The sequence below is a fragment of the Stegodyphus dumicola genome, chromosome 8 (genome assembly GCF_044657685.1).
Source record: "Stegodyphus dumicola isolate Sdum_Otavi_A_Nest chromosome 8, ASM4465768v1".
NCBI classification, from domain to species: Eukaryota; Metazoa; Arthropoda; class Arachnida; order Araneae; family Eresidae; genus Stegodyphus; species Stegodyphus dumicola.
In genome coordinates, this window is record NC_140775.1 from 177,744,635 (window position 1) to 178,213,149 (window position 468,515).

Here is a 468,515-nt window from a genome sequence, read left to right on the forward strand (position 1 = left end):
TTCGTGTCGATTTCATCACTCGTATTCTCGTCACAATAAGTCAAACAGAAGCAATTAGTAAAAAGATTGGCGATGCAAATGATATTATTACTATTGAGTTATAATTACTGATTTAATAATAGTGTTTTTATTTTGAAAATTTTAAAAAGTATTATTTTGGTATAAATGTATTTTAAATTTGGTATTTAAAGGATGTATTTTGGTTTTAATATTGTTTTGGGAAAATTTAAAGAATATTATTTTTGAGTTAGTTTTATTTATGAAAGTATTATTAGTTTTATTTATAAAGTATTATTAGTTTTATTTATGAAAGTATTGTTAAAAGAATAATGGCTAATGAAAACCTCTCTGATCCTGATGATTCATTAAGGGCAGCTAGCGCTGAACCTGAAACAAGTATAATTCCCTTTGACGCGCAGAATGATATGGATATAAATTCATGGCTTGAGTACTTTAACAAAACTCATTTAGATAAAGATGAAACGTGGAAGCTTAATAATGTAGCTCGATATCTAAAAGGTAATGCACTTAGCGTATATGTCAAAAACTGCCATAAAATTACTAAATATGTGGAATTAGTCCAAATTTTAAAGGAAAATTTTTTCGACCCCACTTTAACTACGTTTGGTGATTTTGCCAATTACAAGTACAATCATAAAGAGGACATAACGCAATATTTTCGCAAAAAATTAGATATTGGTAAAAAATTAAATCTAACTCATGAAATGATCTTGGAGGGTCTGACGGATGGCCTTCCTACAGAATTAAAATCCTTAATGACGATCAACGCACCCTCTGACCCCATCTCTTGGCTTACTCATGTCCATAAGCTTATTAAGATTAGAGAAAATCAACAAATCAAAAGTGCACCTCCCAGATTTGTTACTCCGATTGAGAACAGTTCCCAAGATTACAATCGATTTAATAGAAGTAGAATTTCAGCTACTGTGAGACAATATTCTCCTAGACCCAACAATTTCCAACGTTTTCAGAGACCAAGTAATTTTTATAATCGGTTCAGTGGTCCAGGATTTACAAGCCATTATAATTCTCAAAATAGATTGCCATTGCCACCTAGTCCCTGTAGACTTTGCACCCGGAACGGAATCCCAAATGCTTTTCACTGGTTTCAGGTTTGTCCTTTCAGAAGGGAGAGATCTGATACACCTAATGTTACGCCCCTTGCAATAGACCCAACCCCAGAAACCCCTCACAGTAGTTGACTATTAAAGGTGTCGGGATATTTGCCCAATAAGAAACGTCTAGAGTGTGTTGTAGACAGTGGTGCCACCATATCAATAATTTCTTCCAAAACAGCTAGACAATTACGTTTAAAAGTACAAAGAGTTAGATCATTTTCAGTAACCCAAACTAAAGGAAAAATAATCTTCAACAAAATATGTTGTATACAAATGAAAATTGGACGGATTAGTAAACAAATTACCTTGTTTGTTCTTGATAATAATTCGAATTATGTAATTTTAGGACTTTATGAATGCAAATTATTTGAGTTGAGTATTGATTGTACTAATTTAAAAATTAAACAGAGAGCTATTGTACTTAATGATGACTGCCATTTTGACAGCCGACCCATATCTCTACACCTCCAACTTCAAGGTGGTACAACAAATGTTTATCCATGTGTTAATAATGATGATGTAAGAAATTTTCCAACTTGTAAATCTCGGACTACAAATCCAAAGGAATTAGTTTCTCAGTCTAACATTTATGTGAAAAATGCTGTTTCTAATACTGTCGATAACAAAGAGTATAACTTGGAAAAATTGTTAAATGATTATTCATCTGTGTTTTCTAAAAATAAGTATGATGTAGGAAAAATTAATATTGAACCTCAACGAATTAATTTAAATTCTGATTTGCCTGTATCATTAAGACCTTATAGAACATCCCCTATGGAAGAAGAAGAAATTAAGACCCAAATTGATCAATTATTACAAGCAGGTATAATTAAAGAAAGTTGTAGCCCATATTCGTCCCCCGTGACTTTAGTACTTAAACGTGAGGAAGGAAAAAAAACTAGATTGTGTATAGATTATCGAAAATTGAATTCCCTGGCTAAAACAGATGCAAACCCTCTTCCTCGCATTGACACTTTGTTAGACAAATTAAGTAAAGCAAAAGTATTTTCTACAATTGATTTGAGATCTGGTTTCTGGCATATCCCGATTCACCCTGCAGATACTGAGAAATTAGCTTTTTGCACGAATTTTGGATTATTCGAATGGTTAAGACTCCCTTTTGGTTTCAAAAATGCTCCTGCAATTTTTAACAGAACAATTAGACGAATATTAACAAAAAATAAAATTAATTTCGCTTGCAGTTACTTTGATGATATAATCGTTTACTCTTCCTCTGAGAAGGAACATTTAGAACATTTAAAAATTTTATTTGAGGTGTTTAAAGAGGAGCATATTAAATTGAATCGAAACAAATGTGTGTTCGCCCGAGATCAGATCACATTTCTTGGCTATGAAATAAAAAATGGTAGAATAATTCCCGATAACCATAATATAGAAGTTATTAAGAAACTTAAAAACCCCAGTAACACCAAAGAGTTACAAAGAGTTTTGGGAAGTGTGAATGTGTATCATAGATTCATTCCGAATTATGCAACTATTAGAGCTCCATTAAACAGACTCTTGAAGAAAGATGTCAAGTGGGAATGGGATGACCAATGTCAAAAAGCTTTCGACGAAATGAAAAGAATACTGATTTCCAAACCTGTTTTACAATTGTATGATTCCAGTAGGCCATGTCATATTTTTGTTGACGCTTCTCAAACTGCTGTTGGAGCTGTTTTGAAACAACCAGATGAAAATGATGTCCTTCACCCTGTATCATATCATTCCCGAACTTTAAGAAATTATGAGAAAAATTATACGATTACTGAGTTAGAATGTTTGGCCATAGTAGATGCCCTAGACAAATTCTATTACTATCTGCATGGACAAAAATTTGTTATACATACGGACCATGCGGCCCTCGTTTGGCTCAAAAATGTTAAAAATTTAAAAGGTAGACTCTTCCGTTGGTCACTCAAACTAAGTATGTTCAATTATGAAGTAAAGTATCAGAAGGGCTCTACCAATATTGAAGCTGACATGCTTTCTAGACATCCTGTTTCACAGCACCTCCAACATTATGTACATTTACTTGATAGAAATGAAATAATCCAACAACAAAAAACTGATAATGTCTGCGGAAAAAATTACCAAGAGATAAATGATATGATGGTAATTAAGAAAAAGAATTTTTATAAAATTGTAGTACCTAAATCTTTAAGATTAAAATTGTTGAATAAAACCCATGAAAATTTTGGTCACCCGGGAGTTCAAATTATGCTTAACTTAATCACCCCTCAATATTATTGGCCTCATATTAGCGAAGATATCGGAAATTTTGTTAAACATTGTCATACTTGTCAACTTAATAAAAAGAAAAAACAGAAAAAATTTGGTCTTATGCAAGACGTACCCCCAACCGACAAACCTTTCGAATGTCTCTCTATTGACACTGTGGGAGGATTTAATTATTATAATTCTACAAAAAAATATTTACATATAGTTATTGACCATGCAACAAGATATGTCTGGGCTTTTCCCTCTAAAAGTGTAACTTCAGAAACCTATGCCAATTGTCTAAAACAAATATTTCAAATACAAGTCCCCGAAAAAATTCTGAGTGACAGGAATGCAGCCTTCACTTCCTCTAGATTCAAAAAATTTCTTAAAAAGCATAATGTTAAACAACTTTTAACTTCATCTCACCATCCCCAGACAAATGGTAAAGTAGAAAGAGTAAATCAATCAATAGTAAGTCGACTAAAATGTAAAGTAAATTCTTCTTCTAAAAAAGTACCGTGGACTAAAGTGCTAGAGCAAGTTGTTATCGAATATAACAACTCCCCTCATACGGTAACTAAGTTCACCCCAGCATACTTACTATTTGGTAACCTCCCTTTTGAATCTCCAATTGATCAAAATAAATACCCTTCCTTAAATGAAGCAAGGGCTTTAGCAAAGAAAAGAACTATCGAATACCACCGAAAGAATAAAACTAGATATGACATCAGATTTCTAGAATCTAAATTTCAACCTGGAGATTTTGTCCTTTACGAGGAATTTGAATACCCAAATACTAGAAAATTGACTTCACCCTATTCAGGCCCTTATCAGATTATGAATAAATTATCTGAAGTTAATTATGAAATCGACAGGGAAAATTTTCACACGAAGAAACCAACTGAGATTGTACATGCGTCAAAATTAAGGTTCTATTATCCACCTGAAAACTTTAAATTACATCATGAATAAATCAAAATTTATAAATCAATAAACAATCCATAACCCTTCTTTTAGTTTTCATCCTGTTGTCCCCCTTAATAGTTGATGTATCTCTCAGTGCCTGAAAAGTTTGTCTGCCGTTTTCTTTTACTGGGCTCCTTCAAACTTGAGTTTCAGGTTCAATGCACTTTCCGTGTGGGAAACACTCAATTGAGGCTATACTACAAGTAGAGTACTATACCCTCACATTTCCTTGAGCTCATGTTTTCCTATGTTTGTGTTATAAATTGTAGCAACAGTTGAAAAAGTTAAATTTCAGTTGTTGAAATTTCTGAATTTCATTTTATGTTTCTGCAGCATCGTGTACAAAAAACTGGTATGGATGTTGGAAGTTAAATTTTGTTTTGTTATCATTAATAAGAGAAAAATAGAGTGACAAAATATGTTAAAAACCTAGCAAAATGTGTATTTTCAACAAGAGATAAGAGCTCTAGTATCGTGACATAAAAACTCAAATGTTTTCAGTGCCAATGCTGATCCATAATTCTAGCGCTAATTAAATGCTCCGGAGATCTCCAAAGACCAGTAAAAGACTAAAGATGAGCCTGAATGACAACTCTAATGATTGTACGGACTCATACACAAACTGTGAATGGCATGCCCTAAGATATAAACTTACAAATTCAGTTATATTACTATTTCCTATTGCCGCGTAGCTAACCAGCAATCTGTTATTAGTGCTTTATTTGTTCTGCACTTAGTTACTATATTATAATTTCATTAATCATTTATTATATTTTATATACTGTATTAATTATATTCAAATATTTTATGTCATATTTTATGTAAACATTTTGTGTCCCTTGAGGTAAATCCAATCAGTTTTCCTACTCACTTAATTTCCTAATAACTAAATTTTCTGCTCTCACTATCTGGACTGTCTTGGGTCGACGGCCGCGACTGCAAGCCTTTTCAGATGGGGGGGATAATCTGTAATGATATTTGTAAATTAATTGATTAAATTAAATTCTAATAATATTGCTTAATAATGTGATGGCGATTCTCTACCTAAATTGCATCCTGTTCCTAAATTTTGGCGAAATCCTTTCTTTAGTATAAAATATATTAACCTGTTGGCGCCCGCCAAATCGCCAAACTCATAAATCTGTCATATTACATAAAGTCCTTTAGAACACTCCTGATGAGAAGATAGCGTCACCTCGTGATTTCAATTAATATCGCTGATTGGAGGAGCCTCGTGACGTACACATATGTATAAGTAGGGCTTCTGCTTAAGGTACGAGGAGAACGCTTGTGAGATGGATGCTAAAATAAACCTACCACTTTATATTCCAAAATTTGTCTCATTCCTGTTGCCCCGGCTGCACAAAACAAATAATGTATGAGAAATTACATTTCATATACATATATATATTTATTTATTTTTGGTGCGACCACCAAAAAGTGACATGCACAACTACATCCCTATAACGTCTTATATACAAAATGTCAACGTTCTGAGGCTACTCGTTTTTGAGTTATGCGAGATATATGCACACATGCACCTATACGTGCGTAAGTACGTACAGGTGTATGTATGTACGTACATATAGACGCTAAGAGAAAAACTCTACTGAAATTATTTTAAATCAGTTTTATATATTTTTGGGGGAAAAAGAGCCCTTTATTCTGTCCATACGTACAGATGTTACAAAAAAACATCTTTAAATTGCATTCGGTGACGATCAAAATGGATATTTTCCTTGAAATCTGGTACCTGTAATTTTTCGTGGTTGCAATATTTCCTTTATACAAAGAAGTAAAAATGTAAATAATTTATAAAAATAAAAATAAATTACATTACATATTAAAAATAATGATAATTACATGGGAAAACTTGTAGACAAAAAGTTAATGAAAATAAACGGTGAAAAACGTATGTACTTTTTAAAAAACTGATGGCACAAAGTGGAAAAAAAGTTTATAAAGCATCGTGGTGTTCTTTGGGAGTATAAGCTACAGACTTTAAAAAGACTTTAGAAGAATTATCTACAGGTCTTGTGAATACAGGAACACAAAGTCGGAAGAAGGGTGTATAAGACACTTTTATTTGAACGCAAAAGAAATAACAATGACCCAACTCGGGTTTACACATGCCAATACTTCTGGCTTAACTTAAACACGTACTGTTGAACTAATTCAAATGTAATGTATTAGCCAAATAATAACAGGGTAATTTAAACGCGCTGGAAAGGCTCTGGTTTGTAGAAAAGAGGCGAGATAAGCCAATTGGTTAGAAGCACTCAGCGCCACAGAATTAAATCGCTAATACTCACGGTACAACATAGCCTGAAGTTGTCAGAACATGCTCTAAAATTAACTTGCGTAACCTTCGCTTAAATAGTACTTCTTTCTCCCTCAATATGAATAAACGCCTGGTGTCTCATTTACATTCTGGCTGAGATGCGTCGGTGAAACGAGAGTGACAGAAAAGCAACTGAACTACGAGTTAAAAATTAATAGATAAAACCTAATAAGTTTAATAAGAAAAAAATCTGAAAGGTTTCAGATTTTAAATTACGTAGAAAGGCGTGTTTTTTTAACTTTTTGTATGTTACCATTACTTATTAATCATGTTCTTTGTACTTAAACCATAAAATTCAGTTCAACAGCAATGTCGCAAAATAATTTTAAAATGCACATATCTTCAGAATTTCCGATACACAGTTCCGCGCGCTGGAGATAAAAAGGTTCGCCCCTTCCCGTGGAGTGTTGCCATTGCTCGCTTTGAAATCCTTGAGTTTGTTAATCAACAATTCGTTAAAGTTTTACAAAATATGAAATCGATAACAAGACAAATTCCAAATTTCAAATCTGGGCTTTCAGATGCCCATATTCGCAGTAGGATTACGTCATTCAAAGCTGGATGCCTCTAGGTAACCGTTGTTTTATGAGAATGCGAGAAACGTACATACATTTATGCTGATTCTTCATTATTTAATTTCTTCAAATATAATACAGGGCGATAGTATTTGGTGGCAAAGATTTCAAAAGTGATACAGCCTTTTAAAGTTTTCAACGCAAAATCGCAAAACGAAAACAATAGTCCTTCAGGAACAAAGCCCCTTTGGACTAATAAGAAAGAAGGAGAAGGAAAAGTTTTAAAAGTAAACAAATTTAGGAGTTAGTATGAATGAAAATTTTTGGATTTACATAGCAGATTTATAACAGCGTAACTACGTTATAATCTCGGGCATTCATGAAATATATCGGTCCTAAAATTATAATTTTGTTATTACTGTTTTCATTCTTGTACCTGAACGAAATCTTTACCATCCTCATAAGACAAATTTTAAAACTACATTGTAATGCTGAGTTAAATTTGTATGGAAAAGGGAAGAAATAATAATTTCACTGTACTTTTACACACAGAAACTAGTTTACTTCATATTTTTTTGTAATAGTAACCAGAGAAATAAAAAAACACACCCTTCGTGTCAAAGTGATTGCACAACTTATAAATCTACATCGTATTCAGGAGCGGAAAGAGTGGTTTTGAAAAGATTAACTTCCTCTTTTGAAATTATAATTTTGATAATACATTTCTATCTAATTTCATTCTTTTTTATAGAGCTATGGGGGCAAAACGATTTAAGGTCTGAAGAGAAAAATGCGACTCTACAGGAGCTATTAAGAAACTTTAAAATGAAAGACCTAAATACGGTTAAGACCGTAGCGGCTGTCCAATCAATAACGGGATGCGTCCGCCAAAACTAGGATATAGCAACCAGCTGAAAACAGAAAACCCCGCTAATGTTGAAACAAAAATAAAAGGACATAGTAGTCCTCGATGCAAAGGACATGAAAAGATTTTGGAAAAAATAAGAAAGTTCCGTTTCACAACATATTTCATTGAGAAAAGCCTTGCTTCTGAAGTGACAGTCACATTAGCAGTGATGCACAAAGTAAAAAAAATCTGATGTGTACACCACATGACTTCCTTGTACGGAATATTAAATTACACGCATTTTTTCTTGCAATTCATTTAAACTTATTGGATTGAATTAAATCTACTTCGCCGACAGCGCATAAACCACAATAGAATAAATGCATTCTTTAAAATTCACTCTAGTATTTGTTTACCATAACGACACTCTGGAGCTAGATGCACTTAACAGTATTATATTCCGTTCATATTATAACTCATAATGCACAAAATTTATATCATTTAAAGAATAGAATTATCTAATCGTTGCCACATGTTCTATTCAAATACTATAATAAAGCTGGAACTATGTATAAAAGAAATTAAGCAAACAAAACAAAAAAGAAACGGTTTTTCACAGACGATTGAGTATTTCTCATTCAATTAATTCAGTTTTCACTTCGCGACAAGGCAAAAATACATAAAAACTCAAAACATCTGTATTAAAAATTACGAAGTAAATCTTAAACGCTTATTTCCTCGAAAAAATTCCAGAAAGGGTTAAGCATGATTTAAATCGCAATAATAAATGAAGTCGTTTATCTTTGTTGTTGCGAAGCTACGTTTCTCTAGATTGGCAACAAATTCACTACACAGCTGTTTCAAATGTAAACAAGCAATGGCCGCCATCAAAATTGGCTTAGCGGCACTTAAACAACTTTTAAATTGTTCAATTCTAAACATATTGCATACAGATTTACTAAAGGCATAAAACCCTTAATCGGAAGATAGAAACAACATAATTCAATCATTTTTAAAGAAAAAAATTTACAATTTACAAACATATAAGAGTAAAGAAACTGAGATCACTGAGCCGGGTCACAGAGTGGATATTGTAATGTATTTTGCAGTAATTTACAAAACAGACAATCTTCTTAGTAGAACATAAATTTTATTTCTAGTTCTCGCTGACAGACAAATTTTATACAATTCTTAAAGAAAAAGATTTCTTAAAAAAAAAAAATTGCAAAGAATCCACTAATGGTCTCCTAATCCCAGAAATTTACTGAATTTTTTACAACAGGTTTGCTAATACCAATTGCCAAGTTTGTTTATTTCAAGGATAAATGGATGTAAGAAGTCTGCCGTTTTAAAGCCAGATTTGAAGCGGATCATTCAAAGATTATCGTCTGTGCTTCTGTAACTTGCGTCCGAGCAAAAACTATCAAAAATAGGATACTGCTGAAGATTAACTGGTTTTCTTAAAAAAAAAGTTTTTGTATTCTGAAGATTTTGCCAGCTAGGAGTAGTATTAAAATTTTGCCACTTAAGAATTGTATAAAATTTGTCTATCACCGAGAACTAGAAATAAAATTTATGTTCTACTAAGAAGATTGTCTGTTTTGTAAATTACTGCAAAATACATTACAATATATATATAAATATATTTATATACGTTTGGTGCGGCCGATTGCAACCAAAATACGAGGTGCACATCTACACGTTATATATACAAAATTTCAACATGTTATATATACAAAATTCAAAAATTTCTGTTCTATATACAAAATTTCAACGTTCTGAGGTTACTCGTTTTTGAGTTATGCGAGATACGTTCGTACGCACGTACGTACATACGTTCGTACAGACGCCACGAAACATTCTCTTCAGAATTCATTTTAAAGCAATTTTTTTGTTTTTTTGGAGGAAAACAGTCTTTTATTCTGTCCTTACGTATTGATATCACGCAAAAACATCGTTAAATTGCATTCGAAAGCGGTCAAAATGGATATTTTCGTTGAAATATGCTGCCTGAAGCTTTTCGCGATTACAATACTTCCTTTTTACTTCGTACAAAGAAGTAAAAAGGAAGCAGATAATTGAAACTTCCTTCAAGTGCCATAAAACCTGAATTACAAAATAAGAACACATGAAACGGGCACTACTGCGAACTCATAACACGCTTCCGGAATTCATTACTTATGGCAAAGAATCCACTAATGCATCCTATGAAGGAACGTATATTAAAAAAAAAAAACTGATGTGTACACCACATGACTTGTTTGTACGGAAAAATATTAAATTATGCGTATTTTATCCTGCATTTCATTTAAACTTATTTCCTGGAATTTCATTTGAGATATATTTCTCATTCAATTAATCTGTTCTCACTTCGCGGCGGGGCAAAAATAAATAAACACTCAAAATATTTTCATTAAAAATTGAAAGATATAGAAAAAGATAAAACACTAAATACAGTTAAAGCAATTAAGAAAACAATTTTTAAAATAAAAATTACAGTTTCTACGCAAAACCAAGCAACTTGGTTAACAGGCAAGAAGGCAGATTTTTCGATGCACAAAACTAAAAGTTTCCTTTTCGTCCCACTCGGGAAAAACACGCTGAAGGTGCAGAAAGACTTGACTCACTATTCTGCTAAGTTTCAAATATAAATAAACATTAGGCTTAGCCGCACATAAACAAATTTAAATTGTTCATAATTCGACAACTATTGCATGGAGACTATAACAGTACAATTCAATAATTTCATAAGCGAAAAATGCACAATTTACCAACATATAAGAATTAGAAAAACTGAGCTTACTGAGCCGAGTAACAGAGTGTATATATACAGAGGTGGCCAAAATTGTGGACACTTTTGGAAATTTTTATGTTTTTGAACTTTGTATGCTTGTAGAAAATGTTACGTTTGGCAAAATGCAAACTTGTATATATCATTTTAAAGAGAATTTATTACTGAATTCAATACAAAACACAAAATTCAATTATTTGCATTACAAAAAGAGTTATGTGTACTTTAATATAAATAAAAAACACAGTTATAAAGTGGTTTGTAATGTCTAGCTTTCCTGGCCAATCACTGTTCTTGTTCTGAGAACCAATCAAATGTTAGTAACTGCCAGTAGAAGCTGACATCATGTTTGAATTGAAACAATTTATTATTTTGCTTTGTTTTGTAGAAGGAGGACCTGTTTCTTATACACTGTAATTACAAGTAGGAATTTTTGTAAAAATTTTTTATATTTAGTCAAAGCAATGACATCAAATAAAAGAGTAGATTGGACACCTAAAAAGAGATGTAATATTATTGTGTTACGAGAAAGTGGTCTTTCCTATGATGAAATTGCAAGACAGGCGGGTGGTTCAGTGACTACATCTGGAGTCCGAAAGTTTTGTTTACGATATCAGGAGACAAATTCAATAAAAAACAAAGAACGAAAAGGCCGAAAAAGGTGCACTACATCTATTGATGACAGAAGAACAAAACGACTATGTCTCCAAGATAGAAAAATGTCATCAGCGGCCATCAGAAGTGATCTGAATGATGCTGGTGTTTCTGTCAGTTCAAGAACAATCAGGAGAAGATTAACAGATGTTGGATTGAGAGGTAGAATTCCACGAAAAAAGCCTTATCTTAATTTTCAGCAACGAAAAAAAAGACTACAGTGGGCAAAGGAACACATTAATTGGACAGATGATCAGTGGTCACAAGTTATGTGGAGTGATGAAACTAAGATATCGTTATTCGGTAGTGATGAGCGAAAATATGTAAGACGTAGAATAGGAGAAGAGCTACATCCTGACTGCATTCAAGCAACTGGGAAGAACCCAGTTAGTGTTATAATTTATTGGACACTGAATGCCAGAAAATACATTGACACTATTCTGGAACCAAAACTTCTACCTCCCATCAGAGATCTCTTTCCCAACAATGCTTCGTTTAATTTTCAGCAGGATTCTGCTCCTTGCCACACGGCCAAAATATCGAAAGAGTGGTTTCGTACAAAGAGCATTAAATTGTTGTCATCGCCAGGAAACAGTCCTGACCTCAATCCTATCGAAAATTTGTGGCACCGTTTGAAAACTCTTGTCCGAATGAGGCGCCCATCAAATAAAAGTGAACTAATTGAGGCTATAATTGTTTCCTGGCATCATGTAATAACGAAAGAAGAGCTTAAAACTCTTGTCAACTCGATGTGAAGCTGTAATCAAAAATAAAGGGTACTCTACTAAGTACTGATAACTCACTGCAATCATCACTATCTAATGTATATCGGTAACTATTGTCGTTTAACTTTTTTTGTATTGCAAATAATTGAATTTTGTGTTTTGTATTGAATTCAGTAATAAATCCTCTTTAAATGATATATACAAGCTTGCATTTTGTGAAACATAACTTTTTCTATAAGCATACAAAATTCAAAAACATAAAAATTTCCAAAAGTGTCCACAATTTTGGGCACCACTTTATATACTTTTGGTGCGGCTAATTCCACTAAAAAGGGAGCTGCACAACTACATGTTATAGCAGTTCTATATATAAAATTTTCACCATTCTGAAGCTAATTGTTTTTTAGTTATGCGAGACACATACGTAGGTACAGACGTCACAAAAAAATCTTTTCTGAATCCATTTTAAATCAGTTTCATAAGTCATTTGGGGGGAGGAATTTCTTTATTCTGTACGTAAGGACAGATGCCACACAAAAACATCGTTAAATTGCATTTGATATCGGTCAAAATGGATATCTTCTTTGAAATATGGTACCCGGAATTTTTCGAGATTACAATACTTCCTTTACTGCGTACAAGAAAATAAAAATTAAACGACCACTAATATATCATAAAATTTCAGAAAAAATACCCATATAATTATTAATAATATACACTTATGCTTTGAAATTAGTGACAGAACAGGGTAAAAGATTACATTTCAAAATGTAATAGTCATTTTGATACACGTAATTTATGGAAACAGGATAATCATTTAGACAAGGAACGTGTATTATTTGATTGCTTATAGCTGAAGAATATTATACTTTTGCGCCAAGTGGCATTCAGATGCCTAGAGAGCCTCTAAAACAGAAAAATTAAGCCCCAGGTTACTGCGGACTACAATTTGAAGAAGATCACTGATATAAATAAACAACGCTTTAATAAACTTTCGCGTACTTACTATTTTTCACTTCTTCGTTCTGGCTCAGATTTGATTTATTTCATTAAATACAGGAAATCTATTACTTTTATGCATTTGAAGAAATCAAAAAAGAAAATATCACATAATCTGAGGGATTTGTGAAACTTAGAAGTAAGACTTTAAGCTTCCAAAGGTAAATCCTATAAATTCCTTTAGCGGGAACGATATTGGAAAATCTCCTCGAAGTACACTTCTGCAGAAAGGAAAAGTCCGAAGTTCTTAATACTATCTGACAGAAATATCAAGAACTTTCAGAGTATTTAAGGAATCTCCGCTTTCCGCTTCCGCTGGCATTGTTGGATCTTTTCAAACCCCCCCCCCCGTGCTTACTACTCCAAACACGATATTTCTTCTGCCATACTTTCTCCAAACGACAAAGATTTGTCGGTAAGATAAACGACAGTTTGGAAACTGCCGGCTTCCTGCAATATTTTTATTTAGGAGGGAGGTAAACCCAATTTCTTTCACCTTGTTCTGCCTGATAAATGGCTTCTTTTATACGAGAAAATTCAATTAAGACACACAGTTCTTGCGAAAAATATCCGCTATAATTAATAAACTTGGAGCGGTTTAAAATTGTCAAAAAAATAAGAATTGTTTCGTAGGCTTAACATGCTTTATAGGGATCCGAAGATCTCACAGAATCTTTTTGCACATATTACCTCATCTTGCAAAAACCTTTTCAAAACGTAATCATTTTCACTCTTGTTTATAATAATGTTATAAACAGATGTGAAAGAGAATTACTTCCTGCATTTGTCAAGGACAGGTCATTTACCATATTTTACGGACTATAAGACTCACCTTAATTTTTAAACAATTTTTTTAAAAAACAGCCTTTTTACCATTTTTATTATTAGATTGCAAAGCCAGGCTAAACAAAATTGCTTAGTTTATCAAACCTAAATGACCTTTAAATTCCTTGAAAATTGTCATCTGAGCTTTCTTCCTCTTCTTCATCATCATCGTTGTCTTCTTCATATATAAGATGATCTTCACTGCCGTAGAGAAGGTTCCTTATGGCGCACTTCGTGAAAGAGTTAACGATATCTTCTCTCATTCTATAGAGTGCTGCCAGTTGCTGCCAGTTGAATCCAATGTTGCGAGATACAAATACATTTCCAACGGCATCCAATATATGGCCATTTTTAAAACTGGCTGGGATTTGAAATCAAACACTGGACACTTTTACATTAATTTCGAGTATACGATGCACCTGAATTTCGGAGGTAATTTTTTGAAGAAAACAAAATGCGTCTTATAGTCCGTAAAATACGGTATTATTCGGAATATAATTGATGGAAGTTTGATAGGAATTTAGATATTCTTTATCAACGCATGACTTTCAGAGAATCTTTAGAAATTTTCAAGGGCAGGAAGATGAAGAAATCCGCAGTACCTTCACTGGGATTTGAACTTCGAAGCACCCAAATGCTATCAGTATGTCCTTCCAATTACATCACGAAGACATTCTTATAAGGAGAAAGAAAATGGCTGATATTCTTCTCCTACACTCATGTCCATAAATTAAGGATAATTCGGAGTCACGCGGAAATCGAACTCTAAAATAAATATATTAACTGTAAAATCAATACACACACCTTCAAGAATCATATGCAAATTTCAGGAAGTAACCAGATGACACCGATGGTACGTCACAATGACGAGAGTGTAAGAGAAGGATATATAAGGAATACAGGCAAAGAAATAAAATTGTTCGCAGGCGCTTTATAAGCATTTCAGAGCAATAACCGAATAGTTATGACACAAAGGACGCATTTAGATGATTTTTTACGTGGTAGAATTATCGGCCGTGCGGAATGTGGGCGTACCCAAATGGAAGTATCAGACGAACTTGGAATTGCACAGAGTGTCATCTCCAGGCTTTGGCAACGATTCCAAGATGATGGTAATGTGAGTAGACGTTACAGCACAGGTCGCCCCAGAGTTACAACGTCGAATGAGGACCGGTATTTGGCAGTTACTGCCAAAAGAAACAGGCGCAGCACAGCGTCAAACCTGTCTCGTCAACTCTCTTCAGCCAATGGTACGACAATTTCAAGGCAGACCGTGTACAGACGCTTAGGGCAGATTGGTCTACTTGCTCGTAGAACTGTCAGATGCGTTCCAGTTACTGCAACTCACTGTCGCCTGCGGTTAGCCTGGAGTAGAGAGCATGCATTGTGGACACCGCAACAGTGGGCTTGTGTGATGTTTTCCGACGAGTCCAGGTTTAGATTGCAGTCTGATTCTCGCCGGACTTTCATATGGAGAGCTCCAGATACCCGTTACCACCAAGAAAAAATCATTGGACGACACCGTTACGGTGGTGCAGGAGTGCTCGTTTGGGGTGGAATTATTCTGGGTTCCAGAACTGACCTGCATGTTCAAATTGGAACCATGACAAGCCAAATCTATCGGGACGTCATTCTGGAACAACATGTACGTTTGCTTCTGGGCGCCATGGACGCACAATTTGTGTTTATGGATGACAACGCCCGTCCTCACCGTGCAAACATCGTAAGCGAATGCCTTCAATCGGAGGATATCACCCGTATGGACTGGCCAGCATTCTCACCGGACGTGAATCCAGTAGAGCACGTGTGGGACATGCTTGGCCGACGAGTTGCAGCCCGTCAAGCTCCTCCTACATGTCTACCGGAACTTCGGAGAGCATTGCTTTTTGAGTGGTGTAATATCCCCCCCAAGATCAGATCGATAATTTGATACTCAGCATGCCTAGGCGTTGTACGGACTGTATTGCATCGTCTGGGAGACATACAATGTATTAACAAACAATCATACCAACCATGTAATATTGGTTTTTTTGTAAATAGGTTTTTTTTTTTTTTTCGTAATTTGCTCTAGGGAGAAAAAATTGCTAATTTTTTTAATAATATCAAACATATAGCATATTTTTTTATCTTTACCTTTTGTTTAATAAATAAACTTTACAAATAAGTCAAATTGTTTTTGCTTCTAACTCTTCCTTTGCCTGATTTTGCATTATCCTTAATTTATGGACATGAGTGTACTTTGAAGGCGACAATGGAGACAAAATCGCCAAACCCTTGGTGACAAAGTATTATGCCCCACATTTTAATTTGGGCGCCACTCCAGACTTCTTTTAGAATTTTTAGGAGGCTGGAAACTGAAAAAATCTGCAATACCCTCGACGTGATTCGACCTCGGGACCTTCCGATTGTTTGCCAGAACATGCTTCCAATTACACCACGAAGTTGCGCGGTAGATGATGCCTTCCATGGTAAACTGGCAAAAGATTTTCTTTGTTAATAAATACAATTATAAAGCTCTGTAATTTCAAAAAATCTGATGTGTACACCACATGACTTCCTTGTACGGAATATTAAATAATACGCATTATTTTCTTGAATTTCATTTAAATTGATTGGATTGAATAAAATCTACTTCACCGAATACTACAGAATAAACTACAACAGAATAAATGCACTCTTTAAAATTCACTATATTTGTTTACTATAACGACAATCTGGCGCTAGGTTCATTTAACAGTATTATATTTCGTTCATATTATACCTCAGAATGCACAAAATTTGTATCATTTAAAGAATTATCTAATAGTTGCCATATGTTCTTTTCAAATACTATAATAAAGCTAGAAGGATGTATGAGAGAAATTAAGCAAACAAAGCAGAAAAGAAACAGTTTTTCACAGACGATTGAGTATTTCTCATTAAATTAATTCAGTTCTCACTTCGCGACAAGGCAAAATTACATAAAAATTCAAAATATCTGTATTAAAATTTGCGAAGTAAATCTTAAACACTTATTTTCTCGAAAAAATTCCAGAAAGGATTAAGCATGATTTAATTCGCAATAATAAATGAAGGTGTTATTTCTGTTGTTACAAAGCTTAGTCGCTCTAGATTGGCAACAAATCTACAATTCTGCTGTTTCAAATGTAAACAAATATGTCGGCCATGTTATTTAAAGCTTAACCGCGCTTAAACAGCTTTTAAATTGTTGATAATTGTACAAATATTGCTTCCAGAATTACGAAAGGCATAAAAACCTTAACCGGAAGATAAGAACAACATAATTCAATCATTTTTAAAGCAAAAAATGGACATTACAAACATATAAGAGTAAAGAAACTGAGATCACTGTGCCGAGTAACAGAGTGGATATATATATAAATATAGTAGTATATACGTTTGGTGCGGCCGATTGCAACCAAAATACGAGGTGCACATCTACATGTTATAGCAGTCCTATATACAAAATTTCAACGTTCTGAGGCTACTCGTTTTCGAGTTATGCGAGATACGTACGTACGTACGTACGTATGTACGCACGTACGTATGTACGCAGGTACGTACATACGTTCGTACAGACGCCACGAAAAATTCTCTTCAGAGTTAATTTTAAAGCAGTTTTATATTTTTTTTTTTGCAGGAAACGTGTCTTTTATTCTTTCCTTACTTACAGATATCACGCAAAAACATCGTTAAATTGCATTCGATAGCGGTCAAAATGGTTATTTTCGTTGAAATATGCTGCCTGAAACTTTTCGCGATTACAATACTTCCTTTTTACTTTGTACAAGAAAGTAAAAACAGAATAGCAATCTCTTCTCTTTTGTACTGGACCGTTGAAAATGAAATTACCGTTATGACCGTTGAATGGCATCGCGTTTTTGCTGATTGTGAAAGAAAGTAAGACCTGAGGTTTATGCAAATGTTTTATGACGAATAATAATGTTACACGTGGTTGATGCAAAATAATATTTTTTTTTTGATTTAACGAACATTAAACATCGATTAGTATCCACATCAAAATCACTCATGAAACCCATTCAGTTAAGATTATACCTTTATGAGTTTTGAACCCAGTGTTAAGCAGGCTGTAACTAGCAGTTTGATCTGAGTTCTAGCTGCATGAGCGTTTTCGTGCTTTTTTCGAGTGGGACGTGCTATACGAACCAATTTCCCTAGAAAGTTCTACACGAAGGCATCCCTTCCCTTAACATAGCGTACTTTGCCATAATAAAAAAAAAACTAAAATTCGAGTGAATTAAAATATTTAATTGAATTAGATTCATGCTAAGTATGTGACACTAATTTAAAATTTATAACTGTTTTACAACGCTTAGCAAAACTACAAAAAATAAGAAAGCTCCGGAAGTGACTCGACCGTATGAAAACAAGACAAGACGTTCGAAAGTACGCTCTCCTAAGAAAGAGTATAGAGGGTTTCTGCAATGAACTGTGACTGCGAATGAAAAGGGGATTTTTTTAATTTATTACGTGCTCCGCCCTAAGACTCTACACGGAGGGAAGGGATGCCTTCGGGGAGGATCTTCTAAAGAAGCCTGGCTCGTATACACGTTACACATAAAGAAAACCACGAAGACGCTCATGCAGCCAGTCCGTTCGCGGGATTCGAGCCTCGGACCAAACTACCAGTGTTCAGCGACTTTACCGCTCGACCGCTGGTGGCCCTTTTCTTTTATAGGTAATGTGAAAGTAATTAGGTTTGTTTGGGATAACAGATATTAAAAACATCCATTACTCTCCCGGAAACCCGAATTCCAGATCTTTCAATTCCTAGCTGGACGTTCTTTCAAATTACACCACGAATGCTCACGGTAAGAAGGGAAAACTTTTAGACTGTGTCATAAAAATTAGAATAAATGTTTGTTTTATTTACCTAACGTATATGTATTATTATCATTTGCTATAATTTAGTATTCCTTACCAATTTTAGAACTTGAAAAGTGTTCCGCGATGAAACCTGTTTCGGAAAGGTGCAGCATCTGAATATGTTTTTAGTGGAAGCATCTGCAATATATCAACAGTCTACAAGCACGCTGTTGCACCTGCAGCATCTTGTAATAAATTTAAGATTGGTAACTGGGTTCTCGCTATTTGCCTGCGAAATCATTAGAAACTGCATTTTGTATTCGGTCCACGATTACATTCCGATTCAATTATCTCGTCCCGCAATTAAGTTGTTGCCATATGACGAGAATATTCTCGCCATATTACGTCACATGAAGGAAATGTTAGATCAGTTGAAGCAAATTTTAAGCGACAGTTAGTGAACTCTCGAAAGCTTGTTATGGCGAAGTAAAACCGCTAAGAGATTAAAGAGAGACAGACGAGAATTACCAATACGGGCAATATGGCACTTCCCTAGGCAAGTTTAGTCTAGGAAATTGATCATCACAAATGTAAATCAACTTCATTACGTTAGTTGAAATAATAAATTTGAATATTAGTGAACAGTACATATAGAACGGTGAAACCACAGCACTTTTGACAACTAAATGACGTCATTAACTAAATAACAAATCGTGGTGGTGAAGAATCATCATCCACCACCTTTTTTAGTTCATGCGCAACCATAGAGACATAAGATTATTTCGAAGCAGGGAGACGTGAAAATTGAGCAATGCCCTCGCCTGGACGCTTAATGACAAACCGCACATTGAGTCGATCAATGTTAACGAATTTCACTTGCTGCGCATGCTCAATGGTGTACCGCTGGCGTGGGAGAAAATACTGCCGACTAAGCATAAGCAACCCCACATGTAGGTCTTATCGACTGTTTACAATTGCAACAGTCTATTTCATTTACTTACAGTAATTTATTTGATCTTTAATTGAGTAATTTAAATTAGATTTAATCCTTAATTTGTTAAAGTATATATGAATGGAACATATGGTAAATACTCAATTGGTTTTATTCCTCAGAAGTACTATAATCAGCTAATATATCTTGTAATATTTCCAGTTTTGTAATCCTTTTTAAAAGAAAATTTGGGTAGTTTACAATCGACATTTACACTCCAAGTAATGAAACAGCTTACAACCTGACACGTTTTAAAACCTCAAACTGTTTACGGCCAAGATAACACAATATTAACCATGTACCGTATTTATCTTCTTTTAAAATAGCGCCAAAGTCGTAACTGCGCCAAATTCCCTTTTGGGCGTGCGCAGTAAGCGAAATTCGTTTAACATTGATCAACTCAATGTGCGGTTTGCCATTACGCCGCCGGGGACTCGGATCTCTCGATTACACGCATAGCTTGCTGACCACGAAGGCATGCTTAGAAGGCAAGGATAATACCTTATACGGCTACAGTTTAGGTAATTGGAATTAGTTTAGTTCTTTATTTTCTATCTTAAGTTAAAGCCCAAGTGGAGGCTTTCCTGTAACTCCGAGAAGGGACCGTGTGGAATATTCCTTTGAGTAAATAAAAGGATATTTTAACCATTCTTTGGACGTTATTGTATAGTTTTAAGAAGACCAGCGAAAGGTCTCTAGACACTTCACTAAAGTTCTAATAACCAAAGACACGTAAATTAACTAGAACGTTAAAAAGGGACAGGCAATTTACATCCATGGCTTCTCCAGGATTCGAGCCCGGGCCCTTCAGTACAGCAGTCGGAGTCACTAACCGATTCCCCGTCTGGGATGCTCTCTATCAGCTTAATAAAGTCCTACCAAAATAAAGTGAAGTGAATTTTAATTAAGTAGATTTTAAAAATACAAATATGCTAATAATAACACATGGAGAAGAATTTCTATAAATGGGAAGAAGCGTAATGTGGATCCACAGAACATTCTAATTTGCAAATGTGGGTCGTCATTAGAAAAACGTTTGAGAAATGCTGACTTTTTCAAATCAAATTATCCATTCACATAGCATTTCTAGGGCAAAATAGTTCTTTTACTCATTTGCACGGATATTCCAATCCTACGTTTTCCTCGATTTACTAGTAATTTCATTTTATCTCATGCTGGCCAGCCTAAAATTCTCTTCGTTAAAGCAGCTGAACGAGGGAGATGCTTCATTAGGCTACCTAATACCTTTACTTTGTAGTGTTGAGAGACATGTCGCCTCCTGTTCAGAGAACAAGGGAGGGAAATTTTGAATGGCAGGCCTGTTCTTAATTAGGGTTGAACCATGTAATTATGAACCATGCCCTAATCACGATGTCTCCGGGCAGTCAATCTACAGTTAGAGGGTTGTTAGAAACCGAGGAACAGATGATTTCGAAGGAGCAGTCTCCAGCTTGGAATATATTCTACCGGAATATATCCGCTTTGCAATTGCAAGGCTAAGTAAATGGCGTTAAGTTTATAGACGACAGGCTTAATTTCAGCAAATGTCTCCAACTAGAATATTATTTCCTAGTACCCCTTATTCTAAAGATGAGGATTAGTATTCTAATCATAATTTTTGTAAATCAGATTTATATTTTTAGAGTTAAATTACGCTAAGATAAAATTTGTGAAAATAAAAATTCATGTTTGTTTGATGCTTACGGAAAAGAACGTGTATTTCGTAAGGAATTTTCGCCTTCCCCCTTCCATGTTCTTGTGGTGGAAATGTTTACCACATCCATCTAACTACTAGAAAAATCCGTACTTCGAAATGTGACAAAAAATCCCCTTTCTTCGTTTTAGAAAAAAATCTTTTAAAAAATAAATTTGAAAGCATTCAGTTTTTATATTATGCCCTAGGGGGTGTTTTTTAACGGTTTGTGTGCAACTTTTCTTTATCAAATATCATGTTCTTTGTCCTTAAACCATAAAATTCAGTTCAGCAGCAGTATCACAAAATAATTTCAAAAGAGCATATATTAGCTCCTATATACGAGAAGTAAGTTAATTCGTACGTACTTCTCGTATATAGGAGCTAATATATGCTCGTACATAGAAGTAAGTTAATTCTTAATTTGTGTAGATAAATGAGCTCCTATGCTATAAACGAAGCTAAGCTAACACTAAAAAACAAAAGTTATGCAAGTTGACAGTCATCGTAAAGATATTATTTAATAAATAATTTAAACGAATTAGATAATAAAGATCTGTTAGGTTATGTATTAAAACTAGAGGACGTATGTGTGAAAAAAAAGGAAATATATGCTTACAGATTTATCGCATTTCCCGATGCATCTGTTGTAGCGTAAGTGGTTACTACATCCAACTAGCAACTGAAAAATATATCGTTCGAATTCCGGGGCAGACCACTTGATTCCTCACGTTTCCTGCTTTCGAGAAATCTAATAATCTCAACAGTGGCACACGAATTAAAAGTCTTCCGAGCAATCCGACAATCTGAATCCGGGTGGCGAGATTAACTTGTCGCCACCTGGATTTGGTTCGCTGAGTTTCTTTTAGTGGGGAAGAATGTAAGGAATTATTTCATTGCCCTATGCATATAGAGTATTATTAATTCTTATTCAAAATATATTAATAGCAGATCTGTTTTATTTTGGCATACTTCCAGTTTCTTTGATAAGTACATGATTAAATTATTTCTAAATATTAGGGTTGTGTTTATGTGACAATTTCTCAGTCATACATTTACATTTAAGTGAGTAAGGTTATGAGAAAAGCCATTTTTTAGTAATGTAGAATGGTTATTCAGACTATAAATAAAGTCCAGGCTACACCAATTAAAATAATGAAGTAAAATACAATTAAACTTCACTGAAGGAAGGAAAACATTCTTCACATTTTGTAGACCTGGGTTCGACTTCCAGAGAAAACACCGTGAATTTTCATTAAATGCAGGGTAATGTGTAGTTTCCGTACGTCCACAGATAGTATTTCAGACTATGACACTGAAGGGCTATCAGCAAGACCTATGCCGATAATGTTAAATGGACCATTTTCGATGTACCTTTTCTCAAAATATGCTGTAAATACAGGTTTGAACTGTTTTGTGTAATTAAAGTATACCTATCTGATTATACTGAAATGCACTTTTGAAACATTTTGAATTTTAGAGTAATTTACAGAATATTTTGTTAGGCATAGTAAAATTTAGCACTTTTCTCACACACACAAAATTTTTTTTTTCTTCTTAGTTTATCGCAAAAAGCTCATTTTAGTAAATATTAGGAAACCTAATAAATAAGCCATAAAACTTTTAGGTACCTGTGAGCAGTAGTTTCTGAGAAAAGGTACATCGAGTATAAAAAAATTCACGTTTGGAAAAAAATGCGTTCTTATGTAAAAATCCTCATTGATCAAAGCAGTCGATGACAAATTTAATCTACAATTTTTACAGTTCTAATTTTCATAGAGATTAAATAATGGTATTTTTAGAAAGATAAAAGTGTAGAGAATTTGAAAATGCAAAAATCTGAAATCACAATTTTTTGAAGATTTTTGGGTTCTAACACCCCTTAAGGCTCCATTCATAAATATCTTCATAACTATGATATCATGATATGATATCTCTTTCCTCATGCCTATGCTTCGGTGGTATAAATATCACCGAAGCATAGTCATGAGGCATAAACGGGGGAGTTCCGTTCACACCAGCGAGACAGGGGCTAAGCCACGGCCAATTAGAGAAGCTAATTTTACACATGCGTGGAAAAAAGTGTTTATAGCTTTCCCACTCAATAGGTTTCGTGCTTTCGCTCTGATTGGTTGAATCTTATACCAAATCAGCATAAGATCGAGAACTTCGAAATTTATGCCAAAGCGTCTAAACCAGTTTTTTTCTACGTAGTAAGGTCTAGTTACCTAGCAACGAAGCTCATTCTAAACCAGTTATGACATCTATACTACCGTCTGAACGGAGCCTGAAAGATCCAATTGTGCCCTTTCCGGAATTCAAACCAGGGGTGTTTCAATCACCAGTTTGACATTTCTTACACTATAAGATCACGTACGGAAAATGTGACAACTCGTTACATGCTCTCATTCTTAAAGAAAGGCTGGAGAAAGTCATGAACTCTGGTCGATTAAATTCATTTGTTAATGAGTTATCGAACACCACATTTTAATTCGTCTACCGCTGCAAAGACTATTGGATTTTTTTTTTCCTAAGCAGTAAACAGGAAAAATTAATTGTGTCTTCGTGAGATTCAAGTCACGTGTTTTTCTTTGTAATCTGGACGTGCTAACCAGTTATGACATGAGCACATTCGCTGGTAAATGCTGTAATTTCTTACTAACTCCATGGTGAATTTCTTAGCATTGTTCTCTCCCAAAGGTCCAAATGTCTTTGCGAAGATACGCTACATAGAAATTACGCTAAAAAAGCTTCCGAAATGCAATTTTGACGGATGTAAAAGACATGATTTTACTTTTATGATAAAGTAAAACAGAGATTTAAAAGAGAAGAGATGATTTTTATGAATAAAGATATGTTGATTATTCGGGTAGAAAAAGTCAAGAATAGAAATTAGCACGAACATTCATTAGCGTAAATATATATAATTATCTTTCTTCCTTGCTTTCCGAAATGTAAATTTATAGCATTTAGAACGTTTCGTTTCATGGAGATTATTTATAAAAAATAAGTTCAGTCTCTCAGACGATTCCTTAATACGATCCTCTATGAATAATTAAGCAGGTAGAATAAGAGACGAGTTTTGCTGTGTAAAATTCTTTTGCGAGAGTTTGTTTTTGTTTGCACTCGGTTCTTTTTAATAGAGACTTAGCTAATTAAATAAAATCTAGGAAACTTCATTCTGGAAAGTTTCTTCCTAAAAGCTCTAATTAATTAACCAAATGTATTCTTTTATTTATCCTGTGTTTGCTTAAGTTGCAAAAGAGTTGTCACGCAGTTTTTTAACAATTATGGACAAAAGTTTTATCAGAAATAGTAAATATTTACTTTTAATTGTGCAGATATATTTTTTCTGTCTAATTGGACCATTATCTCTTCTGCCTTGACTGCCTGATACAGTATAGAATATAAATGGCAATTAAAAGTATCTTGCTTCTGTTGAGGAGTTAAAGAATGCTGTCAAGCAATGATTTAAAGTGATTACTTAAGCATTAAAAGCAAACCTTTTAGCTTTGGCCTGAAGTGCATTAAAACATTATTGGGAGTTTTAACAGGAAATGCAAGCACTATTTGGTAAAAAGAAGTATTACATTTCGTAGAAGAGTTTGAAAATGTATGACCATCATGTTTATGTGAATAAAAAAATCTGATGTGGACAACACGTCTTCCTTGTATGGCCTATTAAATTATACAAATTTTTGCTGCATTTCATTTAAACATATTTCCCCGAATTTCATTACAGATATACTTCTCATTCAATCAATTTAGTTCTCACTTCATCGCAAGGACAAAATACATAAAAATTCCAAACATCTTAAAAATTGTAAATTGTAAAATATGAATAAATAAAAATTGTAAAAAACAGAATGAATTAAAACATAAAGTAGAGTTAAAAACCGTTAAAAAAACAATTTTTTTACAATTAGGCAAAAGACAGATTTATCGGGGAACAACACTTTTGGCCCTACTCGGCAAAAAGGCACTGAAGTTGGTGTAGAAACTAACTTAATTCACTATGCACCTAAGTTTCAAACGTAAACAAATGGTGGTTTAGTGTAGCTTCAACAAATTTAAATTTTTGATAATTCTACAACTATTGTATGCAGATTAATTAAAACCTTAACCGGAACATAAGAACAACATAATTCAATGACTTATAAAGCTAATATGCATAATTTACCAACATATAAGAATGAAAAAAACTAAGCTTGCCGAGTAGCAGAGTGGTTATATATATATGTAAGAAAAATGAAGAATATGCTAAAGATTAAATTAGCAACACAAATTAATTTCCCTTCTCTATTCTAAAAGAAGAAGTTAAAAACTTACTTAATTATACAGTACGTTCTAAATGAGAAAATAAAATAACAGTCATAAAAAACTTAATTATGTGATTCAAATCTTATTTATTGCAACAACGCAAACTACAAGGCACTTTACAACCTCTCTTTTCAACTTTCACCAGAGCATATCTTTGATTAGACTAGAAGAGAAACACGCTAATGTGACAATTAAAATCGTAAAAACAACCTTTTATTTAGCGTAAGTATAATGAAACACTCAATCGATTTCGAGGGCAGCTAATGGTCCCTCTTCATCAGGAGAAAGAAATACCTAGAAAGAAGAAAAATAAAGGGGAAGGAGTCTCAGAAACACGTGGTCCTTATCAGCACTGCACGTGGTTATAACCGAATTTTAATCAGAGTTACACTGGCCGCCTACTTTTACTGAGCCAGGCTATCTGATCAAACATGTAACACAAAGGACAAGAAAATCAGCGAAGTTAAAAATAGGGAGCGAGGGGCAACTGCACCTTCACCCTCAAAATCTGAACTTCGAAGTAACCACTGAACGAATTTTTATACCCTCTGGTAGTACCAAACTCGAGGAGGTAACGCCATCTATCGGCAAAAATAGTAACTGAATTAAGATAGTAATTACTATCTTTATTCAGTTACTATTTTTGTTATTGTTTCAGTTATTTCAGTATTCAGTTACTAAGATTACTATCTTACAGTTACTAAGATTACTATCTTAGTAATTACTATCTTTATTCAGTTACTATTTTTGTTATTGTTTCAGTTATTTCAGTATTCAGTTACTAAGATTACTATCTTAATTCAGTTACTATTTTTGCCGATAGATGGAGTTACATCCTCGCGTTTGGTACTACCAGAGGGTATAAAAATTCGTTCAGTGGTTGCTTTCCATTATTCGAAGTTCAGATTTTGAGGGTGAAGGTGCAGTTGCCCCTCGCTCCCTATTTTTTACTTCGCTAATTTTCTTGTCCTTTGTGTTACATGTTTGATCAGATAGCCTGGCTCAGTAAAAGTAGACGGCCAATGTATTTGGTGAATGTTGACATTCTCCGGTTAAAGTCGACATTCTCTAATTTCGGTCTTTCACGGTAACATATACACATATATATATATTAATATACCTTTAAACATAACCTTACCACGAAATGTTAGTATAAAAGCTTATGCTAAAGATTTTGTTTTATTGGCCACGGGAAGTGGTCGTCATACTATTGATAAAGGTTTAAGTTTCGCCACTCAAGAAATGGAGAAGTGGTCTTTACATGTTAAACTCAAATTTGATCCAAAGAAGTGCTTTCTTTTTGGGTACTGCCAAACCTAATACTATATCAATACATCCTAGGTGCAAACTGTATAGACAACCAATTAGAGTTTCTAAGACAATCAAATATTTGGGCATTACGATCGATAAAAAGCTCACTTTTACACTTCACCTAGAACAAATAAAGATCGAATGCACCCATATTCTTAATAGACTTAGTAAAATGAATCTCCAAGGTAAAGTTCTTACGAGTTTATATAAAAAACAGCCATTGAGAGAAAGATCTTGTATACATGTGGCGCAACGATCCTAATGCGTAACAAAATTTTGCAAATTCAAAGAATCGCTTCATTGGGGGTTACTTAAAGTGTTTTAGAACAAAGAATATGCTATCTTTAAATTAAAAGCTGGTAATAAAACTGTCGATTGTTTCAGTGAAATTCTCTCAAATTTTGACTTTGAGAAAGGTTTAGACATTCATCCAGCTTTATTGAAACGGTTGAATTGGCATAAAGGCCTCCCCAGTATGACAGGCTACACGGTTTTTACACGTGGATCTAAATTAAATGGTCATGTGGGGGAAGACTTTGGTGTGTTCTTACATGAGAAACTAAGCTTACAAAGGAAATATAGACTTTTTGACAATGCCTCTGTCTATCAGGCTGAGTTAGTAGCTCTGCGAGAGGCCTTATATTGGCTTATTTCTAATTCTGCGCTAGATCCTGTAGAAATCTATAGTGACTGCGAAAGCGCAATTGTTTCAATTACGGATGTTTGTCCAAATAACGATCTAATTAAACAGATAAAAGATATGGTCATTTTTCTTAGCACTTTCAGAGATATTAAATTTTTTTGGACGAAGAGTCATATTGGTAGCATTGGTAACGAGTTAGCAGATAGATTGGCAAAGGCTGTCACTGAAAATCAAATTATTGATTTTGAAGTCAGGACTTCCTTTGACAGTTTGAAATCCTTGCTGAAAATAAAAAGTTTGACTCAATGGCAAGCAAAGTGGAACGCCCCAGATTCTAAAGAAAGATTCACTTATAATTTAATCTCAACTGTGAGAGAAGCTGCCTAAGTGACAAAGTATCTAAACCAAGCTTTAACTAATCATGGACACTTTCCCTTTTATTATAATAGTTTTTAGATTAAAAATTGTGCTTGTCCATGTGGCATGAGTCATGTCCATATTCAGCACCTGTTGTTCAGATGCTCTTCTATGACAAATATTGTTCTAAGATTTATTCCAGATAATGCTAAATTTAATACTCTAAAGGATCTAAGTAAAAACACAGCGACTAAATTGAAATTATCAAATTTCATAAAGTATGTATCTGTAAATGAAATGAATTTATATATTGATTGTGTTTAAAATTTCCCTGTCTGTTTTAAGAAAAACTAGTGTGTTTATGATATCCTGTTATTTTATTTCTTTGTGAATGTAAGTAACATATTTTTATGCATGTAAGTAACATGTGTTATATTTTGCAAAGTATGTAACAATGTGCTTTCGTTGGTGTAGCTGGCAACAGCTCCTAGACTTTAAGTTAATATTTTAATTGTTTATTCTATTTAAAGTTATTTTAGGTAGTACAGTGGTAGTTCTACTGCTTAATGGGCCTGATTTAGGCCTTGTTTTAGATCTTTATGTTTCTTTAATTAAATAGCTCCACTACGCCCTGTTAAGCCTCTAATGGCGGTACAGGCAGTTCAACCAGTCATACCTTTGGCGCGGCGGATTGCAACCAAAACGCGACGTACACATCTATATGTTATAGCAATCCCACACACAAAATTTCAGCATTCTACGGCTACCTGTTCTTGAGTTATGCGAGATACATACATACGTACGTACAAACGTCACGAAAATGTCTCTTCTGAATCCATTCTTAATTCATTTCACAATGCGTTTTGGGGTACAGATGTAAAGCAAAAAAATCGTTCAAATGAAATCGAGAGCAGTCAAAATTGGTATTTTCGTTGAAATATGATTACCGAAATTTTTTGTGAACACAATATTTCCTTTATTTCGTACAAAAACATAAAAACGGAAAATATCTGCACACAGTGTTGAAAATAATGCAGATTTTGCTTAGACAACTTCGCAAAGTTGTTAGGGTTATAAGGATTTTTTGAAGTAGAAAGGCGAAAAATGACCAGTGCCCTCGCCGGGACTTGAACCACGGACATCTCGAATACAAGTCCATGCTGACCATTACGCCACGAAAGCATGCTGAAAAGTTGGGGAAAATACCTTATATACTCTCCCTTTTTAAAGGGCAACTTGGGATTAGGGGACTCAATCGCTAAATCCTGGCGGTGGAGAATCATCATCCTCCACCTTTTTTTAGTTCGGGCGCCACAGGACTTTTTAAAGTAGGAAAGATGAAAAATTAGCAATGCCCTCACCGGGACTCAAACCACGAACCACTCGAATACCTGTCGAGCGTGCTGCCCGCTACACCAAGAAGGCATGCTAAGAAAGCGGAAGAAATACCTTATATACTCCCCTTTTTAAAGATCAAATGGGGATTAGGAGACGCAGTCGACAAATCCTGGAGAATTATCATCCGCCATCATTTTTAGTTCGGGCGTCACTGTAGAGTCATTTGGACTTTTTGAAGTAGGAAAGATGCAAAAGGAGCAATGGGACTCGAACCACGGATCTCCCGAATACGAGTCGAACGTGCTGATCCCTACACCACGAAGGCATGCTAAGAAGGCGGAAGAAATACATTATAAAGTAATCTTCTTTATGAGATACTTCGCAAAATATTATGATATTTTAAGCTGCATTACAAACTGCTGCACAGTGTGCTTCAAGAAGACTCCAGATTGATTAAATACGTTTTTATGGCAGAAAATCTGTATGGGCATTCTCCATCAGTAAGTTAGAAGAAAAATACAAATATTTCATAGATCAAAAATAATAATAACAAGATTAAAGCAGTAAGTGATGCGAAGTTATTTAAAATCTTTATGACTTTATAGGAAACAGAAATACGTAAATATGTGAAATTTAAACCCATTTATATCATTTAAGACAGAAGTAGTAAAAAAGTATATAAAGTGATTTGATACGTAATAAAACTACGCTTAATGATAATGACTTGAGCTATAAAAAATTACAGATGAAATTGTTAAATCTGATGGCTTTTAAAAACTAAACCAAAAAAAAAAAAAAAAAAAAAAAACAGTGAGGAAATTTTTCGAAGTCCTATACTTAAATACGGAACTAAAATACATTTTAAAATAAACGTTAAGAGAAAAGTATTTTATTAAAATATATTAGGCAGCTAAAGGGGGATTCCAATTTCCGCAGTAGAATTGCATAGCTAAGTATTGGATCATCCCAAAAATTCTTCGGTTTTAAAAATTGAAGCATGTTTTATTTTAATTACTTTGTTACTGCTGATGATGAGTAAGCTTGATTAAGGCGAATGTTTAAACACGACTCTTCTCCTCACGTAGCAAAATTCTAACATGTACTGTGTCATAATTAACGTTTCAGAGCAAAGCTGAGAACGTGGAATCCAAAAGATCATTTTCATCATGTTAAGCTCTTTATTTTAAAAAAGGAAAAATGCTGAAGAGATTGCTCGTAAAATTTGTGCTATGTATGGAAAAGGTTTTGTTCCTCGTGACACATTTCAAAGGTACAGGTAACCCTCTTATACACACGGTGGATAGGTTCCTATAAAATGCCATGTTGTGTGAAACCGTGTACTATGAGACCCTGGGACAGTATAAAAAGGAGGGTTCCGAAAACTTATTAAAAATACATTTTTTTTTATTCTACATAAACAACTTAATTTTTATCAAACATATATATATATGTATTACAATACAAAACAAAAAGTATTACATATTTTAATTTAACGCAACTTTAGTTTAATAAATTTCTTCGTTGTCGCTGCTTAGTATAATCAACCGAGAACTTTTTTTCGGTGGAATAACGTCACTTTTACTTTCAGAATTTCTTTTCCCGTTTATATTGGGTCAGTCCATAAATTCGTGCGCATTGTTTGGTAAACTTTTAAATAACGTAAAAAAACACAATTTAACATTTTAATCAATTATATATTTTTCTCCATTACCTACAATGTCTCGCCTTCTTACAGGCAGCTTTTTTATGCCATTGCTGTCGAAAGACTCTGGTTTTGATGCGAAAAAACTTGAAAGTTCGTTGTGTACATCCTGTTTTAAATTAAATTTTTTTCTCGGTAAAACAATTTGTAAGGCACGAAATAAGTGAAAATCACTTGGAGCAATATCTGGGAAGTAAGCAGGATGCGGCAAAAGCTCCCAATTAAATTCACTCATTTTTTGCAGCGTTGTTCGAATCGTATGCGGTCTAGCGTTATCATGATGAAACAACAGTTTCTTAATATTCGCATATCGTGGGCGGTTTTTGATCAATTCTGAGTTTATACTGCAAAGTTGTTCACTATAAAATTCTGAATGAATCGTTTGATTTGGTTCTAATGGTTCAAAACGGGGTTTATCATCCATGTTGCTTTTTCCAACTTTAAAATTTTTAAGCCATTTCTGGGCAGTCCTTACACTAATAGTGTGTTCACCATGTACACTATTGATTTTTATCACTACAAACCTGGCAGATTCACCACACGAAAACAAAAATGTAGCACAGCACGTTTATACTTTTACATATATTAATCTTCTATGGGTACTAAAATGCGTTCGATATTTACGAAAGTTGGTGATGAACTGAATAATATGTTAGTCAAACGATGACAAGTTTCAACAGGTTCAAAATTGTATTGTTTTAGTAAATGCGTTATAGTGAATTCCACGCATACTCTTAATGCGCACGAACTTATGGACTGACCCGATAGTTCCGGCATTTTCTTCCCGCTTTAAAAAAAATCTGTAATTTTACTTTGCTCATTAGTTCTTACCGGATCAAAGTAAATTTCTCGATATGGTGATAGACAGTTATTTAGCCCTTTTTTTAATTTTCGGCTTATTTCAGCAGAAAAGTCTGCACTCAAGACAAATTATTCGAGATTTTCAGCTCATCTTAGGCCTTTTTAAATTTTTTTAATGTTAAATTATTAACTGCACAATCTTCAGCAGTGTTAATGCCTTCAGAATCGATTTGAATCACAGCTTCGGATGCCATTTCCATCAAATCTGCACTCTCAATTTCTTCTTCCGCCAATAAATCTTGAACGTCCTCAGTAGCCATGTCGACAAAACCCTTCGCCTCCGATTGATTTGGCAAGTTCTAATAAGCCACCAGTTTCATTTTCTGACGATTCACGCACGTTTTCTATTTACAATAAAGAGGGCTGTATCGTCTTCTAACATGCATTTAACGTTGATGCTTTCAGTTCTTTTCAGAGACAAAGATACGATGTCGATACAGTGCTTGGTTGAAAATGTCTTCCAAGGATGTCGATACACTGCCTGATTGAAAATGTCTTCCAAGCTTCCATTACATTAATTGATTTTGAATCGGTTACGTCTAAATTCCACTGTGATGCTCTTCTTATGTAGTATGTTTTAAAGTTATAAATAATACCTTGATCCAATGATTGGAGTAACGAAGTAGGGTTAGGTGGCAGGAACAGTATTTCGACGCTGGGGTGATTCAAATCTTGTGGGTGACATGGAGCATTATCTAATAGTAATAGCCCCTTGAAGCTCAATTTTTTCTGCCTTAAGTAACTTTCAGCGTCTGGGAGAAAACAATTTAAAAGCCAATCTTTAGCTTCGTGATCAACGTCTCCTAGCAGCTTCAGAATCAGCTGACGCAGTTTCAGAACTGCGATGTTATCTCCTTGCTTTCTTTTCTCCCACGATGTTTTGAACCACGATGTTTACGCCTAGCGTTGTTTTCTCCGCAATGTTTCCGTCCGCGATGTTTCGGGCTGTAACCAAGCAGATATAGTTTTCTAAAGACCTTATTTCGTTCTAACCAATTATTTTTAGTTCATCTTTCTTTTCCCTCCTGATTTGAGTTTCTTGTCGGAATGTAAATTTTAATGACGTAGTATGCAAAATTGAAGAGCGTTCAGAAGCAGTATTTAAGCTGCGTTTCAAGAGTTGGTGAGAGTAATAGCGGATTTAATTACGAGTTTTTGCTGCGTGTTTGAAATTAGCTCTCTAGTTGGTGTTAGATACCCTTAAGATCATATTAATATCCTAGGTTCGGCTTTGCTGTATGCAGCCTATTTAGCGGTTTAGGTAACTAAGGAGTCAGTCGTTAGCCATCCTAACTTATTGTGAATTTTACGTTTTTATTTGTCTGTTCAGTTTAGTTCAGCCACAAGTGGTGGTGAATTGTGAGCACCGAGTGCATGCATCTTCTTTCTTCGTTTCAAATCAAAAGGCTAGTTAAACCTTCTTCTGTAGATCTGTTCTTCAAAGACATAGCGAGGATTCGCTACTTTGATTTGTACGTAGCGTCTACAATTAACGCTTCCAAAAAGACAGAGACGCTATAAAGTATTTCAGACGCTTTCTTAGCATGCCTTCGTGGTGTCGTAGTCAGCACACTCGTCACGTATTCCGTGGATCGAGTAGCGGCGAGGTCCTTGATTTGAGTCCCGGTAACCCGGTAAGGGCATTGCTCAATTTTCATCCCTCCTGCTTTCAAAAAGTACCTAATGTCTCTACATTGGCGCTCGAACTAAAAAAGGTGATAGATGATGATTCTCAACCACCAGGACTTGGCGACTGGGTCCCTTAATCTCCACTCGCCCTTTAAAAGGGAAAGTATATAAGGTGGTAAGGATTATGTTTATTGTAGTTAAATTTTGAGTTAAAGTTCCTTTCCTGTCTTCCTGAATTTCAACTTACAACTTCCGGCCAGAACGTATTTTTAGAATCGCGTTTGCATGCAAATGAGGAGAGGTATTTAACCGAGAAGTTCTACTGACTTCGTGAGAGAGAACCAGTGATTCTAGCTAGCGCGCGTCCACTTTTATAGACTACTCTCTCTTAAGCTATTGTTACGCTCGGCCATACTCAAGCTCTTGATAGCTTCGCCGTTATTTACAGCTAAAGGGCCAACTCTGTTTAGAATTTTGATAGCTTCGGCTATGTCCTTTTAGTTTGGATTAGTTGAGTTGGTAATTTCTTAGTTTTTGAGTTCAAGCCCGAGTGGCGGCTTTATTGTAAAACTCCAAGACGGAGTCTGTTAAACCTAATTGGAATAATAAAGGGTAATTTCACGTGTTGTTCTTACGTGTTTCTTCACGTGTTTCTTACGTGTTGTTCTCTATCTAACGAACTAAAGCGATTATTCGCTGATCAGTTCTTAAGAATCTTCAAATTCAACTGTAGCTTAAAGGTATTTCTCCCGCCTTCTTAGCATGCCTTCGTGGTATACTGGTCAGCACACTCGGCGCGTATTCAAGATGTACGTGGTTTGAGTGCCGGCGAGGGTATTGCTCATTTTCCATCTCTCCTGCTTTCAAAAAGTATCTGATGTCTCGGTTACAGCCGAAAACATCGCGGCAAAAACATCGCAGACGAAAATGTCGCGGAGAAAACAACGCAAGGCGTAAATGTCGTGCTACAAAACATCGTGGGAGAAAACATCGCAAAGAGAAAACATCGCAGTTCGAAAACATCGTGGTACAAAACATCGTCGTCGAAAATAAAGCGGTTCAAAAACATCGCAGTTTAAAAACATCGTCGTTGAAAATATCGTCGTAAAAAATAAAGTATCTATAAATCATCGCATGATGATAACATCGCAGACATGCTTTTTTCAGGCATGCTTTAATAAGTGTAAATGGATATTCCCATAATGATTTGTGAGCGCAAAATGGAAAGAACGATAATTTTTACTTTCATATTTTTATTAATTAATAAATTTTTGCTGAGAAAATAAAAAGGAAACTTAAGCATAAAAAATTAATGCAACTTATAGCACTTAATAGAATTTTAAACCGACATAGTTAATTAACAAAGGCGATTAATAAATCATTTTTATAACGTTTTGACTGGTAATATTTCATGAAAAGTATAATCTATAAGTTACATTTAATTTTCTATGTTTAAGTTTCCTTCTTACGTTTTCAGCAAAAATTTATTAGTTAATAAAATATGTGAAAGTAAAATTTATCCTTCTTTACACCTTGCGCTCACAAACCATTATGGGAATATCCATTTACAATTATTAAAACCTGAAAAAAGCATGTCTGCGATGTTATCGTCATGCGATGATTTGTAGATACTTTATTTTTTACCGCGATATTTTCGACGACGATGTTTTTGAACTGCTTTATTTTCTACGACGATGTTTTGTACCACGATGTTTTAGAACTGTGATGTTTTCTCTTTGCGATGTTTTTTCCCACGATGTTTTGTAGTACGACGTTTTCGCCTTGCGTTGTTTTCTCCGCGACGTTTCCGTCCACGATGTTTTTGCCGCGATGTTATCGGCGGACACCGATGTCTCTATAACTCTATAGTTTCAACAAAGAAAAAAGTGGCATAACTGATGTTATTGGTTAAATGTCATCAGACATTGTCTTTAAAACATCGATTGTGTTTATTTTTCATACACTGTTGTACGTTTAGCATAAATGCATGTTCATGAAGGTTTTCAATCATCGAATTAAATAAAAGCATTTTCAATACATTTCACATAATACATACTTCACAAAGACCTTATAAATTAAAGGTTTCTTTCGCAGAAACCCTGTAGTTCTAGTCACCTGTTCTACACAGTATCCATACTCCCTCAGGTTTCAAACTTCTGAACTTTCTCCGATATGCTTTACATTTCCCCACGTCCCATAAAGAAAATAAAATTTTCTGAAAGTAATTTTAACAACTTTCAGAAATCTGGAAGCTAGTTCAATAACTGAATATTTCTTCACAAAACGTTGTTTCACCTAATCGATTCACGTCGTTATTGTGTTGGCCCTGCTTAATCACCAATAAATATTCTGAACAGTTTATGCAATCATTAAATAAAACAGCTTTTCACCTTATCTCTAAAGAATAGCAATAAATCAAGCTATCTTTGCAAGAGAGAACCACGACTTTGCATTAAATTTCCCGCTCAATATGTACAGTGTAGTGTTCTGCGCCATTTTCCCACGAAAAGAGAAAGAGGTGGTAAATCTTTTGAAGCTATTGAAGGCGCCAGATCTGTAATTAGTTTCTCGCACTTGCTAAAGCGACACCTGGCGAATCGCACCGTCTGTGTGCCGTTATTCAGATACTCGTATCTTCTATAGAATGGGTTAATTAACCGTAATCGCCTTGTATAGAAAATAACGGATGCTGTAGTTTGCATCATAAGACCCACAAGTTAAGGGAATTGATCGGTTGCGTTGGAAACAATAAATGTAATGAGTTCATTTTGCTTTGTATTTCTAGATATAAAGCATTTCAAGGTTTAAATGTAAATATTATATTACCATGCATAAATAACATTAAATAAATCAAATGAATACATTTAAAAAACTATTTGTCCATTTGATGAATTATGAATAAATACTCTCTCTTATTCATCTACATCTATGATCCTATTACTCACATTTGTGGGCTTTTATTAAGTTGTTGAGTACTACGGGTTCGTGGATTTGTAATGATTGGTGACAACGCTTGATTGAAAATCGACGACAAAGACGCTGAACAATCAGCAACATAGCCTTCAGGCTATCGGGCTATAACGGTATACACAGCTTCGCGGCTTAGCACTAACGTACAGCTCCCGATTAGCTCGCTCTCTAGCTAATCTCTGAACTCAAGACATTACTACTGAACTCAACATATATACTCCGCCTACAGACAGGGTATATATAGACTAGAAGAGAAACACGCTAATGTGACAATCAAAATCGTAAAAAACAACCTTATATTTAGCGTAGGTATAATGAAACACTCAATCGATTTCGAGGGCAGCTAAAGGTCCCTCCTCATCAGGAGAAAGAAATACATAGAAAGAAGAAAATAGGAATCACAGAAACACGTGGTGCTTATCAGCACTGCACGTGGTTATAACTAGATTTTTAATCAGAGTTGCACTGGCCGCCTACTTTTAATGAGCTAGACTGTCTGATCAAGCATAAAGAAATATTAGCGAAGTTAAAATAGGGAGCGAGGGGCAAATGCACATTACGCTCAAAATCTGAACTTCAAATAATGGAAAGCAACCACTGAACGGATTTTTATACCCTCTGGTAGTACCAAGTGCGAGGAGGTAACGCCATCTATCGGCAAAAATATTTGAATTAAGACAGTAGAATTTTAAAGGCATTAGGAAGGACTGGATTGGACTTCAAATCATTAACTAAACTTTCTAAATCTTTGTGAATGTGAAAAGCCTCAAGAAAATCCAATTCGCTTATGGAAGAAGCCTTTTGGATGATTTTTGCAGACCCAAAATCAAAATTATGGTTAAAAGTCCAGCTATGATACGCTATTGAAGACTTGTTAATTTCCCCTTTTTTTGACATAAGATTCATGTTCCTTGATACGAAACTTCAACGCTCTTTTTGTTTGGCCAATATATCTTAAACCATACTGACATGATATACTATAAATTCCCCAAGAATTCAAGACAGAAACGCAATCTTTTAGAATCGAAGGGTGAATTTTATTAATAGGGGAGAAACCGACTTGAAAATTGAATTTCTGTAGAATCCGTGCAATTTTATAGCTAACAGAAGGATAAAATGGGAGCACGACAAGGTCATTGATATTATTTCTAACAGTAGAATGTCTTCTTTGATGGGAATCTGAAAATTTTTGACGGCTTTATCAATAATCACGGGAGAAAATCCACGGTCAATCGCAACTGCTCTCAAATAATTAAGTTCATTGGTAAGCAAAGATTCAGAGGAACAAACTTTTAGCGCGCGGAAAACATAATAGTAAAAAGAAGCCATTTTTTGCTTAACAGGGTGGCATGACTTGGCATGGGGTGGTAAACAAACTGCAAAGGGTTTACGGTACACAGTGGTGCTAAAATCGGTTTCATTGCGGATTATAAGAATATCGAGGAAGGGGAGGGAATTGTTGGATTCAATTTCAAGAGTGAATTGGATGGCTGGATCAATTGAATTCATAATAGATAGAATCTCGGATAAATCCTCTTTATAACCGTCAAAAAGTGCGAAAGTATCGTCAACATACCAAATCCAAAGACGAAAAGATAATTTATCAAATAATTTCATCTTAAAATAGTGCATATAAATGTCAGCAAGTACCGGACTGAGAGGATTACCCATAGCCAATCCTTCAACTTGACGAAAATATGCATTTTGGAAAACAAAGTGGGTTTGACTTAGAGAAACTTTAGTAAGCGAAACCAACTCATTAATTTCAGTATGTGTGAAGTGAAATTCCCGAAGCCTAGTTTCAAGACAATTTAGTGCTCCTTCGACCGGAACATTAGTAAACAATGATTTGACATCAAATGAAACCATAATGGAACGAAGTGGGGAAATATTTCTAAGTTTATCAATGACTTCAACAGAATTTTTACAGTGTGAATATTGTTATCAAGTAGAGGAGAAAATCTGGAAACTAAATATTTGGCCAAAGGATATGAAGCAGTACTTATGTTGGAAACAATTGGTCGAAAAGGAATACCGGTTTTGTGGACTTTTGGAAGAGCATAAAGTCTAGCGCAATTAGTAATAGGCGGAATAAGTGATTATCAATTTAGAGACTCCAGTAATATATGTGTGTACACACATATATTACTGGAGTCTCTAAATTGATAAATTAAGGCCCATACTGCTCGATCCCTAAAGATCCTTCAACTTCGGACCTCATGAAAGTAAAAAGTGCTATTAAATCTTCCCACATTCTGCCAACTCAGTTGAAGAAATCACTTATTCCGCCTATTACTAATTGCGCTAGACTTTATGCTCTTCCAAAAGTCCACAAAACCGGTATTCCTTTTCGACCAATTGTTTCCAACATAGGTACTGCTTCATATCCTTTGGCCAAATATTTAGTTTCCAGATTTTCTCCTCTACTTGATAACAATATTCACACTGTAAAAAATTCTGTTGAAGTCATTGATAAACTTAGAAATATTTCCCCACTTCGTTCCATTATGGTTTCATTTGATGTCAAATCATTGTTTACTAATGTTCCGGTCGAAGGAGCACTAAATTGTCTTGAAACTAGGCTTCGGGAATTTCACTTCACACATACTGAAATTAATGAGTTGGTTTCGCTTACTAAAGTTTCTCTAAGTCAAACCCACTTTGTTTTCCAAAATGCATATTTTCGTCAAGTTGAAGGATTGGCTATGGGTAATCCTCTCAGTCCGGTACTTGCTGACATTTATATGCACTATTTTGAGATGAAATTATTTGATAAATTATCTTTTCGTCTTTGGATTCGGTATGTTGACGATACTTTCGCACTTTTTGACGGTTATAAAGAGGATTTATCCGAGATTCTATCTATTATGAATTCAATTGATCCAGCCATCCAATTCACTCTTGAAATTGAATCCAACAATTCCCTCCCCTTCCTCGATATTCTTATAATCCGCAATGAAACCGATTTTAGCACCACTGTGTACCGTAAACCCTTTGCAGTTTGTTTACCACCCCATGCCAAGCCATGCCACCCTGTTAAGCAAAAAATGGCTTCTTTTTACTATTATGTTTTCCGCGCGCTAAAAGTTTGTTCCTCTGAATCTTTGCTTACCAATGAACTTAATTATTTGAGAGCAGTTGCGATTGACCGTGGATTTTCTCTCGTGATTATTGATAAAGCCGTCAAAAATTTTCAGATTCCCATCAAAGAAGACATTCTACTGTTAGAAATAATATCAATGACCTTGTCGTGCTCCCATTTTATCCTTCTGTTAGCTATAAAATTGCACGGATTCTACAGAAATTCAATTTTCAAGTCGGTTTCTCCCCTATTAATAAAATTCACCCTTCGATTCTAAAAGATTGCGTTTCTGTCTTGAATTCTTGGGGAATTTATAGTATATCATGTCAGTGTGGTTTAAGATATATTGGCCAAACAAAAAGAGCGTTGAAGTTTCGTATCAAGGAACATGAATCTTATGTCAAAAAAAGGGGAAATTAACAAGTCTTCAATAGCGTATCATAGCTGGACTTTTAACCATAATTTTGATTTTGGGTCTGCAAAAATCATCCAAAAGGCTTCTTCCATAGGCGAATTGGATTTTCTTGAGGCTTTTCACATTCACAAAGATTTAGAAAGTTTAGTTAATGATTTGAAGTCCAATCCAGTCCTTCCTAATGCCTTTAAAATTCTACTGTCTTAATTCAAATATTTTTGCCGATAGATGGCGTTACCTCCTCGCACTTGGTACTACCAGAGGGTATAAAAATCCGTTCAGTGGTTGCTTTCCATTATTTGAAGTTCAGATTTTGAGCGTAATGTGCATTTGCCCCTCGCTCCCTATTTTAACTTCGCTAATATTTCTTTATGCTTGATCAGACAGCCTGGCTCAGTAAAAGTAGGCGGCCAGTGCAACTCTGATTAAAAATCTAGTTATAACCACGTGCAGTGCTGATAAGCACCACGTGTTTCTGTGATTCCTATTTTCTTCTTTCTATGTATTTCTTTCTCCTGATGAGGAGGGACCTTTAGCTGCCCTCGAAATCGATTGAGTGTTTCATTATACCTACGCTAAATATAAGGTTGTTTTTTACGATTTTGAGGGTATATATAGCTTTTAACCTGCCTTAAAGAGCATTCCAGTAAGTATCCAGAAGTACCAGTAAGAATTCGTTCTAGAATGGTCTTGCTCCGTCTATGGCATATGTCGCCAGATGTCACTAAATGGGATATTTCGCGCCAAATCTGGTAACCCTGCCTTTCTTTGACAGTTTCTCGCAACTCTAAAACCGCTTCGAGGGGAAGCTATCTTACCACAGCTGGGCATTTCGAAACAATATTGTTACGTGCGTACGGGTAAATAATGGACTCAATGCACACAGAACAGATATTAGCTTGGTAACGTTTATTCTACCAGAAGACACACGTTACAGTTCTGGAACATTCCACAAAAATACTCGTACAGCTCTTATCAGTATAACAGAGCACAATCAGTAGTTACCACTTCAAACAGAACACAGTGCAAAGCACTCCTAAAGAGCGAAACTCTCACACTCAGTATCTCGAAGACAAATCTGTACTACAAATTGAGAACTAATGTCCTCTCCGGTCTTACACAATTTTCGTCCGGTAGCAGGGAAATTTCCAGTAGTTTTTCTTTCTTGAAGTTTTTGGAAGGCATATACGGTTACAGTTACATACAGGGGCCGGATACTGTTGCAATTAAATATAGAGATCAATAACAGTACCCGTTACAGGTATACAAGGATCGGAGCAAAATGTCAGAAAATGATAGTCAAGTTTAGCGACTTTTGGTGATGAAATCGTCAAATTTGGTTGCAAAAATTAGTCACCAAAACCATCGCCAACTTGAAGATATCCTCCTAATTTAACGAAATAAGAATTTACCTCAATGTCAAAGAATCTTTCACCTATAACCTATATTATCCCCTACAAGCCTTTTGTGTTACATAATAAAGTGCACTAGAAGGAAGAGGTATCCAGACCTGGAAAGTACGAGGATGCCTTAACACAGCCAACCCCTAGAGGTAATCCAAGAAGGACTAACCCCCCAGTCAACCCAGGGGGACAAATGTTGTTTCACATAGTCTGGGTATAAGCATTTTGTGTTACATTATACAGTGCACTAGAAGGAAGAGGCATCCAGACCTGGAAAGTACGAGGATGACTTAACACAGTTAAAGCCAAGGAGATCCAAGAAGGACTAATTCTCCCCGTCAAACCAGGAGGACAAATTTTGTTTCACATAGTCTGGGTATAAGCACACCCAGTCAATGGTGGACGGTAGCCCATCCATCTAAGAAAACGAAGAACATATTTGGACATCCACCTTCCTCCAATGTTGACCTAAAGGAGCCAAACCCCGTAGAGCAACCTTCGAATATCAAACCATATAACGCGCCCACAGCCAAGGGGCAGACAAGATAGTAATCAAATGGTTCCTGCTGAAGCCTGAACCATCCTCCGATTGAACAGAGGTTCTAGTTCTGTGAACAGAAATTATATATCCCCGTGGTCGAGATTGCCTACGTGCAGATCCGATTCAGTAGCTTCACCGGTTTTCCGGCGTCGACCCGGGGGGGGGGGTGTTACCTTACACAGAATATACTGCAGTTTCACATATAATTTCACTAAAATGATTTACATGTATACAAAATTCGTAACAATATTTTTCATATACGTCATAACACATTTCATATACGTAGTTCTTTAAACTTGAAAATAAGCATTTCTATTCAAACATTAACTTAAAAATCACAGAATATTAAAATCATATTTTATTTAATGTGCTGTTATGGCGCAGATGCACGAAATCACATACAAAACCTTTTCACTAATCGCTGTGTTTTTCATCGTTATATAACTATTTTTATTTTATTTCCTTTTATCATCTGTAAATATATTTTTTTAAGATAAAATTTGCCTCCTTTCGCGATTTTCCGAAATGGTGAATATAACTGAGCAAAGAATGTAAATGAATTTTTTTATCGCAATTTCTGTTACAAAGCTTCTGAAATATAGCAGAAAACGTAAGGACAACACCTTTTTAAATGTAAGAGTTGTTTAATTGGTGTCACAACCGTCGAAAGACCAAGATTGCATCGGAGATGAAGCACACTCTCGTACAGCATCGACTTCAACTACTGAGCAAGAAATCGATCAAGTCAAGAGATATGTTACCTATCCAGTGGTGGCTTAACAATTAGGAATATTATTGAGCAATTTTCTGTTTCCTTTATTTCTGTCAAGCTGTTTTCTCGTTTGCCTCGTTTTCTTGTTCCTCTTCCATGTATTCTTATTTTTCTGTCAAAGCATCGTTTCGTTAGATTTTCATGTCACTTATACAGAAAGAAATTAAACAATTTCATATACAATTAGACTCATTATCTATATCTGTACAAAATTCGTAACAATATTTTGTAAGATTATAAATCGTAGTGGCCAAAATGTACAACTAGCCAGTTTTAAAGATATTTTACAACAGTGGTCTCAAAATTGTGATCCTAGGGTCGGCATGTGGCCCCTCGGGAATTTCTTTGCGGACCATATGCGGCTCCCAAAGCAACTTTATGCGGACCGCGAAGACATTTCAATTATGCATTTCTTGCAAATATGGTGTTACAAAGATTTCGAGATCTTCGTTAGCTGAAGTTCGAGTTTATATTATTTTCATTTCCATTAAAAACAAACCTGAATAAAGCGCCAGAAACTTGTACATGGAGTTGATAAATTTACAGTCTTATTCAAAGATCTGAAAATACTGATTCCATTAATTTTTGCTCATTAATGTCAAAAATTAAATAAGCTCAGCAACGAATTCTTGCACTAAGAATAATCACTTTACTTGTGAATACATTTATATCTGAAGAGCCATTTTTTTTCACAGCTGAAAATTTAAAAGAAAAAAAACCCGCTTGACCGACTGGCATCTATAATCCTTGATGAAGATAATTTCCAGTAATTTCTCTCTAGTGCTACAAAAATTATCAGAAGCTAATACATGTCAAGAAAATGTCAAGTAAAATAAAGAGTTTATAATTATTTGAGTAAAAGCATATGAGTTTTTATTTACGCACCGCAGAAAAATTTAATAAAAAGTCTGATGTGGAAATCCTTGTAGATAATAGTTTTTTATCCGCAGTTTTTGCTGCATTTCATTTCAGCGTGTTTCCTCGAATTTCATCAGATATATTTCTCATTCAATTGATTCAGTTCTCACTCTGTGACAAGGAACTAATACATAAAACCTCAAAATATCTTTATTAAAACTTCAAAAATATAGAAAAATATAAAACACCAAATACAGTTAAAACAATTTTTAAAAAAAAATATGCAATTAAAATTAGAGTTTCTACGCAAAAACAAGCAATTAGGCCAGTGGGCAAAAAGGCATATTTTTCGGTGCACAAAACTGAAAGTTTACATTTGGTCCCACTTGGGAAAAAGACGCTAATGTTGGTGCAAAAGTAAATTCAATTAATTATTCTGCTAAGTTTTAAATGTAAACAAATATGGCTGCTATGGTAAAAAAGAAATTAGCTGCACTTAAACAACTTTTAAATTGTTGATAAGGCTATAACCATTTCCTGTAGATTACTTAAAAGAATAAAACCTTTACCAGAAGATAAGAAAAACATAATTCAATCATTTTTAGAGCAAAAAAAAATGCGCAATTTACCAACATATATGAATTTAAAAAAAAAAAAACCTAAGCTCACGAAACCAAGTAACAGAGTGGGTATATATGGTTGGTTGTATATATATATATATATAATAAATGATATATAATATATATATATATATATATATATATATGTAATAATAAAATTCCATAGTCAAGAATACACTTAAAATTCTAACGGTATGTTCTTTTCATTTTTAATGGCGACGTTCTCTTATTTGAAAGTACGTGGAATTAAATTCACAGCCCCGTAGTCAAGTTGTTTTTCCCGCGCAGGTTCGAATCCTGCCGACTTCTTGTGATGTACCAGCTTTTGTCAGGAATAAATAGATTGTTGAAGAATCATCAATGTAGTCGTAACTTAAATTATCAGACGATAGTTTTAAAAAACAGGATCCATTTATTATATTTCAAGCGAACTGGATTGGCTGACGAGGCTGACGTCATTTCATGGAAGCTCCGCCTTTCCAGAGGCTATAAAAAAACTCGCAAAAGGAATATCGGGGCTTTTTCTTAAATGTCACGATGCAGTAAACTTCATACAAAATGTTATTAGTAGTTCTTTTTTATTTATTCCGGAGATCAGATTTTTGTAATTGCTATTTTCTCATGAAATATAATAAATGGATCCTTGTTTTTTAAAACTATCGTCTCATAATTTAAGCTACGACTACATTGATGATTCTTCAACAATCGATTTATTCCTGACAAAAGCTGGTACATGACATATATATATATATATATATATACTTATATGCTCTTGGTGCGCGGGATTGCGACCAAAATGGAAGGTGCACAACTGCATGTTATCGCAGTCCTATATACAAAATTTGAACGTTCTGAGGCTACACTTTTTGATTTAGGCGAGATAAATACATACATACGTACGTACGTACAGACGTCACGAAACAATTCTGTTTTGAATCCATTTTAAATCCTTTTTGCAAGTAGTCCTTTATTCTGTCCTTAGGTACAGATATCATAAAAAACATAGTTAAATTGCATAATGAATAATTAAATATCTTGAAAATGCCAGTCTAAAAATTTGTATTTAGCTGTCAATGTATTTGAATTGCAAAGCGTAACCAACAAAAATGTCTTACAGATATCTAAGTAGGTTTCAGATAGAAAATAAATATATAAACTTGAATTTTTCCTTTTTGCAATGTTATCATCATTAGCCTAAAAAGGCCTTAGACAGAATAGAAATCCGCAGGAAGAAAGTTGGCGAGTGAGAGGGAAGCTCTTTCATTTCCAATCAGTGTGACAGCTTAGGCTTGATATGCACATGTGTAACAGAAGAGGAATCAGCATGGTGACCAGTATAAAAAGCGTCTTCGGAAGTGATTTGTAGAATAAACCAGCTGTGAAGAACAAATCTTGAAGCCCTTTGCCTTGACGCGCACTTATTTCTCAGACATGGAATCATCTGGCAAACATTCCTTTCCAAATCGGCGATCATCGTTTTTAAAACGTCGAAAAATATCCCGACGAATTTATATTCCAAACTTCTCTATCGGCGGTTACGTCAGACTAGCTGCTTTTAGTGATGGAAAGAGATTGCAAGATGCAATAGACGCTGGTAGACAAAAAAAGGATTAGCAAGGCAAATGAAAGGCCACTTTACGTAACTTAACAGTTTTCCTTACTGTTGTTGTCAAGTCCATATTTCATAGAAGATTGTTTACCAGAGCCTCAAGGAGACTGAACTTCTACTAGCCAGTTTTTAGGAAAATCGCTCTGGAATATCTTCCTATAACATAGACTCGCTTTTCATATGTTGATAATGGTTACTGACTGACGATAATGATAGATAGTTTGGAAATCGTTTTAAAAAAATCTGATATGTACACCACATGAGTTCCTTCTACGGAATATTAAAATATATTCACTTTTTGCTGCATTTCATTTTTAAACTTATTTCCTCCAATTTCATTAGAGATATACTCCTCATTCAATTAATTCTGTTCTCAGTTCAAGGCAAGGCAAAAGTGCACCTCCAAATATCTTCATTAAAAACTGGAAAAAAAAACACAAAATACAGTTAAAACAATAGAAAAAACAATTTTTACAATTAAAATTAAAGTTTCCAGGAATTGCGCCAACAAGGGAGATTTTTCGGTGCAGAAAAATGAAAATTAAATTTTGGTCCCACTCGGCAAAGAGACACTGAAGGCGCAGAAACGGAATTCACTATTCTGCTAAATTTCAAATGTAAACAAATATGGCTGCCATGGGAAACAAAAATTAGGCTTAGCCGCAATTAAACAATTTTTAAAATGGTTATAATTCTACAAATATTGTATGCAGATGAACTAAAGGCAAAACCAACCTTAACAGAAAGATAAGAATAACATATTTCAACCATTTTTAAAGCAAAAATTGCGCAATTTATCAACATATAAGAAAAAAAAACTGAGCTCACAGACCCGAGTAATTGGGTATATATTATATATATATATATATATATAACTGTGTATATATTAGATATATATATGTAATAATAAAATTCCATAGTAAAGAATACACTTAAAATTCTAACTGTATATCTTTTCATTTTTAATGGCGACGTTCTCTTATTTGAAAGTACGTGGAATTAAATCTACAGCCCCGTAGTCAAGTTGTTTTTCCCGCTTTTTCTACACGTACAGTTTTATAATGTTCTGGAGATATTTAAAGCGAACTGGATTGGCTGACGAAGCTGACGTCATTTCTTAGAAGCTCCGCCTTTCCAGAGGCTATAAAAAGGCTCGCAAAGGATTATCGGAGCTTTTTCTTAAATGTCACGATGAAGTAAACTTCATACAAAAAGTTATTAGTAATTCTTTTTATTTTCTCCGGATATCTGATTTTTGTAACTGCTATTTCTCCTGAATAATAATAAATGGATCCTGTTTTTTAAACTTATCGTGTGATTATTTAAGCTACGAATAAAGCTGGTACATCACATATATATATGTATACTTTTGATGAAACTGATTGCAACCAAAAAGGGAGGTGCACAATTACATATTACAGCAGCCGTCTTATGTACAGAATATCAACGCTCTGAGGCTACTTGTTTTTTAGTTATGCTAGATACCTACATACGTACGTACGTAGAGACGCGATGAAAAAAATTTGTTCTGAATCCATTTTAAATCAGTTTTACAATTCGTTTGGAGAAAAAGAATCCTTTATTATATCCTTACGTACAAATGTCATGCAAACACATCATTTAATTGCATTCGACTGTGGTCAAAATGGATATTTTTGTTGAAATATGATACCCGGATTTTTTCGTGATTACAGTACTACTTACTTTACTTCGTACAAGGAAGTAAAAAGGGCGAAAATCACCATTTTGCAGGGATAAGTAACTTCTACATTTTCATCTGTAAAAAATCGCCAAATTGCGCCAAGGTGGTTGAGTTAAATACGTAAGTACTATGCCAACTATACCATTTCCAAGCTTCTCGCCACATATCTTCCGATATTAGCTAAACATGTTAATAGTTGCACCACTAAAACGTACACGGGGAATGTGATAGCACCTTGAATGCGTTGGTAAACGTCACATTTTTACATGTGAAACATTAGATATGGTAACAGGTAAATAAAAAATGCCCTTGTGATAAAATAAGTAAATATTTTCTCCATTTAGATGAACCAAATTTACAGAACCTCAAAAATTACATCACAATAGAAAAAATTGAAGCCTTCCAAAAAGATAAAGAAAGATGAGGTTTTAAAAATGGATGAGGGAAAGATTTTCTTTTTATCCAACTCTAAAGAGGTGCTAATAAGAGTCTTCCGATTCCTCGATTAATCAGTTATTTAAAGAAGATAATTAACGGCTCCTTCTATATTTCAGTTAATTATTCAAATGCTTAACTCAAGAAAAGAAAAATTCTAATTCGATGAAGATTAAGTGGCTAAACGATCAAGTACTTCGATGCAAGACAGAATGATAAATAGTAATGTGAGAATTAATGAAAGAATGTGCAGTAATGGATTTTGGAGAATCCTTGATAGCATTCCAGTTTTGAACTCGTCTCACAGCTTCAAAATGATTATGAGAAATAATTGCCTTCGGTAAATTTCTGTTATCCTGTGCACCATTTATTCTGTTAATTTACCTCCATATAATTCCCAAGTAACTCAGAAATTAACAGGAATAAAACCAAACTGATCTTCTAAAAATCGATTTTCCTATGTTGAATTTAAAAAATAAAGAGAGCACTGCTGGTTTTAGATATGTATAGCGCATTTACGTTTGACGCTCCATATGCTAGTAAATTAAGATAAAATAAACAACTTCACCAGCTACCAAATGAATGTCTGACTTTTTTCAAACAGACAGTTTACAAGAGATTTCTTTTAAATAGTTTTTAATTGAATTGTATCGATATTTTTTTCAAATTATTATGTTATAAGGTATTTCTCCAACCTTCTTAGCGTGCCTTCGTGGTGTAGTGGTTCTGCACGCTCGGCCGGTATTCCAGAGGTACGTGGTTCGATTCCCGACGAAGGCGTTTACTTATTTTTCATCTCTCCGACTTTTCCAAATAACCTAATGCCTCTACAATGTTCAATTTATATTAGTTTATTCTAGTACTACAATTTTTAGAGATATTAGGTTATTTCGAAGCAGAAGAGATGAAAAAAGAACAATACGCTCTCCGGGACTGGAACCACGGACCTCTCGAATACGCGCCGAGAATGCTGACCACTACACTGCGAAGGCACGCTCAGCAGGCGGGAGAAATACCTTATATATTCCCTCTTTTAAAGCGCGACTGGGGATTAAGGCACCCAATCGCCAAATCCCGGTGGTGGCGAATCATCGTCCACCACCTCTTTCAGTTCGGGCGCCACTATAGAAATGTTCTGTTATTTCGAAGCAGGAGATGTAAAAAATGAGCAATGTCCTCACCGGGACTCGAACGACGGACCTCTCGAATACGCGTCGAGCGTGCTGACCACTAAAGCGGGAGAAATATCTTAAGCAACAGTGTAGAGTTTGGTCTCTAACTATAGAATTGACGGTAAGCTTATATGGTATTTTCTCCCTTCTTCCTTTATCTTTCTCCCTTTTAAGAATGTGTAATCATAAGCCTAAAATCTGTCGTTTCAAAGCAATTTTAATCTCTGTTTCCAAAAATATATTACTGAAGATAAAAATTAAATATTTACTTAAATATAAAAATAATAATAATGTGCAGTTTATTTCAATAAAATATTTTAATTCTACAATAGGTTTTAAGTGAAAAATAATCAAATTATTTTAAAGAATCAATGCTTAGTTTTCCGCCAACGAAACCACTTCCACTTGAACTTGTTTCCACTTCACTACATTTCACCTTATTAAACGAATCCTCTGTATTGATTTCAAGGACGATATCACATTTTCACAAGTTATTCCCTAAAAAATCACAGCATAAAAATATTTTACAAACTGGCTAAATTTATTATCATTCACATGTATTTATTTATAGAAACAAAAGAAATAACAATAAAATCACACAGCTGAAATCTGCCGTTTCAAGGCAATTTTAATGTCTTATTTCCAAAAACAAATTATTGAAAGATAAAAATTAAATTTTTACTTGAATATAATAAAAACAATTATTAAAAAAGAAAATCTGAAAGGTCGCAGATTTTAAATTACGTCCAAAGGGGCGTTTCTTTAACATTTTGTGTGCTAACTTTATTTATTAAATATCATGTTCTTCGCACTTAAGCCATAAAATTCAGTTCAAGACCAATATTGCAAAATAATTTTAAATTGAGCATATCTTTAGAATTTCCGATACACAGGCGCTAGAGATAAAACTGCTTTGTCTGTACAACGTTGCCATTGCTCGCTTTGAAATCCTTGAGTTTGTTAACCAAAAATTCGTTAAAGTTTCAGAAAATATGAAATCGATAAGAAAACAATTCAAATTTGGGCTTTCAGATGCCCATATTCGCAGTAGGATTACGTTATTCAAATTTGGATGGCTCTAGGTACCGTTGTTTTATCACAATGCAAAAAACATACATTCATTTATGCAAATTCTTCATTATTTAATTTCTTCGAATATAATATAGGCCGATAATATTTGGTGGCAACAGTTTTAAAAGTGAAACGGACGTTCAGAGTGATTCGACACAAAATCGCAAAACGAAAACAAAAATCCCTCAGAGACAAAGCCCCTTTGGACTAATAATAATGTGTAGTATGTTTGGATAAATTATTTTAATTCTACAATGGGTTTTACGTAGAAAGTAATTTAAAACAGACATTTCTTTGTTTTTCGCTGTCAAAACCAGTTCCTCAAAAACATCACAGCATAAAAATATTACAGAGATTGACTATGTTTACTATTATACATATCTTTTTACTTATAAAAACAAAAGTAACAATAAACAGATTATTTTATACTACCTAAAGAGTAAAACAGCTAAACATTTGAAACATTAATTCTGAATAAAGGCAAATACACTATTCTGAGCACAAGTCTGAGTAATTCTTGATTAAAATAACACGCACGCAACCAACGGATAAAATGAAATGAAACGAAGAGAGTATTTTCATTTCTCCACGTAATTGTGAATAGAATTATTTAAAGCACTAAATTAAGACATTGTCACTACATTTCACCTTAATAAACGACTCCTCTATATTGATTGCAAGGACGATATCACATTTTCACAAGTTATTGGCATTAAACACTTGGTAATCTTTTCTCCTCGGAGATGGGGGGGTTGTTAATCAAGTAATTTTACTGTCAAATGCATCTGAACTTTAATTAAGCCTTTATCGACGTTTACTGTACTAGATATAAACTCAATTATTAAATATTTAAAGCTTCTAAACAGTACCAAAGCGTTGTTATGTTCGAAAGGACACTCTGCTTGTGATCAGATATTGGTAGACCAGAGTACATTTATTAGAAATGTATATGAATTATTGTTAGGGCAGTCATATTATTGTGATTTGGACTTCTGCGATTATTGCCTGAATTCAAAGGATTTTCAGATTTCAAGAATATGAGAGAAACCCGTGAAATACGACTTTTGTTTCTTATTAGCTTTCATTTTTACTTCTTTGCCCGACGTAAAGGATGTATTGCAATCTCGAAAACTTTCGAGCATCGTATTTCAGCGAAAAGATCTATTTTGACCGCTCTCGAATCCATTTAAACGTCTTTTTGAGTAGAATTTCTGCGTACGGAAAGAACAAAGATTTCTTTTTTTCCAAAAATTGAATGGATTGTAAAATGTACTTAAAATGGATTCAAAAGAGTTCTTTTTCCATGACATCTATACATACGTATATATTCCGCATAACTCCAAATAGAATAGCCCTAAAACGTTGACATTTTGAACTATAATATGTATGGGATTGTTATAATATGTAGTTGTGTCTCACCCATTTTGGTTACAATATTCACAACAAACACAATATTATATATATATGTGATGTACCAGCTTCTGTCCGGAATAAATAGATTGGTGAAGAATCATAGATGTAGTCGTAGCTTAAATTATCAGACGATAAGTAAAAAAAAAAAACAAAAAAAAACAGGATCCATTTATTATATTTCAGGGGAAATAGCAATTACAAAAATCAAGATCTCCGGAGTAAATAAAAAAAAACTACTAATAACAATAAACTAATAACTTTTTGTATGAAGTTTACTGGATCGTTACATTAAAGAAAAGCCCCCGATATTCCTTTGCGAGTCCTTTTAAAGCCTCTGGAAAGGCTCCAAGAAATGACGTCAGCCTCGTCAGCCGTTCCAGTTCGCTTTAAATATCTCCAGAAAATTCTATAACTATACGTGTAGAAAAGGCGGGAAAAACAACTTGACTACGGGGCTGTGGATTTAATTCCACGTACTTTCAAATAAGAGAACGTCGCCATTAAAAATTAAAAGAACATACAGTTAGAATTTTAAGTGTAGTCTTGACTATGGAATTTTATTATTACAAATATATATAAATATATATATATGTGTGTGTGTGTGTGTGTGTGTGTGTGTACATGTTTGGTTTGTTGATTACAATAAAAAAGAAGATGCGCAACTAGATGTTACAGCAGTCCCATATACAAAATTTCAACGTTCTACGAGTAATCGGTTTTGAGTTATGCGAGATAGATACGTATATACGTACGTTCAGACGTCACCCAAATATCCATTTTACAACGTGTTTTCTAACAAAGAGTCCTTTATTCTATTTATGCTTACAGACGTGAAGCAAAAAAAAAAAATAATAATAATAATAATCGAATGGATATTTTTGTTGAAATCTGCTAATCAAAATTTTCGCGGTTTGCATACTTCTTTTACTTCGTACAAAGAAGTAAAAACTAGATTACAATATTATCCGTACAATTTAATTTGGCAGAAAAAATAATATGATAGAATGCTTTCTAACCTAGCGGTCTGAAAATATAAACTACATATCGTAAATATGACGTATAAATCATTACTCTGCGCCGTCATAAACTAAGAACACAGTTTCCGAAAAAGAAAATAAATACCATTATAGCTGCAAGAGAAAAGAAAATTAAGCCTTTGTTTGCCCAGGAAAACAGACATCTTCTAATTTGTACGATAATTGTCCTCTTTGTTCAAACCCTTTTTGTGTACTGACCAGTTCATTCGAATTTGATTTCCTTTGATATTCTTTATTGTCTTCGATTAGTACTAGTTAGTTTCCCATTTAAGATTTTTTGTTTTATAACAGTAATATTCTTTTTGTTTTATTCAATTATTATTAGAGAAATGAGGAACAGCATTATATATGCTTGTATTTTTAGTAATCGTTAAATTAATTATTGCATTGATACTAAATAAAGAAGGAGAAACTCGATTAATGGAAGATGGATTCCATACGTGAAAAGATGGGTAGAAATTCTGTTAGGTACAAGTTCCAATCAGAAATTTTGATTACAATTTTATTTTATTTCACAGGGGCTGTTTATACATTTTTAGAAGGATTTCGACGAGGATTTAAGTAAAAACAAATATTTTGCAATACAAAAATTCTTGCGATAGCTTATTATTTGAAATAACAAAAGCCGACAGGTAATTTAATTTTTTTTTCACTTCCTTGTCCGAAGTAATGGAAGCACTGTAATCGCGAAAAATTTCGGGTATCATAATATCCATCTTGACTGCTCTCAGTTCCATTTTAACGATGTTTTTGAGTTATACCTGTACGTACGGACAGAATAAAGGGCCTTTTTTTTCCCCAAAACGGATTGTGAAATGGATTATATACATACTAAAATTCGGGGAAAAAAATTTAAATGAAATGCAGCAAAAAATGTGCATAATTTATGAGGACTCATACACCTTAAAATCTGCAAGATATTCGAATAGGTGACTGTTGCAAGAATTCAGATAACTTATTTATTTCAAAAGCAATTACTACCAACTTTTTACAGATGACTACATAATATAGCTGCTTTCTGAGATAGTCATCAGAAAGTTTTTGTTGCCACAAATATTTTCATAATTTAATCCGCTTTGTGACATTTTCGTCATGTGTCCAACTTGCGCGCACAGTTTAAAACATTCTGTTTCATAATTTAATTCCATATTTAATATATAGCTTTTATAACATCTGGAAACTACTGTGAACCTAAAATTCTAAAAATTTCATGTTAAATTTTTATTTTATTTTGAGATGAGTTTATAAAATGTATTTCATTAAAAAAAATTGTAATGTTTTCGTCATAAAATTTTTCAAAATTAAAATATTCATCAGATTGTTGGTTCAATTAGAAAATAGTGCCCATATAAAGAATTCCATCCAATTTCAAGTATGTACCATTAGCCGTTTTTAAAATATCATGCGCGCAAGGTGGAAATATGGCGAAATATTTTGTCACAAAGAGGATTAAATTACAAAACTATTTGTGGCAACACAAACTTTCTGGTTACTAGTTTCCAAAGCAGCTATATCATGAAGTTAGCTGTAAAATGTTGGAAGCAATTGCTTTTAAAATAAATAAAATATCCCAATTTGTGCAATAGTCACATATTCGAAGATCATGAGGGGTTTAAGGTGTATGAGTCACCTTAATAGGCCATACATGGAAGTCGTGAGCTCTCTACATCAGATTTTTTCAATATGTCGCATGCAAAAAATGCGAAGGATTGAAGGATATCTTAAAAGGTATTTCTCCCGCCTTCTTAGCATGCCTTCATGGTGTAGTGGTCAGCACGCCCAACGCATGGTTGGAGGACGTGGGATGTGGAGACGCGTAGTCAGCACGCCCAAAACGTCTCCAGAGGTCTATGGTTCTTCTGGTGAGGGCATTGCTCATTTTTTACATCTCCTGCTTCGAAACAGCTTAATGTCTCTTTAGTGGTGCCCGAACTAAAAAACGGGGGTGGATGATGATTCTCAACCACCTTGGCGACTAGGTCCACCTAATCCCCAGTCGCCCTTTAAAAGGGGGAGTATATAAGGTATTTCTCTCGCCTTTTTAGCATGCCTTCGTGGTGTAATGGTCAGCACACTCGGCGCGTATTCGAGAGATCCGTGATTAGAGTCCCGGCGAGAACATTGCTAATTTTTCACGTCTTCCTCCTTCCGAACTAATCTAATGTCTCTACAATCTTTCTGCGCTTTGCGAAGAGAAATATTTTTATTCCTTTAATTCAAGACGTTGTGAAATATATGTTGTTAAAATGATAAGTGCAAAATATCTGACATTATTCATCGGAAAGGAAAAAAGCCGCCAGTCATTCCTACTTTATGCAAGGAAGACTCCAGTTAAATACCCGAAAATGGACATAATGTTTCTAAATTTAAATCGTTGGTGACAAGAGAAAATCCGCCGCCGCAGAAATCCGTTGCAAAATCTTTAAACACTCCTTTAACAACAATAAATAAAATAATAAGCAAAGTATTATGCGCCGAAGAAGAAATCAATTGAAAAATCTTTAAATACGTCTGTGTTGTCGTTGTTGTTGCTTTTCCTTCAAACCGTTGACTATTAAGAAATTCGAGCAGAAGGAGGGGAATAGGTATAAATATCCTCCCTTTAGAGAGGTCCAAACAGTTTGACGCCGGCAAATCAACATTCTCTGTCCTCTCTGTTATCTTTTTATTTATTTGGTGCCATTGGACATTGGAAGATTGCCATTGGACATTGGACGATTGTCATTGGACATTGGACAATTGCCATTGGACATTGGACGATTGCCATTGGACATTGGACGATTGCCATTGGATATTGGACGATTGCCATTGGACATTGGAAGATTGCCATTGGACATTGGACGATTGCCATTGGACATTGGACGATTGCCATTGGATATCGGAAGATTGCCATTGGACATTGGACGATTGTCATTGGACATTGGACGATTGCCATTGGACATTGGACGATTGCCATTGGATATTGGAAGATTGCCATTGGACATTGGACGATTGTCATTGGACATTGGACAATTGCCATTGGACATTGGACGATTGCCATTGGATATTGGACGATTGCCATTGGACATTGGATGATTGCCATTGGACATTGGAAGATTGCCATTGGACATTGGACGATTGCCATTGGACGATTTTCGATCCTTTTGATGATTAGCATATTCTGTCTCCTCGAAGACATGTAAATCTCACCCATCAACTCAGTAGTTTACCACAGTACACCTTTCTCTGCACATGCTTGTAATACCATGATGAAATTCACGCTGACACCAGCCTAAACATCAGTATCAAAGTCCAAACAAACCAAAATACGTTCGCCAGAAGGTTGATGTTCTCGGCACTTGGTGCATGTGAAAAAGATTTTCATGCCCTCCTTGGAAGAGTGACAGTGGTTAAATGTGACCGCTAGCAGTAGAAACATCTGCATCTGTAGCAACAATTAATAAAATCATAAACCAAGATTCACAACTTGAAAAAGCTAAAAAGCATAATGTTCACCAGCTTTTTGTCCAGGTATACTGCGCGAAAAAAGAATGGAACAGTTCTATACCTCTCGTTCTACTGGATCGATTGACGAAATTCAACTTGTGTTTTTCATGTCTCAAAAGCGCGACTTAGGATATGTATGAAATTAAATATTGCGTTGTTCTAATATAGGTATTTTGTAAAAATAACCGTACCTTTTCTGAAATGCCAATTTTTTCCATATTTCGATTCTGCGACTCAAATTAAGCCAAACTGGCAAGCTTTGTAAAAATTGCACAAGTAGGTTTTAAAAAAACAGCTCTCAAAATTTTAGCTCCTCAGTGTTAATTGAATTAGATATATATTTATTAATATCTCTTTTTTTATTAAACTTACTCGATTCCCTCTTCCAGAATTCAAAATTTAGGTTTAATCAAAATATAATTCGCACATTTTTTGTGATTTACTTTTAAAATTTGTATTTTTAAATATTTTTTATATATTTGGAGACAAATCCACTTGGAGAGCCATATCCATACTTAGCCATATCCACACCCGAGCCTACGCTCAGCAGTTAGCAAGGCTTGGTGATACCTGATATAAAGTTGGCGGTCCACTTCGAATCTGATTCAAAGAACCGATTCACTTTGCTGAGGAAATTTACTCCGACTCAAGTAAACGGTTGTAGTTCTTTTATAATTCACGGATACTTGTTGGAAGCGTGCCAGGACATCTGGTATTCATTCACAAGCTGATTCACTTAGCTCAGCGAACTTACGCCTGAATGCCGAAAAAAGGAACGGAGCTTTTATTGGAAGTTTGACAAAAAGGATAGATTTCCATTTTTCGGGAAAAAACATATTTATCCTCTCGTGTTAAAAGTGAGTTTAATTGTTATCATTTCTCAATTTTTGAAAACTTTTTGCTCGAGAATTGTTTGTTAGTTCGCTCTTTTATCGCTCTTGATTCACATATCGTTCCGGATCTTTTCTTCAAGGTTATTGTTAGTGAACGATGAATCATAAAAAAAGAACTGATACGTTTCAGTACTGATCTGATCCCATAAAAGCGTGATTTTGTCCATCCCTAATGGAAATAAAGGGCGAGCGTACGCTCAGTAGAGAAAAACTATTTGAAATTCTGGTTTAAGTTGCGCAAGCAAATAAAATAATTCTCGAGAATAAATTGCTTGAAAATATGCGTAATTTGCCAAAAGTATTTTACAGTTAATTTTACATATGAGTTTTTCTTTATTCATTTCCGATGTAATCGGTGACTTATCGTAGATGCATTTAGGGCATCGTATCATTTCTGTAATAATATCTTTGCTAATTTTTGAAATTTCGGCTTATTTAGTTAAATCGACCGATAACAGCAAGAATTCTACCGAAACAAAACTGTCGGATCTAATGGGCAGTGAATATTAATAGCATTCTTAGTCATAAATAAATTTAAGTACTTTGATCTTTTTTGCCTCCTTTTTTCAAACCGATTTTTTTGTTCTTTTAGTTAGTTCAAAGCAAAACGTTGAGATTAAAGTGAGATAAATTACATTAAACGTTCTCATTTTTTTGAGCAGAACGTTGAAACACAGAACCTAATGGATTCCAGCAATAAAAATATTTTTAAAAAGAGTCTTCTAAAATGCAGCAATTTTATATCTCTTCTTATTAATAAATGTTCTGCTTTAATGAACTTTTGAAGGTTTTCAGCATCTCGTGGGAGTTCTTTTAAGCAGGGGTTTGGAGTATGAAGTCAGAGAGGGGGGGATATAGTGGGGATGAAAATCTTTTCCGCCTTGGGAGACTAAATACCAGAATTTCAATTAGACGTTTTAGAAATACGTATTTTTAATATCGTAGCTAAAAAGAATGCATACAAGTTGCGTAAAACATAATCTTACTGGATTTGGTAGGATCTAAAATTCTCAAGGATTCAAGTGCAATATATTGCTGCAATTCAATTAACCACAATAAAACCCTGGCACGTGAGAAACTTTTGCGATATGGGATCCTCCTTTTTGTGCAGCAAAAAGTCCATTTAATTGAATGTTAACTAGAATGGAATATTTTTGCCGACAAAAGCCTTTCAGTGGAGTTTGCATCAAATATTAATCCATATTCCCATGAGAGGGTGGTGAAGTACAAGCGTATACAATTCACTGGATTTTGATAAAAATTCCTAAATGTTGCATTTTTAAAATTTTTTTTACTAGTGCTTTCATCGTCGAAAAATCGAGAAGAAAAATAATGCGAATAATTTAATTTTTAAAGGACGCAGTTACAGCAAGAACATAACAAATGAAAAAATAGTCACAGATAAACTGCATTTCGCTATTCCAACATCGTTTCTTCAAAAGAATACATAGTAATATCAATATTACAATATTTAATAAGAAGTCTTCATTTCTTTTTCTCTGGAGTTTGAATCTCGCCCATCTTTACTGTTGTCGCTGCTACTCCTCAGGCCTCAAATCATCCATAAATAATTAGAGAACGTGAACGTGTAGCTTACTCGAGGAAATCGTAGACTAAATATCAGTTCGTATTTGCTTCGCTGGGACGGGTCAGTTTTTGTATTAGACTGGTATAAAGTAGAACGGTTAGAAGGGAAAGTTTTGGCATCACCTTCGCAAGTAGTTTCCGAGGGTTTGTCTTTGTTAACCAGACGAAAACAATTGAGACGTGGGCGAATGCATTTCAAAATCTAGGGAAGCGCGTTCTCTGAAGGCACTGAAAAAGGGCAAAATTACGGGAATATTCTTAAAATTTTCGGAAGTTAGCGATAAAAAGGTACGGAAAAAAGTACTCAGTGAAATATGGTATTATAAAATAAAAATACAGGGAGTCTTTGCTGTAAGTAAAGACCACTTTTTTTTATAGCGGCCTGCAAATTAGTTGAAGTGTTTGCTTGAATTTATTCTGTTATGGTCGCCTTCTTACGACGGCTGCAGGTTACCTAAAGAGTGATCAACGAGTTTTTAATGCGTAAACTTTTATCATTTACGATCTTTCCGGTTAAGGATTTATTGAAATACTCAGAGGTTAAAAACGAGACTCCTGAGTTGTGATACCTCTGCAAGTATACTAGATACAGCCTATGCGAATATTTAAAAAGAGTAGGCGAATAATAGAACTTAAGGGGACTCATACACCTTAAAACCCATAAGATCTTCGAATAGGTGACTGTTGCAAGAATTGGGATAACTTATTTATTTTAAAAGGAATTACTTCCAACTTTTTACAGCTGAGTACATAACATAGCTGCTTTCTGAAATAGTCATCAGAAAGTTTGTGTTGCCACAAATATTTTTATAATTTAATCCGCTTTGTGACAACATTTTTCGTCATGTTTCCACCTTGTGCACACAGTTTAAAAACATTCTGTTGCATACTTTAATTCCATATTTAATATATAGCTTTTATAACATTTGGAAACTACTGTGAACCTAAAATTCTAAAAATTTCGTGTTAAATTTTTATTTTATTTTGAGTTGAGTTTATAAAATGTATTTTATTAAAAAAATTGTAATGTTTTCGTTCATAAAATTTTTCAATATTAAAATATTCACCAGATTTTTGGTTCAGTTAGAAAATAGTGTCCATATAAAGAATTCCATCAAATTTCGAGTATGTACCATTAGCCATTTTTAAAATATCATGCGCGCAAGGTGGAAACATGGCGAAATATTTTGTCACAAAGAGGATTAAATTACAAAAATATTTGTGGCAACACAAACTTTCTGGTTACTAGTTTCCAAAGCAGCTATATTATGTAGTCAGCAGTAAAAGGTTGGAAGTAATTGCTTTTAAAATAAATAAAATATCCCAATTCTTGCAACAGTCACATATTCGAAGATCATGAGAGGTTTAAGGTGTATGAGACCCTTTAAGAGTTTTGCCTAAAAATTGTTGCCTAAAAAATTATCGCCTTGTATTATATTTAAAAAGAAATTCAATAACAAATAATTATAAAATAAATAATGCATGAATGTATGCATGTTTCTGGCATTGTGAAACAACGACGGTGAGTAAAACCATCAAATTTTAAATAGAGTAGTCCTCCACCCGAAGATGAGCATATTGGTTGGCAAATTAATTGGAAATTTCGAAATTGATTTTTTTCCGCTATCATTTCAGTGGATCATATATATTTTTGATTAATCGGTTCTTTAATTTGTAATTTTATTACATTTGCTATGCCGATAATTTTCACGCAAATAATTAATCGATTCTCAAAGTCTAAAAATGTGTGACTAATATTTTCATGATGGTTTATTACTTTAGAATCATAATGTAGTAATTCTATAGAAATCTTATTAAAGTACAAATAATTCTTATTTATAATTCATGCAAATAATATTAGGTATTGGCTAAGTGAAACCTGCCAGTGCTAGGATACGAATTGTATAAATTTCCTAGAATAAGATATCCATTTCGAAAAAATAATATAGATCAGTATTTTGTACAATAACCTGCGTAGAAATTCTCGTAATATCTTTAGATCAGAAATATTTTTTCTAAACAATATTTCATATTTAGATATTCACAAACGCAAACGTTTCGCTGTTTAGTTTGTGTACAGCTCCTGAATATGATTCTCGATTTTAATACCAAATGTCTCGGTCAACTTTTGCTGTACAGGTGTCAAACTTTCTGCGCTTTATTTTTATAACGAGTAAAAAATTTTCCTTAATATAAATATAAGAACTGAAGGAGCGTGTAAGAAGTTAATTTTTATATTTTATATACTTTTTTTTTAACTTTAAAAATACAAAAACACGAATCTCTGAGTCATTTAACCCTTTCCGGCACGCTACCTTTTAAAGTGAAGTTTTGATAAAAAAAAAGAAAAAGAAAAAAAAAAAGGTAGGCAGTCTAATTAGGCCTAGAGGAGTACACAAGTAAAATTTTGTGAAGATAGCACTTATCGTTTTAATTCTGTCGGTGTGCCCAAAGTGGGCACACTGATTGAGTAGAGCTTCGAAAAGAGTGCTGAAACGAGCATTGTTGTCAGTGAACTGACCGATGAGATGCGGAGAAACAATGAATACAGACTCTCAGTTGTCCTAGATTATCGGTGAGCCCGGTCTGGGCATAGGTAGAGTTCGCCGTTTGATGTTAGGCAAGATTTCAAGGTAAAAATTTAAAACTAATATAGAATAAGGTGATTAGCATTCAGCCAAAAAAATAATATAGACGTTTCTTTTCAAACAATTCCTTTTATACCCTAAAAAAAATCTGGAAGCTTTCTTTGAAAAATGAGGGTCTTAAAAAACTAAACATGGCTAAAATATATGGACTGGTTTGTGTTGAGCTGCCGTGTCAGAGTAACCTATAGTAATCTATAAATCCTTTTTCATTAAATTTTTCTGCGCGTACAGAAGGAAATTTTTAGGTGTGTCCAGACCGGACACACTGTGCCGCAAAAGGTTAAAGCATTTTTATATTCGGAAGTCTCCAACCGACGGTTTCGATGTCCAGTGAATGTAAGTCTAATGCAAATATAGCTGGAGAAAATAGATGACGCTTTCTTTGTAGCAGAATAAATGTAAACAGGAAGAGTTTGGTTTCATAGAATGCATTGGCAAGCCAGTGTTATGTAATGCAGGAACGAGAAGAGAACCGGGTGATCGTACATTATGCAATATAATATCAGTGAAGGTTGGTCCATCGAATAATAGAACAAATGTAAATATGTATATAAACCGATATCACAAATGTTAGAAATAAAGAACCATCTGATGCTTTGTTTTTCTGCATAGGCCACCTCGCTCTAATAATAGATGTTAAAAATTTTATTATAATGAAAATCTACACACTAAAACATGTACCACTAGATATCCTCCAACACCAATACTTTGAGCTGGACGATACTCCTCTGACTTTGCCTAGTTTGTCTTTGATCTGGATTCTTAAAACTTTTCATCGGAAATGAATTGGAAGAAAAAAATCATTGGAACTGACATTCTGATCTGGACAGGTTCCAAAAATTACAGGCAGTAATGAAAAACACTTGGAGAGCATACTTAAGCATCGCCGTGTAGATTTGTTCAATATTAAATAATGTTTAATAATAGAAGAAGCAAACGTAGACTGTCAGTAGTACTTTTTATGCTTTCTATTTAGTGCTAGCATTGTTTTTTGAATCAATTTATACAAAAGTTGGTCGCACAATTTTAGACGATTTTCATTGCATTTACGTAACTAATGTACACAAAATTTTTGTGTTTTAACCTTTTGGAGACGGGATGGCCATTATAGTGGCCATAGAGTCCTCTCTTTGAAAAGACGAGGTTGTCCACTTTAGTGGTCATGTCTTTTTCATCCATTTTCCAGGCTGAAAAGTGGGGTGAAATGACGTTCCTAGGGTTTTAACCCCTTATCTCTTTCAAAGGTCTTCCTTTTGTGACATAGATGCACCCCTCTGAGAATCCATTAAACTACACACAAGAACCTTTGTTGCAAATAGGAGGTGATTTCTTAAAGGGGGAAACATTCGTTTCAAGATTCCGCGTCCTTTGGTAGCTTTTACTGCTACCAAAGTCTCGGCCTCAAAAGGTTAAATGTTCGATTTGATATCCTTATTCTTCACTATCTTTCTACACTGTAATTTCCAAGACAATAAAGCCTCTTGCAGTATGAGAAGAGGTATTTTATCTCATTCCTCTTGGACAACTTTCCAAAGTCCAAGGAGAATGGCAGGTCGGCGTTTGGACAAACCGTTTTTTAAAAGTCAAGAATTGCAAACATCCATGGGTACGTCAGGAGATTTATGAGGTATATGAGTAGAGGGTATGGCCTTGATGCCAATTTCTTGTTACATTTTTCTCCCAGGAAATGAAGAGTGGATTTTGACGCGTAGCTGCTTGCTTTGTCTTGATGCAATTCTACTGTTTGGTAACACTATGGGTAAAGAGAAGGTGTTTCATATTCGAAAATTGGCTATAAAAATGCCACTAATAATAAACACACGGAGTTGATCTTAGCATTGTCGTTACATGAAAAACCAGCAACAATCATAAATTCCTTTAAGAACTTTCCTTAGATTCTTTGAACTATGCTTTAAGATTCTTCTCCTCTTTGATGATATCCAAATACACCCAAGATTCATCTACTGTGACAACATTTTTTTTTTCCATTTTCATTACAATAAATGTTTCTCTTAAAAAATTCTGCAACGCGTTGTGAATTCGGCGACATGACGTGAAGAAAGACGATGTTACAAATTGATAGTTTGCGCCGTTAGGTGGCGCTCCGAACCTCTTTTCTCTTGAAATTCTGTAACTTGCGTTTGATGGAAGAACGAAGGTGTTAAGCCTAATAATGATAAAGACGTGTGACTAATAATAATGCTTGTAACTATTGTATTATATTATATATAAAATTTGTGTGTATTAATAGCGAAACGTAATGATCACTTACCTCTGGAACTAATACCTGTTACTATCAGAGAACATTAGTTCCAGCGGTAAGTGATTATTCCGTTTCGTTATTAATACACACACGTTTTATTTACAATAGTCACAAGCATTATTATTAGGCACACGCCTTCATTATTAGGCTTAATACCTTCATTCTTCCATCAAACACAAGTTACAGAATATCAACAGACGATGTACGTTATATTTCTTCGCTTTGTTTTCAGTGGACATCGAACATTTTAGTTATTTTGCAATTGTTCTTTGATTGGCGAATTTCCTTTTAACATTAAAGAGCTTACTTTTGCAACATTCGAAACATTCCGTTTTTTCCTTGGATATGTACAGTGTCTCACAAAAGTGATGGGACACTTGTGCTGTACAAAGGGAAACTGTAGTAAAATAAATTAAAAAAACATGTAAAAATTTTTTGTGGGTGTGTTTCATACTTAAATTTAGTAACAATTATTACCTAACATGCATTTTCTCAAGATATTAAAACATTAATTTAATAAAAATACAATTGTTTAGATCGGAGCAAAAAATGGCTTAAATTATTTATGAATCCAACTGCTGAAATTAATTAGTTTTCGGATTGCAATAGAATTTTTACTTAACCCAGCAGCCAAATGATAGACGACTCAAAGTATGAGTCTGAAGTGCTTTTGGTTTTCTTTCTTACTCCTTGGCTCATTTAGCAGTACAGAATGCAAATATATCTGTCTGAGAGCAGCTTTTCGAAATGCTGTTTTAACTGTTATCCTTCTCTTTATAGCCAGAAAAATGTGGACAAAATCTCGAATCATTAGTATTTGCTTTTCTTTCTCCTCTTCTCTAACAAATCAAGATATATATCCATGACTTCTTAGTTCTGATTCATTTACTACGATGTAATAATTGCATTCTTTTGTGGTAGATATGAGTTATTTATCCGAAATTGGTTTCCATTACGAAGATTAATGCTATGGAAATTAATTCCGTTGTTAAGTTTTGCACAATAAATTCTAAAGTTATTTGGATTTTTTTTTTCCTACTGTGGAAAAAATAAAAAAGGTATTTTATTACAAAATCATGACAAAATTTTGCTATTAATTTCAATTTATTACCGACAGCTTTCAATCAGATAGTTGTATATAAATGTGTATGCTATGCCCGCCATAGGAAAATACTAAATAACGTTATGATTATAAAGGTGGTTAGAATATTAAATCAATGATTTCTAAATCATCTTCAGCCGCAACCCTATTATTTCATACAATTCTTTCAGGGTTTTTACAAATCAAACCAAAATAGGGAAAGAATTGAATGTCATGGAAAACACAAAACTAAATATCTAAAGTAATTAATTAAACAATATGTAGAGAGAAAAAACAGAGACAGATAGATACATAGATGTTATACATACAAAGATAGATAAGTAGTTATTTTTTATTGCTATTGTTATTTAAAACTAAGCAAAGTACGTCTCTTTTCGAAAGCAAAATTATGATGAAATAAGGGTACACTTTTAATTTTCTGTATAACGTACGCGCTGTACCATGTAAAAATTGTAGAGATATTAGGTTATTTGGAAGTAGGCAAGATGAAAAATATGCAACGCCTTCGCTGGGAATAGAACCGAGGACCTCTCAATTACGCGCTGAGCGTGCAGACCACTACACCACGAAGGCTCGCTAAGAAGGCGGGAGAAATACCTTATAATATTAAGAACGATTTAGGGTCCTTAAAATCGATGTTTAAAATATTGCTGTTGTTGTCTTGTCCATAAATTTCATGAAAGAATGGTTGGTAGACCCTCAGGGAGTTTGGACTTCTATTTCCACCCCAATTTTGAGCGATAGCACCCTGGAGGGGGGGTGTCCGAGGGTCTCTCGCCTCTCTTCCCCTACCACCAATCAAAACAAGAAGATTTTTCAGCTCTCTATACATTTAGAGTTATCCCATGCCTTAAAAATACTATACATTTACGAATATCCTTCTCCAGGATTCGAACCCAGGCCCTTCAGTACCGCAGTAGCCCCCCCCTAATCACTATACCGTCTGAGCGGCGTTGTTTAGAATGTAAAGAGTATTTTTTTAAATGTTCGAGCTGATAGTCCTTTTTTACACAAGTCTTCGTCGTGGTTTCATGACAGAAGAGTTTTTCGTAAAATTTTCATGGGTATTGATTTCCATTCTTCTTCCACTGGTTTTCGGAAGTCATCACGCATGGTGGGTTTGCAATTAGAGAGAGCTCTTTTCAGGACCCCACAGGCACAATAGTTCATATGTGCAACAACAGGGGACTTCGCAAGAATACATTGAGAAAATATGCAATGCCTGTATCAGTCTTCATTTTATCACAAAATGCAGTGGTACTTTTCGAAGCATGACTTTTTGCCTCTGCCTTGATGAAGCTTTTCACTCTTAAAAAGTAACTGAGATAAAGAAATGGAACTTCTTCTATAAAATATCAAATGCAAAACTTTCTCATGATAGTACTTTGAGCTGATTTTAACTTTTTTTTTTTAATTTAATTTTCCATTGTAAGAAAATCCTACTACAATCATAAACTCCTCACTGAAACTTTCCTTGCAATTATGGAACCAGATATGTACATCCCCCCTCTTCCTTTTTCATAATAAACAGACTTTTTTGTTACAGTCATTTGGAAACTTTATTAAAGTCACAACATCACCTTCATTAAAGGTCACAAGTGACTTCTATTTATTCTCCTGCTAAATAGTTTTCATACAGAGTTCTACAAATTATTCTACGTTGAGCCATTTACCATTGCAAAAGCTGACCAACATTATGTTTCTGGGCTTTTTTTGAGCTGTAAATCTTCGATTATTATTTTATTCAATGTTGCTACGGATATATATACGAAGTCTTTGCAGCTGATTTCTGCTTCGGCGGATTTTTTTTTTTTTTTTTTCCTTGTTAGCAGGGTAGAATTAATATAAGAACAATTTATTATACAAACAATTTATTATACAATATTGATTTATTATAACGTACCCGGCTTTAATAATAAGATTAATTAATTATAAGATTTTTAGAATTATTAGAAACTTTTTTCGACTATTCATTTGCAGTTTTCTTTCCATGTTAATGATTGACGGTTTTTCCCTTTCCGATTAATAATGCTGCTTATTTTGCATTCAGAAATTTTAACACAGTTTCATAACGTTTTTTTGAATTACAGAATAAGCACAGCTTGTTTACAGACGACATTTTGAAAGAAGGATAAATTTAAAAATATGTCTTTAAGCATTTACTTTTTTTTTTTTTTTTTTAAGAATAAGAGAGAGTTCCACCTAAAAGAAAATTAGTTTTATGGGTCCCTTAAGTCGATAAAATTTGAAGGCAATTGTATAAATCAATGCTCGCATAGCAATAGATAAAGAATATCAGCAATATTCTTTATGTATTGCTATTGATCATAATATGCTATTTTTTTTTCACATTGCATAAATTTCGATAATATTTTAACTACTTAATAAGCTAATCCTCTTCTTCTCTTAGCAAGGTCATTTATACACTTTTGCTGCCAACGAAGCAATTTCGGGGGGGAAATGATACATATACCTGTAACACCTTTCGGTTAACATGTTAAACATTTAGAACATATCTATATTGATATAATATGTTGAATTCTTTAGTCACGATATGAGACAGATTTTTAACTTTCACGCACATTGGCAGTTAACTTTGGGGCTATTCAACATTTGAGTGTTACAATAAACGATTTCAGTCAGCATGCCTTACTTGTTGATAATTTCGAAACCTCAGATTTGAATATTTTCGAGGAAGGGGTCGGTTTCCCTGAAATATCCAAGAAACCTCCCTGAAATTTGTTTTCTGCTGTTATATAACAAATGAGCTACCATTACTAAACCTGTCACAATACAGTTTAAAGACTGGAAAATACTTAAAATCCTCATATAGAGTTAAAAATTAAGTTAAAATATTAAATTCAATAACTTCTTTCTCGACAATCAATCTTTATTTATTACTGGTTTAATGCAATAAAAAATGCCTAATTATTTTCCGATCAGCTTTATGTGTTTTTTATATTATTTATACCCTTCCACTGAGAGATTTTACTGAATGCCAAGTTTTCAATATAAATAACAAAAAACATTTACTAATTTTAAAGAAGTAATGTGGCGCCATCTATTCTTATTTGACTGTACTAATAGTTCTGCATCTTTTTTTTTAATTACATTTTTACTGTATACAAGGAGAAAATTAAGAAAAAGAATTATTCTATTTTGACTTTAAATGGTATTAATTTAACAAGAATTGCTAAAGTATGTCTTTAGAGAAGCTATTGACAAAATTTTGCTGAAATCCAAACTATTCCAAGGAAATTAAAATAATTCAAAGACATTATTTCGAAAATGTGATATCGATCGAACGCAGACAGCTAAATGGGCATGATTACGAAATGGCTTGATCTGCTTTTCTTCTTCTGTTGAAAACTGCAAAATTTCAGACTTAAATTTTGAATTAAAAAGTCGGATATTGCATTGAATAAATTAGAGCATTAATTTTTTTAATTTAATTTAATTTAAAATGAATTTTAAATATGGGTTATTATTTAATGCAAAAATATTTAAAAGAAATTTAAATATCAGCAACTTTGATATTTTATGTACTATATCATTTATTCATGATTTTCTGTTTGAAGTATTTGCAGAAGCCCACCTAAGTTTTATTTACTACACTTGAAAAGACATCAATTTTAATAGACATTAATGAAGGTAAGAATTAATATGTAATAAAATATAAGAATTAATAACAGACTAATGAAATGGTACTTGATTGCATAAGTATTTTTAAAATTTTAGGAAATAATTAAATTTTGCCCAAAATATGACATAATAATGTAAATAATGTAAAGCTTAATTAATTTTTTTGCACTGTTAGTTATTGTTCAACATTATGTCTCTAACCTTAAAGTTATGTAATGTTGAATATAAAGGTTATATACAACACAATGAATGTAAGAAATTAGAAATGAGTATTATCTTTTATTTTTCTAAGGTATTTCTTACTTCTGTATGACTACTTTCTCCTCTTTCCCTAAAAAGTTTCGCTTTATATTCTGAAATTTTGCAAATGCCCCACTGTAGAGTCCTTAGGGTTTTTTATGTTGGGGACGTGATAAATATACAGTAACTTCGCTAGGGCTCGAAACCTGTACCTTTCAATACGAACTGAGTGTGGTACCATTACCGCGAATGCATACTGGAGGGGGGGAGAAAATATACATGCTTCCCCTTTTAAAGGGTGACTGAGGTCAGGGGACCCAATCGGCAAATCATGGTAGTAAAGAAATATCGTTCTTCAGCTTTTTGTTCGGGCGCCACTGTAGAATCGTTAGGTTCTTTTGAAACTAGAGACATGATAAATAACAGCCCTCGCCGGACTACGTCGAGTATGCTTCCGTTTAGACCACGAAGGCATGCGGAAAACAGGGAGAAAATACCTTATGTATTCCCTCTTTTAAATAGTTGCTGGTAATGAGAAGGTCCAATCGCCAAATCCCCGTGGTGATGAATTATCGGCCACCACATTTTAGTTAGACGCCACTGTAGAGTCATTAGGTTATTTTGAAGCAGAAGAGGTGAAAAATGTGCAATGCCCTTGCCGGGACTTAACGTTTGACCTCTCGAATACGCGCCAAGTATGCTTCCAGTTGCACCACGAAGGCATGCGGAAAGAAAGTAGAAAATACCTTATACCTCTTTTACAAATTCATCGAACTGAAACTGTATTATGAATTTTTTAATTACCGTCGAAGTACATTTTTCTATGTGTAGTTCCCCCTCTTTTACATTGATATTAAAAAAAAAAAAAAAAAAAAAAAAAAAAAAAACATAAATAACTGGGGGGGGGAGTGTTATTACGTTAAAAAAACTTTACGTAAGATTTTTTAGGGTATTTTTGGATTCTGAATATTAGAACTAGAAATAGCATTAGATGAAAAGTTGCGTTAGATAAAAATAGCGTTAGATAAAAATTAAAATATTTTACGTCATATTACGTATTAACTATTCATCATTCTCTTTATAAGGCATTTCTTCCGCCTTCCTAGCGTGCCTTCGTGGTGTAGTGGTGTAGTGGTGTAGTCGGTATTTCGAAGGTCCGTGGTTCGATTCCCAGCGAAAGCGATTGCTAATTTTTCATCTCTCCGGCTTTTCCAAAAAATCCAAATGTCTCTACAGTGGCGCCCGAACTGAAAAGGGTGTTGGATGATGATTCTCCTCACCCAATATTTGGCAAATGGGTCCCCTAAAAACCCCAGTCGCCCTTTAAAATGGGGAAGTATATAAGATATTTCTCCCACCTTCCTAGCGTGCCTTCGTGGTGTAGTGGTTCTGCACCATGAGCCGGTATTCCAGAGGTCCATGGTTCGATTCACGGCGAAGGCGATTGCTAATTTTTCATCTCTCCGGCTTCCAAAAATACTAATGTCTCTACATCTTAATAAATTCCATTTCTGACAGTCGTTGCTTTCAGTATAAGATTTTCAGTTTATCGTCGATTTAAACTAGTAAATTCTATGCTTTGCTATACCACTTGTTCGATGGGTAAAACTATTATTTATGCTATCTTGTTTGACTATTTTCGCAGTTTTCACCTATAAACAAAGACGGGTTAAGCCAGTCGGGTGCCCATCGCGGTAAAACGTTTGGGGCCTCTAAGAGAATATTGGCTTACCTATAATGCTGGAAACGCAATTAGTACTGAAGTGTAATAAATAATTTAATACACATAATTAATTAATATTACTCACATTTTAATAGAATTAAGTTTAATTGTAAATTTAATACACATAATTAATTAATATTATTCACATTTTAATAGAATTATGCTTTAATTGTAAAATATAAAAAGTAATGCATAGACTATAACATTACTTTTTATATTTTTATATTATTTCTTCTCCATATCAGGATTAATATACATAAAAATTAAAATTACATCATGAAATTAAATAATGGGATACTTTAGGGGAATGCACAGCTGCTGTGGCAAGGGTCAACTTACGCCTCCCTGTATTTTTTTCATTTATAGACAACAGCGTTGAAACTAAATTGCCAACATCAAAATAAGTTGATTTTGAATCTGACGTAAGATAATTATTTATTTGTAGGTATAAATAAAAAAACATTTAAACTATTTTTATTCTTATTTAATGAGCAAAACTAGGAAAATACAGGTACTACAGCCCAAAATCAAAGTAATAATTATCATAAAAACACAATTTTAACATATTTTGCAAATGAAACTGCATAAACAAATTTATATTCGTATTTAACAAACAAAAATGAGAAAGTATCTGCTGGGAAAGTACTATTTTCAGTACATTGCAAAATCAAAATAATATTTAGCATAAAAGGCTTTAACTTATAGAGTCTGTCTCTCTTGTTCCTCATAAACTAGGTTGATTTGGTTTGGTTTATTTAATTATGGCAAAGCACACTAGGGCTATCTGCCTAAGAGGAGGGATGCCTTCGTGGAGGACTTTCTAAGGGAACTGGCTGGTATACACGTTACACATTGGGAAAACCACGAAAACGTCCATGCAGCCAGCCCGTTCGCGGGATTCGAAACTCGGACCAAACTACCAGTGTTCAGCTACTTTACAGCTCGGCCGCTGGTGGGCCCCTCATAAACTAGAATAGGCCCTAAAATGACCTGGCGAATTCTCGCATAGGCGTGAATAAAACTACTGACTCAGACGAAGGGTAAAAATAACCCTTTATTAATTCAAACTAGTTAACAGAAAGGCACGGACTTCGTGCGTTACAAAGACACCGTCAACTTGCGGTGGGAACTAAAACGTAGACTATAACATAAATCACACCTGAAATAAATAGTGCAAGATCGCACTTAAGTTACGCCTAAGAGGTGGACTCTCAGGAATCTAACCGGCGTAATACTAATCTGATAAGGCCCAAAGGCTTAGCGTGACCGCGAAATAACAACGAAACGTGCGCCTGGTTAGCGAAACATTCTCCGAAATAAACTGAGATATTCACACGTTTAAATGAGTAATTCACTTAATTTTAAATTTACATCCTGGCGAGAGAACGTGAGGGGAAGTTGAGAAGTCTAAAATAGGTATCAAACTTAAAATAAATTTTTTATGCAAAATAAGGAAAAATCTCCAAATAATACATTTTAAAAAATAAAATTTCTAGCTTTTTTATTTGTAATGTCTATTATATTATCATAATTCAATGTGCTTGCAATATAGTTTTCGACTGATGTTATAGACGTATTTGCTCTTGCATGACAGAAGAAAGTAGGTAAGAATTGATGATCTTCAATTTGATAAGTGTTCCCAAGGAGCTGTTGTAAAAAGCATTGCTAAGAAAACCTTCTACATAACGACAAGGCTTGATACGTATTTGTGAAATGAGAAGCCTTCCCCCTCCCCACAATCCCATTATTTGAAGTGTATCCCATATCACCTAAATTTTCAAACACTTCCTTCGCGTGATACTTGAAACTATATTTCACACATAGATTCAACAGCATCTAAGTTGGTATTATATTTCAAAGCGAAGTCAGCTACTCATTGTTTAAGGTGTATTAATAGCAAAAATTTTAGTGCCTGTCAGTCTAAAAAAACTGGTAATTGTTTACCTCTTCTAAAGCTGTAAATCTGTCACTGAATTGCGAGAGTACTAGATTTAATACTTCACAAATATCTTTTTTCTTAGTAATGCACTTCCATTCATTAAATCGAATGCTCGAAAATCTTCTCACCAGGTATATTTTTTAAATTTTAAGTCATCCCTTTTTTGGTATGTAACTTTCAGTATTCATTACTTCAGATAAATGTTTTTCTGCGTAGAAGAAACCGTTTCTAAAGCTGAATTTCATTAGTGCTTTAAGCACTTTTTCACCATTTTCAATAGTAGTAGTCTATCAAAGTAAATTTACTTTATTTGTTTTTCTGAAGTCTATTGTTATTTCTTAAGTATATTGCATCCCTGAATATTAACAATGCAACGAAGTTGAATTTTATCAATAATTTCAATAACATTGGAGTATTTACTGCAGTGCTCACTTTAACTTGCATTTTTTCTTATACAGTTTTTTTAGAAGTTGTACTATTAAAGACATTCGATTTTGTAACAACACTTTTAACGCGTCAGCTTTCGAGGACCACCTTTTTTCACTAAAACTTTAAAAATGGCGCAAATTTTTTTCGTTAGAAGACCCCCATCTACTACTGGAATTAGTAGAAAGAAAAATCGAACACTTGTTGAATTGTTGTATAAAGTTCTAATTAATTTATGTGTCCTTGGCTACTGGAATTTAAGTGAAGTGTCTAACTACTATTCGATGGTCTTCTTGCAGCTATAAAACACAAGTCCAAAGAAGGGTTAAAATATCTTTTTATTCGCTCAAAGAAATACGTCCTCTCTGGGGTTTAGAGGAAAACATCCACTTGGGCTTTAACTCAACATAGAAAATAAAGAATTAAACTAATTCTAACTAACTAAAGTTTAGTCGAAGCTGTACAAAAATGACTAACCGTGTTGGCCTGTAATTAAACCTCACCAGCGAATACCAACAGGCACGTAAGACTAAGATCCCAATCACATATATGTTTCGGCTACACGGGACTTGACGTGGAAAGGAACAATTCTCAGAACTCGCACAATTCCAGGAAACACACGTAGCTAGGTTACCATTCTCTCTTACTACAAAGACTTGAACGCCAAACAGTAATCGATTATCGCTCAAATAGGGATCACGTGATCCTTCAGAAGCGGAACTTATGATTGGTTGATTGGTTGTCTCTACCCGTCTGATTGGTCGTCTCTACACGGGACTCGAGACATTTTCGGTGAGGTTTGAAAAAATCTCGCGTAACCGCAACATTGCTTCCGTACCTAGGTGGGACTTCGCTTCAGGCGGAGCTCTTTTTTCTAGGAATCCTCCCGTTTAAACAACCAGTGCTACCAGAATCTCGTTTGTCAGAAACGTTCCGTCTAGCAGGAACTGTAGCTATGTGTGATAAGCTCTTAAGACCGAACGAAGTAAGATAGGTTTAAAGCAACAACGTGGCCCGAAGACAGAACAGGCCTTACTGAGAACTTCTGAGTTCTGCCGCCCAGACGGTATAGCGATTAGGGGAGCCGACTGCTATACCAAGGAGACCGGGATCGAACCCCAGAGAAGGTATGGCTATATTTGTCTGTTCCCTCATAGGAGGCAAAGGTGGCCCATCTATTAGGTGCCTCAATAATAAAGTGACCACAGCTTCTGGCCTTAGTAGTGGACAACATTTGTGGACGGCTTGGGCTTGCTCCAGCTTTCATGTGACTTCATGTACTCCATTTGTCTTCTTGTGCCTTAAGTGACTATGTGTATGTACCTGTTTCTTGTGCTCTCTGTTTATGCATTTTACGCATTGTGCTTTGTGTACTGTTGCCTATGCATTTTTATGTCTTTTTATGCGTAATTCTTATTATCCAAGTATTTTTAGTTTAACTACCTACTATCTGTAACACCACAGCTTGCCTCTTCAATCTGTAATACAGTCCTACTAATGCCCTTGTAAGGCCATGTACTTCCCTTTGACAACCTCAATAATCTCCTGGTGCAGCCTCGTGTAGCTCCAGGATGCTTTTGCCGTAGTTAGAGGAGGGCGTGGAAAACATGCCCGTTTACCTCTGTTAGACACCAGGCGTTCCAGTCCTCCGTAACCTACCTACCTACCTACCCCCATTGAGGGAAAAAAAAACTTCTGAGAGCTTTTACGAAAGTTATTAAGCTTCCTATTAAATACTGGTTCTACTTCTTTTACATAAAACATGATACTGAATTCTCATTGTGACTGGGAGTTCTAGATGGAAAACAAGAATTTAAAGGAGAGGGTTTCAAAGGTAAAAATAACTATTAGAAAATTTAAATAATCTCCTACATTTCCAAAACAGTTTTATGGTGCAATGAAATTTCAGGGGTAGTAAGGCTGGATTCAAATGCTCCCAGTTCTCCAAATCCCAGACTGGTATGCACGTTCTGATTTTTACCAAACAGAAAGCACGAAAAGCACAACAGTGCATCATTTCGCTTGGTTAACCAATTTCCATGTGCCTGCTCTCCATAACAAGCTACGTGTGTTTCCTGGAATTGTGCGAGTTCTGAGAATTGTTCCTTTCCACGTCAAGTCCCGCGTAGCCGAAACATATATGTGATTGGGATCTTAGTCTTACGTGCCTGTTGGTATTCGCTCGTGTGGTTTAATTACAGGCCAACACGGTTAGTCATTTTTGTACAGCTTCGGCTAAACTTTAGTTAGTTAGAATTAGTTTAATTCCTTATTTTCTATGTTAAGTTATGGAGTTTTCATGAATGGTTTTCATAAACCCCTTTTTTCGTCAAAATGAATATTTTCTGTATCAGGATAAAAAGTTATATTATTGCTTAAATTCGGGCCTATGTTGAAAAAATATTTGAATGTTACTGTTATATTATGTTACTTTTTTGTTATGCAACATACTGTGGATCCATTGAAATTCAATAATTTCAATCCGTAGATTCTGTTTTAACAACCATCATATTATTATTGCACATCAGTTCCCTTTCGTGGCTTTGAGTTTTATTTCTCTCTTTATTATCAGTTTTAATTTCACACGAAATATTATTAATTGTAGAAGCCAAATTTAATTCAGTTGCTAATGTTATTGTTGCGTACAATTTAGCCCAAATGAACGTTAGACCAGAAGGGTTATTTGTCGCGAAACGGAATCTTGCTTCGAATCACTATAAATGATTGAATCACTTTTCAAATTGTTGCCACCAATTATTATCGCCCTGTATTATATTTAAAGAAACTAAATAATGCAGAATCTGCATGAATGTATGTATATTTCTTACACTGTGAAAAAACAAAAGTACCTAGAGTCGTCACGTTTTCAACAACCAAGTCCTCCACCCGAACATGGGCTCCTGGAAGCCCAAATTTTGAATTTCGAATTCGTTTTATTGTCTATTTTATATTTTGTTAAACTTTAACGAGTTTTTTATTAACAAACTCAACAGTTTCAAAGCGAGCTGTAGCAACACATTAAGGAATAAAATATTTTTTATTTCTAGCCAACGAGAACTGTCTATCAGAAATTCTAAAAGATATGCTGGTTTAATTACTTTTAGCCCAATGTGGGGTTAACACAAATGCTATCGAAACGTGCATGTTGTACGTGTATTACTTTGTACGTGTTCTACAATAATGTAACGTGTATGTACATATACTATCGAAACGTGTATGTTGTTATCGAAACGTGTACCGTGTCCATAAATTAAAAAAAACTTCCGTTTGGACATAACAGAAAAGCTTTCATACTTTATTTATTTATTTATTTATTTATTTATTTATTTATTTTATTTATTTATTTTATTTATTTATTTATTTATTTATTGTAAAATTAAAAGTGTTTATAAAATATTTACCTTTACTTACAGGCGTTGTTTTCTTTTCATTAAGTGGCAACAGATGGTATACTTTTTCCTGCATTTTCAATTTTAATTTCTGTTATTTTTTAAACACTGCACTGCAAGGTTTCTCTGGTGGCAAGTTTATCTACAAAAAATTAATTAAGTATGATATTGTAATTGCGTAATATTTATTGAATAGTGTTTAATATAAGCTGCAGTTTTTGTTTATGTTAATATTAGAAATGGTCGAATATTATTGCATTAAATTAAAAATTCGAATTATCTCGAATATTGCGTAATATAATGCAAAACAGAGAAAAATTTATATTAATTTTATAACATACTTCTTTTTTCTTTTTTTTTCTTTTATGTTTTACTTTCATTTATACATACTTTACTTCAGGAAAGGTAGATTGCAAGATCAATATTAGAATTTTGTAACATAATTTGTTTATTATTTTTAATTATTCAATGCAATAAAAATTAGAGGCATTCAAATATTCAAGGTATTCGTGTATTCGATACCCAGAAATTCGATTTCTAGAAGAACGGATATTCGTCCATTTCTAGCTAATCTAATAATTTTATAAAATATGAATATGAGTTTATTTAGTGTTACCTGTCAACAAAAGTAGTACATTTACTAACACCAGTATAGAAAATATAATTTTGTTCCAATAATAACTCCCAAGAAACGTATTAAATTTCTTTTTATTCAGCACCCCTACCCATATGCGCATCCTTATCTCTTCTAATAAATAAAATGATAGAAAAATATAACGCTGGCCTGCGAACGTTTATCGAAAAACAAAATCATTTGCCCACAAATAATGGAAATCAATTAAAAATATGCGCCCCTAATCAAGCTGCGCCCGGAGCTAGTGCCGCTTTCACCATGCCCTATTTACGAGGCTGGCTATCTAATCTGGAAAAGCCGTAATGTTTTCCCTCTTTCCTTTCTTCTAAGACGTTTTCCCAGTTTTTTATTAAAAATTGCCCCTGTATTTTTATTTTTCTGGCATAGCTTTCTTTTAAAATTGGGCTTGCGATACATTACACAGTAAAATACTACAGTTTTACTTATAATTCTACTAAAAATATTCAAAATTCGTAACAGTTTACATGGGATCTTAGCAACAGTGTAATACCCTTAATTGCGATATACCGAGTAGCTCTATCACAACAAAGAATTGTATATTGCAGTTCTATTGCATGTATTTTGCTCAAAATAAAAATAAACTCTTGTTTAACTTAACGAAGACATGAAAATTTGACATTAAAATTCAATGAACTAGAAAGCATCAATTATTAAAAATTAAACCACAGGACATGCCTAATAAATCAGGTTATAAAATAAAACCGCTCCACCAGAATGAATCTAGTTGTTTAGAAATCAAGAATGCCGCCCAGACGGCATAGCGGTTAGGGAAGGTAAACCGCTGAGTTGGCTTCCGACCCAGGCATAGATATATCCATGCAGAATTGGTTACCAACTCGGCGGGAGTCAACCACTAGCTACCAGGCCGCAGCCCTGGGCAGCCCCGGCTGAGCAGACGACATTTATAAAATGCAAAAAAGAGATATACATATGCATACAAGGCACTTGAAGAAGAGTACAACAATGTACAAAGAAATATATACATGTGCATACAAGGCACTTGAAGAAGAGTACCATCGAAATATATGTATATACATATAAATACAAACTCATATACAGATATATACACACTTACATACGTAGATATTCCGAAACAAATAAAAGTATACATACTCTCACTCATATTGATATACACACCCATACATATACGTTATCATGAAAGTTAAAGTTTACAAGAAGCATGCCATTGAGGTACGCGTGATCCTTAGTATAAATTAGGTACCATAAATAAAAGATATAAATATGTACAGATACATTACAGCATTCAGATACGGTACGAACTTTATGTATGTGAACCTGGCACAGCATAAATACAAAATTACATAATGAACATACGTATCACATATTCTGTTGCTGACATATTGAACTAGCTTATATAGACTTTTATGACTACTATCTTCCAGCGTCAGAAGAGTAATTACTAGTACAGTAGTCAATTATTGTTTTCAGTTTTCGCTGGGCAACTCTGTTACTTTGTAGATTCTGGAACCAATTTGGCCAGAATCTGGCTCCTGGTAGCTTGAGGCTGTTAAGTGCTGTGTGTGGGCAGGAGAACACAAAATGGTCTGGATGACCCTCCTTCCCACATTTCACAGTTAGTTACCATTCTCTCTCAAGCCAAAGCGGCAGAGTTATGAAAGGATGGGCCCATGACCAGTGAGGAAATACATCATGTAATTGCTATTAGTTTGGATTGCTGTCTTCACCTTGGGAATGAGATTGTAAACACGTCAACCTGTGGTGGCTTAGCGGTTAGGGAAAGGGAAGCCTACTGTGGTACCGAAGGCCCCGGGTTCGAATCCAGGAGAAGACGTGGATGTTTGTAAATGTATAGTGTCTTTGCGGCATGGGGGCATTCAAGACATATCTCGCATTTATAATATACATATAAACATATAAAAATACCTCACATTTTTCTCTATATAAAACGCGATTGGGGAGAGGTAGATGACTTAGTCGATCAAATCAACACAGTGACAAGTTATCGTCCGGATAGTGGAATAGTGGTTAGCGACCCCAACTGCTGTACCGAAGGGTCCGGGTTTGAGTCTCAGAGAAGGATTGTATGTTTTTAAATGTATAGTGAAATTTTGGATATTTTTAAATGTATAGTGTCCGTGCGGCATGGGGGCACTCTAAATATCCGGCGAGACGAAAGTCCTTTCGAGAGATTAGTAGTAAGGGAAGAGGGGTGAGATATTCTTGGATCCGTCCCCCCCTCGGAGTACTCTCCATCAAAATTTTGAGGGGAGGACTAAGCGAAGTAGTACTGTCGCCTGTATGGTGCTCAAGGGTCTTGCCAATGACAGGCGCATTCTTGATGTCCTTGCCGCGGTTAAAATTTTAGGCTTGTTCGGATGTTATTGTCAAACAAGTGAGATAAGTCACAACAACAGAAATCAAGAATACTTTTCTAGTCCTATCGTGAATTAATAATAATTTTCGTGAATTAATAATAATAATTAATTTTCTTCTCGAGTTGAAGGTTAATTCTTTCATCACTCTCTGTAAACATTACTTCTCTCATTAAGTAAATATCACTTCCTTCCATGTTTCAGTTAATTCAAGTTGCTACAAACACACGTTTCTCGTTATGAAAAATTAACCTGAAAATCCAATAAACCGACGAGCAACTGGACTCGGAGCTCTTGTCGACATGCTTATTTTAGAAAATGAAAGTAAATTACTTTCGTTCTGAAGGAATTAAGTACTTGTTTTAAGTGAAAAGGTAAAATCCACCAAAATCCCTCGTTTTCAGTTCTAGCTTAAATCTCTTCACCGAAGCTGCCATTTTTAATTTGTTGCCGCAGCCTTTTAAGCAACAATGGGTGAAAAGTTATTTTACTTCCTAGAAGTTTAAATCCATTACTCGTTGAAGTTTTGGTCCAGTTATTTAAGCAATGACCGAAAAAGGATTCACGCTCATCTGAAGGTAGTTATCGATGCTTTTCAGTGCTACTGGGAAGAGAGGAAACTTTTTCCCTTTTCCTTCCTGCGGCGTTTTAGTAATTTTCATTCAACTCACAGCAGATTTTACATTTTTATCTCGCTCAGTATGATGATGATGTGGTGATGGGGTGACTGATTCTCAGACAGTTCATACCGTGAGAAAAGGAGAAATCAATTTCAGAACATAACCTGACTTAAATGCATCGATTGCCGAAATCCTTAAAATAATTTTTGAAAAAGGCTTTTTTAAACGATTAAAAATGATAACAAATAATAAAAAAATAATTAAAAATAATAAAAGTCTGGAAGGTTTGAGAATTTAAATTACGTCTAAAAGGGAGTTATCAACGTTTTGTGTGTTACCTTTATTTATTAAATATCATGTTCTCCGCACTTAAGGGGGCTCATACACCTTAAACCCCTTTTGAGCTTCGAATTATGTGACTGTTGCAAGAATTGAGATATTTTATTTATTTTAAAAGTAATTACCTCCAACGTTTTACAGATGACTACATAATGTAGCTGCTTTGGAAACTAGTAACCAGAAAGTTTGTGTTGCCACACATTTTTTTGTAATTTCATCAGCTTTGTGACAAAACTTTTCGTCATTTTTCCACCTTGCGCGCATGATATTTTAAAAATGGCTAATAGTACATACTTTAAATTTGATGGAATTCTTTATATGGACACTGTTTTCTAACTGAACCAAAAATCTGATGAATATTTTTATATAAAAAATTTTATTCACAAAAACATTACAGATTTTTTTAATAAAATACATGTTATAAACTCAACTCCAAATAAAATAAAAATTTAACATGAAATTCACAGTTTGTTTGGTTTACAGTAGTTTCCAAATGTTATAAAGGCTATATATAAACTATGGAATTAAGTAATGTAACAGATAATTCTAACCTGTGCGCGCAAGGTGGAAACATGACAAACTTTTTGTCACAAAGCGGATTAAATTATAAAAATATTTGGCAACACAAACTTTCTGATTACGATTTCAGAAAGCGGCTATATTATATAGTCAGCCATACAAAGTTGGAACTAATTGCTTTTAAAATAAATAAGTTATCCCAATTCTTGCAACAGTCACATATTCGAAGATCATAAGGAGTTTAAGGTGTATGAGCCCCCTGAAACCATAAAATTTAGTTCAACACCAGTATCGCAAAATAATTTTAAAATGAACATATCTTTAGAATTTCTGATACACAGTTCCGCGAGCTGGAGAAAAAAAGAATTTCTCTCCCGTAATATTGCCATTGCTCGCTTTTGGTTGAGTTCCTTAATCAAAAATTCCTTAAAATTTGAGAAAATATGAATTCTCTACATATAATAAAAGAAAGAGTCTGTCTGTGTGTGTGTCTGTGTGCCTTTCGTTTGCGCTGCGCGTAAGCTAATAGACCCACGACTACGAACTTTGGTACATAGGTGCATCTAAACAAGAGCCAGTGCACCTCGAAACTATTTTTTCGAAATTCGAATTCGAATTTTTTTTCCTTTATTATTTTATGAGGAAATCGCGTCATTTTGAGGGCTATAGGAAAGCGAGATTTTACTCTACGCACTCCATTTTCACATATTGATTTTTATGAAACGTAGGCACTTAGCTATTTTACGAACTTAACATAAATTTCGTGTTTCAATAAATGGATTAAATAACAACTTATTTAACAAAGGGAGCTTAACACCTTTTCAACGGGATTTTTTTTGAAAAAGTTTACTTTTAAAATGTACAGATTATTTTTCTTTGATTTTTGGACACGTTAAACTTTCATTCTTGTTTACAAAATCCTGCTTTTACAAAAAGAATTTTGGAAAAATGATAATATTTTGTATTTAAAAAAAAAAAATTTAATGAAGCTTCAGAGTACACTTCTCACATCTTTAAAAATGTGATTTTGGTAACAATTTTTCTTTCTTATGGTTGTTGATAGATTTTTGATGAAATCGCATCATTTTGAATAGTTTCATTCTTTTAGAAATATGGGTTTGGCAACAATTTTTCACCTTATTTCTTATGTCACTGTTTTTAAGAGATTGTCATATTTCATTGTCATTTTTTTATATATATAATACATTTTTATTGATTTTTTTTTATAAAGTTGTTCTGCAGAGTAAAATTCTGGGCGGAAGTTTTTGTTTTTTGAGTTTCTTTCATGTTATTTTTTGCTTATTTCACTGTTTGTATATTGAAAAGTTTTGCATAATTTTTTTTCTTCAAATGAAAGTTGGTTAATTTTTTATTAGGATAATTAATATTTGTATTAAGGGATATAGCTTATTTCATTGTAATTTTTTTCTCTTGAAAATATAAGATAAAATATCATTAATTATACTTTGCTTTTCAGAATTTTTTTGTTTTTAGTATTCATTTGTCTTATTTATTGCTCATTTCATTGTTTTTAAGATTTTGAAAAGTTTTGAGTGATTTTTTGTTTAGGAAACAAAGTTCTTAACTTCCTTTATACCATTCAAGTTCTTAAGATTTTGCAAAGGGAAGTTGGTTAATTTATTTATTAGGATAATTAATATTTGTATTAAAGGATATTGCTTATTTCATTGTAATTTTGTTATACGTTATAACTTTTTTTCTAAGAAATTGTTCTGCAGAGTAAAATTCTACGCAGTTTTTAAATTTAACGTTTGGTGTTCCCTTCAGAGTCAACTGCCTATTTTTTAAGAAAAACACCGCATGAGCATGATCCATTTTCTTTTCTACACCCCTAATCTCCTCACCCTTAAATTTTATTATCACATCAGTTTTATCATTCAAGATTCTAAATATTTAAACACCGACTCCGAAATTCCTCAAGAAAAAACATTCAGGCATAAATAAACAACAAATATGCACTCAGTTTTTTTGCCCCTTAGAATAAACATTAACGATTGTGAATAACCTCATGTCCAAAAGCATATTGTCTAGATAAATCTCCTTTGGAGAGTAGGTATAACACATTCGTTCATTCTAGTTCATTATTATGCGAATGGCCGAGGAAGCCGCTTTGTGACCTCTGGACAAGCTGTTGAGGTCATTATCAAACAACGGAAGCAATGCCAAGTATCCTATTCAATGACTGCGAGTTGGTTGTATTCTGAAGGAGTTATATTTGGTGAAATTTTCAAGAGTTCGAAGTAGAACTAATTGTGTTGTTATTTTATCTGATAAAAGTTTGCCACTAAATCTCCTCCGCGTTCAAATGAAAAGTGGGATTAAATGTTTGTTACAGGTATGCAACATTCTGTGTTATCTTATCAAGTGTTATCTTAAATAAAGGATGTCTCGTTTTTACTTTGAATAACATAAAATATCCTTTCATAATATTTTGTTTTATAAATTTATACACATAATAAAAGCATATTGTTTTTGGCATTTTTTAAAAGAAAAAAATTCATAAATTGGTTTGCTTAGTAATTTATAATTTAAATGTGTTAATATATAGTGCTGTTGTTAAAAACATGAATGCTTTTTCTTGAAAATATAAATCAAGTGATTAGTATACGCAAACTGAACCAAACTTCTTTAAAATGACCATCCTAAATTCTAAAGATCCAATGTACTGTCATATTATAGACCAGATGTTAAATATAGGTAGTTTTTATGTTTTCAGAAGTGTTAACTACAAAGGATGACTGTGTCTAATATTAAGGTACGAACGAATGTGTTAATGCTTTCAAAATACTTCTTTCGGTACTTTTCCTTTTCTAAATAACATTTATTCCTTGTTAGTCCAAAGGGATTTGAATCCCGAAGGACTATTAGTTTCGTTTTGGCATTTTGCGTCGGACGGATAAATGTCGGTTCACTTTTCAAACTGTTGCCACAAAATGTTAGAGTCCTGCATTATATTTGAAGAAATTAAATAATGAAAAATCTGCATAAATGTATGTATATTTCTCGTATTGTGATAAAACAACGGTACATAGAGTCATCGAATTTTGAATAACGTAATCCTCCAACGAATATGAGCATGTGGAAGACCAAATTTGAAATTTGAAATTTGTTTTATGATCGATTTCCTATTTTTTAAAACTTTGACGAATTTTTGATTAACAAACTCAAGGATTTCAAAGCGAGCAATGGCAACGTTGTGCAGAAAAAACATTTTTATCTCCAGCGCGTGAGTCTCTGTATCGGAAATTCTAAAGATATGCTCGTTTTAAAACTATTTTGCGATATTGCTGTTGCACTGGATCTTATGGTTTAAGTGCGAGGAACATATTTAATAAAGAAAGGTAACACACAAAATGTTAAAAAACGACCCTTTGGACGTAATTTAAAATCTGAAACATTTCAGATTTTTTATCTTTTTTTTTTTTTTTTTTTTTTTTTTTTTTTTTTTTTAATTTTTAGTCCAAATGGGCTATTAGTCTGGAAACACGAATTGGCGCTGATTCACTTTACGTGTAGTCCACTAATGAGTTGTTTCACTTTATTCGAGTCTGTTGCCATTCGGCAGAATGTGAGATAATCATTCAAATTTAATCTGTCTGTTAAGAATTAACAAACTAAGCTATTTAAAAGTAATAAATTTAGATTTCAAGAATGTTATTATTCGTTAGGAGAGCGTTAGCTCAGAAGGCATTAGAAATTTCGTTTTGGCATTTTGCGTCGATTTACTTTCTGCGTTGATTCACTTTTCAAACTGTTGCCACCAAATTTTACAGCCCTGTATTATATTTAAAGAAATTAAATAATGAAAAATCGCATAAATGTATGTATGTTTCTCGCATTGGGATAAAACCATGGTACCTAGAGCCATCCAATGTTGAATAACTTAATCCTCCACCGAATATGGGCATCTGGAAGCCCTAATTTAGAATTTGTTTTATTATCTATTTCATATTTTGTCAGACATTTAAGAACTTTTGATTAACAAACTCGACGATTTCAAAGCGAGGAATGACAACACTGTACGAAAACAAAAAACATTTTTATCTCCAGCGCGCGAGACTGTGTATCGGAAATTCTAAAGATATGCTCATTTTAAAATTATTTTGCGATATTGCTGTTGAATTGAATTTTGTAGTTAAACTGCGAAGAACATGATATTTAATAAATAAAGGTAACACACAAAGTGTTAAAAAAACGCCCGTTTGGGCGCAATGTAAAATCTGAAAGCTTTCAGATTTTTATTGTTATTATTTTAAAGGTAAAAAGGGCTATTGGGTTTGAAACACGATTTTGTGTTCTTTTATTTTAATGCGGTGCTTCATTTTTCATTCGAATCTGTTGTTATTCGGATAAGATAGTATTATTTCACATTTAACCTGCCCGTTATTAATTTACAAATCAAATGATTTAAAAGGAATGCATACAGTTCTTTCTTAAGAATATTATTTTTTTAACTTTTTAATCTGATTCATTTAAATAAAAAGGAATTTAACTCAAGATTTATCTAATAAAATATGAATTATTTTTATAGAATTACGTCATATTTTTTTTTTTTTCTTTTTCAAGTATAAAAACATATAGAATATTTCCATGTTACCCTGAATGTATATTTATCTAGTATCGTATTAAATGTTTCGTTATTTCAATGAAATTGGGCTGCCGCTTTAATAATATCTACTGTAAGTTTTAAAAAAGCCGTTTAAGGTTAGGATGCAAACCCTTTCAGATTCATTATTATTATTATTATTATTAGTAGTAGTAGTAGTAGTAGCAGTAGCAGTAAAAGTAGTAGCAGTGGTAGCATTTGAATTCCTATATAGAATTCCAAGTTGCATGTAACTGAACAATGAAACTTACATTAAAATAAAAATGAACTTTGTTTGTTGTTAAAACCTAAAATCGACCAATAACATCAAAAGCAAACTTCTAAGTTTAAAAGTACCTAACCTATTTTTCTAGTAAATGCAAATAATATATAATTCAAAGTGTAACGAATACTGGATATCATTACATTGCACTTATAAGGTTTACTTATGCTTGCTAAACATTTGCGCATTTAAAAGATTTTTCGCAACAGAAAACATGAAAGTGAAATGACCCCTTGCCCAGGCGCCAATTTGACTTTCTAGCCATTTATACAATATACAATGGAGAAAGTGATACATGGAGTTTAGCACATGGATAAAGTGATAATTGGGCGTTCTATCCATTTATACGACAATATAACAATGGAGAAAGTATTAGTTTATATCATTATCCATTACTTGGTCACCAGAAGACAAGCAGTAAAAGTTTTGAACTCTGTTCAACTCGTGTTCTCGTTCAACTCGAACATCGATTCACTCGAACATGGGTTCAACTCGTAAAACTCGAACATGGGTTCAAACCGAGGTCAACCCTGAGCTAGTTCAACCCGGGTTCGGGTCGCGAAGAACGGCCTGGTTGCACCGGAAGTTTCGTGAATTCCCCGTGAGTAACATGAATATGAGCAGCCATTTTCCCTTAAAAACCAACCACTAAGACATCCCTCTCATACCTTAAGCAGATAACTTTCGATTCCTTTAAAGTAATCTAAATAAATATTCTTCAAGGGAAGGGGCAAGAGACCCAGTCGAAATTCTGCGAAGAAATTACGAATTATCGTCTACCAGGTGTAGTGACTGCGATACCGAACCAAAAATGCATTACCGGTAATCGGTATTTTTTTCAACGTTGTACCGGATCAGGGAATGGCGAGGTCTTTGAAAAACTTCTCCGATATGCGAACACTTAGCGGCATATCCGTTCAACCAATCGAAATAATATTCCAGATATTGCTATTTGAAGGTAGGCGTTTGAGATTGTGATGATTTTAAACAAAAGAGCTTTCACGGTTACAGTGAAAAAAATTTCGAAATTTTCGAATGGCAGTACTCACTTTTATCCTTCGCAAACTGATCAGCGCATTGAAAAACTATAAATGGCGTTGAAACGATAGACGTATAACGAAAATTGTCAGCGTAAAACATTAGCAAAGAAGAGCACTGTAAAGGACCAACTACATCACAAGTGAGAAATTTTTTTTTATTGAAATTACAAGTTTGCAACGTGTGCAACATTTCAAGGTGGGATCATTTCTCGCAACTTTGTAGTTTCTTGGCCACTGAGATCTCCCGAACTCGTTCCTATGCATTTCTGGTTCTGGAATTATCGAATTATCTGAAATCTAAGCTACACACATTACGGGATTTGTCAGAATTGAAAGATGCCATAAAACGAGAAGTAATACAGATTTCTCCTGCGATGCTACATTCGTCAGTGTTGTCAACAATCTCCCATATGCAATGCGTTATTTTCTGTTGAAGTGGACACGTTAAAAACTTGTAAAAGTTTTTTTTTCCTCTCCTTACTTGTGTTGTTGCTGGCTGGTCCTTTACAGTGGGATTATCTGCAAATGCTGTACCCTGGCAATTTTCATCATACGTGTATCTTTCCAATGCCATTTATGTTTTTTCAATGCGCAGATCAATTTGCGGAGGAATAAAGTGGGTGTTACCATTCAAAAATTTTGAAATTTTTCAATGTAACCGCAGCAGTGAGAGCTCTGACCTTTTAAATTATCACAATCTCAAGTGCATACATTCAAATTACAATATCAAAAAATTCATTTAGATTAGTTGAGTGGAGAGACCGTTAGGTGTTCATATATAAGGAAGTGTTTTTTTCATGACCAACCTCTTACGGATGCATACACACATGAATGTTTAGTTCTTTACATACCGCTCGCCCGCGCGAAACATTCCTCTTTCCATATACTATTTGTATGACTTTCCTTAGGTTATGTTCTAAGACTAAAGTGCACATATTGGGGTTATCACATTTAAGAACATGCAAGACCAGGAAAATCTCTTCCACAAAAACAGCTTCTCTTTCTCATGCCATTGAAGGATTCCTAGCCAAAACAATTTCGCTCTAAACAATGTTCTCAGCTATCTAGGTGGGACGTAAATTTTCTGCTTATTATAAAAAGAGAAGATATTTACACACTTTTAGAACGATTTAGGGGCCATTTAAAAATGTAAAGGGTATTTTTACGTAGGGTTGATCCAAAAAAGTTTACAAGCAGAAGCATTTGAAACGTAAAATTTGTGCCACCCAAGGTGGTTGACAGATGGCGCTAGTTGTCCTACAGCGGTTCTACGAGTAAGTAGCGTCAGTACGCAGAAGAGCGACAGTAACGGCACGACGTCTAGAAAAGTGGTCTCGCATAGAGGTGCGAGCCGTAGTTCGAATCTTATGGGCAAAGAATGTGGCCGCATCCGAAATTCACAGACAAATCGTTGAGGTATACGGGGACAAAGCAATGAGTAGACAACAGGTAGCGAAATGGTGTCGTTCTTATCAAGCGGGCAGGGAGCAACGGCACGTGTTGAAGAAATCATCCAAAGGGATCGACGAGTAACCTCGTGAGATTGCCTCAGAATTGGACCTGAGTTATGGTAACGTACAGCGTATCGTAACCGATGAATTGCGATATTCCCTCAAAGTTTGAGCCCGCTGGATTCCACGTGTGTTGTCCGCGCAGCATAAGGCCACTCGAATAATGTGCAGTCTCACATTTCTTCAGCGATACCATTCAGATGGCCAACACTTCATTGATCGCATCGTTACCGGTGATGAAACAGGGCTTCATCACTTCACCCCCACATCCAAAAGAGCCACGATGGAGTGGAAACACGCTGGATCACCGACAAGGAAGAAGTTTAAGGTCACACCCTCGGCCGGTAAAGTGATGGCAACCGTTTTCTGAGATACGACTGGTGTTATCCTAATCGAGTATTTGGAACGTGGCCATACCATTAAGGCTGATCGTTATTGTGCCACCTTAACGAAATTGCGTAAAGGCATCCGACGCAAACGGCCTGGATTACTGAGCAAAGGCGTCGTTCTTCTGCATGACAATGCCAGGCCCCATACAGCTCGCCAGACTCAGGAATTGCTGCAAAGGTTCAAGTGGGAGGTCTGGAATCACCCCCCCCCCATACAGCCCCGATTTGTCTCCAAATGACTATTTCATTTTTCCGGCGTTGAAGCGATACTTATCCGGAACACGGTTCACCTCAGACGATGCCGTGAAAACAGCTGCCGAGAAATGGTTCAATGAGCAGGGTCCTGATTACTACCAAGACGGGATAAACAAGTTGACCAAACGTTCTGACAAATGCCTAAACATGTTTGGTGACTATGTAGAAAAGTGAAGGTCAGATGTGTCTTTTGATTCCAATTTGTATCTTGTTTCTATTGTTAATAAATACTTTTTCATTTGCCATGTAAACTTTATTTTGGATTACTCCTCGTATAAATGTTCGATCTGCTAGCCTTTTTTTATGGACTGAATGTCTGCATCATGGTTTCCATGATAGAAGAGCTTTTCGTAAAATTCCCAAGGATATTGACTTCCATTGACCATTTCTTTCATTGACTTCCATTGACCATTTCTCTTCACTGCTTTCCAGAGTCCCTCAATCGTCAGTGGCGTCAATAGAATCGATGGCCTATGGTCTCTTTCGCAATAGTACATAAGTGAAACGTCAGGGGACATAAGGAATACAGTTAAGAGAGATATATGCAACAATATCTGTATCAGTCTCCATTTTTCAAAGGACTATAGTGGTATACTTTGAAGTATGACTTGAACTCTGAAGATCACTGGGATGAGGAAATGGAATTCCTTTTGTAAATAACGGACAAAACTTGATAGTACGTTGATAATTTTAACATTTTTTCCACTCTTCTTATTTTTAATTCCCATTGTGTGACAATCCTGTGAGAATCATAAACTCTTCACTGAAACTTTCTTTAATTTCTTGCCTTTTCTTGTTTTTCCCTCACCGAAACTTTACATTGAGGTAACCAAGTTTGTACATTTTTTTTTCGTTTTCGGTAACAAATAGACCTTTAATTTTTTCCCCTTTTGTTGTTGACGTCATTTAGGTAAAGGCATGCGTCACGAAGGGGTACTTGGATACTTTGTTGGCAATACTGGCATTTAGCAGGTAACAGTATGTCCTGCTTACCAGTTCCTTGGAGAATCCCAATTGGGGGTCTGGCCTACAAATGGTCTCCTTCATCACGTTATGTTGATTTATCATCTGCTAAGCAGATTTCATACAAGGTTCTACAAATTGTTCTGGGTTGAGCTACACGCCTCGGCAAAAGCTAGTGAACATCATTTTTGTTAGCTAAAACTTGGTTTATTATTTTATTTGCTGTTGATTGCAAATGTGTTTAAAAGCTTTGTAAATGATTTCTGCATTAGAAAATTTTTTGTTGTTAGCGTCGCTTTAACTTTAGAAACAGTACGTAATTTTTCCATATATTCTTTGGAGTCTTGTTCCTATGTAGGAGTAATGACTGGCGATTTTTACCTTTCCGATTAATCATATTCCTTATTTTAAAGTTAAAAAATTAAATACCATGCATTCCACAGCGTTTTTGAGTTATGAAATAATAATATTTCTCTTCGGAAAGCGCAGGAGCATATCCTTCAATCCACAGATTGTTTACATGCGACATTTTGCAACAAGACTAAATTTCTAAATTAAGTAGAAGAAGATATCTGTCATTTTAAATAACAAGCTGTTGCCAGAAATTTTCACTCCAAAACATTTTCTTTTTTTTTTTAATTCTTTGTCGAAATCTTTCTAAAAATATGTAAACAATCTCTGTATAAGTAAAGTGTGAATAAATATATAAATTTAACTATATATATGTATTTTACTAAGCCTCTACTCAAAACGTTACTTTGCAGTTGATCTAAATTAAATTACTACGGAAGTGATACGAGATAAGGAAATTTGACAACCTACAGAATGGTCTGTAAGTATGAATTTTGATTACGGTTGTTCTAGACAAAATGAATCCAAAATAAAGATAAAAACATGCTAGGTATGTCTAGATTTTGCATTAACAACTGATGAATGCGTAAAACAACTAAAACCAAGTTGGAATATGGAATTCCTAAATATTCATCTTTGGCTACGATTTCATTTATGCTACGCCAGTCCGTGGTATTCCCTAAGGTACTTACTATTTCGTATATCTTTGAAAGATAAAACAGAAAAAAACATATTCAATCTTATCTGAAACATGCGCTAGAAATCTGGGAAATATTCTTCAGTTTCCTTCTCGATATGTGATCCTTGCCTTCAACCTCAGGCCACAGAAGTCGCAAAGATGAATGGTTGCGAAAAGTCCCTCTCTCATATCCAATGAAGACTCGGGTCTCCAAGGCATTGGAGATTATGGAAATATTTTTTACCTCTTCTGGAAACACCTTTCGACGCACTTTAGGCAGGAATAAAAAATGAAACGCGGGGTAACATAAAAAAATTGTAGGTGATGTGGGATTTATTTGAATCACGGCTTTGATTTTTCGCAAAAGAAAGGGGGAAAAATACCAAAAGGCTTCATTTTATTCAGTTATGGAAATAAACTGTCAAATATTGGCGTATTCAAAGTTACTGGCGAAGTGTTATGGGACAATATGAAAAGTAAAATTTATGCTTTCTTTTGATGATTGAAAATTTCTTTAAAAAAAGACGTTAAACCGGGAACATCCATGTATTGTTGTTTATGGATTCTATGCATTGCTGCTCACCGCAGACTAATATAATCATTTGTTGTCCTTATATTATGACCCTAAACAGCCAATGAATACCAAAGAGATATAAATTTCTCCATCTAAAAAGAGTATAAACTGCATAAATTGTTAAACTATTTTTCTGTAAGAAAAAATGCAAGAGATTATAATTCGAATGATACTGAATGGGAGTTTTACTGAGCTCGGAGAATTTTTAAACTCCCAATATAACAAACAATTTACGTTTTAGTGCATTTATATATAAATCGCTTTTTCCCCTCGTGTCCATACGTACTCACCCGCATCCAACTCATTAACGGAACATCAATGGTTTGAATTTCGACGTGTATACGAGCCAGTTTCCCTTAGAAAGTCCTCCACGAAGGCATCCCTCCCCTTAGGCAAATAGCCCTAGTGTGCTTTTTCAAAATTAAATACATCAACATCGAATTTCGAATACAGCACTCTTCCTTTTACGTAAATTATTTCGAAAAATCTGACCTATTCTATTGCCTCCGAACTAAAATGTGGAGGACGATGACTCGTCAGCATTTTGTCGACTGCATCCTGTGCCTCTCGCCTATTGCATTTTCAGTGGTGATTGTAAGGAGTTAATGAATTTTCTATTACATCCTTTTGCAATGTAAATGTTTAGCACGTACACCCGGCAAAAGGAAAAATGCGTGAATCGAATCCCAAGCGCGTAATGGCAGACCGCACATTCAGTTGAACAGCGTTAAACGAATGTCGCATACTGCGCATGCCCAGAAAACAATTTGGCGTAATTACTATGTTCGCGCGATTTGAAAAGAAGATAAATACGGTATATGGTAGATGTACCGCCATCTGATATTAAACAAATCTGGCGTTTAAATCTTCGTAGAGTATAATGTAAATGTAAATTAATTACTGTATTAAAATACTATTTTTCGCTGTACTGCTCAAACAACTAGAAAGCTGAAATTATTGCGAAGTAATGTGAAGCAGTGTTTGCATTCAAAATGTAAAATATAATACCTATGAAATTCTGCACATTCCTTTGGAACTGTACAAATTTTCGTTCAGAAAAAAGACTGAAATTTAGGATATATTAGTTGAAAATTTATTCATTATACTTTTAAGCAATAAAAACAATTCAGGATTTACTATACGTTCCATTCGTACATACATAAAGAAACACTGAGGAATATAACAAGTGCTTTCAAATAAACTGAAGAAATTTTACAATTCCTTAATGCTAGTTATTAAATTCTTTGAAATGAGAAAATAAAAGCGCGAATATACGCTAACAAACTAAGCGAGATACTCCAGTTTACAATTACTGAATTATAACATGTAAACAAATTACATTTAAATAACGAATTATTACGAACATATGTTAACAAATATAGGGTGGCCCAGAAGTCACTTTACATTTTGAAAATTAAATAACTTTTTTTTTCTATTAATATATTTCTTTTTCTCTTTTCAGAATTAAAAAATATAATCCCTGGAAATTTTTGGCATGGATAAGTTTACAACAGAACAACGAGTGAAGATAATTGAATTTTACTTTGAAAATGGACGGTCAATTGTTGCAACGCAATATATGCGCAATTTTAATGTTCGACATCCCCCTAGTAGGCCTGCAATAAGGAACTTAGTGACGCGTTTTCAAGGTTCAATTAGTGCAATCTTTAAAACCAGCAGATTTTCAGAAACGAGTAAATTATGCTGTCAGGTTTCAGAGAACTGCAAGAAATGACAATGAGTTTATTCACAAGTTGATCATGGGAGATGAAGCGCATTTTCATTTGAATGGACATGTGAATAAGCAAAAAATAAAAAAGAATTAATTAAATACAGTCATTTAAGAAAACGTTATTTAATTTTCAAAATGTAAAGTGACTTCTGGGCCACCCTATATTAAATGCACTGTTATTGACAAATTACAATGAAATATATATTCGAAAAATAAGCAAGTGCAATCGGTATGGACGTTAAAATAACTAATAAGCAAAGTTTCACAACATTACAGTTGTAAACATCATTCGAACACACTCGACAGCGATGGTGATCACGAATAAGCTAGCGTAGGGTTGCTTAGTCGCCAATATTTCTCCCCGCGCCAAAGGTACACCATCAAGCATGCGCAGTAAGCGAAATTTGCTTAACATTGTTCAACTCAATGTGTGGTCTGCCATTACGCATCCCAAGCAGATTAGATATCTCACGTTTTTTTTTTTTTTTTTTTTTTTCTTCTTTCGAGAAATATAATGGTTTATAAGTGGCACTCGAACTAAAATATGGTGGAAGGAATTCATTCCATGTCAGCTTTTAAGTGTTATGACTATAACTAATTACAGTATTTCCATATGCACACTCTCCTGAAATAAGTAGTGTTGTTGTGACTTATCTCACTCGTCTGACAGTAACATCAGAAGAAGCCCATGAAATGCATTGTAGCAAGGAGTTCAAGATCGCGCCTATCGTTGGCAAGAGCCTTGAGCACTATACACGTGACAGTAAGACCTTGCTCAGTTCTGCCCCAATTTTGATGTAGAGCTCTCCAAGGGAACGGGTCCGAGGGTCTTCCACTCCTCTTCCACTACCACCAGCTTATGGAGCAGACTTTCGGTTGGCCGCACACTTAGAGTGTTCCACGCCGCACAGACGCGATACATTTACAAACATCCATGTCTTCTCCGGGATTCGAACCGAGGCCCTCCGGAACAGCAGTCAGCGTCACTAACCACTATTCTGATTGGGCGGCAGTGTAAATAGTTCGCAGGTATCCGTAATTTAAATTAGGGTAAGGACATACAGGGGTTGAACAAAAATATGGAAACACCTTTAAAAAAACATGTTTCTTTGCTTAATATGGTGTAGGAAACCTGTTGGCATCCAAAACAGCTTGCAGTCTTCTCGGAATGGATACATACAGTTCCTGTATGTTTGCCAAGGGAATATTATACCATTCTTCCTGCAAAACGGTGGCAAGTTCAGATAACGATGTTGGCGGTGGATAACGAGAACGCACTTTATGTTCCAATGTAGACCACAAAGGTTCGATAATATTCACGTCTGGTGACTGTGGTGGCCAGGGGAGATGGGACAACTCATCCTCGTGCTCCGAAAACCAGTCCTGGACAATGTGAGCTGTGTGAACAGGGGCTTTGTCGTCTTGGAAAACACCATCACCACCGGGGAACAAAGTTTGTACCATGGGATGAACTTGATCGGCCAAAATGTTCACATAAGTCTTGGCAGTCATGTGCCCTGACACAGTTATCATGGGGCTAGCAGAGAACCACGATATGGCTGCCCAAACCATAACAAAACCCCCGCCATGTTTCACTCTTGGCAACAAGCAGTCTGTATTATAGGCTTGAGATGGCGTTCTCCAGACGTAAACTCGGCCAGAAGTGGGAAACAATGTGAAAGAAGACTCGTCAGACCATATTACTCGCTTCCACTGCTCTATAGTCCAGGCTTTATGACTTAAACACCACCTTTTCCTGTTACGGGCATTAGCATCACTGATGAGTGGCTTCTAAATTGCAGCACGGCCAGCAATTCCCTGTTTATGAAGCTCCCTTCTAATTGTTTTGGTAGTCACAGGGTTCGGTAACACAACATTCATTTCATCAGTAACTTTTGCAGCTGTGATCTTCTTATTTTTCGTCACAATTGCCCTTAATGATCGTCTGTCACGATCACTCAGGGCACACTTTCGTCCGCGCTGTGATTTAGCAGATGATGTTTTTCCGCTTTTCAAATATGCGGAATAAATCTTCGATACAGTACCTCTTGAAACACTAAACACCTCGGCTACCTTGCTTACGGAAGCACCTACCATACGTGCTCCAACAATTTGCCCACGTTCGAAGCCTGTTAACTCTGACATAATGCAATGACAACCTCACATAACAGTACTCCGACAACAACTGAACTGTTTAGCACATTTACGAAGTTGTATAGGTGGCGTCAGTAGTCAAAAACGCCAGCGTCACCTACATATTTCATTAAAATCAATTTTTCTTTTCAAACATGCATTTCACAAGGTGTTTCCATATTTTTGTCCATCCACTGTAGTTGATTCTTCATATTTACTATTTTGAAAAGCCTAACAGTTTCTACATGTCTGCACGGAAAGCGATACAGCATTTGTAATGCAGGGTTGAGCCCTCAAATTCAGCTAAACGGATATATTATTTTATAGTGGATAAATTGTTCCTGAATCCATATTGATAGTCCGGAAGATGATGCAAATATAGTTCGGTTCTGAGCAAGATGATCCGCTCAAATAGCTTACCGGCCATGGGAAGAAGACTGATTGGCCTACAGTTCTCAGCCTTAGAAATGTCCTTCCGAGACTTCGGAAGAAGGTATACTTTGGCTATCTCCCACTGATCCGGCGAATAACAGAGCGTTAAGAAAAGAATGAAAATCCCCGAAAGCTTTGAAATTGCGTTTCTGGGTAAGCTGCGAATCATATAATTGGAAACACAGTTCGATATTTGGCTCCTTTTTGAGTTTCAGTTTCTTAATGATATTTGCAATATCCGCTGGTGAGGTGAGCCGGTTGAAGCTAAGTGTCGTCGGAGCAGCTAACTAGTCATGAACTTCGTTTTCCACTAAAGTGATGAATTCTCCATTTTTTGGTTCATTCGCTCTTTTATGTTCTAAGCCCGGCATGCCTAAGCACAGTGGATGACACTACCTGCCTGCATTTGGCTCACCAGCTCGTCACCTTACACTAGAGATGTGGTTTCGACTCTGAGTTCCGGGAGGGTCTTGCTAAGCAGGGAAACACATTCCTGAACGCTCCCCCCCCCCCATCTTTCATCATTGCAACCTTCTCGTCGAACCACTCCACGAGACGACAGCGGTATTGTGTATATGGCACTGATGGAGCGCATTGTTACATCCGCTAAGATATCGTAACGAATGCAGTCTATAGCACAAAAATCGCTGTCTGCACGAACAGTTCGACATCGTTTACAGTACGGTGGACTGTCCATCAGGAGTACATTGCGTCGTTTACTTTAAACTTTAAGCCAGAGGCGTTTATGCTTGCAGTGGTGCATTGAAAGGGCAGAGATGGACATCCAAATAGTATGGCACTGTGTTTTCGGACAAATCAAGTTTCCGCCTCCTATACCACGATGGTCAGATCAAAGTTGAGACATCGTGGAGAGAGGCTGTTTGACTGTTGTGTTATGCATCGTCATATTGGTCCTCTGTGGTGGTACTGGATTTCAATCATGCACTCCTTAGTACGCATTATGGGTACAATTACCAAACTAGATCTCTGAGGTTTTGCAGCCTGCTCTCCTTCCTTAAATTCAGAGCTTTCCTGCGGCTACATTTCAACAGAATAATAGGCAACCTCACGCTATGAGCAATGTACAAGCTTTCTTCTTAGTCCATCATAGTGCATATTTATCCTGGCTTAACTGTGCTCCAGATCTACCGCCCATTGAACATATCTGGTCAATGATTGAAGAAGGCTTAACTCGGCATGCCGCTCCCGGGGGTACAGTAGATGAACTATGATTACTTGTGGAAAGAGAATGGGCTCCAATCAGCAAACAACACATCCAAAGTCTCTTTCACTCAATGTCGCGGCGTGTAGAGGCGATTATTGACAAATGTAGAGTCAACACTCATTACTGAATTTCTCGTATTCTTCATTTCAAAGAAGGCTGTATTTCAAATCAATTAACATTGGGATTATGTGTAATCTCTGAAGTAAATTTAGTTTTGATATCTCTTGTCTTTCTTCGTGCTACATATTAGCTGGCCAGCAGTGTATAATGAAGCAAAAGATTCGTTAAGCTGAATTGCAATTTTCATTTTTCTGTCTGCCGTAGATTTTAATACAGGATCTTAATGTGGAGAAAGTTTTATGTTGACCTTGAATTTTGCTTATAAATAGATAATACTTTGTTTTGCAAGTGACAGCGTTTTGAATGTAAAACCGAAACTATATTTTTGTCTCTACAATTGCATTTCATGGCAAAATATTGAGCTTCCGTTAATTAGTTTTATTCACTACTATCAAATAGTTAACAAATAGTGCTCGGTCGCAGATTAATAATGCAGCAAATGTTTATAAAAACCAAGTGGAAACTCCACTTCCTGTTTCCTATTTTTTATTATTAATAAATTTCACAACAGTTAATGGCATTTTTAGAGAAAATTTCAAGAGATACTTAACGATTCCGACGCTTTGTTAATAATTGGACATCTTATAAGCCGTAGTCACATTCACTAAAAAATTTTGTGTTAGATATGGGAAAAAATATCAAAGAAAATTACGCGATATGGAAGAAATTATTTCTTGTGTGACATTTTTCGAGTATTGAAAAACGCCCATTAGTGTCTTCTGTGACTTCATCTTATCTTTCTTCAGTTCAGCGTAAGGGCTGAGAATTCTGCTCATTAATTTCTCCGTTCCGGAAATGAGCTTCCGTTCTGCATTGCTTGAAGCACATGAATATCGTATCGACACTCACTAAGCTGGGTTTTCCAACACTGGCTTATGGGTAGAAGCTTTTAGAGAGCTGAAATAAAATATTAGAAAAAGAAGCTCATTCTGCCCTAGGAATGGTGTAATTAAGGCAGGAGAAAGTTACATATAATAACTGAGGTTATTCAAGACAGCCTAAATATTTTGCTGGAAAAGAAACTCCGCACATCATTACAAACTATTTTTTTTTTTTAATATCAGAAAGTAGTTTCGGAGTTGTCATAACATTTAACCGTTTCATGGTGCTCTTAACGAAAGAGAAATTTCTAAAAAAATGAGAGTGGTTTTATCGATAAGGAATAAAAGTTTGGAGCTCAATTAAAATGAAATCGTTTCAATCGTAAACTGTTATTTGTTTTGTAATTGCCCAGCTTTAAAAACTTTAGAAGAGCAATTGATAATTGTTGTTCAGGGTTATTAAGTAGCATTGTATCTATAATATGACTGAGTTGATTTCATACACTTTACTTTTGAAATTTACGAACACTAAAACACAAATAATGAGTCAAAAGAAATAAGGTATTAATATCCTAATTTTAAATTATAAGGCAACTAATGATAAGCAGTAAAAATCTGCATTATGTGAGTAAATTTCCAGGATTACAGTTCTGAAGTTACAGTAGAATCTTCTTCTTCAGATACAAGAAAGAAAATGATAAAAAAATAAGAAAGGAAGAAAGAAAGGAAAAACCGCATACAGCAGGATAAACATAGAAAACTTCCGGAATATTCTTGAAACGAAACCTCTAGCGCCATCTATGAATCAAAAAATGAACCTCTCGCAAATGAGGATAAGTTGTGAAAGGCTGGCGGAAAACATGGATTAGAATTAAAATCATTAATCAGAATGTAATATGTTTTAATGGATATGAAATGCTTCCAGCTATCCTATTGTGCAAGCAGATGCTTCTGCAATAAGTTTAGCTGCAAAGGAACAAAAATGTTAATTTTTTTTTGCTAACAGAAATGGGAAACATTAGATTTATTAATTCCTTATTTTGAAAGTCATATTCCTTAATGGGAAGTAATAGACATGTTTATCAAGATAATGATCCCGCAATCCCACAGATTCAATCACGTTACACCGATTTCTGTTGCTTGCCATCTAATCCATAAAAAGCTTAACTTGCATTTGTAGGTACTTTATTTTTTACCACGATATTTTCGACGACGATGTTTTTAAACTGAGAAGTTTTCAACCGCTTTATTTTGGACGACGATGTTTTGTACCATGATGTTTTAGAACTGCGATGTTTTTTCTTTGCGATGTTTTCTCCCACGATGTTTCGTAGCTCAACGTTTTCGCCATGCGTTGTTTTCTCCGCAACGTTTTCGTCCGCGATGTTTTTGCAGCGATGTTTTTGGCTGTAACCTATATCACCTGCTCCATACTTTTATTAGTTATAGTTCATTCATTCATTATTTTTTTAAATATTTTGGGGATATCTTATTGCATCTACGGTAGCATTACACCCACAAAAAAAAATAATTTTATATGAAAAATTAAATTTCTGCCTGACGACAAACAGAAGAATTATAAATGAGCATAGAAGCTGCGGAGGAATTAATTTTTTTTATTTCATTTACTGTTTGCTTTACTTATATTCTTATAAAAATATCACAGATTATCCCCAAATATTATTTACCATTAAAACTTAATTATATGTCTGGAACGCTTTTCATACTTTCTAGTGAGACATGATAAATACGAGGATTTCTTCTTGTTTTATAGCTTATGTCTTTCTGATTAAAAATGCAGTTTACTGTCACCGATGCCACTAAATTAATGATAAATAACAGAAATAAATAAAGCCTGGGTTACTGTCACCGATGCCACTAAATTAATGATAAATAACAGAAATAAATAAAGCCTGGGTTACTGTCACCGATGCCACTAAATTAATGATAAATAACAGAAATAAATAAAGCCTGGGTTACTGTCACCGATGCCACTAAATTAATGATAAATAACAGATATAAATAAAGCCTGGGTTACTGTCACCGATGCCACTAAATTAATGATAAATAACAGAAATAAATAAAGCCTGGGTTACTGTCACCGATGCCACTAAATTAATGATAAATAACAGAAATAAATAAAGCCTGGGTTACTGTCACCGATGCCACTAAATTAATGATAAATAACAGAAATAAATAAAGCCTGGGTTTACAGAAATGAAAGAACTGTCATAAAGCATGTTATATTTCCTGGAAGAAATGAAAATAAAGCTGGTGGAGGGATACAGTTATATTTTTTCTTCCCAAGGCAATGTCACGTTTCTTTTACCAAAGATTAATTCATTGCATAGGAAGATTAATAAAAAAATAAGCAAAAGAACAAAAAAGCTTGAAAAATCAGTATTGTTTCTAAGCTTCTTTAATCTTTCCTTTTACAACTGGGACTTTCACTGGACTTTTGTTAACTTATTTAGTAAAACATCATTTATTACTATTACATCGTACATAATGCTCTAACAAAAATGTGAAATCTTATCGTAGATATCGGGGTACGAGATTTGAAATGCAAATTATGATGAAGAATGAACTTTTATATCTGTAGACCGAATTCCGATTGCTTGTTTATTCTTCCTTACTCGAGTCCTGCTGATTTAAGGGCGCGATAAAGTTGGCAAAGAAAAAAGTAATAATAAACCCTTTCTGCAGTGTTTGAGAGCCCCGAAATCAATATTTATCGCCGGAATTCCCCGCTCGCTCACAACGGTTTTATTGCTCATTTATATGCAGAATGTAATTAGACAGAGCACCGCCATAAAACTCTCTTCGCCCCATTCGCTGCCATTCACTGCCATTCACTTTGCGTTAAATTGATGTGCTTCGATAAAGCAAGGAATGTTGTTGACCCCACTCAAAAGATAAAAGAAATTGGTATTTCTAGACAGTGAAGAAATTGGTATTTCTAGACAGTGAAAGGTAAGTGCGCTGCGCCCTTTTTAGAGCTGTTTAAATCAAAATTTTTGTAAATGCCATCACTGAAAGGACAATTTTTATGACTTAAAATTGTGGTCTCAAATTCAAACTGCACTCGAGCCGAATATACGATCTGCAAACAGTTGACGAGCTAGAGTACATTTTTAGAAAATTAAAAATGCTTTGAAAATAAAAATGTTTAACGTCTAAAACTAAATTCACTCTTCTTCATAATCTATTAATTTTAGATTTGTGAATGCGTCTAATGACGTTGTAGTATAATCATCCTCAATGGATTTAGTTTTGTAATAACTGCTCTTTCTACATTCCAAGGATTTAACAAGCAACAGACAATGCTTCCTTTTTCTTGGCATTTCATATTATTTAAGTATTGAAATCTGGTCTTAAAGTACTTGGTAGTTAATTAATTTGAAGTTCTTTCATCATTTTCTGGAAATTCCTGAATACCATCTTGTTTATCTTTTCTTATGGATGGAAAATTATGCCATATTTTGCTTTTGCATTTCTTTCTAATAACTAATAATTCCTTACGATAAATTCTTTTCTTCAAAAGCAAAGAATAATTCGAGACATCTACGTACGCTATGCATTTCTCAGCGGTAGGTATTTTAATAGCTTAGTTGCTATACCAGTGACGTCACAATAATAAAGCTTTACAAGACATGTACTATTCGAATTTCAGGAAGCGTTTGAGAAATCTAAAATTTTATCACAGCGTAGAAGAATTCCGAAACTTGTTTGCATTTTTATATCTCTACAAATAAAACATTAGACGAAGGAAAGTATCAGTAAAAATATTTTGGAAGCAATTCATCGTAAGACACTGAGTAAAAATAATTAAGTTCGCATGGGAACAGGTGCTTGCTGGCATCATGACTGGCGAGAAGCTGTGGAGGATTTTAAAGGATTTCCAAGATTAGAAAGGAATAAACGTTGAAGAATTTTTCACATATACAAGAAGGATAAATTAAAGAATTAGTAGAGAATGACTGTCGTGAAATGATAAATGAACAAGTGAATGGTCTTATAACACTACCTGACGGTGAAAGCAACGATCAAGAGCCTTACTTGTTAAACGAGTTGTTAAAAAAGCACAGGAACTGTCTGATTTTTTAACCTGTTAACTGACATGATCCCCATTTGGGGATTTGTCTTAGTAACGGAAATTTGGTAACTTTAATTAGGTTGGTAACAATGGTTACTTTTTTACATTGTTGTTTAAACCTTTCTCAAGCTTTCGCATGATTAATAGTTGTTAAATGTAGTAAACTTGTGAGAAGATGTAAAATTTTTGTGAGTTCAAAATTTCAACATTTTCAAAACGCCGGTATGTCACATTATTATGTGCATCATTTTCATCTCCTGCCGTACTCTAATGGTCTTAGGAAAAAAAAAAAAAAAAACGACACACCACGACGCACCGAGAAGATATAAGGCAAATTGGACACAAATTGTTATGCATATAGGTTTGGACGGAAAATGCAAAATTTTACATTTTGGCTGCCAATGAATGAACGGTTGACGCTACAGCGCATCTGATCTGCGCAACTGGCAAGATATTTAAGAGGAGAAATTACTATTTCAGGTCATAAATTCTTCACGAATTTCAGTCTGTGTACTCTGGTAGACAGTAACTATACCTCGCATAAAGGTGCGCATACGATATGCGCAAATATCAGAATTTGAGAGAAGTCGTGTAGTTGGGTGAGAAGTCGGTTAATCTTATCGGCGAATAACTCGACATTTGAGCAGGAGCGATGCCACTATTAGACGATGTTGGCAGAAATGGTTGAAGCATTTTTTTACATGACATCTCTACGTAAGGACAGAATAAATTACTACTTTTTCCAGAACAGGCTGTAAAATGGATTTAAAAGGCATTAAGAAGAGGTTTTTTTTCGTGACATCTGCACGTACGTAACTGCATCTCGCCTAACTCAACAACAATTAGCCGTAGAGCGTCGAAATTTTGTATATGGGACTACTATAACATGTAGCTGCGCATTTTTCTCTTTTTCTTGCAATCGGCCCCAGCAAGCATATATATACACTCTTACTTGACTCTATGTTTTCAATCTTATATGTTGGTAAATTGCGCATTTTTTGCTTTAAAAGTGATTGAATTATGTTGTTCTTATATTCCGGTTAAGTTTTTTAAAGCTATCTGCATGCAGTAGTTGTAGAATTATCAATCATTTAAAAGTGCCATTAGATCTAACGAAGCAGCTATTTGTTTACATTTGAAACTCTTAATAGAATACTGAATTAAGTCATTTAATCCACGAACTTGAACGTTTTTTTGCCCACTGGTACCAAAAGTTAACTTTTAGTTTTGTTCACCGAAAATTTTATCTTCCTGTCCGTTGGCCGAACTGCTTGCTTTTGCGTACACACTTTAGAAATTTTAACTGTAAAAATTGTTTTTTTTTAACTGTTTGGTGTTTTAGATCTTCCCATATTCTTGCAGCGAAGTGAAAACTTATTTGATTGAATGAGAAATATATCTCTAATAAAAATAGAGGAAATAAGTTTAAACGAAGTGCAGGAAAAGTGTGTATAATTGAATAGGCCGCGAAAGGCAGTCATGGGATGACCACATCGGATTTTTAATTATAGGAGATACATATGTCCATAGGTACAGACGTCACGAAAAAATCCAATTCGAATCTATTTTACAATCCGCTTTGGAATAAAGAGTCTTTATCCTGTTCGTATGTGCAGAGGTCACTCAAAGAAACATTCAAAATAGATTCGCGCAAGGATTGGGGCAAAATGCAACAAAAAATATGCATAAATTATAGGTCGTAGAAGGAAGTCACGTGGTGTCTACATGAGCTTTTTTTCTTTACTAATAAACAGCCATATAAGATAACTTATTTTCTGCTTTTAATAAATGAACTTCCATGTTATTCAGGTAAAATTAAATACTACAAAATACCTTACTTTATAAAACAGGTTTGACACGGTTCATTAAAATGAATGACTAAAGCTTTATGCTTTCCGCTTTATGTCCTAGTCTGTCAAATGAATATTGAAAAATATTATAAAGAATCTAACTGGTTACGACAAACAGCAAAATCAATTTTTAGGAAGAATAATAACTGTTCAAAATACGAGATTTTATTATGATTTAAATTAATCTCTACTTAGAATTTTGATATTATAGCTTATCTGGAATTCGTCCAAAGTACTTTCATAATAATCTTTTATTAGCATAATTCTTTTGGCAACAGCGCGAGTTTGTTATCTCAGAAATAATAATATGGGGTTCGTATATGTGACGTCAAATTTCATTTAATTCTTATTCTGCAATGAAGGGATATAATACACTTTGGAATACTTTTCCATCTAGATAAGTTTATTTCATACTAACAGCTTCGCTGCCAGCCTTCGTCTGGCTTTTAAATGTACCGAAAGAATGACTGAAGGAAACACCAAACGTTAGATTTAAAAACTGCGTAGAATTTTACTCTGCAGAACAACTTCATAAAAAAAAAGTTATTGCGTATAACAAAATTACAACGAAATAAGCAATATCCCTTAATACAAATATTAATTATCCTAATAAAAAAATTAACCACCTTCCCTTTGCAAAATCGTAAGAACTCAAATCGTATAAAGGAGTTTAAGTACTTTGTTTCCTAAAAAATCACTCAAAACTTTTCAGTATCTTAAAGACAGTGAAATGAGCCATAAATAACATAAAAGAATACAAAAAACAAAAAATTCTGAAAAGCAAAGTATAATTAAAGATATTTTATCTTATATTTTCAAGAGAAAAAAATTACAATGAAATAAGTGTGTGTGTGATTATGGCAAAGCCTCGAGGGCTATCTGCCTAAGAGGAGGAATGCCTTCATGGAGGACTTTCTAAGGGAAACTCGCTCGTATACACGTTACACATGGGGAAAACCACGAAAACGCCCATGCAGCCAGCCCGTTCGCGCGATTCGAACCTCGGACCGAACTACCAGTGTTCAGCGACTTTACCTCTCGGCCGCTGGTGGACACAATGAAATAAGCTATATCCCTTAATACAAATATTAATTATCCTAATTTAAAAAAATTAACCAACTTTCCGTTGAAGAAAAAAAATCATGCAAAACTTTTCAATATCTTACAAACAGTGAAATAAGCAAAAGATAACATAAAAGAAACTCAAAAAGCATAAAATTCCGCGCAGAATTTTACTCTGCAGAACAACTTTATCCAAAAAAAAATCAATAAAAATGCATTATATATATAAATGACAATAAAATATGCCAATCTCTTAAAAACAGCAACATAAGAAATACGATGAAAAATTGTTGCCAAACCCATATTTCTAAAAGAATGAAACTATTCAAAATGATGCGATTTCATCAAAAATCTATCAACAGCAATAAGACAGGAAAATTGTTGCCAAAATCACATTCTTAAGGATGTGAGATGTGAGAAGTGTACTCGGAAGCTTCATTTAAAAAATCTTTTAAAAATACAAAATATTATCATTTGTAAAAGCAGCCGCAAGGATGAAAGTTTAACGTGTCCAAAAATCAAAGAAAAATAAACTGTACATTTAAAAAAAAAAACTTTTTTAGAAAAAATCCCGTTGAAAAGGTGTTAAGCTCCCTTTGTAAAATAAATTCGTATTGAATCGATTTATTGAAACACGAAATTTATTTTAAGTTCGTAAAATATCTAAGTGCCTACGTTTCCTGACGATGTGAAAATGGAGTGTGTAGAGTAAAATCTCGCTTTCCTATAGCCCATTATGTCTCAAAATTGACGCGATTTCGTCACAAAACATAAAATAAAAAAAATTCTATTTCGAATTTCGAAAAGATCGCTTCGAGGTGCACTGGCTCTTGTCTAGATGTACCCATGTACCAAATTTCGTAGCCGTGGGTCTAGTAGCTTACGCGCAGCGCGAACGAAAAACTCACACACACACACAGACAGACAGACTCTTTCTTTTATTATATGTAGAGATATGTTCATGTGAGTTTCAATCTTTCGTGTTGCTCGACAGCAAGAACTTTTATAAAATCTTGAGTACAGATAAAAACCCTACTTTATCGGACCTTTCCCTAAATAACCCAAATAGATCCTTTGGCAAAAACGTTTCATAATAATTATTTTTATTTCTGAGTTTGCAGTACAAAAAAGGAACAAATGTTGTTTTCACGTTACCTGGTAGTATTCTTACTTCACAAAACCTTGGCCATGTTTTCACGCAAACGTAGGTGGCAAGGCTGTGCTTAACAACATATTGTTAACGACACACTGTAACAACACACTGATTATTCTCGCATTCGTTAAGGTGATACAATGGATGTTACTTATGAGAAAAGAGTGAACATTAAATTCTGCGTTAAGCTCGCGAAAATCCTTAGTGATACGTGGAACATGATTAAGCAAGCATATGCAGACAAGGTACTTTCAAGAAGTCATGTTTTCGAGTGGCACAAAAGGTTTCGTGAAGGCAGAGATTCAATGCAAGACGATCCCAGAGCTGGTCGTCCGTCTGTAGCACATATCGATGCAAACGTGGAACGTATAAGGCAGGTTATGGCAAGAATACTGTAGTGGAACTCTGCGTATGCTATCAGAAGAACTGAATTTGAATCGTGATGTGTATCATAAGATCTTACGCGATGATTTAGGGAAACGGAAATTTAATGCAAGAATCGTCCCTAACTCATTGACAGATGTATAGAAAGAGGAAAGACGAAGAATTTCTGTTAAACTATTGGATACAGCCAGACGTGATCTCACATTTGTATCAAAGATTATTGTGATGTTTTCTTGTTTTCGTGAGAGTAAAGGTGACTGAAAGGAAAGCTTTATCAAGATGATTGCAGACATCCTGTTACAAATGAGCTTGCAAGCATAGCGGTTGAGGATTTCCCAGCTTTCTTCCAAGACCTCTAGAAAGGTTGGCAGTTGTGTATAGATAACCAAGAGGACTACTTATAGCCAAGGGGACTACTAATGATAGCAAGTAGCATCATTACTTGGTAAATGCAATTTTCTATTTTTATAACCTTTGTTCTGGAACTTTTCTGACAAAGTATGTATGTAAAGATAATGCGTGATTCACTCTTTTATCCTTCCATAGTCTATACATTTAAAGCTTGGACAGACTAAGAATGATACGTCCATTTTTATTATCGTTACCGCATTTTAAGATGGAGAATCCAGGGCCGTGGGCTTGGTTTTTCGCATGGTACATGACTCCCCATGCCCGCGTAATCAACTGTATGTAAAGTAAATGTGCTTCTATTGATGAATTGCTGAGTTTCTATTCTCGCAACTCCAACACTACATAAAATTATAAGCATCTGCTTGCTATTATTCTCAAAACTCACTTTTTGTGTTCGGATCACTTTTCGAATGCTTTCCACTAAATGTTATCTCCGATATATTATTTTTTTTAATTATAATGAAGAATTTGCATGTATGCATATTTCTCGCATTATGGGAAAACTACGGCATATACAGCCAGCAAATGTTTAATACTCTTATTCCTTCCCCTGGACACTTTGAAGCCTGAATTTTGAATTTCACATTTGTTTTTGATTTATATTTTGAACAAATTTAAAGCGTTTTTCTTTAAAAAATTCAACAGTTTGAAATTACATATGGAAACACTGTTCGAAATAAAATATTCTTATTTTTAGCGCTCCATACTGTTGCCATTCAGTAATATAAGATATAATATTTATCTTTCAATTTTAATCCACACACTCTGCTACTTGAAAGCAATGTCTTACCACTGTTGCAAATGGAATCCTTATCTATGCACCGGCGTGTTATCATTCAGTTAAGCGTAAGGTATTTAACTTTCAAATTTAATTTTAATGTTACAGAGTAGCGAACCAAGTGATTGAAAAGCAATAAAGGTAGTTTTTAAACACATTTTATTTTTAAAAATATTCTTTATAATGAATTATTTTCAATGATGAGTAGATATTCTACACATATGCTATACAAGCCAATATGAGTTCGTTTGGAAAAATAAAAGAAAATCACATAGTTAGGTCAACAACTATTCAAGATACTGAAAAGTAAACTTCTCGAGAAAGTAGATCCATATATCTCTATTGAAAAAACAAACCTTTTTTCTACTTGCTCGAAAGTAGATCTTTATGGAAAAGTAGATTCATGCATAACTATTTTTGGACTTCATATTTTGGTAAAACGTTATTATCTTTGAAGCTATTTTCAAGTTTAAAATTTCTTTTACTTTTAATAAAGGTAACCGACGAATGTTGTGTACAGTTAAAAAATCCATTTTACATGAAGTGTTGCATTAGCGGTACAAAACGACTGACAAAACTGACAGTCACTCTTATTTAGATTGAAAAAAATTCAATAGAATTATTGGGGCCTTTTTCACAAAATATGATGTATTTAATCAGCAATAAATAAATATATTTCAATGAACTGAAAATTTCAATCTTTTAAAAACAGTATCTTATTTTCACATATCAACTTTTATATGATTGCATTGAATGTACTTCTTTCCAGTAAAATATTTTCAACCTTAGCTTATGCACTTCACTTCATACCTAGTGTAATTAATGAAACAATAATCACTGTAATTATTGTTTCTAACTTGTGACTAAAACGCATATTTATAAACATCATATTTTACTTAATAAATTTTTACTTAATAAATGTTAAGCTCAATACATTTACTTCATAAATGTATAGTGTTCTAATCCACCAGTTCTAAAATGTCGACGATTCTATTTAGGGGAGCTTTTGTTTTCAATATTCCATTCAAATTCGAATCATAACTGAAAATAAGTCTTAATGATTATTTATTTACACACACCTGTTATATTACAATATATACATGGTTCAAGATTAATTTTAAATCAAAAGATGGGAATTATCCCCCTTCCGAATCAAATTCTATTAAGAGAAGCCGAGTAAACGGCCGCTCACTTCAAAGTTTGTTTTTCGACTCCCTGTTGCCACTGGCAGAAGAGAAACTTTCACTCATTTTTCTCCCACCTATTGATTTTTGACAAATTATGAGAAAATCAAAACAAGTATGAAATGAAAACCGAAATAGCAATATAAGATGAGAAATTTAAATCTTACCAGAAATTAACACTTTACCTACGCATAACAAATATCTTGAATATTTTAAACTTACTTAATATGCTGCAAACTTACATGCTTTAAACAACAGACAAAAAATTCTTTTCTGAAAAACACTAGTAAATAGATTTTTTGACTAAAACTGAAAAAAAAATCAACATGTATACAAAATTTAAATTCAAAGAAAAGAATAAAGAAAGTTAAAACAAATAATAATAGTACAAAAAAAAATTCTTTGTTTAATTCTTGGATTTTTCTATTGGATTTTCTATTGGATTTTCTATTCTTCTATTTTTCTTTTATTCTTCTATATTTCTTCTATTCTTTCTATTGGATTTCTCTTGGATTTTCTATTCTTGGATTCTGGATTTTTGGATTCTTCTAATTTGGTTAATTCTTGGATTTAAGTTCTTTGGTTGCACAATTTTTCTATCATATCTTCTAAACTGAATGTTTTTATCAGAATTTTTAAGTTCACTGTCTTATATTTCGATTACAGTACCCATTGGCCAGTCTGTTCTTTTCCTTATATCGTTCTCTACAAACACTAAATCACCTTTCTTGATGGTTCGCGTAGGTATAGTCTTTGGTCGATGTACTAACAAGTCAAGAGATTCATCTCTAAATCTTTTACGAAATTCCACACGTAACTTTTGATGATATCGCCATCTTTTCGATAAGTTGATTTTATCCAAATTGTCCAGATCCGGAACACCTTCAGTTCGAACATCCTGAATAAACATAGATGGAGTTAGTGCACATAAATCGGTGGAATCCTTTGACTCGTAATGACTTGGTCTGGAGTTGATATTTGTTTCTGCGTCACACAGGTTAACATTTAACATATGAGAGTGATGCTTTTCCCAGGACTCTTCTCAATAATTTCTTGATCATATGAACCCGTCTTTCCCATCAGTCGCCCCACCATGCTGCGGTTGGTGGATTTAGCTTCCACTGAATTTTCATTGTAGAAGAACTTCTGATGATTTGGTTCCAGTCAACAAATCGGAGTATATGCCTTGTTCCTACAAAATTTGTGCCGTTATCCCTGTATATTATTCCAGGCAGTACTCTTCGTGCTATGAATCTTCGAAATCCGAGGAAAAAATCCATTAGTCGATAAACTTTCGATTATTTCTAAGTGAACCTCAAGATATCATCCGCAAATAAAATGCAAGATCCAAGCCTTTCTATTTTCCTTTAAATAAAGAGGTCCTGCTACATCAACACTCGGTCACCTCAAATGTATAAGCATCTCTGATTCTATCTCCTGGGAGAGGACAAGGCATTGCATCAAGAGCTTTAGCGGAGTGTATCTTGCACCGAACACATTTCGATATGACTCTTTTTATTGTTTTTCTTCCTTTTATTATCTAAAATTTTTGACGAATGCTGGTCAAACGAATTTGAGTACCAGCATGTAAAAGTTGTAAATGGTAGTCTTGTATCATTTTTTCCCACTAATTTATGTTTGGATGGAAGTACAACGGGGCATCGGTAGTTTTCATCGTCATGTCTTCTCAAGATCTTCGTTTTCAATCTTACAATTCCTTCCCCATCACTGAAAGTAAAATGTCCTTTCAACTTCACCAGAGAACACTTCTTGTTGAACGAGCTTAAATATTTCTTCTCAGCAATGTCCAGTTCTTCAACACTCATAGTTTCGTCATAATTTCTTTCTCTATTTCTACAATTATTTATGAATCTCAGAATCCAAGAAATCATTCTCACAATTTTAAAGTAACTTGAAAAGCATTTCAGATATCATTTTTCAGCGGTGATTTTAGCCAAATTCGAAATAATGTTCTTTCGCTTTTCTTTCATAATTTCTTCTTCGTTAGTAATCACTTCACTAGTTGGCCACTCTTTTTTGTCCTACATAAGCCATTCTGGCTCTTGCCACCAGCGAGATTTCACAAAACTCTAAATCGAACACTATCGGGATGGTATGTCTGCGAGATTCGAATTTCCTGGAATATGACGTCATTCAGATTTCGATGATAATTTTCGTATTTCCTTTACTCTATTTGCGACAAATGGCGCCCAATGATCATATCTTCAATGATTATATCTTTTCGTTAGTAATCACTTCACTAATTGGCCACTCTTTTTTGTTCTACATAAGCCATTCTGGCTCTTGCCACCAGCGAGATTTCACAAAACTCTTAGTCGAACACCCTCGGGATGGTATACCTGCGGGATTCGAATTTCCTGGAATATGACGTCATTCAGATTTCGATGATGATTTCCGTATTTCCTTTACTCTATTTGAGACAAATGGCGCCCAATGATCATATCTTTGGATCCAAGAAAGAGCAGTGCTCGAATCCGTCCGATAGTTTTTAGGAATGTTGCCTAATTTGAGTGTTTGTAAAACAAAAGCTGTGAGTCTGACTCCTATGCAGCAGGCTAGTAATTCTAGACGATTCATGGTCATTTTCGTTAATGGACTTACTCTACTTTTAGCTAGAAGAAAATGTACCAATATATTTACCACGTGTTTCTTTTCTTAAATAAATCACACATCCATAGGCTTGTTTACTTGCTTCACAGAACGTATGAAGACTAAGATTATCATTGCCATTTATATCTAAAGCTCTTGGAATTCTAATACAGGAGAAAAATGACAAATCATCAATCCACCAATAAAACTCTTTTCCTAAGTCTTCAGGTATATTTGCCTCCCAGCCAATTTTTAACAACCAGGTCTTTGTATAGGTAGTTTAGGTGTTAACGTTATGGGACAAAGAAATCCCATAGGATCGAAAATGGGGTGTACCGCAGACAATATGTTCCTTCTAGTAAGATTCATTGATTTGTCAGTAGAAGTCTTCACATCACAGAAAAGGCTGTCATCTTCCTTATTCCACAAAATTCCCAGCACTGGAGTAGGTTCTATTCTGCCTTCGGATTTCAAAAGAGAAGTGTGCTCCCACCCTCTCAAATCGAATGACGCAGAATGTAATATTTGCTTCGATTCCTCAATGAATCGCGTAAGTTTTTCTTCCTCAGGAACAAATGTGACGCAGTTGTCTACGTTGAATGATTCTTTTAAATTTTCTGCTGTTTCGGGATATTTATACGAATTCAGATCAATGTGATGGCTTAATACAGCAACCAATAAAAAAGGACTGCAATACAATCCAAAAACAACGCGTTTATGTCTAAAGGGGAGATTCCGTACAAGCCTGAGTTTTACCTAAGTATTGTTGGGTGCGTACTGGTTCGTAATAGATTGAATGCACAAGTTCGATAAAAGGTTAATAAAATTTATTCTTATCAAAAAAATATGCAGAAATATAAATATATTATTCTTATCAAAATAATATCTCTGATTCGTACAACTGTTCACAATATCACGCTAATTATTTCAGGTAATAATCAGTAGTTATACATCAAACTCCTAAAATCAATAAATAGAACGCAATTCACAGTGCATTTAAAGAGTAAGGTAATCCGATCTCACGCTGAACTCGCGGCAAAGACAACAGCAGCTAACCAAACAATTGAGCTGGGACGTTCTCTCTCTGGCTTTTTATAGCTTTCAATCGGTAGCGAGAAACTTCTAGTAAGTTTTGCTTCTCGAAATCTCTAGAAAGCAAAAAGGGTGGAATTAAGGTTACAGTTAACATTGTGTTCAATTACATTTATTCAGTTTCAATGCAAAATAAAGAGATAGCCATTTATTAAATGTTAAATGCACGTGCTCTTGTATTTTTACTTTTCCAGCATAGCTTCCCTGAAACGATTTATTGCCAGAAGTAGACCAGTAGAGATTTTTAGTAATTGCGGTACTAATTTAAAAGAAGCTGATAGAGATCCAGAAGTGTTTTTCGAAATATGAAAGAGATGAATCAGTTCGAGCTTATGTTGTCCCCGAAAGTATAAAATGGATCTTCAATCCTCCAGCAGCCCCTCCTTTTGGAGGTTTGTGGGAATCGGCCGTGAAGTCGATGAAATATCACCTTCGTCGAAGTGTGCGATCTGCAATACTAACATATCTAGAGTTTACTACACTCATCACTCCGGCACAGTCCTGCTTGAACTCACGTCCATTGACAGCAATGTCTGAGGATCCTTACAGATTTTGAAGTTCTCACACCGAACCACTTGGAGCTCCAGTTTCTACTTTACCAGAGCACGAGCGTTTGCAAAAGCCTACGTCCTATAGACAAAGATGGCAATTGCGTCAATCCGTCCTACAACATTTCTGGAAAAGGTGGTCAAGAGACAACTGCAACAACGTCTTAAGTGGCAAAGTCCAAAAAGAGACTTTCATGTCAATGATCTTGTTGTACTCAAGACTGTCCACCACTGTTGTGGCGTATGGTAAGAGTCATTATCCTAGAAGTGACGGTAAGATCCGTGGTAACGGTACGAACTGCACACGGAGAAATTAAGAGACCTATCGTTAAGCTTTGTCCTTTACTAAACCATGAAACGAACTCTTAAATATGATGCAAACTATGAATTCATATAGACTCTTGAGTATGATTTTGATTAGCAGCTTAAAAACGTTTGCATTCTATTGTGTTTAAAAAGTTTGTGTTTAAAATTGTAATTAATTTAAGCCGTGTTTCAATGGTGGTCGGGATGTTTAAGGCATATTTTCAAAACTAGATGGCAACCACAGGCAGATGCAAATTAACTTGCTCGATATTGCTAAAGTAGATAAAGATCGTCTGTTGCCTTGGTGGTCTTCTGTTACCATGGTGATCATGCGTTGTCTTGGTGATCTTTTAGTTTTCACTCTTCTTTCATTATTCAATAAATATGTTTTCATGAATATAATTAAATTGTTTTCATTGAAATATGACATCCGGTATGTTTCGCAATTACAGTACTTCCTTTACTTCGTACAAGAAAGTAAAAATGAAAAAATAAATATAGTGACAAAATATTATTTTACTTTTTAAAATTAAAAAAATATAGTTGGAATAATAAGAATAATCAGTGTGGGTTTTTTTACTTGATCTGGAATTAGTAATTTGTCTACGAATCCCAACGGATATAAAGCGAAATATTGCTACGTCTTAAGTAAGTACAAGTTCTGAGAAGATTTTAAATAGCCTTTTTATTTACACAGAATTTAGAACACCGACACACTTTCTTGTGCTAGCAAAATCAGCTACAACTCGTGGAGATGCAACTAAACAGAACAGTCAAATTAAAGTTAAACGTGGAACAGTTGACAAAAACTATACAGTTAATTCACTACTCTAAGTAATTTCCATATATTTTTGCTAAAGTACCCTTTAGCAAAAATATATGAAAATTACTTAGTGATAATAATGAAGTACTATATGTATTAATAATGAAGTACTATATGTATTAATAATGAAGTACTATATGAATGATCACTTAATAATGAAGTACTATATGTATGTTCGTAATTGTATAGAAACTAATACAAAGTCCTTCAGATTCTATTAGACTGAAATAAAACAATGTCATTGATAAGATTTAAATAACATTTTTATTGACTCTTTAAATGAACAGAAAGCAGAACTAATAAATAATAGAAACAAATTCAGCCACTGGAGATTATTTAAAATAAATAGGTTATTTAGCTCAGTTCAAATTATATTATCATAGCCGAAATTACACAAACTTATCTACTTATGTTGACTCCGTGTTTTAATAACACATTCTAACGTCGGCCATCGAAATGGATAAAGGCGGGATACTCACTGGCAGAGTTGGGAGATATAACTGAAACCGCAGCCGATGCTGCCAAAGACCGTGTATCTAAAACATTCAAAACACTTGACTTAAATACTCTACCAACTAATTTTCATCCTAGTGACGCCTACGGAAAAAGAGAAGTTATAGTGATATTTTAAATCACAATAATTTGTTAATTAGCATTAAATATTCTAATATCTTCAGTCTTTCTTAAACTTTATTTATACTATTTCTCTCGCCTTATTAGCCTGCCTTCGTGGTGCGGTGGTCTGCACACTCAGCGCGTAATTGAGAGGTCCGTGGTAAAATTCCCGGCGAAGGCGTTGCAAATTTTTCATCTAGCCTGCTTCCAAAAATACCAAATGTCTATACAGTGGCGCCCGAACTAAAAAAAGGGTGGTGGATGATGAATCTCCACGCCCAAGATTTGACGACTGGGTCCCTTAAAGACACCAATCGCTCTTTAAAAGGGGGAGTATATAAGGTATTTCTCCCGTCTTCTTAGCGTTCCTTCGTGGTGTGGTGGTCTGCACGCTCAGCGCGTAATTGAGAGGTCCGTGGTTCGATTCCCGGCGAAGGCGTTGCAAATTTTTCATCTTGCCATCTTCCAAAAATACATCATGTCTCTACAACACTGCTGGATTATTTTAAAGCACATTAGAGCATTACCTGTAACGTTAGGTATAATTTTAATGCTAATTAACATAAATTTTAATGCTAATTAATTCTTATCTGGGAGACAAATATATTCGAGGTGTTATTTATTTTCACTTCGCGAGGAAATCTTGTCCACAATGATTAGATGTTGCTGCTAGTCGACGATGTATAAGATCTTTCATTTATCTTCATTATTATAAAATGCATTGATAAATATCGCATTAAGTTTTAACCATTTAAAGAGATAAATTACTTTTTCACAGTGTTCTATGGTAAGCATTACATTATATAATGACTGTCAAAAGAGGTTTGTAATATCATATAATTCGTCGATGAGAGATTCTAGCTACCTGGCTATAGGAAAAAATGGATTTCTTTCAAACTTTCCCTATGCACAAAAAATCACACTTTTTAGTTAGTGACATACATTCCAGGTCTTGCCAACACTTTCAATATTCTAACATGATAGTTGTTTTGTTTCATAACTGTTTTCTTCGACAGATGATAACAAATTTGTTTCTTCTTTGTTCTGCGCAATGATTTCCTTATAAATATCATTACTACTCCTTCTACCTTTGCAAAATAAATAAATAAATAAGAGGATTACGTCTGATTACCATAAAAATCGATAGAATTTCATTCAAAACTGGCATCAAGTTACTGGTATATGTCTTAGAATTTTATTGAAAACTGCCACCAAGTTATAAAACTGCATCTTTCTTTTTTTGGTCTATTTTTTTTTTTTAAAGGAAACTTTTATTTACTTAATTTAAATAAACACCATAAATCCTTTTCAGACTTGTAATTTTAACTAATCAGATATTTTTATATATTCATATCCAACTTAAATCTCCTAAAATTGAAATCATTTATACATCCTGAAGCAACGCTTAGAAGTCAGATTAAAACGACTTCAGGAGAGTGAATTTTAATTTCGCAGCTTCCACTTTTTCGTCCCGGGAGGGGGGGGGATGTTACGAATAAATCACTCTAACACTTGGCAAAGTTGATTCCGGGACACTTATTTCTATCACATTTGAAGGAAAAGGGTGAAATTCTTTAGTTAAATCACCGGGCAGACACTTAAATGAACGACACTTTTTGGCGAAACGCTGTTGGAGAAGATGATGGACATTACTGCTTTCCCGCCCGCTCTGCCTATGACAGCATCTTTGATGAATGAGACACTCTTTATGATGCAGTTTGAAAAGCACATTTATGCCTAAGCCGGCGAAAGTATATTGATCGTGAATTTTGAAATTCCAACACTTTTTCATCGTCTTTCAGCTTTCTTGCTCTTTTGATGATGTTATCATTCCGCTATTTGCTTATGATGGATCGCAATGCTGATATCGACAGACTCGTTATAAATATAGAAGTTAAGCAGGTTAAGTTTTGCCAGAATTTTCTTGAAAATATTATCTAGCAATTGACTGTTATAATGTTCACATTTGTTCTGTAATAAGGTATCAGTTATCGGCGACTGGTATCGGAGAATTATTTCCCAGTCAGTTGCAACATGCTGTAGTGATATTAGGTTATTTTTATATGGGAGACTAGAAAAATGAGCAATGCCCTAGCCGGGACTCGAACGTCGGACCTCTCGAATACGCGCCGAGTGTGCTGGCCGTTACACCACGAAGGCAGCATGCTAAGAAGGCGGGATAAATACTTCATATATTCCCCCTTTTAAAACGCGACTGAGGATTAGGGAATCCAGTCGCTAAATCCTGGTTGTGTCGAGTCATGATCCAGCACCTTTGTTAGTTCCGTCCCAAGTGCACCCCAGGGGGACGGGTCCGAGGGTCTCCAACCCCTCTCCCTTTCGGCCGAACTACACGAGAGGACTTTCGGCTCGACGCATGCTATATATTTACAAACATCCATGCCTTCTCCGGGACTCAAACCCGGGCACTTCGGCATGGCAATTGGCGACGTTAACTACTATACCAATTGGGCGGGGTTTTCAGTTTTAGCTAAGAATACTAAGATTTCAGAGTACTAGAAAATCACCCTGCGAGCTTATTCATTTGAGGCTCTTTGTGTTCAGTGTTCTTAGTAGTGAAATAGTAAGTACTGATTGTGCTGTCTGATACTAAGAAAAATAAAACCGTAAAGTGTTTTTTGAAAAATAAATTTCATAACGCTTTTATCGGTTCCGTGTGCATTAAATACATTATGAACTCGCAGTTTTTAATTTTAGATCTAACAACATGTTTCTAGCTGCATTTATATTAAATTAGTTAAAATCAATTGGTATTTTGAAGGATCTTTTCCCTCATTGTGTAAAGTTATCAAACGTCGCCCAGACGGTATAGTGGTTAGGGGAGGTAAACCGAGGCGTTGGCTTCCGACCCAGGTATAGATATATCCATGCAGAATTGATTACCAACTCGGCGGGAGTCAATCACTAGCTACCAGGCCGCAGCCCTGGGCAGGCCCGGCTGAGCAGACGACATTTATAAAATGCAAAAAAAAAAAAAGTGTACAACAACTTTCTTCAAGTGCCTTGAAGAAAGTTGTTGTGCTTTCCTCAAGGTACTTGAAAAAGAGTACAACAATGTACAAAGAAATATATACATGTGCATCCATAGCACTTGAAGAAGAGTACAATCAAAATATATGTATATAGATATAAATACCAACTCATATACAGATATATACACACTTACATACATAAATATTCCGAAACAAATAAAAGTATACACACTCTCACTCATATTGATATATACATCCATACATATACGTTACCATGAAAGTTAAAGTTTACAAGAAGCATGCCATTGAGGTACGCGTGATCCTTAGTATAAATTAGGTACCATAAATAAAAGATATAAACATGTGCAGATACATCATGATATTCAGATACAGTACGAACTTTATGTATGAGAACCTTGCACAACATAAATACAAAATTACATATTGAACATACATATCACATATTCTGTTGCTGACATACTGAACTAGATTATATAGACTTTTATGACTACTATCTTTCAGCGTCAGAAGAGTAATTGCTAGTACAGTGGTCAATTATTGTTTTCAGTTTCCGCTGGGCAACTCTGTTACTTTGTAGATTCTGGAACCAATCTGGCTCCTGGTTGTTTGAGGCTGTTAAGTGATGTGTGTGGGCAGGAGAACACAAAATGATCTGGATGACCCTCCTCCCCACATTCACAGTTACCATTCTCTCTCAAGCCAAAGCAGCAAAGGTATGAAGGAAAGGGCCCATGACCAGTGAGGAAATACGTTATGTAATTGCTATTAGTTTGGATTGTTGTCTTGACCTTGGGAATGAGATTGTAAACACGTCTCCCTGTGGAGGCTTGATCCCAACGTTCTTGACATATTCTTAGGAGATGATGGAATGTCCGACTCTTTAGGTCCGAGACTGGCCTAAGGGTCGGGACTTCTCGCAAAATGGATGAATCCGCTGCTTCCTTTGCAACAACATCTGCTCTCTCATTTCCTTCTATTCCCGTATGAGCGGGCACCCAGATGAGTGGAGGTCTTTGCGAAGCAGGCATATATGTTAAAATATCTATAATGCTGCTAACGACAGGACTGCGAGAACGAATTCCAGCTATCACAGCGAGGCTCGAGGCTGAGTCTGTGTAGATGATATTGGGCACTGTAGGATTATTCTTCAGGTGGAGAAGAGCTGCTCTGATTGCTATGAGCTTCGCCTGAAAGACAGAGTTTTCAGAAGCGAGCTTTCTTTTCCACTCATACGTTAAAGCTCCTCCAGAGAGTATACAGAATACGCTTCCCGTGATCCCTGTAGTTTTAGAGCCATCAGTGAAAACACCATTTGCAAATCCCAAGTCCTTTGTTCTATTAAGGTATAGCGTCCACAAGGTTATTTTCCGCAGGGTGGCAGGGAGCTTGCTTTATGTGATGCTCATAATCAGTATGGACATAGATTTGTCCCCAGAGACTCATGGTGTGTCGTAGTCTGCTTACGTTAACCACTGCAGCCTCTCGTTCAATTAACAAGTCCAGAGGCAGCCTGCCTGCGACAATTTGTAAGGCTGCCGTGGACGTGGTACGATAAGCCTTGCAAATGAGAAGAAGCTGGTGTCGCTGTATAGAGAGTAGTGAACGTCTCATTTGGGAAGAAATGTTAGTTCCCCAAATAGCAGCGGCATACAGAATAATTCTTTCCACTACTGTCTTGTACCATATTAAGCAAGTGACATGGGATACCCCATCTTAACGAGGGAGCCTACTGCGGTACCGAAGGGCCCGGGTTCGATTCTTGGAGATGGTATGGATGTTTGTGCGTCCGCGCCTGTATAGTGTCCGTGCGGCATGGAGGTACTCTAAATATGTCCTACTCTAATACTCTAAATAAGTCCTTTAGTGTGGTTTGGTGGAAAGGGAGAGAGGTGGAAGACTCCCGAGACGACCACGCCTGTTCCTCAAAATTGGAGTGTAAAATAGAAGTCCAACTGTAGAAACATTAGGTAATTTTTTAAAGCAGGTGAGATATATGGTCACTTTACTTAACCTGTTCCGCCAAACTGAGTTAATGGCACTACAGTGTTAGGAAGTTATCCTATTCATTGCTAGCAATCTGACGGTTAGGCCGCCTTTCTACATTTTACTTTAATCTGTAGTTTCTTGGATATAATTATTTTCATTCACTTGCTTCATTATCTCTAAGATGCCCTTGTTGCAGTAATAGTCCGTGAACAGTCTATTCACAGGATATGTGATGTAGTCGGAAGGAAAGAACTGCTGTCGAAAGTGCTCTGTCAGAGGGCAGGAGAGCAGGTAATGAAGTGCGTCCGCGTCTTCCCCGCGAAAACCACAAGAACAGTTGACGTCCCGTCTGAGGAAACGTCTGTAATACGCTGGGAATTTCCCGTGGTTGGTAAAGGCTTGGAGGAAGAGTCGGTTGCATTTCAGCCTCTTGAGAGAAGGTATTGGGAAGATGTTGTAAGTAAATCTTCCTGTCTCTTCTTCCTGCCATCGTGATGACCATGTCTCTTGAGATGCTGTCTTGAGGAGCCTCTTTGCAACTTCTGCGGAAAGCGGAACTTCCTTGTCAATTTCTGGTTTGAGAGCTGCAGTCTTAGCTAGTTCATCCGCTCGTTCGTTGCCTTTCTGCCCGGTATGTCCTTTTATCCAGTTGATCTTTAAAGGTATGGAAGAGCCTAACGTCAAGAAGATCTCTCTAAGTGCTGCCGTGTGCGGTTGTTTTGGAGGAAAGGAATTCAGCGCATTCAGAACGCTCATGCTATCTGTGAAGAATGAAGTGTGAGCTGCTGGTTGTGTACCTAACCATAGTGCTGCTTCTTTGAGTGCTAGGGACTCGGCTTGGAAGACTGAAGCATGATCGCTTAGACGGAATTGTGCTTGATAAATTTCTTCATTGTTCGAAAAGACCGTGAACGCTGCCCCTACTCGTCCTGAAATTTTTGAACCGTCAGAAAAAATCTCTCTTTGTTGTCCTGAGGGTGGCGATTTGCACCAGGAAAGGATGGGTAGATCTCCTGGGTGTAAGTTAGGGGAATCTTGGAAGCTTTCTATGCTGGCATATGATAGATGTAAATCTTTTTTTGGTGTGAAGGTCCTCTTTGTAATGTAGAAGTCGATAGATTGATCTTTCTAATTCTGCTTTTAGGTCGAGTGGGAGCGTGCCAGCTAAGACCTGAAGTGCTGCGGTTGATGTGGTGCTATACGCACTGGTGATTTTTAACAGGATTACTCGCTGTATTTGATGTAGTTTTTGACATATTCATGCTGTGCCATTCATCCAGACTGGGCAGCCGTAGAGGATCATGCGTTCAATTGCATTAAAGTATAGATGTTTTAACAGGCGTCCCTTTTGGCTCCACTTGTCTGTGATTATCCTGTTTAGTTTATTGATGATTCGATGCGTCTTATCTCGGACTTCCGTAAGATGTGATACCCACGTGAGCTTCTTATCAAGCGTGAATCCGAGGTATTTAATGGTATTCTGGCGTCGCAGTGGATGCCCTTACCACTTTATGCGTGGTGGATTCGCGTCTATTTTTGAACTTTTTGGAAAGACTATCATCTGTGTCTTTTCAATACTGAGACACAGTTTGTTGTCTTGACTCCATTTTGCAAGCAATTTGAGTGCTGCGTCTGCTTTACGCTCTATTGTTGTCCTATTGCCTCCGTCTATTATGAGTATAATATCGTCGGCGTAAGCTTGTATCTTGGCATTGTCTCCAAAGTTGATGTTCAGCGCTGAGTCTGCAATTATGTTCCACAAGATGGGTCCGATATTAGACCCCTGTGGGGCTCCTTTGTGGTAATTCATCGTGATATTTAAGCCGTCTCTTTTGTAGGTCACTTGACGTTCTGTGAGGTAGCTTGCGATCATTTGGTAAAGATTCTTTGGACATCGCAGGTCTTTTAGTTTTGTTTTGAGCGCTGGCCACCATAGTTTATTGAATGCGGAAGCTACGTCAAGCGATATTATACACGTATGGAGGTTATTTTGTCTGTTATTTAAGATGATGTCTTGAACACGGTTGAGGGCGTCGGTGGTGCTCCGCCCTTTAGTAAACCCGAATTGGGCGGGGTTTAGTAGTTTGTTTTTGACCAGGTAATACGTTAATCTCTGCGTATGCATCTTGTCAAGGACCTTGCCCCACGCTGAGAGTAAGCAGATAGGTCTGTAAGAACTGGGCATGGACTTTGGTTTTCCCTCTTTCTGGAACAATACTAGCTCTGCGTTTTTCCATTCCTTTGGAAAATAACCTAATTCAAGGCACTTGTTAAAGAGTGCTAGAATTTGTTTGTCGTCCGCGAGCCTAAGCTCTTCAATGGTTTCAATCGTGAGGCCATCCAGCCCAGGAGCTTTATGAAAAATGAGCAGTTCCCTCGCCGGGAATCGAAACATGGACCTCTCGAATACGCGCCGAGTGCACTGACCACTACACTACGAAGGCATGCTAAGAAGGTGGGAGAAATACTTCATATACAACCTCTCTTTGACGTAGGCTCTGGTAACCATTATTCCATGTAATATGGACACAACAGCAACATATTATCAAATTGTTTCTGAATAAACAGGATCACATTAAGCGTCTACTGTGGGCATCACAGATGTACGAGCAAAAAACCCTTAACATAAAAAAAAAACTTAACATAAACATTTTCAAAAAGGAAATCGTCTATCATTAATAGATTTCGTATAAAATAAAAAGAGAGTATGTATTCCAGAGTACAAAAACTTACTCACATCTTTGGGAAAATAAATCATCTTATGAATGTTGTCTTAATATAGTTTCTGAGCCATTGTTTAAGTTTTGTACATCTGAGTTCCCTCCATTGACAATTTTTAAAGTGGGGAAAGCAATGAATCATCGAGAAAGTGATGATTGATGATGTGGTGACATAACATCGCCTCTCAAAGATGTGATGAAGCGTAAAGATTATACGTAAGATTCCACCGGAGTTGTAAAAACAACTTTTTATACAAGAACTATATTTCATTTTAGCACAAGTTTCGAGGAAGTAGAAGTGAATGTAGCGAGTATTAAAATGGTTTGTGACATGAAACGTGTGATGACTGGTGTGTTAGTAAATTAATAGTTTTCCTTTCAAATAGAAGGGAGGAAAGTATTAATTTTTTAAGGCAAATGAAGAAAAATAGAACAGTTTTTACTTCCTGAATAATTTGAAGCACTACTTCCTTCATGTGTCAGTTTTCAGTTCCATGTGTAACGTGAATACGAATCAGTTTCGCTTATAACGTCCTCCACGAAAGCATTCCTCACCTTAGGCAGATACCCCTCGAGTGCTTTGTCGTAATCACCTAAAACAAATCAAAACAAGCCAGTTTTCAGTTAGCTATAAGAACTGCCGCGAATGCATATACTGTAAATGTCTGAAAATTTGATTCGGGATAAATATCCGATTCTTTATGTACTATAAGGCTATGAATGTTGGTGTTAATTGTAAATATATTCTATTAATTAAGACACAATAACACGCCGAATAAATACTAATTCAGAAGTCAAACAACAAAAATCAGCGTTATATTTACAAAATTTTTCACAGTACTAGTTTCGATGGTTTTACCGAACCACCATCCTCAGCTGCAAAACCGCAAATGAACAAGATAGGAAATAATGATTAGATAAGATAAGAAAGCCTGGACAAGAATAAGCAAGTGGCGCCATCTGTTGGTGAAACCAGAACTAAAACATAATTTCTTTAAAGGCCGAAGCAAATTTGGATTGGAATTAGGATCGTTAACTAGAACAGAAAGATTTTTATGAATGTGAAATGCTTCTATTAATGTTGTACAGTCAAAAGTCGTTAATCCGGACTCGTGGGGACTTCGGCGATTCCGGAGTATCGATTTTTCCGGATTATAGATCATCAGTTTAAATCTGCTAAAATGGCATGCAGAAATTATAAAATTAAAAATATGAAACCGTAATTTACGAAATAAAGAACAATTATGATCTAAAGGGTATCAAAATTTACAAAAAAAAGCTTAATATTTATTTGTTTACTTTATTAAACATTTAAGTTGCTTCGTTTTTTTTATGTGATAATACATTCTCTTTAATTCTATAAACAGACATAATTTCTTGTTCAGTTACAAAGTTCCAAAGTTCAAGTAATATAATTGCTGTGTCGAGAATGCCGACTAATTTGTCAATCGAAATTTTTTCGGTTTCAATAACCTCTGTCACTTTCTTTGCTATCGGAAGCGAATTATAATGACGAGGCATTTGATTTAAATCATATCAAAGACGGAGTACATCGAGATGAAATACTACATTGAGTAAGCAATTATAAGCCAAATAAAATAAAAACATCTGCCCTTAAGATAAGGATAGTGCTGACAGATCAACTTCCAATTCATTGCACACCGCCGCGGCGTTAAAGATAAAGAAAGTTTAGATAAACGTTAAAGTTTAGATAAACAAACGTTAAAGTTTAGATAAACAAACGTTAAAGTTTAGATAAACAAAGGATATGCCTTTATCCATTTTTTGCAGCAATTCCACTTTTTGTTTAATGGACTCCGAAAGATACTTTCGCTTTGTATATCTTTTACATATTAGTAAATATATATCGGAAATTCTATTTGACATAATCGAAAGTTCAAGCTTACTTTTATAAAATTGCTCTAACAGTCTGCAAAAAATAATAATCCGGATCCAATTCGAAGATTCAGGAACAACGCAATCTGCAACATTAACTGAAATAGATAATTAGATAATTTTATCTTAGCTTATCCCGTCCGTTATACATTAAACGCGCATTCGTAAACGTATTTTGCGCACGCGCACACGCAAGTTCGCAGCGGTAAAGGTCTTACGCGCATGCGTCAACGCGACGCATGCGCAGAAAGTTTGTAGCTTTGAGGTCCGGATTATAGATCATTCCGGATTATGGGTGTCCGAATTAAAGACTTTTGACTGTATACATCTCCATTCCGCCCTCTTTTCTTCTCTTTTTAGCGTGATAGGTGCTATAATTATGAAAACTCACTTTCTGTCTATATCAACCATTTTTCAAATTGGTACCAACAAATGTCTTTTAGTCTCAAACACATTTTTCACTTTTGTGTCTTAATCACTTTTCATATTTTTGCCATCGAATGCTATCATCGTACACCATTGACTTTAAGTTCGCCAAGGGGCCCACCCGGTAAAGTCGCTGAACACTGGTAGTTCGGTCCGAGGTTCGAATCCCGCGAACGGGCTGGCTGCATGGATGTTTTCGTGGTTTTCCCCATGTGTAACGTGTACACGAACCAGTTTGCCTTAGAACGTCCTCTACGAAGGCATCCCTCCCCTTAGGCAGATAGCACTAGTGTGCTTTGCCGTAATTAAATACACCACACCATTAAGTTCGCCAAGTGAAATGATTTTGGGAGAGAAGAAGAAAATGAGTGCCAATTTATCAACGCAATTAATTGCAGCGCTACTGGGAATATTTTGAAAAAAAAACTTATAAAAAAACTTTTGAAAAAAACTGAATATTTCGAAAAAAAGTATGTAAGCAGAGCTTAGTCACATAAAATACCGCATTAAAATTAATTCGTTTATATGCATAACTTAACCTTCCGCGATGGGCAATTTTACATGAGCGCGCGCGCGTCGTATTTTTTACGACGTCCGTTATTTTAAAGTTTTTGGGCACAAAATACGACAAAAATGAGTGAATATTGATAATTAATTTGTTAAGAAATAACATATTAATCTTATTATTGCCAAATACAAAAGATACAACATTCAAATATACGTAAATTATTTTTAAGTTCTTATGTCTGTGAGATGGAAATGCAATGATGTATTTCATGATAGAAAATTTAAGTTTATTATTTAAAAGTCATATTTTTAAATCGAAGCTAATTTTAATATTCATCAAAGGCAAGTAAAGACAAATGAAAAAAGAAAACACCTTGGTAGGAAAAAAATAATTTTAGCATTACTTACTTCTGCAAGGAAATTTACTTCTTACTGATTACAAATACGTTTTTGAACTAACTTTAATATTTTTGTTTATTTCTATGAAATAGAAATAAAAGAAAATAAGGAATGGAAATCGCTATTGTGCTTCCATCCAAAGGTTTCTTTGTCTTCCTATTCTTCATCAGATAATTCTTAAAGAATGCGAGGAAAATCAGCTGGTTGCACATATTTTTTTTTTCCATGAAAACCGATATAAAATTTACAGAGCCAAATGTATTCAAATTAAAATAATACACGGCAATTAATAAAACAAAATTACAAAATATTTTTTTTAAAAAATACTTTCCGAATTTTCCACCACGAGCACGCGCGTGTCGTAAACTTTACGAAAATATTGCCATGTAGCACACGCCCAGTAAAATAAAAAGTCAAATGACTTCCTATTGGCACATTCCATGACGTGGGGAAGGGTAGAAAGGATGAATAGAAATGACTTTCAGACGTCTCAGGTTCGATATGTGAAAAATCTGATGTGTACGCCACATGACTTCCTTGTATTGGAATATTAAATTGGAATATTAAATTATACGCATTTTTTCTTGCATTTCATTTAAACTTATTGGATTGAATTAAACCTACTTCGCCGACAGCGCATAAAACACAATAGAATAAATGCATTCTTTAAAATTCCCTCTAGTATTTGTTTACCATAGCCACACTCTGGCGCTAGATGCACTTAACAGTATTAATAATTATATAACAGTTAACTTATATAATAATTACATAACGAAAACTAAGTTAATTGTTATATAATCCAACAATTATATAACAGTTAACTTACATATTTCGTTCATATTATAACTCATAATGCACAAAATTTGTATCATTTAAAGAATTATCTAATCGTTGCCACATGTTCTATTCAAATACTATAATAAAGCTAGAATGATGTATAAAAGAAATTAAGCAAACAAAACAAAAAAGAAACAGTTTTTCACAGACGATTGAGTATTTCTCATTTAATTAATTCCCTTCTCACTTCGCGAGAAGGCAAAAATACATAAAAACACAAAATATCTATATTAAAAATTACGAAGTAAATTTTAAAGGCTTATTTCCTCGAAAAAATTCCAGAAAGAATTAAGCATGATTTAATTGGCAATAATAAATGAATGCGTTATCTTTGTTGTTGCGAAGCTCAGTTTCTCTAGATTGGCAACAAATCCACTAGTCTCCTGTTTCAAATGTAAACATCAATGGCCGCCATTAAAAAAAGGCTTAGCGGCAATTAAACAACTTTAAAATTGCTGATAATTGTAAAAATATTGCACACAGATTTACTAAAGGCATAAAATCCTTAACCGGAAGATAAAAACGTAATTCAATCATTTTTAAAGCAGAAAATGTACAATTTACCAACATATAAGAGTAAAGAAACTGAGATCACTGAGCCGGGTAACAGAGTGGATATATATATAAATATATTTATATACGTTTGGTGAGGCCGATTTCAACCAAACTACGAGGTGCACATCTACATGTTATAGCAGTCCTATATACAAAATTTCAACGTTCTGAGGCTACTCGTTTTTGAGTTATGCGAGATACGTACGTACATACGTTCGTACAGGCGCCACGAAAAATTCTCTTCAGAATTAATTTTAAAGCAGTTTTATAATTTTTTTAAAGGAAAAGAGTATTTTATTCTGTCCTTACGTACAGATATCACGCAAAAACATAGTTAAATTGCATTCGATAGCAGTCAAAATGGATATTTTCGATGAAATATGCTGCCTGAAACTTTTGCGATTACAATACTTCCTTTTTACTTCATAAAGGAAGTAAAAATGTGCATTAAAAACTGAATTTGTCGTAAATTTTGCGCATACGCGCATGCTGGAAAGGCTGAAAAATTTATCAATCAACTGGCTTGTTATTTCAGAAAAAGGTCTAAATTTGCTTGAAAAACCTTTCTCAGAGCAATGCTACTTGCAATTTTATATGTAAAATAAGTCACGCTTTTGCGGTATGAAAAATGCAAGCTAAATTGTGGTCATAGACCAACTAGAATATTAGGCGCATAGTTATCTTTTCCCTGCTTTCAAGTGCAGCTTCATTTATATCAACACGAGAATGTTTTGTATACTTACAGTGCAAGCCAACATACACTGAAGTGACAAACATCATGGGACAGCAATATGAAAATATACAGATGGCAGTAGTATCGCGTAGAAAATGTATAAATGCGAAGGCTTTGGCAGGGCTTTCATTTGTGTTCAAGTTATTCATGTGAAGAGGCTTTGACGTGATTATGGCCGCACGACGAGAATTAACAGACTTTGAACGCGGAATGGTAGTTGGAGCTAGACGCATGGGTCATTCCATTTCGGATATCGTTAGGGAATTCAACATTCCGAGATCCACAGTGTCAAGAGTATGCCGAGAGTATCTAATTTCAGGCATAACATCCCACCATGGATAAAGCAGTGGCCGACCACCTGCACTTAACGACCGAGACCAGCGACGTCTGCGTAGAGTTGTCAATGTTCACAGACAAGCAACACTGCGTCAAATAACCGCAGAAATCAATGCGGGAAGAACGAGGGACGTGTCCGATAGGACAGTGCGGCGAAATTGGTCTTCGTTGGGCTATGCCAGCAGAAGACCGACCCGAATGCCTTTACTGACAGCACGACATCGCGTGCAGCGACTCTCGTGGGCTCGTGAGCATATCGGTTGGTCCCTAAACGAATGGAAAACCGTAGCTTGGTCAGATGAGTCACGATTTCAGTTGGTAAGAGCTGATGGTAGGGTTCGAGTGTGGCGCAGACTCCACGAAGCCATGGACGCAAGTTGTCAACAAGGCATTGTTCAAGCTGGTGGTGGTTCCATAATGGTCTGAGCTGTTTTTATATGGCATGGACTCGGTCCTCTGGTGCAACTGAACCGATCATTGTCTGGAAATGGATACCTTCAGCTACTTGGAGGTCACTTTCAGCCATTCATGGACTTCACGTACTCAAACAACGATGGGATTTTTATGGATGACAATGCGCCATGTCACCGGGCCACAATTGTTCGCGATTGGTTAGAAGAACATTCTGGACATTTCCAGCGAATGATCTGGCCACCTAGATTGCCCGACATGAATCCCATCGAACATTTATGGAACATCAGAGGTCAGTTCGTGCCCAGAACCCTGCACCGTCAACACTTTCACAATTATGGACGTCGCTAGAGGCAGCATGGCTCAATATTCCTGCAGGGGACTTCCAACGACTTGTTGAGTCCATGCCACATCGAGTTGCTGCACTTCGCCGGGCAAAAGGAGGGCCGGCAAAATATTAGGAGATATCCCATGACTTTTATCACTTCAGTGTATGATGATAGGTTTGTAATTCTAGAAATATATATTATTTACAAATATTGGGTTGACAAGAAAGTAATCCGATTTGCACAAATATGCACCTTTATGTTCGTTTTGCTATTCATCTGTCAATCTTATTTTTAGCCCAAATGGGAGTTAGCCCAAAAGGGTTATTAAGTTCATTTCGGCATTTGGCATTGGTTCACTATAAAAGTCTGAATCAATTTTCAAATTGTTGCCACTAAATACTAGAACCCTGCATTATATTTAAAGAAATTAAATAGTGAAGATTCTGCATGAATGTATGTATGTATGTTTCTCGCATTGTGAATAAACAACGTTACCCAGAGACATTAAATTTTGAATAACGTAGTCCTTCACTCGGATATGGACATCTGGTAGCCCAAATTGGGAATTTAGAATTTGTTTTATTATCTATTTCATGTTTTTTAAAACCTTAACGAACTTTTGATTAACAAACTCAACGATTTAATTTTTCCATTAACATAAACATCGTATTCATCTTCAAGCACGGATATTTTATACGCGAAGTTTCTTTTTTTGGGATACTGCTGTTTAATTAAATTTCAAGTGCGAAACACATGCTGTCATATAAATAAATGCAACACACTAAAAGTATAAAAACGCTCCTTTGGGCTTAATATAAAATCAGAGAGACTGTGCGAGAGATTGCAGAAAGGTTCAGTGTATCACACTTAACAACTGAAAATCACACAAACACATCTAGGGCTCTAGAAGCTCAATTTTTGGCTCCGCATGGAATTGAAAGAAATTCACTTAACACAACGAATCAATATTTGCGATACCTATTTCAAACGTAGTGCAACCAACCCGTTTTTGAAACTAATTATCACTGGTGATGAAAAACGGATCATCTACAATAACATTAATCGAAAAGGATAATGGTCCAAGCACGATGAATCAGCCCAAATCATACCCAAAGCTAAATTGCATCAAAAAAAAGGTCGTGCTACCAATTTATGGGATTACAAAGGTGTGTATTTTGAGCTGCTTCAAAGCAACCAAAAGACTGAATGAGATGCTTATTGCCAAAAACTTATGAAACTGGAAAAAGCAATCAAAGTGAAAAGGCTAGAATTGGCAAAGAAATCGTGTTCCACCCCGACAATGCGAGGCCTCAAACATCTCTAGCAACACGTACAAAATTATTGGAGCTTGGTTAGGAAGTGATACCGCATCTTCCATATAGCCCCGACTTTGCATCATCGGATTATCATTTAAAGTTGTACAGACATTAAGATTTTTGATGTTGAGAAACAGGTGACAGGTGACAGCAGAACAGGGCACCCGGACGGCTTTCTATGATTACTCCGGTGTTACCCTGGCCCTGCAACCATCTAGAGACTTCACAGTTGTAAGACGTAGAAAAATCAGCAATGCCCTCGCCGGAACTCGAACCACGAGCCTCTCGAATACGCGCCGAGTATGCTGCCCACTACACCACGAAGGCGTGAGAAACGTTAAGAGGCGTGAGAAACGCAATATATACTTCCCCTTTAAAAGGGCTACTGGCGATTAGGAGACCCAATCGCAAAATCCTGAGGTGAAGAATCATCATCCACCACCTTTTTTAGTTCGGGCACCACTGTAGAGACATCAGGATGCTGAGAGACGTGAAAAATGAGCAGTGCCCTAGCCGAAATTGGAACCACGGACCTCTTGCATACACGCCGAGTGTGTTGACCACTACACCGCGAAAGCACGCTAAGACGGCGGGAGAAATACCTTATAAAGTTCACAAAACTTCTTAAATTGGTAAAAATTTCAGTAATAATGATTATTTCATATCGCACCTGATTGAGGTTTTTGCTCATAAAGATCAGGAATTCTACGAGAGCGGAATCATGAAGTTACCAGAAAGGTGACAGAAGGCCATCAAACAGAATGGAAGGTATTTTGACTGATCAAACGTATCCAAAAAAAAAAAAAAAAAAAAAAAAAAATCTGAAATGTTTCAGATTTTAAATTACGTCCAAAGGGGCGTTTTTTTAACATTTTGTGTGTTATCTTTCTTTATTAAATATCATGTTCCTCGCATTTAAACCATAAGATCCAGTGCAACAGCAATATCGCAAAATAGTTTTAAAACGAGCATATCTTTAGAATTTCCGATACAGAGACTCACGCGCTGGAGATAAAAATGTTTTTTCTGCACAACGTTGCCATTGCTCGCTTTGAAATCCTTGAGTTTGTTAATCAAAAATTCGTCAAAATTTTAAAAAATAGGAAATCGATCATAAAACAAATTTCAAATTTCAAATTTGATCTTCCACATGCTCATATTCGTTGGAGGATTACGTTATTCAAAATTCGATGACTCTATGTAACGTTGTTTTATCACAATACGAGAAATATACATACATTTATGCAGATTTTTCATTATTTAATTTATTCTAATATAATGCAGGACTCTAACATTTTGTGGCAACAGTTTGAAAAGTGAACCGACATTTATGAGTCCGACGCAAAATGCCAAAACGAAACTAATAGTCCTTCGGGATTCAAATCCCTTTGGACTAAAAAAAAAAAAAAAAAATTAAGTTTTATTTCACACTAAAAAAAGTGAAATAACTTTCTTGTTAACTCAATATTAATTTGTGTACAACAGGCTTGATGTGTAGAAGTAACAGAATTCTGAGTTCAACTGAAGATAAATTATCCAGAAAGATGGAACAAAACAAAACCCGAACGCGATAACTCTTTTCCTGAAAATATTATTCTCTATTGGTCATTCGGGAAAGATAGTAAATGATTTTTCTTTGGCGCCAATAATTGCTCTGCGAAGAATGATGATGGATTGAGGAAGCATGGACGGTTGTTGAGTGATGACGCTCAGTAACTGCCAGCTATGTGGGAAACTCTTCTTCTTCTTCCTCTCCGATAATGGAAATTACTTCTGAATATGCGATGGAAGTTATGGATTATATCTCAGAAGTGATCAGAATGCCGAAAATAGAAAACAATACTGCACAATCAACTCTTGCTTAACCTTTTTCAAAACCAATTGCTAAAAGGCAACAACTTAATTGATGATGATAGAGAAGTCAAGCATAAAACAGATCTTTCTTTAACCATTAAAACTTGGAATTTAAATTAAATGTCTTGGAATGTATGTGATGAATCAAAGAACAGTAAAATAATTAATTCGAATTTAAAAGAAGTGAATTTTTAAAGCTATTTTTGCAATAAACATATATATTGCAGGCAGCTACGGATATATGATGATTCGCTTAACGATTCTTTGATTTTATGATAGCTTAAACGTGTAAAATATTTTCTATCTCCGTAACGTACGCCTTCGTGGTGTTACTGGAAACACGTTCGGCTAGTATCCGAAAGCCTCTGCACAGTCAACTCTTCGAATCTCGATGATGAAATGCGGATTCCTGTCACCCTTTCTGACTCCTAAAAAGTTTAATGACTCTATAAATGGCGCCAGAACTAAAATGTGATGTACGATAATTCATCACTACTGGGATTTGGTGATAGGTCCCCTCCTCTCCAGTTGCGCTTTAAGTGGGGGAGAATGTAAGGCACTTTCTGCCTTCTTACAATATGCTTTCATATTGGAAAGTAGGTCCGGTTAGCATCGGAAAGCCAGGTGTTCGAATCCCCACTGCATATTTTTCATATGACCTGTTTCTAGAAACGTAGTGAATCGATAAGCGATGATAAGTGAATCGATTACGAGAAAACAAAAATTTGTTTGAAATTTTGAATCTTTATCATTTACTGAACTCTCAAAATAATGTAGATGTATACTGTGTGCACGAAAAAGGGGTCGTGAGAGACAGATACAGAATAATTCTATTTGTTAATGTGTTGTGCCCCCCTTTTCTTTTTTTTTTTTTTTTTTTTTTTTTTTTTTTTTATTTTTTGAGTACAGTGTTGCCATTGCTCACTTTGAAATCGTTGAGTTTGTTAATCAAACATTAGTTAAGATTTTACAAAATATGAAAGAGATAATGATATAAATTCCAAATTTGGGCTTTCAGATGTCTATATTGGAGTGGAGGACTGCGTTATTCAAAATGTGATGTCTCTAGGTGCCATTGATTTTTCATAATACAAGAAACATAAATGCATTCGCGCAGAATATTCTTTAAATACCATACATGGCTCTATTATTTGGAGCAACAATTCTGAACGTGAAACGCCGTTTTATACTGGACAAGGCAATATGCCAAAACGAAATTAATAGGCCTTCATTCTATATTATTAGAACTTTCAAATGTCGATTATAGACGGCTGTATTGCATCACTAAGTAAAGCATTGCTATTTGGAAGATGTCTGCTACTTCTGTTTCCGAGTTAGTACAATTTCTCATAGTAAACATTATATAATATTGCTTACAATTTTCTTACACTGCTAATTTTTATTCATAATTAGTAATTTTAAATATTTTATTTTAAATGTCAGTTTGAGAAAATTGTGGAGTGGATAGATTAAGATCTACCGAAAAGAGTGAATTGAAACCCAAATGTACTGCTTATCAAGCCAAAACATCACTGGAAATATTTATGTTTGGCCAGGAATTTCTAGAACATTTGACATTTGAATCCAATAGATACAGGTTACAAAATCGTAGCAAAAGGAATTCAATCACAGTCGAAGACATGAAGATATTTTGGGAGATCTGTATGTGCATGTCAGTCGTAGATTTTCCATTTAGAATATGGTAATGATCACTGCAAACAAGGCAGGAAATGATTTCAAATGAAATGACCGTAAATCGTTGGGAAGATATTTGTATGCATGTACGTATATGCATGCTGTCCACTGTAGTGAACAAACTGTAGCAATTACTTAAAATGAAATTTGAATAAAATTAATTTTTTATTATTACTAAGGTTATTTTAAGAAAAAAAAATACAAACATTTTCGTTTAACTTCTCTAGATTATTTGTATGCAACAAAGGGTTAAATTTCGTCAATCGGCCAAGTAGAACGGGATCACAAAACTGTCTCCCGCCCCCTTTTTTTTGTGCACAGTGTACATAGTATTTAGAAATGTTTTATAATAATAAATTAATAAAATGCTGGTATTCCAATGTTGATGGTATTTTCATTATTATTTAAATTTTTTTAGGTGTTTTGTGATTTTTAACCATATTCTGGAACCGGTTAAATTTACTCCCATTTCTAACAAACAGTGTCGAAAATAATGAAGGTCCTTCCGAAATGATAGCGTTCGTCACATAAGGCACCTCTGTATTATTGCACGCGGAAAAATATTTCTAATGTTGTAATTAACAGAGCTTCTTTACTGGCCATAATATTTAGGATAAAAAACTTTTATTTAAAATATGTTCCATCGGTTTCCTTTGTTATAACAAGCATAATTAAAATTTCAATGTAATCCTATCAGGCCCGTTTCAATTTCCTCATTTTCTGCAAGTTAAAACCCACTCCCTTTGTAATATGACAGGGAAAAATAGATTTTTTTACGGTATACATTAAAAAAGTATAATTTCAATAACCACATTGTACGCTTAAAATAAATTAGATTTGTAAATTTTTAGCATGAGATTTTATTTAAAAAAAACTGTCCATATTGATTTCCATTATTTGCGGCGTCCTTTGTCAGTAACAGCAAATGAAGTGTCACGGAAAAAGTTAACTCGTTAAATATTCTAAACTTTCTCCCAGTTTTCATTATTAAAAGCTTAAACGATTTTCTGCATAGCAATCTTCCCCTAATTAGAGAACCGTCACTTTCGTCTGATTCTTTTTAAATTCAAAATTGGATCCCACGGCTACCCTTCGTAATCAGTAAGGTACGTTTCCGAAATAATATCAAAGACATTTGCCTAATTAACGGTGTTGATTAGTCCACTTCAAACGCCTTTTCTTTTCGCTGCCTGGAAATTGCCATTTCTTGAAGATCAAAGTGGAAATATTAATTTTGGGAATTTTTTTTTTTTTGGTGTGCTTTATGAATCAAATTTTCATGGAGCAATTAATCGATTTTCTTTTAGAAATATAATATTGAAGATATGGTACACGTCTTTCGTTTTATAGGAAGGTTATTTTAAGTATAAGAATATAAGTGTTATCAATAATAAGAGAACATAAGTGTTATCAATAAATTCTTCCGTTACAAATCATAATGCAAATGGTAAAAACATTTACAGTACGAAATTTAGTTAAGGAGTTGTGCATTCAGCATAGACGCTTCACATTTTCGCTAATTATATCCTATCGGAAACATACGCTTAAAGATTTTATGCCGGTTATTAAACTATACATTTATTTTAAATACACGAATTCCGAAAAGGAAAACTGAAAACTTCATACTGTAGTCTAATATCTCGAAGAGCTTACTATTTTTTTACACTGCGAGATTTAGTTTGCAGTATGAAATTTAATTTACAGTACGAAATTTAGTTACGAAATTTAATTTACAGTACAAAATTTAGTTAAGCGATTTTGAAGTCAACGAAGAAGCTTCGAAATTATTTCCGCTAATTATATCTGATAGGAAACTTGTGCTTAAATTCTTTATGCACGTTATGAAAAGATACATTTATTTTAAGTAATAGAATTTAAACTTGTGCTTAAATTCTTTATGCACGTTATGAAAAGATACATTTATTTTAAGTAATAGAATTTAAACTTGTGCTTAAATTCTTTATGCACGTTATGAAAAGATACATTTATTTTAAGTAATAGAATTTAAACTTGTGCTTAAATTCTTTATGCACGTTATGAAAAGATACATTTATTTTAAGTAATAGAATTTAAACGTGTGCTTAAATTCTTTATGCACGTTATGAAAAGATACATTTATTTTAAGTAATAGAATTTAAACTTGTGCTTAAATTCTTTATGCACGTTATGAAAAGATACATTTATTTTAAGTAATATAATTTAAACTTGTGCTTAAATTCTTTATGCACGTTATGAAAAGATACATTTATTTTAACTAATATAATTTAAACTTGTGCTTAAATTATTTATGCACGTTATGAAAAGATACATTTATTTTAAGTAATAGAATTTAAACTTGTGCTTAAATTCTTTATGCACGTTATGAAAAGATACATTTATTTTAAGTAATAGAATTTAAACGTGTGCTTAAATTCTTTATGCACGTTATGAAAAGATACATTTATTTTAAGTAATAGAATTTAAACTTGTGCTTAAATTCTTTATGCACGTTATGAAAAGATACATTTATTTTAAGTAATAGAATTTAAACTTGTGCTTAAATTCTTTATGCACGTTATGAAAAGATACATTTATTTTAAGTAATAGAATTTAAACGTGTGCTTAAATTCTTTATGCACGTTATGAAAAGATACATTTGTTTTAAGTAATAGAATTTAAACTTGTGCTTAAATTCTTTATGCACGTTATGAAAAGATACATTTATTTTAAGTAATAGAATTTAAACTTGTGCTTAAATTCCTTATGTACGTTATGAAAAGATACATTTATTTTAAATAATAGAATTTTAAAAAAAAAAGAGAGAAACTGAAAATTTCAGATTGTAGACTAGTACTTCGAAAAAACGAAGAGCTAACTATTATTTTTGTTTCTTTATTACTTGCTCTACCAATAGGCACTATACAACGAAAATGTAGGGGTGCTATGTAGAGGGCTTTTTAAGGGAAACTGGCTCGTATTCACGTTACACATGGGGAAAAACCAGGAAACCCCCATGCAGCCAGTCCGTTCAGCAGGACTCGAAGCCAGGACCAAACTACTAGTGTTTAGCGGCTTTTACCGCTCGGTCGTTGGTGAGCAGAGCTTACTATCAAAAGTTTCGATAAGACATAAAATTTAAAGTATAAAAATTATAAGATTAAAATGGAATTATAATCCACTCTTAGTATCTAGATTTCAGATTAAACAGTTGAAATAAACTAAACAACGGTTGCGAAAAACCTACAGACTTAGCAATTCAAATGGAGACTTATGCAGTTATGTAATAAAATAAAGACTTAATTATTCAGAATGTAGCAGTGAGTTTAATTCTACAGGATGGTTTGTGCATGAGGATTGCATCAGCTAATATTTCCTTCAAGTGATAATGCTTTTTCTTCTACCAGAGGCATGAAATACTACTTATAACTAAAGAAATAATTATTGCAAGAGATTTGCTTCAAGGTGTTTAAATACGAAAATAAAATTGAGAAATATTCCTTACCTCTAAGTCTAATATGTACTGAAAAGAGAAAACTAGAATTCTAAATTATATTTCTGCTTAAATAAATTCGAACATTCTAGTGAATTTTCAGAGCTGTAAGTGAACTTTTCCACTGTTTAACTAAAAGTGAGTAAAAAAGTATTTATTTATTGAGTTTCGATTTTAAAAAAAAAACTCAAAACAGGATGATTATGAATAGTATATTGTAGTATTCCGATTTACGGGTGAAGTCGAAATATCGCTGTTCTTTATTTAACATTACACATTTATGCTTCATTTGCATTTGAAATTATCAATAATTCAGAAAATTCTGATAAACAAAACATTACTCTGCATATATATTGGAACTAGTTTAAATAATATTACGTTTTAAAGCGTAATAATTTGTGCTAAGTGCTCTAAAGTCCCCATTGTTCTTCAGAAGCTCTGACTATGGTATAATTGTGTTCACAAATAATACAGTTGTTCTACTTTTAAATATGCAAGCACGTGGCCCACCAACACTTGAGCGGTAACGTCGCTTGAATACTGGTATTTCAGACCTGCACTCGATTGCAGGTGAATGTGCTGGCTGCACGAGCGTATTCGTAGTTTTAACCATGTATAACGTCTATATAAGCCAGTATTCCTTAGAAAGTCATTCATAAGGGCATATCTTCCCTTAAGCAGATAGCCCTCGTTTGCCTTGCCATAAATAAACTAATATATGCACTGCTTCTTTTTATTACAACAACCAATTAAATTAAATTATGTCTCTTCTGTATTTAAAACATTGTTGAGAGCAGGAAGCTAAAACTTGCAAGATTAAAACTAATTAACTTAAGTAACTACATCTGTTTAATTTAAGTAAGTAAGAATAAACATAATTATATAACTCATTGTACTCATTTAACTTGTCCTTGCTCTGACGAATTTTGCCATCGCAGAAACAGAACTTCAACAGCACGGAGAGAAAATAAAACTTTACAAAAAGGTTTATTTATATCTACGTGTTACAGTACAAATAAAAAATTAACAAACACTATCCACCGGTCTTTTTAGGTATAAAAAACAAATATTATATATTGACAGAGCTCTGGTCATACTTAATACTAATAGAAGCAAAACTTCAACAATTTGCAAAAATAGTCATATTATATACAGTAGCAACCAGTAGTGCATCTATATTATCTTTATAACCGATCAACAGAAAATCAGCCTGCAAAAGCGGTTCAGGTTCATGTAAATCGTTATAAATTTAGGTGAAAGGACGTATGTTTAATATATTTTCGCTTCTGTCAGCACAGTCATAAATTCTTCAAAATTCAGTTGAGCTCTGCCTAATATCTTTTTCAACGGATCCTTAATACTTTTCATGACGCGTTCATAAAAGCTCACCACCATGGAGCAAGCTCGACGATAAATTTCCAAGTCAAACCTTCATTTGCTAGAAAATTTTGAAAGTCTGTTCCTTTAATTATGCTGTAAAAATACTGTAAATCTTTGTCAGCATATTTGAAAATCTTCGCGTTGTCTGAATGAAAGGTGCGACAGTTTCCTCTTTTCGAAATGAAACATCTGAGAGTCAAAATGAGTTTATTCGCAGACATATTGAAAATGAGTTCTAGTTGTAACAGCGCACGTAAACAATACGATTTCTGAATGTCATTTCTAGACTTGATGTAAACCGGACGCATATTTCACAAGTGCACATCTGTTTAGCCACTGAGGGAGTGGCTCCTAGGATGGACCAATGAGCATCCAGTAATATTGCTGTCATGTCACATGACCTTTCGCGTACTTTAAGCAACATGGTTGAAAATATACTGACTACCAATAAGTATTTGGACACCTATGCAAATGACGATATCTGCGGTCCTAAGGTACGCATCGTGTGAACAAGGTGAAACAGCATCAGCTTTAGTTGCATGCAAGATGCCTCGCAGTTCAGAGCTCTCTGATTTCGAGAAAGGTATAATTATCGGGTATCACTAATGTGTCCGATCCTTAAGGGACATATCTAGAGAACTGAAGTACCCAAAATCGACAGGGGCCTATGTGATTAAGAAGTGGAAGGTGAGCGGTGATTGTCGGAATGTGCCCCGAGTCGGCAGACCAACGAAACTGGGGGATAGAGACCGACGAGTGCTGTTCAGAGAAATTCGGAAAAACCGCACCCAACCGATGGCCCTCACCCGCGAGGAGTTTCAACAGGCATCCGGGAGTATTGTTTCAATGAATACCATCCGTAAGGAAGCACATCTGCTTGGTTTGCATGGTCGTGCTGCTGCCCGTAAGCCTTTGATCAGAAAGTCCAACCGCGCTGCTCGGTTAATGTGGTGAATGATCGAAATTGGACCGTAGATTAGTGGAAACGGGTTCTTTGGAGTGACGAATCAAGGTTCACCCTTTACCGTTCGGATGGTAGGGTCTGGGCCTGGCGTCTACCTGGAGAACGTCTCCTGCCAGAATGCATTCTGCCAACAGTCAAGTTCGGCGGAGGTGGAATTATGGTCTGGGGGTGTTTCTCCTGGTATGGGCTGGGACCCTTGGTCCCCATTCATGGTAAGCTCAACTCCGATGCCTACTGCACTATTTTGGATGACAATGTGCTTCCTATGTTGTGGCAGTTTTACGGGTTGGACTCCTGTTACTTTCAGGACGACAATGCCGGTTGTCATGTTTGGACGTTAACCAAGGTTTGGTATGGTGGCAATGAAGTTCATCAAATGGACTGGCCTGCCCAGAGTCCAAACCTGAACCCTATCGAGAACCTCTGGGACGAGTTGCATCGCCGAATTCAGGGGTGCACTACCCGTGCAAAATCGGTGAAGGAACTTCTATGTCTTCTCCAAGCCGAGTGGAAGAAAATACCACTATCTGTCATACAAAGACTTGTGGAAAGTATGCCCCGGAGGGTCCACACTGTAATTACCTCTCGTGGAGGCTCTACCAACTATTGATTTTGAATAAAGTTAGTTTTTCTTTTCTACCACAGGTGTCCAAATACTTATTGGTAGTCAGTGTATTCTGCCACGCAATTTTCTGTACAAAATAAGTAAAGTATCGTCGATTACTTCTGAAACTTTTCATTGCGAAGTTAGATCAAATATAGGAAATTATGAAGATTTCACTACCTGGTTGAAATAAATACAAACACATATTGGATACTTCGCAAAAATACCGATGGAAAATATTACTTAATAAGTGGTAAATAACATAAAGAAAGAAATATGTGATAAACATCTGACCCCAAATGCAATCTTTATATAAAACTATACGTATGAGAAAAATATTTACACCAATTATATATGTAAATAGAAGTCAGCACTTTTTATTGCAGTCTATATGAAAAAGACGTTCTATAATAATAGCCAATGCAGAATTTTATTCAAAGTGAACTTTACTAATTTGCATTCGTATACATTTAGAGCGTTAAATTTCGCATTTAATAATTGCTCACTCTTAAATGTACTTTCTACACAAGAAATACTCATCAAACTGAGTGAATTTATCGTATTCACAACGAATATATTCAATTTATTCACATATAATTTTTAATGTTAACAATGGATATAATCAGATTATATGTATTCTGAATACTTTAAAACTCGAAAGAATGCAAGCACTGAAATAAGAAAACACTAGATTCATTGTAACACTTTCAGTCATTCTCAGGTCAATTAAAAAAATATATACTTGAATTCTCTTAATCCACATAATATGTCGTGAACATCAATGCTAATTAATATTAATGTGTGACAAAAATCGCGAAACTGAAATGTCAGCGATTAATCAATCTCAGAAAACGAAAGCACTACGAGATTTTCTACTATTACGCCATATATTTATAATTGTGAAACAAATGCAAATTAAAACGTAAACAACATACGCTCACATGTACGAAGATTTAGCGTCACAAGAGCAATAGCAGCTCGTTGGTCCATTTTCGAAATCCCTCCCACAGTGGCTACACTGATGTGCACTTGTGAAATATGCAAACCGGACCCATGAAATCCACACCTGTAACATAGAAAGGTGGAGTTTCAACAATTCGGTCTTTAGATAACTGAGCTTTCATTTATATCGCTGGTTTCACTGCATATTTTCGACATATTAAACAGTTCCCTATGACTTTCTTCACCAACTGGTGGCCTTTAGGAATCCAAAATTTCTGTCGTAGTTTGGCTAAAGTTACTGCAACTCCTGCGTTATTACATCCCCTTTTACAATTAATTCAGTAAATTTGGAATCTTTAGTAAGAAGAACTGGATGTTTTTCATCAGCTGTATATTTGGTTTCTTCTAATCTTCCTTTAATTCGAAGAATTTTATTTTCATCAAGAAATGGTGTCAAGCTGAATACAGTACAATTTGGAGAAACTGACTTGTTAGATTGAAGAGCCTTAAGTTCAGGTGTGAAGAAATCCATCTGGGTTGCGTCTTGAATTTCAGAAACATTTAATGTGCCACTATTAGCAGTCAGTTTTCTTGCCTTAGAAACGAAACGTTTAATCCTTTAATCCATACCACAATTCTGAGAAATTTCAGCACATTACTGAATTTTGTTATATCTAACAGTTCATCATCTCTTTTCACAACATTAGGGTTTCAGTAACTGAAATATTTAAATAAGTACAGTCCTCAAGCTAACTTTCAGTGACTTAATAACTCGGCTGCAGCCAGAGGGCAGTCTAACCTGTGTACAGACAAATGTCAGATTCACCTCGCTATATAGAAAGGTTCAATAGATGAATGTCCAGGTGCCATAGCATTCAGTTACATTTCTAAACCGCTTGCTATTTAAATTCAACCTAATTTGCATTCTGATGATCGCTGACGGAAGATACAGAAATAGAGGAAAGAATTAACATAAAAATTTCATATAGGCTAAAATAAAACATACAAGCTTTGATTCTTTTTGTTGTAATGTTTTTCACTTAAATTAATTTTTAGGTTATTTTGCTACGTTTTACATTATGAATGGAACAAAAAAGGCAGAAAGAAAGAAAAGCGAGAGAGATATGTATAGGAAAGAACTATTATATAAGATCTATAGTGTGATTCTTCCCAAAACGTCACAATTCATTACGCGATGTTTATCATAACAACCATTATGCAGATTCGCAGTTTTCGCACCATGCAAGCAATAACATACGATTCCCATCTATGACTTATCTGTTATGACCTATCTGCCACCCAGTTACTAAACTTATATTTGGTAAAGTTTATAAGGTATTTCTCCAGCATGCCTTCGCGGTGTAATGGGCAGCACGCTCGACACGAATTCGAGAGGTCAGAGGTTCGAGTACCGGCAAGGGCATTACACATTTCTTCAGTTCCCTGACTTCAAAACACATTAAATGACTCCGCCCGTGGTGGCGCCCGAACTAAAACCGTGGTGGATGATGATTCTCCACCACCAGGATTTGGCGATTGGGTCTAATAATCCTCAGTCGCCCTTTAAAAGACGGAATATATAAGGTATTTCTCCCGACTTCTTAGCATGCCTTCGTGGTACAGTGGTCAGCACGGTCGGTGCGTGTTCGAGAGATCCGAGGTTTGAGTTCCGGTGACGGCATTGGTCATTTTTCATGTCTCCTGCTTCGAAGCAACCTAATGTCTCTACAAGTTTTAAACTCGCTATGAAAAAATACAGTTGCAAGAAGTTTGTCTCACGTACGACAAAAATTAACCGGGGTATATAATTTCAAAATTTGCAGTTTTTGATGTCATTTTTAACTTGCTTTGAAAGATCGGATAATTAAGTCAGAATAATTTAGGAAATAATTTTTAATGAAGTGCAGGGAAAATAGGTTTATTTTAATAGGCCATACAAGGAAGTCAAATTTTTAATGAGAGTGGCCTGAGTATTGGTCATTCAAGATAAAAAAATGTCATCTGACACGACTCCACCCCGGTTATTTCCTAGAAATGGTGTTCTCTTACTTATTATTTCGAATGTCCTTTCCTTTGTAACCCAAGAAAAGATTTTATTTTCTTAAGATGTGCCGAAGAGCATTTTCTTTTCCTGTCCAATCAATAACAGAAATCAAATACTTCTAACCTGCTCCATTGTGCTTCAGATAGCAATTCAGCGTAGGAGTGTCCCCTGACCTTCTTTTATCATTTCCTAAATTCGCTGGGCATTATGTTGAAACACATACACACACAACAAGAAATCTTTGCCCCAGAAGCTTCCCAGTGCAATAAATAACTATAATCGCCAACGATCCGAGGATTTCCGATAAAAACCGAAGTCCTGATCCTTAATGGAAAAATTATGCATCATCGCGGCCAGAAATCGGAAATCGCAAACGGCCCGAAACATTCCTAAGATCATTCTTTTTGCGTTATGGTGTATGGAACCTCTTTCATCTCTGAAACGTTAACTATTGGAATTTTTTATGACAGAAGTCGAATTCGCGAACACCGGTTGGGGCACTTTCGATTTCCATTTTATTATAGGAAAGAATTTTTACAACTAGTCAAAAAAAAAAAAAAAAAAAAAATTAACTACAGCCAATAAAATTTGCATGTTAAGATATTATGTAAGTATTACTATTTTGTTGTATTCTTACATAAAATCATTCTGACCCCTAAAAAAATTTCACCGGGTATTGCTTCCACGGAAAATTCATTTGCATATAAGATGTTGCAATCAGAAATGTTTTTACTAAACTCATTCTTCTGTAAATTATATCTTAAGAAAGAACTTAATCGCAGAGCGAGTATCAATTTTATTATTTTTTTTCTAATTTTAAGGAATGTAAGATTTCAAGAATACCAAGTTTTCTCGACTAAGTCTGGCATTCCTTATCATTGCTTTATTATACCTGCTACATTTTTAAAAAAGAATTTTTTTTCCAAAAGGGCTATTTCCAGTCTATTCCAAAAGGGCCAATTCCATTCCAAAAGGGAAATTCCATTCCAAAAGGGAAATTCCATTCCAAAAGGGCTATTTCCAAAAGGGCTATTTCCAAAGTCTCAAAATGTCATTTTGCGTGGTCGAAGTAAATTAGTTGTTTATTCTTTCGTTCGAACCTGTTTTGTTTATTCTCTCATTCAAATACGTTGCCATTCGGAAAAAGTACATTATTCTTTCGTATTTAATCTGTCTCTTATTAACTGTTCACAAACTAAACTAAACTAAAAGCAACAGATGTAATTCTTATAATATAGGCTACCAGACGTTATAGTGGTTAGGGAAACCCACGGCGGTGCCGAAGGGCCCGGGTTCGAATACCAGAGAAAGCATAGTTGTAACCAGGGAGATGAATAGATGGAGTCACAAAATTGAAGCCGAGGAAGTATCAACAGGGGGCGTAACGACTGATGATGGCCGCCGTCGTGTAGAATACGGATAAGACTAAAGTTTTGGTTATAATTGCATTGAAACTGCTCAGCGAGATAAAATGGGTCAGTGCAGTGCTCGAGGATACAACAAGCATTACAGCTGTGAACCAACGAATATTACATTTTGTAGGTAAAGGCCATAAACATGTTATTTTACTATTTCTGTATAATTCTCATTATTATGGCTCATGGAAGTTCAAAAAAGCTAATGCTTTAAAGTACATTTGATACTGCAGTTCCAGAGTAAAAAAGTTATACCAAGTATAAACAATAACATAATACTAAAGCAATAAAAGTTATCTTAAAAAAAACCTACAGTAATAACTACAAAACGATATACACTTCAAAAACAAAAAGGGATTATTCCAGGCGCGTTGGGAAAAGAAGCGAAGACATTGAGACTTAGCCACATTAAGATAATTTAATTTGATAATCTATTAATGAACTTCCGCTTTCAGTCTCAATTGTTTTCGTTTGACGAAACGCGTCTATGGTATTAGCTAAATTGGAGTTTTCTCACGCTTTTCCCTTGATAAGTCCGTATGAAACCTCGAGTTGGGCTAATTTACCATTTATTGCAGTTCTTTGTACATAATTTCTTTGTCTTTGAAATGTTTTTTATTGTTTGCGTACATAATATGAAAATTTTTGATTTCATAATTTAGTCTTTTTTAATCCTTTTTTGTTTTTGAAGTTTATGTTCTGAAGTTCATATTATGCGTACATAATATGAAAATTTTTGATTTCATAATTTAGTCTTTTCTAATCCTTTTTTGTTTTTGAAGTTTTGTAGTTACTACTATAGGTTTTTTTCGCGATACCCTTCACTGCTCTAGTCTTATATTATTATTTATATTAATGGTATAACTTTGGTATAACTATACTATGGTATAACTTTGGTATAACTATACTATGGTATAACTTTGGTTTGAGATTTCCTCTTCTGTGCAAATATTTTAAAATTTTGCAGCTCAGTGCTCTAAATTTTTGACGAAATAGGTCTTTTTCGTTTACTACTTTCTACTTTTATATATATATATATATTATATTTAATGAATGCTACTATTAGAACTTAGTAAACTATTCTTTTTGAAGTTTTCGAATTAAAGTATATAATAGGGTTTTAGTTTAGGATACAAAGTTTCGAAATATTAAAAAGCGTTGAGTTTTTTTTTTTAATTTGGAATCTGTGGGATTCGAATATCCAATTCCTTATGCCTGAAAAAATATATTTATAATTGGAAACATTATTTGAAAGTGTTAAATAATTTGATTATAAAGTGTCTGTTGCTGTTGAGACTTATCTCACTTGTCTGACAATACCATTAGATTAAATCTACCAAGTTTATCATGTCGAGGAGCGAAAGATTTTATCTGCCTTGGATATCTTATCAGTAACAATATATTCTGCTCAAGTCCGTTGAGTTCTGAAGCAAAATCCGCCGGGCAACGGGTATAAGGATCTGCCACTCCTCTCCCTTTGCCACCAAACCCCTCGAAGGCTTGCCATGTATTTTAAATGTCCTCTGCTTTAAAGATGCTATATACTTACCATCCAAAACTGTTGTTGTGACTTATATCACTTGTCTGACAGTAACATCAGAACAAGCCCCCGTGGCATTTCTTCGTGGCAAGGAATGCAAGACTGCTCCTGTCGTTGATAAAAACCTTGAGCACCATACAGGTGACAGACATTACGACTTTGCTCAGTTCCTCCCCCAGTATTGATGGAGAGTACCTTGGGGGAACCGGTCCAAAGGTCTCCCACCTCTCTCCCCTTACCACAACCTCTCGAGAGGACTTTCGGCGCGCCGCATATTTAGAGTGCCCCCATGACGCACAGATGCTACACATTTACAAACATCCATACCTTCTCCGGGGTTCGAGCCCGGTTCCTTGGATACGGCAGCCAACATCGCTAACCAGTATCCCGGTTGGGCGACCCTTCCAAGCCTCCTGCGGGTAAGGTTAGGTAAAATTATTCCAAAAATAGCCAACCCGCGACGACTATCTGCCTAACTGTAACTGTGGTCTATACCGCCGCCCGTGAAATTAATCACATTCGGGGTCTGGCATCAAACCAGAGACAGTCACTCTAGATGACTTTAAACACACCTGCTGGGCCCAGGGTCCCACATCCCCGAGACACCAACCATTTTTTTTGGCTCCAACCGCTGAACGCTCAACGAACAGCAAACCCACCGCTAAACACGGACCAGTCAAGACCACCGTCCCGGCCGGAGCGAGACCACGGTGGGGTGGGCGATGACAACTTGGAGCGATGACTGGCCGTTAATTTGGCAACCTGCCAGCACTACACGGGATGCCCCTCTCCTTAGGCTTTTACATGGAACACCAAGGACAGCAGGGACCAGACTCTCAATGGCCCAGTTTGCTATTTGGCTACCAATACCCTGGTGGAAGGGACTTACACCTCCCGGCCCATGAAGAGCAAGTATAAACCTACCCCATGGACCATCGGGAACCGCCAAGTTCATAAATTTTATGCCCCCGTGGCCGAGACTGCCTAGGTACAGATCCTAGCCAGTAGCTGCGCAGAGTTCTCTACGTCGACCCCCGGGGGGACTATCTGCCTAAGAAGAAGAAGATTAAGGCATTCCCCGTATCGAGAACTCAATCTCATTCTGGGTCCACTCCCCCTTTGGGCACGTCGTGGTGGTTCAACCTCCACTATTACCCTCCAGGAGAGCAGCGCACCACCTGGGGACGCACCCCAGGCAGCACCGGTCGTCTAATGCTCCTACCAGTCGCTTGGGCGAGCCCGTCGCAGCGGGACATTACCCAGCGACCCCGGGGGAGAACCCCAGGTTACTAGTACCACGCCGCGCTAGGAGAGATGTCCTCGTGGAGAACTTTAGAGGGCAACTGGCTCGTATTCCCGTTACACACGGGGAAAACCATGAAACTAACCACGCAGGCAGCCCGCTCGTCTGGAATCGAACATAAAGCAGATCGAATTAACAGTATTCAGTGGTTCTTAACCAGTAGGCCACTAGTGGGGGAAGGCTTCCTCCGGCACTCGAACCCGAATTATACGGCAGTAAGCAAAGGTAAAGAAGATAATTATACAGAACAGGACTTCATGTAATGTCTCCGTAGATCTCGAGACGGTATTATAGCGCACAATATGTCAGTGATGGAGTTTCATCGTTTTTAATATATAGCGGGATGTTAGATTGATATGACTTTTGCCGTGCTTTTTGGAAATTAATAGAATTAAGAAGATTTCATCGTAATTCACAATACTTCTGTGCTTGAATACGTTGTCAGTTTGTTCATAATTCGTTCAGAGTCTTGATGTTGAGATAACTTGACGTAACCTGATATTATGTAACTTGATACATAACGTAGACGTAATGTAGCGACGTGGTTGCATGTGTGACGTAGTTGCTTGTAGTAAAGTTTCTCCACATCGCTTTTTAAGCAATATTCTCGATTAGTCATCCAATAATATCTGTTTTATGTCAAATCAAAGTCGAGTAATTAGCTACGGTTTTGAAATCCATAGCATCTATTAAAAAAAAAAAAAGAATTAGCCACATTGTTATTTAATGAAATAATTTTGAGAAAAATATTACCTTCAACACTTGGTTTTTCGTTCTCTGATTTCTAGAAAGGGAAAATAAAAATGCAAATCAATACATATAGCTATAAAGCCTTGGGGAATGCTTTAGAAGATTTCAAAAACTAAAGAAAAAATAAAGATTTAACAAACAGGGTTTAGGGATAAAAGACTCAAACCTGAGAAAAATTAGATTTTCATTCCTGATGAGATTTTCCATCTTTATGCACACCATTACCTCTTATAGAGGAAAGCATGCTCAAATGATTCTGTTTTTCGAATAATTTTTTTTGCTGTTTTCAGTTAAAATGTTTTGCTTCCAAAATAAAATAGTGTATCCTGGAAACATGTAATCGTACGACAGGACCGTGAATTACATAACAGTGTACCGTGTACCGTATATCATGTTCCTATGCCTCATTTACCATAAACCATTAATAATGTAATCATGTACCATGGAGCATTATATAACCATGTGTCTTTTACATCGTTTCCGTCCATGCAGATGTCATATTATTTCAATATTATATGTACATGGAACATAGGCAATTATTTTAATAATTTCAAAAATTTGAATTATTCATAGCATTAAATTACCATCTCCATAACATGTACCTTGAACCTTGGATCATGTAACCATATATCATGTTTCTGTGTACCATGTACCCTGAACCATGTGTCATGTAACCCTGTACCTATACCGTATATCGTAATATATACGGTATAGGTATAACATGATATATCTATACCGTATATCATGTTCCTATGTGTCATGTACCAGAAACCATGTATTATGTAATCATGTACCAGGGACTATCATGTGACCATATGCCAAGTAGCATGCACCTTGAATCTTGTATCATGTAACCATATATTATGGACAGTGTATCAAGTAACATGGATCATGTGTCATGTGATCACGTATCATGGATCATATATCATGTTTCCATGTACCATGGATTGTGTATCATGTAACCTTGTAACATGTATTGTTCATTATGTTACCATGTACCCTGAACCGTGTTTCATGCAATCATGCCATCGTAACATACACATTCATTTATAAGGACGTTAAGATTAAATATTCCTTATTTCTTGTTAAGAGCAAACAAAATAAGTGAGCATAAATCCTCCAAATTCAATTTGATAATTTTGAAAGGAATATATTTGTTTTGACATAATTCAGCACATTTTTATTTCACAGAGTAGTCTTCAAATTGTGCTGCAAGTTAAAAATCAAAATTAAAAAGACTTTTTTAACAACGCATGGACCAATAAATTAATAAATAAATATAAAACAAAAGATAAGCACTAAAATAATTAATTAAATAATTTTTTTCTATTTTCGTTGCTATTATTACTTATATTAATATGAAGTACATCGTTTTTTCAATTTAATAAAATAATGAATTTCTTATCATTTTTCCACATGAAATGTAAGTAACACTGATATATTTTTAACGTTTTTTTAAAGCTTATTTTGTTCGAAGACTGTATAAGGACTTTACTCCAAATGTTATTGGACGTATCTCCCATATAGGGAATATTTTTAATTATCAGCTCATATAACCAATTTAAATTCAAATGCGAGTTTTAAAACGCCAATTGTAATTTGTATTACCATAAAAACATTTGCATTCAATGCGAAAATAGCAAGATTAAAGTTGGAGTTATGAATAAAATATCAATCCAGTTACTCAGAAGAGACTAAACACTTTAGTAAAACGTTATTTGCGAATGCCAAGCATGAGAACCATCTTTGTTCCATCTTACCTGCTTCATTGTTTACAGTTTCTGGCAAGATGAGTCTTTCTATAATCTTTCTGTAATCCGGTGAGACTTAAACAAGGTTTTTATACTCATTAATTTAAGTCTCAGGAGAATTTCCCATGTCACCATTTTTTCTGCTTTTCTAAAACTCGGAACATTCATCTGCTTATTTTTCCCCTGACTGCAATTTTTTGCTTGCTCCATAAAGGAAGAAAATTATTTCGCCATTTCTGTTAAATATTTTATTTTTTAATTTTTCGTCTGAAACGTATTATTTCGAAAAATTTAAGAGGTTTAAACGACTGTTCTTCCCTTCGATGATTTGAACATATTCGGATTAGAGAGTAATAAAAATTTGTTACATTAAATTCGTGGGAAATGTATGTAGAGAATTTGGAAAGTAAAAATTTATTACTTGTACAGATGATTAGGTTTCTAGAGCAAGAAACATAAAACATCGAATGTGAAATAATTTTATTTAAATAAAATTTTTAATTCAAAAAGTAACTTTTCATTTTTTTGTTTTTAATTTTAACCCATTGCTTTTTAACTTAGTTAACTTTTTTCAATTTAATATTTTTAATTTATACAGAAATTAAATTTTTAACTTTGTATAAAAACTTACGAATATAATTTTTATACTCTATTTATTGGTAACAGATTTTAATTACATTTTTCCTAAAATCTCTCTTTATGAGAAGTAATTCCAAAATAATTTAATGGGTTCTCAGTATATATCCCAAGAATATATTTTTAATAATTCAAAAGAAATATTTTAAATTATCTTCACTTTCTGAGGTAACAACACATGGAGTTTTAGCAAATTAGAGCATTCTATTAGTTAAATTCGCCTTCAGCCTCTTCCAATACCTTTATATTAAAGATTACAATTATAAATTAAATTTATAATAAGCTGAGCAGAGGTAATGAATCTTGCTAAATAAATTTATTTCAGTAAAATTATCCTTTTCCCTAGCGATTTTAAATTACTTTCTGAAATCTTTTTCAGATCTTAATGCTTATCCTTTCAAAATATGAAGATCCTATTAATAATACCATTCAACAATTTATCAAAATATTAAAATAATGATTATTAGTGAGCTGTTACGAATGGCGAATTTAGAAGCCTGAAAATTTTGGAACTTACAGACACGATTTTAAATATCCTGTTATAATCTACCGCCTCGTTTTCTGGATACCTCAAAAGTCGCTGAACACTTGTAGTTCGGTCCGATTTTCGAAACCCGCGAACGGGCTGGCTGCATGGGTGTTTTCGTGGTTTTCTCCATGTGTAACGTTTCACCATTATCCTCTACAGCCAATGATATCCTTCAGTTTCATTTAATTTTAAAACTTTAGCTAACTTTTTAGAGACATTAAAAATTTTTAGAAAGCAGAAGAGATGAAAAATGAGCAACGCCTTCGCCGGGAATCGAACCACATACCTCTGGAATACGCGCTAGTGTGCAGGCCACTACAGCACGAAGGCACGCTAAGAAGGCGGGAGAAACACTTTATATTTCCCCCATTTTAAAGGAAGACTGGAGTTTAGGGGATCCATTCCACAAATCCTGGGTCTGGAGAATTATCATCCACCACCCTTTTAGTTCTTGTGCCACTGTAGAGTCATTAGGATTTTTTGTAAGTAGGAGAAGTGAAAAATGAGAAATGCCCTCTCCGGAAATCGAACCACGGACTTCTTGAATACGCGCTCAGCGTGCAGATCACCACACCACGAAGGCACGCTAAGAAGGCGGGAAAAGCAACTTTACTAAGTCCCGAAACAGTGACCTTATGAGTTGACCGCGAGTAATTTCAGCTCATCAGTGACCAATTACTAGCAAAAGAATTACTCACCCATACATGTACTTCCTAAATTTATGATATATTAATGACTTATTACCTATAAACATGTCTAAGAACGTAATGTGCTGCATCATGCAAGCAGATCCACTAATCAGTGAGAATGCGAGATCAGAATAATGATGTTTTACTACTAAACAAGTATAATGCTGTTGTGTCTTACATTGACTGCTCTGATAAAATAAGACATATTATTCTTTTTCGTAACAACACGACACGGGACTTCATTGTTCTGCGAATGGCTCAAGTTGGCAGGCCTTTTCGATGGAAAGGTAATGCATGGAATTCTAGAAGATTCTTTTCCTAGAAAGAGAAAATAAGAAACAACAGAGGTCAGGACAGTATTCCCTGAAAATGCCGAGGAACAAAGAGCTTACGCAGGAAATCATTATTTTCAGGAAATATTTTTCCCTCTGCCAGTTCAGGTCTCGGAAGCAAGGAGGAGGGGGAAAACAGGAGGGAAATTGCTTTTTCTAACTTTGGAAAGAGCTCCCGATGTTTTCGATGTAAAGGGGAAATTAGTCGGAGACTTGGGGATTAATTAATAAAGCAACGTTATCGATATGCGAGCTAATTTAGTTTTAAACCTGATTCATCGCATAGAACTGCGTCTGCAAATTTAATTCGACATTATAATTGAATCTGCGAGACTGAATAAATTATATCTGACCAATTATAATAAGGCTGTAATTCTATCGCGGCATTATTTTCTGGGATCATTTTCCAGAATATCCAAATTTTCTCCGAATATTAAATAAATCCTCATTTTGCCCATTCAGGCTTTTTAATGCCTATTATGTCGCTCTTTTCGGTATGATGGTTGACACTACAGACTGACATGTCACTGGACCGAATTCGAAAATGAGAAAAACAAATTAATGTTTATAAATGTATAGTGTCTTTGTTGCTTGCTGGTATTTAAAATACTGACGAAACGAAATTACTTTCTACTGTTCATTTACCTGTGTTTTTCTATTATATATGTCTGACATTTATCTAACTATGATCTTCTACTTTAAAAGTTTTGCATTTATTGTTACCATGTTTGTTACTGTAGGCGGCTGTCAATTACTGTCTTAACTATTCTGGAAAATCTTAATGTATATTAACTTCAGATGTATTTCTTCAACGTATGCAATATGCCCAAACAACTCTATGTTTTCTACAAATGTAAACTTTGAAATTTTGACTTTGACAATTCATGCCCGACTGATCTGTTTTGGCCCCGACCTAAGGTTGTGGCCAGCAGATAGTAGATGATTTTTACCTCTGAGTAACATATTCCGTTTGTTGGCTTTAGGCTAACTTAGGCCGGAAGTTGCTCAAGGAAAGGCAAATAGAAAAATTATGGATCCATCCCCTGGTGTGTCTCCTCTAAGATTAATAAAAAGTTGGGAAGAGTCACACTATAATTGAGACCTTAGCGGTAGCACCAGTGACCGAGCGAGTAAGACTGCTGAATATTGGTAGTTTAGACCCGTGTTCAAACCTAAGTGAGCCTGGCAGCATAATTTTCGGTTGCATTTGGATTTTATGGGTTTGCCCACGTGTAACGTGAATGCGAGTTATTCCTACAAAATTCTCCACGAAGACATACAACCCCTTATATCCTAACCAAGACCATAGCGGAAGTACCAATGCTGGCTGCCATATCTTTGGGACGCGTAATGGCAGACTGCACATTGAGTTGAACAGTGTTAAACGAATGTCGCATACTGCGCATGCCCAGAAAACAATTTGGCGTAATTACTATGTTGGCGCGATTTGAAAAGAAGATAAATACGGTATATGGTAGATGTACCGCCATCTGATAGTAAACAAATCTGGCGTTTAAATCTTCGTAGAGTATAATGTAAATGTAAATTAATTACTGTATTAAAATACTATTTTTCGCTGTACTGCTCAAACAACTAGAAAGCTGAAATTATTGCGAAGTAATGTGAAGCAGTGTTTGCATTCAAAATGTAAAATATAATACCTATGAAATTCTGCACATTCCTTTGGAACTGTACAAATTTTCGTTCAGAAAAAAGACTGAAATTTAGGATATATTAGTTGAAAATTTATTCATTATACTTTTAAGCAATAAAAACAATTCAGGATTTACTATACGTTCCATTCGTACATACATAAAGAAACACTGAGGAATATAACAAGTACTTTCAAATAAACTGAAGAAATTTTACAATTCCTTAATGCTAGTTATTAAATTCTTTGAAATGAGAAAATAAAAGCGCGAATATACGCTAACAAACTAAGCGAGATACTCCAGTTTACAATTACTGAATTATAACATGTAAACAAATTACATTTAAATAACGAATTATTACGAACATATGTTAACAAATATTAAATACACTGTTATTGACAAATTACAATGAAATATATATTAGAAAAATAAGCAAGTTCAATCGGCATGGACGTTAAAATAACTAATACGCAAAGTTCCACAACATTACAGTTGTAAATATCATTCGAACACACTCGACAGCCATGGTGATCACGAATAAACTAGCGTAGGGTTGCTTAGTCGCCAATATTTCTCCCCGCGCCAAAGGTACACGATCAAGCATGCGCAGTAAGCGAAATTTGCTTAACATTGTTCAACTGAATGTGCGGTCTGCCATTACGCCTTTGGGACGAGGTTCTAATCCCTGAAAAGGTATGAATATTTGTAAGTGCAGAGGTTTCAACCATTTTAGCGCCATGTACCCGTTTTTACAGCTTCTAGTTTATTCTCCTCTTTCCAAAATACGTATTGAATTCATTTAAATTTAGATTATTTTTTAGCTTGCTTCGTAAATTAAGCAACAAAAAGCATAGAAAACATTTATAAATAGCGAAATTTAAATAAAAGTTGTATTTTATATTCATAAACTAACTATTTAGAGTCAAGATTATGTTCAGATCATAAGTATTAGTCACTTCAAAAACAAGGTGATATTTATTTCCGTATTTACGTAAGTATTCTATTAGAATTTATCAAAAAAAAATTTCTAATTAATACTTCTGCAAAATTCAAGCGAGAGTATTGTACCTTGAATTACCAGATTACAGGTATTTCAATAACCGTGTGTTGGTTTAAGTGATTCACAGCCTTCACTGTTGATAAACTGTAAAATTGATTTCTTCTCTCGTGTCGCATCGGTGTCAGGCGGAAAAAGGGTCTCACAGAAAAGTGTTTTTAGATATCTTTATATATATAAGCGGCTAAAGTGTGTGTCGCCGATAGTTTACTGTTGCCACTCGGAAAAATGACCGCGGAAATTAACAATTCCGAAGTTTTTAATTAATATCTCGGCCGATTAAAGTCGTACGAAGATGAGAACGGTATCGATGGATTCGGAGAATTTTTTGGAATCCGAGGATACGCGTCTCGAATTTCAACTCGGCGCCGTTCCGTAGATATACGAGAAAAAAGAATTTGGCACGTAGCCAAATCCCTCTAATAGGGAAAACCCAAGAAATAAAGGGGAACTGTAGGGAAAACGTAGGGAAAATTAGTTTTTAATTAATATCTCGGCTAATTAAAGTCCCTAGAAGACGCGAATGGTCAAAATGGTGTGCCACGGACCTGCGGAATTCAACGGTGTGCTTCACTATGCCCGGGAGCCAGCCGTTTCGGAAGAGATGATGTTACTTCACCCCATATATATATATGCGGCTTAAGTGTCTGTTTTTCGCCGATAGTATATTGATTGCTTGCGTAACTGTACTAGCCAATGTGGTAAAGTTGCCACGGCACAGGGTGGCCGTTTCAATTGAGACGTAGACAGTTTCCTGTAAAACTTGCCTTTCCTATGACCATCCATAAGTCTCAGGGCCAAACGCTTAAGCGTGTTGGCACTTTTATACCCGAGCCTGCATTTGGACACGGTCAACTTTATATTGCCTGTTCAAGAGTTCGTGAAAGAACGGACGTAAAATTAAAAATAATGGATGGTCCTCTGGAAGGCGAGCTTTAAAATGATGCAAAGATCTAGACAAGAAATGTTGTGTACAAAGAGATCTGTGACATATGAAATAACATTTCATTATTTAAATCACCTATATTGACTGAGCTAGCGGTGGCTCTTATGTAGTTGTAAATGTACGTAAATGTACCGCCAGTGGTTTCCTTCATTGCACTCGACTTTAAGCAATTAAGCAAGTAGAAGGTGGAAACCCCGTGGGGCAGTAAGTAAAGGGGCATCCTCGCCGCCTGCCCTGGATAATTCAGCTTAAATTAGCAGTTACCTTTGCACAAATCATTTCAATTACAATTTATAATATCTAGAACAGCGGTTATTTGGTATGACCGCCAGGCTTTCTAGTTATTATATATTATATTAGGGCAATTCAGCTAAATTGTATCACCATCTAGTAGTAATAAATAATATATTAGTTTTTAGATCATGGGCCACTTATATGATGAAAAGGATTTATTTGTTTTCAGTCATATTTTTATAATCAATGATGATGGCAAAATAAATGGGAATTTCGTTCATATACATGCTGTTCATACAAAATTATCATTTCCTACTTGAGAGTTTTGTTTTCATGCAAAATGTCGCTATTAAAGTAACAATAGACGGAAGGCTATATTTTTGTTCGTTCGGAAAAAAGTTGTTCGTATCTAGTTATTAAAACGTTGTGAAAGCCACGGTTTTTCGTACGATAGGTAATGTTGTCAACACATGCTATGCATAAGCTGGACCCCCAAATTTTAGTACTAAAAGACATGTTTAAAATTCTCAACTTTTGTACCGAAATATGCGGCAATTAAAGTAATTTTTCATACATGTTTTGCCTATTACCAAAATAATCATTATTTCGTTAATTTACCTCTAGCAAAATATTAAAATTTGTTGATGGTCTGTAGCATTATATTAGAACTTAATAGACTTTATAGAAAAGCTAAAAAAATTATCCACGTCTCTTGCAAAAATTTTTCCAAATTATATGTCTGCTGAGAGCATCCCTGTAATCTCCATTAAAAGAGACATCTTTAGTAGACATCCTCTAGTACATGAAAATGCAAAATGCGTTTAAGAAAATAAGAAAAATTCTTTTAATTCGAGAATGAGTATTTTGATGGATAACTAAATAAATCAAAATGCAACACACCCTTTGTTTTGCTGCAAATGCATCTGTCATTTGGTCCAAAATAGTAATGAATTTTCCAACAAAGGATATTTATGCTCTAAATGGAGGGTTATTTATTTATTTATTTATTTATTTTTTTTTTCTAGAATATGTTGTTAAATGACTCGTGCAGATAACAATGAGCTGCGGTAATTCCAGGATTCTCCTCGTTTTCACTCATGATTTCAAGGTCAGGTGAGAAGATGATGACAGAACATGGAACTTTTTTTTTCGAATTCCTCAAATTTAAAGTGCATGAAATTCGACAAAACACCCAAACATCTTTGTTTTTTCTTTTTTTTAGGGTGGCAACATCAGAAACGAAAGATGCAATCTGGTTTCAATGAACTCTTGAAAATAGTTGTAGTAAACAATGCTTTCTGATGTTTATGCAAGTTTGGAAGTTCTTTTTTTGGATGCGGTTTGCAAATTAAGCGCTCAAAAACATACGCCTTCCCTTAATTACTTCTAGAAATAAAATTGTTTATTATAAAGTCAGACGTGCTATTCTTGTAAACGTCAACAGGATTTTTAAGTTCAGTGAACTTTAAAAATTATTACATGCTTTTAATTTATGATGACAGTAGTGCACTGATGATAAATCTTTCTTACATTATACACAGTTAAGCACAATTTAAGCATCTTTCAACAGGATACGTTTCTGAGAAAATTTCACTTTAAGAACGTAATACTCAGGCCCGAGTCCAGTAATTTTGGCGCTGTAGGTGATAAGTAGAATTGACGCTCAATAAAAGGGCAAAAAAGGGAAAAATTTAGGGAGCTTTACAGAAATAAGTGTATATGCAATACTTAGATAAGTCTTCATTTTTTTTCAAGAAACGCAGTGGTTCTTTTTGAAGAATGACTTGTGTTTTGTTTTGATGAAGTTTCACTCTTTCAAAGTCGTTGAGATAAAGAAATGAAATTTCTTCTGTAAATATCGGACGTAAAACTTCCTCATAATAGTTTATTGATTTTGACATTTCTTTCCTTTCTTCTTATTTTAAATTCTTCATTGTAAGAGAATTGTGTGACAGTCATTAACTTCTAACTGAAACTTTCTTTACATTAATGGAACCAGATATGTGCCATTTTCCCCTTTGTTTCCGAAACTGCAGATTTTTGCAGTCATGTAGATAATCCCCTGCTTCCTCAAGGGTCACAAGATATTTCAAGTTATCTTTTGCTAAATATTTTTCATACAGAGTTCTAAAAATATTCCGCAATGAGCAATATGTCTTGGAGAAAGCTAGTGAACATTATGCTTTTTAGCTTTTTAAAATTGTAAATCTTGGTTTATTACTTTATTTATTGTTGCTACAGATACATTTAAAGACTTTATAAGAAATTTTCTCCTTTTACAGTTAATTTATATTTAGAAGCATAAAAAACAGTAAGGACATTTTTCGAGTATTCGTTTGAGCCTTCTTTCCATGTAGAAGTAATGACTGGCGGTTTTTCTCTTTCCGCTTAATAATGTTTGTTGCTAATTTTTCACTTACAAATTTTAATACTGTGCATTTTAAAATGTTTCTGAATTATGACATAAGAATAATTCGCATCGGAAAGCGAAAACAATTATCTTTCAATCACCAACTTGATGACATGCAAAGTTTTGAAAGAAGATTGGATTTGAAAGTGGCAGACGATAGTTTTCATTACAAATAATAAGTTATTATCATAAATTTTATTCCAAATCATTTGCTTTTTTAAACTTCTTTAGTGAAACCTTTTTACTTCCTTGTACGAAGTAAAAAGGAAGTATTGTAATCGCGAAAAGTTTCAGGCAGCATATTTCAACGAAAATATCCATTTTGACAGCTATCGAATGCAATTTAACGATGTTTTTGCGTGATATCTGTACGTAAGGACAGAATAAAACACTCTTTTCCTTCAAAAAAATTATAAAACTGCTGTAAAATTAATTCTGAAAAGAATTTTTCGTGGCGTCTGCAGGAACGTATGTACGTACGTGCGTACGTACGTATCTCGCATAACTCAAAAACGAGTAGCCTCCGAACCTTGAAATTATGTATATAGGACTGCTATAACATGAAGATGTGCCCCTCGTATTTTGGTTGCAATCGGCCGCACCAAACGTATATAAATATATTTATATATATATCCACTCTGTTACCCGGCTCAGTGATCTCAGTTTCTTTACTCTTATATGTTTGTAAATTGTACATTTTTTGCTTTAAAAATGATTGTATTATGTTGTTTTTATCTTTCGGTTAAGGATTTTATGCCTTTAGTAAATCTGTATGCAATATTTTTAGAATTATCAACAATTTTAAAGTTGTCTAAGTGCCGCTAAGCCTTTTTTTATGGCGGCCATTGATGTTTACATTTGAAACAGGAGACTAGTGCATTTGTTGCCAATCTAGAGAAACTTAGCTTCGCAACAACAAAGATAACGCATTCATTTATTATTGTCAATTAAATCATGCTTATTTCTTTCTGGAATTTTTTCGAGGAAATAAGTGTTTAAGATTTACTTCGTAATTTTTAATATAGATATTTTGAGTTTTTATGTATTTTTGCCTTGTCGCGAAGTGAGAATTGAATTAATTGAAGGAGAAATATTGAATCGTCCTTGAAAAACTGTTTCTTTTTATATTTTGTTTGCTTAATTTCTTTTATACATCGTTCTAGATTTATTATAGTATTTGAATAGAACATGTGGCAACGATTAGATAATTCTATTTTTCAAATGATATAAATTTTGTGCATTCTGAGTTATAATATAAACGAAATATAACGCTCTTAAGTGAACCTAGAGCCAGAGTGTCGCTATGGTAAACAAATACAGTGAATTTTAAAGAATGCATTTATTCTATTGTGGTTTATGCGCTGTCGGCGAAGTAGATTTAATTCAATCCAATAAGTTTAAATGAAATGCAAGAAAAAATGCATATTCCGTACAAGGAAGTCATGTGGTGTACACATCAGATTTTTTAAATGTCTAAATACCCTCTGTATTTATTAATATTTATGTATTAATATTGGGAGAAAACCCATAATTTACTCAGTTCCAAATGAAAGCGTTTTCATAAGTGGGTGACATATTTGTTAGCGTAACTATCTCCTTGAAAGCTGTCATAGATGAATATTCTGATCATGAACTAAAAGAAGGGTAGCAAATGCAAATATGTCATGTAATTCTTCGAACTACTTAACCAGAGACCTTTATTCTAAAAGTTTTTGCATAAGAATTTCCTCGGTCTTTTATTTTATTTGTATTTTCAATGACTAAAAGCTGTTCAATGCTGCAAAAGAAAAAGAGAAATGACAATATTGTTTATCTTTCATGTCCATTGATTCACAAAACATATTCAAGTGTAGCAAAAGTCCACAGATATTCTCGATAACAGACAGACAGACACAGCAGTTTCGTCCGAATTGTGCGCCCATTCCTTCAGGTTGGTTTACGAAGCGAAGAACACTATCTCTTAAGCAGGTGGAGCATGACCGCTTTCATCTTTGTTTACGATTGAGAAAGTGACACTTTAAGTTCCATGATTTGAATTCCGGCTGATGCCACAGAAAAAAAGCTAAACAAGAATGCAGAAAAATGAAATACGTGAATCAGGAGAGCATTTTGTTTGTTATTCAGTGTGCACAATTTTCAGAGGAAAAGCCCAAAGTTTAATGAAATGTATATACTACTTTAAGAAAAATGGAACTGATAAGTAACAATCGGTTATGTAAGTTCTTATCTTGTGCTTTTTTTATTTTGTTATGTTCTTTTATCTTAGCCAGAAATAAATCGGAGTATTTATGAATAATTCAAAATTCGAGAAGCAGTGGAGTGTTTCTTTTTGATGCTCAAGGATTACTTATTGCGATTTTGATATATGGAGGAATATGATCTTGGATATATTTTTACTTTAAATGGCAAAGTTTTATTTATTCCTGTGATGAAAAAAGAATTATTTTTTGAAATCGTAGCGGTGGTTCTTGGTTATGGAAGTTAATATAAAATGTATCATTCATAAAACATTCATTGGTTAGTATCAGAAATAAAAATTCTAACTTAAGTTTCATTTCAAAATGTTCACAAACTTTTCTTGACATACTGGTGGCAAAAATTTTCAATTCGTAAGAGATAATTTGATATATTGTACCAAGTATAAAACTAAAAGTGATCTTTTATGCCTGAATGTAGTCTCATTTCAAAAACAGTTTTTGATTTAATATATGAAATTTATTTTTGACAAAATAAAACCCACGGACACATCATGCTTCTGAAACTGATGAACTAGAACAAAGGTTCACAGCCATTTTCTTGCATCGACCCCTTTTAAAAGAATGATTTTCTTCGTCTACCCTTTACACTTGTAGAGACATTAGGTAATTTGGAGGCAGGAAAGGTGAAAAATATGCAACGCCTTCCCCGGGAATCGAACCGCAGACCTCTCAATTACGCGCTGAGCGTGCAGACCACTACACGAAGAAGGCTCGCTAAGAAGGGAGGAGAAATACATTATACATTTTTTGTCTGTAATATACAGCAGTGGTCATAAATGGCAACTCCACAAGAAATTTTATGCTGCCAGGGAAGACAGGTCAATTATAAATTTGTTGCGAATACACGGTTGCAAAGATTTCGAAATTTTAATTATTTGAAGTCCTAGTTTATGTTATTCTCATTACTATTGTTCTGTTCTACGGCTTCGTGGATTTAGAGTGATTGATGATAACACTTGATGAACAATCAAAGCTCAGTTTACTTGCCATTAACCACTCTTATATATAGTTTTAACCCACCTTTGAGAATATTCCCGAGAAAACCGCTAAAATGCGTTCCAGAATGTTCTTGCTCAGTTTATGGCATATTCCTAATTTTGTAAACAAATACCATCAAAATGGCGATTTCGAGCCAAATCTGGCAACTTTGCCTTTACCTGTCAATTTCTGGCAACCTAAGCCCGCCGTTTAGCTATCTCATCGGTATACTGCAACACTATTAAAAATTTATGTTGTCAGGAGATGTACGTCTCTTCACGTGCTTCGGGAACAAACTGTATCCTGAATAAGAACAGGGAACTTACTAAAGTTCTGTTCCATATTGTGTGGAATAGACGACACAAGCAGGAAGCACAAGCTAAACCCGTTATTCTCTATTACTTTACAGGTACTCCCGTACTTCGGGATACAGAGACCAACCACTTGTGGTCTGAACGTAAAAATATAAAACTGCTAACTAAAACTCTAAGCTAACTTTGAATTAGTATACAAATGCCTAGTACTAAGACTGGCCTTTATTTAAAAGGGTACGTATGTAGTACGCCGAGCTGCTGAAACTACAATACGTTTTCAAATATCAAGAGGGCTAAACCTCTGGCCTTAAAGACAAACAGCAACCGAGTGAAAAACTCGTAAAACTGCAGTGGCAAGCGGCTCTCTTCCTAAATCTCCTTCTCTCTCTCTCTTGGCAAAAAGCCACAACTTAAATACTTGGGCGTTAGCAAGACAATTTGCATAAACAAGTTAAAGCATTTAATTCTGGCCGGAAGTAGAAAGTAAGGAGTGATAGTACAGTTTTAAAATAAAATAAACGTTAGTAAAACTTAGGATCCTTACAATGTGAATAAAGAATCAGAAAAATCTATAAACGGAACTAACTAATTTACAATGCAATATAAATCTTATTTAAAGATTTGCAGATATAAATTTTATTAATTGTTATTCGTACTTTTCAAAGCATAAATAAGTTCAAATACGACTTTTTTGCACTAATAATAATTTCTTTACTCGGTGAATATGTGAACACCTTCTTTTTTCCAGCTTAAAATCAACAAAAAACAAAACAAAATTCACTGATGAGTACCTGCACTCCGTGATGAAGATAATTTCTAGTATTTTTTCTCCTAGGCTGCAAGTTTCATAAATATTAAAACGAAATAAAGTGTCAAGCTGGATTAGAAATTAAAGAATTTTATAATTACTACATAGAAACCCATGTATTTTTATCTATGCGTCGAAGAAAAATTTAATAAATAAGAGAAAGAATTTGTTGCCATTATTAGCCCAAAAAAGCGTTAGCCCACACGGGCTATTCGTCTCGAAAAGGCATTTTGAGTTGCGTCACTAAAAGCGCTGAATCACTTTTCAAACTGTTGACACCAAATATTATCGCCCTGTAATTTATTTAAAGAAATTAAACAATGAAGAATCTGCATAAAAGTATGTATGTTTCTCGTATTGTGATAAAGCAACGGTAGCTTGAACCATCCAATTTTGAATGACGGTAATCCTACTGCGAATATGGGCATCTGGAAGCCCAAATTTGAAAATTGGAATTTGTTTTATTATCGGTTTCAGATTTTCTAAAACTTTAACAAATTTTTTAATTAGCAAATTCAACGATTTCAAAGCGAGCAATGGCAACACTGTACAAAAAAAAAAAAAACAAAAAAAAAAAAAAAAAATTTCATTTCCAGCGCGCGAGACTGTGTATCGGAAATTCTAAAGATATGTTCATTTTAAAATTATTTTGCGATATTGCTGTTGAGCTTAATTTTAAGTGCGTAGAACATAGTATTTAATAAATAAAGGTAACACACAAAACGTTAAAAAAAAATCCCCTTTGGACGTAATGCAAAATCTGAAAACTTTCAGATTTTTTTTAATTATTATCTTTAATGTTGCAAAAAATTTGTTTAATGTTGCTTTTAGAAACAAAGTCACAGATTCGAATTGCAAAAAAGTTCAATTTTAATTAATCTGATGGCTGCGCTTGAAGCATTGATGCAATTCTTTAAATATTTAGCCTCAAATTCCTTTTATTTCTTAAGATATACCGTTGAAAAATTTTCAGTATGGTTTTCCTTTTCCATAATAAATTAGCTCTGTTTTTTTTATTCTTACATGTTGGTAAATTGTGCATTTTTTGCTTTTAAAAAGGATTGAATTATGTATGTTGTTAAATTCCGGTTAAAATGTTTTATGCTTTTAGTTCATTTACATGCAATATTTGTAGAATTATCAACAATTTAAAATTTATTTAAGTGCAGCTAACCCTAATTTTTGTTTATTATAGCTGCCATATTCGTTTACATTTGAAACTTAGCAGAATAGTGAGTTAAGTCTGTTTCCGCACCTTCAGTGCCTTTTTGCCGAGTGGGACCAAAAGTAAACTTGAAGTTTTGTGCACCGAAAAATCTATCTGCTTGCCCGATGGCCGAATTGCTTGCTTTTGCGTAGAAGCTCTAATTTTAATTGTAATTTTTTAAAATTGTTTTAACTGTATTTATATATGTTTTTCTATATGTTTCAATTTTTAATGAAGATGTTTTAGGTTTTATGTTTTTCTGCGAAGTGAGAATTGAATTAATTGAATGCGAAATATATCTCTAACGAAATTCGAGGAAATAAGTTTCAGTGAAATGCAACAAAAAACGCGTAAAATGTAATATTCCATACAAGGAAGTATGTATTCCATAAGGAAGATGTGGTGTCCGAATCAGAATTTTTCCTATTTTTTTATATGTTATTACTTTAAAAAATTTTATTTTTTAGGGGTAAGATTTTTATAATTATTTAAAACTGGTTAAGTTTAATTAAAATTTGTCAATTTTAAATTTGACATTTTTCAATTTTTAGGGGAAAAAATCTAATTTATATTAAATCAAGAAAAGCCTGAAATATTTCGAAACCTACTCCACTCAAAATTTAATTTCAGTTACGCAGATTATTTTCTAAATGTTGATATTTTCAAATCCTTAGTTTTAAAATGTATTCATTTCCTTTCCCAGTTTTAAAAAATAAAATAAAAAACTTAAAATTTGCTTTCGCGAACCAGTTATTACTTACAATGAGACTCGTGTGTAATATTGTGGGAAAAATGGCGTTTAAGTGTCTTCATGAATTATACTCTTATTCACATGTCATATTTTATAAAATATTTTTCTACAAACCTTGATGAACGTGAGCGACCGCGAACACGAAAATCACGATTTTTTTGAAAAATTAATATGACGTAAAGGTCACTGGGTCTAAATTCTCGGTCTTTCTTACGAAATTATTCTGTATATATACAAGACAAAAACCCATCACGAAATAATTTTCATTGTTGAGAACCATATTAAAACCATTCTTTGGAGGTAGGTGGCTATTTCTTCTATCTTCTCTTTCATTTCTTTCACATATCTCAGAAAAATAATTCGAATATGAATATCGTCATAGCTTTATAATTAACACATTATTTGTCAAATATTAATAGCAGTATATGCTTAAATAAGTTTTGTCATATGGAGATTTGAATTCTTAATTAATTTAAATATTTTTTTGACTTCCATAGCAATATGATAATATAAAAGGCTGCGAGAAGTAAGAAAAAGAAATTCGGAAAAACAAATGCATTTATATGTAACATAATTGGTACCAAATATTTAAATTTTAAGCACACTTAAAAAAAGATGAAAATTAAAGGTTTGTAAATTTATTGCAAAATTTCTTTCGCACCGCCACATTAATATATATCAAACTGAGGCATTTTGTAATTGAGTCTGTGACAATTATTTTAAGTTTTAATAACAATTAACCTTAATTTAAACTCTGATTTATTTTTCCTTTGATTCATGACACATACATCCGTTTATACCAGAAGGTTATTTTTTAATAATAACTCTTCCTTCTTCAACAAAAATCCATCTTGCTGCAATTACCAGCACCAATCTGGATCGAAAGAGTTATAATCTGTTTAAAATAGGCACTTCAAGGCTATAGCGACCCTCTCCTTATTTATGATCGTAAGATGTGTCGTCATCATCGCGCAGAGGTTTTTAGCGAATGAAAGGATTTTTTTCCGTAGCAGTCGTTGCCATGGTTATGCGTCATGGTTTCGGTTGGGAAAGGGCTTTGAAGTGCCTAGTCTAAAGTAACAGACTATAGTCGACGTCAGCGTCGAAGATCTCCATAAGAATAAAATCTAAATATTTCATTTGGCAGCCTTTGTTTTTAATAATTGCACATTTCAAAGCAGCCGTGTTACCCTCTAAAGTTGATACGTAATCAAGTCTTTTAATTCTGGAAATTCTCACTTTAGTTAATAATAGTTTTAGTAATAAATAAAGTTTGTTAAATTTTATAAAATTCTGGATTAACCGGTAAGAATTCGTTCCAGAAGGTTCTCCATCCGTCCATGGCATATCGTCAATTTTGTCGCCAAATGGGCGATTTCTCGCCAAATATAGCAACCCTGCCATTTTTCCGTGTTATGGCAACTCTAAACCTGTTTTGCGGGGAAGCCATCTTACCGCGCCTGGACATTTCGTAACAGTATTTATTTTTTTTTAAATATAATACAGGACGATAATATTTGGTGGCAGCAATTTAAAAAGTGATTCGCCGTTTATAGTGAAATGGCTTAAAATGCCATTTTGAGAGTCCTTCTGGGTTGTCACATGTTTGGGCAAAAATATATGCCAACACTTAACACTGCATAGGGATTTCTAAACGTATGCTGCTTTTAAAATTTTTGCTGTTGAACTGCATATGGCGTAAACGTGATAACAAAAAGAAATGGGTTAGCAGGAGGGAAATTAACAAGAAACTGGTAGACTGTGAACACAGCGAGGTCGTAAAATTTCTTAACAAACACTTTCCAGCGACCATTAAAATCTGAACTTCTTCAGATTTTTCCTTTCTTTAATTAATTGTTAATTTGGTTTAAGAATCAATAATTAATTCAACTTTAAAACAAAATTTATAGAGTTACGGATTTGTTTATTCACAACTTCTGTTCCATTCGGTTATTTATTCCGTTTTCAAGTTTCAGGTTTTGGTTATTTATTATATACTTTGCAGATCTTAGACTGCAATGAACTAATTTTTGTAATGAATATTTACTAATGAACTGGCATTAAATAATAAATAATAATTCAGATAATTTAACCTGTAGTCTTAAAAAAATATTTAAAAAATGAGTCTGTAGACCCTCTACAAAGGTTTCTCGGTACTTTTCCATTTTGCCGGCGCAGGCGATCAAGTCGCCAAAAATGGTACAACCGATACCAAACGGAATATCTTCGCTTGTAACCTTTCACGCCTCAATTTCAAAACGAGTCGCAGCCATTTCTTATCAGATTGATTGTTTCCTTCAATACTGGCATACAATTACATAGAATTTTTAGCAGATAGTTCAATTTTATGCCCTAAAGGGCATTCGCAGTAATTAAGTCAATTAGGATGTAATCACACAACTCACCCGAAGGCGAAGGAAAAAATTATAGAAAACCATGGGTTAAATTCATCAATTCGTAATGAGAACGCACTAGCGAAGTAAAGCACTGCAATTTTACATAATTTCTGAGCAAGCAATTCGTGCGAATTAAGATGATTCTTGCATTTAAATTTCTATTCCATATTAAGATTTAACTTGAAATTAATGTAGACAATTGAGAGAATTAGATTTTTGTAGCGTAGTTTACGGGAGATGAGATCACTTGGGATCACCTGATATAAACCGGCGAATCAGGACTGTACCTTGAAAGCAGAGTAAATTCTTAAATTAATGTGTTTTTACAAATTTATTGTCTTTTTACAAAATCTTAAACGACATTAAAATGTTTATGCCTTCAAAATAAAAAATTCTTAGAATTAACTTTTGCTAACATTTTTTATGTTTATGCTGCGTGTTGTCGCCAATAAAGTCTGCTTGGCGAGATTTGTGCCGGCGAAACAGAAAAGTACAAGGTTTCTCTATAGATAAGACTAGTAAAATATGGCAAAGCATAAGAGAGCTGCCTGCTGCCTGCTAACGGGAGAGTTTCTTTTATAGAAGACTTTCTAAAGGAAATGGGCTAGTATTCATATGAAGCATGTAGAAAACTTCGAAAACCAAACATGCAGCCAGCTCATTCATCTGGATCTAACTTGGATCAAACTCCCATTGGACCCCACCAGCGGCAGAGTCGCTGAATACTGGTAGTTCAGTCACGAGCTCAAATCTTATCGAAACAGGCTGGCTGCATGGGTGTTTTCGTGGTTTCCCCACATGTAACGTGTATAAAAGCAAGTTTTTCTTAGAAACTCCTCCACAAAGGCATCCCTTCCCTTACTCGGATAGCCCTGGAATACTTTGCATAATAAAAACAAACCGAGTCAACCTAGTTAAATGTTGTTAAAGTAAGTATTTCTACGTTTCTACTTACATTTGTATTAAATTAGTTCTATTGTAGTTTTCAAGGAGCTTTCTTTCTTTTTTTTTTTTTTTTTTTTTTTTTCTTGTGATTGTTAAATGTTATCAAAATAGCCGTGAACAAACTTGATCATATTAACCTTTTTACGTGGGATATACAGATTAATTTGTTATGTATTGAAGTCATTTAGTCAACTATTGAGTCAGCAAGAAAGGAAATCAAATCAATGGGATCTTCCCTTTCCTGTTCTGCATTAAGTATCAAATTTTAAATATGAAGACCAAATACGTAAACTATACTTCTTTGAGCCTTTAGGATGTCCCTTTATAACGTCCTCCACAAAGGCATCCCTCCTCTTAGGCAAATAGCTCTAGTATGCTTTGCCTTAAGGGGACTCATACACCTTAAAACCCATTAAATGTTCGAATAGGTGACTGTCGCAAGACTTGGGATAACTTATTTATTTTAAACGCAATTACTACCAACATTTTACAGCTGACTACATAATATAGCTGCTTTCTGAAATAGTAATCAGAAAGTTTGTGTTGCCACAAATTTTTTTTATAATTTAATCGGCTTGTGACAACATTTTTCGTCATGTTTCCAACTTGCGCGCACAGTTTAAAACATTCTGTTTCATAATTTAATCCCATATTTAATATATAGCTTTTATAATATTTGAAAACTACTGTAAACCTAAAATTCTAAAAATTTCATGCTAAATTTTTATTTTATTTGGAGTTGAGTTTATAAAATGTATTTTATTAAAAAAAATTGTAATGTTTCCGGTCTTAAAATTTTTCAATACTAAAATATTCATCAGATTGTTGGTTCAGTCAGAAAATAGTGCCCATATGAAGAATTTCATCAAATTTCAAGTATGTACCATTAGCCATTTTTAAAATATCATGCGCGCAAGATGGAAACATAGCGAAATATTTTGTCACAAAGAGGATTAAATTACAAAAATATTTGTGGCAACACAAACTTTCTGGTTACTAATTTCCAAAGCAGCTATATTATGTAATCAGCTGTAAAAAGTTGGAAGTAATTGCTTTTAAAATAAATAAAATATCTCAATTCCTGCAACAGCCACATATTCGAAGATCATGAGGGGGTTTAAGGTGTATGAGTTCCCTTAAGCAAACAAACCAAACTCCCAGTATTTAGCGATCATAACCATAGCAGGTCTAGCACTTTCAGTAATGCATTGTCTCAAGCACTCCAATCTTATTCACAGCAATGCTTTAGCAATAATTTTGTACTACAGAAACTTCTACGAATCGCTTTCACCAGTGGATCAGGCCTACGACTCATATTAAGCGTTACAGTCAAATTTTTGCAAGAATTTGCTGTTTTAAGAGCAAATTATTATTGGCAAAGATGAGGATGCAATTTTTTTTCTTTCAGCAACATTCCATTCGACATTGAACTTGAAAATAGTTTGCTGCTGCACGTGCACGAATAAATTACTTCGATAATTTGATCAAGAAAGTAATGCTGGAACACGTTCTTTCCAAGCATTCTTCGCGAAGATAGCGTTTTGCATTTAAAAATACTGCGTGGGCGAAAGTTCTTCCACATGAATAGCCAGCGCGACAGCGAGATGCTGTTGCCTCTACAACGTTCACGACCGAAAGAGAGACGAAGAAGGATCGTTCTATGAATCATTTCATGAGAATGACCTTCGTTTCGCGATTGCGTGAGGTCAAGATCGGCTGGAGAATTAAAAAAACATGTTTCTGTTCCTTCCCTTGCCCGAGCGAACTTGGTCTGTTTGACTGGTCACCTACCAGAACTTGGCAGACACGGTGTCTGGATGCTTGTGACTACCGAGCGGTTAGAATTCACAGGTTGTTGGTCTTGTAGGTAAAATCCCTATGTATGGATATATTCTAGAAAATACAGATTGATAGGCTTAGCTCGGTGATGGAGTTGACCCGGATTTTCCGGATTCTCAGAAACTACCGTATTTATGCGAATCTAATGCGCCATCGAATCTAATGCGCATCCCCATTTTAAAACTTTAAATAATAAAAAAATTGTTTGTCGGCGATTGTAATGCGCATCAATGATATGAGGAATTTATTGAATCTTATTTTATACAACAATGGATTTGTATATAAACTATCAATTAATGGTATGATAATTTTGTTTAAATTTAGATACCATATTTTATACAACAATGGATTTATACATAAAGTAGCAGAACATAGATTTAACCTATTAGTGCGCTATTGTCATGTTAAACAATCATTGTTAATTAGCACCGTATATAGTATTTTGTTATTAGTACCGTATATACGGTACCTATCGTAAAATATGAGCATGAAATAAATCGTAACATTTCTATCTAGCTAACAGTTTCTACAATCAGTGCTTAATAGTAAACGTCTTTATTCACTAATGTTTTCATCACTGGAATCCTCGCAGCTCTCTTCGTCAGAAGCAGATTCATTTCTTCTTTCCTCATCATCGTCATCGTCATCCTCGGCGTTCCAGAGCACGTCATCGTCACTGCCATTCAATGAATTTGAAATGCAGCATTTCTTGAAAGATTTTACAATCAAAGATCTTCAAAGATCTACAAAGATCTTCCTTTGGGAGGGCCAGTGAATTTCTTTCTACTAGCTTTAGTTGCAAACAGTGCCAATTTCTGTTGCCGCCACAAGCGAACATTGCTCTCAGCTACGTTGAACTCTCTCCCTGCCTTTCTATTGCCATTTTTTTCAGCATAAAGAATTACTTTACGTTTGAAAGTAGCGTCATATGACATTCTTCTCTGTTTGCCCTCCATTTCGTGACTACGTACTCTGCAGTTTGTATCCTTTATGCAATAATGTGTCAACGATAAATGTAACGGTAAATGTAGTCGAGAAATTTGGTTGACGTCATCGGCGAACTTTGAAATCGAATCTAATGCGCCATCGAATCTAATGCGCACCCCAATTTTGAATACTACATTTGGCCAAAAACGATGCGCATTAGATTCGCGTAAATACGGTAATTTTAAAGCTCAAATTTCATCAAAGGAAGAGAGAATGGGTATATTTTCACAAGATTATGCCTAGAACAAACGAAGCATGCTACACAATCAGAATGAGTTATGTTAAAAAGAAAATGACGTCAACACCTCACAAAGAAAAAAAAATGCATAAGTTTTCAATTCAGTAGAAAAGAGAGTTTCAGAGAAAAGAATGTTTGAAATGTTACTTCAAAAGGAAAGAGTTTAAAAGAAAAATACGTGGAAGTAAAAAGAAGACAGAAGTTGCATATTTTATAGTTTTCTCAATTATTATTATAATTAAATACTTGTTATAAACTCCCTGCGTTATATTAAAAATGAAATGCTTCTCAATCAAAAGTATGAATATTTATGTTACGGTGAAACACCGAAATCTGGAGAATGTCGACTTTCACCGGTGAACATTCACATAGTCGCTTGGTGTATGCCCGAAATATTTTCCAAATACTCTTATTTCTGACTTACACCGGTAAATGTTGACATTCACCATGTACTAATGTTGAATGCTGAACATAAGAATATTATATTTTCTTCTCCGTAATTCAGTCGCGAATAAACGCACTTGAGACTTAAAATAAGAACTTAAGACCATAAGAACTTAAAACGAAAAGTACATTCAAATGAGAAAGGAAAATAATAGATTGAGAAAGGAAAATAATAGAAGATTCAATTCAAAATGAGAAAGGAAAATAATAGAAGTTAAAAACTTACTAAATTATGTGATTCAAATCTTATTTATTATTGCAACAACTCAAACTATTATGACACTTTGAATTGCACAAAAGGCCCTTGCTTTTACAACTGTATTTATTTGTGGAACAGTTTCTTTTGCAATGACAGCGTGTAAATATACTCCTCTCTTTTCGACCTACACCAGAGCATATCTGTGATTGTCGACATACACCGGTGAGAGTCCGAATGTACAAGAATGTAATGCAATATTCGATCTTTCACCGAAGTATTTGGTGAATGCTGACATTCTCCGGTAAAAGTCGACATTCTCCAATTTCGGTCTTTCACGGTAACATTTACACAAAATAAGAAAAACTTACATTCACGCAAATTTAACGCTGAACTTCCGAGAGCCGTTTTTTATGAACAATAGTAAGGTTTGGTTTGGTTTGGTTTATTAGGGCAATGTGCATGTTAAAGCTATTTGCTCTAGAGGACATTTTAAGGGAAACTGGCTACTATACATGTTACACAAGGGGAAAACCACAATGCATCCAGTCCTTTCGCCTGGATTCTAGCTCAGGTCAGAACTACCAGTGTTCAGCGGAAACAGATACAGGTCAAAACTTCATCAGGAGTCAGTCAGTCAGTCTTGAATTTCATAATTTTCTTATATTATTTCAAACTGATATAACAAAATCATGAACCTCCGAACTTTAAAAAAATTGAGCCACCATTATCTACCGCTTGACCACTAGTGGGCCTGGGTTAAGGTTTTTCATTTCTTAAGCTAACAGAATACAACTATTGTTAAACAGCCAGATTATTTTTCAATGCAATACGAAGAAATAAGAAAACCACAATATACCTAGCAAAGTTTTAAAAAGAGAGTATTTTTTTTTTTTTTAGATATTTAGATATTTGTTGCCATCTTGCAGCATCGCAGTGCAATACTTGCAGTTTCTACTCATCTTGAGGACTGCTTACCACTTCTGTTTCTTTCTTTAAATAGTATTGATTAGGATGTACTATGTTTCCTCACTACTGAGTAATTTCTTTGCAACAAATTTATGATTCAAAATATATTCGTGCATGGCATCTTGAAGATCCAAACATTGATTACGTTTTGTAAATTTAAAGCATAATTCAGAGGACATTTTTGCAGTAAGTAAAGATGCACTTTCATCATCAAATTTTTGTTTACTTCGCATGATTCTTTTAAATAATAGTTTTCTTATCAGAAAATATAATATTTATAGTAGCTTAACCATTAAAACAGCCTACAACTTCACCAACATCTTTTTCAAGTATTTATTTTTTCAATATCACTGCTGTTGCACAAATTCTATCTGCTACATCTTTACTCTTTAATATAAATGTTTACATCAATTTTTGCCTTTCATATGGTTTTCACTTTGTTTCAAATCGTGTAAAATATTAGTTTCAGTCACAATTGATATCTAAAAACATCACTTACAGACATCCGCCAAGCTAATCTAAATCCAGCTCATGAAATACAGGCTTGTCTGGGTACTTCTTTGTTACATTAGCCCCCAACCATATTTGGCGATTTTAGTTTTACGCCAAGATCTTAGCTATAATTTCACCAAGCTCATGAAGTGCGAATGTAAAAACAAATAGTATAATATGTAATAATAACATATACACACATGTCGTTTCCTAAGAATATTTTTAAGAATCCCTTATCTTAATTATTACTATTTTATCGCATGTGCTTGTTGCAGTCAACTGCAAACTTACACACATACTAAGCTGTCTTTTACAACATTTCGTGGACGTCAACTCTTTTGCCCAAGAATGCATAAATTCAAGGACATCTTAAGACTTCTTGAGGCCCAGGGCCCCCATGAAAAGTAGGCCCCAACTGCATCCCTTTTATTTCATTAAATGTAAGGTTTAATAAAACCAATCCATAGTAAAATGGAGTTCTATTAGAAAATTCGTTTTATATAATTTAAATTCGAAAACTCCTTAATTATCTTCTCAAAATTATTTGTTTGACTAGTTTAAGTTTTGGAAATGAATGCTCACCACTCGCATTAGTAATCATCGTCGACAAGAAAATTTTCATTACTAATTTCAGTATTTGGGAACACTGTGAATAGTCCTTCATTATATATGTATGTTTAGAGTGTGTTGATACCAATTTTAGTCTTCTCGTAACCCGTAGTAAATGTTCATGACTCAACAGTCTCACAAATCTAGACACAAACCGACTCGACTGACTCCTGATTTTCAACTAAATGAGTAATGATGGTAAATGACAGTAGCACTCTAGGTCTAGACACGGACGACGGCCGAGCCATAATAATGCAGTCTTGCCACTATTATCAATTAGCATACAGTTGGAAATTCCTAGCTTTTTTGGAGAAAATGTCCTAGAATAATGTTTGCCTATTAAAATTCTATGCCTCTTAATTGTATTGAAGCCGAGTCAAGAACGAGACAAGGCCCTTCCGAGGCCGCGGCCCAGCTGGCCCATGCCTTAAATGTCCCTGCATAAGTCTAATAAGAGTGACGAACGATATTCTGGAACCGCTGAACTAATGTCCAACACGGAGGTTCTTTTTGCAATTTTCAATATTGCACCTCCGAATGGTTTCGTGGTTAACATAAAGTTTCATGTTGTGGCCATTTTCGCATACTCGTTTGACAGATAAAAAACTTCTTTCCTGAAAAAATTATATGGCATCCACGTAATTCTTTGGGAAACTAAAGATTGTTGAAGTCATATTCACAAAAGAAAAAAGAGCAACGAATATATTTTTAAAGAAAAATGCGAATACGAAAACCTCATAAAAAATTAATATTATACAAACACGCGGTGAAATCAAAAATACAACACGGTGCTAATACACAATTAAGTGACGAGGTCTAAGAACGCACAGCCGGTGCTATTATAAGATCACATGGCGAGGTAGAAGAACACTCAGCCAGATTTTGGCGAGATATCGCTCTTGATTGGCGATTCAATTTCGGGCACGCTGTAGCAAAGAAGTACCTTTGCCTGCACTGAATCTTAATATTGGACTTTTGACAGTAAATGGTTGACATTCCGGGGCATTTTCGACTATAGTAATATTTTTGATGACATCCGAAGCTGCTAAAGAAATCCATGATTTCAGAGTTTAATTATTGAAAACAGAAGAGGAACTCGCCAAATGAAACATAAAATTAGTAACATAACAACCTTGAGTTTGGCGTAGATATATGTCAAATTCTCTATCGATTTCTAGCGGAAACAAGTACAGGTTAAAACTTCATCAGGAGTCAGTCAGTCTTGCAGATTTCCTTGCTCCTGACACAGAGGGGCCTGCACCAGTTTAGACTCGAAATCTGTTGAGATCTTGACCTAAATCTACTCCAAACTCAAGGTTGTTGTGTAACTAATTTTATATTTAATCTCTACATATATTAAAAGAAAGAGTCTGTCTGTGTCTGTGTATGTGTGTCTTTCATTTGCGCTTGCGCATAAGCTAATAGACCCACGGCGACAAAATTTGGTACATAGGTGCATCTAGACAAGAGCCAGTGCACCTCGAAGCGATTTTTTCGCAATTCGAATTCGAATTTCTTTTATTTTATCTTTTATGACGTGATTTTTTCTAAAACAGTTTATTTTGAAAAATGTACAGTTTATTTTTCTTTGATTTTTGGACACGTTAAACTTTCATCCTTGCGACTGCTTTTACAAAAAGAATTTTGGAAAAATGATACCATTTTGTATTACTAAAAGTTTTTTTAAATGAAGCTTCCGAGTACACTTCTCACATCTCACAGCTTTGAAAATGTGATTTTGGCAACAATTTTCCTTTCTTATTGTTGTTGATAGATTTTTGATGAAATCGCATCATTTTGAATAGTTTCATTCTTTTAGAAATATGGGTTTGGCAACAATTTTTCATCGTATTTCTCATGTCACTGTTTTTAAAAGATAGGCATATTTCATTGTCATTTTTTATATATATAATACACTTTTACTGATTTTTTTTTTTTTTTTTTTTTTTGATAAAAATGTTCTGCAAAGTAAAATTGTGCGCGGAATTTTTTGTTTTTTGAGTTTCTTTCATGTTATTTTTTTGCTTATTTCACTTTTTGTAAGATATTGAAAGGTTTTGCACGATTTTTTTTCTTCAACGGAAAGTTGGTTAATTTTTTTTTATTAGGATAATTAATATTTGTATTAAGGGATATAGCTTATTTCATTGTAATTTTCTCTTGAAAATATAAGATAAAATATCATTAATTATACTTTGCTTTTCAGAATTTTTTGTTTTTTGTATTTTTTTATGTTATTTGTTGCTCATTTCACTGTTTTTAAGATATTGAAAAGTTTTGAGTGATATAAAGGCATCGTTTTAGATAGGGTCATAGAAGAGTCCGGTATAGTGTAACAAGTATTTATTAACAGGTTTAAGTTACACACGGACATTGCATTTAACTTTAAGAAAAATTACAGAGCAACAGTCTGGTACAACCTATCAAGTGGAAGCCTTGACTTTTACTGAAGTACTTCTCTGGCTACTCACCAGAGGGCAGCCTTGTTGTCACAGTTAGTCCAATAGTTTATTAATATTTTTTAGGAAACAAAGCTCTTAATCTCCTTTATACCATTTGAGTTCTTAAGATTTTGCAAAGGGAAGTTGGTTAATTTATTTATTAGGATAATTAATATTTGTATTAAGGTATATTACTTATTTTATTGTAATTTTGTTATACGTAATAACTTTTTTTTCATGAAGTTGTTCTGCAGAGCAAAATTCTACGCAGTTTTTAAATTTACCGTTTGGTGTTCCCTCCAGCCATTTTTCCGGTACGTTTAAAAGCCAGACGAAGGCTGGCACCGAAGCTGCTAGTTACTTATATTTTAATAATGATGTTGTTCTTGGCTTCTAGCTAAAGTTTGCATAGGCAAATATCTACATAAATCATAGTTTCATTGGATTTATAAATTAATTTTATTGCAGCCTTACTCTATTACGCTGTATCTTATATCAAACAATTATTACTAACAGCACAACATACTAACATGCGAAGGTATTCTGGAGACCGTATACTAATTTTAGTATGCCTCGGTGATCTTTAGAGTAGTCTAGAATTAAAGTCACTTAAATAGCAAGTTTCATAATTTTCTTAAATTATTTCAAACTGATACAACAAAATCATGAACCTCCGAACTTAAAATTGAGCCACCTTTATCTTCAGACTCGGTCCCCTTTTGCTATCGGATTATCGTAAAAGTAAGAAATCTTGTAGCAACAAAGAGCGCAACTTGGAGCAACTAATCTCCGAACTCCGAAGCATTTTTCGGTGAGTTTGCATTAGATATTTGTAAGCTGCAGAATGAATATAACACGATCCCCGCCGAGAAATATCTTTGAAGCGAATTTGTTTCGCTTAAATCTTTCAAGCAGGCTAAATACTAATTAACCCTTTGTGTGTATAGCTCTTGTGTTAAATCATTGGACGCTGTCAGTTATTTGAACAATATCAAAAGAGAAAGAAATGTGCATTTTCCCATGTATAAACAAATTTTTAAAAATACTATAATTGTTTTTTAAAAGGAATTACAATTGTTAAGTTTTGATTCTGAAACATGCATCAAAATTTTGTGTCATAAATAATTCACTTAAATTAAAAAAAGAATTAATAAGATTAATTTATTCTCGAACGTTCTGAGGTTTCATAATACTGTACATACTGTTTCCTAACATTTAATTTTATCCTGGAGCGAACGTATTTAAGTTCGTTTAAGCTTGTTGTAATGAACAACAAAGAATAATCTTGCCGAAAATACACCTTGCTGCTGGTATCAGTAATTCTGCACTACCTCCTATTAATAAGAACTATACTTCTTCTGTCGCTCAATCAGAATAATGATTAGTGACTGTAATTACCGTACCGAAGGGCCCGGGTTCGAATCCCAGAGAAGGCATGAATGTTTGTAAATGTATAATGTCTGTGCGGCATGGGAGCATTGTAAATATACGGCAAACGGAAAGTCTTCTGGAGAAGTTAGTGGTAAGGGAAGACGGGTGAGAGAATCTTGTGTCCCTCCGAGTGCTCTCCATCAAAATGGGGGGGGAGGAGCTGAGCAAAATGGCGCTGTAAGGTGCTCGAGGCTGTTGCTGACGACAGGCGTTAACTTGGGCTCCTTGCCACGAGGATTTTCTTACGCTTGTGCTGTGACAATAGGTCAGACAAGTGAGCGTTAGCAACAACATAGAATAGTTTAAAGTTTGTTAACAGTTGATTTCTTCGACAACGCATTTGAACTTTTGGATGGCTGTGTATTTTCAGTGCCCCTATGCCACACAGATACTCTACATTTACAAGCATCCATGCCTTCTCCGGGATTCCAGTCCGGGCCCTTCGGTACGGGTGTCAGCGTCGCTAGCCACTCGCGTGTGGGCGGCATGGGCGGTCATATTAAGCGGTACCTACTGTATTCTCCATTTTCCAAAAAAGCATTAATGAAAACTTTGGAAAGGAATTTTTCAATTCTGCAGCACTTGGCGTAGCAAACATGTTTCGTTCTTATTACCGTCCCCTTTGCTTTTCCCCGATAAAGAATTGAAGGAAATTTTCACCTATTAAGTCCTGGAACGACATCTAACTTTTGATGAATGACCCTTTTAAACATGGTACGAAAAAAGCGAAGGAAAAAGCAAGAAGTAAGCGCCGAAAAGAAAACTTCCATTCGAACAACAACAAGAACAATATAAAAAAAAAACGATTGCGAAGCGAGTTTAAGTTGAAGATCTAAACAGCAAATTTCTTTTTGGCCAGAGCATCAGCGTGGGGAGGTAGAAGGACAGCCATAATAAATTCTGCCAGACACAAAGGACGGATCCCTGCTTTGTTGACAGGAGGGTCCAGCATCGTAGACCAGTTCTTCCATCGAATCTTTCAAGGGAAACGAAGCAACAAACTGGAGAAAGCAGGAACCAATAAAAAGATATATACCATAAAAGAAAGAAGAAGAGAAAGAAAAGGGGGAGCTGCCTGAAAATCCATTGTTCCGGTTATATTTCAGAGGGGATAAGACGTGGGGAAGTCTAGAGAAAGAATTCTGGTTCCTGCCAAGTTCATTGCCAAGGTTTTTTCGCTTTTCTTTTTACGGAAATGTGATTACGCGGTGGTATTGTCATAGGAAGTATGAATCGCACGTTTCTGGTCTGTTATTGACCCCTGGTGGCATAAATATTGAGTGAAAGTTTTCAGAATTGACATTCGCGTTTTGTTAAGCGTTTAGACAACACAAGACAGTACAACCAGTCTTCCTGGGAATAAAGAAGCACTGGCAGGTAAGGAATGGTTTTTGATGTATTCTGCCATTAGTAAAGCTAAAAGCAGTGTGAATTTTCTGCAGTTATTTACGATTTTGAAACTGATATTTTTCGCAAGAACTGTCAAGGTATATATTTTATGTTGTCGCCGTTATTTCTTATTTTTGATACTCTTTTACACTTGGCACAATTCTTTTTTGCTTAGTGTCGCTGTAAGGTAGCATATGATTAATATTATAATTCATATAATGAATAACTTTGTTTTGCACCTTAACTTATTTTCTGTTGTTCTTAATAATAAATAAAAAGTACAGAAGCATTTTGCTTGAAAAATAAAATTTCCCAAATCGTGGCCATTTTTAGCTTTGACTTGGCACGCTCTGTCGAGAGAATTTTCCGGAACTCTTATTAGAATGTCAAATGATAATTCTTGAATTCCACATCGAGTATTGGCGTTTAAGCATGTCATATGGTTCATGGTTTGTTTGCGTAATCTTCATTTTTTTTAAGTAGCCTTAGAGGAAAATCGTCTGTGGTTATTAAATGTGACCATCACGATAGCCAGTTAAAATTACAAAATTGGTATTTTATATAATTGCCAAAAATGTACCTCAAAAGAGCCGCTGTTTTTACTAAAAATAATAAACCAATCGGTAAATTGTTGAAATGCTGGATATGTTAGTTGCATTAAAAGGACAAAATGTTAATTTTCCAAGTAAAACTGAATAATTTTCGTCATTTGCATGGTGACAAACCTTTCCACCATCCCATCTTCAGATATTGTTATACAATCGTAAAAATAAAAATTAAAAATCTTAATTTAAGAGTTTTAATTAATTTAAGAGAAAAGGTATTTTCTGTTTAAAGCATAATCCTAATTACTTGCTACTTACATGATAAAAAATACTCGGCGCCATCAAGAACTGTTCGGAAACTAAAATTAGACTAAACTATGTAGCTATTCACATATAATTTATAAGATTTTCAGATTGATTATTATCCTGCATTCCAAAAATTAGGCAATTTCTAGAAAATTTAAATTATTGTCGTACAGTTTTTTTTCCCCTTAAGCTTTGAAACCTCAACAGAATACGTATTTTTTTTTTTTTTTTTTTTTTTTTTTTTAAATCTGTAACAGGTGCACTACAAAAATATACAAAAGCACTTTTTTCAATAATTCGTCGGAGTTGGATTAAAATGCATAATTTAGGCGGGTCCGAATTTAAGTTCAATAAATACTTAAAATAAAATTACCAAATCAAGTTAGGATATTTTATTTTGAAAGGGTATTTTCTAATAATTTACCTGCAGAAATTCATATACGAAAGGGTTTCTAAAAATTTGCTTACATAATTCATGTGCTATTTATGAGTATTTTATAGAAATATTTTCTTAAACAAATGTTAAAGAGGACATTCAATTTTTATTGCTTTTTTTTTAAAAATGCAAACATGATTACAAAAACTAATCAATCAGAAATCATAGCGAAATAAAGTAAAAAAAAATATACTTAAACCATATATATGTCTGAAGAAATTTCATTCTCTTTCGATTACCTTTTCTTGCTGTAAATACAGTAAATAGTAATATTAATAACAATTATATATTAGAGAAATATTTCTAAATTTCAAGCACCTTTTTTTGTAATTGTACCGTATTTCATAATCTTTTTCTTCGAGAGTTAACATTCACGATAATTTATATATATATATATATATATATAGAAAGAGAGAGAGAGAAAGTAGGAAATTTAGAACCATATTATATTTATATATAAAAAGAGAGAGACAAAGTAGGAAATTTAGAACCATATTCACCTAGACGCGAAAGAAACAACATTCAATACTATTAAGATCCAAAACTACCTAAAAAATATTAACGTTAAGTTAGGTTAGGTTAGGTTATTTAATTACGGCAAAGCCTCGAGGGCTATCTGCCTAAGGGGAGGAATGCCTTCGTGGAGGACTTTATAAGGGAGACTGGTTCGTATACACGTTACACATGGAAAAAACCACGAAAACGCCCATGCAGCCAGCCCGTTCGCGGTATTCGAACCTCGGACCGAACTACCAGTGTTCAGCGATTTTACCGCTCGGACGCTGGTGGGCTCAAAATATTAACGAATTGTCACCAAACCAGATTAATTCACGAAAACTACAGATATGTGAATAACCAAAATTACAAAAAAATACATAGGAAGAGGAATGCAATCAAATCTGATTCAACGTTATCAAGAGGAGGTAGATCAGATTCATTTGAATCCCTCTCTGCAGGAAAATCCCTTATATACATTGTATATTTGGATTCGGAAACAGTAAGTTACACTCTGTTATAGTAAAATATACAGCGTATTTTATAGAATAAATTATGCATCACATACATACGATGAACTTTAAGGAAGACAGACGTATTTACAGAATACGGTTATCTGTAAAAAGAAAGTTTAAATATCTCTCAAACAGGATTAATAGTTTTAAATAAAAATCGATAGATACTGAATTTTTTATGGCATAACGATATCAGAATATGAGCATGGTAAATTTGTTTTAATATACACTAATTAGAAATTCAATAAAAGTTTAAAAAATATTAACCAAATACTTAATTACAAACATACAGATATAACCCAATTTTCATTTTAATTATCAATAAATATATTCAACACTACTTTCCAAATACTGCATAATATGAAAAAAAAAGATTTTATTTTCATTTTAATGAAATTATTTCGATATTGAGTGACTTAAAAGGAAGGCAAACACATAAGTATAATTACTTAGTATCCGAGGCTCGTTATTTGACTAACTTCAAGTACTTAAACTTGCTTTAAAAGCGAGGATTCTAAATATCTCATTGCCTTAAGTATAAAAGCATTTAAGAATTATATATTAAATTTCAGAACGCTTCATTTATCTCATTTAAGCTCTTGCTTGCATATGGATTAGTAGTAGTTTTATTTTTATGTTACTAGTGCAGTATATTCACAGTTAAACTGCGCTTGACAGAAAGTTTAATTTTTACCGAGTGGAAGAATTATAACAAAATAAACAACAATAAAATGTAAATGAAAAGTAATTATATATACTGTTTCATACGCTGTTTATTTTTTAACTACGCTATTAAAATTTTTCAACTTATTCTAAATTATGAAAACTAGATCTAGTGACTATTTTGACAAAACTGATTCTAAGTATTCTGATATTTATGACATTCTTTTATTCATTTCGCTTTCCATGTGCATTATTTAGTAGAACAAAATTCGGTACTATTCGGTTTTTAGGGCCGTAAAAAATCGCCAAACTATTGGTGATGCCAGTGCTGCCAAAAATAATTGTGGCAGCCCTACTGCAAGAAAGGAAGTATAATAGTAAATAGCTATCTAAAATTGATGTTTTAATTTAGATGAAAGGTTAATTTCGTATAATACTTTTTTATTATTATAATTTATATAAAAAAAGGTTAAACATGACTGAATGGAAGCATAAGAGTAAATAACTATTTCAGATCATTATTATAATTTGTATAAAATTTGCTAAACATAACCGAATGGATGCCCGCATCGCTATTTCCTACCGCGTTATCGCTAAAGCATAATTTCATCTCGTTGGTTATAGAAAGTCCTCCACGAAGGCATTCCTTCCCTTAGGCAGATAACCCTAGTGTGCTTTGCCATAATTAAATACACCAACACCACATCATCTCGTTGGTTCTTCAAACATAATTTTCTATAATGAATGATGTCTTTTCTTTGAAAACATTCTCGGTAAAGTGCAGAATCGCTCACTTACTTGTTTGCCTCTTTTTACAAGCGTAAAAACAATTGGATTTTTGTCAATTTTCTTTTACCTTTTTAAGTGAAAATAGGTCGATGTGTACATAGATAAAGTCAAGGGTGTGCGCAGTGCCATTTTTGTGCAATTCTGGGATTTTTTTTTTTTTTTTTAGAGTGAAAATAGGTCGATGTGTACATGGATACCGAGTATGTGCAATTTTTAAAAACTCGTCAAGCAGTGGGTGATTCTGCACTATACCCAAAATTCTATTGCAGACTTTTCGTCAAGGGCAATTCCCAAATTATTAAATCCACAGGATATCAAAAAAGGATTTAAAAATTAAGCTAGTATTTCAATCGCGTCTTAAGAAATATAGAACTATATAAACTTACGCAATCTGAAATCAGCGCTTATGCTAGATTTGGCGCTTTTGCGCATACATTTTCGCTGCAATTTTTTTACGGTCCTCAAAACGGAATAGTACCCAAAATTCTAATTTTGTTCCAAAAAATGAAAATAACTCTGAGATATGTTGAAATTTTTTTTTGATTCATTTCAGTTACTTAATTTTGCGTTATACAAAATGATTCAATAAACTTATGAAATTTTCTAAAAGGTAAAATCTGTTCTAAATGTTCTGAGACTTCGCGGAATTTTTAATCACGTCTCCCCCCCCCCTCTTTTACGCTATGTAATGCAGCAAAGTTCTAAAATTAGTTATGTATATATTCACAGTGTAAGACAACTTCAAAATATTCAAAAACGATTTTTTTAAAACTAAAACAAATTAATATTGATAAAAATCTTTTTAGGATTTTGTCCATTTTCGTTGTTTTTGTAAATTTGAAAAATTTGAATGGCAAATTCATGATGAAAGAGAAAACTTGAATTTCTGATAGTCATTTTTAGAGCATAAATTTATTTTCAAGTTCAAATCATATTTAACGTAAGCTCTTCATATAAAATTAACGAAGTTTTAATAATTCAATGATAAATTAACTAAAACTAATATTATCCTTAATTAAGACACAATAACACGTCGAACAAATACTAATTCAAAAGTCAAACAACAAAAATCAGCGTTATATTTTCAAATTTTCGCAGGACTAGGATCACAGGATACTAAGTTCACTTATAGAACACTTTGAGATACTAAGTTTCTCGTGAATTAAAAAAAAATTAATATTACAAGCTTTCATCCGGACGTCGTAACACGAATATACATTTTATTTAATCGCACATGTGGTATAACATTACATATACATGTAATAAATTTGCAAGGCGTTACTTTTTCGTACCACAGGCGGTTTTGGTGGAATACCATCTAAAGTCTGCAAGTTCGTATTCCTCGTCAAATCCAATACAAGACTAAATAAATAGCGATAAAGTTTTTCTTAACAGCAGAAATATGTTTTCAGGCTAGTTATTTTAGTAAACAAAGCAGGAAATGGAAAAGGACAATTTAAGAATTTTTACTAAGTATACTGGCAACGGGAATACTCTTCTAAGTGATAAAAACAATATATTTAATTTAAAGATGATCAGTATGCGAAATTGAAGCATATTCAAGGACACAGTCTGCAGATACCCATTTTTGAACAAACTGTAACCTACCAGCAGCCGAGCGGTAAAGTCGCTGAACCCTGGTATTTCGGTCCGGGGTTTGAATCCCGGCGAACGGGTTGGCTGTATGGGCATTTTCGCTATTTTCCCTATGTGTAACGTTAGGTTAGGTTAGGTTAGGTTAGAAAGCTTCTCTTAGAAACTCTTCCGCGAAGTTACTCCTCCCCTTAGGTAGATAGCCCTCGAGTGCTTAAATGCTAACTCGAGTGCTTAAATGCTAACTAATAACTAAATACACCAACCGAATAAAATCTAGCCAGTCAGTGACCGTGTCGTAAAATCGCCGAGCACTGTAAGTCCGAGCTCGAGTCCCGGCGACTTAACTTGCTGCATGAGAGTTTCCATAGTTTTTTTTTCCATTCATACCGTGAATTTGAGTAAATTTTCTTTTAAAAAGTCCTTCGTGAAGGCAGCTCTTCCCTTAGGCAAATAATCCTCGCCTTCTTTACCGTAGTTCAGCTATTCCTGCGAAAACGTCGTGCTTAACATGATTTTAAAATATTATTAGGCAAATGGTAATGTTTCTTATGTAAAAGATTTATTAACAAAAATAATAAATTCTTAAAATAAATTTTCAAATAAAATAATTTCTATTTGAATTGCATTCTTTGCTAAGAAGCATTAGAAATTTATTCTGCCGTTATATTTAATTGAAGATTAGTTTTGAAAGCAGTAATTCAGATGCTTTCATAAACGAAATTACAGCATTCCAACTCTAAAAATAAGATTTTAATTTGCTAGTGCTGATTTATGCCACATTTATTCCATTGGAAAAATGGTAACTAATTCATTTCTACGCTTTAAATTAGTTTAGAAACTTTTTAAAAGTCAAACATCTCATTGAGATAACTGGCGTATTTAAAAATGTAAAAGCGTAAGTTTATTTTCCCAGAGAAAATCCAATAATTCCTAAGTTCTCCATTTCGGACATTTAACAGCTGTTATCTTTTTATAATTAAATGCATTTCGTGAGATAAAAGCTAGCAGTGTTTGTTTAATGTTAGATATATGTTTTTCGATGATACTCTGCGAGACAGAAACACACAGGCATCCTTAAACTCATCATCAGATTTCACGTCAATTCTAACGGAAACTTTTGCAAAATTGTTCTTTATGTGGCAAATTTTCGTTTTTCTACTGTACACTTGAAACTTGTTTTGTGATACTAGACCTTTCATAAATATCTCGCGCAGCAAAGCTTCTTAAAATTTCGCATTTTTAGAAAAAAAATGCCAACTTATTTGAAATTTTACAATGGATTTTTAATGCATTTGATAATTTTTCAATGTGTTTAGCATGGGCGATTTATTATAAAGATTATGTATAATTCCATGAGTAAAATAATTCGGACGAGGAAAACATGTAGAGGCGAAAAGAAATACATAGGGTGTTTATGCGTTTCAGAACGATTTCGGAGGTGTTTAATTAAAGTTAAAAATGTTAATAGTATTTTTTTTAATGTTCCATTTGATAACCTTTTCTCTGGACTATAAATAATTCTGTATCGTGATCTCTATGATAGAAGAGCTTTTCGTAAACTTTTTCAGGGCATTTAAAACTGATTTTCATTCCTCTTTCACAACTTTCCAGAGCTCATCGGGCAAACCAGCGGCACGAGCAGTTAAATCGCTGAATGCTGGTAGTTCGGTCCGAGATTCGAATCCCGCAAACAGGCTGGCTGCATGGGCTGTTTCATGGTTTTCTCCGTGTGTAACGTACATATGAGCTAGTTTCTCATAGAAAGATCTTCACGAAGGCATCCTTTCTCTTAGGAAAATAGCCCTCGAGGCTTTGCCATAATCACGTAAACCAAGCCAGAGTTCATCAATCGTGTTGGGTTTTCCTTAGAAAGAGCTGTTTTCGAGATACCAAAAGCATAAATAGATACGCAGTACCTGTATCAGTCTTCATTTTTTCAAGGAATGCAGTGGTGCTTTCCGAAGCATGATATGTTGCTTTGTTTTGATGAAGTTTCACTCTCTGAAAGACATTGGGTTAAGAAATGAAATTTCTTCGGTAAATATCGAGCGTAAAACTTTCTCTTGATAGTACGTTGAGTTGATTTTAATATTTTTTTTTCATTCTTATTTTTAATTTCCCATTGTAAATGAAGCCTACGGTAACCATAACCTCTTCCTGACATTTTCTTTAAATTGACAGAATCAAGTTTGAAAGCTTTTTTTGCTTCGTTTTCGATAATAAATAGACTTTCGTTTTTGTTGTTGTTGTTCCAATTATTTAGATAAACCCATGCTTCATCAAGGATCACGAGGTGTTTCTATTTATCTTCTGCTAAATAGTTTTCATACAGGGTTCTACAATATGTTGAGTCACATGCCTCGTCAAAGGCTGCTGAACATTACGTTTTTTAGCTTTTCTAAGTTGTAAATTGCGGTTTATAATTCAGAATGCACAAAATTTATATCATTTTAAAGAATTATCTAATCGTTGCCACATGTTCTATTCAAATACTATAATAAAGCTAGAACGATGTATAAAAGAAATTAAGCAAACAAAACAAAAAAGAAACAGATTTTCGCAGACGATTGTGTATTTCTCATTCAATTAATTCAGTTCTCACTTAGCGACAAGGCAAAAATACATAAAAACCCAAAATATCTGTATTAAAAATTACGAAGTAAATCTTAAACACTTATTTCCTCGAAAAAATTCCAGAAAGGATTAGGCACGATTTAATTCGCAATAATAAATGAAGGCGTTATCTTTGTTGTTGCGAAGCTAAGTTTCTCTAGATTGGCAACAAATCCACTAGTCTACTATTCCACTAGTCTACTCGAAATATTGGTGGAGGGGAAGAGGGATGGGAGACTCTCGGACTCGTCCCCCCCAGGAAGCTGTCTCCATTAAAATCGGGGGGCAGGAAACTGAGCAATACATTTTTCTTTATTTTTATAAGTATATTTTATCTAAAATATTAAATATGTATGTAAAATTAACAATTTTTTATTAAATATAACTATTAACTTTGTTAGTATACATAAGCAAAAGTCTTAACTAATTTTTATGTTCGGTATCAAAGTAAGTTGAGTAAGCATTTTGAGAAATACATCTTATAAGGTATTCCTCCTATTTCCCTAGCGTGCCTTCGTGGTGTAACGGTAGCACGCTGGGCCGGTATTCCAGAGGTCCGTGGTACGATTCCCGGCGAAGGCGGTTGCATATTTTTCATCTTTTCTGCTTCCAATTAACCTAATGGCTCTACAAGTGGCGCCCGAACTAAAAGGGTTGTGGATGATGATTCTCTGCACCCAGGATTTGGCGACTAGGTCCCCTAAAACCCTAGTCGCCCTTTAAAAAGGGGAGTATATAAGGTATTTCTCTCACTTCCCTATCGTTCCTTCGTGGTGTAACGGTAGCACACTGGGCCGGTATTCTAGAAGTCCGTGGTTCGATTCCCGCCGAAGGCGGTTGCATATTTTTCATCTTTTCTGCTTCCAATTAACGTAATGACTTATCGCTTAAATTACCGACCGGTATGCCAAAAGGTACAGTTAAAAGAGCCGACTACCTTTTACTATTAGTCATTAGAATAGTCTTTAATACACTTTCCACTAATTAAACTTTTTTCCCTCCCAAAGAGTTTAATTTGCAAGAGGCGGAGAAACAGAATAATAATAACGAATGGGATTAAGCAATACAGAAGTTCGATAACTGATAATACGGTTAATAACTGGATAATTTATGTAAGATTTTCTTTCCTTAGAGTATTTGGATCTCTTTGCAGAATGTTTATCTCTATTTTCTATGCCACATATAATGTTGCTCTTTTTTCTTCAACGTCGACTAATTTATTAATTAAATACATTATTCTCTGCACTAATATTTGACTCTAAAATCTCAGAGACATCGATTTTAATAATAGCACAATAGCCTAAGCTTACAAGCACTTTTCTGATGCTATGATCCACCAATGAGTTTGTTTGTATTATTGTGAGAGATATATGTAATTCAGGTTTAAAAGCGAGAAAAAAGAAAGGTTTAAAGAGAAGCATATAAAGAACTTCTTGATTAAAAACAGTATGGTAAACAAAAGGTATTAAAGTACAGAAAAAAAAAAGGTATCTAAGGTATAGCAGACTAAGTATTAAAAAGAGAAAAAGAATCAAGTTTCAGATTTGGCTAATTAGCCAGCCATTTGCGAAGAAGCATTTTACCTATCAGTGGCAAGTTAGTACATTTACTCTTCGATTGCCAATAAATTTTCATCAGGAATAGGGCATCCCAGCATTAGATAAGGAAAATCCTTTAGTTAGTAATATTACCTGTTATAAATCATTGTTTTCTGCTCCTTAAACTCCTTCTAATGATGGCTAATTAACCCATATTAATTGATGATTGCAGACAATGTAAAGTATCGGTTTCGAAACAAAGCGATCTTAGTTTCTTTTACATGTAATCTTTTCCTTCCAAACATATCCACGCTAATTTTCGGCAACTATTAGTAGCGAAATCTTTGGACAGACAATCCTATTTATTAACTTTGTAAGATAAATTTAGAATATCCAATTAAATCCTAAACTCAAACTCCAAGTATCGGAAACGCTCCGGCTAATTGCCCTTCACCTCGTTTGCTGATTAACGATCCAACAGTACGATGGTACGTCGTGTACTGGAGTGAATTATTTTATTCGTCAAATAAAGCAACCCACCAGGTTCATTGGCTGGAAAACTGAGACCATTGATCCCGAGTGTATAGAAGAATAAAAACGTTTAATCGCATTAAGTCAAATGAAATTACAAACTAGAAGTCGATGAATCGATAAAACTCCCAGACAGATAGAATTATAATCCGGAATTAATTCCTCGTTAAAAGTTTGACCGCCATGTCAGCAATGCTCTGGAGTTTTGGTCCATTTGGGAAGGGGAACTGCCAATGGCTCATTAAGTTTCTCTTTTTTCCATGCCCTGTGTATTCATTATATTGCGCCCCTGGTTGTGGAGGATCTGAATTGTGAATTCAATAATACAAACAAACTCGTTGATGGATCATAGCATCAGAAACAGAGAATTAACTAGAGGTCAAATCAAGGTTATCGACTCGGAAAAGAGCAGGTAAAGGGAAAGGTACTAATTAAACTTTTTCCCTCCCAAAGAGTTTAATTTGCAAGAGGCGGAGGAACAGTATAATAATAACGAATGGGATTAAACAATACAGAAGTTCGATAACTGATAATACGGTTAATAACTGGATAATTTATGTAAGATTTTCTTTCCTTAGAGTATTTGGATCTCTTTGCAGAATGTTTATCTCTATTTTCTATGCCACATATAATGTTGCTCTTTTTTCTTCAACGTCGACTAATTTATTAATTAAATACATTATTCTCTGCACTAATATTTGACTCTAAAATCTCAGAGACATCGATTTTAATAATAGCACAATAGCCTAAGCTTGCAAGCACTTTTCTGGTGCTATGATCCATCAATGAGTTTGTTTGTATTATTTTGAGAGATATATGTAATTCAGGTTTAAAAGCGAGAAAAAAAAAAGCTTTAAAGAGAAAAATATAAAGAACTTCTTAATTAAAAACAGTATGGTAAACAAAAGGTATTAAAGTACAGAAAAAAAGGTATCTAAGGTATAGTAGACTATATATTAAAAAGAGAAGAAAAATTACATTTCAGATTTGGCTTATTAATATCTCATTCTGACTATAAATGGTAACGTCATACAGATTATTTTAATTAACAGGCTTCTGCATACATTAAAAATTCATCTCAAATCAATCAAAAGGTACAGTTCAATCTGCTGCTTCGTTTTCTTAGCTGAATAAGTAAATAAGGAGAAGTTTAAATAAGCTTGGCTTATTTGGCTTATTTAAGCCTGATACTCGAGAGCTATTTGCACTCAAGCAATATGTACTCGATCGCTATCTGTCTAAGGGAATGAATGCCTTCGTGGAGGACTTTCTAAGGGAAAACTGGCTCGTATGCACGTTACACGTGGGAAAAGCCACGAAAACGCCCATGCAGTCAGCCCGTTCGCCGGAGGATCTGAATCTTGGATCGAACTACCAGTGCTCAGCGACGTTACTTATCGGCCGCTAGTGGGCAGAGGTTTAAACAGGAAAAGGAATCTAACTTAAAAGAAGAATATTGCCAACTACAGCGACCCGGGTGAAACTTCTCTGTTTATATATGACTCTACTTTGTGAGGCTCTTCTTTACTCTGAAATCCCTCAAGCAGTCAAGCGATAAAGTTCCTAAACACGGATATTTCGATTCCAGACAAATGAGCTAGCTGTATGGCCTTTTCTTGGTTTCCCCAAACGTGGATACGGCCTGTTTCCCATGGAAAATCATTCACGAAGGCATACCTTCCTTTAGGCAGATAGCTCTCGATTGCTTTGCCATAATCAAATAAACCAAACCCATTTACTTTGAACATTATATAATAATTTCTAGAGACAATTCAGCCAGATGCCAGCAATGAATTTAAAGAGATAAAATGTAAATAACTTTATTCCGTGTTCTCTGCATTTTTCGCGAGAAGCAGAAGTAATTTTATTAGTTTCTTTAGCTTCGCACTTATCTGAATTTAAAGCAAAATCTTTGCCGTTTCTGTGGCATTCATTAAAATTGCTATTAGGCTTGAAAATATTTGTGAAGAACTGTTCTTTTCTGCGATTTGTCACATGATTTTAAACAGTGTAACACTGCAAATAGCAAGTATTACTATATAAAGCATAAGTTTCCGATGAGGATCGATATTATTTCCTGGAATGTTGACGAAATTTTAAAGGGGTTAATGATGAAGAGGTGGATTAGGGGTCAACAGCCAAGTGTGCACCTGCAGTTCATCAACGTAATCAATATCTGTTTCATTATAAAAATTATGAGTAAAATTGATAATTAATTGTTTATTGATGTAAGGCTATATTAGTTAGGAAGGAAACATACAAAGTAAACATAAGAGAAAAAATACACGAATATTACGTAATGTATTTCAAAAATCAACCTTTTTTTTTTTAAATACGTAATTTTTTTAGCAGTAAATGCAATTAAAAAAAGTAAAACGCAATAATGCAAGAACGCACAATCAAAGAAATAGTGATAAATGCAAAACTACAATAGAAGGTAAGGAAAGGTCTGTATATTTTTGAACGAGGTGATTTAAAAATTACAATAATAAAATTTTATGCCAAGTGTTAATAAAATACATCGATAAATCAAGTGCATCTATCACATTAATTAAAATTGAACTTTTGTGCAATAAGAATATCTCATTTGGGTTCTGAAAACTTGTTTTTACTTCCTTGTACGAAGTAAAAAGGAAGTATTGCAATCGCGAAAAGTTTCAGGCAGCATATTTCAACGAAAATATCCATTTTGACCGCTATCGATTGCAATTTAACGATGTTTTTTGCTGATATCTGTACGTAAGGACAGAATAAAAGACTCTTTTCTTTCAAAAAAATTATAAAACTGCTTTAAAATTAATTCTGAAGAGAATTTTTCGTGGTGTCAGTACGTACGTACGTATCTCGCATAACTCAAAAACGACTAGCATTAGAACGTTGAAATTTTATATATAGGAGTACTATAACTTGTAGATGTGCACCTCGTATTTTGATTGCAATCGGCCGCACCAAACGTATATATATATATCCACTCTGTTACCCGGCTCAGTGATCTCAGTTTCTTTACTCTTATATGTTTGTAAATTGTGCATTTTTTGCTTTAAAAATGCTTGAATTAAGTTGTTCTTATTTTCCGATTAAGGTTTTTATGCCTTTAAGAAATCTGCAAGCAATATTTGTAGAATTATCAACAATTTAAAAGCTGTTTAAATGCGGTTAAGCCTAAATTTTAAATAACATGGCGGACTTGCTTGTTTACATTTGAAACAGAAGAATAGTATATTTGTTGCCAATCTAGACAGACCAACCTTCGCAACAACAAAGATAACGCATTCATTTATTATTGCGAATTAAATCATGCTTAATCCTTTCTGGAATTTTTTCGTGGAAATAAGTGTTTAAGATTTACTTCGTAAATTTTAATATAGATATTTTGAGTTTTTATGTGTTTTTGCCTTGTCGCGAAGTGAGAACTGAATTAATTGAATGAGAAATACTGAATAGTCCTTGAAAAACTGTTTCTTTTTTGTTTTGTTTGCTTAATTTTTTTGATACATCGCTCTAGATTTATTACAGTATATGAATAGAACATGTGACAACGATTAGATAATTCTTCAAATGATATAAATTTTGTGCATTCTGAGTTGTAATAATATGAACGAAATGTAACGCTGTTAAGTGAACCTAGCGCTAAAACGTCGCTATGGTAAATAAATATAGTGAATTTTAAAGAGTGCATTTATTCTATTGCATCTTATGCGCTATCGACGAAGTAAATTTAATTCAATCAAATACGTTTAAATGAAATACAAGAAAAAATGCGTATAATTTAATAAGGAAATCATGTGGTGTACACATCAGATTTTTTTTCTTTAATTAAAAGTAAAAGTAATACAAAAAAATAATTAAGCATAAAAATAATAAACCATTTTTTTTAACGTAAGGAAAAAAATTGTGACTTTAAGTATATTTGAATATAAATAATTAAAACTTTCTGTTAAATATTTGAACAAGTGGTACCAGAATAAATATGCAAATAACCTCACTTCGAAACTCAAATCTAGGACCTTATTATTGCAGGCAAACTAAATTACTTAAATTTATCATCTTTGTAAGGTAAATTGAATTAATTTGAAACTCAAACCCTTTAAATCAATATCATTGTAACTGAAGTGAGATAATTTCTTCACTGGTGCCTTGGTATAAAACTGAAATATATATTTTCGATAATATGAAAAGCAGTCATTTCAAAATACTAAAACTGTGTGCAATAACTTTTCGACTTTCCTAAAAACACGAATATCTCTCACAAATGTCAATGCATGATATTTAATAAAACTAATAGCTAGCCGCATACTCATTTCATTAAAATACAAATGCAAAACTCAAGACACCATAGAGGGATTAGCTACACTTCAAGAATTCACTCCTTAGTTTAAAATAAATGATAATAAAACAATTTTAATTACTATTCTACTAACTTTAGTTATCGAAATGCAAAATTCGTTACAATATGTATTTAAAAACATTTTTAAATATGGGAAATTATAAAAGACGTGTTGTCTTAGTATGCAGATTTATGTTTACATTTAAGTTTTTAAAAATATAATCAGTTATTTTAATTAATTATTAATTAGTAATTTTGTTTAAATTAATCTGATATTTTAATTAATTATTAAGTTACTAATTAATTAGTAAATTATTTAATACAAGCAGTATTATTTTATTATTTAGTCTTCCAGAAATTAAAAATATGGAATATAAAATCTGAAAGTTTTCAGATTTTACATTACGCCCAAAGGGGCGTTTTTTTTAAAAGTTTACCCTTTATTTATTAAATATTATGTTGTTCGCACTTAAGGGGACTCATACACCTTAAAACCCATAAGATGTTCGAATAGGTGACTGTTGCAAGAATTGAGATAATTTATTTATTTTAAAAGCAATTATTACCAACGTTTTACAGCTGACTACATAATATAGCTGCTTTCTGAAATAGTAATGAGAAAGTTTGTGTTGCCACAAATATTTTTATAATTTAATCCCTTTTGTGACAACATTTTTCGTCATGTTTCCAACTTGCGCGCACAGTTTAAAACATTCTGTTTCGTAATTTAATTCCATATTTAATATATAACTTTTATAACATTTGGAAACTACTGTGAAGCTAAAATTCTAAAAATTTCATCTTAAATTTTTATTTTATTTTGAGTTAAGTTTATAAAATGTATTTTATTAAAAATTTTTTAATGTTTTCGTCCATAAAATTTTTCAATATTAAAATGTTCATTAGATTGTTGGTTCAGTTAGAAAGTAGTGCCCATATAAAGAATTCCATCCAATTTCAAGTATGTACCATTAGCCATTTTTAAAATATGCGCGCAAGGTGGAAACATGGCGAAATATTTTGTCACAAAGAGGATTAAATTACAAAATTTTTTGTGGCAACACAAACTTTCTGGTTACTATTTTCCAAAGCAGCTATATTATGTAGTCAGATGTAAAAAGTTGGAAGTAATTGCTTTTAAAACAAATAAAATATCCCAATTCTTGCAACAGTCACATATTCGAAGATCATAAGGGGTTTAAGGTGTATGAGTCCCCTTAAACCATAAAATTTAGTTCAATAGCAATATCACAAAATAATTTTAAAATGAGTACCGTATATACCCGCGTATAAGTCGATACCGCGTATAAGTCGACCCCCCCCCCACTTCGACATAAAAACTTTGTAGAAAATAAGAAACCCGCGTATAAGTCGACCCCCCACTTCCGAAATCGATCGAGAAACTTCGAAAAATTTTTTTTAGTTTACTACATTTATTCAAAATCATCTGAGAAAAAAAAGTAGATATACGATAAAAATTACCTTGGTAAATAAACAAAATCAAAATCCTTCAACGTCCGATTCATGGTCAGATTCACTAAACATTTCATAGAACTCTTCTGTCGTCATTGGCTCGTCATACATACGAGTATTTTCAGTCTCAAACTCTGTATTGTTACAATCACTACTAGAGACTTCGTCGTCATTTTCACTTTCAAAAACAGCATCATCTTCCGTGCCGTCTAGTTCGTTGCTAATACAATATTTTTTAAATGATTTTATAATCATTTCAAAGGGTATTTCGTTCCAAGCATCTTTAACCCACTGAGCAATTAATGTAATATCGGGCTTTTTATTGTTCGGGGGCCGAAAATTCTTTGTTTTAATCGAAACTTACGCTAGTTAAAGTATGACACTCTGTGATTAGTTCGTCACATAATTTAAGTCATGAAATTACTTCAAGTAAGTGACTTATTTGATAAGTCGTCCAATTTGAGTGCGGGAAGAAAACAACTACATTATATAAAGAAATTTTTGAATTTCCGATTCTTTTAATTTTTTATGGCCCCGCGTATAAGTCGACCCCCCCCACTTTGAAGTCTTTTTTTTTGTGTCCAAAATATCTCGACTTATACGCGGGTTTATACGGTATATCTTAACTAGTTAACTGTGATTAACGAGTATACTCGTCATGGAGAAACGACACGATTTTGTGTATTGACGAGTATACTCGTCATGCGTATATTATGCTAATGAAATGGAAATATAAGAAGGAGGTTTATTTAGTAAGTACTGTACATAATGGCGACGTAATAGAAACAGAGAGAAGAAAAATAATAACAAAGAAACCGGAGGTAGTGATTGATTATAATAAAAAAATGGGTGGAGTGGATATGAGCGATGGAATTATCATAGCGTACTCCACAGCAAGAAAACGACTCAAAACGTACTACAAAAAGATATTTCTCCATTTCTTAAACATTATGTGTCTGAATGCATTCATATTATATAAAAAAATAATGGAACATTATCGCATATCAACTTTTTGCTCAAATTTATTGAAGACACATTTGCAACGTATCTAATTGAAAGAAATAAATCGACACAAACTCGGCTAGTTTAGACCCAATATACGCCAATTAGGCGGGAATCATGTTCTGGATTATATACCCGGAAGATCGGAAAAAAAAAAAAAAAAACTACGCGAACGTATTCGCATTGCTACAAACGTAAGATCAGAAAGGAATCATGTTACTGGTGTTCGATTTGCTAAGTCGATTTGTGTATAATACCCTGTTTCGCTGAATATTACTCCACAGCAGGAATTTAAATTTTTACTTTTATATGTATAATATTTAATTTAATTTATTGCGTTTTTAGTTTAATATGTATGTAATATATGCTTATGTTAACCAAGTAAATAAATATTAGTAATAAAATTTTCAATTTTATAAAATAAACCCATCTTTTTCATCCAATATCCTACCAGCGCAACTTATCTGTGATTGACGAATATAATCGTCATGGCTCGATTCTAGCGACACAAAACGGTGCGCACTGAAACGAGAGCGCCACAGTTAACTGGTTAAGAATTTCCGATACAGTCTGGAGATAAAAATGATTTTTTTTCGTACAGTGTTGCTATTGCTCGCTTTTAAATCGTAGAGTTTGTTAGTCAAAAATTCGTTAAAGTTTTACAAAATATGAAATAGGTAATAAAATGAATTCCAAATTTCAAATTTGGGCTTCCAGATGCCAATATTCGCAGGAGGATAAAGTTATTCAAAATTGGATGGCTCTAGGTACCGTTGTTTTATCACAATAAGAGAAACATACAAACATTTATGCCTATTCTTCATTATTTAATTTCTTTAAATATAACGCAAAGCAATATTTGGTGGCAACAGTGTGAAAAGTGAAAAGCCGTTTATAGTGAAACAACGCAAAATGCCAAAACGAAATTAATAGTCCTTCTGGGCAAATTGCCCCTTTGGATTAATCAGTCAGTCCTAAATTCAGATGTACATAACTAATTAATTCCACATATAAACTGGAATATGTTACTCACGTTCATATTAGAAGACCCATGATTCCCGAAGGACACGATAGGCCACTATTAAAATAGGCATAAAAGATAAACGTTTGAGAATTTTGATGTGAATTCAATTTCCTGTTATTGAAAATTTATGTTTCGATTTTATACCAAGCCGCCAGAGATGAGATTATCTCACTTCATTTCCCAATGGTAGTGACTTTAAGTGTTTAACTTTTAAATTAATTTTATTTATTTTACAAAAGTGATGAATTTATATAATTTATTTTAATTGCAAAGGCCAATTTTTAGATTTCAAATTCGAAGTGAGTGTTATTCAGATATTTATTCCGGTTCAATTTGTTCGGATATTTAACCTAAAGCTTTAATTATTATATCCAGATTTATTTAAAGCCGCAATTTTTAGTCCGAAAGGGACGCTCATCCGGAATGTGATATTAATCTCAACACGGACTTTTGCTTCGAAGCACTTAAATGCGTTTTTATTATTTTTCAAATTATGCCCTGTGTTATATTTAAAGAAATTAAATAATGAATAATCTGTGTGAATGTATACATGTTTCTCTCCCTGTCAAAAAACAACTGTTCCTAGAGCTATTATAAATTCTGAATAACATAGCCCTCCACCCGAATATGGGAACCTGAAAGCCTGAATTTCGAATTTGTGTTATTATCTACTTCCCATTTTATAAAACTGAATGAATTTTTGATTAATAAATTTAACGATTGCGAAACGAGCAGTGGCAACATTGTTTGAAATAAAACATTTTTGGTACTGTTCTGTTATCAGGACCGGATTCAGAAATGTATGCATGTATGCACGTGTTTATGTATGTATGCGCGTATATGTGTATATGTATACATACACATACATTCATACATATATCATAAATACATATATTTCTCAGTTCGGTCCTGATAAGAGAATAGTGCAAATTTTTATCTCCGGCCTGAGAGACTGTCTAAGAGAAATTCCAAAGTTATGTTGTTTTAAAATATTTTATGATTTTGCTGTTGAATCGAATTTTGTGTGGCGTAAGTGGTAAGAATATGATATTTAATAAATGATATAAACACACGAAACGTTAATAATAAAAAGGTAAAAAAAAGTTTTGTAAAACCATCTTGGTAAGAAAACTGAACATTGATATGATAAACTGATAAAAGTCTGGAAAAAGCAGAAAAATATACACCAACACATACTTCGATGGAAATTCTAACGTATACTGCTATGCTGCTTTTAAAAGTTTTATAATTTGCTTGTTGAATTTTATATGACGTAAGTGTGAAGAAAATGATGCTTAATAATAAAGCTAAAAAGACAAAAAGAAAAAAAAAAAGGTTAGTAGGAATGAATGTGATAGCAGAATGGTAGATTGCTTGCTTAGCGAGAGAGTAAAAAATCTTAACAAACCCTTTTGGGAGATCGTTAAAATCTGGAGCCTTTGAGAATTTTTTTATTTTTATTTTCATTTATTTATTTATTATTTTTACATAACACATTATATGAAGTGAACAATTCCCTCTGCCTCTGATGCAACAACTTTTAAAACGTCGGCTTCTCAGGAATGAAGACTGCCTCTTAATCCAATATTTAGCCTAATGAACCTTTACCCATTCAAATCCTTTCTTAAACTTTCTCCAGTTAAAGAAAAAAAAGATAATAACTTATAAGGTATTTCTCCCTTCTTCTTGGTATGCCTTCGTGGTGTGGTGGTCTGCACGCTCAGCGCGTAATTGAGGGGTCCGTGGTTCGATTCTCGGCGAAGGCGTTGCTAATTTTTCATCTTTCCTGCTTCCAAAAAAAATCCTAATGTCTCTACAGTGGCGCCCGAACTAAAAGGGTGTTGGATGATGATTCTCCTCACCCAGGATTTGGTGACTGGGTCCTCTAAAAACCCCAGTCGTCCTTTAAGAGGGAGGAGTATATAAGGTATTTCTCCCGCCTTCGTGGTGTGGTGGTCTGCGCGCTTAGTGCGTAACTGAGAGGTCCTTAGTTCGATTTCTGGTGAAGGCGTTGCCAATTTTTCATCTTTCCTGCTTCCAAAAAAATCCTAATGTCGTTACAATTTTTAAGCCACTCCCCCCCAAAAAAAAGATGCCTAACCCTCCAAAAATATCTAACCCTCATTTCTCGCAAAATTTCAAGGAACGTTTTCAAACGTATTTCAGTCAGCACTGTTGCAACGGAGTGATAAACAATACAGAAAAGATCACAACAACACCGGAAGTTCAACGGCGGAAGAGACAACGCCGGAAGTTCTCGCGTCTTTCCCTCGGTGTAGTTGCAAATGCGGTCAAGAAGGGAAGAGAAAGTAAATACGAAGGGGGCAGTAAACGGGTGTGTAAGACGTCATAAGGGAAGCTATATTGTAAAAGAAAGATGTTTTTGTGTCTCGTTCAGTATGAGTATATGCGAAATAAAAACTTGAATGGAGCTGGAAGTGGGAAACCTAAAAAGTGGAACGTAAAAAATAAGTTTTTTTGGTAATATAGTGCATAAATATCAATAATAAAGTATTTATAACTATTTTTACTACTAGTTTCTGCAAATATAAACATCATTAACGTAATTGATGAAAACCATTTAAAACAAAAGTAGGATTTGCTTTGGTGAATTATAGTTAAGAATAATGGCTTCCATTGTTTTGAATATTATTACAATAATTTAAAGAATTTTCTAGAACGAAACACTAGTTCACTGTCGAATTTAAGGGGGATTCCGTAGCTGTCTTTGAAGCCGAGTGGGTGGAAGGGTAAGAAAAATCACCCGGTATACTATACTTGCATTTTTAAGAAATGTAATTGTGGTGGCCAAAATTGTGGACACGTTTGGAAATTTTTATGTTTTTGAACTTTGTATGCTTATAGAAAATGTTATGTTTCGCAAAATGCAAACTTGTATATATCATTTTCAAGAGAATTAATTAAGAAGTTCAATACAAAACACAAAATTCAATTATTTGCAATACAAAAAAAGTTATATGTACATTAATATAAATAAAAAACACGGTTATGAAGTGGTTTGTAATGTCTAGCTTTCCTGACCAATCACTGTTCTTGTTCTGAGAACCAATCAAATGTTAGTAACTGCCAGTAGAAGCTGACATCATGTTTACACTTGAAACAATTCATTATTTTGCTTTGTTCTGTAGAAGGAGGACCTGTTTCTTATACACTGCAATTACAAGTAGGAATTTTTGTAAAATTTTTAATATTTAGTCAAGAAGCAATGACATCAAATAAAAGAGTAGATTGAACACCTAGAAAGAGATGTAATATTATTGTGTTACGAGAAAGTGGTCTTTCCTATGCTGAAATTGCAAGGTGGGTGGTTCAGTGACTACATCTGGAGTCCGAAAGTTTTGTTTACGATATCAGGAGACAAATTCAATAAAAAACAAAGAAGGAAAAGGCCGAAAAAGGTGCACCACATCTATTGATGACGGAAGAATAAAAAGACTATGTCTCCAAGATGGAAAAATGTCATCAGCGGCCATCAGAAGTGATCTTAATGATGCTGGTGCTTCTGTCAGTGAATGTCGATGTGAAGCTGTAATCAGAAATAAAGGGTACCTTACTAAGTACTGATAACTCACTGCAATCATCACTATCTAATGTATATCGATAACTATTATCGTTTAACTTTTTTGTATTGCAAATAATTGAATTTTGTGTTTTGTATTGAATTCAGTAATAAATTCTCTTTAAAATGATATATACAAGTTTGCATTTTGTGAAACGTAACGTTTTTCTATAAGCATACAAAATTCAAAAACATAAAAATTTCCAAAAGTGTCCACAATTTTGTGCCACCACTGTACATTGAGAAAACTGTGCTTAAATGGTAACATATTAAATTCATTATGAAATAGTGCATAATATTTTCAAAACATTTATTCATATTCTTGATCTTACTTATGTGCAATTATTTGTGATATGATCATGTTTAATATACATTATAGAGGAAATTATAAGGGACGTTGATGAGGAAAATTATTCTTTAAAAGAGGTCGACTAAGAAAGAGACTGAGAATCCGTAGATTATATTATAAATACTAATAAGCTCCAGATTTAAGTGGCAATACCAAAAGATATGCTGGAAAAAACTCAAGGAGTTTCCTTTCTGGCTGTCTGCCACTGTCCCACAAACACTCCGCACGCAATAAAACAATTTCTACAGATAATCGAATGTAGCACGAAAACGAAAGAACTCCGCTTACATTCTTGGCACAATGCGACTTTGTCCCAAGCACACTGCACGCAATCAGAATCGTACTTAAAGACCAGTGTGCAGTTGGTATGAAGAAAGTAAATATTTTCTTGCAGTTAACGTAGATACATTAAAGAAATCCTGCGGTTGAGACGAATGAAATATTGTGTTTTGTCAACAATTTTGTAAGTTACTCCCTCTTTGGTAACGAAATATTTTTCTTAAAATTTAAATTGTTAGAATCATGTATGATAGGTTCGGATTATGTAATTACGGCAAAGCCTCGAGAGCTATCTGCGTAAGGGGAGCGATGCTTTCGTGGATAACTTTCTAAAAGAAACTGGCTCGTGTACACCAAGTATGGTATAGTAAATCATTATTTCTTTATTTAATTTCATCTGTTAAGGCGAAGTACTAAATGGCTAACTGCTGAAGGGAATGGTGCATTCATGAAAGACTTTCTAATGGAAAAGTAGCTCGCATTCACATTTCACATTTACGGTTTGTGGGGAAATTCGCGAAAATTTAGCCCTTTCACCAGAAACCAAACTTGACTGTACCTACCAATATTCAGCAGTTGCCCCACTTGACCACTGGTAGACTTTTAAAGTTTTATTTACTTAACTAGCAGCTACGCTGCCAGCCTTCGTCTGGCTTTTAAATGTACCGTAAACATGCCTGAAGGGGAGACCAAACGTTTAATTTAAAAACTGCGCAGAATTTTACTGTGCAGAAAACTTCCGAAAAAAAAAAACACAAATTTTTAGAAAAATATATTACACATAAAAAAATTAACGAATTTTCCGTTGAAGACAAAAAATCATGCAAAACTTTTCAATATCTTACAAACAGTGAAATAATCAAAAAATAACATGAAAGAAACTCAAAAAAAAAAATCCGCGCAGAATTTTACTCTGCAGAACAACTTTATCAAAAAAAAAAAAAAAAAATAAAAAAAATAAAATGTATTATATATATAAAAAAATGAAAATGAAATATGCCAATCTCTTAAAAACAGTGACATAAGAAATAAGATGAAAAATTGTTGCCAAACCCATATTTCTAAAAGAATGAAACTATTCAAAATGATGCGATTCCATCAAAAATCTATCAACAACAATAAGAAAGGAAAATTGTTGCCAAAATCACATTTTTAAAGATGTGAGATGTGAGAAGTGTACTCGGAAACTTCATTAATTTTTTTTTAATACAAAATATTATCATTTTTCCAAACTTCTTTTTGTAAAAGCAGTCGCAAGGATAAAAGTTTAACGTGTCCAAAAATCAAAGAAAAATAAACTGTACGTTTTTAAAAATAAATTTTTTAGAAAAAATCCCGTTGAAAAGGTATTAAGCTCACTTTGTTAAATAAATTCGTATTTAATCGATTTATTGAAACACTAAATTTATTTTAAGTTCGTGAAATAGCTAAGTGCCTACGTTTCATGGCGATGTGAAAATGGAGTGTGTAGAGTAAAATCTCGCTTTCCTATAGCCCATTATGTCTCAAAATGACGCGATTTCGTCAAAAAACATAAAATAAAAAAATTCGAATTCGAATTTCGTAAAAATCACTCCGAGGTTCACTGGCTCCTGTCTAGATGCACCTATGTACCAAATTTCGTAGCCGTGGGTCTATTAGATTACGCGCAGCGCGAACGAAAGACACACACACACACACAGGCAGACTCTTTCTTTTATTATATGTAGAGATTTATATGTTCAATCCATCTTGTATTTCTATTTTGCCGCCAGCTGTATCAGAAGAATAAATTAGATAGGCTTAAAATAGCGTGCGAAAGTTTACAAAGTTGAGTTGATAACGATATTAACATAATTGTTCTTATTCTGTCGTCCATATGCAGGACGCACCAGTGGCCGAGCGGCGAAGTCGCTGAATACTGGTAGTTCTGTCTGAGCTTTGAATCCCGTGGACGAGCTATTTGCATAGGCGTTTTCTTTGTTTTCCCCGTGTGTAACATGTATACGAGCCAGTTTCCCTCCGAATGTCCTCCACGAAGACATCTCTCCTCTAAGGCAGATAGCTCTCTAGGCTTTGCCGTAATTGCATAACTAAAGCAAACCCGTCCATGTGCAGTCCATGTGCAGTCCACTCTGGCTTTGGTAAATATCCTCTGGCCTTTTTCTATTTCAGTATACTCTAGATTGTCTATTTTGGGGGATTATAGGTTAGTGCCGGTGCCCAGGCACTAACACTCAACATTAAGTGCGAAAGTGTATAAAAAACAAACACATGCCAAGTCTAATCATGCCCCTTCTTTTTTTTTCCAATTTTGGGCATTTGCTTATAACGGCATTGGCCACTACTAAGGTCAGAAGTGGTGGCCATTTTATTGTGGGGGCCCCTAATAGGCAGCCACCGCTACCTCCTATGAAGGGACAGACAATTTTACATCCATGCCTTCTCCGGGATTTGTACCCGGGACCTTGGGTATCGCAGCCAGGCTCTCTTAACCATTATAGCGTCTGGGCGGCCTGAGTATGTTCTAAAATCTGTTGAATTGCATTATTAGATTTAGTTTCAACGATTTCAATCTCCTACAGTTCGTTCTGCATGTGCATAGCCGAAAGCATCGTTTTGATTCATCATTGAAATTTCTTTGTTTCGTGTGAAATTTTGTGTATATTTTACTCTTATTCTTTGAAAAATAAATAACGAACGTACTACAAGTATTAAGCTCAAGAAAGTTTTAACACTAAAAGGAAAACTTACTTTTAATTGAAAGATTTGAACATGGCGAATTGACAAAAAGGCTCGTCACAAGAGCAGAAGAAGCAGAGAATTATACTGAGAATACAAGGGAAGAAGATGCTGACAATTATTTCAGTTCCGAGACAGCAGTGACTTCTCTTAAATCTCTATTGAACTCTGTCATCCAAAGGAGATTCGAATGCAATGGTAAAAATAGCATTTCGAACACTACACAGTGAAATTTGGCAAATATTTAAATATTTAAAAGAAAAGTAAAAATACTATTTTTTTTAAAGAAACATACATATACAGTATGCATGTAGATTATCCATATTTCTCAGTTATCCGCTCGCCGAAATTCGACCCCCGAGCCAAATTACCAGTGTTCAACGACTTTAACGCTTCGACGCTGGTGAAACCAGGTTAAGTTGTTTGAATATGGCAAAGCACAGAAGGTTGGTGTATTGGTGGTGTATTTAATTATGACAAAGCGCACTATGGCTATCTGCGTAAGGGGAGGGATGCCTTCGTGGAGGACTTTCTAAGGGAAACTGGCTCGTATACGCGTTGCACATGGGGAAAACGACGAAAAACGCCCATGCAGCCAGCCCGTTTGCGGGATTCGAACCTCGGACCGGACTACCAGTGTTCAGCGACTTTACAGCTCGGCCGCTGGTGGGCCTGCAAAGCACATAAGGGCTGTCTGCCTAAGGAAAGGAAGTCGAGGACTTTTTAAGGGAAACTGGTTCGTATTTACGTTACACGTGGGGAAAAATACGAAGATCAATCATGCAGCCTACCTAGAACAGGAAGCGGGTCAAATTCCCAGCATTGAGCAGTCATAACCACTCGGCCACTTCTGCAGCTTATTCAGGAAATGTACCAAAGCCACGAAAGATATTTACCTAAGAAAGACGCGTGGAGAGCTTTAAAAAAGAAAGTGGTTAGTATTTATATTACACCTGGAGGAACGTAAGAAAACATCAATGCAGATAGCCTGTTCTCCAGATTTCGAACCCAGATTAAATTATCAGTGTTCAGAGACTTTAACCGCTCAATTACTAATTCACAAGTCAAACAACAAAAATCAGCTATATATTTTCAAAATTTTCACAGGACTAGTTTCGATGGTTTTACCGAACCACTATCCTCAGCTGCAAAACCGCAAATGAACAAGTTAGGAAATAATGTTTGGATAAGATAAGAAAGCCTGAACAAGAATAAGCAAGTGGCGCCATCTGTTGATGAAACCAGAACTAAAGCATAATTTCTTTAAAGGCCGAAGGCAAAGAAGGGGTTGGAATTAGGATCGTTAACTAGAACAAAAAGCTTAATCACTGTTACTTGCAGAAGAATTAAATTATTATATTTCGTGCACGCAGTTGATTTACGTGAGTTTAAATATAATCAATCAACTTCTGATTTGCGGGAGAAATATATCTCCACAATAATTAACTCAAAATAAGGGTTAGTCAGAAGACTATTAAGCAAAGCATAGGCAAAAGGAACAATTTACCTGTGTTTTCAAGGAGTATAATCTGAAGAATAAGTTATTTTGATTACAAGTCAGTTCTCAAAACTAAATTTTAAAAATCACTGTAGGAATAGTAAATGTAGTTATAAATTAAGAAACTAAGTGAAACTGAAAAACAATACTCACAACAGAACTTGAACAACCTCACTGTATTCAAATTCGACCGCTTAGTTTAGTTTAGTTTAGTGAAGGAGGACGTGGGCACCACCCCTTTACCATTATGGTAATTCGACCGCTTGATCATCATAAACCTCCCTTAAAATTTCATCGACACTCAGACACTTCCTACGAACCCCATTAGGAAACTCTGAGATAAACCAAGAGCCCACCAGCGGCCGAGCGGTAAACTCGCTGAACACTGGTAGTTCGGTCCGAGGTTCGAATCCCGCGAACGGGCTGGCTGCATGGGTGTTTTCGTGGATTTTCCCATGTGTAACGTGTATACGAGCCAGTTTCTCTTAGAAAGTCCTCCACGAAGGCATCCCTCCCCTTAGGCAGATAGCCCTAGCGTGCTTTTCCATAATTAAATACACCACCACTGAGATAAACCAAAGTAACTTCACATTAATTTAAATATACCTTTTTACACGGAAGCGTAATTTAGTTTGGTTAAGTTATAAATACCATTAATATATTTTCGACTAGCACAAATGGAAAATCAACTGTGCCCTCGGGTAATGGCAGCGACAGATCTTTGATGGATATGCTTACAACTTACACTTCCAAAGCACGCATGGTGGAACATTATAAATCCGTACATTCTTTCCTACTTAAAGGGAAATCAGAGCGGGTGGTAATGAGCCGACTTATGGTAACTAAATTATCGTCCACCGCATTTTATTTCTGGCGACATTGCAGAAATTTACTTATCGACCCGAGAACTCAAATTTGACTTCGGTCCTGCTTAAGCAGTTACACCACAAAAGCAGGCACGGGGAAAGGATGGGTGGGATAAGTTATATTTTACGACTTCCGAGACATGAGATATGGGATATTAGTTTAACTCCTCGCATTTAATTTTTTAAAAAAATTTTTAGATGAATTTTTAAAATCGCAGAGAAAATATTAAGAAAACTATACAAAGTATTCAATTTATAATCTCAGCAATTATTTTTATTTGAAAAAATAAATGAACGTTTGGAAAATTTCAATATGAAAGTCTTGTACAAATAAATTTTGAAAGTGCGTCCATATTTCGGTTCTGGTTCTTTATTCACTTTAATATAAAACAACATAAGTGTTTACTATGTTTTAAATATTATTGAAACTTTTTTACTACGAAGACTATACTAATATTTCAACAAATATTACAAAAAATAACTCGTATTTACACTCTTTTCATGCTTTGGTTGCTTTAGACAAAACAATTTCGTTTCACAATTTTTTAACCTCGACTGTAAATATTTAAGATTAAAATTCTGCTTAAGGCGATTTCATTTCTTCTATGTTTTAATTTTTTTTTGTCTTAATGTTGATATCCCCTGGGTTTGATTGCGAACATAAATTGAAAAAAATATGGGTCAGAAGATCTTAATTTACGAAAAGCTATGCGCTGATGGATTTGTTAAGTTGTTCATAATCGCATTATAGGTGTCTTTTTCTGGAGTATATTTAGAAACGTAATGCTCTTAAAACACTTTTTTCAGGGAAATTATTTTTCGAGGCGTTGGGTTCTAAATAGGATTGTATCGTCGTATTTTAAGAGAGATAAGCATCTTATGGGTGTTAATAAATCAATAGAATGCTAAAAGCGCTGAGGAATTTTAAATTTCAAAAGCGAAACCACTCCTAGTCTCGTCAATATGGCGTCTTTTTTTCCCCCATTTTGCATTTGCCCATTGCAGCATTTGAAAACAGAATGTAGTTGGATATTAGAAATATTTAGCAAAGCTTTGTTATTTTAGCTTAAAATATTGCTTCAGAATTCATAAATGTATATCACTCTTGGTGTAATATGAAGAAATACTACCCTAAGTGTTGGATGCAGCGAACTCAACTCACATATTATTATCTTCTTAGTAAAAACCTTCTTCTTTAATGAATCGAATATTGCTTTAAATTAAAACGATCAACCTTCGTACACTCTACACATGCAGAAATAAATATACACACTCAAAAATTGAAAAAATGGTGAACAGTTCTGTATTTGCCGTTTGACTGGGTCGATTGACGAAATTTAACTTTCGTTTTCATATCTCGAAAGTGCGACTTAGGATATGTATTATATTTATATATAGCAATTATTCTAACGTAGGTATTTTACAAAGAAATTGAGCTTTTCCTAAAATGGTGTTGGTGTATTTAATTATGGCAAAGCACACGAGGGCTATCTGCCTAAAGGGAGGGATGCCTTTCGTGGAGGACTTTCTAAGGGAAACTGGCTCGTATACACGTTACACATGGGGAAAACCACGAAAACGCCCATGCAGCCAGCCCGTTCGCGGGATTCGAACCTCAGACCGAACTACCAGTGTTCAGCGCCTTTACCGCTCGGCCGCTGGTGGGCCCTTTTCCTAAAATGACATACATAATTTTTCCCATATTTCGTTTCTATGACTCAGATTATGCCTAAGTGACGAATTTTGTAAAAATCGCTTTATTAGTTTTTAAAAAATTAGCTCTCAAAATTTTAGTTCCTCAATGTTACTTGAATTTGCTACATATTTATTAAAACCATTTTTTATTATACTTAATAGATTCCTTCTTTCACAATTCGAAATTTAGGTTCGGTCTAAATAAAATTTTATTTTATTTCATATTTAAATAATTTTAATATATAAATTTTATTTAAATAAATATATTTATTTTCTGATTTATTTTAAAAGTTTGTGTTTTTTAATAACTTTTGTAAGTTTTTCGAAAAAAAAATTGAATTATAATTTATAAAGTTTTTGTCATCATCTTAAAGTAGATGCATTTCTAGGCCTACTAACAAAAAATCTGAGTTTTTTTATTCAAAATTTCCTAAGATATACTATAGGTTTTAGATCATCACAACACCTTCACATACTTTCACTGGAAGTTTCCTTGGGATCTGACACTAAGCGAGAGTATGTATTTAAGAAGTTAAAGGGATATTGTAACTAGTATTTCAAATCCTGATAACATCCCATACGCTGTCGGTGGGACCTAGATAGGATGTCCTAAGGATATACTTTGATGTGACATTAAGCACTCAGGAGATGAGTTTAGGAGGAAACTGGGATATTACGGGATGTCCTGCGGATGTAGTAAGTTCGACTTTAAATCCTAATAACATCCCATACGCTGTCGATGGCACATAGATAGGATGTTTTTAGGATATAATGGGATGTGTTTAGGAGGTTAGTGGGATATCCCGGGATGTCCTGAGGATGTAGTAAGTAAGAGTTCATATCCTAATAACATCCCGCATGCTGTCGATGGGACTTAGTTAAGATGTCCTGAGGATATCCTGGGATGTGACATTAAGCACTCGAGAGGAGGTGTTTCGAAGGTTCGCGGTATATTCCGGGATGTCCTGAGGATGTGCGCAGATACCGCGAGCAACATCCTCAGGATATCCCAAGGATGTTTTTGTGCTATGTTTGACCTAAACGGCGAGTTTTTAAATTTGGCATATTTGTTATAAGCAATAATAACGCCAAATGTGGTTTACGTACTTTGTTAAAAATATTTGATGGTGTATGGTGTGTATTTTAATTATGGCAAAGCACACTAGGGCTATCTGCCTAAGGGGAGGGATGCCTTCGTGGAGGACTTTCTAAGGGAAACTGGCTCGTATACACGTTACACATGGGGAAAATCACGAAAACGCCCATGCAGCCAGCCCGTTCGCCGGATTCGAACCTCGGACCGAACTACCAGTGTTCAGCGACTTTACCGCTCGGCCGCTGGTGGGCTAAAAATATTTGAAAGAATGAACTGTGCGCCTTTTTTTCCACTCGTGCACAATGAAAAGGAAAGGAAAATAGGTTACCATAAATTAAACATTTTGCCAAGTAAACTGGCGCAAAATGGAAAAAGTGGGCCAAGAATAATTTCACTTTACCCAGTTTTATGAAATTAAATATTTAGGCATGATTTGAGTGGTAGAATAGAGGTATAGAAAAAAATCATCAAGTCATTTCAGAAAAGCCCGATTTTGGGTGAGAATAATTATAATAGAACAGTGCTGTATATAAATTTAATGGATATCTTGAGTCGCGCTTTTCTTTTGTGATTTCCTAGTGTTTTTACTTGATAATTTCTTAAATTTGGTGGGCCGAAAAACATTTCACACAAATAACTGATAATATTAAGTCTTATTTTCATTTTTAATATTTTAAATTTAAAGTTGGCTACGTGCTAATCCTGGAGCCAGCTGTATTTTCTAGGTCATGAATTTTGTGGATTTTGTGAACAGAATCTCGCATTTTGATAACAGTTATAAATTATTATTTTTTCATAATGATATGCATAGAAATATTCTGCCCGTCATTAAAACTATTAACATTAGAAAGCTTTTTCTAAATTGATATTTCATTTTTTGTGACGTACAAATGTAAACCTTTTCTTCTTCAGATTGTGTACGAAAACTGAATATGATGTTCGACTTTAATATCAAATATCTCGATGAATTGTTGTCGTACAAGCCTCACATTTCTGGGGCTTTTATTTTTTATAATGAGTATAGAACTTTCCTAAACTTAAGCATAGCGACCAGAGGAACGCTAAAATGTTATATTTCGTAATAAAACTTACTTCAAATGTAAGAATGTCAAACTGGGGGGCATTTGCGTCATTTTCAAATTTTTGTATAATTGAAAGTATATGTCTGTGACCAAAGGTTGTTAAATTAAAGGCTAGGTGAGGACTTTTGTAAACGCGTTGTATATTTTAATATTTCGAACATTACTACTTGTACATGTATAAACATTTTCCCTAAGAGACTATTTATAAACATTGCTTAGAATATTTCTTACTGATATAGAAAAGAAAAAAAATCTGAAAGTATTCAGATTTTAACATCACACCGGAGGATAAGTTAAGGTTTTTTTATGTTCTCTTTGAGCATCTCGTGTTACCAGATCGCTTTTAGACTCACTCTAGCGAACAGATTATTTTTGTCTTTTTAGCTTTTTTTTTATTAAGCATCGTTTTCTTCACACTTACGCCTGCCAAAATTCAACAGCAAAATTACAAAATATTTAAAAACAGCATATCTTTAGAATTTCCGCTAACGTGGTCGATAAAGTTGCCATACAATTTTTTTTTTTTTTTTTTTTTTTTTTTTTTTATATTCCTTCTCAAATTATTTCTTTGAAAATTAGCCGCTTAAGCGGCCAAACACATAAAATGGTTATTATAAAAAAGGAATAAAAGTATATAATGATTTTATTTAAATGCAGCTATTGCCATTGCATAAAAATATTTAATATTTCTTATTAGAAACTTCAAGATTTAAATGTAATTTTATTTAAATTAATCAGATTAAAAAGCGGGAATTTTTTTTTTTTTTTTTCTTTTAAACTGCGTTTATTGTTTTGCATCAACTGGATCACTACTCCGCAACAGTAAGATTAAATCTAAGAGCTAAACATCTTACACTTTACCGAATGGCAACACGCTGATGTGTGGTGATAAACTGGCAATCTGCATATTGTCCAGCCGCTTTAATTACTCAGATAGCTACACTTCGTAGGGCCGAAAAGGAACCTAGGGAGACGTCGCATTTGATGCTTTCCATATGGCGGGTCTGTCCCTTCTGGTGGGTACTAGATCTCAGTACCACTTGGCCTGGTGTCTATCAAATCTAAAAATAATTCTTTATAATCTTTTTTTTAACATTGCTTTCACATGTTATGTTTGAGGTTAACATTCCGCAATTTTGAATGAATTTATTAGTTTTTATACACATTTGTTCTTGTGATAGAGTTTTAAAATATGATAAGACAGAAGGTTCTCATTAGGTTTCCATTGTTAAAAATCTCATTGCTAGCTATACTGCTCGATTGTTGCAGTTGAATGCAGCAACACATTGCTTTCAAATAGCCGAATTTTTGGATTAGAATTGAAAGATCTTACATTTCGCCGAATGGCAACAGTCTGGCGCCCCTCAGATGAACTGTTTTATTTCGAGTAGTGCTGTCACTTCCGCCTTTCAAATCACATGCACACGTACATACAGATTCTTCATTATTGATTTATTAGCCCATGGTCAAATTGCCATGGGGCAATTTGACCCAAAAGGGCTATTAATTTCGTTTTGGCATTTTGCGTCGTCCACTATAAAACGGCGTTTCACTTTCCAAATTGTTGCCACCAGATATTACAGCCCTGCATTATATTTAAAGAAATTAAATAATGAAGAATCTGCATGAATTTACGTACATTTCTCTCATTGTGAAAAACTACGGTACCTAGAGGAATCCAATTTTGAATAACGTAGTCCTCCATTCGAATATGGGCATCCGGAAGCCCAAATTTGGAATTTATTTTATTATCTTTTTCATATTTTGTAAAGCATTTATGAGTTTTTGATTAAGAAACTCAACAATTTCAAAGCGAGCAATGGCAACACTGTACGAAAAACTTAAAATTATCTCCAGCGCGCGAGACTGTGTATCGGAAATTCTAAAGCTATGCTCTTTTAAATATTTTTGTGATATTGCTGTTGAATTGAATTCTATGGTTTAAGTGCGAAGAACTGATATTTAATAAATAAAGGTAACACATATAATGTTAAAAAAAATGCCTGTTTGGACGTAATGTAAAAAGTAAACTTTTTTTTTTTTTTTAGTAATATATTGCGATAACATTTGGTGGCAACAATTTGAAGGTGATTCGAACACAAATTGAGTTTCGAGACTTCTAGTACCTATGGTGCTAAAAACGTAAGGAGAACTTTGTCATATTTTCTCTCTGTTTTTAAGATTGTATAAATTGTGCCGTCAATGAAAAACATGAATCACCAAATCGCTATTTACTACGAAATGCAAAGTCGGTAAACAGTTAGCTGACCTTGAGTTGTATGTTCACATTGTAGCGGATACTGTTAAGTCCGACGGTGGGCAGTGAAGCATGCGTAGGTTTTCCGGTGCGGGTCAGAATCCGTAACTGCTTCTCTCGACAATCCATTTAGCACCGATTCTCTCGCTTTGGCAGTGGCCGTGTCAGTGGGTCAAATCTAAGAAGTCGATTTTTTCCCCTTGACATGGGATTGCAGTGCGCGCCTCGAAGCAGCGGAGAAAATCGTTCTCTTTCGACGAGCGATCAGCTGAACTCTTTAACATTTTCCGTTTCACGTTACTGAATATTTTTCTCTCTTGGACACATGATTATTCTCCGTTTACTGAAATGGGTAAGTTAAAATGCCACTTAACGTTATTTTCGTATTGTGTTTTGTTCGAGTAATTTTATTAGATTCTTTTAATAATTTGATTTCTGATTAATAATTAATTTAACAATTTGATTTTATCGAGTATTTGCTTTCTTTTACACCAATAAAAGGATGTTTAAAATTTTAACTATTGACCTATTTTGAAGCATATAATAATTTAATAGCTTATTTGAAGATATATTCTTGTTGTTGGCTAATGCTCACTTAACTGACCTATAGTCAACTCAACTTTCGAAATTCTTTCTTTTAGAAAGTCCTCCACGAAGGCATCCCTCCCCTTAGGCAGATAGCCCTCGAGGCTTTGCCGTAATTAAATAACCTAACCTAACCTTTCCAAATTCTTCGTGGCAAGGGGCGCAAGATTACGGCTGCCGTTGGCAACAGCCTTGAGCACCTTGGCAGTGCGATTTAGCTCAGTTCCGCCCCCGTTTTGAGGGAGAGCACCCCCGGGAGGACGGTTCCGAGGGTCTCCCACCCCTCTTCCCCTACCACCAACCTCTCGATATGGCTTCCGGCTCGCCACATGTTTAGTGCCCCATGCCCTATGAACACTATACATTTACAAACATCCATGCCTTCTCCTGGATTGGATTGGAAACCGGGCACTTCGGCTTCGCAGTCAGCGACTCTAAACACTATACCGATTGGGCGGTTTATATTCTTGTAATACTACTAAGCCCCCCGATTGTAACGGATCGAATAAATGCTTTAAATTAAAATGACCCAGCAACGTAAATGTGCCGTGCCCAACATTCAACACTTGTTTTCAGTCCCAAGATCTGCCTGAAATATTTTTTGATGTACTGATTTTAACTCATCGAGCGCACGGTGAGGACTGAACTTTTTTAATGCTCAGTGTGGATGTTACCTCATGGAGCGCACCTAGGAAATTAAAATTTTATTATTGCTCAATGATCTCTCTCGTACTGTTTTCGATTACTTTCATTTTCGAAAATATTACTTGTAAACGATAACATTGAACAGCTGAAGGCGTCCATGCCACACACATTTTTTTTCTCTTGGCCCTTTTTTTATAATTCGCCATTTTTTTCTTATCCACTTTCTGAATCATATTAACCAAGATGCTGATATCACTTCCATTGCTGGATATAATACCTAAAATAACAATAAATAATAACTAATGTAAACAATAACTAAAGAAGTACTCATCTTATAATATCTTCGAACTTTCGCAGAATGCAAATCATAATAATAAGACTTATAACATCTTATTGATTGTATTACTGAAATCTTAAAATTCACAATTTTAAATATGTAAATATAACAACTTACCTGTTTTCAAAAATACAGTTTTAAGACTTAGGATTCCTAAAAATCGTTGCCATCCACAGTTTTAAAATTTAAAAATAATTAAATTTAACATTTTGATATTTTCCATTGCTTTCAATTACTGGGTTAGTATATTTAGTTCTGTTAGCAGTTCATATAAATTTTGTAAATAAACTGACCAGAAAAAGTACTAACCAAAAATGCTGAACCTTTTTTATTACTCCAAGCAGTAATTTCGTCGAATTATAACCCAAACATAATTAGTACAGCGAACACAATCGTTGTCATCCACAGTTTCAAAATTTAAAATAATTCAATTTAACATTTTGATATTTTCATTGCTTTCAATTACTGGGTTAGTATATTTAGTTGTGTTAGCAGTTCATATAAATTTTGTAAATAAACTGACCAGAAAAAGTATTAACCAAAATTGCTGAACCTTTTTTATTACTCCAAGTTGTAATTTCGTCGCATTATAACCCAAACATAATTAGTACAGCGAACACAATCGTTGCCATCCACAGTTTCAAAATTTAAAAATAATTCAATTTAACATTTTGATATTTTCCATTGCTTTCAATTACTGGGTTAGTATTTTTAGTTCTGTTAGCAGTTCATATAAATTTTGTAAATAAACTGACCAGAAAAAGTATTAACCAAAAATGCTGAACCTTTTTTATTACTCCAAGCAGTAATTTCGTCGAATTATAACCCAAACATAATTAGTACAGCGAACACAATCGTTGCCATCCACAGTTTCAAAATTTAAAAATAATTAAATTTAACATTTTGATATTTTCCGTTGCTTTTAATTACTGGGTTAGTATTTTTAGTTCTGTTAGCAGTTCATATAAATTTTGTAAAAAAACTGACCAGAAAAACTATTAACCAAAAATGGTGAACTTTTTTATACTCCAAGCAATTTCGTCGAATTATAATAACCCAAACATAATTAGTACAGCCAACACAAAAACAGTTTAGCGATATTTAATACTTTTTAGATGTGAAGACGATCAGCCGAATGCGTCCACGGCACACACATGTTTTCTTTTCGCGTTTTGTAATAGAAGATTTTAAATGTGTACAAAATAGCGTTCTCGTGTAAATATGTATGTAAGAATACATATGGACACAAATTTCTTTGATGCAGGTTGAGAATATTTTGCTGGTGTAAAAACCCTAGAAATGAAAGACAAATTCTAAGAATAACATTATTAAATAATCCAGATTACATCATCTGAAAACAACTCTTTAATTTAATAACAAATAAATATGAACTGATGTTTTAAAAAGAACTATGAGAAAAATTAATTGATTTTGTAGGGGAGGAAGAGTGAAATTAGAATAATCACTCCTTTATTCTCCATTAAGTATGCAAACCATTATGTTTGTATGTTAAAATCAACTGCATCTCTGTGGGAGAATAATTCTTTGTTACAGCAGACCTCAGCAGCGGCCGAGCGGTATATTCGCTGAACACTGGTAGTTGGTCCCGGATTCGAAATCTCGGTGAACGGGCTTGTTGCATGGCATTTTTGTGGTTTTCCCCCATGTGTAGCGCGTATACGAGCCAGTTTAAATTTATTATTTTTATTCGCGATATTTTTCAGCGACTGAATCAAATAAGAGCACTTTCAGTTGATTACACATAATATACATACTTCGAAGAGATTTTTCGAAATTCCATTATTTATTTTTGAAGACCCTGTATATTGCTATTAACTTTACAGATATCTGAGCCTGTAGCAAGAAGCGTTTTTGTTAAGCTGTTACTTGATGGAGTATTTCGATGCACTTGCAGACCTCTGAGGAATTCATTCGCTTCTGTTGATTACTGTAGAAAATCTCGAAAAACTTCGATGTGTTGGTAAGAACGCTGAGTTTGAAAACACTCTAAAAAATTCCGAAAGCTGAACAATCTTCGTTAGTAGTGGTTACGATTTAAGCTCTGTGCATATGCTTATGATTTAAGCAAGCATTTGAGATAATGCTTTTGAATTTGGATAGATAGTTTTACTACTAAATATGACGTATTCGTTTGCATTAAATCCAGCTAATTGATGAGTAGTTAAATCCTCAAATCTCTAGCAGCTTTTCTCGAGCTCAATTTCTGTTGGCTAAATGGAGTTTTTGTGGATTTCTCATGAAAGGAACGCATACTGCTATGTTTTTATTTATGGCCTTCGGTTATATCTTTTAAAGTCACTATAAATATTGAAGACGTGTAAGATATTTCTCTCTCCTTCTTAGCTTGCCTTCGTGGTGTAGTGGTCTGCATGCTGGGCGCGTATTCCAGAGGTCCACGATTCGATTCCCGGCGAAGGCGTTGCTCATTTTTCATGACTTCTTCTTCCAAAAAATACCTAATGTCTCTACAGTGGCGCCCGAACTAAAAGGGTGGTAGATGAGGATTCTCCACACCCAGGATTTGGCACTGGGTCCCTTACAACCCCAGTCGTTTTAAAAGGGGGAGTATGTAAGATATGCCTTCTCAGCGTGCGTTCGTGATGTAGTAGTCTGCATGCTCGCCGCGTATTCCAGAGGTCCGTGATTCGATTCCCGGCGAAGGCGTTGCTCATTTTTCATGACTCCTGCTTCCGGAAAATACCTAATGTCTCTACAGAGTCCTTAGCTTATTTTGAAGCAGGAGATATGAAAAATGTGCATTGCCCTCGCCGGGACTCAAACATTGGCCCTCTCGAATACACGCCGAGCGTGCTGACCACTACAACACGAAGGCGGGAAAAATACCTTAGCTACTCCCTCTTTTAAAAGGTGATTGAAGATTAGGGGACCCAATCACCAAATCCTAGTGGAGATCGGAATTATTGTCCACCACCTTTGAGTTCGGGCGCCACTGTAGAGTCATTAGATTTTTTTTTTTTTTTTTTTTTTTTTTTTTTTTTTGAAGCAGGAGAGTGATAAATGTACAATGCCTTCGCCGGGACTTGAACCCTGGATCTCTCGAACACGTGCCGCTTAGGATACCGTTACACCACAAAGGCATGCTGGAAGGAGAAAGAAAATACCTTATAACATCATAAAATAAAACTCATCTTTACACCGCTAATTGTTTAATTTTTTTATCACTTCATAAATTTTAATTGCGTTTTTATGGGTTTTCAATTTGCGTCTTTATGGGTTTTCAATTTGCGTCTTTCTGGGTTTCCAATTTGCGTTTTTCTGGGTTTTCAATTTGCGTTTTTCTGGGTGAAACTATTAATAAAATTTATAATTGTAAGTTTAATTGTTCACAAATTGTAAATTCCTGCTTAATTAGCATTGTAAAATAGATTTTAAAAGGAATACTATCGTAAAATTACTTTTCATGGGATAAATATGTTTATCATTTATTAAATTTCTGTTTTAATTTTGAACTTTGTTATAAACTTGATATTATTATGTTCAAGAGGCGTTGACACTCGCATTTAAATTCATGTCATATAATTATTATTGCTTTATGAAGTCAGCATATAAATTACTGTAATTAAGAACGAAAGAAAGATAAGAGAGTTGCATATATGCACATTCCTTGTACGAAGTAAAAGAGGTATCGTATTCGTGAAAATTTTCGGGTTAACGGAAATACCCATTTTGACCGTTCCCGAATCCATTTGGACGATTTTTGTGTGACGTCTATACATACGGATAGAGTAAAGGACTCTTTTTTCCAAAACGTGTTGTAAAATGGATTCAAGAGGAATTTTTTTATTGACGTACGACATACGTACTTATGTATCTATTGTTACAGATTTGGTATTTAATTAGTAGTAGAATTATAAATAAAATTGTTTTATTCCTCGTACAGTGCAGCGCGTGACGAGTATTAAAAGAAAGCTAAGCCGGAATATAAAAATACAAGAGCGCGTGCCTTTAACATTTAATAAATAAATATCTCTTTTTGATTTCGAGAAAACACCAGAAAGTTCTCGCACATGTACAGTGTCTCACAAAAGTGATGGGACACTTGTGCTTTACAAAAGGAAACTGTAGTAAAATAAATTTAAAAAAAAAAACATGTAAAAATTTTTTCTGTGTGTGTTTCATACTTAAATTTAGTAACAATTATTACATAACATACATTTTCTCAAAATATTAAAATATTAATTTAATAAAAATACAATTGTTTAGAACGGTGCAAAAAATGGCTCACATAAGTGAAGGGACACTTACTTTTCCAACAAATATTTATCCAAAAATTTTACTTTTTAAAAGGTTTTAATATTTTGTTGGATTTCTTTTTACATTTTAAAACGTGATTTAATTTTCTTGGGATGGATTCGACTAATTTTTTTGCGATTTCTGGAGTGATTTTATCCCATTCTTCTTGAAGCACCGATTTTAATTGTTGTTTTGAAGAAATGGTGTGTTTGCGAATTCTTGATTCCAATTCTTGCCAAATATTCTCTATGGCATTTAAGTCTGGAGATCGGGGTGGAGTTTTTATTATTTCAGGGTAGTTATACAGCAGCCAGAGTCTAACGTTCAAAGCAGTGTGCTTGGGGTCATTGTCCTGGTAGAATTTAAAATCGCTATGAAGAATCAATTTTCGTGCTGAAGATTTCAAATTTTGATTTAAAATGTCAATATACTTGTACTGATCCATTATACTGTCAATGAAAACAAGATTACCAACTCCAGCGGACGACATGCACCCCCATACCATAACTTCTCCTCCACCATGCTGTACTGTTGGCACCAAGTTCTGTTTGCGAAATTCTTTCCTGGGTTTTCTCTACACCAAGATTCTACCATCAGAACCAAATGTATTAAATTTACTCTCATCAGCAAATATAACTTCATTCCAGTAATCAGAATTCTTATTTATGTTGGATTTTGCGAAAGCCAGTCTCAGTTTTCTATTCTTTTCACTTACGAAGAATGTTTTCCTGGTTGCTCTACCGTGATATCCAGCAGATCGAATTACTCTTCTAATAGTCTCAGGTTTAACAATTACTCCATATAATGCTTGTAAATCAGCAGCAACTTTAGGAGCACTCATTCTTGGATTTTTTTTAATATTTCGAAAGATAATTCGCTTTATTCCATTGGATAGCTTTGATGGTCGTCCAGGTCTTCTTTTATCCTGAATCATATGATTCTTTTTATATCGTTTAATGATATTGAAAACTGTTGAATGACTCATGTTAACTGTTTCAGCAGTTTCTCTAATAGATTTTCCACGTTCAATATTCAAATTAATAACTTATTTTCGAATTTCAGGCAAAGTTTCTTTTCGTTTAGCATTCATGGCTGCACAGAGTTAAAAAACGCAAAAATTCCAAAACAAACTGGAGAGAAAGACTGCAGACGATTTTATAAATTATTGCCAATTGCTTTTGAGTAAAAATAAAAACCCCAAAAAATATTTTTATTATAGTACGTAGTAGTATCTAATGGTGTCCCATCACTTATGTGAGCCATTTTTGCTCCGTTTTAAACAATTGTATTTTTATTAAATTAATATTTTAATATTTTGAGAAAATGTATATTATGTAATAATTGTTACTAAATGTAAGTATGAAACACACCCACAAAAAATTTTTACATTTTTTTAAATTTATTTTATTACAGTTTCCTTTTGTAAAGCCTAAGTGTCCCATCACTTTTGTGAGACACTGTATAAACAGCATGAAAACCTCTCAATTCGTTGTTATTTTAACTGGTTGTTGTTTTAAGAGTTTGTTTAAAAAACTGCTCTTGTTGACTGCAGCGAATTCGCGGATTAGCTTTCTCTAGGTGTTTTGAATTAAGTTCAACTTTCGAGTATTTAAAAGATAACTACTGTGAGATATTGTAATACTGCACGAATATCTGAGGAAATTTAAGAGTTTTGTTTTATTTATTTGTAATAATAATAAATCTTATTCATTTTTTTCATCGGACCTGTGCATTCAATTCATTACGAGTCCGTACGTATGCAACAGTATTAGAAAGTTTAAATTTTGTATATGGGACAACATCTAGTTGTGCACCTCCCTTTTTTATTGTTTTTATTACAAACGACAGTAACACATAAACATATACCTCTTACCCGGCTTATAAGTCCTTAACTGTCTTTTATGTTAGTTGGTCCTAGTTTTATACTTCCAATTACAGTAGAGTTTATTCATGTTTGGGCAACGCCAAATTTTAAAAAAAAATTCTTTTTTTCTGGGGGGAGGGGCGAATAGTGGAATCTAACTTTTAATCTCTTTTTTCATATAGTTGTGTTTGATGAAGTTTTATACTGGTTATGAAAAAAAACTATAAGGAGTTTTATTTTCGTATTCGTAAAAATTTTATTTCGTAAAAATTTACCGGGGTATTTATTTTCAAAAATTTGAAATTTTTGATGTCATTTTCAACTTGCTTTGAGGGATCGGTTAATTGAGTTATAATAACTCGAGAAAATAAAATGAAGTGCGGCAAAAGATATGTATAATTTAATAGGCCGTACAAGGATGTCATGTAGCGTCCACATCAGATTTTTTATTTCTAACTAAACAAAGATTTATTATCATCTAATGCTCACGTAGATAGCTGCAGATTTCATATATAATAACATCTGTAGATAATTCGGTGTCAGTAAAGTAGGCTTTCTAGATGGCCTTAATGCAAATTAGCGGTTACCCTGAGGTATAAAAATAAAGCATCGAGAATGACGATACTCTTAATTGGCTGCTCTTGCTACGAAACCAATTATTAGTGCCTATTAGTGCCGTTAAATTTTTCATTCAATTTCGTTCACTTCAGGCAGAAAAAAATGCCAATCTTTCTTATATCGTACGGCATTATGTAGCCTACTTCTGTAGGTTCAATGTATTTAAAGCGTAAGTAATGATTAAGCCGAATAATTATGAAGTAAAACTTTTCTGTATCCCAAATGAAATAAGAGCAATGGCAACAATGTACGAAAAAAAAAAAAAAAAAACATTTTTATCTTCGGCATGAGAGACAGTCTATCGGAAATTCTGAGGATATGGTGCTTTGAACTCTAGATTAAAAAATAACCACTATTTATATTGCAAAGAATTAGAAAAAAAATAATAAAACCTAACTTTTCTATTCTCTAATTAATGTTAGTTAATTAGCCGAAAAGTGTGGTAGCCCAGTAGGGGTATTAGTCTCAAAACGGCATTTTGCGACTTTTTACTATAAGCGGCGAATTTCCTTTTTAAATTGTTCACACCAAATATTGTTGCCCTGTATTGCATTTAAAGAAATTAAATAATGAAGAATCTGCATGAATGTATGCATATTTTTTGCATAGTAAAAAAACGACGGTACCTAAGAACATCAAATTTTGAATAACGTAAACTTTCATCCGAACATGGGCCCCTGGACAACTGAATTTTGAATTTCGAATTTGTTTATTATATATTTCACATTTTGTAAAATTTTAACAACTCAAAGTTTCCAAAGAGAGCAATGGCAACACTGTAAAAAAATAATCTCCAGCGGGCAAGACTGTTTATCGGAAATTCTAAAGGTATGCTGTTTTTAAATATTTTGTGATATTGCAATTGAATTGAATTTTATGTGGTTTAAGTTCGAAGAACATCATATTTAATAAACAAAAGTAACACACATAGCGTTGAAAAAAACGCCTCTTTGGGCATAATATAAAATCTGAAAGCTTTCAGTTTTGGAGGGAAGAGATTTTTTTATTTTAAATTATTTATAATTATTAATTAATTTTATTGATTTTTACCATACATTTATGCATAACATTTGGTAAATAAGGAAGTCATTAACACAAGACGTTAAAAAGTAATGTTTATTATATTTGAACATTTCTATCAAGAATATTAATAAAAAATTTTTAAAAATATGAAAGAGCTCGTATATTAAAGATCGCCCAAAATTGCTATTTTAAAATTTAATATGGTTTATCAGTAAGGATTATCGACAAAGATAACGCAAGGGGATTATCGAAATATTTTATAGGATATAAACTGAATATACATTGAGACTAATATGACAAAGTTATCTGTCTTCTTCATATTTAAAAAGTGAAAAAATATGTAATGTAACATTTGATGTTTACATTACATTAGTATAAAAACATTTGATGTTTTTAATTTAGATGTATCATGATTAGATGCATTTTTATTGAAATCAATCAGATTTCAAAATTTAAAAAAATATTATTATTAAGAAAGCATCTAATACTCTTAAACAGTTTAGTTTGTTAACTAATAACAGACAAATTAAATATGAAATATTAATACCTTACGTTTTTCCAAATGGCAACAGATCCGAATGAAAAGTGAAGTAACGCAAAAATCTTGCATCAAGACTAATAGCCTGTTTGGGCTATTAAGCATTCATTTTTTAGATGTCGCATATCTTAAAGTTTTAGTTATTCAAAAGGGTTCGCTATCATGCGCAATATATCGTTTTCAACCCTGTAGAACGGGTCGCATTTCGGTTAAGTTTCAACACTAACTACCTGATGCTTTAGTGAATGGCAACATGCTGGCGAGTGGAAGATAAAAGTATTTTATTTCAGGCGGTGGTAATACATTGTTTTTAAGTATTTGAGTCTGTTGATTAAAATTGAAAGATAAATAGCTTGTATTTTGCCGAATGGAAAGAGTCTGGCACGTCGAAGTGAAAAATATTTGATTTCGAACTATGTTGCCACTGCTCACTTCCAAACTACTGAGGTGTTAATTCATTAAATTAGTAAAAATATGAAATAAATAAAAAAAATCTGAAAATCTTCAGATTTTATATTACGGGATACTTCAGATACTTCAGATTTTATATATATTATTTTATATTATTAATCATTTTTTTAACGACTTGTGTTTACCTTGTAAGGTATTTCTCCCGCCTTCTTAGCATGCCTTCGTAGTGTAGTGGTCAGCACGCTCGACGCGAATTCGAGAGGTCCATGGTTCGAGTCCCGGTGATGGCATTGCTCATATTTCAACTCTCTTGCTTCGAAATAACCTAACGACTCTACAGTGGCGCCCGAACTAAAAGGTGGTGAGTGATGATTCTTCACCACCAGGATTTGGCGATTGGGTCCACTAAAACTCAGTCGCTCTTTAAAAGGGGGGAGGATATAAGGTATTTCTTTTGCCTTCTTAGCATGCCTTCGTGGTGTAGTGGTCAGCACGCTAGATGCAAATTCGAGAGGTCCGTGCTTCGAGTCCCAGCTAGGGCATTGCTCATTTTTCATCTTTCCTGCTTCAAAATAACCTAAGGTCTCTACAACTTTATTAAATATTATGCTATCCGCACTTAAAACACATAAAATTCAATTCAACAGCAATATCACAAAATATGTATAAACAGCAAAGCACCATATCCTCAGAATTTCCGATAGACTGTCTCTCATGCCGGAGATAAAAATGTTTTTTTTTTTTTTTTTTCGTACATTGTTGCCATTGCTCGCTTTGAAATAGTTGAGCTTGTTAATCAAAAATTCGTTAAAGTTTTACAGAATTTTAAATAGATAATAAAACAAATTCGAAATTCCAAATTCGGACTTCCAAGTGCCCATGTTCGGTTGGAGGACTACGTTATTCAGAATCTGATGGCTCTAAGTGCGGTCACTTTTCCACAATGCAAAGAATACACAAACAGATTCTTTATTTTTTATTAACAGCAGATATTGGTTTTAAAATCTAACATAAAATTCCAAAAAATCCTTCTTGATAAATGTTATCAAAATCTCAACTGAAGTTTAACACCAAATGAGCAATGTAGCGCGATACTTAAACAAAAGAATGTTAACTTTGTTGTCAAAGTAATTTCAATCATAATTTCTTACTCTTCCTTCGCAGGGTCTGCATAAATAAATACCTAATCAGCTTAACGTTCATTGTCTGTAACAGAAGTTCCTTGAGAATAAAATTAGATTCTAATTCATTCTGTCACTCCTCAGGCTTTACGTTTGCATCGGAATCATCCCGACTTTAGCACTTCATAAAAGGACTTCAACATTTACGGAGGAAATAGTATCAGCCCTTGCATTAGTTTCTGATTAAACTTCCAATGTCTTTGTTGACTAAAATTAAACTCGCTTCTTTCCCTTTAAGTTATTTACATATTCCAGTTCACATTTATTGCAAATGACATCTTTATCTGCTAACTTCTCTGAGCCGATAAAAGCATATCGCTTGAAAGAATTCACTTCTTGAGTAATAAGAAAAAGATGAAACTACAGACATCTTCCGATATACGGGAATAATACTGGCAATGACGATCATGTTTGGTTCTTAGATAGTAAAATAACAAAGGAAAGAGGGTTAATGTATGTTACTATAAGTAACAATTTACCTGCATACGCAAGCAGTTTAATCCAAAGAATAAATTCATTTGATAGGAAAAATATTAAGAATTTGTATAACATAATAGCTAGCACAAAGAAATAAAACTTTTTATACACTTTCTTTAATTAAATATAAACTTATTTTCACTTCCTTGTACGAAGCAAAGGAACTATTATAATTCCGAAAAACTTCGAATATCATATTTCAACGAAAATATCCCTTTTAATCGCTCTCGAATACGTTTATACGATGTTTTTCATGACATCTGTACGTACGGACAGAATAAAGGACTCTTTTTTCCAAACCGTGTTGTAAAATGGATTTAAAATGGATTCAGAAGAATTTGTTTCGTGACCTCTATACGTAGGTATGTATGTATCTCGAATAACTCGAAAATGAAGAGCCTCAGAACGCTGAAATTTTGTATACGAGACAGCTATAACATGCAGTTGTGCACCTCCCTTTTTTATTGCAGTCGTGCGCACCAAAAGTAATTTTACTCGGTTCAGTGAGCTCAGTGATATATAGCCAAGCTGGCAATGGTTTTGGAGACTAATTTTTGTCGCCAAATTTGGCGAAACATCCCCAAAAGTAGCCGAACTTGGTTCGCGTCATTTTGATGCAGTCTCTGTATAAGTATGATTACTAAATGTAAGTGTAATCGTAACGTGATTTAATATATGAGTGCGTTGCAACCCTCCTGGCAGACAATAATAGGCCTCATGGTTAACGCAGCACACCCAACGCAGACAACCACAAATGCAGTTAAAAGATTAAAACAAATAATTCAAACACAAATTAAAACAGAAATGCAGTCAAAAACATCAAATCAAAATTCCCAGTATTGCTTGTTCTATTGACATTTATAAAGTTCATCAAATCCTTTTCAAATCTAAACTCTTTATTGTAGCAGTAGAATTCCTTTATGTTATCATGTTTTTCCTTAACATGTCGCAATTATGCGCAGTCTTCGACGAAATGTTGTGCATTGCCTTCAACACTACAAAAACTACAAGGACTATAATTTTGTAAATTAAATCTTTTCAGATACGCCGGGAAGCGCCTGTGTCCAGTAACTATTTGATTGTAATCAGGCCAGCATGTTGGCCCTCTCATTGCCTATAACACCAATACGGACTTTCACTCAGTTCATTTCCACTTCATGTATTTTCTGAACTTTTACAAGGACACATTTTATATATGAGACCAAAATATTTGTGTTATCAACAACTGCTGGTGCTTCCAAACCAGACAATGAATCTGTATGCATATTAATATATCTTTTTACAGTCAGGATTTCATCAATCCATTTGAGAGCAAATATGATAGTAGGCAATTCGATTTGAAAAACCGAATTGTAAGGTTCAAGTCTAATTTTCTATAGTTCAGTTCTGTACCAAACAAATAAACCACATATTCTGCACCAGTTCCATTGTCATAACCCGAACCGTCAGTAAATGTGCCCAATTCTCCTACGCAAACATTTGTTCTCCAATATTCCACTGGTTTTCTTAATGCAGGATGTAATCGTATCTGGCCCTCATATGCCTTCTAGTAATTTCCAGAAATAAAAGGTACTAGAAATTTCTTAGCGGTTGGGGGAAACTGTATAAGACTGGACAGAGTATCAGTTTCTCAGTTGTTTAGTTCAGCGTGAGTTCGGAATATTGAGATATCTCCGTGCGAGCTTCACTCTTTAGATGCGCTTTGCACTGAGCTGCGTTTCACGTTCTTTGAAGTGTAACTGGTGACTTTGAAGTGTAATTGGTTTGAAGTGTAACTGGTTACTTTGAAGTGCAATTGGTTTGAAGTGTAACTGGTGACTTTGAAGTGTAATTGGTTTTGAAGTGTAACTGGTGACTTTGAAGTGTAATTGGTTTTGAAGTATAACTGGTGACTTTGAAGTGTAATTGGTTTTGAAGTATAACTGGTGACTTTGAAGTGTAGTTCGTTTGAAGTGTAACTGGTGACTTTGAAGTGCAATTGGTTTGAAGTGTAACTGGTGACTTTGAAGTGCAATTGGTTTGAAGTGTAACTGGTGACTTTTTAATTGGTTTGAAGTGTAACTGGTGACTTTGAAGTGTAATTGGTGACTGTAGTCTGTGGTACTGTGAAGACCTATACGAGTATTTTTATGGAAAGTTCCAAAACTGTAAAGTGTTTCTTTTTGTAAAAAAAAAAAAAAAAAAAAAAAAAAATATCAAACTATCATCGGTTGAGTGTGCATTTAATCCAACAAGAACCCGTACGCACACAATAATATTATTTTGTTTAAATTTTGGTTTAAGTATTTTGTTGTACTCTTAGTATAATTATTATCTTACCCAATTTTGAGTGGATTACACGTTCCACCATCCTGGGTGCTGACATTACGCGGCCAATCCACCCTCAGAACAAGACCCAGGGGTTCAACCACCTTAGAGAGGACTGACACCAGCCGCCATACTGCAACACTGGTCACCCATTTGCTACCTACCAGTCGCTCGGGCTACCCGTTAAACATTGCCCAGCAAACCCGAGACACTACCCTACTAGAGTCTACCCGAGACGCTACCCTATTCGCTACCGGAGACGCTACCTACTAGCTCTAGAATGTGCCATACCCACGAGCCTGCCAATAAGGGACCTTTCCAGGGCCTCCAAAACCACTAGGTTTCTAAATTTTATACCGCCATGGCCTAAACTGCCTAATGTACAGATTCTAGCCAATAGCTTCGCAGAGTTCTCTACGTCGACCCCCGGGGGATTTATTATCTTAAGTTATTCATGTGAAATTATTTGTATTATGATTATGTTGCATGTAAAAAAAAAACTATTCTTTTGAAGGAGTCGATGCAAGAAAAAGCTTTGGAATTTCTTCTCTCAATCTATTCAGCAGCTTTTTAAAGTTACATATTTTATTAAATTAATTTTTATGTTGAATAAACCAACAAAACCTTAGAAGCATTTCAGTAAATTATTAATAAGCTTAATTTTATTTCCTTTTCAAAGAAAACTAAATGAGAACATCAGCTCGTCGCTAGAAAATTCTTTCCAGAGTTACCCAACAAATTTTAACTTAAAATAACTTGAGCATTTAAATTCTTCAAAAAGTGTTACGCTAGGGAATTCTCAAAAACTCTACTTAAGAGAAGTAAACTCTAATTTAAAATTTGGAGACGGAGCACTATCTTTGGGGCGAATAACTTATTTCTCTTGCATCGAAAAAGAAACATTCTCTCTCTATACAAACCAAATCTTTTTATCATCCGTTGCTTCTCCCCGTAAGGCTGTGCTGTATCTTTACATTCTTTTGTTGTTCGGAGTTATTGCAATCTCATACCTAAGGGAAAAGGAAGTATCAGAGAGATAAGAATGACTCGATAAGATTTTGTTTCTTTCCTTATACACACAGTAGAAACCTATGGGATATATCCATATACACACCTACGATATATCTATTGCATCCTTTTCATCATTTTCGCTGAGGCGGTTGACGCAGAAATGTAGCTGTGAGAAGATTAAAATATTCTTTACAAATGGATATGAGAAATACCGATGCTTCTTTCCGTTGTCACATAGTTTGACAAAGAAAACTGATTCGCCTATGGACAACCAACGGAAGATATGAAAACTTTCCATACTCTTGGATAGAAAGTTTTCTTTTGTACTTGTATGGTTGCATTTCTGTTGAATGTATCGAAATTTAAATATTTAACGAATTTCGCTCAGAGCTGCAAATTGAATTCGGTAGTATTTACAATTTTGCTTTTGATAACCTACAGTGTCTCAAAAAAGTGATGGGACACTTGTGCTTTACAAAAGGAAACTGCAATAAAATAAATTTAAAAAACATGTAAAATTTTTTGTGGGTGCGTTTCATACTTAAATTTAGTAACAATTATTACATAACATACATTTTCTCAAAATATTAAAATATTAATTTAATAAAAATACAATTGTTTAGAACGGAGCAGAAAATGGCTCACATAAGTGATGGGACACTACGTACTATGCAACAAAAATCGTCTGAAGTAAGCAATAAAAATATCTTTTGGGGTATTTATTTTTACTCAAAGGCAATTGCCAATCATTTATAAAATCGTCTGCAGTATTTCTCTCCAGTTTGTTTTGGAATTTTTGCGTTTTTTAGCTCTGTGCAGCCATGAATGCTAAACGAAAAGAAACTTTGCCTGGAATTCTAAAATTAGTTATTAATTTGCATATTGAACGTGAAAAATCTATTAGAGAAACTACTGAAACAGTTAACTTCAGTCATTCAACAGTTTCCAATATCATTAAACGATATAAAAAGAATCATATGATTCAGGATAAAAGAAGACCTGGACGACCATCAAAGCTATCCAATGGAATAAAGCGAATTATCATTCGAAATATTTAAAAAAAAAATTCAAGAATGAGTGCTCCTAAAATTGCTGCTGATTTACAAGCATTATATGGAGTAATTGTTAATCCTGAGACTATTAGAAAAGTAATTCGATTTGCTGGATATCACGGTAGAGCAGCCAGTAAAAAATTCTTCGTAAGTGAAAAGAATAGAAAACTCAGACTGGCTTTCGCAAAATCCAACATAAATAAGAATTCTGATTACTGGAATGAAGTTATATTTGCTGATGAGAGTAAATTTAATATATTTGATTCTGACGGTAGAATCTTGGTGTGGAGAAAACCCAGGGAAGAATTTCGCAAACAGAACTTGGTGCCAACAGTAAAACATGGTGGAGGAGGAGTTATGGTATAGGGGTGTATGTTGTCCGCTGGAGTTGGTAATCTTGTTTTTATTGACAGTATAATGGATCAGTACAAGTATATTGACATTTTAAATCAAAATTTGAAATCTTCAGCACGAAAATTGAATCTTCATAACGATTTTAAATTCTACCAGGACAATCATCCCAAGCACAGTGCTTTGAACGTTAGACTAATAAAAATAACCCCACAATCTCCACAATTAAATCCCATAGAGAATATTTGACAAGAATTGGAATCGAGAATTCGCAAACACACCATTTCTTCAAAACAACAATTAAAGTCGGTGCTTCAAGAAGAATGGGGTAAAATCACTCTAGAAATCACAAAAAAATTAGTCGAATCCATCCCAAGAAGATTAAATCATGTTTTAAAAGTAAAAGGAAATCCAACAAAATATTAAAACCTTTTAAAAAGTAAAATTTTTGGATAAATATTTGATGGAAAAGTAAGTGTCCCATCACTTAAGTGAGCCATTTTCTGCTCCGCTCTAAACAATTGTATTTTTATTAAATTAATATTTCAATATTTTGAGAAAATGTATGTTATGTAATAATTGTTACTAAATTTAAGTATGAAACACACCCACAAAAAATTTTACATGTTTTTTAAATTTATTTTATTGCAGTTTCCTTTTGTAAAGCACAAGTGTCCCATCACTTTTTTGAGACACTGTATTTATTTTTACGTAATGAGAATTTCTTATTGTATTTATTCATCTTATTAATCCGGATAAATAGTGTGATAGTATTGCGTACTACAGGTTTCCAAAGATCTTTTTAATATTCAGGTCAGACCAACAGGAAGAAATTTACACTTTCAGAAAACAAATAATAGTTCACATAAAATAATCAAGAAGAAAAACACAGAAAAGTAAATAAATCTTTCTTTCTACTGCCAGAAGAATATTTCAATCACTATATAAGGTATTTTCTCTCTTCTTCCAGCATGCCTTCGTGGTTTAACGATTGGTCCAGTTTCGAGTAGCGATAATTGCTCATTTTTCACATCTCTAGCGTCAAAATAGCCTTATGTCTCTACAGTGGTGCCAAGACTAAAAGGTGGTGGATGATCACCACCAGAATTAGGCGACTGGGTCCCCTAATTCCCAGTCTCACTTTAAAAGGGGGTCTCACATAAGGTACTTATGTATCACGTGAATTCAAATATTCAGCTTGGGATATTTGAACTCACGTAATACATAAGTACCTTATACACCCCCCTTTTAAAGGGCGACTGGGAATTATCTCCCTCCTTCCAGCATGCCTTCGTGGTGTAACGGCTAGCACACTCGGCGCGTATTCAAGAGATCCAGGTTCGAATACCAGCGAGGGCATTGCTCCTTTTTCCCGTCTCCAGCATCAAAATAACCTAATGACTCTACGAGTAAAATGACTCACAGAGCACTGACTAAAAGAATTTCCAGTAAACAGCGAAGTCGCCGCTCTTTGTTTGTAACTCCCTGATTCGACCCGAGTTCAGACCGACAAATGGCCGAATGATAGAAGGTGGAATAATTCGGGTCCGAGCACGCAGGGGTTCTCAGCCTGTTTTGCCTTTTGCACCCCTTTTATCATTGCTAAAAGATGATTCCCTCTCCTTTCCAAAACTAGGAAAACTTAAAGATTGTTTTTTTTTTTCTGAGTAACAAATGGTGAACTCTATATACAGAACGTAAAGGAGAAATTCCAAAGACATTTCATAATGTTAGCTCTAAAAAAATCTAAACTCATTATTCCTGAATGGAATATTTCCCTTCTCGTGAAATAAGAAACTCGCGGTTCTCAACCACACTCCTTATTCACCAGATTTGTCATCTGAAGACTTCTTTCTCGTCCTAAAAATGAAGTCTCATCTCTAAAGTGTAGCACTGGTGTAACATCCTCTTAGCGGTACTCAAAACTTTCAGAAAATCCTAAGTACTTAGACAGTATTTCGAAAGATTCTAGCATGCCTTGGGCTTGGTTTAGTTTGGTTTATTTAATTATCGCAAAGAATGTAAGAGCTATCTTCTAACAGAAGGGATGCTTTCGTGGAGGACTTTCTAAGGAAAACTGGCTCTCATTCACGTTACACATATTTCTTACAGGGGATGAAACCTTGTAGTTTGTATATGATCTTGAGACAAAACGATAATCTTCAGTTTAGGCCACAGTCACCAAAACTTTGGTTTTAGAAATCTCCAGTAAAATGGCTGTTGTAATTCGGAAGAGATAATTTGCATTTGTTTCTCGGTAACAGATTGTTATCTCCAGATTTTATGGAAAATGTAAAAAAGAAATTTCAAAGATATTTGAGAAGGTTAGCTCTAAAAAGCTCAATCTGATAACTGGTTTCCGCTGCACGACACTGCGTCGTGGAATATTTCCCTTCTCGTGAAATAAGAAACTCGCGTTTCTCAACCACACTCCTTATTCACCATATTTGTCATCTGAAGACTTCTTTCTCTTCCTAAAAATGAAGTCTCATCTCTGAAGTGTAGCACTGGTGTAACATCATCTTAGTGGTACTCAAACCTTTCAGAAAATCCTAAGTACTTAGAGAGTATTTCGAAAGATTCTAGCATGCCTAAAGGGTACTTCAAATCAAACTAGTTACGTTAACGTGCGAGATATTATGTAGGCTTAAGCTAAAAAGTAATAATGTTGTTTTCTTCAACTTTCGATTTTGTATATTATTTAATCCTAAAACTTCATAGATTGATGCACTGTGTACTTTACTAAAAATCTCTCTTTTGCACTCAATTTCCTTAATGTTTTATTAATATCAATCAGTGTAAAAAGCACATTCACATATTTATAATGTTCTTAATTTGCACATATCTGTTTATGGAAGTAAAATGCTAATAATTTAGAATTCTCAGCAACACACATATGTAATAAAGCAAACAAGAAGAAGCTAGTTTCAGTTGCCTCACGTTCAGTAACGCAATTTTGCTACAAATTTAGCCTCTCTTTAAAGAATAAGTCTTTAATCTTATTCAGATTTTTGAAACATGCACGAGATAGTGGTGAATGGAACCCTTATCGCTGAGGAAAACACGCAACAAACTCATTACCCCGGCCATTACCATTTTCGGCTTGCAATAGTTTAAATTAAAGTTAATGATTAATACATAAGTTGGTAGTACTTGTGAGAATAGATGCAGAAGAGAAGCGTTTTCGGCCTAATTTACGAATGCTTTTTAACTTATTAAGAGCTTCTCTTTTACTTCTTGTATCCCTATTTTCACCAAAAGTTTACAATCAATATTCGTTATAAATAACGCAATTATTATTCGTTATTTATGAATGCTTTCTTAACATACAAGAGGTTCAACTTTGCTTCTTGTGTCTATATTTTCACCAAAAGTTTACAATTATTGCTCGTTATAACCAATAAAATTTTATTCGCCGTTTTTGAATGCTTTCTTAACATTTAAGAGACTCACCTTTATTTCTTGTATCTATATTTTTACCAAACGTTTACAATTATAATTCGTTATAAATAATACAATTAACACTCGTTATTTACGAATGCTTCCTTAATTTTTCCGTAATTCCTTTTGCTTAATTTTAAATTTTACAATGGTATGTTCAATTCCAATGAATGAGGGTGCTTTTTAAGTATTAAGGTTAGGGGTATAACATCTGCCGAATAATTTCGAGAAACGTTATGTTAATAGACGTATAAGTTATTTCTCCCACTCTCCTAGCGTGCCTTCGTGGTGTAGTGGTTCTGCATGCTGGGCCGGTATTCCAGAGGTCCGTGGTTCGATTCCCGGCGAAGGCGTTTGCTAATTTTGCAATCTCTCTTCAAAAAAATTCCTAACGTCTCTACAGTGGCGCCCGAACTAAAAGGGTGGTGGATGATGATTTCTCCCCATCCAGGATATGGCGATTGGGTCCCTTAAAAACCCCAGTCGCCCTTTAAAAGGGGGAGTATATAAGGTATTTCTCCCGCCGTCCTAGCGTGCCTTCGTGGTGTAGTGGTTCTGTACGCTGGACCGGTATTCGAGAGGTCCGTTGTTCGATTCCCGGCGAAGGCGGTTTCATATTTTTCATTTTTCCTGCTTCCAAAAATATACCTAATGTCTCTGCAACCTTTATCTGTGTTTATATTTTTACCAAAAAGTTTACAATTATGATTTGTTAGAAATAATAAAATTATTTTTCGTTATTTTTGAATGCTTTCTGAACAGATATTTCTTGTATCTGTAGTATAAGGCGTTCACTTTTATTCTTGTATTTATATTTTCACCAAAAGTTTTCAATTATGATTCGTTGCAAACAATACACTTATTATTCGCTATTAACGAATGCTGTCTTAACATATAAAAGCTTCACCTTTACTTCTTGTACCTCTATTTCCACCAAAGGCTTACAATTATTATTCATTATAAAAATAAATAAATAAAAGAAAGGTTACTGAGTAATAAATTAAACGATTTAAAAAGCAATAAACACAGTTCTTAAGATTTTTTTCCTGCTTTTTAATATGGTTGATTTAACCAAGCATGTACTAAAATCATGAGATGCCTAATTAGAAATATTTAATATTTTTATGACTGACATTAGCTGTACTCTTTAAAATAAGATTATATACTTTTTCTTTTTTATGATAACTACTTTAGCCGGATGCGGGCGGTCAATTTTAAAATAAATCTATGTATTAAAATATACAGTGGTAGCCAAAATTGTAGACACTTTTGGAAATTTTTATGTTTTTGAACTTTGTATGCTTATAGAAAATGTTACATTTCACAAAATGCAAACTTGTATATCTCATTTTAAAGAGAATTTATTACTGAATTCAATACAAAACACAAAATTCAATTATTTGTAATACAAAAAAGTTAAACGTTAATAGTTATCGATATACATTAGATAGTGATGATTGCAGTGAGTTATCAGTACTTAGTAGGGTACCCTTTATTTTTTATTACAGCTTCACATCGACGTTTCATTGAGCTGACAAGAGTTTTAAGCTCTTCTTTCGTTATTACATGATGCCAGGAAACAATTATAGCCTCAATCAGTTCCCTTTTATTTGATAGGCGCCTCATTCGGACAAGAGTTTTCAAACGGTGCCACAAATTTTCGATAGAATTGAGGTCAGGATTGTTTCTTGGCTATGACAACAATTTAATGCTCTTTGTACGAAACCACTCTTTCGATATTTTGGCCGTGTGGCAAGGAGCAGAATCCTGCTGTAAAATAAACGAAGCATTGTTGGGAAAGAAATCTCTGATGGAAGGTAGAAATTTTGGTTCTAGAATAGTGTCAATGTATTTTCTGGAATTCAGTGTCCCATCGATGACATGAAGGCGACCAATACCATCTGCTGACATGCATGACCAAATCATAACACTAATTGGGTTCTTCACAGTTGCTTGAATGCAGTCAGGATGTAGCTCTTCTCCTATTCTACGTCTTACATATTTTCGCTCATCACTACCGAATAACGATATCTTAGTTTCATCACTCCACATAACTTGTGACCACTGATCATCTGTCCAATTAATGTGTTCCTTTGCCCACTGTAGTCTTTTTTTTTTTTTTTTTTTTTTTTTTTTCGTTGCTGAAAATTAAGATAAGGCTTTTTTCGTGGAATTCTACCTCTCAGTCAAACATCTGTTAATCTTCTCCTGATTGTTCTTGAACTGACAGAAACACCAGCATCATTCAGATCACTTCTGATGGGCGCTGATGACATTTTTCTATCTTGGAGATATAGTCTTTTTTTACTCTTCTGTCATCAATAGATGTGGTGCACCTTTTCCGACCTTTTCCTTCTTTGTTTTTATTGACTTTGTCTCCTGATATCGTAAACAAAACTTTCGGACTCCAGATGTAGTCACTAAACTACCCACCTGTCTTGCAATTTCAGCATAGGAAAGACCACTTTCTCGTAACACAATAATATACATTTCTTGCTAGGTGTCCAAACTACTCTTTTATTTGATGTCATTGCTTCTTGACTAAATATTAAAAATTTTTACAAAAATTCCAACTTGTAATTGCAGTGTATAAGAAACAGGTCCTCCTTCTACAGAACAAAGCAAAATAATGAATTGTTTCAAGTGTAAACATGATGTCAGCTTCTACTGGCAGTTACTAACATTTGATTGGTTCTCAGAACAAGAACAGTGATTGGCCAGGAGAGCTAGACAATACAAACCACTTCATAACTGTGTTTTCTATTTATATTAAAGTACATATAACTTTTTTTTTGTATTGCAAATAATTGAATTTTGTGTTTTGTATTGAATTCAGTAATAAATTCTTTTTAAAATGATATATACAAGTTTGCATTTTGTGAAACGTAACGTTTTTCTATAAGCATACAAAGTTCAAAAACATAAAAATTTCCAAAAGTGTCCACAATTTTGGTCACCACTGTACATTGAGAAAACTGTGCTTAAATGGTAACATATTAAATTCATTATGAAATAGTGCATAATATTTTCAAAACATTTATTCATATTCTTGATCTTCAACTTACTTATGTGCAATTATTTGTGATATGATCATGTTTAATATGCATTATAGAGGAAATTATAAGGAACGTTGATGAGGAAAATTATTCTTTAAAAGAGGTCGACTAAGAAAGAGACTGAGAATTCGTAGATTATATTATAAATACTAATAAGCTCCAGATTTAAGTGGCTATACCAAAAGATATGCTGGAAAAAACTCAAGGAGTTTCCTTTCTGGCTGTCTGCCACTGTCCCACAAACACTCCGCACGCAATAAAACAATTTCTACAGATAATCGAATGTAGCACGAAAACGAAAGAACTCCGCTTACATTCTTGGCACAATGCGACTTTGTCCCAAGCACACTGCACGCAATCAGAATCGTACTTAAAGACCAGTGTGTAGTTGGTATGAAGAAAAAAAATATTTTCTTGCAGTTAACGTAGATACATTAAAGAAATCCTGCGGTTGAGACGAATGAAATATTGTGTTTTGTCAGCAATTTTGTAAGTTACTCCCTCTTTGGTAACGAAATATTTTTCTTAAAATTTAAATTGTTAGAATCATGTATGATAGGTTCGGATTATGTAATTACGGCAAAGCCTCGAGAGCTATCTGCGTAAGGGGAGCGATGCTTTCGTGGATAACTTTCTAAAAGAAACTGGCTCGTGTACACCAAGTATGGTATAGTAAATCAATATTTCTTTATTTAATTCTTATTATTATTAAAAATTTTTACAAAAATTCCAACTTGTAATTGCAGTGTATAAGAAACAGGTCCTCCTTCTACAGAACAAAGCAAAATAATGAATTGTTTCAAGTGTAAACATGATGTCAGCTTCTACTGGCAGTTACTAACATTTGATTGGTTCTCAGAACAAGAATAGTGATTGGCCAGGAGAGCTAGACAATACAAACCACTTCATAACTGTGTTTTCTATTTATATTAAAGTACATATAACTTTTTTTTTGTATTGCAAATAATTGGATTTTGTGTTTTGTATTGAATTCAGTAATAAATTCTCTTTAAAATGATATATACAAGTTTGCATTTTGCGAAATGTAACATTTTCTATAAGCATACAAAGTTCAAAAACATAAAAATTTCCAAAAGTGTCCACAATTTTGGCCACCACTGTATGTATTAATATGCATGTATTAAAATATATTAAAATATACGTATTAATATGTATTAAAATATATGTTTTAATATGTATGTATTAAAATATATTAATATGTATGTATTAAATTATATTAAAATATACGTATTAATATGTATTAAAATATATGTTTTAATATGTATGTATTAAAATATATTAATATGTATGTATTAAATTATATTAATATGTATGTATTAAAACATATGTATAAATATATGTATTAATTTTTAAATAAATAATATAGCGAATCTAAAAATATGTATGACAACCTCTAACACTCTGTTGCCACTTCTAAAGAAATGCTGTCTTTAAATGTCTTGCGATTTTGCTTTGAATTGAATTTTATGTGGCGTTATTGTGGCGTAAGGGCGAACAACCTGATTAACACATATAAAATTCATAATAAAAAAGACAAGTGTTTTTGCTCCCCTTAGCTATCTTACTTAGACAACTAATTCTTGATATGATGAACTGAGTAAAGACTGAAAAAATACAAAAAATGTATACCAACACATTAACATTGCTAAGGGAATTCAAAACATATACTGCTATGCAGCTTTTAAAAATTCTGCGATTTTGTTGTTGAACTGTACGTAGTATAACTGCGAAGAAAAGGATGCTTAAAATTAAAGCTAAAATGACTTTTTTAAAATGGATTATCAGGAGAGAATGCTATAGCAGACCGGTAGACTGCGAGGTCAACGAGAGTGTAAAAAATCTTAACAAACCCTTTTGGGTTACCGTTAAAATCTGAAACCTTTCGGATTTTTTTAACATTTTTATTTCTTTTTAAGATTTACTCGGATCGAAATTTATTTTCGCTCCAACAAAAAAGTAATAACAAAAGTTTTTTTTTTTTTTTTTTTTTTTTTTTTTTTTTTAAAACAACGAAATTCATGAAAAAAATTCTGAAAGTTTTCAGATTTTATATTACGCCAAAAGAGGCTTTTTTTTTAACGTTTTATGTGTTATCTTTATTTATTAAATATTAGGTTCTTCGTACTTCAAGCATAAAATTCAGCATCGATAGCACAAAATATTTGAGATAATTTTTTTTTTCGTACAGTGTTGCCACTGCTCGCTTCAAAATCGTGGATTTTGTTAATCAAAAATTTGTTAAAATTTCACAAAATATGACATAGATAATAAAATAAATTCCAAATTTGAGTCCAGCATCGATATCACAAAATATTGGAGATAAAAACAAATTTTTTTTTGTACAGTGTTGCCATTGCTCGCTTCGAAATCGTGGATTTTGTTAATCAAAAATTCGTTAAAATTTCACAAAATATGACATAGATAATAAAATAAATTCCAAATTTGAGCTCAGCATCGATATCACAAAATATTTGAGATAAAAACAATTTTTTTTTGTACAGTGTTGCCACTGCTCGCTTCGAAATCGTAGATTTTGTTAATCAAAAATTCGTTAAAATTTCACAAAATATGACATAGATAATAAAATAAATTCCAAATTTGAGTCCAGCATCGATATCACAAAATATTTGAGATAAAAACAAATTTTTTTTGTACAGTGTTGCCATTGCTCGCTTCGAAATCGTGGATTTTGTTAATCAAAAATTCGTTAAAATATCACAAAATATGAAATAGATAATAAAATAAATTCCAAATTTGAGCTTCCACATGCCCAGATTCGAGTTGGAGGACTACGTTATTCAAAATTCGATGTCTGTAGGTACCGTTGTTTTTTCGCAATGCGAAAAACATACATGCATCCATGTAGATTCTTCATTATTTAATTTCTTGAAATATAATGCAGGGCTCTAATATTTGTTGTTAACAATTTGAAAGCCGTTTTATAGTGGATGCCAACACGAAAATGACAACCCATCTGGGCGAAATGCCAACACGAAAATGACAACCCATCTGGGCGAGCTAATAATAATTGATAAATTTGTAGTTTGTTCATTAACTTTACATGAAAATGCTTAATGAATTTCTAACAACGATCAGTACCGTCAAATAATAAGAATAAGTATTCTAAAACAATTATTCACATACATTTTATAAATATTAGATAGCAAACAATATACAGTGTCTCACAAAAGTGATGGGACACTTGTGCTTTACGAAAGGAAACTGTAGTAAAATAAATTAAAAAAACATGTAAAAATTTTCTGTGGGTGTGTTTCATACTTAAATTTAGTAACAATTATTACATAACATACATTTTCTCAAAATATTAAAATAGTAATTTAATAAAAATACAAATGTTTAGAACGGAGCAAAAAATGGCTCACATAAGTGATGGGACACTTACTTTTCCATCAAATATTTATCCAAAAATTTTACTTCTTAAAATGTTTTAATATTTTGTTGGATTTCCTTTTACTTTTAAAACGTCATTTAATCTTCTTGGGATGGATTCGACTAATTTTTTTGCGATTTCTAGAGTGATTTTACCCCATTCTTCATGAAGCAATGATTTTAATTGTTGTTTTGAAGAAATGGTGTGTTTGCGAATTCTTGATTCCAATTCTAGCCAAATATTCTCTATGGGATTTAAGTCTAGAGATTGTGGTGGTGTTTTTATTATTTCAGGAAAGTTATATAGCAGCCAGAGTCTAACGTTCAAAGCAGAGTGCTTGGGATCAGTGTCCTGGTAGAATTTAAAATCGCTATGAAGGATCAATTTTCGTGCTGAAGATTTCAAATTTTGATTTAAAATGTTAATATACTTGTACTGATCCATTATGCTGTCAATAAAAACAAGAGTACCAACTCCAGCGGACGACATACACCCCCATACAGTAAGTCCTCCTCCACCATGTTTTACTGTTGGCACCAAGTTCTGTTTCCGAAATTCTTCCCTGGGTTTTCTCCACACCAAGATTCTACCGTCAGAACCAAATATATTAAATTTACTCTCATCAGCAAATACAACTTCATTCCAGTAATCAGAGTTCTTATTTATGTTGGATTTTGCGAAAGCCAGTCTCAGTTTTCTATTCTTTTCACTTACGAAGAATGTTTTCCTGGTTGCTCTACCGTGATATCCAGCAGATCGAATTACTCTTCTAATAGTCTTAGGATTAACAATTACTCCATATAATGCTTGTAAATCAGCAGCAACTTTAGGAGCACTCATTCTTGGATTTTTTTTTAATATTTCGAACAATAATTCGCTTTATTCCATTGGATAGCTTTGATGGTCGGCCAGGTCTTCTTTTATCCTGAATCATATGATTCTTTTTATATCGTTTAATGATATTGAAAACTGTTGAATGACTCATGTTAACTGTTTCAGCAGTTTCTCTAATAGATTTTCCACGTTCAATATGCAAATTAATAACTAATTTTCGAATTTCAGGCAAAGTTTCTTTTCGTTTAGCCTTCATGGCTGCACAGAGCTATAAAACGCAAAAATTCCAAAACAAACTGGAGAGAAAGACTGCAGACGATTTTATAAATTATTGCCAATTGCTTTTGAGTAAAAATAAAAACCCCCAAAAATATTTTTATTGTAGTACGTAGTAGTATCTAATGGTGTCCCATCACTTATGTGAGCCATTTTTTGCTCCGTTCCAAACAATTGTATTTTTATTAAATTACTATTTTAATATTTTGAGAAAATGTATGTTATGTAATAGATTTTACTAAATTTAAGTATGAAACACATCCACAAAAAATTGTTACATGTTTTTTTATTTTATTTTATTACAGTTTCTTTTTGTAAAGCACGAGTGTCTCATCACTTTTGTGAGACACTGTATAGATTTACCGGAAAATTTTATCCAATTCAGAAGTGAGATCTTTGGCGATATTTTTTCTACTATTACACAAAATGACTTTGACCTCTTAATTCGTGATTAAACAACAAGTTTTGAATCTTAAGTTCTGGCCAACCTACGATATCATCATCAATTAATACGTTATCTATGCTCAAGTCAACTGAGAACAGGTTATTAGTCACAACCATTTCCTAGTTACCCCAGCAGCTGAGACTCTTAACTTGTAGATCTTCGGATAGGCACTCTTTTAGTTTAGCCTTGAGGATCACGATGCTCGACACACGACTCTGAATTTGGGAAAATAATCTAAACAAACAAATATTTTCTATATACAGCTAATGAAGACGCTTGAGTGCATGTGAACTTTGGCCAAGATCCGGGTACGTGAATCCCGACTATTATCGCATTATGCAAATAAAATTGAGGACGCTTTTTTGAAGGGGGGGGGACTGGAAAGACGTGCGTTGAAGTCTTACACCTAAAAAAGTGAGTAAAGTGTAGTTGGCCGTTCGTTTACCTTGGTTCACAATGCGGAGCAAACAGTCAAGCGTGCATTAGGGTTCTGAATGCTAATTTCGAGTTTCACTTTTTAATAGTTTTCCTGTATTTCCTCTTTAATTCTGTCTTAGCTTGTTTAGTTTCCTCATGCGGAAATTGAAATACATTTTTATATCCATTTAAAATAAAACAGGCTTATTCTCTTTCACTACGGTGACACATTTTGTCACATTTACAGTAAATAAGCTTTACAAAAAAAGTGCAACTGATGTTATACAATATTCCATTGCAAAGTATACAGCAAATTACACTGCAAGAAATGAACACCTACTATACCGACTCAACTGATACAGAGGCTGTTCACACATTTTTTAGACGATGTGTATTGTATTCACAAAACTAAATTACATAAAATTCTTATGTTATAAATGTTCTATTTGACATCCCTTATTCTGAACTATCTTTCGACACCGCAATTTCCAGGATAATAATGCCTTTTGAAGTGGCAGAAGAGGTATTCTATCCCATTCCTCCCGAACAGCTTTCCAGTGTCCTGTTAGGGTTTTCGGACAACGTTTGGATAATGCAGTTTTTAAAAGTCCGAAAGCACAAAAATCCATAGGTGACACATCGGGAGATTCAGTAGGGATATCAGTGAAGGGTATGGCCTTGGTACCAGGTTTTGTTCCATTTCGTTTAGGAAATCCACATTGGATTTTGATGTGTGACTGCTAGCTTTGTCCTGATGGAGTCTCACAGGTCGATGGCACTGTGGGTAAAGCGATGGTATTTCATTCAGAAACATTGGCGGTAAAATATGTTCCTGATAGTATTTGGAGTTAATCTTGGCATTTTTTTTTCACTCTCTTTGTTTTTAACTTGTTATTATAAGAAAAACCAGCAACAATCATGAATCCATTAGAAAAACTTTATTTCGATTCTTTGAACCATGTACTTAAATTTTTTTCTCCCCTTTTGTGATAATAAATGGCTCTTTTTTTGTTACAGTCATTTAAATACACCCATGCTTCATCTATTGTGGCAACTGTTTTCGATTTTTCTCTGGATAAGTGTTTCTCATATAGAATTCTGCAGCGTGTCTTGCGTTGAGCGATATGCTTTGGAAGAAGACGATGCACATTGCATTTTTTCGCTTTCTTAAGATTTAAATCAACGTTTATCATTTTGTTTACAGTGGCCACCGATCATTTTAATGATTTTGCAACTGTCCCTTGACTAGGGGGATTTTCTTTTAACATTAAACAACGTACCTTTGCAATAGTCGAAGATGTTCGTTTTTTCCTTGGATACTTGTTTGGAATTTTTGTCCCACTTGAGGATCCAATTTGACGTTTTTTTTCCTTTCTTGTGGATGATATTACCTATCGAGGCTTTAGATATCACGAAACCATGACTCTCACATCGTTTTTGGATAAAGGAGTATGCATATTTCTCTTCGGAAAGAGCGTAAATGTAGCCTTCGAAACACTGCTTTGTTAAATTCGCCATTTTGAATAAAAACAAAACTTTCCAGCCCCAGACGATAATTTTGACTTTTAAATACATAGTACAATTGAAATTACTTCATTTGCAGCAAACTATTTTTTGTTACTGCTTACCAAATTCGTCTAAAAAATATGCGAACAGCCTCTGTATAGTGGTTAGCGTCACTGACTGCCGTGCCAAAGGGTCCGTATTCGAATCCGGTAGAAGGCATGGATATTTGTAAATGTATAGTGTCTGTGTGGCATGGGGCACTCTAAATATGCGGCGAGTCAAAAGTCCTCTAGAGAGGTTGCTGGTACAGGAAGAGGGGTGGGAGACCCGCGGATCCGTTCCTTCCGGGCTGCTCTCCATCAAAATGTCCGTGCGGGATGGGGGCACTCTAAGTACGGGGCGAGCCGAAAGTCCTCTCGAGAGATTGCTGGTAGGGAAAGAGCGGGGAGAGACCCTCGAGTCCGGTCCTTTCTAGAGTGCTCTCCATCAAAATTGGAGGGGGAATTCCATTATTGCCAACGACAAGCGTAAACTTGCGCCCCCTGCCCGAAGAATTTCGTGGGCTTTATCTCACTATAGATCAGATAAGTGAGCATTAGCAACAACGAAGAAGTAAACTCATTAAGCATTTTTAAGGATAGTTTTCAAATGTTCTATGTGTTCGCTTTAGCCGTTATGACAGACATCTATTCCATAAAAAATCAGATGGAATTAAATCCGAAGACCATAGTGACCACCTCATTCACACGTCATCTTCTTAACCCACGTACCTGTTCCTTCTTATTAGAAAATACTGACTTATACTGTTGCGAAAGGTCTTTAACATAGCGGCAGATTTTAATCTGCAGTATATTACCGCATATTATGCGCACCTATAACTTCAAACTACATTTTTTAATTTTTAGGTGTATACGCTGTATAACGTGCAAGCGTTTCTTTACGAAAAAAATCTGTAAGATACATGTGCAATGCTCTTATATTTTTAAGTCTCTCATTCATGTATTAAAGACATACACAGACATAAATTCACACGTATTCTTTATTGTTTAACAGTACAGACAGAAATTACTATACTAATACACTTCTGACTTTTATTATCCTAGTACTGTCCATACGTACATACATACATACCACATATGCGTATAATGGGCAGCTATAATTTCAAACTCTATTTAATTTTATATGAAACGTTATTTTTTTTCATCTTGTCTTTTTTAATGAGATTAGTGTTTCCTTCCTGTTTAAATAAAATGCAACTAAGAGCGAAAAAATGCAAATATGTTTTTCGTATGCAGAGCTGGCTTTAATTTGATTCATTTAAAACATTAGCTCAGCTGCCGTTGCGGCTTAACATCATTCCGAGGTGTATACAATTACGCCCATTCGGTGTATTTCCTTTCACAGAAATGTCTTTATGCAATTGCTTATTCTCATTTGAGATGCTGATCTCTCTTAACATCCTATCAACATCCGTTAATTCGCGAACACGGGCTTGTTATTTCCTTCTTTATCATGAAAAAAACGAAAATCTCCTCTCCCGGGGTTAATACCAAGTGTGACGAAACTCGAAAATTCCCATCTACACCAAAGCTTAATGTTTTGTAACTCATAAATTGCAAATTAGTCTTTCATTTTGAATTATTGCTAATTCTTTTCCGCTTTCTCAACAGTGGTGTGTTGCAGTGAAAGATCCCGCTGGTTCGCTTCCTCAGTTCGATGCGATTGACCCCAGTGCAGCTTAGTTCAGTCCAGAGCCATTGAGAACAAAAGCACAGGTAAGTGAGATTTATTCTTTGACTAGAAAAAGGTATTTATTTTTAGTCCAAAGGGGCAATTTGTTCAAAAGGGCTATTAATTTCGTTTTGGCATTTTGCGTCGATTCACTATAAACGTTGATTCACTTTTCAAATTGTTGCCACCAAATATTAGAGCAATGTATTGTATTTAAAGAAATTAGATAATAAAATATCCGCATAAATGTCTGTATATTTCTCGCATTGCGATAAAACAACGGTACATAGAGCCATCGAATTTTGAATGACGTAATCCTACTGCAAATATGGGCATGTGGAAGCCCAAATTTGAAATTTGGAATTTGTTTTATTACCAATTTCATATTTTGTAAAACTTTAACGAATTTTTGATTAACAAAACTCAAGGATTTCAAACGGAACAATGGCAACGTTGTACAGAAAAAACATTTTTATCTCCAGCGCGTGAGTCTCTGTACCGGAAATTCTAAAGATATGTTCTTTTAAATTATTTTGCGATATCGCTGTTGAATTAAATTTTATGATTTACGGCGAAGAACATGATATTTAATAAATAAAGTTAACACACAAAACGTTATATAAAACGCCCCTTAAGGGAGAAAACATTTTTTATAGCTTTTTATTATGTAAATCTTCTAAGCGGATGATATTTCGCCCTAAAGATGTTTCCGCACAAAATGAGGAGAAAACTATTTGATGTATTTCAGTAGATTTAACTTTTCGATATGTTTGACCTCTAAGGATCACTGGTCTCATCAGCAGCCTGGCGGTAAGGTCTTTCAATACTGGTTTTCCGACTCGGGTTCATATCCCAGCAAATGGGCTTGTTGAATAAAAATCTTCATGGTTATCCGCTTTTATGGTTTTCCTCATGTGTAATGCAACTGCAAGTCAGTTTCCTTTAAAAAGTCCTCCATGAAGGCATCCTTCTCCTGATGCAGATATTCTTTGTGCTCTTTGCTATATTTCAAACAACCTAACCTAAATTTAATGTCACTTCAATGTGGTACTGCTTACTTTAGCCTCCTAAGCAGAAAATCTTGAATTCGTACTTTAAATCTTTCAAATTTTAAAAGTAATTTATCTATTGGAGAATCAAACTTAAATTTTATCTTTTATATGTTTTTAACAGTTAGACGCTGGATGTTCCCTTACACATATTTTAATTTATATCCCGAACATTAGGCTGGTTCACATGTAAAATAATCTAAATTTTGAAAGTGCCTTAAAAAAAAGAGGAGGGGATTTCTCAAATACAGCTGGCTCCACACTTAAAAATAAGCAATAACCTAACCTATTAGGCGCAGATTTTAAATAAAACTCTATCGATTTCAAGCCACAGATCTCTTTTCTTCAGGTTAGGTTAGGTTATCAGATTCAATGTTCCGTATTACTTTCTTTGGGAACATGCACAGACCTGACTCGGAACAGGGAGCTTACTAAAGCTATGTTCAATAAATGTGGGAAGTAGACAGGATACACAGAAGGGTATACAAAACCCTTTATTTTTCACTCTTTACAATAATTTCTGTACTTCAGAATACAGAGACCAACTACTTGTGGTCTGAACGTAAGAATATAAAATATAACTAAACTCTAACTTAAATTTGGTATAATCAACAAGGGCCTACGTGTAAGATTGGCCGGATATTAACAGGAAGCCGTATGTAGTACAGAGAACTGTTAACACTACAATACGTTTAAAATTACCAGGATTAAACCTCTGGCCTGGAAGGCAAACAGCAACCGAGTAAAACTTCTAAGGCAAGCGGCCTGCTTCGACTAACACCTTCCTCTCTCTCGCTTGGCAAAAAGCCACAACTTAAGTACTTGGCGTTCGCCAGACAAATTTTGCATAAATAAGTTAACGCTTTTAATTCTGGCCGGAAGTAGAAAATAAGAAGTGATAGTAAAGATTTAAAATAAAATAAACGTTAGTAAAACTTAAGATCCTTACAAGGTTAGGTTATTTAATTAAGGCAAAGCCTCGAGGGCTATCTGCCTAAGGGGAGGGATGCCTTCGTGGAGGACTTTATAGGGGAAACTGGCTCGTATACATGTTACACATGGAGAAAACCACGAAAACACCCATGCAGCCAGGCCGTTCGCATGGGTGTTTTCGTGGTTTTCTCCCCATGTGTAACGTGTATACGAGCCCTTTTCTTAAGGAACAAAAGCCTTTTTACCTTACTTCCCAATGTAAGCTTCATATTTGAAGGAAATTTATTCCATAAATAATAATATTTTTAATAATAATAGGAGTTAAATATCGTATTTTACGAAAATATTAAGAAAACACTTCTGTTTTGAAATAAGACGTAGGTTATAAACTATCTTGTACAGTAATTAAATATAAAGTTATTCATGTAAGTTGCACATAATTTTCGTAATATGAAATAAAAATCACTGTCTTTTATTCGGGTCATAAGGATAATAGCTTTTCAGAATGTTATACAAAAATTTTTATCTTATTTTCAAGGCAGTATGGTATTTTTATCTTTCTGATGTTAATTTAAAATAAAAATGCACCAGTAAGATAAAAATACTGAAGTTTATGGCTAGTAAGGTATGCGGTTTAAATTGAATATGCGGTTTTTTTATATACTGCGGTTTCTTACTGCACTTTTCTTTTTAAATTACCCGCAGTCAAGTAATCCTTCCGCAAAAACAGAAATCGGAAATTATCTGTTCCAGAACTGCATGATTTTTGTACACTGTAATCGCATTTCATGATTACTCAAGTAAGGTGTCATACATTACGCAATACGTGTCTTCCTATACATGTAAAATTATTGCCACCAAATATTAATTGAAATTTATATTTAAATAAATTAGATAATAAAGTATCCGCATAAATTTATGTATATTTCTCGCATTGTGATAAAACAACGGTACATAGAGCCATCGATATTTGAATGACTTGTTATATATATTAAGAAAGCATGCGTTAGCTGGTCAACAACGCTTTAATGGCAATGGTTATATTTTCTGCTTCTAATATAATACGCTCCATGAATCTGAGAAATATATTGAAATTCTATCTGCACAGAATCATCGGGAAGAGTCACATCAGTTGCTGCTAAGATCCGTTTTCTGGATTTGCTTTTTTCATTCATCTATAGCGAAACACATTTTGTTCACTTCCTGGTGAATGGTCTTTCTTGCATTCAGTATGTTTTCAACTCTTCAGTGCTTTTATCAAAATCGTTTCGCGATGTGACTTAAGTGTTTTTTGATCGAGATTCACTCTTTTCCCTTTCTTCTGAGCCATAAATCAAAGGTGAGTACTGCATTCATTACCTTGTTTGATCTTTTCTTAACACGGAATTTTGGATTAACTTCGAACTGTTCTAGTTGCTTTGAAAAATCATATAAATATTGCCAGTATTCTAAACTTATTTTTGTATTTATTCTTTTATTATTACACGAGCGTTAGCCCAGGAAAGCTATTAATTTCAAAACGGCACTTTGCGTCAATTCACTTTTCGAACTGTTGCCACCAAATATTATCGTCATGTATTATATTTAAAGAAACTAAATAATGAAGTATCTACATGAATGTTTTTCGCATTGTGAAAAAACAGCGATACCTACAGCCATTCAATTTTGAATAACGTAGTCTTCCAACCGAACATGGGCACTTGGAATCCCGAATTTTGAATTTCGAATTCATTTTATTACCTATTTCAAATTTCATGAAACTTTAAAGAATTTTTGATTAACAAATTCAACGATTTCAAAGCGAGCAATGGCACCACTGTAAGAAAGAAAACATTTTTATCTCCAGCGAGCGAGACTGTGTATCGGAAATTCCAAAGATATGCTGTTTTTATATATTTTGTGATATTGCTGTTGAATTGAATTTTATGTGTTTTAAATGCGAATAACATGATATTTAATCAATAAAGGTAGCACACAAAACGTTAAGAAAACGCCGTTTTAGGCGTAATATAATGTCTGAAAGCTTTCAGATTTTTTTTTTTTATTTATTTATTTAAAATTCATTTTTGAGTATTATACTCTAATGTATTAAAATAGGAGTTGGTTACAAAAAAATAATGCTCATGCAATCATCATTCCAAATTATGTACTCCAGCTTGCAGGTAACAATTTTCGCTTTGCAGGTTTAAAGATTAGGAGAGTTTTTAACTTTCAAATGTACTAAGCTTGTATTTTTATTTAAACTATTTCTTCGTCTGTTACGTCTATTCAGTTTTCGACATATAATATTCAACATATTCTCATATTTTGAATCCTGTGCCTAAAGATATGTTTGAGATCATTTTTTAAAACCATACTGTGATGATTAAATCTTACTATTAGATTATTTCGTTATTGTTATTATTATTACTGTAATTATTATTATTAGTAGTAGTATTAGTATTACCTAAAGGGCGTTAACCCAGAAGGGCTATTAATTTCGTTTTGTAATTTTTGTTGGTTCATTATAAATGTCCGTTCACTTTTCAAACTGTTGCCACAAATGTTAGAGTCCTGCATTATATTTGAAGAAATTAAATAATGAATAATCTGCACAAATATATGTATGTTTCTTGCATTGTAATAAAACAACGGTACCTAGAGCCATCCAATTTTGAATAATGTAATCTTCCACTAAATATGGGCATTTGGAATCCGAAATTTGCTTTATTATCGATTTCATATTTTTTAACATTTGAACGAATTTTGGATTAACAAACTCAACGATTTGCTTTATTATCGATTTCATATTTTTTAACATTTGAACGAATTTTGGATTAACAAACTCAACGATTTCAAAGCGAGCAACGGCAATACTGTACGAAAAAAAATTTTTTTTTATCTCCTGCGCTCGACTCTGTATCTGAAATTCTAAAGATATGCTCATTTTAAAATTATTTGGGGATATTGCGGTTGAATTGAATTTTATGGTTTAAGTGCGAAGAACATGATATTTAATAAATAAAGATAACACACAAAACATTAAAAAAACGCCCCTTTGGGCGTTATGTAAAATCTGAAAGCTTTCAGATTTTATTTATGGTATTATTATTATTACAGTATTGTTAAACAAATTTTCCACAAAATTAGGAAATAATTAGGTAGTAACTAAAAGGGAAGTAAACTCTGCTTCTCTGAATTTTAATTCTTTTCACAGAATATTAGTGAGAAAATTTAATTTGTAACGCAACACAGAATATTAAATATGCAATTTGGAATTTCAAGCGTGTTTTACAACATTTAATTCATGAAATATATACTAATATGTATTGAAAATGTTTTAAAAAATATGGCATAAAATTTCATGCAGAGTATCGCATTGTATGTTTAAGAATCTAAACCACATATTTAATTTAATCAACTAGTTTTGACTGCTATGCAAATTAATTTATATTTTTAAAAATATACATTATGCATTCGGCAAAGCCATGCTGATAGATTTCAAACCCTAGGCAAATCTCAAAATTGCATTCAAAACACAATTTTTAATAACTTTTATATTAATATTTAAATTACTATATTTGAAATTTACGTCCCTTGCTTTAATTTATCCTAAGGCAGGTGTCACACTCATGTCTTTCTCTACAAAGGGTTTGAAAATGCCTTGAATATTACTTTAATATTTCGTTGGTTGTCCAAGAATATTACGTTAAATAATTCTTGGTTCGTATACGCACAGATTACGAGCAAACATTTGCTAGATGTGAAATTGTTATTAGCATCCATACATCATTTTCATTCAAAATAAATTAATGTTAAGTGATTGAATAAAAATGTTAATTTCATAGTTGTTAAAATGAAAGAAGAGAATTTGTTTCACTTATATTAACATGCTTCAGCATTAGTAATTCAATGTTTCCTTTCAATATTTTATAATAACTCATTTTTTGATTGTTACAATGACTATTTTGGTGACAACAGCACACGTGTTTTTTATGTATTTTTATACCCAATAATAACACATTTTTAATGAAAAATGAGCAATGCTCTCGTCGAGATTCGAACCTCTCGAATACGCGCCGAGTGTGCTGACCATTACACCACGAATGCATGTTAAGAAAGCGGGAGAAATACCTTATAAACTTTCCCTTTTAAAGGACGACCGGGGTTAAGTGGACCCTGTCGACAAATCCTGGTGGTGGAGAATCATAACCCACCATTTGTTTTTAGTTTGGGCGCCTCTGTAGAGACGTTAGGATTTTTGATGCTGAGAGACGTGAAAATGAGCAATGCCCTCGCCGGCACTCGAACCTCGGACCTCTCGATAACGCGCCGAGTGTGCTGGCCATTACATCACGAAGTCATGCTAAGAAGTCTAGAGAAATATCTTATAATCTCTCAACAATTTTTATTTCAGAAAACTGAATAAATGAGATGGAAGTAGTGCTTAGAACTGTAAAACTGTTAATGATGCGTTTAATATCCAGCAGGATGCATTATCAAGAACAAGTGAGCAAATGATCAAAAGCAAGTTTTGCTAACCTTTTTGCTTAAAATACCAAAACACCTGAGATTCCGTTTGAGTTTCATAATAATTTCTTCATCCACCTGTCCCGTTGATTAACAAAAAAAGGTGTATGAAATTTTCAAATGATATCCTTTCTAGTACCTAACAAAGAAGCTTCCATTAGCCTCTAAGTGTACACTATGTCACTTTGAACCCAACGATAAGATACCACGAGGGAATCCTTGTACGACAAGACTATTTGCAATAAAGATGAACTGATGTAATACATTTGGATGAACTGCACCGTAGGCTATTGCGTACTTTGGAGGAAGGGTAGAAATAGAAGATGGCGATCTCGTCCGTTCGTGCCGCCATTACTCCGGTAAAACACCATATATTTGTCTTTCGAATTTAATAAAGAAATTTGGTGATTTAAAAGAAATGTGTTGCCATTGCCCAAATTAAAATATTTTTAGTTATCATGTTACAGAGAGTTGTCGTTCAGCAAAATGTAAGATAGTTAGTTTTTCTTTCAAATTTATCACGCTATCAACTAACAAACTAAGCAATTTAAATCAAACGCGGATTTATTTGAATTATTATTAATTACCAGCTGCTACCATGAAATTACGCTGTCTGGCTTCATTAAAATCGTCTGTATGTATAAAGAAGAATGTCCGTTTGTTTGTGTGTATGTGTGTAATTCATAAATATCAAAAGTTTTAGTCTGATCTTGATGAAAATTTGCTCACGATGTAAAATTTTGAAAAAACATAACACAGGGTTCTCACCCAAGACGGTTTCATTGGAATTTTGAGCTTAAGACATATATATCTTGGGTACATGTCGCCCATTTTAGGTTCACGTCGCTGTTGTTGCTATCAATGGAAGTCATATGTACTATGCAAGGAATTTTTTTCAGAAGACAAATATTAATATTTCTACCCAGTTTTAGTTTTGAAATCACATCATCCATTTTAAGTTCCCGTTACCGTTGTTACGTTTGGTTAAACTGTTAGTTAACTTCGTATGAATTTATTCTTAGAACAGTTGTAGAACCTTAAAAACGCACTCTAATGCTTTCTCTATTAGTATTTCGCAAATATTTTGAAAATGGTGAAGAAATCTGCCAAAGTAGTTATTCCCCCCCCCCAAATGAAGAAATCAGTACCCGATTTCTTACCCCCCCCAAAAAAAAGACATAACCAATAACCATAAGCATGTATTAGTTCTTACTAAAACCGTTTTATGGTGCCATATTTAGTCGACATTGTTCTAAAGCATTTCGAGCTCGATACAATTTTGCACAATTCACCTTGAATCAAAATAAAAGGAAAATCACAGTCTACCTGACGTTTTTAAAAAAACTACCGTATTCCTCTAAAGCAGGGTTTCTTAAACTGTGGGTCGCGATCCCCAAGGGGGGAGGTCACGGGACCTGCAGCAGGGGGTCGCCAAAAATTTTAGCAGTTTTGATATTTTTTTAACTTATTATAATAATTTTACAATTACCAAATATTTTTAAACAATGTATCTGAAAATAGATAAAGATAATAAGACAATACAGACAAAGAAAAATACGAAAAACTTTCGACGCATTCTTTTTTTAATATAAACGCTCATTTTCCTTGCTTTGCACGTGATGCTGTCATTTCATCTATTACTTATTTAATATTTTCACATTGTTCTATGTCTTAAAATTAGAAGGCCCACCAGCGGCCGAGCGGTAAAGTCGCTGAACAATGGTAGTTCGGTCCGAGGTTCGAATCCCGCGAACGGGTTGGCTGCAAGAGTGTTTTCGTGGTTTTCCCCATGTGTAACGTGTATACCAGCCAGTTTCCCTTAGAAAGTCTTCCACGAAGGCATTCGTTCCCTTAGGCAGATAGCCCTAGTGTGCTTTGCCATAATTAAATACACCACACCACCTTAAAATTAGAAATTAAAGTTAATGACCTAAAACTGCAATAGTATATATGTTACGGTGAAACACCGAAATTTGGAGAATGTCGACTTTCACCTGTGAATGTCAACATTCACATAGTCGCTTGGTGTATGTCCGAAATATTTTCCAAATGCTCTTATTTCTGACTTACACCGGTCAATGTCGACATTCACCATCTTCTAATGGTGAATGTTGAACATATAAGAATATTATATTTCCTTCTCCGTAATTCATTCACGAAAAAACGCACTTGAAACTCAGAATAAGAACTTAAGAATATGAGAACTTAAAACACACAGTACATTCAAAATGAGAAAGGAAAATAATAGATGTTATAAACTTACCAAATTATGTGATTCAAATCTTGTTTATTGCAACAACTTAAACTATTATGACACTTTGAATTGCATAAGAGGCCCTTGCTTTTACAACTGCATTTATTTTTGGAACACTTCCTTTTGGAATGGCAGCGTGTACATATACTCCTCTCTTTTCGACCTACACCAGAACATATCTGTGATTGTCGACATACACCGGTGAGGGTGCGAATGTAAAAGAATGTAAAGAAATATTCGATCTTTCACCGACGTATTTGGTGAATGTTGACATTCTCCGGTGAAAGTCGACATTCTCCAATTTCGGTCTTTCACGGTAACATATACAGCACAAGTGAAAATTTTACAGTTTCACTCACGAGTGTGTCGGATTTGCGCAATACTTATGGGATTCCACACAATTTTTGAATGGGATTCTGGGGGGTCACGAAAAAATCTCAATGATAAAAGGGGGTCGCGACTGAAAAAGGCTTAAGAAACCCTGCCTTAAAGGAAGCTTTTCAGTGCCAGGTGCTTTAGCTAGTAGAGTATAAAACATAGTTAAATACATTAATTTAAAACAGTCGTCAGAAGAAGAGACATTAAATCAGGTATTGCCTGCGAAATAAAATCAAAATCTAAAAAAGTGTAGGTTAAAGCTGAAATATTGCTAACAAAAATGCTAAAGAATAAAATAATACTTGGTGTTTGCAGGAAATGCATTAATTGCCTCTTATTTAGAGCATCAGAATAAGCGAGGGTTAAGATTAACATCACAGGTAGAAGATCCCACGTAGCGTAAAAGTAATAACAAGAAATAACCTTGAACCTTTTCTACGCGTTGCCGGAAGTCAAAATCCGTTTCCCGCCCTTTTTGCGAGTCATCATTCTAGTTCACTTTTGGAGGTCAGTGTCACGAATAAGGTGTCGTCACAACTTCTCTTTTACTTACTGGTTTATTTTATGCCGTAATCAATTCTAGCAGAAAGAACAGAACGCCTTTTGTGTTACTTTTATTCTTAATCGCCTCGCTAATGGATCACGATCTTCTTTCCTCGCAATTCGTTCGCGAACACCGAACTTCTTTCACGAATAATTGTTGATTCACGGAAATGTGACCTCTTATTTGGCTTCCTGGCTGTCGCATTCAAATTTTAATTTTTTACTTATTCTAAAATATATTTTAAAAAAATCTCATCATCATTTACAAATTAGTATGCAGTGGGTTTTTTTTTTTTTTTTTTTTTAGTCCAAAGGGGCTTTGTCCCTGAAGGACTATTGTTTTCGTTTTGCGATTTTGCGTCGGACTCATAAACGTCGGTTCACTTTTCAAACTGTTGCCACAAAATGTTAGAGTCCTGCATTATATTTGAAGAAATTAAATAATGAAAAATCTGCATAAATGATTGTCTATTTCTCGCATTGTGATAAAACAATGGTACATAGAGCCATCGAATTTTGAATGACGAAATCCTACTGCGAATATAGGCATCTGAAATCCCAAATTTGGAATTTGTTTTATTATAGATCTTATATTTTGTAAAACTTTAACGAATTTTTGATTTACAAACTCAATGCTTTAAAAGCGAGAAATGGCAACGTTATATAGAAAAAAAAAATACTTTTATCTCCAGCTCGCGAGACTGTGTATATCGGAAATTCTAAAGATATGCTTAATTTAACATTATTTTGCGATATTGCTCTTGAACTGAATTTTATGGTTTAAGTGCAAAGAACATGATATTTAATAAATAAAGGTAACACTCAAAACGTTAAAAAAAGCCCTTTTGGACGTAATTTAAAATCTGAAACATTTCAGATTTTAATTTTTTTCTTTTATTTTTTTTCTTATATATATATATATATATATATATATATATATATATATATGAAACTTTATCTTGTGATCTTTTATAAATTCTGAAAAGTCAGCGGCCATCTTGAAGTTTGTAATTTTTCAGTATGTTAGAACATTTTTCAAAAAACTTCTTAATATTGTTGCTTGCTTACGGATTCGTAATAAGCTGAATGCCACAGGTCCGATAATAGGTTAATAAAATTTATTTTATCAAAAGGAACACTTCAAAGGTCTGGAATATTTCACATAAATACTCGTACAGGTGTTCACAATATCACAGGGTATAATGAATAGTACAGTTCATACTACTAAGAGCGTTAAACACAACCCAATGTAAAGCGCATTTAAAGAGAAAGCTGACCCAGAGGTGTCTCAGTGCTCCAATCTCACTTTGAACTAATGACTAGCAGCAATAACAACCACAAGTAAGAACAAAATGCTGTCTCCGGCCTTGTATAGTTTTCAACCGGCCGCCGAGATATTTCGAGTACTTTCTGCTTCTCGAAATTACTGGAGAGCAATATGAGGGTCTAATAACAGTTGCAGCTAATATAGTGATCAATTACATTTATTTTATTATGTTACCTATTACGGTGATACATGGAGCGGACTAAAATGTCACCAAATGATCTCCGAGTTTGGCGACTTTTGGTGATCTTCTGCCAAATTTGGCGCCAAAACCGTTGTCAGCTTGGCGATATCTCGCGAAATAATCAAGATACCCAATTACTCAATGTAAATGAACTTGCCCCTGTATCCTTAATTTTCCGGCATAGCTTGTCTCTTTAAAAAAAAAAAAAATTTTTTTCGCTTTGCATTACACAGAAAAATGGAGCAATTTCACATATAACTGCGCTAAAATCATATCTATGTACAAATGCGTAGCAATATTTTAATAATAATTACGTGTAACATGAATAATGATGTAATGTTCGAAATAAGCAAAATATTTATAACCTTTTTTTTATGCTTTCTAAAATAGTTTAGGCTTTATAACAAGCAAAAATTTTAAAACTGATTTTTTAAACTCAAAAAGGAAATCTTAAAAGGAGTTTACACTTTCATAAACCCTGCTATAAAACTGAAATAAAGTAATGGTGTATCTTCTTAAATAAATGCTGAAAATCTTTTAGTCTCTGATCAATATTTCTTCAGTGAAGGTAATTTATTAGAACTTATATACATAGACAACAACCTATATACATGGGTAAGGGAGATAATAGCACGAATTAAGGTCCCCACAAAACGTTTTTACTACTTTTACAATGATGTTTGTCTGTCTTGTGTGTGACGATTTTTCTGTCCATGATCACTCTTATATAACTTCCGAAAATTTTTATTTTCCGTATATATTCCGTATTTTATTTCCGTATATATTCCGTATTTTATTTCCGTATATATTCCGTATATATTCCGTATTTTATTTCCGTATATATTCCGTATATATTCCGTATATATTTCCGTATATATTTATTTCCGTATATATTCCGTATTTCCGTATATATTCCGTATTCCGTATTTTTATTTTCCGTATTTTATTTTCCGTTCCGTTTTCTACATTCAATTAAAGAGTTTGAAGAGTTATCAGAATTTTTGAAGTAGGAAACACGAAAAAGGATCAATACCCTTGCCGAGACTCGAACATCTACTACGGTCACACAAGACATGCGGAAAGGAGGTAGAAAATACCTTATATACTCCCCCTTTTAAAGGGCGAATGCAGATTAAGGGACCCAATCGCCAAATCCTGGTGATGAAGATTTTATTGAAAAACTATATTAAGAGTTGATCCAAAACTTTACAGATCTGGTATGTAAAAACAGGTATATGATTGTGAACAACATATTACGTTTATAACTATTGAATGTACTCTTGGAATTTTGCTCAATACGCTACATTTATTGGCATCAATCCTTAATTTTGTGCCGTTTCACTTTTGTCGAATCACTTTTCAAATAAAGAGAGTCTGCCACCAAATATTATTGCTCTGTATTAGTGTTTAATAAATAATATAGCAGGTGTACATAATATAGCGATTATATAAATAATATAAAAATGCATAGCACTACTTTAACACTCTATCTAGAATTCTAACAATATACTGTTTTTAAAAAATTAGTGATTGTTAAGCCATTGATTTTTGATTTCCAAATATCATATGCTCAGGGGATATATACTACGATCGATGCAATGTTTTCCAAAATCAAAGCAGAAGCACGGATATGTGCATGTGCACATAAAGCTATCATTGTCTGTTGTATGGGGGAATACGATACTAAAAATCTGATGTGTATAACACATGACTTCTTTGTACGGAATATTAAATTATACGCATTTTTTCTGGCATTTCATTGAAACTTATTGGATTGAATTAAATCTACTTCGTCAATAGCGCATGAACCACGATAGAATAAATGCACTCTTTAAAATTCACTATATTTATTTACCATAGCGACACTCTGGACCTAGGTTCACTTAACAGCGTTATATTTCGTTCATATTATAACTCAGAATGCACGGAATTTATAGCATTTGAAGAATTACCTAATCGTTGCCACATATTCTATTCAAATACTATAATAAATCTAGAACGATGTATAAAAGAAATTAAGCAAACAAAATATAAAAAGAAACAGTTTTTCAAGGACGATTTAGTATTTCTCCTTCAATTAATTCAATTCTCACTTCGCGACAAGGCAAAAATACATAAAAACTCAAAATATCTATATTAAAATTTTGAAGTAAATCTTAAACACTTATTTTCTCGAAAAATTCCAGAAAGGATTAAGCATGATTTAATTCGCAACAATAAATGAAAGCGTTATCTTTGTTGTTGAGAAGCTTATCGTTAATAAATGAAGGCGTTGTCTTTGCTGCTAGATTGGCAACAAATTTACTATTCTGCTGTTTCAAATGTAAACAAATATGTGCGCCATTTTATTTAAAATTAGGTTTAACCGCGCTTAAACAATTTTTAAATTGTTGATAATTCTATAAATATTGCTTGCAGATTTCCTAAAGCATAAAAACCTTAACCGGAAGATAAGACCAACATAATTCAACCATTTTTAAAGCAAAAAATGTACAATTTACAAACATATAAGAGTAAAGAAACTGAGATCACTGAGCCGGGTAACAGAGTGAACATATATACTGTCGCTATGGTTTATAAATATATTTATATACGTTTGGTGGGGTCGATTGCAACCAAAATACGAGGTGAACAATTACATGTTATAGCAGTCCTATATGCAAACTTTCAACGTTCTGAGGCTACTCGTTCTTGAGTTATGCGAGATACCTACGTACGTATAGACACCGGAAAAATACTCTTCAGAATTCATTTTAAAGCAGTTTTATAATTTTTTTGGAAGAAAAGAGTCTTTTATTCTGTCCTTACGTACAGATATCACGCAAAAACATCGTTAAATTGCATTCGATAGCGGTGAAAATGGATATTTTCGTTGAAATATGCTGCCTGAAACTTTTCGCGATTACAATACTTCCTTTTTACTTCGTACAAGGAAGTAAAAAGCAAATAAAAATGTATTACATATAAAAAAATTGCAATGAAATAAGCATTAGCCCTTAATACAAATATAATTCTCCTAATAAATAAATTTACCAACTTCCCGTTGCCTTCTCTCGACAAACGTCCAGCATCCAAGTGAAACAGGCCCACGAGCCGCCGAGCGGTAAAGTCGTTGAACACTGGTAGTTCGGTTCGAGGTTCGAATCCCGCGAACGGGTTGGCTGCATGAATATTTTCGTGGTTTTCCCCATGTGTAACGTGTATACGAGCCTGTTTCCTTTAGAAAGTCCTCCACGAAGGCATCCCTCCCCTTAGGAAGATAGCCCTAGTGTGCTTTGCCATAATTAAATACACCAACACCAAGTGAAACATTTAATTTAAAAACTGCAAAGAATTATTGCCAGCATTTTTCCCAGTGGCAACAGTGCTGATATCAGCAACAATGCCAACAGTGGATATATCAGCAACAATGGCTGAGTGCCATTGTTGCTGATATAATGAGATAAAATTATCCATTTGAGGCGATTTCATCAAAAAAAATAAATTAAAAAATATCTCATTTGAATTTTGAAACAAATCGCTTCCAAGTGCTCTGGCTCTTGTATTAATTAGAATCGACACATCACAGTGAAGTAAACACGAGCTAACATTCAGCCTATAAGGTAATTCCTCCCTCCTTCCAGCATGCCTTCGTGGTGTAACAGTTAGCACACTCGGCGTTAGTGGTCCACGCTCGAGTCCCGGTGAGGGCACTGAACATTTTTCATGATTCCCGCTTCAAAATTACCTAATAAATCTAAGGCGGCGCCCGAACTAAAAGGTGAGGGATGATGACTTTTCTCCACCAGGATTTGGCGACTGGATACCCTAGTCCCCAGTCGCCTTTTAAAAGGGGGAGTATATAAGGTACTTTCTCTCTCCTTCCAGTATCCCTTCGTGGTGTAACGGTCAACACACTCGGCGCTATTCGAGAGGTCCAGGTTCGAATGCCAGCAAGGGCATTGTTAATTTTTCACGTTTCCAGCGTCAAAATAACCAATGTCTCTACAAGACTATGATTTCGCTGAGTCAGGTGCTATTCAACTTCTCTGATTAGCTATGGAGGAGTTGAGGCCTAAGGAGTAGCGGAGACAACAAAAAGAAAGGCAAGATTCAAGTTACAATGAAGTAGAAATCAAGGTATCTTACTAGATAATGTAATGTTAATATCACTGTGTATTCTTTATCGTAATGTAGGTTTTTTTTAAGAATAATCTTGCGATATTTACTGGTAGTTACTCTCTGGCTGTCTAGATGCACCTGTGTACCAGATTTCGTAGCCCTGGGTCTACTGACTTACGCGCAGCCCGAGCGAAAGACACACAGACAGACTCTTCCTTTTATAAATATAGATTTTCTAATTTTTAAACTTTAACAAATTTTTGCTTAGGAAACTCATTTCAAAGCGAGCAGTGGCAACACACTGTACGGGATGAAATATTTTTATCTTCAGCGAGAGAGACTCTATCGGAAATTCTGGAGATATGCTGTTTTTAATTGTTTTTCCCCAAAGGGGCGTTAGCCCAAATGCTCTCGAAACGTGTCTGTATGCTTAAAAGATCAATACGTCCCTTTCGGCGTAATATAAAGTCTGAAAGCTCTCTGAGTGTTTTTTTTTTTTTTTTTTTTTTTTTTTTTTTTTTTGATGAATATTAGTTTGATAAAAAAGCGAATTCAGGAACAGCGAATTTCCGTCAGTTTTTTTTTTTTTTTTTTTTTTCTTTTTTATGAATATTAGTTTGATAAAATTATGAAAGCGAATTCAGGAACAGCGAATTTCCGACAGTTTTTTTTTTAATGAATATTAGTTTGATAAAATTATGAAAGCGAATTCAGGAACAGCAAATTTCCGTCAGGTTTTTTTTTTTTTTTTTTTTTTTTTCTTTACAAGTCTGAACATTTACCATATTTCTTCGCGCCCTCTTTCTTTTACTAATTTTATCGTCCGAAAATCGAGAGAGGAAAATGTATGCGAGTAATTTATTTTCCAAAGGACTCGGCTACATACAGTAAGGACGCAATAAATGAAAAGTAGTCGTGGATAAACTACCAGTAAATATCGCAAGATTATTCTTAAAAAAACCTACATTACGATAAAGAATACACAGCGATATTAACATTACATTATCTAATAAGATACCTTGATTTCTACTTCATTGTAACTGGAATCTTGCCTTTCTTTTTGTTGTCTCCGCTACTCCTTAGGCCTCAAATCCTCCATAGCCAATCAAAGAAGTTGAATAGCAGCTGACTCAGCGAAATCATAGGCTTGTAGAGACATTGGTTATTTTGATGCTGGAAACGTGAAAAATTAACAATGCCCTTGCCGGGATTCGAACCTGGACCTCTCGAATAGCGCCGAGTGTGCTGACCGTTACACCACGAAGGGATACTGGAAGGAGAGAGAAAGTACCTTATATACTCCCCCTTTTAAAAGGCGACTGGGGACTAGGGTATCCAGTCGCCAAATCCTGGTGGAGAAAAATCATCATCCCCCACCTTTTAGTTCGGGCGCCGCTTTAGATTTATTAGGTAATTTTGAAGCGGCAATCATGAAAAATGTTCAGTGCCCTCACCGGGACTCGAGCATGGACCACTAACGCCGAGTGTGCTAACTGTTACACCACGAAGGCATGCTGGAAGGAGGGAGGAATTACCTTATAGGCAGAATGTCAGCTCGTGTTTACTTCATTGTGATGTGTCGATTCTAATATGAGGCCAGTATAATTTTCTATAGTTAGTTAGAAAAGGTTCGGTGTGACCTTTGCATGTAGCTTGCGAGAGCTTGTATTTGTTCGTAAGACGAAAACAATCACTACGAGGACGAATCCGCTTTCTTTAAAATTAAGGGAGCTAGTTCTCTGAATGCATTGACGAAAGCGAAAATTATGAGAATATATGTTTTTAGGTGTTGAGAACCTGGCGCCAAATAGCGACGGGGGTGATTGCAGTATGGGATTTTTCTTTCACAGTTCACATAGAAGAATTTTAAAATGTGACACTTTAAAACTAAATAAAGTTAAAAAAACGAACTAGAACGTCTATTAAAAAATAATCGAAATAATCCTTCTATTTCATTAGAGTTATTTTCTGATTTAAAGATCTCCTGCTTTGTTGATTTATATGTATTCTTAAAGGAAACGATGATATCCTCAGGACATCATCTGTACCTGAAGCATAATTTCATGGCAGAAATTCCAGAGCTATCTTCTCCCGTTTGTTCACAAGTTTACCTTTCGGCATGCCTTTAAGAGCATTGCAGCTACTTGCATTATATCCTTTGCTGTCCGTTAGTACAGGACCAGCATAAATTACCTTACATTATAACCAACTCACTTTTAGATGAAACTTAAAAAGCTTAGAGGCATTTGTTTTAGATTGAAATCTACATTTAGAGGTCATCGTCGCTTTTAAAAGCCCGCTATCATCAGCGCCAGATGCGCTGTTTGGGATTTTTGACCATGTCGTTAAAAATCCAACAAGATCAGGTATATGATAAGTCCAAGGGAATATATCTGCAGCATTTTTGATTTAGATGAAATGTAATGTAAGTCTCCTTAAAGCAATAAATATGAAAGTCGCTGACGTAACATGCTCAATATGCAGTTAGAGAATTCACGAACGTGATAATTTTGCGGTATATTCGAAACGAATGTTTCAACATTTTGATTCGCGATTCGTTTTTTTTTTTTTTTTTTTTTTTTTTTTTTTTTTTTTTTTTTTATTTGCCTATCCGCAAGAAGAAAGGATAAGCGTGAAATATATCCTGAAGTGGTGTTATCTTGCGCTTATCTATGCATGAGAATTGGTATAGTTGACGTTGCTTAATCTGATCGCGGTGAATGCTGTCGCATACGCACAGGCTCATAACAGATTGAAAGCGCTCAGAACTGATGATAGCTTGATAAAATTTATTTTACCAAAAGAAACACTTTAGAGTTCTGGGAATTTTCGCAAAAATACTCGTACAACGCTTCACAATATCACAGAGCACAATCAGTAATTACACTTCAAACTACTAAGAAGGTTAAACACAAACAATGCAAAGCGCTTCTAAGGAGCGAAGCTTGCACGGAGCTATTTCTATACTCCGAACTAACGCTGAACAAAACAACAACTACTACGAAACTGATATTGCCCCTGGCTTTATATAGGTTTTCCCGGCCATCGAGAAATCTCCAAGAACTTCCACTTCTCGAAATGAGGGCCAGATACGGTTACAGCTACATATAGGATCAACTAGTTATTCAATTGCAATGCCCATTACCAGACCAAAATGTCGTTAAATGTTCACCATATTTGGCAACCTTGGGAGATTTCTTGCCAAATTTGGCGATGGTCGGCAAAACTATCTCCAACCTGGCGATAGCCGTTTACTCAGTAACTTGCATTTGTATTCTTATTTTTATAACAAAGTTTCCCTTCTTTAGATTTTCATGTTACAGTATCCGTAACGATGCTATCATGGAAAATATTGCATCGTTTAAAGTGATCAACAATTCGGTTAATGTTATCAAAGTATTATAGAACGAATTTTTTAAACCGAAGTAAATTTACGAAGTAAGGTAAAAATAAATTTTTAAAACTGCCGAATAACTGAAAAGTGACGTCAAGTGAGATATTACATCATCAGTCTGCTTGATTTTTATTTAAATCAAACGTTTAAAATTAAACAGTAAAAGAAGCTTTTGTTTAGTATGGCGAACTAATTTGAATAACTCGTGATTTTGAGAGTGATTAGAAGCAGGTCTCTCTTCTTCAGACAGAAGAAGATGGCAGGAGATATCTGTCAGGAACTTTCTGAAACAAGTCAAAGCACATCATGTAAAAAATTTTAGAAGACCGTAAAGATAAAATCAGTGTTTGTTCTTGGTCGTATTTCATTTGTCTGATATATGAGAACAAACCCATGAATAATTCCGTGGCAAGGAATGCAGTTTTTGTACATATCGTTTTTTATGAACCTTGAGCACCATATCTTCTACTCAACATATCTTCTACTCATTTCCGGCCCGATTATGCGAGAAGGCAAAGCATTGTGGGGGATGAGACAAAGAGTCTACCGCTACTACCAAAGCCACACCACAGGACTTTCTGCTCGCCATGTATTTAGAGTGCCCCCATACCGCAAAGACACTATACATTTACAACATACATGCCTTCTCCGGGATTCGAACTCGGGCCCTTCGATACAGTCCGAGTCACTAACCACGTTCCCTTTAGACTGTTGATGAAATAAGTGAATTTCCTACAAATGGTGATATGGGGTCGCCTTCCGAATATTAACATCGGTCAAATAATTTCCATAAATATTAGACACAACTTATAAATGAATTTTCGCATGACGCTTATAAAAAATCCACTGGTAACTCCCTATTTCTCTAGTTAAAGTGTGCCAAACGGTAATGTCGCCGAATACTGGGAGTTTGGTCCGGAGATTGAATCCCGGCGAACAGGCTAGTTGCATGCACGTTTTCGTGTTTTTCCCCATGTGAATAACCTGTATACGAGCCAGTTTCCCTGAGAAAATCCTCCACGAATGCATTCCTTCTCGTACTTAGCTAGCCCTCGAGTACTTTACCATAATCAAAATAAACCAAGCCCACCTGGTTAAGATGCTGTTAAAATTAGTATTTATACGTTTCTACTTACATTTGTATTCAGTTAGTTACAGCGTTGTTTTCAAGGATTTTTTTTCCAAGGATCTTGACGAAGTAACATAAAATTTTCCGCAAAATCTATATTTTGAAGAATTTTACTTGTTTTTTTTTTCCCCCCAGTCATTAAGATCTAGAAGAAGTATCTAGAAATTTCAGATATTTGCGGATTATGTTCTGTTTTCTGCTATAATTGCTAAATTACTTTCTGTAAACAAAATTATTTTAATAATTCTAATGTATGCGTGTAGTAAAAGATATAGATCTAAAGCAATTTTATGCTGCCATTAAATTACAAATATTTCAACTATTCTCCTGCAAGTTGTAGTATTTTTTTTATATTAGTTGTATCTTCCAGCATCCTAAAATAGAAGGTAACTAAAGTAGTAGTAGTTTCATTGGCATCTGTATGGACAGAATAAAGAAGTCTCATTTTAAAACGGATTGTAAGATGGATTTAGTGGAAATTATACATACATACATATATGTATTACGTACGTACATCTCACATGAACGTACATACATGGGTCGCATAACTCAGAAGCGCACCGCAGAACGTTGAAATTTTGCATATGGAACTGCTATAACATGTGCACCTCCCTTTTCCGTTGCAATCAGTCACACCAAACATACATAAATATATATGTATGTACACAAAGAAACATAATTAGAGGCTAAACATTAAAAAAAAACTTTTTATACCTGTCGTGCTCTATCGCTGCAGGACTGAAGTAAAATAAACTCAAAGGATCTAAAATTAAGAGTAAATTGGAGTCAAAACAAGGCAATTCCTTAACAATATTAATAATTGCAACCGTGTATAAGAGGTTTAATACAATATTAAAACAAATGAAAAATAAAAATAAGAATTCAATGTAGTATAAACTCCAAAAATAAAAATGAAAAAGAGAAAAACATACAAGATAATAAAAATATAAAATTAATCTCCTATTACTGAAACTCCAATTTAGAACTTATTAGGGGAAAACGAATTAAAGCTTCATAAAAGTAGATTAATATATTTCGAAAATGTGTTTTGTTCTTCTGGTCCATCTGAGATCAAAAACCGAAAAAAGAATCAATTAAATTTTCATTAAATACATTAAATTGCATATGAAACCGAAAAATTGAATCTCAAATGTACCAGAATTTTCCCTACACGCCTTTGAAGCATTTGGAAAGAAAGAATAAAACATTTTGCACATTGCCTACGATAAAAAAACCATAAAACTTTGCATTATGTAAAATGACCATTCAAAAAAACCAAATTAGTCTAAAACCATTATATGCAAATCCGAAATTTAAAAGCAGACATGAAAAGAGAGCAAAAGAATATACTTTAAACCGAATTGTCATTTAAGCGGCACTCAAAAATTGGGTGGTTCCCGATTATGCTAAACTAAACTTTTAATACCAAGAATACGAAAAACATTTGAAAGACATTTATTTAAATAACAAAATCAAATATATATATATATATATATTTCCAACCTGTTATCTGGCTCGTAAGCTCAGTTTTTTTTATTCTTATTTGTTGGTAAATTGTGCATTTTTTTGCTTTAAAAGTAATTGAATTACGTTGTTCTTATCTTCTGGTTAAGGTTTATGCATGCAATAGTTGCTGAATTATCAACAATTTAAAAGTTGGAGTGGTGCTAGGCCGCCATTTGTTTACAATTGAAACTCGTAGTAGAATAGTGAATTAAATAATTTTGTGCACCAAATTCAGTGTCTTTTTAGCCAGCGGAATCAAAAGTTAATTTTAATTTTGTGCAGAAAAAATCTTGTCCTCCTGCCTGCTGGACAAATTGTTTGTTTTTGCATAGAAACTCTAATTTTAACTGAAAAAAAAATGTTTTCAATTGTATTTGATGTTTTAGGTTTTTGTGTATTTTACAATTTTTAATGAATAAGTTTTGAGTTTTTATGTATTTTTGCTTTGACGCGAAGAGAGAACTGATTTGAGTGAATGAGAAAGCTATCTTTAATGAAATTCGAGGAAATAAGTGCAAGTGAAGTGCAGCAAAAATGTGTGTATAATTTAATAAACCGTACAGGGAAATCATGTGTTGTCCACATTCAACAATTTTATGTTAACTAAATATACGCATGGAACCTAATCTATACAACGTAATCCTAATAATACAAAGTCTATGTTTGCATAATACAATTTGAGCTATTTATGAATCTAAAAGCAAATAATTCCATCATTGCCAAGAATGTATCGTGTCCCCCTAGAAAATACATATACAAAGTGTGTGTTTGCATAAATAAAATTTCAGCTGTTTATGAATCTGAAAGCAAATAATTCCATCATTGCCAAGAATGTATCGTGTTCCCCTAGAAAATACATATACAAAGTGTGTGTTTGCATAAATAAAATTTCAGCTATTTATGAATCTGAAAGCAAATAATTCCATCATTGACAAGAATGTATCGTGTTACCCCAAAAAATACATATACAAAGTTTATGTTTGCATAAATTCTACAAAGTCTATTTTTACATAAATAAAATTTCAGCTATTTATGAATCTGAAAGCAAATAATTCCCTCATTGCCAAAAATGTATCGTGTCCCCCTAGAAAATACATATACAAAGTGTGTGTTTGCATAAATAAATTTCAGCTATTTATGATTCTGAAAGCAAATAATTCCATCATTGACAGGAATGTATCGGGTTCCCCCAAAAAATACATATACAAAGTCTATGTTTGCATAAATTCTGCAAAGTCTATTTTTACATAAATAAAATTTGAGCTATTTATGAATCTGAAAGCAAATAATTCCATCATTGACAAGAATGTATCGTGTTGCCCCAAAAAATACATATACAAGGTGTATGTATGCATAAATTCTACAAAGTCTATTTTTACATAAATAAAATTTCAGCTATTTATGAATCTGAAAGCAAATAATTCCATCATTGCCAAGAATGTATCGTGTTCCCCTAGAAAATACATATAGAAAGTGTGTGTTTGCATAAATAAAATTTCAGCTATTTATGAATCTGAAAGCAAATAATTCCATCATTGACAAGAATGTATCGTGTCCCTCCAAAAAATACATATACAAAGTCTATGTTTGCATAAATTCTACAATGTCTATTTTTACATAAATAAAATTTCAGCTATTTATGAATCTGAAAGCAAATAATTCCATCATTTCATTAAGACACAATAACACGCCGAATAAATACTAATTCAGAAGACAAACAACAAAAATCAGCGTTATATTTACAAAATTTCCACAGGAATAGTTTCGATGGTTTTACCGAACCACCATCCTCAGCTACAAAACCGCAAATGAACAAGATAGGAAAAAATGATTAGATAGTGGAAATTTTGTAAATATAACGCTGATTTTGTTGTTTGTATTCTGAATTAGAATTCCATCATTGACAAGAATGTATCGTGTTCCCCCAAAAAATACATGTACAAAGTCTATGTATGCATAAATCTACAAGCCCACCAGCGGCCGAGCGGTAAAGTCGCTGAACACTGGTAGTTCGGTCCGAGGTTCGAATCACGCGAACGGGCTGGCTGCATGGGCGTTTTCGTGGTTTTCCCCATGTGTAACGTGCATACGACCCAGTTTCCCTTAGAAAGTCCTCCACGAAGGCATCCCTCCTCTTAGGCAGATAGCCCTGGTGTGCTTTGCCATAATTAAATACACCAACACCATAAATTCTACAAAGTCTATTTTTACATAAATAAAATTTCAGCTATTTATGAATCTGAAAGCAAATAATTCCATCATCGTCAATAATGTATCGTGTTCCCCCCAAAAATACATATACAAAGTCTATGTTTGCATAAATTACACAAAGTCTATGTTCACATAAATAGGATTTCAGCTATTTACGAATCTGAAAGCAAATAATTCCATCATTGCTAAGAATTTATCGTGTCTCGCCCCCCAAAAAAACTAACCATATTTTTAATCTGGAAGCACTTTTCCAGAAAATATATCCATTCCACATGCTCAGCCCAGCATTTAAAAAAGAGATTAAGATAACTTATGCGTAAATTCTGACGTTAAATTAACGTATTTATTCCGTTTCATCCCAGGATATCGTATTTATGCCATTTATACCTCTTTCCTATTGCTCACCTTCAGCAACTCAAACTGAAACATATGAGGCCTTCTACCCTTAAGCACGTTTTTCCTTGTAAATTATGTTCAAACACGTAGGGTCTATCACATATGAGGCCCCCTTGTATCTTTTATTCTTTCTTAGAATGGCAGCATCCCTATGCATTTCCACTTGAGATTCTTTTTTTATGCAGAAAGGAGATGTTCGAATGAATTAACTTGAGGAACTTCTTTTACTCTTACGTAACCCCGCACGAAGACCTTGACCGCAAGGAAGACAAAGCCCATTCTCCTCACGTGCATCGGATCGTTTGACCTCAGTTTATGTGGTTCAAACTTGGCCGCATCGCAGAAAGGCAAGTGGGAGTGAGTGACGGCGGTGACGGAGTGAGTCACGTCTAGCTTTTATGCCTTTCATCCAAATTATCCTATCTGTAAGGAATTTCACTCGGCTTCTCAAAGCGGAAGAAATGCGAAGAAAGGTTTCCTTGAAATTATGTTCAAAAAAAATGATAACCTTCTTTTGATAATATTTATGTTTTCACTTTGTCCTGAATGATACAAAGTTGCTTCGAGATCTCTTTAAAAAAAATTACATTAAGACTAATTCTCAGTTATTTTGGAAACTGTTATCTATTCACACCTGTGGGCATTTATTTTCTGGTATATTTTCAGCAGTCAAACCTCATTCGAGAGATTCCTTCCAGATTTCTTATTTTAAGAAATGCAGTGTTAATGTAAAGCTAAATTAAGAAATGCCGAAGGAATTTCTTGATAAAGTAAGGTTTCTAAAAATATACGAAAAAGGGAATCCTACAGGTGTTTACAGATAATGGTCTTCCTATTCATATTAACTGAAACTTTCGTTATGTAGCTATTTATTTTATTTTAATGTACGAAGTACAGGAAGTTGTAGCCTTATTAAAGTTTTTTTTTATGTTGGAGATTTGAGAAATGAGCAATGCTGTTGCCAGGACTCAACCCTGGAGCTCTCGAATACGCGCTGAGTGTGCTACTGTTACACCATGAAGGTATGAAACGGAGGAAACACTTTATATACTCCACCTTTCAAAAGGCGACTGGGGATTAGGAGAACCTATCACCAAATCCTGGTGGTGAAGAATCATCATCCACCACCTTTTTAGTTCGGGTACCACTGTAGAGTCATTAGGTTATTTTGAAGCAGGAGTCACGAAAAATAAGCAGTTCCCTCGCCCGGACAGAAACCAGTACGAGCCGAGTGTGCTACCGTTACACCACGAAAGCATGCTTGAAAGAGGGAGAAAATATCCTATAAAGTATTGTAATCGCGAAATAATTCGGGTATCATCTTTCAATGAAAATATCCATTTTAACCGCTCTCGAATCCATCTGAACAATGCTTTTGCCTCACATTTGTACGTATGGACAGAATAAAAGACATTTTTCCCAAAACGGATTGTAAAATGGATTTAAAATTAATTGAGAGCATATTTTTTTTCCGTGACGTCTATGCGTACGTATGTATGTATCTCGCATAACTCAAAAACGAGTAGCCTCAAAAAGTTGATTTTTTTTATATGGGACTACTATATAATATGTATTTGTGCACCTCCCCTTCGGGTTGCAGTCGGCCGCACCAAAAGCATATATATATATATGTGATGTACCAGCTTTTGTCCGGAATAAGATTGGTAAAGAATCATAGATGTAGTCGTAGCTTAAATTATCACACGATAAGTTTAAAAAACAGGATCCATTTATTATTGGTCAGGAGAAATAGCAGTTTCAAAATCAGATATCCGGAGTAAATAAAAAGAATTACTAATAACATTTTGTATGAAGTTTACTGCATCGTAACATTTAAGAAAAAGCCCCGATATTCATTTGCGAGTCCTTTTATAGCCTCTAGAAAGGCGGAGCTTCCAAGAAATGCCGTTAGCCTCGTCAGCCAAACCAGTTCGCTTTAAACATTTCCAGAACATTCTAAAACCGTACGTGTAGAAAAGGCGGGAAAAACAACTTGACTACGGGGCTGTGGATTTAATTCCACGTACTTTCAAATAAAAGACCGTCGCCATTAAAAATGAAAAGAACATACAGTTAGAAATTTAAGTGTAATCTTGACTATGGAATTTTATTATATATATATATACGTATATATATATATATATACGTATATATATATATATATATATATACACATATATATATAATGTGTGTGTGTGTGTAATAAATCCAAGCTCATTATAAAAATATATGCAGGAGTAGGAATTTTGATGTCGTAGTAGTATTGATCCACAATGACTAGGAAATTGGAGGCGAATGCAGATTAAATTTTCAGTTTTATTTTCAGCAACATCTTAAGGCTACACACAAGTCGGCACATTAAATGTGTCTGTTCCAAAAGGCTTACATTTTTGATAACTTTGTAGCAAGAAAGCAGCAGCAGACATACAGCAGTCTAGCTAGGCCAAAGCGTGGAAAGCAAGCGCGTAATGTTGTTCAGGATGAAATCTTAAGTCAGACTGAGTTAGTTTTGGTTCTCAAAGCATTTTGATTGGACAGTTAATATTGCTGTAAAATTATTATTTTCTGCTTGCGTTTTAGTTCAGTTTACATCACCAGAATAACGTAAGAGTTCTATGACATAGATTTTTCTCGAAATGAAGCAGTGCAAATAGATATTGCTATTTTTAGAATAGAGAAGAGAAATTAATTTACGCTGCTAATTTAATCTTTTACATGTTCTTTTCCTTACATATACTATATATATATATATATATATGTATATCCACTCTGTTAGCCGCCTCGACGAGTTCAGTTTTTTGTATTCTTGTATGTTGGTAAAATGTGCATTTTTTGCTTTAAAAGTGATTGAATTATGTTTTTTTTTTTTTTTTTTTTTTTTTTTTTTTTTGTTCCGGTTAATGTTTTTATGCCTTTAGTTAATCTGCATGCAATAGTTGTAGCATTATCAACAATTTAGGTTGTTTAAGTGGTACTAAGCCTAAATAAGCCACCATTTATTTACATTTTAAACTTAGTAGACCAGTGAAATAAGTAAGTTTTTGCACCAAATTGTGTCCTTTTGCCGAGTGGGACCAAAAATAAACTTTCAGTTTTGTGTACCGAAAAATACGTCTTCCTGCCCGCCGGCCGAATTGCTTGTTTTTGCATAAAAACTCTAGGTTTCTTTAATTTATTGTTTTTAATTGTATTTCGTGTTTTATGTTTTACTGTATTTTACAATTTTTAATGAACGTGTATTGGGATTTTATGTACTTTTGCCTTGCCACAAAATAAAACTGAATTTGAGAACAATATCTTTAACAAAATTAGAGGAAATAAATTTAAATGAAATGCAGCAAAAATTGTGTATAATTCAATAAACCATACAAGGAAGTCATGTGGTGTCCGCATCAGATTTTTTTTTATTAATTTTAGCGTGCGAAAATCGACTGAATAACATAATTTTAAAGGAGCGTTTACAGTAAGAAAGCAAATAAAACGTATTTGTGGATATGCTCCTTCTAACTATTTACGTTTTAAAAAGACACCTGCATTCTAAACTGCATTCTAAAATGAATATATATTAATATTAACATTACACTATCTAATAAGATATATCTTCATTTCTACTTCCCTGAACCTTGAATGTCACCTGCTCTTATTGTTGTCTACTGCTACTCCTTAGGCCTCAAATCATTTAATGCTGCTGTGACTTTTGTTTGTGTCGATTCTTAGAGCTCGCACATCGTTGCCATTCTCTTCGTCATCGTTCAGAGTATCTTTCTACGTACGTTCCAGTGTATCTTCAGAACAATCAAGAATATTAGATATTTCCGTTTTCTTGAAGATCTTCACTATTGTCGCTCAGTCGGAACCTATCCTACCCAAAATCCATGAGCAAATCAATAAAACAAAAACATGGTTGAGTTCACTTTGAAATTTAAGGGAACTCGCCTTGAGGAAGGTGGAATTAACGCGAATACTTGAAAAAAAAATCAGAATTTAAGTTAAAATGCTGGGGGACGGGAGGAATATGCGAGTAATTACGGTATATATTTTTTCATATTTTATTTTGATGCTACACAAGCATACTTTTAATTTATTTGTCATATTTCAATCATTCGTGACACTATAGTGAAACACCTAATATACTTACAAAGCATTAAAAGCAAAGCCCATTTGCTATCAATGTGCATGAAAATTTACTATTTTGTAGCATAATATATAAATTAATAAACTTTATTTTATCCTTTTTAAAATGTTGCTAATATGATAAAAAATTTGCCTGTAAGTGCTAGGTTCACTTAACGCTACTTCTCTGCGAATTGCTTCCTAAACGTCAGTGGATTGTCTTTCTGACTAAAAGCAATTTACAGAAGCAGGATTTACAGGTTTAATCCGTTAATGGCCAAAACGCCCAAGATAGCTTCTCATTCAAACTACCACAACCGCTTGAAACGGTCAAGACTGCTGTGTTCTTTTCTTCCCCCGTCCTAATGTATGCAATTCCAGGTGCAGTTTCCACAAATGCATTGTATCAGTTTATTGCAGAGAGCTTGTCCCAAAAGGCTAATGGAAGCTTCTTTGTTAGGAAGTAGAAAGGATGTCATTTGAAATTTTCATATCTCATTGTGCGTTAATGAAAGGGGATGAGAGGAAACAGACGGGACGAGTAATGGACGGGGACGTTCGTTTCGGTATTTTAAGCACGCAGGTTAGCGAAGGCTTCAGTTTCTAAGGGTTAAAATGCAACAAGCAGCTGTTGTTCCGTAAGAATCGAAGCTAACGTCGGCTAGCTTTTAAATACTCCTGTGCATGCTTGAATTTACGTAACCTTTGGTATGAGCAAATATATGCGACTTGAAACAAAGAGTAAGTAATAAAAGTACTTAAAGTAAGCTTGACAGTTTATAAAACTTAAAATAACTCTGCCACAACAGGATTTTATAATACAAAGTAACATTAAAAATAATAATGCTGGGGAAATAGTGGACTATCGCTGACAGAAAAGATAAATTTTTAAACCAAAATTTATATGAATTAAAGATAAAGAGAAATATATAGTAACTAAACGATACTCATATTATGTTTTTATCTTTACGAGTTTGATGTGTGCTAAACAAATTATATATATAAATAAAGATTACTCGCTGTTAAACCACGAAGCAGAAATTTCCGAGCCATATTTTACTCCCATGTTGCGAAAGAAAAGTTTATTGCATTTAGCGACAAGGAAAATAAGTGGAAGAAATATATTTATTTCTCTTTGCAAATATTTTTACCTTAGCATTTCTTTCCGAAAAGATTAATAACAGAAACAAATAAAAAGAAAAACTGATGCTTTTGTTGTAATTTTTGTTCTTCTATCAATTCGTCTCACTTTAGCTAATATATTTATCTTAATTCCGAAGACACGGACTTTGGTTTAATGAAAGAAAGTCAGATAATTCATTTTATTTGCAAAAGTCATTTCGTAAGGGGTAATAATTCATAATTATACTGCAGAATTCTTCCTGATGTAATGCTTTGTATGTTGCGTTTCGAATGTTATGCTAATGTTGCTTTAAGCCAGGCGTAAGTATTATAAAGGTCCTGAACTTCATTTACAGCAAAAACACACGGGGGGGGGGAATTACCAAAAAAAGAAAAAAGAGAGAGAGAGAGAAAAAAAAGAAAAAAAAAAAAAAGACAAAAAGAAAGAAAGAAAATGTTCTTTACGAGAAATATTTCGAAGTAATTATAACGGAGATCTTATAGATCTATCTAGCAGGAAAATGTCAGCTTTAGTTTTAAAATTTCTTCTATTAATCTACGTTTTAATCAGACGCTAAGAACGACTTAGAAATGTGACAAAAGCATTGCAAATAAAATGTCATTCTATTTTCGAGCATGATTGATAATCCACGTGTAGGCACTGACGTCATCGCAAAATGGCCAAAATCGGATTTACAGACAGTCAGATTCTATCAAATCCGAACATTAAAGTTTTTCATAATTCTCCACTTTCTCTTTTTATGGCGTTACAAAGTAAGTAAAAATGCCAGTATAGCGCCGAGAGCGAAAAAAAGATTTACTTTAGGAGATTAAAAAGCAGAACGACTGCAAAAAAAAATAATAAAATAAAATAAAAATAAAGATTTAAAAAAAAAAATTCTTTCCTGAAGATAAAAACTTATGACTTCCCTTATGTAGAATTCGTGAAAGATCAAGAAATCGAAATTCTGTCTTTTGAAAAAAAAAAAAAAAATAAATACAATTTCTGCTTCATATATAATCATGCTATTAGTGAAAGAAAAAAAGTACTTTTAATGTTTGAATTCGGCGTTTTAAGCAGAGACTTAAGTTTGAAATGTGGTTTGGATTCATTACAGTAATTTAATTCTTGAGTTATGCATTTGCTTAACTTCAGTCTTCAAGTTATTTTTCAGAACGCTGAAAAATAGCAGAATGAATGCCAATTTCTGTTTGCTTCGATGTGATCTGTCGATTCTTGTATTAGGCTGTCATAAAGTTCAACCGCTAGATGTGAAAGGTTCGGCATGATTTTTGCAGATAATCTGCGTGGGTTTGTCTTTATTAATACCACGAAAACAGCCACTATGTGGATGAATCTATTTCATGATTCAGGGGAGTTTGTTCTTTGAACTCATTGAGAAAGGGGGAAATTATGGGAATATTTTCCGAACTTTCAGAAGTTGGCGCTAAGAATCTAGGGGAAACTATTTTATCATTTTGGAGCCATAGAAAAATTGGCACATCAAAAATCAGATCATCGCAAGTTTAGAATTATCTGCCCTAAATTATGAAACAAAAAATAAAGCATTCATAAATCTACAGCATTGATGTCTAGCATTATGCAGAAAATCTACAGCATTCATAAAAATATCAAATCTTGCAATATTTTGAAAGTTTCAAATTATTATAGGCTGTTATAAGTCTTAATTAAGAACATAGAAAACATTTTTTTTTCTTCTGGTTCACATTGAGCATACGGTTTGTGTAAAAAAAGCATCAAATAAGATGTAACTACACTCTTTAATGTCATTATATTTTGAATACGAGACACTAATTAAGCCTTATATAATGAATCGGAAGTCTGAAAGAAGAAAGGTGTCTACTATCATTAGTTGTAATTAAGAATCGAAAAATCGAATTTCTCATTCAATAGTAACAAGCGCACGTTGGAAAAGGAATCTGCTTGTTAATTGCATTCGCTGGTATCTCTTTGTACCGAATGTTTATATTCTGAGCAAAATTGCTAATTAAAGTTTGTAGAAATTGAATCTTTATATTTCAATAAATTAGTTCAGTTTTCCTTGATTTTACTCGACTTTGTGTCCTTGATTTTACTCGACTTTGTGTCTTTGATTTTACTCTTTGTGACTTTATGATAAAATAAAGCTATTGCAACATTTATACAAGTGGTATGTGTTATTTAAATTGAATATTAATGCTTTATCATAAAGCTATTGCATTTATACAAGTGGCATGTGTAATTTAGTCTGAATAATAATACCAGCATTTAAATGTTAATTGCAGCTGTTTTTACAAAGAACGTCTAGTATTCACATGCAGATATTTCATTAGGAAATACACATCATTCACGCAGATAGAAATTATGTTGAATGTTTTATGCTTTTTACTTTCTTGTACGAAGTAAAAAGGAAGTATTGTAATCGCGAAAAGTTTCAAGCAGCATATTTCAAAGAAAATATCCATTTTGACCGCTATCGAATGCAATTTAACGATGTTTTTGCGTGATATCTGTACGTAAGGACAGAATAAAAGACTCGTCTCCTCCAAATAAATTATAAAACTGCATTAAAATGAATTCTGAAGAGAATTTTTCGTGGCGTCTGTACGTACGTATCTCGCATAACTCAAAAACGAGTAGCCTCAGAACGTTGAAATTTTGTATATAGGACTGCTATAACATGTAGATGTGCACCTCGTATTTTGGTTGCAATCGGCCGCACCAAACGTATATAAATATATTTATATATATATATCCACTCTGTTACCCGGCTCAGTGATCTCAGTTTCTTTACTCTTATATGTTTGTAAATTGTACATTTTTTGCTTTAAAAATGATTGAATTATGTTGTTTTTATCTTCCGGTTAAGGTTTTTATGCCTTTAGTAAATCTGTATGCAATATTTTTAGAATTATCAACAATTTTAAAGTTGTCTAAGTGCCGCTAAGCCTAATAATTTTTATGATGGCGGCCATTGATGTTTACATTTGAAAGAGGAGACTAGTGGATTCGTTGCCAATCTAGAGAAACTTAGCTTCGCAACAACAAAGATAACGCCTTCATTTATTATAGCCAACTCAATCATGCTTAATCCTTTCTGGAATTTTTTCGAGGAAATAAGCGTTTAAGATTTACTTCGTAATTTTTAATACAGATATTTTGAGTTTTTATGTATTTTTGCCTTGTCGCGAAATGAGAACTGAATTAATTGAACGAGAAGTACTCAATCGTCTGTGAAAAACTGTTTCTTTTCGTTTTTTTTTTTTTTTTTTTTTTTTTTTTTTTTTTTTTTTGCTTAATTTCTTTTATACATCTTTCTAGCTTTATTATAGTATTTGAATAGAACATGTGGCAACGATTAGATAATCCTATTCTTTAAATGATATAAATTTTGTGCATTATGAGTTATCATATGAACGAAATATAGTAATGTTAAGTGAATCTAGCGCCAGAGTGTCGCTATGGTAAACAAATACTGAAGTGAATTTTAAAGAATGCATTTTTTCTATTGTGGTTTATGCGCTGTCGGCGAAGTAGATTTAGTTCAATCCAATAAGTTTAAATGAAATGCAAGAAAAAATGCGTATAATTTAATATTCCTTACAAGGAAGTCATGTAGTGTACACAGCAGATTTTTTTACTTTATTATAAAAATATTTAATAAATATTTTGATGGAATACATGCATTCTTAGTGCAGGAAACTGCCAATACTTTCTGTTTGGGTTTACTTCAAATCGAAAACTTCATTGTCATTTAAAAAGATAAAACACATAGTCTCTCTTATAATAATCAAATTCATCCTGTTTCCTCCTCCGAGTATTATCATTTTGGTTTGGTTTATGACAAAGCACTCCACGGCTACCTGCCTAAGAAGAAAGGTGTCTTTATAAAGGACTTTCTAACAGAAACTGACGGGCATTCATGTCCCATGGGGAAAATCACGGAAACGCCCACGCGACCAATCCGTTCATCTGAAATCGAACCCGTGCCGAACTACCAGTGTTTCGTGAATTTACCAGTCGGCCGCTGTTGTATGCTGTATTATCTATGACCTATATTTTATTGCATTTAAACAGTTCGATAATAATATTGTTGCGTTTCTCTTTTCTGACACCAGTTGTTACGTTATTTTCTTCCTTGACGTTCGTACGGGGTTTGTGAGGATTTGGAGTGAATAATGACAAGACTACTTGATGAAGTATCGAAACACACTTTATTGGCCGGTATTCTCAGGACAGCTCCAAAACACGTTTTTACAGTCGTCGATGAACTACTATAAACATGCTGACACGATCAGCGACACAGCCTCCAGGTTCATCAGGCTATCACGGTGGAGACAGCTTCACGGCAAAGCACCAGAGTACAGCTCCCGACTCTGCTTGGTCGTTCTCGGAACTCCACGTACTCTCGAGACTCTCCACGCTACAACTCGCGATGCACTCGACGACACACAAAGCACAGTTCTCGGCTCTTCGGTTCAGTCGTTCCCGGAGCTCAACACGCTCTCTCGACGATGCACTAACCGTGATTCCCCCTTTCGATGGACTCGACGACCCACTCGGCACTCGCTGCCCGGCTGTCAACTCGATCCATCAACAGATATATGCGTCTGTGGAGCCTCAGGCAACCCAGACCACTATCTTTTCACCTGCCAGCTGACAAAAGACCATCACCTCCCATGTCCAACCATGAACAGAGATGCGTACCACCGCTTTATCATCACTCACAAGCCAGCCATAACCAAAATCTGCAAAGCTATCACTCAAATCGGGGATATTGACCAAGATATCTGCTCACCGCAATAGACCAGATTAAACACGATCATCTTTTCGTCCCCCCTACCGACTATCCAACCTTTTCAAAAGCTTTTCACTCAGGGGCCACCCCCACAAGTTGTTAAACAAAAGCTCCCCACCACCAAGCCTTCAACTTTATGTGCACACGTCAATCTTCTTTAGAACTTACCTTACCGGTGTGCTAGCAGAGTACCAACTGTGTCAACTCAAAGTGCCTTCGAATGCCTACATCACCTTCCAACCTATTGCAATGAATGGTACACCGCACGTATACATCATGCACTAACTCCGACTATGCCTAAGCACTAGTGCACACATCAGTGAAGATCAGTACCTACACCGTACTTGTTCACAGTCATAGTAACTGTGCAACCATTGTGACTGTGTACTGAAATTACTGTGCCTAACATAGTGTCTGCGCTGTAGTGACTGTACCAACCTATAGCAATTGCATTAAAACTTAGTGACTGTGCCAAACTCCAAATTTAGTGCTATTAGTACAACAGTGTACACTAAACTTTAGTGTAGCCTGAACTCTTGCAAATTTGAACAATAGTGCAGACTGTACTTTCAGCGAACTCTAACACTAACTCCTGGCACCATAACTCGACATCCGGTACTAATAGCTTCATCTATGTGTTTAAGTGCTCACAGCACATTTGCAACCCCAAGGATACCAGCAATACACATATGACTCTATAAGTATTTATTACTCTTGTTTTTACTCTTGTATCTTACATATGTGTCTCTCTTCATATTTATCTTAATATCAATGCATCCTTATGTTCGTATCTGTTAGTATTTGTTTGTTTTTGCCTGTATATGTATCTATTCTTGTATTTGTTTTGTATATTTTTATGTATCTGTGTTATTCCAACAGCCATGCACACCCACAAAGTAATTGTCACGCAACCATTGTCAAACAATAATCCTCAGCCCCTGTTTGGCCATGTATTGATCTTTAGATCTGTATTATAAACTCCCGAGGCAGCCTCACAGGGCCCCAGGGAGTTGTTATTCCTAGATAGGGGAGGGACACACGCCTGTTTACCTATGTTAAACACAAGGCATCCCCGTCCTCCGTCACCTGTCACCTGTCAACTCGATCGATTCCGCAGGATTGACTTGCTAGACGAAACAGTACCTCAATACTAACTAACTCGCACAATACGAGGCACTCTCTCAATGAATGACTCTCAGCTCGCTAGACGAGGCACACTCACTGACTTCGGAAACTGACTGATTAAAAACTACGAAGTAAATCTTAAACACTTATTTACTCGAAAAAATTCCAGAAAGAATTAAGCATGATTTAATTCGCAATAATAAACGAAGGCGTTAGCTTTGTTGTAGCGAAACTAAGTTTCTCTAGATTGGCAACAAATCCACTGTCCTTCTGTTTCAAATATAAACATCAATGGCCGCCATCATAAAAATTATTAGGCTTAGCGGCACGTAAACAACTTTAAAATTGTTGATAATTCTAAAAATATTGCATACAGATTTACTACAGGCATAAAAACCTTAACCGGATGATAAGAACAACATAATTCAAACCTTTTTAAAGCAAAAAATGTACAATTTACAAATATATAAGAGTAAAGAAATGAGATCACTGAGCCGGGTAACAGAATGGATATATATATAAATATATTTATATAGGTTTGCTGCTCCCGATTGCAACCAAACTACGAGGTGCACATCTACATGTTATAGTAGTCCTATATACAAAATTTCAACGTTCTGAGGATACTCGTTTTTGAGTTATGCGAGATACGTACGTACAGACGCCAAAAAAAATTCTCTTTAGAATTCATTTTAAATAAGTTTTATAATTTCTTCGGGGGTAAAGTGTCTTTTATTCTGTCCTTACGTTCAGATGTTACGCAAAAACATCGTTGATATTTTCGTTGAAATATGATGCCTGAAAAATTTCGCTATTACAATACTTCCTTTTTACTTCGCACAAAGAGGTAAAAAATCTGATGTATACACCACATGATTTCCTTGTACGGAATATTAAATTATACGCATTTTTTCTTGCATTTCGTTTAAACTTATTGGATTGAATTAAATCTACTTCGCCGACAGCGCATAAACCACAATAGAATAAATGCATTCTTTAAAATTCACTCTATTTGTTTATAGCGACACTCTGGCGCTAGGTTCACTTAACAGTATTATATTTCGTTCATATTATAACTCAGAATGCACAAAATTTATATCAGTTAAAGAATTATCTAATCGTTGCCACATGTTCTGTTCAATAACTTTATTCTGTTAATTATAATAAAGCTAGAACGATGTATAAAAGAAATTAAGCAAACAAAACAAAAAAGAAACAGTTTTTCACAAACGATTGAGCATTTCTCATTCAATTAATTCAGTTCTCACTTCGCGACAAGGCAAAAATACGTAAAAACTCAAAAACTCTGTATTAAAAATTGCGAAGTAAATCTTAAACACTTATTTCCTCGAAAAAATTCGAGAAATAATTAAGCATGATTTAATTCGCAATAATAAATAAAGGCGTTATCTTTGTTTTTGCGAAGCTAAGTTTCTCTAGATTGGCAACAAATCTCTGCTGTTACTCTGCTGTTTCAAATGTAAACAAGCAATGGCCGCCATCAAAAACATTATAAGGCTTAGCGGCAGTTAAACAACTTTAAAATAGTAGATAATTCTAAAAATATTGCATACAGATTTACTAAAGGCATAAAAACCTTAACCGGAAGATAAGAACAACATAATTCAAACCTTTTTAAAGCAAAAAATGTACAATTTACAAACATATAAGTGTAAAGAAACTGTGATCACTGAGCCCGGTAACACAGTGGATATATATATATACGTTTGGTGCGGCCAATTGGAACCAAAATACGAGGTGCACATCTACATGTTACAGTAGTTCTATCTAGAAAATTTCAACGTTCTGAGGCTACTCGTTTTTGTGTTATGCGAGATACGTACGTAATACGTTTGCACAGACGCCACGAAAAATTCTCTTCAGAATTCATTTTAAAGGACTTTTACAATTTTTTTGGAGGAAAAGAGTTTTTTATTCTGTTTTTACGTACAGATATCACGCAAAAACATCGTTAAATTGCATTGGATAGCGGTCAAAATGGATATTTTCGTTGAAATATGCTGCCTGAAACTTTTCGCGATTACAATACTTCCTTTTTACTTCGTACAAGGAAGTAAAAAAGGGAGACACTTAATTTCTCAGTTTGTTAGAAATCAGTTTTAAAAATGTTTATGGGAGCTTAAAATAAATATGCATAGGGATATCCGATACCTCAAATTTAAAATCATAAAAAAATCAGAAAATCAGCTCTGTCATATTATTTCAAAATTTCACAGAATGAAACATTTTTTAAGCTTTTCCAGAAATCTAAGAACTTTCAAGAAGTAAAAATGTGTTATCCTCATATCATCAATCAAAGGTATTCAAGGATTTTATTAGATACGCATTTCCTCAAACTCGTATCTGTTTAAAAGTAGCCTGTCTTTCAACTTAAAGCTTTAAAATTGCAATCATCTATCTACCTGCAGGGAATAATCTATATAGCATACTCTAACAACGAGGCAACCTAATCACAGATACTTATCGCATAAATGACTCACTCAGTTCTTTGATCGTACATTAAACATCCCTCGTAGTGTGATTACCTCATTCATACTTGTGTGATTAATTCAAGAGGGCATATCAATCGATTTTTAAACACAGTGATAACCTACTAATTGCTCATTACCTTTATGCACTCCACAAGGAATCGATTAATCGATTTCCAGAATAACAACAGTCTGCTTTCCCTTCCCGTTATTTACAAGAAATATGACTCTAATAAGCAAGCTGTCAGCTTGTTTGGAATGGGCGCTTTCTTTAGAATTAATTCTTTATTCGTTAAACACAGCAACGAAAGCGGAAAGCACTTCACCTGAGCTGATATTACTGTCAGATTCATGCTAGAAACATGCTGTGTCCATGACTAAGAGCGTAAATGCAGATGGAATTGTCGGGCCATTTGTCTGTTCAAAGTAAACGCCTCCATTTTATTCTGCATATGTGTTCCGTCAATCATATTATTCAGTACAAATGGCGCAATTAGTAAAAAAAAAAAAGAGAAAATCTTCTCTTAAACGCTAATTTCTTCCTCGATCTCAAGTTTTGGTTTTGCATGATCGATAAAGGTTACGTCAGAATGTTTTATGAGAGAATCATTAGTGAACAGTCCTAATTAGCTCGCTACTTAGTTTATAAACAAGTAAAATATGCGAAAAGAAATTACATTTGATTTTTTTGTTCACCTACAGATGGTCATTTTAATGAGTTTTAAGAATACCATCAGGGAGTTTTCTGCAAAAGTTATGAGGATGCTAATGCTGTAATTAAGAGACTCACTGATATAAATACGAAAAAGAAAGTTCACTGGGATAAAAACGGAAAAGACAGTTACTGTTATAAGCATTAACTTTCCACTTCTTTTCTAATATATTTTAAACTAATGTCATCCTTTCTTAACGACATAGCTCGTTATATTCTTTCAATTATATTTAATACGGGGTCAAGTAACTAAAGACAAATGAAATGAACCACTGATACTAACTATAATTCCAATAAGAGGTAAGAAAAATGTATTTCAATGTTTTTTTCCTAATGAAAATCAAATACGAAAGAATGCTATCGCATTATTATTAGCCCAAAGAAGCGTTAGCTCCGGCTATTAATTTCGTTTTGGCATTTTGCGTTGTAGCACTATAAAGGGCGTTTCACTTTTCATACTGTTGGCACCAAATATTGGAGCCCTGCATTATATTTAAGCAAATTAAATAATGAAGAATCTGCATAAATGTATGTATGTTTCTCGCATTGTGCTAAAACAACGGTACCTAAAGACATCAAATTTTGAATAACTTAGTCCTCCTTTCAAATATGGGCATCTGGAAGCTCAAATTTGGAATATGGAATTTGCTTTATTACCTATGTCATAGTTTGTAAAAGTTTAACGATTTTTTTCATCAATAAACTCAACGATTTCAAAGCGTTCCATTAACATTACAACGCGTGCTTCTTCAAGCAGAATATTTTATGCGCCAGGTTTCTCCTTTTGTGATATTGCTGTTCAATTGGATTTTATGCTTTAAGTGCGAAGAACGTGATATTTAATATATAAAAGTAAAACCTAAAACGTTAAAAAGAAATGCCCCTCTGGGGGTAATATGAAATCTGAAGGCTTTTTTTTTTTTTTTTTTTGTGTGTGTGTGATCTTATAGAAGATGAGATCATAATTAAGCACGCGTTATCTGACGACCTTATGTTAAAGGTAAAGCCTTTTCCAATGATAGTTGATAATGGCATAGATAACAAGATATACCTTTTATGCTTTGTCTTTATCAACTAAAATGAATCAAACCTTTCTCAGTTGAAGACATCTAATAATATTTAGTTTTAAAAAAATTCTACGCTTCTGTATTTGATGGTGAACTTTAACAAATATTTTATTCAGTCCAATAAACAAATTATAAAAATGAAATGCAACAGAAAAAGCAAGATATAAATATTAGTACTCAGTGAACTAAATGTAAATATTAAGTTTTTGAAAAGGTTTTGACGTTTTAGAAATATATATATATATATATATATATATATATATATATATATATATATGTGTGTGTGTGTGTGTGTGGGATTTTAAATCCACAATTTTAAATCCTTAATATTTTTCCTCGCGCGCTGTCTAAATTTTAGCTGTTAGCACGAGTGAAATTGATAGAATTCTCGCCACTTTGTTTTATGAAAGAAGATGTAAAATGATATAGATGTATTAATAGATGTAAGATGATGTTCTATAGATGTAAGATTTTTTTATAGATGTAAGATGTTGTTTTATAGATGTAAGATGACATAGATGCTGTATTAACTCTTTCGCATCGAAGCCGCCCGTAACGCCCGTTCATTCAGGCAACGGCAAACAGCCCCAACGCCTCGTTTATTTTCTACCTAGTTCTTTCTCCTCCACGTTAGTGTATGGCTCATTGGCTTCGCGAGTTGTTAAAAGACATGTTAATCATTCTTTTGAAGCAAATAAAGGAGAAATACGGAAAGCTACTGACGTTCGCAGGTACAATGACGTTCGCAGGTGCAATACGGCCCTAAGGTGAAACTGCACACAATGGAAGAAACCGCAGAAAAACCTCCAAGAGCAGCAAGGGGGAAAGGAAAACTATTCCAAGACAAATTCGTAAACACGGGCGTTTTCGATGTTTGTTGAAAACAGATTTGGTCGTCTCTGATGCGAAAGAGTTAATAGATGAACGATCTTATAGATGTATTAATGTTTTATTAAATGTGTTTTGTTTGAACATGAATTGTGATTTTGAAACTAAAGAACCCACATATATATGTAAAACATAAAAAATACGATGGCTTTGTTCTTCGCGAACACGCAACCTTTAATTAACTTTCTGCAATTCAGGATCTTCCCCCTAGACCAGTACCTTCTAGAATTTGCTAGCCTATTACGTAACCGCTACTATAAATAACGAATACGCGCCATTTTGTGTCAGAAGCTTTCCTCTCTCTGTGCCTTTAGGGTCTACGTTACAGGGCTTGTTCTCTTTGTTAGAATAAGTTATTATGCATTAAAGTTTAAATACTCTTAGTTAGTAACGAATAAATAATCTATAGGTATAATTGAATAAAAGCTATGGAATAAAGATGTACCATCAAAAACTAAATCAACTTGAATCTTCATTTGGATTAGCCTTACCACTCTGCAAAAACCATGCCTGAACTTTGATGCCGAAATATCAAAATTATATATATATATATATATGTAATAAAAACAAACTCAGAAGTAAATGACCAACATGAATTTTGATGGCGTAGAAGTGTTGATCCATAATGAATAGGAAATTTGAGGAGAAAGCATATTAAATCTTAATTTTTTATTTCAGCAAACATGTTGCGGCCACAATCAAATTGGCACATTAATTGTGCCTATTCCAAAAAGCTTACATTATAGGTAATTTTACAGTAAGAAACGAAGAACAGACAGACTGCAGTCCAGATAGGCCAAAGCGCTGAAAGCAAGTTCGTTTATGTTCAGGGTGAAATCTTAATTCAGACTGAGTTAGTTTTGGTTCTCAATGCGTTTTGATTGGATAGTTAATATTACTGTATAATTACTATTGGCTGCTCGAGTTTTAGTTCCCATTAACATCACCAGAATTATGTAAGAGTCATATGACATGGATTAATCTCGAAATGATGCAATGCAGAGAGATTACTATTTTTAGAATACAGAAGGAAAATTAATTTTACGCTGCTAATTTAATCTTTTACATAGTCCGTATTTTTCTTACATATAACCATTCTCTTCGTATGCTTTCATACTGGATAACTACGCACTTTAGCTTTTGCCTCTGTGTCGCTTAGACGCTGTTTCATTCTGCTCTGTTCCTATTGCAACAATATCAAAAATGTAAAATTTTTTGAATAGGTACCACTAGAGTGCCAGGCGAACTGTGGCCACAAATGCCAATTGCAAATAAAAATGGAAATAAAATTGCCTCGATTTCCAAGTTTTTTAGATATATATTTATTATACTAAATAATATTGATTAATTGATTATATTATCTCCTAAATTTAATTATCGTCGCATTATCTTAAAAGAGTGAATCCATACTAGTAAGTTATATTTTGAAAGATGTTTTGAAGTAACTTGAAAGTAAAATGTTCAAAATGTTTTAAGGGGCCTGGAATTAAATCATGAATAACAAAATTTCAATTTTAAAAGGAATAAATTAAATGCATGTAATCATTCTCATTGGTCGGAAATTAGTTGACTTTTCAAGGGGAACAAACCAACTCCCGTTCAATTAAAAATAATTAATAAACAAATACGAAGGTGTTTCGTCTTTACTCGAGCAATGAGGCTTAGCTAAACCGGCAATTCAAGTCAGGCCAAATATTTCCGTGAATAGAAGGGATTATGAACCAATGCTGATATTCAAAGAACTTATTCCTATTAAGCATTTTAGCCAATTCAATTTTGAGTGAAAAGCAATTTCTGCAGTAAATTTCGGTAATGCTCGAGTAACCGTCCCCCGACACCCTCGTGTTTATGCATTTGAGTTCAATATTATTTGTAAAAATTAATCATTGGAAATTGTCATTATGAAATAGAATTCAACGTAGTTGAAAAAAACATTAGAAAATTACAAAATATAAGATAAATAATGCAAACTTTGTATAAATAAATAAAATATATAATAAGAAAAGTGAATGTACATGAAGATATAAAGGCCAGAAAAAGTATTAATTAACTTACGTTCCTTCTAGTGGGGAGTGGGCAAAGTGTTCTCTTCGCGTCTGACTCAGAAGTGTAGTGTTTCCGAAAATTCTTAGCGGCAGCGGGGGCTTTGAATTATATTAGTCGGTAAGACTTGGGTGAAGTAATTTATGGTAGTGGGTGGGACTCGGAATTCTTGAGGGATGTATTCTGTGGAGTTCTTATTTGAGTGAAACCGTCTGTTAAAAATTTTTTTGAAAATACTAGTGAATGGAAATTAATTAATTTCTGGCTAATTGTCGTTTCGAAACGATTAAGAATTTAAGAAAGGAAAAAAGGAATTTTCACTGTCAAAGAGCTATTTGACAGACTAAAGATTATGAAATAGGCCCATTTTTTTAGTAACAGCATAAGTCTGAAGGCAATTAGCTTTTTACAGCATATACAACTGAGTAATTACACTATATACAAATCCTTCAACTGATAGTCATCCAACTTATACCGCCTTCTCAGGTTTAGGAACAAATTATCATATCCCTATCAGTTAAATGATTTAGAGTGAGTATTTAACGCCTGCTCTTTTAAACGCAGCTCAAAACTCGAATCAAGTTAACACCTATAGCGTGTTTCGTCAAACGATATTAATTGAGACTATAAACGCAATTTCACTATTAGAAAATACCAACTTTATTATCTAAAAAATTTTGTTGAGTCTCAATAATATCTCTCTTTTCCCGACGTGCCGCTGTTAAATTGAAAATCTACTATTAAACTAGAAAAAGCTACATAAGCTAAGTGAGGTTACACTAATTAGCTAATGTTACACTAATTAGCTAAGTGATGTTACACAATTAAAATAAAATAGCTAAAAGGTTATTGACGAGCTGTGATTTAAATTGCAAATGTAAAACGTACTATTATATATATATATATATTATCATTTTCAAAGGTAAAAAGGTGGAAAGAAGAATTTAGTGTCGAAAACAATGGTTATCCTTATTATTCAATTTCCGTGAAGATGTTGAAATCATAGAATTAATTCTATTGGACAGGGACAATGTTTACAATTAAAACGTGTAGAGACATTAGATGTTTTTTGGAAGCAGGCAAGATGAAAAATATGCAACGCCTTCGCCGGGAATCGAACCGCGGACCTCTCAATTATGCTTTGAGCGTGCAGACCACTACACCACGAAAGCTCGCTAAGAAGGCGGGAGAAATACCTTATAAAGTAACTATAAAAAAACCATAGTGTAACATACTCTGTCGATTAATGAGTTCCGAATACTCCTGGATCTGGATCATACTCGAAAATATTTACTAAAAATGGCTAAAAAGTGCGATAAAAAGGCGCGAAGAAAAAGAAATTTATCTTTGTTTAACTCTTCAAACAGAACTTGTCAAGGGAAAGGTGTTTTGAAGCCTTAAACTCTATCGATTAATGAGTTCCGAATACTCCTCTGGATCTGGATCATACTCGAAAATTTTTACCAAAAATGGCTAAAATGCGCGATAAAAAGGCGCGAAAAAGGAAATTTATCTTTGTTTAACTCTTCAAACAGAACTCGTCAACGGAAAAGTGTTTTGAAGCCTTAAACTCTGTCGATTAATGAGTTCCGAATACTCCTCTGGATCTGGATCATACTCGAAAATTTTTACCAAAAATGGCTAAAATGTGCGATAAAAAGGCGCGAAAAAGGAAATTTATCTTCGTTTAACTCTTCAAACAGAACTCGTCAAGGGAAAAGTGTTTCGAAGCCTTAAACTATGTCGTTAATGTGTTCTGAATACTCATCTGGATCATTTGAGGCTTAAAACCGCTTTTGCCAGTCTATCATCATAAAAATTTAATACGATCTTTAAAATGAGGCTCACATGACTTCAGATCTTTTTCCTTAAAATGAGTCTCAATTCAGGTCTTTTCCCTTAAAACGCATAAAGTAATGTCATGTTTGTGGTGGGATTCAAATAGAAATAAAAAATAAGAGCTGCTCTCCTAATCGTGGCCTACATGTAGAGTACAGACTAACTAATTCACATTACTCAGCACTTTTCAATTAATCCAAGGCAGCAGAAAGCCACATATCCTTAAGCAAGTACGAAAATAGTAACTGGCGCTAGGAACTAGGGGTTGGAGTGTTGTATTATCCGTTGCATAGGACAGACCTCGCACCTAATAATTACCACATATTTTTCAGTCGCTAATCTAAACCCCTGTCAAAAGGTCTTCGTCAAATGAAAAGTGAACTAAGGCCTAGCAGAGTCCTTCGTTTCTAAGCCAGCTTAGCTGTATATGAGTACAATTAGAAATCTTCCTAAACATCGGTAAAATGTGATAAATGTGTATGGTACTTGAATTCCTTTATGATTCCCTTTGGATTTATACATCCGGATAAAAATTCAATTTTCATTATATGTTTCTGAAGCAGTCGGAACTTTCCAACCATCCAATGCCTAAAATCGTATCTAAATCATATGTAATCGTATGTAAATCGTATGTAATCATATGATTCACTTTGGATTTACACATCTGGATAAAAATTTAATTTTCATTATATGTTCCTGAAGCAGTTGGAGCTTTCCAACCATTCAATGCATAAAATCGTATGTAAATCGTATGTAAATCGCATGTAATCGTATGTATTTATATAAATCAAAATCACATCATGCATGTGTTTTTTTTTAATTATTTTTGAAAAGCAATTCCTCAAGTTTCAGCTGTTAAGTTATTAAGTTATTCCTCGAGCTGCGGTTTGATTCTTATGCTTTTCAGCAAAAGCAGATAACTACATGTCATTTACGCGCTGATGTCATTTCATTTGAACTCCAAAGCTTTTAACCAAGTTTATTGCTTTTAACGGGCTAGTATTTCTACGTCATCTTGTAATGAATTTTTCCCTTTTTCGAAACATACATTTTCAGTTTAAGGGGGCAGCATGTCCGGCCAGCAATCGGAAAGTTCGGTGTTTGGATTCCAGAGCTGGCAACGCTGATTTTTCGTGTATTCTGTTCAGAAAAAAGTATAACAGACTATAAAGTCTAGCTCTGTCGTTTCTTTCTTTCACGATTCTGGTAGATTACAAAATTTCTTTGACCATGATTTGATTTCTTCTAGTTCCAATAACATTATTTACGTCTGGTCTTAAGCAACATCAACGTACTAACCGAATCTGCATCTACCGAAATGGTGTTTATGATTAGTATTGTAATTTTTATATTGGTTTGAAATTTTGCATATTTCCTGCTTATAAAAACATGAAGTAAAATTAAATTTTTGTACTCATTCGACTGATAAAAAGCGAAATTGCTTATCTGAACACAGAAAAAGAAAAAGCATTTTTAATACACTGCCTCTGACTGCTCTATCAATTCCCACATTTTTACTTTGGAACTTCGAGGTCTGCTGATGATGTCAAAGTTTTGTATTTAATCCTAGCTTACTAATCTTTTCTGAAATAAGCACAAAAATACAGTAAAAGATAAGATGCATTTTTGTTCCCTTCACCAGGAAGGTTTTATCTCCCATTTCTCTTGAGTTCTTTCAATAAAAATCTTCCATCGGCAGATAAGGTTTTTTGTGTGTTTATCGACGTTGGTATATATCTTCTTCTTTTCAATGTCCACAAAAGGCAAAATGATGGCCGTTCCTGTCTAAGACCACAATTATAACTCAGAAGCTTAAGATGGCAATTCGAAATAATTTCTCTCTAACCCATCTTTTGAGTCAATTCATATTAAATATTGTGCTCTTCTTAACTCTATATTGGGGCATAAAGACCCTAAATGATGATAAATACATTAAATTAGATGAGAATTTATTTGCGTCCAACTGTAATGAAGATCCAATATCAGATTTATATATATATATGTAATAATAAAATTCCATAATCTAGAATACACTTAAAATTCTCACTCTATGTTCTTTTCATTTTTAATGGCGACGTTCTCTTATTTGAAAGTACGTAGAATTAAATCCACAGCCCCGTAGTCAAGTTGTTTTTCCCGCTTTTTCTACACGTACAGTTTTAGAATGTTCTGGAGATATTTAAAGCGAACTGGATTGGCTGACGAGGCTGACGTCATTTCTTGGAAGCCCCGCCTTTCCAGCGGCTATAAAAAGACTCGCAAAGGAATTTCGGAGGCTTTTCTTTAATGCAACGATGCAGTAAACTTCATACGAAAAGTTATTAGTAATTCTTTTATTTACTCCGGATATCTGATTTTTGTAACTGATATTTCTCCTGAATAATAATAAATGGATCCTGTTTTTCTAAACTTATCGTCTGATTATTTCAGCTACGACTAAAGCTGATACATCATATATATATATATATATATATTATATATATATATATATATACTATATATATATATATATATATATTATATATATATATATATATACTTAATTTAATAACTAAGTACAAGCTAATTTAGTCATTCCAATAAAGTCATTGCGGGGGTGGAGTTTAGCTCATCAGCTTTTGTAATAGACTTGGTTGCATTCAACCTACTTTTCAGTTCTTCCTGTTTTTTAAATTAAGTTTTATTTAAGTATGTTTTTTAATATTTTTAAATTCCTTGATTAGTAGTTGTTACTTGAGCTTCTTGGTTATTGGTAAGTATTAAATTTTTAAAGTATGTATAAATGTAGAGATGTGTTCAGCTCAGTGGTTACAAACTTCCAGGAGAGATTATAAGGTATTTTCTTCTTCCTTCCAGCAAGCCTTTGCGGTGTAGCAGTAGCACACATAGCGCGGCGCGTATTCGAAAGACACAAGTTCGACTCCCGGCGAGAGCACTGCACATTTTACATGGAGGTAGGAAGTTAGATGGAGTGGCCCTAAACCGGTTTTCCCCATACCCTGCTTTGAAGCACTTTCGATCCTTTCGTTGGTGACCAAAACATTGGGTAACTTACCATTAAGTTCAATGGGTTTTGACACGATCGGATGTAAATATTTTGTAATTACGTCGTAAATATGCATATAAATGTATATATTTTCTTTTTCTACAATACATGAGTCCTAACTATATTAAAAGAATACATTTTTAAACAACATTTAATTCCGAAAAGCCTGTACTTTTCACAGAACATTTTGTTCAGAACAGTTTAATTTCAATGAAATATTTTCACAAGTTTTCGTAATTACATTAGAAAGAAATTTTAAGGTAATTCGATTTTATTCGGTTAAGGATTACAATAATTAAGATCAAAGTTTACTGTATTATTAATATTAAAATTATGCATTATTTCTTTTCCATTTATAGAGCTTCTTCCTAAAATACTTTCTCAAATATGACATGATTTTTAAGCTTCTGAGGCATCTTTTAAATCGAATAATATAAGTCAATTTATAATTAATGCTCTATTCGGTCCATTTCAAATTAGAACACCTTTTATTTTAACAGCGAAATACTTTAAATAGTACTTAACTTTCTCTGAATATTTCTGAAAGGGAATAAAATAAGGATTATTGTTTAAATATTTTTTTTTAACTTGTAACTGAGTTATTATAAAATGTAAGGGGAATAATTATTTTAATTATACTTATCAGATTTTTTTACCCTCAATTTCAACAATGGCACAAGCCGGTCATATGATCAAAAAATGGGACTGGCCAGAATAGATAATAGTATATAAGATAATCTTAACTCAATACTCTGAGCTCAAAACTAAAAAACTAAACCTTATGCTCTGAGGTCTTATATAGTCTTTCCCCGGCCACCAAGAAATTTCCAGTACCTTCATTTTCTTGAAATTGCTGGATGGCATAGACAGTTGCAGTAACATAAGGCCGGATACAGTTTCAGCTACGAAGGGACTGGACTAGTTGCATTTACATTGTGATCAGACCAAAAATATTCGCCAAATTTGTCGAAAAAAATATACGCGAAAGTCATTGCTAGATTGGCGTTATCTCGCCAGTTTGGCGAGATGTTAAATTTACTTTCTAGCGCTCCAATGGAAAATCCGCGATTTGAATCCCATCAAGGGTACAGTTGATGTTTCACGTTTTGTGCTTTGAAAACCTAATATTTGCAGCTATTGCTCCCGAACTAAAATGTGGTGATTCGCACACCACCTGGATTTGGTCGACTAAAACTCGCGCCTCTTCCCTGTCATCCTTCAAATGGGGAAGGAAAATGTAAAGAATTGTCTCATTTTTCCGTGCTCTTTCTCGTGGTAAAAGTAATTAGCACCTCGAATCAGCAACCGGACGATACATAGTTCGAAACCTGATGAGGGTAAAGCTGATTTTTCATGTTTCTGCTCCCAGATTCTAATGCAAGTAAACACATTGAGAACATTTCCAAAATTATCTTTTTCCGAGTAATTTTGAAGTTTTTGAAACGCTTTTGAAGTTTGTGTGCCACTTAACGGACGAGTTCTTTACAGCTTCCCTGCTTTCATTACTGGAATTACTTTCTGTTTCGTCTGCTTTTAATCACTTTCCGTTTTGTCTGCCTCTGAATATTCTCAAGTGAGTTTATTTACATGAGAATGGTATTGTTTACAACAAAAAGTTCATTAATACGTGAGAGCGATGAATTTTATCTTTTGTTCCCACTTATCAGTAAAGTAATGATATACTAGATTTGCCATTAACCGATTTTTTTAACCATCCTGTATAACTCAGCAGTGTCATCCATCTTTACCCAAAATGAAAGTGACCATTAATGGAGAAGACCTGGTTTTAAAACCAACTGCTTTTTAATTCTGATACGGCTCTGGAGGAAAATAAACGGTTTTAGGGAGGAGGAATAATAGTAAGCTATTACTTCTGCATCTTACTCTTTAGGGGTTTGTAAATAAATCTGTTTATACCCCTATGTCCTGTGGCTTAAGCGGATTTTCCATCAGATCAATAATAGTACAGATTCAACAAAACTTTACAAAATAAATGTGTAAAGGGGAATTTATCAAATCATAAAATGGTCCCAAACTTCAAATCCTGCGGTACTTTAGAATGATATTTACTTGAAATAGTTGCCATAAAGATCCAGTTTTGAATTGAAAAAAAAAAATTACTTTTCGTTCAATCTTACTAAGATGCTATCTTCAGACGGAAGACTATAGTGATCGTCTGGAGCTGTCAAATATTTATTTCTCAAGAAAATCAATATTTTTTATTTTGAAATAATACTAAGATATTATTTTAAAACAATAGTCAGGTATTACTAATTATTGCCTAGCTGATCCTCTCAAAACATACTATTTAAAAAGGTTATCAATGTAAATTCAAGTATTTCATCCCCCCCGTATATTTCTATGCAGTATCAGTTTGAATGATAATCATAAATATATGTAGTAGTTACATAATTCATGTCATGTGATTCTAGCATGAAGGTAATGACGCAGGCCACCGCTTCAGCCATTTTTAGCCCAACGCTTCAGCCATTTTTAGCCACTTCAACCATGATTTCAAATAAGGGAACCGAAATTTAATATTAAACCAATAAAGAGCCAGCTCGTTCGCGTGGGATCGAAACCGAACTTAGACAAACTACCATGGAAAATAATCTTAATCAACATCTTATCTTAATCTAATCTTATCAACATCTTATCAATCTTAATCTTAATCAATAATCTTAATCAACTCTGCCACTGGGGGCGGGGTAACAATTTGTGTTTGAGACCACTGAACTAAACAACTTTGAAAGTAAATTTTTTTATCATTATTATTAAGTAAAATTAAAACTAAATCATTCTGCATCAGACTTTCATCTCATAAACGCGTCGCATTTCTGATTTCGCTTGCTGTTCTACCGCTTACCTCTCTTCAATCAATTATATTATTATAACCATGTAAAAAGGCACAAATGTGATCAAAAATGAGGTTTATCAGGACCTGTTTTTCTCCGGAAATAAAATGTGTGCGATCGGCCAGGAATGCTGTTTTCACGCCGTCAGTCTCTAAATTATCATACACACACACATATATACATGTACACACACACACACACACACATATATATATATATATGTAATAATAAAATTCCATAGTCAAGAATACACTTAAATTTCTAACTGTATGTTCTTTTCATTTTTACTGGCGACGGTCTCTTATTTGAAAGTACGTGGAATTAAATCCACAGCCCCGTAGTCAAGTTGTTTTTCCCGCCTTTTCTACACGTACAGTTATAGAATGTTCTGGAAATATTTAAAGCGAACTGGATTGGCTGACGAGGCTGACGTCATTTCTTGGAAGCTCCGCCTTTCCAGAGGCTATAAAATGACTCGCAAAGGAATATCGGTGGCTTTTCTTTAATGCAACGATGCAGTAAACTTCATACAAAAAGTTAATTAGTAATTCTTTTTATTTACTATTACGGATATCTGATTTTGTAACTGCTATTTCTCCTGAATAATAATAAATGGATCCTGTTTTTTAAACTTATCGTCTGATAATTTAAGCTACAACTACATTTACGATTCTTCACCAATCTATTTATTCCGGACAAAAGCTGGTACATCATATATATATATATATATATATATATATATAAAATAAATATTTTTTTTAAAAATCCATCCCATATTCTCTTGGAATAAACACTATGTAAAAAACAAAAACCAGAAGGACAGTGAAAAACTGCATGAAAGAGGCAAGAAATGTCAAAACCAAAAATGAAAAAAATAAATTTACATCTTTTCCTGTGTCCTCATCGGAGGGTTGTTGCAATGAAATAAGTAAATAAATCAACTTGTTTCTGAAATAAAAAAAGACACAAATTAAAACTTAATACTTAAAACAATCTCAGAAAAATCAATCAGAGCAATCTGTGGCTAATTTATTTACTTATTTCGTTGCATTAATCCACTGATTAGAATAAATTTTTAGTAAACAAAATTTAAAATTTAGCTATGTTATAAAAAAACTTTACATTTATTTTGGTTTAAAAAGAAATTTGGCCCATCAACTGTTTGCAGACGGCGTATTCAATCCTCATGCAGTTAAGGTTTGGTTAGGTCTGATTATTTGAATATGGCAAAGCCATTAAGACTATCTATCTAAGATGAGGGATGCCTTTGTGGAGGACATTCTGAGGAAAACTGACTCGTAGTCACGTTGCACATGGGAAAAACACGAAAAGCAACCATGCAGCCAGCTCGTTCGCCTTGGATTGAAACCGAACTTAGTCGAATTAAATCAACACGCCCCCTGGGGGGGGGACAGTTTGAGTTTGAGACCGCTGAACTAAACAGCTTTGAAAGTAAATTATTTTATTTATTATTTCATAGCCTTTGATTGTTACATTGCTCTTTCTAACTTGAAGAGAGTGAATAAAGGTCAGATATATTTTTCGTTCAAATACAAATAGTTTAAGGAGACCAAACATCGAAATTTTGGTAAAATTTTTGTGAAAAAGATTTTCCAAATTTTGGAGCGAAAATATTATTTAATATTTCTTTAAATTTGTAATTAAACTATTATTTATTAGATATTCTTATTATAACGTAAACAAATATGTCTTGTAAATTTCACATTGGCATCATAACTAGAAAATGTACTAGAAATGCTCTCCTGAATACCTGTTTGCATGTAAAAAGGGGTTGTAAAATTTGTAACCTTAGTTTCTGTTCAGTTTTGTATTTTTTATTGCTTTAAACTGCTAAAATTCTTAAAATTCATATAACTGAAGAATATTTTAGTAGCTATGTTAAATGTTATATGTGCTAGGATATTTTGGAATTTATATTGTAATTTCGATACACCTTACAATACATAAAAGTAAACAGTTAAATACCAAATTAAATACAAATCAATTAAATAATAAATCGATAAAAAGATATTCCAATATAAGAACATTCAAAACAATACTCAAGATAGTGAGCGACCAAATATTGCTATTAGAAAGCAAATTAGAAGGCTATAGCAGTTAATATTTACTCATTTTAACTTTTTTTAACTTATAAAAATGTAGTTCTTATAAAGTTAAAAATATTACAAAGAAAAAAAGAAAACGAAAAATCTGAAAAGCTTTCAGATTTTATATTGCGCCCATCTTTTTTAACGTTTTGTGTGTTACCTTTATTTATTAAATATCAAGATCTTCGCACTTAAACCACATAAAATTTAATTTAACAGCAATATCACAAAATGATTTAAAAAGAAGCATATCTTTAGAATTTCTGATACACAGTCTCGCGCGCTGGAGATAAAGTTTTTTTTTCGTACAGTGTTGCCATTCCTCGTTTTGAAATCGTTGAGTCTGTTAATTATAAATTCATTAAAGATTTACAAAATTTGAAATAGGTAATAAAAAAAAATTCGAAATTCAAAATTCGAGCTTCCACGGGGCGATGTTTGGTTAGAGGACTACGTTATTCAAAATTTATTGGCTCTAGGTACAGTTGTTTTTCCACAAAGCGAAAAACATTTATGCAGATTATCCATTATTTAATTTCTTTAAATCTAATACATAGCGATAATATTTGGTGACAACAGTTTGAAAAGTGAACCAACGCAGAAAGTGAAACGACGCTAAAAGCCTTGTAGCCCTTTGAATATAACGCCCCTTTGAGCTAATAATTAGTAATATGAGTTGAAGTTGTGTTTTTCTTTAATTTAAAAATAAATATTAAATTCGGGGGCAAATAAAAAAAAAACGCTTAACACACACACTACAGTATTTTACCGTGATTAAGATGGAGAAAAAATATTTTGAAATATAAACGAAATTATCAAAAAATTATTAAAATATTGCATTTGGTCTTGCATCTTATACCTTATATCTGCCTCTAACGCAAAATATTGTGTCTGTCTCTCCAAAATACAGATTTATCATCTTAATGAAAGTGACTGTCATGTTAGAAATGAAAATGACTGACATAATCCAGTAAGATTATCCAAAAGAAGCCATTAACTTTTATATCTCAGTTGGTCAGATACCTACCCAAACGAAAAATGTGTAATGACCAACCGGGAGGTTGTATATCTTGTTCTTCTTCCGATCTGCTTCACTTCCGGCACGAACCATCACTTTGCTGCTACTCATCACCAGATGGCGCGTCTACTGAACCGAAGCGACGTCATCGAAATCTATCTATTTTTGCTTCGTTGGTTTCAAACTTAAGGTAGTAAATTTCCCTTCTTTTTTCTTCTTAAATTTGGGAAATTCTTGCTTCTTTCCTCTTCATTTCCTTCTTACTTTCGCGTGTAGTTACAGACGTTTAACCACGCTGCAAGCATTTTATAGTTTTAGAAGGTCCCCCCCCCCGTTTCTTCTTTTTACTTTGTAGCCATAAAGTTATGATATTTATCATAGTCTTCATAAAACTAAATCTTCTGCCAAAAAAAGTCTAAAAGTGTGTACTACGTTCTTGAATAAATTATTGATCTGCAATGCATGCATTTTCGGGAAACATTTTCTAAAGAGTATATACAAGGAATTTTTTCAAACATAAAAAAAAAAGCATACATTTCGTAGATTTTCAGCTTAATTCGCAAGCTGATGGCAGCTATTGATTAAAATAATACAAATAAAAGTATAGCAGTCATTAATTATTTTATTACAATTTAAACCCACAATAACTCATAAAATGCCTGCACAGTCAAGTAAACAACATGTCTGCATTTTTCAAATATAGCTGCGTACAACTTAAATACGTAAATACACGTAGTTTCGGTGATACTGCAGTTCCAATTAAAGAATCAAAGAAAACTTTAAATTCGAAATCCGAACAGAACGGAATTCGAAATCCGGACAGAACTACCAGTGTTCAGCGACTTTACTTCTCGGCGCTGGTGAGCCTTTATCATGTGATAAAGATCACAGCGAATGCAAAATAACATCTTTTAAAAATTAAACTGTTCAATGAAAGTCTATTTTGCCATTTTATCTTTGATTACATGGACCAGAATAAGGTTGGTTTGGTTTGATTTTTTTTTTTTTTTTTTTTTTTTTTTTTTTTTTTTTTTTGTTATGGCAAAGCACTCGAGGGCTATCTGCCTAAGGAAAACTGGCTCGTGTACACGAGAAACATGAGGAAAACCACGAAAACGCTCACGCAGGCAGCCCGTTCGCTAGGATTCGAGCCCCGGACAGAACTACCAGAGTTTAGTCATCTTACCGCTCGGCCAGAATAAGGTAGTCATTGGTTCAGTTAATTATGGCTTCAATAAAAGAACAATGAAATTATATTTAAAAGCATGTTATGAAAGGAAATAACCAAATTTAAAAAAAAATGAAGAAATTATTCTCTATGGGGTAGAGGGGAATCAAAGATTCTTTCATGCTTATTTAACTGTATTATCTATTATGATCGAAATTCAGTCAAATATACGATTTTGAAAAAGAGATTTTTCAGATTTGTTCATTCGGAAAATACTGTTATTTCTCTCTAGCCAAATTAAATTCTAGTGAACCCTATTTCATAATTTTTCATTGATGGGACATTTGCGTTTATATGTACAACTATGCAAATATACGTATATACAGACATATATATCGCGTATATACAAACGCATACGTATATATTACTTATAAACAAATCATATGTATATATACGTATATATTGCTTATAAACAAATCATATGTACATGTACGCATATATTACTTACAAACAAATCATATGTACATATACGTATATATGACGTGTATACAAACGTATATGTATATATTACGTATAAACAAATCCTATGTACGTATACGCATATATGACCTGTATACAAACGTACACGTATATATTACGTATAAACAAATCATAGGTACATATACGTATGTATGACGAGTATATATAAACGTATATACAAACGTGTAGGTGTAATGCATATATAAACGTATATATTACGTTATATATAAACGTATATATTACGTTTATATATACGATTTTCATCTTTGTTGCGTTTCATTTATTTTCAATATTAATAGTAAAATATTTCATTTATAAGACGCATAACTTTGGTTACATGTCATTCTTGCCCTGTGGTATTCATTATTCTTTTTTATAATTTCCTAAGAAGAGATTTTAAGTAGCGGAGAGGGAGAAAGAAAGGAATAAATAATCCCACCTCCTTTTAAAGATGCAACACACTGCGTTGTTGACCACGTGAAATTTTGGATTTCCGCGAAGATTTCCATTTGAAATTCGCAACCGCTTATACGTATCACTTATCACAACCGCTTATACGTATTATTTAATATTATGAGTTATTTTAAGCTAAAATTTCAGAGTGTAATTAATCATTAAGTAACTTACTTTAATTTAAACTAAAAATAAGAATATTATAAAAACTTTCTAAGTTTTCACTGAAAATGTACCAAGTGGACAAAACTTGACAATAAATAATAATTTAGTCTCCTTCTCTTATTTATTAAACGTTTCTTTGACGCATAAATAAAAATGCATATGTGTGCATATAAATAATTATAAACTTCTTTATTTCTTACTATAGCTTGACACATGTCTGCATCTCGATTCTGATAAAGTTTATAGCCTTAGCGAGAAATTATTAGAAAATATCTTCATTACGGATTGTAAACGATCATCGGTTTAATTTTTTGCAGTGAAAGAAAGTTGTTCACACACACTGGTATGGAAAGATTAAGGACGAAGTTGAAAATAGCTTATCAGCGAAACGAAGAGGCACAGCGGACTGATTGACTGAGGTCAAGTACTGTAGCACATGCGCATATATGCAGCCAGACGTAATGGGGGAGTGTCGGAGGGGTATAAAGATCGCTGGAGGTGTGAGCTCAGCATTTCTGGGTAGCTATTTCACGACGTATATCAGGTTAAACCACTCGAGTTGCTGTCTCAGTGTGAAATTTCGAACAATTCGTCTGTTGGACGACATCCGGGGTCGAATCATTGGAAAGACTGAGGAAAATCGAAGTGTGACAAGTGTGGCTGCGGAGTTCGGGATTGCTCACAGCATCGTTTAACGACTTTGGAAACAATTTCAAACTACCGGAACAGCTGTCCGACGGTTCAACAGTGATCGTCCACCAGCAACCACGACAGCAGACAAGTACATTGTCCTACAGGCAAGAAAGAACAGGTGGTAGAAATCTCAAGACACATAAGCAGGAGTTTGGACGACCGGAATCGCGTCTTACCGTGGCCAGAAGGCTGCATAATGGTGGTCTGTTTGCACGACGACATTTGAGGTGTACACTATCAACGCCTTCTCATTGGAGAAGACGTTTTCTGGGATGCAGAGAGCACCCAAATTGGACAGATAATCAATGGGGTCGAGTACTCTTTATGGATGAGAGCAGATTTAGTCCGAGTGATTTTAGACACATACACATCTGGAGAGAGCGAGAAACACGCAATATCCATTCGAACACCATCGAAAGGGACCGGTTTGGAGGTTATCGAGTTCTCGTTTGGGGAGGCATCATTCTTGCTAGTCGTACGACCTTCACATCTTCCAAGGAGGTTCCGTCAACGGGTCCCGCTATTGCAACGAGGTTCTCGTTCCTTATGTGCGTCTTTTAGGAGGTTCTATGGGTCTTTATGGACGACAACGCTCTACCTCATCACACAGCTGCTGTCGAAGAAGTTTTGGAGAAGGAGAATATTGAACGCATGGATTAGCCGGCAAGGTTTCCGAATCTAAAATCCCATCGAGCATATATAGTAGTAGTAGTAGTAGTAACGGAGGACGTGGGCACCATCCCTCCACCGTTAAGGTTAACCGGTAGTAGCACCACATCCGCCCTTATCTAGAGTTGACCATTTGGAGCCACGTGGGGGTCTCGCACGGAGCGCCCAGACCGTCCCGTTTGCAGTGCTGCTGACCAATCCGCCGGCAAGTGTACACTCCCAGCCCAGCTGCCGAGGCCCAGTATTTATTGATTCTAATCAAACAATACATGGCCATACAAGAGCTTATCGCTGCGCTAGGGTAGTAATACATATCAAAACTTACACTAAAATACTTGAGTTTGATACACACATAAGGACACATATGATAAGGTTACACTGAAATGTGTGCAGTAGGGAATTAAATCCTAAGTTGCTGTCGTGATTCCCTGCTAAATTCATACATAACAGGCATGGTATGTATCCAGTCACACACACCTAAATTAAGTGTGATACAGTTGAACAAATTTACACATAAATGCATACAGTGCTTGTTATTAAATAAGAATACTATGAACATATCAGTGATGTGGGTTGCAATCGTGAATACCATAACTGTACATATAATATTTACATACATCCAGCATATATAGAACTTTCTAGCGAGACGCGTGACAGCACGTAACTTATTGCCGGTAATGATTCCGGTGCTGCAATTGGCGCTACAAGGGGAATGGGCAGCAATGCCTAAACAACTCATTGACAATCTCAGACTCAGCATGGACAGAGGATGCGAAACATGCACAGCACTACATTGATTAGAATCAATCAGGGGAGATCATATCCCCTAGTAAAGGCTGGACGCTTCTTGCTGGACATCTGTCGCGTGGATGTTTCAGCCTTCTATAGCATTGTGCTCCGTGCTACTTTTTCAATAAAGTTCCTTTTTATTATCTTGATTTCTTTCTTGGGAAGTTTAGCTTACATTACCAATGTTTTTACGTCATGGTGATCTTATAGTATTATTTGCGTTGATTTGGAGAGCTTTCGCACAATGTTATATTGAAAAAACCGTCTCATTTAGTTTAGACTTAATGTTTCGTAAACCATTAAATTTCGGAAATTTTTGAGAGAAAATTTTTACTTTCTTGGGGTAACATCAAACAGTTGTTTAATAATAGTAATTTCTTTGATGATAATACAGAACTACGTTAAATTTTAATTGTAAGTTGAAATTTAATAGCTTCTGACATCATAATATTAAAAAAACCAGGTAATTTTTACTTAATGCTGCTTTTAAAAGGGACATAATTAACCTCAAACATATAGCTGTAAATCGTACATCATTAATCATCTTTTCATATTTTTCAAACCATGCTCCATCATTTTTATTACACTAAGTTCTTAATTGTTTTCGCTCTGAAACACATATATCTAATGACGATGACAGTAATCACGTGAGTCATGTCAAGGTTCATATGTACGCTATCGGTTACTCGGTTATTCCCCCGGGTAAATTCATAATATCAGTTTGAAAACCTTAATCCTTCCTAGGTATCATTTCACGAGCAAATGAATAATATGGCATTTAGTCATTAAAGAATTGTAATTTCCTTAGGCAATGTATGTGATATATCTGTGTTTCAAAATGTTGACTTGTCTGAGTTTCCTTAGGAAAACATTCTTAAAAATTTTAAGGCATATTTATGTTCGAGCATAGCAAGCGATCCGAAAATTCTCGCATTATTTAGAAGTAAGAAAAATCACATTTAAAAACTTACTATGTATATGCAATAAAATGCGTCATATTCCCTGACATGTGGTAAAAAGGAACAGCAAAAAAATAAGTAAAAAAAAAATCTGAAAGGTTTGATATTTTAATGGTCGCCTAAAAGGGTTTGTTAAGGTTTCTTACGCTCTTGCTGGAATTTCCTTCTTGCAGTCTGCTATTACACTTATTCCTACTAACCTTTTTTTTTTTTTGTCTTTTTACCTTTATTATTAAGCATTACTTTCATCGCTCTTACCCCATATATCCCCCCCCGGGGGTCGACGTAGAGAACTCTGCGAAGCTACTGGCTAGGATCTGTACCTAGGCATTCTCGGCCACGGGGGTATAAAATTTATGAACTTGGCGGTTCCCGATGGTCCATGGGGTAGGTTTATACTTGCTCTTCATGGGCCGGGAGGTGTAAGTCCCTTCCACCAGGGTATTGGTAGCCAAATAGCAAACTGGGCCATTGAGCGTCTGGTCCCTGCTGTCCTTGATATTCCATGTAAAAGCCTAAGGAGAGGGGCATCCCGTGTAGTGCTGGCAGGTAGCCCAAATTAACGGCCGGTCATCGACCCTAAGTTTCCATCTCCCACCCCACCGTGGACTCGGTCCGGCCGGGACGGTGGTCTTGACCGGCCCGTGTTTAGTGGTGGGCTTTTGATCGTTGAGCGATCAATAGAGGGTACCATAAAATTGTTGGTGTCTCGGGGGTGTGGGACCCTGGGCCCAGCAGGAGTGTTTCAAGTCATCGGTGGGTGACGCTTTCGGGATTTTTCCCGTTCCCAGAATGTGATTGGGTTCACGAGCTGCGGTAAAAATCTTAGTTAGTTAGTTACCCCATATATAATTCAACAGCAAAATTACGAAAATTTTAAAAGCACCATACCAGTACACGTTTAGAATTCATATAGTGTTAAGTGTTAGCATATACTTTTCTGTCTTTTTTCGGTCTTTTTCTGTCTTTTTTCAGTCTTTTTTCTGTCTTCTTCTGTCTTTTTTCAGTTCATCGTTTCAATGTTCAGCATTCTTACTAAAGGTAGTTTTACAGACATTTGTTTATAGCTCAAAGGGCAGTAGCCCAGAAGGGAATTAATTTCGTTTTGGCATTTCGCCTTAGAAAACCTTAAATGTCGGTTCACTTTTCAAATTGTTGCCACCCAATATTATCGCCCTGTGTTTTATTTAAAGAAATGAAATAATGAAGAATCTGCATGAATGTATGTATGTTTCTCGCATTGTGATAAAACAGAGATACCTAGAGCCATCCAATTTTGAATAACGTATTCTTCCACCGGATATCGGCATCTGGAAGCCCTAAATTGGAATTTGAAATTTCTTTTATTATCGATTTCATATTTTTTAACGGCCCACCAGCGGCCGAGCGGTAAAGTCGCTGAACACTGGTAGTTCGGTCCGAGATTCGAATCCCGCGAACGGGCTGGCTGCATGGGTGTTTTCGTGGTTTTCCCCATGTGTAACGTGTATACGAGCCAGTTTCCCTTAGAAACTCCTCCACGAAGGCATCCCTCCCCTTAGGCAGATAGCCCTAGTGTGCTTTGCCCTAATTAAATACACATACACACACATACACATATTTTTTAACACTTTAATGAATTTTTGATTAACAAACTCAACGATTTCAGAGCGAGCAATGGCAACGTTGTGCAGCACGCGAGACAGTGTAATTTCTAAAGATATGCTCATTTAAAAATTATTTTGCGATATCGCTGTTGAAATGAATTTTATGGTTTAAGGGAGAAGAAAATGATATTTAATAAATAAAGGTAACACACAAAACGTTAAAAAAGTTCCTTTGGGCGTAACATAAATTCTGAAAACTTTCTGATTTTTTTTTTTTTTTAATCTTTTTATTATCAAAGTTTTGTATTTACTTAAATGTACTTAAATATCACTTTCTTGGCGCTTGCACTGCATAAAATTCTATTCAACAGTAAAATCGCAGTATATTTAAAAACAACATATCTTTAGAATTTCCGATAAACAGCCTCGAGCGTTAGAGATAAAAGTGTTTTTTTTCCGTACAGTGTTGTCACTGCTCGCTTTGAAATCGTTGAGTTTGTTAATCAAAGATTTGTTTAAAAAATATGAAATATATAATAAAAATTTTCGAAATTCAAAATTCAGTCTTCCAAGTGCCCATGTTCGGGTGGAGGACTATGTTATTCAACATTTGAAAGCTCTAGGTACGATCGTTTTTTTCTCAGTGGCGAAAAACATACATTCATTCATGCAGATTCTTCAGTATTTAGTTTCTTTAAATATAATACAGGGCGATCGTATTTGGTAGCAACAATTTGAAAAGTGAAACAACGCTTGTAGTGAATCAACGCAAAATATCCCCAGACTAATATCCCATCGGGGACTAGCGTCCCTTTTGGATTAATAATAAAATATTTCTTTATTGTAATACATTATTGGGATGCAAAAATTAAGTCCACTTATCAGGAGATTAGTGTTATCATGACTGCAAAAATTTTCATAGGAGAATCGTTAAAAATAATAAAGAAATATTCCACAGGTGTAACAGTAAAACTCAAAAAGAGTTTTTATATATTTCATATAATATATGATGTAAACAGCAAGCAAAATAAAACATGAATCTTTATAGATCTTTAAATTTCTAACATTCGGTTTCAAGAGAATTTAAAATTTGTTCTACCTGTATTAAAAGCTGAAAATATTTAACTAATTAACGTAAATAATATCTAAATACGGGCTAATAGGACCGTCGGCAGAGCTGGTGCAGCACGTTTGGCCGCAACGGAAGCAGAATTTTTTTTATGCGAAGAATTTAGATGCCTCAGAGATTTAACCTCAGAGATATGCGAAGAATTATGACGCAGAATTTAGAAGCCTCAGAGATTTAACCTTATACTCCAAAACGCCTAGGACCAACTATCGTGCTTAGTAATCAATATAGAGGGATAATTACATTCATATAAAGTTTTGTACATTGATATAAACAAAGTAGCATTTCATTTCTATAAGTTACAATTTGTATGAATACTAACTTATATTTGTACAGCACAGTAACTTATATTTGCATCTTGCACAGTTACTGATCTGAACTTTTAACGGCTCGGCGTATTCTTATACTGTGATCGGAATTCACAACAGCGACGTGTTTCATTTTGTAAGAAATCATGGCATTTCTCCATGCGTAGTTCTGTGGTTAAAGCAGTTGACATACGCTACTAATGTCTGTTACTTTAGAACAGGCACTTTAAGGTCATTTCTTCACTCCCCCCCAAAAATCGTGACTCATGAAAATGGTAACGACTGCTGTGGAAAAAAGGTCACATCCTCTAATTTGCTAAAATCACCTGATTCCTTCTATGCAAAGACGGCGGGTGTTACTATCGTAAATAAGCGGAGAGTCACTAGAACCCTGAAGTGCCTATTTTAGAGTAACAGACTATACAAATAGGGAAATCCGTGGTACGAATCCGGGCGAGAAGACTATATGGAGGCTATGTGGGACCACTTTCCTTGCTCTTTAAAAATTTTACTAGAATTAGAATATAATAAGAATATCTTAATGGTCTTTAGAAAATGTGGTGGATAGTAATTGGTTACCACCTAGCTTGATCGAGTGGGTCACCTAGCTTGATCTCTCGCAATCCTTTTAGTGGAAGAGAATGTAAGTAATTGAGGCTCAATGGCACAGTGGCTAGTGCATCGCGCAGCAGAACCACGGGTCTGGGGTTCGAACCCCGGGCAGGGCAAGGTCAACTCAGCCTTTCATCCCTTGATTTCCATTCCTTGGGTCGATAAAATGAGTACCAGGTTCTCTTGGGGACTAAACATTGGGGGTCCTGCGACAAGCTGATCACTTGTTCAGGGCATATGCTTACGCACCCCGGGGCCCACGGTCAAGTAAGGCAGATTTCGGGGCACTGCAGGCCTTGGCCCATTAGACTGTGTTCAGACGGCGGCGTAAAGGGCATAGAGGCGTAGTCATAAGGGCATAAAATACGGGAATTCCGTTCACACTTGCGAGAACGGGGTGTAAACCGTGGCCAATGAAAGAAGCTAAATTTGCGCATGCGTGAATGCGTCTACAACTTTCCCGCGCTGTTCTCCTGCTCGATTGATTTCCCGCGTTCGCTCGGCTTGTTTTGTGACAGCGAAATCTTCTGTAGAATGCCGCTTTGTTTTAGCTTCGCTTTGATTGGTCGACGCTTATCCCAAACTCGGCGTAAAGTTGAAAACTTTGAACCCTATGCCACGAACCCTAAACCAGATTTTGTGACGTTGCACAGACTGGTTGCCTTGGCAACGGAGTTCGGCTTTAACCACTTATTCCCTTTACGCCCCCGTCTGAACGGAGCTTTAGGGCTGTTTGCGCCACTGAGTGTTTTAATTTTTTAGAATGTAAGTAATTATCACATTGTTTCATGAAGGCTGTCGTGGTATATCCGTGTTTGGAATACCAGAGAGGGTACTAAGAATACTCCGAAAATACTAAGAGTTCAACGAAATGTGGTTCTGAAAGTGCGTAAAAGTTGCTTTGCTTTAAACTGTTCTACATAGCATGTCATTAATTTTCGTTTAAAATGTGATAACAGAATGAAAATGAGTAATAGAAACGAATTCATTTGATAGTATCTTCCGAAGGCTTTAGAATCTACGATCTTCTTTACGAGGTTGAACTGAAATCACCTTGTAATTCACATCGGGAGCAAAATTTTGTCGAAATTGTCATTAATAGCAAATTTATTACGTCGCATGTGACAACTGATAACGACGCTCGAATTTATCATGACACTAAGCTTGAAAATTGTTGTCTAATCTATTTCAATAACTGCAAACCGAGCACAAGCATGTCATAAGATGTACTGCTGCATAATTAATATGCATTTTATCTATCTCGTATTCGTAACTGAATTGTTGCAGAATTAGGCAGATAATCTGTCATTCTGAATGACGTGTGGATTCTAATTAAGCATCTCCACAACGCTGGAAGTGATTGGTAGGAGAATTCCGTGTAGATATTGGTTGTAATGCTGAAGTTGAAATACGTTTGACACAATATCTGAATGAAAGGAATATTACTGTATTTTGAATTTCTTGTTTGCAGCTGTTGCTGCTGTGTCAAATCATCAATCTTTAAGGAAATATTATGTATTTTAGATTAAATACGAACTTGGTTAGCATGTACATTTACATGTGAAAAGTATTTCCAAGAAGTGAAAATTGTATATTTATTCAGGGTTGGCATTTATGTCACAATTCAAAAGAGTATACTATTTAAACGATATTTCAAAAACAAATTACGATAATTTTTTTATAAAATTTAAGAAGTTAGAAACATCTGACGACAGATTTCGTTTTTTTAAAAAAAAGGTTAATTTGGTTGTACCCGAATGCCTGCTAGAAAAGCATCTCCAATTTATTTAGAAATCTTATAAGGTATTTCTCCCACTTTCCTAGCGTCCTTCATGGTGTAGTGGTTCTGCACGCTGGGCCGGTACTCCAGAGGTCCGTGGTTCGGTTCCCGGCGAAGGCGGTTGCATATTTTTCATCTTTTCTGCTTCCAATTGACCTGGTGACTCTACAAGTGCCGCCCGAACTAAAAGGATTGTGGATAATGAAGGAGTTGGCGACTAGGTCCTCTAAAACCCTAGTTGCCCTTTAAAAAAGGGGAGTATATAAGGTATTTCTCCCACTTTCCTAGCGTCCTTCGTAGTGCAGTGGTTCTGCACGCTGGGCCGGTATTCCAGAGGTTCGTGGTTCGATTCCCGGCGAAGGCGGTTGCTATTTTTCACATCTCTTGCTTTCAATAAAAAATCCTAATGTCTCTACAATCTAATAAACGTAAATTTGGAAAAAATGTTCCCAATCAATATCATGATATTTTTCGTTTGGTTAATTTTCACATTATAACATGCTTAATGAAATGTTTCATAATATCCATGCTGTTAAATGCACTTCAGTAAAATGATTCTAACTGCGATAAAATAACTCTATGTTGAGCAAATTTGATGAAAGGCCAGAAAAGAGCAATATGAAATCATATTTTGAAGAAAGTAAATTAAATTTGCGTTATTGTTTAAAGAACGTGCACGATTAGTAAAATAATAAATTTAAATTAATACCTCTGAATAAAGGATTGAAATTTAGAATTCATGTTAAGGTAACCAGCTCAAGCTGAACTTGTAAAGAAATTTGGCATTTGCCAGTTAGAATCTCTTTATCTGTAGCCATTTGGTTTGGATTAATTTATTATGGTAAAGCACGTTAGAGCTGTCTACCTAAGGAAAGAGATGCCTTCGTGGGGGACTTTTTAAAGGAAACTAGTTCGTATACACGTTACCTCTGGGAAAACGCCCATGTCGCTAGCCCGTTCGCCTATAATCGAACCAAGGTTGAAACTACCACTGTTCGGCAGTTTGAGTGTGATTTTACAGCTCGACCGCTGGTAGGCCTCCTAATAATTTGGTAATAGTAATTTATATTATTACTCTAATATTTTTGGGATTGGATTATGCTATTCCATTGCCCAGGTTTGTACTTCTGTTGACTAATACAAGACTTCTTTGCACTGTACATCCAGGCTAACAAAAATAAATAAAATATTTCTTAAATAAAATATTTCATTTTTTACGTTGTTGTTGATGTTTTGTCCATGAATTTCATGGAAGAATGGTTGCCAGAGCCTCAAGGAGGATGAACTTCTATCCCCCCCCCAATTTTGACGGATGCGGTTTAAAGGGTCTCCCACCCCTCTCCCTTACCACCAATTCACACGAGAGGACTTTCGGCTAGCCATATGTTTAGAGTGCCCCCATGCCGCAAAGACAGTATACGTTTACAATACCCATGTCTTCTCCGTGGTTCGGACCTAGGCCTTTCGGTATCGCAGTAGGCTTCCCAAATCATTATACTGTCTGCGTGGCTTCCTTTATTTGATAAATAAGTTAATCCCTCTTTGATATGAGCTTCTGGTGTTATGAATTTGAAGCTTTACCGTAACTCAAAATTTCAAATAATTATGCATCGAGTAAAAATTAACATTAATTTTCATAAAATGTATTCTGAAAATTCTGACCGTTTTAGAAATTTATTTTCTTGTACTTGTATTTTTAGGTAAGGTGAACCTGCCAATTATCTGTCACAAACGGAAATAGACAGTAGTCGATATCAGTGAAGTTGCTTGACATGAAACTACTGAAGATCAGTCATTGAAACAAACGCGCTGAACAGAAGCAGCATTTATTATCAATCTGGACATACGAAATTACTGCACAGTTGATATTGGTATGTAATTTTATCTTTTTATCTTTTTGTATCTCTAGCTGTAAAATTATTGTATTGTAAGAAGAAAATCCTTCTGTTAAAGTATTTACTACACTATATATGTACGTTGAAAGGAAAAAATATCTTATGGTGGATATTAAAAGAAAATGAAAATCAGTAAAATCAGAAGAGGTACTTTGCAAAACAAACCAATTGCTTGCATAATAATAATTTTTAGAGTGAATCAGGTTTTTATAAGTGCGTTACATGGACAGGAATGTTAGCTAATCGGGACTGTAAGGTATCTTTATATACGTATGAATATTTATGTGAATCTACGTAATCCGAATGCATAAGGAGAAGCTAGCTTAATAGCTGTATTATGTATATATATATTCATGCAAATATTTACGCATACTATATGGTTCTGCTTTACTAAGAAGCTTGAGTTAATAATCCATCAGACCCCACTAGACTGGAAGCGAGTTGTCAGTTACTCTGAAACAAATCACCAAGGCTTAAGAAGGTTGAAATAACCTTTATCGTTTCCCTGTTAAGGTCGCCCAGACGGTATAGTGGTTAGGGAAGTCGACTGCGATACCAAAGGGCCCGGGTTCGAATCCCGGAGAAGGCATGGGTGTACTTTCCCGTGCCCTCACAGGGGGTAAAATTGTCCACCGATTAGGAGCTTCCCTAATAAAGTGACCACCACTTCTGGTTAATGTGTCTGTGGATGGCTTGTGCCCGCCACTGGAAAAAAAAATCACTTTTAAGTGAACAGAAATGTACTGCTTGCTGGACAAATGAACTCTGCTATTTGTAAGTACTTAAATTATCATAAGATACAGTTAAATTCCAATGTGTCGCCCAGACGGTTTAGTGGTTAGGGGTAAAAGGGTAAACCCTCTGAGAAGGCCTCCGTCCTAAGGACAAACCAAGCGGAGTAATGCCAGCTCAGAGGAAAATTTGAGAGAACCTGGCCGACCGGACTTTTGTAACTTAGACTGAGGTAACGATTGTCTCTTACGTACCGTAGACGTCTTGCATGGTGACGCTGCGTACTATTCGATGATGTATATTTCTTACAATAAAAATGCGCTGCCTAGAAGGCGAAGTTACATTACTGCACATACATTGTGTTTAAATTATGCAGATGATAAAATAGTATCGAATACGATACATTACATTACATGAAGATACAATACATTGATTAGTGTGCAGTTTACATTTCGTTTAAAATATGCAGATGAGAAACAATACAGTAAATAAATAATACAGTAAATAATATAATAAATTGCATTGCTTAAGTATACCGTACGGTATACGATACATTAATATCAGATGTACTGTCTGAGATTACTTAGAATCTATTATTTACAAGAAAGGGCAATATCGAGATAGCGAACATTTACTACATGGGTATATACAGACAGAATACATAATGTTCAAATTAGAAAACATAGTAGGATACTGGATACATTTGCAGATTAGGAAGACGGACTAAAATAGAATAGAATTTTACACATACTTTTATGCAGATTAAATGCTAAGTCGATGAAATTCTATTTTTTATTTCGATGCAAATTTGTAAGTGGTTAGGGGAGCATAATAAGGTACGGAAGGGCCCGGTTTAATCCAGAGAAGACATGGATGTTTGTAAATGTACAGTGTCGTTGCGGGATGGCGGCACTCTAAATATGCGACGAGCCGAAAGTCCTCTCGTGTGGGCTGATGGAAGGAGAGAGGGGTGGAAGAGCCTCGGATTTCCCAGAGTGCTCTTCCTCAAAACTGGGGGTGGAAAATTAGAAGTCCAACCTTTCTTCGAAGAAGGCTCTAGGAACTGTTGTTCCATGTAATAAGAACAAAGCAACAAATTCCAATGCAGGAAACGTAGTCTGAGACTACAATACAAAATAGAATATTTCAGCTAGTCCAGAACAGTTGATTTAAACGTTGGCTAAGAAGGTGCTAAAGCTAGAATAAAACTGTGGAGCCTATGGTTCATTAACAGCGAGACAAGGATATCAGAAGCTCCAATCTATACATTCAAATCCTTAAATTCGATATATCAGGTTCAGTGTGTCCTCCTTATTTGCTTTGGGAACATTAAATGACCTGACTCGGAACAGGGAGCTTACTAAAGCTATGTTCAATAAATGTGGGAAGTAGACAAGATACACAGGAAGGGTATACGAAACCCTTTATTTTTCTCTCTTTACAATGATTTCCGGACTTCGGAATACAGAGACCAACCACTTGTGGTCTGAACGTAAGAATATAAAAATATTAACTAAATTCTAACTAAACTAACTTTGGATTAATAAACAAGTGTCTACTTGAAGATTGGCCGTATATTAACAGAAAGGCCGTATGTAGTACAGAGAACTGTTAACGCTACGATACGTTTAAAATTATCAAGAGGACTAAACCTCTGGCCTTGAAGGCAACCAGCAACCGAGTAAAACTGCTATGGCAAGCGGCCTGCTCTTAATCACTCCTTCCTCTCTCTTGCTTGGCAAAAAGCCACAACTTAAGTACTTGGCGTTCGCAAGACAAATTTGCATAAATAAGTTAAAGCTTTTAATTCTGGCCGGAAGTAGAAAATAAGAAGTGATAGTAAAGATTTAAAATAAAATAAACGTTAGTAAAACTTAAGATCCTTATAGATACACGAACAACACATTCTGGTACCTTCAGTTATCAGGCAGATTTTTACATACTTGAATTGTAAGCGAGCCTTAAATAAGCGAATAACACAAGTGACAACTATGAATGTGATAAGCAAACATTACACAGGAAGTCTGCAAATACGTGAACAGCAACCATATACATTAATGTACCCAGTTCAGTATTGTTCAGTATAATGCATCAGAATAACTTCTTATATCCAAGTTGCCTCTGACTTCTAGAATAAACATTCTTTGTAAACTCAGAATCACAATGCATAAAACATTGCTAGGCTCTCTTTAGTAACCACAGGTCACAAATACCCATCTTCCGAAGTAACTTTATAAATTCCGCTACAAATTTTAATATTCTATAGAGACTTTTGGTTAGGCTTAGCGACCATAAAATGCTCCGCCAATTGAGTACAAGTGCTGATAGTCATATAACGGGCGGTACAGCAACTCGGCTAGTGATAAGAAAGTAAAAGGACAACGAAAATGAGAAATTATGGTAAAGATTCAAGCATAATAATTGGTTAATTAACATTAAATGTACCTCGTACTGTAAACTATAGCGCAGAAGTTCACTAGACCTAGAGATTAGGCTAAGCAGATGAAAAAAGAGTAAGAATATTGCATCGAAAATGATGAAAAGAATACTATTAAAATCATTGTTTTCTATATTTATCTCCATATCGGTATTCGTTACAGATTAATCTGTAATGAAAGTGTAAAATTAAATTTTCGTTCTTACTTTCGCTTATTATTTTAAGGGGTCGGTGGACTTTAAAATAGCTAAAAATCAACCAAAATATTGAATTTGTTCTTTTACTCTCATAATATTCCATATGCGTAACTACATCGTATGCAAAAAAACCGAGTTCAAATATTCTAATTTTTAAAGAAGTTACAAGCATTTAAAACGTGTAAACAACGTAAACTTTGCCCTTTAAATTTTTGAGAAAATGTAAAACAAAATGTATTTCAACAGCTATTTACTGATGTGATAATTATATATTTGCCCAAAAGAGGTGTTTATTTCTAAAACAAAGGCTAGAAATATCATTATTGACAATTATTAATGAATTTAACTTTAGTTATGTGAATATACGCGTAGAACAGGAGGAAACAAACGCGTTTTCCTTTACTAGTTGCAAAAAAGCGTGATCATCGTCGCTTGAACCAAAGCAAAAAGAGAAGTTTACCTGCTTGGAATAAACATAAATAGTAAAAAATATTCTAAAGCATTAAAAGGTAATGTAAATGTAACAAATGAAGATAAAACATATGATGCGAGGGAATTTTAAAAGTGTCATTGGATATAATGCATAAATTGTTTCTACCTCTAACTTCGAATCGCACACCAATTTTCGAGAGTTTTTTTTTCTCATGTTTAATATTATGAGATTAAAAATAGTTAAATGATACTAAAATGTTATCTAGTGTCTACATATTCATATTTAAAGTTAATTAATTTGCTGTTTCTCGTGACCATGTGTTAAACGTAAGTTTGAAGAAAAACTTTAAATTCAGTTTTCTCAAAACAAAATTTTTCGCACTTCGTATGTCTTGAAAATGCTCCTTGCGTCTCCTTTTTAGTTAAAAATGAATGATATTTGGCAGAAACTATCTTTCGAATCGGGCTAATTACAACTTAAACTATTATGGCACTTTATGACCTCTCTTTTCGACTTTCACCAGAGCATATCTGTGATTGTCGACATACACCGGTGAGGGTCCGAATATACAAGAATGTAGTGAAATATTCGGTCTTTCGCCGACGTATTTGGTGAATGTTGATATTCTCCGGTGAAAGTCGACATTCTCCAATTTCGGTCTTTCACGGTAACATATGTATATATATATATAATTTGAAGTAGTAAGAACAAGCGATAAAAGACCTATGTGGTCAAAAATTTTGCTCATTGTGCTGCAAAATTATGGAAATTAGAAGATAAATTTTAGTACGCACTCTAAAAAGTTACCAAAAACTGTGTCTCCATGAAAACTTCAACATACGCATATTTAGTTGCTATGAAATGTGTGAAAAAGAAGAAATATACAACATTTGAATATTTACAAGTAAAATTAATAAAAATAGTAAGCTCTATGCTAAACGAATTAAGTACATTTAAAACACAGTAAAATACTAATCAATTGATCGAAGTAAAAATAAAATATAAAAATAATTAATAAATAAAAATTAAAATTAAGAAGCGGTAAATGGTTAATTAGCCCAATTCGAAATTCATTTTGGCTTGTCAAGGGAAATTTTTTAAAATGAATTCGAAAACTAAGCTAACTCCATCACGCGTTTCGCCGAAACAGACAATTGAAACTGTGCGCAACAAATTTTTTAACGAATTAAATAAACTATCTCAAAAACTTTGTCTCGGTTCTCTGTTCCAATAGACATGTTACAATAGATATGTGTATACATTTTTGGATATGAGGTTATTAAGAAGTTTAAAATTGTAATAATGTTTAACAAAAGGTGACATTTTTCCAAAAACTGGGTTTAAGTTCACAAAAAAACCTTTTAAAAAGTTTCCTATCCATCGTATTCAATAATGGATACACAGAAACTTTTGTCAAGTCTTTATAACTAACTTAAAGTAAAAATTAGGAAAAAATATTGAAATTTAGCGCGCAAGGAGCATTTTAAATCTTTAATTAAAATAATTAATTATTTAGACTAGAAGAGAAACACGCTAATGTGACAATCAAAATCGTAAAAACAACCTTGTATTTAGCGTAAGTATATTGAAACACTCAATCGATTTCGAGGGCAGCTAAAGATCCCTCCTCATCAGGAGAAAGAAATACCTAGAAAGAAGAAAAATAAAGGGGAAGGAGTCTCAGAAACACGTGGTCCTTATCAGCACTGCACGTGGTTATAACCGGATTTTTAATCAGAGTTACACTGGCCGCCTACTTTTACTGAGCCAGGCTATCTGATTAAACATGTAACACAAAGGACAAATTTCCTTCCCTTTTATTTTTCTTCTTTCTAGGTATTTCTTTCTCCTGATGAGGAGGGACCTTTAGCTGCCCTCGAAATCGATTGTTTCAATATACTTCCGCTAAATACAAGGTTGTTTTTACGATTTTGATAATTAATTATTTGTTTAAAACATTTTATTTTAATGTAAAGTAATTGTAATGTAAGTATATTGAAACACTCAATCGATTTTGAGGGCAGCTAAAGATCCCTCCTCATCAGGAGAAAGAAATACCTAGAAAGAAGAGCCAGGCTATCTGATTAAACATGTAACACAAAGGACAAATTTCCTTCCCCTTTATTTTTCTTCTTTCTAGGTATTTCTTTCTCCTGATGAGGAAGGACCTTTAGCTGCCCTCGAAATCGATTGAGTGTTTCAATATACTTACGCTAAATACAAGGTTGTTTTTACGATTTTGATAATTAATTATTTGTTTAAAACATTTTATTTTAATGTAAATTGAAATTTTGAACACATATTTTATAAACTGATGTTATAATACGTATATGTATAAAATTTCTTGTCCGTCCGTCCCCTTAAAGTCTATTAATAACCCGTGCAATCTCAAAAAAGAGGCTGGAAGAGGAGTTGAGTTAACTGTCCATTGCGCCAAAGCAAAATTACGCATTACCACCTGAGAATACAAGTCCAGGGACTGATTGCTTTATAACGGCTAGGAGGATAGTGACAATCTCTGCGAAACGAATCTGCAAGACCATCCTCGCTTATGACAAATGAAGCTAATTTCAGAGCTGCGCTCTCTGTCTCTTTAATTAATCAGGAGCCACGAGAAAAGACAAATTGTCCAGCTCGCGAGAGCGCAGGAAGTGTTTAATCCTCATTAACGGACGCGACGGGTAATTACAACTTTGTGTGGAGATATTCAAGGCTGATAACTCACCTGCTGTTGGGATGTGCTGCTCGGAATAGTGAATAATGCAAGTTATTGGAGGTACGCGTCTCAGATGAATGGCATTCGCAACCATGGGGTAGATAGATGATTGAAGATGGCTTTTGAAAAATGGAATTTATTGGCATCAAAAGAGAACGAAAACTTTATCACAGAAGCGTGTATTTTGTATCATTGAACGATAGAATAATTAACGGTAACGTAATTTATGAGTTACACTGCCACCAGTTCTTTGTTAAATTCTGCCATCTGAATGATGGCATTTAGATCGAGTTTCAAAGCTTTGTTAATGCCATCTGTAGAAATTCGAGTTCGTAATTTGATTGCAAAGCATTATTTTGCAACTCAATATTTTTACCTGTGTATTTATCTTTCATTATTATACTTTTTCCACAGAAGCAAACAAAAGCGTTATCTTCATACTATTCTTTATGTAATTTTTATTTTTAAGCGTACTTTTATAATATTTTTCATGTCTTCAAATTCTGTTCCGTGGAAACTTGGCGCTCCATGCAACTCTTTCATGGACAACTCTTTTACGCAAGTCAAAATCAAAATTCTAAATAGTTTTTATATGGTGGACCTGTAAAAATAACAGTCTATAATAATTAAATCATATTTTTATCTTTGTGTTATTGTTACGTAATACACTGTAAAGTAAATCCTTTTTTAATCCTTTTTTATGAGTACAGTTGTAGTAAAATAATATATTTTTTTATTTTTTACATAAATTTAAAACAATGTTAATACATGTTCAGTGTTCTTTTTAACACATTTATTTTAACACACACCCGCATATATATATACAGTGGATGGACAAAAATATGGAAACACCTTGTGAAATGCATGTTTGAAAAGAAAGATTGATTTTAATGAAATATGTAGGTGGCGCTGGCGTATTTGACTACTTACGCCACCTATACAACTTCGTAAACGTGCTAAACAGTTCAGTTGTTGTCGGAGTACTGTTATGTGAGGTTGTCATTGCATTATGTCAGAGTTAACAGACTTCGAACGTGGGCAAATTGTTGGAGCACATGTGGTAGGTGCTTGCGTAAGCAAGGTAGCCGAGGTGTTTAGTGTTTCAAGAGGTACTGTATCGAAGATTTATTCCGCATATTTGAAAAGCGGAAAAACATCATCTGCTAAATCACAGCGCGGACGAAAGTGTGTCCTGAGTGATCGTGACAGACGATCATTAAGGGCAATTGTGACGAAAAATAAGACGACCACAGCTGCAAAAGTTACTGCTGAAATGAATGTTGTGTTACCGATCCCTGTGAGTACCAAAACAATTAGAAGGGAGCTTCATAAACAGGGAATTGCTGGCCGTGCTGCAATTGAGAAGCCACTCATCAGTGATGCTAATGCCCGTAACAGGAAAAGGTGGTGTTTAAGTCATAAAGCCTGGACTATAGAGCACTGGACGTGAGTAATATGGTCTGACGAGTCTTCTTTCACATTGTTTCCTACTTCTGGCCGAGTTTACGTTTAGAGAACGCCTTCTCAAGCCTATAATACAGACTGCTTGTTGCCAAAAGTGAAACATGGCGGGGGTTCTGTTATGGTTTGGGCAGCCATATCGTGGTTCTCTGCTAGCCCCATGATAACTGTGTCAGGGCACATGACTGCCAAGACTTATGTGAACATTTTGACCGATCAAGTACATCCCATGGTACAAACTTTGTTCCCCGATAGTGATGGTGTCCTCCAAGACGACAAAGCCCCTGTTCACACAGCTCACATTGTCCAGGACTGGTTTTCTGAGCACGAGGATGAGTTGTCCCATCTCTCCTGGCCACCACAGTCACCAGACCTGAATATTATCGAACCTTTGTGGTCTATATTGGAACGTAAAGTGCGTTCTCGTTATCCACCGCCAACATCGTTATCTGAACTTGCCACCGTTTTGCAGGAAGAATGGTATAATATTCCCTTGGCAAACATACAGGAACTGTATTTATCCATTCCGAGAAGACTGCAAGCTGTTTTGGATGGCAACGGGTTTCCTGCACCATATTAAGCAAAGAAACATGTTTTTTTAAAGATGTTTCCACATTTTTGTCCAACCCCTGTATATATATATGTTACGGTGAAACACCAAAATCTGAAGAATGTCGACTTTCACCGGTGAATGTCAACATTCACATAGTCTCTTGGTGTATCTCCGAAATATATTCCAAATACTCTTATTTCTGACTTACGCCGGTCAATGTCGACATTCACCATGTACTAATGGTGAATGTTGAACATATAACAATATTATATTTTCTTCTCCGTAATTCAGTCGCGAATAAACGCACTTGAGACTTGAAATAAGAACTTAAGTACATGAGAACCTAAAACACACAATACATTCAAAATGAAAAAGGAAAATAATAGAAGTTAAAAACTTACTTAATTATACAGTACGTTCTAAATGAGAAAATAAAGTAACAGTAATAAAACACTTACTAAATTATGTGATTCAAATCTTATTTATTGCAACAACCTAACTATAGTGGCACTTTATGACCTCTCTTTTCGACTTTCACCAGAGCATATCTGTGATTGTCGATATACACCGGTGAGGGTCCGAATATACAAGAATGTAGTGAAATATTCGGTCTTTCACCGACGTATTTGGTGAATGTTGATATTCTCCGGTGAAAGTCGACATTCTCCAATTTCGGTCATATATAACATATATATATATATATATATATATATATATATATATATATATATATATATATATATATATATAATTTGAAGTAGTAAGAACAAACGATAAAAGACCTATGTGGTCAAAAATTTTGCGCATTGTGCTGCAAAATTATGGAAATTTTAAGATAAATTTTAGTACGCACTGTAAAATGTTACCAAAAGCTGTGGCTCCGATAAAATTTCAAGATACGCATATTTAGTTGCTATGAAATGTGTGAAAAAAAAAAGAAATATACAACATTTGAATATTTACAAGTAAAATTAATGAAAATAGTAAGCTATATGCTAAACGAATTAAGTAGATTTAAAACACAGTAAAATACTAATCAATTTATCGAAGTAAAAATAAAAAATAAAAATAATTAATAAATATAAATTAAAATTAAGAAGCGGTAAATGGTTAATTAGCCCAATTCGAAATTCATTTTGGCTTGTCAAGGGAAATTTTTAAAATGAATTCGAACTAAACTAACTCCATCACGCGTTTTGCCGAAACAGACAATTGAATCTGTGCGCGACAAATTTTTTAACGAATTAAATAAACTATGTCAAAAACTTTGTCTCAATTCTCTGTTCCAATTCCCTATATATTTTTCAAGGTAAAAAGAAAATTCTTAATGCTTCCGCTTTAAAGTCGTTGTGATACTGTGGTTCCGGTGAAAAATTTTTAACATTAACTAAAATAAAGTGCAATGAAAAGTGTAAATACAAAATAAACGAAATTATCACTAGAATACTTACAAATAAAAAGCGTATTTAAAACTCAAATCAAATTGGAAGTAATGTATTGATTAAAGTTAAGGCAAGCTTTAAACATTTGAATGAATATACAATTGTTATATAAGAAATAAGCAAAAATACAAAAATAACAAAAAAGCGGTAAATGGTAAATTAGCCCAATTCGAATCTCATTGTTGACTCTTCAGGGGAAATACATAATGGTTTCCGAATCTAGCTAACTCCATATCGCGTTTCGTCAAAACAGAAAATTGAAACTGTGCACGAAACTTTTTGAATATTTAACTGAAAATAACCTAAATAAAAACTTTAGTCTCATTTCTATATATATTAATCGCATTTTTTTATCTGAAGAGGTTTACTGCGTGGGATGAAACTTGGAGACTAACGTAGCAATATATCCACAAAATTTATTTCTTGGTAAGTGAATTCTCGAGACGCAGATTCTGATTCACATATCATCATGGGCTGAATATGCGCCATACATTTCTGAAACTTTAGCACATCTTAAGGCAATGGATAATGCAGAGAAATAGGCCACAACGTGTTAATTGGAAGTAAGCAAGCGGGGAAATGACACGCATTAAAAAAACCTGGGAGATTGTCAAAGACTTTTGATTTCAATTCAAATATTACTCTCTGATTGGGCAAAACGTACCTGCATTGCAGCGTTTTGCAAGCTTGTATGATGCGCGGATTAATTTAGAAATTGCCCGGTTTAAATTGCTATATTATAAATAGTTACTATTTTAGAGAAAGGTGAAATTCCCAAATTAAAATGAATCATAACAGAGGTTATTGCTAATTTAAATCAGACGTTCGGTTTACATATTTTTATTTTACATACACACATATTTATATGTATGTACGATAAAAAAAGTAAAGCTCAAATTCTAATTTATGCTAGAACCTTAACTCTTCTTTTTAATTTGGTTATTTCCCTCTTTCTATTGTAAAATTAGTACCTGCTAATAATAAATTTACGCGCCATTAAAACGGTAAGTAAAACAGATATTTCCAGCGTTTCATGTGTGTCGTAACTAGTGTGTGGCTCGTAATGTACCATTCGTTATGTGTCCCGTTAATAGCCGTCTAACCTAATGGTTAGTGATGACGACAGTCGTACGGATGGGCCCGGGTTCAAATCCTGGAGAAGATATGAATATTTGTAGGCTTATAGTGTCTGTGCAGCAAGGAGGCACTCAGAATAGACGGCGAGCCAAAATTTTCTCGAGAGGTAGATGATAGAAGCAGAGAGTTAGGAGACCCTCGCACCACATCCTGGGGTGGAAATGGATTTATGTAATTTTTCAGTTTTCGTTATAAGCTGAACACTGTGTCTAGGGCTTGATTATATTGTATTGTTTCAGTAAGTGTTTAAGTTAGGGGCCCTGTTTGCTAACACAGTGCTAAGAGAATCATTGGAGCCAAATGCGGAGCTCGTCTTCGAGAGAAGAATTGGGACTCTGTGAAGGGGAAAATTTGGGGTTCCTTAATGGAGAATCTCATTTCTTGCGATCTACATAGAGCAGTCGGTGTGACTAACTTTAAATCAAAAATTGGACACGACTACCTCATGAAACACTTATACAGATTTGTTTTAGCAGACTCTCCATCTTGCTCGTTATGTGATACTGACGACATGTGCGGTGACCATTTGAACACCTTTTCTGGACTTAAGGACATGGTAACGGCTAATGCTGTCAAAAATTACTGTACTTTCTTTAATGTTTCTGTATTGTAATGGGCTGCCCATCACACACTAACAGCGGCCGTGAATAGGTCCGGCGTAGGATTAAAAGAAAAGAAAGAAAGAAAAAGAATGTTAACGGAGGGTATTTTTGAAGCATCGGCTAGCAAGACGCTAAAGGCGGAATATAGCTTTAGCCAAAGCTGGGTAGAGTGTAATAACAGTAACGCTCGGTTCTCAGAAGCTCGAAGCTAAACGTTCAGAACCTTCAATTTGAATGCAGACAACTAATTTTCATTCTGGTGAGTAATACGGAAAGAAAAAGTTACAGTAAATCCACAACAAGTTTCATTGATCTGAAGTTGAACCTGGCAGAAGTTGCTGACATTTTGGCATTATTGCAACAACATTCTTCTTTCAATACGGAAGCAAGCTACTATATTTTCCTGAGTACCGCCTTTAAAAATGACTTCAAAAATGTGATCAAAATTATGGAGAAGCTAGCCAGTCTCGGCACGGACCTCTGCGCAGCAAAATAAATGACCCTGGAGTGACCATTACAACAGGAAGTATCCTCTTTTAATGGCCACAACTGGAATACTAATCGTTAGCACTTTACACACTATCACTACATCTTTGTCTTTATCGTAACTTGTTACTGCCAAGGTATACCACAATTGTTTGTAATCAATCATTCATTTTCAATAATGTACTCACGTATTTGAATTAGTGTTGTCTTAAGGGTTCTCTAGATCATGGTGGACGTGGTGCTATACTAATTAACCGTATGGTAGAGGCATAGTGCCCACGTCCCCCGTTCCTTATCCTTATCCTTTAAAAATGTCTTCAAATATATATTTCTCCAAAGGTCATCGACCTCGTACCTTCAGCTGAAGATTCTCATTAAGATCATTCTTTGTTAAACACACATTTAACAAAAAATGATAGTTTATTTTTGTGGTGATGACAAATGTTATTGAAATTACAGTCAACGCTTGCTTGTATCTAAGAATAAAAGAAGATCTGAATTCTTTTTTATGACAGATTACTGATCGATAGAATATCCCCATTATCATAGATAGTTTTCGTTCGTTTCCTACTTTAAACACCAAGAAGTTGCAAATGTATTCTCTGGGCCGCTTGCTTATGTCTACTGATAACAAGAAATGTAAGAAAACTCGGAGCTATGTGAAATGGCGTAGAAAATAAATGCTGAAACAATGATTCAGTCTTCAAACTTGACATAATTTTTTTAAATAATGATTGAACACTTACCCTTTCTTCTATTCTTAAGAACTGAAGATGCCTATATTGAATTATCCTGTCGTTATTCTTTCACAGATGGCATACTAGTTTTTCAAATGCAAATGCAGAGGATATGATTCAGTGATGCTTGCAAAAATTCGATATTAGAAGCCGAAAGAAGCCTAGAAGTTATATGTGTGCACATATTTGTATTATGATTATTTTGAGTACTACGCATTATAGATAAAAATGTTATCAGGTATTTCTCCCATCTTCCTAGCGTGCCTTCGTGGTGTAACGTAACCTCTGGAATACGCTGGGCCGGTATTCCAGAGGTCCGTGGTTCGATTCCCGGCGAAGGCGGTTGCATATTTTTCATCTTTTCTGCTTCTAATTAACATAATGACTCTACAAGTGGCGCCCGAACTAAAAGAGTTGTGGATGATGATTCTCCGCACCCAGGATTTGGCGACTAGGCCCCCTAAAACCCTAGTCGCCCTTTAAAAAGGGGAGTATATAAGGTATTTCTCCCTCTTCCCTAGCGCGCCTTCGTGGTGTAACGGTAAAACGCTGGGCCGTGGTTCGATTCCCGGCGAAGGCGGTTGCATATTTTTCATCTTTTCTGCTTCCAGTTAGCCTAATGACTCTACAATGTAAGGGTCTTAATGAAGAAAACTATCATTTAAAACGAGCCCGTGAGTTTTGCAAAATAAATAGTAAAACAAATTCAAAATTCGAGCTTTCAGGTGTCCATGTTCAAACAGACGACTACCGTTGTTGCAAATTTGATGGCTATATGTTCTGTTTTTTTTTCACAATGCGAGACATGTAAACAAATACATTCATGCAGATTCTCCGATATTCTTTAAAAACAATAAAAGGCTATTATATTTGGTAGCAACAATTTTAAAACGCGATACATCGTTTACAGTGAAACGACGCAACATCCCATTTAGAGACCTGTAGTCTCTTCTGCGCTAAAAATTACGTCCAAACGGGCGATATTTTCATTTACAGACATATACACGTTTCAAGAGCATTTAGCTTAACGCAACATTGACATAAAAGTATTTAAAAACAACAGATCTTTAGACTTTCCAATAGACAGTCTAGCGCACTGGAGATAAAAATGTTTTTATTCGCTACAGTGTTGCCACTGCTTGCTTTGAAATTGTTGAGTTTTTTTAAATCAAAAATTCGAATATGAAACAGACAGTAAAATAAATTCCAAATTCGGGCTTCCTGGTGCCCATGTTCGGGTGGAGGACTATGTTATTCGGAATTTGATGACTCTAGGTACCGTTGTTTTTTTACACTGCGAGAAACATGCACATATTCATGGAGCTTACTCATTATTTATTTTCATTAAATATAATGTAGGGCAATAATATTTGGTGGCAAAAATTTGAAAAGTGATTCGAACATTTTAACTAATTCGAAGCAAAATGCCGTTTCGAGACTAATAGCCTTCCCGGGCTAACACCCATTTGGCTCAAAAAAAAAAAAAAAGTCTGAAAGCTTTCAAATTTTATATTACACCCAAAGGGATGTTTTTTAACGTGTTGTTCTGTGCTACTTTTATTTATTAAATATCATGTTCTTCGCACTTGAACCACAAAATTCAATTCAACAGTAATATCACAAACTATTTAAAAGAGCATTTTTTCCACAGTACAGTGTTTCTATTGCTTGCTTTGAATCGTTGAGTTTCTTAATCAAAAAACTCCTAAACGCCTTTCAAAAAATGAAATAGATAATAAAACAAATTCCAGATTCAAAATTTGGGCTTCCAGATGCCCATTATCGGGTGGAAACGTACGTTATTAAAAATTTGATGGCTGTAAGTACCATTGTTTTATCACAATGCAAGAAACGTATATACAGTTATGCGGATTCTTCAATATTTAATTACTTTAAATATAATAGAGTGCTCTAATATTTGGTGGCAACAATTTTAAAAGTGATTCGCCATTTTAGTTAATCAATACAAAATGCCAAAACGAAATAATTTAGCCCTTCTAGGCAAATTGCCCCTTTGGGATAAAAAGAAGGAAAGAAGAGACATGAAAGAATTTTTAAACCTCCCCCCCCCCTGCCTACAGTTTTTTAAAACCTAGGACTGGAAATGTACATGAAATTTGGCGCATTTTTTAATACTAAAGACGATTTGGAGGCTAGGTAATGAATGTCTTGGCCAATGATTAAAAATGGAGCCTCAATAGAAAAAAAAAAATGTTCACAATGCGAACCGGTTTTGACTAAAGAATTATCCTGTCATTCTCAGTAATAAGCAAAACTGTCCGCTTAGAATATATCATATTTCATTTTTATCAGATTAAATTCTTGCTATTGCAGATGACCGGATAAGCTATTAGCTAAAACAGGTCCAAAGCTCTTCTTTCAACTAAGTTAATACCCATGTAAACACCGATTCTTTAAAAAAATTTACACTAATCTAAGTTTTTTAATAATATATCAACAGCTGCTTCCAGAAATCTTCCTCGTTGTAAATGACGCCATACAGCAATTATGACAAAAATATTTAAATACTTTTATCGCATTGTTAAATAATACTTCTTAAATGCACTTTAGGAAATACTGCTGCTGCTTGTACAAGTAATCCAAGTTCAATACTCGATATGAAACTTTGATTGTGTTTGAAAATGTAAAATAAAATTGAAGAAAACTGTATAATGCTAGCTTATAAGATTAAAATAACTTTCCATTGCGTGAAGAAAATTCTTACTATTATTTAGATAGTTGTCTCTTTAGGTTTAGTTGTATGTTTGGTTCAAGTCAAGGACCTCCAAACCCTTTAACAGCCGAAAATGTCCAGCTAATGTCGATCTTTTTTGTCTTTCTGAACTTTTAATTTATAAAGTTTGATATGTTTCGCAATCTTTAATGGTGTCCAAACTCCTGGTAGATGTTAAATGAATTATCGCTAAGTCTAAAATAGCAAATGGAATTTGAGAAAGGTGTTAAAAAAACCTTTTATATAATACGAAAAAGAACAGAAAGTGCACCTGGTGCTTACAAGCTAAGCCAGAACGTTTGGCGAGATAATTTAAAATAACACTAAGTTCAAACTTAATCTTAAATTTCAATAAACCAGTAGCCAAAGATGAGTTTAAGGGGAAGTTGACTCAACTTAACCGGCGTGGAGTTTCAATGTCGACAATTGTAATCTAAGGCCGAAGTAATGCTCTAAAACACTTAACCTACTGAGCTGAGACCATGAACTTTATTTATGATCTTTGGACTGAAAGATTTGAGCTCAGTGCAGTTTTACCTGTAACAAATATCCCTATATAATAATAATCAGACCCACAATATATTAGCAAAATCAAATCGCATATATTCATACACTTACATAAAAACGCAAAATTTTCAGTGCAATGATCACCAAAATATCAACCTTACTATTTTCACTTACTCCAATATTTTAATGAATATACCAAACAGTTTGTGTTATTTATGTAACTTTGTATGTAATTTTGCTCTTATGTTTAAATGTAACAATTCCGATGTATAATTCCTAGTATTACTTAGAAATAACATATAGTCAGTTCACGTTTTTCATATTCTAGCTGGTTAGTGTATTGGGACTGTACCTGTTCGATTCTGCAGTCACGTGTCTGTTGCTCCATGCACTTTTACCTGTTTAGCTTTTGGGTGAAAGTCCATTTGAGCTAATAACAGCGTGGCGTTCAGTCAGGCAGAACACGCTCTCTAAATTCATCTTCTAAAACCTTGCCTTAAGTACTATCTTCTTTCTACGTCATTTGAATATACTCGGGCTAACTCATTTAGATTCTGGTAAGAAAGAGTAGCTTGAAAGTGAGAGTAATAGGAGAGGTTGCTTCAAAATGAAATTGACTGTAAAGGAACTTAATAAATCTCCACAAGCTTAATAAACTTTATCCGCGTCTATTTTTACTTCCTTGTACGAAGTAAAAAGGAAGTATTGTAATCGCCAAAAACTTCAGGCAGCATATTTCAACTAAAACATCCACTTTGACCGCTTTCAAATGCAATTTAAAGATGTTTTTGCGTGATATCTGTACGTAAGGACAGAATAAAAGACACTTTTCTTCCAAAAAAACTAAAAAATTGCTTTAAAATGAATTCTGAAGAGAATTTTCGTGGCGTCTCTACGAACGTATGTACGTACGTGCGTACGTATCTCGCATAACTGAAAAACGAGTAGCCTCAGAACGTTGAAATTATGTATATAAGACTACTATAACATGTAGATGTGGACCTCGTATGTTGGTTTCAATCGGCCGCGCCAAACGTATATAAATATATTTATAAATATATCCACTCTGTTACCCGGCTCAGTGATCTCAGTTTCTTTACTCTTATATGGTTGTAAATTGTACATTTTTTTCTTTAAAAATGATTGAATTATGTTGTTTTTATCTTCCGGTTAAGGTTTTTATGCCTTTAGTAAATCTGTATGCAATATTTTTAGAATTATCAACAATTTAAAAGTTGTTTAAGTGCCGCTAAGCCTATTTTTATGGCGCCCATTGCTTGTTTACATTTGAAACAGCTGAGTAGTGAATTTGTTGCCAATCTAGAGAAACATAGCTTCGCAACAACAAAGATAAACGCCTTCATTTATTATTGCCATTTAAATTATGCTTAATCCTTTCTGGAATTTTTTCGAGGAAATAAGTGTTTAAGATTTACTTAATTTTTAATAATTTAATTTTTAACAATTAGTAATTTAATTTTTAATAATTAGTAATTTAATTTTTAATAATTAGTAATTTAATTTTTAATGATTAATTTAATTTTTAATAATTAGTAATTTTTAGTAGAGATATTTTGAGTTTTTGTGTATTTTTGGTTTGTCGCAAAGTGAGAATTGAATTAATTGAATGACAAATACTCAATCGTGTGTAAAAAACGGTTTCTTTTTTGTTTTGTTTGCTTAATTTCTTTTATACATCGTTCTAGCTTTATTATAGTACTTGAACAGAACATGTGGTAACGATTAGATAATTCTTTAAATGATACAAATTTTGTGCATTCTGAGTTATGACATGAACGAAATATAGTACTCTTAAGTGAACCTAGCGCCAGAGTGTCGCTATGGCAAACAAATAGAATGAATTTTAAAGAATGCACTTATTCTATTGTGGTTTATGCGCTGTCGGCGAAGTAGATATAATTAAGTCCAATAAGTTTAAACAAAATGCAAGAAAAAATGCGTATAATTTAATATTCCGTACAAGGAAGTCATGTGGTGTACACATCAGATTTTTTTACCGGTAAGCACAAAGTTTTAGTTTTTCGGTATCAGGCACTTAAAAATCCTAGATTTAAGGATATATTGTACAATTTCTTTGATGTAATTCAGGCTATGCTTAGCTAGACCCTATTGCTATAGCTTTCATTTAAAACCTAAAATCTTCCTCCTCTCCCTCATGCTGGAAAAGTGTCAAGCACAAGATAAATACTATTTTCAAGCGCTCTTCACTAACCGCTGAACGATAAGTGTAGCACGCAAGTAAACTATCATGAAGTATTAATCGAAAAAGATAAATTTGGATTGTATCTCTTTAGCCTACCTGCGCTAAGTATTTCAGAATTTATACAACTGAACTACAAACAGTTTACAGCGCAAATTATACTCTCTTTAAGCAAACACTTCCGAAACGTGTCTTCTTTCCGCCAGGTGCATTATCTTCTTCCGAGAGTAAATATTAGATTAGAATTGTGTTCGCTTTGTTTGCTGAGGTTGCGTGAGAGTTTGCTTGCGCATCAGTTAAGCAGTTGTCCTACAGAATATCAACCTAGAATCGAAGTAATACAGTGAGTGAATCTAAATTTAGTCGTAATACTTTGAGCAAGTGGTATCTTTATTCAAGAATGGTTAATGACCAAAAATTGTACACTTGAAATTTAATGGAAGTTCCACATTTCTCTTGAAGTTTATGCCATCTGTTTGTTTTCGGTCGGAATTAAAAATTCTGTTTTCTATATTATGTACCATATTATTAGCCCAAAGGGGCGTCAGACGCAAAAGGCTATTAGTCACAAAACGGCATTTTGCGTCGTTTCTTTTTCTGCGATGGTTCACTTTTCAGACTGTTGCCACCAAATATTATCGTCCTGTATTATATTTAAAGTAACTGTATAATGAAAAACTTGCATCTATGTATGGATGTTTCTCGCACTGTGAAAGAACGACGGTATCTAGAGCCATCAAATTTTGAATTACGTAGTCCTCCAACCGAACATGGGCACTTGGAAGCCCGAATTTTGAATTTCGAATTTGTTTTATATCTATTTCAAATTTCGTAAAACTTTAATGAATTTTTGATTAATAAGCTCAACGATTTCAAAGCTAACACTGGCAACACTGTACGATAAAAAACATTTTTGTCTCCAGCCACCGAGACTATATATCGGATATTCTAAAGATATTTTGTTTTGCTGCTTTAAAATATTTTGTGGTATTGCTGTTGAATTGAATTTTATGTGGTTTAAGTGCGAAGAACATGATACATAATAAATAAATTTTACGCACAAAACGTTTAAAAGAAAGATTCTAATCTCGTTCTAATTCGTTAAAAAGATAAATTCTAATCTCGGCATACAACTTCCGCTGAATGCCGAACTTTTCAGTCTAATTTCGGCATAGAACTTCCGATGAATGCCGAACTTTTCATTCTAATCTCGGCATACAACTTCCCTTGAATGCCGAACTTTTCATTCTAATCTCGGCATACAACTTCCGCTGAATGCCGAACTTTTCATTCTAATCTCGGCATACAACTTCCCTTGAATGCCGAACTTTTCATTCTAATCTCGGCATACAACTTCCGCTGAATGCCGAACTTTTCATTCTAATTTCGGCATACAACTTCCGCTGAATGCCGAACTTTTCATTCTAATCTCGGCATACAACTTCCGATGAATATCGAACTTTTCATTCTAATCTCGACATACAACTTTCGCTGAATGCCGAACTTTTCATTCTAATCTCGGCGTACAACTTCCGCTGAATGCCGAACTTTTCATTCTAATCTCGGCATACAACTTCCGCTGAATACCGAACTTTTCATTCTAATCTCGGCATATAACTTCCGCTGAATGCCGAACTTTTCATTCTAATCTCGGCATACAACTTCTGTATGCCGAGATTAGAATGAAAAGTAAAGTTCATGCTGTGTTTCAGCTGTCAAAACTTCGTATCCCATAGAAGGGAGCTTCAAGTAGAATGAGCGCAGCATAGTAGAAGGGGAAAGGGGGGAAACAGCTACTTATTAGTATCAAACCTACCTTAAGTTGTAGTTAGTTGATAATATTCAGTCCTCGATTAGATAATTAACTTGCTGCAATCGTTTGCAAGGTTGAGAGCTTGCCAACCAATGTGCATTTGAGTGTTTTGCATCAAAGTCTGAGCTCGAATTAACACTCGAACGCCAAGTTTTAGGTTTTCCGTTTTGTGCACTTTCTGTAAGTTTTTCACTAAACGAATTGCGCAACTTTTGGTCTCGTTCATTTGCTCTCCCAACACTGTTGTAAGTTCAGGTTGTAATTCTAATATTCTTCTTTTCTGCCTCTCAGAGTGGAATATGACCCTATGTTCTATGGTAATTATTGCTCTTAATCAACCCTCTTAATTTTTAAAAACAATTTAGAATCACCCTGTATGTATAAATGAAAATTATCTGCTATGCAATGTGAAGTGAAGTTTAGATGGCAAATGTGCACTATTGTAGAAATAAATAATTGAAATGTTTAGATAATTAAACTGGAATTGTTAATTAAAAGACAAAACTAAATAGTAAAACAAGAAAATTATTACTTATTTTGTAGAAAGATCACGGTTTATCAAGGGAAATTGGAACTTTTCCATACAACCAGCAACAATTCACGAGGAGGGCGTTTCGTCATTTCGTATTTCTGAACAAAATCCCGACTCCAATTTTAAATTTTCTATTCAGTTTTATAAAATCCGAATTTAAATCTTAAAGAAGCTGGGGCTGATTAGTCATACGCGCACACGCGTTCGCCCAAAGACATGCCAGACTGTTAGCTTCAGTCTATACAACACCCATATCGCATGATCATTTGTCATTCTCCTCAACTGATTCACGCCGCCTGATTCGCTATTTTTTTAATTTTTATTTATAATTTATTCGTAAACGATTTATAAATGAGAAACAAAAATATGTACTAGTTTCAACAAAGGAAACAAATGCAAATTATTGAATTTGGAAGAAAAGCTAGAAATAATCAAAGTTCATGAGGACGGTGTCTCATATGCTATCATTTCAATGGATAAAATAATAACTCTTTAGCTCGAAAGATTATTAAAAGTCAGCTAGAAATTCAAGCAAAAGCATCAAGTCTTTTTCTTACACTTAAAGAAAAATTGAAATTTTTTCAAGCAAGACGTGGGTGGTTCTTTCGCTTTAAAAAACGTTCAGGCATTCATAATGTTCATATTTAGTTCATAATTAGTTAATAATGTTCATAATTCTGTACTGCGCTGTTTCTATGTTAACCTATGTCACATAGCTTGCATAACTCTGATGACGTAGTTGATTTGGAAATTAAACTCATAATTTTGAGAACTGAAACCTTTTTAAACTAAACCAAAACCTTTCTTGGTGAACTTCCTTATTGGATAATCGCGCACTTTAGCTTCTATCTCTGTGCCGCTTGAACGCTTTTTCATTCTGCTCTTTTCCTATCGCAATGGTACCAAAAGTGTATATGTAATAAGCTGGATTAGAGAGTTCCAAGCATATTGTGGCTGCAAATGTCAGTTGAAATAAAAATGAATATATAATCTTTCTCAGCTGCCAAGTTTTCTAGTCATTAAGGATTCAATATTTTAGCATTCCACGCAATCAGATGTAACTTCCTCTTCAATATAGATCTACGTTTTACACTATCTAAATACTTCGCCATCAGTATTTCTGCGTTTCTACGTCTCAGTGTTCCTACATCAGTACTTCTAAATTTGTTCTTATTACATTTGAATGGAATGCTACATTTGTCTATCTACGCCATCAAAATTCTTGCCGTTCATTATTGATATACAATCCATGCTTCAACGCCATCAACATTTGCTACGTCTAAATTATTTTTATTACGCGCCATCAATATTTGCTGCGTCTAAATTTACTTTTATTACATGTGTATATATTTCTGTTACATTATTCTATATTACACTATATTATATTCTGCTAATAGGAAAGAATTGCCAGATCTATCAATTATTAAAAAACCACTCATATTTAAGTTAAATTCAGGGCATTTACAAAATATATTTTCAATTATTTTTGCAAAAACATTATTTTATATTTTTCTTTAATAAAATGCGTAACCTGTATTTATTCCATAAAAGTTAAACTAAAATATTATCGTTCTATTTAAGTAATATAAAGTAATCTGGATGCCATACACGTTCACATAGATTAATTTAATGACTTTTGAAAACATGTATTGCTTTATAATATAATGAACGTTCTCTAAGACGACCACTCATGACCGAGGTTATTTTGCTGCTCCAAGGTTCTGGTCGTCCTAGACAGCTTATGCTTAATATTGATTTCTATTTATGTCCTCCGAAGTACTGGTCACTTTCAGACGTTGCCATTCTAGGGAGAGGGTTTATTGCTCTTAAATCAATGAAAATATTTAAAAGAATGAAGTAAATTTACATCAAGCTTATTTTTACTTTCACTGGGGAGAAAATATCCCCCGAATATGTAAATTCTATGTATATAGTTACAGTTCTAATGTACCGTATATTACGGCATACAGAGCGCACTGTTAGTACAAAATGTAAGATCGAACTTGACGCGTTATACGTCGGATATAAAAATGATAGATTTAAAAATAAGGAAAAGATGAGCGTACAAAAATAAGATTTCTACATGTACCTAAATGCTGTTTGTTTAAACGAAATGACATTCCGTATGAAACTTAAAAAAACTGCCTTATCCGATAACATAAAAAGCTTGTCATATTCGTATTCCGTTGTATCTTCAATCAGATCATCGAATTCGGTTTTATCTTCACTATCACTGTTATTCTGATCGATAAATAAATAATCTTCTTACATTTCTTCTAGATTGTTAGATATACTACATTTTTAATGACTCTTGAAGTATATCGGGTTTTATTTCATTCCATTCTTTTATTATCCGTTCACATACTATTGCTAGACTTGTAGAGATATTAGGTTAATTGGAAGCAGAAAAGATGAAAATATCCAACCGCCTTCGCCGGGATTCGAACCACAGACCTCTGGAATACCGACCCAGCGTGCTACCGTTACACCACGAAGGCACGCTAGGGAAGTGGGAGAAATACCTTATATACTCCCTTTCTTAAAGCGCGACTAGGGTTTCAGGGGATTTAGTCGCCAAACCTCGGTGCGGAGAATCATCATCCACAACCCTTTTAGTTCGGGTGGCAATTTACTTTTATTACATGTGTATATATTTCTGTTACATTATTCTATATACACTATATTATATTCTGCTAATAGTGAAGAATTGCCAGATCCATCAATTATTAAAAACCCACTCATATTTAAGTTAAATTCAGGGCATTTACAAAAAAAATATTTTCAATTATTTTTACAAAAACATTATTTTTTATTTTTCTTTAATAAAATGCGTAACCTGTATTTATTCCATAAAAGTTAAACTAAAATATTATCGTTCTATTTAAGTAATATAAAGTAATCTGGATGCCATACACGTTCACATAGATTAATTTAATGACTTTTGAAAACATGTATTGCTTTATATTATAATGAACGTTCTCTAAGACGACCACTCATGAAAACATTAGGTATTTTTTGGAAGCCTGAGAGATGAAAAATTAACAACCGCCTTCACCGGAAATCAAACCACGAACCTCTGGAATACCTGGTCAGTGTGCTGACCACTACACCACGAAGGCACGCTAGGGAAGTGGGAGAAATACCTTATAGACTGACATAACACTTTTGGCATCCTTTTTCTTCCTTGCCTTCAATGTTAATTTTAAAATCACGACTTCAAATGACTATAGAAAGAGAAAACATCTAATTGGTAGTTCTTCGAATTCCTTCGGGTCGAAAGTGCATTCTAACCTCAAATAACATCCCCCTCTTTTCTCAAAATTCCAGAATAACATTCTTGTGCACACCTACTTTGAATGCAACTCACCCTCTTTGCATTACTTCTTATTCCCGCCACACATATTGTCCCCCTTATTGCTTTGTAAGTTCAGTAAACCATTGTTCAAAACCCTGTGGAAAATCTTCGAATGAAAGACTCAAAAAGATAATAGTGCCGTACATGTATCTTTCAGGTTAGTTCGTAAAGAAAAGGGTGCGCGTTATATGGTGAATATACATAAAAGCTAAAAAATGTAGTTTGAAATTGTAGGGGCGCGTTGCACACCTGTGCGGCTTTATACGCCGGAATATATAGTAAATGGTGAAAAACTGAAATCGGGATAGATATCTAAATGGGATGTTTTATCCACTAAGCAAAAGACCGTTAAGTTTGGTGTACTTGAAAAGGTTTAAACTCGACTTTTGTGATAGGATGTATCTGACGAAATCGTGTAAGGCTTGGGTGTTTATTCTCTGTATTCTGCATCTTACATATTGCCTAATCAATCTTTCTTCACTAGCCACTGTAATCTTACATATAGCCTAATCAATCTTTTTCCCACTTATTAAATATTTTCCTTAACATTTTACGTTCTGTGACAAAGTCTTCGGTGCTTTTTCGTGCTCGCGTGCTCTATTTTGTTGTTCGCACTCAATCATTTCTTTTCCTTTGTGTAGTATGATTAACGGTCAAACACACAGGTTTGAACATATGAGGAAAGTGTGTAACTACTTCAAATGAGCCTTAAAATATTCAACGGTGTAATTTTTTTTTAACTGTTATTGCGAACAATAACGGCAAATTTGTTGAAAACTTACAAATCTTTCTTTGCGTGCGAGATGGCAATAACAGACAATTGCATAATAATAACGGAAATTTGCAATTTAATTCTGCAAAGTATTTTGGTAATGGCTAATTTTCACAAGGAATACTATGGCCTTTTATTGCTATTATTCTGAACGATCAAATTTTCGTTCTGTAGAAACAGTTTACCCTTAGGTAAAAAGTATATCTCATTATATGAATCGCATATCAACACATTGACATCATTAAACACAATTACGAATCTGGAATCGACTCAATAGCAATCCGTTTAGCCAAAATACGGTAATTTTAAAACAGCCTTTTTAAAAATTCTCTCAATTTTTAAAAGACATATTACTCAAAACCTATTAAACACACTGAAAAATATTTGCTAAACAACTTCCATATTAAAATAATGTATAATATTGTATATTAAAATATTGTAATAATATAAAGTAATTTCTGAAATTGTATGTCTTTCTGGTATATCCTACCTTGAGAAGCAGTTTATTATCAGTCATTGCTGGTAAACAAAATCCCAGTGCTCACTTTTCTGGCGCCAAAATTACTCATAACACGTTTTCTGTTGGAGAATTTAATTTTCTGGAGATGTTTCACATCCTTGAAAAATCTTATGATTCTGCTTAATAATCCCTCCTTACGAAGAATTATTCAAGAAAATTATTTCGTTTTGCTTAGTTTTTCGGTCGATAGTTGGGTTAGGGGCTGCATTTTTGTTCTTTTAGCTAGAATATTCTCAAATTTTTCTTTATTGTTCTTACATAGGCACATGTTTGTCTTTATTTTTTCATTCACCCTCACAGCTGAGGAAGAAGGTATTATTTCAACTTCGAAACTACAGCCTTGCACGTAAATTTATGTTACTCTTGCTGTTTATTATTTACTGCTTCGGCATTAAGTTCGTTTTCTTTTAATAAAATTTATTACGGTGTAAATAGTTTTCACTTACGTGCTTAATTGGCTGACTTATTAAATCACAACTGAAATTTTTAGCCAAAGTTTCTGAAAATAACTAATCATTTTACCAGAAACACCAGCGTTTTTTCACCTTTTTACCAGTGTTTGCCGTGTTATAGAAACGTTCATCAGGATTAAGACAGAAACTTAAAGTTCTGGCAACGTTAGGTAAGATCACGGCTTCTGACAAACCAGCGGATTGCTCAGCCTTGTTGATTCTGTCAGTTTATAAGGTATTTCTCCCGCCTTCTTAGCATGCCTTCGTAGTGTGGTGGTCTGCACGCCGGGTGCGTATTCCAGAGGTCTGTGGTTTGATTCCTGGAGAAGGAGTTGCTCATTTATCACTTCTCCTGTTTCCAAAAAAATACTTAATGTGTCCACAGTGGCGCTTGAACTAAAAGTGTGGTGGATGATGATTCTCCACCCCGAAGATTTAGCGACTGTGTCCCCTAAAACCCCACTCGCCCTTTAAAAGGGGGAGTATATAAGGTATTTCTCCCGCCTTCTTAGCATGTCTTCGTAGTGGGGTGGTTTGCACGCTGGGCGCATAATCCAGAGGTCCTGGCGAAGGTGTTGCTCATTCTTCACTTCTCCTGCTCCCCAAAAAATACTTAATGTTTGTACAAGTTCGCCTTTTCAACTTCCTCATCCGCCTCCTCCGGCAGTTCTTTATGGTTTTGGCTCGGATATGTACCTCGGATCTCCTCAGCACGGTGATAAAATCGTAAGCTTGGTTAACCAAATTTTTGAAGTCTGTGGCTGTTCAACTGCAGGTCCGAAAACGTCGCATAAAACGTCGCATAAACGTCGCATAAACGTCGCATAAAACGCATAAGGGTTGTCCACTTCTAGTGAGGAGAAAGAGAAATACAGACAGTCTAAAAAAATTTTCTACTAGGACTTGTATTATTCAAATGCAAGGACAGTATTTCATTGTCGATTCTAACTACACAAATGCCATCAGTTCTTCAAAATTTCATGTCATTGTCTCTTTGCTCAGAACATGTATTGTCATTTCTCTTTGCTGTAACGTTATCGTCGAAATTCAAAGCAATGAATCCCATGATTTTTAAGTATTATATCATTATTTTTCTGCATCGATTGCACTTTTGTATCATTATAAATCCGTTATAATTTTTTTATCTTTGTTAGATAGATTAGGTGTACTTCCATCATGAATTTTACATGTTTTCCAGCAATGATATTTTGAAAAACTTATAAGGTATTTTCTACCTCCTTTCTGCATGCCCTCGTGGTGTAACTGTTAGCACACTCGACGTGTATTCTTGAGGTCCAGATTCGAGTCTTGGCGAGGGCATTGCAGATTGTTCGTGTCTCCTTTTCTTAAATAACGTCATAACTCTATACTGGCCCCCGAACTAAAATGTGATGGATGATGATTCTTCACCACTAAGATTTGGCGACTGGGTCGCATAATCTCTAGTCACCCTTTAAAAGGGGGAGTACATTATTTTCTCCCTCCTTTCAGCATGCATTCGTAGTGTAACGGTTAACACGCTCGGCGTATATTTAAGATGTCCAGGTTCGAGTTCCGGTTAGGGCTTTGCTCATTTTCCAAGTCTCCTGCTTCAAAAAAAATAACCTAATAACTCTTCAAACTCTTTGAATGAAGATTCCCCCCCCCCTTGTATTAAACTTGTTAAAATTCTGCTGCATATCTTGAAAGGTAATGAGTTATTTCAACTGTTTGTTTTAACTTCAGGATGAAATTACGTTTTCCAATTGCTTTATCGGTATGTTAAGTAAAATCAATATTTAGATATTTAACAGCACCTTAAACTATTATTTTCAAGCTTCTTGGACTGCATCTTAATCAACCGAGTGTGAACTCAGTTAAGATATGTTTTTAAGCTCCCTCTTGCCGCTTCATAAATCAGCGACAATATTTCTTTCTAAACCCGAAGTGTTGTCAATTAATATCTTTCCGCTGATTTATAATAGGAGCAAAGCCAGATGCCGATGGCAGAACTAACCCATTATTCTCTATACTCACCGCTCCAACGGACTCACCTCCTTCTAAATTTCGTGAGGGCTCAACATTTCTACTCACCCATGAATCATTCTTTTCTTTTAAACCAACAGGAAGAGAGCTTCTTTCTTTTTTCTTTGAAGAATATGTCCTGTATGTTCCTTGGTGTCTTAATAAATGGATGGATTTTGGAGTTGCAGGAATGAAGTTATCAGCTGACAAAATATGAAATATATATATATTCATGATGAAGTGAGCACGTCGTCAGTAACATATGTATTTGATTGATAATGCGCTTACAGTTCGTAAAAGAGAATGAATTTACATATTTTAAAACTAACTGAATTACGACAGTTTGAGATCTTTCTAGAAGAAAATTAATAGCAATATTAATGGATTGCGTTCTAGGAATTTAAGAAAGTTGTACGGTTCTTATGTTTAATCTGCAGCTAAAGTTGAGGAACCTTAAGAGCAGGCAAGCGAATAATCGCTTAGTTTGGAGAGATAGAAACGTAAACATACGAAGGATTAATTAACCTTTATTATTCCAAATAAAGTTTTAACAGATGACTCCTTTCTTGGAGTTTACAATAAAGACTCTACTCGCGCTTGAACTCAGGAAACTAAGAACTAAAACTTAACTAATCTTAACGAAAAGATATAGCCGAAGAATTCTAACAGAGTTGGCCCCTTAATACTAACTAAAGGCGAAGCTATCAAAGGCCTAAAGTACGGTCAGCGTAATAATAGATTAAGAGAGAGAGAGTAGCCTACAAAGGCGAACGCACGCTAGTCAGAATCTAGGCCAGTCGAGCCTCTCTAACGAAGTCAGTAGAACTTCACAATTAAACACTTCTCATTTGCATTCAAACGCGACTCTGAAAATAAGTTCTGGCCGGAAGTTGTAAGCAGAAATTCAGGAAGATAGGAAAGTAACTTTTAACTAAAAGTTAACAGTTAGAAAAATTATCATAAACCTTACAAAGTCATTATGGCAAGCGAGAAGCGGCGGAGGACGTGGGCACTGTCCCTTTACCATAATAAATTATCAGTACAGCACCACGTCCACCATTATCTAGAGCGACCCAGAGGAAGGAGTGTAGAATATAGTACCGTTACAAAGGACTTAGACGTTTCTAGTGTCTAAGTCCTTTGTAACGGCGCATTATGCACAACAATATCCAGATGATATTGTTGTGCATAATGCGCCGCAGGTGTCCACAGATAGATATATACGCATCAAAATGTGCAAATGGCTTATTTATGCCTTATGAATATGCTGATGACATGGTTTTGCACAGTACACACTCTTAAAAAAATACCTTGTTTATGCCCACGTCTGTAAATATTTACACTGACGGCCTGTCACTTCTCCATGCTGTCTGCCACCCAGACAATTTCAATCCATTAGTTGTCGAAATTAAGAGTCATTTAGAAACTTTTAGTTCATATTTAAATATTAAGCTACATTGGGTTAAGGCCCATATAGGCTTTATTGGTAATGAGAGGGCCGACAGCCTGGCCAAGCAGGCGGTCTCAAATGTCAGTGCAATGGATATTGAAGTAACAAGTTCGAAGAGAATTGCAATTCGAAGAATGAAAAAATATGGAAAATACAGTGGTTTTCTTCACCTAAAAACAAAGGATTTATGGAACTAAGTAAAATCACAAATAAAATTAAATGTATGAACAGCATTGATGTTAATCAGGTTTTAACTGGACATGGTAGGTTTCCGTTCTATTGCAACCGATTTAAACTGCAAAAAAATAAATTATGTAATAGTTGTCAGGTTGATGGTGATGCTAGGCATTTCGTGGTTGATAGTAGTTTAACAGCCCCTATTAGACAAATTTTTAACATTACTGATTTTTTTTAATGTAAGTGTGATTAATTTTAAAGTTTTTAAATCATATTCTATTGCTCTAATGAAGTTTATGAATGAAAATAGGGCGCTGGTAGGAATCTTCTGTTAAAATTGAATTTTGTGTTTATATGGGTTTTGGATATCTGTGGTGTTCTATGTTGTCAATTTGTGTTTATGGATTTTTTTTTTGTTTGCTTGTTAGTCTGTAATATTGTGTTAAATGTGCTTATTTAGTTTTGATTTAGTATTTTTGTTTGTTGTTTGGGGGTGGCTGGGTTACTGGCTGCCCTCGTTTGTGGAGATACGGGGCCCCTTCTTTTGAGCTATGGGGACACTTGTGTCCAGGTGGGCTGAAGGGAGCCTCCAATTCTTACAATTCCTACAGTACACACTCAACTCTTATCTTATAAATACATTAGGAATACACATGCATTACAATGTACGCTATACAACAGACCTATGCCATATTTAAGCATAGTGAAAGTCATTATAGCAATTAATACAAAGTAATATACGCGTATTATATGGTATTATCTCCCTCCTTTGTGAATGCCATCGGGGTTCAACGATAGCACACTCGGCGCGTATTCTAGAGGTCGAGGTTCGAGTCCCGGCGAGGGTATTCCTCATGTTTCATGTCACATGCTTCAAAATAATCTAACGATTCTACACTGGCGCCCAAGTTAAAAGGTGGTGGATCATCATTCTTCACCACCATGATTTGGCGACTGGGTCCCCTAACTCCCAATCGCCCTTTAAAAGGGGGGAGTACATAAGATATTCTCTCCCTCCTTTCTGCATGCCTTCGTGGTGTAGTTAGCACACTCGTCATGCATTCGAGAGCTCCAGTTTCGAGTCCCAGCGACTGCATTGCTCAGTTTTCGTGTCTCTTCTTAAAAATAACCTACAAGACTTTGTAGGGACATCAGTTGTAAAGGAGAAATATGAAACACCGATTGTGACCTTCTCAGAACTCATATCGTGGGTCTTCTAACTGCAACCTAGACATGCTAATCGCTATACCAGGGGTGGCCAAAGTGGGGCTCGCGAGCCCCATGCGGCTATAGCAGTCAATGTGCGCGGTTCGTGCATATAAAATATATGTATGAAATATGGTAAACTAAAACTATTCAGTGTCCAAAAAAAAGGTAATTAATTTAGACTCTTTTTATAAAGTTATCAGAGATTTCTTTCTATTTAAAACATCCTCCACTACTTCTGTAATGAAGTAAATATGAACTTGTGGCTTTTAGAAAATCTAGATGCGGCTCTCGAACATTCCTGAATTCAAACGTGCGGCTCTTACTGACATGAAGTTTGGCCAACCCTGGCTATACCATGTGCTCAGGCACTGGGGATTGAGATAATTTCTTTTAGGAAATTCATTTCTTTTAGGAAATTTACAGTGGATTTTGATGTGTGACTGCTAGCTTTGTCCTGATGGAGTCTCACAGGTGGATGGAACTGTGGGCAAAGCGATGGTATTTCATTCAGAAAAATTGGCGATAAAATATGTTTCTGATAGTATTTGGAGTTAATCTTGACAATTTTTTGCGCTCTCTTTATTTTTAACTTGCCATTATAAGAAAAACCAGCAACAGTCATGAATCTCTTAGAAAAACTTTCTTTCGATTCTTTGAACCATGTACTTAAATTTTTTTCTCCCTTTTATGACAATAAATTGCTTTTTTTTTTTTTTTTTTTTTTTTTTTTTTTTTTTTTTTTTGTTACAATGATTTAAATACACCCATGCTTCATTCCTCCCCCTATTGTAAAAATTGTTTTTCATTTTTCTTTGGATAAGTGTTTCTTATATAGAATTCTGCAGCGTGTCCTGCGTTGAGCGATAAGAAGACGATGCACATTGCGTTTTTTCGCTTTCTTTGATTTGAATCAACGTTTATCATTATGTTTAAAGTGGACACCGAGCATTTTAATGATTTTGCAACTGTCCTTTGATTAGGGGAATTTTCTTTTAACATTAAACAACGTACCTTTGCAATAGTCGAAGATGTCCGTTTTCCTTGGATACTTGTTTGGAATTTTTGTCCCACTTGAGGCTCCAATTTGACGTTGTTTTCCTTTCTTGTTGATGATATTACCTATCGACGCTTTAGATATCACAGAACCATGACTCTCACATCGTTTTTGGATAACGGAGTATGCCTATTTCTCTTCGGAAAGAGCGTAAATGTAGCCTTCAAACCACTGCTTTGTTAAATTCGCCATTTTGAATAAAAACAAAACTTTCAAGCCACAGACGATAATTTTCACTTTTAAAAACATAGTACAATTGCAATTACTTCTTTTGCAGCAAACGATGTTTTATTACCGCTTGCCAAAATCATCTAAAAAATGTGCGAACAGCCTCTGTATAAACTTAAAATAACTGTTAGAAACATAAAGTAACCACTGCAACGTGCTTATTGTCATTCATACAGAAATGCAGGCAGACGTATATGCAGCTGGAAGTCACAAAATGTCCAAATAATGCCTAAGCTATCCTTAGAAGTTTTATATGTGCAAAATACGTATTGCTGTTGAAGCTTTGAAGCTGAAATATTTTATACGGAACATTTATTTATTTTTGGCTCCGTCTATTGTTGGCAATGTCAGCAAAAATAAAGCTATCTGAAATCGCACCTGAGGGAACCAATAAATTTACTCTAGTTTGATAAATGGTTTAAAAAAGTGACGTAAGAAACTAGTGAACCAATACAAAAGGGTCTCTGAAGGTTTAATCCACGTCAGAGATTTCTTTTTTCCCTTTTTTTTTCTCTCTCTTTTTTCTTTTTTTAAGAGAGAGAGAATTATCCTTAACTTTCTTAAGTTCACGGTTCTTTTAACCTGCAAGACAAAAGAAACAATTGTTCTTTTTTATTTAGAATGGTACTAAATCTTAACCATCAACAAGACGACTACTGTATCCACCTGTAGAAAGGTTAAGTTATGGCACACTCAGAAAGATGCATCTTCCGGGTAGCACAAATTGAAGGGTATCGACACTACAAAAACACGTTTCTTAGCAAAGTTTAAACAGTTTTACGGTCCGTTTCGGTAACAAACGTTTCCTGTAAGATAAAAGGATATGTTCTTGTTGTACCGCACGAAAGAGAATGCTAGACTTGTTGCCTTTGGAGAAGAAGAGGATAAAATGCTATCTGAGGAAGATTTAATGATATCTGTACTCTGAATACGAGCCCATCTCCGCAGAATGTGTCATAAGGAATGTTACAAATCTTCTCCGCAATGATCTCGTATTTCCGTTACTGCTAAGAAGTGTAAAATTAAAAGTAAAAACTACTTCCTTTAGATAATGATTAGATGGAATAGTAATATATGCTCAAAATAAATTAAAAGGAAATGTTTGCCTTTAGCACTTATCGAATCATTTCGGTCTTTTTAATGTTACTCATTCCAGGAGAATGTTCAGGTTTTCATATTTCATCCTGATATAAAATTAGCCGTATTTTAGAATATTATAAAGTTCTTCTATACGTTCCTGGCAACGTGAGAAACGTAGAACGAAAATTATCACGTTATTATTTCCTCCTCATTTGACAGCAGGTGGAGAATTATACTTTATTATTTATTATAGTTATGCATATATATAATAGTTATTATAGTTATCATAGTTATGCTTATTTATTATAGTTGTTATAGTTATGTATATATTTTACAGTTATTATAGTTATGCATATATAATTGCAGTTATACATATATATTTTGGTTATTATAGTTATGCATTATATAGTTGTTACAGTTATGCATTATATAGTTATTATATTTATGCATTCTGCATTATTATAGTTTTTAAAGTTGTGCTTTAATTATTACAGTTATACTACATATATATTACAGTTATTATAATTCTGCCTTATTATAGTTGTTACTGCTCTGCATTATATAGTTATTATGCATTATTATAGTTGTTACTGCTCTGCATTATATAGGTATTATGCATTATTATAGTTGTTACTGCTCTGCATTATATAGTTATTATGCATTATTTTATAGTTGTTACTGCTCTGCATTGTATAGTTATTAAGCATTATTATAGTCACAAATAGGTGTTATAATAATTATAGTTATGTATATATATCATAGTTCTGCATTATACAGTTATTATATTTATGCATTATTACAGTTAAACATGTGTATTATAGTAATTATAGTTCTCCAGTATTATAGTTATTACATTTCTACATTATTATAGCTAATATAGTTCTGCGTTATATAATTATTATAGTTGTGCATTATTATAGTTGTTACGGCTCTGCATTGTGTAGTTATTAAGCATTATTATAGTCACAAATAGGTATTATAATAATTATAGTTATGCATATATATCATAGTTCTGCATTATACAGTTATTATAGTTATGCATTATTACAGTTAAACATGTGTATTATAGTAATTATAGTTCTCCAGTATTATAGTTATTACATTTCTACATTATTATAGCTAATATAGTTCTGCGTTATATAATTATTATAGTTGTGCATTATTATAGTTATTATAGTTCTGCATTATATAGTTATTATAGTTATGTATTATTATTCTTATGCTACACATACAGCTACACATGTCTATTATAGTAATTATAGCTCTGCATTATTATAGTTATTATAGCTCTGCATTATTATAGTTATTATAGCTCTGCATTATTATAGTTGTTATAGTTCTGCATTATGTAGTTATTGTTATGCATTATTATAGTTATGTATTATTACAGCTACATATGTGTATTATAGTAATTACAGTTTTATTATAGTTATTATAGCTCTGCTTCCTATTTTGTGCTACTTTAACGAATTTTTGAGTAACACACTCAACGATTTAAACGCGAGCAATGGCAACACTCTACTGGGGGGAGGAAACCTTTTTATCGCCAGCACGTCGAACTGTGTATCGGAAATTTTAAAGATATGCTCATTTTAAAATTATTTTGCGACATTGTTATTGCTCTAAATTTTAAGGTTTAAGGATCTAAACATGATATTTAATAAATAAAGGTAACCCACAAAACGTTAAAAAACGCCCCTTTGTGAGTAATGTAAAATCTGAAAGCCTTCAGACCTTTTTTTTTTTATTATTATTATTTTTATTTTTCTGTTTTAATTTTTCTCTAGCCGGTGAAAAATATACAATTACCTAAGAATTCAGAAGCACTGCATTACCTTCTCTCCTAATCAAATACATGAAACTTTCACTATCGACTCTTTCTTAAGTCCCCAAGCGTTTATCGCATCGAAATGTAAATAATCTTAGACAACTCAATATGTCTGGCTAACAATGCGTAACAGATGATCCTCCTCTAACTTACGACACAAGAACGACGAGCGTTCAGTTTTATTAAAAAGCATGATTCTTTGTGTTGTAACAATGAGCTCTTTTCAATAGTTAAAGAAAGGGTAAGCTTCATTACACAAAGAATGCCAGCTGATTTTTTTTCTTTTCTTTTTCCTCCCTCTACATCTAATAGATAACTCGAGGCATTCCCACTTAGCATACTTTAAGACGGTCAAACAAGGAGTGCTTGCCGTCTTTGGAATGCCAGGCTTATCGTTCGAATAATGGCTCGGAATGTAATAAAAGGAAGTAATTATTTCAATTAATGTATTGTCCCCAGCGGAAGAGGAAAGTGAACTTCTTTTGAGGATTGGTTTTACTGCTTCAGTTGGGCAAATTCCATTCAAAGTCATTGGAAATAAATCTATCGGTGCAATGCTGTAAATAAATTTGAACACTGGTAATGTAATGTGGAACAAGGTTAAGTGGATGAACCTTATTTGTATTCGACTTTGCAGTGCCGAGCTCGTTAATGTTTTTAAGACTGATATCAATTAAGAATTTTAAAAGAATAAGCGTTAGTAGTGACCTCAAACAAAAACATCATGCACGATCTAAAAACAGGTGAGAGGCCACACCTTTTTTTTTAAAGTATTATTAAAGTAAAAACAATATTTGAAATAAATTTTAATTTTCTTTATAATTAAAATTTAAAATTTTAAGTTTAAATTTAATTATTTGAAATAAATTTTCAATTTTAAATAAATCAATTTAATAAAATAAAAAATTAAATTAAATTAAATACTAAATATTTATCAAAATATATAAAAACAGTGAAAATAATAATAATAATAGTAGTAGTAATATCGCAAAGGAAAAATATTCCAATATATATTTATTTTATGTTTGAAATCAAAAATTTCACACCTCTAAGATATTTTTGTTGATTATACTTTGTAGTTTAAATGCACCAACAGCTAAATATAGAATTCTTACACAGAAATTTCTTTCAAATAATTCTAACATGTTCATTTAATCATTAAACTAATTAAGACTAACTTCAGTATTAAATTAATTAAGCTAGTCTAAGACCTATTTAAAATCAAAACAAAAATAAATAAATAAAAATCTGTAAGGTTTCAAATTTTATATTATGACCAAAAGGGTGTATGCGTTACTTTTATTTATTAAATATCATGTTCTTGGCACTTGAGCCACATAAAATTCAATTCAACAGCAATATCCTAAAATATTTAAGAACAGGAAAACAGCATATCTTTAGAGTTTCCGATACACATTCTCGAGCGTTGGAGATAAAAATGTTCTTTCCCGTACAGTTTTCCATTGCTCACTTTGAAATCGTTGAATTAGTTAATCAAAAATCCGTTAAAGTTTTACAAAATTTGAAATAGATAATAAAACAAATTCAAAATTCGGGCTTCCAAACAAATTTGATTGAAGGAATACGTTACTCAAAATTTGGTAATTCTAGGTACCATTGATTTTTTCACAATGAGAGAAACATTAATGCATTCATGCAGATTCTTCATTATTTAGTTTCTTTAAATATAATACGTGGGGATAATATTTGGTGGCAACAGTTTGAAAACTGAATCAATACAGAATGTGAAACGACGCAAAATGCCGTTTTGAGATTAATAGTCCTTTAGATCTAACGCCCCTCTGGGCTAATAAACAAATGATAAAAACTTTATAAGTTTTCATAATTTCTTTATTTTTAGTTTAAATTAGTTAAGTAATTATTAGTAAATAAGTTAAGGATATATATCAAGTGGGACAAAACTTGAGTATAAATAATGACAAGTCCTTTTCTCTTATTTGTTAACTTTTTCCCAACAATAAAATAAATAAAAGTAAAAACAATTAGTAAATAAAAATGCAGATGGCTTTATTTTTTACTAACAGCGTAACACTTGATTTCGTTTCAATTCTGATAAAGTTATGGAGCTCGAAAATGCCTTGGAGAGAAATTACTAAAAATTTTCTTCATCGCGCTCATCGATCAATCGGGTTATTTTATTATTAATTAGCAGCTTCGCTGCTAGCCTTCGTCTGGTTTTTAAATGTACCTAAAAAATGCCTGAAGGGAACACCCCACGTTAAATTTAAAAACTGCGTAGAATTTTACTCTGGAAAACAACTTCATAAAAAAAAAAAGTTATTACATATAACAAAATTACAATGAAATAAGCAATATCTATTAATACAAATATTAATTATCCTAATAAATAAATTAACCAACTTCCCTTTGCAAAATCTTAAGAACTCAAATGGTATAAAGGAGGTTAAGAACTTTGTTTCCTAAAAAAATCACTCAGAACTTTTCAATATCTTAAAAACAGTGAAATGAGCAATAAATAACATAAAAGAATACAAAAACCTCTGAAAAGCAAAATATAATTAATGATATTTTATCTTATATTTTCAAGAGAAAAAAATTACAATGAAATAAGCTATATCCCTTAATACAAATATTAATTATCCTAATAAAAATTAACCAACTTTCCGTTGAAGGAAAAAAAATCATGCAAAACTTTTCAATATCTTACAAACAGTGAAATATGCAAAAAATAACAGGAAAGCAACTCAAAAAACATAAAATTCCGCGCAGAATTTTACTCTGCAGAACACCTTTATCAAAAAAAAAATCAGTAAAAATGAATTATATATATATATAAATGACAATGAAATATGCCAATCTCTTAAAAACAGTGGCATAAGAAATACGATGAAAAATTGTTGCCAAACCTATATTTCTAAAAGAATGAAATTATTCAAAATGATGCGATTTCATCAAAAATCTATCAACAACAATAAGACAGGAAAATTGTTGCCAAAATCACATTTTTAAAGATGTGAGATGTGAGTCGCGTACTCGGAAGCTTGATTTTAAAATTTTTTTTTAATACGAAATATTATAATTTTTCCAAAATTCTTTTTGTAAAAGCAGTCGCGAGGATGAAAGTTTAAAAATCAAAGAAAAATAAACTGTACATTTTTAAAAATAAACTTTTTAGAAAATATCCCGTTGAAAAGGTGTTAAGCTCTCTTTGTTAAATAAATTCGTATTGAATCGATTTATTGAAACACGAAATTTATTTTAAGTTCGTAAAATAGCTAAGTGTCTACGTTTCATGACGATGTGAAAATGGAGTGTGTAGAGTAAAATCTCTTTCTCCTATAGCAAATTATGTCTCAAAATGACGCGATATCGTCACAAAACATAAAATTAAAAAAATTCGAATTCGAATTTTGAAAAAATCGCTTCGAGATGCACTTACTCTTGTGTAGATGCACCTATGTACCAAATTTCGTAGCCGTGGGTCTATTAGCTTACGCGCAGCGAGAACGAAAGACACACACAAACAGACTCTTTCTTTTATTATATGTAGAGATTTTCAAATGTGCAAAAAAGCTATTCGCACATAAGTATATGCCCAAGCAAAGCGAGTGCAAAAGTTCATAATTGAGCTTATTTATCTTTTGATAAGTAAGAAATAAAACTAATTAAATCTTTGAATAAGATTTATATCGTTTTGTAAGTTAACTAGCTCTGTTTTTAGATTTTCTGGTGCGTTATTCATGCTCGTTTTCAGAGGAAAAGAAAGTAATATCAGTTCGGATTTCTAATAATTAAAATCTTGAAATCCTTCCAACACCGTATTTACAATAAATATCTCATATTCCCGAGTATAACGCGTCCCGGTGTATAACACATACACAACTATAATTTCATACTACGTTTATTCATTTTTAGTTATATTCGCCGTGTAACTCGCACCTATAATTTCTATAGTAATGGAAATTGATTACTACATAGAAAATTACTGATTACTATATAGTAATTATAGTAGTATTGTATCCTAAACAACTATGTATAGCATACTATATAACTGTACATAGTATATTATACCATTAGCAGTATACTATGCAGTGCACATAGTAACGAGTTATAGAAGCATATTATTACATTGTAATTATTACTACATATAAAGATTAAATAATAAAGTGCATTCATTCATAAACAAAGCATTAATTAAAAACATTTACTTGGTCTAAAAATGTAAGGCAAATAAGGACCTGAGAGGCACACGAAAAGTAAAGGTCACAAAAAGGCACACGAAATACAAATGAAACAAAATTTTAAGTATTTATTATTGCCATTACTGTCTTTGGTTAAGACACCATCATCATAACAAAGAATGATAATAAAATCTAGAAACACAATTAAGAAAAAGAAAACATTGTGCTTCATCTCTAAAACACAAAATTAAAATTTAAATAATTATAAAAATGAATAAACTACATTTATTCATTTTTATGTATATTCGCCGTATAACGCGCCGTACTTATGTATATTCACCGTATAATTTTATGTATATTCACCTTTTCTTTACGAAGAAACGTGAAAGATATTTGTGCGCTGCAATTATCTTTTGAAGTCATTCATTTGAAGACTTTTTTTCCCAATCGCGGGCACTTGCCTATAATGGGACTGGCCATTATAGGCAACTGCCCGCGATGACTAAGTTCAGGAGTGGTGGCTATTTTATTGTGGTGACACCTAACAGGCGGCCTCCGCTGCTCTCCACAGACAATTTAACATCCATACCTTCTCCCGGATTTGAACCCGGGCCCTTTGGTATCGCAGTTAGGCTCCCTTACTTTTATTTGTTTCGGATTATCTATGTATGTAAGTGTGTATAGTATATCTGTATATGAGTTTGTATTTATATGTATATACATATATTTTGATTTTACTCTTCTTCAAGTGCCTTGTATGCACATGTATATATTTCTTTGTACATTGTTGTACTCTTCTTCAAGTGCCTTGTATGCACATGTATATCTCTTTTTTGCATTTTATAAATGTCGTCTGCCTTGCCGGGGTTGCCCAGGGCTGCGGCCTAGTAGCTAGTGGTTGACTCCCGCCGAGTTGGTAACCAATTCTGCATGGATATATGTATACCTGGGTCGGAAGCCAACTCAGCGGTTTACCTCCCCTAGCCACTATATCGTCTGGGCGGCCGGTATACACATATTATACAGCATAAATTATTATTCATTTATTTTCCCAAGAAAACTTCGAAACGGAAAATACCCAATATCAACACAATTTCTGTCATTCTGACTGCTCGAGATTTCCAATATTTTGTTTTTAATTAATGACCAATTTGTTTAGGTGGGTCACTGCGTGAAATGAATGAACCGATAATTAATTGAAAACTAAAAGTGCTGATTGCGTCACTTTGACGACAAATCAGAAAGCTATCCATGGACCTAATTCACACATTCTTTAACCAGTTGCCCTCAGAGCACAAAATTAAAACAAAATAAAGCCTGCCGTCCAAGCTCAATTAAAAAAAAACGTAACGAATTGCACAAAACGGATATATGTGTGTCAGATTAGACATCCCCCCTCAAAAAACAAAACAAACAAACAAACAAAAATAAAACTGCGTAGAGCTTCCGCTACTACTATTCACCACAGCTACGTCATTAGAGGTTAGACGCGAGAACGAATAGTATGCATTTCGAAACAACTCCCCCCCCCTTTTCCCCTTTTAAGTCAATGAACGAAACAGTCATCACTTCGTCTGACAATGAAACCACGTTCGCTTTCCCCGTAACCGTGGCTGAGTTAGAACGTTCTCTGTTCCAGCTTCCGAACGATGCACCGCACTGCCGGTGTGTCTTTGGTCGAGGCTGAGGAGTGAAAACATTTCTCTCTTGCTCTTCTTGACTTTCCACGTGTTTCTAAAGTAATTGTTTCAGAGGTAAGAGCGATGCTTTCGTTTTTTTTAATCGCTTCTTCTAAGATCTTGATGTTCCTAGCTGCGATAGCCTCTCTATTCATTGAATTAAAAACAGTATTAAGCAATTGAAATTTTAACTTCATATTTGTTTCGTGTTCTGGAAGAAGCACATTCTGTTAAACTTCTTCCCGTTTTACTCCTTGTTTTCATAACCAAAGGCAGTAATTATTTAAATTTAAATTTTGTGTTTTACAGATGAAGCGCAATGTTTTCTTTTTCTTAATTGTGTTTCTAGATTTCATTGTCATTCTTTGTTATGATGATGGTCTCTTAACCAAAGACAGTAATGGCAATAATTAAAATTTTGTTTGATTTGTATTTCTTGTGCCTTTTTGTGACAAAAAGTGTCACGAAGTGTGCGTTTGATTTATATTTCGTGTGCCTTTTTGTGACCTTTATTTTTCGTGTGCTTTATTTCCCTTACATTTTTAGACCAAGTAAATGTTTTTTTATTAATTCTTTGTTTATGAATGAATGCACTTTATTATTTAATCTTATATGTAGTAATTAATAATTGCTATGTAATAATATGCTTCTATAACTCATTACTATGTGCACTGCATAGTATACTGCTAATAATATAATATACTATGTATAGTTATATAGTATGCTATACATAGTTGTATAGGATATAATACTACTATAATTATTACATAGTAATCAGTAATTTTTTATATAGTAATCAGTTTCCATTACTATTTCAATTCAAGGCATGGATGTTTGTAAATGTCTTTGCAGCAAGGGGGCGCTCCAAAAGTTCGGCACTCCGGTCGGTCAGCCAAAAGTCCTCTTATGTGGTTTGGTTTAAGGGGAGAAGGGTAATCAGATAGTAATCAGAAAGTTTGTGTTGCCACAAATATTTTTATAATTTAATCCGTTTTGTGACAACATTTTTCGTCATGTTTCCAACTTGCGCGCACAGTTTAAAACATTCTGTTTCATAATTTAATTCTATATTTAATATATAGCTTTTATAACACTTGGAAACTACTGTGTACCTAAAATTCTAAAAATTTCATGTTCAATTTTTATTTTATTTTGAGTTGAGTTTATAAAATGTATTTTATTAACAAAATTTGTAATGTTTTCGTCCATAAAACTTTTCAATATTAAAATATTTGTCAGATTGTTGGTTCAGTTCCAAAATAGTGCTCATATAAAGAATTCTATTTAATTTCAAGTATGTACCATTAGCCATTTTTAAAATATCATGCGCGCTATGTGGAAACAGGGCGAAATATTTTGTCACAAAGAGGATGAAATTACAAAAATATTTGTGGCAACACAAACTTTCTGGTTACTAGTTTCTAAAGCAGCTATATTATGTAGTCAGCTGTAAAAGGTTGGAAGTAATTGTTTTTAAAATAAATAAAATATCCCAATTCTTGCAACAGTCACATATTCGAAGATCATGAAGGGTTTAAGGTGTATGAGTCCCCTTAACGTTCTTAGTAGTTTGTAGAAGTAGTGTAACTACTGATTATACCAGGAGTTCCGGAGGAACCATGGCATCCGCCGATCGTTTAACGTGTGCCCGCAGCTGTGCGATCACAATAAAAAATGTTTTAGTTTTCAAAGTGAAAATTTTCTCATTGTTTAAGGAAATAGAAATTGCGTCCATCACAGATACCAGCACAAAGAGAAATGCGATTTTTTATGTGCATGTATTATTAACCCTATTCAACTGTAAATTCACTTTGAAAAAGTAAATGGAGCCCGCCGTCGAACATATATCTTAGAATGTGCTCTTCGAGACAAAAATGTTGGGAAGCCCTGGATTATAGTGTGTGATACTGTGAACACTTGTAAGAATATTTCTGTGGAAAATTCCAGAATTCTAAAATCTTTCTTTTGATCAAAATAAATTTTTATTAACTTATTATCGGACTTGTGCATTCAATCTATTACGAACCCGTACGCACGCAACAATATTAACTTCTACCTTTAATTATTGAAAATAATTCTCATGAGTTACTTGGTAAACGTGTTATATCCGAACTTTGTTTGCCCCGGTTAGTTCAGATAAACCGCATTTTTTCGTAAAATAGAATAATGCATATTCAACCTTGAAAAAAAAATTGAACTGATATCATTTTCAGCTTCAATAAAATCATGTTCGCGATAAGTAGAAGTTTTCGCCAATTGACGGTAGCTAAAAATCTTTCTTTTGTCATCATTATCAAAATACGTTGCTCAACACAACCTAAGTAGATCATTTAAAAAATTATCTTATCTATACTTCTTAATGTTATTTAGAAAAAAAAATGTTATTTTATACATAAATAAAATTGGTTTTAAATAACCTACAAAAGGTCGATTGTAAAAATTTTGAATTCGCGTCCATTGTTCAAATCAAACGTTATGGTGTAATGAAATTTTGTAGTACTATAGATAACAAGTGTTTCTATGTAATAAATTCTTCTAGGACACCATCTACAATTCCTGGGATTTTTGACCTTCTGTGGTCGTATTTTGTGTATCATTTTGGTCGTCTTAGAAAAGTGTGTCAGGTTGGTTGTATTATCAGGTTCTGTGTTCCTCCTTACTTGCTTTGGGAACATTAACTGTCCTGACTCGGAACATGGAGCTTACTAAAGCTATGTTCAATAAATTTGGGAAGTAGACAATACACACAGGAAGGGTATACGAAACCCTTTATTTTTCTCTCTTTACAATGATTTCCGGACTTCGGAACACAGAGACCAACCACTTGTGGTCTGAACGTAAGAATATAAAAATATTAACTAAACTCTAACTAAACTAACTTTGGATTAATCAAACAAGTGCCTAACTCCAAGATTGGCCGTATATTAACAAAAAGCCGTATGTAGTACAGAGAACTGCTAACACTACGATACGTTTAAAATTATCAAGAGGATTAAACCTCTGGCCTTGAAGGCAACCAGCAACCGAGTAAAACTACTATGGCAAGCGGCCTGCTTCTAATAGCTCCTTCCTCTCTCTTGCTTGGCAAAAATCCACAACTTAAGTACCTGGCGTTCGCAAGACAAATTTGCACAAATAAGTTAAAAGCTTTTAATTTTGGCCGGAAGTAGAAAAAAAGAAGTGATAGTAAAGATTTAAAATAAAATAAACGTTAGTAAAACTTAGGATCCTTACAGTATTAGAGAGGTAGTGTTCCAGGATCAAAGTTTATTTATGTTCTCAAAAATGCTGGTCACTTTCAGAGGTGATTTCCTTAGGAAGATAATGTCCACAAGGGCTGTACTTTGTTTTTTATTTTATTTTATTTGAACGGTGTTGTAGTTTTTTATATTTTGATATTCTTCTACTGAAACCTCCTTATGTTCAAAAATGAAGTGCAAAAACAAACGCTAGATGGTATAAAAGATGGTATCATCTTCCTAGAATTCGTCTTATCGTAGGATATTCAATAAATACATACCGCGATAAGATTATTGTTGAGGTTTCAGTTGAATAACAAAGAGCAATAGCCTTAGAATAAAATCATTGTATTGAGAAATGCCTTCTAAAACCTTTATCTATCGTCAGTTTAATCAGAATCATGAATAAGAAAGCACAGTGGGATTTTATGTCTCCAGATTCATGGAAAAAAATGGCTGCAATTAATAACCGGAAAAATTTATAAGAAAAATAGTTAGCATATTCCGTTTTTTTCCGCCTAAAATCCTTAAATATGGTTATGAAAAATTAGACCGAAGTTCTATACTTAGGCACATCTTTTCTAAATATATTTGCCTCGTTACTTGCTTTCAGAAATGGACTTGAATTTAAAAGCACTTAAGTAAAGCTTTTTGTTGACCTCGCTATTGCTAGCGGCATAACATGAAAGGAAAAGTTTCTCCGATGCCACCTTTTGCTGCAGCTTCAAGCAAAATACTTCAGGCATGGAATAAAGCTTTTTGTTTCCACTTCTTCCGCTTCTTTGCCGTGTTACAGAATACTCAGCGCGCGTTGCCACATTAAAAAAATAATAATATTATTATTATTTCAAAATTTAACAATTCATAATAATGAGATAAAAACTTCTTTGCCTCTGAAGAAAGAATAAATTCAAAATGTTATTGGTTATAAACTAGGGAGATCGCTTTAATATGCCTGAGGCATTAGATTTTCATCAGACAGGAATACTGAAAAATAACACTATTTTCACCAGTTGTTGCCTCGGCCATTATATTACATATAAATATATGAAGAATGCTGCATAGGATTAACGTTACATAAGACTGTTTTCTCTCCCATTTCAGCGTGCTTTCCTGGTGTAACGGTTACCACACTCGGCGTGTATTCGAGTGGTCCAGGATCGAGTACCGAAGAGGGCATTGCTCATGTTTCATGTCTTCTGCTTCAAAATACCCTACTAAAAATGCCCCATAGAAACCAGTAAAACTTTTTATGGGTACCCATAAGATTTTATGGGTTTTTATTGACTTTTACTGGTTTCTCTTGGTCTCTGTGGGTTTTTTTTACTGGTTTCAAAATGACCCATAGAAACCAATAAAACTTTCTACTGGTACCTATAAAATTTTTGATGGTCTCTATTGACTTTTACTGGTTTCTATTGATCTCTGTGGGTTTTTCTTACTGGTATCAATTGACACCCATACAACCAACATTCAATGGCAGAACTTTGTACTTGTTTGTATAGGTTTATATTGACTTTTGCTGGTTTTCTTACTGGTATCAATATAAGAACAAATCTTCTGTTGGTTTATATGGGTTTGTGCTATTTTTTTATCTGACGTTAATATACTTCTTGTAAACAATAAAATTAACATAATGAAAATATGATCTCTTTAAGACCACCAGAGTAACCTGTAAACGCAGGTGGTCGTTTTAGAGAGGGTTTTTACTAAATATGCTATTTTTTTATTTAAATTTTTTTTTCGGAAACAATAACAGTAATCATATACACCACACACAACGAGGTCTTTCCAAGGCGACCAGCCGCAAATAAAAATTCATCTTTGCAAGTGGTCGCCTTAGAGAGGTGATGCTCAATACCAATAGATACTCACGTTCTCAGAGATACGTTTATCTTTTAGAGGTGGTCGTCTTAGGGAGATTGCATCTACGGAATGAATCTCTCTAAGGCGACCAGACACACTTGCAGAATTTTCTTTGTGAATGGTCGCCTTACAGAGGGAATATTCAATACCAAAGTATACTTATGTTTTCAGAAATACTGGTCTCTTTCAGAGGCGGTCGTCTTAGGGAGGTGGTTTTTGCTACGAGTTGGTTCTCTGAATACACACACATAAGCACTTACATTTCTGATATTACAAATAAACACCGGTATCAACCAACATCTCTTTAACGCGAACAAGTTCATTCACAATCGCAAAACTTTTCTCCCTGTTAACGCTGACGTGAAGAAAAAATTCCCCCTCCCTCCCCCACTGTCAGAAGTTTCCCAAACAAGCAATATGGCGCCGCTCTAGTTATTGTTGTGTGATGGTGGTGTTATTTTCTTCGTGGTTGTAGTAATGCAATATATTATTTAATAGGATTTCCTGTATTACAAATTTTACTATGTTTTACTGTTTAGAAATTAGTAATAAATAATAAAATACAGCACTGACCATGAATATACCACTAAAGCCATGCACGTGTAATCGTGTCTAATGTTTGAGAGAACGTTGCTGATAACTGACTAGTTGTGAAATGGAGTTTCTGAGCGTGAAATTGATTTTCCATCTTTACTTTTATCATGAAAAACAATGTGCTTAAAGACTGAAAAGTGATAATTTCAGGCTTGATAATTTGTTTCAGTGTGCAGATGCAGAAATGTAGTTTTTGCATTCTACTGAAACTGTATTTTGGAAAATTTATGTTTTTGATTACAGTTTAGAAATACTTTTTTAAAGCTTGTTCATGTAGATGCCTTATCATTTGAATATTATGTACTAATAAATTTTTTTTTTCCTTAAAGAGAGAACAATTGTGCTTTGCCAAAATGTTATAAATAAAAATCAAAATTCTTAGATGCAGATTTGAAATTTTACTTTGATTTAATTGAAATTTAATTGAATTTGATTTAATGAAATTTAATGATAATTTAATTGAAAATAAAAAAATGACTTAATAAAAAAAGTCTGAAAGTTTTCAGATTTTACATTACGCCCGAAGAGGTTTTTTTTTTTTTTTTTTTTTTTTTTTTTTACGTTTTGTGTGTTACCTTTATTTATTAACGATCATGTTTTTCGAACTTAAGCCATAAAATTCAATTTAACAACGATATCGCAAAATAATTTTTAAATGAGTGTATCTTTAGAATTTCCGATACACAGTTCCGAGCGCTAGAGGTAATTTGTTTCCCCCGTACAGTGTTGCCATTGCTCGCTTTGAAATCATTGAGCTTGTTAATCAAAAATTCTTTAATCTCTGACAAAGTATGAAACTGAGAACAAAACAAATTCCAAATTCCCAAATTTGGGCTCCCGAATGGACATATTCTGTGGAGGATTATGTTATTCAAAATTTGATGGCTCTAAGTACCGTTGTTTTGTCACAATGCGATAAAAATACATACATTTATGCAGATTCTTCATTATTTAATTTCTTTAAATATAATACAGGGCTGTAATAATTGGTGGCAACAGCTTGAAAAGTGAATCAACGCGGAAAGTGCGTCGACGGAAAATGCCAAAACGAAATTAATAGCCATTTGAGGTAATAAATACTATTTTTTTTTTTTTTTTTTTTTTTGTTATTATTATTATATGAAGGAAAGGAGAAATTTTAATATTCACTGTAGTATATTAAACAGGCTTAAAATTTCATTAACAAATATATGTTATTTTTCATCCGGTTAATTCAAAATGTATCCAATTGCATATATGAACGTCTGTTTTTTCCCTTCCTCTGAGCCGTTATTACTTTTTAAAGTCATGAATTATCCAATGAAGCTTAAAAAAAGGATTAAAAAATACCACTGAAATGCTGTAATTCCATTAGCGCCAGAAAATACATTTGTCTAATTTACTAAATTTAGAGTTCTGACTAAACTGTTTTCGCATCAAGAGGAAAATTCTTGCTTGTTATTCTTTCTCTGAAATGGCGAAAAGAGTATTTCACTTAAACCGATGACGTTTAATCCAATTAAACCCAGAGGCGAATTTACGTTTTCCTTATCTCTTCAAACTCGGAAACTCCATAAATATAGATTTGTTAAATGTGTATGAACAATCTCTTTTCTCCAAATGCAAGTAGAAACTCCGCAAATGTCTGACGGTAATTTGACGTTAATTATACTCGAGAATGAAAATTTTGCTCTTGTAAATAACGTTAGCTAATTCCTAAGTAAGGTGGTTTTACAGACAGCTTTACCACTTTTCAAAACTACATTGCTGTTATTAAAATCCCAGTAAATGCGTACTGTTTCATGCAAGTACATTTAATAAAAGCGTAAAAATCCTGCAGTATAAGTGTAATTATATAACAGAAGGAATTAGGTTAGAATGCTCCATAATGTTTATTAATATTTTTATTCTCTCCCTTCTTTCGGCGTGCCTTCGTGGTGTAATGGTTATCACACTCGGCGCGTATTCGAGAGCTCCAGATTCGAGTCCCGGCGAGGGCATTGCTCATTTTTTACTTCTCCAGCATCAAGAAAAATCTAATGTCCTCTACAGTGGCGCCTGAACTAAAAGATGGTGGATGCTGATTCTTCACCACCAGTATTTAAGGTTTGGGTCCCCTAATCCCCAGTCGCGCTTTAAAAGAGGGAGTATATAAGTTTAGGCAAAGCTCAACATCCCCCTTTGGAACCGATTTCTCCGATTAGTTTCTCCCTCCTTTCAGCATCCCTTCGTGGTGTAACAGTTAGCACACTAGGCGCATATTGGAGAGTTCCAGGTTTGAGTTACGGCGAGGGCATTGCTCATTTTTTTATGTCTCTTACTTCAAAAATAACCTCATGTATCTACAATATTACTACTATGGTTACGGTTACTACTTCTAGCTGCCAAGTCAAAGATACATGGTTAAAATTATGGTTAATGCACAGTTGATTTTTCATATTTTCTAGCTCTTAATATCTGTATCTACAGGTAAACGTATAAGTGAGGTGGGATAACAGGATTTCACCATTGGTCGCACAGCTCTACTGGATATTTGATGAAGAACACCTCTGGGAACGGTCCGAGAGGACTCTCGCCTTTTAAGATTAACCAGTAGTGTTATATAAAATTAATATGCATCCTGCTGTTAAAAATCTGTCGAATGTCGATGTTATGAAGGATTTTCCCCCCTGATATCCTTCTGAACAAGAATATTGTTACGAATTTTGTATATACAGTGGTGGCCAAAATTGTGGACACTTTTGGAAATTTTTATGTTTTTGAAATTTGTATGCTTATAGAAAACGTTACCTTTCACCAAATGCAAACTTGTATATATCATTTTAAAGAGAATTTATTACTGAATTCAATACAAAACATAAAATTCAATTATTTGCAATACAAATAAAGTTAAACGATAATAGTTATCGATATACATTAGATACTGATGATTGCAGTGAATTATCAGTACTTAGTAGGATACCCTTTATTTTTGATTACAGCTTCACATCGACGTTTCATTGAGCTGACAAGAGTTTTAAGCTCTTCTTTCGTTATTACATGATGTCAGGAAACAATTATAGCCTCAATTAGTTCCCTTTTATTTGATGGGCGCCTCATTCGGACAAGAGTTTTCAAACGGTGCCACAAATTTTCGATAGGATTGAGGTCAGGACTGTTTCCTGGCCATGACAACAATTTAATGCTCTTTGTACGAAATCACTCTTTCGATATTTTGGCCGTGTGGCAAGGAGCAGAATCCTGCTGAAAAATATACAAAGCATTGTTGCACTCCATATAACTTGTGACCACTGATCATCTGTCCAATTAATGTGTTCATTTGCCCACTGTAGCCTTTTTTTTCGTTGCTGAAAATTCAGATAAGACTTTTTCGTGGAATTCTACCTGTCAGTCGAACATATGTTAATCTTCTTCTGATTGTTCTTGATTCTGAACTGACAGAAACACTAGCATCATTCAGATCACTTCTGATGGCCGCTGGTGACATTTTTCTATCTTGGAGACATAGTCTTTTTATTCTTCTGTCATCAATAGATGTGGTGCACCTTTTACGGCCTTTCCCTTCTTTGTTTTTTATTGAATTTGTCTCCTGATATCGTAAACAAAACTTTCGGACAACAAAACTTTCGGACTCCAGTATGTAGTCACTCAACCACTATGTAGTCACTCAACCACCCACCTGTCTTGCAATTTCAGCATAGGATAGACCACTTTCTTGTAACACAATAATATTACATCTCTTTCTGTCCAATCTACTCTTTTATTTGATGTCATTGCTTCTTGACTAAATATTAAAAATTTTTACAAAAATTCCTACTTGTAATTGCAGTGTATAAGAAACACGTCCTCCTTCTACAGAACAAAGCAAAATAATGAATTGTTTCGAGTGTAAACATGATGTCAGCTTCTACTGGCAGTTATTAACATTTGATTGGTTCTCAGAACAATAACAGTGATTGGCCAGGAAAACTAGACATTACAAACCACTTCATAACTGTGTTTTTTATTTATATTAAAGTACATATAACTTTTTTTTGTATTGCAAATAATTGAATTTTGTGTTTTGTATTGAATTCAGTAATAAATTCTCTTTAAAATGATAAATACAAGTTTGCATTTTGCGAAACGTAACATTTTCTATAAGCATACAAAGTTCAGAAACATAAAAATTTCCAAAGTGTCCACAATTTTGGCCACCACTGTATATGTAAAATATAAAATATCTATTTTTCAAATAATAAATTAATAATAGTGCTTTAGCTCCCGTCTTCATTCTAAAAATACTAATAACATTTTTGGACTGCGTCATTTCTAGATTAATCTATTTCACGAAGCTTGCGAAACTCGGATGACGTAGTAATTGGGAAGCTAAACTCTGAGAACTGAAACCTCTGTAACTTAAACCAAAACCTTCCTGTTTGGTGAGCTGCCATATTGGATAAATACGTACTTTAGCTTCCCTCTCTACACTGCTTGGACGTAAATTTGCTTCGCTGTCTTTCTATCGCAACATTATCAAAAATGTAAATGTTCTGGAAATAGGAAGGATTAAGAGTGCAAAGTGACGGTGGCCACAAATGTCAATTTAAATAAAAATGGAATTTAATCTTGCTCAATTACCAAATTTATTCTTCAATATGGATTACACCGAACAACATTATTACGTTTCTACATCTCAGTGTTCCTTACATCAATACTTCTCTGAAATTGGCTATTATTACACATATATGTATAAATATTTTAGTGAAATTATATGTAAAATTGTAGTACCTCTTGTATAATGTAACATATAAGACCTCAAGTGAGTAAAGCTTCACCGGAAAACTAAGATTACATAGGCAAGTATATTTAACATTGAGGTAAATACACTCATGTCCATAAATTAAGGATAATTCGGAGTCACGCGAAAATCGAACTCTAAAATAAACATATCACCTGTAAAATCACTACACATATCGTCAAGAATCATATGCAAATTTCAGGAAGTAACCAGATGACACCGATGGTACGTCACAATGACGAGAGTGTAAGAGAGTGATATATAAGGAATACAGGCAAAGAAGTAAAATTGTTCGCAGGCGCTTTATAAGCATTTCAGTGCAATAACCGAATCGTTATGACACAAAGGACGCATTTGGATGATTTTTTACGTGATAGAATTATCGGCCGTCTGAAATTTGAGCGTACTCAACTGGAAGTATCAGAGGAACTTGGAATTGCCGAGAGTGCCATCTCCAGGCTTTGGCAACAATTCCAAGATGAGGGTAATGTCAGTAGACGTTACAGCACAGGTCGCCCCAGAGTTACAACGCCGAATGAGGACCGGTATTTGGCAGTTACTGCCAAAGGAAACAAGCGGAGCACAGCCTCAGACCTGCCGCGTCAGCTCTCTTCAGCCACTGGTACGACAATTTCAAGGCAGATCGTGTACAGACGCTTAGGGCAGATCGGTCTATATGCTCGTAGACCTGTCAGATGCGTTCCACTTACTGCAACTCACTGTCGCCTGCGGTTAGCCTGGAGTAGAGAGCATGCATTGTGGACACCGCAACAGTGGGCTTGTGTGATGTTTTCCGACGAGTCCAGGTTTAGCTTGCAGTCTGATTCTCCGCGGACTTTCATATGAAGAGCTCCAGGTACCCGTTACCACCAAGAAAACATCATTGAACGACTCTGTTACGGTGGTGCAGGAGTGCTCGTTTGGGATGGAATTATTCTGGGTTCTAGAACTGACCTGCATGTTCATAACCATGACAAGCCAAATCTGTCGGAACGTCATTCTGGAAGAACATGTACGTTTGTTTCGGGGCGCCATGGGCGCACGATTTGTGTTTATGGATGTCAACGCCCGTCCGCACCGTGCAAACATCGTAAGCGAATGCCTCCAATCGGAGAATGTCACCTGTATGGACTGGCCAGCATTCTCACCGGACTTGAGTCCAGTAGAGCACATGTGGGACATGCTTGGCCGACGAGTTGCAGCCCGTCAACCTCTTCCTACATGTCTACCGGAACTTCGGAGAGAATTGCTTTTTGAGTGGTGTAATATCCCCCAAGATCAGATCGATAATTTGATACTCAGCATGCCTAGGCGTTGTACGGACTGTATTGCATCGTCTGGGAGACGTACAATGCATTAACAATCATACCAACCATGTAATATTGTTTTTGTGTAAATAGGTTTTTTTCTGTAATTTGCTCCAGGGAGAAAAAATCGCTAATTTTTTTAATAATATCAAACATATAGCATCTTTTTTTGCTCTTTACCTTTTGTTTAATTATTAATAAGCTTTACAAATAAGTCAAATTTGTTTTGCTTCCAACTCTTCCTTTTCCTGATTTTGCAGTATCCTTAATTTATGGACATGAGTGTAGTTATCTTGCCAAATTTGCGAGATACTACCAAGCTGTCGATGGTTTTGGAGACTAATTTTTGTCGCCAAATTTGTCGAGGAATCGCCAAAATTCGCCGCACTTGGTGACCATTTGGCGGCATTTTTTTTTTTTTTTTTTCTTTTCGATTCCTATATGTAATTGTAACGGTACATGCATGGGCAGTGCCCTCGCCGGGAGTCGAAACTGGACCTCGCGAATACCCGCGAGTGTGTTACCGTTACACTTCGAAGGCATGCAAGAAGGAGGGAGAAAAGACCTTATATTCTCCCCCTTTTAAACAGCAGCTGGGGTTTAGATCGCCAAATCCTGGTGTCACGAATTGTTGTCCACCACCCTTTTAGTTTGTATCCTACTGTAGAGTCATTAATTTCTTTTTAAACAAGAGACTTGAAAAATGAGCAATCCCGGGACTCCAGCCTGGACCTCTCGAAGTGTGCTTAATGCTGTCGACAGGTTTTTTCAGGGGGGAGGGAGTAATATTAGTTTTTTTTGGGGGGGTAATATTAGTTTTTTTTAATCTGTTTACACAGTGTAGGTTATGGGTGTATGTAAATAATTTCATCTCGAAATTCATTAAAAAATGAATTTCATAATCTTCTTTCATTTACAGAATGTCATAATTAAGGGGACTCGTACACCTTAAAACCCATAAGATGTTCGAATAGGTGACTGTTGCAAGAATTGGGATAACATATTTATTTTAAAAGCAATTACTACCAACGTTTTACAGCTGACTACATAATATAGCTGCTTTCTAAAATAGTAATCAGAAAGTTTGTGTTGCCACAAATATTTTTATAATTTAATCCGCTTTGTGACAACATTTTTCGTCATGTTTCCAACTTGCGCGCACAGTTTAAAACATTCTGTTTCATAATTTAATTCCATATTTAATATATAGCTTTTATAACGTCTGGAAACTACTGTGAAGCTAAAATTCTAAAAATTTCATGTTAAATTTTTATTTTATTTTGAGTTGAGTTCATAAAATGTATTTTATTACAAAAATTTGTAACGTTTTCGTCCATAAAATTTTTCAATAGTAAAATATTCATCAGATTGTTGGTTCAGTTAGAAAATGGTGCCCATATAAAGAATTCCATCAAATTTCAAGTATGTACCATTAGCCATTTTTAAAATATCATGCGCGCAAGGTGGAAATAAGGCGAAATATTTTGTCACGAAGAGGATTAAATTACAAAAATATTTGTGGCAACACAAACTTTCTGGTTACTAGTTTCCAAAGCAGCTATATCATGAAGTCAGCTGTAAAAAGTTGGAAGTAATTACTTTTAAAATAAATAAAATATCCCAGTTCTTGCAATAGTCACATATTCGAAGATCATGAGGGGTTTAAGGTGTATGAGTCCCCTTAAGATTACAGAATGTCATAATCTTTCATTTGTGAACAAAAAATAGGTTCTTGTTCCCTAAAATACTTCTTTATGCACACTTAAAGTCTTCAAAACTCTTTTGTGCACGTTATATGTTTGTTAAGAAGCAGTAGCCCATTCGGAACTAATGTTCCTTTTGGTCTTTAAAAAAAATTGCATTTCTTTTACAAAATTATTGATTAAAATACTATTAACAAAAAAATCATAAATTTTCGTTTTGTCAGAAATAACATCGTAGGGAAAAAATATAAATTCAACTCCAAGACAGAATTATGGTAATATATGACCATCGATCTTTTTCCAACCGTTCTTTAGACGCGAGTAAGAAAATGCTAAGAAAAAATATTCTTTTTCTAAACCACAAAAGCGCTCAAAGAGGAGAGGATGCAAAAATTTTAATGCATGAAATCTTAAAACACAGAAAATTTCATTATCAAAATTTGCATAACAAAATTTCGTAGAATTCGATTAAGGAATATGGAAATCGTAACTAACTTGAAAAATTATCTAACTTTCTACAGCATTGATTCTTTGCTTTTTGAATTTAGAAGCACATATACCCCCTCCTCAAAAAAAAAAAGAAAAGAAAAAAAGTCACGGCAGAATATTTTTAAATTTTAAACTGAAGATGTGTTATATTTTTTGGGTTCGTTATTGGGAATATAATATTTGAAAAATCCTACTGCTTCATGTAAAGAAGCTAAGCTTATAATTTCCTGAAAGTTGTGTTGTTGATCGATATAAATGTTTATCGATAAACATCAGTACGATTCGTGTTCGCGTTACTCACAATCAGTTGCATCGATTGAAAACAAACATGAAAACTGCATATCTTCTGCATTCCTGAAGCTCATTTATAGTATTCTTCAGTGTCATTAAAGACTGAAATTCCACCTTTTCCTACAGGATATGCTTTAATAAGCGTCCAGCCGTGCATTGGGTCTTGATTAACGAACCAATAAAAGAGGATATTCCGCTTATTATGTCTGATGAATTTCTAATAATAACTAATTGCATTAGAGCGTGAATATATTGGTTCGTGTGATGGAATTACGCTGGATTCTTTTACTAAAACAAAATAAACGGAAATATCAAGGGTTATGTTAATCATTGTACAATTCCTATATTAAATATTTTTCTGTGGGTGAATAATTTTATATATTTTAAGAATCCGAAATGTTTTTTCTAGTCTTGTGATTGTTTATATTTATATTCTTATGTTATATTAAACCCTATCAGAAAAAACAGAGGAATTTGTGAAGTGTGCATTATTTGTTTGGTTTTATTGTTTATGGTAAAGAACTGAAGGACTATCTGCCTAAGGGCGGATGCCTTTGGGGAGGACTTAAGGGAAAACGGCTAATATACAGAGAGCAATAGGGAAAAACCACGATGACGGCCATGTAGACAGTCTCTTTGCCGGGATTCTAAACCCAGATCAAAATACCAGTGTTCAACGATCTAACCGCTCAGCCGCTGATGGGTGTATGCATTATATCAAATGGATTAAAAGTGCTTTTATGTAATTCAGTCGTGCAAAAGATGATGAGAAAAATTTATAATTTCGATGCGGTGACTATTAACATCACGACAGGCATCATAGGAATACTCACTTTTAGTCCATGTTCAGGCAAAAATATCTCATGCATCCCTTGGAATTATTTGCGTGATTGTCTAGTTGGTCAAGATTATGACTTCTTTCTCTATAAACCTCAGTTTTAACAAGTCCAGTCAATTTTAACAAGGAAAGAAGTCCACTAATACAACAAGTCCCACTGATGGGGGGAGGAATTAGGACTTTTTATGCTCAATGGGATCGATATACGGCTTTAAATTGCTAGATTAATACGTACCATCACTAAACCTGTCGATGTAAAACAGAGGTTGATGGCGAAATAGTGCCAAGCTGGCGATGGTTTTGGTGACTAATTTTTGTCACCAAATTTGGTGAGAAATCTCCAGAAGTCGCCAAACCTGGCAGCGTTTTGGCCAAACTTGACGGCATGATTATATAACTGTAATTAGTCTGATCCCTATATGTAACTGTACCATCTCAGTGAGACCATACCATCATAGTGATATAGTCGTTGTTTGGACATTGGCTTATTCTACAGCTATAGCTAATTCTCCCTCAGATTCAGCGGCCGAGCGGTAAAAAACTCGCCGAATATTGGTAGTTAGCTCCGGTTTCCAATCCTGGCGAACGGGCTAGCTACATGGGCGTTTTCGTGATTTTCTCCATGTCTAACTTGTATGCCAGCCAGTTTCCTTTACGAAGTTCTCCACGAAGGCATCCCTCTCCTTAGGCGGATAGCCTTCGAGTACTTTGCTATAATTAAATAAACCAAACTAAACTTTTTACTCAGATGTAACGCTTGGAATTATCTGACTTCGGATCTTTAGATTTATAGTAAAACACCACAGTTTCAGTTAAATATGTATTATTCCCTGAAATCAAACAGAATCTTTAAAAAAAACGATATAAGAAATGTAACAGAACAAAATCAGTGTCTTAAGTTAGAACTAGTCATCTGACAGTCTTCTATTTGAATTCATTAGTCACGCGCCCACCAGCGGCCGAGCGGTAAAGTCGCTGAACACTTGTAGTTCGGTCCGAGGTTCGAATCCCGCGAACGGGCTGGCTGCATGGGTGTTTTCGTGGTTTTCCCCATGTGTAACGTGTATACGAGCCAGTTTCCCTTAGAAAGTCCTCCACGAAGGCCTCCCTCCCCTTAGGCAGATAGCCCTAGTGTACTTTGCCATAATTAAATACACCACACCATCATTAGTCACGGAATTTGCCATTCGACCCTCTGCAACAGATGCCATTCGAATACGCATTATTCGCATTCCGGCTTCAGCAAACGTTTACGCTAATGGCACTTGCCGCTAATTAAACTAAATAATTAATAATTAACTAATTAAACTAAATAATTAATAATTAACGGCCGGTAATTAACGCTGAAAAATGCAAATCATTGGCCAATATTTCGCAGTTATATTTTGTGGTAAGGTAAACAGTTTGTAAAGAATAAACTGGGAATTAATATTATTGTATTACAGTATCAGTGCTATTTATTGATAAATATCTGTTGCATTGGGTACCTTAATGCAGTAATTTTCTTACAAAGAAATAGACGGAATTCGCGAGCGATTCCGAAATATAGTTACAATTACATAGTCATCAGACCAAAATGTCGCCAAGTTTAGATACTTCTGGAAATTTTTCGTCAAATTTGGCGACAAAAATTAGTCGCCAAAACCATCACCAGCTTGGCGCTATTTTGCCATTTAGCTTTATTTTACATGGACCTGCCCCTGTAATCTTTTTTTTTTCTGGCAGAGCTTCGATTCTCGAGGCATTTCATGTTGCATTATATATAAGATATACTATTATTTACAATGTTATTAAAATTATTTATATGTACGTAAAATTCGTGCAATCCTAACAATGTGGTGGGCATCCCAGAAACCAGTATGAAAAATGCAAAGCGCCGCTATATTTAAAAAAAATTAAAATAAATAAAAACCGTTTTAAAAAAATTCCATGTTCAATAAATGTTATTAATATTGTAATCTTTGTTTGTACTTTTATGAATTTTTACCTCGAGACCTGATTTTTGGCAATTGCCACTACATCCTAATTTCTGCGAACTTATAAACAATATTGTGTATGTAGACTATTTTTTCTCTTCTCAAAACCTCCAGGCCTAAAATGTCTAGCTTAAGATGATAAATTTTACACGTCCCTCCCCCCTCCTTGCAACAGGTCACGACCCTGAGTCTAAGAAGCGCTGTTTTGAAGTAACTCCACCGAAGAAAATTATACATTAGACGACAGGTGGCGGAATTTAGAAAAATCGGGCAGAGAGCGAAGGAAAGAACGCGCAGCAAGGAACGAGCGCCCTTGACCTTCATTTCCGAGTGTTTGCTTCCTGCCTTGTATGTAATAAGTTACATTCTCCGTAAGCGTAGTTGTTGGTTTTCTTTGAAAACAATTGCTTTGTTTACATTACAGAATAAAATACGATATGGAAAATGAAGTAAGGGGAAGTAAAACCTATTTTATGGCGTTACCTTGTTCCGCCCAGTAAATATTATATTGCAGCAAAGTGGCGGTAGACTTACAACAGCGGATTATCAGATATATATCGCGTAGGTTTTGCATAAGTTGTAATTGAATGTAGGTCAGTGTACCATAGGATGTATGACAATGCAAAAGTCCAGAGTAACTAATTGCAAACAAAGGAATGAGAAAATAAAATAAAAGGATTTGGGCAAGGTAGAGAGATCAGTCAGTAACAACTAAGTAAAGCACTTTGCAAAAGTGCAGGGATTCCCAACCTTTTCCTCGCATCGACCCCTTTTAAAGGAACAATTTCTCCTTCAACTCCCTTGCAATTTTTTCCATAATATACTTTACGCAACCTAATATATTGGGTCAGTTCATAAATCCGTGCGCATGTTTTAGTAATTTTTTAAATAATATTAAAAAAACACAATTTTAATTAATTATATATTTTCCTCCATGATCTACAATGTCTCGCCATCTTACAGGCAGCTTTTTTATGCCATTGCTGTCGAAAGTCTCTGGCTTTCATGCGAAAAACTTGAAAGTTCATTGTGTACATCCTGTTTAGAATGTAATTTTCTTCCCAGTAAAAATTTTTGTAAGGCACGAAATAAGTGAAAATCACTTGGGGCAATATCTGGGGAGTAAGCAGGATGTGGAAAAAGCTCCCAATTAAATTCACTAATTTTTTGCAGCGTTGTTCGAGCCGTATGCGGTCTAGCGTTATCATGACGAAACAACACTTTCTTGATATTCACCCATCGTGGGCGTTTTTCGATCAATTCTGAGTTTACACGGCAAAGTTGTTCACTATAAACTTCTGAATGAATCGTTTGATTTGGTTCTAACAGTTCAAAACGTCCTGAACGGTGTTCATCATCAATGCTGCTTTTTCCAACTTTAAATTTTTTAAATCATTTCTGGGCAGTCCTTACACTAATGTACACTGTTAATTTTTATCGCTGCAAACCTGGCAGATTCGCCACACGAAAATAAAAAAAAAAAAAAAAAAAAAATGTAACACAGCACGTTTGTACTGATTATCTATATTCATCTTTTATGGGTACTAAAATTCTTTCGATATTTACGAAAGTTAATGATGAACTGAATAATATGTTAGTACGAATAATAGTTGGTTACGAAAGTTGGTGATAACAAGTTTCAACAGGTTCAAAATTGTATTGTTTTAGTAAAATGCATCATAGTGAATTCCCTACATACTCTTAATGCGCACGAACTTATGGACTAACCGAATACTTTATGCATTAGAGAATCATGTAGACATATATTTTTCCACATACTGAAACCAATTTTTAGCGCTATTTTCACATCTTTATAAGGATTCTGTATGTGTGTGTATATATATATATATATATATATATAATGTATGTTATAATGTACGTATATAAATTAATTAGAAAATTGGACGTGTATGTATGTTAGTTACACACATATGTGTGTAATATATGTGTTTATATGTGTGACTTCCTGCACGAAGAATTGTGTAGATTAGGTACATGTAGAGTTGTGTCTGTAATAATATATGCGGTGTACTCATATAGCTGTGTATGTATATATGTAAATATGTATATGCATGTACACGTGTATGTATGTGCCTGTGTGCTATTTTTCTATAATTAGCTTCCCTTCTGTGTTATAATACAGGATTACTATAAAAGATTCATTCATTTTTATAATGCTGCATATTCAAAACTACGCGTACAAATATAAGTGATGTAATGATGATAACCACAAACTCGCAAACTTCTACAAATGGTTCAATGTGCGCCCTTGGGTCATACGACGCACGTCCAGGCGGTAGATAAACTCGTTCCGGACATTTTACAGGGCCATCCTGTCAATGGTCATCATTGCAGAATTGACCCATGTCCACTGCAGAATTGATCCATGTTTTCGGTAGTGAAGATAAACAAGGTCCATATGCGCTTCTAAACGGAAACGTCATAAGGCGTTAAATCAGGTGACCACAAGGGGGCATGGGAACAAAGGAATGTTATCATCACCATCCTGCCTAATTCAGTAATGCGGAAGTTCATCCCTCAGGTATCGATGAACATGAATATTAGTATGAGGGTTGCGCCTACCAGCGGCCGAGCGGTAAAGACGATGAACACTGGTAGTTCGGTCCGAGGTTCGAATCCCGCGAACGGGCTGGCTGCATGGGCATTTTCGTGGTTTTCCCCATGTGTAACGTGTATACGAGCCAGTTTCTCTTAGAAAGTCCTCCACGAAGGCATCCCTCCCTTTAGGCAGATAGCCCTCGTGTGCTTTGCCATAATTAAATAATCCAATCCAATCCAATCCTATGAGGGTTGCCCTGTCGTTTTGGAAGGCAAAATGTCTGGAATTAGCAGCCACTTGCGAAAACAACCACAACTGCAATGTCCAGGCAACTTGGGCCAGTCACAGTCTTGGTGAACACAGACTTAGTGAGTTTGCGGTTATTTTCAAATATCGCTGAACATTGTGCGTGTAATACTTTTGAATACATAGCATTTTGAAAGTGAATGAATCTTTTATGGTAGTTCTGAATTATATACATGTATGTATGGATGGATGGATCCCTATGCTGGATTCATACACCTTGCACAAAAAATACTATAAAACAGATACTTGTAGAGTTGGTTTTGTAGCAATACATGTGTTATATTTATATAGCTGTATATAAATGTATTAATTCCAAAAGTGTGGAGAAAGTGTGATTGTACCGAAGAAGAATTTCTGAAAAATCAGAGAATGTTTATTTTATTTATTCCGCTATTTCGCTTCCTCTAAAGCTTTGTAATTCTGTTGTGCCTGTTCGGGAATTTTACCTCACCGACTTACAAAGAAAAATAAAAAAAAGGAATAAATCTTGGAGAAAAACAATCAATAGCTAAAAATGATATACATAAACTGAATAATAAACACAAAATTGCTTTTAAAAGGAAAATGTTGACTTACTTTGTAATAAAAAAATATTCCGAAAATGCTTCTTTTGTTTTAAAGTATTTAATTCAGAAATCTGAACTATCTCATAGAATATTTATAGCAAATTTGTATTTTACAGCAAAGCAATTGTTAAAATTCTAACAGTCTTGGGAATTGGAAGACTGCTTGGGTAGATAACTTTGAATTTTCGATGAGATGTGGTAGGTAGCGAATACAGCATTTTTTTTTAACAGCAACTATTTAAAGTATGTGTTGTTGAACGGTACTGTGCTACTGCAGTTATTACCATTGTATTTTCGATCTGAAATTTTTCAAAGCACATAATTGCTTCTACGATTATTTTTGTTTGTTATGTACGTACAAAACAACTCTTGAAATAGAAATATCATCGTGTTTTGAGTGAAATATTCATTGAAAGATAAACTAGAAAATGTGTGAATAATAAATAATTCTCGCACGTGTTAGAAATATGTAGATTTACGCATTATATAAGCTGTACATTCCAGTTTTTTCTGCGAATTTAAAACTTAATATTTCAACTTGTTTTCCTTTGTTTTAAAGCATCAAATAAATAAGTGTCATATTCTTAAAAATACGCATATTTTGTCGCTTACTTCTAAAGTTTTCATTATGAATGACTTTCTAGAATTTCGAATTAAAAGGCCGAATGTTTAGAAATGAAAAACTAATCTTCCTTGAATTACTTTACGAGAAATGGAAATACATTGTATTATACATAAAGCGTTATACCCAGAAATAAGGCTATTTTTTACTTCCTTGTACGAAGTAAAAAGGAAGTATTGTAATCGCGAAAAGATTCAGGCAGCATATTTCAACGAAAATATCCATTTTGACGCTATCGAATGTAATTTAACCATGTTTCTGAGTGATATCTGTACGTAAGGACAGAATAAAAGACTCTTATCCTCCAAAAAAATTATAAAACTGCTTTAAAATGAATTCTGAAGAGAATTTTTCGTGGCGTCTGTACGTATCTTGTATGTAAGTACGTATCTTGTATAATTCAAAAACGTGTAGCCTCAGAACATTGAAATTTTGTATATAGGACTGCTATAACATGCAGATGTGCAACTCGAATTTCGGTTGCAATCGGCCGCACCAAACGTATATAAATATATTTATATATATATCCACTTTGTTACCCGTCTCAGTGATCTGTTTCTTTACTCTTATATGTTCAGAAATTGTGCATTTTTTGCTTTAAAAATAATTGAATTATGTTGTTCTTATCTTCCGGTTAAGGTTTTTATGCCTTTAGTAAATCTGCAAGCAATATTTGTACAATTATCAACAATTTAAAAGCTGTTTAAGTGCGGTTAAGCCTCAAGTTTTAAATAAGATGGCGGTCATATTTGTTTACATTTGAAACAGCAAAATAGTAGATTTGTTGCCAATCTAGAGACACTAAGCTTCGCAACAACAAACATAACGCCTTCATTTATTTTTGCGAATTAAATCATGCTTAATCCTTTCTGGAATTTTTGCCAGGAAATAAGTGTTTAAGATTTACTTCGTAATTTTTAACACAGATATTTTGAGATTTTATGTATTTTTGCCTTTTCGCGAAGTGAGAACTGAATTAATTGAATGAGAAATACTCAATCGTCTGTGAAAAACTGTTTCTTTTTTGTTTTGTTTGCTTAATTTCTTTTATACATCGTTCTAGCTTTATTATAGTATTTGAATAGAACATGTGGTAACGATTAGATAATTCTTCAAATGATATAAATTTTGTGCATTCTGAGTTATAATATGAAAGAAATATAACGCTGTTAAGTGAGTCTAGCGCCAGAGTGTCGCTATGGTAAACAAATATAGTGAATTTTAAAGAGCGCATTTATTCTATTGTGGTTTATGCGCTATCGACAAAGTAGATTTAATTCCATCCAATAAGTGTAAATGAAATGCAAGAAAAAATGCGCATAATTTAATATTCCGTACAAGGAAGTCATGGGGTGTACACATCAGATTTTTTTCTACTGTATTCTGAAAGTGAAAATATTGCTACGAAACACGCTGCTGCTGCAAGATATCTTTCCCGCAAAGCGAGGTTTAGGGTTGCCAGAAAGTGGCAGGAAAAGGCAGGGTTCCCAGATTTGGCGCGAAACTATCCGCTTGGCGGCAAAATTGACGATATGCCATAGTCGGAGAGAGAACATTCTAGAACGAATTCTTACAGATTTTTCCGAGAATGTTCTCCAAGGCAGGCCAAAAGCTATATATAACCTGCTTGTACCCGGAGTAGAGTATCTTGAGTTCAGTAAGCGCATGTTGAGTTCAGTAATAGCGCCTTGAGTTCAGAGATTAGCTCGAGAGCAATCGACCGAGTCGGGAGCTGTACTTTAGTGCTTTGTCGTGAAGCTGTCTTCCCCGTTATAGCCTAACAGGCTGTGTTGATGATTGTTTCAGCTGTTTATCGTAATTTTTCGACGACTTTAAAGCGTCTTCGAAAGTGTCCTGTGTTATAGTGACGAATAAATTGTGTTTTGATTCTTCATCAAGTGTTGTAGTCAATCACTCCAAATCCACGAACCTCTAAAACGCAACAATATTATTGCTATATATATCAGAAGTAGCCAAACATCATGACATTAAGAGCCGCATGTTGGAATCCACTAAAGTTTGAGAGCCACAATAAGTTTCTTCAAATGCCACAAGTTCATATTTACATAATTTTAACAGTAGCGAAACAGCTTTGAAATGGAAACCTGTTTCACTACTGTAAAATTAATATTAATATTTCACTTTGGGAAAAATTAATATTCCACTTTGGGAAAAATTAATATTCCACTTTGGGAAAAAGAAAAAGTTAAAACCAGTGTATCTTTAGAAGACAGTCGCGCGCACTGGAGACGAAAGTGCTTTATTCCCTACAGTGTTGCCATTGCTCGATTTGAAATCGTTTAGCTTTTTTAATAAAAATTAGTTAAAATTTTAAAAAACATGAAATGAATGAAAGTTCGCTCTTCTGTGTGCCCATACTCTGTGGAGGAATACGTTATTCGGAATTTGATGGCTTTGAAGTATCGTTGTTTTTTCCCAATGCAAGAAAAATACATAATTTAGATTCTTCATTCTTTAATTTATTTAAATATAATACATGCCGGTAATATTTGCTGGCAACACTCTGAAAAGTGATACAACCGTTTATGATTAGACTCAAAATGCCGCTTCGAGACTTATATTTTTTGTTTGCTTATACAATTTTACATTCTATTCCATAGCCCTTCTGGGCTAAGGCGACTTTGGGCTGAAAAAAAACGCTTGGGCAATGCAATAATCCTGCTGTTTAATATTAGTTTGATATCATTGCTTGCATTTAATAAAACGATGGTATAATAAGTTAAATGTAATTAAATTCCGGATAAGAAAATTATGTTAAAACATAATACCAGACACTTGAAACGTTAGAACATGCGAGAGGTAAATATTCATTCCAAATTATATATCATAAAATCACACAATGGCTATGCGACAACGGGAAAAAAAAAAGTTTTATAGGTATTCGAGAAAACCTATTTTCGTATTAAACTGACTACATTTTTTTTCATAAATTGATACATTTTATCATCTTTATCGTATTTTACTTTTTTCTGAGATTTTTAATTAAATTCTTTTTAAATATTTATTTTACTATTTGAGAAATATTTTGAAAAATATTGTAGTGTTTAGGCTTATTTAATTTTATAATAAAAAATATTAAACGCTTTGTAAAATTGCTCTCAAGTAAATAAACCCCCTCGTTTAAAATAAATAAGAAAGTGAAGCTAAAATATTTTTTCTTTCAAACTATCTGGTTATGGTTAAATCAGTTTATTTGAGCATGGGAAAGCAAACGAGGGCAATCTGCCTAAGAGATGGGATGCTTTCATAAAGGACATTTTAAGGAAAACTGGCTCAAATTCTCGTTACACTACTAAAACCAAATTTACAGCCAGTCTATTTGCATGGGCTAGAATCCGGGACGATCTACCAACATTTAACAGTCTTTAGCCAATCGGATACTGGTGGAGTCATATCTGGTGAATAGTCTTGAAAGATACAATGAAGATTAAAGAGCACTGGATAATGTAATACCTTTTTTATTTGAAATTTTTATACCATCGGATGTAAATACCTGTTAAAGAATTTAGTGACAAACTCCGTTACAATTATACTAAAACATGAAATAAAGTAATTTTGTTCTAATAAAGCATTTAACAGATTTTTTTTATTGTTATTATTACAAAACTTTTTAAGGTTGTGCTGAATTTCTGTATTCTAAACCAAGTGGCTATCTAGTCCTGTCTTTGCCACTTATTTTTACCGAATGCTTCTTCTTGCGGGGACGGCAAGAGGCTTGAAAATGACACTTATATTCCATCTTGCCCAGAGATCGGTCTTCAGTCTGTAATCAACGCATCTCTGGGCAGGATGCTGCATTACCGCGAGAGACGTGTACAGGTACGTGGGAGAGGGGTGATCTCCCCCAAGACCTTATCTGTTGGTGGAATGTGGGGGTCAAAGTATGCCTGGAACTTGAATTTATTATCTACCGTTGAGTGGTTTGTTTGCTTCGGGAAAATGAGCTGGGATTCTTTGACTCCGTATTGTTTCTTTACAGATTTACCTGAACTCGTGAGTTAAAACCATTCATCATGGAGAGATATATTTAATATACTCAATATTTAACATGTTTTCAAAGCCGGTTATCCTTTTATATTTCTCTTTACTTTTTATGGCGAAATTATTTTTAACTTTAGCTCTCAAAGGAACGAGTGGATCGGAATCACTTGCATGTGACTGCTTTATGAGCCAATCAAAAGCAAAATGAAGATGGAAAAAAAATAAATAAATAAAACCTGAAAAGCTTTCAGATTTTACATTAAGCCCAAAGGGGCGCTTTTTTAACGTTTTGTGTGTTACGTTTATTTATTAAATATCATGTTCTTCGCGCTTAAATCATAAAATTCAATTCAACGGCAATATCGCCAAATAATTTTAAAATGAGCATATCTTTAGATTTTCCGATACACAGTCTCGCGCGCTGGAGATAATTTTTTTTTTTTTTTTTTTTTTTTTTTTTTTTTTTTTTTTTTACCGTACAGTGTTGCCGTTGCTCGTTTTTAAATCGTTGAGTTTGTTAACCAAAAATTCGTTAAAGTGTTATGAAATATTATGAAATCGATAATAAAACAAATTCCAAGTTCAAAATTAGGACTTCCAGATGCCCATATTTAGTGGAGGATTACGTTATTCAAGATTGGATGGCTCTAGGTACAGTTGTTTTATCACAATGCGAGAAATATACATACATTTTTGCAGATTTTCATTATTTAATTTCTTTAAATTTAACACAAGGCAATAATATTTGGTCGCAATAATTTGAAAAGTGAACCGACATTTAACGTTTTCAACGCAAAATGCCAGAACGAAAAAATGTCTTTTAAATTCTACCAGTTCTTAATTCTACTCCCTTATCTACCACTAGATGAAAACCGGTAGATGAAACCTCGTTCAAATCTCGACGAGCGGGTTGGTCCCATTTGCATTTTTGTTGTTTACCCCATATGTAGCATGAGCAGAGTCAATTCACCTTAATCTTTCACGAAAGCATTCCTTCCGTTAGCCTTTTGTGTACTTTGCCATAATTGATTAGATAACAAAAAAAGCATTTCTTACAAAATTAACTAGCAGCTTCGCTGCCAGCCTTCGTCTGGCTTTTAAATGTCCGTAAAAATGGCCGAAGGGAACACCAAAAGTTAAATTTAAAAACTGCGTAGAATTTTATTCTGCAGAACAACTTCCTAAAAAAAAATTATTATGTATAACAAAATTACAATGAAGTAAGCAATATCCCTTAATACAAATATTAATTCTCCTAATAAATAAATTAAGCAACTTCCCTTTGCAAATTCTTAACAACTCAAATGGTATAAAGGAGGTTAAGAACTTTGTTTCCGAAAAAAATCATTAAAAACTTTTCAATATCTTAAAAACAGTAAAATGGGCAATAAATAACATAAAAGAATACAAAAAACAAAAAGTTCTGAAAAGCAAAGTATAATTAATGATATTTTATCTTATATTTCCAAGAGAAAAAATTACAATGAAGTAAGCTATATCCCTTAATACAAATATTAATTATCCTAATAAAAAAAAATAACCAACTTTCCGTTGAAAAAAAAAATCATTCAAAACTTTTCATTATCTTACAAACAGTGAAATAAGAAAAAAATAACATGAAAGCAACTCAAAAAACATAAAATTCCGCGCAGAATTTTACTCTGCAGAACAACTTTATAAAAAAAAATCAATAAAATGTATTATATATATATAAAAATTACAATGAAATATGCCAATCAAAACAGTGACATAAGAAATACGACGAAAAATTGTTGCCAAACCCATATTTCTAAAAGAATGAAACTATTCAAAATGATGCGATTTCATCAAAAATCGATCAACAACAATAAGAAAGGAAAATTGTTGCCAAAATCACATTTCTAAAGATGTGAGATTTGAGAAGTGTACTCGGAATCTTCATTTAAAAAACCTTTTAAAAATACAAAATATTATCATTTTTCCAAAATTCTTTTTGTAAAAGCAGTCGCAAGGATGAAAGTTTAACGTGTCCAAAAATCAAAGAAAAATAAACGGGACATTTTAAAAAATAAACGTTTTTTGAAAAAATCCCATTGAAAAGTTGTTAAGCTCTCTTTGTTAAATAAATTCGTATTGAATCGATTTATTGAACCACGAAATTTATTTTAAGTTCGTAAAATAGCTAAGTGCCTATGTTTTATCGCGATGTGAAAATGGAGTGTGTAGAGTAAAATCTCGCTTTCCTATAGCCCATTATGTCTCCAAGTGACGCGATTTCGTCACAAAAGATAAAATAAAAAAAATAAAAAAAAAAAAAAATCTGAAATGTTTCAGATTTTAAATTACGTCCAAAAGGGCGTTTTTTAACATTTTGTGTGTTACCTTTCTTTATTAAATATCATGTTCCTCGCACTTAAACCATAAGATCCAGTGCAACAGCAATATCGCAAAATAGTTTTAAAACGAGCATATCTTTAGAATTTCCGATACAGAGACTCACGCGCTGGATATTAAAATGTTTTTTCTGTACAACGTTGCCATTGCTCGCTTTGAAATCCTTGAGTTTGTTAATCAAAAATTCGTCAAAGTTTTAAAAAATAGGAAATCGATCATAAAACAAATTTCAAATTTGGTCTTCCACATGCTCATATTCGTTGGAGGATTACGTTATTCAAAATTCGATGACTCTATGTACCGTTGTTTTATCACAATACGAGAAATATACATACATTTATGCAGATTTTTCATTATTTAATTTCTTCAAATATAATGCAGGACTCTAACATTTTGTGGCAACAGTTTGAAAAGTGAACCGACATTTATGAGTCCGACGCAAAATGCCAAAATGAAACTAATAGTCCTTCAGGATTCAAATCCCTTTGGACTAAAATTTCGAATTCGAATTTCGAAAAAGTCGCTTCGAGGGTGCACTGGCTCTTGTCTAGATGCACCTATGTACCAAATTTCGTAGCCGTGGCTTACGCGCAAACGCGAACGAAAGACACACACAGACTCTTTCTTTTATTATATGTAGAGAAGGAAGAGGATAGAGATAACCATTTGCTTTAATATATTATTTACCAATTCAACTCTTATCAAAATCCATAAGCGGCAAAGTGGACAAGGTTTCTAAATACTGTTACATTTTCCTGGATTCCTGGAATTTTTGTGTTTTCGTTCTACATGCATTATAAATATAAATATGAACTGGCATCGTTGTCCATCAATAATCAGTTCGCCATTTAATTATGTTGTTTAAAATATACAACTATGTTAAAATAGCTGATACAGCGGATCCTGAGCCCTCCAGCTGCCGAGCGATAAAGTCGCTGAACACTGGTAGTTCGGGCAGGGGTTTGAACGGTCTTGCTACATGCGAGTTTGGTGCTTTTGCCCCATGTGTTACGAGCCAGTTTCATTTAGAAAATCCTCCACGAAGATATACCGCTCTTTAGGCAGCCCTCAAGGGCTTTGCCATAATCAAATAAACCAAAACCTAACCAAACTAGTGGACCCTTAATTCACGATCGCCTTGGATCACGAATAAACTTTACAAATAAAAATATCTAGAGTGACGAATCAGTGTCTCGAGATATGAATAAGTACGCCGGCTACAAATCATGCTCCATAATGCAGATGTCTTCAGAAGAAGACAACGGAAGGGATGACGTTTCTGGTTATTTTATTCGCTAAATTTACGCAAAATTTCGGTAAGGCGCCGACGGTTATAAAATATGATCACTCTGGTTAAGCATTAGTAAGCCGTAACATAAATACTTGCAATTATAATATCATGTTGAAAACTTAGACAGGAACAAATCTCAATCGACAAAGTTTTCAAAGAATCAATGATTCTCAAGTAGAGGTAAGCGGTGTTAAGAGAAAGTGAAAAGAAAAAAACCCAGAGATTGATATTTTTACGAAACAGAATTTCCCTTTGAAACAATACCATTTCGCACTTTCGGCATCTTCACCATTTATCACTTATGCCGTCAAATTTTCTTCGTAAATATATAAAATTAAATTAGAGCTCTCGTATTTTTTATATGTTTAGTGTTGTGTTAAAAATTATATAAATATTGCTACGAATTGCCCAGCTGCGGTGAGTTATCTTCCCCGCAAAGAGAGGTTAGGCTTGCTAGAATGTGGCAATGAAAGGCAGGGTTGCCAAATTTTGTGCGAAATCTGACATTTGGCAATATTTGGCGACAAAATCGGTAATAAGCCATAGACGGAGCGAGACCATTCTAGAACGCATTCTTAGAGCTTTTCCTCGGGAATGTTCTCGAAATTAGGTTAAAGCTATATATAACCGGCCTATCCTGAGAGAGAGGATTATCTTGAATTCAGTTATGTAGTACATTGTCTTGAGTTCAGAGATTATGTTGACAGCAAATAAACCGAGTCGGGAGCTGTACTTTGCCGTGAAGCTGTCTTCACCGTTATAGCCTGAAGGCTGTGTTCTTGATTGTTTCGGTTTGTTTATCGTAGTTTTTCGATGACTGTAAACGTGTCTTTGAGACTGTTCTGTGCAATATTGGTGAATGAATTGTGTTTGGATTCTTCATCAAGTATTATCGTCAGTTACTCCAACTCAACGAACAATAGAACGTCACAATATTAATATTGTGTATGTGTAAGATTTAATGAATTTCACTGGTTTTGCGTTTAAATGAAAAGTGCTTTCTCTCAGAAATCATTCTGGATCCGGAACTGGATTAATTCATTTTAGATAAATTCCTCTTCGGAAAATTGTTTTGGCTTACGAATATTTCGGATAACAAAAGTTCGGATAACATCAAAATTTCACTTTATCTTTTTTGGCTGTTGATAACTTTAAGAATGGTGCTTCTTACGATAATTTGCGAGCTGGAATCCGGATAACTACAGTATTTCTTGTTTAATTATACGAAACCTCTTTTCAGATTCAACTCTTAATTTAATTAAAACTCCTTTTACCGTAAGTAAGAAATCAATATTCATCAAAAATTACAATAAGGAGCATGAAAAATTAAAAATATTTCGACCAGAATCTTTTATATAAGCCGTGAGGCTTTACTTTCCTTAGTTTTCTAGATTTTCTTTTTATCTCTTTGCAACCAAAAAGGGAGATAAAGAGGAATTGATGGATGACAAAGCGAAAGATTGATGTTCTGATTACTTTTTGAGTGTAATACGGGCTACCTACTCATGTCAAAAAATAAGGGTACTTTTGTTAGTTCTGTCAAAAATGTCTTTAGAAGTTCCGTCATTGAATCACGGTTTCCTATTGAAGGATAGATAAATTTAGTGTAAGAAATGATAACACTGTTGTGTAAATAAAAAGGTGCGTCATAATGACTTACTGTATCAAAATAACTGAATAGTATCCTTTTCGGAAGTTAAAATCCACAATTTAAGGATAGCTCCAGGAGATTCACAGGTAGCGTGAGTTACCGATTTCAACTTTGAGATAGCTAATCTGGTTTCGATTGTAAAAAATATTATTTTATCGTAGATCTTTATCAGTTTCTTGAAGCAAATATTTAATCCCAACTCTACTTCAAGTATAAATGAAGTGCGTTGCGGCGAAAGCCGTAGAAGCTTCCAGATGTCTTTGCTGTTTGCTTCAAGTTGCCTTTGCTGATTTGCTGTTTAACGAAAAGGAGTAAGTAGTCATTAATGTAATTTTTTGGTTAATAATATAAATCAAAAAACAACAACAAAAAAAAAAAACGGAAATTACGCTCAAAGGGGCATTTTTTTAGCGTTTTCTGTGTTTCCTTTATTTATTTATTAAATAGCATGTTCTTCGAACTTAAAACTCAATTTAACAACAGTATCGCAAAATTATTTTAAAATGAGCATATCTTTAGAATTCCCGGTACACAGTCTCGTGAAAATGTTTTTTCTGTACAACGTTGCCATTGCTCGCTTTGAAATTGTTGAGTTTGTTAATAAAATGTTCGTTAAACCATTACAAAATACGAAATAGATAATAAAACAAATTTCAAATTTAGGCTTCCAGATGCCCATACTCGAGGAGAGGACTACGTTATTCAAAATTGGACGTCTCTAGGTACCGTTGTTTTTTCACAGTGCCTGAAACATACATACATTCATGCAGATTCTTCACTATTTAATTTCTTTAAATATAATGCAGGGCTCTAATATTTGGTGGCAACAATAGGAAAAGTGAAACGACGTTTATAGCAAACCAAAGCAAAATTTATTATTATCCCAAAGGGTCGACATTAATCGACCCTTTGGGATAATAATAAATATGCCGCATTTACTCCCACATCATCCCCTCTATCTTTTCAGTACTTGATTTAGAACCTGCCGATTTATGGTAGCTGTGTAAAACATATATGTTACGGTGAAACACCGAAATCTGGAGAATGTCGACTTTCACCGGTGAATGTCAACATTCACATAGTCTCTTGGTGTATGTCCGAAATATTTTCCAAATACTCTTATTTCTGACTTACACCGGTCAATGTCGACATTCACCATGTACTAATGGTGAATGCTGAACATATAATAATATTATATTTTCTTCTCCGTAATTCAGTCGCGAATAAACGCACTTGAGACTTGAAATAAGAACTTAAGAACATGAGAACCTAAAACACGCAATACATTCAAAATGAGAAAGGAAAATAATAGAAGTTAAAAACTTACTTAATTATACAGTACGTTCTAAAACAGAAAATAAAATAACAGTAATAAAAAACTTAACTAAATTATGTGATTCAAATCGTATTTATTGCAACAATTTAAACTATTATGGCACTTTATGACCTCTCTTTTCGACTTTCACCAGAGCATATCTGTGATTGTCGACTTACACAGATGAGGGTCCGAATATACAAGAATGTAGTGCAATATTAGATCTTTCTCCGACGTATTTGGTGAATGTTGACATTCTCCGGTGAAAGTCGACATTCTCCAATTTTGGTCTTTCACGGTAACATATACACAAATAGAGGGTGTTTGCAGATTTTTAGAACGAATTCGACGCCGTTTAATTAATGTTTAAAATATAAAGGGTGTTTTTTAAAGGTTCAACCTGATAACCTTTTTTATTGTGATTTCCATAAAAGAAGAGTTTTACATAAAATTTCCATGAGTACTTATTTCCATTCCTTTTACTCTGGTTCTACAACCCATCAATCGTGGAGGGTTTGCGCTTAGAAGGAGCTCTTTTTGCGAGATCAAAGGCACAATAATGTATAGGTGAAACATTAAGGGACTTAGCAGGAATACGTTGAAAAAGTATACATGAAATACCTATATCAGTCTTCAACGTTTTCAAGTATGCAGTGATACTTTCCGAAATATAACTTGTTGCTTTCTCTTGAAGAAGTTTCACTCTTAGAAAGTCATTGAGATAAAGAAATGGAATTTCTTTTCTTCTGTAAATACTGAAAGTAAAATTTTCTCTTGAAAGATGCTGAGTTGGTTTTAACATTTTCCCACTCTTGTTTTACTTTTAATATCCCATTGTAGGAGAATCCTGTGACAATCATAAAAGTTTTTACTAAATTTTTTTTTTTCTTTTTTTTTTTTTTTTTTTTTTTTTTTTTTTTTGCATTGTCGGAACCAGATCAGATAGTCGGGGTGTCGAGGTTTGCACAATACCGAGTCTCTGCAGTTCTCTGATACTTTTATATTTTTTCGAGCGAAAACAGATCGCTGTATTTGGGAGAAGCGCAAAAAAAACACAGAAAGATTTAAAGAAGAAAGTAAGCGTTTTATTTGTTTAATGGTCATGCAGTCCTTATTTAATAATTAAAATTTGTGTTTTAAATTGCTAAAGTTTGCTTTCTTTTCATGTGTTGATAATGTTTTCCAACTTAGCGATATATGTCGACAGTTTGTCAATCTTTTTACTTCCTTGTACGAAGTAAAAAGGAAGTATTGTCATCGCGAAAAGTTTCGGGCAGCATATTTCAACGAAAATATCCATTTTGACGCTATCGAATGCAATTTAACGATGTTTTTGCTTGATATCTGTACGTAAGGACAGAATAAAATACTCTTTTCCTTCAAAAAAAATTATAAAACTGCTTTAAAATTAATTCTGAAGAGAATTTTTCGTGGCGTCTGTACGAACGTATGTACGTACCTGCGTACGTACATATCTCGCATAACTCAAAAACGAGTAGCCTCAGAACGATGAAATTTTGTATATAGGACTGCTATAACATGTAGATGTGCACCTCGTATTTTGGTTGAAATCGGTCGCACCAAACGTATATAAATATATTTATATATATATCCACTCCCTTACCCGGCTCAGTGAGTTTCTTTACACTTATAGGTTTGTAAATTGTACATTTTTTGCTTTAAAAATGATTGAATTATGTTGTTTTATCTTTCGGTTAAGGATTTTATGCCTTTAGTAAATCTGTGTGCAATACTTTTAGAATTATGAGCAATTTTAAAGTTGTTTAATTGCCGCTAAGCCTTTTTTTAATGGCGGCCATTGATGTTTACATTTGAAACAGGAGACTAGTGGATTTGTTGCCAATCTAGAGAAATTTAGCTTGGCAACAACAAAGATAACGCATTCATTTATTATTGCCAATTAAATCATGCTTAATTCTTTCTGGAATTTTTTCGAGGAAATAAGTATTTGAAATTTACTTCGTAATTTTTAATATAGATATTTTGAGGTTTGATTTATTTTTGCCTTCTCGCGAAGTGAGAACTGAATTAATTGAATGAGAAATACTCAATCGTCTGTGAAAAACTGTTTCTTTTTTGTTTTGTTTGCTTAATTTCTTTTATACATCGTTCTAGCTTTATTATAGTATTTGAATAGAACATGTGGCAACGATAAGATAATTCTTTAAATGATATACATTTTGTGCATTCTGAGTTATAATATGAACGAAATATAATACTGTTAAGTAAACCTAGCGCCAGAGTGTCGCTATGTTAAACAAAGTGAATTTTAAAGAATGCATTTATTCTACTGTGGTTTATGAGCTGTCGGCGAAGTAGGTTTAATTCAATCTAATAAGTTTAAATAAAATGCAAGAAAAAATGCGTATAATTTAATATTCCGTACAAGGAAGTCATGTGGTGTGCACATCAGATTTTTTTTTTTTTTTTTTAAATGTCCTGAAAATTACCGATTGCACCCGATAAGTAAATTTTACCTTTTATTGCGTAAAAAATCGCCCAAATGCGCTAAGGTGGTTGCGTTAATTCGTAAATACCATTAATTGTATATCATTTTTTACTAACGGTTTTCAAATTGGCATATCATTATAGCAAAACTCATTATTGTTAGTACTGTTAATGTTACTGTTATTTAGTCAATAACTGCAAAGCCCCATAGAATTGCTTTGAGGATAAGAATAAGGTTATATTTGTGGAGAATTTTATGAAGGAATTTAGTTTGGATTCATGTCATCCTTGTCTAAACGTTTGTTACATTTAAAATTATTATAATTTTAATAGCTAAAAGTTATGACTGTCGAAGGTAGTATCAATCACAAAATTAATACAAAATGAAATTTTGTTCGGTGATCTGTTTTTTCAAATCAGAACGGTGAAAAGACTTTCAGAATTCTCTGTGATGGAGCTGAAATTTTATTTACTTAATTTAACTAACTAAAATGGGATTTAAAAAAAATGTAAATGGATAAATTAGCTTTTTTAATGACACTTTTGAATCCGAAATGTTCTGTAATCTTATACTTATGTTTTATAGTATACAACAATTCAGTATGTTAACATTGTAATGTATCTGTTTCTTAACATTGTAATGTATCTTGTCCTAAAAGGCTAATGGACACTTCTTTGTTAGGATGTAGAAAGAATGTCACTTGATATCCTCACACCTCTTTATGCGTTAATGGATGGAGAAAATAATCGCCATGTTAATCTATAATCTTTTAATGTTAACAGCAAAAGTAGTAGTAATTTCCGAAATTATTCTTCCCAAGCTGCGAATTATTAGAAGTTTTATTTTATGATAGTAATTTTATACTGGGGAATTAAAGAAACGTTTAGAAACGTTTATAATTTTTTTCGCTTTTAACCTCCGCTTTTAATAACAATTTATGGCTGGTGAAAGCTGTTCCTATTCATATGATCATGAATTAAATAACCAACGCAACAATAATTTTAGAACTTTAATTACTTCATGATGAAATAAAAATTATTACTCATGTAGCAAATAATTTTTGCAAAGGCATTTTTGCAAAATAATTTTGCAAAAATTATATTTACTTGAATTCTCTTCTAGTAAAACAGTTGTATATTATAACTCCCTACAACAACAATAAATGCATTGTAGAGTGGCAATGTATAGTATGGCAGTAATTTTAGAATGAACTCTGCATAAATAAATGCATAAAATTAAATTAAAATGTGAGAAAAATGACTAATACTATATTAGATACGGATAATAAGAAAATATCGTCGTAGATATTTGCCTTAAAGAACATTGATATTTGCTCAAAGACCTCTCAACTTACCCTTTGTTGCGAATATGCAAGACATTCGATATAGATATTTTATCATTTAAAACACACTAAGGCTATCTGACTAAAGAGAGAGTGAGATGCTTTCATGGAAGGCTTTCGAAGGAAAATTGGCTCATATTCATGTTACACATTGTGAGAAGCACAGAAAAATAACCATGCAGGCAGTTCATTCATTTCGATTCGAAACCAGGTCGAATAACTAGTATTCAACTGTTTTAATCTCTCAGCCATTGCCAGCGCCTAGGTGTGGTGGTGGTGTATTTAATTATAGCAAAGCACACGAGGGCTATCTGCCTAAGGGGAGGGATGCCTTCGTGGAGCATTTTCTAAGGGAAACTGGCTCGTATACACGTTACACATGGGGAAAACCACGAAAACGCCCATGCAGCCAGCCCGTGAACCTCGGACCGAACTACCAGTGTTCAGCGACTTTACCGCTCGGCAGCTGGTGGGCCCTTGCCAGCGCTTACGTAGTTTTTGTGGTTAGCCATTTAACCTGGTAATTACCTAGGCAATTATTCGCTTCGCCTAGATTTGAACCTGGGTATGGTTTGATTTATTTGATTTTGTCAAAGCACGTGAGGGCAATTTGTCTAAGAGGAACAGCTGCTTTCGCGGAGGACTTTCTCAGGAAAACTGGCTCGTATCCAAGTTGTGTATGAGGAAACCCATGAAAACGTCCCTACATACAATGTGTTCATCTGGAATCGAATTCAGGTGTTTAGGTGTTCAGCGGTTTTTATCACTTAGCCGCTGGAAGTCACAACAAGATGTTAAACAGTGGAACTAGATTTAAATCCTAAGAATAGGCAGACTGTTGGCATTTTCCTGCTTTTCCTCCTGCTTCTGAGTTCAGTTTCAATTTTATTCCGTGGTTAAGATTTAATTTTTTGATTTGACAAGAGTAGATATTTTTGTTTACTTTCTTTATAAAGCTTTTTAATAGTAAGTTCTTCTTTAAAGGGTTAGACGTTGATCTGAAACTTTTTATCATTTAACTAGGCCCATCAGCAGCCGGGAGGCAAAATCGCTGAATACCGGTAGTTGAAACCTGGGTTTGATTCCAGATGCATTCTGACTGCATGGGCGTTTTTATGGTTTTTCCTATGTGTAACGTAAATATGAGCCACTTTCCCTTAGAATGTCCTCCACAAAGGCACGCCTTTCCTTAGGCAGATAGTCCTCGCACGCTTGCCATAATTAAATAAACCAAAACCATTTTTTCATTTAACTAATGTCTTGCTGTGGTAACGTAAGCACAGCAAGATTTGGATATTTAGTTTAGTTTAGTTTAGTTTAGTTTAATGACGGAGGACGTGGGCACCACCCCTTTACCACTATGGTTAATTGGTTTAGCGCCACGTCCACCCTTATCTAAAGCTGACTCATGTTAGAGCCACACGAGATCCACTCATAGGGCACATTGATTAGTGTTGCAAAACATAGATATTAAAAATGGTTACATCTGTGTGAACACAGTACTTATGAGTTATGAACAAAACTTTAGCAAGTGACACATAAGATTACAATTCAATACCCTAGCAAGTAATTTTAGCAAGTTATATATAAAGTTTACAATTCAATACATAAAGAAGATATATTATACATAATGATTATATTATATTGTTGTGATTGATAAGTGACGACATTGTCAACATGAATTTACTAATGCAAAATTCAACATTTAAACTCAGTATACAAAAACCCAAGAACATACAAATGCTTATATTTCATACATTGCCAACTTAAATTTATAGTGGAGAAGTATAAAAATGCTTAGATCTCGCATAAGTCTCCAATTATTCTGAATGTTATTGTTAACTTTTATATTACAGCTTACTACTAAAGACACAGTTATTATATTAAAATTGGATATTAATACAGTTAAATGAATAATTGCACTTAGACTATAAATACACTATAAAAACATTAATTCTTTACAATTTCTAAAATGCAATGATTCAAAACAATGATTATATGCGAATATTAGAGCAATGATTCACTATAAATATACAATGATTCCATACTATTTCTTAAATTAATGATAATACTATTCATATTATTAATCATATATGCCATGGTGACATCAAAATAATATTTTTTTTCATACAGGTGCTTATTACTGAAATGATGTTACATATTACTAGCAAGCAATTCAAAAATAAGATATGTACAGTACAATTTTACTTGCACATTGGAAATACTATACAAATAAATAATTCAATACAATGATTCCGTCCGATTACTCATGAATAATTCAATACTATGATTCTATACGATTATTCAAATGCAATGATTCAATACAACAATTCTATGCGCTTATTAGAACAAAAATCTATATAATTATTCAAAATTTCAATATTATTGATCAAATTAATAAAAATACCATTTATATTATAAACCTCACTAGCCAAGTGGCACAGACATTTAAATTACACCATTAATTAATCATTACAGCAATGATACTACATGTTACTTGAAAGCAGTTAATTATAAATTATGTACTGTACAGTTTTACCTTGCACACTGAATATTAAAATAATGTAATGATGCAATATTTTACTGCTTCTTTAGACCATGTACCAAAGCAATAATTATATGCAGTGACTGAAGATTTGGATATTTGGATTTGATACTGATAGCATACAGCCTATAAGGTATTCTACCGCCTTCATAGCATGCTTTCGTAGAGTAGCGGTCAGCACACTCGGCGCGTATTCGAGAGGTCCGTGGTTCGACTCGGTTCTATTCGGCGTGGGCATTGCTCATTTGTCATCTCTCCTGCTTCGAAATAACATAATATCTCTACAAGACTATGGTCAATTTTTCTCTAAAACAGCATGCAGTGTAAATATTATATACTACTTTCAATGAATGATCAAATTTTTAGATATAAATTTAATTATAAAAAGCATAAATATTTAAAAGAGATATTTAGAAAAAAAGATAATACTGTTTTTTTATACAAGCAACTAGCCAAGCATAGCTGATAAGTGAACGAATGTGAAAGCGCGAACATATCATTTAAAACTCATTCAATTCTCCCACCTAAGCATCACAGCTGTAAATGTTCCATTATATCTTTTTCGAATGAAAACTTCGTAAAATGGAACGTCAGTGATTCGCCCTAAATGTCCATTGAACTATCAAATGAGAAAAACGGAAAGGGAGTAAACAACTATCGACGGGAAAAGTGTATTTCACATTCCTTTTGCGACAGAGAAAAGGGAGATTTTTACTTTCACCCAAACGTGTCGATTTTCGCTAACCTGGAAACCTATTTTGACATCACTTGAAAAAAGCTCATCATGGGAAACGATCTCTTTTATTTCAGAGCAAAAAATGGCGTGTAGTTTGTTTCGAACCAAGGTCGATGATCAATCCACTTTAGATAGAACGGTGATTTCAAATGGACGATAACAATCTTCCCACCATGCTTAACAGCATAAAAAGTTCTTTGAAAGCTTTAGCAATTGGGGAAAGAAAAAAAAAAAAAAAAACGAAAGTAGTATAAAAAAGCATAAAGTAATTGGAAAATAATTTAATTAAACGAAGTTAGTTTATTTTCATAGAATAATGTTATTTTTATCCCAAAGAGCGTTAGCCTAAAAGGGCTATTCATTTCAAAATGGCATTTTGCGTTGATTCACTTTGCAAACTGTTGCCACCAAATATTATCGCCATACGTTACATATTAAAAAACTAAATAATGAAGAATCTGCATGAATGGTTCATGCATTGTGGAAAAACAACGGTACCTAGAGCCATGAAATTTTGAATAACGTAGTCCTCCAACTGAACATGGGCACTTACGAAGACCGAATTTCGAATTCGTTTTAGAATCTACTTCAAATTTTGTAAACCCTTAACGAATTTTTGATTAGCAGAACGATTTCAAAGCGAGTAGTGGCGATACTGTATGGAAAAAAAAAAAAAAAAATTTGTCTCCAGCGCGCAAGACTGTCTATCGGAAATTCTAAAGATATGCTGTTTTTAAATATTTTAGTGCAAATGCCCTGGAAACGTGTATGTCTGTGTAAAAGGGAAAAAACGCCTATTTGGGCGTAGTATAAAATCCGAAACCTTTAAGTTTTTTTAATGAATTTCGTTTTGTTTTAAAATTTTATAAGCGCATTAAGCTTGAAATCTTACATAAGAAAAGTCGAAGGAAAAAAAAAATATGTGAGTTTGGCGTTCGCCACACACACTTAGATGATCAGTGTTATTAATTTACACGATACGTTGTGTACGAAGAAGATTTTGATTACTTTCATGAGTTAATTTATTTTATTAACTTTACTTACTGCTTACTGTTCCGCAGAGTTATGTTGTTAAAGAAAGCTATAAAATAACTGATCCACCTTCTTTTAATTTTTATTTAGTACTAGCCGCTACGAGGCCAGCCTTCGTCTGGCTTTTAAATGTACGGGGAAAGTGCCTAAAGGGATCATCAAACATTAAATTACAATTACTATTAGCTTACGCGTAGCACGAACGAAATACACACACCTGCACAGAGAGACAAACTCTTCCTTTTATATACTTTATTTATTTAATCTTTGTTTAAAGTGTAAAGTAAAAGCTAAGTCTCAAAACGTATCTGCAAATTTAAAATTGGATTTATTCTGTGCTTTTTAATTTTTCAACTTTCAACCCCATGTAATTCGTACCGTAACGACTTTTTAACGTTTTAACGTTTTTAACGTTTTTAACGTTTTAGCGTAACGCGCGTTTCCTTATTTGATTCGGGCCCACAAGCGGCCGAGCGGTAAAGTCGCTGAACACTGGTAGTTCGGTCCGAGGTTCGAATCCTGCCAACGGGCTGGCTGCATGGGTGTTTTCGTGGTTTTCCCCCCATGTGTAACGTGTATACGAGCCAGTTTGCCTTAGAAAGACCTCCACGAAGGCATCCCTTCCCTTAGGCAGATAGCCCTAGTGTGCTTTGCCATAATTAAATATACCACCACCTTATTTGATTCGCTACTTTTCGTTAATTTATTCGATTCGTTCGTATTCGTTAACAGTATGTATAGAAATCTCTAGAAATTTAGACTGCGAAAGGTCTTTTAAATATTTAAGGCTCATAACCACATCTATTTTAGGGATAGTAAAGAAGTAATTTCAAGTTATTTAAGCTGAATCATGGATAGAATTAACTGTAGACATTTATAACTTATAGTAGAAGTTCTATAGGGTTTATAGATATAAACGATGGTATTTGAATGATGATGCAGGATGACATTCGACTTAAAATCCCTGATCTTGATTCTAAAACTTGCAACAAGTTTTCAATCTTTTTTTGACCGAGTCCGTGACCCAGCTGATATTACGGAAACGGAAATGCTTAAGTTCTTTGGGCCCCCAGCTGCGGCAGACGCGTCTGATAACACAAGTGCACACTCCAGTTCTTTGACCTTGGAGAAGAAGCGTCAAGTGAGACTGAAGAAAACTTCGATCTCCAAAAAAAAGTAAAAGGAAAAAAAAAAAAGCAGATAAAAAGTTCTTTTTGCCTTCATGTGAAGCGGCAAATTGTTGTTTATTAGTTGGGAAACTTGTTGACTTTTCCTTCTCCCGATCAGAGATGCGACTTTTGTAGTATTTGTTTTATCTGGAAAGAGAAAAGGAAATGGAAAAACGACTGGAAAAAAGAAAAAAAAATCTAAATACAACAAAACAAAAGGAAGAATCACCTTGGACTACAAAGTATTTTTTTTATTCTTCGGATGGTTAAACCAGGAATTTATTGAATCTAGACTCGCAAAATTTATGATAGCTTAGGAACAGTTTTATATTGTTCTTTCGGAAATTTGTGTATTTGAAATTAGTTCGGTTTGTTCTTTTCCGTGAGATTTCAACCGAATCCGGAAGAAACGAAAATAAAATCTACTTTTCTTGGAGTCTTGGTAAGATTTTAAAAGATATTTCCACCGAATAAATTACTCAGATGGATAAAATAATATACTAGAATAAAACATTAGAAACATTTCTTTAAATTTATAACAGTTTGCCAAACAAAGAACTGCAGTGAATTGTTTTACAATAAAAGTAAATTAATTAAAATTAGTCATCCAAATAGCTGAACTGGATATACGGGATCAGAAAAATAATTGATAATTATCTAAATAAAAGTAAACAGGGTGTTTCAAAAGCATTTCGCAACCAAATATATCTTGAATGACTGGTATACACACTTGCTTCGAATTTCAAAGTCAGCGCGAAGAAGATAGGCTTTAACATTAGTATAATTTTAGTCATGTGACAACTTTTAGTAGGCACACATGAAATTTATATTTCTATTTGCACGAAGAGCTTCTGTTAGTAAGCTTTTGCTTTTCTGCAGCTACAGAACTTTTAACAGGGAAGGCGGGAAGAAATCGTTACATAGTATGCAAAATTTGCATTGGAGAAATTTTGTTAGAATTACATAATTTAAAACCCTTTTTTCCTATTAAAATGAACGTCTATGGCCTCGATTTAGGGTTTTTAAAAACTGAATTCAATAAAATATTTCTACTTTTAGCATTTCAGCAAATCATAATTTATTACCGTAGGTGTTTGATGTACCATAAAATGTATCTTTTAGGAAACCAACACTCTAATATTTTTACACGTGTCGCCAGTACCTAATAATTTTGATTGTATGAGAGTGAAATTTTGTGTGCTTTCTTGGGGGTTGGGGGAGAAGATTAATCTTATTATTAAAAAAATAATGTTCCTCATCTGTGCTTCTATTTAGATGTTTCCCTACTGTAAAAAAGAATCTTGGAATTCGAAAATTTAATATTTGAATCAATATTTACCTACCAATATTTCCAAAAAATTTTAATTAGCTGCTACTTATACTACGATGTATTTTTGGTATAAAAAAGAACTTTTTAGAATTTAAAAACTTAATACTTATATTAATATTTGCATACGATTTCCAAAAATTTTAATAACAGTACTTCTATGAATATTAGTCACGTGAAAATGTTTTGTTTTGTTTAGTTAATCCAACTGCAGAAAACGTTTTATTAGTAAGGTAGGTAGCTTTACTTACTTACAGGGGCAGATCAGGTGTGGTCTAATCGGCGACTGCAACTTGAAAAAGGTGTCGCCAACACTTTTCACGTTGCACATCTTTTTTTACAGAGCAATGTTGTCGTTGCATAACGACACAAATGTACCTACAGTCTTATGAAGTTTGGTGTCTTCACGAAAGCTACTTTTGTCAAAACTGCCAGGTCACTCATGTGAAGGTCTTAATGTAGGCTAACAATTGTCTATATTGTTACAAAATATACAGGCGCGGTGAGATCGCTTTCCTGAAAAGCAGATTTAGGGTTGCCATAATATAGCAAGGGAAGACAGGCTTGCCAAATTTAGCGAGAAATCTCCCATTTGGCGATAAAATTGGCGATATGCCATGGACGGATGGAGAACCTTCTGGAAAGAATTCTTACCGGTTTAGCCCAGAATGTTCTCGAACACAAGCCGAAAGCTATATAAACCCTGCTGGTCCGCAATCAGTGAGTGCCTCGTCGAGAGGGCAAAGCAGTGTCTCATCTAGTTAGTCGGTGAGAAGACGATCGAGTTGACAGCCGGGCAGCGAGTGCCGAGTGTGTCGTAGAGTGCATCGAAGAGTCTCTTAGTGTGTCGCGATTAGTGCATCGTCGAGAGAGTGTGTTGAGCTCCGGGAACGACTGAACCGAAGAGTCGGAAGCCGTGCTCTGTGTGTCGTCGAGTGCATCGCGAGTTTTAGCGTGGAGAGTCTCGAGAGTACGTGGAGTTCCGAGAACGACCGAGCAGAGTTGAGAGTTGTACTCTGGTGCTTTCCAGTGAAGCTGTTTCCAACGTTATAGCCTGATAGCCTGAAGGTTGTGTCGCTGATTGTTCCAGCGTGTTTACAGTAGATCTTCGACGACTGTAAAAAGTGACTCTGGAGCTGTCCTGATTAATATTGGCTAAATAAAGTGTGTTTCGATACTTCATCAAGTGTCGTCGTTATTCACTCCAAATCCATACAAACCCCGTACGAACTTGAAGGAAGAAAATAACGCACCAACTGGCGTCAGAAAAAGAAAATAGAAATTCAACTGGCGTCAGAAAAAGAAAAAAACAATATGCATAAAAGTGCCAACTCCGTATAATATTTTATGAACTCCTCTAGGTGCCTTGCTCTTTTATGCAACAGAGCAAGAATTAGATCGAACATTTATGAATTTGTGACGAGCTAATGACGATGGGGGGCTGAGACGTTGAGTTTAGTACAATTACCATTAGTTTATCTTTCGATTTTTGTTTGAAGTATGGCTCCATCTTTCTTTTACAATGAGTTTATCTTTTTTTACTGCATGAATTCTACAACTGTCATTCATGTTTCATCCTTCTTAAGTCATCGATATCACGTTATAAAGCAAAAGCAGCACCACAGGCACAGGTGCCTCAGGAGATTTCTTAAATTTCCAATAACTTCGTACTTGTCTGTGGAGGTAATAAATGTGCAATAATCGTCTTATTCATTACTACATCATAATCAAATTTTCGTTTTCATTATACTGATCCTTAGCTGGTAACTAGTGACAATCATACCGATGTGCTGATTATTTATGTCGGTCTACACAGTACCGAGCCTATGCATTGTCGATCCTATGAGCGTAGGCCTTTAAAGTTTCATAGAGTTTTCTACTGTAAAAGGAGTTAAAGAAAAATAACTTTTGGTTCGGTCCCTAACGCGCATCATATAATAGGTTCCTCTACGCTTGATTACTGATACAAAAGTTACGCCGTGTTAGGAAAGAAAGTAAGCAATATTCTTTCCGTTTCGCTTATATATTTCGGTAGCTTTCGGCGGCCCTATCTGCCACGGAAAGTAAAAAGAAGAAGAAGAAGAAAAATAAAAGAAGATCGTATTTAGAAAGAATAATTTTACAAACAAAAGACAAGAAATAAAAGTTCTTGCCATTCTAGTCCCTTAACTATGTGTAAATTGGCCATTAGATTTCTTTACCGAAAGGAAGAAATAACAGAAGAAAATGTCATTTGTGTGGAAACTACCGCAAGAAATGATTTTAAACAACCTGAAATCTGTAATGGATTGCTAGAACGAGGTTTAGAATTTTTATTTTGAGGAAGTAAATGTTTTTTTGTTTTGTTTTGTTTTGTTTTTTGAAACAGTTAACTCAGCGTCCAGTATGGCAGACAAGAAAACAAGGAAGTGAAATATTACTTAAGGTAGGTATTTGTAAAATAGACATAACTTTTATGGATTATTTATCATCCATCAGTACTAACAGATAATTTTCAAATCTGCATATTCACTTTTCAGATCTTTCTTGATAATAATTTAAAACGTTTCTCGATGTCTACGTATAAGAAGGTTTACAGCAAGATAGCTTCCTGCTTCCCTTACGAAAATGAGACAGACACGTTTCCCAGTGATTTACAAAAAAAAAGCATGATAGAATTTTATTATGCAATTTATTGAATATGTAATAATAATTAAGCCACACAAACGGGTAGTGGTTAGCGACACTGACTGCCGTATCGAAGGCCCCGGGTTCGAATTCCGAAGAAGGCATGGATGTTTGTAAATGTATAGTGTCTGTGCGACATGGGGGCACTCTAAATATGCAGCGAGCTGAAAGTCCTCTCGAGAGGTTGATGGTTGGGGAAGAGGGGAGGGAAACTTTCGGATCCCTCCCCTCAGGTGCTCTCTCTCTCTCTCTCTCAATACTGCGGGCGGAGTTGAGCGAAAGTCGGGCTGTCACATTTATCGTGTTTCAGGCTCTTGCCAATGACAGACGCATTTGATTCCTTGCTATGATGAATGTCTGGGCTAACAACAACAACATAATATTAATAATAATAACTATATACTGTAAACTATATTTATATTAATAATTATTTCGTCTTCTCACAAAAGCTCACAGATTTAAGGTTTAATTCTTGTGTCAGACTGCTACTGTTCTTGGAGCAAAATTTAACATCATTGCGTAGATAGAAAATTTGGTATAGCAATCGTATGGCAAAGTACGCAAGAGGTATCAGAAGGGATATTTTCGTGGAGGACTTGCTAAGAAAAATTATCTCGTTTTCACGCTGCACATGAGGAAAACCACGAAACAGCCAGCAGGGTTCGTATACATTCGAACTTGTATCGAATTGCAAATATTCCGAGGTCTTAACCAGCAGACGTCCATTAGTGGTACCCATTTCGACGCAAGAACCGATTTACAAAATAGGGCTATCGGGGCGAAGCTTCTTAGCAGATCTCCCTAAATATTTTTTTTGCGTTGTTAGATAATACTGATGCGAATTATTTCATGAAATAACCTAATAATTTAATAATTTTTATTTAAAGTTATTTAAAAAACGCTTTTTCTCCCCTTTAGTTCATTTTTTTAAGGTTTCAATTTATATATAAATTAGTTTTATAAATATATAATTTCAGGCAAGTTAAACTGGATTCTTGACTTTTCTGGATGAAGCTAGAAAATGAAAAGAATTTTAAAAAATGTCCACTGATTGTATAGCTATATTCGTTTCTGGCAGATATTACTTGCCTTGAAATATGTAACAGTGCAAAGTCCGTAATCCGGACGTCCATTATCCGGAATGATCTATAATCCGGACCTCAATGCCATAAACTTACGAATGCGCGTAATTCGTTTACGCATGCGCGTTTAATGCGCGCGTCTGCTACGCATGCGCGTAAAGCGTTTACCCATGCGCGCTTTCGATAGTGAAGTGACAGAGAGGCTATTAGAAAGGAAAAATTTCGATTGACAAGTTAGTCGGTATTCTCGACACAGCAATTACAGGACTTGAACAGTGGAACTTTATAACTGAACGAGAAAGGATGTCTGTTTTTAAAGAGAAAGTATTAGCACAAAAAAAACGAAGCAACTTAAACAACTTACATTGAAAGAAATGTTTAATAAAGTAAACAAATAAATATTAAGCTTTTTTTTTTGTAAATTTTGAAACCCGTTAGATCATAATTGCTCTTTATTTCATAAATTACGGTTTCATATTTGTAATTGTATAATTTCTGCATGCCATCTCACCAGAAATTGATGATCTATAATCCGGAAAAACCCCTAATCCGGAATCGCCGAAGTTCCGACGAGTCCGGATTACGGACTTTGTGCTGTAATATTAATTTATAGCACCGAAATTGATATTATAAATGAGAATTTTCATTTCCGCTCAAACGGTATAGTGGTTACTGGAACCTACTGCCGAACTGAACGGCCCGGGTCCGTGTCCCAGAGAACGCGTGGACGATTCTAAACGTATAGTGTCTTTATGGCATGGGGGCATTCTAAATACATGTCGAGCCAAAAGTCTTCTCAAGAGGTTGATGGTAAGGTTAGAGAAGTGGAAGACCCTCGTACCCGCCCCCATCTAAACTGGGAAGTCAAGCCAATGACAGGCGCCATCTTGCTGTCCTTGCCGTGATGAATTTAGTGGGCTTGTTCTGATGTTACCGTCAGACTAGTGAGATAGTCACAGCAATAACAATAGAGTTTTTATTACTTACCAGGCGACCGCGTGACAAATTTTTGCATTTTTTCTTCCCCTTTAAAATGAAATGCCTATAAATGACAGACTGTCTTGTTTATATGAGGAACCAAAATTATACCAGATTAATTTTATGTAATATAAGATTTATATTATATAAAATTTATTTGGTATTTCTTATGAATATATTTCTTTCTTATTTATTAATAAAAAATAATGAAGAGACTTAAAGCCAGGTGTTTTGTTTACGTCAAAGATTCAAGTAATTATTGAAACTGTGTGTTTACTGTATGTCGTAATATTTAAGACTGAGATAGCCATAAGATTATGGAATAATCTTTCACGAAAATTATGAAGATTCAAATTATAATCGAAAATATGGTTAATTTGAGAAAAATTATGCAAATACGCACAAAACGAAAATTTTTTAAATAGCAAAAAATACAAATTAAATTCTTCTTATTGATGAAATTGTAGTAAAAGTACTGGGTACTTTTCCGTTTTGCCGGCGCAAACGATAAAGTCGCCAATAATGGTACAACTGATTCCAAAAAGAATCTTCGCTGGTAACCTTTTACGCTTCATTTTCAAAACCAGTCGCGGCCATTTCTTATCAGATTGGTTGTTTCTTTCAATATTTGCATACAATTGCATAGAATTTTTACTAGACAGTTCAATTTTATGCCCTAAGGCCATTCGCGGTGATTAAATCAATTAGGATGCAGTCGCACCGCTCACCCGAAGGCGAAAATATAGAAAAGGCAAAAGTAGGGTTAAATTCATCAATTCTAATGAGAATGCACTAGCGAAGTAATGCACTGCGGTTTTACATAATTTCTGAGTAAGCTATTCGTAAGAATTGAAATAATTCTTTCATTTAAACTTGTATTCCAAATTAAGATTTAACTTGAAACTAATGTAGATAATTTCAGAGAATTAGACTTTTGTAGCGTATTTTACGTAAGATGAGGTCACTTTCGGTCACGGGATACGAACCGGCGATTGAACCATGAAAGCATAGTAAATTCTTAAATTAAGATCTTTTTACAAATTTATTGTCTTTATTTATTGGCTTTTTAAAAAATTTTAAATCATATTAATCTTTTTACAAATTTATTGGCTTTTTGCAAAATTTTAAATCATATTAATCTTTTTACAAATTTATTGGCTTTTTGCAAAATTTTAAATCATATTAATATATTTATGCCTTCTAAATAAAAAATTCTTAGAACTAAAATTTTTTTATGTGTATACTGTATGCTGTCGCCAACAAAGTCTGCTTGGCGAGATTTGCGCCGGCGAAACGGAAAAGTACCAAGTACTGTAAGGAAAGTTTTTCCACCATTCAAAAAAAGAAAATGTAAATGACATTACAATTAAGCACATATGAATTATTGCTAATCCTTCAGATGTTATTTAAGTATTGTATTGCGAAGTTTCATGTAAAAAAAGTTCATTTACAATATTTTCATTTTTTGTTCTCTTTTTAGGTTATTTATTGAAAACATAAAAGCATAATGCTACAGCCAATTTCTTCAAAGTGGACGATGACTTCAACGCAATTACTCTACACCCTTTTTGCCAGCTTTTTCGTCCTTCTTCATCTCACATGCCCTGTTTCCGGACATGGCCGCCTGGTGGAACCACCTTCAAGATCAAGCATGTGGCGGTTTGGTTTCAAAACGAAACCGAACTACAATGATAATGAACTATTTTGTGGAGGTTACACGGTGAGTGCTCCAATAGAATTGTTTCAAAAGTGTTTTCTCATTCTTTTACGACCGAAACTTGTTTGCCCACCGTAATATATGTCTATAAGCTTGAATCAAAGTAAAGTTATGATTGTCGTTAAAGCTATAACGACCTGTAATTGAGTAACGTGAAATATGTAGTAAAAACTAAAGGTAGTGTGTTTTTGTTCTTGTAAGTGCCATAAACTCTATAAACGCCGCTTACTGTGCGCGCGGTTAATGTTATCATTCGGATATTGTAATCGAAGTCCCGCCCGTTTGTTAAAAATAGATCGGTTATTGTGATCAACAATTCGGTTAATACTACTTAAGTATTATCGGGGGATTTTGTAAAATGAAGTAAAGTCAAAATACAATACAATAAGGTCAAAATACAATACGAAGTCCGAAATCCGGACACGTTGGGACCTCAGGGATCATGTATTTGGGATTTTTCCGGATATTAGATCATTAGTTAAATCAAGTCAGGTGACATTATGAAATTTAACACAAAACAAACAATAAATAAAATTTGAAAGCTTTCATATTTTATATTACGTTCAATTGGGCATTTTTACTTCTTGTACGAAGTAAAAAGGAAGTATTGTAATCGCGAAAAGTTTCAGGCAGCATATTTCAACGAAAATATCCATTTTGACCGCTATCGAATGCAATTTAACGATGTTTTCGCGTGATATCCGTACGTAAGGACAGAATAAAATACTCTTTTCCTTCAAAAAAATTATAAAACTGCTTTAAAATTAATTCTGAAGAGAATTTTTCGTGGCGTCCGCCTTTTTTAATGGCGGCCATTGATGTTTGCATTTGAAACAAGACACTAGTGGATTTGTTGCCAATCTAGAGAAACTTAGCTTCGCAACAACAAAGATAACGCCTTCATTTATTATTGCGAATTAAATCATGCTTAATCCTTTCTGGAATTTTTTCGAGGAAATATGTGTTTAAGATTTACTTCGTAATTTTTAATACAAATATTTTGAGTTTTTATGTATTTTTGCCTTCTCGCGAAGTGAGAACTGAATTAATTGAATGAGAAATACTCAGTCGTCTGTGAAAAACTGTTTCTTTTTTGTTTTGTTCGCTTAATTTCTTTTATACATCGTTCTACCTTTATTATAGTATTTGAATAGAACATGTGACAACAATTAGATAATTCTATTCTTTAAATGATATAAATTTTGTGCATTCTGAGTTATAATATGAACGAAATATAATACTGTTAAGTTACCGCTGCATATGAATTCAGTTACAATACTTATTACGATGATACAGAGATTGGACCATAATATCGCCAAAATGGTCGCCAAGTTCGGCGGTTTCTCGAGTTTGAGGATTTGATACAGGGATTATTGGCGATTTCTGAAATTTTGCTACAAAATTAGTCGCCAAAACGGTTGCCAGCTTGGCGATATATCGTAAATTAGCGAAATAGCAACTAACTCAATGTTAAATAGACTTAATCCTTATTTTTAATTCTCTTAATTCTTATTTTTCCAGCAAGTTTCGCTCCTCTAGATTTTCCTGTTGCACTATGCAGAAAAATACAACAAGTTCATATATAATTTCACTAAAATTATTCGTATATGTACAGAATTTGTAACAATAGTTTAAAACTTATTCATTCTGTTAAAAGATTTTTTTTCTTTTTATCTAACGAAAATTGCTGCAATATTTGCATTGGGGATTTAAATTATAGTTTACTACTCCTGTACAGAAAGATGAGAGAAAATGTAATGCTTATTCATTTTAAGCTTGTACGTTTCACTACGTACAAGCTTAAAATGTACTACTCATAATCTCCGACGCCCCTTCTTAAGCAAGTTATCGCTTTGAGCCCAAGCAGCTTAAGAGCACGTAAATTTATATAACTTATTCTAATCCTGCATCTGCAATGAGAATACGCTAAAGAGATATTCCTACATCATATTAAAATACAATTCGAAAGTTAGAATAATTGAAAGTTAACATTTATAACCTAATTAGAGCGCGTTTTACTTATAGGCAAAATAACTTTAAATTAGTTTACTTACTCGCTTCCAATTTCCATCCTTTCCGTATTTATTATTTATTTTTTGAGGCAGTTAAGCTAAGCTTTGCTCAACAAGTCATGCGTTATCCGAAATATTTATTCCTGCAAAGTGTTATGGGCGGAAAATTCCGCACAGAAGGACACGTGTTCCAGTTCGTTACACACGGAAATTTCTGTCAGCTTCTGATAGATCCTATTTGGGGTTGGATGTATCTTGGAAGAAAAGGAGCCAAGGTACACAATGAGAGATCATTTTGGAATCATAAACAAGAATAAAGAAAATAAATTATTGCCAGAACTCTATATATCATTTAAACAAAACGAGCAGTCAACTCAAAATATACACGTAAATTCTTTCCTTCTCATTTGTTAAGTCAGCAATCTAAATATGCTTCCGTTTCTTATTGAATGAGTGGGTGTGACTAACTATTGCCAAAATTGAAAATGCTTTACGATCTAAACTGGCAAAGGATTATTAACATGAAAAGATTACTTTCGCTGTTATGCTATTATTTCTCGTGCCCACAAAAACTCTTACCCATACTTTACTTTAGTAACCGTTGGTTGTAGGCATATACTTCTAGTTACAAAATTATTTTAAATGATGCAAAGATTCAAGCGTTGGGCCTTTTTAAATTAAAAAAAAAAAATCAGTTTTGTAAAAACTACGAAAGCTTATAAGATATTTCTCCTGCTTTACAGAATATTACAGTTTCAGGTATTTCCTTCGTGGTGTAGTGGTTTAGCACGCTGGGCTGGTATTCCAAAGGTCCGTGGTTCGATTCCTGGCGTAGGCGGTTGAATATTTTTCACCTTTTCTGCTTCCAATTAAACTAATGACTCTACAACTGGCCCCCGAACTAAAAGGGTTGTGGATGATGATTCTCCACACCTAGGATTTGGCGACTAGGTCCCCTAAAACCCTAGTCGCCCTTTAAAAAGGGGAGCATATAAGGTATTTCTCCCGCTTTCCAGCGTGCCTTCGTGGTGTAGTGGTTCAGCACGCTGGGCCGGTATTCCAGAGGTCCGTGGTTCGATTCCCGGCGAAGGCGGTTGCATATTTTTCAACTTTTCTGCTTCCAATTAACCTAATGACTCTACAATATAACTTTTTACACTTTCTTCCGGTCCCTCTAGTTACGCTTAGAAAATTTTTAAACTTGTTATAAAAAAATAAAACGCAGAAAGTTTGACTATAATATGACCAAGGCTTAAATTTCAAAATTTGCATCATTTAATTTCAAAAATTGCTTCTTTGCTTGCTTCAACACTTTGAAGTAATTTTGAATTTCTTCCGAGAGGTCGATTGATAATTTAGGTTAATTCTAGGTTGATTGTTGTTGCCGTCGTTGCCTTGTCCATGTATTTCATGGAAGAATGGTTGCCAGAGCCTCAAGGAGGTTGGACTTATATTTCCACCTCAATTTTGTTGGAAAGCATCCCGTTACACTGCAGAGGGGGTTGGTCCGAGAATCTCCCACCCCTCTTCCCTACCACGCAACCACACAAGAGGCCTTTCGCATCGCCATATATTTAGAGTGCCCCCATGTCGCAAAGACACCATACATCTTCAAACATCCACGCCTTTGCCGGGAATCGAACCCGGTATGCCAGACAGAGTCACTAATTCCGGTTGGGCGGCATCATATAAAGCTATTTATTATGCTTTCTATTAAGTTATTCTTTCTTCCAGTTTACGTTTTCAACTGTAACTGATGTTATTAATCGGAATGTAGACTGTAGATAAATACAGTGAACGCTTTCTAAGACGATCCTCTTCGGTTCTACATAGTTCTGGTCTCCTGTGGTGGTGATCAGCTGAAAAAAGTGATATTCAGTATTGATATTTATTTACATTCTCAGGAATACCTGTTACTGTGTTCATCTTAGAGAGGTGGTCACCACGAGAGGGTTAAGGCAAAGAATCTCTAAGGAGAAGAAGTAAAGGTTTCCCGGGGCAAATGTGGCTCCGTCAGACCGAAGAGACACATTATGTATATCCCTGAAGCTTACTTTAAAGGGGCAAACCATTCCAAAGCTATTCACCCTCCGTACCTCACTGCGCATGTGCGAAATAACATCAGGAGGCAACAAAGCAGCATCAAAGAATGCAGCATGCCGTCGGCCATGTTAGCAATCTTTTACCACGTTGTTCGAAAACGTTCTTTGTTGTTGTAGTCAGAGGTACTTGGTTTTAGCTATGTGAAATTCTTTTAAAGACTTTTTAAATGTAATGCTGTAAGTGAAATGGTTTTGGCTATTGGGTGAAAACTTTGCTCTTGGTTTTCACAATGGTCATTCCAAATAATTGTCTAAACGTTTTCATGGTAATTTGTTTTTAAAGTTGTTGTCGGATAATTATAATGTATTTCAGTGTTTTCAGTTTATTTAGGGGTGCCTTTAATTGTCTTTAAATATTTTTTCTGTTTAAGTTAGTTATTGCAAATTTTGCTTTTAAAATTTCACTGTAAAATTTTAACTATGGATCCATAAAAATTTATTACGCTTTGTATGGCATGTGTTTTCCCCCCTTTTTAAGTTTACAGAAGAAAAGAATTAAGAAATTTATTTCATTTAAATTTTGTCTTCGTACGGCTCGCTGTTTAAATTGAAAGTAAAAATTGGACAGGATTTCTATAATTCGCTCCAAAATTCCAACTAACATCCTTTTGCTCATAAAACTCCAGAAATGTATGAAAATAAAACATTTTGAGTTATTTCAAAGTAAAAAATTTACTATCTCCTCGAACTGCGCTGTTTAAATTTCACCCTGCGCTGGTGTTTCACTGTATAGCCGTGGCTCTTCGGTACAGCGGCGCAGAGGCTAAACAGGTTTACATTGCGTCTATGGAAGCTTTCATTCTTCTCCTTAGAGATTCTTTGGTTAAGGGTAGATAATTTATTATAATAACGTTCGCTCGAGCGATCTGGTAATATATTTCAACCTATTACTTTCACTAGTATCAAACTTCGTAAAAGAGTATTCGATACCTTATTCAACAAACACTGTAGACCCCCAAAATAAGTGCCTTTTATATGGCTATTACAAATTTATTATATTGATGCTAAATTTATATCTATTTTACACCATTCTGAAAGGCAGATTATTCTTAGGGGGCAGGAGCGAATTACATCTTTTTCGCTAGATTTTGCACTTTAGCATTATTCTGAGGAATACTTGATAATAAAATGTTGGAATTGCTATTTTTATTACAGCAATTCACGATTTTTAACTCTTTAAGGGAAGTTCTTGAGGACAAAATATCACCACTTAATGCGCGAGATTTCTAGCATGCTGTTGCTGTCCATCATATTTAATGGATACTATAACTTGAAATGGCGCCCGAATGTTACATGGGCCATAAATACATAGACAGATGGACAATAAATTACAGAAATATCCAAGGGTTATGATCCAGAACAAACTGCGCAATAAAACCAGTTGCATTTTTATCATAGCGAGTAGACATCCATTCTGGTGACAAAATCTGAGATCTTTATCAAAGGGTACACAGGGAAAGAAGTTCTATATTTACAGAACACTTGAGAAAACTTTTCTTTTATTATTTAACTTCGTATTTCGTTGAACATTTATCAAAGCTGTTTACTGTACAAAAGAACTTAAATTATACCTCGGTGGACCGTCAGATGACATGTGACCCCAAGTTCACGGGAGGGGTAATGGCAGTGGCTGAACACCTTTCATGCGTCACCAGAACCGCAAATCCGGGTGAAGAGTTCTTATCTTTCCTTACAAAACCCTATCTCCTGCACATCATCAACCTTTCTGGCCATCGCACAAAGCAGCAGCAGCAGAACAAGAATGCATTTGGGGTTATTGACATATGTTAATTCGCATAGTAGTCGTCCACGTATCATGTCAATTACTTTGAAAATTGTTTCGTTGTCAAAACGTTTAACCTTTAACTTGGGATTACAATGAACAATGGAGTGCTGATAATGGTATCTGATGGAGAATTTTGAGGATTAGAAAACTGTAGATAGAATTTCTCGGTTTTAACCAGTTTCAGTTAGTTTTTTTTTTTTTTTTTTTTCTTTCAGTAATTGTGTAGGTTTTGTATGGGAAAGGTTTTAGGAACAAACTTAATGATTTCAATATTTTGCAGAAATTATCCCTAATACTAGCGGAGAAGATGAGCGGGTGACGGGCAAAGCAAAATTTATAAGTTCCATGTACACCTGAAAAGGAAATGTATAAGAACATTTCAATGTGAATGAAACCGGTTCGTTCTTTCCAAGCGACAACCAATTCGTAAATAATTTTTTGTTGCCAGATCAGGTATAAGGTATTTCTCCCGCCTTCGTAGTGTGGTGGTCTGCACGCTCGGCGCGCAAGTGAGAGGTCCGGGGTTCAATTCCCAGTGAAAGCGTTGCATATTTTTCATCTTGCCTGCTTCCAAAAAAAAAAAAAAATACCTAATGTCTCTACACAGGAAACAAAATCTTTTAACACATCAGGCTAATACGTCATGACTTAAATTTAATGTAATATACCAACTTTTTCTATATATTCAATAAAAGAATTAATGTGGCAGTAACATACTGTGTCAGTTATCTTAACCTGAAGCTAAAAAGATGCCAACAGCAGCTATTTATTTCAAATGCTGACGTTAACCAAAATGTCTCGACATCATGGACCTTATAAGAAATAGACTAACCCAAATGGGTTTCCAATCCAATAATCCAATCCAATCCAATCCCTCGTCTGAGGCGTTCCCGGCTGTCACTTTGATCGCATCCGAAGGAGTAGGGACGACTTGCAGAAATTTAACTGTGGTTGCCTATTGCAGCGTGTATAATTAACAAGAAAAAGCTGGTTGTAGCGCTCATTTCACAAATTAGAATTTCTACATATTTTTATTTTTGAAAGAGATTGATTTTTAAAAATTTAGCATATTTACCAAGCATAATTAACGTTCCAAATAATTATAAAAAAAGCTATTGCATGCTTTCAGGCCTGGATATTTTTTCGCTTTTCCTATGCTGTAAGGAAATTTGTAACTACTACTTTTAGAAAATAATATTTTAAATCTGAACTAATAGAAAATTTCAAACAAGCAATTTTCTCTCGCAATTTTTATGCTTTTTATTGGTGTAAATAAGTAAAAAAACTAAAATATTTAAAAACGAATTTTTGAAAGTTGTGTTTAAAATTCTAAACAGTGCTTCTTTTTTTAAATTATAGACCAATATTATAGCACAATTTCTATAAAGGAATTTTATTTCAATTATATATAATAATAATTCATAGTGATAAAGACTTTTGACTCCTTAAAAATTTTTATACATTTAAATTCTAATATTAAAATTGCATTTAGCCGTAATAATAAATTTTGCTTGTATTTTATAGTGATTATTTTTTAAAATTTATTTTTAGTTCTGCATAATTTTTTAGTCCAAAGGGATTTGAATCCCGAAGGACTATTAGTTTCGTTTTGGCATTTTGCGTCGGACTCATAAATGTCGGTTCACTTTTCAAACTGTTGCCACAAAATGTTAGAGTCCTGCATTATATTTGAAGAAATTAAATAATGAAAAATCTGCATAAATGTATGTATATTTCTCGTATTGTGATAAAACAACGGTACATAATCCTCCAACGAATATGAGCATGTGGAAGACCAAATTTGAAATTTGAAATTTGTTTTATGATCGATTTCCTATTTTTTAAAACTTTGACGAATTTTTGATTAACAAACTCAAGGATTTCAAAGCGAGCAAAGTTGTGCAGAAAAAACATTTTTATCTCCAGCGCGTGAGTCTCTGTATCGGAAATTCTAAAGATATGCTCGTTTTAAAACTATTTTGCGATATTGCTGTTGCACTGGATCTTATGGTTTAAGTGCGAGGAACATGATATTTAATAAAGAAAGGTAACACACAAAATGTTAAAAAACGCCCCTTTGGACGTAATTTAAAATCTGAAACATTTCAGATTTTTTTTTTTTTTTTTTTTTTTTTTTTTTTACTGGTAGCCTAGAAAGACTGTTGGTTTCGAAGCGGCATTTTACGCTGTTTTACTATAAATGTCCGTGTCTCCTTGCAAATTGTTGTTACCAAATATTATCACCCTGTATTATATTTAAAGAAATTAAATAATGAAGAATATGCATGAATACATGTATGTTTCTCGCACAGTGACAAAAACGACAGTGTCTAGAGCCATCAAATTTTGAATAATGTAATCCTCCACCGAAACATGGGCATTTGGACGGCCGAATTTCGAATTTGTTTTAACCTTTTTGTAAAACTTTAACGAATTTTTGATTAACAAACTCAACGAGATCAGAGCGAGCACTGTACGGAAAATAACAGTTTTATCTCCAGTGCGAAAATTCGAAAGATATGCTGTTTTCAAATGTTTGTGGTTTACGGGCGAAGAACATGATATTCAATAAATATAGGTCAAACGTTAAAAAAAGCTTACTTTTGGGTGTAAAATAAAATATGAGTGCTCCTAGATTTTATTTTACCTTTTTCCCCTCTTCATTACATCAGAAAATTTTATGCTCCGAATTTTATAAATTACTAAAATAAATATTCCACTTTAATGTTAATAAGTTAATGATGATATAATAAAATAATTGATTGTTTTGTAATGTTATTATAGTTTTGAAAATGGTCATTAAATTTAAAAAAAATTATCAGATATTATTTAATTTTACCTTATTTATTTCAAAGCATCACGTACTATCAATCTTATTTAATTTTACGTTATTTGTACGCAAAATTAAGTTCTTAATTTGTGTGCTTAGAGTTTACCAAAGTAAAGATGTTTGTATAAGAATTATGCGTGAAACAATTGCGCGAAATGCAGTAAAAAGTGCTTTAATGAGATATTTTAAATCCTATTTTGGAAAAACTGTGGCTTTCATAATCTCATCACTATACAACGTATTACATTTAATAATTAAAAGAGTTATGTGATACAAACGCCATAGGTTTCAGTGTTAAAGTAAACCAGATCGTCCCTACACTTTCTTGCCGACATGTCGGTGACGCGCGGCCCACTGAGTTAGTCTATCTCTTATAAGGTCCATGCTCGACATACAATGACGTCACATACAATTGCGTGCTTTCTTCAGCGTCGGGCAAGGAGCTTATACATCAACTTTTGTCCCAAAGCGAATTAAATTATAAAAATATTTGTGGCAACACAAACTTTCCAATTACTATTACAGAAAGCAGCGTAGTTTTACGTAATTACCTGTAAAAAGTAGGAAGCAATTGCTTTTAAAATAAATAAGTTACCCAAATTCTTGCAACAGTCACATATTCGAAAATCTTATGGGTTGTAAGGTCTATGAGTCTCCTTAAGCAACTTTCAGGTGACAGTGCGATTTAGCTCACAGTTCCGACCCAAATTTTGATGGAGCACCCTGGGTGGACGGATCCGATTGTCTCCCACCCCTCTCCCTTCCACCAAACCACACGAGAGGACTTTCGGCTCGTCGCATAGTTAGTGTGCCGTTATGCCATACCGACGCTATGCATTTTCAAACATGCATGCCTTCTCCGGAAATCGAACCCGGGACCCTTCGGCAAGGCATTCAGCGACGCTAACCATTTTGGGCGGCAGGGAGGAGTTGTATACTCAGCTATTCGTAATTCCTCTACTTGCTTATCTCTCAAATCTGCACAAATTCTGGAATGAGCGAACTACATGACAACAAGACACAAAGAAATATGTAAATTAAATAACATTTCATTAGTAAAACTTAAAACATAAATGCCAGAACGTAAGTAAAATGTGATAAAAATATGTATTTACCAAATTATAACATGGTATTGAAATTAATTCGATGCATATGCAATTTGGCGCCTTGGTAATCGCGCTTTCAACGCATTCCTTAATCCAGCATTCTTCTTAATATATAACCCAAAATCCAATTTAAATTTTGGGTTATGTAATTTTAATCATATAACCTAAAATTTATTCATGTCAAAGATAGGCGCATAGAAAGTTTGTAAATGTTTAAACACATTAAAAGCTTTCTGGAAACATCAATAGATGGCGCTTTTCTTACGTACGTGCATAAATCTTCTGTTTAGTACAAAAGCTTTAACAGTGTCATATCCTATTAAACCCAAATGAAAGCAACTTAAAATTCACTTTGCAAAATTACGAAACATGTAAATTAATTCCTCTTTCGTACCACGTGATGTGAATTTTGGAACTGTATTACTCTTTAACAATGCGTTGTAATCGCCTTAGAGGTGAAGTTGGTGATTGAATTCAAGATAAAGCTATCAGCGTCAGTACTTTAGCCAGTGTTAGTTCGTACTGCATAAAAAAACATTCTCTTCTGCTATAGTGATGAGATTTACTCTGACCTCTGAGTTTGTCAGCACGTTGCTCCAAATAGTGAAATGCTTATCCAAACAGAGCAGTTTATTTTATTTTATTTTATTTTTTTTTTTTTCTCGACCTTTTTAGATAAATGACAATCCTTTGCTTGAAAAATGACTAGCTGAAAGAGCAAAGAGCTGTATACTGCTTGCGCTTTCATTGTTTCGGTGTAATTATAGAAATAAGGTAGTGCTGACACACCTTACAGTCTCAGGCAATAAATCTTTTTGACTAAAATAGACGGCGAAGTTATATAAATAGTAGCAAATCCGTGCAGTGCAAAATTTTCTGATCAAATTATGAGATTTCGAGACTTAACAGGCATAACAAGACGCTTTTATATACAATTATTTCTAATAACATATTTGTGTTCGTTAATGGTAGCAAGGATATCAACATGCTGTTACGGTTTTTGTATTTATTTAGCTATTTTTAGCAGAATTTGTAATTAAAATAGTTTTATATTCCCGTGCAATGCAGCTCGAGACTTAGTTGAAGAGAAAGCTGCGCCGGAAAAATTGAAATACAGGAGTACGCGCATTTAATAAATAGATATCTCGTAATTGTACGCTTTTGCTTTCCGGAAAAATGGAGAAAATACCAGAATTTAAAAAGGTTATAAAAGCTGGAGAAAAACATCGCAAATCAGTTGTTTAGAAAACTGTTGTTGTTTACGGTAGCGAATTCGCCTCGAGATCCGATAAGCTTTCTCTACGTTTCTCTGTAAAAAGTTTTAGTAGTTTAAAATATAGCTACTGTGAGATATTACGATACTGTACTAATATCTCTGAGGAAATTTCAGCATTTTTATTCGTTGTCATAAGAATAAATTTTATTCACGTTTCATCGGACTTGTGTATTTAGTTTTTACGTCCGATATTTACAGTAAAAATTCGTTTATTGATCCCAGTGACTTTCAAAGAACTTCATCAAGACAAAGCAGCAACTTATACTTCGAACTGTACCACTGGATTCCTTGAAAAAATGAAGACTGATACAAGTATTGCTTATTTTTAACGTATCCATGCAAAGTCCCCTGACGTGTCACCTGTAGACTATTGAGCTTGTGGTCTCTGGAAAAGAGCTCTTTCTGAGCGTAAACCCATCACGATTGATGAACTCTGGAAAGTAGTGGAAGACGAATGGAAATCAATACCCCTGGAAGTTTTAAGTTTTCCCCTCCGTCATGAAAATTATGATTCAGATTTATAGCCCTGAAAAATGGCTATCAGATCGAACGCTAAAAAAAAAGTATTCTTTACATTTTAAACATTAATTGAACAGTCCCGAAATCGTTGTAAAATGTCTCTGTAGCGACTGAAATGAAGTGTGAAAAATATGGTCTCTGCGGTGCTGATGACACGTGTTGCTGCCGGATATGGGAGGTGTAGGGTTGGAAAGGCCTTCATGTGCCTATTTTCGAGTAACAAAGTGTAATAAGCATGTGACACCACTATGCATTTTTAAATATATACCATAATGCGAGACCTTATTTACCACACTTGTTTACCTATATTATAAATATACGGCTCTGCATGAAATTTCCAATATCCCTTGTGTATTCCAAAAAGAATTTTACATGTTGTCAACATTGAAAATTCAATAGGCTTATTAAAACAAATTATTTCTCATCATTATTACCCCAGATTTGCGGATGTGCGATCAATTCCATAAAGAATTGTTTGTGCTATGATGAGAATCAGCTGGAATTTGAAACTCGAAGAACTATTATAGATGATTATGTTTTATCTTTGTTTCAGACTTTTAACACATTTGATGATATTTGCAAATAATAATAAATCTACGAATCTGACGTCAGTGGGGGGGGGGGGTACCGATACGTAGAATTTCAATTCAGATTTCGATGCATTTTCTGCTTTTGCTGAAACTTGTTTGTTTAGCGAAATAAAAATCGTTTATAGAATTCAGTGATAGTATTATTTCCTGCTTCTTTGATGCATGTAATGGTAATATATTGTTTCTGGTTAAATTATTTTTAAATTTCGTTTTCACGCTTTGCTCTTCATATTTCGGTTTAACGTAAATCTCAGTTATTTGGCTCTCAGCGTATTTCGACTTAATTTAAATCTCAGTTATTTCCCTCTTTTATGCCTATTTTTAGTAGTAGCCGAGTTTACATTGAATTTTCAACACAAATGCACTGAAGTGACAAAAATCATGGGATAGCAATATGCAAATATACAGATGGCAGTAGTATCGCGTAGAAAATGTATAAATGCGAAGTGCTTTGGCAGGGCTTTCATTTGTGTTCACGTTATTCATGTGAAGAGGCTTTGACGTGATTATGGCCGCACGACGAGAATTAACAGACTTTGAACCAGGAATGGTAGTTGGAGCTAAACGCATGGGTCATTCCATTTCGGATATCGTTAGTCCACAGTGTCAAGAGTGTGCCGAGAGTATCTAATTTCAGGCATAACATCCCACCATGGACAGCGCAGTGGCCGACCACCTGCACTTAACGACCGAGACCAGCGACGTCTGCGTAGAGTTGTCAATGTTCACAGACAAGCAACACTGCGTCAAATAACCGCAGAAATGTGGGACGTACGAGGGACGTGTCCGATAGGACAGTGCGGCGAAATTTGTCTTCCTTGGTCTTATGCTGGCATACAAAGAAAAAAAATTTCTTTGTATGCCAGCATAAGACCGACTCGAGTGCCTTTACTAACAGCACGACATCGCCTACAGCGACTCTCGTGGGCTCGTGAGCATATCGGTTGGTCCCTAAACGAATGGAAAACCGTGGCTTGGTCAGATGAGTCACGATTTCAGTTGGTAAGAGCTGATGGTAGGGTTCGAGTGTGGCGCAGACCCCACGAAGCCATGGACCCAATTTGTCAACAAGGCACTGTTCAAGCTGGTGGTGGTTCTATAATGGTCTGAACTGTTTTTACATGGCATGGACTCGGTCCTCTGGTGCAACTGAACCTATCATTGAACGGAAATGGATACCTTCAGCTACTTGGAGATCACTTACAGCCATTCATGGACTTCACGTACTCAAACAACGGTGGGATTTTTATAGATGACAATGCGTCATGTCACCGGGCCACAATTGTTCGCGATTGGTTAGAAGAACATTCTGGACAATTCCAGCGAATGATCTGGCCACCTAGATCGCCCGACATGAATCCCATCGAACATTTATGGGACATCATCGAGAGGATCAGTTTGTGCTCAAAACCCTGCACCGTCAACACTTTCACAATTATGGATGTCTATAGAGGCAGCATGGCTCAATATTCCTGCAGGGGACTTCCAACGACTTGTTGAGTCCCTGCTACGTCGAGTTGCTGCACTTCCCCGGGCAAAAAGGAGGACCGACAAAATATTAGGAGGTATCCTATGACTTTTGTCACTTCAGTGTATATCTAATATGTATCCTCGTCATTTTTAATGCGATACAATGACCTTGAAATATTACTGAAGGACTGATAGCTTGTAGCAATTGATCCTATAGTTCAGCTCTGATTAACTGATTGGTTAACTCTCTGATTACGGCGAAATACCCGAGGATTATCTGAGAGGGCCCTCGGGTACTTCGCTGTAACTCTCTGAGTTACTCCCTAAGGGGGAAGCCTTAGTGTGAACCTTTTAAAGAAATACCCCGAAGTGGGCAAGTGAAGAAGATTATTGAACACTAATAGAGGGCATTAGACATTTTATTTTCACAGTAGGGTATGCAAAAAGTGTGCAGTGCTCTCACCGAGATTCGAAAAGTGGAACTCCCGATTTTGTGGTGGACATGCTTAACGTATTTTTAAAGAAAAAATTTCCATCTCTTTATCCAAACAATCTTCACTGTGTTAAGTCCCACCAGGATAAGGCTCCAGCCATACCTCTAAATCTACTGCTCTAATTTTTTGAAAAAATGAAAAATAAAACCGTAATTGAAGCTATTCCCTTTAAATGCATCTCCACTAAGTCCATCTGATGTGTCTCCTATGGATTACTGTGCATCTGGATACTTATGTGTTTTATACAGGCATTCTACTGCATTAGACAGTACTTTCCTGTTCTATCAATTTTGTCCACAATGGGCCTTGTGATGAAAATTCCTTAGTAAAGCGCTCGACACGTGAACGTGTATGCGAGAAATTTGAGACGCTTTGTCTCTAAGAGTTCTATGTCCATGAAGTAAACCGCAGGAGTGGCGCCATCTGCCGGTCAGGGTTTCTTGCAGTAGCTGTTGAGCTGTATTTTCAGAAAGAACTTCGAGGCGGAGTTAGAGGCGAGCGGGAGCCAATCAGAAGTAGGAGGGCGGAGTTATAATAAGTTGCTATATTAGACCTCTTTTTTTTTATTATTGTTATTATTATTATTATTAAGGTAGCTGGTTATGAATATGCAATAAATGGTCCCGTACGGCCTTTTAAAATAGTCATCTTCTATTTTCTGTGCATCTGGAATTCTAAAACAAGCTCTTTATAAGCGGCATCCCAAGACATTGGATGGACTCTGGAAGATTGTGAAGGAGGGGTGGAATAAAATAGACCTTGATGTTTTATGAAAAGGACTTTTATCTTGGAAATTAAGAGTATCATTCAACCAAGATCATCAATTCAAGATGTAATAAATAAAGATGTAATTAAGATGTAATATAATTCAAGAAAAGGGCTATCAGACTGAAACATATTAGGAAATAAAATTCTAAGGTTTGTTTATATATAAATCTTAGTAAATCGTTACAAAAATGTATGAATACCCTCTGTATTGTATAAATATTATTTTCATGGAGTTTTAATTCTTTGCCATGCATATTTAATTCTGCTTAATTACAAGCATTTTCATCTCGCTGAAAAGATTATGACAAAGTAATTGTTTAATTTAGGAAAAGTGAGTGCTTGAAGGTTAAATGTGTATTAAAAGGTTTTGACGCGACTCAGCAACAACAGGGGGGGGGAGATGAATATCTCTATTTTTTCCACTTTAAAGAAAAATAAGCGTTGTTCCACAAATGTAAATAAATAAAAAACGGATAAGTAAACTTTTACGCATAAGAGATATAGCCTGAAGTAGCACTGCTTCCCCTCCATCCTTTCAAAAGAAACGCTGTGAGCATTTTAATAAGTTACGATATGTTATTAATTCCTAAGTTTGTTTTCAAAAGAAAGTTTTTAAACACTGTAAGAAACGCAGTTTTTTTTTTTTTTTTTTTTTTTTTTTTTTTTTTTTTGGATTGCAAAAATGCCTTTCAGGCTTTTCTGTTACACTACGTTAACAATTCTTGCAGTTTACTGAAGTTTTTGCAACAAAATATATTTTAAATATTTACGTTAACTCATTTTTTTTAAGGTTATGCTTAGGAATTTTTCAGTACATTGCACTATTTTATTAAAAACTCTGTCGCTTCATAAAAAATGTGTACAAAATAGTAAACTTTTTAAAGAATTTTATTATTTATTTCAGATTATTAGAAATTTATTATTTATTTTAAATTTATTATTTATTTTAGAAGTTAATTAGCCATTTAATTTTCGACCCTATCGCGACTTATTTCCATTACGTGCACTCACTCCTGAAATTAACAGGAAAATTGGTAATAGTTAAAGACGCTTGGTTAATTGAGTAAATTGTTGCGATTTGTTGCGACCTTAGTATCTGGCGTAGCTCATATGATTAATACTGCGTAGAATAGGGTTAAGTTTAGGTAAGTTATTCGAATGTGGCTAACCACAGAAGAGCTATTTGGCTAACGGATCAGATACCTTCGTGGAGGACTTTCTAAAGGGAACTGCTTCCCATTTATGTTTAACATAGGGGGAAATGCACGAAATCCAGCAATGCAGCTAGGTGGTTCGCTGGGTTGGAACCCAGGTCGAGCAACCACTTAACCACCGACCGGCGATGGGGCGATATCCGTAAAGACACACTGTCCGATTCTGATATACTATCCATACGACAATTAATACATAATATCAATACGACAAAAAAAACTTTGATGTAATTACGAGTAAAGAAATTTGTGCACATTTATCAACTGCGTAGAGTCGTCACAAACGTTTGCTATCGCTGCTGCGCAGGGCCAACAAGACAGGAAGAAATGGGCAGGATACTAGAACTTCACAAATGGTTTTACAAGAATAGGTCCCTCACTAACTGTACATCTTTGTCTCCATTTTGCCCCAACCACTAAACCACTTGAAAACAAAAAAAAAAACAAAAAAAAAAAAAAAAAAAAACACATTCCACATTCATGTCACTCTACCCATAGAAACATCCTAACCTATTCCGAGTTCTGCCTCAACCAATATTACAGCCAGCGTAGATAACAAAAAATCGATCACTAAAGTGCTTAGGAGTCATTCGTATTGTGCAGATACTCTACGCATACAAAAACCAAGCCTATTCCGAGTTCGGGCTCAACCAATAATACAGCCAGCGTAGATAACAAAAAACAGATCAGTTAGGTGTTTAAGACTGACACCAGTGTACCTTCAACATTGCACAGTATCAGCACTAGCGTAGCATGGCCTGACATTGCGTGAAATCGATATCAGCATAAAAAAGCTACAGCTTAAGGTCGAGAATGGTGTGCAATCGACAGTTGAGGTAGACACGGCAAATAAACGGTGCTTAATAAAGAGGAAAGAGACTTACAATGGTGCATAAAATAGAGGAAAAGAAATTGATTTAATTATTACATTTTTAAGATAATTAAATATGATGGACATTAGCATAGACTTGGCTTGTATTCTTAGAATTATCACGACGCATAATCGACATGTTTAGCGTCGACAGTGCGTACAATCGCTCTGGCACAGAATCAACATTAGCATGCGATCGGCACAATAAAAAATGAAATATTGATAATGATGTAATAATGAGTAAGAGAATTAATGGACATTTTTGTCACCTTCACAGACTCGTCACAGACGTACATTTATTACTGCATAGAGTTGATAGAATTGACATGAGTAAAAAATCTACACGAGAGGAAAAAATCTACATTTGATTGACACTGCGTATAATCAATACCGGCATTAAATCTACCCATGGAATAGGAAGGATACGAAGTGGGTTAAAAAATATCATACATTTTTCATTTTCTTATCATACAGAATATACAACGATTGGCAGCGGTGTATAATCGAGGAAGAAAAATTTTATTCAATTGTTATTTTGGGTTGCTTGCATAGGATTGGATTACGGATGAAAACATTCTGGAGAAAGCAATGCAAGGCGGGAAGGTCGTCGTAAAAACATCGTGAGAGAAAAGAAAGCAAAGCGTTTTAAAACATCGTGGCTGAACACCTCGTTGTCGAAATGCCGTGATAAAAAATAAAGTACCTATCACCTATAAAGCACCCTCCCATGGCGATAACACTGCAGACAGGCGTTTCTCAGGCTTTAAAAGTTGTAAATACACATTCTCATAATGGTTTAGACCTAAAACGGGTTGACTGGAATTCCATGGTTCCACGGAGCGCAATTTGGAGATTACTAGCTTATTAGTTCTACAAACTGAAACTAAGTTCATGTTCTGTGTTCTTATTCCCACTTGCAGGTTAGACCAAAAATGAATTGGTTGAAACTTCAAGGTTCAATTCAGCACAGTTTGAAGATTATCGGCTAATTCATTCTGCAAGCTGAAATACATTTCATGTTCTGTTCTCTTATTCACACTTGCGGTTTAGACATAGAAACAGTTGAATGGAACTCCAAAGTTCCATGGGGCACAGTTTGAAGATCATTAGCTTATTTATTCTGCAAGCTGAACATCAATTCATGTTTTGTATTCTTTATCATATCCTATAATCGTTATCCACGGTTAGTCTCAAAAATCATCAACCATGTAGCAATTGTTACACTTTTACCAACTTTTAATACAACTTCCACACTTTTATGCATTTGTGTAATAGTGCAATAACGCAATTTTTATTCATTGTCGAATTCTGTTTCAGGTTCAGTGGCAGAGGAATGGTGGCAAATGTGGCATCTGTGGCGATGCTTGGCATCTACCAACCCCAAGACCAAATGAAGCTGGTGGAGTGTATGGTAGAGGTATCATAGTCAGGCATTACAAGCCTGGACAGGTAAATAGTTTCTTGTAGCTCTTCCGTCCTGTTTTCCATTGAAACCTTTCACAAATTTATTGATGCTTTAAATATCAATATTATTTATGTCTAAGTTTGTAGCCGCTGCTAGGACCCAGAGAACACTGTGGTGTAAATCTCTGTGTTTAAAATAAAGCTGTAGTTAGACATTAGTAAAAAAGCTAAATAGGCATCGTTTCGGAGATTTTATAAAGTTTTTTATGTTACAGTGTATAGTCTATTTGTTTATTTATTACGTGCTCCGTCATTAGGAACTTGACTTACATTTCATCCCCCCATATCCACTGCTCCTTTACTCATATCATAAAAATATATAATTCCTGACGTTTTATGTTCTCCAATAGTATGATCGTTATATAATGTTGAAAGCATAAGAACAGTTTTTCCTTTATTAGGAACATCAGGAATTAATCTTGTTCATGCGATGCGTGCGTTGTTATACAACAATTTCAAATTAACTAGAAGTGGACTGTACTAAATATTTTATTCGACAACTTTAATCAAATGCGTGCCATCTTTCAAGCGATGACTTACTACTAACAACAACAGCAATAAAAAATAAAACTGAGTAAGCGTTTACAGGGTTGCTGTAATGAACATCTGCGCCATGCAAGGCGCCAAGAAGAGAAAAAATGACGTAATCTTACAGTTAAATAGTCTTAATGACTTAACATACCCCCCGGCATTGAAGGGTTACTTCAATAATTTCGTTCGATAATACTCATAATAACCTACAAAATTGTACAATTACTACCTTATACAATAATGCAATACGAATAACATCTCTTAATTCAATATAATAATATTCAATTTTTAATAAAAATTTTATACCTAATACAATGTACAATACAAATTTTATAATAATAAGCTAACACTTAACTAACTTTGGAAGCTTTTTCTTGGGGTAAAATTGCAATTTTTGTAATTCCACGCTTAATGATGCCCTTTGCTGTCTGTATTTCTACTACTCTAACCTTACCGTCAACTCCACGGAAAATTCTTGTAATGCGCCCTAACACCCATCTACAGACAGGAAGCTCATCCTCCTTAACTAGTACTAGCATACCTATTTTAATATTCGTTTGTTCTACCTTCCATTTTGAACGCTGTTGTAGTGTGTTTAAATAGTCCCTATGCCAACGATTCCATATCAACTGGACAAATCTGGTAGTTCGTTTCCATCTTGAGAGTCTGTTTTCAGGTATATCAATTAATTCGGGTTCTACTATAGCATTCAAGGGTCTTCCAATGAGAAAATGGCCTGGTGTTAATGCCTCTAAATCATTTACATCGGAAGATAAGGGAGTAATAGGGCGAGAATTTAAAACAGACTCTATCTGAGTTATTACAGTTAATAACTCCTCGAAAGTCAACCTTGCATTACCTACAATCCGTTTTAAGTGATATTTCACGGATTTTATTCCAGATTCCCATAGTCCACCAAAATTAGGTGTCCGTGGGGGAATAAACTTCCATACTATTCCTTCTTCACCTAAATAATCTGCTAATTTTTTGTCAGGATTTCTAATTAAATTGTTAATTCTTTGCAATTCGGCATTTGCGCCAACGAAGTTTTTTGCGTTGTCTGAGAAAATGATTGAGCATTTTCCGCGCCTAGCAATAAATCTCTTTAAGGTGGCAATAAATGCGTCAGTGGTGAGATCACTCACTAGTTCGAGATGCACTGCCTTTGTTATAAGGCAAATGAAAAGAGCTAAATATACCTTATTAAGAGTTCCTTTCCTCTGTCCCTTGTACCTAATAAAAAATGGACCGCAAAAATCGGTGCCGACATGATTAAAGGGTGAGCTTGGATTTACGCGTTCTGCAGGTAATGACCCCATAATTTGTTCTATCTGGTTTATTTTTACTACAAATTATACATTCATGGGTAATCTTTCTAGTTAAATTCCTACCTTGTAATGGCCAAAATTTCTGTCTCATAAAACACAATAATGCTTGCGAACCTACGTGTAAATATTTCTGATGATAATGCTCAGCAATCAGCTTAGTTAGTTTGCATTTAACAGGCAAAATTATTTGATGTTTTTGTGAAAACATTACATTGGCCCCTTGTAATCGGCCTCCTACTCTCATTACATTATTTGCATCTAAAAAAGGGTTCAAAGAAAGTAAATTACTTTTATTATTAATGGGTTTACCTTGTGCGAGGGAGTTGTAATCTGAATAAAAACTACATTTTTGAACCTCTCTTACTAAAAAGGATTCTGCCTCATTTAACTCCTTTGAACTTACTCCTCCTGTTCTCTGTGCTCCTTTCTGTTTTGCACACCTAGAGTTCCAAATGAACCTGAAAATATAACTAACAATACGTAATAATTTTAAATAATTTTTAGTGATATCTAGGACATTATCAATAAATTTTGAAGGCAAAGTGCATAAACAAGCAATGTCAGTTCTTTTTCTCAGTTCATTAGAAAATGTCTCTGTTTTTTCTAATTGTTCAAAGTCAATGTTCTTGTTAGGTATGACACCCTCACTCAAGAATGGAGGACCTTTCCACCACAGATCAGCATCATGCAGCTTGTCAAAACTCAGTCCTCGGGAAATAAGGTCTGCTGGGTTCTCCTCTGAACGCACATAATTCCACTGGCATGTCTGTGTTAGGTCTTGGATCTGCAACATTCGATTAGCAACAAAAGTTTTTAGTACATCCGGAGGATTCTGAAGCCACGCTAACACTATGGTTGAGTCACACCACAGACATATTTTGCTGATGTCCAATTTCAATAAAGGCACCACCTTTGCAACAAGCTGTGCTAGCAGTACAGCTGCGCAGAGTTCCAGTCGAGGTACTGTCAGCGGTTTTAGTGGAGCTACTCTGGACTTGCTGCAAAGCAAATGTGAAGATAAATTATTGTCACTTCTACAGCGTAAATAGATGGCTACTCCGTATGCGTGTTCTGATGCATCTGAAAATCCATGAATTTGTATATCAGAAAAACTATCCTGTAAAACATATCTACTGACTTTCAAATTGTTGATAGATTGCATTGAATCAATAAAAAGTTGCCAATCCTTAATTATCCTTTCGGGTAGCGGATCGTTCCAATCAAGCTTCAATAACCAAAGTCTTTGGATGAAGATTTTTGCTTTTGTTATCACTGGACCAAGCAGTCCTAATGGATCATAAATGCGAGCAATATCAGACAACACTGTTCTCTTTGTGTAAGTATTTGGTTTCTTGATGGTTTATTTGTACGAAAAACAATCTATCTTTGGATTCCATAATAATCCTAAAGTTTTGATGCTCTGATCGTCATCGAAATTACTGAAAGAATATTCCTCTTGTCCATCCGGAAACTGCAAAAGATCAGGATGATTAGCACACCATCTGTGCAGACGCATTCCTCCACGTGATAATAGGTTAATCAATTGCGACTGTAATTCTTTAGCCTCTATTAGAGTATGGGCTCCTGTGAGTACGTCATCGACATAAAAATCCCTTTGTACTATTGGCGCTGCTAACGAAAAATTATTTTTCTCGTCTTCTGCTAATTGATTAAGTGTGCGTGTTGCTAGATATGGTGCGTTGGAAGTACCGTAAGTTATAGTCTTCAGTCTATAGATCTTAACTGGTTCTTCTTCACTACTCTTCCATAAGATGCGTAATAAATCTCTTTGATGTTCCTTAATCAAAATCTGACGATACATTTTTACAATGTCTGCTGTGAAGGCAATTTTATGCGTTCGAAATCTGCAAATAATATCAAATAGTTCGTCTTGAACTAACCCTCCATTCAGCAGAATATCGTTTAACGAAATTCCAGTAGTCGTAGGAGCAGTGGCATTGAACACTACCCTAAGTTTAGTGCTAGGTTTCTCGGGTCTGAAAACCCCATGGTGAGGAAGATAATATGAGAAACTAGAGCTATCCCCTTCATCAATTTCTTCGGAATGGCCTAATTTATTATATTCCTTGATGAAATCTTCGTATAAGTGTTTCATTGCGGGATTGCGAGTGAAGCGTTTAAGTAGATAATTCAGTCTTTTGCTAGCGTTTTCTCTCGATTCCCCTAAAAGGCTAAGTCCTTCCTCCTTAATTGGCATTTCCACTACATATCTGCCATCATCTTGCCTCGCGTGTGTACGAAGAAAGTGCTGTTCACAAAATTCTTCTTCCTGACTTTTCACTTTTTTTGCTTCATTAATACCTTCAATCTCCCAAAACCTTCTCATGTTGTCAGATAAATTATCCCCATTTTCCACAAACCCACAAAAATTATCAACACTGCCTTGCTGCGGCATGCGTACTGACCCGCTAACGATGTATCCAAAAACTGACTGATGGAGAATCAGGTCTTGCATATTTATTCTATTTGTTCCCAGTAAATCAAAAAATATTTCGTTAGATAATAAAACATGTATTTGACCAGGTTTATAAAACTCTGGATCAGCTAAACCAATGAGTTGCAACTGCTTAACATCAGGAATGTTTATATATCTAGCAGGCGTTACGCGAGTTATTTTTGGAACAACAAAAAATTGTAAGGTACGAATAAAATCTCTAGTAGCGTTAGCGATGGTTGCTATAGCTTTTTCCTTAACACCCATAACTGTACCATTGATACCTGAAATAGAAGCGTTTATTTTTCTTTTCTTCAAATTCAGTAACTCAGCACCTTCTTTAGTAATGAAATTATTTTGAGAACCGGAATCCAGCAAGGCTCTCAGCGAGATAAATTTTCCATCATTACCCTTAACGAAAATAATTGCAGTTGAAAGTAGAACTTGTTTTTTAAAAGAACTGGAAATATTCAGCGCAGTACCGTTAATGGACTTTGTTTGGTTGGTTTCATTAGTGTCACTAACCTTTTGGCTGCTTGCCATTGGAGTAAATGTATCAGCATTTGGAGAAAGATTACTGCTAAATTTATTAGTCTTGTTTGTGATTTGATTCGATGTGCCATTTGCTTTATCGAAATTTTCTTCATTTCGATCAAAATGTAAGAGCGAATTGTGAAATTTCTGACATTTTCTACATGTATTAGAACTTTTACAGTCCTTGATTGTGTGGACCGAAGATAAGCAATTGAAACATAATTTTTTTGTCTTTACAAATTCCAATCGTTTCTTGACTGTTAGATTTAAGAATTGCGCACATTTCAACAATAAATGATCAGCTTTACAATAAGGACAATTTTTTGAATTTTCAGAAAGTGATGTAAGAGCCTTGGTATTAAATGAACGTTTCGATTCCCCATGCGGAGGTTTGTAATGTGATAGGGTGCGAGCGTGTTCCTTCAAAAAACATGTCAGTTGTTTAACCGTTCCTATCTCGTCTTTTTTAAGTGACCTTTCCCACCAACACCGAGTATTTCTATCCAACTTTTCAACTAATAAATAAACAATTAACGTGTCTGAAAATTCTTCCACCTTTTGCTCCAATGCTTCCAAGGATCGTAAACATTCATGCACCTTATCAATAAATTTTAAAAGCGACGAAGTAGAATCACTCGTTTGAGGTATAGAAATTAATTTCTTTATGATAGAATTGATCAAATCTTTTTTGTTGCTATAGCGCTCAACCAACAGATTCCATGCTATGTCATAATTCGAATCTGAAATTGGAATGGACTGAATAATATTTAAAGCGTCTGCCTTACACGAACTCTTTAAATATTGCAATTTTTGCGCATTAGTTAATTTGCTATTTTTATGCACAGCTGCGGAAAATAAATCCTCAAATTCAATCCATTCTTCGATTTTCCCACTAAATATTGGAAGAGACAATTTAGGCAATTTTATATCCGAAACAATTATGTCTTTACTCGAACCGTTTTCATTTGAGCAGCTATTCCTTTGAGAACGGATCTCAGAAATTTTTCTTTTAATTTTCAAATGAATTTCATCGAGATTATCTACTACATTTTCCTTTTCCTTAATGAATTCGTCAGTGTCCTTTTCTTCACAATGTGCAAATAAAGAATCGAAAATGTTACTTAATTCCTTTTTAAATTCTAATATTTTTGATTCGTATAACTCCAATAAGGAAATATCTGCTTCATCCACTGTAGAATTTACCTTATTTTCAAACTTTCTGATACTGCATTTTAAACTCTTTTTGTTAGCTTTAATTGCTTTCAATTCACTCATCATGAACAAATAAATAATTTATCACTTACCGTGATTGCAGATTTCTCGACAGCAACACCGGAAATGAACGATGACACAGTATTCAATCTTAATTGCGTAATCCACACGAAAACGAAAGCATTCCAAACACTCTATATGAAGTTATGCGTAATACAACCAAACGAAAGTATTCTAAATGTTCTAAAAAGTTAATTTTAGCAACGATATCTTTTACCTGTGGCTCGGCGAGCCATAAAGTGTTCATGCGATGCGTGCGTTGTTATACAACAATTTCAAATTAACTAGAAGTGGACTGTACTAAATATTTTATTCGACAACTTTAATCAAATGCGTGCCATCTTTCAAGCGATGACTTACTACTAACAACAACAGCAATAAAAAATAAAACTGAGTAAGCGTTTACAGGGTTGCTGTAATGAACATCTGCGCCATGCAAGGCGCCAAGAAGAGAAAAAATGACGTAATCTTACAGTTAAATAGTCTTAATGACTTAACAAATCTTTTATCTTTTTCGAAACGAAAACAGTGTAGAAAATAATCCTAGTTTCATCTTCAGTTTCCGAAATGCAATCTTCATCGCTTTCAAATATTTCTAGTAAATCTCACAGGCGTTGCATTTCCAATTCATAGGAAGTCATTCTTTTTACCATAATGCAGATGGAAATTTTAAGAATTTAATGTCAAGTACTTTAAAATTGCTTGCATCGTCTCGGAGATTTTATAAAGTTTTTTATGTTACAGTGTATAGTCTATTTATTTATTTATTACGTGCTCCGTCATTAGGAACACCATGGAAAGGGAGGGATACCTTTTGGAGGACTTTTAACCCGGCGGAAGTCGCACCACGAAACGTTACTAGAGTGGGCGCGTGGGGTATCACATACCCCAATATTTAAAATACAATAAAAATAGTTTTATTTAGTTTTAAAGCTGTTTTTCTTGTTCTCGTGTATTATAAATACGTGAATAATAATTGGGTTTCAAAAAATTAATTTCCAAAATAATCTTAGAGTTAAAATTAAGATAAATGAAAATAATAAAAAAATAAACATCATGCCTCTAAGTTTCATTGCATCTCTAATACACAATTCTTATTTTATTTCTTCACACTTTGAACGAAATACGTTCATGTATTCTTGGCACAGAATGTTTTTACATTTTAAACATTGCATTGATGTTCTTCTGTCCTTAGCCGCGGGGGCAAAAAACTTATCACATCTTTCATACTTAGTTGTTTCGAATTTGATGTATGCGTTTTAATTCTTCGTCGAAACTTCTGCCTTTGTTTTGTATGCAGTACGTCAGTTTCTTGGTAAAGTATTAATCTCTGACTCTTTGTTCAGTAATTTTTTTCATTAATTGTAATGCCTTTAAAAACAGACTTTTGTTTCTGGTTGGTGGATTAGCAGTTGAATGTAATATAATTCAAGCATTTATTACAGCAACATTCAGTGCAGGAAAGAAAATTACAGTTGGCTACCTGCTTGTTATTCTGGCAATTGAATAATTGGCTTACATTTCATCCCCCCATATCCACTGCTCCTTTACTCATATCATAAAAACATATAATTCCTGACGTTTTATGTTCTCCAATAGTATGATCGTTATATAATGTTGAAAGCATAAGAACAGTTTTTCCTTTATTAGAAACATCAGGAATTAATCTTTTATCTTTTTCGAAACGAAAACAGTGTAGAAAATATTCCTAGTTTCATCTTCAGTTTCCGAAATGCAATCTTCATCGCTTTCAAATATTTCTAGTAAATCTCACAGGCGTTGCATTTCCAATTCATAGGAAGTCATTCTTTTTACCATAATGCAGTTGGAAATTTTAAGAATTTAATGTCAAGTACTTTAAAATTGCTTGCGAGTAGAAATATTTACTGTTACACTCTAGAAATAAATTTCTGAACTAAATGTTCAGTCAGAAAAACACTTACGCGAACAGGCGCGTGGGGTGTGTCATACCTCAGTTCCAACAAAATACCGATAAATCTTTTTCTGAAACACATAGGCAAAGAAAAAGCTTTTCTGAAAGTCAACCACAAGTAGAAACTCAGCTACTGAAAGCAGCACAGAATTTCAGTTTCACAAGTTAGGAATATTACACTTTTATGTAGGATTGGGGTATGATACACCCCACGCGCTTTCCCGCGGTTTAGGGGAAACTGGCTCGTATCCCGTTATATATGGGTAAAACACGATAGCGCCCTGGCAGACAGCCCGTTCGCCGAGACTTGAACAGCAGTAAGCTGCTGGTCGGCCTTATTCTATATAGTACTGGGGCTTACTCTATATAGTATATAATCAGTGGGGGAGCTACAGGCTTTTATCAGATATATTTTGTGTTATAACACCAGAATAGTGAGATTCAATTGTAGGGACATTAGGTATTTGGAAGCAGGAGAGATGAAAAATGAGCAACGCCTTCGCCGGGAATCGAACTACGGATCTTTGGAATACGTACCCAGCGTGCTGACCACTACACTACAAAGGCCTGCTGTTAAGAAGGATGGAGAAATACCTTATATACTCCCCCTTTTAAAGGGGGACTGGGATTTTTTTAACGGACCTAATCGCCAAATTCTGGGTGTTGAGACCCACCACCCCTTTCAGTTCAGGCACCACCCCCTTTCAGTTCAGGCGTCACTATACAGACATTAGGACATTAGGAGAAGGAGAGAGGAAAATGAGCAACGCCTTCGCCGGGAATCGAACCTCGGACCTCTGGAATACGCGCCCATCGTGCTGACCGCTGCACTACGAAGGCCTGCTAAGAACTCGGGAGAAATACCTTATACAGTATTTTACCTGATTATCATTCATATATAATATAATTATCTATATTTTTGCGCGATTGTTTTTTTAACGTTTTTCCCCCTTTGGTAGTACTTATTGCAATAAATAAATGAATGCGCCTTAAAATACAAAAACGCAACCTAAAATATATTTACATATGTATTTACCCCTTCGTCTCAAGGTAGTAGAATGTAGCTAGTAATACTAACAGTATAACTCAGGTGTTCTTAATCTTTCCTAGCCAACTGTTTGATATGCACTGAAATATTTTTATGCAGTGCAGTTGTACAGCAAGATTATACCCGTATCACTAATGGATGGAGATACCAGACATCCGGTGTTGGTTCGGACAGTCCTGGATTCGTAATTGCTTCTGAGACCGTCTTCCCAATTGATAAATATCCGAAGAAATTTTTAATTTAGAGAAGCAGAGCAAAGAAACCACAGTAGTGTTATAAGGTTACTTCTAAGGCACACCTCCAGGCCCCCTAGCCTGCCAGGAAGGCTTATTTAGATCCAGGCCCATCTACGAACAAACGTGACAACCAGCCAACCGGCCGTGTATCCAAAAAACATATAAACAAAGACTAAATCTTATTAATATAACTATTATAAACAAAAGTATTTTAAGCATACGAAAAGCCAAGCCCGAGCCCCGAGTAGCAAAAAATTTTAATAATGAAACATAAGAAAAGAAGACGTGCGAATATAAATGGTTGCAAGCCATTCACATTTAAATATACACTTTCACACTTTGACGAACAGAAAAAATATAAAATATAACTGGCTAAAAACTAAAGATAAATCGTCACATAAGCCACTCTTGCGCACATAAAACATACAAAATCGCAAAACTCATTCTGTTGTCCCTCTTCTCAGCTAACTGAATTGTTCATTTTTTTCCCCAAGAGTCTTCATTTTAGAGACGCTTGAATGTATTTTCAAGAGTATTCGTTTAGTGTTATAAGGTTACAAATTGGAAGAATACGACCCAATCCACCTGGTGCAAAAATAGACCTTATGATCTTGTTCGGGTCGCCTCTAAGTTCACCAGAAAATAAGGAATCCCACCACAAAACCAAACTCCAGCACAATCATAACATTAAAACCCAAACTACCAGTGGCGTAGCTAGGGTGGGGCAAGGGGAGACATCTGTCCCCGGGCGCAGCATTCAGGGGGCGCCAAATTGATGTTACAAAATTTTAAAATGAGATGTTTTCCGTTCTTGGTACAGAGAAAGGGGCGCAAAATCTTCAGTTGTCCCCGGGCGCTGAAAACCCTAGCTACGCCTCTGCAAACTACAAACACACAATTAACACATATTAAGTAAAAAAAAGGGGGGGACGTATAGAATAAAAAAATTACAAGGCATAAAATTAGTATTTTAATAAGCCAAAATCAATAAAATTATTTGTTAAAAACTCCAAATCAAATCTATAAAATTCTAAGATCACTAAAATGCAAATAAAAATACAATAAAAGACAATTTTTAGTTAATACAGCTATAATTTTGATTATATAAAAACACCACATGCACTCCATTTACCGTTAATACTCCTACAATCTCTTTGGCAAATTTATGTAATTTATTGCAGCTTAGTGTTATAAGGTATTGTTTCCTTACTTTTCTGCATGCCTTCGTGGCGTAACTGTTAGCACACTCGGCGCGTATTCGAGAAGTGCAAGTTCGAGTTCCGGCGAGGGCATTGCTCATTTTTCATGTCTCCTGCTTTAACAATCCTAAGGACTTCTCAGTGTTTTTAGCGAAATGCATCGGCATCTTGGTGAATAATTTCGTTACCAGATCTTCGTATCACATTCCTCTTCGAAGCAGGTCTATTGTAAAATGTGCGCAATTCCTTTTTCAGCATTTTATTGATGTAGATCCTTACATCATCATTTCATTTTATTTCTTTAACAAGCTTTTACTTGTCGTGCAATGGGCAAGGTTGCATGGCTTGCAAATTGTAGATGTTTTTAACACTGGAATTACCCTCTCATAACAGGTACTGGATTATTCTTATGTGATACATTTATCCGATGCTAATGATAAAATCCTCACATCCTGTACACTTACTTTGGTCTTGTTCATCTACATCTTATATGTACAGACGGTATAGTGGTTAGGGGAGCCTACTGCGGTACCGAAGGGGCCTAGGTTCGAATCCCATAGAAGGCATGGATGTTTTTGTGTGTATAGTGTCTTTCCGGTATGGAGGCACCCTAAATATATGGCGAGTCGAACGTCCTCTCGAGAGGTTGATGGTAAGGGAAGAGTTGCGAGTGACCCTCGAATCTGCATCACAATGGGGGTGGGGTACGGAACTGAACGAAGTCGTACTGTCATCTGCATGGTGCTCTTGTCAGCGACACATTCAATCTTGCTGCCTTGTGTTATGTAAATGTTCGATTATTTTTAATTGGTAATCCTTTCATTTTTACTATAATTCGGCCTCTGTGTTGTGTCAATTAAACTTTAACCTATACTTTACGTAAACAACGTACATGAATGAAACAAGTGTTTTTTTCTTTTCGATTAAATAAAGCAATCTAAGCGCATTATGTTGGGGGGGGGCGGGTAAAGCGTACTGAATTGGTTGAGTTTGTGACCAACACGATTTCTCACTTTTAGGCCAATAGGTTAATGGAATAAATGGGTAAGTGTGAGATTAAGTTGCTTAGGGAACCCAGTTCGATCAGTTGATGTTATAAGTGGCATCCAGTCAACAACCCTTCCATCGATCAAGATACGCATCTCTGAATCCGTGACCTGCACACTCCCTGGTTCATAAGTCACGCATCGGCAACGGACTGTGCAGGGCGAGATAAAACTTACTGAAAGGATATTTATTAAACTGTCGGCTCTTTGGATGGTAATTATATTTGCTGACTTCCGGGCGAAACAATTTAAGAGTGTATATAAGATTGGAAAATTGGCAATATTTTTCTTATCTTGAAAATATTGCCGTCAGTGATGATTAGAGCAATAATTTATCGCGTTCGCCTGTAGGATAATATTTCATGTGATATTTAAAGCAATGTGTAATGTAATGAATTGTAGTCTAATCGTATAATACAATATCACGTGTGATATATTACAGGTACCATTATGGTACCACATCTCAGGAACGAGAAACCAAGACCATGGGCATATGCGGGGGGGAGGGGGCAGGTGTGCTAATTCAAGCGAGAAAAAAAAATTGTTTTTATATTGGTACAATACTATATTCTCTAACCAACTCGCAAGCTCCAAAATTTAAAAAAAAAAAAAAAAAAAAAAAAAAAAAAGGTTAAATAAAAATTTATTGATATAATTATTTTCCACCAAGCTGCCCTCGCCACCGCCTGAAAATTCTCTGCGAATATCCATCTTCAGGGCATTTTATAAAAAATTTATTTCAATCATGTGAAATCTCAGTATATATATTTTATGCAAATATATTTATCTATATTTATTTTTTATCACATGATTTTTTATGTTTTTATACTATAACTAGCTATATATATATATTATATTATTTTTTCAAAATATTTTTATTCAAATCTCAATGAATATGAAAGTTGGTAAACCATATTGAAAGGCTGACAGCATATCTTTTCCAGCATGTGTACTGTAAATGGCGTTGGCGGGGAATGTTCATTTTCCTGTTCTACTGTGTATTTATCATTAGAAAATATTTCCTTTGGAAACTCTTCGTTGTTTATTATACATTCATAAAATTTACAACAGGGCTATTTCGAATTCATTTTTAAGTTTAAAAGTGCTTTTGCTGTTGACACTTGTAAGGCCACGTCATAGAAACCAAAGGTTATTTATTCATAGTTAAAAAAAATATATTTGCTACTGGAGCTGATGCATTAACTGGAAAGAAATTTTCACACATCTTTTATGGTTTCTTCTTCAGCAGCAAAGGCTTTCTTCTTCAGATAATTCTGCAGCAGTCTGGAGCTGCGAAATCTATGAAGGGCGCAGGGCATCTCATCTCTCTAAAGCGGGAAATCAGCTGAATCGGGCATACAGCCTTACTTGTGTTTGCCTTTGCTTCGTTCAATTGGAAAACAATTGTATCTACAGTTGTCTTACCGACAGTTGTTGCAATTTTTATCACTGAGTTCCAATACTCAGCTTCTGTCGCAAGGCATGCTTGAATGAAGGCTTGCCCAGCAACAAATCGCGCCGAGGTTTACCTGTACTGTACTATTTTTTACACAAATTTTACCTATACTATACTAGTTTCTATACTAGGTTTACCAATACGTGCTTATACCTGGTTAGGCTGACACCTTAAGATGGCAGTACGATACGCGCCATCCTATACCACAAAGCCATCTTCGGTTACAACATCTATCGTAACATACACGCTTGCTTCTTTGCTCTTGGCATTTCTTCAAAACGTTGGTGGTATGTCTTTGTTGGTACAGTGTCTCAAAAAAGTGATGGGACACTTGCAAAAGGAAACTGCAATAAAATAAATTTAAAAACATTTAAAATTTTTTGTGGGTGTGTTTCATACTTAAATTTAGTAACAATTAATACATAACATACATTTTCTCAAAATATTAAAATATTAATTTAATAAAAATACAATTGTTTAGAACGGAAAAGAAAATGGCTCACTTAAGTGATGGGACACTACGTACTATGCAACACAAATCGTCTGAAGTAAGCAATAAATATATCTTTTGGGGTATTTATTTTTACTCAAAAGCAATTGCCAATAATTTATAAAATCGTCTGCAGTATTTCTCTCCAGTTTGTTTTGGAATTTTTGTGTTTTTTAGCTCTGTGCAGCCATGAATGCTAAACGAAAAGAAACTTTGCCTGAAATTCGAAAATTAGTTATTAATTTGCATATTGAACGTGGAAAATCTATTAGAGAAACTACTGAAACAGTTAACTTCAGTCATTCAACAGTTTTCAATATCATTAAACGATATAAAAAGAATCATATGATTCAGGATAAAAGAAGACCTGGCCGACCATCAAAGCTATCCAATGGAATAAAGCGAATTATCGTTCGAAATATTTAAAAAAAAAATCCAAGAATGAGTGCTCCTAAAGTTGCTGCTGATTTACAAGCATTATATGGAGTAATTGTTAATTCTGAGACTATTAGAAGAGTAATTCGATCTACTGGATATCACGGTAGAGCAGCCAGGAAAAAATTCTTCGTAAGTGAAAAGAATAGAAAACTCAGACTGGCTTTCGCAAAATCCAACATAAATAAGAATTCTGATTACTGGAATGAAGTTATATTTGCTGATGAGAGTAAATTTAATATATTTGGTTCTGACGGTAGAATCTTGGTGTGGAGAAAACCCAGGGAAGAATTTCGCAAACAGAACTTGGTGCCAACAGTAAAACATGGTGGAGGAGGAGTTATGGTATGGGGGTGTATGTCGTCCGCTGGAATTGGTAATCTTGTTTTTATTGACAGTATAATGGATCAGTACAAGTATATTGAGATTTTAAATCAAAATTTGAAATCTTCAGCCCGAAAATTGAACCTTCATAACGATTTTAAATTCTACCAGGACAATGACCCCAAGCACAATGCTTTGAACGTTAGACTCTGGCTGCTGTATAACTGTCCTGAAATAATAAAAACACGCCCACAATCTCCAGACTTAAATCTCATAGAGAATATTTGGCAAGAATTGGAATCAAGAATTCGCAAACACACCATTTCTTCAAAACAACAATTAAAATCGGTGCTTCAAGAAGAATGGGGTAAAATCACTCCAGAAATCACAAAAAAATTAGTCGAATCCACACTAAGAAGATTAAATCATGTTTTAAAAGTAAAAGAAAATCCAACAAAATATTAAAACCTTTTAAAAAGTAAAATTTTTGGATAAATATTTGATGGAAAAGTAAGTGTCCCATCACTTAAGTGAGCCATTTTCTGCTCCGTTCTAAACAATTGCATTTTTATTGAGTTAATATTTTAATATTTTGAGAAAATGTATGTTATGTAATAATTGTTACTAAATTTAAGTATGAAACACACCCACAAAAAATTTTACATGTTTTTTAAATTTATTTTATTGCAGTTTCCTTTTGTAAAGCACAAGTGTCCCATCACTTTTTTGAGACACTGTATCTATTGCCACGCCGTTTTACATAGTGTGAAAACATTGATCCTGTAGAATATTATAAGAGAAAGTATTATGAACTTAAGATAAGAAATCTTGGCAAATAAGTTTCTTACCATCTTGGCAAATAAGTTCCATGGATCTGTTTCTGATCACAGAAGATGCTGGAACGCCGTTGCTTAAAGTGCGACATAATGTCTAATGGCCGAAAGAAGCTCTAACACCGTTTTATAGCTTGCCCAGCAACAATTCGCGCACGTACTGTGCTGTTCCATATGATTTCAATGTATATTTTTGTTGTATAATATGTAAGCTAACGTCTTCTAATAGAAAAATATTTTATTGCAAGTTTCACGCACATGCCATGATTCTTCCATGAACTTTTTTAAAAGAAAGGTACGCCTCTTGTGGCATTTAACCAGTGATGCCAGTGCTTGTACCATGATAGGATTATTTCCTGGAAATCTGTTAGCTGAAATTAATTTGTGCTTTATTTCTTTGTAATAATGACATATAGGCTAACATTTGTGAAATAAAATATTTCTTAATTTAAATGAAATGTACTTTTAATATAATTATCAAATGCTATAATTACCATGGTCTGTTACTTTAGAATTGGCACTTCAAGTTATCCTTCCCCCCCCCCAAATCTTGAACTCATAAACGTGGCAACGACTGCTGTGGTATAAATATCGATTCGTTTAATTTTCTAAAATTCACTAATTCCACTATGTGATAATGATTACACATATTACGATCGTAAAAGTGCCTGTTTTAAAGTAACAGATACTAATTATTAACTGAAGGAATTATTGTAATTCCTGTTTAAGTTGGGATTTCTGAGTTTTCTATAATTCTGATGAGAAATTTTATCATTTGTTCTCAGGTTTTCAAATCGACAGTTGACATAACAGCCAACCATAGAGGTTTCTTCGAATTTAAACTGTGTCCTCACAACAGTCCTTCAACTGTAGCTACACAGAGCTGTTTGGATCAATATCCTCTGGAACTAGCAGATGGGTCTGGTACAAAATACTATCCAGGACCAGGGACTGGGCCATTCAGTGTGCAGCTTAGACTTCCCGATCGCCTCACGTGTACCCAATGTGTGTTCCAATGGACTTATACCGCAGGTAAGGGAATCTTTTGTCTCTGAAAATGATTACAGTACAGTAAACACTATTATCGTCAGACTACTGTCTCCGAAACTGATCAGTTCTTCCGAAAACCTCAGTTAGTAGCTGTATTAAACTTGTTTTTTCTAAGACAATCCCATTCACAAAAATCATCTGGCCCATTGATTAGATTATTTATTTTATGGCAAAGCACGCAAGTCTATCTGAGTCACGCAAGTGATGGCAAACCTATGACACATGGGCCAAAAGAGACACGTGAACTCATTTTGGATGACACGCGTCGCGCATATCTAGAGTCGTCGACGGAAACAAAAGGTTGCAGACTACGAAAATATTTATCTTTTGCAACGGCCTCGTCATTGTCAACATGTGCTGCGCTTACCTCGGCATTCTTAGCAAACGAAAGGGTCTATATGTGACACGTCGCTCAACCCATATAGTAGTTAGGCATGGCTGACTTATAGTGGCACGGCTGACTTTTAGTGGCATGGCTGACTGCCATGCTGAAGGGTCCGGTTTCGAATCCCGGAGAAGGCATGGATGTTTGTAAATGTATAGTGTCGGTGCAACATGACGGCACTCTAAGTATGCGGATAGCCAAAAGTTCTCTTGTGTGGTTTGTTGGAAGGGAAAAGGGATGGAAGACCCTCGGACCCGTCCCCGCGGGGGGCTCTCCATCAAAATTGGAGCGGCACTGGGCTAAATCGCACTCTCACCTGCAAGCTGCTCAAGCCTGTTGCCAAGGGCAGACGTATCTTTCTCTACTGTTGTTGTCGGTGGATAACGAGAACACACTTTCCATTCCAATGTAGACCACAAAGGTTCGATAATATTCAGGTCTGGTGACTGTGGTGGCCAGGGGAGATGGGGCAACTCATCCTCGTGCTCAGAAAACCAGTCCTGGACAATGTGAGCTGTGTGAACAGGGGCTTTGTCGTCTTGGAAGACACCATCACCATCGGGGAACAAAGTTTGTACCATGGGATGAACTTGATCAGCCAAAATGTTCACATAAGTCTTGGCAGTCATGTGCCCTGACACAGCTATCATGGGGCTAGCAGAGAACCACGATATGGCTGCCCAAACCATAACAGAACCCCCGCCATGTTTCACTCTTGGCAACAAGCAGTTTGTATTATAGGCTTGAGATGGCGTTCTGCAGACGTAAACTCGGCCAGAAGTGGGAAACAATGTGAAAGAAGACTCGTCAGACCATATTACTCGCTTCCACTGCTCTATAGTCCAGGCCTTTATGACTTAAACACCACCTTTTCCTGTTACGGGCATTAGCATCACTGATGAGTGGCTTCTCAATTGCAGCACGGCCAGCAATTCCCTGTTTATGAAAGGCCCACCAGCGGCCGAGCGGTAAAGGCGCTGAACACTGGTAGTTCGGTCTGAGGTTCGAATCCCGCGAACGGGCTGGCTGCATGGGCGTTTTCGTGGTTTTCCCCATGTGTAACGTGTATACGAGCCAGTTTCCCTTAGAAAGTCCTCCACGAAAGGCATCCCTCCCTTTAGGCAGATAGCCCTCGTGTGCTTTGCCATAATTAAATACACCAACACCAACACCCTGTTTATGAAGCTCCCTTCTAATTGTTTTGGTACTTACAGGGTTCGGTAACACAACATTCATTTCAGCAGTAACTTTTGCAGCTGTGGTCTTCTTATTTTTCGTCACAATTGCCCTTAATGATCGTCTGTCACGATCACTCAGGACACACTTTCGTCCGCGCTGTGATTTAGCAGATGATGTTTTTCCGCTTTTCAAATATGCTGAATAAATCTTCGATACAGTACCTCTTGAAACACTAAACACCTCGGCTACCTTGCTTACGGAAGCACCTACCATACGTGCTCCAACAATTTGCCCACGTTCGAAGTCTGTTAACTCTGACACAATGCAATGACAACCTCACATAACAGTACTCCGACAACAACTGAACTTTTTAGCACATTTACGAAGTTGTATAGGTGGCGTCAGTAGTCAAAAACGCCAGCGCCACCTACATATTTCATTAAAATCAATCTTTCTTTTCAAACATGCATTTCACAAGGTGTTTCCATATTTTTGTCCATCCACTGTATGTGACACAGCACCAGAGTTAAGCTGGCGTTTTTCCGAATTTTGACATGTCGAGCTAAAAAAGTTCGCGATTACTGCTTTAAAAAATGCTATGTGTTAATAGTGGACTTTTAATGAAAACTGGTTTCTATCAATATTACATGTAGAGCAAACACGAAAATTCCCTTGTAATTCTTTCATTCGCCGGGATTTGAAACGTTGGTGGAATTATCCTGTGTTCAGCTGTTTTACCAACTGGCCACTGATGGGCCATTGGGACACGTTTCATCTTCAAAAGTTTTCATTGTACTTTATATGTGCGTTTACCATTAATCGTTTTTTTATTTAACACATTTAAAGCATATAGTTTTGTGATTATAATCTAACAGTTCTTTCAGTTTTATTATATATTATTATAAATGATGACTTGAGCGGTTCGAGAGGCCAAACGTTTACCTTTGGTTCCTTTAATTTAGTCAATACTGAAAATGTTAAAAATCGTGCCATCGGTAATAGTAAGTTTAATCAGATAATAACTTGTTCTCAGGATAATTTAAAAAAAAAGTACTAAACGTAAGTGCCCTAGTATTCACTTAAGAACGAAGCTGCCTGAAGATAATTGATGAGGCTAATTGAAAAACTCTGTTTAAAAAAGATTTTAATGAATTACCTAGAAAAAATTCATTAACTGTTAAAATTGGGAAAATTAATATTTTATGCATTCTATGTTACTTATGTTGATACTTTCTGAAAACCTCTTTGCAAACAAGTGGTTTGTAATTAAAACCATTAAAAATAAGTTTCACCAAGGTTATCGGTATAATTTATTTTATGCGAATTGAAATAGAGAAATACAAAGAACACAATAATTTTATTCAACAAGTAAGAGGAAGGAAAAGAGGAGAAAAATAAAAAGGTGGGTTGAGATTGATCATATAATGGCTACATCGGAGTGTATAGAGTATCCTTATTATGAATTTGTCAAGCTAAATTTTACGTTTTTAATTATTATTAAATTTAATTAGCTATGTAATTTCAATTTTCCTTAAAATGGTTTCAAAAAGAAAATAAAAGGATATTAAAGCAATTTATTTCTAAACCTTCCTCCAAAAAATGCTTTATTTAGTACTACGAAAGTATAATTTGCAAAATAATTTATGTGATCTGCATTCGCATATCTCTGTAAAGACAGGTGTAAGCTTCAAGTTCGTTGTGTTATATGTATCTTAAAATATATCTTTTTTTACATAATTTCATTATATTGTAATTTCTTATTTACTCAGGGAACAACTGGGGTAGATGTGACAACGGAACATCCAAAGTTGGTTGTGGTCCACAGGAAACCTTCAGAGGTTGTGCAGACATTGCCATCGATGATTCTGAAAGTAATGCTATACCATACGATAAGAAACCATCATACGAAAGACCTATTGACAAGCCATCGTATGAAAGACCCGATGACAAGCCGTCCATTTCTGCTATCCCAACAAGAAGGGCAACCGAGAAACCCCGTTATAGACCAAGACCAACAAGACCTCAGAATAGACCTGCTTCTCGCAGACCTTATTACCAAAATCGGCGAGTAACCACCACAACTCGAAAGCCTATCACCAGGAGACCTAGACCTAGTAGACCGGTTTCCTATTACAATGTACCAAACAGGAGGTACACTACTAGGAGACCAGTTCCAGTGACAAGAACTACTAGGAGACCTATTCCAGTTACAAGAGCCACTACCTACCGACCCATCTACACTGCCAGACCTTTGTCTCACAGGCCTTTTTACAATAAGAATATTACTAAGAAACCAAGACCAACGTATAAAGCTAAAGTTTCACCTAAGAAGACAACAAATATCGAGACAGAGGGTGATGGTGCCAGTGGTGGAAGTCGCTGCAGGGCTGTAGGCGTCTGGGCATCCATATCTGGAATGGCTGGATGGTGCGATTCTAATTGTGCCAGAGGTTACTGTCCATCCACTCACTGTGATTGTAGTTAAAATTTTAGTACTGAGAAGTGAACTTCTAATTGATGGTCTTTAGATTTTAAAATATCCTCGAAAGCGAACTATTTATGAACATTTGTTTTTAATTGTAGTGCTGTTGGGATTGTGTAAGTGTCCATATCTAAAGTGAAATGTTTCTCGATTCTAGATCTTTCGATCAATTACAATGTACTGTAATGAAGCAGAGTAGAGTTTTTTGCTCTACTGTGTTTCGTACTGCATTGCAAAAGGGACTGAACTTTTATAGTTTTCATCTGTTTTTGATTATTTGCAAAGTTGAGGTATGTTTTTGATATTTCAGTGTTACTGATGAAAACGCTTTGACAGAACTGCATGTCAGCGATATAAAATTAAATTCTTTATAATTTATTTTTTAAAAAAGACTGTTTGACAGAAAATTTTCTTGGAATATGTCATCTGCATATATATTGTTCGTTTGGAAAGAAAAGAAAAATAGCTGAAATATATCCAAAATTGTGGAAAACTTACAGAGAAGAGTACTTCTCCTTGGTTCAGACTTTAGCAGAAGGAATTGTGAGTTTTTGTTCAGTGAATATACTTTCTAAATTCATAAAATTAATAAAGTTATGTATTTGCTAAATCATAAAATTATGTATTTGCTGAATCCATAAAGTTATGTAGGAATACTTAAGGATTTTGCTTCCTGTAATAATTTTAAAAAACAAATTTGAGAGATTTGTAAACCTTTATTATGTAAAAAGAATTTGAGTTTGCTCTGTAACGATTGATAATTATAAACGATTTACTGATTTTTAAGTGAATATTTTAATCTAAAAAATACCTGAAGGTGTTGAATATTTCTTTTCTACTTTCTCCAAATTTTTATAATTTATTACTATAACCAATATTTATTATTCATTTTGTATATATTATTATTATTAATGCTATTTGAAATAATATAACAATTAAAACAATTATTTGTAAAAATTAAAATATGATTATTTTTTATAATCATAATTTATTATGTTTTTTGTGTACCGACCATTTTTCAAAGTATTACTTGAAGTGTTGAATATTTCTTTTATGTTCAGTAAATTTTTAAAATTGATTACGATAATTCATATTTTTGTATTTATTAAGCTATCATTAATGTTAGTATGAAATAAAATAACAATTAAAGCAATCATTGGTAAAAATTAAAATATACAGTTATTGTTAATAATAACAATTTATTATGTGCTGTGATTATGGTCTTTGTTTCTGACCATGTTAAAAAATACTTCAGGTGTTGAATTTTTTTTTTTTTTTTTTTTTTTTTTTTTTTTTTTTACATTCAGAAAATTTTTATAATTTATTACAATAACTGATTTTTTAAACTTTATTTATCTATTATTAATGTGACTATGAAATAATGTAACAATAAAACAATGATTTTTAAAAATTAAAATATATGATTTTTGATAATAATCACAATTTATTATATACTTTATTTACCAACTATTTTTCAAAATACCTGAAGTGTTGAATGTTTCTTTTACGTTTAGTAAATTTTTATAATATATTGCAATGAATTGATACTTTTTTATTTATTAAGCTACTGCTAATGTTAGTATGAAATAATAAAATAATTAAAACAGTGATTCGTAAAAATTAAAATACACGATTATTGTTAATATCATAATTCATAATGTTCTTTTTTTATCAACCATTTTTTTAAATACTTGAAGTGTTGAATATTTCTTTTTTACGTACAGGAAATTTTTATACTTTATTACAATAACCGATATTTTTTCATTTTATTTATTTACTATTATTAATGTTAGTATGAAATAATGTAATAATTAAAACAGTGACTTGTACAAATTAAAATACATGTTTATTGTTAATAATCGTAATTCATTATATACTTTGATTATGTTTTTTGTTTACCGACCTTTCTAAAAATGTTTCAGTATATATTCAAACAAAAACGAATTATGTCATTTTTCAGAACTAAAAGCGTGACTAATAAGTTCATTATTTAATTTATTTAATTGAACATGTTTAATAGATGGAATCGGAATTACTCAGGTGTTTTTATTTTGGTATGGTTCTATTGACCAAATGGAATTTTTATATTTTTGTCATTTTTTCTGGCCTACAGTCGAACAATTAGAGAACAAGATAAGGCAATATCTTTAAATTACTAACTCTGTTTGTGGTTGCCATAACCGAGTATTATATATATTTAAAAAAATAAGGTTCTTTATTTTAACGAATAAAGCTACGAAATAAAGTCAGGAAGCTAAATTTTATAAATTATCATGTTTAGAGATATACTTTTCAAGAGTCTTAATTTTGAAGTTTCGGTAGGATTAAATCTTTTCTATATATTAACATAAAAATTCTATAATTTAAAATAGTAATTTAAAATTGTTGTAAAATAAATATAATTTGTTTTGTTTTTAATGAAAATTCTCTAACATTTAGTTGTTCAATATTTCAGTGATGAGAGATGCTGAATTATTAATAGTCACCACTAAATTGTTATTGAAGAAATAAAAATCAATAAAGACCTACATTGATGTCTGAATACTTGATTCCTTAACATTACTTAGTGTGAGTAGATCGTTGGAATTTTGTCATAATATTTAACTTTAAGATGGGAAAATAAATTATCAAGATGCCAACATTGTGAGGGAAAAATGCTTCTTGTCGAAGATAATGAAAGCAAATGCTGTTAACATTGTTAAAAAGATTTCTAAATTTAAGAGCTACATTAATTTAATGTCCTTCGAATTAGCCTTTTGCACTTTAGCAGGCTAAAAGCTTATATAGCTTGAAAAGTATCTGTAAAGAGAAAACTGAGATGTGCAATTACTTTAAAAAAAAAGGCTTTATAAATGTGATTCTCTAAACTTGATAATTAATCTTTTAATTATGTAATATTTTTTTATCAACTGCAATAGCTAGAGTACAAATACTTTTATTTATAAAATTTTCGAATGTTTTATTAGTAAGTATTCTTAGATAATTTTTTTATTTTAACAAAGCAATTACGTCTATTTTTTATCGTATACTTGTGCCAATTTTCTTTCGTGTCATTATATTAATTAAGAAATAAACAGAAATCATCCTAGAATAATTTAATTCAAATTTCCCTAGATTTTATCAATACTATATTAATATTACAATAATTGTATGATAAAAATACAGAAACTAATAACAAGCAAGTAAAATATTAGAAATTTGAAGTTTTTTTTGTCAAAACTATATTAAATAATTATTTATTTATAATTTACACATGAAATAATTTAGGGCAAGAAACTCCTTTTTTAAAGCGTCTTTGCTGTCACGCATTTCAACAGTTTATCGGTAAATTTTAATATTAGTTATGAAATATAATAAAAAATTAAATTTATTTTTACTAGGACTGTTTCGTTGCTTTTCTTTTATTGTATGCGTAGCTGTTGAATTTCCATCTCTTTTTGTATTCATCGCTGGTAGATGAATATTTATGTAACGTGTTTTAAGTGTTTAATTGAAAACGGGTGTCACTCGAATTACGGTAGCAGTTTGATTTCTCTTATTTTTTAAAAAAATCTGTGGTTTATATTTTATATCCCTTAATTTATTGCATCATGTCTACAATGTTTGTATATTTATACCTTTATGTCCTTGATTAATAAAAATATTTATTGAATTTTTGCTTTTTGTTGCCTTTTTATTGTGTGATGTTTATATTTCTGGAAAAATATTGGTGCCTGCGTACGGATTCGTAATAAACTGAATGCACAAGTAATAAATAAATGATAAAAAGTTAAAAAAATTTATTCTTATCACAAGAAAAAAAATCTGATGTGTACACCACATGACTTCCTTGTACGGAATATTAAATTATACGCATTTTTTCTTGCATTTCATTTAAACTTATTGGATTGAATTAAATCTACTTCGCCGACAGCGCATAAACCACAATAGAATAAAAGCATTCTTTAAAATTCACTCTATTTGTTTACCATAGCGACAGTCTGGCGCTAAGTTCACTTAACAGTATTATATTTCGTTCCTATTATAACTCACAATGCACAAAATTTATATCATTTAAAGAATAGAATTATCGAATCGTTGCCACCTGTTCTATTCAAATACTGTAATAAAGCTAGAATGATGTATAAAAGAAATTAAGGAAACAAAACAAAAAAGAAACCGTTTTTCACAGACGATTGAGTATTTCTCATTTAATTAATTCAGTTCTCACTTCGCGAGAAGGCAAAAATACATAAAAACTCAAAATATCTATATTAAAAATTACGAAGTAAATCTTAAACACTTATTTCCTCGAAAAAATTCCAGAAAGAATTAAGCATGATTTAATTGGCAATAATAAATGAAGGCGTTATCTTTGTTGTTGAAGCTAAGTTTCTCTAGATTGGCAACAAATCCACTAGTCTCCTGTTTCAAATGTAAGCATCAATGAACGCCATTAAAAACAGGCTTAGCGGCAATTAAACAACTTTAAAATTGCTGATAATTCTAAAAATATTGAACACAGATTTACTAAAGGCATAAAATCTTTAACGGGAAGATAAAAACAACATAATTCAATCATTTTTAAAGCAAAAAATGTACAATTTACAAACATATAAGAGTAAAGAAACTGAGATCACTGAGTCGGGTAACAGAGTGGATATATATATAAATATATTGATATATACGTTTGATGCGGCAGATTGCAAGCAAAATACGAGGTGCACATCTACATGTTATAGCAGTCCTATATACAAAATTTCAACGTTCCGAGTCTACTCGTTTTTGAGTTATGCGAGATTTGAGTTATGTTTTTGAGTTACTATTATAAAATAGTCTTGTACCTTGTATTCTGTCCTTACATACAGATAACACGCAAAAACATCGTTAAATTGCATTCGATAGCAGTCAAAATGGATACTTTCGTTGAAATATGTTGCCTGAAACTTTTCTCGATTACAATACTTCCTTTTGACTTCGTACAAGGAAGTAAAAAAGAAACATAATACTGAAATTTTTCCTCAGATATATTTGTACAATATCACTATATCGCACTGTAGTTATATTTTAAAATGCAATTTAGAATGCAATCCAAAACACAGAGTGAACTGAGATGTTTTTCTCCGGCTTTTATAAGCTTTTTAATGAGTCACGAGAACCTTCTCGTAATTTCTCGAGGTTTCTGGAAAGCAGAAGATTAGAATGACAGTTACAGCTAACTCTTAATTGCATTATTTCAATTTGAATATAAATTACGAGATATCTATTTATTAAATGCGCCATCTCCTATATTTTTACTTTTTCGGTGTAGCTTTCTCTTAAAGCTCGTCGCGCGCTGCATTATACGAGGAAATAAAACAATTTTAATTACAGTTCTACCAAAAATAGCTAACTAAATACAAAATCCGTAACAATATACAATTGTCTGTCTATTGCCTTCATGTAGTATTTTCTAAGGGAAATTTATTTATATTTAAATAATGTGAAGAAAAATAAACAAATACAAATTTAGATATTTAATTTACTGAGAAACAAAATTTAAATCCTAGACTAACTTAAGCATTTCACAGTTTTATTAAATGAGCGTAATATACTGGACGAAAAAATCCTCCCCCCCCCTCACTGCAAGTATTGATCACACATAATTATCAATTACATTTGCACTTACATTTAAGACATGGTGTGGTGTGTTGTATTTAATTATGGCAAAGCACACTAGGGCTATCTGCCTAAGGGGAGGGATGCCTTCGTGGATGACTTTCTAAGGGAAACTGGCTCGTATACACGTTACGCATGGGAAAAACCACGAAAACACCCATGCAGCCAGCCCGTTCGCGGGATTCGAACTTCCATTTAAGACATGATTACAAACTGATGTAATTATGAATTAAGTACACAATTTCTTAAAATCTCTGTATAAATAAAAAAAAAAAGTCAAAGATGCTACAATTTGATCTTCGTCGAAACCAAATGCACAGAAAATTTGGAAAAGAATTGCTATGGTGTTATTTTTATTGTGAACTGGCTCCAAATAGACAAGCAAGCTGTATTCATATGAGGTTGTAAGGATTTCAAGTTTTACTAACGTTTATTTTATTTTAAAACTTTACTATCCTCTCTTATTTTCCACTTCCGGCCAGAATAAACGCGAACAAAGTTAAGCAAATTGAGCTTACAAGCTGTTAAGTATTTAAGTTGTGGCTTTTAGCCAAGAGGAGCAAGAGACTTCTCGCTACCTCACCTCGCGCGTGCTTTTCAGTCAGTTATTGTCTGCCTTTGAGGCCAAAACTTAGTTCCCTTTGATACTTGAAGACATATTGTAGTTTCTCGCATTCTGCTCACTGTTGGTATGCAAATAGTGATGGACTGTCGCCAATAGCGCGATAAACAGTGTAATCTGGACATCCTGCAAAGGAGTTAATTGTGTAACTCGCTTACTCTTTACTCTTACTTTTCTCACTCTTCAGGAAAGGACAGTGATATGACACTCTATAACTCCCTTTTCGATATGTATTTGTGATACTAACAAATTTTAATCTATTTTCATGTAAATAAAAATGTGTATAAGTTACAATTTCCGTCTCAAAACTCTTTGTTGGATTACAGCTTTGAAAAAGAAAGCCCACATGTAAACAGGATTGCCAGATGCTAACTTCTGTTTAAGCCCAAATAAACTGTTTTTTTTTTTATGTAAATTATTTTCAATTATTACATTATTTTAACATGTAAGCATTTTAAGATATATTAATAAAACTCTGAAGCCGCAAAAAGTAGCATAAGGAAATGATGGAGGTCGCAAAAATTTCGCAAAGTCGCAGAGACTAAAATTTTAGCAGCATCAGTTTGTCGAAAGTCGCAAACTTGCGAAAATTCGCACTATCTGGCAACACTGCACTGAAGATAAACAAATGTTTTATTTCGTACAGAATTTTCCGGCTTTCAAATCGCTGAGTTTGTTGAACAAAAATTTATTAAATTTCTACAAAATATATTAAATAAATCAAAAACAAACTAGAAATTCAATATTCGAGTTTCGAGATGCCCATGTTCGTGTGAAGACTAGATCAATTAAAAATTTGGTAGCTTTAGGTGCCGTAGGTTTATCACAATGCGAGGAATTCATACAGCTTCTTAGAAATGTAATTCTTTTTACTTCCTTGTACTAAGTAAAAAGGAAGTATTGTAATCGCGAAAAGCAGGCAGCATATTTCAACGAAAATATCCATTTTGACCGCTATCGAATGCAATTTAACGATGTTTTTGCGTGATATCTGTACGTAAGGACAGAATAAAATACTTTTTTCCTTCAAAAAAATTATAAAACTGCTTTAAAATTAATTCTGAAGTGAATTTTTCGTGGCGTCTGTACGAACGTATCTCGCATAACTCAAAAACGAGTAGCCTCAGAAAGTTGAAATTTTGTATATAGGACTGCTATAACATGTAGATGTGCACCTCGTATTTTGGTTGCAATCGGCCGCACCAAACGCATATAAATATATTTATATATATATATCCACTCCTTTACCCGTCTCAGTGATCTCAGTTCTTTACTCTTATATGTTTGTAAATTGTACATTTTTTGCTTTAAAACTGATTGTATTATGTTATTTTTATCTTCCGGTTAAAGTTTTTATGCCTTTAGTAAATCTGTATGCAAAATTTTTAGAATTATCAACAATTTTAAACATGTCTAAGTGCCGCTAAGCCTTTTTTTAATGGCGGCCATTGATGTTTACATTTGAAACAGAAGACTAGTGGATTTGTTGCCAATCTAGAGAAACTTAGCTTCGCAAAAACAAAGATAACGCATTCATTTATTATTGCCAATTAAATCATGCTAATTCTTTCTGGAATTTTTTCGAGGAAATAAGTGTTTCAGATTTACTTCGTAATTTTTAATATAGATATTTTGAGTTTTTATGTATTTTTGCCTTCTCGCGAAGTGAGAACTGAATTAATTAAATGAGAAATTCTCAATCGTCTGTGAAAAACTGTTTGTTTTTTGTTTTGTTTTCTTAATTTCTTTTATACATCATTCTAGCTTTATTACAGTATTTGAATAGAACATGTGGCAACGATTAGATAATTCTATTCTTTAAATGATATAAATTTTGTGCGTTATGAGTTATAAAATGAACGAAATATATAAGTTAACTGTTATATAATTATTGGATTATATAACAGTTAACTTAGCTTCCGTTATATAATTATTATATAAGTTAACTGTTATATAATTATCAATACTGTTAATTGAATCTAGCGCCAGAGTGTCGCTATGGTAAACAATACTAGAGTGAATTTTAAAGAATGCATTTATTCTATTGTGGTTTATGCGCTGTCTGCGAAGTAGATTTAATTCAATCCAATAAGTTTAAATGAAATGCAAGAAAAAATACGTATAATTTAATATTCCGTATAAGGAAGTCATGTGGTGTACACATCAGATTTTTTAATAATACTTTCTGATAACATTTGGTGGCAATAATTTGAAAAGTGATTCGGACCCAAAAGTGATACAGACAAAAAGTGAGTTTCGAGAGAGTTAGCTTCTCTGGTGCTAAAAACCTGGAAACTTATTTTTTATTAATGTACAGTAATTCCGGGAATCTACAGTAATTTCCGGGAAATCAAGACGACTTATTTTTTATTAATCTGCAGTAATTTTCACATCTACAGTAATTTCCGGGGAATCAGAACGACTTATTTTTTATTAATCTACAGTAATTTTCATATCTACAGTAATTCCTGGAATCTACAGTAGCTTCCGGGAAATCAGGACGACTTATTTTTTATTAATCTGCAGTAATTTTGATTAATAATTGGATCAATCATTTCGAGGAACACAGAATTACAAATCTTGAAGATCGCGGCAATTACTAAGATCGCTAAAATTGGGGGGGGGCCCAAGAGCGATGCGCAGTGCAGGAAGAAAGTTATGCCACATACGCATGACGTCATGTGGGTGACAGCGTTAGTTCTTGGTGTTTGTTTACTTTCGTTGCATCAACAGTTTAATTTGATTTGTGTTGTTAATTTGCTATTATACCTAGACGGAAGTGGCAAATTGTGCTATAGCGTTGTGTCAGAATTATACACGTTAATACGTTTTTTGGCAGAAAACACTCTTTACAACCAGATAAAATAACTATTTTTTTAATTAATTTATGTAGTTTTCATACATAACTGTGATGTAAGTTTACATTTTTCATTTTAATGCTATTTTACATTTAAATTGAAAAATTTCTTATTTTAAATCATTTTTTATCATAATCTTCATTTTGTGTATGAGACTTACATCGTAGTGAGATATTTAAACTCAGTGTCATGTTTACCAATACTGAGTACCTGAATGATTAGTTAATAAATTCGCGTATCCAACTTCATTCACATGTTTTGGTTACTTTCTTCACATCCCAAACGTAATTCTATGTATTGAAGCAGCGTCTGGGTTAAGCTTTGCGAACTAAGTAAACTGATACATGCCTCACCGTGAGGAAAGAACAATTTCTTGACCACACTATGATGCAAACATCGAATGAGTGAGTGACATATTTCCTTCACTGTTATTTAACTGATGCATACAGTTATGTGTGATGTAATTTAATTGATATAACTTACACATGCTTGAACCTGAAGGAAAACAAATCTGTGTATAATGCTAGAATACGAATAGCGAAAGAGTAAGTAAGATATTCTGTTCAGTGTTATTTAACTGCTGCATATGTTTTAATTTTGATTCCATATAACTTGTTTCTAATTATAAGAGAAAGAAAAATAATTCAATATTGAACACATATTTCGAGTATAACAAAAGTATTTTAAGAAACAACCTGATAAAAATACATTAGTAATTAAAAATATTTAATTTGTGTACAGGCTGAATTGAAATTAAGATGTGGGGTGTATTTAATTATGGCAAAGCACACTAGGGCTATCTGCGTAATAGGTGTGATGCCTTCGTGGAGGACTTTCTCAGGGAAACAGGCTCGTATACACGTTACGCATGAGGAAAACCACGAAAACACCCATGCAGCCAGCCCGTTCGTGGGATTCGAACCGAACTACCAGTGTTCAGTGACTTTACCGCTCGACCGGTGGTGGGCCGAAACTAAGATGTAGGGCAAGTTTATTATTATTATTATTGTGCGCATATGTGTAAGAAAATGTACTTTAATTGTTCCATTTTTAATGTATGGAAGGAAGAATAGGATGCCAATATCGAAGATTATTTACTATAGCAAATAATCACGTCAGGATAAATGTTATATAGAAATCTTGGGAGTGTAAGAGATTATAAGAGTACTTTTAGATTATACTGAAAATATACGCACTTCTTCTAAAATCTGAAGTGAATCAGTATGAAGTGACTTTTCACTTTAAAAAGAATGTGATAAGTATACTATTTAAAAGTATAATGACGGATATTAAGAAATTTGTAGAATTTTATGGTATTTAAATATGAATTTGTTAAGTCAAATCTTTTTATATATATTTTTGCTTGAGATATGTAATTTAAACTGAAAATCACGATCATATATTTCTCATGGAATGTCAAAGTTCATTTGTATTAAAAAAAGTGCATGAGCAATGAAAATAAATAGAATAATACTTTTTGATTATGTTTTTACTATGGTCTTAGCATTTATGCCATCATGTGTTCTGTTCAACAAGATTTATTTAGTGCAAACAATACTATGAAAAAATATTGAAAAATACCTTGTTTTACAATATTTATTTCCCTTAATTAACTTAAATATCGTTTTTCATTTTCTAATGCTTTCCTTTACGAAAAGAATTTAATGTTTACAATTATTTTCAGCATTCGTACGAATTCTGTGCATAAAATAAAAATTTTCTTTAACAAAATACTTAATCGGAAAGTATATACCCGGTATTTCCGGTGTATCTACCACATATAAAATGATCATTTTGCTTTAGTTTAAATTTTTTCCATTACCAAAATCATGTAGCAGACGCGTCGGCCGATGCGTCTTGTCTCCCGGGTGACGTCATTACCAGCAACCAATGGCACGCTTTTTCCGTTCCTGGCCTAACCTTAGTATATTAAAGAACCTTGCTAAAATTTTTCAGATTCTCTTAAATCGTAGCGCCATCTAGTGGCAATGAACGATCTTTTACTCTTCCGTTGCCCTTATTTATGATCATTTCTCATTTCAGTAATTCACTTCAGTCTATTTATCTTTATGACGGTAATGTGAACAATAAAACGCATTCTAATAATACAGTAGTATTTTACATTCAGAATGCTGAGTTTTCATTATGATTTAGTACTGGCCGGTACCTCTAGAAAAGGTGTTTCCAACGAGATTGGTACTGAACCCTGTGGGGGACGATGAAATTATAAAGTGGGTCAGTGATGATTGAGGGTTATCCAGAGATAAGCAGATATGCTTTTCTGAAAGAGATAAGCAGGCTTTCTTTCAGAAAAGCATACCTGCTTATCTCCGGATACCCCTTGGATACCTTTTTTTAGGGGGGAAGGATGGAGAAAGCCATTAAGCCCCCCCCCCAAAAAAAAGGTTTCTGTCTTCCAAGGAACAGCTTGAAAATCCCGCGCAGCAGTTCTCTCTTTGCTGAGAATAAAACGATATTTACCAATTTAAAAAAAAGCTACTTAATCTACTTAATAGCGGTGTCCTGGCATAACGGTATTATTGTGCAAGCTGACCACGCCTCGAAAGGATATAAATTTCATCAGGATGCCCATGCATAAGATTGCTCGCACAAATCGAAGTTCTGTATCTCCCTCGAAGCTGATCGTCGGCACCTTTATGCCAGTCCAGAGTTTTCGAATAAATCTTTGGCACCTTTGTAAAAAACGGTGACTTTGCGTAAAGGTGTCCCGTACCCTTATGAAAAGAGCTGAATCGTTATAAAGGTGCCTGTATGTCTTTGAACAATGGTGAATTGGAATAAAATTGACATCGCCTTTTATAACAAGTGCTGAATTGAAGCTGTCCGCACTTTTATGAACTATGATGAATGAATATAAAGGTACCGACACCTTTACGGAAACTGTAATGTTATAATACTGATCTCACCTTTATGAAAAATATCGGATTAGCATGAGGGTTCCAAAGATTTCGTCAATTAGAACAATTTGTTAGTTTTCGTCAACTACAATAATTTGTTAGATTCTGGTTTTCAGAAAAGTACACAGTATTTTAATACGTTAATCCTTATATTCACCGAAATTGCAAACTGCTATGTTGCATTCTACGGGTTTGTGAATTTGGAGTAACTGATGATAACACTTAATGAAGAATCAAAACACAATTTATTCGCCAGTATTACACAGAGGAGTTCCAAAGCCACGTTTACAGTCGTCGAACAACTACGATAACCAGGCTGAAACAATCAGCAACACAGCCTTCAGGATACAACTGGGAAAGAGCAGTAAAGTACAGATCCCGACTCGGTTCAGTTGCTCTCAAACTAATCTCTGAACTCAAAACACTAGTTACTGAACTCAACATACTACTACAGAATTCAAGATATTATTTTCTCCGTGTACAGGCAGGGTATATCTTCAACTTATCTTCAACCTATCTCCGAGAACATTGAGGAAAACCGCTAAGAATGCATTCTAGAATGTTCTCGTTCCGTCTGAAGCATATTGCAAATTTTGTTGCCAAATAAATCCGAATGGGCGATTTCGCGCCAAATTTGGCAACCCAGTCTTTACTTTCCACTTTCTGGCAACCATAACCCAGCTTTGCGGGGAATTTGTGTTACCGCATCTGTGCATTTCGCAACAATAGATTTAGATAGCTAGATAGTTAAATAATAATAAATAGATAAATATATATAAGTAGATAGATATAAACAAAGAGATAAATTATTTTTCTTCTTTGGATCTTGAATGAAATTTTAAAGCTACGTTTATTAATTTGGACGATAATTCATTTATTAAATCATGAAACAATGTGTAGCTTCCCTTCTTAGGTACTATCGTGTGAATTTCGCCGGCTAAACAGGCAGTGCTTCCGTAGTAAACATGAACAATGTGTAATTGAACAAGGAGTTTGGAAAAAAATTGTATGCATTGTAGAGACATTAGGATTTTTTTTGGAGGCCAGAGAGATAAAAAAATTACCAATCGCCTTCACCAGGGATCGAACCACGGACCTCTGGAACACCGGCCCAGCGTGCAGAACCACTACACCACGAAGGCACGCCAGAAAAGGAGGAGAAATACCTTACAACGTCCTTTTTTTCCTTATGTGTATAGAAGTTTGTCATTTCGGTGAAGAAAAAATTTAATTTATTGAAAAAACGAAGTCATCTTCCCAGAAACGGAATTGAAACTTCAGCAGCTTTATGCTTCCATTAAGCTTTTATGACAATTTAGCCTTTTCCATAAAGCTGCGGGTACCCTTTTGCAAAGCAACCGTTTTTTGTAAAGCTTCTAAAGGTTTACATCATTCCCTGTTTAATTAATCAATAACTGAATTGAAAATCGCCTTGCATAAGGGTTTGAGCACCATTATGGGAAATGCCGGATTGGCATAAGGATGCCAATAATCATTTTCAAGCGAGAAATTGATTTTCAGTTTGTTGTTGGTCCTCTCTATTATGTTGGCGCAAAGTTGTGAAAATTTCTTGTCTTTTCGAACAGCAGCCAGCTCATATAAGAAAGTGGCACAGTTGTGCTGGGGCACTATGAGGAGCAACCCATTTAAAAAATAACTAATATTTATTTGTAAGTTCTGAAGGAACCACCAGATGGCAGCACTACACCATGTTGGAATTGGTATGCTTTGAAGGAGCTATTTGGATTCCGAGACTTCACAGTTCGGTTGTTCTTCTGTTTATTGTCAGATAAGATTAAAAAAAATTATAAAAATCAGTGATTCCCTTTTCGTAAAAAATTACTGAACTTAGATAGGAAATTATATCTAGTTACGTAACTAACTAGTTCCTTGGAATTAGTTATCTCTTTATCATCTTAATTTGCAATCCTTAGATGGCTGAGAGAGACATAGTTTACTTTTAAGAGATTTGTCTTTTAGGAAATTTATTCTTACATCTACTAATATTTTATATGTTTAAGGCGTATCAGAAACCCCTATACCGACAATGTTAAATTGGCCATTTTCGATGTACCTTTTCTCAAAATCTGCTGTAGATACAAGCTTCAAATTTTTTTCTGTAAGTAAAGTACACCTATCTGATTGTACTGAAATGAGCTTTTGAAGCATTTTGAATTTTAGAGTAAATTACAGAATATTATGTTAGGCATAGTAAAATTTAGCGCTTTTCTCACACAAAAAAAATTTAAAAATTTTTTTTTCTAAGTTTATTACAAAAAGCTCATTTCAGTAAATATTAGGGAACCTAATAAATAAGCCATAAAAAGTTTAGATACCTGTGAGCAGTAGTTCCTGAGAAAAGGTACATCGAGTATAAAAAAATCAGGTTTGGAGAAAAACGCGTTTTTATGTAAAAATCCTCATTGATCAAAGCGGTAGATGACAAATTAAAACTAGATTTTTTTACAATTCTAATTTTCATAGAGATTAAAGAATGGTATTTTTAGAAAGATAAAAATGTAGAGAATTTAAAAATACAAAAATCCGAAATCACAATTTTTTGAAGATTTTGGATTAACAACACTCCTTAAAAAGTAATCATAAATTCATTATTAAATAATTGTGGAGCAATAAATTCAATACTAATATATTTAACTAAACAATCAAAGTTAAAATAATGATAAATTCATTATCAGACCAAATGGGCAATTTTCCCAGAAGGAATATGAATTTCGTTTTGGCATTTTGCGTTGATTCACGATAAGCGTTGTTTCACTTTTCAAATTGTTGCCAACAAATATTAACGCTCTGTATTATATTTAAAAAATTAAATAATGAAAAATCTACATAAATGTGTGTATATTTCTCGCCTTGTGATAAAACAACGGTACCTAGAGCCATCAAATTCTTAATAATGTAATCTTGTTGAGAATATGCACATCTGGAAGTACAAATTTGAAATTTGTTTTATTATCTGTTTCCTATTTTGTAAAACTTTAACAAATTTTTAATTAACAAACTCAAGGATTCCAAAACGAGCAATGGCAACGTTGTAAAAACATTTTTATCTCCAGCGCGCGAGACTATATATCGGAAATTCTAAAGATATACCAATTTTAAAATTATTTTTCGATATTGCTCTTGAACTGAATTTTGTGGTTTAAGTGCGAAGAATATTTAATAAACAAAGGTAACACACAAAATGTTTAAAAAAACGCCCCTTTGGACATAATTTGAGATCTGAAGCATTAAAGATTTTTTTTATTATTCATTATTCATTAATAAATGTATTATGCATTCATTCAGTTAAAAATAATAAAATCATTATTAAATAATTGCAAAGCACATAAACATAAGGTGCATTACAAAACAAACCACAAATTAATTTATTTCCTTATTTGTTCAGAGTTTAAACTAATGGATCTAATTCGGACTTAATAAAGCATATTTCAGAGTCATGCACCATTTTTAAGGGCCACGTAATTTAAATAAAGCGTTGAGGAGATATCAGTTATTTTAATTGGCTTTTTCAATTTAACTTTGATTCTTATAATTTTTTATAATCATACTGCCCTTGATATAAGACAATCTTATGTATAAGGTTTTCTGTTGTATTTTACTAAAATTCAAAGAATTTGCATAAAGATAGCTTTATTTCCAATAGGATCATAAAAATACTATTCCGACATATGAATGTCTGACAGCCTAGCCTCTCAACTAATCGAAATGAAACAACAGAGCTCTCACGGTTACAGCTACAGTGAAAAAAAATTAGAAATTTTCGAATGGTAACATCCACTTTCTTTCCTCCTCAAATTGCTCAGAGCAGTGAAAACCATAAATGGCGTTGGAATGATGCTCGTATGATGAAATTTTCCGAAATAATATACTTGTAAATAAAAGCAATTTATAGGTCCTATACAATGCTTTTCTTTACAAGTACTTTATTCCGGATTTATATTGTAGAACCAAAGACAATACAAGGGAGGAGAAGGAAAAAATAAACTTTGTTGTTATTCATAATTTTTAAAGTGCCCACCTTCGCAGACGATAACGCCTTACATTTGGGAGATTGTTCACAATACATGTGGGAGATTGTTGATCGCAAGAGGAATCTGTATAAATTCCCTTTTATGGCATCTTTCACTTCTGACAAATTTAGTGAATTTGATGTGTACGCCTTGGATATCTGGTAATCCTAGAACCAGAAATCCCAAGGAGTGAGTTCGGGATATCGGGGTGGCCACAAAATTGCAAAGATACGGGAAATGACTCTATATTGAAATGTTGACACGTTGCAAACTTTAAATTCCGGTAAAAGTTTTTGTTCCTCTTCTTTCTTGTGTTGTTATTGGTCCTTTATAATATTTTTCTTTGCAACTGTTTTATGCCAGATGTTTTCATACCTACACTTCGGGGAAAAAATGAGACATTTCTATATCTCCCGCTGTGCTGGGTCAATTAACGAAATTCAACTTTCGTTTTTCATGTCTCGAAAGTGCGACTTAGGGTATGTATTAGATTCATATATAGCATTGTTCTGATGTAGGTAATTTGACATAAAATCGGACTTTTTCTGAAATAACATAACAATTTTTTTCATATTTCCATTCTACGACTCAAATTACACCAAACTACCAAATTTTGTAAAAATCTCACAAATAGCTTTCAAAAAATTGACTCTCAGAATTTTAGTTCCCCAATGTTAATTGAGTTTGGTATATATTTATTAATCTGTCTTTTTTTATTAAATTTATTTGATTATTCCTTTCACATTTCGAAATGCAAGTTCAATCCAAATAAAATTCACCCATTTCTTATGATTTATTTTAAAAAATTTTATTTTTAAATAATTTTTATAAATTTTTCAAAACAAATTTTGAATTATAATCTATAAAATTTTTACCAACATTTTAAATTAAACGTAACTCTAAGCATAAGTGCAAAAAATTGCAGTTTTTTATTGAAAATTTCCGAAGATATACATGAATTTATATATTGGCGCGTTTTGAAATATGGCATAGTTGTTGAAAGCAATAAAACATCAAATGTGGTTTAGACACTTCGTTAAAATTATTTGAAAGTAGGAACGCTGTAACTTTTTTCCTGCTCATGCACAATGTAAAAAGGTAGGAACGAGGTACGTTTTTTCTGCTCAGGCATAATGGAAGGGAAAAGAAAATAGGTTGCTATATATTAAGAAGTTCGCCAAGTGAATGATTCTTAGTTCAAACTGAAAAATTTGCGCCAAGATAAATTTTTGAATTTCTCCATAAATTTCGCACCAAATTTTACAAACTTTTATATTTAGGCATCATTTGAGTCGTTAGAATCGAAATATAGAAAAAAATTCGTATGCTATTTCAGAAAAAGTCCAAATTTGTGTTAAAATACCTATGTCAGAACAATGCTATATATAAATCTAATATATATCTTAAGTCGCGCTTCGAGACATGAGAAACGCAATTTGAATTTTGTCAATCTACCCAGTAGAGCGGGAAATATAGAACTTTTTTTTTTTTTTTTTTTTTTTTTTTTTTTTGCGCAGTGTGTATACTATCTTTCACTGCGATTGAAGTCATACGTTATATGGTTTTTCATTACCTTTCGAAATATTTTCATTGTAACTGTAACTGTGACAGCTCTACTGGTTTAAATCTTAGCAATCTCGAGCGCATACCTTCAAATAACAATATCGAAGTTTCATTCGATTGTTGCTAGGAGTTCATATGACAACCCTGTATATGTTTCATACACTGAAGGTAATTCATGAAAATTTATATAAATGTAATTTACATAAATTTAAGGGTGTTATGAGCATGGATTCAGAATTTAATGAGAAGAGAAAAACACAACTCAAAATCTACATATGACTAACAAAGCTCTCATGTCCTAATAATGTATATAATAATGTTCACTTAAAATATGTATTAATTTAAAATCAGACAATTCGATATTATCGTTAGTTAAGCAAAAATGCGAACTGAAAAAAAATGACTTTAAGAATAGCTCCGATAAACCGGATCGTTTGATAAAATTCCAAATAGTAAGAATGCATTATACTGGATTTTTTAACGCTGAGTGATTATGCCTTTTGTTACTTTCATTCAAGGTAAGAAAATTTAAATTTTGTATTGTTGCGATTGCTAATTATATACAGTACGTATATTAATCACTTAAATGCTCGAAAGAAAAGCCTTCATAATTTTCAAGTTATTTTTCTCTTTCATTTATGTATCTCTGAGCGGTTCATTGAAATAAATTCCGAGTCAAAAAAAGACAGATTGAAAGTTTAATAGTGCTGCCATCTACTGACAGTAAATGAAAACTCAACAGACATTAATGTTATTGTAAGTGCTGCCATCTACTGACAATAAATTGAAACTCAACATATATTAACATTATTGAAATCTACTAATAAATCTTGAAAATAAGCGATCAATTAAGTTTAATAAACTTATGTCTAATAATATAAGTGGTCTCAAATTCGCGGCCAGCGGGTCACGTGAGGCCTCCGAAGCAATTTTATGCGAACTGAGAAGACTTTTCGATTATATAGTTGTTGCAAATACAGTGTTGAAAGATTTCAATTATTTGAAGCCCGAGTTTATATTATTTTCATTTCCGTTAGAAAACGTATGTGAATAACGCATCGGAAGTTCTCTAAATGGAGCTAATTAGTTTAAAAGATAATATAAATCTCATTCAAAGATTTGAAAATATAAATTTGATTTTTTTTTTTTTTTTCAATTCCTCATTGTTAAAAAATAAATTACTCTCGCTTACGAATTTGTGCACTTAGAACAATTGCTTCGTTTGGGATCACATTTATACGTTTACAGATTTTTGTATAAATCAAAATTAATAAAAAAAGTTATCCGATTTGCCACTGCAGATATAATATCCAAGATGAAGCTAATTTCTCTGCAAAACTACAAACGTGATCTGATCCGAAACCCTATTAACAGTCAAGCTATAGTACGATAAAGACGTTTACAATTATCTATACACAAACATATGTATCCTTATTTTTACGTCGAATTTAATAAGTAACAGACAGAGTTATTATTAGCATGTCATTATTTTTCAAGTTTAGTCCCACATTGTAAATACTCTCTTAAAACTTAAAACGATTTCGCAACTCGTTTAATTTAATGATTACATAAACATGTTAGAATTAAAAAACTGTCAGTCTAAGAGTTTAAACTATGAGTATATTTGAATCACAAAGTGTAGCCAACAAAAATGTCTGACAGGTACCAAACTTTAGTTTTCGAGTAGGAAATAAATAAAAATTTGAATTTTTTTCTTTGCTATTGTGATTACTCATGAATGTTTAGATAAATATTTATTTATTTATTATTATTATTATTATTATTATTATTATTAGTCCAAAGGGATTTCAGTCCCGAAGGACTACCGCTTTCGTTTTGGCATTTTGCGTCGGACTCATAAACGTCGGTTCACTTTTCAAACTGTTGCCACAAAATGTTAGAGTCCTGCATTATATTTGAAGAAATTAAATAATGAAAAATCTGCATAAATGATTGTCTATTTCTCGCATTGTGATAAAACAATGGTACATAGAGCCATCGAATTTTGAATGACGAAATCCTACTGCGAATATGGGCATCTGAAATCCCAAATTTGGAATTTGTTTTATTATAGATTTTATATTTTGTAAAACTTTAACGAATTTTTGATTTACAGACTCAATGCTTTAAAAGCGAGAAATGGCAACGTTATATAAAAAAAAATACTTTTATCTCCAGCTCGCGAGACTGTGTATATCGGAAATTCTAAAGATATGCTTAATTTAACATTATTTTGCGATATTGCTATTGAACTGAATTTTATGGTTTAAGTGCAAAGAACATGATATTTAATAAATAAAGGTAACACTCAAAACGTTAAAAAAAACGCCCCTTTGGACGTAATTTAAAATCTGAAAAATTTCAGATTTTTTTTTTTTTTTTTTTTTTTAAAAAAAGACTTGCTCCTCGTCAGCAGTTTTCAGTTTTCAAATCTGGTACTTCGCCAGTACGCAGTTTGAATTTGGAACCGCTGTGATAAGTCACATAACAAATGTAAATGCTTCAACAAATAGCAGATTGTAATCCACCAGCGTTGAGCGGAAAAACCGCTGAACAATGGCAGTTTCGGCCTAGGTTCGAATCCAGGCGAACGGTCAGGCTGACTAGCCTTGTAAGTAATTTTAATTTGTTTCTTATTTTTAGAGTAATATTGTAATGGTTAGTTAAATTTGTGATGAACCTATTGTTCATCGGGGGGGGGGGAGAGTTTGTTGAAATTCTTTCTTTCTTCCTCCGATGGAGTCAATTTTTCTTTTATTAATTATTCTATCTGTCGCCGACTAGGTCATGTGACTAGCAGCAAAGAAAGAATGTAATAGTCTTGGATGTGACGCTTGAAAATTATCTGTTTTGACCACATGGCGGTAATCAACAATTATAATATTTGTTCTTGATAAAACTAACTTGGCCTTATATTATATGTAAATTTCTTGTTTGAATAATATAAATAATGTAAATAATTTTTTTCATTAAATATTAGTGTTTTCAACTGGAACTATTGAATTCTTGAGGTGTTTGAATCCATTGCGTGAGAATTTTTCTGGAATAGAGGTATTGACTCAGGGATTCATGATGTATTCGTGTATTTTCGATTTAATTTATACTCTCCTAACTCGTGAATAAAATAGAATCGTGAAACGTGATCACAAATCCAATTTTACAAGCCCGTTTCTCTTATAAAGTCCTTCATGTAGATCTATCCATCCCCTTACGCAGATAGCCCTATGTGCTTCGTAATGATAAACTAAACCAAACCATAAATAGCGCATTTGTGAAATTATTACTAATGCTCTTATTAGTAAATTAATAATAATAAATCATAACAAATTAAATTAATTATGATAAAAAAGTACAAGCTTTCAGATTATTTATTATGCCCAAAGGAGCGATTTTTTTAACATTTTGTGTGTTACCTTTACTTGTTAAATATCATATTCTTCGCATGACCTGTCTAGAAGACTTTGCCCAGAAAGCTGCCGATATTGTTCCAGAGTGGAAGCGAAATACGAGCTGCTGATTCCGGTCGCAAGACAAATTACAACATCAACATCGGCTGATCGAGACCCATGTAGTGATGTTGAAGTCAGGAAAAACCAGCTGGGAGACCGCGACATTAAACCCGTAATTGGAGTCATCAAACAGAAAACCTACGTGTCAGGACATTTCTATCTGTAGTCCTACAACAAAACAATACTGGGCACTCAGGGATTCGCTTCACATTCTAAACAGCGTCTTATACCGGAAATTCGAATCGGATAATGGGAAGACTTTCCGATGGCAACTGATACTTCCAGATCACGGATTCCTGATATCCTTAAGGAACTACATAACAGCTCTACAGGAGATCACTTTGGAATAATGAAGATCTTGCAAAGAGCTTGTGAGCGCTTTTACTGGAATAATGCTAAGGATAACGTGCAAAAGTGGTGCCGATCTTGCGATGCCTGTGCAGCTCGGAAAGGACCGAGGAAACGCAGCGGAAGTAAGCTGCAACGTTACAACGTAGGTGCGCCTTTTGAACGTATCGCCTTTGTCATCTTGGGACCTCTGCCACGAACTGATGATGGCAACAAATACATACACGTTGTCATTGATTACTTCACCAAGTGGCCTGAAGCGCATCCTATTCCTGTTCAAGAAGCTGTCACAGTAGCTGAGGTGATGATATATCACTGGATTTCCAGGTTCAGAGTGCCTCTTCAGTTACATTCAGATCAGGGAAGGAATTTTACGTCGGCAATAATCGAAGAACTATGCAAACTACTCGGCATTGACAAAAACCCAAACGATGCCATTACATCCCCAGTCGGACGGCATGATAGAGAGGTTCCAATCGAACCATCTTTAATAACCTCGCATTAGTGGTTTCCAGAAACCAACAGGACTGGGACAAGAAATTACCACAGTTTTTACTGGCTTACCGCAGTGCTGCCTACGAGACTACTGGCTATTCCCCATCACAGGTGCTCTTCGGTCGTGACCTTCGTCTGCCTTGTGATCTCTTGTTTGACCGCCCTTCGGATACTCCTTCATCGCCTGAGGAATATATTTTCCAAGCCCGATTTGCAAGGTGTGGTTGTGGAATCCGACTCGATGGAAAGGACTCTGTCCGAAATTACAGTCTGTCCGAAATTACCTTGGGATGGTCCGTACAAAGTCCTAAACAGGCTGAATGACGTCGTGATTCGGATCCGTAAATCTTCGAACTCTAAAGCTAAAGTCGTTCATTACGATAGGTTAGCTCATTACTATGGCCATAGTACACAGTGTAAATAATTGTAAACAGTGTAAGACCATGGTCCTTTTTGTTTCTAAATGTGTATTTGATTTGATTTCTTTTAGTATTTGATAGCATTTGATTTGTATTTAGTATTTGATAGCATTTGATTTGTATTTAGTATTTAATAGCATTTGATTTATATTTAGTATTTGATATGATTGATTGCATTTATGATTCACGTTTTTTGTTACTGTAATGTAATGCTTATTATTGCATTTATGCTTTAGTTGTAACTTTGGCTTCCTGTCCAGGGACTGTAATGCCCGGGACGTGCAGCCCTTAGGAAGGGGGCAGTGTTACGGATTTGGTAATTAAATAGCTAATTATAGTAGACTTATAAATTAAATTGTTTTATTCCCCGTGCAGTGCAGCGCTTGACGAATATTATGAGAAAGCTAAGCCGGAAAAATTAAAAATACAAGAACACGTGCATTTAACCTTTAATAAATAAATAAATATCTCTTTTTGATTTCAAGAAAATTCCAGAAAATTCTCGCGAGCAATTTAAATTCTTATAAAAGTATAAAAACCTCTCAATTCAGCTAGTTAGTTTGTTGTTCTTTTAAGACTTTGTTTAGAAAACTTGTTGACTGTAGCGAATTCGCGGATTAGCTTTCTCTAGCTGTTTTGAATTAAGTTCTCTTGAACGTTTGAATAGTTAATGTGAGATATTGTAATACTGTACGCATATCTGAGGAAACTTAAGCACATTTGTTGTGATAATAATAAATATTGTTCATTTTTCATCGGACTTGTGTATTTATTTCGTAACGAACCCGTAGGCACGCAAGAGTATCAATACCATTTTTATTGTTTCATGTAACAGTTTTATATCATATGCAGTGCTTATAATTCTGTTTGTATTTATGTGTTATGATGTTATTTGTACCATGAGTGTTAAATAAGTTTTTGTCAGAACAATTTAGGATCATTCGAGGAATTTTCCTTCTCTTCGCAATTCACTTCCTGACCGCAGAATATGCGATAAATATCATTTTGTGAGAAGCAAACCTAGATCAGGAAATGCAATAAATGTAAAGGTGAGGTAAAAGCCTCTCGATATGATGTGACCACACTGACAAAGCAGAGAATAGGAAGCCGATTTAATTTTTTAAAAAAAAATCATTCATGGCATTTATTTTAACTTGAAGAAAGTGCTTAAAATTAAGCTATAGGTAAATTATTTGTAAATTTATTTATCTAATGAAAGCAGGAGTTCTATGTATGAGGGAAATACAAACGTACACACACATTCTGTAACTTTTTGCAGTTTAAATATCTCTAACATGTAATGCAAATGTGAATTTTGAGCTTATAAACCCATTACAAAACGTTCCTCCTTTACAAACCATTACAAATAGCTGATAATTTTTGAAAAATATTTCATAAATGAAGTGTGTCCTGGAATAAGAATAAAAAATGTATGAGATTTTTTTAAATCAACGCTGTAATTAACACAAACTTAAAATTTAGGTTATAATGCTACACAGATAACCTCTGTCTATTTTAGCCCAAAAAGACTATTAATCTCGAAACACGATTTTACGTTGTTGTATTTTTCTTTCGAGTCAGTTGCCATTCAGCAAAATGTAAAATGTTTATTTTTCAAATTGAATCTGTCTGTTATGGATTAACAAACAAAGATATTTAGAGGCAATAAATGCAGGTCTTAAGAATATTATATTTTTACTCTCTAATTAGCTCGATTTAAATAAAAATCTTTTTAATTCACTGTATATCTAATTTAAAACATCAAATATTTTTCGAGAATTACGTTATATATTTTGTCGCCTTTCACATAAACAGAAGTTACATAGCATTCCCGACTAAATATATACTCATCTAGAATCCTATAAAATCTTTCGCTATTCCACCTGGGCCAACTCTGTTGATAATCCCAATCGATGAATGACATTAAGGTTAAAAGAGACCTTTTGCTCAACCTTCAAAATCTGAGACTCTGCCTTTTCCACCGAACTGCAGATTTAACCCTTAGAATACCGAAGCATTCGTTATCCTGGATGCTTAATATATCGAAGCGCCCCTCTCCATCCGTTAGCGCGAAAATAGGTGTGAATATTTCAAATGACATCATTTCTACTTCCTAACAAAGAAGCTTCCATTAACTTTTAGGACAAGCTGTCTACAATAGATTTATACAATGCATTTGGAGAGACTGCACCTGCAACTGCATATCTTAAAGGAAGGGAAGAAAACAACATCGCAATTTCTGACGTTTCAGGAGGTCGAAGTCCCTTGAATGAAAGACCATCTCGGACGTTTCGTCCATCAAGAGGTTAAATTGTTGCCTAAATTCTTTTTGATCTATCTTATGATGAATTGCTCTAGCTATATTCTTCCACACTAGTATTGTTTCTTTAGAAACTGTTTTTAATAGTGAAAGGTAAATTTTCTTGCAATGAATCATAATTCTAAGCATTCTTTTTACTTACTTGTACGAAGTAAAGGAAGTATTGTAAATAGCGAAAAAAATTTCGGGTATCATGTCAAAGAAAATATCCATTTTGAGCACTCTCGAATCAGTTTGAACAATACTTTTGCGTGACACCTGTAAATACGGAACAGAATAAAAGACTCTTTTTCCCAAAACGAAATGTAAAATGAATTTAAAATGAATTTTCATGCTATCTGATATCGAGATACATACGTGCGCATAACTCAAAAACGAGTAGTCTCAGAAAGCGAAAATTGTGTGTATGCGACTGCTATAACATGCAGTTTTTGGTTGCACCTCAATTCTTGGTTGCAATTGGCCGCACCAAACCTATATACATATATATATATATAGCACACTGCTGCTTGGCTTGGTGAGCTTAGATTTTTTATTCTTATATGTTGGTAAATTGCATTTTTTTTGAATTATTACGCTCTTATGTTCCAGTTAAGCTTTTTACGCCTTTAGTTAATCTGCATGCAATAATTGTAAAATTATCAACAATTTAAAAGTTAAGACACAATAACACGCCGAATAAATACTAATTCAGAAGTCAAACAACAAAAATCAGCGTTAATTTACAAAATTTTCACAGGACTAGTTTCGATGGTTTTACCGAACCATCATCTTCAGCTGCAAAACCGCAAATGAACAAGATAGGAAATAATGTTTAGATAAGATAAGAAAGCCTGGACAAGAATAAGCAAGTGGCGCCATCTGTTGGCGAAACCAGAACTAAAACATAATTTCTCTAAAAGCCGAAGGCAAATTTGGATTGGAATTAGGATCGTTAACTAGAACAGAAAGATTTTTATGAATGTGAAATGCCTCTAGAAAATCCAGTTCTCCAATGGAAGATGTTTTTTGAATAATTTTGGCAGCAGAAAAATTGAAAGTGTAATTTTCGGACCAACAATGTTGAGAAACAGAAGACTTCTGTGTTTCCTTTCTTCTAACATATGCCTCATGTTCTTTGACGCGAAATTTTAAGGCTCTCTTAGTTTGGCCAATGTAAATTAAACCGCACTGGCAAGGAATCCTATAAATACCCCAGGAATTCATATCCGGAATGGGGTCCTTGAGTATAGAAGTTGGAATTTTATTGATGGGAGAGTAAACAACCCGAAAGTTAAATTTCTGCAAAATATGTGCAACTTTATAGCTAATTGATGGAAAGAAGGGAATGACAACAGAATTTTTATAATCTCCTAAAATAAGAGTGTGGCTTTTAGTGTGTTGAGATGAGAATTTTTTAACTGCTTGATTAATAATGTTGGGTGAAAAGCCCCTGTCAATAGCTATTGCTTTTAAATAATTTAGTTCTTCATCAAGGGCTAGTTTGGAGGAGCAAACTTGAAGAGCACGGAAAACATAGGAATAAAATGAAGCTAACTTTTGTTTAGTCGGATGACATGATTTAAAGTGTGGTGGAAGGCAAACCGATGAAGGTTTACGGTAAACTGTAGTACTGAAGTTGGATGTGTTACGTGTGACCAGAATGTCGAGAAACGGAAGAGAATTGCAAGTCTCAAGTTCAAAAGTGAACTGAATAGCAGGATCAATAGAATTCATTGTTGAAAGAACTCTATTTAAATCATCTTTATTACCTTCAAACAGGGTAAAAGTATCGTCTACGTAGCAGAACCATGCCGGGAAGTTTAAAGTTTCAAACAATTTTGATTCATAATAATGCATGTAGATATCAGCCAGGATGGGACTGAGGGGGCTTCCCATGGCTAATCCCTCAGTTTGCTTGTAATATTTATTTTGGAAAACAAAATGTGTTTGTTTCAAACAGAGTTGAGTGAGAGAAATTAGCTCATCAATTTCGATGCAAGAGAAATGAAATTCGCGAAGTCTGGTTTCTAGACATCTTAATGCACCCTCCACTGGGACATTGGTGAATAATGATTTTACATCAAAAGAAACCATGAGTAAATTACGAGGAGAAATGTTTTTAACCTTTTTTACAAACTCTATTGAATTTTTTATGGTGTAAATGTTATTGTCTAATAGAGTGGAAAATCTAGAAACTAAATATTTAGCTAATGGATACGAGGCAGTACCTAAATTTGATACAATAGGGCGGAAAGGAATACCACTTTTATGAATTTTGGGAAGAGCATATAATCTGGCACAATTCGCAACAGATGGGATAAGCGAATGTTTTAAGTTGCTTGAAATGATTTGCGAAGATTCGATCGCAGTTTTTATTTTGGATAAGTCCGAAGGTGAAGGATCTTTAGGGATCGGATTATATGGTCCTTCGTTTAAGAGTTTAGTGACACCATAGATGTAAGTGTTCTTATCCATGACGACTATCTGGCCACCTTTGTCGGCCTTTGAAATGACAATATCCGGGTTAGAATGAATCTCGCGCATTGTAGCTCTTTCTCTCGCAGTTAGATTTGGTTTCAAAGGTTTATTATTGAATTTCACATTATGAGCGATAAGATGCCTAATCATTTCTTTCTGTGAATCTGAAACTTTACTGAACTTGAAAGCTTTTTCGATAGGAGCCAAAATCTTTGGAATCGAGGGTTTACAGGTTTGTGAGAAGTTAAAATTATATTTTAGAATTCTCTCTTGTTCTTCTGAAAGACTAACATTAGAAATATTAACTATTGGCTTGAAATATTAACTATTGGCTATTAACTATTGGCTTGAACATTAGAAATATTAACTATTGGCTTGAGAAATATTAACTATTGGCTTGACATCAAGCCAATAGTTAATATTTCTAATGTTAGTCTTTCAGAAGAACAAGAGAGAATTCTAAAATATAATTTTAACTTCTCACAAACCTGTAAACCCTCGATTCCAAAGATTTTGGCTCCTATCGAAAAAGCTTTCAAGTTCAGTAAAGTTTCAGATTCACAGAAAGAAATGATTAGGCATCTTATCGCTCATAATGTGAAATTCAATAATAAACCTTTGAAACCAAATCTAACTGCGAGAGAAAGAGCTACAATGCGCGAGATTCATTCTAACCCGGATATTGTCATTTCAAAGGCCGACAAAGGTGGCCAGATAGTCGTCATGGATAAGAACACTTACATCTATGGTGTCACTAAACTCTTAAACGAAGGACCATATAATCCGATCCCTAAAGATCCTTCACCTTCGGACTTATCCAAAATAAAAACTGCGATCGAATCTTCGCAAATCATTTCAAGCAACTTAAAACATTCGCTTATCCCATCTGTTGCGAATTGTGCCAGATTATATGCTCTTCCCAAAATTCATAAAAGTGGTATTCCTTTCCGCCCTATTGTATCAAATTTAGGTACTGCCTCGTATCCATTAGCTAAATATTTAGTTTCTAGATTTTCCACTCTATTAGACAATAACATTTACACCATAAAAAATTCAATAGAGTTTGTAAAAAAGGTTAAAAACATTTCTCCTCGTAATTTACTCATGGTTTCTTTTGATGTAAAATCATTATTCACCAATGTCCCAGTGGAGGGTGCATTAAGATGTCTAGAAACCAGACTTCGCGAATTTCATTTCTCTTGCATCGAAATTGATGAGCTAATTTCTCTCACTCAACTCTGTTTGAAACAAACACATTTTGTTTTCCAAAATAAATATTACAAGCAAACTGAGGGATTAGCCATGGGAAGCCCCCTCAGTCCCATCCTGGCTGATATCTACATGCATTATTATGAATCAAAATTGTTTGAAACTTTAAACTTCCCGGCATGGTTCTGCTACGTAGACGATACTTTTACCCTGTTTGAAGGTAATAAAGATGATTTAAATAGAGTTCTTTCAACAATGAATTCTATTGATCCTGCTATTCAGTTCACTTTTGAACTTGAGACTTGCAATTCTCTTCCGTTTCTCGACATTCTGGTCACACGTAACACATCCAACTTCAGTACTACAGTTTACCGTAAACCTTCATCGGTTTGCCTTCCACCACACTTTAAATCATGTCATCCGACTAAACAAAAGTTAGCTTCATTTTATTCCTATGTTTTCCGTGCTCTTCAAGTTTGCTCCTCCAAACTAGCCCTTGATGAAGAACTAAATTATTTAAAAGCAATAGCTATTGACAGGGGCTTTTCACCCAACATTATTAATCAAGCAGTTAAAAAATTCTCATCTCAACACACTAAAAGCCACACTCTTATTTTAGGAGATTATAAAAATTCTGTTGTCATTCCCTTCTTTCCATCAATTAGCTATAAAGTTGCACATATTTTGCAGAAATTTAACTTTCGGGTTGTTTACTCTCCCATCAATAAAATTCCAACTTCTATACTCAAGGACCCCATTCCGGATATGAATTCCTGGGGTATTTATAGGATTCCTTGCCAGTGCGGTTTAATTTACATTGGCCAAACTAAGAGAGCCTTAAAATTTCGCGTCAAAGAACATGAGGCATATGTTAGAAGAAAGGAAACACAGAAGTCTTCTGTTGCTCAACATTGTTGGTCCGAAAATCACACTTTCAATTTTTCTGCTGCCAAAATTATTCAAAAAACATCTTCCATTGGAGAACTGGATTTTCTAGAGGCATTTCACATTCATAAAAATCTTTCTGTTCTAGTTAACGATCCTAATTCCAATCCAAATTTGCCTTCGGCTTTTAGAGAAATTATGTTTTAGTTCTGGTTTCGCCAACAGATGGCGCCACTTGCTTATTCTTGTCCAGGCTTTCTTATCTTATCTAAACATTATTTCCTATCTTGTTTATTTGCGGTTTTGCAGCTGAAGATGATGGTTCGGTAAAACCATCAAAACTAGTCCTGTGAAAATTTTGTAAATTAACGCTGATTTTTGTTGTTTGACTTCTGAATTAGAATTTAAAAGTTATTTAAGTAGTACTAAGCCTAATGAAGACGCCATTTGTTTACATTTGAAACTTAGCAGAATAGTGAGTTAAATCAGTTTCTGCACCTTCAGTGTCTTTTTGCAGAGTGGGACCGAAAGTAAACTTTCAGCTTTGTCCACGAAAAAATGTACTTTATTGCCCACTGGCCAAATTGCTTGTTTTTGGTCTAGAAACTCTAATTTTAACTGTAAAAATTATTTTTTAAATTTTTTAGCTGTATTCGGCGTTTTATGTTTTCCCATATTTTTCAATTTTTATTGAAGATATTTTGAGGTTTCATGCATTTTTTCCTTGCCGCGCAGTGATAATTGAATTAATTGAATGAAAAATATATCTCCGACTAAATTCGAGGAAATAAGTTTAAGAGAAATGCAACAAAAAATGTGTGTAATTTAGTAGGCCGTACAAGGAAGTCATGTGTCCAGATCAGATTTTTGATTCTAGCAATATCGTTATTAATCGCACCAGTGGAACGATGTTTTTCAGCATTAAAACAAATAGATAATTGAATAGTATAAATGGTTAATTAATAGGACGTATAATGCGGTTTTCGTTAACCAAGGAAAACTGTACTGCGACTACGATAAAAACTATTTAAGAAGCTTTTTAATGAATTTTAAAATTTGATAAAAATTTTCT

At 34.2% G+C, this 468,515-nt stretch overlaps 1 protein-coding gene across 6 annotated transcripts; it reads left to right on the plus strand.

Moving 5' to 3' along the window:
* Window positions 1–82,839: 82,839 nt before the first annotated feature.
* LOC118201084 (uncharacterized) lies at window positions 82,840–441,821 on the plus strand. 6 transcript variants are annotated; one of them, XM_085822792.1, is made up of 7 exons: window positions 82,840–82,978; window positions 244,010–244,114; window positions 309,736–309,906; window positions 399,218–399,457; window positions 417,807–417,938; window positions 433,859–434,105; window positions 437,457–441,821. In XM_085822792.1, exons 4-7 carry the CDS (start codon window positions 399,245–399,247, stop codon window positions 438,170–438,172), a joined length of 1,308 nt encoding a protein of 435 aa, XP_085678918.1. In that variant the 5' UTR covers window positions 82,840–82,978; window positions 244,010–244,114; window positions 309,736–309,906; window positions 399,218–399,244; the 3' UTR covers window positions 438,173–441,821. The 6 variants fall into 6 exon arrangements, with proteins under 6 accessions (XP_085678918.1, XP_085678915.1, XP_085678917.1 ...); XM_085822789.1 differs by lacking the exon at window positions 82,840–82,978 and adding an exon at window positions 178,772–178,989; XM_085822791.1 differs by lacking the exon at window positions 82,840–82,978 and adding an exon at window positions 212,471–212,629.
* Window positions 441,822–468,515: the final 26,694 nt, after the last annotated feature.

What these genes read in the sequence shown, in the direction of transcription:
- LOC118201084 (XM_085822792.1), top strand. Translation starts at nt 399,245, where the DNA reads ATGCTACAGCCAATTTCTTCAAAGTGGACGATGACTTCAACGCAATTA. An exon ending in TATTTTGTGGAGGTTACACG is followed by an intron (nt 399,458 to 417,806) that starts GTGAGTGCTCCA and finishes ATTCTGTTTCAG; the next exon opens with GTTCAGTGGCAGAGGAATGG. An exon ending in GGCATTACAAGCCTGGACAG is followed by an intron (nt 417,939 to 433,858) that starts GTAAATAGTTTC and finishes ATTTGTTCTCAG; the next exon opens with GTTTTCAAATCGACAGTTGA.